This window comes from Canis lupus, chromosome X (assembly GCF_003254725.2).
Source record: "Canis lupus dingo isolate Sandy chromosome X, ASM325472v2, whole genome shotgun sequence".
Lineage (NCBI taxonomy): Eukaryota > Metazoa > Chordata > Mammalia > Carnivora > Canidae > Canis > Canis lupus.
In genome coordinates this window covers 94511750-95088465 of record NC_064281.1, presented here as the reverse complement: position 1 = coordinate 95088465, position 576716 = coordinate 94511750, and the positions used below count along the sequence as shown (strand labels likewise).

Below are 576716 nucleotides of genomic sequence, written 5' to 3'. Positions count from 1 at the left end.
TATTAAGTGATGATGAACATCTTTTCATGTGTCTGTTGACCATTGTATGTCTTTTTTTAATATTATAACCGTGTTTTATTTTATTTATTTTATTTTATTTTATTTTATTTTATTTTATTTTATTTTATTTTATTTTTTTATTGGAGTTCTATTTGCCAACATATAGCATATCACCCAGTGCTCATCCCATCAAGTGCCCCCCTCAGTGCCCATCACCCAGTCACCCCAACCCCCCGCCCACCTCCCTTTCCACTACTCCTTGTTCGTTTCCCAGAGTTAGGTGTCTCTCATGTTTTGTCACCCTCACTGATATTTTCATTCATTTTCTCTCCTTTCCTCTTTATTCCCTTTCACTATTTTTTATATCCCCCAAATGAATGAGACCATATAATGTTTGTCCTTCTCCGATTGACTTATTTCACTCAGCATAATACCCTCCAGTTCTATCCACGTTGAAGCAAATGGTGGGTATTTGTCTGTCTTCTTTGGAGAAATACCTGTTTATGTATGTCTTCTGCCCATTTTAAAATTGGTTTGTTTTTTGGGTTGAATTTTATAAGTCCTTAATTTTGGATACTATCCTTTTATCAGATATGTCATTCACAAATATATTCTCCCATTCCATAGGTTGTTTATAAGTTTTGTTGATTGCTTCCTTTGCTGTGCAGAAGCCTTTTGTTTTGATGCAGTCCCAATAGTTTATTTTTGCTTTCATTTCTGTGCTTCAAGAAGACATACCTAGAAAAAAGTTGTTGCAGGCAATGTCAAAGAGATTGCTGCCTGTGTTCTCCTCTAGGATTTTTATGGTTTCAGGTCTCACACTTAAGGCTTTAGTACATTTAGAAATTATTTTTGGGTATGGTGTAAGGAGTGGTCCAGTTTCTTTCTCTTACACATTGCTGTAGTTTCCCCAGCACCATTTGTTGAAGGGACTGTCTTTTCTCATTGCATATTCTTTCCTGCTTTGTCAAAGCTTAATTGACAATATAGTTGTGGGTTTATTTCTAGGTTTCCTATGCTGTCCCATTGGCTTATATGTTTATTTTTGTGCCAATACCATACTGTTTTGATTATTACAGTTTTATAATATCACTTGAAGTCCAGAATTTTGATGCCTCCAACTTTGCTTTTCTTTTTCAAGAGTGCTTTTGGATACCTGGAGTCTTTTTAAAAATTTGGGGTCTTTTGTGATTCCATACAAATTTTAGGACTGTTTGATCTAGTTCTGTGAAAAATGTTGTTGGTAATTTGATAGGGATTGAATTAAATGTATAAGTTGCCTTGAGTAGTATAGACATTTTAACAATATTTGTTCTTCTAATCCATGAGAAATGCATGGACTATGTTTCCATTTTTTTGTGTGTCATCCTCAATTTCATTTATCAGCATTTAATAGTTTTCAGAGTACAGATCTTTCACCTCTTTGGTTAGGTTTATTCTTAGGTATCTTTTTTAAAAAAAAAGATTTTATTTATTTACTTGACAGATTGAGAGAGAGAGAGAGAAAGAAAGAGAGAGATAGCAAGAGTAGGGGGAGGGGCAGGCAGAGGGAGAGGAAGAAGCAGGCTCACCACCAAGTAGAGAGCTTGATGTGGGGCTCAATCCCAGGACCTTGGGACTGCAACTTGAGCCAAAAGCAGCCAGTCAACCAACTAAGCCACCCAGGCACCCCTATTCTTAGGTATCTTATTATTTTTGCTGTAATTGTAAATGGGATTGTTTTCTTAATTTCTCTTTCTGCTGCTTCATTATTGGTGTATAGAAATGCAACAGGTTTCTGTACATTGATTTTTGTATACTATGACTTTACTGAATTCATTTATCAATTTTAGTTTTTTAGTGGAGTCTTTTAAGTTTTCTATATATAGGACCATGTCACCCCCAAATAGTGACAGTTTGACTTCTTCCTTACTGATTTGGGTGTCTTTTAATTCTTTTTATTGTCTGATCACTCTGGCTAGGGTTTCCAGTACTATGTTGAGTAAAAGTGGTGAAAGTGAACATCCCTGTCTTGTTCCTGACCTTAGGGGAGAAGCTCTTATTTTTTCCCCATTGAGGATGATGTTACCTGTGGGTTTTTCATATATGGCCTTTATTATGTTAAGATATATTCCCTCTAAACCTACTTTGTTGGGAGTTTTTTTTTTTTATCATGAATGGATGTTGTATTTTGTCAAATGCTTTTTCTGTGTCTATTGAAATGATCATGTGGTCCTTATCCTTTCTCTATTGATGTGATGTATCACATTGATTGATTTGCAAATATCAAACCATCCTTGCAACCCAGGAATAAAACCCACTTGATAATGGTGAATGAATTTTTAAAAAATGTATTGTTGGATTTGGTTTGCTAGTATTTTGTTGAGGATTTTTGTACCTATGTCCATTAGGAATATTGGCCTGTAGTTTTCTTTTTTTAGTGGTGTCTTTATCTGGTTTTGATGTCAAGGGCTTGCTGGCCTCATACAATGAATTTAGAAGTTGTCCTTCCTTTTCTTTCTTTTTTTTTGGAATAGTTTGAGAAGAACAGGTATTAACTCTTCTTTAAATGTTTGGTGGAGAGTATTGCTTCTGGTTCTTTCTTTTGTGGTGAATTCTTCCTTCTAGCCATTTTGTCCAGTGCAGAGTGTCTATATGAGCAAGCTGACTCAAAAATATCAACCATGACCTAAGTAAAATACACCCTAGATGATTCCGAAGAGGTCAGAAGCCAGAAAATAAAAGAAAAAGAACAGAACAAAATAAAACAAAAGGACCACTAAAGTGAAAAACAATTTTTAAACAAAATAGTAAAAATAAAAAACCAAAAACAAAGATGAAGAAAAAAAAAAGAAAAGAAAAAGAGGAGGTGGATGGTGGTGGTGAGGAAGTGGTGAGGGAGAGAGAATGTAGTCAGTCTCCCTGAGGGGACCTAGAGGGTGATCCTCTTGGTTCTGAGTGTATTTTGTTCTGTATGTTAGCCTCAATGTCCCCAATAGCCGAACTGTGGAAGGAGCCACAATGTCTTTTGACAGATGAATGGATAAAGAAGATATGTGTGTGTGTGTATATATATATATATATATATATATATATATATATATATATATATCTACAGTGGAATATCACTCAGCGATCAGAAAAGACAAATATCCACCATTTGCTTCGATGTGGATAGGACTGGAGGGTACTATGCTGAGTGAAGTAAGTCAATTGGAGAAGGACAATCATATGGTTTCACTCATATGGGGAATATAAGAAATAGTGAAAAGGATTATAAGGGAAAGGAGGGTAACTGAGTGGGAAAAATTAGAGAAGGAGACAAACCATGAGAGACTCCCAACCCTGCAAACAAAGGGTTGTAGAAGAGGAGATGGATGGGGGGGATGGGGTAACTGGGTGATGGGCACTGAGGAGGGCACTTGATGGGATGAGCACTGAGTGTTATACTATATGCTGACAAATTGAACTTAAATGAAAAAAATGTAGGGATGCCTGGGTGGTTCAGCGGTTGAGCATCTGCCTTTGGCTCAGGGCGTGATCCTGGAGTTCCAGGATCAGTCCCACATTGGGCTCCCTGCAGGGAGCCTGCTTCTCCTCTGCCTATGTCTCTGCCTCTGTGTGTGTGTGTGTGTGTGTGTGTGTGTGTGTGTGTGTCTCATGAATAAATAAAATCTTCAAAAAATAAATTTAAAAATGTAATAAAAGAAATGTTTGGTAGAATTCACCTGTGAAGTCATCTGGTCCTGGACTTGTGTTTGTTGGGAGTTTGTTGGTTGTCAGTCTGTACAAGTTTTCTATTACTTCCTATTGTGACTTTGAGCCCTTTTCCTTTTTTCTTGATAAGTCTGGCTAGTGGTTTATCAATTTTATTGATTTTTTTTGTTAGAACAAGCTCCTGGTTTCACTGATCTGTTCTACAGATTTTTTAGTTTTTATATCATTTATTTCTGCTCTAATCTTTATTATTTCCTTCCTACTGCTGGCTTTAGGCTTCATTTGTTATTCTGTTTCTAGGTCCTTTAGGTGTAAGATTAGGTTGTTTAGGATTTTTCTTGCTTCTTGAGGTATGCCCATATTGCTATAAACTTTCCTCATAGACCCAGTTTTGCTGCATCTCAAAGGTTCTGGATAGTTGTGTTTTTATTTTCATTTGTTTCCATGTACTTTTAAATTTCTTCTTTTATTTTGGTTGACCCACACATTGTTTAGTAGCATGTTATTTAACTTCCATGTATTTGTGGTCTTCCCAGATTGTTTTCTTATGGTTGACTTCTAGTTTCATAGTGTTGTGGTCAGAAAAGATGCACGGTATGACTTTGGTCTTGAATTTGCTGAGGCTTGTTATATGGGCTAATATGTGTTGTATTTTGGAGAATGTTCTAAGTGCACTTGAAATGAATGTGTATTCTGCTATTTTAAGATGGAATGTTCTTAATATATCTGTTAAATCCACCTATCTCAATGTGTCATTTAAAGCCTTGTTGATGTTCCATTTAGATGATGTGTCCATTGATATAAGTGGGGAGTTAAAGTCCCCTCCTATTATTGTATTATTATGGATTAGTTCCTTTACATTTGTTATTAAGAGTTTTATGTATTTGGGTACTCCTAATCTGGACAAATAAATATTTTAATTGTCAAATCTTCTTGTTGGATTGTTTCTTTTATTATTATATGGTGTCTTTTTTTGTCCCTTGTTACAGTCTTTGTTTTAAAGTCTACTTTGTCTGGTGTAAGTATTGCTACTCTGGCTTTATTTCTTTTTACTTTTTTCTCTTAAAGATTTATTTATTGGGGCACCTGAGTGGCTCAGTGGTTGAGCATTTGCCTTTGGCTTGGGTCATGATCCTGGGGTCCTGGGATTGATTCCCACATTGGGGTCCCCACAGGGAGCCTGCTTCTCCCTCTGCTTATGTCTCTGCCCCTCTCTGTGTGTCTCTGATGAATAAGTGCCATCTTAAAAAAAGATTTATTTATTTATCTTTAGAGAGTGAGAGTGCACAAGTGGGAAGGACAGAAGGAGGAGAGAGAATCTTTCCCTTTTTTTTAAAAAAAGATTTTATTTATTTATTCATGAGAGACACACAGAGAGAGAGGTGGAGACACAGGCAGAAGGAGAAGCAGGCTCCATGCAGGGAACCCGACATGGGACTGGATCCCATGTCTCCAGGATCACACCCCAGCCTGAAGGCGGTGCTAAACCACTGAGCCTCCTGGGCTGCCCAGGAGGAGAGAAAAATCTCAAGTAGATTCCGCACTGAGCACAGAGCCTGATGCAAGGCTTGATCCCATGACCCTGAGATCATGACCTGAGCTGAAACCAAGAGTTAGACACTTAACTGATTGTGCCACCTAGGTGCCCCTACACTAGCTTACTTTTGACATCCATTTGTGTGATAGATGTTTCTCCATCCCCTCATTTTTAATATGAATGTATTTTTTAGGTCTAAAATGAGTCTCTTGTAGGCAGGATATAGATGGGTCTTGTTTTTTAATCCATCTGTTCACATATGGATGGGTTCTTGGATGGATATATAATCAGATCAATGAGAGTTGTACCCAAGACTTTTGGGGAAAAGAAACTGATTTCCCTTGAATGTGAAGCTGAGGTTATATCAATCTGGCATTGCTGTGGCCATTTTAGAATTGCCAAGAGAGAGACTGTCTCAGAATAAACCAGATTTAAACCATGAGTCTGAGAGAATCAAGTCCTGGTGACATCATTTGAGTCCCTGCATCAAGCTCTGCCCAAAGTTAGCAAGATTCATCCTTGAGGTTTTCGTTTATATGGATAAATGTTTCCCTTCCCCTCTTAAAAAATTGTCCTTTTCAAAAGACCTGTTTAAGTGGATTTTCTATTCATGGAAATCAAAAAAGTCCCAATTTTTATACACTCTATTAAGGCTTTGACTGTAAGGTTAAATGAAATATTTTAAAAATGGCTTCATATAGAACCTAACCTCTAAGGATCTATAAGGTTATCCTTTCTCTCCTTCGGTAGGATCACTTGGGTCTGAGCCAAACAGAAGCCGACTGTTTAATTCCAGTGATATTGTTTTTTTTTTTTTTCCCAGTGATATCGTTTATGTCTCTGTGTGACTTAGAACTTTGCTTAGGAAGAGGTGAGGGTTATTCAGCAGTGCCCAGCATCTGAGCTCTACCATTTTCTTTGCCTGATCTTTGTATACAGGCCATAGACTATGTCAGTGAATCCTCATCAATGCCCAAATGGTGAGGTGGACCCTTATTTCTCTTCATATAGCAGCTATATATAAACAAAGGTCCACTTCAAGTCCTGGGCATTGATGAAATGATTGATGCTTATATATACCAGGATAAGGGAGAAGAAGTATAGCTCTGCTTCTGATCATTGCTGGTGAGCTTCTGTGGTCACAGACTTGCACAGATATATTCTTTATTCATTTAAAATTTTCCACACTTTTGTATAAAACTATTATTTTATTTTTTTAAGAGCAAGGGAGGGAGGGGGGGTTGGAGAGGTGGAAAGGGAGAGGGAGAATCCCAAGCAGGCTCCATGCCCAGTGAATGAGCCCAATGAGGGGCTCAATCTCAAAACTTGTAATCTATGACCTGAGCCAAAATGAAGAGTCAGACACTTAACTGATTGAGCCACTCAGGCACCTCAAAACCATTATTTTTGGACACTTTACATCAGCTAATTAGATGAGGATGACTAGTGGAAGCAGATCACGACATTTCTCTATTTAAAACCCTTTAGCTTCTCATTACTTTTGGAAAAAAAATCCAAACATTTTATTATATATAAAGGCCACCATGAAGTAGCTTCTGTCTACTTCACAAGCTTCATACCTTACTATGTTCCAATACAAACTCCATGCTTCAGGCAGGTCAAACCTCTGGAAATTCCTTGAGGATCTCTGGCTTTCATATAAGCTATTTCTGTTGTTTGCAATGACTTGTCCTTACCTTCTGCATCCTGTGAACTCCCACATGCCATTTAAAACTCCACTCAAGCAACAGTGTCGCTGTGGGCGACTTCATTGTGCCCCCTCTCCTTAACTGGTTTAGATGCTCCCTATACTTAATCCTATCAGCCTATAGTACTATCATGTCTGAGTTACCTCGCTGTTCCCTTCTCTAGAACATGAACTCCTTTTAGAGCAGGGACCCATCTTATTCATTTATGTTCCTGTCACCTACTATAGTACCTAGAACAGGGTAGGTGTCCAAAATATGTTTGATGCTGCAACATCATCTAATTTGTAGTAAGCAGCAGAATTCTAGTTATTGTGCCACAAGTCCTCATAAATAGAAGTGTTATTTTTTGTTAACATAAAAGTGAATGACTATTTTATAGTAAGAAAAAAATAGGATATTTTATTTTATTTTTTTTAATTTATTTTTTATTGGTGTTCAATTTACCAACATACAGAATAACCCCCAGTGCCCGTCACCCATTCACTCCCACCCCCCGCCCTCCTCCCCTTCCACCACCCCTAGTTTGTTTCCCAGAGTTAGCAGTCTTTACGTTCTGTCTCCCTTTCTGATATTTAAAAATAGGATATTTTAGATGAAGTTGAAAAAAATCTGAGTTGAAGTCTTGTTTTGCTTAAAGAAGATAGAGCAATTTTAAGACAGACTAGTATTAGTACAGAGATAGATTAAACAGACATAATAATAAAAAGACAAGAAAGCAGTTCAAGATTATGTAAGAATTTAGTATTGCTTAAAGCATGCGTTAATAGTACTTATTCAGCAAATGATATTGGGACAATTGACTAAACATTTAGAAAAAAAGCTTTCATAATGTGCACTGAGGAGTTTCATGTGGATTAAAGATCTATATGTAAAAATTAAATAGAAACATTTGCAAAACTGTATAGATTGAGGTTAAGCATGCCTGGATTCAAACTCCGAATCCATCAGATACTAGCTTTGTGACCTTGGCCAAGTCACCTAATCCGTTCATGCCTTAGGTTCCTCATCTATAAAATGGAGGTAATGAAAGTACTTACTTGGCAAGGTTATTGTGAGGATTAAGTGAGCTAATGCATGTAAAGCAATTTAAAAGAGTGTCTAGCAAATAGTACATTATAAATGTTGTATCTTGTTATTGCTAGAAAAAAATATAGGCAAATCTTTACAGCATCATGAGGTGAGGAAAGCCTGTCAAGGGATAATAAATAGAAAAAGCACACTTGGAAGGAGATAGATGAATATATTTGATTACATAGAAAATAACTTTCTCTTACTTGGTACCTGCTTCAACTTCTCTTATTCTTAGGGCTTAGCTTACATATTCTTCCCTCAGAGGAGCCTTCCTTGATGTTCTAATTTAAATCATGTATCTTCCCCATTTTTCTTTCTCATAGCATCCTATTTTTTTGTCTTCAAAGTGTTCATCACAATAATTATGCATGTCTGTTTGTTTATATGTTCAGTGCCTCCCTAGACACCTCTCTTCAGTAGACTCAAAGTTTCATGAGTGAAGGAAACAAATTTTTTTTCTTCATCTTTTTAAGCCAATGTCAGGCATAGTGTCTCGTACCTAATAAACACTTGGTTCATTTTGCTGAATTACTGAATTTAATATAGTGAAATCCTTATTCATGAGCATGTTCAAGGTTGTGTGCCAGAGAGTCTGATTAATCATATATTTTTCTAGAAAGTTTTTCTTGAGAGGCAGTACAGAATAGTGGTGAAAAGTATAGACATTAGATAACCCTTTACCAGTTGTACATCTTATACAAAGTTTATTGCCATTGTTAATCATATCTTTTGAATAGTTTCTAACTGATCATTTTTTGTATATAAGGAAGATACAGATTTTTAAGTAATCATTTGAAAACTAGTCATCTTACTTTATTATTAATTCCAATAAATTTTCAGTTGATTTTCCAGTAATCAGCAATATCTATTGATAAAACTTTTATTTCTTTTTTTAATACTTTTCTCTATCTCATTGCAATATCTAGAACTTCTGGAAAGAATATTATTTTTATTTTATTTATTTACTTTTTTAATTTATTTTTTATTGGTGTTCAATTTGCCAACATATAGAATAACACCCAGTACTCATCCCATCAAGTGCCCCCCTCAGTGCTCGTCACCCAGTCGCCTCCACCCCCCGCCCACCTCCCTTTCTACCACTCCTTGTTCGTTTCTGGAAAGACTATTAAATTATAGTGGTGATACCGTTTGTATTGTCCCCCTTACTATTATGGTAATGTTTTAGAGATTTATGATAAGCTAATATTTTTTTATCACATTAAGATAATATATGCAAAGTTCTTATTTGCTTTTACTTAGGAATGGATGTTCAATTCCTATCAAATGATTTTTTTTTTACTCTTTGACCTATTGATAGGATAAATACATTTATCACACGTCAGTAAAATAGCACATTATTGGTATGAAGTATATAGATTTTAAACCATCGAGTTTGTCCTTCTCCGATTGACTTACTTCACTCAGCATAATACCCTCCAGTTCCATCCACGTTGAAGCAAATCATGGGTATTTGTCGTTTCTAATGGCTGAGTAATATTCCATTGTATACATAAACCACATCTTCTTTATCCATTCATCTTTCGATGGACACCGAGGCTCCTTCCACAGTTTGGCTATTGTGGACATTGCTGCTAGAAACATCGGGGTGCAGGTGTCCCGGCGTTTCATTGCATCTGAATCTTTGGGGTAAATCCCCAACAGTGCAATTGCTGGGTCGTAGGGCAGGTATGTTCTCATTCATTTGGGGAATATAAATAATAGTGAAAGGGAATATAAGGGAAGGGAGAAGAAATGTGTGGGAAATATCAGAAAGGGAGACAGAACATAAAGACTCCTAACTCTGGGAAACGAACTAGGGGTGGTGGAAGGGGAGGAGGGAGGGTGGTGGGGGTGAGTGGGTGACGGGCACTGAGGGGGACACTTGACGGGATGAGCACTGGGTGTTATTCTGTATGTTGGCAAATTGAACACCAATAAAAATTATTTTATTAAAAAAATAAACCATCGAGTTATTAGGAAAAGGCAAACTTGGTAAAAACTTTTTTTTTTTTTTTAATTTGAGAGAGAGCAAGTGAGAGAGCACGTGGTGGGGTGGGGAGCGCCAGAGGGAGAGGGAAAGAGCATCCCAAGCAGACTCTGCACTGAGTGTGGAGCCTGACATGGGACTCAATCTCACAATCATGGGATCACCACCTGAGCTGCAACCAAGACTCCATCACTCAACTGACTGTGCCACCCTGGCATCCCTGGTAACAACTTTTGTAACAACATTTAAATTCAATTAGTACTTTATTTAGTAGTTTTGCGTTTATTATGATAAGTGAGTTTGGCCTCTCAGTTTTCTTTTCTTGTGCTTTTGTTTGACAATCAGGCGCTATGCTAGGCATGGAGGTACTCTGTTTTTCACTTTTCAAGCCACAATCCTCTCCTATGTGTTGGGGAAACGTGAAAACACTACATTTAGAATTATTATAAGTTTATAAAGTAAGTCAGAATGTTTTATACCTTTTTCAATGATTTGTAATGGTTTAAATAGCATAATTACCTATGCTTTGAATGTGTGAAATAACATGCCTATAAAATCACCAAGTGTTTTTTTTTTTTAAGTAAAATGTTTAAAATATGGTAGGGTCACACTTCATTTGAAAATCAGCTCTACTTTGACAAGTTTGATAATGCAGATCCATCCATATGGGAAGGGAACATTAGGAACAGGGAAGAACACTCCTCTCTCCAATAATATACTTCATATTTTTCTTTCAAGTTTTTGTTTACATTTATAATATTTCACACAACAAAGTTTTAAAATAAGGAAAATTTTAAAAGACTATTTGAACATTTAAATAAGGACTCAAAATAGTGCTGAAGAAATCAGATATTTTTATTCATTCAACCAGATGATGAACTTTGAGAGTACCGGCTAGCAAGATAGTTTTAAATATAGCAGCAATTAGACTCATCTGAGAGGGAAAAAAATGAACACAGAAGATTCTGTGAAGATTATGCCATGCGTTCTGATTTGATAAATAGAAATGCTGAACATTTGACATTTATTGTGACTTTTCAAGGGAAAAAAAGGACCAAATAATATGCCTTTGAGAAAAAATAGTAACTCAGGATAAAACATGTCATTTTCACTCTGAGCTAGGAAAACTGTCATGGCAAAACCAACATCTTTGTGTTCTCAAAAGGCCAACAAGACTAAACATATGAGGACTGGATTGGTGTGCATTTCTTGCCCATACTCATCCTAGAGAGTCAAGTGCTCAGTTTGGATCATTACTTACTGATTATGAAGCAAAGGAAAGAGATCAAAGGACTTGGGGAATTGTAATGTACTTTGTGTATATTTTCTCATTTAAGCTAGATATCCATCCACACCAATTTTATGAGTCAAGTAGTATTATGGCTGTTCCTTTATTTTTTATTAAAATTTATTAAAAATTTTATTTAAATTCAAGTTAGTTTACATATAGTATAGTATTAGTTTTAGGGATTATTAGTTCATAAAACACTCAGTGCTCATTATGTCAAGTGCCCTCCTTAATGTCCATTTCTTTAAAATGAGAAAATATCTCAAGGAGGTCAAATAATTCACTCAAGGTCATATAACTAGTAATTGGCAGTTGAGTTTTGAACTTAGACTCCCTGACTCCAGCATCTGAGCATATTAGTCACCAGGTTTCCCTTTTTATGGATAGTGCTCAAGGTAATATGAGTGGACATTGCTAATGTGGTCAGATCTAACTGGTATATTTTCTCTCAATATTTTGGTAGCCCCAGATTAGTGTGTGGAGGGTATTTCTTTCCCTAACAGGCTAGATCTCCCTAGTAACTTCTTCCCCATCCATGGGCAATCGCCACACTGGCAGAACAGAGCTAGCTATAAAGTCCTACTAGCAGAAGCCAAAAGAGGACTTAGTCGGCAGAGCAGTTGTTGGGAAGTGTCAGGGGGGCACAAATAAATGCTTTTCCAAAGTGCCACCCAAACTGTGTATTTTGAGCAGCTGTTTAGAGCATTCAGTGCTAGCCATGGTCCTCTGGAGGGCCCCGCTCCAAGACAGAGGCACTTAGCAAGGGTAATTGGTGATCCACCCAATTGTTACAAAATCCATACCTGCTATTGATACTGATCAATTTGTAACCTGCTTTATAAATATGAACAGAAAAGGAAAAGTCACTAGATATATGGACAGAATCCACAGTTTGATAGAGAGTAGTTGAATAATTAGCACATTTGGCCCCACTAAAGCAGAGTTAATATAGGAAACAGGAAATAACTTTGAGAAAATTAGAAACTGGAAAATCCAGTTTCTAAATAACATTTGAGAGGTTATAGCATCAATAAAATAAGACCAATGGGCAGCCCGGGTAGCTCAGCGGTTTAGCGCCACCTTCAGGCCAGGGTGTGACCCTGGAGACCCGGGATGGAGTCTCACATCTGGCTCCCAGCAAGGAGCCTGCTTCTCCCTCTGCCTGTGTCTCTGCCTCTCTCTCTCTGTCTGTGTCTCATGATAAATAAATAAATAAAATCTTTAAAAAAAGAAATAAAAAAAAATAAAAAAAAATAAAAAAATAAGACCAAGCTTCTATGACAAAGAGAAATTGGGGGAAAAATCACCTTCTCTGGCCCTCCACCTGTCTTCTGCTAAACTTCGTCTCAGTACCTTCTTTATATTTTTCCGAGCACTTATTAAATTTTGCAAGTATTTTATTTATTTTTCAGTTTACTTTTCTACCACCTCCTTCTCCATAGTCTACTAAAATACACTTCCATGAGAACAGCTATAAGATTGGTTTTATTCAACTTTTTAAAATCCCCAACCCAATTTTATATTGCACAGCACTTGATATAAAGTTAGCAATCAGAAAATATTTACTAGATGAATTAGAATTTATAAGCTCTATTACCAATACAAAATAAGCAAAATGACTCAATAGAGGGAGAAAATAGAAGAAAAAACACTGCTGAAGCCCAAAGTACTGAACTAAAGCACCCTACTCACCAATTCTCCCAATAAAATTGGGATGGGAATAAAACAGAAGAGAAAAGGTAGTCTTGGAAATTATGGGTTTTAATTTATCAATTTTTGAAGAGGTAGTAGATAATGTTTAAACGATGCTATTGTTATAAAGAGATGTAGGTTAAAAATGAGTTTTTGGAAATGTAAAGGGAAACTCGCAAACCATGAAACAAAAGATTTATATTGTTGACTACCTAATAATCGAAACTTCTATATGACTAAAATTCTATGATAAACAAAAATAAAAGTAGAACAAGTGAAAGCTGGGAAACATATAAGACAGACAAAGGACTACTTTCCTTAATTTAGAAAAAGTCTTTATGGATCAGTAAGAAAATGATGAATGACCCAATACAAAAATGCATAGAAAATGTAAATAGGCAGTTTACCAAAGAAGGAAATAAAAATGACCAAAAATACATGTTATAATTCTCAATTTCACACATAATCAAAGAACTAAAGATCAAAACAATGAGATTTCACTTTTCATTTATCAGATCAGTGAAAACAAAAAGTTAGATGAAACCCAGTGTTGGTAAAAATATTGGGAAGTGAGCAATTTGTACATTGTTGATTAGACTGTAAATTTATGCAAACTTTCCAGAAAGCAATTTATAATGTTTTTAACAAATTAGAGTACTTATGCATTTTGATTCAACAATTTGATTTTTAGCAAAATTTTAGGAAATATTTTTGCAAATGTTAACCTAGATGTCCATCGTAGCATTTGTATGTGCATGTGTGTGCTTGTACATGTGTGTCAACACATAACAAAAAAGTGAAAACCGTCAAACTGGTTAGTTCATATGGGTGAAATTCTATGTATTGTTGAAAGAATTAGGTAGCTCTGGAAGTGAACATGTGGAAGAGCTCTGAGATATGTTACCAACTGAAAAAGACAAGCAAGGTTTAGTATTACTTCATGTACTATGTATAAATAAATATATATAAGGGCATACAGGACTTTGTATATATAGAATCACAAGAATTTGTAGTTAACAGGCGCAGGGCTGAATAAGAGAGGCTTTCAATTCTCCTTTTGTATCTTTTCATACTATTTTATTTTTAAAGCATAGTGTGTATTACTTTTTGTTTTAAAAATATTCTTATGGGTTAATAAGGAAGAGGAGATTTTGAGAGTTCTTTAATTTTTTAAAAATTTCTCTACACTTAAATAAAGCATTTTAGGTTAAAAAGTAAGAGAATTTATTAGTAGAGTGGACCTATAATATGGCCTTTCAAAATAATTAGGGAGATATAAAAGCAGAACGTAGACTTGGGTCAATTTTGCAAAATCAGGAATACATAACAATACATAATTATAGTAGGGAATTTTAACTTACCTCATTTTAAACATGGTAGTTCAAGTAGACAAAAAAAAGGATAATAAAAAGATTTAAACAGCATTATTAACAAGCTCAGTTTTATATAGATACACTTCTACTGTGCACAGTATTTTAGAATAGCCATGGATATTTTACAACAATTTAACCTATGTTAGGTCATAAAGAATAAATGGAGGGTCACTCTAACATTCCTTGGAAGGAATTGGACGGAAAGAGTCAATAGTTTTTAAATATTAATTATCTTCATGTAATTCCAAATGAATTTCAAATAAAACATTTCAAAGATTTTGAGGAAGTTTGATAAGTTTATATTCTAGTTTATCTTGAAAAATAAAAGAGATAGCATAGCTTAGACAGTTGGAGAAAACCTAATTGTGGAGGAGAGGAATTGTCCTACCAGATGATAAAACATCCTATAAAAATAAAGTGATTAGAGTATGTGACTAGCATGGGAATAGCCAGGTAGATCGATGCAGTTGAGTGGAAGGTTCAGAAATAAATGCATATCTATCTACCTAATAACATACCAATTTAATATATATTAAAGCAGTTCAAAAGACTATATTATTCTATAAAGAGTTTGGGGGCAATTAAATGGCAATGTGTGAAAAAATTATCTATCTACTGACAGCTCATACAAAAGAATATTCCAAAAGGATTAAATATTTAGATAATGGTATTAGAAGAAAATATAAATGAATGTTTGTATAATCTTGTAGGTTGATGAGGATTTTCTATGCATTACATCAAGGCCAGGGAAAAAAATGAAAGAAATTATTTTAAACATTATTAAAACACACACACACCCCTATGTACACCTTTTTTTAAATATCAAAGGCCAACATGATAATGTTGAAAGAGAAACAAGTTGGGAAAACTATTTGTGACATTTATGACACAAAAAGATAGTATTTTTAATATATTAAAGAACTATTGCAAATTGTTAGGCAGAACTCTTTCAGTTACAAGAGATAAAACCTAACTCAAATAGAAAAAAGAGGGGAAATGAAAAGGGGCAGAAGAAAGAAATAAGAAACTTAAGCCAGTAATCAAGAAAAGATATTCAGTCTCACTAATAATTGACAATATAGTGATTTAAAAGGATTAGGACAATTTATAGATGCTTATGTGGATGTGTATCTATGTTATATTGTTAGGAGAAAAAAGCAAAGTATAAAGATATGAATAGTATGTTTCCATTTATGTGAAGCAATAAATATACAAATAAATTATATTTATATATAAAAATCTAGAAGGATGTATGGTTGACCCTTGAACAATGGGGGAATTAGAGACACTGACCTTCTATGCAGTCAAAAATCTGCATATAACTTTTGATTCCTCCCAAACTTAACTACTAATGGCCTACTGTTGACTGGAAGCCTTAATGATAACATAAACAGTTAACACATATTTTGTATGTTATCTGTACGATACACTATATTCTTCCAATAAAGTAAGCTGGAAAAAAATCATAAGGAAGAGAAAGTACATTTATAGTCCTGTCCCATACTCATTGAAAAAATCCACATATAAGTAGACCTGGGCAGTTCTGTTTTCCAAGGGTCAACTGTACTGTTAACTCGCTTGGTCTAATATGGTAGCCACAAGCTACATGTGGCTCTTGAGCAATTTGTGGGCTTCTCAGAATTGAGATGTGCTGTAAATGTACCTACTGGAGTTTGAAGATTCAACACAAAAAGTATGTAAAATATTTCATTAATAATTATTATATTTTAATTTTTACATGTTGGAATAACAATATTTTGGAAATATTGGATTAAATTTAAAATATTATTAAACTTACTTCCCTTTGGTTGTTTTTGTTTTGTTTTACATTTTGGTGTAGCTCCTAGAAAATTTAAAATTGTTTTTCAAAAAAGAAAATTTAAAGGTGTGTATGTCCTCTCATTATATTTCTTCTCAACAGTGTTGCTATAAGCAGTTAAAAATGGTTGTTTCTGAGATAGTTGGATTATCTAGAAAAATTTTAACTTCCTATTTTATGCATTTATATATTGAGTGCATATTATTTTATGCAGCTAAAATCAGTATACATTATATTAAGAAAAATATATATTTATTTTGGAAAGACAAATTATGTGACTAGCTTCTTTCTCTTAATGATCTAGCTCATAATGTCTGCTTCCAGTCATCAGGTACTGACCAGGAAATGAATTTTCCAGCTTATTCATCAGGTTCCTTCCCAAATTCCTTTTAGCTTCTTCCTCAAATTACATCTATAGTACAAGAAGAGAGATTTATGATGAGGTTTTCCAGACAAACTTGATACATCTCTTAAAGTAATTCCCAAAGAGAAACTTAAATATGAAAAAAAAAAAAAAAGAAAAAGGAAACTTAAATATGTGTTGAGTAAGGCACAAAGTCTTGTCCAGGTGAAGCAGATACAGATAAGACACCTAAGTGTGTAGCTATAGGTAAACATATGGCTACCTGAGGACACTAGGCATATGGAGATCACGAGTGGTTCTAAAAGAGCCATTGAACGTCTAGGTTGGATGTGGCTTTCCAGCTCTTACTACAGCACTATGCCTGATGAGAATGGAAATATAAGTGTCACATTGGGACTTGGTTGACAAGAGGACAGAAAAATCTGGGAGTGGGACAAAAAGGCTGATGTTCACCTTCACAGGAGATGGGCTATTAGGTATCCCAAACCAGGTAGGCCTGGAAAATCTTTTTTTAATTTTTAATTTTATTTTTCTTTAAATTTATTTTTTATTGGTGTTCAATTTGCCAACATATAGAATAACACCCAGTGCTCATCCCATCAAGTGCCCCCCTCAGTGCCTGTCACCCAGTCACCCCCACCCCTCCCACTCACCTCCCTTTCTACCACCCCTTGTTTGTTTCTCAGAGTTAGGAGTCTCTCATGTTCTGTCTCCCTTTCTGATATTTCCCACTCATTTTCTCCTTTCCCCTTTATTCCCTTTCACTATTTTTTATATTCCCCAAATGAATGAGACCCTATAATGTTTGTCCTTCTCCCATTGACTTACTTCACTCAGCATAATACCCTCCAGTTCCATCCACGTCGAAGCAAATGGTGGGTATTTGTCGTTTCTAATGGCTGAGTAATATTCCATTGTATACATAGACCACATCTTCTTTATCCATTCATCTTTTGATGGACACTGAGGCTCCTTCCACAGTTTGGCTATTGTGGACATTGCTGCTAGAAACATCGGGGTGCAGGTGTCCTGCCGTTTCACTGCATCTGTATCTTTGGGGTAAATCCCCAGCAGTACAATTGCTGGGTCATAGGAAAGATCTATTTTTAACTTTTTGAGGAACCTCCACACAGTTTTCCAGAGTGGCTGCACCAGTTCACATTCCCACCAACAATTCAAGAGGTTTCCCCTTTCTCCACATCCTCTCCAACATTTGTTGTTTCCTGCCTTGTTAATTTTCCCCATTCTCACTGGTGTGAGGTGGTATCTCATTGTGGTTTTGATTTGTATTTCCCTGATAGGCCTGGAAAATCTTAAAAGGCAAAAAGGAGCAAGAATGTGGGAGCAGTTAAGGGATTTCACCTAAAGAAAGAAAGCAAGGTCCAGAATCCAGGGAATTTAAGTAGATCATAAGCATAGGACTGAAGACTGGAAATCATGGAGTGGAGTTAGTGAAAAGATCTGGACAACAGTGAAGTTAGGTATTTTGAACGTAGGCTGGAAATTCTAAGTGAGCAAAGGTGAGCTCCTAGGTCTAGGTAACAGGTATGGGCAATGGCACTATGATTGAACCAAGTATATGCCTGATATACAGAAACAGTTCTTAGACTCAGACCTTGGGCATGCCATAGCTTTCACATAGGGGCATTGGTAGGATTAAGGGGAGGGGGGAAGAGGGCAAAGGGTCAGTAGTTCTTATTTGAGAAAGGGGCTGAGGTGAGATTTTTGTGTACTAGTCTGGGCAGATATTCCGGGGATGAATGTCAAATGGGTCAGGATCAAGCCTCATTGTGTAATTCACCTTAAGTTCCTGTTAGTTTACCTAAGTAAGGTTTTTATTTTTTTTAAAGATTTTATTTATTTACTCATGAGACACAGAGAGAGGCAGAGACATAGGCAGAGGGAGAAGCAGGCTCCTTGCAGGGAGCCTGATGTGGGACTCAATCCCAGGACCCCGGGATCACCACCTGAGCCATAGGCAGATGCTCAATCACTGAGCCACCCAGGCGTCCCTACCTAAGTAAGGTTTGAAGCCGGATGATCAAGAGAAAAATCAGCCAGCATGGTTGGATTGTGCTTTGGTAGTAGGTGATGGTATTTGCAATGGTGGATTACTTTATAAGATCATGACCAATGCAGAGATTATGGAGGCAGTATTGAAACAGCTGGGTCTTCCCCAGAAGGGCATGGTGAGTGAATGCATATGGAAGGAGTGCTTGGGGAATGTGCTTCGAAGGGAATTGGATCTTAAAACTCACAAGTGTTGCAAATTTAGCTTCTCTTCTAATTATGCCAATATGACCTCATTGGGAGACACTTGCATTTCTTAATGAGTGAATTTCATGGTTTCTTCAAGTTAGCCAACTTCAAAGTATGCATTCTAACAGGCTGCATATTTAAGGGCATGCATAACTTAAGGCAGATGTTATGTTTCTTTTCCAAACTGTTTTCAAAAGCATGAACACAATCAGTAAATTATGGTATATCTATAAGATAGAATATTATTTGGTCCTTAAAATTATGTTGCAGAAGACTAATGTGTTTGTCACCTGAAAAAATTCAATAAATGCTATTAAAGTGTTTTATGGTATTTGGAAAGCACATTGGCTTGGCTTTCAGGAGATCTATGTTCCACAACCCGTTCTGCCCCTGAATTGTTACATACCTTGGACAAACCATGTCTCTTGCTCTTGGGCTCAGTTTCCTCAATAGAAGAGGGTTCAGCTGGATCAGTGGTTTGCCAGCAATATTTTGGGAAGCCCTAGGGTTCTGTGATGATGCCTCAGAGGCTGCTAAGGGAGAAAGAGGAGGAGGCTAAATGGGTGGGTTGTAGGTCATTGATATATATATATATATATATATATATATATATATATATATATCATATATACATATATGAGAGTATATTTATACATATATATGAGAGTATATTTATATGAGTGTACATGTATATATATATGAGAGTATGTGAGTATATACATATATGGGAAAGAGAGAGAGATTGAAGTTTGAAAATCATTGGAGTAGGGATCCCCGGGGGGCTCAGTGGTTTAGCACCTGCCCTTGGCCCAGGGCGTGATCCTGGAGTCCCTGGATTGAGTCCCACATCAGGGTCCCTGCATGGAGTCTGCTTCTCTCTCTCTCTCTCTCTCTCTCTCTCTCTCTCTCTCCCCCTCTCTCCTGAATAAGTAAATAAAATCTTTTTTTTTAAAAGAAAATCACTAGAGTAGATGATCTCCAAAGCTCCTTCTAGCTTTGACAGATTTTGTTCTTTAGACTTCTTATAAATTCCCTGAAGTCTTCCTCTGAATTGGTCTAAACTTGTGTGTTTTATATTAAATTTGAGATAACATTGAGAATGATATTTGCTGTGGGCTTTTCATAGATGGCTTTTAAGATGTCGAGGAATGTTCCCTCTATCCCTACACTCTGAAGAGTTTTGATCAGGAATGGATGCTGTATTTTGTCAAATGCTTTCTCTGCATCCAATGAGAGGATCATATGGTTCTTGGTTTTTCTCTTGCTGATATGATGAATCACATTGATTGTTTTACGGGTGTTGAACCAGCCTTGTGTCCCAGGGATAAATCCTACTTGGTCATGGTGAATAATTTTTTTAATGTACTGTTGGATCCTATTGGCCAGTATCTTGTTGAGAATTTTTGCATCCATGTTCATCAGGGATATTGGTCTGTAATTCTCCTTTTTGGCGGGGTCTTTGTCTGGTTTTGGAATTAAGGTGATGCTGGCCTCATAGAACGAATTTGGAAGTACTCCATCTCTTTCTATCTTTCCAAACAGCTTTAGGAGAATAGGTATGATTTCTTCTTTAAACGTTTGATAGAATTCCCCTGGGAAGCCATCTGGCCCTGGACTCTTGTGTCTTGGGAGGTTTTTGATGACTGCTTCAATTTCCTCCCTGGTTATTGGCCTGTTAAGGTTTTCTATTTCTTCCTGTTCCAGTTTTGGTAGTTTGTGGCTTTCCAGGAATGTGTCCATTTCTTCTAGATTGCCTGATTTATTGGCGTATAGCTGTTCATAATATGTTTTTAAAATTGTTTGTATTTCCTTGGTGTTGGTAGTGATCTCTCCTTTCTCATTCATGATTTTATTAATTTGGGTCTTCTCTCTCTTCTTTTTAATAAGGCTGGCTAATGGTTTATCTATCTTGTTAATTCTTTCAAAGAACCAACTCCTGGTTTTGTTGATCTGTTCCACAGTTCTTCTGGTCTTGATTTTGTTGAGTTCTGCTCGAATCTTTATTAACTCCCTTCTTCTCTTGGGTGTAGGATCTATTTGCTGTTTTTTCTCTAGCTCCTTTATGTGTAAGGTTAGCTTTTGTATTTGAGTTCTTTCCAGTTTGGAAAATTGGACATCCACATGCAGAAGAATGAAACTAGACCACTCTCTTTCACCATACACAAAGATAAACTCAAAATGGATAAAAGATCTAAATGTGAGACAAGATTCCATCAAAATCCTAGAGAAGAACACAGGCAACACCCTTTTTGAACTCGGCCATAGTAACTTCTTGCAAGATACATCCACGAAGGCAAAAGAAACAAAAGCAAAAATGAACTATTGGGACTTAATCAAGATAAGAAGCTTTTGCACAGCAAAGGATACAGTCAACAAAACTCAAAGACAACCTACAGAATGGGAGAAGATATTTGCAAATGACATATCAGATAAAGGGCTAGTTTCCAAGATCTATAAAGAACTTATTAAACTCAACACCCAAGAAACAAACAATCGAATCATGAAATGGGCAAAAGACATGAACAGAAATCTCACAGAGGAAGACATAGACATGGCCAACATGCACATGAGAAAATGCTCTGCATCACTTGCCATCAGGGAAATACAAATCAAAACCACAATGAGATACCACCTCACACCAGTGAGAATGGGGAAAATTAACAAGGCAGGAAACAACAAATGTTGGAGAGGATGTGGAGAAAAGGGAACCCTCATACACTGTTGGTGGGAATGTGAACTGGTGCAGCCACTCTGGAAAACTGTGTGGAGGTTCCTCAAAGAGTTAAAAAGACCTGCCCTACGACCCAGCAATTGCACTGCTGGGGATTTACCCCAAAGATACAGATGCAGTGAAACGCCGGGACACCTGCACCCCGATGTTTATAGCAGCAATGGCCACGATAGCCAAACTGTGGAAGGAGCCTCGGTGTCCAACGAAAGATGAATGGATAAAGAAGATGTGGTTTATGTATACAATGGAATATTACTCAGCTATTAGAAATGACAAATACCCACCATTTGCTTCAACGTGGATGGAACTGGAGGGTGTCATGCTGAGTGAAGTAAGCCAGTCGGAGAAGGACAAACATTATATGTTCTCATTCATTTGGGGAATATAAATAATAGTGAAAGGGAATATAAGGGAAGGGGGAAGAAATGTGTGGGAAATATCAGAAAGGGAGACAGAACGTAAAGACTGCTAACTCTGGGAAACGAACTAGGGGTGTTGGAAGGGGAGGAGGGCAGGGGGTGGGAGTGAATGGGTGACGGGCACTGGGGGTTATTCTGTATGTTAGTAAATTGAACACCAATAAAAAAAAATAAATGACCTCCTGGGAGGGATGGCTTCAAAAAAATAAAATAAAATAAAATAAAAAAATAAAAAAAAATAAATAAAAAAAATAAATAAATTTGAGATAACATGCTTGGTGCCAAGAAACAATCCCTTCTTGCCTATGAGGCTGTATGCAGTCCTGTTGCAGACACAGGACTGTGCAGTCAGTGGAATGGATTAGCTTGGGTTTGTATGGAACTGGAAAGCTAATCAACAGGGGGAGAGTTCCCTGGAGGTCAAGGGCTCTTTGAAGCCTGGTACAATACCTTGAGGCAGTTGTAAGATGATGTCTCTAATGACCTGTGGCAAGAAATCTATATATTTTCCCAAGGAGAGACAAATTTATTATTTCTCAGTTTTAAATATTGAACCCTAAGGTGGGAAGGGGAGAGAGTGTACCCCTTGTGACTTTCCTTTTTGTTTCATCTACCTTATGAGGCTGTGTGCCTTGCTGGTGTGGAACAGAGGGACTGAGTAATGAAGTGCTTAGCAGGACAAAAACAACTATAGCATCTAACTCATATCCCTTCTCAACATCCCTCCTTGTAGACAAGAATTCTCAAGAGTAGGTGGGACTCCTGTGTTCCAAAACATACAGAAATGTGACAGCAGAGCTACTGATTAGAGGATTGGCTGGTAGGGTGGCATCTCAAGGCAGGACTAGTTTTTACTGTTAACCTAAGGGTTTTGTTGGGATCCAGCCTACTCAGAATGAAGAAGGTGATAAAATTATCTCTGGAACACTCAGCTTTTCTCCAACCCTGCACTTTATTCTTCTTCCTCCTAAATCCTGGGTATCTCATGGTACTCTGCTCTCAATTTTATTCTGTTGATTATAGAGCAAAATTGCTGATAAAATCATTCTCTAAGTTACAAATGACTGATCATATTACCCCTCTCCCATAGAAAAGACCATTGACACCCTTAAGTCAGAGGAGTAAATCCACAATTGTAGGATTTTAGGCACACTGAGTGCATGGAGTAAGTTTCTTGAGGAGGGCCCCCAGCCTGGTACTCCTCTCTACTTAGTGAAAAGACTCTAAATCCTACTTCTTGGGTAGCCATCTAATCACAGGCCTGAGCCTGTTTTTTTTCCCTAAATATGTGTTTGCTGTGACAATTAGGAAAAGTGTAAAAATGTAAAAATGGAGTGCTCATTAGCCTTGGTGATATGACAGCCTCCCAGGGGGCCCAGCTAAGAAAGATCTCTGGGAAAGCAGCCTCTTTCCTTAGGGGTAAAGGAATCAGGAGATAGCGCAAACCAAACAACCTGTGAAAGTAATCCACAGGACCAAAAGATTTCTGGTAGAGTTAAACGAAAATTGCATTTATTCTATTGCCACTGTTTTGAATGGTAGTCAAGATTTATCAGAGGTGTTTAATTTTAGCACAAAAGAGAAGAAAAAGTAGTTTAAAAATAAACCAGAGATTTAGAAAAAAGGCTGGTGAGCCTAGTTTAATCTCAGGCATAAAAGCACAAATGTCCCAAGTTGGATAGATGGGAAGGGACTGAGACAGCAAGGGGACAAGCTTGAGTGTTACCATCTGTGAGTTGTTAGGTCTGATTACTTGCCAGTGGCATTTCTAAAAGGCTTGTAATTGTGCTGGATGGTAGGAGTGGGTGGGTAGTTTATACAATAGATATAAAAAACCTATTTCATGCCCACTATTAGGATTTAGTTACAAAATGAATCAGGGCAGAGTAGGATCAATTCAGAGGGGATTTCTACAGAAAGAAGGTATCCTTTGTGAGGGATGTCAACATTATAGCATGGCAGTAGTGATTTCCAAAGGAAGCTGTGAAACACCATTCATTCATTTGGCAAACATTTCCTGAATGTTTACTATCTAGAGACAGGAATGGGACATATTTGGCCCCATCTTTAAAAGGAGTTCTCAAAAAAAAAAAATAAAATAAAATAAAAGGAGTTCTCAGTCTACACCAGTGGTTCGAGGCCCTCAGTGTGGATCAGAATCACCTGGGGGATATTTCATCTGTAAGCTGCTGCAGCCTTCACTCAGGATTTTTTTTTTAAATTTTTATTTATTTATGATAGTCACAGAGAGAGAGAGGGGCGCAGAGACACAGGCAGAGGGAGAAGCAGGCTCCATGCATCGGGAGCCCGATGTGGGATTCGATCCCGGGTCTCTAGGATCGCGCCCTGGGCCAAAGGCAGGCGCCAAACCGCTGCGCCACCCAGGGATCCCTCACTCAGGATTTTAATTTCAGTTGGTAAGCATGGTGCCCAGTCCGCTGGGGGTTTCATGGTTACCCAGGTGACTCTAAAGTGCAGCCAGGATTGAGGCAGTTAGGCAAGTAGAGAAGATATTATATAATTCACACAGGTGAATGCTAGCAGGGTCTCTCAGAGCTTGAGAAAGACCTAAGCATCTTCCATGTTTTGAGGCACCTCGTAAAATGAAAGAGATGAAGTAATGCCAAGGCAAAATCAAAATTTTTTATTTAAATTTAACAAGTGGATCCTTTTTACATACACAAAGAATACAATGTTATATAATTGTGCTATTCATAAGATAATTACACAGAATTGATAAGTTTATTTCAAAGTACTCTAGAGGCAGTGTAGTCTGGTAGTTGGATAATATTTAAAATTGTGTGAAGAATTCTGTTTTCTCCAATTCTGCATTGTACCTCTGTGACCATGTATCATCTCAACTGAGACCGTTTGGGTGCTGTGAGCACTGAGGGACATTTGATCCAGTTTATGAGGGTTAGGAAGGGCTTCTTAGAATTGGTGCTGATTCTCTTTCCAGGTGTGTTTAGTTATTACATGGCTGTGAAATTGTTATATGGTCAAATTATAATGGGCAGACTTATACAAGACTGCTTTGTAGGGTGAGGGAGGAAGCAACTGCATGGGTCATCACACAAAATTCTCTTGGGGTAAATGGTGATGCTGAAGGGAGGCAGGAAGACTAGATGCATTTAGGCTCAGTGGGGCCAGTCTCTACAGCCTTTCCTGTCAGCTTGGAATTAGATCATGGTCCTCAGGCTGGAACTCAGAGAAGGATTGTGTGTGGGTGAGGCAGGTTTGGAAAAAATTTAGTTTGTGGCTTTCTCTTTTTCTTATCTTTTTTTTTTTTTTTGGCTTTGGTTTTAATTCTTAAATGAGGTGACACACTCCCCCTGGGGACCAAGACTGCTTCCAAAAGGGAGTAAAAGGAAGAAAAAAACCTGAGGGAGGAACAAAAACTCAATAGAATTGGTTTGGGTTCTACAGGAACAATTATCCATTACTCCTTAGAGATTTCCTTCCAGAATTTATCCTCTGCTCACTAGAGAAGATTCTGCTTCTTCCTGGGTACAAATCCTTGAAAGAAGGCAAAGCAGTTGGTTTGCCTGGAGCAGAGAGTCTGTTTTGGGAAAATGACAAGACATGAGGCTGAAGGTGGTTGAAGCCCTTGTGAGAGCACCCTGAGCTCAGTGTAGGAGAGTCTGCCTCTGAGATGATGGACAGATGCTGTAGTGATCCTATGTGAGCCCCACAGACTGGAATGCTTAAAGATTAGCAGGCCTTGCCTATAGCAAATTGCATTTACCCCCACCCCAAAATTTCAACCCACCAACAGGCAAGGCCTAGCATGACTCATGCTGCCCTGAATATCTGGACCCAGCCTATTTGGCATAAGTCCTAGGCACACACAGGTCCACTGAATTGCAGCCCTTCTTTCCTCCCACACTTGCAATCCCCCACTGGATTTTTCTGTCAGTTTTCTATTTAGTGCTACCATCCCTTTGCTGGGACTGGAGCCTTGCTCTGATTTTCAGCCTACTTTCCTGGGCCCCTGACTTTCTCTCTGGTTCTATTTTTTTTAAAAAAAATTTTTAGGGGATCCCTGGGTGGCTCAGTGGTTTAGCGCCTGCCTTTGGCCCAGGGCACGATCCTGGAGTCCCGGGATCGAGTTCCGCTTCGGGCTCCCAGCATGGGGCCTGCTTCTCCCTCTGCCTGTGTCTCTGCTTCTCTTTCTCTGTGTGTGTGTGTCTATCATGAACAAATAAAAATTTTATTTATTTATGATAGTCACAGAGAGAGAGAGGCAGAGGGAGAAGCAGGCTCAATGCACCAGGAGCCCGATGTGGGATTCAATCCCGGGTCTCCAGGATCGAGCCCTGGGCCAAAGGCAGGTGCCAAACCGCTGCACCACCCAGGGATCCCTCTGTGGTTCTTTCTATCCCTTCCCTTGCACTTAGTTTCCTTATCTATAAAACAAGATGATGTAAAATAGAGATAATGATAACATATTTTAAATAGACTTCTTATGATGATTAAAATAAATGTAAAGTGCTGGCATGGAGTAGCTATAGAACATCTGGTAGGTGCTTTCATTGTTATTATAATTATTAGGCACACTACTTAAATTTGTACTTTTAGCTCCCAGCCACTTAGTGGGGTCTTGGTCTCTAATACAATGATCATTCAGTCCTAAGATGATACCTTTGGTGCCTATTCTTGTCATTCCCTACCCATGAGCCTCTGGGAGAGGAATATTGGACCACATAAATCCTGAATTGGTTATGCTCCTTTGAGTATTATTTAGTAGATTACTTATATTAATTTCCTATTGCTGCTATACAAAATACCACCAACTTTATGGCTAAAAACTGCACAGAGTTGTTATATACAGTTCTAGAAGTCAGAAGTTCCAAGTGGATCTCACTGGGCTAACACCAAGGTGTCAGGCTATATTCCCTTCAGAGGCTCTAGGGGAGCACCTACTTTGCCTTGCCTGTTTCAGTTTCTAGAGGTTGCCTGCATTTCTTGGCTCATGAGTAACCTCCATGCTCAAAGCCAGCAATCCCATTATAGTGACTTTTGCTTCCATCCTCACATCTCCTTCTCTGATTCTCTGGCTTCCTCTTTCACTTATAAGGATGCTTGTGATTACTTTGGGTCCACCTGGAAAATTCAGGATAATTTCCTCATTTCAAGTCCCTTTTAACGTGTGAGGTAACATAGTCAGAGGTTCTGGGTATTAGGACATGGAAATCTTTGGGAGCCATTATTCTGTTTACCATACTGCCTCAATCAAAATCCATATCCCAGTGGCTGAATCAGAAGGAAGTGGAAAGCCAGACCCATGTGTAAAGGTATTTTGTAATCTTGGCTTTCTCTTGGAGAAATCTTTAACATCACCATTTCGAACTTGAAGCAGTAGGGATCATCTGCTTTACCTGGCCTGGTTCTATATTTACATGATATTCGTTCTCTCCTTCAGGCTTTTGCTTGTACCTTGAATTCAGCATGTGTCCCTTTCTGCCAATTCAGAATCTACCTATCCTTCATGTTTCAGCTCCAAGCCCCGCTTCTCTGTGTAGTCTTCCCTTAATTATTTTTATAGTAACCACCAACCCTGTACGTCTTCTTACCTGACATTCAACTTCTCTCTGCTGCTTACTTTGGGGGTGGGGTGGGACACATAGAAGGGAGACTGGCACTCCCCAGAAAGTGGGCATTTCAACTGTCATTTCAAAGTAAGGAAGAGAAAGAGTAGGAGACTATTTTGCCTCTAAGTCCCTAAGCATCTTGGACAGCAGAGAAGCTGCCAAATCTAGTCCATTGCTTCAAATCTGATAATCCTTTGAGGCTGAGCATTTGCTCTCGGTTACTATAACTACGGGTTTGTAGGCGAACGTTAGAACATAAAAAGATGTGAGTCTTTCGGCTAGTTTAATGAAATCTGGAAGTGAAATCTCCCTGAAAGACAGTCCTTAGGTCTAATCATGTCAACTGGTTATAATAATTGTGCCAGCCTGTGCCTGGGGGTCTTCTTTCAGAGTGGGCATCAAAACAATTGGGAAATTTGTTAGAAAGTATGTGTCAAAACAGTTATTTGACTAAACTAACAAGTAATGTTCAGAGATCAGTGAAAGGAATTTGGAAGTGTCACCTTCTAAATTAATGACTTCCTGATAAACCTGTGATAAATAATCACCAAGGTATATAAGAGTATATCTTTAAAAAAACTATTGAATTTGTTGTTGATTCATCTGCCAGAAATCTCCTGGACACATGTCAAGTATTTTTAATTATTTCTGAATAGGCTATAGGTAAACCAAAGCATGCCACCCCCAAAGGGCAAACATCTAAGAGCACTGGTGGAAACAGCAAACATCTGGATTAAAATGGAAGAAAAAATTATGAAGCATCCAAATCTTCTAAATGACACCATTTTCAAGTATCCATCTAAATGATTACTTGACTTTTCTAGTTTTATTCTGGATGTCTCCTGGCTTAAGAGAGATAGTTTGGGGATCAATACAGGTGGTGGACTACATGAGTTGGGCCATTTGCTGGGGATTTGGATTACTTCTAAATGTCTGGCTTTTGAGGCTCAAACAAGGCAAAGTAAAACCTATTCCAGCAGGGATGAAAATACAACAATGGGAGTTAAATTAATGCATGGGAGAGACTGATTAAAAAGATATGCTGAGGCATATGCTTCACTGATTCTATTTCTAATTCTTTGTGCGCAAGTTTCAGCAGTAAACAATTTTTTACAGAGCTTAATGTATTGGTGTTAAAAAAAATCCTTTCTCTTCTTGGCCAGTTGCCATCTGAGTAGCACTCAGTGTGTATCATAGGTAATATTTCTATTTGAGAATATTAATATTTTATGAAAGAAGATTTTGGATCGAGGTACATGATAGTCTGCTCTTTCGGATTGAATTATCACTTATATTTATGCTCTCTTCTTCACTTTTCTTGGAATTGTTAAGTTTTAGGTAGTATGCACATACCACAGAAAGTATTTAAACGTGAGAAATCCAGTCTCTAAACCAGGATTTATTTTGGTTAGTGTGTTGAAATAAGTATACCAATTTTGACAAAGAAAGCAGCCAAATCAGATGGAACAATTAGGCGATCATTGTGAACATAAAACCCAGAGACAGGCATGCCAATTTTACTGTCCTCAAAAGATAGCTCAAATATGCTCCTTTCCATCCCACTCCACTGCTACCACCCTATTTGAAACCTCTTTGGTGTGGACTATTGTAATAGTTTCCTGTTGCGTCTCTTAGTTTCCTCTCTTGCCCAGTGCAGGGCAAATGCAGGCTGGCACTAGATACTGTGAAACTGGGTATGAGTGTAAGGTCAAAGAAGCCTAAATTTTAAGTCCAAGTGGCTGACTAAAGGTCCAGGAACTCCATGGGACACTTGCAGAAGCCAAGCTCAAAGGATTGCAGTACAGCAATCTCTGGAACCTGTCCAAGCAGTGGCCAGGAGAGGTCTAAGGCCATAGTTGTTGCGACAGCTGTCTGAAGGTTCTGTAATCCTTTCTGCCATAGCAGCTATACCTCACGGCTCAACTCCTGTCTCTCCTGGTTAACCCCTCTGAGTTTAAAGAAGTCTTGCTGGTTTCCAATAGGGTTCCTTCATTACCAGTCTCCTAAGTAAGCTCAGGCTTAATAAACCCTTAGCACAGGACCTTCCATAGGATAATCAGTTAATAAGTATTATCTATAAAATATTATAATATGAACATAATACACATATTATGTAAATGGTGTAAATATTATCTATAGGAATTTTATCTATATATCATCTTCTCTGGCTAGATAAAGAAACCCGGAGAGGCATGTGAATGCTCTGGGGCTGACCATCTGTTGTCATCACTGTTTTCACCCTCTCAGGGCTGATCAGAGAGCCTAAAACTGGCTGTCTTTTCCTTGGAGCAAAGTGTAGCAAGAAAATTCTGGAAATTTGAAGTTTGTATTTATAGAGTTGTGGTTAATCAAAGTTTTACTGGGTATCACTGGAAGCAATGAAAAAAATCTAGTACTCATCTTCTGCAAAGAGTTTGGTTCATATTTAAAGTAAAAATTTTAATAGATATTTTTTGTTCCCCAAATTCATCCTTATGAAGTATGTCTCCAGTTCTCTCCTGCCTAGATTATCAGGAGGAGTTGAATTGTATGGTATTTGGGAATGTTTCCAAAAGTAACTGTTCTTACCTGCTGTATTAGCATAGGCTTCTTGAAGGTTTTTTGTTTGTTTTCTACTAAATTAAACTCCTTTTGTGAAATGAAGGGCATTTATTGAAGGTCCTGATTTGTTTTTATTCTTTTCTGAATTTTGGTGAGTTATTAGTAATCAATTTACAGTGATGTTATAACAAATCACTTGGGGCCCGGGCAAAGAGAGGGCAATAAAAAAGGTAAAGGAGAGAATTCTTTCCGTGGCTTTGTTTGGAGTTGATTTTGCTCAGAGCAATGGTTGCAGGAGTCTCAGATTTTCTGCCCTCATGGCTGTTGCCAAATGATTATAATTTTAAAGGAGAACCACAGAATATTAGAGCCACCTCTCTCATTTTACAGATGGAAAATCCTGACCCAGAACGGTAGTAAAGTTGTTTGGTCATGATTACACAGCAGGTGAGATTTCAGAGATTCACAGAGTCTCAATGTGAAGGGAATTCGGAAGTTACGTTGGTCGACTTGACTTCCAACCCAGTGCAAATGTTTCCTCCATACCATTCCTGTGTATGGCTTTTTCTTGTATGTTGTGCTGACTTTTTTCTTCATTGAAGTTAGCAAGCCTGCAAAGGAGCATGGATTCTTGCTTTGAGGTTGGTCGGACAACATCAAATAATTGGGTCAGGTCAATCAGAGCCATTGTGAGGCTAGGTATACACTGTAATCACACAATCAGCCAAATGGGAATAATTTCTTCACCAACTTTTTTGGTCTGTGCTCCTCAAATATCATGGGCTGAATAGACACTTTTGTTTCACTTCATACTGTTTTTACTACATTGACTTTTTATAAAAATCAGATGGCTCAAATCAGCCATTGGAATAGCCCTGGGTTTGTTTTTTCTTTTTTGGCCTGATATTTCCTTTTGTAAGTCAACACAAGTGTACCTCATTATGGAATAAGGACTAATGGTAGTTATAGAACTATAATAACTACCATTTATTGAAGATTTTCTTTATTTTTTTATTTTTTTTTAATTTTTATTTATTTATGATAGTCACAGAGAGAGAGAGAGAGAGAGGCAGAGACACAGGCAGAGGGAGAAGCAGGCTCCATGCACCGGGAGCCCGACGTGGGATTCGATCCCGGGTCTCCAGGATCGCGCCCTGGGCCAAAGGCAGGCGCCAAACCGCTGCGCCACCCAGGGATCCCCTGAAGATTTTCAATGTACCAGGCATTGTGATAATAGATAATTTCCATGTCTCCTCATTCTTCCCATTACCCTCCACAAGGTAGGTTTTACTAAATCCAATTTGTAGATAAGTAAGTGAAATCTCAGTGATGTTGAATAACTTGCCTAATGGAAGCAATTAGCAGCAGAACTGGGATTTGAATCCAGGCCCATCCAATGCCAAAGCCCATATATTCTACAGTATTGTGCAGCTGGAAAAAAAATAAGAAATAAAGATGAATGAAATAATAATTAGTATGAAGTGCCAGTCACAAAAGGTGGAACCCATGGAGAGCCTCACATTTACCAAATCTCTTACCCTTATTATTCCATGTAATTATCCCAGCAGCTCTATGACCTAGGCATTAGTATTATCCCAATTTTATATGTGAGGAAACTGGGCAAACTATTTCATCTATCTTGAACAACCTCAGGCTGCACATGTAAGTAGCAGAGAGGGGAGTAGAAGAGCAGGGATTTAAATCCCTCATCTTCAAAGCCTATGCTCTTTCTACCTTCCTGAACAGTATTACCAAGAACTGGAATTAAGTAGAACAGTTGTAAATACAATACTATTTCCAAAGCACAAGGGATGTTTACTATCTAAGCATCCTATTATGAGTCTGTTTGAAAAACAATGAAAATCTATTTTTTTGTTTCCTTTTTAAACTTTTTTTGGGGGAAGCAAATAACCACTTACTTTAAAATTGGTCTTTGGGATGGCTTGGAATGTTTTGTATATTGCCTTAGCTTAATCAGGGCACATCTATGATATCAAATGACTCCTTATTTGATGTTAGCGGTCATTGAATCTCTGATAGGAAGCTAAAACTGCTAAACGGTATTACTTCTGGTTTATCTTAGTTGCATTGTACACCAAATGGGAGGCAATGGGGCTTGATTCGGCCAAAGATTGAAACCCAGTTACAGAGCCAGGTGAATGTTGTATAAAATAATGAAGTCTTGGAAGAGTATTGGCTTCACTTACATTATAAAGATAGGCTTCGGGATCCCTGCATGGCGCAGCGGTTTGGCGCCTGCCTTTGGCCCAGGGCGCGATCCTGGAGACCCGGGATGGAGTCCCACATCGGGCTCCCAGTGCATGGAGCCTGCTTCTCCCTCTGCCTGTGTCTCTGCCTCTCTTCTCTGTGTGACTATCATAAATAAATAAAAGTTAAAAAAAAAAAAAGACAGGCTTCACAGCCTTCATGTAGAAGGTGTGATGGCAGCACCTGACTGATCATTAATACTTGAAAGAGCAAATTTTGTCTGTTGGGCTATGTGATGAAGAACAGGTTATTACACATTTATTCTCTGAATGTTCATGCAATAATTTTTAAATTTTGATACATCTTTCGACCATTAATACTGTAGAGGGGAAAAGGAAAGTTCTAATCACTTCTGGTACTTTGGAGAAAAAAGCAAATGCACAGAATTCTTGCTTGGCTTTTCTTTTCCTAATTGTGGAATGACTGAAAGTTTGATTTTGTCATTGTGGTCCAGTCTGTGGGCTATGTATGAGTAATTTGATTTGTCCCAGTGATACTTGTGTTCACTTATTAATGAATTCGATAAATTAATTTAAAAATACACTAATTTATTCAGGAGTTGTTTATTGGACACCTGACATATGCTAGCCGTTCTTCTGGGCTCTATAGCTACAACAGTGAACAGGACATGTTGGGACCTAAATAGGACACAGAATACAAAATCTAAGATTCAGAGAAGGCTTCCTAGATGAAATCAATTATAAGAGAAAAATTGAAAGTAAAAATTAGCTAAGCAAGTTGGTAGAGTAGGGGGGAATGGATAGGTGGAGAGAGGCAAGGAGGGGAGAAACATGGGAAATAGTTCAATAGAACTGGGGCATAGATTGTAGTGACGGGAGTGATAACACACATGATGGAAGAAATAAGCAGGGGCAGATGGTAAACTATCTTCAAAAGTTTGAACTTTGCCCTAAGGGAAATGCGAAACCAGTGAAGAATTTTAAGCATTTGGTTCAGACCTATCACCTGATGGTTTTGTAGAGTTATTGTGTAGTCTGGGGTAGCTTTGTGCCTCAAGAGAAGACACTGTATTTACTATTTATTCCCATGTCTCTTGTCAATGCCATATCTCATCGTCTTTCCTGCAATTGAAATAATGTTTGGTTGCAAAACTATCATAATTATGGTACACAGAGGTACCACATGGTACCATTTTTGCTCTAGACATCATTGGTGTACTGGTGTTAGTATCCTAATCTCCTCTTATAGATCCAGTCTTCTCTCATTCTATTTCTCAACAGTGATCCCTTTGCAACTGCTGGTCTGTTCCTGTGCTCTGAAGCTATTAATTGTCCTATCCATCCTTTTGATCATATTATATCATCCATCTTGAAATGATATGATGATATCACAAGGATGATATAACATTTCTTTTTTCTAGGCCAAATCTTACCCATCCTTCAGGATACAGCTCTGGTCTCACCTTCTCTGGGAAGCCTTAACTGATCACTCCTGCCTCATCAAATCCCATTATTTTCTTACTTCCTAGAGCATTCTGATTCTTCCTCCCTCTTCCAAATTGATCTAGCACTCCTTTATGTACACTTTTGTGTTGTCTCTCAGTGGTTCCCCAAAATGGACTGATTATCAAAATTACTGGAAAAACTTGTTAAAAATATAGATTTCTGATCTCTATTACCAGAGATTTTGATTCAGTAAGTTGATGATGGGCCCAAGAGTCTGAATTTTTATAAGGGCCTGAATTAATTTTGGCAATTAACTGCTTTGCATGTTTCACATATATTAATATTTCCTTTGTATCTGGATGGAAGCTCCTTGAAGACAGGACTCATCTTCAAATTCCTTTGTACTTTCTCCTTCACTGCCAATCCTTTTTAGGAGCCTACAGTAAATACTTGTTGCCTTGATTCCCTCATCTCATTATTTATTATTATTTTTGGGAATTCAGTTATAATTTACTCTTCTTTCCCATCTCTAGATGAACAAATATAGTATGCAGCAAATATGCCAACATATTTGCATGAGTATCTGTGTGTATGTTGTTTGACATTGGAGTGACCAAAATTCAATCTCGAAGCATTCCCAAGGATTCTTGCTGAAATACATGAGACTATCCCTGCCTCCCCAGACCTCATTGAATTTTGCATAATTCACATTAATAATACAATCATCATTATCTACCCATCCAAGGAGCACTGTGAGATGCCCTTTCTGTTGGCAGCTTCTTTTTAATGTGACTTAGGAAAAAAATAGTAGTCTTTGAAGGGAATTATGCTGTTATAATCCAGGAGAGCTTTCTCAGTGTTACACATACGAATCTGCAAGATTGAAATATGAAAACTGCTGCTCTATTGCTGAGGATGGTAGGTGTGTGTAGCACCAAATGCATTTGTCTGAATACTTCTGGAATGTCAAACTAAGCTTTTTAAAGATATGTCCTTTTTGTGACCAATCTTTGCACATGGAAATTGCTTTAGACTTTTTATGAATTCTAGGATCTCAGAATCAAAAAATTTTAGAGCTCTCTCACTCCCACATATTTACATATGTACGTATGTACATATGCATGTATGTATCTACCTATCTATTATGTGTATTGCAGAAAGAGAATGCATCTATAAAAAATTGAAAAACCAGATTTGAAAAATGAAGTAAACACACACACACACACACACAAACACAAATAGAATAGAATAAAGTGGCTAACTCACTTTATTCTAACTCAGATGTTTGTTTTGTTGTGGTAATGATGTTGGTTTTTTATGAGGTTCTGAATATTCTCTCTCTGATGATTTTTGTAAGTGGCTTGAAGGTGAGGATGAGAGGGCAGGTGCATGTGGGAATGTGTGCACATGCACATGTGCCTGTATGTTAGAATGTATTTGAAGAAAATGGTAGCATATCCACCCATGATAGTGGATGTCTGATGGGTTGACCAAAGGAATTTCTTGCATCAAAAAATGATTCTTAGCACAGTTATAGGTATGGAAAATTTTGAACAAAGAAGGGAAATTTTGATACATTCTATCTCTGATATGTGCCACAGATATCAGTAGCTTAGGTCACACTATTTTTTGTCCCCTTCATTTTTTTTATACTGTCTTTGGGCTGAATATTGACAGAGTTTTTTCTATTAACAGTAGTAGTAGATATTCCAAAGCTACCTGAGAATTCTTTTCCAAATATCAATGCAGTGTGGTGGAAATAAAAGTCTATTTGGTTTGACATGTGGGCTGTTGATTCAATTCATCATGAAATCCATTCTACTTGCAAGAATGGGTTTGCCTAAGTAGGGAAGTTTCTAAGTAGTTAGTGGTTAAAAGCGGTTGCGTCACTGCTGCCTCTCTTGAAATTAAAATAATTTAAAATGCCAATTGAGTCATGGCAAAGAGCTTTGTGTCTGCCAAATCATCATAAATAACTCTATAAATGGGGGAAGGATTAAGGATCTCAGAAAAAGACCTAAAAAAAGAAAACTAATGAAAATCATGGTTCACGTCCCAAGAACAAGGAAGCCTGGGAGTGGGAGAATAATGACAGTTTACTTGCATCTGAGTAGGTTCTCATATTGAAAAGTTTGTCCATGTCATGGACTAACATGATTAGTGTATAAGACTTAAGTTATGGTGAAGGATTCCTTTCCAACTGGACCAGTTTACCATACCTTTTTTATTTTCTTATTTTGTCCATTGACTGCTTTTAATATAGATACACCAATTGGCAAACAAGTTACAGTACACTTACAAGGAAGTCCAGGCAAGAAGAGTCTGTGTACTCAGTGCAAGTCCATACCTACCCTCAAACATCAAAAACTCCACTATCTTTCTGAATTTTTATGCTTTGCCAAGCACTTTGCTGGACACTTGAGAGTATGAAATGCATACAAAATTGGTTCCAGATTTAAAGAGTTGTATATGAGGCAAATAACCACAGTGTCAGGATATGCTGGAATCTCCACAGAGTGTGGTAAACAAGGTTAAGAGAATGACTATACATGGTGATGCTGGAATGGCTTCCCAAGGCTAGTTCATAAATGATGAATTGAGAAGAGGGTAAAAATGAGGGAAAGAACAAGTGTGAAGGTAAAGAGGCCTGAAAGTGCCTGGTGTGTTGGAGGGGTGGCAAATGTTTCAAGGTGTCAGGAAAGGTATTTTTCAGGGAGGCTTGGGGGGAATGGCAGCAGATGAGGCTATAAAAGTAGGAAGGACCAAGATTGTGACGGATCTTATATGTTGTAAGAAGAACTACATCCTGAAGTGTGTTTGGAGCCACTAAAGTTTTTTTTAAGCAATGGGACTTACGGTGCCTTGGTAGTGCCATTTGTTGATATAACAGTCCTATACATCTCAAAATAAGGCTTTTGTTTCAGCCAATAAAAACTTTAAGTGGGGCTAGCATTGCCCATGACTTGCCTTCAATCTATTGCTTATTAAACAGAAGGGTTAGTTTCATTCATTACATTTGACACAGATGTTTACTGTAAGGCAGTAGGAACATCCAAGAATTTGAGCTTCACTTCCACTATTATCGCAGTAGGGAATGGCTGCTCACAAAGGTTTTCAGACAAGTCTTGGAAGTTTGGCATCCTAGGTTTTTTCCAAGTGACTACTTTGATTCCTCTCATCTTCTTTCTGCATGAGGAAAAAAAAGCAAGTAGTAGTAATAATAATAATAATAATAATAATAATAATAATAATAATGAAGATTCTAGTATTCCTTCCATCTTTGTACCTTTTCTATTTTGTATTCTTTAATCCTGACAAGAGAAGATTTGATATAAAATAAAAGCACTTGATAAATAGTATTAAAACTTCTTTCAAAATCTTGTGATTGTAACTAAAGAGATTTCATTCATTGTCTCTCTGATCAAAGTTACTGAAATAGTCTGAATTAGAGGAAAGGGCTGTGTTTGCATATTGGCTTGAAATAATTGTCAATAGATCGTTTATGAAAACATATACTCTTCCTAGCACTGTGTAGTTTGCACTTCCTCTTCATCACAGGAATCTGTTGCTGAGGTTCTGGGTAACCAATCTTAAATCAGTAGGATGCCTGCCAACCAGAAAATGCAATAATCTACAGCATTCCATGATTCTGTGGTTTCAGATATTAGAGCTAAAGCTATTAGCAAATCTCAAATTCTTATGTGAAAGAACCCTAGGCTTGGTGGAGAATGTGTCATAGCTGGGCTAATTTCATGTAGGCTTTATGATACCCATTGGAACTTAGGGTTGGGAAAGGGCACAATCCAAACCAATTACTTGAGATTGCCTCATTAATGGTAATTGTGTAAAATTTCCTAGGATTTAGACCTCTTGGAAGGTTCACTTCATCATACTTAGATAACTCACAGCAGTGGAGGATGTTTAGAAGCTCTACAGCAGTCTCTATCAAATGATACATTAGAGCTGATGGTGAGAGGGTCCATGTGAAGAGCTTTTATTGAGTCTGTGTGAGTGTTCAAAGCCTTGGATATGTCTTAGCAGCTGATTCAAGATTAGCTCAGGTGGGTGTGGAGCTACAGATGCTCAGGGCTCTGAGAGCCAAGATTTTTCTGAATCAAAGCTGGAAATCAGCACAACGTCTCCCCACTCTTTACATGTTCTGCAAAGAGAAGAAATGTGCAGATCTATTCTGGTCACTCAGTCTCATTGAATATTTATGGAAGTTCTGAAGTGAGTGAAATATTCCCAGATATCTCTTGAAGCTGAAACAGGCGGCTTGGAAATAGATAACCGGCAGTACTGGGTTTGTCTGGGTAGGGCAGCATAAATTTTAAAAAAAGCACACAGGAATTGTCAAATGTGCCATGTCTTGGTGACTTACCATAAAATTAGTGAATTCCTCTGAAATCCAACAGATTAGGAAAACACAAAGCAAAGCAAAATTAAAAAGAGAAAGAGGCATCTTTAAACAACTGTTCATTCAGTGCTTAATGATGTATTTCATTTAGTTGACCAACAGAATAAAGGCTTCTGTTTTAGTCCAGCTTCTTGCCATTTTGTACCAGGCCATGTATTTTGTTATTCCTAAATTATTTGTACTAAATTTAGGACTTTTTAAATAAAGGATATCTTGATTGCAAAGAGAAAACACTGAAGAAAGTTCAGGTAAGGAGGATTTATTATAAGAAAACTAGCCGATGTCACAGACCTAGGAACAAGAGTACAGTCACAACTCTTGGGAAGTGGAACTGGGAAGATACTAAACCAAACATTCTTTTTTCTTGTTTTTTTTTGTTAAGGGTTGTGGAAGATTTATTGCATATGGTTCTAATTAATGGTCTTCCTATATCTTCATCCCATGCTCTGTAACTTTGAAGGCTTTTCCCACTGTGACTCTACTCTGGGCTTGGTCATTTGACTTACTTTGGCCAATAATATATTAGTATACAGGATGTAAGCAGAGACTTGAAAAGTATGTACACATTTCCTGTCCCACTCTCTGATTTTGCCATGAGAACATGCCCAGGTTAGCCTGTGGGACAATGATATGCATGGAACAGAGTCCAGTCAGCTCAATTGTCTCAGCTGAAGCTCTAAATATGTGAGAAATTCCAGCTAAGATTAGCAAAGCTACCTAGAAAATGCACATTTGGCCATAGATGCATGAGATTCCATGGAGCATATGTTAGATCGGAGCATAACTGCCGAGCCAACAGACTCAAGAACAAAAATAGATGTTTATTGTTGAGTACTGCTAATATTTTCTGGTGGTTTATTGTGAAGCAATATTGTGGCAAATAGATAATGGAAGCAAAGTTTAAATTATGTCTTTCATCTCTGCTTCTGCCTCCCTCCCTGCCATTCAGTTCCCAGCTTGTACATTGCCCAGTTTCACTACTAGACATTTGTCTGCCTAACCTTTGTCCAGTACACATCACCAACTACAATCTCTTGGTTCAAATTCTTGACATAGGAAAAACTCTGTTCTGAGGAAAGCCATTGAATTGGTTTGCTTCAGGTCAGGTGTCTACCTGGTCCAATCAGCCATGGTTGAGGTGATGGTACTGGTGAAAACAGAATAATGTCACATGGTCTGGGAGGGTTCAAAGAAGACAGGTCTTCTCAGAAGGGGGCTATAGCCAGAAAACTACTGTAATTTATATCGCTAATCAAAAGTGCAAGCCTAAAATGTAGTAAGATACACAGAAAATATGATTCGTGTATCAGCAGACCATCTTGACATAAAATGCTAACTAATAAATTCTTTCAAATATGCCAATAATAATTCTTGTAGCTTACATTAGTGAATCTTGGCTATATGATAACACTGTGATAAATATCTTAATCTTCACTACTATGTTACGAATATGAGATTGTCATTATCATTCCCATTTTACACATGGAAAATAAGGCTTAGGGAGGCTAAGTTGCCCTCTAGCATACAACCTGAGAAAAGTAGAGGCAGAAATAGAATCAGGATTAAGCTGAATCCAGATCTCATGAACTTTTTCTTTCTTTAATTACTGACTTTACCATTTATAAAATGACTAGGAGAATAAGACTGTAAATTGATATCTAATGGTAAGGCTTACCAGGTACTCAGTTGGGCAAGTCAGTCAACCTATGGATGATTAAGAAGGTGTTTAAAAGATAGTGCTGCTGGGTACAAGGTTCTTGATTGCTTCTTCCTCGGAGATCTACTCAACCATTCTTGGGGAATTAATATCAACTTCTGTTTTCTGCACTCAGATTTCATTATTCAGTAGGAGAGTAGACTTTCACTTAATTTTCCTTTTTTTGGCCTTAAGTCTCACTCCTGTCTGGTGTTACCACATTCAAAGTCTCTCAGGTTCAATATTCAATATCTTTAAAAATAAACCTCTTGTCTCCTTTGGGAGGGAGGATAGTGATTTGGCCGTTCAGGGTAGAGGTTTGAGACCTGGAAGTCTAATTGCTCAGTATAAAGACTCTGAACAAATCTCATTGTTCCTATACTATGCACATTCATGCCTTTTGTGGTAGCTGGTGCCTCCAAGACATGACATTTCCTTTGTTCTATAGGGAAAACAAATTTTTCTCCAAAGAATATGATCTCTCTATGTAGGTTCTTAGATTGTAACATGCTCTGCTAAATTAATTATTTCACTCCTATATACTTTCAGTCTTCAAAAATTTCATTAAGTTAGTAAATTGAACACCAATAAAAAATAAATTAAAAAAAAAAGATCTCTAGTCCACTGTTTCTTTTTAGTATGTCCTTGTGAGTTTACCTATTTCTATTAAAGTTTGTTTACTATGGGGATCCTTGGGTGGCTCAGTGGTTTAGCGTCTGCCTTTGGCCCAGGGCGCAATCCTGGAGTCCAGGGATCGAATCCTATGTTGGGCTCCTGGCATGGAGCCTGCTTCTCCCTCTGCCTGTGTCTCTGCCTCTCCCTCTATGTCTATCATAAATAAATAAAATCTTTTAAAAAATGTTTGTTTACTATAATTATAGTTGGGTTTTGGAAGAGATTAAAATTAATCAACTATGTTTAGGAAATTGTCCCACCCCCATGAGCTTTTATTTTTTATTTTTATTTTTATTTTTTTTATTTTATTTTTTTTCCCATGAGCTTTTAAATAGAAAGTTTTTCATTTGAGTTTTTCAAGCTTTATCTGAAAATTTTATTAGTAATATTAATGTTCAATTCTAGCATCATTTCTTATGAAGCTTCCAAACAAATAAACCAAACACTTAAATTCTGGTCTTAAATGCTGTGACATGATTTTTTTCCATTGCACAAATTTTAATTTAATAGAACTCTAATTTTAATGTTACTCTCAATTCAAACCTTTTTTATCTAGGATGAATATTGTTTGTGGAGTAGTCCTTCATCGTATTTTCTTACAGGGCAGAGAAATATTCTTTGACCTGCACCTTGGAAGAAAGTAAAAGACAGTGCTAGGCTAAGGAGTTGACATTTAAATACCAGTTATTCTGATGTGTTGCTAATTACCGCCAACATCATCCCTTGTTCATGATTTGAGATTCATCTATGTTACTTTGGGCTCATGTGCTTTTGTAATTTGTATATAGCTATGAGGTCATAACATTTTATTTTTTAATTTTTTTGTATGTTTTTTATTGGAATTCGATCTGCAACATAAAGTATAATACCCAGTGCTCATCCCATCAAGTGCCCCTCTCAGTGCCCATCACACCATCCCCCGCCCACCTCCCCTTCCACTACCCTTTGTTCATACATTTTAGAAAATTAATTGGTATTGGTTTCCCAGAAATCCATGGAAATGTTACTTCTAACAATAACATACTCATGTAACTGGCATTGTAAATGCTCAGTTTTGCCTAGAAATAACGTTCTTAAGAAGGATTGCCAGGGCTTGTGAGGATTGATATACATATTTCAGTGTACAGGAGCCTTTTGGCAATCAGCCTACTGTTAGGGTTGCCTAAGAACAAGACAGGCCTGAGCAAGGCCTCATGTTTGTAGCCCCCATGCCAATTAGGCATGCAAACATTTGAAATTATTATTGTATTATTGTAGCTATTTATTTCTGGGAAACTCTGGGGGAAAATATATAGAGAGAAACCTTTCCCAAATCTCTAGAAATCATCAGAGGATTTTTGCCATATTCCCTGAAAATCTGAGGAAGTCAGATCATATGACATTAAATTAGTGCTTTCATAAAGATTGAACAAGTGGCTTATGAGGCCAGATAAATTTCCCCATAAAAGTTGTATCTTGTGGAGGAGAATTTCCCAGATCAAAACCACATTATGGCTTTTAGTAAATTACTTCATTCATTCAACACATATGTCCTAAAGTCCTACCCTGTCCCAAGCCCTTTGCTAGGTCATTATAAACTCAAAGAATTTATAGCTTAGTGTGAGTATTAGATATATACTTATATAAATACAAAACAGTGTAGTATAAGATAGATGTCACATGAGCAATATAAATGATGCATCAAGGAAGAAAGCCAGACTATTTTAAGAAAGTGTGATTAGGTAAAATGTTCTATTTGAGCTACATCTCATAGTTTAGTTAGGAAAGGGAAAAATACCTAGGAAGACAGAATGTCATGATCAAAGTGATAGAAACGAGAAGGCATAGGGTATTTGGGTAAACAGTGAGTAGTGACTCTTGATTGGGGCCTATGATTCATATTAGGGATTAGTGGAAAATAAGACTGGAGAGATAGCAAAGGTTATCCTATTGGGAATTTAAATGCCAAACAAAGTAGTTTAGGTTTTAATTTGTCCTTGGTAGATGGGTATGAAAGTTTTTGAATACAGTTATCAACAAGATTAAACAAATGGACATTTGCTGGAAGGTTTAGGGTGGATATTCTAGAAGCAGGCAGGCTTACTAGGAGCCTAAATCAGTCATCTGGCCATGAGAATACTGGGGCCTAAACTACAGAGAGGACATTGAGAATACCAAGGAAGAGAATACAAAAAGAAACATTATAGCCAACTTACAGTTTGAGGCAACTGACTGGAGATTGGGAGGGAGACATAATGAAGAAATCATACTCATTGAGTTTTAAAATCTGGGTGACATATGGTATTCTCAACAGAAATGAGCAATCATTGGGTTGGTGGAACAAAACGTGAGTTTAATTTGTTTAATTTGAGGTTTCTGTAGAATCCAGGTGGAGATGTCCAGTAGAAAGGCAGATATACAAGTTTAGATCTTGGGAGAATGGTTGGACTTAGAAATAAAGATTATATTCACCTTCATAACAATGATAGTGAAGCCAACGGAGTGGGAAAACACTTCAAGAAAGAGAGTATACAGAGAGAGGTGGGCCAAACCTTGGGTAAGGGAAACGGGCAAGAATATAGAGAAGGAACAATAATTAAGGTAAGAGTAGAACCAAAAGAATGAATAAAAGGCAATGAAGGAGCAAGTGATTGGTCTAGAATGCCAAATGTAGAAGAGAAGCAAGTTTCCTATTTGTTCTGGAAAGCAGAACTAGGTTCTGCTACAACCTAGTTCATAAGAGCCAGAAGTAGAAATCTTTTGTTTTTTATTTGACTATTGCAAAGTACTTCCTCCTAGGAGTATGCAACTTGTACTTAAAAATAACTTTGTTATGATTGTAAGATAATATACGCTTTCTTGTAAAATTTTAACAAATCAAAAAGTAAATTATAAAAATAAAAATTATTCATGTTGCTAACATCTAGGAATAACCCATTTATTGTTTGTGTATATTTTCTTAATTAGTTTTCCTGTGTCTATTATAAAATTGGGAACTACATATTTCAACTTGCTAGCATTCTTCATGAATCAGCCATGAGAACACAATTCTCTCAAGTGTCTTTTTTTTTCACTAAAATCATTTGATGAGTTCTTCATGTTCTTTTTTTACAGAAACTATGTTTAATGACAATATTTCTTTAAGAGATGTATCAAAATGTATTACCTCATTCGTAGACATTTGTTTCCAAATCTTGTCTTATAAAATGTTTCTATCAATTTTTTTGCACTTTGCTTTATACCCTTAGGAATGAGTTTACTAGGTTAAAAGTTACATACATCATTTAAAAAGCTTTTGATACATTTACCAAATGACTTTCCCTAAAAGTTGTTATAGTTTGCTTTTATCTTTGTGGATAGGATCTTCCTTAGTTATTGAACAAAGTGACTCCTGCAATAAATGAAGGTTGTTTTTAGTTTTCCATCTCCCTGGGTTACCATTTTCCCACAAAACATTTTAACGAGCATAATTAAGAAATATTACCAATCAGCGCACATGGCAGTAGCGTGTAATTTAATGTAGAATGATTTAGGTGGTTCTACACTACTTTTACCTTTTCCAGTCATAAACTGTAGATAATTAATCTAATAAAATCCCATATATATTCCTATCAAATGCTAAGGTCATTAACTAGTTTATACCTAAAAAGGCCTGTGAAACCTTTCAATGTAGATAATCAAAGATATTTACATTCATTTAATGAGAGCCAATGAAATTGGCCCAGTCATATCCATTTTCTTCATTTTTCTTATTGATCTCCAGGTTTTAATTTCTCTAGAATCAAGCATTCATGGTCAACTCAAATAAAACTTTGAAAACACATTATTTAATTTAAAAATTGATTTTGACGTGAAAAAGTATGAAATCTCTTGTATAAGAGGAGGTATAGTAATAGATGTCCATATTCATTTTTTAAAAATTTTTATTTATTTATGATAGTCACACACACACAGAGAGAGAGAGAGGCAGAGACATAGGCAGAGGGAGAAGCAAGCTCCATGCACCAGGAGCCCGACGTGGGATTCGATCCCGGGTCTCCAGGATCGTGCCCTGGGTCAAAGGCAGGCGCCAAACCGCTGCGCCACCCAGGGATCCCTCCATATTCATTTTTAAATGATTAAAAACAGTCGGAAGGATACACAAATAATTACTAAGAGTGATTACCTGGGGATATGGGTGGAGTGGTTTCTGGGTGGATGATGGATGGAATAGGAAGGAATTTTGAGCCATATCAATGTTTTACTTATTCAAAAACTAAATTAAAAAATCAAGATCATGATTTTATGACTTAAAGCAAAGAAACATGTAAAAAATATCTATTGCAGTATCATCATTTTTATAAATAAAAAATTAGGAAAACCTAAGTATTCATTAAATGGAGAAGGGATAAATTATAATGTATCCAAAGAATTGATAGCATTTGGTAACCATTTGAGTAGAAGATGTGACTACCAGATTTCTCACTTGGGTGGGTGCCGGTACCATTTAGCTAAGAAAGGGAATAGAGGAGGTGTGGCTGTGAGTCGGGGTTTTTTTTTCAGTTCAGTGGACATGTGTAGGAGGTGTTTGTGGAACATCTAGGTAGAGATGTGTAGTAGGCATATGAATATTTGAGTCTGGGACTCAGAAGAGAGTTCAGACTGAATTTATAAATGTATGAACTCTCAGCATAAAAGTGGTAGTTAAAACCATATACATAGGGTGATATTCAAGGGAGAAGAGGGATTAAAGGTATGTTTTATCACTGAAGACATTACTTTCACGGAGAAAGAAAATAATCTACATTATTTTGTAAAAATCATACATGATTTATAAGGTCACTAGCATTTTAATATTCTTACCTGTTTCTATTTTATTTCTTAGATGTTTTGTACATCTAATGGATGATGTTTCATCATAATAATAAATAATAATAAATTTTCATTATTTTGGATTTAATATTAAGACAGTAATTTGTGACTAGTCAGTACTGGGTGAGGATTATACTCTCCCTTACTAGGGTCGGGGTCAGGATTTTGAAAGATATAGCACTAAGAAGATGTAAAACCTTAGTATCTTTGGGTGATTGGGCCCACTGCTCTGAAAGCAGGCAAGGCAAAAGACATGGGAAAGAAAAGAGAACAAGGGTGCCTGGGTGATGCAATCTGTTAAGCATCTGACTCTTGGCTATGCTCAGGTCATGCTCTCAGGGTCTTGAGACCAAGCCCTGCATTGGGCTCTGCATTCAACAGGGAGTCTACTTGAGACTCTCTCTCTCCCTCTCCCTCTGCTCCTCCCCACTGCATGCACATGCTTTCTCTCTCTCTCTCTCAAATAAATAAATATTTAAAAAAAGAAAAGGGAACAGACATTTTATTAAGCACCTTCCATGTGTCAGAAACGATGTTAAGTGTTAAATATGTATTAGCCTATTTAATTGTAACAATAGATCTATAATGCTAATGTTTTACCCTGAGTTTGCAGATAATAAAACTGAAGATCAAAGAGGCTAAGTCACTTAACCTTATGTCACTTTTTAGGAAAGGTATAATAAAAGCCAGCATTTCTTTACCCTGGTGTTGAGAACTGTGAAACCTCAAAAAATGCACATTCCAGAATTGATATTTCTGTAGTACTGCATCATCCATCAACCTTGCTCACTCTTTTGCAAATAATCTCTTCATTAAACTCTTAATTATCCCATTTGAGTGTGCCATCTGTTTACTTGGAGTCTGACAGGTAATACATATAGAATACTTAGCATAGTTCCTTGCACATAGTACATTCTAAATAAATGCTTATCATTATAGACAAAGTCTTGTGTAATATATTCTTCAAATGTATGCATTTTGTTATCTTGTTTGGAGTTTATGCTTCATTTGGTCCTTAAAATCTAAGTTCAGTAAAAACTCATTTAAACAGAATTTAGATAATAAGGACCCTCAATTAACCAGATTTTCTTCTTTGTTTTCCTTGCCTACAGTTAGCTTTTTAGAAAAGAAGATAAATGACTAGAAGGTAAACTTATATTTAAGATTTTGTAAAAAGGGAAACAATTTTTTGGAGCATGTTTTACAATGAGTATTCATTCAACAAAAGTGTCATAGACTTGGAATTGCATCCTGGCTCTGCCTCTACTAAGTCACTAAATTTCTCCTAATTTATGAGTTTGTTTGATAATCCAATGAGACAAAATATGTAAAGTGCCTAGCACAACTCCTGAAACATGATACAAGTGATCCCTTTCTTTCACTCTAGTCTTTATCTCAGGCTTTGGCAGATTGATGGCCCTGAGTCCCTGTAGGGTAACCACTCATCACCCACATGTTACAAGTGGTTTCTAGACTGAATTTTTTCTTTTGTTTTAATTTTTTTATTGGAATTCAGTTTGCCAACATATAGCATAACACCCAGTGCTCATCCCGCCAAGTGCCCCCCTCAGTGCCCATCACCCAGTCACCCCAACCCCCCCCGCCCTAGACTGAATTTCTTCAGGCGGGAAAGTAGGTAGTGTGTTTTATTTGTTTTAAAAAATTTTATTTATTTAAGAGAGAGAGAGGGAGCATGAGCATCGGGGGGAAGGGTGAGCAGGGGCAGAAGGAGAGGTAGAATCAGACTTCCCACTGAGCAGGGAACTAGATGTGGGGCTCAATCTCAGGATTTTGATATCATGGCCTGAGAGAAAAATAGCTGCTTAACTGACTGAACCACCCAGGTGCCCTGGTAGTGTGTTTTAAAAAGATGTTTAACAATTATACAGAATCTAAAATAAGTTTTTGGTTATTACCTTCTAAAACTTGAAAATTCCAATAATAAGATACCCTGTGTTTGTACGGAATTTTGTCTAATGAATTTAAGGTAGTCGATCCAAGCTTATGCTTCATTTTTTTTTTTGCTTGGAATAGCAATAATTTCAGATATGCCAGCTCCATGTTCTTCACTGTATTAAAGTCTTCCATTAACCACAAGAGCTGTAACATTGCTAGGTCTGATGGAATAAAGATAGGACCATAACCAGCAAATAGCATGATGTATTTTGAATTTTTATTTCCTTCTCACCTGCCAGTTACAGGACATTAATTAAAGGGCACTTTAAAGAGACAGGCTCCATTTCTCTTTAGGGAATACACATTAAAATATGCAACCCATATTTTATGCCATGGTTTTATGAAAAGGATAGAAAGAAACTGATACCTTAAAATGACATGTGATTTATTCTCCAAATATGACTTTTTCTGGGGAACACTCTTGCACTGTTGGTGGGAATGTGAACTGGTGCAGCCACTCTGGAAAACTGTGTGGAGGTTCCTCAAAGAGTTAAAAATAGATCTTTCCTACGACCCAGCAATTGCACTGCTGGGGATTTACCCCAAAGATACAGATGCAGTGAAATGCCGGAACACCTGCACCCTGATGTTTATAGCAGCAATGTCCACAATAGCCAAGCTGTGGAAGGAGCCTCGGTGTCCATCGAAAGATGAATGGATAAAGAAGATGTGGTCTATGTATACAATGGAATATTACTCAGCCATTAGAAATGGCAAATACCCACCATTTGCTTTGACGTGGATGGAACTGGAGGGTATTATGCTGAGAGAAGTAAGTCAATCGGAGAAGGACAAACATTATAGGGTCTCATTCATTTGGGGAATATAAAAAATAGTGAAAGGGAATAAAGGGGGAAGGAGAAAAAATGAGTGGGAAATATCAGAAAGGGTGACAGAACATGAGAGACTCCTAAATCTGGGAAACGAACTAGAGGTGGTGGAAGGGGAGGTGGGTGGGGGGTGGGAGTGACTGGGTGACGGGCACTGACGGGGGGCACTTGATGGGATGAGCACTGAGTGCTATCTATATGTTGGCAAATTGAACACCAATAAAAAATAAATTTATAAAAAAACCCAAATATGACTTTTTCTTTGTACTATATAAAATTAAGCTTGAAGATACTGACTGGTAATGATGATAATTTTAATTGTTTTTTTTTAATTGTAGAAGCCTCATTATGTTATGTTGTATAACTATAGAATATCAACCTTCATGACTTCAGCCTAAAAAATAGGTCAAATTGATAGGATGTGTAAATGAGCAAAGTCGACAGTGATAGACAGTCAGAATTTTTCCTTTCTGTAATTTTGTTCCAGACTAATTGTTATTCCTATAGATTCTGATTTATGGTTTTACATATCTACCACATGAATTACAGAGAGTTATTTACCTTATGTATTAAAAAAAAGATTATTCACTTTATTACAACAAATGCACTTAGGTATAGTGATTCACTTTTGGAAACTCAAATGTTTCCAAGTTCAAGCTAAAAACTCAAGTGTTGGATGCTACTACACTTTGCCAGTCCTTCAGAAAAGAGAAAATAACTCTAAACGATTGTGCAGACCAATGGGAAATATGATTGAATTGATAAAAGTTCCATTCATTTATGCATTTTTGGTAGCACATTAAGTCTATACCTAGATCTTATCTCCTCTCTCCAGCACAGGATTAGAGTCCAAGGCTCTCCCTTCTACTTCTTTAAACTTGGGTCTTGTTGATGATTCTGGAAGACCTTCATGGATTACATACTTGCTTACCCAAATATTCTATCTCCCTTTTAGACAATTCACATTGTACATTACCATATTAAGGATTCTGCTATGTTCTGCAGAAAAGAAATCTCTTTAACCTTGTTAAACCTATCAGTTCCCAAAGTTATTTGGCCATATGACTTCTCTCCTGTTTTTCAGTGTAATATCTAAACGCACTTAAAATAATTTTAGAGAGGCTCCAAAGAGTTTCTGGTAACCCCTTTCCAACATTGCTCCCACAGTCTGCAAAGGATGCCTTTAGAAAGTTTATTGAAACTTCAGCCATTTGACCAACTGCTCCTCCTTGTTAAAAATCATCTACTGAATTCCTGGTTATTACCCACATTCACTGGAAATTTTAGCTTTCAACTCATTTCTTTCTCTCTATTCCTTTTCTTTTCATCATTCTTGGTGACTCAAATATCCAAGTAGGTATCCTTCCAACTCTCTGGCTTATTTGTTTCTTCACATCTTCTCTTTGAATTATCTTGACATTCACCCCACCTTAGCCAACACTTTTCATGGTCATCATTTAAACCTTCCTTCCAGAAACTTGACTTAGAGCATCTGACTCTCTGAACACTGCCTCCTATTTTTCTAGCTTACTTCATTTGGTGACTCTAACTCAATGATTCTTTAAATACTTTGGGATCTCCAATCTATAACCCTTTACCTTGCTCAGCTGTCCATGATTCACTCCATACCCTCATTTCTTCCTTACCAAATGTAGATTTCATGTTCTATCACTATAATCTTAGCTTTGTAAAAATACTGAACTACTTTGTTTTCTCTACCTCCATCATACTCACCTGGAAAACCTTTAACCCTGGTTCATTCTAACACTCCAACTCAGTCTACACCTAAGCAGTTAGACCTGACTGGAATAAAATCACAGCTCTCCTGACTGAATTAAGTTTAAAATTTTTGCATGAAATTTTTCTCACTGTCCTAACATACTTTAAAAATCACTTGCACTCCCATGTCCCCAGAAAATATTTTCACCTGCTCCCCTTAGAAATTCCCAACAGCTTCTTTACACCTCAACCTGAACTAATAATCTTATTTCACTGAAAAAATAAAGAAATCAGAATGAAGCTATTTCACCCTCCTGCCTCTGTATCTATCAGTCTACCTCTGATGTCTTACAATTGATAAGCTGCTCCTGGCTTCATCTAAGGCCAGTCTTCTGCATATGTACTGGAAATCATTCCCTCTCAGTCTCTTATCTTCTCAACTATTTTGCCCCAACAGTTATCTTCTCTTTTTCATGCAAAATTAGATTTCTCCGTCTCAGGCATCATTATTATCAGTGCACAAGCACGTACATTTTTTCATTAAAAAAATAATTCCTGGGGTACCTCGGTGGCTCAGTTGGTTATGCATCTGCCTTTGGCTCAAGTCGTGATCCTGGGGTCCTATGATCAAGCCCCACGTTGGGCTCTCTGCTCAGCAGGGAGCCTGCTTCTCCCTCTCCCTCTGCCTGCTGCTCCCCCTGCTTGTGCTCTCTCTCCCTCTCTCTCTGTCAAATAAATAAAATCTTTAAAAAAATTCCTTCATTGACCTCTAGCCTCCACCCCATTTCTTTGCTTTCTTTTATAACAAAAATCCTAAAAATAGACATCTGTACTCCCTGTCTCTAGCTCTCATTCTTTTTTGAACAAACTCTAATCAAACTCTCATTTCCATCCTTTAAATAAAATGGCTTCTGTTAACATAAAGACCATTATCTTGTTCAAGCCAATGGTCAAATATCTTTCCTCATCTTATGTTGCTTCTCAAAATCATTGATACAATTAATTCTGTGTGCCAATTTGGGTCCTTGGAGGAGCAGATGCCAAGATGAGGTTAAAGGTCTAAGAGAATTATTGAGGGCAATACCTATGAGTAATAAAAAGGAAGGAGTAAGAGAAGGTAGGGAAAGCCTTGGTCTGTGATGTAGATCAGAGACATGTGAAAGGAGAGAAGGAAAAGAGTATAAAGTAGGAAGAGGCTCAGAGGAGTCAATGAACCACAGTTGCCCATTTGGACTCCCTCCCACATCCTACGGTAGAACTCTGCACTGTGTTCAGTTATTGGCTGGCAAGGGAAACCTGGCCTTAACACAAATGACATGGTGGATACAGAAAGATGGAAGCTGGGGTTACTGGTGAAGTATACCCCTGCAGGTAGGTCTGAGTGAAGCATTAACATGGCCATATGCACCTCTTTCTTTTTGAAACACATTCTTTACTTCGTTTCTGGGATACCATATTCTCTTGATTTTCCACCTTCTCAGTATTTCTTGTTGATCCTCCTTTTCTTTCTAAACTATGATGATTGGAGCATTTCCAGGACAAAGCCCTCTACCCTCTGTGTTATCTAAGCATACTACTTAGTGGAATTCACCCAGGCTGATGGATGATATACAGATTCATACTATAATTTCCAACCCCTATACTTGACATCTAAAAAAATGCCTCAAACTTAACATATCCAAAAAGAATTACTGGTTTTCTACTGTCCCACACCCCACAAAACTTCTCCTTCCACAATGTTACCTAATTCCATAAAAGACAACAAAACCATTTATTAATTATTCAAGCCAAAGATTTGGAGTTATCTGTAAGTCCCCTCTTTTTCTCACACTGCAATATTTAATTCATCACAAATTCTGTCAGCTTTGTTTCAAAATATGTCCTCATATGACTATTTCTAAAGACCTCCACCTCTACTACCCTAGTTCTAAACTACTGCTGCAGGCTCCATCTTTTACCTTCCTAATAGAATTCTATTGTTTTGTCCTGGTGTTTCTAGATTTCTGCATCTTTGCAGTCCTCTTCCTATGCCTTAAAACTGATGCTTTGGTTGACATCTTCAAACCTCACCCTGAACACTATTTTAAAAAATTTCCTGTGGCTCTGCACTATACAGCTGGCAACTCATCCATTCATTCAACAAACATTTATAGAGTGTCCTCACATATAATGAATAGTTCTAGGTAATGGGGATATACCATTAACAAAATAAATAATGTCACAGCTCTCTATAGAATTTGTGTTCTAATGGAGGAAGACAGATAATAAATTAATTAATGTATAATTAGTCATGTGGGGTAATTGACAGAAAAATAAAAACAAGTATGGGGGTATCAGAGCACTGAGGAATGTTTTCTATTTTTATAAATGGTGGTTAGGGAAGGTTACTCTGAGAAAGTGATGTTTGAGCAAAGCTGGAGGTCATGCACTTACCTTGTGAGTATTCCAGGTAAAGAGAACAGATAGTACCAAAGCCCTAAAGTAAGAGTGTTCCTGATGTGTGCAGTGAAGCTGTGTTAGTTATCTATTACTGTATAATATATTACCCAAAACCTAATGGCTAGACAAAAATTATTCATTATCTCACAGTATCTGTAGGTAAAATATCTAGATGTGACTTAATGGTGTACCTCTGTCTTCCAAGGTTGCAATCAAAGTGTTAGCATGCACTCATCTCAAGGCTTGACTTGGGGAAGATCCACTTAGCTTACTTATATGGCTGCTAGAGGCTTCAGTTCTTGCAAGCTGTTGGACTGAAGGCCTCATTTCCTTGCCTGAGTTCCTTGCCTTGGCTGTTGGTCAGAATCCTCCATCAGTCTCTTTTCATGTGGCCCTCTCCTTGGGGAAGCTCACCATGGGGCAGCTAGCTTCCCTCAGAGTAAGCAAATAAGAAGGGTGAAGATGGGATCCAGATTCTTTTCGTAAACCCATCTCTGAAGTAACATCCCATTGTTTCTGTCATATTCCATTTCTTCTTTTTAAATATTTTGTTTATTTAATTATTTAAGAGAGAGCTCAAGAGCAAGAGCGAGCACAGAGAGGAAGAAGCAGATTCCCTGCAGAGCAGAGAGCCTGATGCAGGGCTTGATCCCTGGACCCTGGGATCATGACCTAACCAAAGGCAGATGCTTAACCAACTGAGCCACTCAGGTACCTCTGTGATAGTCTATTTCTTAAAAGCAAGCCACTAAGTCCAATCTTCACAGAAGGAGAGGAGATTACACAAGGATGAGAATACTAAGCAGCAAGACTCATTGGGGGCCATTTTAGAAAGATTCTTTGGGCAGCCCTGGTGGCGCAGCGGTTTAGCACCACCTGCAGCCTGGGATGTGATTCTGGGGACCCTGGATCGAGTCCCACGTCGGGCTCCCTGCATGGAGCCTGCTTCTCCCTCTGCCTGTTCCTCTGCCCCTCTCTCTCTCTCTGTGTCTCTATGAATAAATAAATAAAATTTAAAAAAAAAAAAGAAAGATTCTTTAGTACAGAGGTCACTGTGCCTGAACAGAATGAGGGTATATAGTGATAGGAAATGAGGTCAGGAATTGTATGATAATGTTCAGTCTTATAGGCCTTTGTATGGATATGAATTTAAAAGAATAACCTTGACGGGATGCCTGGGTGGCTCAGAGGTTTAGCACCTGCCTTCGGCCCAGGGTGTGATCCTGGAATCCTGGGATCAAGTCCCACATTGGGCTTCCTGCATGGAGCCTGCTTCTCCCTCTGCCTGTGTCTCTGCCTCTCTCTCTCTCTCTCTCTCATGAATAAATAAATACAATTAAAAAAAGAATCACCTTGGCTGCTTTTGGGAGAATGGACTATATGAGAGTAAGGGCTAAAGCAGGAAAGAACAATTTAGGAGACTATTACAATAATCAGGGTGAGACATGAGGGTGGCTTGGTCCTTGGTAGTGCCAGTGAAGGTTGGATATTCTGGAAATTTTATGGATGTGCAGTGTGAAAGAGAAGAGTCAAGAATGACTCCTAAGTTCCTAATCTGAGCAACTGAATGAATAAACTAAGCATTAATTGAGATGAGGAATGCTATAGGAAAAGCATATAGAAAGGAAAATCAAGATATTTGGTTTTGGACACAGTAATTTTGAGATGCTTACTAAGACCATGTCAAGTAGGAAGTTGAACATACAAGTCTATTTTTTTAGGGAAAAGTCCAGGCTGGATATATAAATTTGGGTAGCAACAGCATAAAGAGTATTTAATGTCATAAGACTGGATGACATCACCTATGGAGAGAATGTGGAAGAGAGAGGTCTGAGAACTGATCTGTGGGATGCCTCATTTGAAAATAAGGAAGAAGAGGAAATGCCAGTAAAAGAGACTGAGACAAAGCAGCCAATGAAGTAGAGGAAAACTAGGAGCAAATCCCTCAGACAATAGCATCCATTTACAATACCATTTAATTCATGTGGCTACTGGCTGAGGTGTGCCTTGGGGATATAAAAATAAGAGTGAAAAGATAACAGACATAGATTTCTGCTTAGCCTCCACAGCAGAGGTTGAAGATTGGATAGCTCTAGCCCCCAACATGAGAGAGGAAACAAGAGAGAGAAAGTATATATGTGTGTATACTCATACCTTGAGTTTGAATGCTCTATGGTTTGGCACAGGGCCCACCACTCCTTACTACATTATTGTATCCTTCTTGACCCAAGTCACACATGGAGTCCTGGAAGCATTTGAGTTTGAGAGACATTATAGTTGGAACCATTTAAAAGGTTAAAGTATTTCACATTTCTATGGGGTGCCTGGGGTGGCTCAATATGTTAAGGATCTGCCTTTGGGTCAGGTCATGATCCCAGAGTCCTGGGATGGAGCCCCCCGTCGGGCTCTATGCTCAGGGGTAGCCTTTTTCTCCCTCTCCAACTGCCCTCCCCCTCTTTGCGCTTTCTATCTCTCTCTCTCACACACACACACATACACACACACACTCTCTCTCTCTCTTTCATAACTAACTAATTAAAAAAATATTTCACATTCTAAATGTATTCCAATCAGTTGAATTTAACAAAACACAGAAATATGAACAATCCATTTCAATAAAAATAGCTAAGTCAGTTTCCTAATATTGATGAAATATTTTTTCTCTCCAGAAAAATCAATAATATTAAAGATAATTAATACTTGTATAGCATTTTAACTACATTATCTCATTTAAATCCCACTGTTGCAATGTGATGTATTTGTTTATTATTTTCATTTTATAGGTGAGGTAAATGAAGTTCAGAGAGCTTAAGAAGCTTGCTCAATGTCATACTGTCTATAAGAGCTGGGCCTTGAACCCAGTTTGTGAACAATTTTCTATCACATGTTCAAGCAATTATGGCGCTTGATAGGTCATTCTCAGTAGGAGCTAGGAGAACAAACTCTAAGAAGGGCCATAGGAAAGTGCAGGCAAATCAACTACTATGTGTGCTGCATAGATAAAACCATTATCACTGTATGTGAGGTTGTATAAAATATTTGCTATGGACTGGATTGAAAGAAGCTACACTTTTTGCAGCTCAGTGAATTCCTGAAGTCTCATTGGTTTTTCCTGGAGGAAAATCAGACTTCATGAACACCTGTAGCAACATCACATCTGTGTATTCAGTGTAACCCTCTCCCTTCCATGGTAGCACCCACTTTACTCAAATCTAAAGGCCTCTTGAATATTCATAGGAAGAGATTATATTTAGGGAGCCAGATCCAGTTATCTCAGACCTATATAGCCAAATGCCACATGCATTTTCTTTCCTGAAGCCATCCCTGCCTTACCTCACTTTGCATTATGAAGGAAATTAGGAAGCCACAGTGACTGTGTTGGCATCCAGGTCACCATCTTCCTTTCTCCTGGGCTTCAAGGAGAAACTATGCTCATTAAAGGAGATTTAAATTATGAGGTGAGGATGCTGTTGCCACTCACAGTTTCTTTCTGCAATATTTCAAACTTCAGTGCCTTAGCTGGTTACAGAAATAAATCTTTAATATTATCATTGCATTCATATTATTTCTTGTAGATGTACCTGAAGCCTACCGCTCATCCAATGATGCAGCATTTATTGGAATTCTCACATCTATCCCTATGTTTTTTTAAATGAAACAAAATTCAACAGTATCAAATGTTGACAGTGTGGAGCTCAAATCCATCTTCTGTTTTGAGCTCATGTCCTGTCTTTCTTTACAGAATAATTTGTAGCTTTTTACCTGTCAGCACCAGGATTGTGAATTGATGGAGTCATAAATTAAAGGTAGAGTTAGTACATCTAAGCTAATGGTATATAGATTTCAAATTTAGTAGATTATTTGTTTCAAATGAAATTTTCTGTGAAACTCAATATTTTTTTTTAAAGATAAAAACGGAGTTGCTCTGGCTAAAACTATCATTGATAGGGGTCCCTGAGCCATGTCCCCTAAGTCTCCTCCTTACTCCACAGTGGCTTTTAAGTAACTCAGTAGAACCCTCAAGGCTTCTAGTAGTTTGAGAATCACAAGAGTATAGGATTAGCACACAGGTACACAGCACTCAAGGCAAGGCTCAGAAACCTATGGTCATGGATGGAGTTGGGGGAAGGAACAATGGGAGCACTGTGGAATGGAAATCCATTCAAGTATTGAGGAAAAGCATGGACATGGCTAGGAGTCAGAGCCATACAGGCAATTAAATCATAGCTTCTCACAAAGAGGGAAGATTAAGTGGTACCTTCAAGACCAGGCAAACAGAGAGAAGGATAGACATTCAGGAAAGGAGAGAAAGAAAAGTCATTAGAAGGTTAGAAGCCAGAAGATTTCCTAAGGGCTAAGGAACAGATAGAAACAAGTAGGGAGGTGGAAGGGAGAAGAGAGAGAAGAGAGAGAGAGAGAGAGAGAGAGAGAGAGAGAGAGAGAGGAGTAAATGAGGTGCTAACCTCAGGTTGAGAACTTATATAAACAAATAAGAGATAGACTACAGGAAAAAATATCCTGCTGGGAAAGCAGCAGTTAAATGACTGAGGATAGAAAAAAGCTGACTTATTATTTATGAAATTAGAATACACAATGGTGCCTGTTATAATGTCAAGTCCCGCAAGGATCTGGGGAAAAATTGCCTTTGGAGAACAACTGTTTTTTTGTGAGGGACCAGACAGAATAGGGTTAAATAAATAAAATATGCTGAGGAGAGTCTAATGTGGAGAGGAACCATCTGGCAAAAATCTCCACTATGCCCACACTGCCTTCTTTCTCAGTGCCCTTCCCTAGGGACCTTGGAACAGCTGTGTTGAGATACTAGACCCAGAGTTTTCATATTCATATCAAAAGTGAAACCCAAAATGTCTGCACTGCTGCTGATTAGAGAGAACATTTGAGTGGTTCAATATTGAAAAGATATGTGGCACATTGGACTCTTTTGCTTTGAAACACCCAACTTGTTATGAGTTTGTTTCCCAGTGCTACTTGGCTCAGCTTTTATTTTTAAATCTTCCTGCTTTACTGCTCTATTGTCTCTGCTGGTGATAAATACAGAATTTCAAGGAAATGCTTTTTGGACATTCTATTGAGCCAGGATTTCCGTGCTGTGTGGTATGTTGAAAAAAAGGCTTAAGGTCAGTCTGGCTTGTGTGAAAATTTGTCACTTAGATGGGCAAACTGCTTTACCTCTCTAACCCCACTTTCACCATCTGTACAATGGGAGAGGTCATAGTTATCTAGCATGATTGCTATGAACAATAAGAGATGCATAGAAGGTAAAAAAGCACTACCTGTGTTACCTGATGCATAGTCTTTGCCTTACAAATGTTAGTTGTTGTTATTGTTTTTATTATTACTAACCTCTCCTAATGAAAACATATGCTTCTTAACTTGATGCACAGATGTACTTGTGTGTGTATATATATAAAACACATCTAAGTCAGTCTTTGATTAGTGATGGTCTTCTGATAATTGTGACAAAATTTAATTTAGCTCAGGGTGATATAAATGCAAACACTGTACGTGTATCACCTAGAATTGTTCATGGAACATGTCTTCTCATAGTTTGTACTTTTGAAACTTCTAGAGGCTTTGGGGGTAATATTGAATTATTAGAAGGTTATTATAGGTACGAGAAGGCAAGTGGGAGGCTTGGGAACATGGGTTAGGGATCCTACCCTTAGCTCTGCTTCAATCAGAGAAACTCCATTTTTACCACAAAAGCATGGAAGTTTTGTGGTAGGAGCCAAGGAAAGAAAGTGTTTCAGGGAGGAGGAAGTGAACAACCGTTTCCAATGCTAGGAGCGTTCAAATAGCCTCAGAGGAGAATGTGAAGCTTCAAAAGTTCATTGACATTTATAGAGAAGGTAGAAATCCTAAACTGTGGTAACTTTATGCTCATGACCCAAAGTTTTGGAGGCAGGAGCCCAAGTGTCTGATCAATGGGATGTCATGAGACCATCTGTTAGAAGTCATAGATAAAATCAAGAAACCAAGAGATGAAGGAGTAACCTTCCTGGCTCCTGGCATCCTGTTCTCTGTAGGGTTAAGGCCTTTTACTTTCTCTCATTTACCGGAAGAGGGGGGAAAGTAACCCTATGGACTTTCTACAAGGTGTTAAAGAAAAATTATGGTGGAATGTCATACAGATCAACTAGAGGATTAGGCACATGGGTAGAAGGTCAGTAGCTATTAAATCAGATGGATCAGTGATCAGGCAAGTTTTTGAATAGCAGTTAAATCATGCTACTGTAAGCCAGGACTGGAAAGTGGCTAGGGCCTGAAATGGTATCAAAGGCAGTGATCGATAAATGAAATTATCAAAATGAGACAAAGGGGATCAATTTTTTTGGACAAAGGAGAAATTAACCCAAGGAGCAGCCTAGTGGAGAGTAGAGGTAGAGATCAAAGAATTAGGTTGGCCACCACGATCCCTGCATACCTCTGTCATTCTGATATGTTATCAGTCTTTGTCTGGTAAAATTTTGAAAATTTTGCCTTAGATGTGACTATGCCTTCAGGGATCATGTAGTCTACTAGAAAAAAATAGGATCTAAGCAACAAATAAGATGGGGTTTGCTTTTCAGGCATCCAATTCTCCTTTTGCACCCAAATCTGCTGTCAAGTGGAAAGAATTTTACATACTTTGGCATAATGTTTGCTGCAGTATGCCAAAGGGATCTGATCTTACACATCAACTTTCTGGCATCAGTGATAGATCAGTGTGACCTTTTTAGATAATCAAACACACAATGTTTGCTGGTGCTTCTCAAAGCGTGGCCTACTGACCAAAAACATTCAACTCACTTGAAGGACTGTATTAAAAGTGTAGATTAACTGACTTTCTAACAAATTAGCTGATCCAGAATATTTGAGGACAAGATCTGGGAATCTGCATTTTAACATACCTACCAGGTGATATTTATCTACAAGTTAAGGAACTACTGATGTGTGAAGCCACCCACTCCATTGTTTAGGCTAGACTTGATATGTGAAAAACTCCTTCCCTGGAGTGGTTGGTATCCATATATATGACATCCTAAACATAGTTTACTTATTTAACCTCAAATGAATGCAGATTGACTGCTATTGGATGACGCCCTTGTTTTTAAATACTTTTATTTTTTTGGGTTTTTTGTTTGTTTTTAGATACTTATAAATAATTTTCACATACCTTTGGATCCCATTTTCACTTTGAGTATGATCTGAGTGCAGAGGTTAGGGTGGTGGACTTCTAAAAAAATCTTTTGTTTTTTAGTGGATCTAAGATTCATTTACCATAGTCCCTGTGAGCACAAGCAGAATACCAGTTTCATTTTTTTTTTTTTTTTGTATAAGATGCAAAGAGTGAAAAGCTGAGGGAAATTCAGTCTAAATTTCTTTTCTTCCGTAATCATGTTACTTGACATTTAGGAAAGTATCTGGGAGAAAGCACTGGAATTAGGGGTAAAGGCATCTAAATCATACCCAAGTACTAAATAATGAAAACATTGACCTCTATATGGCTAGAATTGATCTTACAATAGTGGGGAAGAACAAAAATTGCCATTATCATAAAGGTGATTTAGGGATAGAAGTCTGACCTTTCTTCAGTCTGCAAAAGTTACATTATTAAAGACCCAGTAAATTATGACACTGCTGAAGTGAAATATTGTTATTATGTTCTGTGGGGTTTTTTTCTCTAAAGAAAATTCTTGATCATTTTATTTGCTTTTTCAGGGAGTCTAATAGGCTAACAAAACAGTCCAGATATTATGAAGTGCTAAGTGGCAGAACCCAAGCAGAGATAATGAAATGTTTCTAGAAAGACAAAAAAACATAAAAGACCATTTTACTTTGACTCTGTCCCTAGAAATATGATTAATCCTCTCACCCTCCAGAAGCTGTGGAGTGGTGTTGGAGAGACTCTGAGAGGTTAGGCTGGTTTTTTTTTTTTTCAAGATTTTATTTATTTATGAGATAGAGAGAGAATGAGCAGGAGGCCAGGGCAGAGGGAGAGGGACAAGCAGACTCCCTACCTAGTGGGGAGGTGGACGCAGGGCTCAATCCCAGGAACTTGGGATCATGAGCTGAGCCAAAATCAGATGCTTAACTGACCGAGCCACCCAGGCTGTTGTTTTGAAGAGGTAGCCTGGCTGTTCAATCAGTCAGCAGTTATTTGCTGAATATCTCTAGTGTGTCCATTATTGTGGTAGGTACTATATTAAGATCACCCCAATTTACTCTTTTTTGCATTTTTCTCTTGAAAAGGAAGAAATGATGCAGACATCAGTCTTGCCTATAACACACCTGAACCAAGTGTTCAATAGGTTCAACAATGCAGTCAAATTGTGTTTTTGGCATTTATTAAAATTAACTGCACCCTTTTCTACTCATTGCCTTTAGTTAGTTGAGCTCAACCTGTCAGCATTCTGAATTTGGTCAGTCTAATGCATGTAGACATAGAATTTGGTATTACAAAAATAGATGCTTAATAGAATATCCCAGACTACCCAATTTCAATTGAATTGCTTGAGTCACTCTCAACAAGCCAAACTGAAAACAGGAAAAACCTTGCCCTGGCTCATTCAATTTAAGGATTGAACTCCCAGACAATATCCACCCTGATAAAATATGAGGCTAGATAAAACACAGTGCAAGAGGATCATTTCGAGGACTGATCAAGTGTGGGAAGGCACTCTTTATTGCTATTGAGATTTCAAGGCAGAACAGAAGCTAATAGTCTCTTTGGTAGTTATCTTGGGGTAGGTGTGACTTCAGGGTCATAGATAAATAAAGATGATTACCATCTGTATACCCAGACATTGTACAGTCCCTCAACTCTGCAAATTCCCATTATGCCCATCCAACAAGATTTTATTACAGGTCAATAAATAAGAGGGAAAGAGAGCAATTGTAGCTGGTGCTCTGAGGCGGAAGGAAAGGAACAGGGCTGCATTTAATTGTGTCGTGATTGTTATGTTTGGCTTCAGGTTTGCATTCGGTTAATCATAATTCGTTTCTCAAGCAACTTTTTAGGTCTCCCTTCATAACGGACTCTTCAATCTACCTCCTCAAATGGCTTTTCAGTGCTTAACGAGCTTACTACAGTGGTCTCCTGTGAGGTAATAGCAATAAAGTTAAAAGGAGGGGAATCATGAATCACAAGCTTTGTTCACAGGCCGTGGTTTTTCCCGGGTGTTAGCCTTAAGATGCTAATTAATGGGCACCTCATCAATCAGCTGGTAGATAGACACTTGTGTGCTTGCTCAGCCCAAAAGAGGATCTAGCCTCTGCAGCCTCATATTACTTTGGGTTAATATCAATCTAACCACCATGCCCACTTCTCTATTTATTCTGGTGGAATAAAGAGACATGCTAAAATCTGAATATAGGATGGAAAGAAATCAAGTATAAAAAAATAATAAGGGGCGCCTGGGTGGCTCAGTGGTTGAGCATCTGCCTTTGGCTCAGGTCATGATCCTGGGGTCCTGGGATTGAGTCCCCATCAGGCTCCCCACAGGGAACCTACTTCTCCCTCTGCCTGTGTCTCTGCTTCTCTCTGTGTCTCTCATGAATAAATAAAATCTTTAATAAGGCTGCTTATTGTAGGGACAAGGTTATGGTTGGTAGGTAAGATAGGGATACTTGGAGAGCTTCACAACTTGTATGAACATGGCAATGAGTCTGTGAAAACACACATGTGGCTGGTTATCTTGGGACCCTGGCCCTTAAAAAATATATAATCTTAAAAGAAAAAAATAAAAAATTGTGGCATAATCTCAGCATTATATTTTCAACTCAGATCTTGCCCACTACTGCTGGAAATCCCAGACAGTGGTATCCCAGTTAGCAGTGGCCTTCTTCTAGTGGGAATATTGAAGTGAGGAAGTAATTATAATGCTCTCATTGTAGGCCCCAAACTGTGTTATAAACAGTAGAGATCTGGGAAATAAAATAATAAGAAAGGCAAAATTCTTGCTCACAATTAGCTTCCAGTATAATGGAGATGGGGGTGGAAGCCTGCATATGTAGATAAAGTAGAGAACAATGCACAAAATCATTGATTATTAGAATCTTAAGAGACCTTAAAAAGCATCTAAGTCAACCAACATTCTAATGCTTAAATATTTCTAAATTATATCAATCAAGAGATTGCCTGGTATCTGTTTGAATACCCATAGTAATAGGGACCTCATTAACTCTGGAGGTCATCTACTTGCTATTCAGACAGCTGACTTTTATTTTTTATTTTTTTAAAGATTTATTTATTTGAGAGAGAGCATGGTGGGGACCAGCAGAGGGAGAGGGAGAGAAGCAGACTCCCTGTTCAGCATGGAAACCAATGTAGGGCTCGATCTCATGACCCTGACATCATGACCTGAGCTGAAATCAAGAGTAGGATGCTTAACTGCCTGAGCGACTCAGGCAACCCAGACAGCTGACTTTTAGAAGGTAAGTTGCTTATGTAAGACCCAAATCTGCTTTCTTGGAGTAGCCACTAAATTCTTCTCTTTGAGACCACTCATCATAAGTATAATTCCTTATTTCATGTGATATTGAAAGTAGTAGCCATGCATCATGGAATCGTCTCTTCTAACTTTTCAAAAAACACATCTTGTTCTTTCAACAATTCTATTTTAAGACAATGAATAGGCATATAATTTTGGGACACAAAGAGTCATTGACATCGAAGTTCAGAGAAAGGGCTGGGTTGTCAAGAAAAATAAGAAGGTGGTATTTGAATTATTTAGTTGTATGTTTTCTGTCTCTCTTCCTAGAATTTAAGCTCCATGAGGGCAAAGACTTTGTCTTATTTGTCATTGTATTCCCAGAACCTAAAATTGTGCTTGGTAAATAGTGGGAGCTCGATAAAAATGGGATGATTTAGAGAAAATCGCCTGAGGAAAGTCTCTTTGGCCTATCTTACCAGAATATAAACCATGAATTTAAAACTACTGTGTGAAAAGATACTGGGATAGGATTGCTGCATATAGTGAAAAAATGGGTAGAAGTACAACAGCTGAAAGAGCCAATGTGCCCTGGAAAGTGGACTTATACAGTCTGTAAATTAATGGCTGTAAAGTTTACCAAAAGATCTGCTGGAAATCTCCAAGGGATTATAACCAAAGTATTTGTTATAGTTTTGGTGTTCATTTCAATTTTGTACAATTTCCTACTGATTTGGAACTTGTGAAAAGAGAAGAGCAAAAGATAGGGGGATCGGGGTTTGTTGCTTAGCCACCCTACCAACATTTGCTCTTTAAGTTTCCCCACTTCTTTCTAAAGGTAATGTCTTGTTTAGCCAAAGACCACTAGGAGGAGACCTCTAACAGAGTCAGTTGGATTTAACACTCATTGCAATGAGGAAGAACAGAAACCATGGAGAACCATGGAGTTCTTCAGTGAGAGAACATTAGAAAGGACTTATTACTTATTAGAAATGATTTGGGCTTTGATTAGGTGATTTGAGGGAGCGCCTAGGGAAGCAAGGATTCTCTCTGAGTTGGGTGATGTCAGAAAGTGGGGACAGTTCTATCATTGGAAGTCCCCATAAATCTTATCTACAGAGAGGGCAGGCTAGAGTTCAGGCTAAAGTGGTAAATGGTAAACAAGCCTTGGCTCCTCATATTAGCCAGGAGAGAAAAATATTTGGTATTTTGTGGTTTGAGTAACACTCTTGTTTTTGTTTGTGCTTAGATGAAAATTATAAAGTGGCCTGTTTTCTTACTTTATTGTGGTCACAGACTGGTGTTGTCTGATGTTAGCATTCAGTGAGATTGTTTATGCCCAATAGGGAAAAAACATGGCCTACTCATGAGTGCCAGGCCAGCTTCTAACAACACCAAAGCCAAAGTGTCAGATCTGTTCCCAGAAATCAGGGCCTTTTTAGTAAGAAAAGCATGGAAGCTGGAGGTAGCTTCTACAATGGCAATATTTTCTCTTTTCCAAATGACTCATTCACCAGGCACTGACCCTACGCTCACCTAAGGGAGAGTCTTGCCCAGAGGATTTTGCCAATGTATAATCTTGATCTTGTTGACAGGGTCAATAGATACCTACTTCTTCACAGGGTCAATAGATACCTACAGGTGCTACTATAATTTTTTGTCATAGTCGATCTGTGGTATCCAAGATGATTTTGAAGCACATTCACAGAATTGCTTAATGTGGCCACTCTCTTCTTGCTCACTGTCCCAAGTTTTGCTCTTCATTTCAATCATTTTTGAGTGAAAAAGATACAAATACTTTCCACTACACACACTGAGCTCCCCCCTACTGAGCACAAACTAATTGCTGTATGTACCTACACAGCCTCTGTTGCTGCAGTTGTAAAGACTGTTAGCTCACTGGGAATTCATTCTGCATAATACATTACACCACATTCTACCTTTTGGTTCATTTAGGAATATCCTCCCTTTGTTGTAGATAATTAATATCATTTGACCACCTGCAAAACATTGTAAACCAGCCAGTAAAGAGGCAGAAAGAACAATTAATTTTTACTCATGGTAGGTCTTCTGAGCAAGACTTTCTGGATCTTGAATAATGCTGTTGTTTGGACAATGATTAATTAAGAGAATGGAAAATATATCCGGTGGAACGACCTCCTCCTGCTTCCCTAATGTTTCATGATTTGAGGAGCATTGGACAATTGCACTGTGTGCCCTTCCTATGAAGAATGAGCTTACCAATGCGAGGACTCTGTGTTAGCTATAGGAAATCTTCTGATTCTCATGCACAAAGATTGATATGTTTACAGAAATCCAGCCCTCACAAATATAATTGAGCCTTAGAAAGATCTGTAGCAATGGAGGGAAAGCAGGTGAGGTGACAGAGTTGTTGGAAGTTGCAGGCTGAGTCCCAGGAAAGGAGAGCTGATTTGCATGGAGTGGCCAGATTGATTCCACTGCAGGACCTAAATGAATAGCAAACTGTTTCTCAGTATTTGCCTTTCACCAGACCATAGAAATAAGCCACCACAAAAAATATTATTGACTGAATCACTTGGTCATTTTTAAAAATTGAAGTAGAATTGATACACGATGTTACATTAGTTTCAGGTGTATAACAGTGATTCAACTACTCTGTAAGCTGCTCTGTGCTCACCACAAGTATAGCTACAATCTGTCATCAAACAACGCTATTACAATACTGTTGAAACCATGCCCCATAAAGTTAAAGAAGTTGAAGCTAGTAGAAAGTTTAAAGCTTGTTTCTTGGAGAACTGTTTCCCCCTAATCAGCTATTGTGTCTTTTCAGACCCACTAACAAACTCACTAGCTGTCTCTGCAGAAGACTGGACTCAAGATCTACTGATAATGTTCTAGCCTAGGAACAAACAAGGCCCTGCATTCCTTATCTGAGATAATAAGTTCAGGACCCTATTCAGTTTATACTGGCTCTCAGAGCATGCCCATAGCCCCTTCTCCTTGGAGCTAACTTTTGCCTTGTTCTGTAAGTGTCCACCCCAAAGTGGACATGGGATATATGTTACATATGTGTTTGCTCAGTGCGCATGCTCCATCTTTCCTCATGAATAGTTATAAGCTACCTCGTTCTTTTTATTAATATGTATGTAATCCCAACCCCTGTGATTATAAAAGACAAAAACAAGAACTTGGTCTGGGGTGCCTGGGTGGCTCAGTTGGTTAAGCATCCAGTATTGATTTTGGCTCAGGTCATGATCTCAGAGTCATGGGCTCTGTGTTCAGCATGGAGTCTGCTTGAGATTCTCTCTCTCCCTTTGCCTCTGCCCGCCCCCTCCACACACACACACACACACACACACACACACTCAAATTTTAAAGAAAAAAACTTATTCTCTCCCCCTTTGGAGAGGTAAATAAAGGTCTCTTTGTAAGTGTGAAATATATGTGTGTATATATATATATATATATATATATATATATCTATTATAGATATATTACTTGATTGTTTTTATCTACCTAGTAACCTAGTAATACCACCAAAATAGGTTAAAAATGAAATGAAATGGTTTATGTTTTTGGTTCCTTCCCATATGCCCAATCTAGATCATATGTCTCCAAATCTTCCTTTTCTGTTTCACACTTACAAAGAGACCTTTATTTTATTTTATCTTTTACTGAGGTAAAATTGGTATATAACCTCATATTTGTTTCAGGTGTACAGTATAATAAGTCAATATATGTATGTGTAACAAAGGGATCACCACAGGAATTCTAGGAATTCACCACCATAGATAGAATTGATCCCTTTCACCCTTTGTGCCCACCCCCACCCCTTCCCCTCTGATAACCATCAATCTGTTTTATGTATCTGTAAGTTTTGTTTTGTTTGTTCATTTATTTTGGTTTTTAAAATTCCACATATAAGTTAAATCGTACAGTTTTTGTCTTTCTCTGACTTATTTCATTTAGCATAATACTCTCAAGGTCCATCCATATTGTCACAACTGACAAGATTTCCTTCTTTTTTATGGCTGAGTAATATTCTGTTGTGTAGGGATGCCTGGGCAGCTCAGCAGTTGAATGTCTGCCTTCGGCTCAGGGCATGGTCCTGGGATTTGGGATTGAGTCCCACATTGGGCTCCCTGTGAGGAGCCTGCTTCTCCCTCTGCCTATGTTTCTACCTCTCTCTGTGTGTCTCTCATGAATAAATAACTAAATCTTTAAGAAAAATACTCAGAAGTGGAATAGCTGGATACTATGGTAGCTATTTTTAATTTTCTGAGGAAACTTCATACTGTTTCTATAGTAGTTATACCAATTAATAGTCCTACCAACAGTGCATGAGGGTTCCATTTTCCATTTTCTCCACAACCTCTCCAGTACTTGTAATTTCTTATCTTTTTGATATCAGCCATTCTGACAAGTCTGAGATATTTCATTGTGGTTTTCATTTGCATTTCCCTGATAATTACTGATATTGAGCATCCTTTCATGTGCTTGTTGGCCATCTGTTGTCTTTAGAAAAATGTCTATTTAGATCCTCTGCCCATTTTTTAATCAGATCATTTATTTGTTTCATTTTGGAATTGCATGAGTTTGTTGTATATTTTGGATATAAGCCTTATTGAGTATATGATTCGCAAATATCTTTTCCCATACAGTAAGTTACCTTTCAATGTTTCTGATGGTGTCCTCCATTGTGCAGAAGCTTCTTAGTTTAATGTAGTCTCATTTGTTTATTTTTGCTTTTATTGCCATTGCTTTTGGAGTAAGATCCAAAAAAATTTGCCAACAATAATGTCAAGGAGTTACTGCCTATGTTTTCTTCTAGGAGTTTTATGGTTTCTGGCCTTACATTCAAACTTGTAATCCATTTTGAGTTAATTTTGTGTATGGTGTAAGATAGTGATCTAGTTGCACTCTTTTGCATTTGATTGTCCAAATTCCCCAATACCACTTGTTGAATAGACTAATTTTTCTCATTGTATATTGTTACATCTTTTGGAATAGATTAATAGATCATATATGAGTGGATTTATTTCTAGGCTCATTATTCTATTCCATTGGTCTATGTGTCTCTTTTTATGCCAATACCACACTGTTTTGATTACTATAGCTTTGTAGTATAGTTTGAAGTCAGGGAGCATGATACCTGAAGCTTTGCTTTTCTTTCTCAAAATTGCTTTGGCTATTTGGGGTCTTTTGTGCTCTCATACAAATTTTAGAATTATTTGTCCTAGTTCTGTGAAAAATACTATGTAATGCCCTTTTTTGTCTTTTATTACAGTCTTTGTTTTAAAGTCTATTTTGTCTGCTATAACTACTCAGCTTTCTTTTAATTTCGATTTTTATGGAAAATCTTTTTCCTTCCCTTCACTTTCAGTCCACATGTTCTTAGATTTGAAATGAATTTCTTGTAGGCAATATATAGGGGAGTCTTGTTTTTTTATTCATTCAACCACTATATGTATATGTATTTTGATTGGAGAATTTAGTCCGTATACATTTAAAGTAATTATTGATAAGTATGTACTTATTGTTATTTTGTTACTTGTTTTCTGGCTATTTTTTAGTTCTTCTCTGTTCCTTTTTTTCCTTGCTCCTTACTGTTATGTTTAGATCCCTTTCTCATCTTTTGTGTATCTCTGTAGGTTTTTGTTTCATGCTTACCATGAGGTTCACATATGATGGACTACCTATAATCAATCTATGTATCTATCTATCTATCTATCTATCTATCTATCTATCATCATCATCATCTATCAATCATCTATTTACCTATCTATCATCTATCGCAGCCTATTTTAAGTTGGTAGCAACTTAAATTTGAATGTATTCTGAAAACTCTACATTTCTACTCCTCCTTCCTCATGCTTTATGTTTTTGATATATATTTTTTATTTTGTATATTCCTTAAATAATTATCAAAGTTATAGTTAATTTTTACTACTTTTGTCTATTAACCTTAATACTAGCTTTACAAGTGGTTAATCTACTACTCTTACTATATATTCACCTTTACCAGTAAGATTTTTTTTACTTTCATTATGTTTTCTTTTTTTTAGTTAGTGCCTTTCTTTTCAGCTTGAAGAAGATCCTTTGACATTTCTTGTAGGGCTCATTTAGTGATAATGAATTCTTTTAACTTTTACTTGCCTGAAAAACTTATCTCTCAATTGTAAATGATAGCCTTGCTGGGTACAGTATTTGTAGTTGAAAGTTCTTTACTTCAGCACTTTGAAGTGTTTCATGCCACTTTCTTCTGACTTGCAAAGTTTCTGCTGAAAAATCAGCTGATATGAGGGTTTGCTTGTACATAATAAGTTGTTTTTTCTTGCCAATTTTAAAATTCTCTTTTTATCTGTAACTTTTGACATTTTAATTATAACATGTCTTGGTGTGGATCTCTTTGGGTTCATCTGATTTGCAACTTTCTTATTCTTTGATGTCTGTTTCCTTTCCCAGGTTAGAAAGTTTCTAGCCATTATTTCTTCAAGTGAGTTTTCTGTTCCCTTCTTTTTTTTCTTCTTCTCGGAATTGTCTCATAGGTTTCTTGAAATATCTTTGCTTAATTTTTTTTTCTTTTGGCTTCTCTATTTTGGGTGACTTCATCTCTCTGTCTTCTAGGTTGCTTATTTGTTCTTTTAATTTATCTAGTCTGCTATTGAACCCCTCTAGTATATTTATCAGTTCACTTATATTTTTTAGCTCTGTGTCTTCTGTTTTATATTTTCTTGTATTTCATATCTCTTTGTTACAGTTTTCTTTTTTAAAGATTTTATTTGTTTATTTGAGAGAAAGCATGAGAGAGATAGAGACAGAGATAGAGAGAGAGAGAGCGCTATCACAAGCAGGGGAGGCAGGTAGAGGGAGAAACAGACTCCCTGCTGAGCAAGGAGCCTGATGTGGGATTTGACCCTAGGATCATGACCTGAGCTGAGGGCAGATGCTTAACCAATGAGCTACCCAGGCACCCTGTTGCAGTTTTCAATGTATTCATCCATTTTTCTCTGAGTTCAGTGAACATCTTTATGACCATTGGTTTGAATTCTTTATCAGATAAACTACTTATCTCCATTAAGATCTTTTTCTGATGTCTTATCTTATTCTTTCATTTGGAATATATTCTGTTTTCTCTTTTTGCTTGATTCTCTGTGTTTCCATGTATTAGGTAAAATAGCTACCTCTCCCAGTCTTGAAAGAGTTGCCGTGTGTAGGAGGTGAACCTTATTATTCAACCTTGTCCTAGCTCTTGGTTATCTCTTGAACCTTTGTTATTGTTTAAGTAGCCTGATTTACTCTTGACAGGCCCCAGTTGTTGAGGGTGTGCCAGGATTTGCCAATGTTCCAAAAGGATTGATCCTAGCACCTAGATTCAGGCTGATTGAAAACTAGATCCTCAGGCAGCACCTTTTTAAAGTATGCAAAAATATACAGTCCTGTGGGACTATAACCATAGACCCTGGCGACTTCCACTTCAGGAGATCAGGAGGTATCCTTTGGATGACACTTATAAGAAGTGAAGCTTCAGATAAGTGTATAAGCTTGTTTCTAGGAAGTGCCAACAAGTTGCGGTGAGGCCAACAGAGGGCACACAGATGGTTCTCTACCTATATTCCCCCTGAAAATGCCCTTATAGCCTTTAGATGTGTGGTAAACCTGAGGTCTGTCCCTCAGGTTGAAGCTCCAAGACAATTATTTTTTTTTTAACGACTGTACTTACTTATTCATGAGAGACACAGAGAAAGAGGCAGAGACATAGGCAGAGGGAGAAGCAGGCTCCATGCAGGGACCCTGATGTGGGACTCAATCCTGGCACTCCAGGATCATGCCCCGAGCCAAAGGCAGACACCCAACCACTGAGCCACCCAGGCATCCCACTCCAAGACGATTAAATGAACCTTTTCCACATATAGACTGGCGGTATGTTTAAGTTGCAGTCTGTGCAAACCATAAGAGACTCTTAATCATAGGAAACAAACTGAGGGTTGATGGAGGGGAGAGGGGTCAGGGGATGGGGAAACTGGGTGACAGGCATTAAGGAGGGCATGTAATATAATGAGCACTGGGTGTTATATACAACTGATGAATCACTGAACTTTACCTCTGAAACTAATAATACTCTATATGTTAATTAATTGAATTTAAATTTTAAAAAGTTGCAGTCTGTGTTATGCTCTGGGTGTGGTATCCTGTTTTTCTGATTGTTTAGAATCCCATGGGGCCCAGACACTCAATCCCCTCTGGCCACTAGAGCCAGGCAATAAAGAGGTGCCACCTGTGTGGACTATGCTCACCCAATGGCTTTGATGAAGCTGCAGGAGAGTGTTGGTGGTGGGGCATAGCCTGTGACTTTAGCAAGCCAAGGAAAGAGTGTTGGCAGGTAGTTTTAATGATGTCCAGAAGAATGCTGGGGGCAGGGACACATGGGTGGCTCAGTGGTTGAATGTTTGCCTTTGACTCAGGTTGTGATTCCGGAGTCCTGGGATCTGTTCTCCTTCTGCCTATGTCTCTGCCTTTCTCTGTGTGTCTCTCATGAATAAATAAATAAAATCTTAAAAAAATGCAGGGGGCAGGGCACACCCATGCCTTTACTGAGGCTGCAGAAATGTATTGAAAGGAGGCATACCCTCAGCTTTAACAAGGCACATGCCCATCTGCTTTAGCAAGGTAGAGGGAGAGTACAAAAAAATGGCACTCTTCAGCACCTCTGTCTGAGGAAAATACCAACTAATTTCTCCCTTTCCAGCAGATGCTTTAAGATTGGCAATTGAATCTCCTTCGTATATGATCCAATTACCTCTCAAACCGCTCTCTCTGTACTGGTTCCTGGGACAAGTGAGTTCATGTGTTAGCCTCTTAAAAGGTGTATTTCAGATCCCTACAGCTCTGTCGATCCCCTGGATGTAAGTGTCATTGGTTTCCAAAGCTAGATGTTTTTGAGGCCTCATTTCTCTGGTGCAGGTCCCTAGGTTTGGGATGCCTAATGTAGGGCACAAATCTCTTGCTCTTCAGGGAGAGGCTCCAGGCCATGAGATCCCTATTATATGTTACCATGCCAGGGATGAGGGGAGTTTTTCAGGAGACTACTCTGTGTCTCCTACCCATCTTGATGTAGCCCTTTCATCTCTTGTTTTGGAGCATCTGTTCAACTAGTTTTCAAGTTTTTTCCAGAAGAAATTATTCTCTATGTAGTTGTAGATTTGGTATGTCCACGAGGGGAGATAAGTTCAGAGTCATCTAGGACTGCCCAAAGGGACCTCTTTTAAATCATTTGGAATTTTATACAAACTAATTTATGTCAATGCTGATAAGGAGTTACTGTGGTTTGCCTTCCATGGATATTTGTATTGTAGTGCATGTGACCTACACTGTCTTATCCCAAAAGAATAACTCTAATGGTGGGATTTCAGGAATTCTGTTAGGTTAGAGATGGCGACTACCTTTAGTTTCAGGAGCATCCTAGTACTCCATAAACCACAGCATTTAGGCTGTCACAGACTCTAGCTATAAATGAAGTCTGTTCATATCATGCAAACAAAACCTTTAAGGAAACAGTGTCATGAGACTCCCTGAAAAGTCAGCCAGCAGAAAAACAATCAGGAGGAATGATGATTAATTTTATGTGTCAACTTGACTGGGCCATTGGGGTGCTCAGACATTTGGACAAACATTATTCTGGGTGTGTATGTGAAGATGTCTCTGGATGTAATTAACATTTGAATGTGTAGACTAAGGCAAATTGCCCTCACATATGCCGGTCTCACCCAATCAATTGAAGATCTGAATACAACAAAAAGACTAAGAGGGAACTCCTTTAGGAGTTGATCTGCAACATTTTTTTAAAAAAGACTTTATTTATTTATTCACAAGAGACACACACACACACAGGCAGAGACACAGGCAGAGGGAGAAGCAGGCTCCATGCAGGGAGCCCGATGTGGGACTCGAACCCAGGTGTCCAGGATCATGCCCTGGGCTGAAGGCAGGCACCAAACCGCTGAGCCACCCAGGCTGCCCTGATCTGTGACATTGATTGGTCTTTTCCAACCATCAGATTTAGACAAAAACATCGGCCTCTCTTGGGGCTTGAGCTTGTCAGCTTTCAGACTGGAACTTACACCATTGGCTATGCTTGTTCTGAGGCTTTTGGACTCAGACTGGAACTGCACTTTGGCTTTCCAGGATCTCCAGGTAACTGACTGCAGATCTTGGGGCTTCTAAACCTCCATAAGTGCATGAGCCAATTCCTTATTATGTCTTATTATGTTTTGTTTCTTTTGAGAGCCCTGTCGAATACAGAGAATTTACTCTTTTCTCAAAAATGGTAGGACTATGTATAATTAGAAGAATTCAGTAAAAATATTTTGTCAGGTTTTCTTACTTGCCATAGCTATTTAATTTCAGATTGAACTGACTAATCAATTTAGGGAAATACTAATTTGGTCAAATAGCTGACTTGTTATAGTGCAAACAATAATCAAAAAATTCAGGAAAGCTAGTCATTTTAATCAAACCATTATTCATATTAGTTCTTATTAACTAACTCAAACCTTCCTCAGCTGGTCAAGACAATCAAAACCAGTCAAGGAAGTAGTTTTAATTACTCTATACTACATAGGAACTGTATAAGCTAGTTAAGATACAACAAAACTTCATCAGTAAGCACAAAGGGCAAGCTTTGGCTGATATGACTGATTGAATCAAGCAAAGCAGTCACGGTGTCTTGTCAATCTATGACTACATTTCATCCAACAGTGGGTAAGTTTAGTCCACCTTTCATTTTTATTCATTTTGAATTATTTGACTGATCATTTTGGCTGAACCAACCAGCCAATCACATAACTTCATAAAGACATACACTTGAAATTGGCTGAATTTTTCAAATCTGATTAACAAAAAAACCCATAAACATAGGTACCACAAAAAAAAAAAAAACAAACAAACATAGGTACCACATATATAAGGAATCCATGAGCCCCTAAGATGGTCAAGGGAAACCATTACATGATTGAGCCAAATGATGTAACAAGTATAATCTGGTTCCTTCAGTTGTCTATACTGGAAAGAATAGACTCTATATGGGAAAATAGTATTACACAATCAGGCCGGTTTGTTGGTCATCTCTCTCTGCCAGTATAAAACCAAATATTCAAAGCAACATATGAGAAAAAGTAATAAAAGAGAAAAATGGTTACAACTTCCTACCTGATCTCAAAAGATTTTATTCATAAGAAGAGAATCCTATATCCTGAAGAAACATTAATTCGATTCATGTTCTATTCCTTTGAGGATTACAGTGTAAATTATTTCCCCATTGCCTGGCTCCTGCCCTGAATAAATTTCAAAGATTTTTTTTTCCTCAAAGAAAAGCAAATTAAGATTTTTGCTTCCCCCTCAAAAGCTAACCATGTCACTGCAGTCCAGTCCACAATGGTGTCAGAATATAAGTTGAATACTGTACATAGGTTGTGAAAAAAAAACAAACCAAACCCAAACCAAAACACCATATTTTTTCATGATTTTGGGGTTAGGTGAATAAAAGCTATTTGAAGTATGATGTAGACAAAAAATTCAGATGCAGAGTGTGCAAATGCAGTCCCGCGATTTTCTACTTTGAGGATTCATATGGTTGTTTAAACCCAGGCTGACACCTCCCTGCCGTCCTGCATTCTGCCCAGCTGTATCCTGAAAGGAGAGTGGTATATTATACTATAGTGAACTATTTTTCAAACTGTGAGTCATAGACCATTAGTGAATTGTGAAACAAACATAATAGGATAAAACTCACCTATTTTTTCCCTTTTCTTTCTTTTTTTAGTGAAACAAAACAGGATAGAAAATATTAGAGTGCATTGCCCACAGTATTGGTAGTATTATTTTATAATTTTTGTGTATGTGAATTTTGTGATTATAGTCTGCATGTGTATATGTATCTACTGTGTGTCATGTAAGTGTGTTTTTACTGGGTCATATGTGAAATATATTTCTTAGTAAGGTGTGTGGTCAAAAAAGTTTGAAAGATACTATGTTAATCGAAAAACATGCATTTTTACAGTTACACAGATCTAGTTTCCAGAAGTGTACCCAGCATTGGAGGTGGGAGGGAGATTGGTAGGAGTGATCCTCCCAAGCAGGGAGAGAAACTATTTCTCTGACATGTTTAGAAGTACCAGCTTATGTCAATCATAAAAAAGAACTACTAAAGTCAGTGTTATTATTTTAAAATTCTTTTCTGATGGTGCACTTATTTCCTGCACACATGATCTAGTGTGCCTGATACATAGTAGGTGCACAGCAAATATTTTTGAGTAAATAAATCTAAGATTTCTTTGGACTTTTTACCCGATATATCATAATTTGTGCTTATATTGGCATTGTGACCAACACATATTTCTAGTCTTTCTGGATGTGAATCTCTACAAAGTCTTCACTCAGTTTGCCTTTGTTGATTCAATTTTTGAATATATATAAGAATTTTCTTTAGTTTGGCTCTGTTGATTTGGGATACTTGTATCTTATTGGGTGATTTGAATCTTAATTCTGTCTTAGCTTTCTTTCCCAGCTTTATGAACTCTGGAACAAAAAATAAACCACCACCAATAACAAAAATAAAATGAAAGCAAATAATCAATTAAAAAAACTTATAAAATGACAACAAAATGCCCTTTACATCTTTATCCAAACATGACTCAGACTGTTTTAAGACAAATAATATCAAATAATGTGCTGCAAAAAGCATATGCATTATAAATCTAGTATTTGTACATTTTGCATTTAGTTCATTAATTTCAGATAGAGTTCAATTGGATGACTATAAGGTGGATTTTCAAGGATTCAAGATGGTACCTTTTGTCCTATTTGGTTGGCCCCCAAATATGCACCTTCAGTTAAAAAAAGGCATGCCTAACTTAGCATAGTTAACTTCCCTACTAAGCAATCAACCATAAGCACTACTTATGGGAGTATCAAAAGGGCAAAAACATGGTTGATGGAGGACAGAGTGAATTAGGAGGTGGCTGACTTAGGGAAATATTGCTGAGAATATTGCCAGCTGTAAGAGTAAACTGATTATCAAATACTAAGATTCTGATGTCACATAATTCAGAACTCATACAGAGTTCTCTTCTAGATAAGTTTATCTTCTCAACTTGCTGATTTCTATTCTGTTCAATTTTTCAGTTTAAAAAACCTTATGGGGGACACCTGGGTAGCTCAGAGGTTTAGCACCTGCCTTCAGCCCAGGGCATGATCCTGGAGTCCCGGGATTGAGTCCCACATCAGGCTCCCTGCATGGAGCTTGCTTCTCCCTCTGCCTGTGTCTCTGACTGTGTGTGTGTGTGTGTGTCTCTTGTGAATAAATAAATAAAATCTTTTTTAAAAAATAAATAAAGGGATCCCTGGGTGGCGCAGTGGTTTGGCGCCTGCCTTTGGCCCAGGGCGCGATCCTGGAGACCCGGGATCGAATCCCACGTCGGGCTCCCGGTGCATGGAGTCTGCTTCTCCCTCTGCCTGTGTCTCTGCCTCTCTCTCTCTCTCTCTCTCTGTGTGAGTATCATAAATAAATAAAAAAATAAAAATAAAATAAAAAATAAATAAAAAATAAATAAAAAATAAAAAACCTTATAGCCATTGTTCAGTCTTTTCCTTTCTTCCTTCACATCTGAGCCAAGGAAAAGTTCTTTCTATTAAGTCAACCATAACTAGGTCCAAATTCTGCCTCTGCTTCTTACTGGCACATTTTCCTCAAGAGTAAAATATCTTATAGTACTCAAAAATGTCTACCTTTTTTCATCTTCCTTTACATTATCTTTCTAATTTGTTTCGTTGCTACCACTACCATTAATCACTTCATACTCAAAATACTGAAATAAATTCCTAGATCAATGGGATGTTAACCTTTTTATTGCCCCAACATAATGGAGATATGACATGTTCTTGTTAACTCATTAGTACAGTGGTAACCCATTCTAATGATTATCATCTGGATATAGATGTGAGGAAGGAATTTGTCAGAATCTAAAGGATCTGTATTTTGAAACAAACAAAAGAAGAAGTGTCTGAACAAACAAAGGAACAAATAATAAACCCCAGAGATTCTGATTCACTTCTGTGGGCAGCTGCCCATATGTCACATATAATCACTGTCAACTTTCTTGACTACAAGGTCCTCCAAGATTTAGTTCTATCTACCATATAACAGATGATAATAACTGACACTCACATAGAACTTTACAGTATTAAAACTTTCATATATATATATATATATATGTATTTAATTCCCCTCTAACACAGCATATGGTAGGTATTGATATTCCTATTCCACTGATGAGGATATGGGCTTAGAAAAGTTAGATAACATGATAGAGCTGACATAGAAAGTATGGTGCAAAGTAGAATTTAAACCTAGGTCAGTCTGGTCACAAAATACATAGCCTAATTGCATGGTCCTAATTGCTGCTGGCCCTCTCTGGTTCCCAGTACTTTTCTCTTTTTCAGGTATTTATCTTCTGGGCTCTTGAGCTAGATTCATGCCTTTGATTGACACATTTACTTCTCTCAGATTGCATTGGTTGATTTGGGTCCCTGATCTTACATGGCTCTAGTTTCTCTTCAGGTCCCTCTATTATGCCAGTACCCATAAGACAGGTCAGATTGTTCCTTCAGACTTAGGAGTTCCCTTGGTCCTCTCTTCTATCATCTCAAGTCCTCCATCCTTCAAGGCCTCACTAGATTCCTAGTCACCATGAGGCCTTCTCTAAACAATTTAATTGTTTTTCTTCCTTGTTTGCCTCCGTTAAGCAATTGTTTGTACTTCAGAAATGAGCATTTTATCATAAAGCGTCTTTTCTAATAATTGCTCCATGAGAATTTTTTGTCTGTTCACTAGGTTGCAGATTCTTTGTTGGCAAGGACTGTATCTTTTTTTTTTTTTTTTTCAAGGACTGTATCTCATACACTATTGTACCCCTTATAATATCTGATATCATGATAGATGCTCATACATACTGATGAATTGAGTGGTTTCAAGTGGGACAACACTGATAAAAATAAAATGAAAATGACCACTCCTTGAATACAGTATTCTGAAATGCTCCTCAAACATGAGAACCTCCATGGGAATCTTTTAGAACCTGTCCAGAGATTGATTGATTGATTGATTTGGTTTGGCTATATTCATTGTATGTTATCTTGACTGACTTTGAGATGAAGTCTTGCTGCTGAAGCAGAGTCCAAGGAAAGCTAACCTTATGATACAATGAATGCCATTTTTAAATTTTTCCATGACCTTTTTATTTTTTTTATTTTTTTTTTAATTTTTTTATTTATTTATGATAGTCACAGAGAGAGAGAGAGAGAGGCAGAGACACAGGCAGAGGGAGAAGCAGGCTCCATGCACCGGGAGCCCGACGTGGGATTCGATCCTGGGTCTCCAGGATCGCGCCCTGGGCCAAAGGCAGGCGCCAAACCGCTGCGCCACCCAGGGATCCCTTCCATGACCTTTTTAAAAGCTTGTATTGAGATCATTTTAAATCCCTTCCAATCTCCAAGATATTTGAAAATCATTAGTACCTGTTCTTTTAAATTCTATGCTTCTTATATTCTCAGTGCTTATCACACTTGGAGATATATAGCAGGCACCCAATAAAGTGTGTGGAATGATGTTTTAATATTTACATCTTTTGCTGTGAGAGGCAGTAGAGGTGAGTGACTAACAGCATACTTCTGGAGGCAGATTGCATGGGCTTAAGTACTAGCTCTGGCACTTAATGCCATAACCTTAGGAAAGTAACTTCCATTTGTATCAGTTTCCTTACCTATAGAATGGGAATAGTAATAGCAACTACATCCCAGGGTTTTTGTGTATATTAGCTACAATAAATCTAGCTAATAAAATTCACATAATAAATCCAGTGCCAGGAACATAGCAAGTTGTTTGTTGTCACGAGCATTCTCCTTTTCTCTGCAGCCGATATCTCTGCTTTAATTCTCTGCTTGTCCATTTCTTCTGTACCACATATAACTTATAAAAAAATGTGACCAGTGTTTATATATAGTATTTTCTAATCGTGTCCCATGTAGACTATCTCTCACTGAGATATTTCCTCAGTATGCTGAATCCTTAATACCTGTAATTACTATAGAATCAATTGCTGAAATGCACCCTCGTATGTATGAGCAGTGTGAATGTGCAGCTATTAGGAAAACAGTACGGAAAAAGTAATAAAGTTGAATCGATTTGCATTATTCATGCATCATCCTTAATGTCTTTAAACAGTTCCATTTATTGGGTTTAGTAGACTCAGAGGAAGGTTGATACGTTGCCTGGATATTTTAGCAATTTTTCAACTTTAAACTAACTGTTCTCTAAATCTTCCTCTGCAGCTGCTAGTTGAAGCCAGTCTGATACATCCTTTGATGGGTTTCAGACTAACTCATTTTCTTGACTAGAGGACCCAAAGACTCCTGTATTTAATAACAGATTTTCTTTTTTTTTTTGAGTGAGGCATTTGAGTGATAGTTACTATATATGTAGTCACACTGCATCCTCCTTCCCAGTTTTGACTAGTTAATATGATACTTTTTCTCTTGCTTTTCCTTGTGATGTCCTCAACAGAAATCTGAATGATCCTGTGTGTTGGAAGGCAAAAATGTATGCTTTAACCACTGTTTCACACCTCTTTAGTTACTCTGACAAACCCTATTGTGGCAATGCTGATCGCAGATAAAGCTATAGAGTATAACTTCTGGCTTTGTGAAGAAACAATAAGGGGATTTGGTCCTATAATTATATTTTACTATTTCAACATTAAAATTCCTTTTAGAGTGGGATTGGGCATGAGACTAGATAATTCAAGCAAATATGGGGATGCATAGCATAATTGTTAAGCTTATGTGCTCTAGAGCCAGTCTACAGTGAAGAAACCCTGGCTCTGCCGTTATCTGTGTGGCCTTTGGCAAGTTACTTAACTCCTTTGTGTTTCAGTTTCTACATCTGTAAATAAGTTAATAAACGTAAAGCATTTTCAGGAGTACCTGGCACATAGTAAGTGCGTAGTAAATGGTTCTATTGTTACTCTGAGTAATATATGGAGCTTTGTTGTTGAGAGAGAGCTGTATTTAGAGAATTTTCTAAGGAAGCTTCTAACAAGCTTTTAGTTCTCATTTGGTGCTGAATTAGAATTTACCTATAGGCATGATCTGGTTGCTCTATACCTATGCAATTGAACAAGCTGATTTCTTAATAGAATATGGTGGTTAAGATGGGCCTGCAGAGTAATATTTCTCTCTGGATGTTTTTTTTCTTGCCCACCCTCACAAAGCTATAGTTGTCATAGGCTGACTTTGGAAAGATGCTCTTAAAGTCTCACTATACCTGTAAGCATGAATGATAACATAGTATAGTGAAAACAGCATAGATTTGACTTCCATTTCTAGTAATATCACATAACACATAGTCTGGAAATTCTCATCCCACTCCCAGCTACAACACATCAGAAATACTGGATAAAATTAACTTATTCATTCACCAAGTATTTTTTTCAAGATTTTATTTATTTATTTGAGAGAGAGAAAGAGAGAGAGAGAGAGAGAGAGAGAGAGAGAGAAAGCACAAGCACAAGCAGGGAGAGTGGCAGAGGGAGAGGGAAAAGCAGGCTCTCTGAGAGCCTGACATGGGGTTCAATCCCAGGGCCTTGAGATCATGACCTAAGCCAAAGGCAGACACTTAACCAACTGAGCCACCCAAGTGTCACCACCAAGTATTTTTTTAAAGAGATTTATTGATGTATAATTTATATACTATAAAATTCACTCATTTAAAGTGTGCCAATAAATATTTTTTAGTATACTTACAGATGTATGCAATCTTTATCATAGTCAATTTTAGAATATTTTCAAGACCTCAAAAAGAAATCCTATACCCTTTAGCTATTGAATACCTTTCTTATGTGCCAGGAAGTATTTTAGGTGTTGCAGAAAGAAGTAAGCCAAATTGGCACAAATTCCCGACATAGTGGAGCTTACATTCTGGTGAATAGAGCTAACATAGTTTTAGAGGCATGGTTGACTTTTCAAGACAGAAAGATACTTCCAGGGGCCAAACACAAAGAGGAAACTGTAAACTCGAGTGGTATGCATGAGTTAACACTGTTTCCCCAAATATGTTGGAAATTTGGATATTAGTGACCAAGATTTGTGTTCTAACACTCATGCACACTATAAGATTTGAGACCAAGACGTCCATGTAAAACTGGGTCTTTCAAAGTGCTTTATGTGCAATGAAAGAGTGTACTAGGAGAACTCTTCTTCACAGAAGAAGATGGCAAGTGAGTTTGTCTGTCTCAAGCTGCATTCTTGGCAGAGAAAAATGTCTTTCCCAATGATGTATAATCATGTACCTGCCCTCATGTGGCTTTAAATTTGAATTTAAACTCATTGCATAGTCCAGAAATATACAAACAAAACCCAGAATATAAAAGTGCTGGCATTTGCCACCAGGTGTTCTATGTGAAAAATTCTGCCATCATCCAAATTCCAGCCAACAGAAATAAGAACAGGGAGATAAGATCTTGGTGACTAGACCTGTAGTAGATATTTTGAATCATAAGATAAAATCCTAACATTGAGAATTATGGAGCAATGAGATAAATCTGGGATATGGGTTCTTGACGATAATGGAGCCACCATACTGGCCCTTGATTTTCTACATTAACAGAAGAGAGAAATACACTTCTATTTTGTTTACATCTTCTTTTTGCTATTTGCAGCTGAATCTAATATCAATTAATACACAGTGTGAATAAAACAAAGGCATTTTCAAATAAATAGCAACTTAGAGCTTACCTTTAAAAGACCATCATTGAAAGAGCTACACTAAAGGATGTATTTCAGGAAGAAGAAAATTGATCTGAGAGGGAAGGCTTGAGAAGCAAAACAGCTTTTTTAGCAAATAAATTATTATATATGTAAATAATTCAAAAGTAGTGTTGATGACACAAAACATTTATGATAGTTTTGACAGAGTATAGATTTTTAAGTTAGAGAATAGGGATCAAATCCAAGCTTGGCCATTTATATTCTGTGGGACCAAAGACAAATTACTTAACCTCTCTGAACCTCAGTTTCCTCACTTGTAAATTGGAAGAATTACGATAATATATACATAACATAGTTACTTAAATATTAGAAATAATTTATGTAAGACTCTTGATATGCTGCTCAATGCATGTACTTAAAGTATGGAAAATTATAATATTAACAATTATAGAGAAAACAAAATGTTTGCTAGTAATCACAAATGACATTGGAGGTGGCTGGTACTTTGCCTGGGTAATGGCCATTTGACTATTTCCCCAAATATCTCACAGGGTAACAATTAGTACACTAGGTTTTGTACTTTTGTTTGAGACCTAGCCTTCAGCCTGTTTGCTTACACACCTGGTATTGTCAGCATATTTGGAATAGATCTGTCATTTAGAGGCAGAGGCATACGAACTATTCTCACAAAAGTGATATATAAAACTAGAATGTCAGTGTATTGATGAATGATGAACAGCATGATTGTAACACAGAACAAAAATCTTGTTTTGGCATGACCAGAAATTCCTACCTTCAGGACAATCTATATGGAAGCCAAATCATAACCAGAGTTTCAGTGTATTAAATCACAATGAGAAATAAATTTCACAGGAACTGGAATATATAGTCTTTATGACCAACACACCCTCTTCTTCTAGGCAGATGGATATGGGAAATCAAGTCAAAATTGTGGGACCTTTAGCAAGTCATTAGCCATGAAACTTGATGGGCTTCAATCAGGTTAAGGTGAGTTAGAAGAATTGAATATTTAGTGGCATAAAACTAAGATTGATATATCTCAGATAAGGGGAGGTGGTGCAATGGGAATAACATACTTGATTTCCATTGTCTCAAATTTCCTATAGTTATTATCATAATAGAGATGGAGAATCTTGCTAATGGAATCAGAATGCAAAATCCTTTGGCTAAGATATTTTTCCCTGGATAGTTCTTGGCTGGGCACTGTCAAAAGTCAATATTTATTTATTGACTATCTTTTTCCTATGTTTGTCCAGTTCCCCCTTCTAATAGCACACATTTGTCCTTTAGCTATATTAATAACGTTTAGGTTACAGTCTAATTCTGCTGGCCTATGAAAATTCGGTTTCTTGAAAGTGATTTTTGCCTATTATTCTTCTCATTTATTATATGATTTCTTGTTAATTCTGAAGGCAATCTTATTGCCCTCATTTTTAAGTACTTGTGTATATATGTGGGGGCCAGGGTAGTTTACTGTAGGCTCGTATATGAAGTCAGTATTACTGATCCATCACTGATTATTTGATTAAGATGCATTTTGGCTTAGCCTTATCACCGTGGAAAACACAAACTACATATATGTTGTTCTTCCAATTAGTTTCTAGTGGCTGAATTGCAGAGGATACATGGAACTTTAGCAGCCCAGACCAGTGAGGAAAGAGATGTTTGGTATATGGCAGTGTCAAGGCCTAAGAGGAATGACAAATCTGTAGTACTACATTTTGGGAGGGAACCCAAAATCCAAAGTTGACTGGTTTGGTGGAATTTAGCTGCATTGGTGGTCAGCATTAACATCCAAGGATGATCTCATTGATGGAATTTGGTATTAGTATAGGACAACTAGAGTCATTCAGGAGACAGGGCTATAGTTTGAAAAATCTTTTAGGACTAAAGCAGGTCTCCAGGCTGTAGCCGAAAGTAAAAAGACAAATTTCAGGGATCCCTGGGTGGCGCAGCGGTTTAGCGCCTGTCTTTGGCCCAGGGCGCGATCCTGGAGACCCGGGATCGAATCCCACATCGGGCTCCCGGTGCATGGAGCCTGCTCCTCCCTCTGCCTGTGTCTCTGCCTCTCTCTCTCTCTCTCTGTGTGTGACTATCGTAAATAAATAAAAAATTAAAAAAAAAAAGACAAATTTCAGCCCCTAAGTATGATAAGTTGGCAATTGCTGAACAGGGAATCAGGATCCCAGCCACATAGGGATGAGGTTAACACAGTATCTACAAGATATTATTTAGCAACCAACTGCCCGTGCCAGAAACAGAAAGACTAGATGACTGGAAGGTAACACTTGAAACTTATATGCCATGATCTCCTAAGAGTTTAGAGCATAAAGTGAGGGATTGGATTCTGAGATGCCCAAATTTATTCAGTGCTTCTGATAAGATGAACTCACTAATATAAATGGAGTTATGGAGAGAAAATTATTACTTTCTGAGAGTATTTTTAAGAAGTTTTTTTGGTTCAAATAATGTACAATGGAATTTTAAAAAGAGATTCGGGTGACAATGATGAAAAATAAGAATTGTGTATATAATATATATATAAGATATAAGATATAACTTATATAGATATATAAAGATATAGTCATATATATAAGATATAACTTAGGGATCCCTGGGTGGTGCAGCGGTTTGGCGCCTGCCTTTGGCCCAGGGCGCGATCCTGGAGACCCGGGATTGAATCCCACGTCAGGCTCCCGGTGCATGGAGCCTGCTTCTCCCTCTGCCTGTGTCTCTACGCCTCTCTCTCTCTCTGTGACTATCATAAATAAATAAAAATTAAAAAAAAAAGATATAACTTATATAAGATAAAGATATAAAAAAAAATAAGATAAAGATATAATATATATCATATATAACTTCTCTCAATATAGATGTTTGGCTCCTGTGATGAGAGGAAATACAGGTTTTGAGTGGCTAAAAAAAGGTTGCATAAGTCTGGAATTGGTTTGGGGAGCTGGTATCTCCATGGCTACAAGAGTATCTAGCAGCAGAAGGCTAATAATGAAAGGACAGCCTGAGGTTTCTTCTCTCCAAATATATTTCTTGAACTAAATCTAAATTGATCAAAGGCATTTTTGAACAAAATCCTTTTCCAGATACTGACTTTATTATTTCTTTTTATTTAAAAATCATGAGTTCAACTATCAGTTCTGTGTTTAATGACAACTATACTAATATTTCTACCCTCCTTCTACTTATTTTAAATCCCTCAAACGTTTCTACTGATCAACGGATATGTCCAATTGGATGTCATATGGGGCCTTCAAATTCAGCAGATATAAAAATGAACTCACCCTTTCCCCTTACAATATTTCCCATTTTTGCATATTGTATGAGTGATTCACAGGCTCAGGCCACCAGAGAGCTTAATAAGTGTTCCTTCAATTACACAGCTAACAAATGGCAGAGCTAGGACTAGAATCCAGATCTTCTGATTTCAATCGTGTATATTGTAGTGGATTGGGCCAGGTATAAAATGATCAAACCCCTGAGTCCGATAATCAAGGCCCCTTACATTTCAGCCCTGAATCTCCCTTTCCAACCTCACTACCACTCCTTCTCATGTTCTCTTTGCCTAATAACACCATGGCTCTTTTAGTTTGACAAGCATGTCTGGCATTTTTTTTTTGTTCCTGTGACTTTGTTCACACTGTTCAATTTACTTAGCATGTCTTCCCTAATGCCCATATCCAATCTTGTCAGATCTTCATAGACCAGTGCAAAAAAATAATCTTCTACCAACTTTTTTCTAATTTATCTTGGTTAGAAGTGACTTCTCCCACCAATAAATGACTGTAACAACTTATCCATATGTCATTCATCCTGCTTATTACTATTTACCTTGTATTGTTTACTTTGTATTGTTAGTTTATCATTTATTGAGTGTCCATCATCTTCCATTTCTATTTGAAATGGGGAGATACCTCAGTGAATAAGTTGGTCAATGTCACTGGCCTCATGGGATTCATTGTCTAGTCACAGAAGAAAGACAAGTTAAAAAACAATGCCATAGGGTCAAGAGTCACAATCATAAAGAGCAGGTGCTATTGGATCCTAGAGAAGTGAGCCTTCCCCAGAGCTGAAATGGTAGGGACAATCGAGAAAGGCTTCTTGAAGGTCTTGACACTGTAACTTTAGGGCAAAGTCCTTGCTTGAACCCTCCAGCCCTGTGCTGTGGACTGAGTAATCTCTGTCTGGCATTGTCATATTTTCTTTCTGGGGCTACTCCCTTATTTTAAGGTAGTCAGCTATACTTCATTGTTTTCCTGATATTGGGAGTGCAGTTATAATTAATACTTGACAGTGGATATCTAATGATAAATTGAAAATCTGAGTTAAGGTCTCTCCTAAAGACCCCCTTTCACGTGTGTCCCCTTTCACATGTGTCTTGGTATTAAACAGCAATTCAGATGACCACATGTTCGCTGTAAAAAAAATTCATATAATAGATAAGCCTTGCAGAGCAGCCTATTTTCCCTTCATGGCAGTTATCATGGCTTGTCATTATGTATGTGTATAATTATTTCACAGATAGCCATCTTCTACACAAGATCAAAAACTCCATGAGGGAAGGTATTATTTCTGTTTTGCTCAGATTTGTATCCCTAGGGTCTAGCACAGTGCATAGCATTTCATAGCCACCCAATAAATATTTGTTGAATGAATGCATGGAATGATTAAACAGTCAAAATTTGATATAATTTCTTACCACTTATTTTAAAGGATTGTTTTATTGATCAATATTGGAATAAAAATGAGTGATGAGAAAGTATCTATATTATAGGTTCTCTTTTTTTTAAATGGAGAAACACTGTGTTTTGCCATAAAAAGACAAGAGACATACAGATATACATTTGTATTTATGGTCTCCTGATGGGTCTCCTTGCTTCTACCTCTATTCCTCTAGAGTCTATTCTCAGCACAGCGGGCAGAGTGATCTTTTAAAAGTGTAAACTAAATCATGTTACTTCTAAAACCCTCTATACACTCAGGGTAAGGCCAAACTCCTTACCATGACCTACAAAACCTTCCTTGAACCTTCCCCTGCCTACCTCTCCTCTTGCTTATTCAACTCCTGCCACACCGGCTCTGTTTCTGTCTCTTGAACTTGCCATGTTCTTTCTCTTCTGAGGAACATTGTACTTGCTCTTACCTCTGGCTGGAGTGCTCTTCCCTGGATATTTTGCAGAATTTGCTCCCTCCTCAAAGAGCCCTTCATTGACCGCCCTGTCTAAAGTAAATCCCATCTGCCACTATATCTTCTTACATAGTTTTATTTTTATAGCAATTATTATTGTCGGAAATAATTTTATTTATTTGTTTACTTTTGAGGGGTCAGTCTCCTCTACTGTAATATAACCTCTATGAGGGTAGAGATTTTTGTCTGTTTTGCTCATTGTTGTGTTTTCAGTACTTAGAACAGAGTCTGGAATAGAGTACACTCCTTAAATATACAATATGCATCTTTTATTTATATTAATATTAAATTAATAACTATTTTATTATTATCCACTTCAAAAGACTCTAAGCTTTTAGGGATAGGAACAATACCTATTTTACTTCAGTATTGTAGCCCCAGTGCCTTGAAGGCTGCTTAGGATATAGTAGATGTTCAGTAAGCATGCTTGAATTGAACGTAATCATACCCATAGATACATGGACTAAATGGACCCCCAATTTATTTTTAACATTACTGAGCCTTTCTGAAATGATAAACACTCTAGAAAGCAGCTAAAAATTGAAAAAACTTTGTTTACAACCTTTAATCCTTAACTAAAGTGCAAATGCGATCCATCCTTCCATCCCACCTTTAGCAACCTCTTTGATTTCTCCACCCTAAAACTAGTCATTTACCAAGTCAGACAGTTTGTAGTTTTGGATTCATCCACCCCTTTCCATGCCTACTGACATTTTCCTAATAAAGGCTCTCATTGCCTTTTGTCTGGACTTTTACAGAAAACTTTTAACATGTCTCCTTGCCTCCTACCTTTCTTACCTCTTAGTCATCCAGCATACAGGATGCCAGATTAGTCTTCTGAGAGTTCATATTTGGTCATATAATTTCTTCATTCAAAAAACTAGACCTGTGAGGTATATGTGGACATATATAATTGAACCCTGTCTACCAAATTAACCATAGAATTCTCACCTTCACATTCAAAGCTCTCAGTGGAATTCTACCCATCTAATTTTCCATCTTTACTTTTGATTATCCACCCATGAGCCCTACTATCCTTTGAAACTTAAGTACTTGCATATCTTGGATGCATCCATGACTGTAGCTGTTTCTCCTAACTCAAATGCCCTCCTTTTCATACTTGTTTGCTAAGATCCTTTCAACCATGTGTTAAATGTCATCTCTTCCTTTCATGTCTCTCCTAAGGGAGATGTAAGACAAGTACCTAAGTAGATGGCTTTCATGCTAGGTAAACTAAGATGAGCTGAGTCTCACACCAAAATAAATCACAAATGTCTGTGGGACACAAAACTCTCTGAGGGCATGGAATGTGTCTATCTTATTCTCCATCACCTGCCCAATTCCTAGCAGTTTCTGGCACAGTAGATGCTAAATAAAAATGTGATAAATAAATAATGAATGACTTAAAGAAGAGGAAGATCATATTCTATATCATATGCTTCTTGAAGACAGGGATTTCTTTTCCAAATTTATGCTCATGTCCCTTATAGCCCTACATAGTAGATACTCAAGAACTATTTGTTAAATTTAATGGAAAACATAGTGTCCTATAAACAGTGTCATTACTCGAATACTGATTATCTTTGAACTCAGCTTGTACTGGGCCAGTATCATTAACAAGATGTAGGTCTGGGGCAAAATGATGTATTGCGATTTTACTGACAGATTTAGGGAAGATGGAATCAAAAGAGGCCAAACTGAGGGCTTCATGTAGTCAATTAAAATTTTTACATAAAGAAGATTGACTGGAAAACACCCAAAGGCCAAATAAAGTTCTTAGGAAGATGATCAGTCCAATGAAGCATTAGTTTTCACTGTTTATCACCAGCAGATGATTTCAATCAGTTGTTTGTGAAGGGAGTTAGAACAGCTTCATCTTGTGGCATCTGGACCCTTTAGCTTGGTCCAGCCATGTGAAACAATGAAACAACAAAAAGTCCCATTGTGGAAGAGGTAAAAACTTAAATCATGTTGACATTGGTGTTATTTGATGCCTTTTTTCACTTGTCTCTTTTTGACTCCTATACAGGTACACTGGGCTGTTGTACATATTCTTTTGTGGTACCCCATGTTATGCAGCAGATCCTCTTTGACTTGGGTCTTTCCCCATATACTCTTTCAAAATCCAAACTGACAGTCCCAGGTTGTCAAAAACCAATGTGGAAAAAAATAAGTCAAGGTTTTAAGTGATTGCTTCTGGCTTTAAGAGTGACATCCTTGCATTTTAATGGATTTTTAAAAGCAAAGCCTTTACCTAAGAGAAAACCCTAATCAGAGGGGTTTCAAGTGCAAAGGCAGAGTAAGACAAACCAGAACACTTTGGTATGGCCCATCTGACTCTGAGTCCCCTGAAAACCAAATGCAGTTACATTAGCCAAGACTCTCAGGGGAAGAATTGACATGCTCACTTGTTACTGGGTTATTTGGGGATATCTTTAAAGCACTCAGAACTCATCAAAGACAAGTACTATTACTTGGAGCTAGAGGAGGTATCTTGAAAGCAATAAAGTGGAAATACCACTTTATCCAGAAGGTGGTAAACATATGGAACCCATTACCTTAGGAAGTGATGTAGGCTGAAAATAGAGAAAGGGTCTAGAAGGGCTGAGAGAAAGTTTTGGATTCTATATCCAAGGGAAATGTACATATGCATTGGGCCTTTCAACATCTAAAGGGGATGCCATAGGTGACATCCTCTTATAAGGTTCCTATTTGGCTCGATGATAGAACCAAGAATAGCATTTCTTATATTGTCATCTTAGTTCTTTTGGAGGTGTCGTTCCTTCTCTTTGTCTCCCTTTTAAAGTCTACCCTCTTTTTCCCCCTCTTTGGTCCTTCCCCTTCCAAATCTGGAGGAATTTCAAATATTTTCTCTCCCCATCAGTCCCAGAATTCTGAGCATCTAGAGCTGCACTGTCCAATATAGTAGCCTGTAGAGACACATGGCTACTTAAATTTAAATTTAATTAAAGTTAAGTGAAATCAATATTTTAGTTCTTCAGTTGCACCAGCAAAATTTCAAGTGTCCAATGATCCTATGAGACCAGTGGCTAAGCTACTATGGCTCAGATAAAGGATTTTTCTATTATTATGGAAAGTTTCAGTGGACAGCATTGAACTACATTTCCATTCCCCTCTCTCCCAAAGGCCTAGACATTCATAAATTTGACAACAGATACATTTCTTAAAGCATATTATCCAGGCACTGCACTCAGATTTTTACATATATAATCTCATTTAATCCTTTCAACACTCTTATGAGCTAGATACTATTATCATCTTCATTTCATAGATGAGGAAACCAAGTCTCAGAGAGATTAAATAACTTTTCTGAGGCCACACAGCTAGTAACTGGAAGAGGTGGGCCTGGAACCCAAGTCTGATTTTATAGCCTATGCTTTTAGCCACTCGACTAGACTGTCTCTCATCAATTTCTTTCTTCCTCTTGAGTTCGTGTTCTCGTCATCCTTCTGATATCACATAAGAAGGAGTTGACATTGCTTGGAAAGATCCTAGCATCCACCATGTTTTCAGCCCCATAGATTCAACTTGAACATACCCTTTCTCTCACCTATCACTCAGCTGTCCTTTCCTATTTACTTCCCCATCTCTCCTTTCATATTCTGAAATATGCATATTATAAGAAATGATGGTACATCACTGATTCATTTTAAAGTAAACTATACCAACATTGCTCTAGGTCCAACTGTTTTTCCTCCAGAGCCCACTGTGGGCCAAGGTTGGAGAGAGAACGGGTAAAGTACAAGTCTTCCTGACAATAGTCAGTGTCAATGCTTTAGAAAAGAAAATGTGGTTATTTTGGAAGACTATAGGAATTTTAACCTCCTCCTCCCCAAACCCAGACCGACTCTGAGATTTATTCAGTACCCTGCCTAAAACTCAGGCAAAAAGGTCAGTATTTGTCTATATCATCTGTCTGCGTGTATTTATCTGCATATCTGTATTTTTAGTACATCTTGAAACATCCCATAATGCTGCAAAACATATATTTCACTCACAAATTAATCTCAAGTATTTCTTAAAATGGTGTGCTATGGGATACTATTATGCAAGATGTTAAAATGTGTTCTATAGGGATAAAAGTCTTTAGTGATCAAATGTGCTTGGGAACTACTGGATTAAAAATGCTAAGCAGATTTCTTTAAGGTGGGACTTCTCAAAGTCTTGATGTAAATTGAGTTAAGCCACTTTCCTGCTCAAAACCGTCTAATCCCTACCACAGTTTACAAGGCCCTACATGAGCTGGCCCCTGCCTTCCTTTTCAGTGTCCTCTGGTACCCCTCTCCCCCTTAACATTACCCTCCAGCAGGTGCTTACTTGCTGTTCCTTGAACACACCAAACTCCTTCCTGCTTCAGGGCATTTCCAGTATTCACTGTTCTCTATGCTTAACTCTTCCCCTTGCTATTCCAATGGGACTGCCTATAAGTTTCAGATCAGATGTCACCTCCTTGAAGAGTCCTTCCCTGTTGATTCTATCTAAAGTGGCTCCAAAACATCCTCTTGCCATGCTCAATCACATCCCTCTATTTTATTTAATTCAAAGCATTTATTATTTTATTATTATTATCTCATTTATTTATTCATTGACTTGTATATTTTCTGTCTTTCCAACTAAGATATTAGCTCCATGAGGGCAGGGACCACATTTGCCTTATTCACCATTCTGTCTCCAGATCCTACAATAGTGCCTGAAACATTGCTAAGTTGAAATTGTAAGTAATTACTGAAATGGTAAATAATTGAAATCATTAAAATTGATTGAAATTATAAATAATGTCCATGTATGTAAAAATATATGATATAAAACATTCCCAAAACCTGTTTCAGTGTACAACTTCTTCTCTTCAGCATGCACTTAAAAAATATTAACTCTGAACTCATGGTCTATAGCACACAAGTTGGAAAATTATGATCTAAATGTTTTGGGGATTTACTTTTTTAATTTGGCAATTAATAATTCCCCCTAAAATTGATAGAGACTTGAACAATTTTGAACAAAAAGTTGCCACAGTGTATATCCAAGAATAAAAGCCAGCAATTTATTTTCTCTCTTCCAACTTTCTCATATCCCAACCAATCAAGTGCTCACATAGTTTCTCCATAGAAAGTTAGCAGAAAGATAAAAAGAAAACACTAAAAGGAGATAGGAATAAATAGCTTTTTTTTTCTGGGGGCGATCTGGTAACAGACCCTATTAGGGACAAGGAAATAAAAAGAGGGGTCATTCTACTTTCTCAAAATGTCAGTGAAATGAAGCAGCAATACAGAGCATCCCTACCTGCAGGCACATAAGAGGAGACCGTAACTAGCAGCAATAGCAAGCCAGCACACCAACAGTTTTAATTTCATCTTGTGAACAGAAGGTGGCTAGACAGATGCGTGGTCCAATGTGATAATTACCAGTGTCTGCTCAGAATATAAACTTTCTTGTCTTCTGCTTTATTTTCTTTCCCAGTGAATGGATTTAAAGAGCCATTTTTGAGATTTTTGTTAGGCTTTTTGCTTTTCTGCCAAGGACATTCATTAAATATTTAATGAAATTCTGGAAGTTGACTTTTAATTATGATATGCAAGCAGGCTGCTTAGTCATAGGTCAAAGAAAGACCATAGTAATCCAATGAGAGGGGTCTCTGACTGAATGCAATTATAAAAGTAATGCTAATGTGATTTTTCAAAAAGAAAGGGTTTGGATTCCAGAAATTATAGGCCAGTGATGCTGACATCAATCCTTAGTGGAACGCTCTAGTTGGATTCATAAAGAAATGGTTGCAAACACTAAGAAATGGTAGTGATGATCACAAGGACCCAGTATGCTTCACCAAGGGTTAAGTTATGCATAGTTAATTCCATTTCATTTGTTCAATAACAAACATAGGAATATCACAGTCATTGCATGTGGGCTTTAGCAGTAGACTTCAGGTTTTAAATCATAGCTGTACCACTTATTAGCTGTGAGATCACAGGCAATTGAAATAATCTCTTGGTTCCTCAGTTTTCTGATCTATAATATAAAAATGAAAGTAGCACTTATTTCATAGGATTGTTGTGAGGCTAAGAAGTGTTTATACAGGTAAATTTTTGGAATGGTATCTAAGGACTTTAGAGCAATACCTAGTAATTGGTCAATAAACATTAGCTTTTGTTATTTGGTTGCCTGGAATATGAGCTGTAGGGGCAATAGTATTAGGTAGTTCCATAACTAGTTGAATAACTCCCAAGTGCAAACATACTAATAAGGAATTTATGTCAATCAGAAAGGAAATTTCTGATGGTGTTTTGTTCATCACTTTTTATCAATAAAATGGCTGAATATTGAGATGTTAAAAGAGATCTAGAAATAGTGAATATAATAATAATAGCTCATTTGATATATGCAAATTTCAAGTCTCAGTTCTTGGATTTAAAATCAGCTGTACAAATGTAAGCTGCGGAAGATCTGGTCCAACAGAGGTTTCTATGTGTGAATTCTAGAGGATTATTGGACTGTATGCTCAATGTGAATTGATCACTGATCAACGATGCTAATGGAGCCTTAGGCTATACTGGTAGAAATTTAGTATACAGAATGGGAAAGGTGCGTTGGCCCAGCCAGTCCTTTGGTAACATTTGGTTCTTTTTTTTTTCTTCTGAAGTTTGTTTGTTTGTTTATGTAAACCCAATGCCCAATGTGGGGCTCAAACGCTTGACCCTGAGATCAAGAGTTGCATGCTTTTCCGACTGAGCCAGCCAGGTGCCCCTGGTAGCATTTGATTGTAATGTCTTATTTTAAGAAGTGTTTTTGACCACTGGACACTTTTTGAGGATAGGAACTGTTTTAGTCATTGTTGTATCCTCAATATGTAACACCATGCTTAGAATGTAGTAGGTGTTCATGAAATGTTTGATGAATAAAAAAATGAATAACCAAATGTAACACATCCATAAAACATGAACAAGATGATGAAAAGACCATAAGCTATGTGATATAAGGAATGGTTGAAAACACTTAAGTTATTAAGCCTGGAGGTACACAATCATCTATCTTCAGATATTGTTATGTAGAAGAAGGATCAGAAATTCTGTGCAGTTTGAGATTAGTTTTAGAACAGATTCCAACTAAATCTGATAACATTTGTAAAGCACTTTATAGTTAATTGAACACTTTATCATATATCACTTCATATAATTTTTATTTTTACCAACACTATGAGGTAGTTACTGCAGAAATTTTACCCCAATGTAATGAAAAACAATAACAGCTAGCACTTATATTGTACCTACTGTGTATCAACCATTATGCACATATGAACTCATTTACATTTCATCACATGAGTTAGTTACTTCTATTATCAGGTGTACCTTACAAGACAACTAAGCTGAGTCATGGGAGGAGTCAAATAGCATTCCTAAGATCACACATCTAGTATCTAGCAGAGCCAAAGTTTGATTCCCTTCAGTCTGGACTTCAGTCTACACTCTAAACTGTTACACTACACTGCCTTTCACATTGGCACTTTTCTACAGAGGAGGAAATTGGGTTGTGGCTAAATCAAGTGATTTAAGATCACACAGCTAAAAAGTAGCAGTCAGGATCTAAATTCTGACTAAAGATCTAGTGCTCTCTCCATTATCCCTGGATATTTCATTTGTTGGATGAAATTTAGACTCTTTAGAGCCATTCAACAATGTGGTCTGGTGCAGGGGCGGGAAACCTACCTGTGCAGGGGCTTGGAAACCAAGCTGTGGAGGAGATGCCTACATAGAGTGTGAAAGGCCCTTTAGTGATCTTCAAGGTTTACTCTCACTCAAGATTTTATGAGTTTATGAACACAGTATTTCAGGAAGAGTAGAGGAAATCAGCTGAGGAGGAGAACAAGAAGATGAAGGAAGGTCAGTCTGTATGTACTTCTCAAGGTGTGGTACTCAGAATATTTGTGTCAGAATCTAAGGCACTTGTTCCATTGCAGATTTCTGGGCTTCTCCTCGGACTTACTGAGCCTATTTCTGGGGTAGGATAAACATACCAAGTGATTCTTGTTGACATACATTTTGAGAACCCCTCATTTACAGTTCAGGGCCAGATTAGCGAGAGTCTTCAAAGTCTTGCTAAGGATAAATAAACAAACAAATGGTTTTAAGGGAAAGAGTGATATGAAGAGATTTTCTAATTAGGAAGTTCATCCTAGCTATCAGAAGGATAGGTGAAAGAAAGGTAAAAATGGAAGTAGGAGGAATAGACAGGTGTCTATTTTAGTAATCCAGGCAAGCTATATTTTCAACTCATAAAAGTAGTTATAGGTAGTGTTTGGAGAATCTCAGATTGGTATTATAGCCTGAGATGCTAAAACCTTTGGTTCCTGCACTCTCAGTGACCCCTCCTTCTTGCAGTGTTCTATCGAAGAACAATAACCAAATGGGAATATAATTACCACTTCAGTAATAGCTGAGCCAATACTCCATGATCCTTTAGTAAAAGAGAATGGAATGATGGACTTAAACTGGAGGCTTAATGAAGTCTCTCATCCCCACTCCCTAATCCTAATCTTGAAATCTGTGTAGTCAAACATGCCTGTTTGGGGCAGGAGAGTGAGGGGAAAGAGAGAAAAGCCAGGTCTCAAGAAGGGCCCTGGTCCATTGACCCCACCAGCAATATGGAGTGGCATAGGGAGAAGATAGAAAGAATGCCATGTTTGTTCCTGAGGCAGGAAGGTAAAAAAAGAGCAACGTACTGAAAAAGAGGATGACTGAATCTGCACCAACAATATAGACCCTTTCTAGAGGTACTAGTGAGAGAATGTCATGAATGGGTTCTGGAATAATAACTATAATCCACTATTCAAATGTAACACGATCTATGTTTTAGCCTTTGCCCAATAAGTATATCAATCGTTTTTCCCTTGTGGAGGTGTTGTTAAGGGGACAGAGGAAGAAGTTTCAAGAGAAGAGTGGAATTTCCCTCTGCAATACTCAAAGCAGGGAAACTTTTATTATATATGGTGACAGTATGTTCTCTAGCTCCTGGCCATGGTTCTAGTGAAAGGCATCAGGAAGAAGGCAGGGGGATAATTTAGAGGATGTAGATAGATGCTTTTGAGCCAGTATCTCACTGGAGAAAAAAGAAGTATGTCTCTTGAGTTCCTCAAGAAGTATTTCAAATCTTTATGCTGTGGAATAAGAATAAGCCAGTCGCTATGCTACATGACCTGTTCAACCAGACTTTTGCAATCCTTTTAACCAAGCTCAACTACTGTGAAGAAATCAAGATGCAGGCCCAAGTCATTTGTCCCTTAGTGACATTACAGAAAATGTCCCTCTCTGTTCCCTTTACTCTTTGCCATTTGTTGATTAGAATGAATCATTCTTTACTAAAGAAAAGATCTCAATCTCATGTTCCCTTTGTGAACTTGGCTGCAGTGATTTGGAGCTGCAAACCCCAATCAAAATTCCACCCACAAGTTTTCTTTCTTGAGAGAGTAGTCTTCTCGGGCACGAGCCTGGGAATCATTGCAGCCTAATCAGCTTGTCATCCCTTAGTGCCACATATTCTTGTCTTTGGCAAGCATTCATTTTGAGGTGCATCCTGTAAAGCTCATGATGCTATCTTCATTGAACTCATGCTTATAAGAAGAAAATAAGGGGCTATAGAAAACTTATTTTTAAATTGAATTTAAGTAGTTTTGCCACATTTTAAATGTCAGACGGAACTGTTCCACAGTACAAATCTGCCAAGTCTATGCAGGCGGCTGTTTTCAATAGGACTGTTCGTGCCCTATTGTACTAATCTTTTTTTAAACACACACCTTGCTGGAAAAGGCCAAGAACACCCACACAGGCAGTGGGCACTGTTACTTTTTTCTTGCTCCAAGTGGATGAATAGGCTCTTGTTCCATTTGTTGTGGTGCATTGTGCAGTGTTTCCCAATCATTTTCTTTCCTTGATGGACATTGAGCCTTCTTAGGACACAGTAGGCGACAGTCCCTGTGTTCTCCCACATGGCCATCCACTCCTCCAGCCATCTGCCCATCTATGTGCCTCCTCTTGATCACCCTCTCTTCTTCTTCCACATAGAGTGGATCCTCAATTCAAGAATGATCAGGAATTACCTGCAGTGGATGAGTGTGGAGATGATCTGGTGAGCTAGAACTCTGTTTTTTTTCAATTGTGAATACTGACAATCTTCCTCTTAAGTAGACTCTTTCACCTTAGCAAAGTGCACTCTGGTTACCAGCAGATAATTTGTAAAATCTTTAGGATAATATCTGTCCCTTAGTTAGGCAGGATGCCTACAGGTTTAAAACTCAGATTCTGGAGTCAAACGATCTAGGTCCTGGCTCCCCCACTTACTAGCTAATTAACCCCAGAAAAGTTACATGACTTCTGTGAGACTCAGTTTCCTTATCCGTAAAATGGAGCTAATAATACCAACCTCACAGTATTGTTGTGAGGACGAAATGACATATCAGTCAGGTGCCTGGCAGAGTGTCTGCCATACAGTAAATATGTATTGTCTATTGTTTTTAGTAACTTAAGTTTAATAAAATTTAATAAAATGTTAGCTATAAGTGACACAATAATGCATTATTATTGATTACTGATTCTAAATCTATAATCTTAGACTCAACAGATATTTTGGGGGTTCTACTTTTGTATAAAAGATGATCTGGGAGGATACAGAGAAGGTTGACATTACCCTAGGCCTAAATGAGCTTTCAGTGTACTTGGGTAGATAAAATATTTGTACCTACAAATAAAATTAATGATTATATTGGGGCACCTGGGTGGCTCAGTTGGTTAAGGGGCTGGGCTGGCTCTTCATTTTGGCTCAGGTCATGTCTCAGGGTCCTGGGATTGAACCCCACGTCAGGCTCTGCGCTCAGTGCAGAGCTTGCTTCAGGATTCTTTTCCTTCCTTTCCCTCTGCTCCCTCCTCTTCAAATAAATAAATAAGTCTTTTTAAAAACTAATGACATTAAAGTACCAGACATGTGATATAGATACAGTAAGATATCAGAGTTCATAGAAAGTAGATGCTCCTGTGGGCTGGAGGTCGAGCTATGAGTTATGACTTAAAAAATGAAAACAATAATAATGATACTGATGCATCCTATTTTTTGGAAACCTTACGTGGGCTGGGTGTCTTACATGCATTATCTCATTTAACTCACTAATATTCCTACAAGGTAGGCAACATTATTATCCCCACTTTTCGGGTGAGGGAACTGAAGTTTGGAGAAACTAAGAAACTTTGTCTAAAGGCACGCAACTGTTAAATGTCAGAGCCAGGATCTGAGCCCTGGACTTTCACACTCCAGAACTCATTCTCCTTTCAACACACCAGACTGCCTCCTGTTAGTGAAGAGAATGAGTCTGAGAAAATCAGGCAAAGGAGATGATGCAAGCAAAGGCACACAGGAACTGATGATCAGGAACCAATGAAGGGGCCATCTGACTGGTATGAAGAGGATTTATGTATAGGAATAAAGAGAGAAGAGCCTGGAGAAAATGAGGGCCTGATTGTTTTCGAAAGGCTTTGAAAGCTAGGCTGAGGAAAACAATCTCTGTCCCATAGACACCAAAGAGAGGAAATGGGGATCAAGTTATTTGGTCTCTGACTAAATTTTTAATTTGGGTTTTGGTTTTGTTTCTTTCCTTTCTTTAGGAAGGGAATGATAATAATAATGCCATTTGTTTGAAGTTTGAAGGTAGATTTTGTTTCTTTAGGGTCCTCTGGGAAAGTGTGTACATGTGTGAGGCAAGAGAGACCAAGACAGCTCAATATGCTTTGATTCATTAATATTTTTGTGATGCACCAAAACGTCCTGATACCCAGTCTAAGAGGTGCTAGTCTATGTCTGTCATTATATCTTGGTGAGATTAAGCAAATAGCACCATGGAAAAGATGTGGATTTCTTCTTATTGGCAAAAGAAAAACAACCCCCCCTCCAAAACAAAACAAAACAAAACAAAAAAAAAAAAAAAACACAGGATCTTCTATAGTTATAGGGCTTACAACCTGGGAAGATGCCACATACATAACATAAGCAGTTCCTAACTTACAAATGGGTTGACTTCCAAAAGTTCATCTATCAAGCATTTTTTTGTGACTCAGAACACACTGTGCCTTGGAAATAATGCTATATAAAAATGGTACTTGTTTTTTTTTCCGTTACAATAGAGATGATAGAATACTTATGATTCTTTTGTATAATCTTCTGTTCCATAAAAACTTGATAGCTGGCAGTAATTATGCTTTCAAAGTCCTGAAAGGAAAGCCAGTCAGAAGATGTTGGTCCAGACATATGTAAAATTGTACACTTTTCCATGCAATGTACTACTGTCCATTTTTTTAAATTGAAAGACATAAAAACTAGTTTTCCAAGGATATTTCCAAGTATTTAGAGCTGTGCAGGTAAAGACAGCTTTAGCAAGTCAATGTGATGAGAAGCTTTTTTTAGAGCAATTTCTTTCTAGCTTGTGTATGTTGTATAAAGGACTGGTATTTTGTGTATATGCAGTGGGAGGGTACCTGTAGTATAACTTGAAGGGTACAACTGTTATGTCCTTATATCCCAAGTAATAATCCTACTATGCTGCCAGAGTGCCAGAAATTCTACCATAGATATTAACTTTGTACTCTGGTATTTGTTTCCTCTATAACTAAAGTGGGAATCCTTTTGAATAGGGTAACTCATCAAGGTCTTTCCAGTGATCAACAACTCAGCATAAGTTAGTTTTTCAAGTAGAGGGTCCTGAGAGCACTTGCCAGGGAACAGGCAAATTTGATGAGAGATGCAGAAATTGGAAATAATATTTTCAAATATTATCATCTATTTTGCCATAGATCTTAGACAGGACAAGCTTGGGGAAGGTTGTAACAAGGTGTCTTTGCCCAAAGGCATTAATTTCCTGTAGCAGTAAAGAATTTGCTCCAGGTGAAAGAGGGTAGTTTTTACAATATGGAATAAGTGACAAAGGGTCTAGAACTTGTGGTTTGGTTAGATAAAGTGGGATCAGCAAAATGTTGTAGCTTGGAGGAACAAACTGTCTATGAAATTCAAGTTGACTTTGCTGATAGGCAAGCTTAGTTAATGAAAGACAGCAGTGTTAGACAGTTAAGCAGCACAGAGGTCACCACTTGTTAGGCCAGATAAGATAGCAAAGAAGAGTTAAGGAGAATCCAGAAAATTAGAAATGTTGACAACAATAAGAAAGAAATACTGAAGTAAGCATTTGTCTTAGAGAAGCCACCCCACTTTGTTCTTTGTACCAGTGAGTGTAACCTGGTTTTCACAAGTGTTAATTATATATAATAAATGCTTAGAAGTCTGTGGGTATAGCTGATTCTACTTGCGGCAGTAAAAAAGTGTCATAAGCCTTGTCTATTCCAAATTCCACACATAATCTGCTATTATTCACTTATATGTGTATCTTAAAGGAACTCATTTAGGTCTCAGGCAAGAAAATCCCCTTTTGCCAGACAAGAGAAGTTAGGGAAATTTTCCTGGACCTGAGGCAAGAGGTGAAATTGTGACAAGTTAAGGAAGGAACAGTCTAGGTTTATAGTGCTTTTCAAAAGCCTGTCTGGCAAAAACTAGAAATAATAGCACAAATAAAACTAATGAAAATCACAGAAGTACAAGTAAAATATTACTGTAGTTTATATTATTAGACTTAGTGTCTGATTCTTGGTACAAGGATTTCTTCTGAATTCGGTGGTACAGGATACTCTAGTACCTGAGGGCAAGAAGCCAGACTAATGATCTGCTGGGAGGACCAATGCAGAGTTTTCTGCCTTTGGATGACATTAGAGACTATGCTAGATAGCTTCTAAAATGGCCCCCAAATATACCCAACCCCCTGGTATTTATGTCCTATGAAATCTTTTCCCTTTCAGTCAAGTCTTAAGATGACATTGCAGTCTGACAGTTTGATGGTGACCTCAAAAAAGACCTTGAGCCCGAGGCTCCTAGCTAAGCTATGTATAAATTCCTGACCTACAGAAACTGTGAGATAATAAATGTTTGTTATTTTAAGCAGCTGAGTTTTGGGGTAATTTATTAATGCAGCAAAAGATAACTAACATAGAAACAAATGTTTTACCTATTCCATATTTTTGCCTATTATATAGGTAGGTACATCAAAATTCATTATTTGGAGTTTTGGTTGTCCTCTGCTCTGTAATCAGGGAATTTGCCCACTTCTTAGAGGATAACAACATGTACCAATCCTCTAGAGTTCCTGGAGCCTTTTGGGGCCTCTCCCAGTAATCCCTAGGAAGTACCCCCATCAGTGTATAAGTAAAAAGAAGTCTTGGTGGAGTGCAGTAGTATGGTGAAGTATGTTCAAATTTTGGCTTGGTCACCTATTAGCAGGACCTTGGACAAGTTATTCTGTGTTGCTATGTCTCAGTTTCCTCATATGTAAAACAGGAATAATAATAATACTTCATTGGGTTGATACAAAATTTTAATGAGTGGTTAGAAAGGTACCTGGCACAAAATAAGTGCCACATAAGTATTGGCAAGGTAAAATGCTCTTGTCCATCTCTTCTCATGCTCCAGCACCCATAAACCCATTAGACTAGGAAATGAATGAGGGCAGGATGATGTCTCATTCTTTCCTATACCTCTGATAACCTAGCATAGGATCTGACACAGAGTAAGAGCTCAGAAATTGAGCTGTATTAAATTCATGGTCTCTCTTACTACACAATACTAATAGTACTGGAATGATGGTCAGAACACACCATTGGTTTCTCCTCTAACTCTATTTTGGGCCTATTTGGCTTTAAAATGCCACTTGCTAAGCATGAGATCTACCCAGTAAGTTATACAGACATGGCTTTGTGCTTGAGCAGTTTATTCTAGTCTGGAGCCCAGTCAGAGTTCCCGATTGCCTGCTGAGGGGCTCAAATCATCCTGAAGCCTCAATAGCCAGAGCTGAAGGTTCTATAACTAGTTGCATATAATTCACATTTGGTGATCCCATATTTTTGCCTGATGTTTTCCTCCTATTACATTTTTTAATCCTCAAAATAGTCCTATAGCAATTATTATTTCCATTTTACAGATGAAATAAAGGCTCAGAAAAGTTAGCTAATGTGCTCAAAGTCATGGAGCAGAAATTTGAACCTAAGTGCTCCAACTTTAAAGCTTATTCCATAGAATTAGAACACATGGCCTCTCTATTCCTTAATACCTCTTTATAAGAGCCATTGACCTCATAAATTCTGTCTATCTAGAGCAGGGCCCACTACTGGTAACGACTTCATCCAGAGTAGAAATTATAGATCTGGTACTTTTTGGGACTGTTCTAGAAATTTAATAGAATCTAGATGTGAGTGAAGAACCAAGGACCCTAAGCAAGCAGAGACATGGGCAAGTAATGAACTGACTCAGTGAGTTAACAGTGGCTCCTTAGAATTGAAGGCTGTATAATCATTGAGTTCTTCTCATGCTAGTTCATGAGAAGTCAGTCCAGAGCAATGATATTGAATCCCAGGTCTGCTTTTACTAGCTGTGTGACTTTGGACCAGTTACTAAATATCTCTGATCCTCATATTTGCTATCTATAAAATGATGGTAACAGTAACTACCTTATATGGTTGTTGTGAGGATTATATAAAATAAATAATGCGTGCAAATGCTCATCAAATACCTGCATACAGGAACAACTTAATAAATACTAAGTGTAATCATCACTAATAAGTATAATAAATATAAATAATAATAAGCTTTTAATGTTATAATAAGTACACAGACCCTTCAAGTTCTCCCATGAGATTTCTCAGAATCAGAAAAATTTTTAAGTGAACTCAGACATTTTAGAGGAAGCAAGGGATAGAATGTGTGGTCTGGAGTCAGTCTACTTGGGTCCAATTCTTTATACTTAGTAGATGTTGTGATCTAGAGCAACTTGCTTAACTACTTTGAATCTCATTATTCATCTGTCAAAGTGGTCTATCAGTCAGTGTTCTCCAGAGAAACAGAAGCACTAGGATATATATATATATATTTCAAGGAATCAGCTCAGTTGATTGTGGGGGCTGGCACGTCTGAAATCTGTAGAACAGGCTGGCAGGCTGGAAACTCAGGCGGGAGTTGCTGCTGTAATCTTGAGGCAGGATTTCTTCTCTGAGAAAACTTAGTTTTGCTGTTAAGGCCTCCCAACTAATTGAATGAGGCCCATCCATGTTATTAAGAATATCTTCTTTTACATAAAGTCAACTGATTGTGTTTGTTAACCACATCTATAAAATACCTTTACAGTAACACCTAGATAGTGTTTCATTGAAAACCTGGGTACTATAGCCTTGTCAGATTAACATATAAAACTAACCATCTCAAGTGAGTAATAATACAATCCATCTCATCGGTTTGTTAAAAGGTTTAAATGAAATAATCCATGCAGAGAATTCTGCACAATGCTTGCCCACATAATAAGTACTCAAAACAATGTTACAATAATATCGCTTCTCTACTTGGGACTATTGGAGAATGACACTCAACTGTGCTGTGAGAGTGGCTTCTTGAGTTTCTGTGGGCCAACACCTAATGTCTCATGGGTTGGTTTCTGGTTTATGAAGACAAGTGAAGTTATAGTTTCCTAGCTAAAGCAACACTACTACAGCATATATTTCAGTCTCCAGGCACAGAATAGGTACCAGTCCTAAAGTAACTAGAACTGGGCTGTGGCTGGATTGGCAAATAGATGACATTGCTAGTTCATTGGGCTAAGAGAGAGAAGCAAAAGAGGATGGACTCTGTAAACTTTAGCAGCATCAAGGTCAGCAAAGGCTGGCCCAAAGATTCTGGGCTAGTCAACAGAGGCAGTAACCTTTGACAACCTTCCTAAACCTATATCCCTGCTCTGAGCCACTGTCCCCTCACACTTGGACTAGAGTAATAGTCTCTTTCCTGGTCTTCTGGCTTCTCCTCTTGCCCCCTTCAATCTATTATTCACATACAGCCAGGGTGATATTGTTTAAACATAAGTCAACTCCTGCCACTTCTCTGCTCAAAACCCACATGGCTTGCCATCCCCCCAGGATCTGAGCCAAAGGAGAGTCACTGATAATTCTGGGCTTTCATCAGATAAGCGACAAATTCTCTGGACATTCACATCCTGGAGTAGGATCCTCATAGGTTAATGGTTACTATGATCATCAGGCAAGCAGTGCCATTGTAATAGAGTAAAGTGATATTCTCTGGCTAGAGTAGATGGAGATTGAGTAGACTGAAGCAGAACCTAAACAATGAGGACTTGTCATTACCTTTGTGTTAGGTCCTTCATAAGAATGACTACTATTCCAAGGTACATGATAAGATACAAGAATACAATGGTAGGATTTATATATAGGACCAAGACTATGTTACATGTGGGGTATGGCCTCCAGGTTTATACCCAGGAGTCATTAAAACATGACTTAGTTTATTGATATGGGAGTCAAGGACAGCACTGTTGTCTTCTTGCCACAAACAGAAGCTTTACTTGCCTGCTACCCCAAATAATCCCCATGCTCCCCCCCATAACTTGCAAAGTAGCCAGATAGTCAATCTAGCTTACCAGCTACTAATGGTGAGTAGTATCAACTATGGGTCATGGATATTCCTAATTGAGATTCTAGTCACTCTGAGACTTTCTGGACTGTCAGAAGTGAGCCTTACGTAGTAGTGAGATAATCCATAACAAAGAAGGTTAAGACCTAGAGTCTAAATAGACCTATTAGGAAACAGAAACTGGTCCTGAAAGTTCTTAGGAGTAGGCCATAGAATGAGCATATAGAACATAGGAACAATGACGTTTTAGGTAATAGGCAGAAACTCCCAGGAATTTCAGGTACCAGGCACATAAAGACATGTACAAAAAAAAAAAGGCATGGTTATTGGAACAAGAAAATAAGACAGAAGTTGATCATAAGAAACAAACAAACAAACAAAAAACAGTTTTATGTCAGAGGAGGATCTGTGAGCAGGGTATACTGGTTTTGAGTTTCTTAAATTCTCTTTAATTATGGTTCTGATTGATCCAGAGTTTGGAACAACATTGAATCTGAAGCATGGGACTAAATGATCCCAGAGAGGATTGTAAGTCTTTATGGACAAAGGGTGATGCGTGGTTATGTTGGTTAATTCACATCTTACCCAGTGGGCCTTAGAATTGAAGTGTCTTCCACAGGGTATCTGTTCCCTATGTCAGAGTGTACCTTTTAATCTGGATCATTAGAATGCAAAGAAGGTCTAGAGTGTAGGAAGGTCTGCATCTGAGAAAAGTTTATTTTCAGGGTCATTCTATCCCTCTCACAGGGCCCATTAACTTTTTGATATGCATTAGAACTAGCAGAACCTTGAATACCAGAGCTTTTTTTCTCTGACTTTTATAATTATGGCAGTAGTGACACAAAAAGTGAAAAAAAAATCGTACATTCATTTTGGGAATACAGGTCTGGTGAATTTGTGCTGACATTGTGGATGATCAGAGACTTTATGGTTTCCTGGGAAGATAGCCTCATATGGTTATGGAAAATGCCTTTTTTTCAGGTAAAGGACAGTGTGCTGTGATGGCAATTTGCATTACTACCCATCAAACCTTGTTTCCCCAACATAACCATACCATTCAGTAGTATGATATATTTGGGTGTGGGTCCTAACCTCTGGAAACAGTATTATAAAAAGATACTTGTATGTTTTTTTGGGAAATGGACTTCCAATGGCCTCTTCTGTTATTTATGGGCTTTCAGTAGAAGAGGCAAGGATATTGTCATGATGTTTTATGAAGCTGGTTAGCTTTATAGTGTGAGAAACTTGAGCTATGCTTTTGGAACCAAAATAATACCCTGGCTTCCTCTGACAACCCACACCAGAAAAAGAAGAAAGAGAGAGAGAGAGAGAGAGAGAGAGAGAGAGAGAGAGAGAGAGAGAAAGATCACTACTCCCAAATCAAACAGAAATCTGTGTTTGTAGTTTGGTCAGAAAGAGAGGATTGTTTCCACAAAAATGATAATCTCAGTAAGAAGATAGCTGGGAAACTGGCAGCAAAAAAGATCTGGACAGCAAAGAAATCATCTGATTGAGACTAAATAGAATAAGGACCCACAAGAAAGAGAGGTGAGATAAGATGGGGGCAAGAGAAAGATCCTTCTATAGAGCTCGATTGAGCCTATTGGCTACCTACCAATATTAATTTGGTCATTTCACTTTAAGAGACCAGACAATAGGCATGGGGATCTGTCTTTATTGCTATCACCAGGTGCTAAAATTGAACAATCCTTGTTCTAATTAAAAGGCTTTTTAGGATTTTATCTCATTTTGGGGATTTTGGATTGAATAATAACCTTTAAACCATTTCCATTGGCATTCATGGAACTCAATTATGTTGAAAGTCATGGGTTTCCTGATAGGCCCTCTTTGGCTATGAGCAGCAATGTTAACAGACTGTTTTTCCTGGCTCCCTTGCCTTGTGACTGGGTAACTTACTGGCCAAGATGATGGGTCCCATGCAAGGTGAGCTGGGATGAATAGTTGGAAGTTCTTTGGGGCTGAATTTAACTCTGAGCAAGTTCCTTTTCATATACCATACACATAACTGGGGCCCTAAGATGTTCAGAACTCATACTACAAATGACCCTATTAGGTTCAATTACATGTTAGAGCTATAATTCTAAAATTTTGTTCAGTTTAATTCTTCATTTTATAGATGTGGAAACAAAGGTTCAAAGAGGAAAAGTGATTTATCAACTATGGGTCATGGATATTCCCAACCAGATGTCTCCTAACTTCAAGTGCAGTGCTCATTGTAACAGGGTCTATATTTGTAAGTTACACTCAGAGACAATTATATAGAATACAGGAACCTATTCTCTTGGAGCTTTTCCAGCTGAGAACGGAAGGATTGCTGTGGCTCAACCACCATGACACTTTGCCTCATAATTTGGCCTCTTGGACATTTGCTCAACCAAATTTGGAGTCATCTCCTCTGGAAAATTCTAAGTATTTCCCTCCCTGTGAATGTTTCTGTTTATAGTTGATAGATTATGAATTGATATTTAAATTTTGGTACTGGCCCCACATTGTCTGGCAGACTAAAGTGAAGAAATGGGATGATTCTAGAGTGGTTTCTAGGGGCATGGAATTAAGCCCTGTGTTGGTCTCCATGCTCACTGGGGAGTCCGTTTGAGATTCTCTCTCTCCTTCCCCCTCTGCCCTTCCCCCTATTCATTCTCTCTCTCTCACACATAGACATAAGTAAATACTTTTTTAAAAAATGACTAGGATGGATAAATTTTCTTGAGCTGAAGCAAAAGAAAATACATTACTTATATTTATTATAGATAGATGATAAACTTGGCCCTGATCTCCAGGCAGGAAAATTGTGAACATAAATGAATAGGACTTAAGGACTTAGGTCTCCTCTACAAATATGCTACTGAGTTCCTCAGAAATATTCCAGCATCATGGAGTTGCTCACCGTGGCTCTATAGTCTTGACTATTAAACCTCTAGTTGAGATTTGGACTAGACCAGTGTTTTTAAAACTGGCTAATCATCAGAATTACCTGGGGGGTGGGAGGGTTCTTATTTAGTTAAATCTGTTTTACTGTTGACTGAAAATATGCATGGCAATTAAATCTGGAATTGTAGCACTTTTCAGCATGCTATTTCCTAGGACCTACCTCTAAGGATTTAGTAAGTGAGAGGCATGGCTTCAGAATCTGCGTATTTAATCACCTTTCCAGGTGATTCTGATGATCATCTAGGTCTAAAAGCTGTTGGACCAGGCTATTTCTCTTTTTGTCCACTTCTGCCTATAAAAGACTCCTCTGAAAAACTCACATGATGACAGACATGCTCTGCTTAAGAAAACCAAGGCTTGCAGATGCCTAGGGAAGGGGTTATTGACATAGCCAGAAGGATTCTTTGTTTAAGGAGAAAGAGTCACAGTGGCAAACCATTAAAGAAGAGGCTTTCCTACTGTTTTAAATTATTTATTTACAGAATTACATTTAACTAGGTGACAGAGAAACCAGAGGAGGAGGCAGAAAAGATTCGTAATTCGTGTCAGAGGATCATAACACACTGAAGATCCAGAAGATACGGCTATAACATTTCCAAAGTGATGTTGAACTCAAGGAGAAAACAGCATTCGCTTGATAAAAAATTGATTCTCTCACCCTCATCCTCTGGATATTTTCAGAAGCATGTTGATTTGGCTAAGTGAGATTTCACCTATGCTAAGCTGAACCCAGACACAAGTTGGAACATGTCTGGGAGGCAAAGCATCTTGAGTTTGTATTCCTTTCCATAATTACCCACTCTCTAACCATTTCTTCCCAGCCTTCCTGTAACTTGTGACAAAATAGGCAGTCAAGTGCTACTGAGAATCCCTCACCATTTGTGTAGAGTTCTAAAGTAATAAATCATCAGGGAGAGCCTGCTTTTAATTTAAGATGCTGTGAAGTGCTTTGAGAGAGTGGCACTAGAAGTTCTATGACACTAAGCAAAGGCCTTTGAGGTAAAAGTCACCGGGAGTCAACAGGCCCTCCTCTCCACATGCAACTTGGAACTGCTTCTATTTGCCTCTCCATTTACAATGCATATTCCAAAGGTTTTTACAAACATGGAGCCTGGGCTCAGTCTTGGTAATCCCTGCTGGGGTACTCTATTTATGCCTGTCTTCTGGGTCATGTCAACTCCATAGTAAACCTACCTCTCCTCAATGAAAAGCCTAGTTCCTTTGGTTCCCTCCTTAGCTAGTTGTAGGAGAGAAAAGCACCTAACACAGTGCTAATCAAGATAACAATTATCCTTAACATGATACCAAGGAAGGCTTCCTTTACAAAATAAAAATTAGAGGTGATGGCTCTCTATGGTGGCACTTCAGATCCTGTAGCAGTACACTGGGAAGATAGATTTTGGGATGAAGTGTGCATTTTTTTTAATTTATTTTTTATTGGTGTTCAATTTACTAACATACAGAATAACCCCCAGTGCCCGTCACCCATTCACTCCCACCCCCCGCCCTCCTCCCCTTCCACCACCCCTAGTTCGTTTCCCAGAGTTAGCAGTCTTTACGTTCTGTCTCCCTTTCTGATATTTCCCACACATTTCTTCCCCCTTCCCTTATATTCCCTTTCACTATTATTTATATTCCCCAAATGAATGAGAACATATAATGTTTGTCCTTCTCCGACTGGCTTACTTCACTCAGCATGATACCCTCCAGTTCCATCCACGTTGAAGCAAATGGTGGGTATTTGTCATTTCTAATAGCTGAGTAATATTGCATTGTATACATAAACCACATCTTCTTTATCCATTCATCTTTCGTTGGACACCGAGGCTCCTTCCACAGTTTGGCTATCGTGGCCATTGCTGCTATAAACATTGGGGTGCAGGTGTCCCGGCGTTTCATTGCATTTGTATCTTTGGGGTAAATCCCCAACAGTGCAATTGCTGGGTCGTAGGGCAGGTCTATTTTTAACTGTTTGAGGAACCTCCACACAGTTTTCCAGAGTGGCTGCACCAGTTCACATTCCCACCAACAGTGTATGAGGGTTCCCTTTTCTCCGCATCCTCTCCAACATTTGTGGTTTCCTGCCTTGTTAATTTTCCCCATTCTCACTGGTGTGAGGTGGTATCTCATTGTGGTTTTGATTTGTATTTCCCTGATGGCAAGTGATGCAGAGCATTTTCTCATGTGCATGTTGGCCATGTCTATGTCTTCCTCTGTGAGATTTCTGTTCATGTCTTTTGCCCATTTCATGATTGGATTGTTTGTTTCTTTGGTGTTGAGTTTGATAAGTTCTTTATAGATCTTGGAAACTAGCCCTTTATCTGATATGTCATTTGCAAATATCTTCTCCCATTCTGTAGGTTGTCTTTGAGTTTTGTTGACTGTATCCTTTGCTGTGCAAAAGCTTCTTATCTTGATGAAGTCCCAATAGTTCATTTTTGCTTTTGTTTCTTTTGCCTTCGTGGATGTATCTTGCAAGAAGTTACTATGGCCGAGTTCAAAAAGGGTGTTGCCTGTGTTCTTCTCTAGGATTTTGATGGAATCTTGTCTCACATTTAGATCTTTCATCCATTTTGAGTTTATCTTTGTGTATGGTGCAAGAGAGTGGTCTAGTTTCATTCTTCTGCATGTGGATGTCCAATTTTCCCAGCACCATTTATTGAAAAGACTGTCTTTCTTCCAATGGATAGTCTTTCCTCCTTTATCGAATATTAGTTGCCCATAAAGTTCAGGGTCCACTTCTGGATTCTCTATTCTGTTCCACTGATCTATGTGTCTGTTTTTGTGCCAGTACCACACTGTCTTGATGACCACAGCTTTGTAGTACAACCTGAAATCTGGCATTGTGATGCCCCCAGATATGGTTTTCTTTTTTAAAATTCCCCTGGCTATTCGGGGTCTTTTCTGATTCCACACAAATCTTAAAATAATTTGTTCTAACTCTCTGAAGAAAGTCCATGGTATTTTGATAGGGATTGCATTAAACGTGTATATTGCCCTGGGTAACATTGACATTTTCACAATATTAATTCTGCCAATCCATGAGCATGGAATATTTTTCCATCTCTTTGTGTCTTCCTCAATTTCTTTCAGAAGTGTTCTATAGTTTTGAGGGTATAGATCCTTTACCTCTTTGGTTAGGTTTATTCCTAGGTATCTTATGCTTTTGGGTGCAATTGTAAATGGGATTGACTCCTTAATTTCTCTTTCTTCAGTCTCATTGTTAGTGTATAGAAATGCCACTGACTTCTGGGCATTGATTTTGTATCCTGCCACGCTACCGAATTGCTGTGTGAGTTCTAGCAATCTTGGGGTGGAGACTTTTGGGTTTTCTATGTAGAGTATCATGTCATCGGCGAAGAGGAAGAGTTTGACTTCTTCTTTGCCAATTTGAATGCCTTTAATGTCTTTTTGTTGTCTGATTGCTGAGGCTAGGACTTCCAGGACTATGTTGAATAGCAGTGGTGAGAGTGGACATCCCTGTCTTGTTCCTGATCTTAGGGGAAAGGCTCCCAGTGCTTCCCCATTGAGAATGATATTTGCTGTGGGCTTTTCATAGATGGCTTTTAAGATGCCGAGGAATGTTCCCTCAATCCCTACACTCTGAAGAGTTTTGATCAGGAATGGATGCTGTATTTTGTCAAATGCTTTCTCTGCATCCATTGAGAGGATCATATGGTTCTTGGTTTTTCTCTTGCTGATATGATGAATCACATTGATTGTTTTACGGGTATTGAACCAGCCTTGTGTCCCAGGGATAAATCCTACTTGGTCATGGTGAATAATTTTCTTAATGTACTGTTGGATCCTATTGGCCAGTATCTTGTTGAGAATTTTTGCATCCATGTTCATCAGGGATATTGGTCTGTAATTCTCCTTTTTGGTGGGGTCTTTGTCTGGTTTTGGAATTAAGGTGATGCTGGCCTCATAGAACGAATTTGGAAGTACTCCATCTCTTTCTATCTTTCCAAACAGCTTTAGGAGAATAGGTATGGTTTCTTCTTTAAACGTTTGATAAAATTCCCCTGGGAAGCCATCTGGCCCTGGACTCTTGTGTCTTGGGAGGTTTTTGATGACTGCTTCAATTTCCTCCCTGGTTATTGGCCTGTTCAGGTTTTCTATTTCTTCCTGTTCCAGTTTTGGTAGTTTGTGGCTTTCCAGGAATGCGTCCATTTCTTCTAGTTTGCCTAATTTATGGGCATATAGCTGTTCATAATATGTTTTTAAAATCGTTTGTATTTCCTTGGTGTTGGTAGTGATCTCTCCTTTCTCATTCATGATTTTATTAATTTGAGTCTTCTCTCTCTTCTTTTTAATAAGGCTGGCTAATGGTTTATCTATCTTATTAATTCTTTCAAAGAACCAACTCCTGGTTTTGTTGATCTGTTCCACAGTTCTTCTGGTCTCGATTTCGTTGAGTTCTGCTCGAATCTTTATTAACTCCCTTCTTCTCTTGGGTGTAGGATCTATTTGCTGTTTTTTCTCTAGCTCCTTTATGTGTAAGGTTAGCTTCTGTATTTGAGTTCTTTCCAGTTTTTGGATGGATGCTTGTATTGCGATGTATTTCCCCCTTAGGACTGCTTTTGCAGCATCCCAAAGATTTTGAACGGTTGTATCTTCATTCTCATTAGTTTCCATGAATCTTTTTAATTCTTCCTTAATTTCCTGGTTGACCCTTTTATCTTTTAGCAGGATGGTCCTTAACCTCCACGTGTTTGAGGTCCTTCCAAACTTCTTGTTGTGATTTAGTTCTAATTTCAAGGCATTATGGTCTGAGAATATGCAGGGGACTATCCCAATCTTTTGGTATCGGTTCAGACCCGATTTGTGACCCAATATGTGGTCTATTCTGGAGAAAGTTCCATGTGCGCTTGAGAAGAATGTGTATTCAGTTGAGTTTGGATGTAAAGTTCTGTAGATATCTGTGAAATCCATCTGGTCCAGTGTATCATTTAAAGCTCTCGTTTCTTTGGAGATGTTGTGCTTAGAAGACCTATCGAGTATAGAAAGAGCTAGATTGAAGTCACCAAGTATAAGTGTATTATTATCTAAGTATTTCTTCACTTTGGTTAATAATTGATTTATATATTTGGCAGCTCCTACATTCGGAGCATATATATTGAGGATTGTTAAGTCCTCTTGTTGAATAGATCCTTTAAGTATGATATAGTGTCCCTCTTCATCTCTCACTACAGTCTTTGAGGTAAATTTTAGTTTATCTGATATAAGGATGGCTACCCCTGCTTTCTTTTGAGGACCATTTGAATGGTAAATGGTTCTCCAACCTTTTATTTTCAGGCTGTAGGTGTCCTTCTGTCTAAAATGAGTCTCTTGTAGACAGCAAATAGATGGGTCCTGCTTTTTTATCCAGTCTGAAACCCTGCGCCTTTTGATGGGGTCATTAAGCCCGTTCACATTCAGAGTTACTATTGAGAGATATGAGTTTAGTGTCATCATGATATCTATTCAGTCCTTGTTTTTGTGGACTGTTCCACTGAACTTCTTCTTAAAGGGGAATTTTAAGAGTCCCCCTTAAAATTTCTTGCAGTGCTGGTTTGGAGGTCACATATTCTTTTAGTTGCTGCCTGTCTTGGAAGCTCTTTATCTCTCCTTCCATTTTGAATGAGAGCCTTGCTGGATAAAGTATTCTTGGTTGCATGTTCTTCTCATTTAGGACCCTGAATATATCCTGCCAGCCCTTTCTGGCCTGCCAGGTCTCTGTGGAGAGGTCTGCTGTTACCCTAATACTCCTCCCCATAAAAGTCAGGGATTTCTTGTCTCTTGCTGCTTTAAGGATCTTCTCTTTATCTTTGGAATTTGCAAGCTTCACTATTAAATGTCGAGGTGTTGAACGGTTTTTATTGATTTTAGGGGGGGATCTCTCTATTTCCTGGATCTGAATGCCTGTTTCCCTTCCCAGATTCGGAAAGTTTTCAGCTAGAATTTGTTCAAATACATATTCTGGCCCTCTGTCCCTTTCGGCGCCCTCGGGAACCCCAATTAAACGTAGGTTTTTCTTCCTCAGGCTGTCGTTTATTTCCCTTAATCTATCTTCATGGTCTTTTAATTGTTTGTCTCTTTTTTCCTCAGTTTCCCTCTTTGCTATCAACCTGTCTTCTATGTCACTCACTCGTTCTTCCACCTCGTTAACCCTCGTCGTTAGGACTTCTAGTTTGGATTGCATCTCATTCAATTGATTTTTAATTTCTGCCTGATTAGCTCTAAATTCTGCAGTCATGAAGTCTCTTGAGTCCTTTATACTTTTTTCTAGAGCCACCAGTAGCTGTATAATAGTGCTTCTGAATTGGCTTTCTGACATTGAATTGTAATCCAGATTTTGTAACTCTGTGGGAGAGAGGACTGTTTCTGATTCTTTCTTTTGAGGTGAGGTTTTCCTTCTAGTCATTTTGCTCAGTGCAGAGTGGCCAAAAGCAAGTTGTATTGGGAAAAAGAGAAAAAGAGAGGAGAGAAAGAAGGAAAGAAAAGAGAAAGTGAAAAAAAAAGGGAAGAAAAAAAACGGAAAAAAAAAGAAGAAAAAGAAAGGAGAAAAAAAGGGGGTGGGGGAAGGAAACAAATCAAAAAGCAAAACAAAACAAAACAAAACAAAACAAAACAAACAAAACAAAAGAACCACCGGGGAGTATCTTCTGATTCTGTGTACTTTTAAGTCCCTTGGCTTCTCCTGGAAGTTGTCCGTCTAGCTGGTGTTCTGGGGGAGGGGCCTGTTGTGCTGATTTTCAGGTGTTAGCAGTTGGGGGAGCTGCTGTGCCCCTGCCTGGTGCAGGGCTCAGTGGGGGTTGTTTACCCCGTGAGGCCGCAGGAGGAACAGCCCCAGTGGCGGGGCCACCTCTGGAGCCCTGGATTCAGCTCCCGCAGTAACTCCGGAGCTCTCCGTCTGCAGGGCCTGGAGGCTCCGGGGCGGGGCCGCTGATCTGCTCAGCTCGGGGCAGGAGCGTCCTCGCTGTCCTGGGCCCTCCCGGCCTCTGCCTGTCCCGGGGGAGGCGGGATCCTGGGCTGTGTCCCGGGCTCCCAGTGCTCCCGGTCTGCGCTGTTGGATTCGCGCTCCCGCCCCGCAGCCCCCTCCGCGGAGCCGCCGCCCGAGCCCCTCCGAGCTGCTCCGGGTCCCGCCGTGCGCGCTGCAGCCCTTAGGGAGCTCGGCGCACTGTCCTGGGCGCGCAGTTGCTCTGTTACTGTCTCAGGGAACCCGAGGGCATCCCCGCCCTCCTGGGTCCTGCTCCAACTCCCCGCGAGCCCCTTTCCGCCCGGGAAGGTCGGTGCAGCTCCTGCGTCTCGGGGACGGGGCTCTCCTGTCCTGGGGACACTCGCCCCGGCCTCAGCCCGGCTCCTCGCGGGGCCCCTCCCCCTTGGAAGCCTTTGTTTCTTTATTTCTTTTTCCCCGTCTTCCTACCTTGATAGAAGCGCGAACTCTCCTCACTGTTGCATTCCAGGTGTTCTCTCTTTAATTCTCAGGCCGAATTCATAGATTTTCAGGATGATTGGAAGGTTTTCTAGGTAATTTGGTGGAGACAGGTGATTTGGAGACCCTACTCTTCTGCCATCTTGCTCCTCCCCCTTCCAAGTGTGCATTTTAAAAATAACTCTTAATAAGCTTTTCATTTTAGAATAGTTTTAGATATACAAAAAAGTTGCAAGCATATTAGACTTCCTCTATACTCCATACCACATTGTTAACTGGTGAAAAATTAAAATTAAATTGATTATTTTTATAGTTGGATTATAGAGACCATCTTTGCATCTGTTTTCTCTTAGCTTCATCTTTGCTCTATTTCTATTTTTCTCCTCTTTTTCTACCTTCTGTGGCTTTAATTGAATATTTTATGTGATTTCATTTGATCTCTCCTGGCGTGTCATTTATACTTCTTTTAAAAACATTTTAAATAACGTTAATTATTTATTACTAATTATCAACTATGACCACAAGGAGACGTTTTTTAGATTCTCACTGTGAGTACCTGGTGAATTACTGGAGTTAAAGCCCATGTAACTGTGAGGAGCCTACCTATGACTGCAGCACCCCCGGAGTTTGTCACCCTCAAGGTAGTCTGCACTTAGCTTTCAGAAATTTGTCAAAATAGTCATTTAACTATCCCCACCAGCTTATGGATTTCAGGGGCTTTTGTTCCAAATAAGCAAATTTCAATGGTTATATCACTCTGGATATGATTGTCTCTCCAAATTTTGGGGTAATGTTTGCTCTGCAACATCATTTCTGTGATGGGTCCAAGAAATGTCATTGATGTTTTTGTCCAGCTTTTTGTTGTTTCAAGAACAAGAGTGACAATTTCTAAGCTCTTTGCATAATCTAAACCCAAAGCTTGTCTTTTTATGTCTCAAATCATAGCCTCAACCTATCCCCTCACTCCACTACTGCTAACTCTAAGTAAGGCTGATTCTGATGACCATATATCTGTGTGTCTAGAATCAATTTATGCTCATAATAAAAGGATGAAATATAGGTCCAGTGTCCAGTAGAATATTAATTGGCTCATTAACTGTGAGTACACTATTTTATTTTCATTACTGAAGACCAGGTTAAGAATAGGTAAAATTCTAAATTCAACCTTTTATTTTTGTTTATTTTTAAAAGAGATATTTATTTATTCATGAGAGGCACAGAGAGAGGCAGAGACATAAGTGGAGTTAAGAGCAGGATCCCTGTGGGGATTGATGTGGGACTCGATCCCAGAGCCCTGGTATGATGGCCTGAGCCAAAGGCAGACACTCAACCACTGAGCCACTCAGCTGCCCCTAAACTCAACCTTTTAGTGATAAATATATGCTCTTTTTTGGGCAATTACTATAAATAAATAGCCACCAAAAGGAGTTTGGAGGAAATAAAACGTAAACCATGTTTTCTCTAGGTTGATTGCAGAAAAGCATGAGAATAGACATAAGAGTGGTTACTGGGCTTTCCTGGAAGACTAGGATGAGGGACTGGCTTGGAGAAAGTAAGCTTTCAAGGCAAGATGATCCCCTCTATGCTGTGGGGTTCCACCCTTTATGGAGTCCTCAATTCTTTTGAAAATCTGATGAAAGAAAATGAGCTTCTTTTCAGAGAAATGTACATTCTTGCCACATTTTAAATCCATGTTCTCTAGATAGAATTTTCTTTTGCATTTTGGTTATCTGGAGAACTAATCATGGCCTGTGACATCTTTAGCCCACTTAGATGCCTTGTAGAGCACCCTGTCACTTTTTTCCTGCTTCAACCTATTAAGGACCTTAGCCTTCCTACTCAGAGAATTTGTGTTTAGATCAATGTTTGGCAAAATTTGGCCAATTGGTGGTGGTGGGGCATGTAAAATAAAGTTTTATTGAAATACTGCCACACCCATTTGTTTATACACTATGGCTGCTTTTTTTCCCTTATAATTGCAGAATTGAGTGATCATGTCAAAACTAAAAATATTTATTATTTGGTCCTTTACAGGAAAAGTTTTCTGAATCTACTTTAGATGAAAAAGTCCAGAAGAGCACAGCTGATAAAAGAGTTAACGTATACAAGAGTTACCCTGCCCAAGGATGTTTACATTTTAACAGGAATAAAAATACTTTTGATAGCATTTTGGATATACTGAATATTAAAAGTGGAATTTTATGTTTTAGTGAACAAATGCCTAAAATCAATTGATAAACCTCTAACTCAGATCACTCACATGTGTGTTCAGCTGTGCTAGTAAGCAGAAAAGTCTTTATCTGGCCATTTCCTGTAATTTAAGTATTCCAAACCTACACCAGATTGTCTCACACAAAACTTCACAATAAAGTCTCTTTTGGTAGTATGCTGGACTTCCTTTCTTTTTCCCCTTAGCCAGTGCTATCTAAAAGCATCCCAGCTTTCCAGAAAAAGAGGAGCATTTTCTGATCCTCTTCTCCTTAGGGTCTCAATATGGTGGCTTTCTAATACAAATACTAGTGTTCTAGTGCTCTTTGCTTAGAGGACCAAAGTAAGCAGTTGTAAACAGCTTTTTCTGCAAACATTAATGTTCAGGGGGCCAGCAGAGGAACTGACATAAAGTTCACACAATGGTATTTCTCTCCAGTTTAATATTTACACAAGCTTCTCACTGGTTTGAAAGGCCAAAGAAGCCAGTTGTGCTAATATCTATATAAAGGCTGAATCAGGGAAGAGTCTCTGACATAGACTGCTTTGAATACAGGGCCTAGCTGGCCAGTCAATGGTGCTGAGCATTCAGGCTTGTGTTTCTACTAGTCATCTCAAGGTTCCAGGCTAATCTCACTCAGGATTGGTTCTTAACTGAGGAAGAGAGATGTAAAGACAATCTATGGTTGTTCTTTTGCTCTTTGTGCTACGTTTTTACTAGCTTCTCCTATTTGCTGCCTTCTATTTCCTCCTCCTACCCTTTGCTTATTTCCTATGAACCTACCGAATACTGTTTGTCTGGATATTTTCCAAACATCTTGGTCCTGTTTCTGTGGAGATGACATGCTTTGGTTTCAGAGAGAAGCTCAGCTTCATGGCATAATAGCTGGTGTCAACAAGGCAAACCTGGATGAGTTCAGTTTCTTCATCTGTAAAATGGGAATGCAGTACTTGAGATAATGTGTATAAAACACCTAGCATAGCACCTGATATATTGTAGATACTTGGTAACACCAGTTTTCTTCCATTTTATCTCATTCTTCTCAGTGGGGCCTCAATTTCTGTGGCTTACCTGGTCTCTGATTCATCTTTACCCAGGCTTTTTTGATTTAGAGATGTCCTTCCTCCCTGGGCTAACAATCTCGCTTTTCTTTGTTTCTTGATCCAATGGAACACACCAACTGACTTTTATTGGATGGCTCACCATAATTCCTAAAGACTTGGAAAGCCTGTACTCAATAACACTCTCTTCAGTCATTTAGAAGGGTGGTAGAATCATTATGTGGTGATTTGCACATAAACGGTGCTGTGTTTTATTTAGCCACGACAGAAAAGAATGTATAAACAACAGTGTCTTCATGAATATGCATGTTGCTTAATGACATCATTATTTGATTTGCTTTTTTGCCAAGACTCACCTCACAGATGGTTCTAGGAAGGACTCAAGAATTACACTGAAATTACCAAATACTCATTCTTTTCTCGCCAACTTAGTAGTCTTTTAAGATTTGTTAGGGCATATATAAGCAATAAAGCTACCTCATGTTGATTCAGATTCTTCTTTAAAGTAAACATTTGAAGGGCTAAACTGTTCAAAACACCATATTCTTGAAGTCAGAAACATCCATAACATAGCCTTGTATTACATGTTTCATGTTAACTCCTCTCCCTGTAATTCTTACTCCTCTCTCTACCCCCATACTCCATGTATACAATTGACCTAGGCTCCAGTTTTCATTGCCCCTTTTTACCTTCTTCTATTATGTTAGAAAGACTTATTGATCATGATTCTTTACTCCCTAGTTAAGAAGTGGTATCATATATTCACATTCCTGCAAGGACTTAGAACTTTGACCCTGACAGGTCACCTAGGGCTAATTACTTTACTGCAGTTTCTGCTGAGGGCTGAAGAAAAATAGAAAGGCTCTTTGCTTCCCTCAAAAATCTTTTTGATTGCCTTGTATCTTTTCTGAAATATCTATCAGTAGTTAGTCAATCTTTCAACTTGAGCTAATGAACGACTTAAAATGCATGCATGCTATATAGAGGAAGGAACATACAAACATAGTGCTCATTACTATCTGGAGTGGCAAGTTTATGAAATGGACTCTGAATTCAATAGAAATTTAAGTAAGCATATTTTCTGTGCCAAGCACTGAACTAGATATTTTCCAGTTGTTTTATTACCTCATGAATCCTTATAAGACACTATAAGATAAATTTCATTATTTTCCCCATCTTATATATGAAGCAACTGAGATTCAGAGACGTTCAAGTCATGTGCTCAAAGCCACAACTGTTTAGTAGTGTATCTGTGACTGAATGCCAAGCTAAGGAAAGAGGCAAGTCCTTGAGAAGAGATATAGTGTGAGAATGAGAGACATCCTAAAAATATACTTCCTACATTGCCAGACAGTGTTAGGTCTTTCTTTTAATTCCTTACCTCAATTTTTGAATTTTATAAGAATTTATATCTTATGTTTTCTCTCTATTGCTTAGTCCCAGGGTAGAGGGAATTTGAATGGTGGTCAGATTTGCTAAGTAGTTGAGTAAAGAGCCATTTTAGTGTGCTGACCTGCCTCCTGTCTTTCTTCACACCTTTACTGTATATCTCTGTAGTCTGTGCAAAATAGAACAACTTCTGAATGGGAAGTTATTTAGAACTACAACAATGTACAGTCAGCAAGTTAGGTTACTCTTCCAGGGACTTGAGATGATACTTGGCAATCTTCTGTGTCAGATATTTCCAAAGATAGTTCAGTCTCAAGGCTCAGTGTATGTGATTGCCTAGTTTCCAAATTGCTCAGAGTAAACCTCTGCAACAGCCCACCATCTCATACCCTTTGTGGACTTTGAGCAGGGAAGAGAGACTGTTTTTGTGCAAAAAGTGATCTGGATCCTAACCCCCAAAGCCATTTGGGGGAAACGTTAAGTCTTGAAAGTACTCTCACGGTGGAAATTTTGTGGGCTTCATTGTCTCCACAATTTAAGACCTATGGAATCAGGCCCAAGCCAAAATCTTTTTCCTTTTCTGAAGCTAGATACTTGAACCAAACTATGAACTTCATACTAGAATGAAGCATGCCATTCTCTTAAAGACTGAGTTTTATCTCAAAATTGCTTTTGTATTACAGATGATTTTTAAAAAATCAAAGTACTTTTGAGGATACACTTTATAAGTCATTTTTTTCAAGTACCAATTTGGCTCTACTCTAGTATTCTCCCAATTGAATCTGGGCTGAATGAGAATTGTATATGCTTCAAAGATCTGCCTGAGCAGAGTAAGATTCTCCTCCTCATCATCATCATCAGTATCAGCACAACCAACAAATTTAAGAGAAGTAGAAAGGTAACTGATATTTACTAAAAATCTGTGATGTGCCAAGAGTTGTGTTACTTTATATACATTATCTCTAATTCTATATACATGGTGTACATGATGTCTAACTCAAGATAAACTTCTGAAGTAAAAACTATTATTGTTACCTAACAGATGAGGAAAATTAAGCTTAGAGAAATTAAATATTTTGTCTAAGATCACCTAATTACTAAGTGGAGAGCGGGAGATTTTTTTTAAAAAGTTTTATTGAGACATAATTTGCATATCATTAAATGTACCCATTTTAACTGTCCAATAATTTATGGTAAATTTATGGAATTGTGCGTCTATTACCATAGTCTGATTTTAGATCATTTTCATTACTCTAAAAAAATCCCTCATACCTATTTGAAGCGATTTCTCATTCTCAGCCACCACTGGGAAGCCACTGATGTACTTTCTGTCTGTGTAGAGAGAAGGAAATGATAAAGATTAGTTCATATATAAATGAAATGGATAATAAAAAAATAGTAAAATGAACAAGTCTCAGAGTTGTTTCTTTAAAAAGATCAACAAAATTGAAAAATCTTTAGCTAGATTTACTAAAAAAGAGAGAATACTGAAATTAATAAAATCAGAAAGGAAAGTGGAGTCATGACTACTGATCTCACAAAAATAAAAATGATTATAAGAAAATACTAAGAACAATTGTACACAGAACAAATGTAGATGAAATGGAAAAATTCCTAATGACACACAAACTATCAAAACTGACACAAGACATAGGATTCTGAATAGCACTATAACAAGAGATTGAATTAGTAAAGACCTCCCAACAGCAATAGTAACAACAAAACCCAGAACCAGATGACTTCAGTAGAATTCAGTAATTCTACTAAATGTTTAAAGAATTAACACCAATCATTCACAGATTCTCCTAAAACATAGGAGAGAAAGGAACATTTCTGAACTAATTCCATGAGGCCAACTACTCTGTGGTGCCAAATCCAGAAAAAGATATTACAAGAAAAGAAAACTATAGACCAATATCTCTTAGGAATATGATTGCAAAAATTCTCAACAAGATACTAGAAAACCAAACCTGGCAACATTAAGAGGGTTACATATTATAGTCAACTGGGATTTATCCCAAGTGCAAGGCTGGTTCCACATATGAAGTTTAGTCAATTCAACACAACATATTAATAGAATTCAGGAAAAATGCTACATGATTATCTAATTAGATACAGAAAATAATTTGACAAAATCTAATGCCCTTTGATGATAAAAACACTTGAAACTGTGAGTACAGGGAAGCTTCCTCAAAATGATAAAGGGCATCTATGAAATACCTACAATTAACATCATACTTAGCGCTGAAAGACTGAAAGCCTTCCACTTAATACTAGACATGACATGATGCCTACTGTCACCACTTCTATTCAAACATTGTACTGGAAGTTCTAGCCAAGGCAATTAGGCAAGAAAAAGAAATAAAAAGCATCCAAATAAAAAAGGAAATCATAAAATTATGTCTATTTGCAGCTAATATAATCTTTTACATTAAAAATCTTAATGAAACTACACAAAAAACTCTTAGTGTTAATAAACAAGTTCAACAGAGTTACAGGAAACAAGATCGATTTACAAAAAGCCAGCTGTATTTCTATACACTAGCAATAAGCAACCAAGAAATGAAATTAGGGCAGGCCAGGTGGCTCAGCGGTTTAGCGCCTGCCTTCAGCCCAGGGCCTGATCCTGGAGACCCGGGATTGAGTCCCACTTCGGTTTCCCTGCATGGGGCTTGCTTCTTCTTCTGCCTGTGTCTCTGCCTCTGTCTCTCTCTCTCTCTCTCATGAATAAATAAATAAAATCTTTTAAAAAATGAAATTAATATAAACAATATTATCTAAAAGAGTAAAATATTTAAAAATAGCTTTAACAAAGGATGTGCAAGGCTTAAATACTGAAGACTACAAAACATTGTTGAAAAAAAAAATGAATGTAAAGACATCCCATGTTCATGGATAAGAAAATGGCAACACTCACCAAATTTATCTATGGATCAATTCAATGCAACCCCTGTTAAACTTTCTATTGCCTTTTTTGGGGGGGTGGGTAAAGAAACAGACAAGCTTTTCCTAAAATTCACATGGAATTGCAAGAGACACAGAATAGCAAAAACAATCAGAAAGTAGAATGGAGTGAGATAATTCATGTTTTTCAATTTCAATAATTAATACAAAACTACAGTATTCAAAACACTGTGGCCTTGGCATAAGGACAAATATAAAGATGCATGGAATAGAATTGAGAATTCGGAAATAAGACCATTCATTGATGTTCAGTTGATCTTTGACAAGGGCTCCACGCCATTCAATGGGGGAAAGAATAGTCTTTTCAATAAATGGTCCCTGGACAATAGGATACCCATATACAAAAGAATGAATTTAGAATCTTATAGCACACCATATAAAAAATTAACTCAAAATTGATCAAAGACCTAAATGAAAAGCTAAAGTTAATAAAAAACTTTGGAAGTAAAAATAGGTATAAATCTTTATGACCTTTTATTAATCAACATTTTCTTAAATATGACATCAAAAGCACAAGCAACTAAAGAAAAACATAAATACAAATTCACCAAAATTAAAAAGTATTGTGTATTAAAGGATACCATCAAGACAATGAAAATTGACAGAATGCAAATTATGTATCTGATGAAAGTCTAGTATCCAGAATATATAAAGAACTTTTACAACTCACAACAAAAAGACAAATTACCCAATTAAAAAAATGGGAAAACACTTGAATAGACACATTCCCAAGGAAGGTATACAAATGGCCAAGAAGCCCATGAAAAGATGCTCAACATCATTAGTCATCAGGGAAATGTAAATCAAAACCACAATGAGCTATTCATATTTGCTAGGATGGCTAGAATTTTAAAAAAGGAGTATAACAACAGTTGGTGAAGATGTGGAGAGATTAGAACCCTCGTACATCACTGGTGGGAATGTAAAATGGTGAGACCACTGTGGAAAGCAGTATAGTAGTTCCTCAAAAAATTAAACGTAGAATTGGATGTGGCCCAGAAATTTCACTCCTTGGTGTATACGTAGAGAATTGAAAACATACGTTCTAACAGAAACTTGTACACTAATGTTCATAGCAGAATTATTCATACTAGCCCAAAGTATGAACAATCCAAATGTCCATCATCTGATGAATGAATAAACACAATGTGGTAAATCCAAATGTATTATTGCTCAGCCATAAAAGAAAAAAGTGCTGATATGTGCTATAACATGGATGGACCTTTGAAAACAACTGAGTGAAAGAAGCCATACAAGAGGTCACATATTCTATGTGTGGTGGTGTGAATATTTGTGTCCTTCCAAAATTCACATGTTGGAATCCTAACCTCCAAAGATGATGGTATTAGGAGGTGGGGTCTGGGAGATGCTTAAGTCTTGAGAGTGGAGCTCTCATGAACGGGATTTAAGGCTTTATAAAAGAAACTCCAGAGAGATTCCCTAGCCTCTCCCACCATGTGAAGACAGAGTGAGAAGGCATAGGCTATGAACCAGGAAGAGGGCTCTCAGTAGAACTCAACTGCATGGGCACTTTGATCTTGGACTTCCCAGTCCCCAGAACTGTGAGAAATAAATGTTTATTGTTTATAAGCTACCCACTCTGTGGCATTTTGTTATTGCAGCCTGAATAGACTAAGACAATATGATTCCATATATATGAAATATTCAGAGTGAGTAAATCCATAGAGACAGAAAGGAGATTAGTGGTTACCAGGGGTTGGCAGAGTGGGGAATTAAAACATAAGTGTTGAATGGGCACAAGTTTCTTTATAAAATAATGAAAATGGTCTGGAGTTAGATACTGGTGATGATCACACAGTATTTTGAATATATGAAAAAAACACTGTTTTGTACACATTAAGATGATTAAAATGATGAATTTTATATTATATGAATTTTATCTCAATTTTAAAAAGTCTTTTATAAATGCTTCAGTTCTGGAAACTCCAACCCATTACCCCAGAAACAGGTTCAACTTGGAGCAGGGAGAGGTTCCCAGAGCAAAGGATGAAGATCAGGTGGTGATGTTCCCGCTAAGTATGATGGGGGCCACAGAGAGTAGGTTTCTAGTTGACATTATAAAGCTTATGGGCCATAAGTAAAGTGAGAAGCAGTAGCTCTTGAAATGACCATAACTGTGACGCCTCTGATTAATTGGTTGCCAAGCCCTACATGTTGCCCTATAATCTCAGTGTGGTATAATTTTTACTTGATTGAATAGCTATCACAGCTTTTACTCACTTGTTTGGGCTGCTATAACTAAGTGCCACAGACCCAGTGGATTATAAACAACAGAAACTCACTTCTCACAGTTCTGAAGGCAGAGTCAGAGATCAGAGTGCAGGGTTGAATTCTGGATATGGCCCTCTTCTGAGCTGCAGACTGCCAGCTTCATATTGTATCCTCACGGGGGCAGAGAGTAGATGACTCTTAAAAGTACTCTTAATCCCATTCCTGAGACTCCACCTTCCTGAATTCATCTAATCCTAATTACCTTTGAAAGGCCCAACTTCCTAATACTATCACACTGGGGAGTAGGGTTTCAACATATAAATTGTGGGAGGACACAAACATTCAGTCTGTAACACCCATTTATGAGAAACTCTACTCAATTTTTTAAAGTTTTTATTTATTTGAGAGAGAGAGATTGAGCACAAGCAGGGGAGCAGCAGAGGCAGAGGGAGAAGCAGGCTCCCCGCTGAGCAGGGAGCCCGACGTGAGGCTCGATCCCAGAACTCTGGGATCATATCCTGAGCCTAAGGCAGATGCTTAACCAACTGAGCCACCCAAGCGCCCCAAGTAACTTAACTCTAAACAGAATATCTACACATGAATTTTTTCAAGTTAAGACATCGCTATGGGAAGTTAGATTTATTCAATCCAGTCACTGAATATTTATCAAGCACCTAATGCTACTTGTTGAGCATTCATTGTGTGCTTTACCACTGTACATAAACATTATATTCTTTATATATATATTTACTCACTGAGCTCACTTAACAAACCGATTAAATAGATATTAATGTTCCCATTTAACAGATGGGAGACTACAAATGGAAAGATGTTAAATAACTGCCTAAGGCCACATAGCCTCTTAGTGGCAGATCTGGGATATTAACTGAGATCTATAATTCCATACCCCATGTTCTTCACACTATACTGTAATGGTAGTTAGTTTGGGCTAGAGGGTGAGGCATATGGAGATTGTAGAGAAAGAAGTCTAGCATTATTCTGGATGTTATTCCAGACCAATTGATTGAATTTCTCACATTTCAGACAGTTGTTTAGGCTTCATGAAGACAAGGACTTAAATAACCTATTTCTCCCTCACTCTTATAAAAATAAAATCTTTTATCCATTATCATTTTCACAATTTCACTGTGGAGTAAATTGGGTCTGTTGAAATCTCATAATATTGTTGGAATGGTGTTAGGCATTTACAGTATGTGTTCCAGTTTGTTTATTTGTTAACTGTGAAAACCTGTTGATCATGCATTAAATTAAAGCAGATCTATAGCTTCTGACTTAAAAAAAGGAGACATATTGTAAATGTGGCTGTTGACAGAATGACAGGATTTTAAGCTTTTACAATTAAAAATGTCTACACATTCTGTGTGACATCCAATAATTAAATGTCTGGCAAGTGTCATTAAACAAAATTTACATACCAAAGGTGTTGGTTTGTAAATAATCAGGATAAGAAGAGCGGATGAGTGTATACACAACTGTGTTTACTTGAATAACTGCCTGTAACTTAATGAAACCATTTCATCTACTCTTTTCAAAAGTATAAAATATATCAAAATTAACTATTTATGCTGTTCTAAGGGATTGTATTTGCTGTTCTGCATATAATTACGAATACAGACAGATAAATTAGGATTACATTATTTAATTGCCATATAGTGGTTACTTCTTTTAACCACATAAACCTTAATGCACATCACCTCTTTCAAGACTCACACCAGAACATACCTCCTCTTTGAAGCCTTCCCTCACAAGCTGCCATGCTCACAACATACTTTTCACACTGGGCATGCTGTTTAAAGAATGATATGTTGCTTATGCTTATTAATATTTTTTATAATGACTTTTCTGGCTATTTCAGGAATATCCATTTTCTTTCTATCTGGCAAGCTCCCCAAAGAAGTCATTGACTTCTTTTTTATAGCCACAGAATGTTTAATGATAGTCGTCTAAATAATAGGTGCCCAATAAATATTCCTGGAATTGCAGATTGCCTTTCTAAGTTGCTAAGCTCATTTAGAGTCTACACTATTAAAGGCCATGGTATCTGAAAATTTTGAGCATAAATCCAATAGTGTCTGAGAAATCTGGGAATTGTTTTTGTTACTGGAAAAGAAATAACAATTCTTAATTTTTTCCCCAAGTGATTGGACAAGTACTTTATTTTTTTATTTTTTATTTTTTGGACAAGTACTTTAAACACAGCTTCTCTGGCCTAAAAAGACTCAAGCCCTGCCTCCCTCCATTCACCAGGATATTCCCCACATCTTTATTGTAGAAGGGCTTCAATTCTCTTTGTAGCATTTTTTGGCTTATACAAAAAGGGACATCTCTCAGGAGAGAAATCTCAAAAAGTAATACTTAGTTTATCTGGCATCATTTGTCCTGAGACTACTCCAGGTTGAGTTAGGTCCTCATTATCTGTAGAAAGAAGACAAGAAGGGTTCCACTCTGGCATGACAGTAAAGAGCTCTTTGGATCTGCTCCTCAGAACACTGGTGAAAATTATTTTTTAAAAAACAATTTAAAGTTCCTGGAATTGTCCTAAGGGCATATAGCACATGAAGAAATATGTTCTAAAAATGTTTTAGACTCTGAATATATTGAAAACTACCAGATAGTATACTTTATTTTTTTTTTTTGAGAGACAGAGACAGTGTACAGGTGTGAGCAGTGGGGGCAGGGGAAGGGGAGAGGGAGACACAGAGAGAGAATCTTAAGCAGACTTCACACCCAGCATGGACCCTGATGCAGGGCTCGAAGTGGGGCTCCATCTCAGGACCTTGAGATCATGATCTGAGTGACAATCAAGAATTGGATGCTTGGGGTGCCTGGGTGGCTCAGTGAGTTAAGTTTCTGCCTTCAGCTCAGGTCATGATTTGGGGGTCCTGGATCAAGCCCCATATCTGGCTCCCTGTTCAGCAGGGAGTCTGCTTCTTCCTCTCTCTCTCTGCCTCTCCCTTGCTTGTGCTCTCTCTCCCTCACTCACCCTCATGTGTTCTCTCTCAAATAAAATCTTTAAAAAAAGTGCTGGACACTTAACTGGCCAAGCCACCCAGGCGCCCCTACTAATATACTTTTAATGGGCAAAATGAATTGCATGCACATCATATCTCAATAAGGCTGTTAAAAATTTAGAAAGAAACAGGGAAAGCAAACTTCAGATTCTGTCCAGAGTGTACGCAGAATAGTATTAGTGAAATAAAGGGGAATGTAAAACTTACCTATTTCTGTTTAACAAATTTCCCAAAACTTAGCTGCTTGAGAACAGCAAGGATTTAACTCTCAGTTTCTGTGGGTCAGGAATCCTGGGCACAGTTTAGCTGAGTGCTTCCCAATCCAGGTCTCTTATGAAGTTACAGCCAGACCATTTGTCAGAGCAGTAGTAGTCGTATCAACTCTTGGCTTGGACTGGAGAATTTGCTTCTAATCTCACTCACATATCTGTTGACTGGGAAGATCAGCTTCCAATTCATTTATGTGGTTGCTTACAGGCTTTGGTTCCTCATTACAAGGACCTGAGTGTTCTTATTATATGGCAACTAATGATGAGGAGAGAGAGAGAATATGCTAAAGAGTGTGCAAGTTGGAAGTCATAGTCTTTTTGTAACCTGATCTTGAAAGTAGAAACAAGTAGAATCCTATGACTTCTGCTATATTCTTTTCATTATAAAGAGGCAATAATTGTACCCACACTCAAGGGCAGGGAGTCACACAAGGTTGTGATCCAAGGCTGCCTGCCAAAGAAAGAATTTCCTAGACTATAGATATTCTATCTTCTCTTTTCTGACTATGTGGAGGATTAGGCATTTGTAGAAAAAAAGCTAGAGTAAGTTATAATACAGTATAATATGTGATGTGCTTAGGATTGCACAGGAAGCTATGATAACATCAAGGGGGCACTGGAATCTTATGCTATAAGGGCCTGGATGTGTGGCCAAAGACTTGATCTTGAAAGATGTGATATCTAACCCTTGTTTTGAAGTGAGGAGTAACTCTGGCTAAAAAGATGGGGTGCAGGAGGGAGAAAGGGCATAGAGGCACTGTATCTTAAAAAACTGCAAGCAATTTAATATAATTAGAAATGAGGGTATGGGTGTTTGTGTATGTTCAGGAGGATAAATATGTGAAAGGACTAGATCCTGAAGGTCTATATATGACATGCTAAGGCGTTGGAATTTTTAAACCAAAGATACTTGGGAGTCATGTTATAAAAAGGGAAGCCACTTGGTTCTTATGGGAGCCAAGCAGAGCTAAAATCTGTTGATTGTGCATTAAATTAAAGGGAATCTATAACTACTGACTTTGAAAAAGGAACAAATATAGACCAGAATATCCAATAACTATCCTCTAAACATACTCTATGTACTCCTACTTCTGTACCATTGCTTACTCTTTCTACTGCCTTTCTTGCCCTCTCCCCCTGTTCTAAGTATCTCCTTTTCTTCAGAGTCTCCCTTAAGGAATGCTGACCTCCATGCAAACTTCCAGTATTTTAGCACATAAGATTACCTTTCTCTGAACTTCACAGCATTTGAAAATTAGACTGCTTCCTTTATCCTCTAAATATATAACCTGGTATATTTAGTTATTTTATCTTCATTCATCTATTTTATGAATACTTATTGAACAATCTCTTATATGCATAGTATTGTATAAAATGCCTCAGTGATATCCAGCTGTACATGAGATGGAACATAGTCACTACACTCAAGAAGTCCCAATCGAGGCCTGAACCACTGACACCAGGTTACCAGAAGCAAATATAAAACATGCCAGTTCCGGGGCCCACCCAAGACACATTGAATGAGAATCTGAGAATAAGGCCCTTCAATCTAGATCTTAATACATTCCTACTGTGATTCTAAAGAATATTAAGTTTGGGAATTAGTGGTCTAGTAAAAGAGATAAGGATATACATAAATAATCCCAACACATCAGATGAACATAGGGGAAGGGAAGGAAAAATAAAATGAGACAGAAAGAGAGAGGGAGGTAAATCATAAAATATTCTTAACTCTAGGAAACAAACTGAGGGTTGCTGGAGGAGAAGTTGGGGGGAATGGAGTAACTGGGATGATGGGCATTAAGGAGGGCACTTGATGTAATGGGCACTGGATATTATATGCAACTGATGAGCCCTTAAATTCTACCTCTGAAGCTAATAATACAGTATATGTTAACTAAATTGAATTTAAATAAAGAATTAAAAAATAATCCAACACAAGGTAGAATGTGCTTGATGTGTGCCCCATGAAACCTATGCAAAACCCTTTCAAGAGAATAAAGGGGAAAGGAGAGAAAACGAATGGGAAATATCAGAAAGGGAGACAGAACATGAGAGACTCCTAACTCTGGGAAACGAACAAGGGGTGGTGGAAAGGGAGGTGGGCGGGGGATGGGGGTGACTGGGTGACGGGCACTGAGGGGGGGCACTTGATGGGATGAGCACTGGGTGTTATGCTATATGTTGGCAAATTGAACTCCAAAACACACACACACACACACACACACACACACACACCCTTTCAGGAGTTCAGAGATCACTTGTAGCTGGGGGAATTTAGGGAATTTCATGGACAAGATAGTATTTTAGTGGTCATATCTGAGGAACAATTACTGATATATCCTCTTATTTGTTTACTTCTTTTGATTCTCTTCTCTTCGACATACGAGACTTGGATTTCTTTTGAGAATGCTGCCCCTTTAACAGGAATAGCAACCAAATTTTTAAAGCATGTGTTTCCATGAGGAGCTTTTCCAAATTGGTCTTAAGATCTGATTCTCCATTTGCTAGTCTCTTCTGCCACATCTTTTTAAATCCAGACTTGAAAAACCAAAACTGCATTTACTTCTTCATCCACTTATATATGCTGTTCACATTCACAGTGCGCTTGTGGGAGGATGAGAGCTATATAAATCCAAGGTGTTATTATTATTACGATCTCTCACTGCTGTTCCCTTTTGGCCCTTTATTCTAGGCTTTCAACTTGACTTAGTTTGAATTCTGCTTAATCTGATCCTCAACTTAATTCTATTTTAATAAAGCAATCTATAAATAATAACAATGATAATTATAAGAAACAAGTCAGATCTGTGTACTTCAAACCTTGGTGGACTAAGTCCAGGTTTCCCTGAATTGGGTCCTAAAGATACTCAACCTCTCTATTTCGGGATATGTCGGCTGGGTGGATTTTTTTTTTTTTTTTTTTTTTTTTTACATTCATAGGGTTGATTAGTGCTGGTAATTTGTTTTCTTTACAGATGCTCTTATTACTGAAGAATAGCGTAATGCTACTGGAGAGACTAAGGAAAACTGAACGTTAGGCCACATGATGATGCTCAATCCCTTTTATTTATTTATTTTAAGATTTTATTTATTTATTCTTGAGAGACAGAGAGAGAGAGAGAGAGGCAGAGACACAGGCAGGGGGAGAAGCAGGCTCCATGGGAGCCCGACGCGGGACTCGATCCAGGGTCTCCAGGATCAGGCCCTGGGCCGAAGGCAGCGCTAAACCGCTGAGCCCCCCGGGCTGCCTGCTCAATCCCTTTTAGGAGAGTGTGTTGCCTTTGGCATCTCTTAGCTGGCATGGTATCACCACCTTCTGATATTAAGTCCTGGCCATTCGGAAAGGCAGAAGCCATTTGGGGTATTTTACTATACAGAGAGGTACACAGAGAGTAATTCGGGGAATTAAAAGCTTTTGTTCCATTGGAAGGACTGTGGTAAACAACGCCAGGAGATTGCTTTTGGGAAACGAGAATGTGTGAGGAGAGGATCCCAGCGAAGCCACCACGAGATACCTGCTTCCTGCTCACAAGGGACGTCAGCTGCCTACATTGTATCAGAAGCACAATCCAGCTCTAGGAGCAAAGGTGGACAGGGCAGCCTTGCTCCTATCTCTGCTTTTTCCATTATCCTCTGTTGGCACACATTTTGCATTTCTTTTGTACCCTTAGAATGACATACATGTTGAAATATGTGGACACGTGCTCCAAAATGTAAAACATTTTTTCACTTAGTAAATTATGAGCATATTCCTGTCACTAAACATGATGCACTATGATTTTCATGGCTGTGTGGCAATCTTTCATAGGGATAGATCATAATTTACGAACCATTATATTATTTACAACTATAAGGGGATAGTGCCTGTATTGGAATCCTGGATTTGATGCTCACTGGCTTTGTGATCTTGACAAGTCACTTAACTTCTTTGACCCTCATATTCTTCATTTGTAAAATGTAATTGGAAATATTAAAAACCTTTTGGGTTGTCAAGGACGTTGAAAGAGATTGTGTATACAAAGTGCTTCACACAGTATTTGGCATATTAAAAGCTCTCAATAAATAGTGAGAATTATTATTACTATTATATCATAACTCTTAAGAATATGACTATTTTCTGTTTATAAATTCTTAGTGATTGCACTAATGGGTCAAGTGTATGTGTATGTTTTGTGATTTCTGTTGTAGAGGGTATGGGTGGGTGCATATAACACATTACTTTTCAGAAATATTGAGCAATTTATATTCCTATGAATAGTTCTGTAATTACTTGTTTCACTAAACTCTCACAAATTCAGGATATTATAATCTCATTCTGCACGTATGCTAGTCAAACTATGGTATAGCTTTTCAACTGTCAAATTGGTCTTGTTTTAATTTATGTTTTCTTTTGCTTTCTGTCCTTCTACATTATGAATTAATTTCCATTTCTTAAAATTTTATTTAAAATTCAATTTAATTAACATATGGTGTATTATTAGTTTCAGAAGTAGAGTTTAATGATTCATTAGTTGCATATAATATCCACTGCTCATTACATCAAGTGCCCTCCTTAATGCCCACCACCCAGTTACCCCATCCTTCTACACACCTCCCCTCCAGCAACCTTCAGTTTGTTTCCTAGAGTTAAGAATCTCTTAGGGTTTACCTCCCTCTCTTTGTTTAAATCTTATTTTATTTTTCCTTCCCCTCCCCTATGATCCTCTGTTTCTTTAATTTCCACTTCTTATTGATTTGTAAGATATTTTAGACTAGATGACATATTTAAAATACTATAAAATATATATTATAAAATACTAATATAATATTTTGGTACATGTTATAAACATTTTCTTATTTTTCATTTGCCCTTTAATTTTGTTTATGATACCACTTGACATCCAGAGTTTTAAATTGTAAATTGGTCAAATCTGTCATGTTTTCTCTGTGTAGTTTTTTTTCATATTTAGACTTTGAAAGGTCTTCCTACACAAATAGCAGTATTCATAAAATTTTCTTGAAATCACATTTCATTTCATTATATAATCCTTTTATATTTTTAGAAAATGTTCACCAATTGTGGCATTACCATAAATAATCTATCTCAATTGTGTTATAATGCCATTGTTATTATGTATCAAAATTACCAAATATTTAAATATATTGGTTTATTTTCCTGGGCTTTCCAATTTGTTTCATTGATATGTCTATTTCTGCTCAAGTATGTCACTGTTTCTATTGTCAAAAAAATATGCTTCAGTGTCTAATAATGCAATTTCAACCTGTACATTCCTTTATATAGTCTTCAAAAAACATTTAGAGTAGGTTCAAAAAAATCAATGTGTTTTCGATTCAAATTGCATTAAATTAATATATATGGGAAGAATTAACATGTTTTTAATAATACAAGGCAGAGGGAGAAGGAGAGAGAATTGGGAGCAGACTCCATACTCAGTGCCTCGGGACCCTGAGATCATGACTCAAGTGAAATCAATTGGTTGACCACCCAGGTGCCCCTGATTTGTCCCTCTATTCATGGATTTTCTTGTATTTTCCATTTAAAAATTATACTTCTTAGAGGTTCCTACACTTTTTTTTTTTTGGCTAAAAGGTGATTTATATTTTTGGTTACCAGTATGAATAAGATCTATTTTATATTTTAATCATTATTTACTTATTCCAGTCTTATATTATTGGACACATTAAGAATAAAGTTCACAATGAGGATCTGTCATGAAACTATTATCACCAAACACTGACTTTCCTTCTTCAGTCGTTCTTGCTTTGGATTCTACTTTTTGTCTTGAATGTTGTTATTCATCTGATTCACCTTTGCTTATTCTTTTCTTTTAATATTTCTGAATTGCTTAGTTTTTACACACTATCTTATGACAAACATAATCTATTCATAGTTGTTCGGTTTTGCAGAGGAGAAAGCTGATTTAATTTCTTTGTAAATTAAAAAAGAGACTTTAAAAAAATGTGCCCAGACTCTTCTAAGATCCTTGCTTTATCTGTGTTGGTTAAAAAAACAAAAAACAAAAAACAAACCAAAAACAAAAACAAAAAACCCCACATTATTTGGCTATGTTTAGGAATTAGTCCTTGAAAGTCATTTTTGTTCAGGATCTAGTGTGCATTTTCCATCCACTGACTTAAGTCTTTGTCCACCTGAAGAGCGCGTTCTTCCTTATAACTTTGTTTCTTGCTTCTTTTCCATTTGTTCCACTGCTTCTTTAAGTAACAGCAATTCCATCTTCTATATAGTGCATCTTTAATTTATTCTTTTGGGTTTTTTTCATTTGTTTAGTGTTCTAAAGAAACTCTACTTTATTTACCATGGCCCTTATCCACCCTACTGAATGCCACCTATTGAATTGCTGAACTGTATGTACATTTTTACTTAGCTGGCTTCCTCAGTAGACTCTACTCTGGGCCCATTCTAGCTTGTCTGTCATTGTATCTCCAGTATTCAGAACACAATCATCATCTTTTAAACATTTTTAGTGGCCAGAGCTAGAAAAACATATCATGATTTTATACTAATACTTTTCACTCAAATTTATGAGTTTTACTTAATATGTTTTTTGTTACATGAAAATCTTGGGTCCCTATTACACTAATCTAATTGCTTCTTTGGTATATATACTTTCAAAACAATAATATAAATATATCATTACTAATAAAGTGATTGCTGAGAGAAATCAATATTATTACTAATAAAGTAATTATTGAAAAGAATTTGAGAATTTTTTGCAGATCTTGCTAGAATGTATTATCAAACTACTGTGTTTTAAAGTCCCTTGAAATAATTATTTTTGTAGTTATGCCAATAACTTAATATATAATTAAAGTCATTTTTTCAACAATCTCTTTTTAAGTTTAACTTTGTTTTATAGATATGTAAAGTAGTCACCTTGTTCCAAAGAAAACAAAACTAAGGCACATTACAAAAAAAATCTAGTTTCTCTCTCTATCCCTTCCATTCTGTTCACTCTGTCTCTATTATAGATAACCATTAAAGAAATAGTTTTGGCTTATCCTTCCATTGTTTCCTTTTTAAAGTATAAGAAAATATAATTATCTATAACTCATAACTTTTTGCACTTTCTTATATAAAAGTAGCATAATATCACACACTGTTCTGTATCCCACTTTGGCACAACAATATGAGATCACTTCATGGTAGTATAAGGAGCTCTGCCTCATTTCTTTTATATGGCTGCAAGCTATTCCATTGTATGGATGTCCCAGTTTATCAAAATAGTTTCTTAGTAATCCGCATTTGGAGTGTTTCTGGTCTTTTGCTATTTCAGTATATGTCATTTTATACTTTTGACAATGTATTACTGGGATAGACACCTAGAGGTGGGATTGCTGAATCAAAGGGTAAGTGCATGTGTAATTTGTTAAATCTTGCCAAATTTCCCTCTATTGTAGGTATATCAACTTGCATTCCCATTAGCCAAGTATGAGAGTGCTGCCTATTTTCCCATAGTCCCACCAACAGAGTAATATTACTAAACTTTTAGATTTTTGTCAGTTTGCTAGGTGAAAAATGGTATCACAGTATAGGCTTAATTTACATCTTTATGTTTCAAATGTTTAAGGAAAAGAGTATGGGCAATTTTTGTGTGTGTGAACTGTTATAGCTCCAATTTTTTAATAAGGTTGTAACAAAAGAGTTTTTAAGAATGCAAAGAGCTGTACGACATAACATTCTTTGTTGTAAAGATAAGCACCAGCCAGATAATATCTACAAATTAGGTATGAAGAACAAAAAGAGTATTAGCTGGGTAGGATAAAGGGCTAAAGTTTAATCAATACTTAATCTGTATCTTGCCATCATCACATTGAATTCTTAACTAATTTGTTTGTGCAAAACTCTCCTGAAATATTTTACCTTTAGAATTTTACCTTTAGTCTTATCACCTGTGAAATGTAACCTCCAACCTTGGGACAAATTTAATGACAATGAGTATTTCCTTATGTTTGTCAGAAGAAACTGAGATTGCTTGGCAATCTTATAATATTTAACTCACTGAACGAGATCACACAGATATTGTTACCATTGGCCAACTGGCGTATATGCATTTGTATATTTTCTTGCTAGTCAGGAAAGGATCTTTATTTAGTTTGAGGGGTTTTTTTGCATAGATTTATGGAAGTAGCATAAAATGATGTTTAGGAGAAGATTCATTATTACACACCAAAGCAAAGTCTTATGATACTATTAAAATCTGTTTTAGCATTATTTGCTTCTGTTTATTCTCTGGCTCAGCCAATTTCCTTTTAAAACCTAATTGTTTTGTTTTAATCAATCTACAATAAGAGTCAAGGTTAAATTCCCTTTAATTTTATTCTGTACAAAACAGATACTATTTTAAAATTAATTTCTGTTTCCTATAGTAAATCCTTTCCAAAAATCTGATTGTTCTTCCACCACTCACTTCACCCCCCCCCTTCTTTTTATGTTGCAGCAGGATTTCATTGACCTTGTATTAGTTTCAAGTTCAATTCATTTTTGAATGAGGAGGATTTATCTCAGCTTGGAGTATGCTACTCAAATGAGTGGATAGATTCTTTTTGTATTCTTTATTTAGCTGTGTGCTGTTCCAGTGGTCTTATCCCACCTCAACATGAATGGCAAACTAATATTAAGTTTAAGTTAGTGCAAAGATATGATTGGAGGAAATATATGGGGAGAGAACTGGGATTGTTGAAGGCACATTTTAATGACTTGTTCAAGTAATGTCCTTATTTTAAAGGCAGTTTGTAAATTTTTGGCAACAAATCTTTAGGTGAAGCTAACTAATCAATGTTTGAGATAATCATCTGTGCTCTTTGAGACTGACTTTCTTTTTCCATAATTACCATCAGAACACTTTTCTGAAGCATTCAACTCTATACTGGCTGGTTGAAAATGAAATGAGTCTGCTATTACAAAATATTTAACTGAATATACATTAATTATATTGAGTGAATAAAACACATTATTAAACACATTAGGCCCCAAAATGGTAATATTGGACTCTGATGGACCAACTTCTACTTATATTTCTGATCACTGCTTGATAGTCATTTCCTCAAAAGGCCCTTCCTGAACGCACCCCATTGAAACAAATTTATTCCCCCGTTACACACTTATATGTTCTGTATTACTCCTTAATTGTATTAGTGGTTGCTGATTATCTATTTGTTAATCTTTTTTATTAATGCCTATGTTGCTCACTAGGTTTTAAATGGCACTCAATAAATATTGTTTGAATATATGAGTGAATACAAGATACAAATATTAAATCACATCCTACAAACTGAAGATAAAGACTAAAGGGGTATATTTGGAGTGGAGGGATTGGATTTGGGCTGGCAAAGAAAGGAGCTTAAAACAGTAGGCAAATTAGTAGATTTAATGTCAGAAGCGTTTAGGTCTTGATCCTGCTACCTAGCAGTTGTGTGACTAATAAAAACACTTCCTCTTTCTGATTCTTATTTTTTACATTTATAAAATGGATGGGAAAATTAAATAATATAATATTTTCTTATAATTTTAGTCATCCTTGATTTTCTTAATTTCTGTTTCCTCATCCCTAAAACAGAGATAATTGTAGTATCTCGTAGACTTGTTGTGAATATTAAATGAGGTATCATGTGTCAGAGGTTTTCTTTCTGCCCCTTCTTCATGAAGCAACTAAGCAGTTTCAAATCTTTTTTGAGACTCTTTACTCCAGTGGTTTTATCTTTGGATAGATCCAACACATCATCAGAATTCCCTAGAAACTTCTAGAACAGTGTCTGTCAGCTAGGAGGCACCCAATTGTGGAATGTTTTCCCCATTCATTAGTAAAATTCTGATAGTATGGAGGAGCATCACACAAGGAGGAATAAGTACCCTTATTAGTAGTCCCCTCTCAAAAAAAAAAAAAAGTAGTCCCCTCTCCTTAGTTTAAACATGAAATGGTATCCAGCACCAGCCTAATTCTGAATGGTTCTTTCTAATCTCTAAAATGTGGTTCTTTTCTTCTTCCATTTAGTTTTGATGCACTTGTTTACTCTTATTTTTTTTCTATATTGTTTTATTGGAGTTTGATTTGCCAACATACAGTATAACACCCAGTGCTTATCCTGTCAAGTGCCCCCCTCAGTGTCCATCACCCAGCCACCCCATTCCCCACTCACTTCCCCTTCCACTACCCCTTGTTCGTTTCCCAGACTTAGGAGTCTCTCATGTTCTGTCACCCTCTCTGATTTTTCCACTCATTTTCTCTCCTTTCCCCTTTAATCCCTTTCACTATTTTTTATATTCCCCATATGAATGAGACCATATAATGTTTGTTCTTCTCCGATTGACTTACATCACTCAGCATAATACCCTCCAGTTCCATCCACGTTGAAGCAAATGGTGGGGATTTGTCATTTCTAATAGCTGAGTAATATTCCATTGTATACATAGACCACAGCTTCTTTATCCATTCATCTTTCGATGGACACCGAGGCTCCTTCCACAGTTTGGCTATTGTGGAAATTGCTGCTATCAACATTGGGGTACAGGTGTCCTGCCATTTCACTGAATCTGTATCTTTGCGGTAAATCCCAGAAGGGCAATTACCAGAGTGGCTGTACCAGTTCACATTCCCACCAACAGTGCAAGAGGGTTCCCCTTTCTCCACATCCTTTCCAACATTTGTTGTTTCCTGTCTTGTTAATTTTCACCATTCTCACTGGTGTGAGGTGGTATCTCATTGTGGTTTTGATTTGTATTTCCCTGATGGCAAGTGATGTGGAACATTTTCTCATGTACTTGTTGGCCATGTGTAGGTCTTCTTTGGTGAAATTTCTGTTCATGTCTTTTGCCCATTTCATGATTGGATTGTTTGTTTCTTTGCTGTTGAATTTAATAAGTTCTTTATAGATCTTGGATACTAGCCCTTTATCTGATATGTCATTGTTTACTCTTATGGTCCAAATGTATTCATTGGCAACGAAGTTGTTTTTCTAGGCTAAATAAAAATTCCTCTTTTTCCATTAAGGCAGCAAATTTCCCATTTTCATGTTGCCAGGTGCTGGCTATATTAGAAAGTATTTAGCTGATGAAAGTCTGTCTTTTGCAGGCAAGAGAACAAGAAAACCTGGAGGGATGGAACGTCTGTTTCCTTGGCTTTCTCACTGAACTTCCATATTGGAAAGAAAATCACCTAAGAGAGCCATCTTTTCTCAGTTCTGCCTAGGCATAGTAGAACAGCACTGAGAAGATTTCCTTAGGCTCAAAGCCACCAGATAAGACAGAAACAGCTGCAATGGGGGTCACTGACCACAAGGAGGATGGAACCATCCTTACCTGAGCCTCACTCATCCCCAGGCTAATTCCCCCACTTAAAGACCATATGTTCATTCAACAAGGTATAATAAGGCCCTATTTGGTGCCAAGAACTATCCTAAGGCAATATGTTAGTGGAAATTCAAAAGAAGTAGAAGAAAAATGAGCACCTAATCTGAAGAAACTCCAGACATCTCCAAGAAACTATGAAATTGAAATCAAAGCCTGCAAGAGGCCAGAAGAAGGAAAAAAACGTGTGGGTTGGTGTTGGCAGGGACAGCTTCATTGTGAATGCAGGTGGATGGGTATGGGTAACAGGAACAAGCACAATGTATACAAGAAAATAATTACTGTATATAGCTTTGTTAAAACAAATGGTTTTGTTTCCATATGATCTTAAGCATTTTTTAAAAATGGAATTCTGGTTTTATTAAGATAGGTAAAGCTTTAAGGTTTATAAAAAATCTGTGAAGTCTCTGGTAGAAAGGGCAATGAGCTCTTCAAACAAAAATAAAACTGGTTAAAAAAGGAGGGACATTGGGGAAGCGCTGGCCAAAAGTGAATGAATTAGCATTTTACATATAGTCAAACTAGTAAGCTTTTCTGTATTGGAACAACAAATAATTGTGTAGAAGGAAATGTGGTCTGTGACTCTGTTCTGAACCTTTCTTTGAAGGCGCATTGAAGAGTGAGTTGAGGGCAGCCCAGGTGGCTCAGTGGTTTAGCGCCGCCTTCAGCCCAGGGTGTGATCCTGGAGACCTGGGATCGGGTCCTGCGTCGGGTTCCCTGCATGGAGCCTGCTTCTCCCTCTGCCTGTGCCTGTGTCTTTCTCTTTCTCTCTGTGTCTCTCATGAATAAATAAATAAAATCTTTAAAAAAAGACCACTTGATGCTCTTTCTCTCTTAGAGGAGCAGGAAATTAGCTACCTAGCTCACACATATTGAGCACTTATCATGTGCCAAGCACTGTGCTGGGTGCCTTGTATTTGCTATCTCATTTAAGGTTCTTAATAGTCCTACGGAGAGAACTTTCTTATTGGACCTCTGCTATTAGATCCAAGGTACTGCTATTCAACTGCAGGTTTGCAGGCCCAGTATCTGGTGCAAATCATTTTCAGGGGGTTGGCATTGCAAACTAGACTTAGGGAAGAATGGCACATTTGCAATATATGTTCAGGCTGAGGAACAGTGAGAAGGGAGACCAAAAAAGTAAAATGGCACAGAGTAGAGAGTGCCAGGTGTGTGGGTTTCAATTATGTCTGTTCTGTCTCCCCTGGTGTTAAATAATGGGTGGTATATTTAACTGGGGGTCAGTAAGCACAGTTGACATATTAAGACTCTTGTCATAATTTGTTTATTTTTCTCAGAAAGGAAGAGAAACTTATTTCTCCATATTGGACTCCACACATTTGGGCAAAATCGGAGAATGGAAGATGAGATTAGGAAGTTCTTGAAGGTCTTGATGAAACATTTATTAATAGTTTTGCCAACATTCATTCTTTTATTCATTTATTCCCTCACCTAACAGTTAGCTGAGAATATATCATGTGCCAGGCATTATGTAAGTTATTGGGTTTATGACAAAGTTCAAGCACAGTCCCTGACCCAAAGGATCTCTGAGCTTAATAACAATACAGTAAGGTAAGTATTTCGATGAGCAAAAGAAGGAATAGGAGGCAGAAGAGGGGCTCAACCCAGTTCCAGGGTGTAGTGGCATCTAAACCTTACAAACAACAATCCTAATAATGAGAAAATATGAGCTCAACTTAATTTTCTGTCATACCCTATTTCCTTTCTCAACACTCCATCTCTGCAGGAAATATGACCTGAAAGTCTAAGATATTTCAAGAGCAAGGGCATTTGCTGGCACCTTATGTGTCAGAGGGTCAGTTAGTCAGTAGCAGCACAGGAAAGGCCTTTAAGAAGGCTAAGTTCTCCATGTGCAAAGATAGTGTTAAAAGAATTCTGCTCAGATAACTCATCTTCAGAGATCAATGCCCGAGAGTGGCCAAAAGGAGTATTAAGTCCTACAGGTAACTTCCTATGAATGACGGATGTGGTGGCAGATTGCATCCCGCCAGGAAAACCAGCATTAGCTAGTCAGAAGAGAGAGCTTTTAGGATTTGGGATATCATTTTGGTGTAGTGCAAAAGGCAGACAATTCTGGCCTCAAGTACCTTCTCTGGATTGTAAGTCTTGTGCTAGTAATGGGAACGAGTCCTAACTCAAACATTTTGGTCAGGGAAAGGAAGGAAATCAACATATACCAATTGCCTACTGAACTGGGCATTGTGCTGTTTCTGCATGTAAACTCAGAACCATCCTGGGGGGCGAAAATCAACAGATAAGAACTTGAGACTCAGAAATATTAAGTGTCATAGGTTCATGTAACTATTAGGTAGCAGACCCAAGATTCAAATTCAGCTCCAAATTCTAAGTGATGACAACAAAGTCATATTCAAAGGCAAGTATATGGGTTTGGAGGGTGGACAAATGTACATGCAGAAATGTTTGATTTCATTCTTCTGCTTTCCTTGGCTCCAAAAAAGTTGTGTCCTGGGTAACAGCTTGTGGGTGCTTAGGGTTAAACACTGTATTACACAGCCATAAATTCCCTTTTACAAAGAGCTATCTCAGTGGATTTGCCACTCTGGTCAATCCCTTCTAGGCACTAGCTAATCAGGTCAGGAACACAGTAGCCGAGACCAGAGCCAAAGAGAAACTCATCAAACTGTTTTGACTGTCTTAACATGACTGAAACACGCTCACAGTGAAAGCATTTGGAAAATATTCTCAAGTTTTGAAGCACCGGTTCAGTGTGGTTTCCATCTCTCCTTTCTCCCACTCTCAGCACCTACACTTCCAACATGTTCAGGGGCTATGATAGAAAGGCCATGTTACTGGAGTGGAAAAGGTTTTAGAGAAAAGTCTGTGCATAAAAGTGACTCTCTGACAGCCCATTAGGAGGCTTCTGCTGAAAATCTGCTCTGTACTGACAGCAGAGCTACGAATCCAGAGCAACCTGGTTAGGCTGAGACATTCTCGTAATGGCTCTTGAAACAAGCTTTTGGGTGAGAAAAGCCCAAACTGATAGGTCAAAAAGTCGGTTGGTTTGCTTTTGCCTTAAGTAGAAAAGGAGTTGGCAGTGAATAAGATATTTCATGATTTCTTGCCTCTGTTTTCATCATTCTCTTTCCAGATGGAATATTTATTTGCTCTTGTATAGAGAGAGACCACATCTCCATGATGCCTCCACATACATGCACAGCCTTATTTAAGTCTCCTTCAGAGGGTGACAGGTGAATGCCCATCCAAACACATGCTTATTTTATGGGTGACAGTGCCAAGAATTAGTCACTGTTACAATGGCTTCCGATTAAGATTGATTGTCTTCTCTATACCATAAATCATAACCCCTGACATTCATCCTGGTTGTCACTCTACACCAGTAGAGCAAGATATTTGGGAGAAGCCAAATGACTCAGAACAGGGAATCTTTTTGCTTTAATAATAGAAACATGACTGGAGGGGGGCCAAGATTGCAGAGTAGGAGGACCCTAAGCTCACCATGTCCCACGGATACAACTAAATAACATTCATATCAGTGAAAATAACCCAGAAAACAACCCAAAGACTGGCAGAGCAAACTCTGCAACTAAAATAGAGAGGAGGCCACAGTGAAGAGGGTAGGAAAGGCAGAGACATGGTGGTGAGCAAAACCCTGGTTGTCAGTGGTAAGAAGGGAGCCAGAGGTGCAGAGAAGGGTGAGAAACAGATTGTCACGTGGAGGACCTCACACAGGGAAGACAAATCCCCATAACATTTGGCTTTGAAAGTGAGAGGGGCCAAATTTCTTGGGTTCTTATAAGTAGTGAAGATGCCTGGAATTTTAAGAATCAGAGGGCTCAGCTTTGGGAAACCCCAGAGGGTGTTAGAAAGCTGAGTCTCTGCCCTTAAAGACACAGCCCTCGAAGATACAGCATAGAAGCAGCGTTTGGAAAACTCCTGGGGCTTATGGGAGAGTTAGTTTCTAATCTATATCAAATCCTGGAGGGGCAGGGCTCACAGAAGGACTTCTCTGGAGCAAAGGAGCTGGCAGGCATTATACTTTCCCCTACCCCCCTAGCATAAACACATACCACCTGCAGGAACCAGGGCAGTACAATGTAAGTATTGCTACCTTGGCTTTCTTTTCACTTCCACTTGCATGATAAATGTTTCTTCATCCCCCCACTTTCACTCTGCAGACGACATTCACTACTGAATTTGCTTACACCAAGCCCCCAGCACCACGCTTTGGCAAGTCTGCCCTTCCCTATCACATTTGCCTCAGTCTGGGCACCACGGGTCCTCTCCCTCAGAAGATGGGCACAAACTGTGTCAACACGGCATTTCCTGACTGACTCGAAAGTTTCACAGGGTCTCTGTCTGGCTGTGGTGGTGGCCCTCCCCGAGGAAGCCCAAGGCACACCTTGTTAAAATTGTGTGCTCCACCCACACAGCCCCAGTCCTGGTTGGGATGGTGGCAGGGACCATTTAGCAAGAAGATCAGCCCACACATTATTAAAATTGTGTGCCCCACCCTGGCTGGGGACCAAACACTGCCCATAATAGGCCAAGAGAACCTCTGCAGATGACTGCACTAAAGGAGAAAGCAGCCAGGACACAACAGTTGGGTGCACACAACACAGCTGGAGACACCCTTGAAGTGCCAGGTTATGGTGAACAAGAGACCCTGCACTGCAGGGTACTATAGGGACTCTTCTTCATAAAGTCATTATTTTCAAGAGTGGAAGACATAATTGAACCTCCCTAACATAGAGAAACAGATACAGAGTTAGAAAAAATGAAGAGACAGAGAAATTTATTCCAAATGAAAAAAGAGGATAAGGCCATGGCCAGAGATCTGTTCCTTTGATCTACGTGTCTGTTTTTGTGCCAGTACCACACTGTCTTGATGACCACAGCTTTGTAGTACAACCTGAAATCTGGCATTCTGATGCCCCCAGCTATGGTTTTCTTTTTTAAAATTCTCCTGGCTATTTGGGGTCTTTTCTGATTCCACACAAATCTTAGGATGATTTGTTCCAACTCTCTGAAGAAAGTCCATGGTATTTTGATAGGGATTGCAACAAAAAAGACTTTATTTTTTTTATATCTTATTTATTCATGAGAGACACAGAGAGAGAGAGAGAGAGAGAGAGAGAGAGAGAAAGAGAGAGAGGCAGAGACACAGGCAGAGGGAGAAGCAGGCTCCATGCAGGGAGCCTGACGTGGGACTCGATCCCGGGTCTCCAGGATCAGACCCTGGGCTGAAGGCGGCGCTAAACCGCTGAGCCACCCGGGCTGCCCCCAAAAAGACTTTAAAACAAAGACTGAGAGGGGCATTTGATGGGATGAGCACTGGGTGTTATACGATATGTTGGCAAATTGAACTCCAATAAAAAATCAATCAATCAATCAAAGACTATAACAAGAGACAAAGAAGGACATGATATGATAATATAGGGAACAATGCAACAAGAAAACACGACAATTATAAATATTTATGCACCCAACATAGGAGCATCCAAATTCATAAAACAGTTAATAATAAACATAAAGGAACTGATCAATAATATTATGATAATAGTAGGAGACTTTAACATCCTACTTACATCAATGGACACATCATCCAAACATAAAATCAACAAGGAAACAGTGACTTTGGATAACACACTAGACTGAATGAATATAACAAATATATTAAGTATGTTTCATCCTAAAATAGCAGATACACATTCTTTTCAAATGCACATGAAACATTCTCCAGAATAGATCACATATTAGCCTGCAAAACAAGTCTCAACAAATTCAAAAAGATTGAAGTCATACCATGTATCTTTTCTCATGATGATGCTATGAAACTGGAAGTCAGCCACAAGAAAAAAATCTGGAAAGAGCACAAAGACATAGAATTTAAATAACATAGTACTAAACAATGAATGGGTCAACCAAGAAAAAAAAATTAAATGGAGAAAAATGAAATTGAAAATACAATGGTACAAAATTTCTGCGATGCAGCAAAAGTGGTTCTAGGAGGAAAGTTTATAACAATACAGGCCTATCTCAGGAAGCAAGAAAAATCTCAAATAAACAACCTACCCTTACATCTAAAGAAGCTAGAAAAAGAACAATAAACAAAACCCAAAACCAGCAGAAGGAAGAAAATAATAGAGATTAGAGCAGAAATGAAATGAAACTGAAAAACGATAGAACAGATCAATGAAATAAGAAGCTGGTTCTCTGAAAAGATCAACAAAATTGTAAATCTCAAGCAAGACTCATCAAACAAGAAGAAAAAAAAGAAAGAGGAGGAGGGCTCAAATAAACAAAATCACAAATGTAAGAGGAGAAATAACAACAGATACCACAGAAATACAAAGGATTGTTAGAAAATATTATGAAAAATTATATGCCAATAAATTAGACAACCTAAAAGAAATGGATAAATTCCTAGAAACAAATAATCTCCACAAACTGAATCAGGAAGAAGTAGAAAACGTGAACAGAGTGATTACCAGCAAAGAAATTGAATCAGTACTCAAAAACTTTCAACAAACACGAGTCCAAGACCATATGGCTTCACAGGTGAATTTTTACCAAACATTTAAAGAACAATTAATACCTATTCTTCCATAACTATTCCAAAAAACAGAAGATGGAGGAAAACTTCCAAATTCATTCTGTGAGGCCAGCATTAACCTGATACCAAAACCAGATAAAGACACCAAAAAAAAAAAAAAAAAAGAGAGAGAGAGAGAGAGAGAGAGAACTACAGCCAACATCTCTGATGAATATAGATGCAAAAATCCTCAACAAAATATTGGGACATCAAATTGAACAGTACATTTAAAAAATCATTCACCATGATCAAGTGGGGTTTATTTCCGGGATGCAAAGTGGTTCAGTATTTGTGAAGCGGTTCAGTAATGTGATACACCACATCAATAAGAGAAAGGATAAGAACCATATGATCATTTTAATAGACACAGAAAAAGCATGTGACAAAATACAACATTCATTCATGATAAAATCCCTCAATAAAGTAGGTTTGGAGGGAACATACCTCAACATCATAAAGGCTATATATGGAAAATCCACAGCTAACATCATCCTCAATGAGGAAAAAATGAGAGCTTTTCCCCTAAGGCCAGGAATGAGACAAAGATGTCCACTCTCACCACTTCTATTCCACCATAGTTCTTGAAACCCTAGCCACAGCAATCAGACAACAAAAAGAAATAGAAGGCATTCAAATTGGTAAGCAAGGAGTCAAACCTTCACTATTTGTGGATGACATAATCTATATATAGAAAACCTGAAAGACTCCACCAAAAAACTGCTAGAACTGTCAAATAAATTTGATAAAAATCACAGGGTACAAAATCAATGTGCAGAAATCTGTAGCATTTTTATTTTTTATTTTTTTTTTTTGTTTTGTTTTTTTTTTTTTTTATTTTTATTTTTTATTTTTTTTTTTTTAGTTTTCTTTTTTTTTTTTTTATTGGTGTTCAATTTACTAACATACAGAATAACACCCAGTGCCCGTCACCCATTCACTCCCACCCCCCGCCCTCCTCCCCTTCTACCACCCCTAGTTCGTTTCCCAGAGTTAGCAGTCTTTACGTTCTGTCTCCCTTTCTGATATTTCCCACACATTTCTTCTCCCTTCCCTTATATTCCCTTTCACTATTATTTATATTCCCCAAATGAATGAGAACATATAATGTTTGTCCTTCTCCGACTGGCTTACTTCACTCAGCATAATACCCTCCAGTTCCATCCACGTTGAAGCAAATGGTGGGTATTTGTCATTTCTAATAGCTGAGTAATACTCCATTGTATACATAAACCACATCTTCTTTATCCATTCATCTTTCGTTGGACACCGAGGCTCCTTCCACAGTTTGGCTATCGTGGCCATTGCTGCTATAAACATCGGGGTGCAGGTGTCCCGGCGTTTCATTGCATTTGTATCTTTGGGGTAAATCCCCAACAGTGCAATTGCTGGGTCATAGGGCAGGTCTATTTTTAACTCTTTGAGGAACCTCCACACAGTTTTCCAGAGTGGCTGCACCAGTTCACATTCCCACCAACAGTGTAAGAGGGTTCCCTTTTCTCCGCATCCTCTCCAACATTTGTTGTTTCCTGCCTTGTTAATTTTCCCCATTCTCACTGGTGTGAGGTGGTATCTCATTGTAGTTTTGATTTGTATTTCCCTGATGGCAAGTGATGCAGAGCATTTTCTCATATGCATGTTGGCCATGTCTATGTCTTCCTCTGTGAGATTTCTGTTCATGTCTTTTGCCCATTTCATGATTGGATTGTTTGTTTCTTTGGTGTTGAGTTTAATAAGTTCTTTATAGATCTTGGAAACTAGCCCTTTATCTGATATGTCATTTGCAAATATCTTCTCCCATTCTGTAGGTTGTCTTTGAGTTTTGTTGACTGTATCCTTTGCTGTGCAAAAGCTTCTTATCTTGATGAAGTCCCAATAGTTCATTTTTGCTTTTGTTTCTTTTACCTTTGTGGATGTATCTTGCAAGAAGTTACTATGGCCGAGTTCAAAAAGGGTGTTGCCTGTGTTCTTCTCTAGGATTTTGATGGAATCTTGTCTCACATTTAGGTCTTTCATCCATTTTGAGTTTATCTTTGTGTATGGTGAAAGAGAGTGGTCTAGTTTCATTCTTCTGCATGTGAATGTCCAATTTTCCCAGCACCATTTATTGAAGAGACTGTCTTTCTTCCAATGGATAGTCTTTCCTCCTTTATCGAATATTAGTTGCCCATAAAGTTCAGGGTCCACTTCTGGATTCTCTATTCTGTTCCACTGATCTATGTGTCTGTTTTTGTGCCAGTACCACACTGTCTTGATGACCACAGCTTTGTAGTACAACCTGAAATCTGGCATTGTGATGCCCCCAGATATGGTTTTCTTTTTTAAAATTCCCCTGGCTATTCGGGGTCTTTTCTGATTCCACACAAATCTTAAAATAATTTGTTCTAACTCTCTGAAGAAAGTCCATGGTATTTTGATAGGGATTGCATTAAACGTGTATATTGCCCTGGGTAACATTGACATTTTCACAATATTAATTCTGCCAATCCATGAGCATGGAATATTTTTCCATCTCTTTGTGTCTTCCTCAATTTCTTTCAGAAGTGTTCTATAGTTTTGAGGGTATAGATTCTTTACATCTTTGGTGAGGTTTATTCCTAGGTATCTTATGCTTTTGGGTGCAATTGTAAATGGGATTGACTCCTTAATTTCTCTTTCTTCAGTCTCATTGTTAGTGTATAGAAATGCCACTGACTTCTGGGCATTGATTTTGTATCCTGCCACGCTACCGAATTGCTGTATGAGTTCTAGCAATCTTGGGGTGGAGACTTTTGGGTTTTCTATGTAGAGTATCATGTCATCGGCGAAGAGAGAGAGTTTGACTTCTTCTTTGCCAATTTGAATGCCTTTAATGTCTTTTTGTTGTCTGATTGCTGAGGCTAGGACTTCCAGTACTATGTTGAACAGCAGTGGTGAGAGTGGACATCCCTGTCTTGTTCCTGATCTTAGGGGAAAGGCTCCCAGTGCTTCCCCATTGAGAATGATATTTGCTGTGGGCTTTTCATAGATGGCTTTTAAGATGTCGAGGAATGTTCCCTCTATCCCTACACTCTGAAGAGTTTTAATCAGGAATGGATGCTGTATTTTGTCAAATGCTTTCTCTGCATCCAATGAGAGGATCATATGGTTCTTGGTTTTTCTCTTGCTGATATGATGAATCACATTGATTGTTTTACGGGTGTTGAACCAGCCTTGTGTCCCAGGGATAAATCCTACTTGGTCATGGTGAATAATTTTTTTAATGTACTGTTGGATCCTATTGGCCAGTATCTTGTTGAGAATTTTTGCATCCATGTTCATCAGGGATATTGGTCTGTAATTCTCCTTTTTGGCGGGGTCTTTGTCTGGCTTTGGAATTAAGGTGATGCTGGCCTCATAGAACGAATTTGGAAGTACTCCATCTCTTTCTATCTTTCCAAACAGCTTTAGGAGAATAGGTATGATTTCTTCTTTAAACGTTTGATAAAATTCTCCTGGGAAGCCATCTGGCCCTGGACTCTTGTGTCTTGGGAGGTTTTTGATGACTGCTTCAATTTCCTCCCTGGTTATTGGCCTGTTCAGGTTTTCTATTTCTTCCTGTTCCAGTTTTGGTAGTTTGTGGCTTTCCAGGAATGCGTCCATTTCTCCTAGATTGCCTAATTTATTGGCGTATAGCTGTTCATAATATGTTTTTAAAATCGTTTGTATTTCCTTGGTGTTGGTAGTGATCTCTCCTTTCTCATTCATGATTTTATTAATTTGAGTCTTCTCTCTCTTCTTTTTAATAAGGCTGGCTAATGGTTTATCTATCTTGTTAATTCTTTCAAAGAACCAACTCCTGGTTCTGTTGATCTGTTCCACAGTTCTTCTGGTCTCGATTTCATTGAGTTCTGCTCGAATCTTTATTAACTCCCTTCTTCTCTTGGGTGTAGGATCTATTTGCTGTTTTTTCTCTAGCTCCTTTATGTGTAAGGTTAGCTTTTGTATTTGAGTTCTTTCCAGTTTTTGAATGGATGCTTGTATTGCGATGTATTTCCCCCTTAGGACTGCTTTTGCTGCATCCCAAAGATTTTGAACGGTTGTATCTTCATTCTCATTAGTTTCCATGAATCTTTTTAATTCTTCCTTAATTTCCTGGTTGACCCTTTTATCTTTTAGCAGGATGGTCCTTAACCTCCATGTGTTTGAGGTCCTTCCAAACTTCTTGTTGTGATTTAGTTCTAATTTCAAGGCATTATGGTCCGAGAATATGCAGGGGACAATCCCAATCTTTTGGTATCGGTTCAGACCCGATTTGTGACCCAATATGTGGTCTATTCTGGAGAAAGTTCCATGTGCGCTTGAGAAGAATGTGTATTCAGTTGAGTTTGGATGTAAAGTTCTGTAGATATCTGTGAAATCCATCTGGTCCAGTGTATCATTTAAAGCTCTTGTTTCTTTGGAGATGTTTTGCTTAGAAGACCTATCGAGTATAGAAAGAGCTAGATTGAAGTCACCAAGTATAAGTGTATTATTATCTAAGTATTTCTTCACTTTGGTTAATAATTGATTTATATATTTGGCAGCTCCCACATTCGGAGCATATATATTGAGGATTGTTAAGTCCTCTTGTTGAATAGATCCTTTAAGTATGATATAGTGTCCCTCTTCATCTCTCACTACGGTCTTCGCGGTAAATTTTAGTTTATCTGATATAAGGATGGCTACCCCTGCTTTCTTTTGAGGACCATTCGAATGGTAAATGGTTCTCCAACCTTTTATTTTCAGGCTGTAGGTGTCCTTCTGTCTAAAATGAGTCTCTTGTAGACAGCAAATAGATGGGTCCTGCTTTTTTATCCAGTCTGAAACCCTGCGCCTTTTGATGGGGTCATTAAGCCCGTTCACATTCAGAGTTACTATTGAGAGATATGAGTTTAGTGTCATCATGATATCTATTCAGTCTTTGTTTTTGTGGACTGTTCCACTGAACTTCTTCTTAAAGGGGAATTTTAAGAGGCCCCCTTAAAATTTCTTGCAGAGCTGGTTTGGAGGTCACATATTCTTTTAGTTGCTGCCTGTCTTGGAAGCTCTTTATCTCTCCTTCCATTTTGAATGAGAGCCTTGCTGGATAAAGTATTCTTGGTTGCATGTTCTTCTCATTTAGGGCCCTGAATATATCCTGCCAGCCCTTTCTGGCCTGCCAGGTCTCTGTGGAGAGGTCTGCTGTTACCCTAATACTCCTCCCCATAAAAGTCAGGGATTTCTTGTCTCTTGCTGCTTTAAGGATCTTCTCCTTATCTTTGGAATTTGCAAGCTTCACAATTAAATGTCGAGGTGTTGAACGGTTTTTATTGATTTTAGGGGGGGATCTCTCTATTTCCTGGATGTGAATGCCTGTTTCCCTTCCCAGATTAGGAAAGTTTTCAGCTAGAATTTGTTCAAATACATATTCTGGTCCTCTGTCCCTTTCGGCGCCCTCGGGAACCCCAATTAAACGTAGGTTTTTCTTCCTCAGGCTGTCGTTTATTTCCCTTAATCTATCTTCATGGTCTTTTAATTGTTTGTCTCTTTTTTCCTCAGTTTCCCTCTTTGCTATCAACTTGTCTTCTAGGTCACTCACTCGTTCTTCCACCTCGTTAACCCTCGTCGTTAGGACTTCTAGTTTGGATTGCATCTCATTCAATTGATTTTTAATTTCTGCCTGATTAGCTCTAAATTCTGCAGTCATGAAGTCTCTTGAGTCCTTTATACTTTTTTCTAGAGCCACCAGTAGCTGTATAATAGTGCTTCTGAATTGGCTTTCTGACGTTGAATTGTAATCCAGATTTTGTAACTCTGTGGGAGAGAGGACTGTTTCTGATTCTTTCTTTTGAGGTGAGGTTTTCCTTCTAGTCATTTTGCTCAGTGCAGAGTGGCCAAAAGCAAGTTGTATTGGGAAAAAGAGAAAAAGAGAGGAGAGAAAGAAGGAAAGAAAAGAGAAAGAGAAAAAAAAAGGGAAGAAAAAGAAAAAAAAACGAAAAAAAAAAAAAAGAAGAAAAAGAGAAAGAAAAAGAAAGAAGAAAAAAAAGGGGGTGGGGGAAGGAAACAAATCAAAAAGCAAAACAAAACAAAAACAAAAACAAAAACAAAAACAAACAAACAAAAAAAGAACCACGGGGAGTATCTTCTGATTCTGTGTACTTTAAGTCCCTTGGCTTCTCCTGGAAGTTGTCCGTCTAGCTGGTGTTCTGGGGGAGGGGCCTGCTGTGCTGATTTTCAGGTGTTAGCAGTTGGGGGAGCTGCTGTGCCCCTGCCTGGTGCAGGGCTCGGTGGGGGTTGTTTACCCCGTGAGGCCGCAGGAGGAACAGCCCCAGTGGCGGGGCAGCTCTGGAAACCTGGATTCAGCTCCGGCAGGAACTCCGTCTGCAGGGCCTGGAGGCTCCGGGGCGGGGCCGCTGATGTGCTCAGCTGGGGCAGGAGCGTCCTTGCTGTCCTGGGCCCTCCCGGCCTCTGCCTGTCCCGGGGGAGGCGGGATCCTGGGCTGTGTCCCGGCGCCCTGTGCTCCGGAGCCTGCGCTGGTGGATTCGCCTCCCGGGCCGCGCAGCCCCCTCCGCGGAGCCGCCGCCCGAGCCCCTCCGAGCTGCTCCTGGAACCGCGCAGCCCCCTCCGCACGGAGCCTCTTCCTCTGCCCGAGCCCCTCCGAGCTGCTCCCGGGGCCGCGCAGCCCCCTCCGCGGAGCCGCCCCCGAGCCCCTCCAGCTGCTCCGGGTCCCGCCGGGTCCCGCCTGCGCGCTGCAGCCCTTAGGGAGCTCGGCGCACTCTCCCGGGGCGCAGGTGTCTGTTAGTGTCCCCGGGAGCCCGAGGGCATCCCCGCCCTCCTGGGTCCTGCTCCAACTCCCCGCGAGCCCCTTTCCCCCCGGGAAGGTCGGTGCAGCTCCTGCTCCTCCGGGACGGGGCTCTCCTGTCCTGGGGACACTCGCCCCGGCCTCAGCCCGGCTCCTCGCGGGGCCCCTCCCCCTTGGAGGCCTTTGTTCCTTTATTTCTTTTTCTCCGTCTTCCTACCTTGATAGAAGCGCGAATTCTTCTCACTGTAGCATTCCAGCTGGTCTCTCTTTAAATCTCAGGCCGAATTCATAGATTTTCAGGATAATTTGAAGGTTTTCTAGGTAGTTTGGTGGAGACAGGTGATTTGGAGACCCTACTCTTCCGCCATCTTGCTCCTCCCCCCTGTAGCATTTTTATACACTCATAATGAAGTAGCAGAAAGAGAAATTAAGAAAAGCGACCCAAGTACAATTCCACCAAAAAAATTATTAAATACCTAGGAATAAACTTAACCAATGAGGTGAAAGACCTGTAGTCTGAAAACTGTGAAACACTGATGAAAGAAATTGAAGATGACATAAAGAATTGGAAAGACATTCCATCCTCATGGATTGGAAGAACAAATACTGTTCAAATGGCTATACTACCCAAAGCAATCTACACATTTAATACAATCTCTATCGAAATATCAATAGCATTTTTCATAGAACTAGAACAAACAATCCTAAGATTGGTATGGAACCACAAAAGACTCCAAATAGCCAAAGCAATCTTGAAAAAGAAAAACAAAACAGAAGTTATCACAATTCTGGACTTCAAAATATATTACAAAGCTCTAGTAATCAAAATAACATGGTACTGGCATAGAAATAGTCACATAGATCAATAAAACAGAATAGAAAGCCCAGAAGCAAACCTACAATTATATGGTTAATTAATTTTTGATAAAGGGAAAAAGTCTCTTCAACAAATGGTATTGGGAAAAATGGACAGCAGCATGCAAAAGAGAGAAATTGGACCACTTTCTTCTACCATACACACAAAAAAACTCGACATGGATTTAAGACCTAAATATGAGACCTGAAACCATAAAAATCCTAGAAGAATGGACAGACAGTAATTTCTCTGATGTTGGCCATAGCAACATCTTTCTAGATATGTCTCCTGAGGCAAGGGAAACAAAAGCAAAGGTAAACTGTTGGGACTACATCAAAATTAAAAGCTTCTGCACAACGAAGTAACATCAACAAAACTAATAAGCAACCTATGGAACGGGGGAAGATCTTTGCAAATGATGTATCTGTTAAAGGGTCAGTATCCAAACTATATAAAGAACTTATAAAACTCAGCACTCAAAAAACAAATAATCCAATTAAAAATGGGCAGAAGACTTGCACAGACATTTCCCCAAAGAAGACATCCAGATAGCCAACAGACATGAAAAGATGCTCAACATCACTTGCCACCAGGGAAATGCAAATCAAAACTACAATGAGATATCACCTCACACCTGTCAGAGCGGATAAAATCAACAACACAAGAAACAATAGGTGTTGGTGAGGATGCGGAGAAAAAGGAACTCTCATGTATTGTTGGTAAGAATGCAAACTGGTGCAGCCACTCTGGAAAATAGCATGAAGGTTCCTCAAAAAGTTAAAAAATAGAAGTACCTTAGAGCCAGCAATTGCATTACTGGATACTTACCCAAAGAGTACAAAAACACTAATTCAAAGGTATACGTGTGCAAAATTAGGTTTATAGAAAAATTATTTATAATAGTCAAACTATGAAATCAGCCCAAGTGTCCATTGGTAGAGAAATGGATAAAGAAGAGGTGGTATATGCATATAATGCTATATTATTCAGCCATTTAAAAAATAATGGTATCTTGCTATCTGCAATGACACATGAATCTAGAGAGTATAATGCTAAGTGAAGTAAGCCAATCAGAGAAAGACAAACACCATAAAATTTCACTCATATGTGGAATTTAAGAAACAAGCAGCAAACAAAGGGAGGAAAAAGAGACAAACCAAATAACAGACTCTTATCTACAGATGGTTACCAGAGGGGAGGTGAGCAGTGGAGAGAAGGGGGTAGGTTGTAACACGTGATGGGGATTAAGAGTACACTTACCTCAATAAGTAATCTATGAAACTGTTGAATCACTATATTGTACACCTGAAACTAATATAATGCTGTATGTTAACTGTACCGGAATTTAAGTTAAAATTTTAATTTAATTAAAAAACTAGGAATACTACTGATGATGGTGGTGATATAATGCCCCTAACTCTCTAGCTCCAATATAACTCAGGCTGACATTTCTTTGGAGAACTTCATTTAGAGAAGGAACTCCATCGCAATGTTTCTCAATTATTGTCTCATCATTGCAGACAGGATATTATTTTCACATAGAGTAAAAGGAAAGGACTTCTCACTGCCAGAGCTCACTGGTCTGCTGAATGTTGGGGGTGGTCTTAGCACACCTGTAGCCCTTGTACATGGATTGAAAATCTCTCTCATCTAGGTGGCAGCTAACAAAAATCATCTTCCTGACTCAGACCCACATAGTAGTTTTCCTAGGCATCTCAAATCACCATGCATCTTAAAATCCCGTAGATCTAATTTTTAATACGTTGAAAATGTCTTCAATTTACCAAGTTTAGCTCAAGTGGCTTTGTCTTTTTTTTCCAATAAGTGCTGTGTTTATTGGTATCTTGAAGGTCTTTGAGAATCTTATGTGAATAATTTGCTATCCTAATTACATAGAGATGATGCTGTAAGCTCTCCATTCTATCAGAAGGGTAGGTGGTCGGAGTTATTATCTGAGGGATAGGATGGATTTTCTACCCTTCCAGCTGTTCTCTCCATCTAAGGGACTCATGAGACACTGGGTGGGACTGGGAATCCAGTCTATTAAAACAGAAAAATCAGCTATTCTTTGCTCATGCTGTCTCCTCTGGCAAAAGCCTCTTTTCTTTTCTCCACCCTGGAAATAGCTATTCTAAACTTAGGCCCAACTTCCTCCAAGAAACCTTCTCTTAGGATCTACTGTACTATGTATGTTCTATCACAGCATTTATCACACCATGTAGTAGACATCCTTCACTGAGGCTCTCTCCACTGTGGGGCAGGGACTCCTAAGGCTGGATCCTCAGTGCCTGGCTCAGGGAGAAAAAGTTTCTTAAATAAAGTCTTGAATATATAACTGATCCATATGGAGATCAGAGTTCACAACTTCGGGCTTATTTATACCATATACCAACTCAAAATGAGAATTCTAAGTACTATGTAGCAAGTGCTTCTTGTGTGTCTCGTGCTTTATACATATTACCTCACATAATCTTCCCAATAAGATGAGGTGACTGTCATTAGCTCCATCATACAAGAAGCCTGACAGAAGGGACATTAAGTGACTTGGCAAAGGGAAGGGGCCAAGCCAAGATTTCAAACCCAGCTTTGATGGATGAAAAATCTATTGATTTTATCCACTGAACCTCAGTATTTTTCCCAAATTGTCCATTCCTAAATAATCCATTGGTACAGAGCAGACCCTTTTAACAACAAAAAAATGTATTCCTTACATTGTGGTTTGGTATTTGGGGGCCACTGACATTTCTGAGACTTTATGATTTTTAGAAACTATTTGGACTGTAGCCATTCTATGACTGCAGCATTATCAAGTGAGATCAGCTCATGCCTGTACTTTTGAAAAATGAGATTCCACAAGTGATATTACTCAGAAGGCACCCACAACCAACTTCAAACTAGAGTTCTAAACTATTATTACTATAAACTGTTATTATTGGAATATTTTCCATTTCCATCTCTACTCAGGAAACTGCTTTAAGTGCAACATTCAGGATGTGTTCCTGAAATATGAGTAATAGTTTTTGAGAACTACCTGCTGTTATCACTATTATTATGCTGGAAATTATTAATGCTTATCATAATGGTATCACTTTAAATTTGAAGGGTGAATTAATGATGGCAAACCCATGATGAGAGGCTGCCCACTGTATGCTTTACATACAGATATTGTTAATACATTTGTCTAGCCTGCAATGAGTTAAGAATGTGGAATTCTAAGACCTTCTCAGCTGATGGCTTCTCCAAGTTGTTAAATTATGTGGCTGTCTTAGCTGCTGGTTGCAAGCTGCAGATAGTGAGATAGAGGTTTATGAGTTCAGTTCCCTACCCAGGCCATTTGCTGCTGGAGCTCAGGTAACATTTCTAAAGTCCACCCACCCAGCGAGCACCCAGGGACTTCTTTGATGAGAAGGACTGCAGAAATCATGGATGTTTAGAGTACATAAAGTTCAGTTCTACTAAAACCTGCACACATACACACATACACACAACTCTTCCTGAGTTCCTACCATATGTAAAACCCTATGTGGGCAATTTATAAATAAAGCATCTGATTTATAAATAAAAACGTATGTTAATGCCTTGCTAGAGGAAAAAACAACCTTAACTTGACAATGGCAAGTCCTCCAGTATCTTGCAAGTCATCTTTGGCATATGAAAGTTTTTTGAAAATCTCCCTTTTCCTTACCTCCCTGCTTCAAATCCCAAGTATATAATCAGCCACCCCTCACAACCCCAGTGCAGCAGCTCTTTCTGCCCATAGGTCCTGTCCCCATGCTTTAATAAAACCACCATTTGAACCAATATATATATATATATATATATATATATATATATATATATATATGATCTTCTCTGTCCTCAAATAGCTTATAATCTAGCCCATGAGGAAGATCTAGATTTAAAAAATTGTAACATAAGACGAACTACGGAAAGCTTCATAACAGAAGTAAAAAACTAAGAAAAAAAACTAAGTGCTATAGGATTATAAGGGGAAAAGAGAAATTTGCTCTGAGGCTTTTTAAGGTGGCTATGTGGTTGAGGCAGGATTTTAGGGAAGCTTAAAGGATGAGTGTGCATTTGAAACATGTCTTTGAGGGAAGGGAGACTTACACAGGATAGTCTAAACAGAAAGAACAACACAAATATATTACATTCTGTGGTAAAGTTTAGGTTGGCTTTGGAAAAATACCAAGGGGAATGATACTGTTAAGTTTAGAAGGGGGTTGAACTGATAAAGGACTTTGAAAGCAAGATTGCTGGGTGAAGGGATTTGAAATTTTCAATTTGTCATTGTTGTGTCTATGCATACTTCTAGACTAAGAAGTGGCTCTATTAGGTCTATGAAACTGGATCAAGCTAAACGACATGGTGGAGCAGGTGGAGGTTGGAACCAGTGAGCTTTGTTTGGTAATTGCTATTCTAGTTTGTACAAGAAATAATAAGGGGTACAACTGAAAGGGATTAGTACAGTTTCAAGCTCTGGTGGCTTGGGAGGGTGGTGAGATTATTAACTGTAAAGGCCTAACATAGGAGGAGGGACTGATTTAAGGAGAAAGAAAGGTGAGATTGCCAAACTTGACATCCAGCAACAAATAGAAATTCAGGACTCAGGTTCAGTTGAGGTTAAGATCAGAGTCATAAATTTGTGGCTCATCCACACAGAGCGAGTTCTCATGGCTGCAAGTGGTAGATGTGATTGCCTCATAGGAGTGGGCTCAGTGGGAGGGGAATGTGTCAGGGCTAGAACCTTGGCAAGTATGCACTGAAGGGGTTGACAAAGAGGAGCTTTTAGTATAAGAGATGTCTCTCTAGGCAGCAGCAGCAGCAGCAGCAACAGCAACAGAATACAATTTTAAAGTGACCAAGAAGGGGAGAGATTTAAGGCAGAGCAGTATTCAATAACACACACATACACACACACACACACACACACACACACACACACACACACAGTAGCAGACAGGGCCAGTAGGATGAAACTTGAGAAAAGAACATTAGAATTGACATTTTGGAAGTTATAAGTGACCTTTTAAAGAGTAGTTTTAGTATAGTGGTAAGTCTATAGCTGGATTCCTAGTGAGGCAAGAGAAAGTGGGATGCAGAGGGAGGCAATAGGTAAGAAAGATGGCTTGTTGCTAGGCATACTCTCCTCTAGTTCTTGCAACAAGCCCAGGAAATATGTAGTAGGATCCTTATTTTTCAAAGAGAAATGAATCCCACAGAAAACACTTCCTAATGTTTGTTGAACATTCTCTCTGGGCCAGGCATTACATGAAATATTTTACCTAGTTTACCATATTTGGTGTGCAGAGCATTCTTTAAGATAGATCCTATCAGTATCTCTTTACAGATGAGAAACTAAGATTTAAAGAGTGTAGGTATTTTGTTAAAGATCTCTTTGTTAGTAAATGTTAGATCCAGTATTTAAAACCAGTTTTGCCTAGTGCCAGAGCCTAAACTAAGATAATTTATCCAAGGTACAATGATAGTCTGACTCAAACACAGGTCTTCTTGTACAGAATGTAGCATGGCAATTTTTCAGAACAACCAAAATGTATTAGGCCCAGGATAGGGGTGGTGCTCTAAAGGAGTAAACAGTCTACTTTAATAAGGATTTTAGAGCCTATACATAGGAAAATAAGGTGACCCTGGAGTTATTAGCACTTTATCTTGAGACAAAAAAACAAGAGGACTTTGTCCTTTATGGTTTACCCTGTTGATTAAGAGCACAGAAATTGAATCTACAGTATTTGGGTACAAATCCCAGCTCCAGCACTTCCTAGCTGAATGACATGAATCAATAAATATAAAATATAAAATCACTTAGAACAGTGCCTGGTACCTAGCAAGTGCTTATTAAGTGTTATGGATGTTCTGTGGGTCAGTGGGGTCCTGCTTTTTAGCTTCCTATAATTCTTAAATCAGACTACTTGTGGGTCTCTTCCTCTGAGGAGAAAGGGAGATGGATTTTTCAGCCCTAATTTCACTTGTACATTCATTAACTTATTCAACAAATACCCATTGAGTACCTGTTTTGTACCAGCAACTGTATTAGGCACTACAAATAGAAGAGTGAAGACAAGTATGGCTTCTTCTTTTATGGAGCTTATAATCATGATGGGAGAGACAGGCAGGGAACCAAACAACCACAGTCCAGTGGGGTCAGTATTAGTGGTATGGGCAGCACAGGGCTCTGTGGAAGCACACAAGAGGGACACCAAGCCCGGGCTTGAGGGTGCGGAGAAATTTCCCCAAAGAGGTGACATCTAAACTGAGACCAGAATTTCTGGGTTCCTCCAGGTGGCAATAAGGTTGCTACCAGCTGCTGTTCTTTGATCCTCTGGGACTGACTCCATAATGTCACTTTCTTCCTTTACCCATTTGTCCTTGTAATTGCTGAGTCCGGGGAGATCCTATGCATTGAAAAGAGAGTTCAGAAACTGCCAGTGGCCTCACAGCAGTTCTGCCTTGGCCCTACCCTTCATTAGGGGATGTTAGGGAAAATTTTTTTTGTGGAAATATCCTGAAGCCAGAGATATAGTCCTTAGCTCTCATGACACAAAACCAGACTGGGCAGTGAATCAAGACTTGTGTACTGTGACCTTGTGCTAAAAGAGGCACCATCTATAATGACCAATGGAATCTCAGCTCACTCACAGTGATTAAAGATTCCTTTGATGTTTTCTTGGCAAAAATGGCATCAGCAAATTACATTCTGTCTGTCTGGGTTGCATATAGTGGCTTGGAATGGGAAACTATGTTTTTATTGTCTGGTTCATGATATTTAAAATTCTTACTATCATCCGTCAGAGACCTTGGACTAGTGGGGACTAGGATTTGAATCTTAGATCAAGCTTTTACTATTAGACCTTGGGCAAGTCACTGATTTTCTCTAAGGATCAATTTCCTCCTTGCTAACTGTGAATAATAATATTCCTTATTTCACAGTACTGTTGTAGAATTAAAAGGAGATAACTTTGTGCCTGAAACACATTGATACTCAACAAATGACACCTTGCTTTCTACTTGCATTCCTTTGGATCACTGATGGCCATGTTACTGTACACACGTTACATGAGAGAGTGAACAGGTTGTCATTTTTAGCCACAGATACATTAGTTCATAGTAGGTGCTCAATTAAGACTTGTCCTTTTCCTATTTAATTTAATTTAGTTAATCAGATTTTCTTACAGAGAGAAGAGGATTGGAACATAAGGCAGAAGAGTCTTGTTCATGCTGACCCTTCCCTTCTATTTTAAACCCCATGTAGTATGTGGCAAATTTTAAGCACTCAGTACATATTTGTTGAATAATTGAATGGATAACCAAATAAATAAATAAACAGGCCAGTGATTGACAGGCAAGCTATGGTGAGAAGAGGAGGTGGCTGGAGCATGAAGTGACTACTGGTAATGGCATGGCTGTACTCAAGGTAAGACATCAAATCAATTGGCTGAAATGATAAGTAGGAGCTTGGAATGATTCATTTGGGTCCCCAAGTGGATGCTGGCTAATCAAGCTGACTGGCTTGGGACCACATTTTAAATTTTTTTCAGTATTATAGGAACTGAACTAACAAGTCATACTGTAGTAACAAAGGTATAACTTTTTGAGAAAAAGAGGGCTTTTGAAAAATATACAGTGGAAACTCTCTCACACTGCCATTGGGTATGTAAATTGGTACAAACACTCTGGAAAACAATTTGGCATTATTTGGTAAAGCCAGAGATGTGCATATACCCTGCTGTCCAGAAATTCTTTGCCCAGGTACATGCCCTAAAAGAACTACTGAACATGAGTGTCAGGAAACATGCTCACAGTAGCATTATTTGTAATAGCAGAAAGGTGGAAACAACTTGAATGTGTGTGTATGGAGAAAAGTTATAAATTTGTGGTATAAGAATACAAGGCAGTAGATACAGAAATACAAATGATTCAATTAGAGCTATGCACATCAACATGGATGAATCACAAAAACCATGATATAGGGTGACTAAAGGAATGCAAGTTATGGAAAAATATATACCATGTGATACCATAAAACACAAAACAATATTATATGTTGTTATGGGTATGTATGTATAAAACATGCATGGAAATAACAAACACCAAATTTACAATAGTGTTTACTTCTGGGGAGGGAAGGAGGGAATAGAATAGGATGAGATGCACTGCATGGGTGCCTTCATTTATATCTGTGCTGCTTTATTCTATAAACTGAACTGTAGATAGGAGAGTTTGAATTATTTGCTTTGCTGCTTGCAGTTCTTAAATAAAGAGACATAAATTTAAAAACTGTATACCCAGGGCATTCTCTGGCAATCTGGGAACTAACATTTCTGTGCATGGCTTGTTTCCATTGTGGTCCATGGCTACAAAATACCAAGCAAAAGTGAGAGGTCCTACTGACCTTAGAGTATTTTACAGTGCACAGAACCAGGTGCTTTTCTGATGAAGTCTGAAGCAGAAAAATAGCTCCCTCTTGAGCTATTTTGGACAGCAAGAACTTCAATTGGCCAACCCATTTTTAAATGGACTTTGCATGGCTCTAAACACATTTCTATTGCATTTGATTTATGTCATATGGAAGTTGCCCTATGTTTTTGTCACTGATAGCAAATATGGCAATAAATGAATGATTTGCAAAATTAAATTTTCATTTAACGTGTTTCCATGAAGCCTTGTATTCCTGTACCGAGATAAATTTTACTTCTCAGAAAAATGAAGCTTAGTTGGTGCATTTTTTTTTAGTTGGGGTATTTCAACATTGTATTAGTACCTCAGTTCTTCTGAGAATTAAATGCATTATGGGAAAGACCAGAGGCTCATTCCTGGGGATCTAGGGACTCCTACATCTCTATCTTAAGGCAGCTTTGCCAATGCTAAGAAGATCTTAATGCACTTGGCTTGGAGGACTCCTTCTCTGGTAGATGAGACAAAGGGTGCCCTAATTTAATTTCATGAGAAGTCCATATAAAACATTTGTAACTTTGTCTAAGCTTGGCTTTTGGTCTATTGATCACTTCGGCAACACCTAATGTTTGCTACCACTGTTAGTAATTTATTATAATTAGTTCCACTAAAGCAGCTTTCCATCATTAGAAATAACTTGCTCATGAACATGGCCTAAATAAATATCTAAATTGCCTTCTAATTAAAATGCACATTATGCATATTATGTCATTGAAGATTTTTTTCTTTTTATTTATACAATAAATCATTAGAAAAATTCCTATAGCACCGGGGTGGAATATGGTGTTTAATTACCTATTGACAGTGAAAGATGCAAACAAGAGGAAGTGATGGGGGTTTTGCTCTTGAAAAATTTGTCTGGTCATCCTAGTCAGGATTGGATTGGATAATCGAATGGATTGTGAGCTCGATTACAGAGGTCAGCTGCTGACCTGCTGACCTGAAAACTACTCTGACATCAAACTCATTTTATTTTCCTAACTTCCAGAATGTTGTTGAATGCCTGACTTGATGAACCCAATTAACTTGGTCATTAGATCTTTCATTCTTAAATAGAACCAAATGTCTAGATGCTTTAGCACTTTGAAGCATGGTTTTTGGTGAAATGAGAATAATTATTTTCCCTTAGTACTAATAACTTGGTGTGTGGGTGTGGGTTTGTGGGTGTGTGATGGATAAGGGTTTTCACTTTTATCCCTGATGTTATTGGTAGTACCAAATTCACTTTCTTTGTGAGGGTATCATTGTAGAAGTCAGTATATTAGTGATATATGATCTTTAAATAATTTTCTAGAAAGATAGAAAGAACAAAAGAAAGTCTGGGAATCTTGCCGAGCATTTTCTTGTTGAGCCCCAACCATGCAGAAGTTAGGCTCCTTGAGGTGACCAAACAAGCAGGCTTAGCTGAATAGTTTTGGGTCGAAAAAACCCAGCATTCTCATTTACAGGATGTGTGGGATGTATCTAACCACACAGGGTGCTGGGATGAATGCTGTTATAATCCTTATAAGCAGGGCTACAAAACCCACTAGGATTTTAGAGGGCCAGTGGGAGAGGAAAATAATCCAGGAGAGAACATGGTTAGGTCTGCAGAACTAAATCAGTTTAGCAATAACTTTGAAAGGAGCAAGCTAGCAGTTAATGTCACAGTGTCCATGGCAATTCAGCAAGTTCAGGCCAAGCTGGCATAAATTTCCAAGGGGTAGACAATGGGATGGTATGTGGATGCTCATAAGCAGAAGTTTCCAAAGAATAGTTAGCTCTATATGCAGAAATATGGCAACACTGTGGTTCTATAAGGCCCATTGGTTTGAAGGCAAGGAATGAGGATAATGTTCCCATAACTAAAGGGTAATCACATAGTCAGAGATTCAAGACCTAGAGCCACCAGAGGGGCTGCAGTGCAATCTGGAAACAGAAGTAGAATCCTAGTTATCTATACCAGCTAAACCTAGCAGGAAGCAGCGAGGAAGTTGAGACTAACGGAATATGTGGTAATGGCTGGGATCAGGCTTAGGACAGATAAAATCATTCAAAATCCTATCTACTGGCAGCGAGGCTCAAGGACCTGATGGACTTAAGTCTGCAATTATAAAGATTTTCAGCCTGTACAGCAGGGAGGCGTGGAGAAAGCAGAGGCTGAAGGATCTTAGGAGAACAAAACTTGGGATGACTTGGGATGACTGGGTGGCTCAGTCCACTAAGCGTCTGACTCTTGATTTCAGCTCAGGTCATGATTTCAGGGTTGTGAGATCGAACCCTGTGCCAAGCCCTGCATTGAGTGGGGTGTGGAGCCTGCCTGAGATTCTCTCTCTCTCTCTCCCTCTGCTCCTACCTCTTCCTCTCTCTTTAAAAAAAAAAAAATCGGTCTCTGACTCCTAAGGAAATGTTCCAACATAAGCACTCATTTCATAAAGGGGGGGGGGATAAATAATAGCTACAGCAGTAATAGTAACAATAATAGTAACAACATAGAAACAGTATTAATAGCAGCATCTGCTTCCATTTAATGAATAATTACCATGTTCCAGGCCTGTACCACATATTATATGTATATGTATAATCTCATTTAATACTTACAATAACCCTATGAGATAGATCCCAACATTATCCTCATTTTAGCAGGTCAGAGAGATAAACCAATTTGCCCAATTCACATAGCTAGGGAATGGCAGAGCTGGGATTAAACCCAGTCTGATTCCTAAACCCATTAATACATATAGTGCATATATATGTAATGCTAAATAAATATTGTGAGACAGACTTTATTATCAGTTTTACTTACATGAGATCAAAGGGATGTGGATTTCAGGTGGTTGGTGATTCAGCAAACATGCATTGTGTATACACTTACTATGTGCCAGGCATTGTGTCATTGCTGGGGCACAGCAATGAACAAAGTATGCACAATTGGTGTCCTCGCAAAGCTTACTTTCTAGTGTGAAGCCCCGGTTAAGACCTGATTTGTGACCCAGTATGTGGTCTATTCTGGAGAAAGTTCCATGTGCACTTGAGAAGAATGTGTATTCAGTTGTTGCATGTAAAGTTCTGTAAATATCTGTGAAGTCCATCTGGTCCAGTGTATCATTCAAAGCCAACCAGAATTTAAAGAAGTCAGCTAGATTATTTGGAAAATTCCATGGAATCAAACTCTTCTGTGGAAGTACAAAACAGCATAGTGTTTAAGTGCATGGATTCTGGGGCTAGACTAAGTTCAAAGCTCTATCTGTTAGGGTTTTGCCAAAAAAAAAAAATGGAAACTAGTAGATCTTTCAACTAAAGAGGATTTAATATAGAGGAAGGGTTAAGTGAGTATGATTTATTGAGAAATCAAGCAAAGAATGGTGAGGCCTCCAAAAGAATACTAACAGCAGGAAGCTGCTTTCACTTCTAGGGCTAGATGGGCAATGGGAAGAGGTGGTGTTACCAGAATCTTGAAGTCAGGCTATGTGACTGAAGCTAAAATCCAGGCAGGGCTACCTAGACAGACCTTGGACTATGGCAGGAGACATGTCCACCTTTAGTTGGAGGAGACACAGCAGCTTCCAGGGATGCTAGTGGAAGGTGGGGGGATGGGAGAGATAGTGATAAAGATGGAAAGAAAGAGTGAGAGAGAAACTGATGTTTCTCCAACTCTTCTACAATTAACCGATACCAAAAGATTAGGATCATACCCTGCATATTTTCAGATCATAATGCTTTGAAACTAGAACTAAACCACAAGAAGTTTGGAAGGACTTCAAACACGTGGGGTTAAAGACCATCCTGCTATAAGATGAAAGGGTCAACCAGGAAATTAGAGAAGAATTAAAAAGATTCATGGAAACCAGTGAGAATGAAGATACAACTATTCAAAATCTTTGGGACACAGCAAAAGCAGTCCTGAGGGAGAAATACATAGCAATACAAGCATCCATCCAAAAACTGGAAAGACTCAAATACAAAAACTAACCTTCTACCTAAAGGAGCAGGAGAAGAAATAGCAAATAAAACCTTCACCCAACAGAAGAAGACAGTTAATAAAGATGTGAGCAGAACTCAATGAAATAGAGACCAGATAAACAAAACCAAGGAGTTGGTTCTTTGAAAGAATTAATAAGTAGATAAACCATTAGCCAGACTTATTAAAAACAAAAAAGACTCAAATTAATAAAATCACAAATGAAAAAAGAGAAATCACCACCAATACCAAGGAAATACAATCGATTTTAAAAACTCACTATGAGCAGCTATACGCCAATAAATTAGGCAATCTCAATGGGGAAGCACTGGGAGCCTTTCCCCTAAGATCAGGAACAAGACAGGGATGTCCACTCTCACCACTGCTATTCAACATAGTATTGGAAGTCCTAGCCTCAGCAATCAGACAACAAAAAGACATTAAAGGCTTTCAAACTGGCAAAGAAGAAGTCAAACTCTCCCTCTTCGCAGATGACATGATACTGTACATAGAAAACCCAGAAGACTCCACCCCAAGATTGCTAGAACTCATACAGCAATTTGGCAGTGTGGCAGGATACAAAATCAGTGTCCAGAAATCAGTGGCATTTCTATACACTAACAATGAGACTGAAGAAAGAGAAATGAAGGAGTCAATCCCATTTACAATTGCAACCAAAAGCATAAGATACCTAGGAATAAACCTAACCAAAGAGGTAAAGGATCTATACCCTAAAAACTACAAAACACTTCTGAAAGAAATTGAAGAAGACACAAAGAGATGGAAAAATATTCCATGCTCATGGATTGGAAGAATTAATATTGTGAAAATGTCTGCTACCCAGGGCAATTTACACATTCAATTCAATTTCTATCAAAATACCATGGACTTTCTTCAAAGAGTTGGAACAAATCATCCTAAGATTTGTGTGGCATCAGAAAAGACCCCGTATAGTCAGGGGAATATTAAAAAAGAAAACCATAGCTGGGGGCATCACAATGCCAGATTTCAGGTTGTACTACAAAGTTGTGGTCATCAAGACAGTGTGGTACTGGCACAAAAACAGACACATAGATCAATGGAACAGAATAGAGAATCCTGAAGTGGACCCTCAACTTTATGGTCAACTAATATTCGACAAAGCAGGAAAAAGGACAGTCTCTTCAATAAATGGTGCTGGGAAAATTGGACATCCACATGCAGAAGAATCAAACTACATCATTCCTTTACACCATACACAAAGATAAACTCAAAATGGATGAAGGATCTAAATGTGAGACAAGATTCCATCAAAATCCTAGAGGAGAACACAGGCTACACCCTTTTTGAACTTGGCCACAGCAACTTCTTGCAAGATACATCCATGAAGGTAAGAGAAACAAAAGCAAAAATGAATTATTGGGACTTCATCAAGATACAAAGCTTCTGCACAGCAAAAGAAACAGTCCACAAAACTACAAGACAACCTACAGAATGGGAGAAGATATTTGCAAATGACCTATCAGATAAAGGGCTAGTATCCAAGATATATAAAGAACGTATTCAACTCCAGAGCAAAGAAACAAACAATCCAATCATGAAATGGGCAAAAGACACGAACAGAAATTTCACAGAGGAAGACATACACATGGCCAACAGGCACATGAGAAAATGCTCCGCATCACCAGCCATAAGGGAAATGCAAATCAAAACCACAATGAGATACCACCTCACACCAGTGAGAATGGTGAAATTTAACAAGACAGGAAACAACCAATGTTGGAGAGGATGTGGAGAAAGGGAAACCCTCTTGCACTGTTGGGAATGTGAACTGATATAGCCACTCTGGAAAACTGTGTGGAGGTTCCTCAAAGAGTTAAAAATAGACCTGCCCTATGACTCAGCAATTGCACTGCTGGGGATTTACCCCAAAGACACAGATGCAGTGAAATGCCGGAACACCTGCACCCCAATGTTTATAGCAGCAATGTCCACAATAACCAAACTGTGGAATGAGCCTCGGTGTCCATCGAAAGATGAATGGATAAAGAAGATGTGGTCTATGTATACAATGGAATATTACTCAGCCATTAGAAATGACAAATACCCACCTATTCCTTCAACATGGATGGACCTGGAGGGTATTATGCTGAGTAAAATAAGTCAGTCGGAAAAGGACCAACATTATATGGTCTCATTCATTTGGGGAATATAAAAATTAGTGAAAGGGGTTACAGGGAAAGGAGAGAAAATGAGTGAAAATATCAGTGAGGGTGACAAAACGAGAGACACCTAACTCTGGGAAACAAACAAGGGGTAGGAAAGGGAGGTGGTTGGGGGGCTGGGGTGACTGGGTGACGGGCACTGAGGGATGCACTTGATGGGATGAGCCCTGGGTGTTATGCTATATGTTGGCAAATTGAACTCCAATAAAAAAATTTAAAAATAATAGTATATAGAAAAAAAAAGAATCTCAGATTCTCCAACTGTAAAGTTGGGATTTTGAAATAGTACCTCCCCACAGGGCATTTGGGAGATTTAAATAAGTCAATACACATGAAGTGTTTGGAACTGTTTAGCAAATAAATAGTAAGCCCACTAGAACTTACTGTATTAAGATATAATATAATAAGGTACTAATAAGACCTACTATGGTAATTTTTCATATACAATATTACCCGTTCACTGTGTTTAATAAAGGCCTCATAGGTATGAGAGCTCATAGTTCAAGTGTCTTGGCAAACAGTAACTATAAATGAATGAGTCTGACTATTCTGATCCATGCCATCCCTCTGTAAAAGCCATTCTCATAAACCTAAGCAGTGTTCAGGCCGGAATTTAGGGAAGCTCATGAATCACTTGATAAGCCTAGCCCCTGCCAACACTCTCAGCAAGAAGCACTCAACAATAACCCGCTGTGTTGAGTTAGAAAGGCTCCATCAGATTGAAAAGACGAAACACAAGAAAACATTATTTGAATTTACCCCACAAACAAGTGCCCTCTGGCCTTTGGGACAAATATATACATTAGTCCTTAATCCTCCTTTGCAACTGCCATCATCAAAGTTCTGGAATCAGAAACAAAAGCTGAGGGTAAAAGGGAGAATGCAAATAAGGCGGAGATAGGAACAAAACCAGTAATTCATAGAAATGAGGGAGAGAGAGTTCACTTGGTTTATAGATGTAAAAAATTATAGCAGATCATTTAAGGGTAAAAAGGACATCAAATGTTCAATCAATGAAGACGGTTATTAGATTAATGTGTCCTTCTTTATAAAAATGGAGAAACATATCAGGTGGCATATGAATGACAAGACGGAAGAAAAAAGCTCCAGGCGGCAGAGTAGTGTTTAATGCTTTAATGCTGTGAGGGACTCAGTGCTTCTGTTGCATTTTGGCACTGGCTGAGAGACAGATTGGTAGCAGTCTAGCAGGTATTTTATATCTCTAATTTCCTTATGGTGCGCCCATTGGATTACTAAACTTGGAGAAAATTCCAACATCTTTGAAATAAACAATTGTTCATTAGGACCTGGCAGGTAGATTTCTGTAAATATGCTTTTAAATGTTCTTTATCATGAGTGAAGATAAAATTGTGGCATTGGTAAAAATGTTGGATATTTTTGTTTGCCTTTGCAATTGGGTGGCATTGGTTAGAGCAGCACTTTGCTAACAATATAAGCCAGAGTGCTGGGCCAATCATTCCGTCAAGTTAAGCCCTTGGCTCTACTTTGACATTACTGATTCAGATATTTCAGACTGGGACTTTCCGGAGCATGAATTATCCTGTGCTCCGTGTCACTTTGCATGTTTAGACTTGACTGAAATGTTTATTAGATTGTATTTTGTATAGCGACTTTCCCCAAACTAGACTGTGGGCATCACGAGAACAGGAACTGATCTGTCCTTTTTACTATTACATTCCTAGTGTTGAGATAGTGCCTAGTAAATGCTAGGCCCTCCAGGATTATTTGTTGGATGAATGAATGAATGTTTCTAGTGACTTGTAGACATTTCTGCATGTGTTACTGAAAAACAACATGAAAAATCTGCCAGACATTTTCAAGGATATCGTTTGTCTCAAGAAGTTGGCAAATATTATATTCCTAGTAGGAGGCTGACTTTAGAGAGCCCTGATTTTTTAGATCATATCTGTTGTATGACAAATGTCTGACTAGTACTTCTTGGCCAGTGTCACTATGTCAATGGCTATTTCCTCAAGTTTTCTTGAATGAAACTTCTCACTTCAGCATTCTTAATAGACAAATTGAATCAAGAGTTAGGCAATAGGATCTACCACTTAGCACTTTACCACATATGCACTTTGAAATTGTCAGTTAACAAATTGGGAGTTGTGGTTCATGCCTTTTGGAGGCTGATGAAATTCTATCTTGGTATAGTGTAGTTTTCCAAAGTGTATCACAAAGAGCACTAGTTCCACAACATATTTTGTAAAAGGAAGAGAAATGTTCAATGGTCAAATAACTGCATGACGCTGTATGGTATAGTCCCATTTTGTAAATTTATGATATACATTAACATAGTAAAAGCTCTGAGAAGTTATACAGTTAAAGAAACCTATTTCTTCCTAACTCTGAAATTCCTCAAATTGAGTTAATTTGAGAGCTTTTGTAAAGTTTTCCCCCTATTAACATTCCTGCAAGATTATTATTCCATTGAACAGACATTAGAAAAGTTTAGTAGAATAAAAAGAAGACTGACCTCTCTATTAAAAGAATCAACTTCCTCTCTGGATCTCCTACTTAATAGCTATGTGACATGGTGTTAATCTTCCAGGCCTCATTTTTCCCAATTTCAAAAAGGGGGATCATACTACATATCTTAAGGTCTAAGATGAAAAATTTTGTTTTCAGGTCTGCCTGGCTGTCTCAGTTGTAGAGCATGTAACCCTTGATCTCATGGTCATGAGTTTGAGCCCCGTGTTGGGTATGAGCCTATTTTGTAAAAAAAAAAGTTTTTTCATACTTTAACTTTTTTGAAATCAGAAATTATGATCCACTGAATAAGACATTTATGTTTTTCTGAGAAAAAAACTAAATTGATAGTTTGTCTTATCATTTATGGCATCTTGGAGACAAAGAAATATAGTAGAACCTCCCTGCCAACTTCTCAGGGTTATTGTGAAAATTGAATGACTCAATGGATGAGAAAGCAGCATGTACAAATTCATAATAATGGATTATTTTTATTATGTCTTGTTTGTCTGGCTTAAATGGGAAGGATAAGCTACCAGGCTTCTTTTTAATACCTTTTCCTCAGGTGGACAGGAACACACCAAAATCCAGGTACCAGAACTGATTTATTTCCATTTTCATTTGGTTTCTTGACTTGACTTGATAGTTTTGGTTTATGTACATAGTCATGACCTCAATTGCAAAAACAAAAATAAAACAATTTTTAATATTTGGTAACGATTTCTGGCAAATGAAATAATTTGAAAATGTGTGATGACTTTATTTGTTGTTAAAAGGAATTTGGAATGAAGTGGGTGCTCCCTGGAACCCATCAGGGGAATTAATTGTTCCGTAAGCATTTACTGAACTTCTGTGCCTACTTCTGCATTAAGAGCTGTGAAAAATACAGTTAGTAGGCACTAAGTGGATTTTTTGGTAGAATGACTTTTGGTTTGGCTCTTGATAGATACTGACTATAATATGGATGAATGAAGGAAGATCACTACCTGGCGCAACTCATAGACTAATGAGGAATACGAACTGGTAACCCATCAAGTGCCACGATATAAGTATTTACAAAGCATGGTGGAAGGGCCAAATAAAGGGTTACTATGAACTAACTCAGTTTTGTGGGGTTTGAATGGGACCTGAATGGACTTCACAATATAAGGGAATATGGATTGGGCATTGAAGGATCAGTAAGAGCTGAAGAGAAAGCATGGGAAAGCAGTGAAGCCATAAAAACATCACACGTGTAGAAACTCAGATGAAATTGCAAGTATGCCCCCATGATATTTGCAAAATGCTAAGTTTATTGGTGTGAACATTTCATGGGGTCATAGTGAAAGATGAGCCTGGAAATGAGCTTGGTGACTGTGAAGGACCATTGCATGCCATGGTGAGAGTTTTGGTCTATATGATGGAAGCGACTCCAGCCATTCAAGAGTTTTGAGGTGGCGAGTAATATGATCAGTTTTGCATTAAAAAAAAAAAACTCTGGTAGCAGCCTGGAGCACAGATTAAAAAGTAGAAAGACTGTTTAGGAGACTGTTTAATAATTTGATCAAGAGATGATGATAGTGGGGATGGGAAGTTAATAGATTTTGAGAGATGATAATTCTAAGGTAGAAGCTGCAGAATTTAGAGATTAGCAGACATGGGTAGGATGGAAGGAGAGGGAAGAATCAGAGAGTAAAGTCTGTGCTTTTGAGTTTGAGATATTGAGTAAATTGTGATGTCATCATTTATAATAGGGAGTTTGGAAGGAGGAATCTGCTTAGAGAAAAGATAATCACTTTAGTGGCAGTGTTATTTTCAACAGCCAATAGGATGTATGGAAAAAAGATAATATTTCTGCCCTTCTAGAACCTGTTGTTTGTTTAGCATGACAGAATTACACATATCCTTCTAGTGGCTTCTGTAGTCATGAAGTCTGCACTGAGCCCGAGGACAGAATTCAAGCAAGACTCTCCAGCATTTGTGTGTGTTTGTGTGTGTGTGTGTGTGTGTGTGTGTGTGTGTGAGAGAGAGAGAGAGAGAGAGAGAGAGAGAGAGAGAGAGAGAAGGTTGAATAAAAGAGGTGACATTTAAGGTGGATCTGGAAGAATGAATAAGAATTCATAAGATTCATAAGAAAGATTCATAAGTAAGCCATTCTATGCAGGGGAAACAGCATGAACAAAAAGCAGGGAGCTCTGAAAGATCATAGAATGTCTGGAAATTGTAAGGAGCTCAAAATAGCTAAAACATGTGTGGTAAAATTAGTGGGAGAGGAGATCTAAAATTAAATTTTCACCAGTACCAAAGTCAAGGACTTTACACTTTAATGTGTATGAACCAATGGGAATTTAAAGCAGAAGAGTAGCATCTACGGATCTGTATATATAATTGGTGATGAAGCATTGAGTTCAAAAGAGATCAGAAAGGAAGTCTGCAATTCCCTTTGTAGTACCAGGTTGAGCCATGAACCTTAATGACTCTCTTTAGGGGCTGCCATTAATCCTGCATCCCAAGAGCTTTGGCTCCATTTGGGATCTTCCTGCTATTATTTGAGGTTGCCAGCCATTTCTCTTTTATACAGAAACAACTTCTGCCACTGAAATATGGCATCAAGCAGGCTTAAATTGATTCTGCTTAGCTCAGCATGCCACACATTGAGATTTCCCTTGGAAAAATTATCACTAAGAGTCCCAGATTATGTCTGATAGTGCTTTAATTTTATTAAAGGAAATGGTTCTAATAAACACCAGTGAGTACCTGGTAGATATCAAATATTTGGTTAAAAAGCCAAATGGGAATCTATCCAGCCTATCCGGCAATTTCAAGGTAGGAAAATTCTGTTTGGTGTGTGTGTGTGTGTGTGTGTGTGTGTGTGTGCGCACAGAGTAATAGACTATTTTTTTCTATATAGAGTTGTATTTTGAAGACTATTTCTCCTAATTCAGCATGTCTTCAGCTATGATCCTTGTTCAAAATGTGGATGCATGATCTCCATCCCAAGCTTACTGAATCAGAATGTGTAGGTTTAGAGCCTGATGATATGAATTTTAAAAAGGTCTCCACCTAATTCTGATGCCATTTCAAGTTTGAGAATCACCAAAACATGGATTCTACAGATTAATAAGATCACAAGGATATATTTAATTTATAGGTATCCCTGACTCCAAACTGAATGATGTTGCCTTTTAAATACAACAAATAGGCTTCCTTCAAAATAACCCCTGGCATTCTCAGGCAGGAGAACAGGGCAGTGGATTAGAAAGGGAACTCCAGCTGCCAGATGTCAGGGTGGTCAATTAGGACAAACTGAAAGTAATAATCAAGCCTTTATTTACTTACTGTGATACTGAAAACAAGAGGCAAAATTGGCATCAACTCTCTAGTGTTCCGTTTCCCCCCTTGGAATGGCACTGGGCAAGGGTCAGATGGATGCAGTGCACAAGCAGATAAATCATGTTGCTACTGAAGAGCCCCTAACTAAAAGCTCCTTCCTCTTTATGGGCACATGGGCTAGAGATAAGGAGAGAGGGAAGGGATAGTAGTGGAAAGCAACTGAGACAAAGCAGAGAAAAGCACTTCTGCCAAGACCTCTTATAAGGAGATCACAGTGGAGATGTGGGGAAAATGCCTCAGCTGAAGCTCCTGATAAGAAGGTCTCCAAATGGGGGTGCTTAGGCCAGGAATGTAAATATGTGTCTGAGCATGGTTAGCCTGGAGTGGGCAGCCTGAGTCCGTGACAGTAACCCCCTCCAGAAAGTTTCAATGCAACAGCTGTGCACCAAGTCTAGTATGAGGAGGGCAGCCTCCACTCATGAGGCTTGCCAACCAAAGCCTTGTAATTGCCTGTGGCCAGGCCTGAAAGATCAACATAGGATTTTAGTCTGGAGCTGGACTCCTCAAGAACTTGACTGGGAACCAGGAGATCAGAGTTCTAGGCCCAATTTTGCAAGTGATTCACTGGGCGAAGTCAACTTTTCTCTTCGGGCTTCTGTTTCTTCACTTATCAAAATGAGGAAGCCCTAGTTTAATATCTTCATGTTCAGCCTATAAGGGTTCTTTCATCTCTTATATTTTGTAGTTTCATTTCTGAAAGACGAGGTTTTGTGTCCAAAGGTGACAGCGCCTGAGCCGCACCTTCTGCCACAAGAGCAGCTCTCACGTCAACTGGAAAATAGTTGATGACCACTGGGCAGCTCCTTTGTGCTCAGCCTGAGTACAGTAGCATCTTCCCCAGCTTAGGAAACTGAAGAGGCTTTTGAGCAGCTTTTTGCTTTCTGAGGATTCTCTTTAGCAAATACTAGGTAAAGGTCAAAGATAGTAGCAGCTCTATTAAAGGTGACTCTTGGCAAGAGGTTTCTCTCTCCCATCTGGCATACTGGGTGCTGCCATTTATGACCTGAAGGCATAAGGCCAATTTGTCATGGTGGAAGGGACCAGTAGAACACAACCACACCATCTATAGATGAAGGCTTATATTCAACAGGTCTCAGCAGCAAGTTTCAGATGGTTTTAGCAATATGAAGTGTGAGCATATAGATGATTAACTGCTCCAGAGGAGGTCTGTGGCTTATATTACCTTAGAGCTCCAGCCTAGAGAATGTAGTGTGTAAGAAAATATCTTGTTATAATTGATATCATCATTATTGATAGCCAGTGATTATTGAGTGCTTACTCCATTTTGGGCCCTTTAAATATATGCTTTTTTTAAAATGAATCCTTACAAGCCACCCTATGAGGTGACCACTAGTATGGTTATCCCCATTTTACAAGGGAGAAAATTGACCTCAGAGAGACTACATAGCCTACTTAGGGTTTTATAGCTAGGAACTAGCTGAGCCAGGATTTGAATCTAAGTGTACCTGATTTTGGAAACTATATTCCTAGCCACTATCTTATGCTACCTCTTTTTTTTGTCAGGTTAATTCAACCAGGGTTAGTCACATCCTTGGGCAAAGCAGATAATTACCTACTTGGTATGATTTGAGGACTGCTAAAATATTCAGAAGTCAGCCATTAGTGTTCCTTTCTAAGTTGGACTTTACAGGTGAATTCATATATACTTTGACAAAAACATGTAATTTTCCAGAGAAATGAATCACCAAGGCCAATATGCCTTTTTACTTTCTATACTTTTGCTTTAATGTACCTTTTTCCCAACCAAGATCTATGCTACCAGATGCTCCAGACTCAATGAGACAACCTTGATAGGTCTAGAATGTAAGATTCAAGGAGGAAGTTGAAATCTGACTTGAAATACCTTAATAAAACAATACTCTAGTACAATACTAGAGGAGCTGATGGTAATTTGTCATACAAATGAATGAGATTGTCAGGATCAGGAATCTATATTCCTGGCTATTGAGTGTTATTGAGGCAGAACAGCCATCTGTGGGTATGTGTGCACATGGTACAGGAGAAGACCAGATGAACTTGTACTTCCTCCAATCTGTCTTTGTTGGTATCTGTTCTCAATCACAAGAGGGGAAGCTAAGTCGGCTTAGAAAATTCTCCATCTTTAGGCCAAGATATGGTATCTTTGGAAATGTATTATTAAAATATAAGTATCATTTGGGAGAAGCATTAGATGCCATCATCAGTTCCTTAACTGTAATTTATCCACTAATGTGAAGTCTTAAGAAGCCCTGGGTAACTTAATTTTATTCAAGGGTTAGATCTGAAATATGAGCCAGGAGAGTGAAAGACCCTTTGAAATATCTGCTTTGGACAGTGATGAGATGGCAGAGATGGTAGGCGAAGTTAAGACTTGGGCTCTGGGCAACTGGGGCAGATGGCACCTCCAGTTCCTGGGAGAAAGGCAGAGGCAGGCTAGAGGGTCAAAGACTGGCATCACTTCCTTTTACCTCCCTTTGATCCCTGGCTATGCTCTGAGTACCTCCAACTTAACAAGGGCAGAATTTCTGAGCATGTAACTGGTGTTGTTTCTTTAGCATTGATTATTTGTATCCTGAACTCACCGATGCTTGCACCCTAAACAGTGAGACAGGGGGCCACAACTGAAAAATGCTCAGCAGCCTGAAAGAAATCCAAAGAAAGTTCATTGAACAAATTGAAGACATTGTGAAAAGAGAAAATACTCTGGAGTGTCTTTCTCACATCAGAAACCCAGAATAACATTTTGCTCACTCTGGAATTAATTGGTTGATGCATTCAGTTTACAAAAGATTCCATCCAGGTGTTCTTAAATAAGAACTCTGGCGATGCAAAAAGATGAATTCTTCCAGAAAATTGAAAGACACTGTGGTTGCCGTGGAAAGAGCATGGGCTTTGGAAGCAGGCAGACTTGGGCAAGATCCTTAATCTCTCTGTGCCTCCATTTCAGTTTTCTCATCTGTAAAATGAAGAGGAATTCAGTACTCAGAGTTATTGCGGGGCTTCAGTGTGATGCCATACATAAGTACCTAATACAGTTCCTGGTGTATAGTAGATACTGGAAAAGGCTAGCTCTACCCCTTCCCTTCAGTGGAAGAGCTCTGTTGAGGTAGAAAAGAAAGACTAAAATGAAGAAGGACAGGAGCCACAGCTCATGAAAATCAATCCTAATGAAGATATAAAGCAGCATTGAAAGCATGATGCAAGTCTATAGACGAAGATAATACAATCCCTAAAAATGGTTTGTGCATGGTGTCTCAGGGAGCAAGCTTACAGCCGTGACTGGACGAAAGAGATAGTCACCAAAAGATGATGGCAGCATGGGACACCTAATTCAGTAGGTACTGACACCCTTGTCACTAGCAAATATGGCAAGAGGTCCCTCAGCACATGTCTACTGTACCAGAGCCATCCCTGTGTACCAAGAAAAGGAATTGCTTACTTGGGCAAGATTTTCAAGTAGGTTGTCACTAGCAATCAGGGAAAAATTCCCATTCAAATACCACCATCTCATCGTAGCTATTCAAACGGACAAAAATAAACAGTCTTTAGTGTGGGGAGGATGTGGGGGAAATGCACTCATATACGCTGCTGGTGGGAATGAAAATAGGCTCAACCCTTTGGAAGATGGTTTGGTAGTTTCTATAAAATATTAAAACGGGCCTTTACATCAGCCCAGCAATTCCACTTCTATGTATATATCCCAGAGAATTACCCCCATGTGCATTTGCAGACATATACAAAGGACAGTTATTGTAGCTTTAGTTGTAATAGCCTGACTGCTCATTAGTTGGAGTGGTTAAACATTAGAGCACATTCATGTGATGAAATATTATGCAGCCATTTAAAAATGATATATATTAGATGCAGGGACATGGAAGTATTCCTACGATTCATTGTTGGGATTTAAAAGTGAGTCTCACACCTAACTCTGGGAAACGAACAAGGAGTAGTGGAAAGGGAGGTGGGCAGGGGGTTGAGGTGACTGAGTGACGGGCACTGAGGGGGGCACTTGGTGGGATGAGCACTGGGTGTTATGATATATGTTGGCAAATTGAACTCCAATAAAAATAAATAAATAAAAGTGAGTCTCAGCACAGTGTTTGTAGCATGATATCCAATTTATTTTGTAACATTTTCAAGAAATAGCATACACTTATGTTTGCATAGAAAACAGTCTAAAAGGATAAAAGTTACGCCTCGGGAATGAGGATGGGAGTCCTGCTGGTGTGGGGGGCAGTCCTGAAAAGACACTTTCCCTGTTTACTTTTTAGATGTCTGCATTATTTGAAATTCTTCAGATGAACATGTTCTACTGTTCCAATCTGTAAATAAATCATAAAGTAATGAAAGAAATGTATGTGATAGATTGGCTCAGTCACTGAGGCTCATGCTTGGTCTGCATTTTCTCTGTTTTCGGGTAATCATCATCATCATCATCATCAGCGTCATCATCATCATGACAGTAGCCAACATTTATTAAGTGTTTACTATGTGACGGGTGATGTTCCAAATGCTTTATATATATTAGCTCATATAATCTTTGCAAGATCCTTATAAGGTTGTCTTAGTCCATTCAGCCTGCTATAACAAAAATACCATATATGGGGTGGCTTATAAATGACAGAAATTTATTTCTCACAGTTCTGGAGGCTAAGAAGTCCAAGAGGCACCAGCAGATCTGGTGTCTAGCAAGGGCCTGCTTCCTGGCTCACAGGCTACTGTTTTCTCTCTGTCCTTTCATAGTGCAAAGGGTGAGGAAGTTCTCTAGGGTCTCTTTTATAAGGACACTAATCTTATTCATGCAAGTTTCACTCTCATGGCCTAATCTCCTCCCAAAGGTCCCTACTTCCAAATATCATCAAATTGGAGATTAAGATTTTAACATACGAATTTCAGAAGGAAGGGCACAAACATTGAGTCTATAGTAGAGGTGGAAACTATTATCATCCCCATTTTACAGATCAGAATACTGAGGCTCAGAGAGTTTAGAATACTTGTTAAATTTCATACATCTATAAGTGATGAAGCTGGGATTTGAAGCCAGAGATCTGTGTTCTCAAATCGTTTAGAAACTGACTGGGAGGATGAGTGCTCACTGTAGGCTCAAAGACTCAGAGACCAATGCTTAGAATTGGACACACAGCCCACCTTCTCACCTGATTCTTCTGTGGCCAAGAATATGCTTATTGGGGTATCTGGTAGAGAATATGCTTATTAGCTTGTATCTAAAGAATAAAACAAAGCCTAGAAACCCAGCCAGACCTCTGCTTATACATTAGTTTGAGTTGTCCTTGGGCATCGCAGCATTGCTGAAGCCACCTGTGGTAATGAACATAGTTCTATGCCTTGGCCTCATGTCAGGAATATGTACTAACTCCAATCTGAGGTCATATGAAACCACAGCTGGAAGGGCCTTTTGATGCTCACTCTTCACTCTTTTTATAGATGAAGAAACTGAAACCCAGAAAATGGAATTAACTTGATCAAGGGCACACTACTATTTTGGTGGCATATATTTTACTGCATATATCGCAGAATGTCAGGATGTCAGTTTCCTTAGAAGTAAAATACATCACCTGGCTAAAGGAATCCCTCTGCCTTGTGATTTAGGTAAAAGATTTAGGGGCTTTCATATAGGGTTTGCTTTTTCCCTCCCATTCTCTCTCTCCTTCTCTACACACACACACACACACACACACACACACACACACACACACACATTTGACAATTTCATTTCCTGATGCTTTTGTTCATGTCTTTCTCCATTGATTATCACTTACCCTCCATATAAAGTATTGGTGGAATTTGGTCAGCTTTTTTCCTCCCTGAACATCGGTGGAGAGGGAAAAATGTTTGATCTGTCCAGACATGATTTTTCAAAGAGCATGATTATCATGGCCAGAGGATGTATGATGGGCCTCCTAAGAGAATCTTGAGAACGGACCCCAGTTTTCAGGGATGGCATTTCACATGCTTGCTTGGAGGACAATGAGTTAGTACCTCTGTGACATGATCAATTATATAGGGCCAGGGTTAGAGTTACATAACAGGCCTGCCTGCAGGAAAATCTTATAAAACAGAGGGGTGGAAAAAATGTGCTGTGCAATTGCATAATAATCTTGTGAAAAACAAAATGCCTTACTCATTTTAATAAAAACACTGGGAAAAAACGATGAGTCCTCACTCTGTCTAATCAATTGCAGGGCTTCATAAAAGAAGCGAAGCTGATTTTTCCTCACAAATAAGCACAAAATCAATCTTCAAAAGCAATATATTTTATTGTACCTATTCTTGGCTCTTCAACTCCTCAATTTATAAATGGTTATTTTTCCCCCTTAAGTTGGGTGGAGATGGGTGGGGAAGGACAGAGCAGGACTCAAAGATGTCTCTAGTTTTCTGAACTATGTGTCATGGGGCTGTTTTCCAAGTCCTTGGCAGTGAAATACCAACAATCAGTTAACTTGAGGGTTAATTTAGGGGTTGGTCATATAAGAATAGAAGCACCCAAAAAGGCGTGTCAGAGAAGAGACTTGATTCAACTCTGCTCTAGATAAGCTCTGCACTAGACAAAACATCTAGATCCATAGCTGTTTCTAGGCCCAACCAGACCCATTATTCCTTAATCCTCTTCCAGGTTATTTCATAATAAACTCTGCACATAAACTCTGGTGCTTCAACTCTCTTTCTCATCCATATCCAAACATCCAAACAATACCTTGTCTCTTCTTTTCCTTTTGGACTGAAATGGGCTCCTGCCTCTAGCCTAGTTTGTCTGATTCAAAAGATTTTAAAAGGTGATTACTCCCAGGAAGCATTTTTTAGCTCTCTCCCATACTCTCTACCTTCCAGTGTAGAGTTAGATACTTCTCTTCAGTGTTACCTTAATACACCTTGCTTTATCTATCATTGTCTATATGGCTTTCTTGCCCCATTCATAGAATGCTCAAGGAGAGGAATCAGGTATGTTTTGGGTCTGTGTCTGTATCAGGCAGCACTGTGCTTGGCTCAGCCTGTATTTCTGGAATTGAACTAAATGCTGGGGTTAACTTGGTATCAGGAGATGAGAGGGGGGACTAACGGGTTTATCATATATATGTTCCCCATTAGAGTGGATTTTGTAGACTAACAGTATTTAAAGAGCCTAAAAGCAGGAAATAGTGGAGCTGTTAGCAGCACTGCAAATGGGGACACAGAGCTTGAATCTGTGGCCTGGAAATGTTTGCCTTCAATTTGTGTCCTTGGAGCTACCAACTGCCAGAATGAGTTCCTTGGAGAGGTTTCTTTATTGAATCATATTTATAATCTATTTCCCCAAGTTGAATTGGATTTCATGGTGGTTTACCTAGTCCAGGGACTCTCAGTACCATTCAGGAACACTCTGTGCCCATGGTGAGCACTAGGGTGCACCTGTCTCGATTGATACAGCTGCTCATTTGCGAGCAGGGAGGCAGGTGGTTTCAGGCCAGCACATGCTGGTGTTATTATGGTGAAATACATAGTTTTGTTTTGGTAGAAACTCCACTAGTGAAAGCAATGTTAAAAAATGAGGGCATTTCCAAGATAAAGAATGTCAGTGCAAATGGAGAAGAGGGATAGGAATGTGTACGTGTGTGAGAGAGAGATAGACACACACACAGAAGAGAGGAACTACTTGATTTCTTTAATTTAGACTCATGTCTGAAAATGAGAGCAAACATTAACAGTGTTTACTCTATGCCAAGCATTGGCCTCAATACCTTACAATGGGCATCTTACTGCATTCTTAGAATATTCCTAATGAACCCTATTTTATATATGAAAATAATAAGGCTTAGACAAGTGAGATAACTTGCCAAATGTCACAGAATTGATAAATGGCAGAACTAGGAATTTAAACTTCATTTATTTGATTCTTTCCTCTAAATAAACGGGTATTTTACATGCTGTAAATGATACAAACCTGAAAGATACAGCTGAATATTTTACACATGTAATACCTACATGATCACCACCCAGGTAAAGATGTAGAACATGTCCATCATCCCAGAAAGTACTTTTGTGTCCATTTCCAGTCAACACCAACCCCCAAACCCAAGGCAATCACACTTCTGACTTTTAGCACCATGTATCAGTTGTTCTCAAAGTGTGGACCTGGAACCAACAGCTTCAGCATCACCTGGGAACTTGTTAGAGATGCAAATTCTCAGGCCCCACCCCAAACCAACTGAATTAGAAACCCTGAGAATGGGGCCTAGAAAACTGTTTTTTTTTTAATTTTTATTTATTTATGATAGTCACAGAGAGAGAGAGAGAGAGAGAGAGAGAGAGAGAGAGAGAGAGGCAGAGGGAGAAGCAGGCTCCATGCACCGGGAGCCCGACGTGGGATTCGATCCCGGGTCTCCAGGATCGCGCCCTGGGCCAAAGGCAGGCGCCAAACCGCTGCGCCACCCAGGGATCCCTAGAAAACTGTTTTAACAAGCTCTCCAGGTGATTCTGTTGCACAACCAAGTTAACTGCTACACAGAGCAGTTTTGTGTGCTTTAGAAATTCACACACATATATAGAGAGAAAGAAAGAATCATATAGTATATATTCTTTTGTTTCTGGCCCTGTTTTTCTCAGCAAAATATCTGTGAAATTTATTCATATTGTTGCATGTATCAGTAATTCCTTCATTTTAAATTGCTGATTAGTATTCCATTGTATAAATATACAATGTTATCTCTTTAATAGGTTGTTAGTAGAGCTTTTATTAAGGAATATTTATTAAGGGAAATCTTACATTTGTCTACAGCAAATAAATTTGTGGAATCACAAAATCTAAGGAGCAATTTAAGCAAGAGTGAAGCAGGTTGTTGTATCATACGACACAATTTCCAGAAAGACAGTGCTGTCCTCCCAACTAGTCTCCCTATCATGTGCTTGCCAATGCTGGAAGTTTATTTCATAGGAAGCTAAGACTTTTATTCTACAATACATACTAAAACTTAAAAGACATAAGTGTACTCCAAAAATTAAAAAAGGAAAGAAAATAGAGTGAAAGTCATACTGATGTGTTAATGATCTCTCCTTTCTTGCCGTAAAGGGCATGGATGCCAAATATATAGCATGTATGCTATCACTTACTAATCCAAACCCTTAACAGGCATTACTAATCAATTGTACTACTTTTAGATGTTGATTCCCAATGCAATCTTAGGGTCTTTCTCAACAAATTCTCTCAGGTCATGACAACCCTGGCCTAATTGTGTGTGTGTGTGTGTGTGTGTGTGTGTGTGTAATAGTGTTTAGAACTGAAGAGGGGAAGAAGATACCATGGAGGGGATGTATGGCTCAAGAAGAGAACCAATGTCATATTTTGTTTTCTGTGACCCGTTTTCTCTTGTGTTTACACTGAAAAGCCCATTAAGTATGGGTGACCAGGATACAGTAAATTCTTAGTTAACTGAATTTGTGGGAAATCAGCATAACAGCACCAAGAACAATAATAACAACAACAACCAGCAGTTTCACTGACATACACGTATTGGGCCTTGTGGTAAGCAATTTACGTACACTGTCTCATTTAATTCTCAGAACACTGCTAGGCTAGTATTATTACCTCCTTTTTAAACATAAAGGCCTAGAAAGGTGCCCAAATGCATGTGACAGAAATGAGATTCAAATCCAGGCTATTTCACTCCATATACCATGTTCTTTGGAAACCACTATACCATGCTGTTTCTGAAATAATTAGATTTATTTAAGACAAGTTAGAAGCCTTTTTCCTCCCAACTCTTGTTAAAAGTGTCTGAGTCTACTTCCTTGCCTTAATAAAAATATAGTGATCATCACTGAAGATCTCGGAGTTATCCTTATTTTTTTATAGAAAAATCCTTTAATCCAAACAAGTTTACAATGTTTATTCTTACCTTTAGTGGTTACATTCATGACTGGTGTGACCAGTGGCACAGGTGTAGATTAGATGAAGTATATGAAATTCAATCCCATCGTGTCTGTTCCCTCTCTTTAGTTCTTTTTTTTTATAAGATTTTATTTATTTATTCATGAAATACAGAGAGAGGCATAGACATAGGCAGATGGAGAAGCAGGCACCCCGCAGGGAGCCTGATGCAGGACTTGATCCTAGGATCCCGGGATCACGCCCTGATCCAAAGACAGATGCTCAATCACTGAGCCACCCAGGTGCGCCCCTCTCTTTAGTTCTAAACACCATTATGATTATACAGACACACACACAGAAATTAGGGAATTTCTTAGGAATTAACCTGGGAAGTATTAACTATAATAATTATTAGTATAATTATTAACATAATAACTATTAACTATAATAAACATTTATTTATCAAACATGTAACATGTTTACTATGTACCATTCACTAGACTTTACGCTCCATGAATACAAACTGTCTCACTCACTCTTATATTCCTATTACCATGTGCCTAGTAAATATTTGTTGAATGAATTAATAATGTGTGCATGAATGCCAGGCACTGTACTAAGCTCTGGGATATGAACTTGATTTCTAATTTTGGTCATTGGCTTCAAAAAGGAGGAATTAGTTCAGGGATCTTATTAGTTGGCTAAAAGTTATGTGCTTCTGACTATTAGATTTCTAGAATTTGTCCATATACAATGTGTATGGAAAATGTGTATGGAAAATACAAAGTTTGGTCTTCTCAGATTATATCTGTGATTTTTCCCCAGTAACTTAATGGTCAAGATTTTATTTCTATAAAAAAGGATGAGATCTTGCCATTTGTAACAACATGGATGGACCTAGAGAGTATAATATAAATGAAATAAGTCAGAATGAGAAAGACAAATATGATATGATTTCATTCATATGTGGAATCTAAAAAACAAAACACATAAATGAACAAACAGAATCATACTTACAAATACAGAGAACAAAATGGTTGCCAGAGGGAAGAGGAAAATGGGCAAAATGGGTAAAGGGGAGAGTGAGATACAGGCCTCCATATGGAATGACTAAGTCATAGAAATACAAGGTACCACATAGGGAATATAGTTGATGATACTGTATGGTGACAGATGGTACCTATACTTGCAGTGAGCATAGCATAATGTATAAAGATGTTGAATCACTATGTTGTACACATGAAATTAATGTAACATTGTATGTCAACTCAAATAATAAAAAAGTTAACTTGAAAAAAATTTTTATTTACAGGAGACAGAAGCTTGCCTTTTTAAAAAACAAAGCTGAATTTATTGATACTGGCACAAAAATGTAAACATTATGTTCATAGTGATTTGTACATTGGATGCTACATTTTAAAAAATGCAAAATAATGAAAGGAGGGAGAGAATTCCTCACCATCCTTTTCACAGTTAAAATGCATTACATGGTAGGGTAGTCTTTTTCAAAAATAAGTCAGTATTGGTTCAGTATTGAGCAAAATGCTTCAGTGGTTTTTGTAAAATTGAAAGTAGCACATTCCTAATCTAGTGAAAGTGAGCATTCCAAAATCTCTCATTTTTTTTTAATTATTCACAGGACCTGGAACAATGGCAAGTAACTTAGCCAGGCATATTTCCATGGAAGCTTGGATATCTTGCCTCTCTGTCTCACACCAAAGCAGTACAAATGGCACTCTTGCAGAGTTGGAGCGCTGCTCACCTCAGCATCAAATACAAATGGATTCTGATGAGCAGGAACCGGAAGGCTTGCATTATCCATAAGAACAGTGCCAGTCAGTAACTTAGTTAGTACCATCTCTTAGGCACAGGTAAGTAAAGCAGACCACTTTTCCTTAAAGGGTAAAAAAAAAAATGATGACCATCTTTCTTGCTACTTTTGCAGCCCCAGAGTAAGAATCATCCATGAGGAGGGTTAAAAATATCAATACAAACTTCTCTTTTGGGCCTATATAGCCATTCTAGGTCCATGTTCAAAGAAATGTTACCAGTGACAACAATCAAGGACTTGTATTCCAGAGTGATACTGTGTGATTTAGAAGAGGAATTCAGGAGACACCTGGGTGGCTCAGCAGTTAAGTGTCTGCCTTTGACTCAGGGCATGATCCTGGAGTCCCAGGATGGAGTCATGCATCAGGCTCCCTGCGTGGCACCTGCTTCTCCCTCTGCCTATATCTCTGCCTCTCTCTGTGTCTCTTTATTTATTTATTCATAAGAGACACAGAGAGAGGCAGAGATATAGGCAGAAAAAGTCTTTTTAAAAAAAGAAGAAGAATTTGGGTTTTATTTTTGTTTTTGCCTTTATATGGGCAACAGCTGCTGTAGTGCCAAACTATAGAGATATTTGGTGATACTAGCCCCAAAGCTGATTTTTTGGATGATAGTGATAATATACTCAATTATTTTCACCAAATCCAGATTAGTTTCCTATGGCTGCTGTAAAAAATTACCACAAACTCAGTACCTTAAAACAACCAGAATGTATTCTGTTATGTTCTGGAGGTAAGAAGTCTTTCTCTCTTTTTTAAGGGTTTGTTTATTTATTATAGAGGGGGCTGGGCAGAGGGAGAGTATCCTCAAGCAGACTCCCTGCTGAGCATGGAGACCTACTCAGGGCTTGATCTCATGATCCATGAGATCATGACCTGAGCTGAAACCAAGTGTGGGTAGTTCAACCCACTGAGCCACCCAAGCACCTCTAGAGGTCAAGAAGCCTTAAACTCAAGGCATCTATAGCACTATGTTCCTTTGGCAGGCTCTAGAGGAAAATCCGTTTCTTTGCCTTTTCTAGCTACTAGAGGCCCCTTGCACTCTTTGACCTATGCCACCTTCCCTATCTTCAAAGCACATCACTTCGACCTCAGTTTCCATCATCGCTTCTCCTTTATCTTTGACCTTCTTGTGTCCCTCTTACAGGGACCTCTGTATTTACATTGAGCCCACCACAAAAATGCAGTATAATCTCTCCATCTCAAGACCTTTAATTTAATGACACCTGAAAAACTCCTTTTGCCATGTAAGGTGACATTTTCAACAGTTCTAGGGATGAGGACATGGACGTCCTTGCAGGGGCATTATTCTGTTTACCACATCAGTCTAGCTGTAATGATAACAATGCTTTGCTTACATGGTTAGAGTACTTAAGTTCATGAAGCTAATATTGCTTGTCTGATGCTCATAAGTATCATAGTGATGATTATGGATTACACAATATAATCCCAATAACAACTGTTATGAGGTGAGTGTTATAATCTCATTTTGAAGATACAGTAGTGGAGCTCATAGAAGTTAATAAACTTGCCTAAGTTCACATAGCTAGGAAACGGTAAAGCCAGAACTGAAGTCCTGATATATCTTACTGTAAAGCCCATGAAATTTCTAGTTCTCCACTGTCCCTCATTAGTTTTGCCAGTTTTATTTACTTCATTTTCTGACTACTGTATGTACCTAAACCTTGACCAGAAATATCACAGCTGGATGCCTTTGCCACATGTAGCTAGATAAGGGCAAATTCATCACCACTACTCCAGTGCAATTTGGGTTAACTCCAGAAATATTTATTAAGCATCCGTATGCGAAGTCCATGCCTCACTGATGGTGATAACTCATTGGGGTTTGTATTGATCTTGTCAGAGAATTAGACTGCAGCTATATCGTTTCATACTTCTCTCTCAGGATAAAAAAGAACAGATACCTCTTGAGGAGCTCAGCAAAAAGGCCATGCCTCACCACTGGGAAATTGCCAAGTTTCCTAAGCTCCTTTAACTTGGAAACCCAACCATCTCCAGAAGATAACAGATAAGAGATAGTTTCCTGAATTTTTTAATTGTTCAAAGATAGTCCCTGAGATAAGCAGTGTCCCTGGGTGAATGTACCTCCATAGAAGGACAATTGTGGACCCAGGAAGGCTTAATGTAGAAGTAGCATGACTATATTTGAAATGTCCCTTTCTACATTTTAATAGTATGTGACTTCATCTTTTCAAGGACAGTGGTAGATCGAACCCAAAGCTGATAGTCATGGTGACATTAATTTGATTGTTTTATTGACCAATAAATACTTCACTCTTTTAGAGGCCCCTGCATTTTGAATATCTCATCTCAGGTTCCCTGACCCCCCCTTTCATACAGATCACCAGATGCTCTGTTTCTAACTATATTCTAATCTCAGACTGTTTGCTCCTGTGTCCCATTCCCCAATGGGGCTCTATTCCTTATAGTTTTTATAACTGTGTACCAAGTTATTAAAATATATAGTTTTTTATTCCTCCTGAGTAGTAACTTTAACTATTGAGGGAGGAAAGGATAGAGGGAAGGAGAGGGAGAGGAAAAGGGTGGAGAAGAAGATGGTGGGGGAAGGAGAGAGAGTTTTTCAAAGAAATTCCCCCCCATGTGATCCTCTTCCAAATTCTTTTTATCATATTCTCTTAGACTTCCAAGTGCCAAGCAGCCTCAAGAGCTACTTCTTTCCCCACTCATCAAAAGCTACCTAGTCCTATTGATTCTTTGGTTCAGTTTTACCCTTTTTAAAACTTAAATATGTGCCAGGCACTGTGTTAGGTTCTAGAGAAACAAATTGCACAAACCTCATAACCTGGGGCGCCTGGGTGGCTCAGTCAGATAAGCATCCAACTTTTGGTTTTGGCTCAGGTCATGACCTCAGGATCATGAGATCAAGCCCTGCATAAAGGCTCCATGCTCAGTGAGGAGCCTGCTTAAGAATCTTTCCCCTCCTCTTCTGCTCCTCCCCCATACTCTCTCTCCCCCGCTCAAATAAGTGGATAAATAAAATATTTAAATAAAAACTTCATAACCTGGAGGAGTTTTTAGGTTAAGAAGAAACATACATGATAACAGAACATTTTAGTGTATGGATAAATGCATTGGGAAAGCTGCGGGAAAACAGAATTCTTGAAGAGCTAACTCTTCATTTTGATTGGATGAATACAAAGAACTAAATTAGGCAAAATAATTGAGAGTGTTCATTTCTTTAATAATGTTTTAGGCTTACATCCTTTCCTTTCCAGGTTCATGGCCCCACTTTGATCCAGACCTAGGCTAGCTCAATCTCAGACTGTTTACCAAAATAGTCTCCCAGCAAGTCTTCAAGTTTCCTCTCTGGTGTCTTAACTTCCCCACTACCCACTGGCCCCCGTCCATCCTCCACCTTGTAACAGATTAATCCTCATAAAATATTTCTTTGAAGAAATCATCACTTTTTCCTTACCATCTCTCTCAATTCTGAAATCTTCTTTGACTTCCTATTGCTTTCAAGATAAAATCTTGAGCCCTTCATCTGGCATTCAGTGCTCTCCACAATCCCGTCCTCATCTATGGGGATCTATAGCCTCATCACCTATAATTTCTGGCACATAACCTGCTCCCTATTCAAAGTAAATGTGTGGTAATTTCTCAAGTTTTCATTTATGTTCTTGTTCAGAATGACTTCTTCTATCTAATCTCCAGCCAGATCTAAGTCCTACTCTTCTTTCAAGAACTAACTCAAGCTCCATACCCTCTATAAAGCTTACGAGGCCCAGCCCATCCCTCTGTGGTCACTGCTTTCTCCAGTAGACTCCGGTCATTTAGCATTTAGGATATGCATTCTTCTATTGCACTACACAATCCCTGTCTCTCTCATTGGGCAGTCGTCCCCTTAAGACAGAAACTGTATCTGGTGTCCCTTAGTGTCTCCAGTGCTTAAGGAGTTCAGGAGACTTTTATGATAATAGTAATGAGTTAGTCATGTGTTACACATAGGGGAGATATGTGAAAAAGAACTCTTGGAATCCCTCATTTCACACCCTTAGGGAGGGACACCCAAATTGCTTACATGAAGGGCCAAACTGAGAATTTTCTTGGGGATAAACTTAAGCCAGAGGTACAAGCCCAAATGTTTACAGGGGCTGGGGAGGGAACATAATTAAGCTAGAGGTAAGCAAATACTCTATTTAACAAATCTTTACATAGTACTTACTGTGTGCTGGGCATTATTCTAAATGCTTTATAGGTATCAATTCACCTAATTCTCACTACAACCCTATGACTATCCCCATTTTATAGATGAGACAACCAAGGCATGGAGAGGTTAAATCATTTTCCAAAGGTCATTGATTAATAAGTGATAGATCCTGAGTTTCGATTCAAGTACTCTATTAGTGTCTCTATTCTTAACCATTAAGAAGTGTTGATTTTTCAAAAGGGACTGGTGTGTCAGTGGTGACCTGGATAAACCTAAGGACTCTTACATTTATTTTAAAGAAAATTGTGAGCCAGAATAAACATGTCTGTGGCCCGGGTCAGCCAGGGTGCTAAGCTTCTGCAACCCCTGGATTGAATCCAAAAAATGACAGGGAAAGTTTATTCTCTGTTACACTACATGTATTCCAGGACAGCAAGAAGCATACTCCATGTCCTCTCTCCCATGATGTCAGTTCACATGACTGTTATGGGGATTTGTCAAAGAAAAGGAAATATCTGTGTTCACTGTCATCACTTTATATGTTTAGGTTTGCAGATTCAGCTTGCAAGAGATTCATGAACCTCTCCAAAGAACTAATGATTCCCTTGCATTTGTTCCCATAACACTTTGTTTATATCTTTACCAAGTTGTTTATCAAATGTCACTCTTTTCCCTATTTGAAACAAGAACTTTTCACTTTCTCTTAGAACAAAAGATACTCTCTACAGACACTTACCTACAGATTTTAACAACTTCTAATGGTCTTAATGTGTGTTGATTTAAAATATGTTCAGTGAGTCCCTATAAGCTTCTAACTTTTGCACTTTGCATGCTGACAATAGGACCCCCTCTTTTACAGTGCTTCTAGATGTGAACTCAGAATTCTAGCAGCCCAGAACTTTTAAAACTAACATAAGGTAGTCTGCATCTTTGAAAAAAAACATTTTTGAATAGCTTTATTTTAATGTTTGTTTTGTTCAGGTTTGAAAGAATCAGTGTAACATTCAGTGCATTTGGAAAGTGCCAGAAAGTTTAAAGAAATATGGAAGTAGAAAATTTCCCAATCACAACTCAACTGTACAAGACTGCAATGTTCTTTATGTCCCTACAACTGAAATTTGCTCAGCTTTTGACTTGCTTTTCATTTTTCTGCAGTAAACTTAGTTCTACAATATATCTTAAGTATTTCGGATTTTAAACTCAGTCCTTTATGAAGGACTGAACTATTTCTTTCTTTCTTCTGGGTGTTCTAATTTCCTTTGAGTGTGAGCATTGACAGTCTATCCTGACTGACCTCCGCTGGGGTGTGCAGAGCTTGTTTAGCCAGGGTTTGTGTAGCAGCACCTCTGCATTCCATGCTCACGTGCTTACTTGTGTACTTCTCTTGGCATGGGCAAAGCACAGTAATGGGTTGGGGGTAGGGAAAGCAGGGGAACTGGAGGCCTGGCAGTAATCTCAGGCTAACTGGACCTCCTTTTCAGCTCATATAGAGAAACTGAATTGCTGAGGCTCAGTCAAGTTCATTAGCTTCAGACTTGGGCTGTCCAGTTGCATCTTCTGCTACTCAGTTGCTTGTCCGTGGGCTACGACATACTGGCAGACATACTGTTTCTCAATTCTTGTGATTTTCCTTGCAACTTTCAGACAAATGGGAACTTTTCAGATTACGTTCACACACCTTGGAAGCCAAGGGAGATTCTGGAAAAAGTGGCAATGTATCAAGCCCTTTTGTGCCTAGACATGCCACGCTGCCATTTCTACTCCAATACAGCCATTCCACTGTCACCAGGGGCATTCGTAGAGGCTACTTCCTCCAAAAGATGTAGTTGAGAAATGGGGCACATTTAGAATTCTCTAATAGATCTGATTTTTTTTTAACTTTTCATCCTTATTTCACTGGCTTTTGAACTAGGGAGAGGGTATCTTTAGTCTTTCACACTTCTCCAAACATTTACCAGTACAGAAGGGATTTTTTCTCCTTTTATGGCTGGAAAACCCCTCCTATACCATTACAAATTCTTCCCTACTGAATGGTTTATGATATAAACCCTGGGTCCAACAGTCTTTGTGAACGGCAGGTTTTATAGAATTCCAAAATGTTATTTTTCTCTCTTGGCTGCCTCATTCTAGCAAATCAAAATTTCTTTGGCTTTCAGACTCTCCTCCTAGCTAAGGACTTAACAGTTTTATTTTGAAACTCAAATGTAAAAATTTTGACTCATTGTTTTCCTGAGTTATTTTTTGTCCTCCCTTCCCTGGGGCAGTAAGTTTCAATGCTAGTGTCTAATTTTAATTGTGGGAGGTACTGCAAGGCAGAAAGGATTATCAAGAAAGAAAACAAAAATCAATTAATATTTGAAAACCCCGTGCTGCATAAGAAAATAAAAATCAATTGTAATTTCAAACCCTGGGAAAACACTAGTATTTTAGTGTCTTGCCTTTAGATCTTTTTCTATGCATATATGTGTGTGTGTGTATACACATATATCTGTATACAATATATACATATATATGATATGTTTTATATGTATATGGGCTGTATGGTAGGCTTCTTCTTTTTTGGCCCATATGATTTAGCCTTAGATATTCTTAGGGGATTTGGAGATCAAGGGCAAATGTCCCGGCTCAGTTATTGCCTTTTTGGCATATCTCCCCAAAGTCCTGTAGATCATTCTTTGCCCTCCTGTGGAAGTGGGAATGAATATTTCCCTCCCAATAGCAGTGATTATCTTATGACACTCACAAGTGAAGATCACAGAAATTTGCAAAAACAGAGTTCAAGCTACTCTTTCCTCACGGCCTCTGGAGATTAATCCAGAATGTCAGGGTGATCCTCTGCTCTGGCTAGTAGACTGCTACTTGATATTTTTATATTCTTGGGAAGAGCAAAATAAAAAATAATTATAATATTTTTAAAAGATTTTATTTATTTATTTATTTATTTATTTATTTATTTATTTATTTATTTATGAGAGACAGAGGCAGAGACACAGGCAGAGGGAGAAGCAGGCTCCATGCAGGAAGCCTGACCTGGGACTCGATCCCGGGTCTCTAGGACCAGGCCCTGGGCTAAAGGCGGTGCTAAACCATTGAGCCACCTGGGCTGCCCATAAAAAATAATTTTAAAAAGTACATCTCACAGACGGAATTTCTTTCCTGCCCAGATCCTTCATTGGGTCTACCCAGGAGATGAATCACTCCCTTGTCAGCATAAGCACGGTCTTATTATAACAAAAACCGTTTTGTCCCCTTCTCAACTTGGATTACATTTCAAAGCTTTTTTCATTAATTTGACACTGAATGGTATCACTGAGCTATCCTTTCTTTTTTCTTAGTCATATAGTATGCATTTTGCTGTGTGGTAATTTTTAAAAACGTATTTTTAAATGCCAGCATACTACTCCTTTATGTTTCTGCTCCATACTGTATTTAATTATTCCTCTAATGTTTAATATTTAAACTGTGCCTATGTTTTGGTATTAAAAAATTTATAAGGATCATTTGGCATATTAAGATTTGTGCACACATCTAATTATTTCCCTAGAATGGCATCTTTAGCATCAGAATTAGAGGCTAAAAGGTACAATTTGTTTTTTATTGAGATGTTTTAAATTAAAAAGGAATTGTGAGTTTAAATTATAAAAGCAAAATAAACAAGGTACTAAAAAAAGTATAGAACATAGCAAATGTAGATCATTTCTGCCATCTCACCTCTCAGAAATCATAATTTTTATGAAGCTAATGTCTATTTTTAGTATGAACAATTTCAATGCTGTCGTTAGTATTGCCTAGTGCTCTCCCTGAGGATCAGCCATTTTATTTTATATATATATATATATTTTTTTAAAGATTTTATTTGTTTATTCATGAGAGACACAGAGACAGAGGCAGAGACATAGAGGGAGAAGCAGGCTCCATGCAGGGAGCCTGATGTGGGATTCGATCCCAGGTCTCCAGGATCAGGCCCTGAGCCAAACGCAGGTGCTAAACCACGGAGCAACTCAGGTGTCCCATTTTAAATTCCCACAAGCAGTTGATAAAAGTGCTGATCTCACTGCATACTCACCAACGTTAAGTATTCTTATTTATTAAAATTGCTCACATTTGATGAACAAATTGATATTGAGAGTTGCTTTTTTACATTAACATTAACATTACTGATTTTATATGTATGTTTATGATTCATATATGCACATTATATTTTCTTCACTTTTGTAATTAAAATTTTTGAAGTTTTTTTTAGGATTTATTTATTTGAGAGATAGAGAAAGAGTGCAAGTGGGGGGCAGGGTCAGAGGTAGAGAATCTCAAGCAGACTTCACGCTAAGTGAGGAGTCCAACATTGGGCTCAATCTCACCACCCTGAGATCATGACCTGAGCTGAAATCAAGACCCAGATGCTTAACTGACTGAACAACCCAGGCTCCCCTGATTTTTTTTTACTTAGAATTTTTAACTTTTTATGTAGTCACATTTATCAGTCTTTTCCTTTATGATTCATTTTTTCTTTCATATTTAAAAGTCTTTCCCTTCTCCCAGGAGCAGATAAATATTTACCTATATTTTCTTATAGTCATTTAATGTTTAAACATTTTTTAATGTTATTTATTTATTTGGTTTTATTTATTTATTGGAGGAGGGTAGAAAGAGAGGGAGAGAGAATCTCAAGTAGACTCATCACTGAACTTGAAGCCTGTTGAGGGGCTTGATCCCACAACCCTGAGATTATGACCCCAGCTGAAACCAAGAGTCAGATTCTCAGCCAACTGAACCACCTAGGTGTTCCTTTAATTTAAGTCATGATATAGTTCAAACATAAGTAAAGTATATGAATTTAATATAACAAGCACCCATTAATCAAACACACAGATTTAACAGATGCTAACATTTTACCACATTTACCTAAGTTTTTGTTCACAAATAAATAGTTACGGCTATAGCTAAAGACTAACCTCCATCCCTTTTCCTTCCCTGCCTCTGCTGAAATTTGTATATGTAATTTACTTGCACTTTGTATATTTTCTACATATGTTTACAACCGTACACATTATGAAGCGTTGCTTTGTGAATTTTAGAATTTTTACCTAAATAGAATCCTTTTTCAACTGACTTTTGTCATTCAAAATTATGCTTTCAGGATTTACCCAGATAGATGCCTGTGTCTCTAGGTCACATATTTTCACTAATTTGTCACATATAATTGTATAAATTTGGAGTTCTCTTTGTGAATTGCCTATTCATATCAGTTGTCCACTTTTTATTGCATTGTTGGATTTTTTTGAGTTATGAATTGTTGAGATTTTTTATTCTTGACCCAAATCCTTTGAGTTTATATATGTAGTAAATATCTGTTCCAAATCTGTGACTATCCTTTTAAGTTTATGACACTTTATGATACACACAAGTTTTTAATTTTAATGTAGCATATTTATCAAATATTGCCTTTATGGCTTGTATTGTTTTATGTTTTGTTAAAAAAATCACATCCTAATTCAATGATCTGAAAATATTTTCCATGCTCTAAAAAATTTTAAGTTTGTATTGTCAGATTTAAGCATTTGAATCACATGGAATTACTTTTCTATGTGATGTGGGCTAGGGTTTTCATGGTCTTTTTCCAAATAAATAGCAAATTATCACAGTACTATTTATTGAATAGTACATTCTGTGCACACAGGGTAGTCATGCTATCTCTATCATATATCAAGTTGCCATGTAAATATCAGTTTTTTTCTAGGTGTTCTATCCTGTTCAATTGTTTTATTTGTTTTTCCCCAATTCAAAAACCACTGTGTTAATTACTTATAGCTTTTTTTTAAGATTATTTATTCATTAGAGAGAGAGAGACAAAGACAGAGACAGAGAGAGAGGGAGAAGCAGGCTCCATGCAGGAAGCCTGATGTGGGACTCGATTCGGGGTCTCCAGGATCACACCCCGGGCTGAAGGCAGCACTAAACCACTAAGCCACCAGGGCTGCCCAATTACTTATAGCTTTATGATGAATCATGATACCTGGTAGGGAAAATTCTCATTTTTTAAAACCATTCTTTGACACTTTCTTGATTCTTTTTGGGTCTTTGTTGTCTCCAAATGAATTCCAAGGTCAGTTTGTCCATTTCTATGAAATCCCCTTTTAGAATTTAAATTGGAATTCCCTTGAAGTTATTGATTAACTTGGAAACAACTGTGACCTTTAAAATATTTTCTCCCTATGGACAAGCATGGTACAACTCTCTATATTGGTCATTCTTACAACATTGTCATCTATGAAAGATCGCAGTTGTGATTACTCATATTCAATTGTGATTTATTTTCCTTGTCTCTTTGCCCCAGTGAAGATCTCCAGTACATGCTTAATAAAAGCAACAGTATGTCATTCTTGTCACTTTCTCAACTTTAAAAGAATATTGCAGCTTGAATATTTTCCCAGTAAGTAACATGTCTGCTGTTTGGGGGTTGATAGCTCTTATCAGGTTAAGGAAGATCTCATATACTTCTAGTTTGCTAAAAGTTATTTCACTCGGGAGAAGAGGCAAGATGGCAGAAGAGTAGGGTCCCCAAGTCACCTGTCCCCACCAAATTACCTAGATAACCTTCAAATCATCCTGAAAACCTACGAATTCGGCCTGAGATTTAAAGAGAGACCAGCTGGAATGCTACAGTGAGAAGAGTTCACGCTTCTATCAAGGTAGGAAGACGGGGAAAAAAGAAATAAAGAAACAAAAGGCCTCCAAGGGGGAGGGGCCCCACGAGGAGCCGGGCTACGGCCAGGGCGAGTGTCCCCAGGACAGGAGAGCCCCGTCCCGGAGAAGCAGGAGCTGCACCAACCTTCCCGGGCGGAAAGGGGCTCCCAGGGAGTTGAGCAGGACCCCAGGAGGGCGGGGATGCCCTCGGACTCCCTGGGACACTAACAGACACCTGCGCCCCGGGGAGAGTGCGCCGAGCTCCCTAAGGGCTGCAGCGCGCATGGCTGGACCCGGGATGAGCTCGGAGGGGCTCGGGCAGCGGCTCCGCGGGGAGGGGGCTGCAGGGCGGGAGCGCGAATCCAACAGCGCAGACCCGGGAGCCCAGGGCGCGGGGACACAGCCCAGGATCCGGCCTCCCCCCGGGACAGGCAGAGGCCGGGAGCGCCCAGGACAGCGAGGACGCTCCTGCCCCGAGCTGAGCAGATCAGCGGCCCCGCCCCGGAGCCTCCAGGCCCTGCAGATGGAGAGCTCTGTAGTTCCTGTGGGAGATGAATCCAGGGCTCAGAGCTGGCCACGCCACTGTGGTTGTTCCTCCTGGGGCCTCACAGGGTAAACAACCCCCATTGAGCCCTGCACCAGGCAGGGGGCAGAGCAGCTCATTTTAGACAGAAGGACACCTACAACCTGAAAATAAAAGGTTGGAGAACCATTCAAATGGTTCTCAAAAGAAAGCAGAGGTAGCCATCCTTATATCAGATAAACTAAAATTTACCCCAAAGACTGTAGTGAGAGATGAAGAGGGACACTATATCATACTTAAAGGATCTATCCAACAAGAGGACTTCACAATCCTCAATATATATGCCCCAAATGTGGGAACTGCCAAATATATCAATCAATTAATAACCAAAGTTAAGGCATACTTAAATAATAATACACTTATACTTGGTGACTTCAATCTAGCGCTTTCTATGCTAATAGGTCTTCTAAGGGCAACATCTCCAAAGAAACGAGAGCCTTAAGTGATACACTGGACCAGATGATTTCACAGATATCTACAGAACTTTACATCCAAACTCAACTGAATACACATTCTTCTCAAGTGCACATGGAACTTTCTCCAGAATAGACCACATATTGGGTCACAAATCGGGTCTGAACCGATACCAAAAGATTGGGATCGTCCCCTGCATATTCTCAGACCATAATGCCTTGAAATTAGAACTAAATCACAATAAGAAGTTTGGAAGGACTTCAAACACATGGAGGTTAAGGACCATCCTGCTAAAAGATGAAAGGGTCAACCAGGAAATTAAGGAAGAATTAAAAAGATTCATGGAAACTAATGAGAATGAAGATACAACCGTTCAAAATCTTTGGGATGCAGCAAAAGCAGTCCTAAGGGGGAAATACATCGCAATACAAGCATCCATCCAAAAACTGGAAAGAACTAAAATATAAAAGCTAACCTTACATCTAAAGGAGCTAGAGAACAAACAGCAAATAGATCCTACATCCAGCAGAAGAAGAGAGTTAATTAAGATTCGAGCAGAACTAAATGAAATCGAGACCGGAAGAACGGTGGAACAGATCAACAAAACCAGGAGGTGGTTGTTTGAAAGAATTAATAAGATAGATAAACCATTAGCCAGCCTTATTAAAAAGAAGAGAAAGAAGACTCAAATTAATAAAATCATGAATGATAAAGGAGAGATCACTACCAACACCAAGGAAATACAAATGATTTTAAAAACATATTATGAACAGCTATACGCCAATAAATTAGGCAATCTAGAAGAAATGGATGCATTTCTGGAAAGCCACAAACTACCAAAACTGGAGCAGGAAGAAATAGAAAACCTGAACAGGCCAATAACCAGGGAGGAAATGGAAGCAGTCATCAAAAACCTCCCAAGACACAAAAGTCCAGGGCCAGATGGCTTCCCTGGGGAATTCTATCAAACGTTTAAAGAAGAAACCATACCTATTCTACTAAAGCTGTTTGGAAAGATAGAAAGAGATGGAGTACTTCCAAATTCGTTCTATGAGGCCAGCATCACCTTAATTCCAAAACCAAAGACCCCACCAAAAAGGAGAATTATAGACCAATATCCCTGATGAACATGGATGCAAAAATTCTCAACAAGATACTAGCCAATAGGATCCAACAGTACATTAAGAAAATTATTCACCATCTCCAAGTAGGATTTAATCCCGGGATCAATGCTGGTTCAACACTCGTAAAACAATCAATGTGATTGATCATATCAGCAAGAGAAAAACCAAGAACCATAGGATCCTCTCATTAGATGCAGAGAAAGCATTTGACAAAATACAGCATCCATTCCTGATCAAAACTCTTCAAAGTGTAAGGATAGAGGGAACATTCCTCAACATCTTAAAAGCCATCTACGAAAAGCCCACAGCAAATATCATTCTCAATGGGGAAGCACTGGGAGCCTTTCCCCTAAGATCAGGAACGAGACAGGGATGTCCACTCTCACCACTGCTATTCAACATAGTACTGGAAGTCCTAGCCTCAGCAATCAGACAACAAAAAGAGATTAAAAGCATTCAAATAGGCAAAGAAGAAGTCAAACTCTCCCTCTTCGCCGATGACATGATACTCTACCTAGAAAACCCAAAAGTCTCCACCCCAAGATTGCTAGAACTCATACCGCTATTTGGCAGCGTGGCAGGATACAAAATCAATCCACAGAAGACAGTGGCATTTCTATACACTAAAAATGAGACTGAAGAAAGAGAAATTAAGGAATCAATCCCATTTACAATTGCACCAAAAAGCATAAGATACCTAGGAATAAACCTAACCAAAGAGGTAAAGCATCTATACCCTAAAAACTATAGAACACTTCTGAAAGGAATTGAATAAGACACAAAGAGATGGAAAAATATTCCATGCTCATGGATTGGCAGAATTAATATTGTGAAAATGTCAATGATACCCAGGGCAATTTACATGTTTAATGCAATCCCTATCAAAATACCATGGACTTTCTTCAGAGAGTTGGGACAAATCATCCTAAGATTTGTGTGGAATCAGAAAAGACTCCGAATAGCCAGAGGAATTTTAAAAAAGAAAACCAGAGCTGGGGACATCACAATGCCAGATTTCAGGTTGTACTACAAAGCTATGGTCATCAAGACAGTGTGGTACTGGCACAAAAACAGACACATAGATCAGTGGAACAGAATAGAGAATCCAGAAGTGGACCCTCAACTTTGTGGTCAACTAATATTCGATAAAGGAGGAAAGACTATCCACTGGAAGAAAGACAGACTCTTCAATAAATGGTGCTGGGAAAATTGGACATCCACATGCAGAAGAATAAAACTAGACCTCTCTCTTGCACCATACACAAAGATAAACTCAAAATGGATGAAAGATCTAAATGTGAGACAAGATTCCATCAAAATCCTAGAGGAGAACACAGGCAACACCGTTTTTGAACTTGGCCACAGTAACTTCTTGCAAGATACATCCACGAAGGCAAAAGAAACAAAAGCAAAAATGAACTATTGGGACTTCATCAAGATAAGAAGCTTTTGCACAGCATAGGATACAGTCCACAAAACTCAAAGACAACCTACAGAATGGGAGAAGATATTTGCAAATGACGTATCAGATAAAGGGCTAGTTTCCAAGATCTATAAAGAACTTATTAAACTCAACACCAAAGAAACAAACAATCCAACCCTAAAATGGGCAAAAGACATGAACAGAGATCTCACAGACATAGACATGGCCAACATGCACATGAGAAAATGCTCTGCATCACTTGCCATCAGGGAAATACAAATCAAAACGACAATGAGATACCACCTCACACCAGTGAGAATGGGGAAAATTAACAAAGCAGGAAACAACAAATGTTGGAGAGGATGCGGAGAAAAGGGAACCCTCTTACACTGTTAGTGGGAATGTGAACTGGTGCAGCCACTCTGGAAAACTGTGTGGAGGTTCCTCAAAGAGTTAAAAATAGATGTTCCCTACAACCCAGCAATTGCACTGTTGGGGATTTACCCCAAAGTACAGATGCAATGAAACGCTGGGACACCTGTACCCCGATGTTTCTAGCAGCAATGTCCACAATAGCCAAACTGTGGAAGGAGCCTTGGTGTCCATTGAAAGATGAATGGATAAAGAAGATGTGGTCTATGTATACAATGGAATATTACTCAGCCATTAGAAACGACAAATACCCACCATTTGCTTCGATGTGGATGGAACTGGAGGGTATTATGCTAAGTGAAATAAGTCAATCGGAGAAGGACAAACATTATATGGTCTCATTCATTTGGGGAATATAAAAAATAGTGAAAGGGAATATAAGGGAAGGTAGAAGAAATGTGTGGGAAATATCAGAAAGGGAGACAGAACATAAAGACTCCTAACTCTGGGAAACGAACTAGGGGTGGTGGAAGGGGAGGAGGGGGTGTGGGGATGACTGGGTGGTGGGCACTGAGGGGTGCACTTGACGAGATGAGCACTGGGTGTTATTCTGTATGTTGGAAAATTGAACACCAAAGAAAATAAATTTATTTTTTTGAAAAATTTTTAAAAAATTAAAAAATTAAAAAAAAGTTATTTCACTCGAGTTGATTTTCTATTTTCCCTAAAAAAATCTGTATCCATATTATGATAAGACTTCCCCCCTTAATCTGTTAAAATTATGATTTTTAGCAATAAATATTTTAATGTTAAAATATTTTTACATCACTTCTTGTTCTTTTGGCTAATATCATGTATAATATCTGTTATCAGTTTTAAAGATCTTTGCACTCCTAGGTTAAGCTCACATTGTCATCATGTGTATTTTTTAAAGATTTATTTACTTATTTTAGAGAGAGAAAGACAGAGAGCACGCATGGGGTGAAGAGGGGCAAGGGGAGACAGAGAGAGAGAGAATCTCAAGCAGACTCCTTGCTGATATCAGAGCCCATCGTGGGCCTCATTCTCATGACCCTGAGACCATGACTTGAGCTGAAATCAAGTCAGATGCTTAACCAACTGAGCTACCCAGGCACCCCCATCATGTGTTTTTAATGCGTGTTTGATTTAGTTTTATACTATTTTCTTTAGAATTTTTGCTTCTCTATATAAATGAGATTGGTGTATGATTTTTTTCTTGTATTGTCCAAGTTGGGATTTTGTATCAAGTTTGTATTTGTCTCAAAAGGTGATTTGATATATATTTGCTTTACCTATTTATTATTTTGTTCACTAGTTCAGCGATTCCCAGATGCATATTTAGATTGCTTGGGGAGTTTTTGGTTTTTGTTTGTTTATAAAATTATGTTCAGGATTTTTTTTGGCCTATACCAAATAAATCAGAATCTCTGGAGATGGATCCAGGCATCGTTATTTTAAAATGCTTCCCAGGTGACTATAATGTGAAACCAGGTTTGAGAACCACTGCTCAGGAACAATTTCTATATGATAGAACTCATCTATTCTTCAAGGGCATAAGAAAGAAGATATTTGTTCTGTGAAATTTAGGTAGAATTCGTCTGTGAAATTGTCTGGCCTGCTGATTTTGTATGTAGATTATAAAATGTTTATTCAGTTTCTTTATTCTTTATCTATGGTTATATAGATATATTCAAGTTTTTCTGTTATTTCTTAAGTCAATTTTAGTAATTATTTCTTAGAAAATTCATTTTTATTTTTGCACATTTATTGGCATAAAGTTGGTCATGATATTTCCATATGAATTTTTAGTCTCCACTGTATCTCTAATTATATCCCTGCTTTCCATTCCTTATATTTTTAACATGTTTTTTCTTTCTTTCTTTTTTTTATAAACCTTCACTATGTAGTTTCCATATTCTACTAGTCTTTCCAAAAGACCAGCCTTCGGTTTACTGGTTTATTTTCTATCTGATTTATTTCCTCTGTATTCTGATTTTAGTTTTTCTATTTTCCTTAGGTTTACTCTTCATTTTCTAACTTTTTGAAATTTTAAATAATATTTTCTAAAGCTTACTTATCAGGCTATAAATTTATTAGTTATGTACTGCTATATCTGTATCCCCTGAGTTATGATTCACAATGTTTTCATTGTTTTTCAATTTTAATTTTTTTCAAATTTTCATTATATTTTTCTTTGAACTATTCATATATATGTATAGTTATATACATATAGTATATGTATGCAGTGCATAGGTTGCTAACTATTCATATATGTGTGAATTCATGAATATCTCTATGCATATAGGCATTCAAATTATAGATGTTAGTAGTCCCTCTCTCCTTTTATTTTAATGCTTTCTATGGGTATTGCATTATGGTCATACAAACTATTCTGAGTGATATCTGCTTTTTTGTTTAAGTTTTTCATTTTGTCTTTTGGTATTTATAGAGATGAGGTTCAATCTAGTCATATTCACTGTTCATACATTACCAATAAACTTGAAAAGACTATTTTCTGATTGCTTTGTGTGAGGTATTATATATATCAGTTAGACCAAATTCTTGTTAATTGTGTAGTTCAATTTTTGGTAGCCTAATTATTTTTGTCTCCTTGATCTATCAGTTATTGAGGGAAGAATATTAAAATTTCCAATTATAATAGTGGATTTCTCAATTTTTCTTTTTAATTCCATCATTTTTTCTTCATATTTGTTTGAGACTATGTTTTTAGGTTCATGGAATTTAAAGATTATTATATCTTCTAGTGAATTACTCACTTTATTATATAACTAATCCTTTTTATACTGTATAATGCTGTTTACTATTTTGTGAGTTTTTATTTTAATTCCAGTTAGTTAACATACAATGTTATATTAGTTTCAGATGTACAGTTTAGTGATTCAACAATTCCATGCATCACCCAGTGTTCATCAGAAGTGTACTCCTTAATCCCCATTACCTATTTAATCCAACTCCCCACTCCCTTCCCCTCTGGTAACCATCAGTTCTCTATAATTAAGAGTCTGTTTCTTAATTTGTCTCTCTCTTTTTCACTTTGCTCATTTTTTTGCTTCTTAAATTCTACACATGAGTGAAATCATATGGTATTTGTCTGTCTGGCTTATTTTGCCTAGTATTGTCCTCCCTAGCTCCTGCATATAATTGTAAATGGCAAGACATCATTCTTTATTGTGGCTGAATTATATATATATATATTATATATATATATATATAATATATATTATATATAATATAGAGAATATACAAGAAATATAGAGAATATAAAGAATTTTTATTTATATATTTATAAAAAATATAGAAAATATAAAGAAGAAATATATATAAATATATATATATAAATTTCTTCTTTATCCTTTAATTGGTTAATGGAGACATGGGCTGCTTCCATATCTTGGCTATTGTAAATAATGCTGCTATAAACATAGGGGTGCATGTATACCTTTGAATTAGTGTTTTTGTATTATTTGGGTAAATACCCAGTAGTGTGATTGCTGGATCAAGGGTAGTTTTATTTTTAACTTTTTGAGGAACCTCCATACTATTTTCCAGCATGGCTGCACCAATTTGCAACCCTGAACAACAATGCACAACTGTTCCTTTTTCTCAACATCCTTGCCAATACTTGTTGTTTCTTGTGTTGTTAATTTTAGTCAATCTGTCAGGTATGAGGCGATATCTCATTGTAGTTTTTATTTACATGTCCCTAATGGTAAGTATGACGAACGTTTTTTCATGTATCTGTTGGCCAACTGGATGTCTTCTTTGGAAAAACGTCTGTCTTCTGACCATTTTTAATTGGATTATGTTATTTGGGTGTTGAGTTTTATAAATTCTTTGTATATTTTGTATACTAGCCCTTTATCAGATATGACATTTGCAAAGATCTTCACCCAATCCATAGGTTGCTAACTAGCTTTGTTGATTGTTTACTTCACTATGCAGAAGACTTTCAATTTGATGTAATCCCAATAGTTTATTTTTGCTTTTGTTTCCCCTGCCTCAGGAGACATATCTAGAAAGATGTTGCTATGGCCAATGTCAGAGAAATTACTGCTTGTCCTCTCTTCTAGGATTTTTTATGCTTTCAGGTCTCATATTTAGGTCTTAAATCCATGTTCAATTTATTTTTGTGTATGGTATAAGAAACTGGTCCAGTTTCATTCTTTTGCATGCTGCTGTCCAGTTTTCCCAACACCATTTGTTGAAAAGACTCTTTTTTCCATTGGCTATTCTTTCCTGCTTTGTCAAAGCTTAATTGAGCACATAATTGAGTGTTTATTTCTTGATTTTCTATTTGTTGTATTGATCTGTATCTATTTTTGTGCCAGTATCATGCTGTTTTGATTACTATAGCTTTGTAATATAACTTAAAGTCCACAATTGTGATGCCTCCAACTTAGCTTTTTCTTTTTCAAGATTGTTTTGGCTATTTGGGGTCTTTTGTAGCTCCATACAAATTATAGGATATTTTTTTCTAGTTCTGTGAAAAATTCTGTTAGTATTTTGATAGAGATTGCATTATATGTGCAGATTGCCTTGAGTAGTATAAACATTTGAACAGTATTTGTTCTTCCAGTCCATGAGCATGGAATGTCTTTCCATTTTTTTGTTTCATCTTAAATTTCTTTCAACAGTGCTTTATAACTTTCAGAATACAGGTCTTTTACCTCTTTGGTTAGGTTTATTCCTAGATATCTTATTACTTTTGGTGCAATTGTAAATGGGATTGTTTTCTTAATTTCTCTTTCTGCTGCTTCATTATTGGTGTACAGAGATGCAATAGATTTCTGTACATCAATTTTCTACACTGTGACTTTCTAGAACTGAATTAATCAGTTCTATAAGTTTTTTGGTGGAGTTTTCAGATTTTCTATATAGAGTACCGTGTCATCCACAAATAGTGAAAGTTTGACTTCTTCCTTACCAATGCGGAAGCCTTCTATTTCTTTCTGTCATCTGATTGCAATGGCTAGGATTTCCAGCACTACGTTGAATAGAAGTGGTGAGAGTGGACATCTTTGTCTTATTCCAAATCTTAGAAGAAACGCTTTCATTTTTCCCCCCATTGAGGATGATATTAACTGTGGGTTTTTCATATATGGCCTTTATCATGTTGAGGTATGCTCCCTCCAAACCTACTTTGTTGAAGGTTTTTATCATGAATATATGTTTTACTTTGTCAAATGCTTTTTCTGTGTTTATTGAAATGATCATATGGTTCTTATCCTTTCTCTTATTGATGTGATGTATCACGTCGATTGATTTGGGAATATAGAATCACCCTTGCAGCCCAGAAATAAATCCCACTAAATCATGGTGACTGATTTTTTTAATATATTGTTGAATTAGGTGTGCTAGTATTTTGTTGAGGATTCTTGCATCCTTGTTCATCAGGAATATTGGCCTGTAGCTCTCTTTTTTAGTGGTGTCTTTTTCCAGTTTTGGTATCTGAATGATGCGGGACTCAAAGAATGAATTTGGAAGTTTTCCTTCCTTTTCTATTTTTTGAAATAGTTTGAGAAGAATAGGCATTAATTCTTCTTTAAATGTTTGGTAGAACTTGCCTGTGAAGCCATATGGTTCTGGACTTTGATTTCTTGGGAGCTTTTCAATTACTGATACAGTTTCTTTGCTAGTTATCAGTCTGTTCAAAAATTCTATTTCTTCCTCTTTCACTTTTGCTAATATATATTTTTTCTGGGAATTTATCCATTTTTTCTAGGTTGTCCAAATTGTTGGCATATAGTTTTTCATAATATTTTCTCATAATCCTTTGTATTTCTGTGGTGTTGGTTGTTATTTTTACTCTCTCATATGTGACTTTATTTAATTCTTTCTCTTTTTCTTGATAAATCTGGCTAAAAGTTTATCAATTTTATTGATTTTTTTTCCAAAGAACCAGCTCCTGGTTTCATTGTTCTATTCTATTGTTTTTTAGTTTCTATATTGTTTATTTCTGCTCTAATCTTTAATATTTCTTTCTTTCAGATTATTTTAGTTTTTATTTGTTGTTCTTTTACTAGTGCCTTTAGGTGTAAGGTTATACCTTACTGCTTACTTGCTTCTTGAAGTAGAGTTGTACTGCTATACATTTTCCTTTCAAAACCACTTTTGCTGCTTCCCAAAGGTTTTGGACGATTATGTTCTCATTTACATTTGTTTCCATGTACTTTTTTATTTCTTTTATTTCCTGGTTGACTCATTCATTGTTTAGTAGCATGTTATTTAACCTCCATGTATTTGTGCTCTTTCCAGGCTTTATCTTGTGGCTAACTTGTAGTTCCATAGTGTTGTAGTTAGAAAAGATACATGATATGACTTTGGTATTCCTGAATTTGTTGAGGATGGTTTTGAGGGCTAATATGTGACCCATTCTGGAGAGAGTTCTCCATGCATAGGGAAAGAATATGTATTCTGCTGTCTTAGGACGGAATGTTCTGGATATATTTGTTAAATCCATTTATCCCAGTGTGTCACTCAAAGCCACTGTTTTCTTGTTGATTTTCTGTTTGAATGATGTGTCCATTGATGTAAGTGGGGTGCTAAAGTTCCCTACTATTATTGCATTATTATAAATTAGTTCCTTTATGTTTGTTATTAACTGTTTTATATATTTGGGTGCTCCCATCTTGGGTGCATAAACATTTACAATTGTTTTATCTTCTTGTTGGATTGTCCCCTTTATTTATTTGTTTTTCACAAGGCAAAAATGTTTATTAACTTTTGTGTTGTACAAGTGTAAAAACTACATAATCTGGATTGACTTTAAGTAACAATAATTTAAAAGATAGACAGCCTCTATTAGAGAAATTTTTAAATTGACTATTTGATAATTTATACAATAAATGAAGAAAACTGACAATAGAACAGGTAAGTGATCAGCCAACACAGCACAACATGTTAACAAATGTGGCCGAAGGATCAGTGCATATTATCCACCACCCTCCATGTAACATCCTGGTTGGATTTTGGAGGTTCGGGGGGAAGGAGAAGGCAGTGGTAACACACAAGCAAGTTGGTTGAAATTAGTCCTATTAAGTATATTATTTTATACTTCATTCTAAAATTACTATGTGAATAAGACATGTATTTATATAGCTCATGAAACTAGTTTTCAACTGAAGGTCAGGAATCCAAAAAAGTAATGCTCAGATTAAGGCAAACGCCGGAAGTTACTGCACTGAAAGCTATCTGCTTCGGTCATGAACTGCACTACTGGGCAATTATTTCAAAATATGAACCACACATATAAAAGGACAGGTACAGTAAAAGAAAAATTTTCTAATTTAAAAAAAATGTAGTAAATATAAGTGGATTAGGTCAACAGTACCTACTTACAAATTAAACCAAACTGAAATAAATGCTCAACTTTTTGGGGAGCCAACTTCAGTTCTGGTTGTGCCACTTAATTGGAGCAAGATCCTAAGTGGGTCATTTAATGCAAGGATGATTTAAATATCAATTTACAATATTATCTCAGATCCCATGGCTAAGGATCTAAGGATCTTTTGTAAGAACTCAAAGTTGGGAAAAATAGGATCTGAAAAATAAAAAGATGTTACTTCTCACACACCCCCAGGTGCCAGCAGACAGCCTGCATCACACTTCAAGCTCCAATGATTTAAATTAGAAGCTCCTTTCCCCTCTCTCTTATTCCACAATACTCAACCTGGCCTACAAAATATAAAACACAACTTCTTTGTCTTCTTTGTGGCACCAACTGGCTAATACGTAGGTATGTGCAGGACTGACTCTAAAGTTGATTAAGGAGCACATCAATTCATTATATAAAATTAAAAAATGGAAATAACATGCTTGATTTGCAAAGGTTTGGCTGACTTTGGTAACCTAGTAAATTCTACACTGGCTCCCATTATTGGTCAAAAGAATGCTTTGCATTTGGGCTAGAAACCAAATTAGTTTAAATCAGGCCTTTATTTCAACAGTACAAACTATGTTTATTTGTGTGTAAAGTGCCAGTTGTATATACAAAGCAGTAAGCAAACTTTAAAATCTGTTTTGAAGCACTGAGACTGACACCTCCCAAGGGCCTTATAGTAACTGACTGGATCAGACTTATTCCAGAGTCCCCACACTTTGAGACCAAACTGCCTCTAAGAGCCATGATGAAGTCATGGACAGCCAGCCTGTCTGAAAAAGCCAAACATGGCCAAGATCTTTCATGCAAATTTGAGTAGCTTTAGCCTATGCTTTTCTCTAGGTGAGATGACTAGCATCACCAATCAACAGGCTTGCTTATGAGGTAGCTACACAGTTTTAACAATACTATTCATGAACATTATTGATAATTCATAGTGTAACTGGTTTGATACACTTCAAGTAGCTGATTTTTTTATGGAAAAGGAAAAAAAATCAGCAAAATAAGAGCACATTCATTCACTTAGAAGTCAGCATCCAAGGTAAAAGAATTCTCTGTTGGATTTGACATCACTCTCATCCTGATACTTGCCTATTCTCTTCTCAAAGAAGTCTTCCCTTCCAGTGAAATATTCTCCATAAAGTCAAATGGATTTTCTGCTCTGAAAACCTTGCTAAAACCAAGCTCCAGCATAAGTTGGTCTGCCACAAATTCAATATACTGCTTCCTTAAAGTGCAATTCATCCCAATGAGCTTCACTGGCAAGGCCTCCATGAGGAATTCCTGTTCAATCATAATGGCATTGATAATTATTTCCTTCATTCTCTGCTCTGAAGTCTTGTGGACCAGGTCTTTGAACATCAGGCAGTCAAAGTCACAGTGTAAACCCTTAGCTCTGCTAATAAGTTCATTGGAAAACTGCTTCCATGGCAGCAAAGGCTATAATCCATTTTCCATAGGTGGCCTCTTTGCCCCCAATCCAATGCAAGGTCCGATCTGCTTTCTTCTTTATACAAGACATTGTCTCAATGGCATTGAAGAGAAATTCCCTTTCTTTAGAATCTTTAATATAAGTGACAATGAGGAGGCTATACATCTCAGAGTTGATGTTTTCCACAATTTGGAATCCATAGAAACAGAGGGCTTCTATAATCTGAACTTCTTGGATAAACCACTCCACCAAGTTATCCTTTTACTATGCCATCACTTGCCACAAAGAAAGCCAAAATATGGGGTATAAAATATCTCTCCTCAGGTTTCGAGGATTCCCAATGCTGAATGTCCTTGGAAAGATCCACCTCTTCAGCTGTCCAAAAGGAAGCCTCAGCTTTCTTATACATCTGCCAAATACCATGGTACTCGATAAGGAGAATGACAACGTGACAAGGGTTTTCTCCGAGTAGTGACTCATTCTCCATGCTAGGGGCAAATACCTCAGTTTTTGCTTGGCGGGCTGCTGGAAGATCCTCCTAGCCAGCAAGCTGTCCTGCTGAGGGCAAGGGACGTGTTCTCCTTGTCTGCCAAGCTGAGCCCCTTGAGGGGTGAGAGCTGGAGCTGCTGCTGCTGCAGGGCCACAATTGTGGGAAGCAGTAGGCAGATGGAGGCAGTGGTCGCATAGAAGAGGCAGGGCAGGTTGAGACATCATACAGGTCCTAGATTGTCCCTTTTATTATTACAGAGTGTCCTTCTTTGTCTATTGTTACAGTCTTTGTTTTAAGGTCTATTTCGTCCAATATAAATACTGCTACTCCAGCTTTCTTCTGACATCCATCCCCTCACTTTCAATCTGCAGGTATGTTTAGGTCTAAGATGAATCTCTTGTAGGTAGCATACAGATAGGTTTTTTTTAAATCCATTCTGTTGCCCTGTGTTTTTAGATCAAAGCATTTAGCCCCTTTACATTCAAAATAATTATTGATAGATATGTATTTATTGTCATTTTGGTTTTTTGTGATTGTTTCTGAAGATTATCTCTGCTCTTTTCTTGCATTTCTCTCTTTCATGGTTTGCTCCTTTTCTTTAATGATATATTTGAAGTTTTTTCTCTTTATTCTTTGTATATATATTAGTGGTTTTTAATATATGATTACCATTAAGTTTGTGTATAACCTTTTCTGTATATAGTAGTCTATGTTAAGTTGATGGTCATTTTTGTTTGAACCCATTCATCTCTCCTTCCCACATTTTAGGTTTACATTGTCATATTTTACATCCTTTTATGTTGTGAGTTCCTTAACTGATTTTTTACAGATATTAACTTTTCCTGATTTTATGTTTCCTACCTTCATACTGTCACTTTTGGTCTCTTCTTTCAATTCAAAGAGTCCCCTCTAACATTTCTTGCAGGGCTGATTTAGTGGTCATGAACTCCTTTAGTTTTTGTTTGTATGGTAAACTCTTTATCCCTTCTTCTATTCTGAATGACAGCCTTGCTGGATAGAATATTCTTGGCAGCAGATTTTTCCCATTCAGCACTTTGAATATATCAAGCCACTCTCTTCTGGCTTCCCAAGTTTCTGTCGAAAAATCTGCTAGCCTTATGGGTTTTCTCTTATAAGTTACAGACTTCTTTTATCTTACTGCTTTTAAGATTTTTTCTTTATCATTATATTTTGCAAATTTAATTATAATACATCTTGGTGTTATCTACTTTTGATTTTGATGGGAGTTCTCTGTGCAGCTTGGATCTAGGTGTTTGTTTCCTTCCCCAGATCAAAGGCATTTTCAGCTTTTACTTCTTCAAATAAATATCCTGCTCCTTCTTGTCTCTCTCTTCTTCTTCTGGGACTCCTATTATATGAATGTTATTACATTTGATGGAGTCACTGAGCTCCCTAAGTATTATTATTCTGTGAAATTAGTTTTTCTCTCTTTTCTCAGCTTGATTACTTTCCATTACTCTGTCTTCTAGGCCACTGATTTGTTCTTCTACTTCTTCCAGGTTGCTATTCATTCCATCAAACTTTTCCTTACTTTGTTTATTGAGCCCTTTATCTCTGCTGTTTTTCTTTATCTCTGTGTTAAGAGCCTCACTCATGTCTTCCACTCTTTTCTCAAGTCTAGTGAGTACCCTTATGATCACTGCTTTAAATTCTCTATCAAGTATGTTACTTATATCCATTTTGCTTAACTCCCTGGCTATGGCCCTGTCCTTTTCTGTCATTTGGGATCCATTTTTTCCTCCTCATTTTGTTGGCCTTTCTGTGTATTTAGAAAGTTAGCTATGTCTTCTGCTCTTGAAAGTAATGACTTTATGAAGAGGAGGTCCTGGAGTGACCTAGTATGCAATGTCCCCTGTTCACCAGAACCTGGCACTTCAAGAGAATGTCCTATATGTGTTCCTTAGGCCCTACTATTGTATCTGAGTCACTTTTGCTTTCAGTATAGTTGTCTTCACTGACTCTCTGCCTGTTGTGGGCTGTGCTTGTTCTCTGTGGTGTTTATGGAACCCAGGTAGGCCATCTATGAGTTTGCATGCCCACCAGGGAACTTGGGAGTAGAGCAACAGTGTTAGCACAATTTGTGCTGGACCACTAGTTTCTATACCAGATTCTTGAAAGTGCTACAGTATCTGGGGGCTCTGCACAGGGGTGGCTTGGGGCATGAGGCTGGGCCTGGTGTGTGGTGGCGGCTGGGTAGGATATGAGCAAGGCTTTAACAGGATTTGTCCTGAGCCCAGGGTTGAGCCTAACAGAATTTGAGTGGTAAATTCTCAGAAATTTGGCCTGGTGCACTGCTAGTGGGTTAGGTAGCAAGTGTCTGTGCAGAGCTGCCTCCTGCAGGTGGCTCTGTGTTTATGCTGGGGAGTGGGGGAGGAAAATGGCAACTGACAGCTCCCTTATTTTCAAAGTGCTTCAGTATGCTCCCAAATCAGTATGAACAGCTCTCTTTCCCGTTTGCCCCCAGTGTTGTGTAAATTGCCCTTTTAATGTTGCTTCTGTGTGCAGACTGCATCTTTAGGGTAGAGATCCAGCTATCACTCATCCCCCTGCCTCACTCCATGCTGAGTCAATTGATTTTTAAAAGCTCTAGGCTCCAAGTACCACTGATGTTACCAACTCATGGAATTCAGCCATTCTGGTTTTTAAAGCCAAACTTTGTAGAAATAAGTCTTCCCTGTGTGAGGATCCTGATATGAGGGCTCATTTCTCTGCCTTCTGTGCATGCAGCTCTCTGCCTCCTGTGAGCAACCTTCCTCTACCTTTCTGACCTCCCTAACTTTTTGGATATAGCTTCTTCTCTATATTTAGTTGTGGAATTTGTTTTGCTAGTCTTTGGATTGCTCTCCAGTTTGTTGACTTGGATGTGGATGATATCTAGTTGTAAATGTGAATGGAGTGAGCTCATGGTCCTCCTATTCCGTCATCTTCCCAAGCCCCTCCAATGCTGTTTGCTTTAAAGTTAACTTTTTTGATATATACATATGTGACCCACCTTCGATTTTGTGAATCATCCATTTTTATCCATCCTTGGCATTTAGTCATCATATTGCTAAAGGTGTTAGGCAAGTCTCTTGTAAATAGCATCTAGCTGGCTTTAAATAATTCCTTTTTATGAGTATCCATCTTTCAACCTGAAGTTTAGTCAATTTATATTTATTATGATTACTGGTATGCTTGAATTTATGTTTGCTATCTTATTTTATTTTTTATATTTACCATGCTTTTTAAATTTGCTCTTTTCACCTTCATGCACTCTATTGGATTGCTTAAATTTTTCTTATTCTCAAAGATTTCAGATAGTTAGCTTGTGAACCTATTGCATTCTTCTTGCTTCTGTCATCCATTTCTTTCTCTTTCTCTGAGAGTAGAGCCATGAACTTTTAAAAATTCCTGTTTCATTTTATCATTGAAATTAGCAAACCATTTTGCTAGAAGTCTGTAATTAATATTTTGATCCCATCTGTAATTATTCTTGGTGGATGATACAAACTAAGAAACCTATTTTTAAAAAATTTTCCAAATTGCCAACCAATTTTTTTTAACATCACCATTAAAGAATTCCTTCCTTTCTTTTTTTTTATAATAAATTTATTTTTTATTGGTGTTCAATTTGCCAACTTACAGAATAACACCCAGTCCTCATCCCATCAAGTGCCCCCTTCAGTGACCATCACCCATTCACCCCCACCCCCCGCCCTCCTCCCCTTCCACCACCCCTAGTTCGTTTCCCAGAGTTAGGAGTCTTTCATGTTCTGTCTCCCTTTCTGATATTTCCCACACACTTATTGAGATGGTGTTTTGCAGATACTCCATTCTCTAGATTAAGATCTGAGACCTTTAAAATGTCATATAGATATGTATGTTTATTCTTGTATTTTTATCTTATTATTCTAATTCTAATTAGCAAGTAATTTAACAGTCTCTTCATTATCTATCCTTTGCAAAATTTTATTGACTATTATTATGTTTGTTTTTCCAGCTGAATTGACAATTTCAAAGAAAAATATGTTTCAAGTTTTGTTGTGGGATAATAATTTCATTTTAAGTTATCATGTGTGAATATATTCCCATATGTACTTCAGTAAGGTCACACATGTGTGTTATATATATTCTGAATTCTTGTTTGTTGCTAAGCATTTTTATTATTATTTTCTAGATTAAAACTAACTTAAAATAAGATTTATGCATTTATTTTTATTTTTAAAATTGTATTTAAATTCAATTAATTAACATATAATGTATTATTGGTTTCAGAGGAAGAGGTCAGTGATTCATCAGTTGCATATAACACTCAGTGCTCATTACATCATCACCGTTACCCCATCCCTCCACAGCAACCCTGTTTGTTTCCTATGATTAAGAGTCTCTTATGGTTTGCCTCCCTCTCTGATTTCATCTTGTTTTAGCCCTATGATCTTCTGTTTCATTTCTTGAATTCAGATAAAATTTAAAAAGTGGAGTTTTGCTAGTAAGAAATAGAGAATAGATATTAATAGGCAACTAGCAGTGCTTGCTTCCTCCTATCATCTGTCACTGTTAACAGTTTCTGAATTTTGTTTTGTCTTTTGTCTTTTTTTTACTGATTTTTTTCTATGTGTATATAAGTATATACCTTTGTGTGTTCTATAATTTTAAACATCGTTTAACACTTGTTCTATATTTAGCTGAATTAATGCTCACGATCAGCCTTCTTTTTTTTTTTTTTTTTTGGTTTTTTTTTTACGATCAGCCTTCTTACATTGTTTTTTTTCCCCCATGGTTTTCTAGTTTGCCTTGATTTTGACTTCAAGTGTTTTTCAGAATTGCTCATGTCTACTCTATTTCTTGTGTTTCTACATGTTAGAAATGATTCACAGTTACCTTTATGTTTGAAAGATAGCTTGCATGGGCATAACGTTCTTAAGTCAAATTATCTTTCCCTGAAGATTTTTAAAAAATATTATTCTACTATATTTTAGCAGGAAGCTTGAGACCTTATTTCCACTTATGAACTCTTATTTCCATTTATAAGGAATTATTTTGTTTAAGTGTCAATAGAATTCTTGGTTTGATTTTGAAGTTAGGTAATTTTACAAAGATTTGCCTTGTTAATATTTCTATATCAGTCTTTCTTTGGAACACCATGGACCCATTCAATCTGTATACTCAGGTCTTGTTTTTATATATAAATTATCAAGTGGGCTGGACTTAATGAATATAATAACCAATTTTATTTATCTTTCACCACTGTCTTCAAGCATACTTTATTGGACATTTCTTTCTTGCACCCTAGTGACATATTGAGCAGATATAGTAGCTTTTTGGTCATTTTCAGTCATTAATAAAAACATATAATTTTTAATGTATCAAAAGATAATTAAGAGTCTCTTATGGTTTGTATCCCCCTCTGATTTTGAAAGGACTCAAACTAATCTAAATAAAAGTTCTATTTTACATCCAACTTAAAACTTACTCCCTTTCTTCAGCTCAGGCCCTGACCAAGCTTGGAAATTTGGATTAGGAAAGGGATCGTTCTACTGCTTCTGGATGGGGCAGAGAGAACGAATGAAAGGTTAAAATGTCTATATTCATACTCACTGAATGCCAGCAACACTCCCACCCCAGTCATTGTGACACTCTAAAACACCCCCACACATTTATAAATGTCCTCTGGCAGTGAGTATTTTCAATCCAAATGGTTTTGTTCTCTAAGTGACATTTGGCAATATCTAGAGACATTTTTGACTGTCTCAAATGGAGAGGCCAAGAATACTGCTAAATATCCTCCGGTGCACAGGACAGCCCCCACAACAAGGAATTATGTGGTACAAAAATATCAGTGTTGAGATTGAGAATCTCTGCCGTAGGGAGTAGAAGGTTATATTATACCCAGTTGAGAATCCCTAGAATACTGACTGGCTAGCAAGGAAGCCTGTGTGTTACAGGTCTCTGTGTAATTATATTGCAGAGCTAGCTGACTGCCAATGACCTTTTACCCCATCCCCCATTCCCTCATTCAGCCCTTATTCCTCTGCCATTCCACAGGCTTAACAGAGCTCAGGGACACAGTGACTATATTTAAGAAACTATTGGTTTGGACTGTAAGGAGGTGCATCCCTTTTTACAGAACCTTCCAAGTTACCAAAGATGTGCTGAGACTTGTGTTCTACTCTTGGTTTTATCATTCAACCAGTTCAAATTTTCTCTGCATTGGATAACTTTATTCATAGATTATGATTTGAAGTTTGCATGTATTTTACTTTTATTGAGAATGTAATTTTTTTCTACTTTTCACTTTTCTCATTGTTTTCAGCTGGTTTCAAAGAAAAGCATCTGAGAAAATTACCTTTGCCTTGACATCTGTAACCTCGTTATTTATATGTGATTATTAAATGTTTTTCTTACTATTTGAAATAAATCTTTTCCATAGTCTACTTTATAACTGGTTATTTCTGGTAGAAAAATATTTGTTTAGTGTGAAACTAGTTACCTTATTAAATCATTTAAGGGTTCTATTACTTTTCCACTGGAAACTCACTGTTTTTCTAGGTTGGCAGTGATCCAATACTGAGAGTTTTATCAGCTCTTTTCCAATTATTAAAACCTTTGTATCTTTTATTGTGTCTTCTGGAGTTGGCCAAAAATTTTAGAACTATATTATATTAAAATTTGTGGTAACAAAGAACACCCTTTCTTAACATTGAGAATTCCGCTAATGTTAGATTCAGTCATGCATTCATTCCTTCATTAACTATTTTTAATTACCTACCATGTAATAGCACTGTACTAGATACTGTGCATACAGTGAAAGTAGTAGTCTCTGCCCTCATGGGATAGATAGTCTCAAGGTGATATGAATGCTAAACAATCATGAAAATAAATTTATAGTAAATTCTGAAGTGATCTAATTTAAATTAGATATCAGGAAAATCTACTATAAATAAAAAAATATTTAAAGTGAGTCCTAAAGGATATGCAGGGTGTTGGTTAGGAAAATAGCATTCTAAGCAGAACAATATGCACCAAAGCCTTGAGATCTATTGTTTGAGGAACTGAAAGGAAGCTGGTAGGGCTGGATCTTAGTGAATAGGAAAGAGTGAGGACCAGAGATGTAGCTTGAGAGGTTATCAGTGGTTGATAATTCAGGGCCTTGTTAAGCCTTTTGCATTTTCTTTTAAGTTAATGAGGGACAGGTGGTACTATTTACAAAGACCAAGAACATTGGAAAAGGGACAGATCTCTTTTGGTGGGATAATAAGATTAAGTCCAATTCTAGACATGCTGAGTTCCATACACCTATAAGAAATTAAATGCCAAGTAAGCATATAAATATTCTGTACACATTTGTATCTCAAAGGAGAGGTCATAATAACAGAGGGAGGTGGAGGAAGAAACTGAGAAGGAAGAGTCACAAGGTTAGAAGGAAAACTAGGGAGTTTCAAATGTACAGAGTAGTCAACTCAGTCAAATATCAATGTCAAAAAGTCAAGTAAGATGAGAACTGTAAAACATCTATTAGATTTAGCAATGTGGAAGTCAATGGGGACTACTTAAGTAACAGATATTTCAGTGGAGTGATGAGGATTGAAGCCATGGAAAAATGAATGGGAAGTGAGAAAGTGGAGTTAGTGTATAGATAGCTCTTTGGGGAAACTTGACTTTGTTGAGAATAGACAGAGATCAATAACAGGAAAATAAGTGGGAGCAAGAAAAAATTTTATCTTAGATGGGAATTAATAAAGTATCTTTGAACACTGATTATAAAGATCCTGTAGAGAGGTGGGAAGAGATAGGAAGCAGAGCATGTGCAAAGGATCTGGTCTTTGTTAGCATGAGGACTATTTTCAATTATAATTAAGGGAAAAAGGAAGAAGATAATCACAGTTGCAAGATGGGGTAATTTCCGTCTGAGGGCTATTTTCAATATGAAATATGAGACAAGATCATCCTCAAGAGAAGGAAGTTAAGCAGTGGTGGAAAGTGAGTTTAGTGACTTCAGAGAAAGTTAAAAAAAATAAAACTAGTTCTTGCAGAAAAAGAGCAAACTTACTAGAGAAACATACTAAGACTTTTGCAGTGTTTAAAGCCAAGTTGATAACTTGTCATAAATTTGTAAGCAATGCCCAAATTTTATGGCTCTGGAATTTTCTCTATCAACCTTTCAATTGTAGGTACACATTATGGGAGTGGTAGGCTTCATTTTACTGGCGTTAAGAGAGAAGAGAAAGAAAGGAGCATTAACAGCATTTTCGAAAGGTCAGTAGTAATGATGAGCTATCACATATACTGAGTAGGGAGAAAGTGAGGTAGGGAGGAACTAAGAGGTAGAAAATGAAGAGGTCAGTGGAGATCTTAATGAAATGGAAGACCTGATTCAGCAAAACTATGTGAGCTAGTGACCTGGAAGAAGAAGTTGTGTTGGAGAGTGGGATGTCTTAATCCGTGATTTCAAAGAGGATGCAGGTTCTTATGACAACAAGGTAATTCTAAAATGTGACTGGGATTAGGTGGCTGAAATAGAATGGAGAAGAGTATGTTTCTGTTCTCTAGCAAAGGGAAATCGGAGGCCCAAAATTGTCCCTTTATGGGTGGTGAAAGATGCCTTTGGCAATTTACATTTTGCCTGCCAGTCATTTTACATTTGCTTTAAGTGGGTGGCAGCAAGTATCTTTGTTTCTAAGTGCCTGGACCAGATACCTTCTGCAACATACTTCAGATTATGCAGAAGATTGTTCCAATTTATAATTTCCTATGAAAACCCTGACACAATGAGTCATCTGCCTGATTTCCTACTTTGGGTCCTTTGAAATCTGTGTTCTAAATCTTTCTGTTCCTTCATGACTGACTTCTTGCTCTTTCATTCCATAAATTGGCCTGTTTTGCAAAAAATTGAAAAACGGTGGCACAAATTCCTGTTATTTTAAAAAATTTATCACAATGTGTAAAATTTCAGTATTAAAATGGTTCCTGCAGAATTTCCGGGAGTTCGTTTTCTTCCTTTGCTTAGCATAAACCAAACCCACTGCAGACTGGTGGGCGTTCTGGCAATAAAGTATAGGATTCGGCATTCAGAGACATTTCTCTGAGCCAGCGGAGCAAGTCACAGAACTTGAACTCTTCCTGAAATCTTGCTTCACAAGACCACAAGTACCAATGCCCTGGCTTACCATTTCATTAATTTTACTAATTTTCCTTTGAGGATAAAATTTGTTTCCCCATTTGAGGCCATAATAAAACTCTTTCCTCTTCCCTACTTCTTCTTAAAGGTAGCCTTAAAAAATGTCAGTAGAATTCAGGGTGGATGATTCTGCATGCCATAAGCTTCAGTAAGCCCTAAGTCAGGTCTCTAGCTCAATCTACTTTCTTCTCTTACAATTCTGCCCACATACATGGTTTTTCCTTTAATCCTCACTCTGCTGTTTCTGATACTTAACTCCACTACTACATTTATGTATACACTTGGTACATTTATGCAATTGCTCTCATATCATCCTTAAGTGGCTGTTTTAGTGGTTTCATGTCAAACCAATTTCTCTATTTCAGCTGGAATTCTCCCCCAGGACAGGGTCATGTTGTCCACATTTTATATCCCCATACACAATACAAACTGGAGGCAAATTGAATGGAATCTTTGTTATTTCACTTTCTTATAAATATGCTCTCTGCTTTGAGGAAGAAGAATCATATTATTAGAAAACTAGTTCACATCAGGGATTTAAGCAAATTCACAAATATGAAACCCTCCATTAATGTTTTAGGCTCAAGTCCTATTTGACACGTGTTCCTTTTCCTTTCCTGCATCTATAGTAGTTGATAGAGAATAGAGTCAATTTCCCACTTGGAAAACTAAGACTTACTTTGGCTTCATTGTTGAGCCTTTGTTTTACTCATTTGTGCTGCCCTGTCACGCTAGCCTGGGGCTGAAAAATGGAGAGGGAGCCTTTGGGTTTCACGAAGCAAAAGCTAGAAAATTCTATAGCTGTATACAACAACCCTATCCTCTCTTACAATTATTCAAAGACTATTATAATGCATAGAGTAAATAATGCCATCATTTTTAAGCTTGTCTATATAGAGGACAGGGACTGCTGGCTTCATCTATCTATTCCCAACAGATCAGCTAGTAGGGCTTCAGTAAATTCAAATTCATTTCAACCCATATTTATTGAGTATCTACTAGATGCTAGTTACAGTTTTAAGGCTTTAGACACAAGACTGAATAATAGAAGAGTCTTGCCCTCACTCAGCTCACAGTCTAATGAAGGAGACAGGTAAGCCACCAATTACAAAGCAGTGTGGTAAGTACTCTGATAAGGAAAAACACAGAATGCCTTAGGAACACAGAAGACAGGCATTTGACCTAGTGAGGGAGAGGTGATAGGTTACAGAAATCTTTAAGTGAGAAATTTTATAAGATCTATGAATCTGTGCCAACCTAATTCAGGCTCCACCAATAAAATCGTGTGACTTTAAGGAAATCATATAACCTCTGTGTGTGCCAGTTTTCCCATTGGTAAAAGTAGGCCAATAATATCCTCTCTGAATGAATCAAGTGAAGGGATATTAAAGTGCTTTGGAAAATTAATGTCAATTTATTTTCTGTTATTACTAAAGGTACTCACCTAGACTGGTAGGAATATAATGAATGCATTTTAGACTCAGTAGTCAGATATTGATGGATTCAAGGCCTGGTTCTGCCAATGGACAGATTTTGGGCAAGTTATTTCATCTCTCCAGGGCTCATTTTCATTATTTATAAAATAGGAATTCATGAGATTGTTGTAAAGATTAAATGAAATAATGTGTGTAAGTTGCTGCATACTAATCATTCAATGACTGTTTGATAATATTGATGATGATGGGGATGATTATAATGATGTAAAGTAATAAGTGTAGTACTTGGCACATAAAAGTTATTACAATTATTAGTGTTGGTGAAATGGGGTCCTAGATATTACTTTGATTATTTTATTTTGTCAGTGGCTAGAGGCTGCATCCTTAACCCTTGCTGTACATCATTTATTACTTTCTCATAGCTTGTGAGGGGACAGGAATCCTCCAAGATTCTGCCCTCTATTATTCTCTTACTATATCTGCTAAGCAATTGCCAACACTCCTATAGCTTCCATCATGACTTTCTGTATTAATCATAAATTTTCATCTTTAACTATTTCTCTGCCTATGTCAGTGATTCCCAAAAGTTGGTGCTCATTCAAATCACCTAGAGATCTCCTAAAACTCTTAATGCCAAGGTTGTGTACAACCTTGTGTACAAGGTTGTGTATTAATAGTAATAATTAAACATCATTATTTTAAAAGATGCCCCAAATGATTCCAGTGTGGCAAGTTTGGGAACCACTGACCTAGGTCCAGGTACATACTTAGAATGTTCTGTTAGAAATCTGGATGGCTCTTTATTATTTTTTTTATTGGAGTTCAATTTGCCAACATAGAGCATAATACCCAGTGCTCATCCCATCAAGTGCCCCCCTCAGTGCCTGTCACCCAGTCACTCCCACCCCCCGCCCACCTCCCTTTCTACCACCCCTTGTTCGTTTCCCAGAGTGAGGAGTCTCTCATGTTCTGTCTCCCTTTCTGATATTTCCCACTCATTTTTTCTCCTTTCCCCTTTATCCCCTTTCACTATTTTTTTATAACAAATTTATTTTTTTTTGGTGTTCAATTTGCCAACATACAGAATAACACCCAGTGCTCATCCCGTCAAGTGCCCCCCTCAGTGCCAGCCACCCAGTCACCCCCACCCCCCGCCCTCCTCCCCTTCCACCACCCCTAGTTCGTTTCCCAGAGTTAGGAGTCTTTATGTTCTGTCTCCCTTTCTGATATTTCCCACACATTTCTTCTCCCTCCCCTTATATTCCCTTTCACTATTTTTTATATTCCCCAAATGAATGGGACCATATAATGTTTGTACTTCTCCGATTGACTTATTTCACTCAGCATAATACCCTCCAGTTCCATCCACGTCGAAGCAAATGGTGGGTATTTGTCATTTTAATGGCTGAGTAATATTCCATTGTATACATAGACCACATCTTTATCCATTCATCTTTCGATGGACACCGAGGCTCCCTCCACAGTTTGCCTACTGTGGGCATTGCTGCTATAAACATTGGGGGGCAGGTGTCCTGGCGTTTCACTGCATCTGTATCTTTGAGGTAAATCCCCAGCAGTGCAATTGCTAGGTCGTAGGGCAGCTCTATTTTTAACTCTTTGAGGAACCTCCACACAGTATTCCAGAGTAGCTGCACCAGTTCACATTCCCACCAACAGTGCAGGAGGGTTCCCCTTTCTCCACATGCTCTCCAACATTTGTGGTTTCCTGCCTTGTTAATTTTCCCCATTCTCACTGGTGTGAGGTGGTATCTCATTGTGGTTTTGATTTGTATTTCCCTGATGGCAAGTGATGCAGAGCATTTTCTCATGTGCTTGTTGGCCATGTCTATGTCTTCCTCTGTGAGATTTCTGTTCATCTCTTTTGCCCATTTCAGGATTGGATTGTTTGTTTCTTTGCTGTTGAGTTTAATAAGTTCTTTATAGATCTTGGATATTAGTCCTTTATCTGATACATCATTTGAAAATATCTTCTCCCATTCTGTAGGTTGTCTTTTAGTTTTGCGGACTGTTTCTTTTGCTGTGCGAAAGCTTCTTATCTTGATGAAGTCCCAATAGTTCATTTTTGCTTTTGTTTCTCTTGCCTTCATGGATGTATCTTGCAAGAAGTTATTGTGGTCAAGTTCAAAAAAGGTGTTGCCTGTGTTCTCCTCTAGGATTTTGATAGAATCTTGTCTCACATTTAGATCTTTCTGGATGGGTCTTTAAATTACACTTTTCTGGGCAGCCTGGATAGCTCAGCGGTTTAGCGCTGCCTTCAGGCCAAGGCATGGTCCTGGAGACCCGGGATTGGGTCCCACGTCGGGCTCCCTATGGAGCCTGCTTCTCCCTCTGCCTATGTCTCTACCTCTCTGTCTCTCTGTTTCTCATGAATAAATAAATAAAATCTTTAAAAAAATAAATTACACTTTTCCAAGATTCATCTCATTATCTCTCTCCCTACAATCTGCTATTTCTCTCAAATTCCACATTTCTATATGTTACCCAGGCCTCAAATTTAGAGGATATCAGTCAGCTGAACAACTACTATAGATTATATTTCTGATATAGAAATAATTTTGACCTCTCCTTTTCTACTCCCATTACCACCAGGTTCACTCAGGGTCCCATTTTATATCATTTAAGTAATCACAAGATTCTGGAATCACAAATTTTAGACAGTTTAGGTTATAACAGTCAGTGCATAAGACAAACACTTGAAAACTCTCTTAGGAACACATCACTTTGGAAACTGACATCATGTTGCAAATGATCCAGTGCAGCCAATAGTTGCTTTAGGATTAGAATGGCTCACTCCTCTTTGAGCACTAGATAAAGCAATTGTCTTGAGTTTAGGAACAATGTTACACCAAAACAAAATGCATATGTTTTAATTATAGAATCATGCTCAGTATGGTGAGATACTCATAATATGAGAGTCCCAGAAGAACTGAGAAACTTGCCAAGTAAACAGCTTACTCATGTTCCTATCTCATACTCACTCCAGGTTATAAATTTCTTGAGTCAAATGGTGTACAAAAAAATATCACAATGTTTTAAATATGTTATTTTCCTTTTTCTATTGAGTGTATAATTAAATATGTATAGGTTAAAGGTAGGTGTGTGTGTGCATGTGCACATGCCTATGTGTCTGTGCGTGTATGATGTGCCTCCACTTTAGTTAACAGTGACTTTCTCCCCCTCCCACACATATTTCTTCTCAACTCTAATCCATTATATACACTGCTGCCGGTTAACCATCCTAAAGCACAGTCTCATCACATGACTTTACAGTTCAAAAATCATCAGTGGCACACCATAACTTACTGTAACAAGTTAAAATTCTTCAATCTGTCGTTCAGAGAATTCTGTGATCTGGTTCTGAGTCTGCTTTTGTAGTCTTAACAACTACTACTCTTCTTCATGGATCATATTCCCCAGCCAACCTGAAGTATTCCCTTTCATTTGCCACCTTGACACTTTTTTTCATGCTGTTTATTCCCTTTGTCTGAAATATTTCACCACTGTCCTATCTAGACTGGATGAAATACTATTTTTCCTTCAAGAACTAGTTTGAATGGAAATTTGGAAACTTTTCTGGATTTTTTCTGTCATTTCAATATATATATTGAAGACTATATATATAGCTTTTACTGGAGAACTATGACTGTATTTTCCTCATATGATTCTGTATCACTGACTATGCCTAGAACTGTGTCACTTGTAATAGACATCAGGTGAATAAATAAAAAAAATTAAAGCATTTAAACCAAAAATAAATTCATGATTCGTCCTCCTTTCTCTCTCTGACCTCTGCCATTTATTCATTATACAGTGTCATTCAGTGTTATTTTAACAACCATGTTAGTAGTTCCTTTATGAGATGACTCAGATTTTTAGAGGAAACGGAAACTCAAAGCACAGCAATTATATGAAGAATTGAGGATGGGGGGTGGGGTACAAAAGAAACTAATTAAAGTTAATTTAATTACAGCATAAGAAAGAACATAGCTTAAATACCACCATTAGGCCCAAATATGCTGAGTCCTTTTGAAGGAAATCTGAGCATTGAACACCCTTACTTTGCTTTGCCCAATGAGAATAGTTAACACTCAAGTAGGTAAAGAGCTATAATAAATGGGCCAATTTGCCCCTAAGAGTAAGTGGGAGAAAAAAGAAATACATCCTGTCACATTCATTGTCCATTTTGGGACTCCAGGATACTTTTGCATGGCATTTGTAAATGTGCATTGGAATTTCTTTACCAAAACTGACTCAAGCATCAAAACAGTGGGGACAGAGTACAATATTAAGCCATCTGGGAAGCCTCCAGATGTCATGATGGAAGTAAAATGCTCAATGAGTATTTTATCATTATCTGTCTCATTAGTAGAATTTGTTGTATTGGTGTCGGTGTTGAGTAGCAGTATAAAAGTAAAAATGAGTCTGAGAGAAACAGGTAAACAAAACCTATCCTGTGAAGAAAAAGTAAATTCAGGATTTTGGTCAGAGTCATATACCACAATAGGAAAAGAAATCATCATGTTTGAGTTGGCAACATCCATAAGGAAATACACAGGCATTACAAGGAGGTAAACACAAACCAGAAGTTTGAGAGATGGACTTCTCTGCTATGAGTACCTCGCCAAAAAGCCTTGAAAGCATGACTCTCAATTCTTGGAAGTGTGTTTTGCTCAATAGAAGGAAAAAGGAGAATGGAGTAAAGGCACACAGTGCAGTAATAACTATAGCATCTATGTAATCAAAGTATCTTTGAACAGCTTGAATCTTGGTTAATAAAGACATGCTAAATATCTTTCTCATGAGAGAAGTTTCAAAAAAAAGTCTATCATGATGTCAGAAAAGCAGAGACTTTTAAAGGATAGACAAATGAACCAGTGTTGGAATGGTTTTCTTTATCACTGTATTTAAGTATTGGCATTGGATGCAAGTATTACAACCACAGTAGAGCAGTTTTATCAGTCAATTGATAGTTTGAGGCTGATTGTCTTAATGGTTAGAGTATAATGATAATGAAATCCAGAATACATATCTCCATATAAGCTTTACTTTTTATTGCCGGTCAGGGATTTCAGCCCTAATCTTGACCAGCCTCTGGACAAATATACCGATGCTCATAATGGAGACTAGTTTAGATACCATGAGACGTTTCATAATGGCACATTTCTACAACTTCAGAAATATCTTAAGATGTATGATATGCAGATGGAAGAGTTTATATTAGTCAGGATAGGCTAAGTATGTTGCAGTAACAAGCAAGATCATAAATATCAGTGGCTTAATACAACAAAACTTTATTTCTTATTTAGACAGAATCCACTATGAGTCCTAGATGATCCTAAAGGTATTTTTCCCCCATATGATGATTCTGTAATTCAGGTGCTTTGGTCTTTTGGCCTTGCCTTCTCAAGGCCTCCTTCATCAGTGTCATGGCAGGGAAGAAGAGGTACCGGAGAATTACACATGATTTTTAATTGCTTGAGACCAGAAGTAATACAGTATTACTGCTCATATTTTATTTTCAGATGGCTCTATCCTATTACATAAAAGCTGATAAATGCAGTCTTTCCCTTCTCTGTTCAGAAAGAGAAGCTAACTAGATAGTGGTGACCTGTAGTATAGCAGACACTTGCATTGTCCTATTTAACATCCTCACAGCCCACCTGATTTTAGCACAGCTATAATAGGAAGTTTATCTCATCCCAAGCACTCTGTAGAGCTTCTCTACTTTTGCACCTTGGAGGTATCTCCAAAATGTTGGAAGGCTGCTCAACTCACACAAAGGTATAGCCTGGGAAGGCGATGAAGTTTAAAGGCTTGAGGCTAATCCTTATCAAATGGGGTATAGGAGGTCAGTGGACAGAAGTTTCAACCATCCAGTCCTTCGGAGGGAAAACTATGAGATGCTTTCTAAATGGTTTCTCACAAGGTATCTAAAGGGATTGAGCCTCACCTTGTTCATAGGGTAACCAACTCAATAACATAACACTTTATTGGCTTCTGAGGATCACTTCCCACATAAAGTATCTGTATCTGTTCTTACCTCAGGCTTCCCTATCAGGATAATCCAAATTAAGACAACTAGTAATGTCTACCACAAAGCTAATGCTTCATGGAATGGATTGGGTGCCAGGAGGTTTGTGTTTCAAGCTCAGTCCACCATTCACTAACTTCATGACCTTGGGCATGTCAATTCTCATGACAGCCTCAGTGGGTTTTTTTCATCTTTATAATGAACTCTTCAGATTAGCAAATCTGTAATACCATTTCCAAATCTGATACTCATAATCCTGGGATTAAATTCTGACTCTGTTAAAGATTACTAAAACAATCATGGAGATCAGTGATTCTTCATCATCAATGAATAAAGAAGAGGAACTTATTTTAAATGTTATCCAGAGGGTGCTCAATTAGATCCAATAAAGGGCTGCTTGAATATAGAAATTTTACTAATTATTTTTAAGATTGAAATTACTGCATATATCTGAAAATATCTAACTAGGTGACTCTTAAGTGCTCTCCTACTTTGATGCTATAAAGCTATTGGGGCTGTGGCAAAAATAATTTACTGACAGATTTAATGATTTTGTTGCCATATAATGGCCGCTCCATCCCCCTTTTTCAAAGAAATCAAAGAGGCAAATATCAATAAATAAATTCATTTCAAGGATTTGGTTGAAATGGCATTCCAGGGGATATCCATGTTTAGCTCCTGCTCTTATATTAATAAAATTAGCTGATATTCAGTACTATATGCCAGATATTGAGTTAAGTGCTTAATATCAATTATATTATTTAATGTTCACAAGGATAAATGAAATTAACACTAATATAAAATACATTTTACTGATGAGAAAACTAAAGCCCAGAGAGGTTCAGTTTATCTTTCCAGGATCACATAGCTAGTGAGTGTCATAGCAAGAACTCAAAACAAGGTGTGTCTAATTGTATTGCTTGAGCATCTAACTATATTGCCACATGGTCATGCCAACTGTAGAGTAATCATTGATGATCCCAGTATAAAACTTAAGGTCTTACGTGAACATTAACAACAAAGCAAGCAAGCAAGCAAGCAATAACTCTTTAAAATCTCTACTTATTGAAGCAGACATGTGCACCTATGAATTTAGAAAATTCCCTACCACAATTAGGAGACATGAAGGTAATTTCTATTTCCTACCCATAGACTTCTGATTATTTGTAGTATCACTTTACTGATGTGAAAGTACTTGAAAATCTTAATGACTTGGAGTTGGGGTTAACCTTGGAAAAAATTTCCAAAGCTTTTAAGAAAATGTTCTTCAAGTACATACAATTATTTTGTCTTTTGATAAATATATATTTATGTTCAAATTCTCAGACTTATTTATTATATTTCACAAATAAAAAGTGAAAAGATTATTCTTTGTTTACTTAAGAGATCTAAAAGGATAAATGAACAAAGAGAAATTCACTGAATACATTTGCTTTCAGGCTTTACATCATGCAACTATAGAATGGGCTGATGCTCTCACTTCTTTGGATCCTCTATTCTGGAAAGAAGGTAACATGTGCTGAACAAGTTGTTTGAGGAAAGATGGTTGGATGAGACTAATTAGAAACCAGAGCCGGGGGCATCACAATGCCAGATCATCAAAGCTGTGATCATCAAAACAGTGTGGTACTGGCACAAAAACAGACACATAGATCAATGGAACAGAATAGAGAATTCAGAAATGGGCCCCCAACTCTATGATCAACTAATATTCGACAAAGCAGGAAAGACTATCCACTGGAAAAAGGACAGTCATGTGTTGGGAAAATTCGACAATAAATGGTGTTGGGAAAATTCGACATCCACATGCAGAAGAATGAAACTAGACCATTCTCTTACACCATACACAAAGATAAACTCAAAATGGATGGAAGATCTAAATATGAGACAAGATTCCAACAAAATCCTAAAGGGGAACACAGGCAACACCTTTTTTGAACTTGGCCACAGAAACTTGCAAGATACATCCATGAAGGCAAGGGAAACAGAAGCAAAAATGAACTATTGGGACTTCATCAAGATAAAAAGCTTCTGCACAACAAAAGAAACAGTCCACAAAACTACAAGACAACCTACAGAATGGGAGAAGATATTTGCAAATGACGTATCAGATAAAGGGCTAGTATCCAAGATCTATAAAGAACTTATGAAACTCAACAGCAAAAAAACAAACAATCCAATCATGAAATGGGCAAAAGAGATGAACAGAAATCTCACAGAGGAAGACCTACACATGGCCAACAAGCACATGAGAAAATGCTCCGCATCACTTGCCATCAGGGAAATACAAATCAAAACCACAATGAGATACCCCCTCACACCAGTGAGAATGGGGAAAATTAACAAGGCAGGAAACCACAAATGTTGGAGAGCATGTGGAGAAAGGGGAACCCTCTTGCACTGTTGGTGGGAATGTGAACTGGTGCAGCCACTCTGGAAAACTGTGTGGAGGTTCCTCAAAGAGTTAAAAATAGAGCTACCCTATGACCCAGCAATTGCACTGCTGGGGATTTACCCCAAAGATACAGATGCAGTGAAACGTCAGGACACCTGCACCCAATGTTTATAGCAGCAATGTCCACAATAGCCAAACTGTGGAAGGAGCCTGTGTGTCCATCGAAAGATGAATGGATAAAGAAGCTGTGGTCTCTGTATACAATGCAGAGACTACTACTCAGCCACTAGAAAAGACAAATACCCACCATTTGCTTTGATGTGCATGGTACTGGAGGGTACTATGCCAGGTGAAGTAAGTCAATTGGAGGACAAACATTATATGGTCTCATTCATTTGGGAAATACAAAAAATAGTGAAAGGGAATAAAGGGGAAAGGAGAGAAAATGAGTGGGAAATATCAGTGAGGGTGACAGAGCATGAGACTCCTAACTCTGGGAAACAGACAAGGGGTGGTGGAAAGGGAGGTGGGTGGGAGGTTGGGGTGACTGGGTGACGGGCACTGAGGGAGGCACTTGACGGGATGAGCACTGTGTGATATGCTATATGTTGGCAAATTGGACTCGAATAAAAAAATAATTTTAAAAAAAGAAGCCTACCTTTTCTGGTATCACAGGGACCTATCTGCATAGAAAACTACCTTTTTATGAATTCTCCAGAAGTGTGAATGTCTTATTTCTAAACTAGAAGCAGGCTGGTCATGTGTGTCCTTCTTTTGAACAACTTGTTGAGAAGGCATTGCATTTTGAGCCTGCCTAGCATCCACAAAAGAGAGTTGGTTGAGATGTTTGTGCAAATACTTTGAAAGTATGAATTTATGTGTATAAATGTTAGTCACGGTTATTCCTTCTTTTGGTAAGAACAATTTTCCCTCTCTTTTGACATATTATGTGCATATGAAGTCCCAGATTTTTGTAGAACGGTAATTGTCCCCTCAACTTTTAAAGAGCATCTCCTTTAGGAAAGTATTGAATCAGTAGCACCATAGAAATAATTTTTTTAAAAAGGCATGGCAAAGACAGACACCTTTCATGGCCAGTAAAATTGGAGTCTTTTTTCTTTTTATGGTCAATTTACATTTAAATGGAGAGACCCTTTAGTGCTGATGTAGGTGATGGGGGAAATAGTGTCTGCATCCTGAATAATAAACATCAGGGGGAAATGTCAGTTTTTCAGCCCACTGGCACATTTTGTTGCTATGACAACAGAATGCAAAGTGTTCTCTTAAAGGGAAACATGACAATTTGTTGGGGATTAAAGCAAAATTCACTTAACATAATATATTTAAATATATTTTGAGATTCATAAGTACCAAGGATATACTGAAAAGAACTTAGAGTTCTCTGATTTTGAAGAGATGAAATTATGAGAAGAGCCATGCTGAGGGTAGTAAGGAGAAGCATTAAGAACTTCTCTGTCTCTAATTACTCTTAGAACCCACAGAACCACAGCCATTAGTAGGTCCATCTGGTGTGGAACCAGAAATTGGCACCAAATGGAGGTAGACATTTAAGCAGGCTGTGTTTTAACGTTCTCACTGCATACATAATTTTTCTATCTGAGCCCATGTTAATTATTTTTTAAACCATTAAACATGGCTTGAACTCAACTAAACTGAAAATTAAAATTTTCCATGTTACAAAGTGGCACCTGCCTACCTGTTAAAAGACGCAATGCTAAAAGATGGTTATGGAGATTCCCCATTTAAAATTCAGTAAATGTAGGGGATAAGAATTTCCCAGTGGTAGAGAATATATTCTACTGATTTATATTTTAGCTCAGGTGGGGTTCAGATGTTTGATCTTAACACTATCAGTTCAAAATCGTCCTTGGAGAGCTTTTGCTTCCATACCCAGATAAGATGTTTGTAGCCCATGGCAGATATCACTTAATTGATCATGGCACTCTTTTATGCCAAGCCTGGAAGCAGTTTCAGCATCCTTCTCAACACAGTGCTCTAGGCAGCCAGCAGCCACTATCTATTTTTTGGAATTAGCACAAGAGATGAAACCAATTTACTAACTCTGCTTGATTCTATGAAACAACTATAACTCCTGTCTCTTATTATGGGTTTGGGGATTCAAAAAGTCAGCTCAAGTCTTCCCTCTTCCAGTAAGTTTTCCTGATTGTTCCAATCCATATTCATTTTTTTTCTTTCTTGGAAAACCTTATTAACTTTATAGTTAGTATCACATATTATAGCCCATAGTTACACCATGGATTTTAATTCTCTCCACAAATATGTATTTGGGAGGCTTTCCAAAATGACAATTATGGCAGAGCATTTATCAACAGTGCGATTTATGCCTCCTTCTACATTGGCCATGACACTAGAATGTCAAGATTGCTGATTTTCTATCCACAGCTATAGAGGTTGCTGGCTATTCAAGAAGGGGAAAAAGAAATGGTTGAGAGAGGCATTTCTTGTTTGGCTCAGTGACTGTGATCAAAATGAGAAGTAGTTTTTCTTTGGTGTCCTACAACAACCCATTATCCCATTTCCATACGTGGGACCCCATTCCTCCTATAGCAGAAGAACAGTATCTCATACATTGTTTTTTTTTTTTAAGATTTTCTTTACTTACTCATGAGAGACACAGAGAGAGAGGGGCAGAGACATAGGCAGAGGGAGAATCAGGTTCCATGCAGGGAGCCCAATGTGGGAGTCAATCCTGGAACTCCAGGATCATGCCCTGAGCCGAAGGCAGATGCTCAACTGCTGAGCCACCCAGGTGTCCCTCTCATAAATAAATTGTGATATGGAATTTCATGTTACTCTTCTGAAAGTATTTTCATTCTTAAATAGGAGCAATACTTAATCCAAATAATATATCTTCGGTGAAAGCATTCCAGACATTATGATTTTAGAGGGTATAGGGGAGAAAATATTTGGGGGCAGGATGGCCCAAATCATGACATTTGAATAACCACCTACTCTAACTATACATAAGGCTAATGTTGGTAAATGAATGGCAGCTCTACTCATTCAGTTTGATCTATATTGGCATAATGCCATAGCATGCTTTATGACTTGGACACCTGCATTTGGTTATTGAAAGCTGTTATCATGTGATGAACCAATGGAAAAAGTTGCTATTGAATTGTCACTAGTCACACTGAAACGACCATGGAAACAAATTCATTACCCCAATTTGCAACTAGTCATTGCATGTTAGTCTAGAAAAATAAAACTGTATGCTGGATGATCAGACCTCAAAAGTGCTACATCCTTGGTATTTCTTTAAGCACAGTCAATCCTATGCAAAATTATAAAGCAGACAGTTTGTCAGAGGAGGCTCTAGACTCCCTGAACTCCTACAGTTTTGGAGACATCTCCCTCACTCTCAGGGGCTTGAGCACTTGCCCTTCATTTCCTTAGCAAACCTACTTCTCTTCCTTTACCCTTGGTGTCAGTCACTGAAACAACACAGATGACTATTTCTCAAGCTGGTGTTCTGTTGGAACAAATTTGTTAAAGTTCCTGTGGAAAGATACATTTAGGAAACCTGTGTTTCCATAGTACCTCTTGGAACTTTGCCGTGCATTTTAACACATTAAAAGCTTGGAAAAGTTCAATAGCGAAGAAATCTGTTTAACTTTGCTTCACTCAGCATCTTGCCAAACTAATTTAACCCTTTTGTCAGATAACAATCCTTCAAAAGAAATCCCTCAGTATTAACATTCTATGGACCAAAATTTAGAGAATTCTGGCCCACATAATGTGATCTTTAAGGTTTCTTTTTTTTCTTTTTCACTTCTATAAAGCATTAAATGAAAAAATAAATTCATAAGGGTAGATTTTTAGCACTCCTCTGGGGGTTGAAAACATCAAAACTTTCCCAAAGACCATTAACTTTTTATAATATAAGCTTACAATGTTTGAGGAATAGAATATAATAGAAGTTATACAGGCTTTGGAATTGGACAAACCTACCTTTAAATACAGTTAATTCATTAATTAGTTGTGTCATCTTTTGCAACTAAATTAGTGTTCTTATAACCTCATTTTCTTTACTTGTGAAATGGGGGTGATACTGATAACACAAATTTGTTTTGAGGATTAAATGATATAATAGGAATAAAGGTCTTGGCACAGTGAATATTTAAATTATCCTCCCTTTCTCTTTGCATCTTCATCACATGAGTAAGTTTAACCCTTTCTAAGTATGCTCTACTAGTAAAAGAATATCTCAAAACCTTTGTGTATTTTCACCAACACATTGTTAATTTTTAAAATGCAGTGTTAAAAAATAATAAATAAAATGAAGTGTTTATCTTTTTGTAAAATTAAAAAAGTAAAATTTTTCATGCAGTGTCATGTATATATGAAGAGCCATCCTTTTTTTGTACTAAGAAATTCCAAGTCTAAAAAACTAGTAAGTTGTAATGACCTTGCCAGCAATAGCTCAAGCTCTTGCTATTAAATGTGGGATGCCTCACATACCATCCCAAAATATTGGCTTTAGCAACGAATGAATTATTAAACGTCAAATTGTTATTTCCCGTGACAGTTTCCAAATGTACTGGGTCTGCACTAACAAGTAGTGAAATGTGCCTCCAGCCGCCTCGCAGCTGTGGAAGAAACGGATCGCAACTCCAGTGGACTCATTTTACCTGGCAGCAGAGCACTGGAAGGCTCGCCCATCTGTCAACACACATTTCTCTTCCAATCTCCTCAAGCCCCTTCTTGAATTCTTTCTTGTTTAAAGAGAAAATCAAGTAGCTATTCAAAGTAGTAGCTTTTTATAAGGACATTTCAAGTACAGTTAAGTCCAGATAGTTTACTTATAAGGTGTCCATGTTATCAATTAAAATCTTTTGATTCTACTTATTAACTTGCCAGCATTATTTTTGCTGTTTCACCCTCTGAATAAGCCTATTGAAAAATAACAGATTTATTAATTAAATTAGTCATAAGCCAAACAGCATTCAATATTTCCAAGCAAAGAACAAGCCAAATACAAAGTACCTTAACATAGGCTCTGTTTGTATTTCCAATAAGAAGGAAAATAATTTCTTAGATGAAGTTAAATGTTTTATGACTTGTTGTTGATGAGGAAGTTTTACTGGTATGTAGGTCCTCCCTCTGAAATGTGGGAGGACATTATCACTTACTCATGGCTTTCAAATGGCATGAATAAAGGCTGACATCTTACTAAACACAATAAAATGATTGCCCATACTATTCTTATTAATTGGGACCACATGGGATGAAATTGTCAATTGTTAACTGTTAATAAACATCAGCCCTGTAGAATTCCCTGCATCTGTAGGCACATATATCTAATAGGTGATTACTGAAGTATTATTATTAACGCACTCTCCCCAGTATTCTTTCTGAGTAAGAGGTGAACTAAGAGGGTTAGTTCAAGCACCACTTAGTGATAATAACCATTGTGAGCATTTTATGATTACTTCCATTAGTGGGGTAAAGATGTTTAGTTTATTCAATATCATTACAGCTCCTCAATTATCATCCAAGAACTTGGGTTTTATAAAGAAAGCAACTAAGCAAGCAGGAAGGGAGGGAGGGAAGGAAGAAAAAAAAATCAGCGGTCAAGAGTATTGTATTATTTGCTTGCTAAGATTTTGAGTCCTCGAGTAGCTATAGATCATCTGCAAAGAACATGTTCCAAGTTATACCACTCTGCAGAAGCTCAGACAAAGGAAGCACTGGTGAAAGCTGTTAATCATCCTGATTGTTCAAAGGGAGGGCTAGCAAAGTTATTTTTTTTAATTTGAATATAGTTGACACACAATGCTACATTAGTTTCAGATATACAACATAGTGATTCAACAAGTTTATACATTATGCTATGCTCACCACAAGTGTAGCTACCATCTGTCACCATACAATGCTATTACAATACCATTGACTATATTCTGTATGCCAGCAAAATTATTTTGTCAATAGATCTATCATTCTATTATCAACAATGTCCATGTAGATTGTTTCTTATCTTCCTCTGGTAACTTTTATGATGGATGACTATTGGCCGCAGGTGCTTTGGGAAGCATTAAAATATATAGATGCCCAAACTTCTGTAGGATCAAGAGGTACTTAGCAACTTATTACTTTATTTTTATCACCCATCTTTCCTTCTTTAGCTACATCTATTTGTTGGCTTTTCAGTTAACAAAGCATACAATAAGTAGTAAAGAAAGTAAGCTAGTACTTCTAGCTTTGCTAGCTGGCATGACTAGGACCACTTACAAAGACTACAGGCCCTGAAATAAAAATAAATGCAAAAAAATGAATGAGGCTTTAAGGAGGCTGCATGGATCTTCATGAAGGATATAGGGGTTTTTAATATCTAAATCTTCAATGATGTCAGCAAAAGTGGTGGAGTAATGACCTCCAAAAATTCTCTCCTCCATAAATTTTTAAAAATATTTTATTTATTTATTCATGAGAGAGAGAGAGAGAGAGAGAGAGAGAGAGAGAAGAGAGAGAGAGGCAGAGACACGGGCAGAGGGATAAAGAAACAGGCTCCATTCAGGGAGCCCAATGTGGGACTCAATCCCGGGACTCCAGGATCATGCCTTGGGCTGAAGGCAGGAGCTAAACTGCTGAGCCACCCAAGGATGCCCTCCCCTCCATAAAATTAAGAAGAACACTGATAAACACTGGGGATCCTGGGTGGCTCAGTTAGTTAAGTGCATCTGACTCTTGATTTCAGCTCAGGTCATGACCTCAGGATTGTAAGATTGAGCCCCACGTGGGGAATCTGCACTCAGTAGGGAGTCTTCTTGAGATCTTCTCTCTCCCTCTTTCCCTCCCCCCTTGCATATGCACATTCTTTCTCTGTTTCTAAAATAAATAAATCTTAAAAAGAAACACTGAGAAACATTGTCAGAATCAATTTTTGCTAAACTGAGAATTAACCAAAGGCATGCAATAATCCAGGGGGCATTTACTCAGGAAAATGGATAAATCTCCATAAGAACAGTGGTCTTTATGGCATTTTAATATACACTGTTCCCATCCCATCCTCTCCAACTCTGTGGTAGCTTTGAACACAAAAGGATTGCAATCACAGGGAAAACTAATGGCTTAATTTCCACTTGAGGGAACAGAATAGGATTAGAGCTTCTCCAAAACCTCATTTCCAAAAAATTAACATTATTTCATTTGTCTGGAGGCTCCCTGGTAGATTCCACTCACAAGGCTGATTTTATATGATCTGACTCAGACCTCTCCCAATAAAAACAGTCTTTTACCCAGGCATGTTTGTGGAAAACAATCAGAAGCAAATTTTGAACACTATGGCTTACTGAGGCAGTGGATAACAGTTGGGTCAAACCGTATGTTAATCAAAAAAGCTTTAAAGGAAAAGATAGAAAATGATATGTTTATAAGAAGCTTTAAAAATCTCTTAACAACAACAAAAAAATGTCTTAACATATTCCTAGGAGTCTAGAAGGTCACAAACACGTGTAGAGCTGTGAAAATGCCTATGACAAAACCAAAAAGGCTCCAAGGTTTCATCTCTGGCTGATCATGGGGCTGTGCACAAGGAAGAAGTGAAGACAAAGGTGGAATTGTAAGATGCCTGTGTGCGTGTTGAAAATAAGCCCAAATATGCACACACAGAGTTCCTCAGCAAAGACTGGGAGACATATGAGTTAAAGGCTTTTTTAAAAAAAGACTATGTATTCATGAGAGACACATAAAGAAAGAGGCAGAGACACAGGCAGAGGGAGAAGCAGGCTCCATGCAGGGAGCCTGACGTCAGACTCGATTCCCGGGTCTCCAGGATCATGCCCTGGGCTGAAGGCAGCACCAAATCACTGAGCCATCAGGGCTGCCCAAGTTAAAGGCTTTTGAGGAAATCTTTGTATAATCATTATTTGACCACCTAGCTAACTAAGCAGAAGCATCACCAGCCACATATACGAAGAATAAAAAATTTACAGAATTAGTTCAGAAAAGTCAAAAGAAAATAAATAAAACAGCTACAAAAACAAAACCCTTGGAAAGGGACAATCTGATGTCTAGTTGCCATATTATAATATTTAAAGTGCCAGTTTTCAACAAAACATTACAAGACATGCAAAGAAACAAGAAAGAATAGCCTATACACAGGAAGAAGTAGTCATTCTAATTTGTTCCAGAACTTGGGATTGCTACACAAACACTTTAAATCACCAATTTTAAATATGTTCAAGGAATTACAGGAAATCATGTTTAAAGAACTAAAGGAAAACATGAGAACAATGTCTCACCAAATAGAGAATACCAATAGGCAGATATAAATTAGGAAAAAAGGAAGACCTGATAGAATTTTTGGAGTTGAAAAATAACAATAGCTGAAATAAAAAATGTACTAGAGAAGCTCAACAGCAGATTTGAGAAGACAGAATAGTCAGAAAAGCTGAGATAGGTCAACTGAGATTATCCAGTCTAAAGAACAGAAAGAAATAAGAATGAATAAAAATGAACAATGCCTAAGTGACCTCTGAGATGCCATAAAGTATAACAACATAGGTATAAATGTAAGTCAAAATGGAGATGAGAGAACGAAAGGGAAAAAAAGAATATTTGAAGAAAAAAATGGATGAAAACTTCCCAAATGTGATAAAAACATTAATTTATACATCCAAGAAGCTCAATGAATTTACAGAAGAATAAACTCAAAGAGATCCATACCTACACACATTATTAAGACAAACACAAAGAGAGAATCTTGACAACATCAAAATAGAGACAACTCATTCCACAAAGAGAACCCTCAATATATTAACAGCTGACTTCTCATCATAAACCATGTAAGCCAAAAGGCAGTAGTATGATACATTTTCAAAGGGCTCAAAGAAAAATACTAACCAGGAATTCTATGTTCAGCAAAAACTATTCTTCAAAAGTAAAAGAGAAATTAAGACATTCTCAGGTAAACAAACCTGAGAGAATTTGCAACTAGAAAACCTACCCTCTGAGAAATACTAAAATAAATTGTTCAGGCTAAAATGAAAGGGCTCTAGTGAGTAAAATCTATATGAAGAAATAAAGATCACCAGTAGAGGTAAATATAAATTAGCATAATGGATTTTTTTAGAACTTTTTTTCCTTCTAATTTAAAACACAACTATGTAAAGCAACAATTCTAAATCTGTATTGATGGGCAAAAAATGCATAAAAATAATTTGTATGACAATAACAGCAAAAAGGATAGAAATAAAGTATTTTTTTCTTTTAAATTTTAATTCCAGTGGTTAATATACTGTGCTATATTAGTTTCAGGTGTACAATATAGTAATCTGATAGTTATATACATTACTAGTGCTGATCAAAACAAGTGCACTTCTAATCCCCTTCATCTATTTTACCCATTCCCCCCAATACTTGCCCTCTGGTAGCCATTTGTTTGTTTTTTATAGTTAAGACTGTTTTTTGGTTTAAAGTTTTTATAGGGATGCCTGGGTGGTTGAGTGTCTCAGTGGTTGAGTGGTTGAGTGTCTGCCTTCAGCTCAGGGTGTGATCCTGGAGACCCAGGATCAAGTCCCACATCAGGCTCCCTGCATGGAGCCTGCTTCTCTCTATGCCTATGTCTCTGCCTCTCTCTGTATGTGTCTCTCATGAATAAATAAATAAAATCTTAAAAAAAGTTCTTATATATAACTAAGTTGGTATTAATCTGAGTAGGTTGGTATTAAGATGGTAGTGATAATCCCTTGGGTAACCACTAAGAAAGGAATTTATACATACAAACTTGTGTATATAAATCTTTATAAAATTGTATTATAAACATATATAGTATATAATTGTATATATATGTATAAGAAACAAGGGAATTAAAATGGCACACTAGTAAATATCTATCACAAAAAGTGGCATTATAGAGGAAAAGAGAAATAAAAGAGTATATAAGACTAGCAGAAAACAAACAGCAAAATGACAGATGTAAGTCTTAACTCACCAATAATTATATTTTATGAATATAAATGAAAACTCCAAGTAAAGGGCAGACATTGGCAGAATGGGCAAGAAACATGATTCAACTATGTGTGGTCTGTGAGAGATACTCTTCAGATTCAAAAACACAAATAGATTAAGGTAAAAGGACAGCAAAAGATATACCATACAAACAGTAGCTAGAAAAGAGCTTGAGTGGTTATATTTATGTAGGTAAAACTGACTTTAGAAAAAAGTTGCTAATAGAGACAAAGCAGAATATTTTAGAATGATACAAGTGTCAATCCATCCATTAGATATAATACTTATAAACATGTGTGCACCTAACAACACAGCCCTCAAATACGTGAAACAAAAGCAGAATTGAAGGGAAAATAGATTAATTATAGTAGTTGGGGACTTCAAAAAAACTCACTTTGAATAATGGATAGAACAACTAGGAAGAGGATCTAAACTTAAACATAAGATTTGTACAACACAATGAACCAAGTAGACATAAACAACTAAAGATCCCTCTACCCAACACAAACAGAATATACATTTTTTTCAAGTGCACATGGAACATTCTTGAAGATAAACCATATGTTAGTCAATTAAACAAGTCTCAATACCTTTTTTTTAAATTTTTAATTTATGATAGGCACACAGTGAGAGAGAGAGAGAGGCAGAGACACAGGCAGAGGGAGAAGCAGGCTCCATGCACCAGGGGCCCTACATGGGATTTGATCCCAGGTCTCCAGGATCGGGCCCTGGGCCAAAGGCAGGCGCTAAACCACTGGGCCACCCAGGGATCCCAAGTCTCAATACCTTTAAAAAGAATTAGATCATATAAAGTATGTTTTTCAACAATAGTTGAACAGAAATCAACATCAAAGGAAGAAGGAAATTTGGTAAATTCACATATATGTGTATATTTTTAAAAGACACTCATAAATAACCAAGGGTTAGAGAAGAAATTACAAGGAGTATTGGGAGGCAGGCAAGATGGCAGAACAGTAGGGTCCCCAAGTCACCTGTCCCCACCAATTTACCTAGATAACTTTCAAATCATCCTGAAAACCTACAAATTCGGTCTGAGATTTAAAGAGAGAACAGTTGGAATGCTACAGTGAGAAGAGTTGGCGCTTCTATCAAGGTAGGAAGACAGGAAAAAAAAAAGAAAAAAGCATCCAAGGGGAGGGACTCCCGTGAGGAGCCAGGCTAAGGCCGGGTGGCGAGTGCCCCCAGGACAGGAAAGCCCAGGCCTGGAGAAGCAGGAGCTTCACCAATCTTTCCGGATGCAAAGGCACTCACAGGGAGCTTGGGCAGGATCTCAGAGGGGCAGGGAAGCCCTCAGGCTCCCAGGGGCACTAACAGAGGACCTGCGCCCTGGGGAAGAGCGCGCCACACACCATGGCCGAGCTCTCTAAAAGACTGCAGCGGGCGCCCAGCGGGGCCCCAGGAGCAGGGCTGGGGGCGGCTCAGGCGGCGGATCTGCACGGAGGGGGCTGCGCAGGCTGGGCGCACAATCTCAGCAGTGCAGGCCTGGGATCCCAGGGTGCTGGGGGACATAGCCCAAGATCTGGCGCTCCCCCCAGCACAGGCAGAGGCTAGGAGGACACAAGACATCAAGGATGCTTCTGCCACTGGGCGGCCCTGGAGCTGTGCAGATCGGCGCCCCCGCCCCCGGAGCATCCAGGCCCCTGCAGACTGGGAGCTGCAGTAGTTACTGCGGGAGCTGACTCCAGAGCTGGAGAACTGGCCGCCACCGCTCTTGTTGTTCCTCCTGGTGTCACATTGTACCTGGGACTGAGCATGGGCCTCACAGAATAAACAGCTCCCACTGAGCAGTGCACCTGGCAAGGGGCTCGGCAGCTCCCCCAGGTGCACACACCTGATAATCTGCACAGCAGGCCCCTCCCCCAGAAGACCAACTAGAAGGACAAGGGAAGAGCAAGTCTTGACCAAGCAGTGCTGGAAAGTTCCAGGGGAAGTCAAGGGATTTACAGAATATAGAATCAGAGGATACCCCCCTTGTTTTTTGTTTTCTGTTTGTTCCCCCCCTTTTTTATTTTTCTCTCTTTTTCTCCTTTTACCAGTACAACTTATTTTTAGCCACTCTGCACTGAGCAAAATGACTAGAAGGAAAACCTCACCACAAAAGAAAAAATCAGAAACAGTCCTCTCTCCCACAGAATTACAAAATTTGGATTACAATTCAATAGCAGAAAGCCAACTCAGAAGCACAATTATAAAGCTACTGGTGGCTCTAGAAAAAAAAACAAAGGATTCAAGAGGCTTCATGACTGCAGAATTTAGATCGAATCAGGCCGAAATTAAAAATCAATTAAATGAGATGCAATCCAAACTGGAGGTCCTAACGACGAGGGTTAACAAGGCAGAAGAATGAGTGAGTGACATAGAAGACAAGTTGATGGCAAGGAAGGAAGCTGAGGAAAAAAGAGAAAAACAATTAAAAGATCATGAGGATAGGTTAAGGGAAATAAATGACAGCCTCAGAAGGAAAAATCTACGTTTAATTGGGGTTCCAGAGGGCGCCGAAAGGGACAGAGGACCAGAAAGTGTATTTGAACAAATCACAGCTGAGAACTTCCCTAACTTGGGAAGGGAAACAGGCATTCAGATCCAGGATATAGAGAGATCCTCCCCTAAAATCAATAAAAATCTTTCAACACCTCGACATTTAATAGTGAAACTTGCAAATTACAAGATAAAGAGAAGATCCTTAAAGCAGCAAGAGTCGAGGGATCCCTAACCTTTATGGGGAGAAGTATTAGGTTAACAGCAGGCCTCTCGACAGAGACCTGTGGAATTAAAGTGCTGCTGCTAAGGCTGAAGTGTGTCTGTGTGGGGTTCCAGGGATTGGTGAGCTGAATGAGGGTGGGTCTTTTTCATGGAGCTCTCTTGGCATATGCTGGGAGCAGGGCGGAAGGGGGTCCCAGGCATCCCCCGCAAGTGTATGGTTCCTGTTCTCAGGCAGCACTGACATGGGGCCGGAGGCTGGAGGGGGGAACACGTAAGAGACACAGATTGAGTCTCAGAGATCCAGTAAAAGCAGAAACACAAGCAAGGTGTCCCGGTACCGAAAGGGAAGGGGCTGAATTCTGAGATCTTGGAGGGGACATGTAGGGGCTGGCTGAACTGGACATCTTGGCCCAGGAGGAACTGGAAACGCTGGTTGCTCCATTCCTGACCCCGTTTCCCACATTCCCCCAATCAGTGTCCTATTGGTTCCAACCTCTCCAAGCTTCCTGTCCACAGTTCACATGGTAAGTTCCAGGAGCCCCAAGCCATAGCCGGGACCATTATAGAGATCACAGAAGGAACTAAAAAAATAAAAATAAAAAATAAAAAAAAGCCAGAAAGGACTGGCAGGATATATTCAGGGTCCTAAATGAGAAGAACATGCAGCCAAGAATACTCTATCCAACAAGGTTCTCATTCAGAATAGAAGGAGAGATAAAGAACTTCCAATATAGGCAGAATCTGAAAGAATATGTGACCACCAAACCAGCTCTGCAAGAAAGATTAAGGGGGACTCTGTAAAAGAAAGAGGAAGTCCAAGAAAACAATCCACAAAAACAGGGACTGAATAGGTATCATGATGACACTAAATTCATATCTTTCAATAGTAACTTTGAATGTGAATGGGCTTAATGAACTCATAAAAAGGCACAGGGATTCAGACTGGATAAAAAATCAAGACCCATCTATTTGCTGTCTACAAGAGACTCATTTTAGACGTAAGGGTACCTACAGCCTGAAAATAAAGGTTGGAGAACCATTTACCATTCCAATGGTCCTCAAAAGAAAGCAGGGGTAGGCATCCTCATATCAGATAAACTAAAGTTTATCCCAAAGACTGTAGTAAGAGATGAAGAGGGACAATATATCATACTTACAGGATCTATCCAACAAGAGGACATAACAATCATGAATATTTATGCCCCGAATGTGGGAGCTGCCAAGTATATCAATCAGTTAATACCAAAGTTAAGGCATACTTAGATAATAATACACTTATACTTGGTGACTTCAATCTAGCGCTTTCTATGCTCGATAGGTCTTCTAAACACAACATCTTTAAAGAAACGAGAGCCTTAAATGATACACTGGACCAGATGGATTTCACAGATATCTACAGGACTTTACATCCAAACTCAACTGAATACACATTCTTCTCAAGTGCACATGGAACATTCTCCAGAATAGACCACATACTGGGTCACAAATCAGGTCTTAACTGATACCAAAAGATTGGGATCATCCTCTGCATAGTTTCAGACCATATGCTTTGAAACTATAACTAAATCACAAGAAGAAGTTTGAGAGGATTTCAAACACATGGAGGTTAAGGACCATCCTGCTAAAAGATGAAAGGGTCAACCAGGAAATTAGGGAAGAATTAAAAAGATTCATGGAAACTAATGAGAATGAAGATACAACTGTTCAAAATCTTTGGGATACAGCAAACACAGTCCTGAGGGGGAAATACATCACAATACAAGCATCCATCCAAAAACTGGAAAGAACTCAAATACAAAAGCTAACCTTTCACCTAAAGGAGCTAGAGAAAAAACAGCAAATAGATCCTACACCCAGCAGAAGAAGAGCGTTAATAAAGACTCAAGCAGAACTCAATGACATAGAGACCAGAAGAACTATGGAACAGATTAACAAAACCAGGAGTTGGTTCTTCGAAAGAATTAATAAGATAGATAAGCCATTAGCCAGCGTTATTAAAAAGAAGTGAGAAAAGACTCAAATTAATAAAATCATGAAGGAGAAAGGAGAGATCACAACCAATACCAAGGAAATACAAACGATCTTAAAAATTATTATGATCAGCTTTATGCCAATAAATTAGGCAACCTAGAATAAATGGACGCATTTCTGGAAAACCACAAACTACCAAAACTGGAACAGGAAGAAACAGAAAACCTGAACAGGCCGATAACCAGGGAGGAAATTGAAGCAGTCATCAAAAACCTCCCAAGACACAAAAGTCCAGGGCCAGATGGCCTCCCAGGAGAATTCTATCAAACGTTTAAAGAAGGAACCATACCTATTTGACTAAAGCTGTTCCAAAAGATAGAAATGGAGGGAATACTTCCACACTCGTTCAATGAGGCCAACATCACCTTAATTCCAAAACCAGACAAAGACCCCAACAAAAAGGAGTATTATAGACCAATATTCCTGATGAAGACAGATGCAAAAATTCTCAACAAGATACTGACCAATAGGATCCAACAATACATTAAGAAGATTATTCACCATGATCAAGTGGGATTTATCCCCGGGATGCAAGGCTGGTTCAACACTCGTAAAGCAATCAATGTGATAGATCATATCAGCAAGAGAAAAAACAAGAACCATATGATTCTCTCAATATATGTAGAGAAAGCATTTGACAAAATACAGCATCCATTCCTGATCAAAACTCTTCAGAGTGTAGTGATAGAGGGAACATTCCTCAGCGTCTTAAAAGCCATCTATGAAAAGCCCACAGCAAATATCATTCTCAATGGGGAAGCACTGGCAGCCTTTCCCCTAAGATCAGGAACAAGACAGGGATGTCCACTCTCACCACTGCTATTCAACATAGTACAGGAAGTCCTAGCCTCAGCCATCAGACAACAAAAAGACATTAAAGGCATTCAATATGGCAAAGAAGAAGTCAAACTCTCCCTCTTTGCCGATGACATGATACTCTACATAGAAAACCCAAAAGCCTCCACCCCAAAACTGCTAGAACTCAGACAGCAATCTGGCAGCGTGGCAGGATACAAAATCAATGCCCAGAAATCAATGGCATTTCTATACACTAAGAATGAGACTGAAGAAAGAGAAATCAAGGAGTCAATCCCATTTACAATTGCACCCAAAAGCATAAGATACCTAGGAATAAACCTAACCAAAGAGGTAAAGGATCTATACCCTAAAAACTACAGAACACTTCTGAAGGAAATTGAGGAAGACACAAAGAGATGGAAAAATATTCCATGCTCATGGATTGGCAGAATTAATATTGTGAAAATGTCAATGTTACCCAGGGGGGCAATTTACATGTTTAATGCAATCCCTATCAAGATACCATGGACTTTCTTCAAGAGAGTTGGAACAAATCATCTTACGATTTGTGTGGAATCACAAAAGACCCCGAATAGCCAGGGGAATATTAAAAAACAAAACCATAGCTGGGGGCATCACAATACCAGATTTCAGGTTGTACTACAAAGCTGTGGTCATCAAGACCATGTGATACTGGGACAAAAACAGACACAAAGATCAATGGAACAGAATAGAGAATCCAGAAGTGGACCCTCAACTTTATGGTCAACTAATATTTGACAAAGCAGGAAAGACTATCCACTTTAAAAAATACAGTCTCTTCAATAAATGGTGCTGGTAAAATTAGACATCCCCATGCAGAGGAATGAACCTAGACCATTCTCTTATACCATACACAAAGATAAACTCAAAATGGATGAAAGATCTAAATGTGAGACAAGATTCCATCAAAATCCTAGAGGAAAACACAGGCTACACCCTTTTTGAACTTGGCCACAGCAACTTTTTGCAGGATACATCCATGAAGGCAAGAGAAACAAAAGCAAAAATGAATTATTGGGACTTCATCAAGATACAAAGCTTCTGCACAGCAAAAGAAACAGTTCATAAAACTACAAGACAACCAACAGAATGGGAGAAGATATTTGCAAATGACGTATCAGATAAAGGGCTAGTATCCAAGATTTATAAAGAACTTATTCAACTCAACAGCAAAAAAACAAATGATCCAATCATGAAATGGGCAAAAGGCATGAACAAAAATTTCACAGAGGAAGACATAGACATGGCCAAAAAGCACATGAGAAAATGCACTGCATCACTGGCCATCAGGGAAATACAAATCAAAACCATAATGAGATACCCCCTCACACCACTGAGAATGATGAAAATTAATAGGAGAGGAAACAGCAAATGCTGGAGAGGATGTGGAGAAAGAGGAACTCTCTTGCACTGTTGGTGGGAATGTGAATGGTTGCAGCCACTCTGGAAAACTGTGTGGGGGTTCCTCAAAGAGTTAAAAATAGATCTGCCCTACGACCCAGCAATTGCACTGTTGGAGATTTACCCCAAAGATACAGATGTAGTGAAACGCTGGAACTCTTGCCCCCCAATGTTTCTAGCAGCAATGTCCACAATAGCCAAACTGTGGAAGGAGCCTCGGTGTCCATCGAAAGATGAATGGATAAAGAAGATGTGGTCTATGTATACAATGTAATATTACTCAGCCTTTAGAAACGACAAATACCCACCATTTGCTTCGACGTGGATGGAACTGGAGGGTATTATGCTGAGTGAAATAAGTCAATTGGAGAAGGACAAGCATTATATGGTCTCATTCATTTGGGGAATATAAAAATTAGTGAAAGAGAACAAAGGGGAAATGAGAGAAAATGAGTGAAAATATCAGTGAGGGTGACAAATCATGAGAGACAGCTAACTCTGGGAAATGAACAAAGGGTGGTGGAAAGGGAAGTGGGCGAGGGGTTGGGGTGACTGGGTGATGGGCACTGAGGGGGGCACTTGACAGGATGAGCACTGGGTGTTATGCTATATGTTGGCAAAATGAACTCCAATTAAAACAAATACAAGGAGTACTGGGCAACACTTTGAAATAAGTGAAAATGAAAACGTAGCATGTCACATCTTATTGAATGTTTTGAAAGCAGTGCTTAGAAGGAAATTATAGCATAAACACCTATATTAAAAAAGAAGCAAGATCTCAAATCGAAACATAGGTTTATGACTTAAGGAACAAAAACACAAGAAAATAAACACAAATTAAGCAAAAGAAAGGAAATAATGAAGTTATAGGAGAAACAAATGAAATAGAGAATAGGAAAAACAATAGAGGCAAGAACACTAAAAGTTCCTTTCTTGAAAGTATCAACAATATTGACATTTTAGCAAAAATGATCAAGGAGAAAGAAAAGATTTAAAATTAATAGGAGAGGAAACAGCAAATGCTGGAGAAATGAAATGAAAAAGGGACATTAGTCCAGAACTTACAGAATTTTTTAAAAGGTAGTATAAGGGAATACTATGAAAAATTGTATAACAACACATTAGCTATCCTAGATAACCTGACGGATTGCTAGAAACTTTCAAAGTACTGAATCTGATACAAAAATCAATAGAATATTAGAGCACACATATAATAACTAAAGGCATTGCATCAGTAATTAAAGAATTTACTATGAAGCTAGCCCAGAAACAGATGGTTCCATTAGTGACTTCTACCAAAAATTTAAAGAAGAACTAAGGGGTGCCTGGGTGACTCAGTCAGTTAAACATCTAACTAATTTTGGCTCAGGTCATGATCTCAGGGTGAAGAGCCCATGTTGGGCTCCACACCCTGCATGGAGTCTGCTTGAGATTCTCTCTCTACCTCTCCCTCTGCCCCTCCCCTCGCTTACATACTCTCTTTCTTTAAATAAATAAACAAATAAATAAAATTTTAAGACAAATCTTTAAAGAACTAATATCAGTTTTTCTCAAACTCCTTTAAAAGGAATAGGAGGGAATACTTACTAGCTCATTTTGAGGTCAGTATTAGTATGATATCAAGCCAAATAAAGACATCATAAGAAAACTATAGACCAATATCATTGATTAATATAAATGCAAAAGTATTCAATAAAGCATTAGCAAACTGAATAAGGCAACATATAGAATGGATTAAAAACTATGATCATGTTGGGCAGGTCTTCTAGCTACAAAATCCCTCATGTTCAGTTTATCCAGGAATATCTTCATTTCTCTCTTGTTTTTTGAAAGATAGTTTGCAAGTTGTAGAAATATTAATCTTTGTGTTTTTTTTCCTTTTAGCACTTTAAATATATCATTTCACTACCTTCTGACCTCCATAGTTTATTTTTTAAATTGGAATTTGGAGAAGAGAGGAGAGGGGGAGAGAGGAGGGGAGGAAAGGGAGGAGAAGCAAAAGAAAGGAATGGAAAGAATAGGAGAGAAAGGAAGGGGAGGAGAGGAGAGGGGAAGGGAATGGAGGAAATAGGGGAGTGAAAGAAAAAAAGGGGAAGGAAAAGAAGGGAAGGGAAGAGGGAAAAGAAAGAAGAAAAGGGGAAGGAAATGGGGAGGGGAGGGAAGGAAAAGAAAGAAAAGGAAAAGAAATGCTCACATAGTCTTTGCAGATTAGTTCTGTGTTGGGCCTTCCAAGGTTTATCCAGGTCATGTTATATCCAAGTTTTTAGCCTTCACTCGCTGGTTTCACTGAGCTGAAAGCTCAACTGGTAGTGAAAGCACAGATTCTTATCAGGTCTTTTCCCAGCTTGCATCTTGTCCTGGCTATGAATTTGGCTTTCTAGACTCCCTGGTATATTTTCAAGGCCCTTATCCCCCAAAGTGTCTCTCTTCAGGCTTTCTTCCCAGGCTCTCTGTGTGTCTGTTATTTGCCCCAACTATAATATGCTGCCCCAGGTTTCATAGAGTAAAAATGAAATAAAAAATATTAGAGGCTACCTATTTTATTTGCTTATGTAGCCAAATGACAATTCTCAGGGGCTCCTTTGACAGTTTCTCTAGTATCAGAAAACTCTAGGAAAGGAATTAACCTGGGCAAAAGGAATATTGTGAAGAAGATGCTAAATCTTGATGACTGTTCTTTCAGGTGGGAAGTAGCAGTGGCTTATTCTTTTACCCTTCAACATTTTTAAGGAATACCTCTGCTTATCCACTTTTCCATCCTGAAAAGGTTCTGAGTTAGACAAAACAAAGGCAAGTGCCTTGCATCAGTCCTTCAAGGAGCCTGCAGATAGGTCAAAACAGAAAAAAAAAAAAAAAAACAATTACAGCAAAGTCTACTTTGCTCCTTCCAGAACCAGAGACACATACTGGGAAATTGGGATGCCATCTTCAGGACTGTCATTAAACTGGAAAAGCTGTGGGGTGAGGGTATTTTAAAAATCCACAATGCTTTCCTACCATGTTTAAGTCATCTTTTTCCTTGATTCAACATTTGCTTGGTTGATGTAGCCTTTGCTTTCCAGAGTTCTCACAGCAGTTCATTTTCAGAGTTCTTTTTGCTCATTTTCACTGTTTCTGTAGAAGGCCTTAGAGCTTCCTATTTTATCTTTTCACTGATACATGGAGTTGATTTTGTAAACTTTTAGGAGATTAATTCTTCAGAATCAAAAAAGGATAAATGGCTGTTGCCCACCAACCATGTAAAATTCTCCTTATCCATGTGGAGTAGTAAAGGAAGTGACACAGGAAAGAGGACAGAAGAATTATTCTTGTGGTGATATTACCACATGGAAATAGGAAAAATAGGGAATAGTATTCCCTTTCAACACTGGGAAATATAGAATTTATTTTGGTGAGAACTTAATCACATATGCTTCTAGCTCTTCTCTTCTATGCAAAATGCCAACTTATTTTATTAAGTGTCTGGTAGCAAGGTGTTGATAGACCTGTGCTCTGAAGAGAATTATTTTTTTTCAAGATTTTATTCATCCATTAATAAGAGACACAGAGAGACAGAGACATAGGCAGAGGGAGAAGCAGGCTCCCCACAGGGAGCCTGATGAGGAACCTGATTCCAGGACCTCAGGATCATGATCTGAGCCAAAGGCAAACCCTCAACTACTGAGCCACCCAGATGCCCCTGAAGAAAAAGAATTCTGATGATTTTTATGTTGCACAAATGAGAAACTTGTGAATCTTAGAGATTTAGTGAGTCACTCAAGCTTACAGACTTAAGAAAATGTAGATCTATGAATTTAACTCAGGTTTCTGACCTTAAGAAATTTCAGTCAAACATTGCCTTAATGATTTTTTAAAGTTAAAGACTTTAAGTCATATATGGGCTTAAAAAAAGAATAAGTATTTCCTGTTGATTATAGAAATTAAATAAAAGAATGAGAAATTAATTGATGAATTTTCAAATTGTATGACATTGTTGAAGACATCAGACAAACCTGAGTATGAGCTGTAACTATAGTAGGTGTTGATAATTGCCTACCTAGCTTATGCACTCATTCTCCCTTGCTTACAGTATCTGCATTTTCATTCATCATCCTTTCCCCTTGATGCACTCTGGGGAGGAGTTGACTTGAGCACTAGAAGCCAATTAACACATTTTATTATCCTGACTTGCCCAAATCATTGGTTCTGGATTTGGCATGTCATCTAACTGGGTCATTCAGGATGAATTTCAATATTCTTCCTTGAAATTCTAAGTATAAATACTCTTTTCTCTTGACTGGTATGTATGTGGATTTAAAGTCTTAGCTAGTACAACAATATTACACCCATGATAGAAAACAGCTTTAGCATCATACTAAGACTATTGCAGAATGGAGAGGCAGAAAGAAACCAGATGCTTCACATTATTAAGACACTGAATCAAATAATCCTGTTGTGTCTTTATTTTGGGCTTGCAGATTCATTACCCAATAGATCTTTTTAATGATTTACACCATCTTGGGTTTTTAGTTGCTTAGAACAGAATGCATAAACTGATGTAGAAATTTCCAGAAAATAAAGGGGGTAACCTGATGATTTTTTATATAGGACTGAAAATTAAAAACATACTAGTTGAAATATGGTCTATTTGTGGCCCGAGGATCCATATGATTTTTCATGCCATAGAACACATGCCTAACATCCAACACATCTTTACTGAAGTCTCTCAGAACATTCTAAAGAGGGTTTCCATTCATAACCCCTAGTAAATTTTAACAAATCCTCCTCAGCCATCTATGCACAAAAAACCCACTTATCTTAGCAAAGCAGATGACCATAATCCTTCCACTTTTCTTCATAAATACCTTAAATTTTTTTCCCTCAAAACCAGTAGCTGGCATTAGTCTTTTCCAGAATATCTCACCCTGCTTTCCCCTTTTCCATTTATACTTTTCTCTTCCATAAGAAACTCTCAGCTCATTTAACAATTTGGCAAGTTAATCAGTCTGGTTTTAGTCTTTTCATTCATCCATTAACCTGCTCTATACCACAATGGCCTAGCAATCTAGCTAGCAAAGAAATAATATTCCTTCATTGTAAGAAGTTAAATATTCTATTGTTACTTTCCCCTATTATACTCATAATATGCAAGTCTTAGAATTTTAGAACTTTAGATCTAAAAGGGTCCTTAAAGCTTGACAAATTAATTCTGGCCGGTTTGTTTTTACAGAATGAAAATGAAAAAAAAGGCCATAATAAATAATTAAAGTTTATTTATTTTTACTTGTTTGAGATATTAAATGATCTTTTCCAGGAATCCCTTGTCCATTTTATGTAGTATTGGAAGGTTGTGGAAAAGGAGCAAAACTACTGAAAAGAAAAAGTTTGAAGTAGATGATAACTCTTGATGAATCTATTCCTCTTCTAGTGATTTTTGTGTACCTTATTCCTAATATCACCTGTCATCCTCCCTTCATCTCAGCAAATGCCTGATGCTTTCATTTTAACCAGAAACAAAGGGCTCAAAGACATAACTCTACTGTAGTTAAGATTCTAAATTTTCTACTCAAGCTTGTAAGTAGCAAAGTTACAGTAAACTACAATTCAAAAGAATAAATCCTTGATGATTTTTCACAATATCTCACCCTAGATAGTTAACTAATTGTACTTTCAATATTAAATATTGGTTAAAGTTGTATATATGGCAGTTTTATCTAAATCAGATGCTAGTTAAGGTCTTTGTCCTTCAAGATCTAGGCAAGAGAGGGATAATATCAGTGGATTAGGAAGCTTCATGCCTTAATTTTCCCAAAGAAACATAAAAAATGAAGAAAAGAAATCACCAAAGATAGGTAAAATTTGCTTATAGGAGCTACTCTGGAAAACAGTCAGAAGTCTACAACTACAAAAGGAAGGGAATAATAAAGGAAAGTGAAGAAAAATAAAAAACAATAGAGAAATTCAACAAAACCAAGAGTTGGTTCTTCGAGAAGATTGAAAAATTGACAAATCTTTAGCTAGATTGACTAAGAAAAGAGAGAACTCATTACTAAAATTAGAAATCAAATTGGGATATTACTACTGATTCTACAGAAATAAAGTTTATGAGAAGTACTATGAATAATTATACTTTAATAAATTGAATAACTTTGATGAAATGGACAATTCCTAGAAACATATAACCTACCAAGGCTGAATTATGATGAGACAGAAAATATGAATATACCTATAATTAATTATATTGAATCAGTAATCAAAAACCTCTTGACAAATTCATGTCCTGGACTAGTGGATTAATTAGTGAAATCTACCCAAAATTAAAAAAAAATTATTGACATCAATGCTTCTGAAACTCTTCCAAACAATTAAATTGGTGAGCAGAATTTCCTCACTCATTCTATTAGGTTAACATTATTCTGATACCAAGCCAGGGAGGAAAACTACTAGAAAATTATAGACTAATATCCCTTATGAATACTGATGCAAAAACTTCAACAAAATACTAACACACTGAATTCAGCAGCATATTTGAAGGATTATACATCAAGACTAGTGGGATATATTCCTGGAGTGCAAGGATGGTTTTGACATATGAAAATTAGCCAATGTAACATTAACACAATGAAGAAAAAATTCATATAGTAATCTCAACTGATGACTGATGCAGAGAAAGTACTTGATAATATACAATACGTTTCATGACAAAAACATTCAACAAACTAGGAATAGAAGGAAACCTTCCCAACATAGTAAAAACCATATATGAAAACTGCAGCTACGGAAAGCCTTTACCCTAAGATGAGAAATATGACAAGAATGCCTGTTTTATCAATTCTGTTTAGCAGGGTGTTGGAAGTTTTATCTACAATAATTAGAAAAGAGCAGTAAATAAAAGGCATCTAATTTGGAAAGGAAAAAATAAAATTATCATTGTTTGCAGGTGATATGATCACATATGAAGAAAACTCGAAAGATTCCACAGAAAAGCTATCTGAACTAATAAACAATTTTAGAAAAATTGTAGGATACAAAATTAACACGCAAAATTCAGTTGTGTTTCTATTCATTAACAATGAGAAAATTTAAAGGGAAATTTAAAAAACAACTCCTTTTATAGCAGCATCAAAAGGAATAAAATACTTAAGAATAAACATCACTGGGGCACCTGCATGGCTCAGTTGGTTAGGCATCTGACTCAATTTCAGCTCAGGTCATCATCTCAGAGTTGTGGAATTGAGCCTTGTGTGGGTCTCTGTGCTCAATGGGGAGTCTACTTGAGGATTCTCTCTCTCTCTTTCATTGCCCCTCCCCCAATCACATTCTATTTCTCTAAAATGAAAATAAATAAATCTTTAAAAAAAAATAAACATCACTGGAGAGATGAAAAACTCATACACTGACCACTACAAAGCATTTGCTGGAAGAAATTAAAGAAAATATAAATTAATGGAAAAACATCCCATTTTAGTGCAAAGATTTCATATTGTTAAAATGTCAATACTATCTAATACAATCTACATATTCAATGCAATTACTTTTTTTATAATAAATTTATTTTGTATTGGTGTTCACTTTGCCAACATGCAGAATAACACCCAGTGCTCATCCCCTCAAGTGCCCCCCTCAGTGCCCGCCACCCATTAACCACCACCCCCCGCCTTCCTCCCTTCTACCACCCCTAGTTCGTATCCCAGAGTTAGGACTCTTTATGTTCTGTCTCCCTTTCTGATATTTCCCACACATTTCTTCTCCCTTCCCTTATATTCACTTTCACTATTATTTATATCCCCAAATGAATGAGAACATATAATGTTTGTCCTTCTCTGATTGACTTACTTCACTCAGCATAATACCCTCCAGTTCCATCCACGTTGAAGCAAATGGTGGGTATTTGTCGTTTCTAATGGCTGAGTAATATTCCATTGGATACATAAAACACATCTTCTTTATCCATTGATCTTTCGATGGACACCTAGGCTCCTTTTGGCTACTGTGGAAATTGCTGCTAGAAATATGGGGGTGCAGGTGTCCCAGTGTTTCATTGCATCTGAATCTTTGGGGTAAATCCCCAACAGTGCAATTGCTGGGTCGTAGGGAACATCTATTTTTAACTCTTTGAGGAACCTCCACACAGTCTTCCAGAGTGGCTGCACCAGTTCACATTCCCACCAACAGTGCAAGAGGGTTCCCCTTTCTCCACATGCTCTCCAACATTTGTGGTTTCCTGCCTTGTTAATTTTCCCCATTCTCACTAGTGTGAGGTGGTATCTCATTGTGGTTTTGATTTGTATTTCCCTGATGCCAAGTGATGCAAGCATTTTCTCATGTGCATGTTGGCCATGTCTATGTCTTCCTCTGTGAGATTTCTCTTCATGTCTTTTGCCCATTTCAGGTTTGGATTGTTTGTTTCTTTGGTGTTGAGTTTAATAAGTTCTTTATAGATCTTGGAAACTAGCCCTTTATCTGATACGTCATTTGCAAATATCTTCTCCCATTCTGTAGGTTGTCTTTTAGTTTTGTTGACTGTATCCTTTGCTGTGCAGAAGCTTTTTATCCTGATGAAGTCCCAATAGTTCATTTTTGCTTTTGTTTCTTTTGCCTTCGTGGATGTATCTTGCAAGAAGTTACTGTGGCTGAGTTCAAAAAGGGTGTTGCCTGTGTTCCCCTCTAGGATTTTGATGGAATCTTGTCTCACATTTAGATCTTTCATCCACTTTGAGTTTATCTTTCTGTATGGTGAAAGGGAGTGGTCTAGTTTCATTCTTCTGTATGTGGATGTCCAATTTTCCCAGCATTATTTATTGAAGAGACTGTCTTTATTCCAGTGTATAGTCTTTACTCCTTTATTGAATATTAGTTGACTATAAAGTTCAGGGTGCACTTCTGGGTTCTCTATTCTGTTCCATTGATCTATGTGTCTGTTTTTGTGCCAGTACCACACTGTCTTGATGACCACAGCTTTGTAGTACAACCTGAAATCTGGCTTGTGATGCCCCAGATATGGTTTTCTTTTTTAAAATTCCCCTGGCTATTCGGGGTCTTTTCTGATTCCACACAAATCTTAAAATAATTTGTTCTAACTCTCTGAAGAAAGTCCATGGTATTTTGATAGGGATTGCATTAAACGTGTAAATTGCCCTGGGTAACATTGACATTTTCACAATATTAATTCTGCCAATCCATGAGAATGGAATATTTTTCCATCTCTTTGTGTCTTCCTCAATTCCTTTCAGAACTGCTCTGTAGTTTTTAGGGTATAGATCCTTTTCCTCTTTGGTTAGGTTTATTCCTAGGTATCTTATGCTTTTGGGTGCAATTGTAAATGGCATTGACTCCTTCATTTCTCTTTTTCAGTCTCATTCTTAGTGTATAGAAATGCCATTGATTTCTGGGCATTCATTTTGTATCCTGCCACGCTGCCAGATTGCTGTCTGAGTTCTAGCAATTTTGGGGTGGAGGCTTTTGGGTTTTCTATGTAGAGTATCATGTCATCGGCAAAGAGGGAGAGTTTGACTTCTTCTTTGCCATATTGAATGCCTTTAATGTCTTTTTGTTGTCTGATGGCTGAGGCTAGGACTTCCAGGACTATGTTGAATAGCAGTGGTGAGAGTGAACATCCCTGTCTTGTTCCTGATCTTAGGGGAAAGGCTCCCAGTGCTTCCCCATTGAGAATTATATTTGCTGTGGACTTTTCGTAGATGGCTTTTAAGATGTCGAGGAATGTTCCCTCTATCCCTAAATTTTGAAGAGTTTTGATCAGGAATGGATGCTGTATTTTGTCAAATGCTTTCTCTGCATCTAATGAGAGGATCATATGGTTCTTGGTTTTTCTCTTGCTGACATGATGAATATCATTGGTTGTTTTATGAGTGTTGAACCAGCCTTGTGTCCCAGGGATAAATCCTACTTGGTCATGGTGAATAATTTTCTTAATGTACTGTTGGATCCGATTGGCTAGTACATTGTTGAGAATTTTTGCATCCATGTTCATCAGGGATATTGGTCTGTAATTCTCCTTTTTGGTGGGGTCTTTGTCTGGTTTTGGAATTAAGGTGATGCTGGCCTCATAGAATGAATTTGGAAGTACTCCATCTCTTTCTATCTTTCCAAACAGCTTTAGTAGAATAGGTATGGTTTCTTCTTTAAAGGTTTGATAGAATTCCCCAGGGAAGTCATCTGGCCCTGGACTTTTGTGTCTTGGGAGGTTTTTGATGACTGCTTCCATTTACTCCCTGGTTATTGGCCTGTTCAGGTTTTCTATTTCTTCCTACTCCAGTTTTGGTAGTTTGTCGCTTTCCAGGAATGCGTCCATTTCTTCTAGATTGCCTAACTTATTGGCGTATAGCTGTTCGTAATATGTTTTTAAAATCGTTTGTATTTCCTTGGTGTTGGTAGTGATCTCTCCTTTCTCATTCATGATTTTATTAATTTGAGTCTCCTCTGTCTTCTTTTTAATAAGGTTGGCTAGTGGTTTATCTATCTTATTAATTCTTTCAAAGAACCACCTCCTGGTTTTGTTGATCTGTTCCACAGTTCTTCCGGTCTCGATTTGTTGAGTTCTGCTAGAATCTTAATTAACTCTCTTCTTCTGCTGGGGTCCATCTGCTGTTTTTTCTCTATCTCCTTTAGGTGTAAGATTAGCTTTTGTATTTGAGTTCTTTCCAGTTTTTGAATGGATGCTTGTATTGCGATGTATTTCCCCCTTAGGACTGCTTTTGCTGCATCCCAAAGATTTTGAAGGGTTGTATCTTCATTCTCATTAGTTTCCATGAATCTTTTTAATTCTTCCTTAATTTCCTGGTTGACCCTTTCATCTTTTAGCAGGATGGTCTTTAACCCCACGTGTTTGAAGTCCTTCCAAAATTCTTGTTTTGATTTAGTTTTAATTTCAAGGCATTATGGTCTGAGAATATGCAGGGGACGATCCCAATCTTTTGGTATCGGTTCAGACCCGATTTGTGACCCAGTATGGGGTCTATTCTGGAGAATGTTCCATGTGCACTTGAGAAGAATGTGTATTCAGTTGAGTTTGGATGTAAAGTTCCGTAGATATCCGTGAAATCCATCTGGTCCAGTGTATCATTTAAAGCTCTTGTTTCTTTGGAGATGTTGTGCTTAGAAGACCTATCGAGTATAGAAAGAGCTACATTGAAGTCACCAAGTATAAGTGTCTTATTATCTAAGTATTTCTTCATTTTGGTTATTAATTGACTTAAATATTTGGGATCTCCCACATTCGGGGCATATATATTGAGGATTATTAAGTCCTCTTGTTGGATAGATCCTTTAAGTATGATATAGTGTCCCTCTTCATCTCTCACTACAATCTTCGGGGTAAATTTTAGTTTATCTGATATAAGGATGGCTACCCCTGCTTTCTTTGGAGGAACATTTGAATGGTAAATGGTTCTCCAACCTTTTATTGTCAGGCTGTAGGTGTCCTTCTGTCTAAAATGAGTCTCTTGTAGACAGCAAATAGATGGGTCTTGCTTTTTTATCCAGTCTGAAACCCTGTGCCTTTTGATGGAGTCATTAAGCCCGTTCACGTTCAGAGTTACCATTGAGAGATATGAGGTTAGTGTCATCATGATATCTATTCAGTCCTTGTTTTTGTGGATTGTTCCACTGGACTTTTTCTAAAAGGGGAATTTTAAGAGTCCCCCTTAAAATTTCTTGCAGAGCTGGTTTGGAGGTCACATATTCTTTCAGTTCCTGCCTGTCTTGGAAGCTCTTTATCTCTCCTTCCATTCTGAATGACAGCCTTGCTGGATAAAGTATTCTTGGTTGCATGTTCTTCTCATTTAGGACCCTGAATATATCCTGCCAGCCCTTTCTGGCCTGCCAGGTCTCTGTGGAGAGGTCTGCTGTTACCCTAATACTCCTCCCCATAATAGTCAGGGATTTCTTGTCTCTTGCTGCTTTAAGGATCTTCTCTTTATCTTTGGAATTTGCAAGCTTAACTATTAGATGTCGAGGTGTTGAACGGTTTTTATTGATTTTAGGGGGGAAATCTCTCTATTTCCTGGATCTGAATGCCTGTTTCCCTTCCCAGATTAGGAAAGTTTTCAGCTATGATTTGTTCAAATACATATTCTGGCCCTCTGGCCCTTTTGGGGCCCTCAGGAACCCCAATTAAATGTAGGTGTTTCTTCCTCAGGCTGTCGTTTATTTCCCTTAATCTAACCTCATGGTCTTTTGTTTGTCTCTTTTTTCCTCAGTTTCCCTCTTTGCCATCAACTTGTCTTCTATGTCACTCACTCGTTCTTCCACCTCGTTAACCTTCGTCGTTAGGACTTCTAGTTTGGATTGCATCTCATTCAATTGATTTTTAATTTCTGCCTGATTGGATCTAAATTCTGCAGTCATGAAGTCTCTTGAGTCCTTTATGCTTTTTTCTAGAGCCACCAGTAGCTGTATAATAGTGCTTCTGAATTGGCTTTCTGACATTGAATTGTAATCCAGATTTTGTAATTGTATGGGAGAGAGGACTGTTTCTGATTCTTTCTTTTGAGGTGAGGTTTTCCTTCTAGTCATTTTGCTCAGTATAGAATGGCCAAAAACAAGTTGTATTGTGAAAAGGAGAAAAATAGAAAGAAGAAAAGAAAAGAGAAAAAGAAAAAAGAAAAAAAGGAAGAAAAAAAGAGAAGAAAAAGAGAAAGAGAAAGAAAAATAATGAAAGGGAAAAAAGGGTGGGGGAAGCAAACAGAAATCAAAAAGAAAAAAAAAAACCGTGGGGGAGTATCTTCTTATTCTGTATACTTTAAGTCCCTTGACTTTCCCTGGAAGTTGTCCGTCTAGCTGGTGTTCTGGGGGAGGGGCCTGTTGTGCTGATTTTCAGGTGTTAGCACTTGGGGGAGCTGCTGTGCCCCTGCCTGGTGCAGGGCTCATTGGGGGTTGTTTACCCCGTGAGGCCCCAGGAGGAACAACCCCAGTGGCAGCAGCCAGGTCTGGAAACCTGGATTCAGCTCCCGCAGTAACTCCGGAGCTCTCCGTCTGCAGGGCCTGGAGGCTCCGGTGCGGGGCCGCTGATATGCTCAGCTCCGGGCAGGAACATCCTTGCTGTCCTGGGCCCTCCTGGCCTGTGCATGTCCTGGGGGGAGGCCGTATCATGGGCTGTGTCCCGGCGCCCAGTTCTCCCGGTCTGCGCTGTTGGATTCGCGCTCCCAGCCGGGCAGCCCCCTCCGCGGAGCCGCAGCCTGAGTCCCTCCGAGCTGCTCCGGATCCCGCTGTGCACGCTGCAGCCCTTAGGGAGCTGGGTGCACTCTCCTGGGCGCGCAGGTGTCTGTTAGTGCCCCTGGGAGCCTGAGGGCATCCTCGCCCTCCTGGGGTCCTGCTCTAACTCCCTGCAGGCGCCTTTCCGCCAGGGAAGGTTGGTGCAGCTCCTGCTTCCCCGGGATGGAGCTCTCCTGTCCTGGGGGCACTCGCCCCGGGCTTAGCCCAGCTCCTCACAGGGCTCCTCCCCCTTGGATGCCTTTTGTTTCTTTATTTATATTTCCCGTCTTCCTACCTTGATAGAAGAGCAAACTCTTCTCACTGTGGCATTCCAGTTGTTCTCTCTTTAAATCTCAGTCCGAATTCGTAGATTTTCAGGATGATTTGAAGGTTATCGTGGTAATTTGGTGGAGACAGGTGATTTGGGGACCCTACTCTTCAGCCATCTTGCCCCTCCTCTGCAATTACTTTTAAAATCACCTTTTTTTTTTTTTTAGAAATATAGAACTCTTCTCTCTCTTTCAAATAAACAAAATCTTTAAAAAAATAGAAAACTCCATCCTAAAGTTCAAATAGTCAAAACAATCTTGAAAAAGAACCAGGTTGAAGGTCTCACATCTCCATGATTTCAAAAGGTACTACAAAATACAGTAATCAAAATAATGTGGTACTGATATAAATATAGACATATATAACAATATAATATAATGCAGACCTTAGAAATAAAACATCACATATATGGTCAGATGATTTTCAACAAGAGTGCCAAGACTATTCAATAGGGAAAGGATAGTCTTCAACAAATGGTATTGGGGGAACTTGATATCCATATGATAAAGAATGAAATTGGACCTTTAACTTAGATCATATACAAAAATGAATTCAAATTAGATCAAAGACTCTAACATAAAAGCTAAAACTTTTATAAACTATAAAACTTTTGGGAAAAAAAACAGTAGGGAAGTTTCAAGGCATTGGATTCAGCAGTGATTTCTTAGATATGACACCAAAATCACAGGCAACAAAAGAAAACTAGATAAATTATACTTAATCAAAATTTAGAACTTTTGTGCATCAAGGACACTATAAACAGAGTGAAAAGGCAACACATATAATGGAAGAAAATGTCAGCAAAATGTACATCTGATAAGGGATTAATACCTAGAATTTATAAATAATTCTTACAACTATAATAATAAACTTGATTTTAAAACTGGGTAAAGGATTTAAATGGACATTTATTCAAGGAAAATATACAAATGGCCAATAAGCCTTTGAAAAGATGTTTAACATCTCTAAATCATTAGGGAAATGCAAATCAAAACCACAAGATGTCAACTCACATCTGTTAGAATGGCTATTATTAAAAACCAAACAGAAAGTAACAAGTGTTGGTGTGGATATGGAAAAATTTGGACACATGTGCATTGCTGCTGGGAATGTAAAATGGTACAACTGCTGTGGAAAACAGTATGATGATTCCTCAAAAATTAGACACAGAATTACCATATGATATATACTCTTCTGGATATATACCAAAAATGAATTGAAAGCAGGTTCTTAAACAGTTATTTTTTTTTAACAGTTATTTTTATACCCATGTTCATAGCAGCACTATACACAGTAGCCAAAAGGTGGAAACAACTTAAGTATCTGTTGATGGATGAATGGATAAACAAAATGTGGTAAATACATACAATGGAATATTATTTAGCTTTAAAAAGTAAGTAAATTATGATACATGCTACAACATAGATGAAACTTGAAAACATTATGCTAAGTGGAATAAACCAGTCACAATAGGGCAAACATTATATGATTCCTCATATCTGAAGTAGTCAAATTCATAGAGACAGAAAGTAGAATTATTGTCCCCAGAAATGGGGAAGAAGGAGTGGGAAATTATTTTTTAATAAGTATGAAGTTTCTGTTTGGGAAGATGAAAAAATTCTGGAGATTGGTGGTGTTGATGGTTGCACAACAAGGTGAAATGTACTTAATGTCTCTGAATTGTACACTTACAATGATTAAATTTTATGTTTTTATTTTTTAAATTAAATTTTTATTAAAAAATTAAATGATAAATTTTATGTTCTGTATATTTAGCATGATAAAAAGGAATGAAATTCTGATATATGTTACAACATGGATGAATCTTGAAAACATTTTGCTAAGTGAAATAAGCCAGACACAAAAGGACAAATATATAATCTCATTTATAATCCCATATATAATAAGAAATGGAAAGTAGACTAGTGGTTATCATGGCCTGGGTGGAGAGAGGATGGAGAGTTATTGTTTAAGGGATATGGAGTTTAAGTTTGGAATGATGAAAAAGTTCTGGACATGGATTGTGGTGATGGTTTCACAGCAATGTAAACATACCCAATGCCATTAAATTGTACACTCAAAAATGGTTAGAGTGGTAAATTACATGTTATTTATATTTTACCACAATAAAAATATCTAGGCAAGGTTAGTTCCATGTGCCATCTAAAATTTCTTAAAGGAAAAGTCTCTACCTGGCACTGTGCTGATCACCCCTTGGGCTAGAACCTGTAGTCCCCTTAGAAAGGGAAATTATGATTGGCCCAGCCTGGGTCACAGACCACCACTGTGGCCACATGGAATGGGGTGGGATAATATGACTAAATCAAAAGTACCACAAGAAATTGGGGGAAGGCAATTCCCCCAAAGGAAAGTGGAATTAAGGCTACCAGAATATGAGGATGGATACTTAAAAATAAAAAATAACCTTACTCTTTTTCTGTTCTTTTTTTCCTGCCTCTGATTTCTGGCTTCTGTCTAGATTTTGTTTTCTATATCTTGCATTTCTTTCTTAAGCCAACTCCATACTGTCTCAGATTTGAAGTGCAATTCCTTTTCCTTGATTTCCAGACATTCACACAAGGTATTTGAGGAAAAATTTTCTGAAGGATTGTAGAGATTGAAGGGTGTCTTATTTCAGCAATGTAAGGAATTTTATTTATTCTTTCTCCAATTTTTATTTTTATTTTTTTCTTTCTCCAATTTTTTATTTAAATTCCAGTTAATAAACATACAATGTAATATTAGTTTCAAGTGTAGAACTTAGTGATTCATCATTTACATACAACATCCAGTGCTTATCACAAGTGCCCTCCTTAATACCTATCACCTATTTAACCCATCCTCCTGCTGACCTCCCCTCCAATAACCCTCAGTTTGTTTTCTATAGTTAAGAATTTGTTTCATAGTTTGTCTCCCCCCATCATGTTTATCTGTTTTATTTCTTAAATTCCAACTATGAGTGAAATCATATGGTATTTGTCTTTCTCTGACTGATTTCACTTAGCATAATACTCCCTAGCTCCATCCATGTTGTTGCAAATGGCAAGAATTTGTTCTTTTTTATGGCTGAGTACCATTCCATTATATATATAATATATAATAACATTATATATTAATAATAAAAATACTACAAAGCTGTGGTCATCAAGACAGTGTGGTACTGGCACAAAAACAGACACCTAGATCAATGGAACAGAATAGAGAACCCAGAAGTTGGACCCTCAACTTTATGGTCAACTAGTATTTGACAAAGCAGGAAAGACTATCCACTGGAAACATGATAGTCTCTTCAATAAATGGTGCTGGGAAAATTGGACATCCACATGCAGAAGAATGAAACTAGACCATTCTCTTACACCAGACACAAAGATAAACTCAAAATGGATGAAAGATCTAAACGTGAGACAAGAATCCATCAAAATCCTAGAGGAGAACACAGGCAACACCCTTTTTGAACTTGGCCACAGCAACTTCTTGCAAGATACATCCATGAAGGCAAAGGAAACAGAAGCAAAAATCAATTATTGGGACTTCGTCAAGATACAAAGCTTCTGCACAGCAAAAGAAACAGTCCACAAAACTAAAAGACAACCTACAGAATGGGAGAAGATATTTGCAAATGACATATCAGATGAAGGGCTAGTATCCAAGATCTATAAAGAACTTATTCAACTTAACAGCAAAGAAACAAACAGTTCAATCATGAAATGGGAAAAAGGCATGAACAGAAATCTCATAGAGGAAGACATAGACATGGCCAACATGCACATGAGAAAATGCTCTGCATCACTTGCCATCAGAGAAATGCAAATAAAAATTACATGAGATACCACCTCACACCTTGAGAATGGTGAAAATTAACAAGACAGGAAACAACAAATGTTGGAGAGGATGTGCAGAAAGGGGAACCCTCTTGCACTGTTGGTGGGAATGTGAACTGGTGCAGCCACTCTGGAAAACTGTGTGGAGGTTCCTCAAAGAGTTAAAAATAGAGCTACCCTAGGACCCAGCAATTGCACTGTTGGAGATTTACCCCAAAGATACAGATGCAGTGAAAGGCTGGAACACCTGCCCCCCAATGTTTATAGCAGCAGTGTCCACAATAGCCAAACTGTGGAAGGATCCTCGGTGTCCATCGAAAGATGAATGGATAAAGAAGATGTGGTCTATGTATACAATGGAATATTACTCAGCCATTAGAAATGATGAATACCCACTATTTGTTTCGAGGTGGAGGGACCTGGAGGGTATTATGCTGAGTGAAATAAGTCAATCGGAGAAGGACAAACATTATAGGGTCTCATTCATTTGGGGAATATAAAAAATAGTGACAGGGAATAAAGGGGAAAGGAGAAAAAATGAGTGGGAAATACCAGAAAGGGAGACAGAACATGAGAGACTCCTAACTCTGGGAAACGAACTAGGGGTGGTGGAAGGGGAGGAGGGTGGGGGGTGGGGGTGAATGGGTGGTGGGCACTGAGGGGGGCACTTTATGGGATGAGCACTGGGTGTTATTCTATCAGAAAGGGAGACAGAACGTGAGAGACTCCTAACTCTGGGAAACGAACTAGGGGTGGTGGAAGGAGGTGGGCGGGGGGTGGGGGTGACTGGGTGACCGGCACTGAGGTGGGCACTTGACTGGATGAGCACTGGGTGTTATTCTATATATTGGCAAATTGAACACCAATAAAAAATAAATTTATAAAAAATATTCTATATGTTGGCAAATTGAACACCAGTAAAAAATAAATTTATATATAAAAAAAAGAAATTACAAATACCCACCATTTGCTTCAACGTGGATGGGACTGGAGGGTATTATGCTGAGTGAAGTAAGTCAATCAGAGAAGGACAAACATTATATGGTCTCATTTATTTGGGGAATATAAAAATTAGTGAAAGGGAATAAAGGGGAAAGGACAGAAAATGAGTGAAAATAACAGTGAGGGTGACAAAACATGAGAGACACGTAATTCTGGGAAACATACAAGGGGTAATGAAAAGGGAGGTGGGTGGGGGGTTGGGGTGACTGGGTGATGGGCACTGAGGGGGCACTTGGCAGGATGAGCACTGAGTGTTATGCTATGTGTTGGCAAATTGAACTCCAATAAAATTTTTTTTTAAATATATCCATAACATTCCATAAATATGTACACACACACACACACACACACACACATGCACACATACACACACACATCTTTATCCATTCATCAGTTGATGGAAATTTGGGCTTTTTCCATAATTTGGCTATTGTTGATAATGCTGCTATACACATTAGGGTGCATGTATCCCTTCAAATCAGCATTTTTCTATCTATTGCATAAATATGTAGTAGTTCAATTGCTGGGTCATAGGGTAGTTCTATTTTAACTTTTTGAGGAGCCTCTAGAGGCTATACCAGTTAGCAATGCAAGGGATTTTAAATTGAGTAATTAATAACCCTCATCCCCTTTTTTTAAAGTTCCTTGGCTTTTTCAAATAGCTCAGGCTTCAGCTTCCTACCTTGTTTCTTATTTCTTCTACTTCTTCTGCCCTCTCAGGACTGGTTATCCTTTCCTCTCAAGAGTAAATATACAGACAATATTACCCATTGTCTCATTCAGAACAAATACTATCACTAGGTACAGAGCCTATTTCAGGCTTATCCTTTCACAACCAAATGGCCTTTTCAAGTTATTTTGTCTCTGACTTAGAATCACATTTTTTAAAAATCTGTAACTCTTATCGATATGATAGTAAACACTCATCAACATGGTAATAAATGCTATGAAAACAGTTTTATCTAGTATAGAAAAAGGATTACTGGGAAGAATATTATAATATGATCTATAATGCATTCATCTTCTCCCCAGTCATCGGATGCCATGAACTCTTCTAGTACCCATCTCTGCCTTGGTAGCACGTTCCTAAACAGCATGCATAGAAGCTACAGAGAAATAACCTCAAAATTTCTAGATCTATAAAGCCAAACCTTAAATGGACAACAAATACTAGAAATTCTGTGAGGATCTCTGAAGTTCTCAAAGGCTGCATTGCTGTTAAAAAGTCCTGTGCTTTAAGTTCTGGGAATATATACCTCAGTGTATATTCTTGGAACTGGCTAATGTCCAAATGCAATCTGAAGAGTAACTGAGCATACCTATCTTCATCATTCTGTATGCAAATAAAATAGCTTGTCTGAATTTGTGCCTATTAGCTCATTGCAGAAGCACAGATTAGACTCAGAATATTACAGCTGGCGAGGACATTAGCGATTATCTAATACAACTGTCCTCAGTTTTATCTGAGGAAACTAAGGACCAGAGAATTTTGGTGACTCCTTAGGCATTATGTTCATACTGAATTGGATCTAAAATCTAGGTCTCCTGACTTTTAGTCTATTGCTTTTCTAGCTACATCAGCCAAGAGACTACTTCCTCTAAAGCTAGTTTTGCCCAGAGCCCTAGCTCAAATATTTTAGATATCTTAGGACATTTTTCTCCACTGTGGCAATCAACACAGTTTTAAGGGCAATAATATATACATATATATTCTTACATCAGTAGAACCAGAATACACTATGAGAATGTTCATAGTATTACAGTCTGTCATTCTGCTATTTTGTATTTAAGTAAGTAGGAGAGCCTGTGGGAGCAACTTGGGGTAATAAAGGTTAATCACTGGGAGCTTAAGGGTGCTTATTCTTAATTGGTGGGCGATTAAAGATGTTCAAGGTTAATAGCTGTGTTTTCAAAGCCAGTAATTCCCTTTATAGAAAGCTTCCCCTGTGGCTTTGGCATACCTATCAATCAGTTCCAGCCCCAAGCCAATAAGAGAGCAAATTTAGGAGCATAACCCCAAGGGGATTTAGGAGTGAGGATGACTATCTGAACCATGTCTGTAACTTTACTTTTCTTTAACGAGTTTGGTCATCTCAAAGTGCTCCATTATTTCCTATTTATACATCCCAATGGTTTTGGTTTTGCTATCTAGATAAAACACCAAAAGGTACTTTTCCAAAGAGCCATATAGCTGATAAAAAATTAAGTTTACTACTTAGTTTCAAGGCTAGTTGCTAATTTTCAAAATTATTTAATTAGGCATTTCAAAGATTAGTCAGTACAATCAAAAGCAATTTACTGACCAATATGGAATAAGAGGTAGAAACTAGCTAGTGACCAAATATGTTCAATATATAAGATAAAGACTTTAAATATTCAAACTGGAAGGCACCTGTGAGAATCTCCACTCATTTTTTTTATTTATATGTTTTATTAGAGTTCAATTTGCCAATATATAGTATAATACCAGGTGCTCATCCAGTCAAGTGCCCCCCTTGTGCCTGTCACCCAGTCACCCCATCCTCCCCACCCACCACCCCTTCAACTACTCCTTGTTTGTTTCCCACAGTTAGGAGTCTCTCATGTTTTGTCACACTCTCTAATTTTTCCCACTCATTTTCTCTCCTTTGCCCTAAAATCCCTTTCACTATTTTTTATATTCCTTGTATGAGTGAAACCATATAATAATTGTCCTTCTCTGATTGACTTACTTCACTAAGCATAATACACTCCAGTTTCATCAACATCGAAGCAAATAGTGAGTATTTGTCATTTCTAATGGCTGGGTAATATTCCATTGTATATATAGACCACAACTTCTTTATCCATTCATCTTTTGATGGACGCAGAGGCTCCTTCCACAGTTTGACTGTTGAGGACATTGCTGCTATGAACATTGGGGGGCAGGTGTCCTGGCATTTTACTGCATCTGTACCTTTGGGGTAAATCCCTAGTAGTGCAATTCCTGGGTTATGGGGTAGCTCTATTTTTAACTCTTTGAGGAACCTCCACACAGTTTCCCAGAGTGGCTGCACCAGTTCACATTCCCACCAACAGTGCAAGAGGGTTCCCCTTTCTGCACATCCTCTCCAACATTTGTTGTTTCCTGTCTTGTTAATTTTCACCATTCTCAAGGTGTGAGGTGGTATCTCATTGTGGTTTTGATTTGCATTTCCCTGATGGCAAGGTATGCAGAGCATTTTCTCATGTGCTTCTTGGCCATGTGTAGGTCTTCCTCTGTGAGATTTCTGTTTATGTCCTCTGCCCATTTCATCATTGGATTGTTTGTTTCTTTGCTATTGAGTTTCATAAGTTCTTCATCGATCTCAGATACTAGTCCTTTATCTGATATATCATTTGCAAATATCTTCTCCCATTCTGTAGCTTGTCTTTTAGTTTTGTGGAGTGTTTCTTTTGCTGTGCAGAAGCTTTTTATCCTGATTAAGTCCCAATAGTTCATTTTTGCTTCTGTTTCCTTTGCCTTCATGGATGTATCTTGCAAGAAGTTTCTGTGGCCAAGTTCAAAAAGGATGTTGCCTGTGATCTCCTCTAGGATTTTGATGGAATCTTGTCTCACATTAAGATCTTTCATTCATTTTGAGTTTATATTTATGTATGGTGTAATAGAATGGTCTAGTTTCATTCTTCTGCAGGTGGCTGTCCAATTTCCCCAGCACCATTTATTGAAGAGACTGTCCTTTTTCCAGTGGATATTCTTTCCTACTTTGTTGAATATTAGTTGGCGATAGAGTTGAGGGCCCATTTCTGGGTTCTCTATTCTGTTCCATTGATCTATATGTCTGTTTTCGTGCCAGTACCACACTGTCTTGATGATCACAGCTTTGTAGTACAACCTGAAATGTGGCATTGTGATGCCTCTGGCTCTGGTTTACTTTTTCAATATTCCCCTGGCTATTTGAGGTCTTTTCTGATTCCACACAGATCTTAAGATTATTTGTTCCAACACTCTAAATGAAGTCCATGGTATTTCGACAGGAATTGCATTGAATGTGTAAATTGCCCTGGGTAGCATTGACATTTTCACAATATTAATTCTTCCAGTCCATGACCATGGAATGTTTTTCCATCTCTTTGTGTCTTCCTCAATTTCTTTCAGAAGTGTTCTGTAGTTTTAAGGGTATAGATCCTTTACCTCTTTGGTTAGGTTTATTCCTAGGCATCTTATGCATTTGGGTGCAATTTAAATGAGATTGACTTCTTAATTTCTCTTTCTTCAGTCTCATTGTTAGGGTATAGAAATGCCACTGATTTCTGGGCATTGATTTTGTATCCTGCCACGCTGCCAAATTGCTGTCTGAGTTCTAGTAATCTTGGGGTGGAGTCTTTTGGGTTTTCTATGTACAGTATCATGTCATCTGCAAAATGAGAGGCTTTGACTTCTTCTTTGCCCATTTGAATGCCTTTTATTTCTTTTTGTTGTCTGATTGCTAAGGCTAGGACTTCTAGTACTATGTTGAATAACAGTGGTGAGAGTGGACATCCCTGTCTTGTTCCTGATCTTAGGGGAAAGGCTCTCAGTTTTTCCCCATTGAGAATGATATTTGCTGTGGGCTTTTCGTAGATGGCTTTTAAGACGCTGAGGAATGTTCCCTCTATCCCTACACTCTGAAGAGTTTTAGGAAATCAACATCAAGAATGGATGTTTATTTTGTCAAATTCTTTCTCTGCATCTATTGAGAGGATCATATGGTTCTTGTTTTTTCTCTTGTTGATGTGATCTGTCACATTGATTGTTTTACGAGTGTTGAACCAGCCTTGCATCCTGGGGGTAAATCCCACTGGGTCATGGTGAATAAGCTTCTTAATTTACTGTTGGATCTTGTTGGCTAGTATCTTGTTGAAAATTTTTGCATCTGTTTTCATCAGGGATATTGGTCTATAATTCTCCTTTTTGGTGGAGTCTTTGTCTGGTTTTGGAATTAAGGTGATGGTGGCCTTGTAAAATGAATTTGGAAGTATTCCCTCCATTTCTATCTTTCAGAACAGCTTTAGTATAATAGGTATTGTTTCTTCTTTAAACGTTTGATAGAATTCCCCTGGGAAGCCATCTGGCCCTGGACTTTCATGTCTTGGGAGGTTTTTGATGGCTGTTTCAATTTCCTCCCTGGTTTTGGCCGGTTCAGGTTTTCTGTTTCTTCCTGTTCCAGTTTTGGTAATTTGTGGTTTTCCAGAAATGCATCCATTTCTTCTAGATTGCAAATTTTTTGGCATATAGCGGGTCATAATACGTTTGGAATCCTTTGTATTTCCTTGGTATTGGTTGCAGTCTCTCCTCTTTCATACATGTTTTTATTAATTTGAGTGTTTTCTCTTTTCTTTTTAATAAGGCTGCCTAGAGGTTTATCTATCTTATTCTTTCAAAGAACCAACTCCTTGTTTTGTTGATCTGTTTTACAGTTCCTCTGGTCTCTATTTCATTGAGTTCTGCTCGATTCTTTATTATCTCTCTTCTGCTTGGTGTTTTATTTGCTGTTAATTCTCCAGTTCCTTTAGGTGCAAGGTTAGTTTGTGTATTTGAGGTTTTTCCAACTTTTTGAGTGATGCTTGTATTGTGATGTATTTCCCTCTTAGGACCTCTTTTGCTATATCCCAAAGATTTTGAATGGTTATATCTTCATTTTCATTAGTTTCCATGAATCTTTTTAATTCTTCTCTAATTTTCTGGTTGACCCAGTCATCTCATAGTAGGATGCTCTTCAACTTCCATGTGTTTGAGATTCTTCCAAATTTCTTCTCATGATTAAGTTCTAGTTTCAAAGCATTGTGGTCTGAAAATATGCAGGGCACAATTCCAATATTTTGGTATCAGTTGAGACCTGATTTGTGACCCAGTATGTGGTCTATTCTGGAGAAAGTTTCACATGCACTTGAGAAGAATGTGTATTCAGTTGCATTCGGATGGAAATTTCTGTATATATTTGTGAAATCTATTTGGTCCAGTGTATCATTTAAAGCTCTGGTTGCAGGGCAGCCTGGTGGCTCAGTGGTTTAGCAACACCCTCAGCCCAAGGCTGATCCTGAAGATTGAGTTCCCATGCTCCCTGCATGGAGCCTGCTTCTCCCTCTGCCTGTGTCTCTGCCTCTCTCTCAGTGTCTCTCATTAATAAATAAATACAATTGTTAAAAAAAAATAAGGCTCTTTTTTCTTTGGTGATGTTCTGCTCACAAGATCTGTCATTTGCAGAAAGTGCCATGTTGAAGCCTCCTAATATTAGTATATTATTATCTAAGTATGTCTTTACTTTGGTTATTGATTGGTTGATATTTTGGTAGTTCCCAAGTTCGGGGCATAAATATTCATGATTGTTAGGTCATCTTGTTGGATAGACCCTTTAAGTATGATATAGTGTCCCTCTTCATCTCTTACTACAGTCTTTGAGATAAACTTTAATTTATCTGATATGAGGATTGCTACCCCAGCTTTCTTTTGAGGACCATTTGAATGGTAAATGGTTCTCCAACCTTTCATTTTCAGGCTGGAGGTGTCCTTAGGTCTAAAATGACTCTTTTGTAGACAACATATAGTTGGGTCTTGCTTTTTTATCCAGTCTGATACCCCGCGTCTTTTTTTTTTTTTAACCTGCGTCTTTTGATGGGATCATTTAGCCCATTCACTTTCAGATTAACTACTGAAAGATATGAACTCGGTGTCATTTTATTTTATTTTTTTTTAAATTTTTATTTATTTATGATAGTCACACAGAGAGAGAGGCAGAGACATAGGCAGAGGAAGAAGCAGGCTCCATGCACCAGGAGCCCGACGTGGGACTCGATCCCGGGTCTCCAGGATCACGCCCTGGGCCAAAGGCAGGCGCTAAACCGCTGCGCCACCCAGGGATCCCTCGGTGTCATTTTAATACCTATTCAGTCCCTGTTTTTGTGGATGGTTTCTTTGGGCTCCCTCTTTCTTTAATAGGGTCCCTCTTAACATTTCTTGCAGAGCTGGTTTGGTGGTCACATATTCTTTCAGTTTCTGCCTCTCCTGGAAGCTCTTTATCTCTCCTTCTATTCTGAATGAGAGCCTTGCTGGATAAAGTATTCTTGGCTACATGTTCTTCTCATTTAGCACACTGTATATATCATGCCAGCCCTTTCTGGCCTGCCAGATCTCTGTGGAGAGGTCTGCTGTTAGTCTGATATTTTTCCCCATGTAAGTTAAGAATCTCTTATCTCACACTGCTTAAAGAATTTTCTCTTTATATTTGAAATTTGCAAGCTTTACTATTAAATGTTGTGGTGTTGAATGGTTTTTATTGATTCTTTGGGGGTGTCCTCTCTATTTCTTGAATATGAATGCTTGTTTCCTTCCCCAGATTTGGGAAGTTCTTAGCTATGAGTTGTTCACATATACTTTGTGGTCCTTTCTCTATCAGTATCTTCTGGAATCCCAATTAGATGTATATTCTTACTTCTCAAGCTATCATTTATTTCCCTAAGCCTTTCCTCATGGGATTTTAATCATTTTTCTCTTTTTTCTCAGCTTCTTCCTTACCATCACCTTGTCCTCTATGTCACTCACTCTTCCATCTCATTATCCATAGCAGTTAGAATATCCAGTTTGGATTGCGTCTCATTTAATGTATTTCTAATTTTGGCCTGATTAGATCTCAATTCTGCAGTAACAAAGTCTCTAGAGTCCTTTATGCTTTTTTCCAGAGCCACCAGTAGCTTTATAATTGTACTTCTGAATTGAATTTCTGACATCGTATTGAAATCCAAATTCTGTAAATCTGTGGCAGAGAGTATTGTTTCCGTTTCTTTCTTTTGTGGTGAATTCTTCCTTCTAGTCATTTTGTCCAGTGAAGAGTGGTTGTATGAGCAGGCTGAGTCAAAAATATCAACCACGACCTAAGTAAACTACACCCTAGATGATTCTGAAGAGATCAGAGACCAGAAAATAAAAGAAAAAGAAGAACAGAACACAATAAAAGAAAGGGACCACTAAAGTGGGAAACACATTTTAAAACAAAGTGGTAAAAATAAAAAGCCAAAAACCAAAAACAAAGAAGAAAAAAAGAAAAAAATTAAAGAAATGAAGAAAGAAAAAAAAGATAAAACAAAGGGGGGGATAGTGGTGGTGAGGAAGTGGTAGTGGAGGGAGAATGTAGTCTACCTGAGGGGTCCTAGAGGGTAATCTTCTTGGTTCTGAGTGTATTTTGTTCCATATGTTAGAAGATGCTCAATCCCAAGTGTATTTAAACCAGCAATACTTATATATAAAGCTCCAACATTGACCACAGAAACATAAACATTATAACGGAGGAGGGAAGAATGGGAAGGAAGAGACAATATAATCTGACAGAATGGATCAACAAGTGTTCCTCTTGTTTCTGGGTGTATGTTGATTGTGTGTTAGAAGGTAATAACCTCCACCATTGTAAAACAAAACAAGGCAGAAAAATAAAAAAATAAAAAACAAATACCCATATCTTGTATATCTACCCAAATTGAATTGAATACATTGAAGGGAATCCAGAAGTGAAAAATGTATCTAAGACATGTAATGGTAGAAATATGAAAGTCAAAAAGGGGAAAAAAAACCTTAAAAATGAAGAGGTGGTAAAATATTGTGGGTAGCAGGGAGAAGAGAAAAAAAATTGGATATTTTTAGTCTGATACAAAAAGTTGTAATGGAAGAAGGGAAAAAAAAGAAAAAAAAAAAGGACCCTCTAGTTCTATATACTATTTTCCCTCAGTCCTGGAGCTTTCCAGTGCTGCTTGATCAATATACTTGCCCTTCCCTTGTTCTTCCAGCAGTTCTTTTGGGGGAGGCTCTTTCTGTACTGATTCTCAGGTGTCTGTGCCTGGGCGGAGATGCCAGCCCCACCTCCCCCCACCTGGTGCCGGCCTCAGCATGAACTGTTTATTTTATGAGGCCTTTGTTCCCTAGGGACTCTGCCTCTCCCAGGCACAAGTGAAACAAAGTGGAAAAATAACAATGATGGCGGCCAGATTTCCAGATCTGGAGTTGAGCTCCCTGCAAGTAACAAACTGCAGTCTCCCAGTCTGCACTGGCCTAGATGCTCCTGGGGCAGGCATGGGTGTACTGATCTGCACAGCTTGTGGTGTGCCCAGTAGCAGGAGAGTTCTTGTTTTCTTGTGCCCTCCCTGCTTCCACCTGTCCCAGGGGGAGTGCAGGATCACTGGCTTTGTCTGCTAGAGCACCTTGGGATCTGGGACCCTATGCCACTGGAACAGTGCCCCCAGGGGCTACTTCTCCTGAAGGGAGAATGGGGTACAGCCACCTCCGTCCAGAGCTGGCCCACCTGACTGGCTTCTCCCAAATGCTCTGGAGGGCTGTGGTGCTCCAGACCTTTACCAATATCCAACTTCGGTTTTTGGTGAACTTTCCCCCAGGCATACCTCCTCTTTTAGTGACTCTGGGAATCTTGAAGCTTCACTGCTCCTCCTGGGATTTTGCTCAATTTCCCTGCTAAGCACTTTTCTGTCGGGGGAAAACTCTAGCGTGAATTTTTAAAGTTCCCAGTTCTCCAAGGCTGGGCTTTCCTGCTCCCGAGGCTTTTGCCTCTCTGCTTTAGCCTGGCTACTCGTGGTACCCCCCCTACACTTTATTCTTTTTTTTTCACCTTCCTACCTTGTTAGAAGTGAAAACTTTTCTCTCAGCATTCCAGCTGTTCTCTCTTTAAATCTCAGGTTGAATTCGTAGGTGTTCAGGATGTTTTGAGAGTTATCTAGGTAAGTTTGTGGGGCCAGGTGAGTTGAAGACTCCTACTCTTCCACCATCTTGCCCCTCCCTCTGGCAACTATTTACCTATGCTTCACCCATGTTTTTTTTCTGAGCCAAATATTACAGTTTCAACTTAACATGTGTATAAAAAAATCATCAATATGATGACCAGGAAATCAGGGTTGGGTTCATTTGGCAAGCTTGTGTTTTTAAAGTCTACAAAGAAGAAAAAGACTTATAACCAAAAAAATTATTTTTTAAAAATGCTATTATGTGAGAAGTACAAGAAATTTACCCATGCACTAAAATCAGCTATCCTTCTCATCAAATCCCGATTGCTTTGTTATTCCTTACTAATGAATTAACCTTTGATAAATCCCATAGAAATCAGACATCAATGATGTAAGGATTATTATATAGGTGGATATGGAAATTGTCTATACTACTCATTGACAAAATTTGAAAATTTTGTCACCAAAAGAAGTTAGGAGTGTGTGTGTACAATTGTCATTTATTTCCTTTTGTCAATAATAACTTGTTTGCACAGTAAATGAAAACTGAGTCCAAAGATTGATTTATTTAAAATTGCTCAGTGGAGAAATTCATTCCCATGTGCCAATTCCCTCCTTTTAATTCTCTTACCTTGCTGTGACTGGTCAAAGAAAAAGAGAGGAAATATATTGCATTCCTAATGCAACATTTAAGTAATGTGTTTAATTAATGGAAACAGATTTTTCATTTTATTCTGATTATCCAGAAGGTTTAAGCAACATGAGATTTATGCAGAGCATGAAATTGGTGGCACGACCCAAAGAGGTCTATTGGAAAATACTGTCATGGCTTCTGGCATGATGCTTCATGGCAAGCTCAGGGTTCTCACTATATGGATGTGTGTAAGCATTTCCAGTAGGCTGCAGCCATAACTCACAGGTATGCTTTCAGAGTAATCCTTATAATTAAGTAGGAAATTACAAAAGAAAAACCCAAGTGCTATTTAAAAACCAAACCCATTAGTTTTTGGCTAATTGTGATGAAATAATAGTCGCTGTGAGCAATTTCCCATTTCCTAATCTCACCAGTCTTGCTAAATCCTCAGATTTGTTCATAGAAGAATAATTATCACCACTTGTAACCCAATCAAGAATCAGAAACTGTTAATAGCTTAGGTTCAAACTACTGAATTTTTCCTTTTTGATGGTCTGATTATTTGACTTACACTTGACTCAAACTCATTCTATTCTCTAAAAAACTAATTGAAAAAATATTTTTTCTATACTCTGAAAATTAATCACAGGGAAAATCAAAATGGGAGAGGAGTACTCTGCTATAAATGTGACTCTAGCAGCTACTTCTAGTGAGTTTAATGTCATGATCTAAGAACATGGGAGCAAAGTGATATGGAAAAAATTTTTAAATAAGGCTTGTTTTTTATTTTTTCAAAATTTTGAAATAGAATCAGTGAATGTAACATAGAAAGAGCTGTATTTTGGCTCAATAAAGATAATAATTACTTGGTGATTAGAATTGAGAACAATAAATTGGGGATACTTCTTAAAGCAGTAGGCTTTCTGCTAGTGGAGGTGTTGAAGCAGAGGCTGGAGGCTTTATGGTTCCATTTTAGGTATGCTGAAAAGTACAATATACCTGCATCAGGAATAGACTAGACTATATGCCTTTTACGGTTTCTCTTAATTGTAAGACTCTAGATTTAAAATTTATTTTCTCAGCTCTTCCCATAATTCACATAAAAATTATTATCCAACAAGTGTTATTACACGTCCTAGGTCATATCAATTTAGGATGTATGATTCTAAAATGAAGGGTAACCATTGATTCCTAACCTTATTAGATTTATATTTTGTAGGTAACTTCTATATTTTAATCTAAAAGAAAAACTGAAATGCATAATTCCATCCATTAGAGCAGGCTGTTGAAAGTCATATTTTGGACAGGTCTTGTACTGGGGCTTCCCTGCAGCATCTATAAAATTATATCCTCTGGATCAGAAATCCAAGAATTCTAAATTTCTCCATTTTTACATGAAACTTCCCTCAGTCCAAAATTTGACACAAAATGAAACAATGAAATATAGTGGATATATGTTTGTGTGTTGAACAATGGATTAAATAAAGTTAAGTCATAAATCAAGTGTCCAAAGAACAATGAAAAGGATTTATCTTTTATCCTTTTGAAATATCTCATAAGTTGATATGCACAGTAGTGAAGTACATATTGGAGGAGACCCTTATTTCATTAATGCTCCATTGGATCTTCTATTTGAATTATAGCCTAATTCTATAAAAGAAGTAACCTTGAGCTTCTCTGATAAGAGATAACTCTCATTTAAAAACAAAAAAAAAAAAAACCAGCTTTGGCTCTTACCAACCATTTTAGTGTACAGGTTCCTCCTATAATCTCAATGTGTAAAAAGAGAATAAAAATTTGTATGAACTTTGCCCATGAAATCTGAGGATCTCCTAAAAATGAAGGAGTAAAACATACCCTCATAGTGATAATGGAGGCCAGGATGATTATATTATTGACTATAGCAGGATGGTTTTAGCTGCTCTTCTATTTTTCTTGAAACCATAAACCTCCTGATCAAACCTCCTTTCATTTCCTACCTTTGTTATAAACTGGTGTATGGAATGCCTGAGTGGCTCAGTGGTTGAGCGTCTGCCTTTGGCTCAGGGAATGATCCTAGTCCTGGGATCGAGTTCCACATCAGGCTCCCTGCAAGGGGCCTGCCTTTCCCTCTGCCTGTGTCTCTGCTTTTCTCTCTCTCTGTGTCTCTCATGAATAAATAAATAAAATCGTTAAAAACGATTAAAATAAATAAATAAAATCATTAAAAATGATAAACTGGTGTAGATAAATAATTCTCAGTTATTAGAAAAAAGTCAACTGTGAAATTACAATGATAAATGGCATTTGACATTGGGCCTTAGTGATAAAAACAGTAAAAAACGGTGGGGACTCAAGTGGAATGGAGAGCTCATAGTGAAAGGGAATATAAGGGAAGGGAGAAGAAATGTGTGGGAAATATCAGAAAGGGAGACAGAATGTAAAGACTGCTAACTCTGGGAAACGAACTAGGGGTGGTAGATGGGGAGGAGGGCGGGGGATGGGAGTGAATGGGTGACGGGCACTGGGGGTTATTCTGTATGTTAGTAAATTGAACACCAATAAAAAATAAATTAAAAAAAATAAAGGTGGCAGCTAGTATTCAGCTAAGCAGGAATGTGAGTACAGTGATGTCAGATCTTCCAAATTTTCAAGATAACTAGAAACCCAGGTTTTTATATGACATTTCCTGATTTTAAAATATTGTCAGCTAATAAAAATATTTTTAAAAAACACTATAGGCCAAACAAAACCCATCTGTAATTCAGTTTTGTTTCAAGTTTTCTTTAAGCACTCTGAATGAGTATACCAGATCAAGTTTGAGGCCATGTATTAAGAACATATAAAGATTACAAGCAAACCATACCAGTTGCAATCCCTAGTGGCTAGTCTTGCTTCTCTCCAGTCCCTGAGACCGGGACTCATTGAAATGTCCACTTGCTCTTGAAAGAAAGGAAAGGGTACATTTTTTTAGAAAGAGGGTCTGAGAAAGCTTCTATTCACTTATACTAGTCATCATGGTAATTGCTATTTGTTGAGCATGTATTGTGGCTGGGATATCTTTTCAGATATTATTTGTTCCTCACAGAAACTTTATAGTATAAATATAGCAATTTCTGTTTGTTGTGGCACTTTACAGATAAAGGGTAGATCCTCACCCAAAATTTGGTCCAGATGTAGAGACTGATACACAAATACCAAGAGATTAAACAAAATTTTATTAGTTACATAATAACTTCTAAGGATAGTAGGGCAGGCTTCCCAAGCTGGTCTGAAAATGACCTGGGAGTAGGGAAAGGAGATTGGTTTGGATTTTTATTGTGGTGAGGAGTGGGCTTGTGTCAGGGTCCTACTCCTGGGGCAGGAGCTTACATAGTTTCACTCTCCTGTTGGCACCAAAGGAGGGAGCACTTTAGCTTTCTTATTAGCTTTTCCAGATGTGGGGCAGAAGGAGAAGAAAGAAAGGTGTTAGCATTCAAATATCCAAAAAAACGAAGTCAGACCCTTTATTAAAATATTTTATAGATGAGAACCTTGAGACTCAGAGAGTTTATGGATTTGTCCAAGATTGTATGGTGGTAGAGCAAGGGTTCAAACTCAGGTCTAGTTCCAAAGTCACTACTTCCTTTCAGTACAATACTAGTGGACTGATTTAAAATGTAAAGAATTAGTTGCTTACAATTAAGAATTTACAAAAAGAAATCAGGTCTAAATTACCATATATATATAACCATCTAGTGCTGAACAGGAGCTGCCTTTCTAGACAATACATGTACTCTACAGTTCACCACAGTTCCCACTACTCCTTATTATTCTTGAGACTGCAGCAGAATATCACTTGAAATTTCTAATCAGAAATAATCATTGTTTTTCAAATTTTTGTTTGAGATATCATTTAGCTTCTTCAGTCTGAAAGCTTACGTATTTTGCCAAATTCAGGAGGTTTTCAGCTCCACTCTTTCCTCTCCTTCTGGAATTCTGATAATAGAAACTAAATCCTCTTTCATTGTCCGTTAGAACCTTGAGGATCTGTTCCCCCACCCCCAGTCTGTTCATTCTTTCTTTTGTTCAGATTGGATAAATTATGACTACAAGTTCAATGACTTTATCCTGGGTCATCTTTATTATTGAGCCAATCCAATATTTTGTTTTGTTTTTTTTTTTCCCCAGTGATTGTATTTTAACATTTTTGGTATAATTTCCACTTTTAAAAATAAATTCCATTTTTGGTTGAGATTTTCCATTTTAACATTTATTTCAAGAGGATTTGTAGTTGCTTTTTGAAGCATTTTTATGATGGCTGCTTTAAAAATCTTTGCCAGATAATTCCAGCATCTGGCTCATCTTGGGTATTGGTATCAGTTCATTTGATTTTCTCTCTCAAATTGTGATTTTCCTGGTTTTTGTATGATGGCTCATTTTCTATTGTATCCTAGACATTTTGACTATTATGTTAGAGGACTCCAGGTATTATTTTAATCTTTTATTGTAGCAGGAAGCCACTCTGTTTATCTTTAGCACACAGGTCCTGGCCTACTTTTGTGGGTTGTACTTCCAATGGCAATTTAATTTTCTGAGCCTTTGCAATGATATTTTGGTTTGTTTGGTTTGCCTGAAGGGAATCTCCAACCTACAGAGATAAAGAAAACTTCCCTGCCAGTATCACTCAGAGTCTCTAGGTAGGGGAAGATAGTCTCAGGATCAGTAGGTATAGAGACTGCTTCATGGACTGGACCACTTATTATGGTGTGATCCCTACTGCCAGTGCCACTCAGGTGTCTAGTGTTTTTCAGTAGGTGAAGGAGTTCTCTGATTTATTTAGACAAAAACCACTGCCTACCTGGGCATTGTTATGGCAGGATTCTCCCTGCTAGTGCTGCCCAGCCTCCTGGTGTCTCTGCACAAGAGAGGGGAGTATCTGGCTCAGCAGGGTAAAAGAGTACTTCCCCTCGATGCTTATTATTGGGGGGTTCTTGATCTATCCCCCTTTATGGTACCGATGGGAGTGTCTGCTATTGTTAGGACACCTGTACCATCATGCAGGGAAGAAATGAACCTATTTGAACTACCTGTTATTTCTAGGTAAAAGGTTGGAGGATGCTGTACCTGGATTGCCCTTTTCTATTGAGTGGTATCTTTTTTTTTTTTAAAGATTTTATTCATTTATTTATTTTAAAGAGAGGGAGAAAGCAAGTGCAGGCAGGGGAAGGAGCAGAGGGGCAGGGAGAGGGATGGGGAAAGAATCTCAAGCAGACTACACACTTAGCATGGAGCCTGACACAGGGCTAAATTCCAGGACACTAAGACCATGATCTGAGTTGAAACCAAGAGTCAGACATTTAACTGAGCCACCCAGGTGCCCCTGTTGAATGGTATCTTAAAACACTTTGCTGCCATTTATTTCTTCAATCTTACTGTCCTCAACCACCTTCCTCTTTCCATATTTCAGATTTCTCTTTGGGTTTGTAATTTCTTTTCATACATTGATACACCCTGTCCAAGGTATGTAGATGGAAAAACGGGGAGATGAGTCTATGCCATTTTGTCTAGACTGCACATTGCTTTTCTTATATCTGATCCATTTTACTTATATACATTAACCTTCCCAGTATCTTTGGCCATTCTAATTTTTATCCTCTACTAAACTCTATCCAAAAGACAAAAATCTGTACACCAAAGTGCTCTCTGTGCTAAGGAGTTTATATTCCACCTATCCTTCTCCAGCCTTATCCAGATATTGGTTCTGTGATTTCCTTGAGAACAGAACTTTGTCTTGAGAACAATGTCTTCTATCACTGGTAATATGGTACTGTGCTGCATAGCAGCAGAGCACTTCCAAAGATTTAGAATATGTGCAAAACAATGTTTGAGATTTTCCATACTCTCTTTTCTTATTCAATTGTATCCATAAATAGCCTCAAGAATACTCCCCAACTCCTGACCCCCAAAAGCTTACAGCCAGATAATCTAAAATTCCTTAGCCAGACAATCTCCTAAAAATCTTTTGCCAGAAAACCACAGACAAATAAACCACTAACCTTCCCTCACATCCTATAGGCTTTTACAAGCCTCCTCTCAAATATTTATTCCCCAGATTTCCCGCTATAATCTGAATCCAACCTACATTTCTAGCTTTGTTGCTTATTGCTGTCCCCTTTTGTATACTCAGTTACTTAAGTCCATTGTACTCCTCTTACTTGCCTTCAGGCCTTTACATATTTTGCTTTCTTGGTAACATTTTCCACTCACCATACCTCTTCACTTAAAAAAATGACTTACTCTTCACAGCTTAGACATTAGTTCCTCTATTGAAGTTTCTCTGACCCTTTCTTTCATTCAAGACATCAGGTAAACCTGTTTTGTACCCTTTGTTATAGTTCTGTACTGTCCTCTTTATGTCTCATACTACTTTTAAATTCTTTAGTTTTATTTCATTGCAAACCTAAAGAAAAGCTGCAACGATTCACACTTTACCCATACTGACCAATTAATTTACATTTTGCCCTATCATTTTATCATTCTCTCTCTACTATTTGAGACTAAGTTGCAGACATTGTTCTCCTTTACCCATAAATACTTTAGTATACATTCTAAAGAATAATACATTATTTTACATAAATATAATTATAAAAGTCACAAAACTTAATTTTGATAAAATTCTATTATCTAATTCTTAGCCCATAATCAAATTTTGTCAATAATTTCAATAATGTCTCTGTAGTTATTTTTACTAGTCCAGGATCCATTTTAAGATCACATACTGCATTTAGTTGTCATATCTCTTTAGACTGTTTTAATTTGGAATAGTTCCTAAGCCTTTGTCTTCCCTGATCTTAATATTTTTAAGAGTACAGGCCAGTTACATTGTATAATCAGTATCTATTTGAGTTTCTCATGATTCAAATCCAGTGATGTATACATAATGGTTGCCACTTTCATGTCCCCATAGTATTTCTGGGAAGAATTTACTCATCACCTCTTGCAAGAACCAGCCAAATGTCCTTTATTGTTGAAAACCCTTCACTTCTTTATTTAAAATAGTGGCCCACTAACAACATTAACAACTGAAAGAGTCAGTCCTGGGTCCCTGGAAATTCTCTGTCCAATCTTTTCTAACTTCTTTGTCCTACCCTAACAAGGTTGAATGTGTATATGAAGAAATATCATTGAGCATCTACAGTGAATCTTCAGATCAGCTATGTGAGGTAAGAATTATTTCCCCATATAAGAAAGTGAAGATTTCAGAGATAGAACAGGTATTTAAGGCCAAGTTTTTTTATTTTAGCATTCATTCTTTTTGGCAGAGATTAGATTCTTATACACATCTCTTATAATCTAGAATCACATAAGTGTAGCTGAATTCATTCCAGTTCCCTCTGTTTTGCCTCCCCACAACGCAGGAGGGCTTCACAAATTTAGGCCTTTATATGCACACCTCAGAAATGTAAAGGTGCTGTTTTGTGCTTATGGCTCCATTTGCAGAAGAAATGTGGTTCTAAATAGAAATTGTCATTCCACTGCTCATTATCAAGGAAGGTACTAGCTGGAGAAGATATGAGGTAGTTGGCATATTTTATACATTCAATGGAGTCTGTCTCTGAACAATCAACTGTTCTCATGTTTTTTTTTTAATTTTCCACTCTACATCTGTATGTCAAGTTCAGTCCTGGCTTTGGTCAAAGAAATGGTAGGCATCAAGAATCAGGGAACTCCTCTGCCTCAATGAAACCCAAATAAACACCAGCTCATTTTAAGAGGAGGTCACCATAAGGATCTTAGGAAGGTGTCAGTATAATAGGAGGACCCTAGGCTCACATCATCCCATGAATTCAACTAGACAACTATCAAATAATAACAAATACCCCAGAAATTCTGAAGACTGGCAGAACAAACTCCACAACCAAAGGTAGAGAAGAGGCCACATTAAAGAAGGTAGGTTGTGTGGCACAGAGACTTAGACAAAATGATAAACAGAGAAATTTATCCCAAAAGGAAGAACAGGACAAAGCCACAGCCAGAGATTGGAGAAAAACAGATCTTCTCTATTAGAGAATTTAAAGTAATGATCATAAAGATACTCAGGGGACTTGAGAGTGGAAGACATAGTGAGACCCCCTAACACAGAGATAAGGAATAACATAGCAGAGATAAAGGGATCAATAAACAAAATGAGAAGCATGCTTGATGGAATGAACAGTAGCAGGTTGGAAGAAGCAGAGGAAAGAAATAATGACCTTGAAGGCTGAGTAATGGAAAGAAGTTAAGCCGAACAAAAGAGAAAAAAAGAATTTTGCAAAATGAGAATAGACTTAGGGAACTCAGTGACTCCATCAAATGTAATAACATTAATATCATAGGAGTCCCAGAAGAAGAAGAGAGAGAAAAGGAGGCAGGAAATTTCCATGAAGAAATAATAGCTGAAAACATCTCTAGTATGGAGAAGGAAATAGATATACAGATCCAGGAGGCACAGAGAACCTCCATAAAAATCAACAAAAGCAGCTCCACCCCAAAACATATTGTAATTCAACTTGTAAAATATAGTGGTAGAGAAAAAAAAAAGTTTTAAAGCAGCAAGACTAAAGGAGACAGTAACTTATAATGGAAAACCCATAAGACTAGCAGGGTATTTTTCAGCAGAATCTTTGTAAGCCAAAAGAGAGTGGCGATATATTCAAAGTGCTGAATGAGAAAAATCTACAGCTAAGAATACTGTATCTAGCAAAGCTGTCATTAAAACTAGAAGGAGGGGAGGAGGGGCAAGATGCCAGGAGAGTAGGGTCCCCAAGTCACCTGTCCCCACCAAATTACCACGATAACCCTCAAATCATCCTGAAAATCTACGAATTCGGCCTGAGATTTAAAGAGAGAACAGCTAGAATGCTACAGTGAGAAGAGTAGCTTATATCAAGGTAGGAAGACGGGAAAAAAGAAATAAAGAAACAAAAGGCATCCAAGGGGGAGGGCCCCCACGAGGAGCCCGGCTAAGGCCTGGGCAAGTGCCCCCAGGACAGGAAAGCCCCGCCCCGGAGAAGCAGGAGCTTCACCAATCTTCCAGGGAGGGCGGAAAGGCGCTCCCAGGGAGCTAGAGCAGGACCCCAGGAAGGGCGGGGATTCCCTCAAGCTCCCTGGGACACTAACAGACATCTGCGCCCCGGGGAGAGTGCAACGAGCTCCCTAAAGGGCTGCAGCGGCACCCTGCTGGACCCAGGAGCAGCTTGGAGGGGTTCGGGCCGAGGCTCCACGGAGAGGCGGGTGCGTAGCAGGAGCGGGAATCCAACGGCGCAGGCCCCGGAGCAAAGGGCGCCAGGGACACAGCCCAGGATCCGGCCTCCCCCCGGGACAGGCAGAGGCCAGGAGGGCCCAGGACAGCAAGGACGCTCCTGCCCTGAGCTGAGCAGATCAGCGGCCCCGCCCCCGTAGCCTCCAGGCCCCTGCAGACGGAGAGCTCCTTAGTTACTGTGGGAGCTGAATCCAGTGGTCCAGGGCTGGCTGCCACCACTGTGGTTGTTCCTCCTGGGGCCTCACGGGGTAAACAACTCCCACTGAGCCCTGCACCAGGCAGGGGGCAGAGCAGCTCCCCCAAGTGCTAACACCTGAAAATAAGCACAACAGGCCCCTCCTCCAGAAGACCAGCTAGACGGACAAGTTCCAGGGGAAGTTAAGGGACCTAAACTATACAGAATCAGAAGATACTCCACCGTGTTTTTCTTTTTTTCACTTTTTGATTTCTGTTTGCTTTGCCCAGCTTTTTTTTCTTTCTTACTTTTTCTTTCTCTTTTATTCTGTTTTTCTTTTTTCCTTCCTTTTTTCTTTTTCTCTTTTCTTTCCTTCTTTCTTTCCTCTTTTTCTCCTTTTCCCAATACAACTTGTTTTTGGCCACTCTTCACTGAGCAAAATGACTAGAAGGAAAACCTCACCTCAAAAGAAAGAATCAGAAACAGTCCTCTCTCCCACAGAGTTACAAAATTTGGATTACAATTCAATGTCAGAAAGCCAATTCAGAAGCACTATTATACAGCTACTGGTGGCTCTAGAAAAAAACATAAAGGACTCAAGAGACGTCATGACTGCAGGATTTAGATCTAATCAAGCAGAAAATAAAAATCAATTGAATGAGATGGAATCCAAACTAGAAGTCCTAACAACGAGGGTTAACGACGTGGAAGAACGAGTGAGTGACATAGAAGACAAGTTGATAGCAAAGAGGGAAACTGAGGAAAAAAGAGACAAACGAGTAAAAGACCATGAGGATAGATTAAGGGAAATAAACGACAGCCTGAGGAAAAAAACCTACGTTTAATTGGGGTTCCCGAGGGCGCCGAAAGGGACAAAGGGCCAGAATTTGTATTTGAACAAATCATAGCTGAAAACTTTCCTAATCTGGGAAGGGAAACAGGCATCCAGATCCAGGAAATAGAGAGATGTCCCCGTAAAATTAATAAAAACCGTTCAACACCTCGACATTTAATAGTTAAACTTGCAAATTCCAAAGATAAAGAGAAGATCCTTAAAGCAGCAAGAGACAAGAAATCCCTGACTTTTATGGGGAGAAGTATTAGAAGTATTAGTATAGAAGAACAGCAGACCTCTCCACAGAGACCTGGCAGGCCAGAAAGGGCTGGCAGGATATATTCAGGGTCCTAAATGAGAAGAACATGCAACCAAGAAGACTTTATCCAGCAAGGCTCTCATTCAGAATGGAAGGAGAGATAAAGAGCTTTCAAGACAGGCAGGAACTGAAAGAATATGTGACCTCCAAACCAGCTCTGCAAGAAATTTTAAGGGGGACTCTTAAAATTCCCCTTTAAGAAGAAGTCCAGTGGAACAATCCACAAAAAGAAGGACTGAATAGATATCATGATGACACTAAACTCATATCTTTCACTAGTAACTCTGAATGTGAACAGGCTTAATGACCCCATCAAAAGGTGCAGGGTGTCAGACTGGATAAAAAAAAGCAGGACCCATATATTTGCTGTCTACAAGACACTCATTTTAGACAGAAGGACACCTATAGCATGAAAATAAAAGGTTAGAGAACCATTTACCATTCAAATGGTCCTCCAAGAAAGCAGGGGTAGCCATCCTTATATCAGATAAACTAAAATTTACCCCAAAGACTGTAGTGAGAGATAAAGAGGGACACTATATCATACTTAAAGGATCTATCCAACAAGAGGACTTAACAATCCTCAATATATATGCCCCGAATGTGGGAGCTGCCAAATATTTAAACCAATTAATAACCAAAATGAAGAAATACTTAGATAATAATACACTTACTCTTAGTGACTTCAATCTAGCACTTTCTACACTTGATAGGTCTTCTAAGCACAATATCTCCAAAGAAACAAGAGCTTTAAATGATACACTGGACCAGATGGATTTCACAGATATCTACAGAACTTTACATCCAAACTCAAATGAATACACATTCTTCTCAACTGCACATGGAACTTTCTCCAAAATAGACCACATACTGGGTCACAAATCGGGTCTGAACCGATACCAAAAGATTGGGATCATCCCCTGCATATTCTCAGACCATAATGCCTTGAAATTAGAACTAAATCACAACAAGAAGTTTGGAAGGACTTCAAACACGTGGAGGTTAAAAACCATCCTGCTAAAAGATGAAAGGGTCAACCAGGAAATTAAGGAAGAATGAAAAAGATTCATGGAAACTAATGAGAATGAAGATACAACCGTTCAAAATCTTTGGGATGCAGCAAAAGCAGTCCTGAGGGGGGAATACATCGCAATACAAGCATCCATTCAAAAACTGGAAAGAACTCAAATACAAAAGCTAACCTTACACCTAAAGGAGCCAGAGAAAAAACAGCAAATAGATCCTACAACCAGCAGAAGAAGAGAGTTAATAAAGATTTGAGCAGAACTCAACGAAACCGAGACCAGAAGAACTGTGGAACAGATCAACAAAACCAAGAGTTGGTTCTTTGAAAGAATTAATAAGATAGATAAACCATTAGCCAGCATTATTAAAAAGAAGAGAGAGAAGACTCAAATTAATAAAGTCATGAATGAGAAAGGAGAGATCACTACCAACACCAGGAAATACAAACGATTTTAAAAACATATTATGAACAGCTATACGCCAATAAGTTAGGCAATCTAGAAGAAATGGACGCATTCCTGGAAAGCCACAAACTACCAAAACTGGAGTAGGAAGAAATAGAAAACCTGAACAGGCCAATAGCCAGGGAGGAAATTGAATCAGTCATAAAAAGCCTCCCAAGACACAAGACTCCAGGGCCAGTCCAGGCTTCCCAGGGGAATTCTAGCAAATGTTTAAAGAAGAAATCATACCTATTCTACTAAAGCTGTTTGGAAAGATAGAAAGAGATGGAGTACTTCCAAGTTCATTCTATGAGGCCAGCATCACCTTAATTCCAAAACCAGACAAAGCCCCCACCAAAAAGGAGAATTATAGACCAATATCCCTGATGAACATGGATGCAAAAATTCTCAGCAAGATACTAGCCAATAGTATCCAACAGTACATTAAGAAAATTATTCAGCATGACCAAGTATGATTTATTCCCGGGATGCAAGGTTGGTTCAACATTTGTAAAACAATCAATGTGATTCATCATATTAGCAAGAGAAATACCAAGAACCATATGATCCTCTCATTAGATGCAGAGAAAGCCTTTGACAGAATACAGCATCCATTCCTGATCAAAACTCTTCAGAGTGTAGGGATAGAGGGAATATTCCTCGACATCTTAAAAGCCATCTATGAAAAGTCCACAGCAAATATCATTCTCAATGGGGAAGCACTGGGAGCCTTTCCCCTAAGATCAGGAACAAGACAGGGATGTCCACTCTCACCACTGCTATTCAACATAGTACAGGAAGTCCTAGCCTCAGCAATCAGACAACAAAAAGACATTAAAGGCATTCGAATTGGCAAAGAAGAAGTCAAGTTCTCCCTCTTTGCTGATGACATGATACTCTACGTAGAAAACCCAAAAGCCTCCACCCCAAGATTGCTAGAACTCATACAGCAATTCGGCAGTGTGGCAGGATACAAAATCAATGCCTAGAAGTCAATGGCATTTCTATACACTAACAATGAGACTGAAGAAAGAGAAATGAAGGAGTCAATCCCATTTACAATTGCACCCAAAATCATAAGATACCTAGGAATAAACCTAACCAAAGAGGTAAAGGATCTATACCCTAAAAACTATAGAACACTTCTGAAAGAAATTGAGGAAGACACAAAGAGATGGAAAAATATTCGATGCTCATGGTTTGGAAGAATTCATATTGTGAAAATGTCAGTGCTACCTAGGGCAATTTACACATTCAATGCAACCCCTATCAAAGTACCATGGACTTTCTTCAGAGAGTCAAAACAAATTTTTTTAAGATTTGTGGAATCAGAAAAGACCTCGAATAACCAGGGGAATATTAAAAAAGAAAACCATAGCTGGGGGCATCACAATGCCAGATTTCAAGTTGTACTACAAAGCTGTGGTCATCAAGACAGTGTGGTACTGGCACAAAAACAGACACATAGATCAATGGAACAGAATAGAGAATCCAGTAATGGACCCTCAACTTTATGATCAACTAATATTCGATAAAGGAGGAAAGACTATCCACTGGAAGACAGTCTCTTCAATAAATGGTGCTGGGAAAATTGGACATCCTCATGCAGAAGAATGAAACTAGACCACTCCCTTTAACCATACACAAAGATATACTCAAAATGGATGAAAGATCTAAATGTGAGACAAGATTCCATCAAAATCCTAGAGGAGAACACAGGTAACACCCTTTTATAACTTGACCACAGTAACTTCTTGCAAGATACATCCACGAAGGCAAAAGAAACAAAAGGAAAAATGAACTATTGGAACTTCATCAAGATAAGAAGCTTTTGCACAGCAAAGGATACAGTCAACACGATTAAAAGACAACCTACAGAATGGGAGAAGATATTTGCAAATGACGTATCAGATAAAGGGCTGGTTTCCAAGATCTATAAAGAACTTATTAAACTCAACACCAAAGAAACAAACAATCCAATCCTGAAATGGGCAAAAGACATGAAGAGAAATCTCACAGAGGAAGACATAGACATGGCCAACATGCACATGAGAAAATGCTCTGCATCACTTGCCATCAGGGAAATACAAATCAAAACCACAATGAGATATCCCCTCACACCAGTGAGAATGGGGAAAATTATCAAGGCAGGAAACAACAAATGTTGGAGAGGATGCAGAGAAAAGGGATCCCTCTTACACTATTGGTGGGAATGTGAACTGGTGCAGCCACTCTGGAAAACTGTGTGGAGGTTCCTCAAAGAATTAAAAATAGTCCTGCCCTACGACCCAGCAATTGCCGTGTTGGGGATTTACCCCAAAGATTCAGATGCAATGAAACGCCGGGACACCTGTACCCCGATGTTTATAGCAGCAATGTCCACAATAGCCAAACTGTGGAAGGAGCCTCGGTGTCCATCGAAAGATGAATGGATAAAGAAGATGTGGTTTATGTATACAATGGAATATTACTCAGCCATTAGAAATGACAAATACCCACCATTTGCTTCGACATGGATGGAACTGGAGGGTATTATGCTGAGTGAAGTAAGTCAAACGGAGAAGGACAAACGTTATATGTTCACATTCATTTGGGGAATATAAATAATAGTGAAAGGGAATAGAAGGGGAGGGAGAAGAAATGCGTAGGAATATCAGAAAGGGAGACAGAACATAAAGATTCCTAACTCTGGGAAATGAACTAGGAGTGGTAGAAGGGGAGGAGGGCGGGGGGTAGGGGTGAATGGGTGACGGGCACTGAGGGGGACACTTGATGGGTTGAGTACTGGGTGTTTTTCTGTATGTTGGCAAATTGAACACCAATAAAAAATAAATTTATTATTAAAGAATAAATAATAATGAATGAATCATAAGAAAAAAAAACTAAAAAAAAAAAAAACTAAAAGGAGGTATAGGGGCACCTGGTGTGACCTGTTAGTTTGGTGTCTCATTCAGGTCATGATATCAGGGTCCTGAAATCGGGTCACACATTGGGCTCCATGCTCAATGATGAATCTGCTTTTCCCTCTCCTCCTGGCCCTCCCCTGGCTTGTTCTCTCTCATTCTGTCTCAAACAAATACATAAAAAACTTAAAAAAAAAGAATAGAAGGAAGGATAAAGAGTTTCGCAGGCAAATAAAAACTAAAGGAGCTCATGAACACTAAACCAGCCCTACAAGAATTATTAAAGGAGACTCTTTGGGGATAAAAAAGACCAAAAGCAACAAACACTAGAAAGGAACAGAGAACATCACCAGAAACAGCATTTACAGGTAACATAATGGCACTAAATTCATATCTTTCAATAATCACTCAATATAAATGGACTAAATAATCAAAAGATATAAGGTATCAGATTGAATAAAAAATAAGACCCATCTATATGCTGCCTTCAGGAGACTCATTTTAGACCTAAAGACATCTGTAGATTGAAGGTGAGGAGATGGGGACACATCTATCATGGAAATGGATGTCAAACTAAAACTGGAGTAGCAAAGTTTACATCAGAAAAAGTAGACTAGCACAAAACAGACATACAGATCAAAAGCACAGAATGGAAAACTCAGAAATGGACCCACTATATGATCAACTAATCTTCAATAAAGCAGGAAAAATATTCAAAGGTAAAAAGACAGTTTCCTCAACAAATGGTGGTGGGAAAACTGGACAGCAACAAGCAGAAGAATGAAACTGAAGCACTTTCTTGCACCATGCACAAAAATAAATTCTAAATGGAAGGGTGCCAACTTGGGTCAGTCAGTTAAATGTCTGTCTTCAGCTCAGGTCATGATCTCAGGGTCCCCACATCAGGCTCCCTGCTCAGTGAGGAGTCTGCTTCTCCTTCTCCTTCTGCTCCTCCCCACCAGGCGTGCTGTCTCTCTCTCTGTCCATCTCTCTCCCAAATAATAAATAAATAAATTATAAATAAATAAATAAATAAATAAATAAATAAATAAAATCTTTTAATAAATAAATTCCAAATGGCCGAAAGACCTAAATGTGAGACAGGAAACCATCACAGTCCTAGAGAACACAGGCAGCAACCTCTTTGACTTTGGTCATAGCAATTTCTTACTAGACATATTACCAGAAGCAAGGGAAACAAGCAAAAATGAACTATTGGAAATTCTCAAGATAAAAGTCTTCTGTACAGTGAAGGAAACAATCAACAAAACTAAAAGGAAGCCTATGGAATGGGAGAAGATATTTGCAAATGCCCTATCTTATGAAGGGCTAGTATCCTAAATCTATGAAGAGTTTGTTAAGTTCAACACCCAAAAAACAAATAATCCAGTTAAGAAATGGGCAAAAGACATGAAAAAAGATTTTTCCAAAGAAGATATCCAGATGGCTAACCAACCTATGAAAAGATGCTGAACATCAGTCATCATCAGGGAAATACAAATCAAAACCACAATGTGATACTACCTCACACCAGTCAGAATGGCTAAAACTAACATCTTGGGAAATGATAGATGTTGGTAAGGATGCAGAGAAAGAGGAACTCTCTTGTATTATTGGTGGGAATGCAACTGGTGCAGCCACCTGGAAAACAGTATGGAGCTTCCTCAAAAAAGTTAAAAGTAGTACTACCCTATGATCTAACAATTGCCATACTAGGGTATTTACCCAAAAGATACAAAAATACAGATTCAAAGGGATACATGCACCCTTATGTTTATATCAGCATTATCAGCAATAGCCAAACTATGAAATGAGCCTCAGTGTTTATCAACTAATGAATGGATAAAGAAGTTGTGGTATACACACATACATGTACAAACACAAAATGGAATATTACTCAGCCATCTAAAAGAATGATATCCTGCTAGTTGCAGCAACATGAGTGTATTGTGCTAAGCAAAATAAGTCAGTCAGAGAAAGACAAATATCATATGATTTCACTCATATGTGGAATTTAGGAAATAAAACAGATGAATGGAAGGGGAAAAAAGAGAGAAGTTGAGAGGGGGAGGCAAACCATAAGAGACTCTTAATGATAGAGCACAAACTGAGGTTGATGGAGGCAGATGGGTGGGAAGATAGGCTAAATGTATGATGGGTATTGAGGACACTTGCTATAATGAGCACTAAGTGTTATAAGTAAGTGATAAATCACTAAATCTACTCTTTAAACAAATTTTAAAAAGACAGAGAAGTACTGAATTCAATTGATGATTAAAAAAATAAAAGGTATTATTTGATAATGTTTTTAGAAATGGTGAGCTGAGAAACTAAAGCTAGACTAGTATATGTAGGGTTTTTTAATCAGTATTATTTTTTGTCGTTGATTTCCACTGAGAGTGAGAAATGTAGCAAAATAGATGGTGCTGATGCTGCTCTGGGAGTCTCTCTAAATAGAGAGGCTCAGTACTCAGCAGTGAGAAGTCCCAGGTGTCAGGGTCCTGAGCTACAGATGGCTGGCTCAATGTAGTTTCACAAGTATTCTTTATGGGCCCATTCTGAAATGACAATGAATATGCTCTGGGGCATATACACTATTCACACCAATTGCTTTGCTTGAATTTAGTCAGCTCTTCCCCTCAATGGACTGGATTTCATAAAAAAATAAAAAAAGATTTTGAGGGCCTGCAGAATGACAAAAAACATCTTTTTTGCTTTTCTCTTTTCTGTAGGTTTTAGCAAACTTTTAAGTGCTTCTTCTGGACCAAACCTCATTTTGTGGAGCTACCAATAAGGCATTAGAGCTATAGCTGGCATAAACAAGAAAAGCTCTTCATGTGTCTCAAGTTACTCCTACCAGGAGTATAGACTATTCAGGACCCGAAATTCCCACCATTAAGGTTAACCAGTTGAGTTTAATGAACACTTATGGATGGTCAGTCAATATTTAAGACTCTACGGTAAATACTAAAGTACAGATAAGAATATGACATTGCTCTGTCATTATGGAGCTCACAGTCTGATGGAAGAGGCATATGTGTATAATTAAGGACATTACAACATGCTTATTATTCATGCTTTGCAGGAAGTGTGGTGGTACAAGGGGAGGAGCCCAAGTCACTCTGCCTGGGAAAGTTAAATGAAGGAAATGTCAAATGTCAAATGTCATTTGAGCAGGAATAGGAAAGATGAGTGAATATGTATTGTTAGGGTAGAAATAGAGTAGAGGAAACAGAATAAGAAAAGACAAGTGGATATCTGTCTGAGTGTGAAAGGCATTTTATAGCATGCCAAGGAGTGGAATGATTAGAAGGGAGGGGTTGGGAACAATTGAATATTTATTGGGTGCTGTTTATGTGTGAGGCACTGTGCTAATTGTTTTACACATATTTTATCCTAATAACTAAACAAGACAGAAATTATTGTTGCTTCACAGGGCAATGACTGAGTTGTTCATCAAATACTAATATACTTCATTCCATTATCTAGCCTCCCTTTCAGTGGATTTGGGCAATAAGACTAGGTTTTGGCCAACAGGATATGTGCTAAAAATATGTAAGCTACTTCCTGTACTAGGCCTCTTTTTCCCTTCTATGTTACCTTAGAGGCCACCTGTTCCAGATAACAATGTCTACAAGATAGAGGAAGTTATTCTCATCTATAGTATATATAATATGAGCAAGAAATAAACTTTATGTTCCATCTCTAAGATTAGAGAATTAATTTGTTACCACAAGATAGGCTATCCAGGGCTTGCCAAATTACAGCCAGTGATCAAAAATGACTTGTCACTTGTATTTGCAAATAAAGTTTGATTGGAAGACAACCACACCCAAATATTTATGATGATGACTACGTTCATGCTACAGTTGCAGAGTTAAATGGTTGCTACAGAAACTGTCGGGTGGGCAAAACCTAAAATATTTGCTATGTGGCCCTTACAGAAACAAAACAAACAAACAAACAAAAAAACAAACAAAAATGTTGCTGACCTCTGTTCTAATTAACAAACAAGGAAACGGAAAAACAGTAGTCGGTAGTGTTGGGATTTGAAGCCAGTTCTTTATTTGATGTTATTCTCAGTTTTTTGTTTTTCTGGGTTTTTTTTTTTGTTTCTTTTTTTTTTTTTTTATTGCCACTGGTTCTTTAATCTCCATTTGTTCCTGTACTTTAGTTATAATTCTCCTGTTGATTTACCCACACCACACACCATATGGATTCACAACCCATTCTGGAATCATTTTTCTGGCTCAATATTGGCATGTCTTTGGGGGAATAACTTATATAACTTGTCTCCTAATACCTAACTTCTCCCACTAGTTTCACCTTAGCTCCAAGGGACTGGCAATGAGAAAAGGAAGAATCAAATGTAACTCTAAGGACTTAGTTTGTACTACTGGATGGAAGTAGGATAAATGGGTTAAGAGCTGATACAGGGATGGCGTAAGGACTGGAATGGGAGAGAAGTTTAAGATTAGACATGTTGAGTTTAAGGTTTCCCTGGGAAAAAAAAGAAAAGAAAAAAAAGAAGAAAAAAAAAAGGTTTCCCTGGAAAAATCCAAGTGGAGATGTTTTATAGGCAGGTAGGTAGATAGGTATGAAGCTCAAGAAAGAGACCTGGGTTGGAGATATAGTAGAATAAATTATACTGAATCATCTATTCTCTCAGAAATCTTACTATGATTAGTGTTAGAGCTATAAGATGGCTAACCAAGGTCAGGGATCAGTCTGAAACCAGGCTTGTATTCATTCTATGATCACATAAAAACAAAGGTAGTAGACACACCTGGAATATCTGTGCCCTTGACCTTTTAAGCAACAGATCTATCTCTCCCCATAAGATAGCATGCCATGTCTTGATGGTATGACCAGGCTGCTTCTTGCTTCCATGTCATGTAAGATTCTGTTTGCGACTCGGGAGCTTCCTCTCAGAAAGATAACCAAAGACTTTACTGCTTCTACCAAGATTTCACAAGAACCAGTGGCAGGCTCAGTATCTCAAGGCCTTTTTTTTCCCTCTCTGAAACAATGGTATGAATTATTCAGTATGCCATGGGAAGGCCATAAAGTATTTGAGCATTGCAATTTAACTGTAGTCGAATCTAGGATTGCTAATGCAGTATAGTGATTAATTCTCAAGATATACAAAAATGGAGATTTTTCCTCCTCTCAGGAGGGGCTGTGGGCCAGGTACCTGAGTTCAAATTTACTCCTGTCAAACATATTTGATCTTCTCACCACTGTCTTCAGAAAAATCCCATTTAAGGAAAGAACAATAAAAAAAAAATACTAAAAATCCAATGATGACAACACAATGTGGGGTTTTTTGTTTTTTTGTTTGTTTTTCTAATTTTATTTATTTATTCACAAGAGACAGAGAGAGGCAGAGACACAGGCAGAGGGAGAAGCAGGCTCCATGCAGGGAGCCTCATATGGGATTCGATCCGGGGTCTCCAAGCTCTGGAGGCAGCGCTAAACCAGAGCCACCCGGGCTGCCCTGTTTTTATTTTTGCTTTGTAGTTTGCTCCTTGTCATGGCCCTTCCACACCGTGATTCACTGAAAATAGATGCTCTGAGGAAAGTACACGTCTGATATATGAACTTACTCAGAGGCATCTCCTTTAAAAACCCATATGTTGCACCAGAATCTGTTTCATGGGCCTGAGTCTTATGCTATGCAATAGGGCTATATGCTCAGAAGAATCTCACTGTTCGCTAAATGCTCTCCTGTCACTCTCTTGAACTTCTTTTTTTTTAATTTTTTTAAATTTATTTATGATAGTCACACACACAGAGAGAGAGAGAGGCAGAGACATAGGCAGAGGGAGAAGCAGGCTCCATGCACCGGGAGCCTGACGTGGGATTCGATCCCGGGTCTCCAGGATCGCGCCCTGGGCCAAAGGCAGGCGCCAAACCGCTGCGCCACCCAGGGATCCCTTCTCTTGAACTTCTTAATACTTTTTGACCAATGGTCTCACATTTTAATTTTGCAATGGAGACCTACAAATTACATAGCTGGTTTTGTCTTACTTGACTTTGGTGTCCTACTGCCTGACCTTAGCCACACTTGAGCCCTTTAAGTGTTCTCAGGCCAAAAATGCAATGAAGATACTTGAATAAATTCTGTGCTTCAATGTGTATTATAATAAGTGGGGTTCTGCTGTTAATATGCTCATTGGCAGATATCTGGCCTGGGTCTGCATTTTCCTATCTTGAACCTTGGCAAGATAGTGCTTGGCTGATTTCTGAGACTTTGGTAGGAATAGGGACAAAGGAAAAGCTTTCCAAACCTGGATATCCATAGATGGATAGGTGCTCAGTCTCTCTCAATAATATGGACCACAGAAAGTCCAGGGATTCCATACGGATGGCTGATTACTGTTGAACATGTTTAAGGCAATAGTGCTGAGCATGTCTTCTTACTTTTCTTCTTACCTATTTCTCTCCCACTTGCAGGCACTATTACCTACTTTGTAAGGTTTACAATTAAGAATAAAAGAGGCAGCATGTCCATCTTTGAGAGAATTTAAGGCAATGTGTTGCTTCATCCAGGGCTCTTTGCATTTGAACTCTTCTCTCAGTAAGAGAAAAGAGTATTTTCTAATGAGTGTGAAAGAGCTGGGGGCAGTGGGCTTTCTTGAGTACCTCTTAAAACTACATCACTCTGGATTTGCATGCTGTATCCATGAAAGGCCATCTATTATTTCAGCCTTCAGATATTTCTGTAAATTCATGATTCCTTCTTGACCATCCAAACCATATACCCCAAAAGCCTAGCGCCAACAGGGTCGTAGGAATTTTGTCACTGAATTTTTGCTACCCTTGGCTCCTTTTCTGAATTCAGTTTCCTTTTTTCCTCTTGGTGACCTTTTTGTAACCTTCTTTTGATGTCATAGATAGCCAAAATCTAGATATGGGACAAGCTAATGGTAGAGATATTCACTGTGACTTGGCAAACTTTCTCCTTGTCGGTTGGTGACTCAGGCAGGAGGGATGGGAAATGTGCTGTCAGTGGCAGAATCACTCCTGCAATAAGACATTAGTTTGAATCCCAAATTAAAATTTAAAAAGGATGGGGAGGAGGAGGAGGCCCATCCATACCCTCAGTCTTTATTCACCTGGTTAATGACTCAGGCTGTTCATTAGGCACTAAAGAAGCAAGCTTTATCATTTCTCCAGCTTCAAAAACTAAAATGCCTACATTCAAATTACACCAACATGCTCCAAGCCTCTTTAATTGAAAGTATGGGATGGGATCTGATGTAACATTTATCTTTCTGCAATTGACATGAGAGGAAGAGGTAAGGGGTTTAAGGAATATTTTATTTAAAAAACAGACTTGAAGAGGTTGTGGGAGTGATTGCCAGCTTATCAGGTGACTCACTGACACCTGGAGAGAACTTCTTGTCATTAGACAATCTGACTCCCAATATGGCCCAGGACAATTTAGTGAAAACTTTGTCCCTCCTTTATCTCCACCTCGCTATCCCACCTTCTCTCTCCCTGGAAGTTTTTATCTCCAGTAACAGATAAAAATTAGCACTCAACACCTACTGGAAACATTCACTACATAATTGATCCAATTATAAGGCCTGTATTGGGAACTTATATATTCATGATGCCTTTCCATCCCACAGACAAGTAATGCATTTGTGTTCACAGGAATCAGAAGTATTCGGAGTGCAAAGAACTGGCATTCAAAAAGAAGCCATGGGGAATGTCAGGTAAGCATCCTGTTTAGCTTTTTGGATTTAGTCATGCACAGCCCACTGTCCTGGGAAAAATAATTTTGTATATCAATTTCCTTTTTTTATGGGAGGAGATATTCTACTTATTTCTGAGGGAGGCTGCAGGTGGGACTGGTAGGAAAATCTGTGGTACAAAAAGGATTTTGGGAAATCCTTTCAAGTTAATTCTACTTAGGGGTAGGTGTTTACATGGAAGTATCTCTTCATAAATCTCAGCTATTGTGAAAGCATATCAGCATCATTATACATTAGGTATATGTATATATATATATATATACATACATATGTATATGCTTTGAGACCCCCAGTGGATACCTGAAACTGAGGGTAGTACTGAACCCAATTATACTGCTTTCTTTTCCTTTACATTCATACCTATAACAAAGTTTAATTTATAAATTAGGCACAGTAAAAGGTTAAGAACAATAACTAATAATAAATAGAATAATAACAATGCACTGTAATAAAAGTCATGTGAATGTGGTCTCTTTCTCTCAAAATCTTATTGTAGTGCACTTACCTTTCTTCTTGTGATGACGTGAAATGGTAAAATACCTGCTTGATAAGATGAAGTGAGGTGAATGACTTAAGCATGATGATGTATTTTTAGGCTACTATTGACTTTCTGACCATACATCAGAAAGACCATCTGCTTCCAGACTGTCGTTGATCACCAGTAACTGAAACAGTAAAAAGCAAAACCAAAGATAAGTGGGGGATTACTGTGCAGAGATTGAAAACAGTCCCAGTGTGGTTGATTTGTAAATTCTGTCACTCTTAAGGATAGGATTTTCTTTGTTTCTTATTTCTCAAATCCTTTTTTTAATATATAAATTTATTTTTTATTGGTGTTCAATTTGCCAACATATAGAATAACACCCAGTGCTCATCCCATCAAGTGCCCCCCTCAGTGCCCGTCACCCAGTCACCCCCATCCCCCACCCACCTCCTCTTCCACCTCCTATCAGTTTCTTCATGTTTGCTCACTGTGGATTTTTTTTAATTTTTTACTTTGAAATAATTATGGAAATTCACAAAAATTTGCAAAAAATGTACAGAGAAGTCACGTGTACTTTTCATCTAGTTTTCCCCAAATGTAGATTGATTTTATCCTGCTATTAGTCACATTTATTTGAAACAAGACCTCTCGACTGCCTCATTCTTCTAATATACCCTACATAGGGCATTTGGGAATACTTATATGACATAGGGAATTCCATGCTATTAATGTATAAGTAATTGTCTAATATGTCATTAATACTACCCATTACATATCTTTTTTAAAAAAAATCTTTTATTTATTTATTTGACAGAGAGAGAGAACACTCATGCGTATAAGCAGAGGGAACAGCAGAGGGAGAGGGAGAAGCAGGCTCTCCATGGAGCAGGGAGCCCAATGAAGGGCTTGATCCCAGGACCCTGGGATCATGACCTGAGCCAAAGGCAGATACTTAGCCAATTGAGCCACCCAGGACTCATACTCATTACATATCTTTAAGTTATCTTATGACTCAGCTCATAAAGAGATAGCAGTAAAGGAAACAACACACAAAAATATGAGACTACCTTGAGGGTATTTTCAAAGAGGAGTATGTTTCATGAAATCTTAACATATACCTCACATGAGTGGCTTACACATCATTGTGACTGTTAACTGAAATAATTTTTGAAACTCAGGATAATACAGACTCTTAAAGTAGGAAATTCTATTAATGTAGCCTCTCATTGTTATGTAATACCAGATTCCTTTCCTTGGTGACAGCATTCTCAAATTTCTTATTTATATTTGTGCATCTCTCCTCTAATTCCATATTGCGAAGCTTGACAATCAAGATCATTCTCCCTATCTCCTTTAATGAATTTAGGACTATCCAATACTTTCTCAGTCCTAGTTTTTCTAGATTAAATAGAGTTCATCCTAGTAATCAATCTTGGTGAATAGGCTCTTTCTTGGTCACGTTAGATATATTTCTCTAGGCCTACTCCAACCAATATATAACCACCCCTGCTGCCAGAAATAGATGTACTGTACATTTGCTCCTTGGCTCCAAATCTGTGGGTGGAGAAATGTTCTGAGTATGAGCAGAAGTGTGTGTGTGTGTGTGTGTGTGTGTGTGTGTGTATGCACGTAGGGAGGTAGTTATGGTGGTGGGGGCTTTAATGTCACCACTTAAAAAAATATTCTGGTTACTCAGGGGAAAATACAAAAAAAGTAGAAAAATTGCTTTGGATTCTCTGCTATTCTGCTGAAAACATGCTATTTCATTGGAATTATTCAAATACTTTAAAAAATTTTCACTGCACATATTTAATTTTCACTCATGCATTTGAAGGTATGCATATATTAGTATTCGTGACAAATTAGGAGGCTTTGCATGAATGCACATATATACATGGGTGAGTCAGTCATTCAGTGGTAGGCATCGCTTCCTGTGATTCCATAATATCAAATACTGAGGAAATGAGGTGGGAATATGCAAAATAATATTTTCTCTTGAATATTACCAGAGACATGCCTGTGAGAAAAAATAAGGACAACACTATTTGCTATTTCATTGAGATTTGAGGCTAAATTAGACTTTGTATAAAGCTTTTTAATAAAAAATTTAAAAAGGTAACAAGGAAGAAAAGAATTTACTAATGGAGCTAGTTAGAAAACAAATGTTAAGATCTCTCTCCACTTTTTAACTTCCCTTTACTAGTAAATGTTCTTGAGATATCTCCATTCATCTCTGTAGTTTTCAAGGTTGAGTGTTAGGGAAAGTCCTTGCACACAGTTTTTCTCCTGCAAATAGCTGTCTTCTTATCAAGAATGAAAAATAATAAATTGGAGGCTTGGGGTTTAAATTTGGAACAAACTTTTTCCAATAGGCAAACATTGGATAAATGAGGACTCCTAAGATGCTCTTGACATCCAACATCCAACATCCAACAATCTTAACAATTAACCTTCCTGCTCCTTCACATCCAAACTTCTAGCCCTCAAACATAATCACTCTCACCCTACCTTGATTCTCTTTCTTTCCTTTTTCTCCTTTCTCTCTTTTCCAGTCTACCAACTATGGTTCATAAAAGAAATGCCTACCAATATTTTTTAATTCTTTTGATGTCTCCAAAGAACTAATTGTGTCCTGGGGCAAAAATCATATCAGGAAGAATCTGATGAGACTTCCTAAAAGAAAAGTATAGAGCTCTCATTCATATATGGCAGATTATTAACTTTCTGGAAAACTGGCTAATGAGTTTCAGCCATAATGCTATTGAGACTAATTGGATTATAGATGTTTTTAAACTGTTAAGATACCCTAGAGACTAAACAATCACTGTATCATGGACGCCCAGAGAGGGAAGGGATCTTAAATGTCATCTAGTCCATATTACCCAATGGATGTTTGAATTCCAGTATAACTTCCCAGCCAAGAGGTTACTAAGCTCCTATGTAAACACATTTAGTGATAAGGAACTCATTAACTAATGAAGTTGTCTATACCTTCTCTGGATTGCCCTTATTTATCTTTGTAAAATTTTGCTCACTCTGATCCAAAATCTGTTCTGTAGATTACATCTATTATTTCTAGTTCTACCCTCTCGAGGGCACACAAAACACTTGTTCTTTCATCTTCATGATAGTCCTTCAACTATTTGATGACAACTTCCATCTTTTTCATGGGTCATCTCTTCTTTAGACTTTTATGTTTTTTATATGATGTTGTTTTAAGTCTCTATGATACTTGTGGTTATTCCCTTTTAAAAACATGGGGTCTGGTATCCTATTCTATATAAAGGGGAAGATAGAGATGCAATCTAATATGGAAAGGTTAAGAAAATAAATTTAAGTACAATATACATAGTTACATCTAAAAATAAAAATGTGACTAGCAGAGTTTGCAGGGTGATTTGGGAGGAAGTGGGGGAGGAGAATGAATTAATTATTTATTGGGAGGAAGCTATTATGTTATTTTAAAAGTTTATAAATACAGAAAGAAATGTATAAACACATATTTTATGTTGTGGTGATAACCAGCAGGAAACCCCCAAACAAAAATGATTAAGAGTAGTTACTTCTCTGAAACTAAGACTAGGGATGAAGAGAGAGAGAGTTCTTTTCTCCTTTTGAGCTTTTCTGTACTGTTTGAATCTTTCTTATTATGGACATAGACATTTCCATGATTCCTTATATGTAATTCAGAAGTCCAAAAACTCTGAGAGAGAAAGGTTTTTCATTTCTTTTGGCTACTAGGCCTGACTTAATCTGAATAATTTGGCAATTATTCAGCAAAATCTGAACTGTTGTAAAGCTCTTTATAATCTTTATTATTACCAGGTAGTATGTATATTCATTGATTTTGCTCCTGAATCTGGTATTTCCTAGAGATGTTAGTTTGGGAAAGTCATTTAATCACTCTGAGCTCATTTTGTTTGTTCACCTATAAAATAAGCTTTATAATACTAAGCATAACATAAAGAGTTACATATTCTCAGCCAGAAATAGTTGCACAAAAAAGTATGTGTTACTATTATTCTAAATAATAATAACAACATAAAGCAGTAGTTCCCAAACTTTGGTGTCCATGAGAATTATATGGGGAGCTTTGAAAATTCCTGATGACCAAGATGTATCCCATATTAATTAAATCAGAATAGTTTAAGGTAGGAGCCAGGTGATTACAATGTGTAGCAAAGTTGGGGAACCACTGATTTAAAGTGAGAAATCTTAACAGTTGCCACCAGAAGATAGACTTGTTGTTGTCATATTAATTTACTTGGCCTCTGAAGTTAATAGCCTCTCTTAATAGCTTTTCCAAATCCCAGTATAGCAAGTTTTTGTTTGTTGTAGTAATTACCTACATGCTTTTGGAAGTTCGTTTAGTCTCAGGAAGCTGATCCTTGCAAAAATGGTGAGCCCATTTTCATTATAAAGTGGATTTCATATTAAGTTTCTTCATGTCGGAGGGAGGAGCAAGATGGCGGAAGAGTAGGGTCTCCAAATCACCAGTCTCCACCAAACTACCTAGAAAACCTTCAAATTATCCTGAAAATCTATGAATTCGGCCTGAGAATTAAAGAGAGACCAGCTGGAACGCAACAGTGAGAAGAGTTCGCGCATCTATCAAGGTAGGAAGACGGGGAAAAAGAAATAAAGAAACAAAGGCCTCCAAGGGGGAGGGGCCCCGCGAGGAGCCGGGCTGAGGCCGGGGCGAGTGTCCCCAGGACAGGAGAGCCCCGTCCCGGAGGAGCAGGAGCTGCACCGACCTTCCCGGGGGAAAGGGGCTCGCGGGGAGGTGGAGCAGGACCCAGGAGGGCGGGGATGCCCTCGGGCTCCCCGGGACAGTAACAGCAACTGCGCGCCCAGGAGAGTGCGCCGAGCTCCCTAAGGACTGCAGCGCGCACGGCGGGACCCGGCGGGACCCGGAGCAGCTGAAGGGGCTCGGGCGGCGGCTCCGCGGAGGGGGCTGCGCGGCCCCGGGAGCAGCTCGGAGGGGCTCGGGCAGAGGAAGAGGCTCCGTGCGGAGGGGGCTGCGCGGTTCCAGGAGCAGCTCGGAGGGGCTCGGGCGGCGGCTCCGCGGAGGGGGTTGCGCGGCGGCGGCCCGGGAGCGCGAATCCACCAGCGCAGGCTCCGGAGCACAGGGCGCCGGGACACAGCCCAGGATCCCGCCTCCCCCGGGACAGGCAGAGGCCGGGAGGGCCCAGGACAGCAAGGACGCTCCTGCCCCAGCTGAGCAGATCAGCGGCCCCGCCCGGAGCCTCCAGGCCCTGCAGACGGAGTTCCTGCCGGAGCTGAATCCAGGTTTCCAGAGCTGCCCCGCCACTGGGGCTGTTCCTCCTGCGGCCTCACGGGGTAAACAACCCCCACCGAGCCCTGCACCAGGCAGGGGCACAGCGGCTCCCCCAACTGCTAACACCTGAAAACCAGCACAACAGGCCCCTCCCCCAGAAGATCAGCTAGACTGACAACTTCCAGGAGAAGCCAAGGGACTTAAAGTACACAGAATCAGAAGATACTCCCCTGTGGTTCTTTTTTTTTTTTTTTTTTTTTTGTTTTGTTTTTGTTTTTGTTTTTGTTTTGTTTTGCTTTTTGATTTGTTTCCTTCCCCCACCCCCTTTTTTTCTCCTTTCTTTTTCTTTCTCTTTTTCTTCTTTTTTTTTTTCTCGTTTTTTTTTCTTTTCTTCCCTTTTTTTTTCTCTTTCTCTTTTCTTTCCTTCTTTCTCTCCTCTCTTTTTCTCTTTTTCCCAATACAATTTGCTTTTGGCCACTCTGCACTGAGCAAAATGACTAGAAGGAAAACCTCACCTCAAAAGAAAGAATCAGAAACAGTCCTCTCTCCCACAGAGTTACAAAATCTGGATTACAATTCAATGTCAGAAAGCCAATTCAGAAGCACTATTATACAGCTACTGGTGGCTCTAGAAAAAAGTATAAAGGACTCAAGAGACTTCATGACTGCAGAATTTAGAGCTAATCAGGCAGAAATTAAAAATCAATTGAATGAGATGCAATCCAAACTAGAAGTCCTAACGACGAGGGTTAACGAGGTGGAAGAACGAGTGAGTGACCTAGAAGACAAGTTGATAGCAAAGAGGGAAACTGAGGAAAAAAGAGACAAACAATTAAAAGACCATGAAGATAGATTAAGGGAAATAAACGACAGCCTGAGGAAGAAAAACCTACGTTTAATTGGGGTTCCCGAGGGCGCCGAAAGGGACAGAGGGCCAGAATATGTATTTGAACAAATTCTAGCTGAAAACTTTCCTAATCTGGGAAGGGAAACAGGCATTCAGATCCAGGAAATAGAGAGATCCCCCCCTAAAATCAATAAAAACCGTTCAACACCTCGACATTTAATTGTGAAGCTTGCAAATTCCAAAGATAAGGAGAAGATCCTTAAAGCAGCAAGAGACAAGAAATCCCTGACTTTTATGGGGAGGAGTATTAGGGTAACAGCAGACCTCTCCACAGAGACCTGGCAGGCCAGAAAGGGCTGGCAGGATATATTCAGGGTCCTAAAGGAGAAGAACATGCAACCAAGAATACTTTATCCAGCAAGGCTCTCATTCACAATGGAAGGAGAGATAAAGAGCTTCCAAGACAGGCAGCAACTAAAAGAATATGTGACCTCCAAACCAGCTCTGCAAGAAATTTTAAGGGGGACTCTTAAAATTCCCCTTTAAGAAGAAGTTCAGTGGAACAGTCCACAAAAACAAAGACTGAATAGATATCATGATGACACTAAACTCATATCTCTCAATAGTAACTCTGAATGTGAACGGGCTTAATGACCCCATCAAAAGGCGCAGGGTTTCAGACTGGATAAAAAAGCAGGACCCATCTATTTGCTGTCTACAAGAGACTCATTTTAGACAGAAGGACACCTACAGCCTGAAAATAAAAGGTTGGAGAACCATTTACCATTCGAATGGTCCTCAAAAGAAAGCAGGGGTAGCCATCCTTATATCAGATAAACTAAAATTTACCCCAAAGACTGTAGTGAGAGATGAAGAGGGACACTATATCATACTTAAAGGATCTATTCAACAAGAGGACTTAACAATCCTCAATATATATGCTCCGAATGTGGGAGCTGCCAAATATATAAATCAATTATTAACCAAAGTGAAGAAATACTTAGATAATAATACACTTATACTTGGTGACTTCAATCTAGCTCTTTCTATACTCGATAGGTCTTCTAAGCAAAACATCTCCAAAGAAACGAGAGCTTTAAATGATACACTGGACCAGATGGATTTCACAGATATCTACAGAACTTTACATCCAAACTCAACCGAATACACATTCTTCTCAAGCGCACATGGAACTTTCTCCAGAATAGACCACATATTGGGTCACAAATCGGGTCTGAACCGATACCAAAAGATTGGGATTGTCCCCTGCATATTCTCGGACCATAATGCCTTGAAATTAGAACTAAATCACAACAAGAAGTTTGGAAGGACCTCAAACACATGGAGGTTAAGGACCATCCTGCTAAAAGATAAAAGGGTCAACCAGGAAATTAAGGAAGAATTAAAAAGATTCATGGAAACTAATGAGAATGAAGATACAACCGTTCAAAATCTTTGGGATGCAGCAAAAGCAGTCCTAAGGGGGAAATACATCGCAATACAAGCATCCATTCAAAAACTGGAAAGAACTCAAATACAAAAGCTAACCTTACACATAAAGGAGCTAGAGAAAAAACAGCAAATAGATCCTACACCCAAGAGAAGAAGGGAGTTAATAAAGATTCGAGCAGAACTCAACGAAATCGAGACCAGAAGAACTGTGGAACAGATCAACAGAACCAGGAGTTGGTTCTTTGAAAGAATTAATAAGATAGATAAACCATTAGCCAGCCTTATTAAAAAGAAGAGAGAGAAGACTCAAATTAATAAAATCATGAATGAGAAAGGAGAGATCACTACCAACACCAAGGAAATACAAACGATTTTAAAACATATTATGAACAGCTATACGCCAATAAATTAAGCAATCTAGAAGAAATGGACGCATTCCTGGAAAGCCACAAACTACCAAAACTGGAACAGGAAGAAATAGAAAACCTGAACAGGCCAATAACCAGGGAGGAAATTGAAGCAGTCATCAAAAACCTCCCAAGACACAAGAGTCCAGGGCCAGATGGCTTCCCAGGAGAATTTTATCAAACGTTTAAAGAAGAAATCATACCTATTCTCCTAAAGCTGTTTGGAAAGATAGAAAGAGATGGAGTACTTCCAAATTCGTTCTATGAAGCCAGCATCACCTTAATTCCAAAGCCAGACAAAGACCCCGCCAAAAAGGAGAATTACAGACCAATATCCCTGATGAACATGGATGCAAAAATTCTCAACAAGATACTGGCCAATAGGATCCAACAGTACATTAAGAAAATTATTCACCATGACCAAGTAGGATTTATCCCTGGGACACAAGGCTGGTTCAACACCCGTAAAACAATCAATGTGATTCATCATATCAGCAAGAGAAAAACCAAGAACCATATGATCCTCTCATTGGATGCAGAGAAAGCATTTGACAAAATACAGCATCCATTCCTGATCAAAACTCTTCAGAGTGTAGGGATAGAGGGAACATTCCTCGACATCTTAAAAGCCATCTACGAAAAGCCCACAGCAAATATCATTCTCAATGGGGAAGCACTGGGAGCCTTTCCCCTAAGATCAGGAACAAGACAGGGATGTCCACTCTCACCACTGCTATTCAACATAGTACTGGAAGTCCTAGCCTCAGCAATCAGACAACAAAAAGACATTAAAGGCATTCAAATTGGCAAAGAAGAAGTCAAACTCTCCCTCTTCGCCGATGACATGATACTGTACATAGAAAACCCAAAAGTCTCCACCCCAAGATTGCTAGAACTCATACAGCAATTCGGTAGCGTGGCAGGATACAAAATCAATGCCCAGAAGTCAGTGGCATTTCTATACACTAACAATGAGACTGAAGAAAGAGAAATTAAGGAGTCAATCCCATTTACAATTGCACCCAAAAGCATAAGATACCTAGGAATAAACCTCACCAAAGATGTAAAGGATCTATACCCTCAAAACTATAGAACACTTCTGAAAGAAATTGAGGAAGACACAAAGAGATGGAAAAATATTCCATGCTCATGGATTGGCAGAATTAATATTGTGAAAATGTCAATGTTACCCAGGGCAATATACACGTTTAATGCAATCCCTATCAAAATACCATGGACTTTCTTCAGAGAGTTAGAACAAATTCTTTTAAGATTTGTGTGGAATCAGAAAAGACCCCGAATAGCCAGGGGAATTTTAAAAAAGAAAACCATATCTGGGGGCATCACAATGCCAGATTTCAGGTTGTACTACAAAGCTGTGGTCATCAAGACAGTGTGGTACTGGCACAAAAACAGACACATAGATCAGTGGAACAGAATAGAGAATCCAGAAGTGGACCCTGAACTTTATGGGCAACTAATATTCGATAAAGGAGGAAAGACTATCCATTGGAAGAAAGACAGTCTCTTCAATAAATGGTGCTGGGAAAATTGGACATCCACATGCAGAAGAATGAAACTAGACCACTCTCTTTCACCATACACAAAGATAAACTCAAAATGGATGAAAGATCTAAATGTGAGACAAGATTCCATCAAAATCCTAGAGGAGAACACAGGCAACACCCTTTTTGAACTCGGCCATAGTAACTTCTTGCAAGATACATCCACGAAGGCAAAAGAAACAAAAGCAAAAATGAACTATTGGGACTTCATCAAGATAAGAAGCTTTTGCACAGCAAAGGATACAGTCAACAAAACTCAAAGACAACCTACAGAATGGGAGAAGATATTTGCAAATGACATATCAGATAAAGGGCTAGTTTCCAAGATCTATAAAGAACTTATTAAACTCAACACCAAAGAAACAAACAATCCAATCATGAAATGGGCAAAAGACATGAACAGAAATCTCACAGAGGAAGACATAGACATGGCCAACATGCATATGAGAAAATGCTCTGCATCACTTGCCATCAGGGAAATACAAATGAAAACTACAATGAGATACCACCTCACACCAGTGAGAATGGGGAAAATTAACAAGGCAGGAAACAACAAATGTTGGAGAGGATGCGGAGAAAAGGGAACCCTCTTACACTGTTGGTGGGAATGTGAACTGGTGCAGCCACTCTGGAAAACTGTGTGGAGGTTCCTCAAACAGTTAAAAATATACCTGCCCTACGACCCAGCAATTGCACTGTTGGGGATTTACCCCAAAGATACAAATGCAATGAAACGCCGGGACACCTGCACCCCGATGTTTCTAGCAGCAATGGCCACGATAGCCAAACTGTGGAAGGAGCCTCGGTGTCCAACGAAAGATGAATGGATAAAGAAGATGTGGTTTATGTATACAATGGAATATTACTCAGCTATTAGAAATGACAAATACCCACCATTTGCTTCAACGTGGATGGAACTGGAGGGTATTATGCTGAGTGAAGTAAGTCAGTCAGAGAAGGACAAACATTATATGTTCTCATTCATTTGGGGAATATAAATAATAGTGAAAGGGAAAATAAGGGAAGGGAGAAGAAATGTGTGGGAAATATCAGAAAGGGAGACAGAACATAAAGACTGCTAACTCTGGGAAACGAACTAGGGGTGGTAGAAGGGGAGGAGGGCGGGGGGTGGGAGTGAATGGGTGACGGGCACTGGGTGTTATTCTGTATGTTAGTAAATTGAACACCAATAAAAAAATAAATTAAAAAAAAAAAAAAAAAAAAAAAAAAAAAAAAAAAAAGTTTCTTCATGTCTTGTAATTTTTTGTTGAAATTTGGATATTTTAGGCAAAAAAATGATAGCAACTCTGGCTAATCATTTTTCTCTCCATTTGTGGGGACTTGTATTTGTTGTTGTTTTATTCTTTGCTTACTAACTTAGATATTTGAATGAAGTCTAATTCCCCAGCAATGTGAAGCCTTTGATGTTGTTTCTCAGAAGATGTAGCTTTGGGCATGCACACATTCATCCTTCTACTCATGGCAATCACTAATATATTTTTCATTTTTATAATTTTATCATATAAAGAATGTTATACAATTAAATCATAGAGAATATAGCCTTTTATGATCTCTCCCACCCTCCATATTACTCTCATAAGAGTAATCCAGGTTTGAATAGACATTTTTACAAAGAAGACATACAGATAGCCAATAGGCACATGAAATGATGCTCAACATCACTAATCATCAGGGAAATGCAAATCAAAACCACAATGAGATATCATCTTACACTTGTCAGATTGACTTTTATCAGAAAGAAGAAAAAAAAACAGTGTTGGTAACAATATGGGAGACAGGGAACCCTTGTGTACCGTTTGTGGAAATGTCAATTGGTGCAGCCATTATGTAAAACAGTATGGAAATTCCTCAAAAAATTAAAAATAGAACCATCATATAATCCAGGAACTCTATTTCTGGGTATTTATCTGAAGAAAATGACAACACAACTTCAAAAAGATATATGTGCCCTTATATTCATTGCAGCATTATCTACCATAGCCAAGATATGAAAGCAACCTAAGTGTGCACCAATAGATGCTGAGATAAAGAAGACATGATATACATATACAATAGAATATTATTCAGCCAGAAAAAGAATGAAATCTTACCATTTGAAACAACATGGATGGACCTAAAGGGTATTATGCTAAGTAATATAAATCAAAGAAAGGCAAATACTGTATGATTTCACTTCTATGTGAAATGTAAAAAACAAAACAAACAAAACAAAACAGAAACAGACTCAAATAAATGAAGCAATCTGTTGGTTACCAGTGTGTGTGTGGGAAGGGAGCAAGTGAAATAGGTAAAGGGGATTAAGAAATACACACTTACAGTTATAAAATAAATTAATCATGAGAACATAATGTACAGCACAGGGAATATAGTCAATAGCATTGTAATAATTTTGTATGGTGACAGTAACTACACTTATAATAGAGATCACTTCATAATATGTAAAAATATTTAATCACTATGATGTATACCTGAAACGAATAGGATATTTTATGTTAATTATAATTCAATAAAAAAGGAATATGCCCTTTAAAACTGGGAACCAGGAAAAAAGAGAATAATCCAGGTTGTTGTGTGTATCAATAGTTTATTCCTTTTTATTGTAGAGCAGTATTCTGAATGTACCAGTTTGTTTAACCATTCCCCAATTGGATATCATCTGGGCTATTTCCAGTTTGAGGCTATTATGAATAAAGATGCTATAAACATCTGCATATGAGTTTCTGCATAAACATAAATCTTCATTTCTTTGGGGAAAATGTCCAGGAATGTAATTGATAGGTTGTATGTTAGTTGCATATTTTGTTTTTTTAAAGAAACTGAAAAATCTATTTTCTGGAGTGACTGTGCCATTCTGTGTTTCCACCTGAAATGAATCCAATTTCTCTGTACCCTTGCCAGTATTTGGTGGTGCAACTATTTTTTATTTTATTCATTCTTTATATATGTGTAGTAATCTTGCTGTAGCTTTAAGTTGCATTTCCCTGTTGGCTAATGATACTGAATATCTTTCCATGTGTTTATTTGTTATGTGTCTATATGTTCTCTGCAGTGAAATGTATGGTCATGTCCTTTGCTCATTTTCTAATTGGATTGTTTTTTACTGTTGACTTTTGAGTGTTCTTTATATATTTCAGATACTAGTCCTTTGTTTGATAAGTGGTTTGATAATATACTCTCCATGGCTGTAGCTTGTATTTTCATCCTCTTAACTGGGTCTTTCACCAGGCAAAAGTTTTAAGTTTTGATAAAATCCAATTTATCAATTTTTCCTTCAATGAATTGTGCTTTAGGTGACAAATCTAAGAACTTTCTTCCTAGCTCTAGATCCTTAAGATTTTCTTCTACTGAAACTTTTATTTCAGTTATTGTATTTTTCAGTTCTAAAATTTTCATTTTCTTCTTTATATTTTGTATTTTTTACTGATACTTTCTATTCCTTTACTAAAAGCCTTCATCTTGGGACACCTGGGTGGCTCAGCGGTTTGCCAACTGCCTTCAGGCCAGGGCGTGATCCTGGAGTCCCAGGATCAAGTCCCACATCGGGCTCCCTACATGGAGCCTGCTTCTCCCTCCGCCTGGTCTCTGCCTCTGTGTGTGTGTGTGTCTTTCATGAATAAATAAATAAAATCTTTTAAAAAGGAAGTGCAAGCTTTGGGTGGAGAGGGGAGATACTTTTTTTATTTGTGCCTGTTGGTGTTATATTGCCAGTCTCTTCAGCTCCAACTCAGGATACATAAACAAAAGCATATCTAGATAACTTAACACTGTGTTATTCCTTGTGTCCTGAGATACGTAGCTTGTTTGTCTTCTTCTCTCTACCTTTTATATACATCTTATGCTTGTTTTATATGTAATTAATGTCCAAAGTTTTTAGTTGTGCTTGGTGGAAAAAATAGGGGAAAGTACATCTACTCCATATTTCTGGACATAGAGTTGACCCAGCAATTTTACTTCTAGATATGTGCTTAAGATAAATGAAAACATGTACACACAAAGACTTATGCATGAATCTTCATAGCAGCTTTGTTCATAAGAGGCAAAAAAAACTAGAAGCTACCAAATGCTCATCAATGTGAAGGAACAGTGGTATATAAATAATGTTGAGTATTATTTAAAATTAAAAGATATGTCTGGTAATATTGAATGTAAGAAAAAGTGGAAGGAAAAGGGAACATTTAGACACAGTGGTAGAAATATAAATTGTTATAATTGCTTGGGAAACAAATGGAATAAAGTTAAATTTGAGTAAAATTGAAAACATGCATTTCTACTTCTGGATATCCTAGAAAGTGTCTTGTAAATATATATAAGAAGATGTGTACAAAGATGCTTAATATAGCACTGTTTGTAACAGAAACTGGAAAAAGTCTAAAATTTCCATCAATAAGAAAGAGATGAATTATAATATATTGGATAATTAATCCAATTAGCCTATAAATTGAAATTTAAAAACTTGTTGAGTGAACAAATGTTAGTTGCAGAGTTACATATACAAATTATACTAGTTATATAAATTTTAAATCATGCAAAAGAATTCTATAGCTAGTATTATGGACACAAATATATGTAATACATGTATAAAGACTTGAATGAAAAAATACATCTGGAATTTACATGTGATTGCCTCTCATCTGAGAACAGTTTAAGGAACTTAAACACAAAGGATCTCTTTTTTTTAAATAATAAATTTATTTTTATTGGTGTTTAATTTGCCAACATACAGAATAACACCCAGTGCTCATCCCGTCAAGTGCCCCCCTCAGTGCCCGTCACCCATTCACCCCACCTCGCGCCCTCCTCCCCTTCCATCACCCCTAGTTCGTTTCCCAGAGTTAGGATCTCTTCTTTTTAACATTTTTTCCTAGGTTTTAAATTCATAGACATTTTCTATGTTACTCTCTATAATGTGATTTTACTTTTATTTTTTTGTTGTTTGTTTCAGAGGTAGAATTTAGTGATTCATCAGTTGCATATAACACCCAGTGCTCATTACATCAAGTCCCCTCCTTAATGCTCATCACCCAATTACCCCTGCCCCCCACCTATCTCCCCTACAGCAACCCTCAGTTTGTTTCCTAGAGTTCAATGTGTCTTATGGTTTGCATCCCTCTCTATTTTTATCTTATTCTATTTTTCCTTCCCTTCTCCATGTCCATCTGTTTTGTTTCTTAAATTCCACATATGAGTGAAATCATATGATATTTATCTTTCTCTGACTGACTTATTTTGCTTAGCATAATTCCCTCTAGTTCTATTCACATCATTGCTAATGGCAAGATTTCATTCTCTTTGATGGCTGATTAATATCCCATTGTATATATATGTACCAAATCTTCTTTATCCATTCATCTGTTGATGCCCATCTGGGCTCTTTCCACAGTTTCGCTATTATGAACATTGCTTCTAAAAACATTGGGGCGCATGTACCCCTTCAAATCACTATGTTTGTATCCTTTGGATAAATAACTAGTAATGTAATTGCTGGGTCACAGGGTAGCTCTATTTTTAACTTTTTGTACTGTTTTCCAGAGTGGCTGCACCAGTTTTCATTCCCACCAACAGTATATGAGGGTTCCCCTTTCTCTGCATCCTCACCATCATCTGTCTTATCCTGAGTTGTTAATTTTAACCATCATGACTGGTGTGAGGTGGTATATCATTGTGGTTTTGATTTGTATTTCCCTGATGTCAAGTAATGTTGAATATTTTTTCCTGTGTCTGTTGGCCATTTGTATGTCTTCTTCTGAGAAATGTCTTTTCATGTGTTCTGCCCATTTTATGACTGGATCTTTTGTTTTTTGGGGGTGTTGAGTTTGACAGGTTCTTTATAGATTTTGGATACTAGCCCTTTATCTGAAAAGACATTTGCAAATATCTTCTCCCATTCCATAGGTTGCCTTCCTTGTTGACTGTCTCCTTTGCTGTGCAAAAGCTTTTTATCTTAATGAAGTTCCAATAATTCATTTTTGCTTTTGTTTCTCTTGCCTTTGGAGATGTGTCCAGCAAGAGGTTACTTTTCATATTCAAAAAGGAAAGCAATTAGAAAATTATAGCTAGACCAGGCTGTCCAAAAGGGGAAAACACATGTGCAAAAATGATGAAGCATACTTGGGAAACTATAGGAACTTTGTAAAGGCTCTGTGAGGGCCAAACAAGCCTTGAGTCACAGATAAAGAGCAGATCATGAAGGGCCTTGCAATGTCATGTTGGATGACATGCATGTGGATTTTTCTTGAAGGCAATGGAGAACCAATGAAGGCTTTGAAGAATGGGAGTTACATGAATGCATGCATGCAATAAGTGCATATTTAAGTGCAATGGTATTAGGGTTGTGGAAAGGGAAAAGACTCAAAGAGAAGTGGTGACAAATTATTGTCACAAATAACAGTAAGTTCTAAAAATAAAGCTTTTTTTTTTTTTTTGGCATGCGGGCTCTGTGAGGGCAGGAAACATGTCATTTCCTTAGTATGTGCCCCAGAGCAGACTAATGTGGATGAAAAGATACACAGTAGTGTTAGTGGCTGACTACTACGAGAATTAATGATTGAGCACATTACATAAGGCGGATCGTTATTGGATTAAACAAATTTATATTTTGACAAATATTTGAGCCCAATCAACAGTCACAGTAGTCTGTCTTGGTTGCATGTATTGAAATGAAGATTCACTGGGTAAACAGTTAGAAGCAATATTTTGTTTTACTCATATCTAGAAAGATGTAGAAGTTCATCTCTAGGAGATTGAGGCCAAGCAATTTGATATCCTGCTCTATTTTTGTTCCCATTCATAGTACATTTGTTCCGCATAATTCTATGATTTTTAAACTTATCCTTCAAAATAGAAGAAAATCTCATTAGTGAAATTGGACTAGGTTCATTATGATGTTTCAAATAATATTTGGAAACTGATTAGTCCATTTATGCCATAAGCTATCAATGAATGTCCAGTTTGGGGCTAGACTCTAGGAATTAGCATATGAACTCTGAGACAGAGTCCCTGTTCCTGTAACTTAACTTCATGATATATTTAAAATTGGGGGGATCCCTGGGTGGCTCAGCAGTTTAGCAATAGTTCTTAATTTGAAAAGTTACTATGTAATTTAATTTACATAGTAATTACATATACCCACATATATATGTAAATATATGTATATATACAGGTATAGATATGTAAAAGTTACATAGTAAAGTTACATATAAAGTTATATGTAAAGTTACATAGTAACTTTTCAAATATATATATATATTTGTATATATATATATTTTTGGACTGGAATATAGGAAGTATCTAATTAGTGTTTATTCTTTTCGCTTTCAAACCCTCAATGAGAACTTGGCAGACACTTGAGGAGACAGAAGTGAAACAATCTGATGATTTCTCCATGCAGAGAAATTTTTAAAATACAGATTAAAAATGTTTAAATTCATAGTTATGCTAATGACTTTGTATATCTCTTTGTTCCCCAATTAAACAAAATGTGTGTGTATAAGCCTGTATATGTACATGTGGGATAGATCATACTGTGCATACTATTTTATCACCTGCTTTGTTTTACTTAATGATCTATTGTTCATATTTTTTATATCATTAACTATTCTTTCTCAATAGATAAATCATTTCCCATTCCTCCACAGACCTTTTGCATAATGCCTAGTATTTTATTGTTTGACAGTATGAATACAGTTTTCTCACATTTTAACCTTCCCTTTATGTAACTACCATTAATTTTGCTCTTGATTTACTAAATGAACTTTCCCAAGGAAGCAAAAAATTTCTACTGCAAGTATGTCCTTCTCTAATACTTAATCACAGTTCTGGAGACATTTCATATAGACATATTGCATTTAACTTGTTGAATGACTCTGGCAACATTCAGGAAGCTAGTATTTAATATTAATAATATTCAGAGTATTTAATACTAATAAAAATACATATTATTGGGTACCTACTATGTTCCAGGTAGTGTACTAAGTGCTTTACATAGATCTAATCCTTGCAACCTTAATACACATACTATTTGTATACCTATTTTAAAGATGAGAAAACTAAGATCATAAAGTGAAATCATTTATTCAAATTTACATAGCTAGTAAACAATGTGTAAGTAAGGATTCCAATGTTGGCAAACAAATTGTAGTCCTAACTACTACAGTATATCATAATCTGCTTAATTTACTGGAGAGGAAGTCAGAGAACAGGTATGCAACTGAGAGCTCATGGATTCCGCAATTCTTCCATGTTACCCCTCCTGTGAAGCCATGCATTTTCCACCTTTCAGCATTTGCCATGTTACAATCATGTTCTTAAATGACAGTGAAGTCTAACTGAATTTCTAATTTGACTGTGGTGTTTGCATGTTTGTGTGGGTCTGTATGCATTTCCTCTCAGCTCTGACATTTTTTTAATTCAAAGAGGGAATCTACAGCAACCCCTGAAAAGGTGTCTACAAATGCAGGGTTTGTAAGTCATTTGCCATTCCTCCACAAGCTCATAATTTCAGACTTGCTTACTTTTTATTTACAACATTTTGTTATAACACAGTTCCTACAGCTGCAACTTAAGTAATTTTGCTCTTTCTTCTCAGTTGGCTACCCTCTCCCCAAGTACTCTCTTTCAGTCAGTGATCTGTGAGTGAACACTTCAATTCACTAGGAGAGATCACTGTTTAAAGTTATCCTGTGGTTAATCTTTTTGTCAAGACAGAATCCAGTAATGGGACTAATCACTCCCAAATTGATGTTTTTAAAATTTGGATTTTTTTGGTATGTCATTGTTTTAAAGCAGCCCCATCTGCGATCCGTGTTTGCAGGTCCAGCTGTCAACCATAGAAAAGACAAAGGCAAGCTGGAAATAGAGGTAAATGCATTTGGGCCTGTGTGCGTAGTCACACTCCTTCTAGCCACATCATTGAAAGAAAAGTATGTTTATGAATATTCTTCTGGCACTTGAGGAAGATAGGATTGTGTTGACTCTCAAAGTGAGTCTGAAATCAGCTCTGTAAAAGCAATGGTTTATTTTACCTGAGTACAAAATATTTTTTCTAAGATTTTTTTGCTTTTCAGATCTACAAGAAAGGAAGGCTTAAATCTTCTACATAGAACATGAGAGAAGTAAAATATCTCAGCACCCATTCTCTCCAGGTCAATGTACTTGGCTAATTTTTATAGCAGCTGGCTAAAGTAGGCCTCGTTATCATCAGAGAAGTTAGGCAAATTGCCCAAGGTCACAGAACCAGTAAGTGGTAAAGATAGAACACTACATAAAATAGAGTCAGATAATACATAATAAAACAACACTAGCAAACAATTTTTAAGAGCTACCCATGTTCTAGGTACTAGATACTGTGGTAGCTTTTCAAAAAAGATAAAACCAGGTGATGAAAATAGGTTGAAAACTAAGCTCAACCAGTAGAATATATGTGATGGCTGAGACTCCCCCCACTCCAATAATAATGATAAAAGCTAAAATCAATTTAGCACTAAGTGCCAGGCTCTGAATAAAGTACTTTATATTCATTATCTCATTCAATCTTCACAGCAATTCTTTGAAGGAACTTACAGTCTGGTGGGAGAAGCAGATAATAATCAAATAATCTCATAAATAAATTAAAATCGCAACTGTGACAAGTCTTAAAAATGGCTACAAGAATGTTTAATTAGGGGGATTGCCCTAGTCATAAAGATCAAGGAAGACTTCCCTGGGGGAGTGAGAATGGGAAATAGCATGTGCAAAAGCTTGTAGGAGGGGGAGCATTGGGGCTTTTGGAAAACTGTAAAAGTAGGCCAGTGTGGTGGGAACAGAAAGAATAAGCATGAGCTTGTACATGGAGGATGGAGAGTTAGGGAAGTGCCAAGTGTGTTAAGGATTTGGGGCCATAAGAGGCCAGTGAACTCTTGTAGAGGAGAATGATGCATTCAAATGCATGTTTTAAAGCAATCATTCTGGCTGATTGGAGAATATTATTAGAGGAGGAAGAGAGTAGTTGCAAGGAGACCATTTCGGAGATGGCCTTTTAGGCCAAAGGTGACCGTGAGAATTTGGATGAACTGGTGGTGGTAGATGTGGAGTGAATTCGATTGATTAAAGATAAATTTAGTTCATTACAGAGGACAGGTCTTGGTGATGCACAACAGAACACAGAAAATTTTCATTAGCCACTGAATTAACTAGCCATTAAATTAATGGAATAAATATTAATAATTACTTAGTTATAAACCAAATTATGCCCCCCCTCAAAAAAAAAACCTCACAGGTTGAAGCTTTTAACCCCAGTGTGACTATATTTGGTATTTGGTAAATAAAGAGGTATTTAAGGTTAAATGAAATCATAAGGGTGGGGTCCTAATCCAATAGGACTAGTGTCCTTATAAGAAGAGGAAGAGACACTAGGAACATAGAGAGGAGGCAATCATTTAGAAGTCAAGGAAAGAGGCTTTTCAGGAGAAACCAAAGCTGCCAGCCCCTTGATCTCAGATTTTTAGCCTCCAGAACTATGGGAAACAAATATCTATTATTTCAGCCACCCAGTCCATAACATTTTGGTATGGTAGCCTCAGCTAATACATACCCCTAGGTTTCTGGTTTGAGCAACTCATTAGTTACATTATGGTAGTAGTTACTAAGAAAAGGCACACCAGAAGAGGTCAAAGTTCACAGGAAAAGATGGAGAAAATGAGACAAAGAATTTTAAATAATTTATACATGTTTTCTAAACCAAAGCCTGATTCCAAAGCCCATGTTTTTAGCCAATATTTTAGTTTAGGGTAAGTAGGGCAAAAAACAATTCAGTCCATTATTAACCCGAGAGCTAAATTATAATTTTAACTTTTAAAAGCATGTTCCCAGTTTAATTATATAATGCAAAAAAGAAAGTCACCTGGACAAGTAAGTGCTGCTGCCTTTGGTATTACTGCCCTAGAAACATGAAATTGGGCTTGCTCAGCTTTAGAGAGCATAGCCCGCAAGCTAAACCTGACAACGTGTTTGTTTGTTTTTTTTTTTTTTATCGAAGTGGGGGAATCTGCCTTCTGGTTAATGATTTTCTCAGAGCTTCTGCTAACCATTGTTAACATGCTTGTGACCTCCTTTGAAGTATTCCTAACCCCTGAAGGCTATACTCACAGCTGCCAGATATTATGAACCAGATTGACTATAAACCCAAGCCAGTATGGAAGAAGCTGTGGCTAATACTGGATAATATAGATGAGCAGCTGTGTTAGGTTTGAACTCTGTCTACTTTTTCAATCAAATCTCACATACACCATACACAGAGTGTTATCTGTTTCAAAACTGTCAACCTGTGGAAGAGAAAACATTTGACACGAGGTGTCTGACTTTCCCTCTTTGTGTCCTGGTGTCTCTGGTGCCTGGAACTCCCAAGCCAGCTCTTCACAACAGGATCTGTATTTCCTGGGCTATTGCTCCAAACTGTAACCCTTCTATTTTATTTTATTCTACCACAAAATGCTCTGCCCTCTCCAAGGCCCAATCTTGCCTACTGGTAGATGATAAGATGCTAATCTGGTATTATTACCAGTGTCAACAGTAGTGGCTTTCTGTGTCCCGTTGTACGCGGAACGTAGTTACATTTTGTTATAAGGTCTTCAGTTACCTGGGCACCTGGGTGGCTCAGCTGGTTAAGCATTAAGCATTGATTTTGGCTCAGGTCATGATCTCAGAGTTGTCAGACTGAGCCCTGCTTTAGGCTCCATGCTGTGTGGAGCCTGCTTAAAATTCTCTCCCTCTCAAACGAACTAGGAGTGGTGGAAGGGGAGGTGGGCGGGGGGTGGGGGTGACTGGGTGACCGGCACTGAGGGGGGTACTTGATGGGATGAGCACTGGATGTTATGCTATATGTTGGCAAATTGAACACCAATAAAAATAAATAAAATATTCTCTCCCTCTCTCCCTCTACCTTTCCCCACCACTGCATTCTCTGTCTCTCTCTCTCTCAAAAAAAAAAAAAAAAAAGGAAGAAAGAAAAATTCTTCACTAACTTTATTTTTAAAAACTGATTTTAATGGTGGTAATTCCATGAACAGGGCTTTGGCTACAGTTTCAAGCCATCTCCAAAACTGCTTAGGTGTAACATATGCCTTACTAGAGGATATTGTTAAAAATTCTGAAGTGCCTGGAAATACAATTTTGGGGGGAAATAAATAGAACATACAACTCATCTGTTGGTACTATCTCTGCTATAAAGTGTTCCAATCTAATTATGCTTGTGCTGCACCACATAGAAAGATGGCAGGTTTTTTGAGATATCCTTGGTATAAAATGGAAAGAAAAAATACACAAAATACCTGACACACAGGCTGTCACATCCCATTTTCACACCAGTGGTAGAAAATGCTTTATCAATCAAAACATTCTGTACCACTGAACCCAAACAAGGCCTCAGAATTCTACACAACAGCCAGCCAGAATCAATAGAACAAAGATGGGCCTTGGGATGAAACCTATGCTATTTCTAGTCCAGATGGTCTGAGAACTCTTCCAGCTGTTCCCTGATAATTGCATTTCAACTTTTGGTTAGAAGTCATAAATATCATTTTATAACTGAAGAAGGCAAAGACCTGAAAAAAAGAAGAGAATCTCTTCAGGGATGTGGGGGAAATGAGTGAGAAAGCCCAGTAAGACTGAATCTTTGCATATAACAAGTAGGCAATTTCTTGAGTTGTGTATTGTGCTTACCATAAGCATCTATGGTTACTATAATTAGCATCATTCATTTAACACACAGAGAACCCTAGTAAAAGAGAAATATATTTTGGAGATGGTAGAGATGGAGGGATAGTTGGTATTGCCAATCAAATTAGCTTTATGAAACATAGAAGAGAGGAGAAAAAAGAAGGAATGCTCTGGAACATGGGGTAAGTGGGAAGGGAAGGCCTGGAGAAAGGCTCTCTCAATGGGCAGCCAAGGACAGTATGAGGTCATTCAACATTTTTGAGAAGGTGGATTTGGGCAAAGAAGGCAGACATGCACAGGGAGGTGTCCTCAATCAAAGACAAGCTTCTTTATTCAACTAGTCATCCTATCTCCTTGTGCTGTTGAGTGAGTGTGAAGTGGTCCTTCAGTGGGTATCCTCCCTCACTGGATAGGAAATACGGAGCTTTAGAATACTATTTACTAGGGTTGCGTTGGCTGACAGGGTATTTTACTGGTCCCTAAGCCATGAGCTCTTTTGATTTATAACTCCAGTAAATCCCAGCCCTCACTCCAAGAAGATTTGTGTCCATGTGAACTGGGGCAGAATGGGAAAGTAGCTGTGCTTGTACACTTTTCACAAAGAGCCAAACATGGGTGTCAGAGTCCATTTACATCTCAAGAACATGTCACCAAAGGAAGTAATCACTGTAATTTAGAGAGGATCTAATTAACATATTTGTTAGATAACTACAGCAACTTTACAATTACATCCTAATTAATGAATAATATCCTGTGTATTCATAGGGAGAATTTGGCCAAAATTAAGTTGCTAATGAAAGAAAAAAGGCTTCAATTGCACCTGATACTTGTGAATAAACTTACAGCCTGCCCCATACACTAGGGTAAAGCTACTGTGGTTTTCAGCTCATATCTTCTTTTTAAATGTCTCCCTCTTGGCCTAGAGAATAATATATATTTTCATACTAAACCCATGCCAAAAAAAAAATAAATAAATAAAAAATAAACCCATGCCAAGGCAACAATATTATGTGTGTTATTAACAATGCCTACTATGGCAGTTTAAACAGCCATGGCTACATTAAAATATAAGGCAGTCAGAAACTTTATACCCATTAAGGCCAGAATTGGGTTTTCCTTAAAAACTAATATTGTCTGGTATCTGTATGTACTTGTTATTTGAGGATAGACTATTTTTATTATGATTGTCTACTGGGAAATGACCCATTTTTCCAGCTAAGGTACAGAATGGAACTGGAATAAATGTATCAAGAGAATGCAATATATCTGGCTCAATTCATTTGAGGAGTACAATATTTAAATAGAAAGATTAAATTATTATCTATCTTGGGAAGGAAGGATAATCTAAAAGAAGGGTTAATGTTTTCTAGAACCTGTAATAGTAACATGTTAAAATTTTTTGTCCCTGAAGTTTCCAAATAAATTTCAGAACCTCTGAAATATTTTATAGAATCTTAATCGGCACAATACCTATGTATTAGGTAGTGGAGAAGGAAAAGTAAGAGACCAGTTCTTTTATTCCTATTTTCCAGAAGAGGAAGCTGAGGAATAAAAAAAGCAAAGGAATTATTGGAGAAGCACAGGATAGCAGCATAAAAGCCAAGATTTAATATTGTATAATGTGTAAAGGGTTTCCAACAGGTCGTAGCACAATCTACCATATTACCCTATTCTCCTCCTTCCAAGATTGCTATCATGAGAATGTGATGTGATGGGGACTTGTCCAGAAGGAAGGACTCCCCAGGTAGTCACAGGTAATGGTAGAATGAAACAAATGTGAAAAGAAAATTGACAATTTCAACCTATTTTCACCTGAGATGTTCATGAGGATGCACACAAGCACATAGGCATACACGCATGAGCACATGTGCAATATCTCTGGGCCTGATTAGGTTGACCAATAAAGTCTGAGTGGCATTTTCCCAGGTGGAAACACGATGTGGTTTGGATTTCAAGGTCAGCCTGGCAGGGAGCCCACAGGGTCCTTTAATGAGCTGGCTAGCCAGGGCCTACTCCATAGATTAGCTGTCAGGGAGTGGCAGCTGTCTCCTTCCATGTATTACAACTAGTCTAAAGTACTTCTTTGTTAGAAGCTGTAGACTGAAACAGGCAACAAGCCCAACAGATCCAGCCTAGAATGAAAAGAGGTAGGGATATAATATTGCAACTAGAGTGAGCCAAGCTTCTGGCCTACATGTATTGGCTTATTTAATGGCCTCCTATAGGATAGCTGAAGCCTCACAGTTTAGCTTCCCTCTTTTCTCTTCAAATACTATAAATTATTTTAAGGATGAGATTGTGTCATTTGTTTTCATCTCTTCATTCCTTTGCTCCTGTTCTTCCCCTTTTCTCCTTTTCCCACCTGATAAATTTCTTATTTATCCTCTAAGATACAGCTAACATGAAACTTCCCCAAAACATCTTGTGTATTAACTTGGTCAATTATAAGACAATTATCTGTTCACATATGGCTTTCTCCTCTATTAGGTAGTGAATTCCTGATGGGCAAAGGTAATGCCTTGCTTATTCTTCATCTCATTTGTAATAGTTCTGTTCATGACAAGATAACTTCGTATATCTACATACCAGACATTTTCCTAGGTGTTAGAGATTCAGCAGAATCCTGCTATCAAGCTTATATCCTAGGAGAGAAGGACAGATGATAAATATGTAAAACAAACAGAAATTCAGAGAGTACTAAGGGTTAGAAAATAAATGAAACATGTTAGTTGAAACTGTGGAAGTAGATGTGTTTCGAGGAAACTGTATAGTATGTGAAGAATGCTAGGCCTAGGATAGAATCCTTGGTAATACTAATTTGTTAAGGCCAGTCAACAAATGAGGAGTGAGAATGGTCAGAGTAGTCAGGGAGAAACAGATGAGAGTGGTAGTCCCTCCTTTTTTGTCTCTTCCCTCCTCAAATCACTATGCTGACTCTCACTCATTTGTTGACTGGCCTCATTTGTTGGAGGAGTGGAGGAAAGCACACACAGGGGATCAGAAAGGACTTTCTTGACTAGTACTGATGTCATCTGATATTAATGCCCTCCATGTATGGCCAGTATCCAAAATGCTAATTCTTTCTTTTTGGGTACATTTGCATGTTTCTCTAATATTCTTCAATGGGGGAGATCCAGTTACAGTTTCCTACAGGATAGCTCCATCATCCTGGCTGAGGTCACCTTACACCTGGCAGGAATCCTACTTTAATAGTATCCTTTTACAGTATAGTTCACAGCTGGCTACTTTTTGTGGGCTTCATATATGGCCTATAAGAAGATTATTGTAGGAAACAAGCTACAGCAACTTTTCCCTGTCATTGATGAAAATACAAATTGCTCTCAATGCAGTACTGTCACCAGCTAGACCACAAGAACTGACTTTTACTGCTCTCCTGCTTGCACTCACTAACCTTTGTCCCACATACTTCCTTAAGCTCTTCTTTTTGCTCATCTCTTAACTTAGGCAAAAGACATGACAGACATAACATCCCATGATGAAAAACAAAACTACCCCTCAAGCAATGACTGCCTGGACAGAGAGCTCTGGCAACCCAGCCCACCCAGACCAGTTTGAGCTTAACCCCCCAACTCATGCCACAGATGAACCATGGAGTCACCTACAGTGTGACCAACAGCTACCTTAACCTCACCGTGACACTAAAATCTCCACCCAAGGAGGAGTTTAAACCTCATTACATAACATACAATGTATATATAGGCAGGTTTTCTTAAGGTGCATGTGTGATCTTATGCCCACCTCTACATATGATGACAAGGCTCCTCTTTCTAAATATACACCCTAACCCTAAATAAAAGGAACCCATTCACCCTTGCTCAGCATGGCTTTGGAAATTATTCCCTTAGATCTCCTTAACCTCTGCAAATGAAATTTTCCTTGTGTAACAACTCCACCTGGTGTAGTTTCTACCTGTGACTTACTAAGGAGCAAACTTAAATTAGTTGGGTTACAGTACTTTCTCATTGTATTCCGCCAATACTAGGCTTCTTTAGCCACAATATTTTGATTTTAGATATTTTTTAAGCACATATCAGATAACAGTCCTTACAATGCTCAAATTCAAGGTGATACATACCAAGATCTTAAGGGTGCTTCACTCTAATTTGGCTTGAGATGGTGGCAGGGGAGGGAGGAGAGACCACTACCTTCCATAATGTAAAAATTCTTGGATTGTTACCTTTGGTTCAAAGCTTCAGTTTAAATATAAAATTGAGCTGGAAAGAGTAATAGATCAAATTGTCAGCCATTAACACTCCAGTGAGAATAAAAAAAATAGATGGTTCTTAATCACCTATAAAGGTCTTAAATAAATAAGCCACAAAGTAAGTACCTATGTGTTAGGGAAAAGTGTAGGAAAAGACAGTCCAGAGTGTGGGAAGAAAGGCCTTGTGGAAGAGAATAGTACTGAAAAGATAGAGAGGGACAGAAACAGAGAAAGAATTCTAATTCTCTGCATTTTCAATTTTGCCTGAGATAATTTCCTAACAGACGTTTCTCTCTTTTAAATATATAATTCCTTTTTTGTATACATATTATAAAAAGTGCTATTAGAAATATATTTTTCCACAGTTAATGGCATACACGCATGAGCATATCTTTAGTATAAATATTTAGAAATGGAATTGGGGGGTCAAAAATACATCTGTGATGGTTAATTTTATATGCCCAGATATCTGGTTAACATTACTTTAATGTACTGAAAAAAGTAGTTTACCCTTCCCAATGTGGGGTGGGCATCATCTAATCCAGTGAAGGACTAAATAGAACAAAAGATGGAGAGTTGAATTCTCTATCTCTGCATGACTACTTGAGCTGACAAATTTATCTTCTCCTGCTTTTGGACTGGGATTTATATCATCAGTTTTCCTGGTTTCCTGAGTCTCCAGCTTACAGATGACAGATCATGGGACTTCTCAGCCTCCATAATAGCATGAACCAGGTTGTTAAAATAAATCCTATATTTATATATAGGATTGTATATATGTAAAAATATAATTATATATTTACAAATAGGGAAACTTCATTACAAATAAGAGAACTTACTTTTCCATAAGTTAAAAAGAGTTGTTACACACCAAATATTGGTGTTTGTAGTTTGTCATCACATATATTAAGATGATTCATTTTACATAAAGGTTCTAATCTCTAGAGAAACCGCAAACTCCAAAAAAAAAAAAAAATCAGGCTTAGAAGGGACAATTTGAGTTTGAAATGGAATGGGTCTCCACATATATATGAAACCAACAGTTCAAAGTGATTGAGGCAAAATCATGTTTTTAATGAATGGAGAAAATCTTTGAGAGATTACAAAAATCAGCTGCATCATTAGAGTATACATAGTGTCTGTGTATATATGGGCATCTTTCTCAATTGTTTACTGATTCCATACTCCAGATTTTAATGGTGGATCCAGATATGTAGGCCTGATGGAAAAACAAAAACTTTCAAAAAATTTGTTTGACTTAGTGTGATTTGAAAAAAAGGAAAAGAAAGCAAAAACAATATCAAGCACAAACAAAATAAATAATAGTGGCATTTAACTAAAGCAAAAATATGTGTTTATTCAACAAATATTTGAGTACCTACTACATGTCTGACAATAGACTTTGGGCATATAGCAACTAACTAGAAAGACAATGTCCCTACTCTCTAGCATGCAGGAAAAAATATATTAATGGATTAAAAAGGAAAGAGAAAAGATGTACTTGAGATTAAGTGGCCAGAGTAGGTTTATATGAGAAGGTGACATTTAAGGTTGGACTGGAATGGCAATAAGGAACCAGCTCTGTGTAAATATGAGGCAACAGATTATAGGCAAAGGGAGAGAAAAGTGCAAAGGTTCTGTGGTTGTAATATGCATGGCCATTTGGAAAAATGTAGAGAAGGCCATTATAGTTGCAGTGTAGTCAATGGGGAAAGAGTGTTATAAAATGAGGTTGAAGAAGTAGGCAGAAATTAGATATGAATTATCTTCTATATCCTTAAGTTGATATGAAGTCTGACTTTATGTACAGTGATAATTGGAAGTTGTTGGTTTGTTTTGAATAGCAGAGTACTATGTGAATTATGTTTTTAAAATATTACTGTTTTACTCTATAGGGATTAGAATATAGGGAGTCAAACATAGAAGCAGAGAGAATATTAGGGTTCAGTTGCAGTAGTCCAAGTGAAAAATGATGGTGGCTTGGATTGGATGGTAGACATCAAGATAAATGGTCAGACTCCATTTATCTTCTGGAATAAGTAAGCAGGACTTGATGAATTCAATGGGAAGAAGATGTGTGAGGGGAGAGAAAAATCAATAATATCTAGGTTTTGCTTGAAACCTAGGCATAAATGGCATAAAGGTACCATTTACTATGAAGAGGACTGACAGGAGGTGCTTTTTTTTTTGAAAGAAGAAAAATCAAGTGTTCACTGTTGGAAATGTTAAATTTTAAGTGACTAATTTTAATTAGGAAACTATATTAAATTTGAATACAAATCATTGTTCATATCTCCCTCACCCCCTAGACACTTTGAAACACTTGTATTGCTATGTAGGCACTATTTTTAGTAATACATACATATATATATATATATATATATATATATATATATATATATATAATATTCCAATATATAAATATATAACCTCTTCTTTATCCATTCATCTACTAAGGGACACTTGGGCTGTTTCCATAGTTTGGGTATTATAGATAATGTTCCTATAAACCTTGGGGTGTATGTATTCCTTTCAATTAGTACTTTTGTATTCTTTGGGTAAATACCTAGTAGTGTAATCGCTGGATCATAAGGTAGTTCTATTTTTAACATTTTGAGGAGCCTCTATACTGTTTTCTAGAGTGGCTGCACCATTTTGCATTTCCACCAACAGTGCAAGAGTGTTCCCCTTTCTTCACATCCTTGCCAACACCTGTTAATTCTTGTGTTGTTGATTTTAGCCATTCTGACAGGTGTGAGGTCACATTGTGCTTTTGGTTTGTATTTCCCTGATGGTGAATGATGAACATCTTTTCATGCATCTGTTGGCTATCTGTAGGTCTTCATTCAAAAAATGTCTGCTCATATCTTCTTCCCATTTTTAAATTGGATTATTCATTTTTGGGGTGTTGAGTTTTTATAAGTTCTTTATATATTTTAGATACTAGCCCTTTATCTGATGTATTATTTGCAAATATCTTCTTCCATTTCATAGGTTGCCTTTTAGTTTTGTTGATCATTTCCTTTGTTGTGCAGAAGCTTTTTATTTTGATGAAGTCACAATAGTTTACTTTTGCTTTTGTTGCCCTTGCCTCAATTCTTCAGTTTCTACTCATAAACCATTGACTAGCCAACCAACATTTCCCCCTCCTTATCAAAAACATCAATATACATTTTCAGCTAAAAACCATTGGTTTTGCTTGAGCAAAAAGGCTGTTTTTATAAATACCCAGTGTGTCCATAAATTAGGCACAGTAGACTTATATAATGTACAGATAACATTGGCAATAGGTAATCTCTAAGGCCATGCCTTTTATAATAATAAATACTTTCACTATCTTTGCCTACTGATCATTTGGTCTGAAACTCATTGCTTTCTTTCTTTTTGCTCTTTATGCTCTTTTTGGAACCATTTATAAAACCACACATGTTCCAATTACTATCTTCTGTAAGTCTTCCCAGAAGTACACTGAAAACCTTGGATTATCAAATTACCCAAAATGCAAAATTTTTAGTCAAAATGGCATAGAGGGTGGAGAAATAGTAGGTCTTAGCCTCTGTGAGTGACTAATTAAAGAAGAATAGAAATAAATGAGGTAATACTATAGATGAGTTTTAAGCATGCTCTCCCATTAGATGCTATATTATAGGTTCTTATTTTTTTTCTTTCATTAGTTTGAAGTCACATTAAAAGATGTTTAAAATCCATGTTTTATACTGTGTACTGATAATCTTGTGAATAGCCTGAGAGTGTATCTTGATTCAATTTTCAAATCTAAATCTTCTTAGATTGTACAGCTTTCTCAAAATGTATTAGGATTCTTTAGAGAAGATCCAGAGAAGCACACGGAAATACCCCACACCCTACAAGGTAGAGGGTGCCTCTCTTGGTAAGCTTTGGGAAGTATAAGTAGGCACACCCACCCTTTCAGTGAGAAACCTTTCGAGCTCATGTATTCCCCCAGACTACAGGCAAGGGGAAATTCTCAGAGAGCTATAATAAGAAAGGTACAAGAATGGAACTATTAACAAGCAGTTGACACGTGTCTGCAAATAAAAGTTGATCATTTCACATTTGGTCTTGGCTTGTGAAGGATGTAATTTGGGATTAAAAATAAACATACTGGAACATACATCCTGATCAGAAACATTCTTATGCACAGCTGGAAACAGACACTGCAATTTGAAAGTGTAATTAAGATTTACCATCTCTATTTATAGAGTCCAAGCAGAGCAAATTCATTGTTTTAAATGTGAAGGTTCAGAAAGTGTTAGGGGGAGAAGAAATATTAACTATAAGTAAAATGGCATACAGCACATCGAGCAGTCCTTTCTGAATTTAGGGTCAAAGAAAATAACAGGGAAAACTGAAGTGCAAATGAAAATCACACACACAAAGGGAAAAATATGATATTCCCATGAAAGCCAAGAAAATATTCCTTAATCCTCTAAGACAACTATTGTTTCCTTGAATTAGGTAAACATGTCTGCTGAGATACAGAGCATTAATGGGTAGGCATTTAAGACAAAACAGCTGTGGAAATAGAGCGGACAATGTTTTCCTGCAAGTGAATGATTTGCAATGGTAATGAAGCTCCTTTTCCCTGACAAACCCGTTACTTAGTAGTCATTAAATGAAGGGTTCTTCCAAATACACATGGACAGGCCAGTCGGGGTTGTTGATAGAAAAAGGCTTGCAAATGAACACATTGCTGCTCTAGAGGAGAGTTAAAAGAATGTTAATTTTTCATATTCTTAAGCCTTTTATTGAAATATTAATAATAATCAGTTAAAGTAAACTTAAATGATTCACCAAATCAATTTACATTTCAAAATGCAGAAATTGTATGAGTGAGCTACGTGGATCAGATAGTGTTGGGATTAGTACTTTGGAACATCCCTGGAGAGGATAGTGCTGTGATTTCTTATGTTTTGTGCATGGTTTATAATTTTTTAAAAAAAATTCTGTCAGTAGGCTAGCCTTGTAGTCAGGTTCTGTAGTCAGTTCATAAAAACTAGAGGAAAAAAATCAATTACAGAGATATTTCAGAAGGGATAGATTAGAGCCTTTTTGGTTGTTTCTTCTTTGACAAATGGATTTACAAAGGGCCTTTTAGTGCCATCACTAGTCCTCTTGAAGGTAGGCTCTTGAGCTTTGAGTCTTTTTATAAAGAAGGTTGTTACTTGTGTTTAGGTTCATGAGAGATGCCAAACAATGTGCATCTCCTTCCCACATCTTTGGTGGCACAGGGTTTTAGCCCAAAGACAGTTCCCTCTCTTATTAATGTGCTTACTATGGGGAATACCACATCCAAAGGCTTTATTTGAAAGTGTCTTTTTCCACACCCACATAAGCACTGTTTCAAGAATTGTGTGAAATAAAAAGCTATTGACATAGTCATTTACAGTAAAATACAATCTCAGAGTTTTTCATAATTTGGGTATTTAAGATAATTTTATGTTTAATCAGTGTTCAATGTTTGCCTCCCAAATGCAGAGGCATTGTGGGAAATGGAACTCAGTAGAATTCTACCAGTTGCATTTACTTCTGATGCATTAAGATTATCATGTCCATGAAAAGTCAGTGAGAGCAAAGGGCAGTAGATCCCAACAGAGGTTGCACAGTATGTGACTTGAGGATGCACCTAACCTAAAACACTATGGTAGGCAGAATTGGTGCCTCCAAGAAGATTCCACTCAATAATCCCCAGGACTGCATATATACCTTACAAGCTACCTCATATGAGAAAATGAACTCTGCCATGGTTAGTTTACTAATCAGTCAATTTTAAAATAAGGATATTATCCTGGATTATATGGGAGTAGATGAGATGGAACAACATGATCACATGAGCCTTGAAAAGCAGAAGAGGAATGCAAAAAGTCAGAGATATTTGAGGCATAAGAAGTTGTTCAGACACTGCACCATTGCTGGCTTTGAAGATGAAAGGAGCCATGAGCCAAGGAATATGGACAGACTCTAGAAGCTGAGAACAATCTCCAGCTGAGAACTAGCAAGGAAATGGGAGCTCAGTCCTATAGCTGCATAGAGCACAGTATCCAGCCAAGCCCATCTGGCCTCTTGTCCTAGAAAACTGTCAGATTATAATTGTCATTTTATGCCACTATTTGTGGCACTTTGTTATAGCAGTGATAGAAAAGTAATTCAAAGCCATTAATTGATGCTAGCAACATACAGACTGCTTATCAATAGTCATAGGATCTACCCCTTTGCCTGACTTCGTTTGTCTGATATCTGTCAAACTCACTCCATGAGTCCCCAAACATGGAATTCTTGCTTCCCTTAATACTTGGTGATAATTATATGGACAGCTGTTACTTTGCTATCCCACTTAGGCACTACTTCCTCACCATGTACTAAAGTTACTTACCAGGTCTGCTTCTAGCCTGTTTCTACTCATCAGTCTGGGCCATAACAAATAAGATTGTTTTCCCAGTTTAGACTAACACCTAGAACTTAATAAAAAGAGCCTAGTCTATTTTTTCTTTTGTTTTTAATCATTTTATTTTGAAATATCTGTTGGTTTATAGAAAAGTTGCAAAGATAGTATCATCAAAAGGCGTTTTGAAATGGATTTTGAAGGCTGATTAGGAGGATGAAGATTGGCAGATCTGTTATGCTCATATCTCATAGTCTAATGAACAGTGGTATCAGTAAGCTTTAAGTTGACAGACATAGCAGGATAGAAGAGCATCATTTCACTTCCCTAAGTCACGATACTTGACAAGAGTGTGGCAAACTCACTTGTACTCTGCCATCTAGTGAGAAATAGAATTAAAGAAAGGATCATGGGAAGGGAAACAAAATACTCTTAAATTCCTTAAAAGTAAATTAAAATGGAAAACATATAAAGGGTATAAATACACACACTAAATTCTAAGGGTGTGGAAAATCTCTTTATTGAAGGGCTATAAACTGTTTGCTCATGCTTCTTTAATAGTTTTCAAGCTGACATTTCCTAATATATAAGTTTCCATCATCTCAGCACACTGACAAATTGCACTAAATTCCATTTGGTTAGATACGGAGATGTTTACGTAGAATAAAGAAACACATAGGCCACACTTAGGTATTTCTACACAATGCACATTGAACTATTTTTTTTTAACTACAAAAGCAACATTGCTGCCTCTGGAGCCTTCTTTGCAGGCAGAGCCAAAAAGGCATTGGCTGTAGTGTCTCAATAGAAACTGTTCTTCTTACCTTCATGATTTGGAGTAGGGATATAAAGTTGGCAAATAGATGCTTTTGGCTCTGACATGAGGAAAAGAAAGCAAATGAGTTAGAAGCACGGATGTGGAAAGGTGATGGAGGAAGGGTGGTGGTACTAGGAAGAGATTAGCTGTGTCCTTGAAAAGAGTTGGCTGCTGAGTCAGCCAAAAAGACCTGTTTGACTGTTTTTAATCTGGTGATTTTCACTGAAAAGCTACCCTAGCTAAAAGATGAACTTAACTAATGTCCAGGAACAGGGGACAACTATTAGCAAATTTAGAGTCAATTAGGGTTTTGTTTACAGTTCTTTTGTGTGGGATAGCCATTTCTATAAACTTTACACACACTATATACCTTTTTCTTAAGGCCTATTATTCTGTGAAAATATTGATTAAAGTTAGATGTTCCTCAGGAAATGGAAGTATGCAATTCACTTGTGGTAGTAAAATCTATGCTTTTTAAACAGATAGTCACAACTGGCTGTAATAAAGGAAAGGGGGCATCAATTCAAGCAAACACATCATTACATTAGGTGATAGAAATGTAAACAGGACTCCAAAGAATACATCTCTTAATGGTTTTGTCTTCCTTATTGATTTATTTTCAAGTCTCACCTTGATCTAGGATAGCTATGCATCTAGATACACCAGATTGCAAATTCTCAATCTGACCTATTATTTTCCTAAAGATCTGAAAGCAGTTCTCTCATCTAGTCTCTTTAATCCCCTACTTGTTAACTCAACTTAACCAAGTAAGATCCATGGGTGAGGGAGGAAGGAGAAATTTGAAGATAAAAGGATAAAGAGCACTCTTTATTTTCTTTGTTTGAATTGTACCTTAAGTAGAAGTGCATTGAGAACTATTGGGGGCAAGCAGCAGGGATGTTTTAAGAAAAAAGATTTGAGGGGCACCTGGGTGGCTGAATCGGTTAAGCATCTGCCTTTGGCTCAAGTCATGATCCCAGGGTCCTGGGATCGAGCTCCACATTCTCCCTCTGCTACTCCCCCTGTTTGCGGTCTTTCGTTCTCCTCCACCCTGTCAAATAAATAAATAAAATCTTTAAAAAAAATATTTGGCTTCAATCAACATGATACACCACATTTATAAAAGAAAGGATAAGAACCATATGATCCTCTCAATAGATGCAGAAAAAGCATTTGACAAAATACAGCATCTTTTCTTGATAAAAACCCTCCATAATGTATGGATAAAGGGAGCACACCTCACCATCATAAAAGCTATATATGAAAGACATTGAATATCATCCTCAACAAGGAAAAACTGAGAGCTTATCCCCTAAGGTCAGGAGCATGACAGAGATAAAGATGTCTATTCTCACCACTGTTGTTCAACATAGTTCTGGTAAGTAATCAGACAGTAAAAAGAAATAAAAGGCATCCAAATTAGCAAAGAAGAAGTAAAACTTTCACTCTTTGTGGATGACATGATACTCTATGTAGAAAACCCAAAAGAATCCAACAAAAAACTTCTAGAACTGATACAAAAATTCAGCAAAGTCCCAGGATATAAAATCAATGCACAGAAGTCTGTTGCATTTCTCTATACTAACAATGAAGCAGCAAAAAGAGAACTCAAGGAATCAATCCCATTTATAATTGCATCAAAAACCACACCATACCTAGGACTAAACCTAACCATAGAGGTAAAATATCTGTGGTCTGAAAACTATAGAACACTTATGAAAGAAAGTGAAGAAGACACAAAGAAATGGAAAAACAGGGATCCCTGGGTGGCGCAGCGGTTTGGCGCCTGCCTTTGGCCCAGGGCGCGATCCTGGAGACCCAGGATCGAATCCCACGTCGGGCTCCCGGTGCATGGAGCCTGCTTCTCCCTCTGCCTGTGTCTCTGCCTCTCTCTCTCTCTCTCTCTGTGACTATCATAAATAAATAAAAAAATTAAAAAAAAAAAAAAAAAAAAAAAAGGAAAAACATTCCCTGTTCATGGATTGGAATAACAAATATTGTTAAAATGTCAATGGTACCCAAAGCAATCTACACATTCAATGCAATCCCTATCAAAATATCAGCAGCATTTTCACAGAACTGGAACAAACAATTCTAAAATTTGTATGGAACCACCAAAGACCCCAAATAGCCAAAATAACTTTGAAAAAGAAAATCAAAGCTAGAGGCATCACAATTCCAGACTTCAAGCTATATTACAAAGCTGTAGTCATGAAGAAAGTATGCTACTGACACAAAAACAGACACATAGGTCGATGGAACAGAATAGAGAACCCAGAAATGGACTCTCAACTCTATGGTCAACTAATCTTTGACAAAGCAGGAAAGAATAACCAATGGAAAAAGAGTCTCTTCAACAAATGGTGTTGAGAAAATTGGACAGCCACATGCAGAAAAATGAAACTGGGCCATTTTCTTACACTATACACAAAAATAAATTCAAAATGGATGAAAGACCTTAATGTGAGACAGGAATCCATCAAAATCCTGGAGGAGAACACAAGCAGCATTCCCTTTGACCTCAACTGCAATAACTTCTTGCTAGACATATCTCTGGAGGCAAGGGAAACAAAAGCAAAAATGAAGTATTAGGGCTTAATCAGAATAAAAAGCTTTTGCACAGCAAAGGAAACAATCAACAAAACTAAAAGGCAACCTATGGAATGGGAGAAGATATTTGCAAATGACATATCTGATAAAGGGCTAGTATCCAAGATCTATAAAGAATTTGTCAAACTCAACACCCAACCCCCCCAAAAAAAATCCAGTAAAGAAATAGAAGACATGAACAGACATTTCTCAAAAGAAGACATACAAATGGCTAGTAGACACATGAAAAATGCTCAACATTACTTGATATCAGGGAACTACAAATCAAAACCACAATGAGATACCACCTCACACCAGTCAGAATGACTACAATTAACAATTCAGGAAACAACAGATGTTGGTGAGGTTGCAGAGAAAGGGGAACCCTCTACACTGTCGGTGGGAAGGCAAACTGGTGCAGCCATTCTGGAAAACAGTAGGGAGGTTTCTCAAAAAGTTAAAAATAGAGCTACCCTACTACCTAGCAATTGCTCTACTAGGTATTTATCCAATGAATACAAACATAGTGATTCAAAGGGCACATGCACACCAATGTTTATAGCAGAAATGTTCACAATAACCAAATTATAGGGAAAGCCCAGATGTCCATCAACAGATGAATGGATAAAAAAGATTTGATATATATATATATATATATATATACACACACACACACACAGAATATCATTCAGCCATCAAAAAGATTAAATTAAAATTAAAAAATTAAATCTTATCATTTGCAATGATGTGAATGGAACTAGAGGGCATTATGGTAAGCAAAATAAGTCAGTCAGAGAAAGACAAATATCACGTGATTTCATATATGGAATTTAAGAAACAAAACAGATGAATACAGAGGAAGGGAATGACAAATACAATAAGATAAAAACAGAGAGGGAGGCAAACCATAAGAGACTCTTAACTATAAGAAACAAACAGCGTTGCTGAAGGGGAGGTGGGTGGGGGGATTGTGTAATTGGGTGATGGGCATTAAGGAGGGGACTTGATATAATCAGCACTGATGAATCACTAAATATTACCCCTGAAACTAATAATTCACTGTATGTTAATTAAATTGAATCTAAATAAAATAAGACAAAAAGAAAAAGATTGGACTATATGACAAGAGCTACAATTGAGCAGAGTTAAAACTTGACTGTCCTGTTTGCTTCTCTCCTGGAGGTGCTTTACAATAGCATATCACTGGTGTGAATTTTCAGAGATTCTCAGATGGGCTCCCTAAATACCTAATGTTTGTGAGGTATCTCCTAAGTACCTCAGAAGTCCACCATCCAGTTTCTAGGGATCTAGAATTTTCAAAAATATTTCAGTTTCCTTGATGCTGCATTCCTGAGTCACTTTCTTGCTCTGGCACCTTCTCCATTATAGATCTATTTAGTATGGGTAACTTTGCAATTTTCTGTCTGGCTATAGCCATGATGTCACAAATCAGCCTACACGTCTAGAATGTAAGACGGGAGAAGTGGACCTTGAACTCTAATGGACAAAAAAAGAAATGTAAATTAAATACCTTCCTCAGTGGTGAAGGAGCTGATGGCGAAGCAGATGAAATAGTGACAAAACAAAACAAAAACAAAGGCAGATTGTCCATGTGCTGCATTTAAATAGTACCCTCTGCCCCTGTGTGATGCTGTTTTTTTCCTAATGTCTACTTGATAGAGATGTGCAGTTATCACCAGCAGTGCAGGCATTGGGAGAGAATCAGGTCAATGGAGGGGCAGAAAATGCTATGTAATAAAAAGGTGAAAGGAAGGACTATGTGAATCAAAAAGAAAAAGGAAGCAAGTCAACAAACAAAGCAAAGAAGCTCAGAACATTTCACATAGTGCTATGGATATTAAAATAATGAGATTTAGAATAAGTTTTCATAGGTTGGGAAATAATTATAAACCTAGGAGCAAAAATCACAAGCAAACTCAATGTACCTTGAGGCAACTAGATAAAGTGCTAGAGACTAGAGCCTTTGACAGAACTGGCCTGAGGCCAAGCCACGTTTGAGCTGTTTTCCTTTGTTCTCTTTCCTTCTTGAACTTTCTTGTCCTCTATCTCATCCTCCGGGCCTCTCTCTTACTGATGACAGCTAACTAATCTGGTAAACAAATTCATAATGACGGATTAAAGATGTAGCAAAAAGAACACAGGCTTTGGTGTCAGACAGGCCTGGGCTCAGATCCCAATTCTGCCTCTTTCTTAATCCATTCCTTAGATGTGTGGTCTTGGGTGGCTTTCTTAAAATATCTTAGTTGATGTGTTTTTAAAATGGGAATAATCACATCCACTACACTGCGTTGCTGTGAAGATGAAAGTAATGTCTATAAGAAATCTAGAAGAGTACTTTGGATATAGTAGGCACTTAATAAATGGGGCAACTGTTTCACATTCAATATATTCTTCTCAAGAGTATATTTATAATTTTATATGAATCTTCAGTATATCAAAAGAATATTAAGTGGATTTCAAGGGCCAGGGATGAACCTTTTAGGCCATTATCATTGCTAACATTTGTTAAGTTTGTAGAATGTGCTGAGTCTCTTGTTAAGGACTGTAATAAACAATTTCATCTAATCCTAACAACCCTGTGAACTACATACCATTACTATTTCTATTTTATGAAAGAGGAAACTAAGGCACAAAGAGTTTATAGGTAACTTGGCCAAGGTCATAGAGCTAGAAACTTGAACATTTAGGGCTCTATTCATGTTGTATTCAAATACAATGATATAAGAGACTCTCTGCTACTTGTATGGAAAGACTCTCCTGCAAAATGTCACCAAGGTGCTAAGTGGTTAACTTGGCAAATGACTACTGTATTACTGTTCAAATGATTCAACCAACAAATTAAGATGTCAAGGGTCAAATCCCACCATGATAAAAATAGCTACCATTTGTTGAGTAACTACAAAACGGCAGGCACTATGTTATGCACTCTATATACATGATCATATTTACATATGATTTACATACAGCGATTGTGTAATGTGTCCTTGGTCTTATTCCCACTTCACAGAGGAAAACACAGAGGCTTAGAGAGTACAAGTAACTTGCTCAGGATGAGAGGGTTAAGAAGCTATAGCACTATTATGAAAACCCCTGGCTGTCTTCTATTAGGCTGTGTCAGAGATTGTACATCTTTCCCATACATGACTGTGCAGGGGAGAACAGTTCTGCTCACTCCACCCCTGAGCACTCCTGGCTCAGCTGGGAAGTTCAGATCCAACCTTCAAAGCCATTTTCCATCAGGGCTAACTTGTACTAATCAGTGGGGGTATTCACTTGAAAGTAGCACTTTGGAAGTAACTCCTTTAATGTTTTCAAAGGTAGAAAGGAATTTTGTGAGGGCTTCTTTATTTTTTTCTTTCTTTCTTTTACCTTTTATTTTGGTATGAGTCATAATACTGGCTAGTTTCACTGAGAACCAACTATAATCTGACTCCATCCCCAAGGATAATAAAATATCTAGTACAATGGTTTACAAGGAAAGATTTGGGTTCTGTTATTTACGTTTGATTTTGGAAATACATTTATTGAAGTTGTGTATATAATTTTCACTAACCACAATAAACATATGTACAAAGTTAGAATTCTTTGAGTCTTATGAGTCCATATCACATAGGGATTGAGGAACTACATGGTGCCTGAACCTGTTTTAGGCTTTAAGAATTCAATTATGAGGATAGGTTGTGTTCCTTGTCTCAGAGAGCTTACTGGTTAGCAATAAGACCTACCTGATTCTACTCCTTATTCACCCATTCATTCATGAATTCATTCATTCATCAGACATTTATTGAGTATGTGCTATGTGCCAGGTATTGTGTTAGGTATTGTGTATGGATAAAAACAAGTAACACTTCATATGTATTAAGCACTTAGTATGTGCTTAACATTGCTTTAAGTACATTACATGTAAAAAAAATAAAAAAGTACATTACATGTATTAACTCATGTAATCCTCCTAGCAACTATTTGAGATAGGTTCTATTCTCTCACTTTATAAATGAGAAAATGGACACTGGCAGGCCAAATAATCTGCCCAAGGCCAAAGTGGTGGAGCCAGGCAGTTATTCCAGAGCCTGCACTCTTAGCTGCTATGTTAAACTGCTTACAATAGTGAATGAGAAATAGTCCCTGCCTTTAAGGACCTCAGAGTCCAGCAAAATAGACTAAAAATTTAAATTAAGCAGTTGTAATACACAGTGTTTATTATATGGGATTTATAGGATGTCATGAAAGTATGTTATAAGGCTACCTAACATAGTCTAGAGAGTTTAGAAATGAACATATGAACTGAGACTTGAAGGATGAGACTGAGCTATCAAGGCAAAGGGACAAATAGGATGGGTGTATGAGTGGGGAGGGAGTGGAGGCTCACTGAGAAGTGTGTTTCAAGCAGAAGGAGCAACATGTACAGACAGAAGTTAATTTATTATAATTGGGATATTTAGTATTGTTAGGGGATATTGGTTTAAGCTAGAGAGTTAGTCAGGTTTTAGATCATGAAGGTTTATTTAGGTCATGTTAAGAATTTTGGACTTTATCCAAAATGCAATATGCATTCGCTGAACAGATTTAAGCAAGAGAGTGACAGTAATTTACATATTTTCATATTTACATTTTAAAATGATTGCACCAGTAATGTGGAGAATGGAATGAAGGGGCAGGAAGGCCAGTTTTCACAAATCAATAACAAATTTGTTTTCACAAATCAGGGGCAGGAAGGCCAGTTTTCACAAATCAATAAAAAATTTGTTTTCATCAAATCACAAATTTGTTCCATACCTGAACAGTTCCCATTTCCTTCTTGGACAGTTTCTATGATGACAAACTTTGTGGTATCTGTGTTCCTGACTTTTCCTATCCTCCCAAAGTGCATGCAACCAGCATAATAGATATATTTTTGGCTAAAAATCTAATTCTAGTCATTGCTTTAGAAGGGAAGAATAACTAGTCAGTTCATCTTTGCAGTTATTTATTTTTATGTTTTTAGTTTAGAGAAAATAATTTGCCGATTGGATAAAATAACTTATAGTTGTTTCAGTATAATACAGTTAAGCACTTTTTTAGGAGTATTAGTTTCATTATACAGATAAAGTTCCTGAGGCATAACTGAGTATAAGACAGCTTAGTATAAGACAGAGCTACTCAAGTTTTGTTATCTCCTTGATTTATCCTACTGCCTTTAGATAAGATGTGTGTTGATTGCTTTTGTTCTTAGATGAAAATGCTGAATAAGCCAAAGGCATTGCAGGAAAAGGCAAAATATAGAATTCAGAAAACTGTGTGAAATATGCTTGAATTTCATAGCTCATGCCAAATATTGTACCTTGAATAAATATATAATATAGCTCAACAATGGGATCTGTGGTATGTCCCCAAAAGGTATCTGGAATGTCTAGAATCTAAATGAGAATAGGTGAGAAAAGGATAATTGTGTTACATTAAATCCACTTTACTGTTCACACAGTTCAGGTCTTCTTACCAAGTTGTTGGAGGTTCTATGCTGAAAGTGTTTTGCTGTGAGTCAAACATATTGGGTGGGAAGACTTTCTACCTGAACTCAAACTATACCAGAGTTTACCATCACTAGTATAATACATACAGACATACAGACATACTTCACATCTCAAATTTGCTGTCTCTTGTGTTAGAGGCACAACACAATCTGAGGAAATGAAGGAAAATTTAAAGTGAGGGAATATGGTATATTCCTTTTGAACTTAGAATTCAGAGAGCAAACCCTCACATGAAGCAGAAACAGCTAGTCTAATGCTTCTTAATTACCAACAACAACTTACAATGCATGGTTTTGACCACTACTCATATCTGCCAACTGGCAATGCTGAAACTGCGTGGGGATAAGGTCTCCTTTAAGGACCGGTGAATCACCCTTGCTGCTTTGTATCTAAACCGATTTTGGGATCCCTGGGTGGCGCAGCGGTTTGGCGCCTGCCTTTGGCCCAGGGCGCGATCCTGGAGACCCGGGATCGAATCCCACATCGGGCTCCCGGTGCATGGAGCCTGCTCCTCCCTCTGCCTGTGTCTCTGCCTCTCTCTCTCTCTCACTGTGTGCCTATCATAAAAAAAAAAAAATTAAAAAAAAAATAAACCGATTTTGTGTCATCTGTGTCCTTAGCAACTTATCAGAACCACAGTAGTTATCAGAAGAGTAGTGACAAGATGTAGAAGTAGACTGTAATTCCAGAGAATAAAAACTTTCACTGTGAGTCAGCTTATTCCTGCACAACCCTTCTTTCTCCTCCTTTATGCCCCACAAACTTAAGATCTTAGCACTTCTTTTTTTCTGAGGTACTTGTTAGAAGCAATGAGGTGTAATGGAAAGAGCATAGGAGTCCTTCCTTTTCTGTGTGTGTGAAGTTTGGAAGTCACTCAATCTTTCAGAGCCCAAGTGTCCAGGTTTCTCATATGTAAAATGAGGATAATAATTATTGCCCCATAGAGATATTAAAACTTGAAGGTATTTGTAAAATCACTTTGCAAATAAGTAACTATAGTCACTCAGATTCTATGGGACTCAGTTTCCCCATCTAGAAAAATAAATATGTTGGAAAAGGTGACTTCTAAATGTACTTAACACTCTAGCATAATCATCCAAAATATCATAAAATTTATTCAGATTATCTGCACTCAAAATTGAATCCTCAAGGGGTACATGGGTGGCTCAGTCAGTTGAGCATCTGACTCTTGGTTTTAGCTCAGGTCATGATCTTAGGGTCATGAGATTGAGCCCCACATCTGGCTCAGTGAGCCCTGCATCTGGCTCTGTGAGCCCCATATCTGGTTCTGTACTCAGTGCAAGAATATGCTTGAGAGATTCTCTCTCTCCCCCTCTGCTCCTCACCCACTCATGTTCTTTCTCTCTCTCCCTTAAATAAACAAATAAAATATTTAAAAGAGAGGAATCTTATGTATAGAAATCATATGGTATTTGTCTCTCTCTGATCTACTTTACTTAGCATGATAATCTTTAGCTCCATTTATGTCATTGCAAATGGCAAGATTTCATTATTTTTATGGCTGAATAATACTCCATTGTGTGTGTGTGTGTGTGTGTGTGTGTGTGTATATATGTATATCACATCTTCTTTATCCATTCATCAATCAGTGGCCACTTGGGCTGCTTCCATATCTTCACTACTGTAAATTATGCTGCTCTAAATATACAGGTACATGCATCTTTTTGAATTAGTGTTATTGATTTCTTTGGGTAAGTCAGTAGTGTGACTGCTAGATCTTGCGTATTTCTATTTTTGTTGTTGTTGTTCTGTCTTTATTGAGATATAATTGACACATAACACTGTGTTTAAAGTGTACCTTGTGACGATTTGATATATATATTAGAATATGAATACAACAATAAGGTTAGTTAGCACCGCCATCACCTTACATAATTACATTTCTTACTCATTCTTTTCTTTTTCTTCCAAGATTTTATTTAAATTCAAACTAGTTAACATAGAGTATAGTTTCTGTTTCATAAGAAGCAGAACAAATAAGCAAAGGGAAGAAATAAGGAGGGGGACAAAACAAGAAACAGACTCTTAAATATAGAGAACAAACTGATGATTAGCCAGAGGAGAGGGGTGGGGGGCCAGTAAAATACATGATGGGGATTAAGGAGTGCTTTTTTGTGATGAACACAGGGTAACGTGGAAGTATTGAATTCCCATATTGTATACCTGGAACTAACACAATGCTGTATGTTAACTAACTGGAAGGAAAATAACCTTTTAATAATCTTAAGGAGAAAAAGAGAGTGATCAAATGCCAACCCCCTCCTCAAAACAACCTGTAAGTAGATGCAGACAACTGCCTTCTGGATTTCAGCACAATAGGGACAGAGGTAATGAAACTGAGAGTAAAGACACAAACAAGAGACTCTCCTCTCTCCCAAGAACATGCTGTAAAAACTAATCAGGTGCAACTCGGGAAGGAAGGAAAACCTGCAATGCCAGGCAGATGATAGCTATTTACCCGCCCCTACTACAGCAATGGAGGCTCAGAGGCTGGCAGGACATTGAGTAGAAGTCAGTAGAGATGGACCTGCCAGACCCGGGGACCCTGAGGACGGACCCTTCAGCCACAGCCTGAGTAGCACCTTGGTGCAGCTGTGTGATGGATGGCAACTCCAGTGACCTGGGAATTAGCTGTTTTAAGGCTCCTTGGTGAGTGGTCGTGTTTTCCACACAAGTGAGAGGAGAAAGGAAAAAAGGTCGTGTTTTCCACACTGAAAGGGATGGCTTCTTACCTCACCATTTGCCACGGGGATTTGTGGATAGTGGGAAAAGGTCTGCTTGATTCTGGTTGAAAGAATTTGAGAGAGCAAGGATTCAAAATGCATCCACTTAATTTATATTTATTGTGAACTCACTATGTGCTTGGTACCAGGAGTATAGCCCTGAACAGGAATCTCACTGTCATTCGAGTTTGTGGAACATAACAAAATAAATAGTAAGTAAAATACATAGTGCATTAGTGGGTGATAAGTGATATAGAGGAAATAAAGCAGAGAGGGGATAGAGCGTGGGGGAGGCAGGTTGGGAGGGTTTGTGATTTTATATAGAGTGCTGAAGATTGGCTTAACTGAGAAGACTGCATTTGAGTAAAGACATAAAGATAGTGGGTATATTAACTATTCTGACATCTTGGAAACAAAAATTTCAAGCAATGGGAATAGGAAGTATAAAGGGGCTTATAGTAGGAGTGTCACTGATCTCAATAATTAGGGAATAATGAGGAGGTCAGTGTGGTTGTAGGAGAGCAAACAAGGCAGGTGATAGCAGGGAAGAAGATCAAAGGTCAGATTAAGTAGCCTCAGAAGCCATTGTAAGATGTTGGCTTTTAACAGGAGTGAGATAAGAAGGTATTGGAGGTTTCTAAACAAAGGAGTTGTATTATGTAATTCATATTTTAAAAGGATCACCCTGTTGTGTGATAAATAGACTGGAGGGATGTAGGAAAGAAAATTATGAGAATAATTAGGAGACTACTGCAATAATACAGGTGAGGGATGATGACATGGGGACTAAGGTAAGTAATGATGGAGGTGGTGAGAAGTGATTGAATTCTGTATATGTTTTGAAGGCAGAACCATCAGGATTTTCAGACAAAGTTGACATGGGGACGTTAAAAAAGACATGGGTCAGAGGTGCCTGGGTGGCTCAGTGGGTTAAGTGCCTGACTCTTGATTTCAGCTCAGGTCATGATCTCAGCATTGTGAGATCAAGCCCTGCATCAGACTCTGTGCTGAGCATGAAGCCTGCCTGAGATTTTCTCTCTGCCCCTGCCCCTCCCTCAACTCTCTCTCTCTCTCTTTCTCTCTTTCTCTCTCTCTCTCTTTCTCAAAAGAAGAAAAAAAAAGAAACAAGAAATGAGTCATGGTTAACTCCAAGAATTTTGGCCTTGCTGATAGAAATATGCAGCGGCCAGTAACTGAGCTGGGAAAGACTGTTAGGAACAAGTTTTAGGGGGACACATTAAGTTTTAAATTCAATTAGATATGTCAGGTAAGCATGTTTATAAAGATCTGATTTTATGGGAGAAGTCCAGACTAGAGATGTAAATTTGTGAATCATTAGTATATAGTCTGGATGAGATCACCAAAGGAGTTAAGAGGTGCATGGACTAATGCCTGAGGCAATGTAACATTAAAGACTCAGAAAAATAAAGCCACATTTGTTAAATAAATATTAGTTGTTCTAAAAAGCAATTGCTAAATATTATTTCTTTTTAAAAGTAGGCTCCATGCCCAACATGGGGCTTGAACTCACAACCCTGAGATCAGGACTCATATGCTTTACCAACTGAGCAAGTCAGGGACCCCTAAATGTTTTTTTTAAAAGAAGTTTATATCTTTCTTATGCAAATTTCAAAATGGGCACTAGTGATAGAGTGAGGACTTTTCTCCAGTGACCTAGCTTGTGTTTCTACCATCCTTAATTACTGAGCTTCCCAGGTCACAATCACAATATTAAGCTTCATCATAATGCATCAGGCCGTTAGAAGAAGAATGAATTTGGAGGACTGTGAGTGGGAATAATTTATGGGCCAGACTTAAAATACGAGCACATAACTCATGCTCATTTTCCATTAGTAAAAACTTGTTTATGTGGCTACAGTGAACTGTAGGGAAGCTGGGAAATGTAGTTGAAGTTTGTGCCAAGGAAGAGGAGGAAATGGGTTTAGTGAACATCTAGCCAGACTCTGCCAGAAAGAAAAACTAGCAAAGGAGATGAAGATGAGTGGTCTGTGAAATAGGAGAGGATGGTGTCAGGAATGAAGTAATAAAAACTATTTTTTTCCCTTGAAAGGGAGAGTGATGGATCGAGTAATACGATACATAGAATTGACCATTGGATTTATTAAGGCATGGATGAGAGAGAGCCTTATCAAGAGCAGTTTTGGCAGGGTAGGATGGGGAAAGCCCAACTGGAATAGATTCTGGAGAGAATGAAAAAAGAGTGATTGGAGACAGTATGAACAATTATTTTGCAAAGTCTCTTAATGCTGTCAACCAGCAGTGCCATTCTGTATCTTGGAATTATACATAAGCAGCTCTACAGAAAAAAAATATGTTCCTGAGCTTTACACAGTAAATATGAAGATTATGGACAATTTTACTTGCTTTACCTGGACAAGATGTCCAGATATATCTTCAAATATGAAATAAAACTAGTTCCAGGAGAGCTATGTTACCAATATGATGGAGTAGGACACCTAGCCTCCATCATTGGAGTTCCAGAAGGAGAAAAAAAAAGAGAAAGAGAAAATTTATTTCAAGAAATACTTGCTGAGGACTTCTGGGGAAAATGGCAGAGTAAGAGGATCATAAGTTTACCCCATCCCATGGATACAACTAGATAACACACAAATCAGTGTAAATAGCCCAGAAAATGCCCTGAAGACTGGCAGAACAGACACTCCACAACTAAATGTAGAGAAGAGGCCACATTGAAGAGGGTAGGAAGGGTGGAGATGCAGTCAGTAGCCAAATTGACCCAAGAGACTATCCATGGAAAGGAGGGATGCCAAGGGCACAGAGAGGAGAAAGGAAAAGATCCCCAAGCTAGGTACCCCAGGCATGGGGTACCCACACAGGGAAGATGAATCACTATAATAGTTAGCCTTGTAAACCAAAAGGGCCCAACAATCAGTGGGGTTTAACACCTGGATCTTTAAAAACCCATAGGTTTGGCTCTGGGAGAGCTTGAAGGTGATGAGAAATTGAGACACCCCCCATCCCTTAAAGAGACAGCATAACAAACAATCCTGTGGAGATACAACATAGAAGCAATAGTTTGAAAAAAATGCCTGGAGGATGTGGGGAGGAGATTTATTTACTAATCTCAGAGAGTGTGCTGGAGAGGCAGGTCTCTGTGAGAGACCTGAACAAAAAAGCTGACAGGTGTCATTTCCCTCTCCTGCCCCAAGTCTAGATACAGGGATACCCGTGAAACCAGCCAACTGAAACACTTTCCACCTAGCTTGCTAACAGTGGGCTCACCCTGTGTCCTTCTATGGACCAGCCCCCTTCAATATCCCCCTGGTCAGAGCCCATCCAAAGTGCTGGAAGTGAGCAACCAGTCCTAACAAGAGCCAGCACTACTCTAAAGTGACTCCTGACTCAGGGAGAGGGGGAAAATAACCATACACACCAGTCCAACAGTGGCACCAGCAGTAAGCTTATGACAGACATCTATTCTGACTATAGGCCCTGCCCACCAATAAAAGCTTCTTAGGGGAAAACTTAGGGAAAGTCCCCTGTCATTTGGTCCTACTGCATCTCTGGCAAATACCTGGTCTGACTCAAGTCAAGCCCAAAGTGGTCCCAGACTGGCCACCTAACAACACAGGACCAAGCCCTGGCACAACAGGCAAAGAGAAACATTGCAGACACTTGGACTGAAGGCAAGCTTGGCTCAGCCATAAATAGTAGGGCATGTGCAATATAGATAGAAGACACCACCTAAGTGCCAGGTTCTGGTGAACAGGAGACATTGCACCACAGTGCACTGTAGGACCTCTTCTTCATAAGGCTACTACTTTCAAGAGTAGGAGATATAGCTGACTTTCATAACACATAGAAATAGACAGAGAGAGTTAGATAAAGTGAAGAGACAGAGGAATATGTCCCAAATGAACTAATAGGAGAAAATCCTAGCAAGAGAGCTAAACAAAATGGAGATTAAGCTATATGTCTAATAGAGAATTTAAAGTAATGGTCATAAAGATGCTCACTGGACATGAGAAAAGAATGCAGGACCATAGTGAAACCCTCAACAAAGAGATAGAAAACATGAAAAAGAACCAATTAGAGATGACTAACTCAACTGAAATTAAAAATGCACTAGAAGGAATAAATAGTAGACTAGAGAAAGCAGAAGAACAGATCAGTGACCTAGAGGACAGAATAATGGAAAGCAATCAAGCTGAACAGGAGAGAGAGAGAGAGAGAGAGAGAGAGAGAGAGAGAGAGAGAGATAATAAAAAAATGAAAATAGAATTAGGGAACTCAGTGACACCATCAAAGGCAATAACATTCACAATATAGGTATCCCAAAAGGAGAGGAGAAGAGAGAGAGTCCCAGGAGAAGAAGAGAGAGAAAAGGGGTCAGAAAATGTGTTTGAAGTAGTAATGTTTGAAAACAATCTGAATCTGGGGAAGTAAACAGAAATCCAGATGCAAGAGGCACACAGGGCCTTCAACAAAATCAACACAAGGAGGTCCACACCGACACAGTGATTAAATGGCAAAAAAAAAAAAAAGTGACATTCCATTGTATACATAAACCACATCTTCTTTATCCATTCATCTTTCGATGGACACCGAGGCCATTAGAAACGACAAATACCCACCATTTGCTTCGATGTGGATGCAACTGGAGGGTATTATGCTGAGTGAAATAAGTCAATCGGAGAAGGACAAACATTATATGGTCTCATTTATTTGGGGAATATAAAAAATAGTGAAAGGGAATAAAGGGGAAAGGAGAAAAAATGAGTGGGAAATATCAGAAAGGGAGATAGAACATGAGAGACTCCTAACTCTGGGAAACGAACTAGGGGTGGTGGAAGGAGAGGTGGGCAGGGGGTGGGGGTGACTGGGTGACGGGCACTGAGGGGAGCACTTGATGGGATGAGCACTGGATGTTATTCTATATGTTGGCAAATTGAACACCAATAAAAAATAAATTTTTTTTTTTAATTTATTTATTTTTTTATTGGTGTTCAATTTACTAACATACAGAATAATACCCAGTGCCCGTCACCCATTCACTCCCACCCCCCGCCCTCCTCCCCTTCTACCACCCCTAGTTCGTTTCCCAGAGTTAGCAGTCTTTACGTTCTGTCTCCCTTTCTGATATTTCCCACACATTTCTTCTCCCTTCCCTTATTTTCCCTTTCACTATTATTTATATTCCCCAAATGAATGAGAACATATAATGTTTGTCCTTCTCCGACTGACTTACTTCACTCAGCATAATACCCTCCAGTTCCATCCACGTTGAAGCAAATGGTGGGTATTTGTCATTTCTAATAGCTGAGTAATATTCCATTGTATACATAAACCACATCTTCTTTATCCATTCATCTTTCGTTGGACACCGAGGCTCCTTCCACAGTTTGGCTATAGTGGCCATCGCTGCTAGAAACATCGGGGTGCAGGTGTCCCGGCGTTTCATTGCATTTGTATCTTTGGGGTAAATCCCCAACAGTGCAATTGCTGGGTCGTAGGGCAGGTATATTTTTAACTGTTTGAGGAACCTCCACACAGTTTTCCAGAGTGGCTGCACCAGTTCACATTCCCACCAACAGTGTAAGAGGGTTCCCTTTTCTCCGCATCCTCTCCAACATTTATTGTTTCCTGCCTTGTTAATTTTCCCCATTCTCACTGGTGTGAGGTGGTATCTCATTGTAGTTTTGATTTGTATTTCCCTGATGGCAAGTGATGCAGAGCATTTTCTCATATGCATGTTGGCCATGTCTATGTCTTCCTCTGTGAGATTTCTGTTCATGTCTTTTGCCCATTTCATGATTGGATTGTTTGTTTCTTTGGTGTTGAGTTTAAGAAGTTCTTTATAGATCTTGGAAACTAGCCCTTTATCTGATATGTCATTTGCAAATATCTTCTCCCATTCTGTAGGTTGTCTTTGAGTTTTGTTGACTGTATCCTTTGCTGTGCAAAAGCTTCTTATCTTGATGAAGTCCCAATAGTTCATTTTTGCTTTTGTTTCTTTTGCCTTCGTGGATGTATCTTGCAAGAAGTTACTATGGCCGAGTTCAAAAAGGGTGTTGCCTGTGTTCTTCTCTAGGATTTTGATGGAATCTTGTCTCACATTTAGATCTTTCATCCATTTTGAGTTTATCTTTGTGTATGGTGCAAGAGAGTGGTCTAGTTTCATTCTTCTGCATGTGGATGTCCAATTTTCCCAGCACCATTTATTGAAGAGACTGTCTTTCTTCCAATGGATAGTCTTTCCTCCTTTATCGAATATTAGTTGCCCATAAAGTTCAGGGTCCACTTCTGGATTCTCTATTCTGTTCCACTGATCTATGTGTCTGTTTTTGTGCCAGTACCACACTGTCTTGATGACCACAGCTTTGTAGTACAACCTGAAATCTGGCATTGTGATGCCCCCAGATATGGTTTTCTTTTTTAAAATTCCCCTGGCTATTCGGGGTCTTTTCTGATTCCACACAAATCTTAAAATAATTTGTTCTAACTCTCTGAAGAAAGCCCATGGTATTTTGATAGGGATTGCATTAAACGTGTATATTGCCCTGGGTAACATTGACATTTTCACAATATTAATTCTGCCAATCCATGAGCATGGAATATTTTTCCATCTCTTTGTGTCTTCCTCAATTTCTTTCAGAAGTGTTCTATAGTTTTGAGGGTATAGATCCTTTACATCTTTGGTGAGGTTTATTCCTAGGTATCTTATGCTTTTGGGTGCAATTGTAAATGGGATTGACTCCTTAATTTCTCTTTCTTCAGTCTCATTGTTAGTGTATAGAAATGCCACTGACTTCTGGGCATTGATTTTGTATCCTGCCACGCTACCGAATTGCTGTATGAGTTCTAGCAATCTTGGGGTGGAGACTTTTGGGTTTTCTATGTAGAGTATCATGTCATCGGCGAAGAGAGAGAGTTTGACTTCTTCTTTGCCAATTTGAATGCCTTTAATGTCTTTTTGTTGTCTGATTGCTGAGGCTAGGACTTCCAGTACTATGTTGAATAGCAGTGGTGAGAGTGGACATCCCTGTCTTGTTCCTGATCTTAGGGGAAAGGCTCCCAGTGCTTCCCCATTGAGAATGATATTTGCTGTGGGCTTTTCATAGATGGCTTTTAAGATGTCGAGGAATGTTCCCTCTATCCCTACACTCTGAAGAGTTTTAATCAGGAATGGATGCTGTATTTTGTCAAATGCTTTCTCTGCATCCAATGAGAGGATCATATGGTTCTTGGTTTTTCTCTTGCTGATATGATGAATCACATTGATTGTTTTACGGGTGTTGAACCAGCCTTGTGTCCCAGGGATAAATCCTACTTGGTCATGGTGAATAATTTTCTTAATGTACTGTTGGATCCTATTGGCCAGTATCTTGTTGAGAATTTTTGCATCCATGTTCATCAGGGATATTGGTCTGTAATTCTCCTTTTTGGCGGGGTCTTTGTCTGGCTTTGGAATTAAGGTGATGCTGGCTTCATAGAACGAATTTGGAAGTATTCCATCTCTTTCTATCTTTCCAAACAGCTTTAGGAGAATAGGTATGATTTCTTCTTTAAACGTTTGATAAAATTCTCCTGGGAAGCCATCTGGCCCTGGACTCTTGTGTCTTGGGAGGTTTTTGATGACTGCTTCAATTTCCTCCCTGGTTATTGGCCTGTTCAGGTTTTCTATTTCTTCCTGTTCCAGTTTTGGTAGTTTGTGGCTTTCCAGGAATGCGTCCATTTCTTCTAGATTGCCTAATTTATTGGCATATAGCTGTTCATAATATGTTTTTAAAATCGTTTGTATTTCCTTGGTGTTGGTAGTGATCTCTCCTTTCTCATTCATGATTTTATTAATTTGAGTCTTCTCTCTCTTCTTTTTAATAAGGCTGGCTAATGGTTTATCTATCTTATTAATTCTTTCAAAGAACCAACTCCTGGTTCTGTTGATCTGTTCCACAGTTCTTCTGGTCTCGATTTCGTTGAGTTCTGCTCGAATCTTTATTAACTCCCTTCTTCTCTTGGGTGTAGGATCTATTTGCTGTTTTTTCTCTAGCTCCTTTATGTGTAAGGTTAGCTTTTGTATTTGAGTTCTTTCCAGTTTTTGAATGGATGCTTGTATTGCGATGTATTTCCCCCTCAGGACTGCTTTTGCTGCATCCCAAAGATTTTGAACGGTTGTATCTTCATTCTCATTAGTTTCCATGAATCTTTTTAATTCTTCCTTAATTTCCTGGTTGACCCTTTTATCTTTTAGCAGGATGGTCCTTAACCTCCATGTGTTTGAGGTCCTTCCAAACTTCTTGTTGTGATTTAGTTCTAATTTCAAGGCATTATGGTCCGAGAATATGCAGGGGACGATCCCAATCTTTTGGTATCGGTTCAGACCCGATTTGTGACCCAATATGTGGTCTATTCTGGAGAAAGTTCCATGTGCGCTTGAGAAGAATGTGTATTCAGTTGAGTTTGGATGTAAAGTTCTGTAGATATCTGTGAAATCCATCTGGTCCAGTGTATCATTTAAAGCTCTCGTTTCTTTGGAGATGTTTTGCTTAGAAGACCTATCGAGTATAGAAAGAGCTAGATTGAAGTCACCAAGTATAAGTGTATTATTATCTAAGTATTTCTTCACTTTGGTTAATAATTGATTTATATATTTGGCAGCTCCCACATTCGGAGCATATATATTGAGGATTGTTAAGTCCTCTTGTTGAATAGATCCTTTAAGTATGATATAGTGTCCCTCTTCATCTCTCACTACAGTCTTTGGGGTAAATTTTAGTTTATCTGATATAAGGATGGCTACCCCTGCTTTCTTTTGAGGACCATTCGAATGGTAAATGGTTCTCCAACCTTTTATTTTCAGGCTGTAGGTGTCCTTCTGTCTAAAATGAGTCTCTTGTAGACAGCAAATAGATGGGTCCTGCTTTTTTATCCAGTCTGAAACCCTGCGCCTTTTGATGGGGTCATTAAGCCCGTTCACATTCAGAGTTACTATTGAGAGATATGAGTTTAGTGTCATCATGATATCTATTCAGTCTTTGTTTTTGTGGACTGTTCCACTGAACTTCTTCTTAAAGGGGAATTTTAAGAGGCCCCCTTAAAATTTCTTGCAGAGCTGGTTTGGAGGTCACATATTCTTTTAGTTGCTGCCTGTCTTGGAAGCTCTTTATCTCTCCTTCCATTTTGAATGAGAGCCTTGCTGGATAAAGTATTCTTGGTTGCATGTTCTTCTCATTTAGGACCCTGACTATATCCTGCCAGCCCTTTCTGGCCTGCCAGGTCTCTGTGGAGAGGTCTGCTGTTACCCTAATACTCCTCCCCATAAAAGTCAGGGATTTCTTGTCTCTTGCTGCTTTAAGGATCTTCTCCTTATCTTTGGAATTTGCAAGCTTCACAATTAAATGTCGAGGTGTTGAACGGTTTTTATTGATTTTAGGGGGGGATCTCTCTATTTCCTGGATCTGAATGCCTGTTTCCCTTCCCAGATTAGGAAAGTTTTCAGCTAGAATTTGTTCAAATACATATTCTGGCCCTCTGTCCCTTTCGGCGCCCTCGGGAACCCCAATTAAACGTAGGTTTTTCTTCCTCAGGCTGTCGTTTATTTCCCTTAATCTATCTTCATGGTCTTTTAATTGTTTGTCTCTTTTTTCCTCAGTTTCCCTCTTTGCTATCAACTTGTCTTCTAGGTCACTCACTCGTTCTTCCACCTCGTTAACCCTCGTCGTTAGGACTTCTAGTTTGGATTGCATCTCATTCAATTGATTTTTAATTTCTGCCTGATTAGCTCTAAATTCTGCAGTCATGAAGTCTCTTGAGTCCTTTATACTTTTTTCTAGAGCCACCAGTAGCTGTATAATAGTGCTTCTGAATTGGCTTTCTGACATTGAATTGTAATCCAGATTTTGTAACTCTGTGGGAGAGAGGACTGTTTCTGATTCTTTCTTTTGAGGTGAGGTTTTCCTTCTAGTCATTTTGCTCAGTGCAGAGTGGCCAAAAGCAAGTTGTATTGGGAAAAAGAGAAAAAGAGAGGAGGGAAAGAAGGAAAGAAAAGAGAAAGAGAAAAAAAAAAGGGAAGAAAAAGAAAAAAAAAACGAAAAAAAAAAAAAAGAAGAAGAAAAAGAGAAAGAAAAAGAAAGGAGAAAAAAAGGGGGTGGGGGAAGGAAACAAATCAAAAAGCAAAACAGGGATCCCTGGGTGGCGCAGCGGTTTGGCGCCTGCCTTTGGCCCAGGGCGCGATCCTGGAGACCAGGGATCGATTCCCACATCGGGCTCCCGGTGCATGGAGCCTGCTTCTCCCTCTGCCTGTGTCTCTGCCTCTCTCTCTCTCTGTGACTATCATAAAAAAAAAAAAAAAAAAAAAAAAAAAAAAAAAAAAAAAAGCAAAACAAAACAAAAACAAAAACAAAAACAAAAACAAACAAACAAAAAAAGAACCACCGGGGAGTATCTTCTGATTCTGTGTTCTTTAAGTCCCTTGGCTTCTCCTGGAAGTTGTCCGTCTAGCTGGTGTTCTGGGGGAGGGGCCTGTTGTGCTGATTTTCAGGTGTTAGCAGTTGGGGGAGCTGCTGTGCCCCTGCCTGGTGCAGGGCTCGGTGGGGGTTGTTTGCCCCGTGAGGCCGCAGGAGGAACAGCCCCAGTGGCGGGGCAGCTCTGGAGCCCTGGATTCAGCTCCGGCAGGAACTCCGTCTGCAGGGCCTGGAGGCTCCGGGGCGGGGCCGCTGATCTGCTCAGCTGGGGCAGGAGCGTCCTTGCTGTCCTGGGCCCTCCCGGCCTCTGCCTGTCCCGGGGGAGGCCGGATCCTGGGCTGTGTCCCGGCGCCCTGTGCTCCGAAGCCTGCGCTGGTGGATTCGCGCTCCCGGGCCGCGCAACCCTTTCCGCAGAGCTGCCGCCCGAGCCCCCCGAGCTGCTCCTGGAACCGCGCAGCCCCCTCCGCACGGAGCCTCTTCCTCTGCCCGAGCCCCTCCGAGCTGCTCCCGGGGCCGCGCAGCCCCCTCCGCGGAGCCGCCGCCCGAGCCCCTCCAGCTGCTCCGGGTCCCGCCGTGCGCGCTGCAGCCCTTAGGGAGCTCGGCGCACTCTCCTGGGGCGCAGTTGCTGTTACTGTCCCGGGGAGCCCGAGGGCACCCCCGCCCTCCTGGGTCCTGCTCCAACTCCCCGCGAGCCCCTTTCCGCCCGGGAAGGTCGGTGCAGCTCCTGCTCCTCCGGGACGGGGCTCTCCTGTCCTGGGGACACTCGCCCCGGCCTCAGCCCGGCTCCTCGCGGGCCCCTCCCCCTTGGAGGCCTTTGTTCCTTTATTTCTTTTTCCCCGTCTTCCTACCTTGATAGAAGCGCGAACTCTTCTCACTGTTGCATTCCAGCTGGTCTCTCTTTAAATCTCAGGCCGAATTCATAGATTTTCAGGATAATTTGAAGGTTTTCTAGGTAGTTTGGTGGAGACAGGTGATTTGGGGACCCTACTCTTCCGCCATCTTGCTCCTCCCCCCCCAAAAATAAATTTTAAAAAAAAGTGACAGAGAATTTTAAAAGCAGCAATAAAAAAGAATGCAATTATATACAAGGGAAACCCTATAAGGTTATCAGCTGACTTTTCAGCAAAACTCTGTGAGCCAGAAGGGAGTGGCATGATATATTCAAAAATCTTGAAACTAAGAATACTCTATCCAGCAAGGCTATCATTCAAAATCAAAGGAAAGATAGTTTCCCAGATGAACAAAAGGTAAAGGAACTCATCACCACTAAACCAGCCCTATAAGAAATGTTAATTTTTGAGTGGAAAAGATGGCTAAAATAAAACACTCAAGAAACTAGTGTTGCTGAAGATGTGGAGAAAGAGGAACCCTTGTATACTGTTGGTGGAAATGCAGACTGGTGCAGCCACTGTGGAAAACAATATGCAGATTCCTCAATAAAATTAAAAATAGAATTATCATACAATCCAGTAATTCTCCTACTGGGTATTTACCCAAAGAATATGAAAATAGTAATTTAAAAAGATATATGCACCCCTATGTTTACTGCAGCATTTCATAATAGCCAAAATAGAAGCACTATATATACACATACATATATATGTATACATATATGTATTCCATTACATATATACATATGCAATAGAATATTAGTCACAAAAATGAAATCTTGCCATCTGCAACAACACGGATAGATCTAGAGGGCATTATACTATGTGAAATAAGTCAGAGAAAGACAAATACTGTATGATTTCACTCATGTAATTTAAGAAACAAAACAAATGAACAAAGAAAAAAGACAAAACAAGACATGAGCTCTTTTTTATTATTATTATTTTTAAGAAATAGACTCAACTATGGCTAACAAACTGATGGTTACCAAAGGGGTTACCAAAGTGGTGGAGGGATGGGTGAAATAGGTGAAGGGGATTAAGTGTATACTTATCATGATGAGCACTGAACAATGTATAGAATTTTTAAATCACTATATTGAGCACCTGAAACTAATATAACCCAAATATCTTAACTATACTAGATTTAAAATTTAAAAAAAAAGAGAAATACTGGCTGAGACCTTCCCAAAAGTAGCGGCATATTTGAACATCTAAGTTTATGACTAATATGTCACTCCAAATTTCAATCCAAAACTATCTTCTTCAAGACACATTATAGGGGATCCCGGGGTGGCTCAGCGGTTTAGCACCTGCCTTTGGCCCAGGGCGTGATCCTGGAGTCCCAGGATCGAGTCCCATGTTGGGCTCTCTGCATGGAGCCTGTTTCTCCCTCTGCCTGTGTCTCTGCCTCTCTCTCTCTCTCTCTCTCTCTCTCTGTGTCTCTCATGAATGAATAAATAAAATCTTTTAAAAAAAGACACATTATAGGGGTACCTGGGTGGCTCAGTCAGTTAAGTGTCTGCCCTTGGCTGAGGTCATGATCCCAGGGTCCTGGGATCAAGCCCCACATCAGGCTCTCCACTCAACAGTGAGTCTGCTTCTCCCTCTCCCTCTGTGATCTCTTTCATTTTTGCTCTCCCTCAAATAAATAAATATAATCTTTAAAAAAAGAAAAAATTTTAAAAAGATACATTATAATAAAAGTGTTTAAAATCAAAGACAAAGAGAAAAATTTTAAAGCAGCAAAGGAAAAAATCTCTTATACAATGAAGCCCCCATAAGGTTATCAGTGTTTTTCTCAGCAGAGATCTGCAGTCCAAAGGGGAATGAGATGATCTATTTAGTGTTGGAAAGAAAGAAACTGCCAACCATAGATACTTAGTAAAATTGTCCTTCAGAAATGAAGGCAAGAAAAAGATTTTCCCAAACAAACAAAAGCTGAGGGAGTTTATCTCTAGTAGATTTGTCTTTAAAAATGTTTAAAAGAATTCTTCAAGCTGAAACTTAAAAATACTAACTAGTAACATGGAAACATGAAAATAACACTGTTAATTATATAGTCAGATTAAGAATAATCTAAGACTGTAATATACTGGTGTCTTAACCACCATTTAATTTTGTTATAACTGCCACTATTATAAAGATTGAAGAAAAAATATTTAAAAATGGCTATTGCTATAATTGCTAATGGATACACAATATAAAAAGACATAAATTGTGACATCAGAAACAAAATGTGGGGGTAGACAGTAAAGGGTAGAAGTTTTGTATGAAATTGAAGTTAAATTGTTATCAGGTTAAAATAGACTTTTATATGCATAAGATGTTTCAAGTCAGATTCAGTGTAACAACAAAAAAATCTTTTTTTAAAGATTTATTTATTTATTTATTTATTTATTTATTTATTTATTTATTTATGATAGACATAGAGAGAGAGAGAGAGGCAGAGACACAGGAGGAAGGAGAAGCAGGCTCCATGCCAGGAGCCCGATGTGGGACTTGATCCTGGGACTCCAGGATCGCGCCCTGGGCCAAAGGTGGGCGCCAAACCGCTGAGCCACCCAGGGATCCCCCAAAACAAAAATCTTTAATAAACATGGACAAGATGAAGAAAACAAAATCAAAGTATACCACTACAAGTAATAATCAATTCACAAAGGAAGGCAGCAAGAGAAAGAAAGAACAAAACAGCCAGAAAACAATGAACAAAATCATAATAGTTCTTGCTATTAATAACTACTTTAAGTGTAAATAGATTATCTCCATTTAAAAGCCATAGAGTGGCTGAATGGATAAAAACCAGGATCCTACTACATGCTACCTACAAGAGATGCACTTCAGCTTCAAAGACACATATAGGCTCAAAGTAAACAGATGGAAAAATATATTCCAATGGAAACAAAAATTCTTTTTTTTTTTGGCAGGAATAGCTAGCTATACTTAAATCAGGCAAAATATATTGTAGGTCAAACAGTATAACATGAGACAAAAAAACTCACTATGTAATGATAAAGAGGTTAACTCATCAAGAGGATGTACTAATTGTAAATATATAAGCACTCAATATTGGAGCACCTAAATATATCAAGCAAATACTAACAGATTTGAAGGGAGTAATAGACAACAATAATAGTAGGGAACTTTATTTATTTATTTTTTTAGTAGGGAACTTTAATAACCCACTTTCAACAATGGATAGATTAAACAGACAGAAAATTAATATGGAAACATTAGCCGTTAACTATACTTTTGAACAAATGGAGCTAATAGATACATACAGAATGTTTCACCCAGTAGCAGCATAATACACATTCTTCTTAAGTGCATGGGAACATTCTCTAGGATAGATTATATGTCAAGTGACAAAACAAGTCTCAGAAAATTTTTAAATATTGAAATCATACCAAGTACCTTTTCTGATCTCATTAGTATGAAACTAGAAATCAATAAGAGAAAGAAAACTGGAAAGTTTGTAAGTATGTGGAAATTAAATAACACATTCCTGAACAACCAATAGATCAGAGATGAAATCAAAAGGGAAAATTTTTAAAATATAAAAACAAACAATACTAGAAGCAACATACACAGCAAAAGCAATTGTAAAAGGGAAGTTTATAGTCATAAATGCCTAAATAACATAATTTTACACCTCAAGGTATTAGAAGAACAAGAACAAACTAGCCTAAAGTTAGCAGAAGGAAGGACATAACAAAGTTCAAAGCAAAAAGAAATGAGAGAATAGAAAAAAGTAGAAAAGGCCAATAAAAGTAAGAGTTGGTTTTTTAAGTAAACAAAATCAACAACCCTTTCATTATACCCAACAAGAAAAAAAGAGGACTCAAATAAATAAAACTAGATATGAAAAAGGTGACATCAGAACTGTTACCACAGAAATACAATGGATCACAAGAGACTGCTGTAAACAATTATATGCCAACAAAATAGACAACCTAAAAGAAATGTACAAATTCCTAGAAACATAAAACCTACCAATTCTGAATAATGAAGAATAGAAAATAAAACAGATAATGAAAAGAGATTGAATCAGTAATGAAAAATCTCTTAATAAAGAAAAACCCAGGACCAGATGGCTTCACAGGTATATTCTACCAAACATTTAAAGAAAAAATCATGACAATTCTCACACTCTTCCAAAAAATATGAGGAGTAGGGAATACCCTCAAACACTTTTTGCAAGGCCAGTATTACCTTGATACCTAAGCCTGATAAGGATACTTTTAAGAAAACTATAGGCCAGTATCCCTGATGAACATAGATGCCAAAATTCTCAATAAAATACTAACAAATTGAATTCAAAAGCACATTGAAAGGGTCATACACTATGATCAAGTGAGATTTATTCCTTGGATGTAAGGTAGTTTCAACATAGGCAAATAAATATATGTGATACACCACGTTAATAGAATGAAAGACAAAAAGCATATGATCATCTCAATAATTGGGAATAAAAGGAATACACTTCAACATATTAGAGAATATATACTGCAAACCTACAACAAACATTATACTCAATGTGAAAGATTGAAAGCTTTCCCACTAAGACCAAGAATAAGACAAGAGTGCCCACTCTCACTACTTCTATTCAACACAGTACTTGAGGTCCTAGCCAGAGAAATTAGGAAGAAAAAGGAATAAAAGGCATTCAAATTGGAAAGCAAGACAGACTCTGTTTTTGTTTGCAAGTGATATGATCTTGTACACAGAAAATCCTAACAACTCTGCAAAAGAACTGTTAGACCTATAAACCAATTCAGTATAGTTTTAGGATACAAAATCAACATACAAAAATCATTTGCATTTTTATACACTAACACTGAACTACTGAACTATCTGAAAAAGAAATAAAGCAATACCATTTATAAAAGCATCAAGAATAATAAAATACTTAGAAGTAAACTTAACCAAGAAAATGGAAGATCTGTACAGTGAAAACTGTAAGACCTTGAAGAAAGAAATTGAAAAAGACACAAATAAATGGAAATACATCCAGTGTTCATAGAGGAGAAGAGTTAATATTGTTAAAATGTCCATACTACCCAAGCCATCTATAGATTCAATATAATCCCTATCAAAATCTCAATGGCATTTTGCCCAGAAATAGAAAAAAAATCCTAAAGTCTTATGGAAGCACAAAGTATCTCAAACAGCCAAAGCAATTTTGAGAGATAACAAAACCGGAGGCATTATACTTTTTGATTTCAAATATATTATATGACAAAACTAAAGTAACCAGAACATATGGTACTGGCATAAAAACACACACGTAGACCAATAGAACAGAATCAAGAGCCCAGAAATAAACCCATATATATATACTGTCAACCAATATTCAAGATTACTCATGAGGAGGGGTACCTGGGTGGCCCATTTGGTTAAGCATCCAACTCTTGATTTCTGCTCAGGTCATGATTTCAGAGGCATCAGGCTCTGTGCTGAGCACGAAGCCTGCTTGAGATTTTCTCTTCCTCTGACCCTCCCCCTGTGCTTGCTCGCACACCCTCTCTCTCTGTCTCTCAAAAAAATAAATAATTGAATAAAAGACTGCTTGTGGGGAAAGGATAGTCTCTGATAATTGTATTGAGAAAACTGGATATTCACATGCAAAAGATTGAAATTGGTCCATTATATCTTACACCAATTACAAAAATTAACTCAGATTAAAAATATAAACGTAAGACCTGAAATTGTAAAACTCCTAGAAGAAAACACAGTGTAAAGCTCCTTGACCTCAGTCTTGGCAATGTTTTGTTTTTTGTTTTTTGTTTTTTGTTTTTTTTTTTTGAGTATGACACCAAAAGCACAAGCAACAATAACACAAGTCAAGAAGTGGGACTATATCAAACTAAAAAGCTTCTGCACAGCAAAAGAAACAATTAACAAAATTAAAAGACAACTTATGTAATGGGAGAATATTTGCAAACCATATATCTGATAAGAAGTTAATACTCAAAATATATAAGGTACTTATGCAACTCATAGCCAAAACTATCCAATTAAAAAATGGACAGAAGACCTGAATAGATGTTTTTCCAAAGAAGGCATACAAATGACCAACATGTACATAAAAAGATGCTCAGCATCACTCAACATTAAGGAAATGCAAACCAAACCACAATTAGATATCATCATGCTTGTTAGAATGGCTATTATCAAAAACACAAGTGATAACAAATGCTGGCAGGGATGTGGAGAAAAGAGAATCCTGGTGTATTGTTGGTAAGAATGTAAGTTGATACAGTCACTGTGCAAAACAGTATAGGGTTTCCTCAAAAAATTAAAAATATGATCCAGCAATTTCACATCCAGGTGTATATCTGAAAAAGATGAAACACTCTTTTTTATAATATTTTATTTATTTATCCATGATAGAGAGAGAGAGAGAGGCAAAGACATGGGCAGGGGGAGAGACAGGCTCCTTGCATATCCTGATGCAGGACTCCATCCTAAGACCCCGGGATCACACCCTGAGCTGAAGGCCGATGCTCAACTGCTGAGCCACCCAGGCATCCCTGAAATCACTATCTTGAAGAGATAGCTGCACTCCATGTTCATTGCAGCATTATTCACAATAGCCAAGACATGGAAACAACCGAAGTATCCTCTGATGGATGAATGGATAAAGAAAATGTGATATATGTACATATATAATGAACATTACTCAGTGAATGAATTCAATGAATGAATATTACTCATTAAAAAAAGTAATCTTGCCATTTGTGACAACATGAGGACATTATGCTGAGTGAAATGAATCAGACAAAGAAAGACAAATATCGCATGATCTCACTTATGTGTAGAATCTAAAAACACCAAATTCATAGAAACAGATAGTAGAATGGTGGTTGCCAGGAACTAAGGGTTAGAGAAATGGGCAGATGATAATGACATCAGCAATGAAATGGTTAATGTACTTAAAACCTGTTCCTTCAAGTATTAGAAATAATGAAAAATGGTCATTTTCCTTTAAGGAACAATTTTACATTTATAGGAAGATAGATTGCAAAAAGGAGTGTTGGGCTAAAAAGGGGATTTTCTTTGTAGAGGAAGTTCTCATTAAACAGGGGAGGAGTATCAAGAAATTCTGAGACTGGGTTTGTTGAAGAAGTGTGGGTAGAAAGTTAACCATATCAGTAATTGAGTTACCTGGGTAACCATAACCACATTGGTGGGTGAAAGTGATAAGATCACAAGAAGCCTGAGAAGAAAGAGAATCAGTGTGATGATGCCCCTTTTTGCAATCTCAGCCCAGAAAAGGGCAAACTAAAGAATAGAGGAAATAGGGGAATACCTTTTAAGATTTTACTGGAAATTACCCTAGGGAGAGGTAATCATCTAAGAACAGGGTGAGGAGTCCAGCAAGTCAGAAGGTACTCAATTAATATCCAAAGTGGAAGACTGTATACAGAGAGTTTAGCATCAAAATTAGAAATTGTTTGCTTTTGCTCCACAGAAGTGACCAGGCCCAAAAGCCTCTTAACAGAGTCTAGAAGCACATTAAGAGAAATAACTTAAAATATTTTCTTAGTCCAAACAAAAGTCAAAGTTTAGTTAAGGATATCAAAGTAACTTATTTTAATAAGACTAATGAATTGCCCTGTACATAGATTTCCTATTTGTTTGAATCTTGCTCTAGTCATATTTTTCCTTAAGGATTATGAAACCTAGATATCAAATTATGCTATCTTTTTACATAATGGAGCAATGATTGTCCTCCACACCTCTCTCTTACACACTCTGTAGAGTCAAGGGTCGATTACATTAATTACTCCAACAGAGATTACCACTGCCTACTAGCAGGAGACACCTGAATTTTAGCCATCAGGCTTAAGAGGATAAAAAACAGTCTCTAGAGAAGAGATGGTGAATATCTGACACCCATAATACCACTTCCCTTCTTCAGCCATGGACATGACAGAATTAATCATGGGATTCTTTTATGACTGAGCCTGGAAACAGCCTTAGAATTCTTAGCAGTACCCCAGGCAGCCACGACAAAACAGTTGAAACCATCATATGAAAAGAAACGTATGCGCCATCCCAGCTCTAAAAATGTTCTTTGTGGAAAAATAATCAACCTTATTATATTCTGACAAACTTAACAGAAATTGTTTCTGTTTGAAACTAACAAAAAATGTTTTTGAAAAGTTCCAATTTCAAAAACATTTGGGTGTGATGAATAAGTAAAAGAGAGTCTTGTGATTAGTGTGATTAGTGATATCATGTCTCTTAACATACTCTCCTGATTCATTGGTAAATACATCTGATTTTGGAATCAGATTCTAAAGGTATCACAAGAGCAGAGCTAAAAGATTACACAGGAAAAATGTGTTATTCAAGATGTTCTAAAAATGTTTCTTTAAAGGAATATCAATGAACAGTTCTTGTTTCCTTTTTACTTCACTTACAGTAATTATTGACCAATTTATGGTCTCTACCATGGAATATTTAAAGAATTAAAGAAGATGACAACTGCCTGAAATATTCTTTTTATCATTTGTAACCCTAGAGGTGTTTAGGCTTTCTTATAAACTCCTATTTACATATATATTTTTTTTTCCAAAACAATTTAACTCAAGGATGGTATGAAAAAATCAGCATGCAGCATGGCTTCCCATTAACATTCTTGATTGGCATCATTTGCAGTTTACACCCTCCATTTAGTAGCTCATTAGCTCTCTAGAAAACCAGTTCCATCTTCTCTGGATAACCTACTGGAGTACTTTGGAAAGCTAAGACTTTTTTGCTTCCCTTTTGTGTGGTATTTACAAACAATATTTTGTCTTTGCATATTCACTTGAATTTGTTTTGCATCAGATAGAACTTTTTTTTCCATCAAAACTAGCCCAAAGTAAAATCAGTCAGCCATGGTTTGAACTCCTAAACCCTTTTCCTTTCTACCCCACATGCTCCTCACTGCCCCCAGCCCTCGCATCCCACCACACATTCTGCCTATCCTACTCCAGAAATTGTGTGTTCCTATATTGTCTTTTGGATACCTAGTTTATTTGACTGGGATTCTTTATTCAAAGCAGTTCTATCTCTCTCCCTTGTTCTCATTGAAATATATCTGTCCAAGGGCATGTTCTTTAAGATATTGCTGAAATACTGAAGCCAACTGGCTGTATTGATTGATAATATGGAGTTAGTATATTTCATGTGGCCCTCCTCCAATGGCTTAAATGAATGAGGAAACAAGGTCTTAAGGTCAGACTGGTGGAAGCAAAAACTTGGGGCAAGGGGCTCTGTAGTACTCTTCTTATCATTCCAGTTAATAGTGTACCTATGTTGTTTCTGTTGAGCAAACTTTGGTAGCACTTTGATTATCAAACCTGAATATGCCTGGAGCCAGTGTATAAATAAAGCAAAGATTTTTTTTTTTTTCCTAAAGCAAGCTTTATGCCCATCTTGGGATTGAACTCAAGACTCTGAGATCAAGAGTCACATGCTCTACTGACTAAGCCAGTCAGGTACTCCAAAGTCTTCCAATTCTTTTTTTTTTAATTAATTAATTAATTTATTTTAAAATGATCTCTACACCCAGCGGGGGGCTTGAGATCAAGGAGTGCCTGTCTGGCTCAGTCAGTGGAGCATGCTACTCTTAATCTTGGGGTTGTACGCTTAAGCCCCACATTGGGTGTAGAGATTCCTTAAAAATAAAATCTTTAAGAAAATAATCAATGCAAAGTTTCCACAGAGGAATTACCAAAAATGTTGTATGATATGGAGAAGGGAACACTGGACAAGGAGTTGGAAGATCTGGGTACTACTAGTTCAGGCTGTTCCAGTTACTAATCATCAAACACAGGAACTTGGTTTCCTTGCTTGCATTCCTCAAACAGATCTTAAAGCTTAAACTGAGGTAATACAGATAAAAGCATTTTAAAAACCGTGAAGGGTAGGAGCAACAAATATATAATTATTATTAATGTGTGCAACAGTCATCCTATGACCCCCAACACTTTTGGTAAATCTCCAGACACAAATAAGTTCACAACTTCCTTGGGTCTATGGGTGGCTTGCTTGGATTAGATAATTTCTTGCCTGGTTTTTCCTCAAGAAAATATTATTGTCAACAGGCACATGGACTGCTACAAGTATTGTGTTCAGTGAGGTGACAGGTTGACATGAGGTTTTGAAATTTATGGCCCAAACTCAGCGCTTTCTTTGGCTGTTTGTGTTCCAAATCCCAAGACATGCAAAAGCTCTCTGGTATGCCGAGCTTCAGATAAGCACTGAAATCACATGGGGCCAGTTGCCTGGTTAAGTCCCTGTGTACTGCATGCTCCCAGCACTTCTGCCCTTTTCCAGGCTAACTCATCAGCATTCAGGGTCATTTGTTGAAATTGAAGGGTATCCTGCTTGGAATCCCAACACTTACTGGACTAATATTCAGTAGGCAGGGAGAGACTTTTTCCTGGAGAGTGACATATATACAAAGTCGACTATTCCCATAAAACAGAATGAGGAAGAAGAGCGAAAGGGCAAGCAAACTGAGGTCCAGAATGAAACTAAGATGGCAGTATTTCATGGTAGCTAAGCATGTGGGCTTTGGTGGAGGGGGGGTGGTCAGCCATTCTGGATTTTAATGAATTCTAGATGTGCTACAACTAGTTCTGTGGCCTTGAACAAATTACTTCACCTTTTGGTTTTTTTACCCAGGAATAAGATAACTGTAGCTTCCTAGTGCTATTTTTGTATGTGTAAGAAATTAAGTGAAATAATGAAAGCAAAGCACTTAGCAGAGTGCCTGTCACATAAACATAGGTGGCATTTTTAAGGGCTTATTCAATCAAAATGTTCAACGAATATATATTGCATGTCTACTATATGCCAGACCTTGTTTTAGGCATTAAGATACATTAATGAAAAAACAAAACAAAAAAACAAAAACGCTGAAGTCCCTGACTTTATGGCACTTACATTCTATTAGGGGAGAGAGAGAAAGAAGGCCAAAGTGAAATGGAGACCAGTACAGCAGGGTGAAGAAGTGCTAGGAATGGGAAGGGGTGGATGGCTGTTGCTATTTTTATAGAGATCAAGAAAGACCTCACTAAATGATATATGAATAGAAATTCTTGTGAAGTAAGCACATTATCTGGAGAAAGAGCATTCCAGATACAGGAAACAACAAATGAAAAGGTTCCAAGGAGCCAGAATGCTTTGGTGTAGTTCAAGCAACAGCACAGAAGCCAGCATGACTAGAACAGTGATTGAGGTAGAGAGTGTCAGGAGGAGTGGCAGGAGAGAGATAACAGGGAAGATGATGTAATGGGCCCTGACAGCCACTGGATGAGTTTGGAGGGGTCGAAGTCAGAACATGACATGATCTGACTCACATTTTAACAGAATCACTGACCATTTTTAAGAATAGATTAGAGAAGGCAGGAGTGAAAACAAGGAGACCAGCTAAGAGGCCACTGCAACCACCCTGGTGAGAGTTGATAGTGGCTTTAATAGGGGTGATTGCAGTGGAGGTGTTAGGAAGTGAGCAAATTCTACACAGCAGGACATGTGGTCTGATTTAGTCAAAAGCTTAACTCTTATGTGAAAGGGAGCATTCTATGTGGTCTAGCCCAACCCATTAGAATTCTATGCAGTGGGATTTGCCACCAAAGCCCCAGCAAATACTGCTTTGCTTTCCATTGTCACCATTCCCTGTTGCATATGACTGTTACAGGGAGGGCTTCAAAGTTCTGGTATTCTTTGGTTCCTTCACTGTAATATCATTAAGTAGCACATTGAGTGCCAACATTATCTCCAATTGATAGCACTGTTTTCTGTTGTCTAGGTTCAGAAATTTTGCCCTTTACCACACTTTTCCCCTGCCAGGTTTGTCTTACCTATCCCTTTTCTAACTAACGTGAAGCAAAGTGGTCAATGGGAGTGGGAATCAAACTGAGGGGGAGGTGGTTCTCAGTGGAAAATTGACATTGGGCAAGTCATTTTCCCTCTATGGACTCAAATTTCTCATCTCTAAAAGGAGTGGGTTGAATTGGTAAGCATTAAGATCCCTTCCAGCTCTCAAGTTCTGATTCATTCAATGATTCACCCATATCCAGACCCTCATTAACACGTTGTATAAATATATATTTAACATTTTAATATTTGTCATCTCATCTTTAAATCATTTTAAAATTTCATAGGTGAAGAAAAAAGGTCAATAGAGATTCTGAGAAACTTCCCCAAGGCCACTTAGTGAGAAACTGAAGGAACAGGTTCCAGATACCAGTTTTGTCATGACATAAAAAGTCAAAGTGGCACCGCCCATTTACTTGGAAGAACTCAATTTCCATTTACTGCTTTTCTGAAGCTCTCTGTTAGAAGACAGAGGTCTTTACCTTAAGCTGTATCACATGTGAATGAATGGCAGCAAGCTATGGCAAGCAATATCATAAAATATTGTATTTATGCCACAGTCTTCTTTAGCTAATTTATATAGAAAATGCCCTGGCTCAAATTATTCATCTGCAATTTCCCTGAACGCTGGCACACATTTCTCCCAAATCAGGGGCACCTTTAATACACTTGAAAGCTGTGTTCTTTTCTTCCTTTCTACAATTGCTAACCCTCTGCAGTTTATATAGCTTTTCCTGATGGAAATCAGAATTAAATATTAATGTAGGCGATATTATTTTCAGTCTTACTAGTGCCCAAAGGCTGTGTCAGTGGCCGAGAGGGGGCTAGCAGAGGTTCCATCTCTGGTTATGCCCTGCTGACTGCTAATTAGATGTAAGGGTTGGACAGTAAATACATACATTAAACACCTATGCCCTAATGGGGTTCTACTCTGTCTCGTGGGATATATTTAAACTCTGCATGGGAGAGACTACATTTTTGCTATGAGTGGCTGTCTTTCTAGGTAACTAACCCAATGTGTAACTGAGAAAGCAGCTAATGGGGACAGTGTAACTCTAAAGCTGAGCCAACCTAACACTATGAGTAGCCTTCTCTTTGATATCAAGCCATATTAGCAGAGAGGCAATAAATATGTCTGATAAAGTTCTCATTTATGAATCCTGCTTGGTTGTTCACTAACTGAATTCAAAGTGGAGAAAGAAGGAAGGTGAAAACAGAGACAGGATATACATTGAGAGGATATGTTCTACTCTAAAAACATGAGCCTATGTATTCCAAAGTCCCAAGGTGAATAAATAGAATCTATCATTACCCAATTCTGGTTAGCATTCAGCATACTTGACCTAGACCTGGTGTCCCTAATACTGTTCCCATTCCTTTAGTGACTAGTTCATGACTAGAAATCACTCATACTAATACGGAGGCCCTTTCAGATAATATAATACTGTGAAAGGGATGCCTGGGTGGCTCAGTGGTTGAGCGTCTGCCTTTGGCCCAGGGTGTGATCCTGTTCCCGGGATCGAATCCCACATGGGGCTTCCTGCATGGAGCCTGCTTCTCCCTCTGGCTATGTCTCTGCCTCTCTCTCTGTGTCTCTCATGAATAAATTAAAAAAAATACTGTGAACCTAATTCTAATGCATCCTCCTGTTTAAAATCCTTCAGTGAATATAGATAACTTGAGAGAGAGTCCAAACTCCACAAGGCTCTTTATAACTTGACCTCTGTTTGCCTTCCTGTCTTCATTTGTCTCTACTCCATGAGGTCATGCTTTTCCTTAGCTGTGCAGAACTACTTTCAACTCCTCAATGAACCACATGCTCTAATGTGTCTGAGCCTTTACATGTGTCTTCTGAAAAGGATGCCTCTCCCAGCTTTCCCTGCTTTACAGGCTATTTTATCCTTTTAAATAGAGCTTAGATGTCACTTACTCCAAGAAGCCTTCCCTGAGTATCCCCTACTGAGTTAAGTGCCTTTACTCTGCATTCTCATAGGGTCGATTTCTCTATCACAATTTTTTAAATTATTATTCATGACAGACACCAAGAGAGAGGCAGAGACATAGGCAGAGGGAGAAGCACTCTCCCTGCGGGGAGCCTGATGAGGGACTTGATCCCAGGACCCTGGGTTCATTACCTGAGCCAAAGGCAGACACAACCACTGAGCCACCCAGGCATCCCTCTATTACAACTTTTGATGGTCTTTTTACTTGCTTTTCTTCACAGCTATTACATCAGTTCCTCAAAGGAAGAGCCACGTCTTGCTCATTTCTGACTCCCCGTATCCTACAAGTACTTCCTAGCATATACGGTTTGTTCTTAATTAACTTCTTAGGGATGATTATTTGAATATTGCATCTATGCCCCTATAGGCAGGACAGGATGGAGATTTCAGGCACCATGGCAGGATGATGAGGGCAATCTTTTTTTTTTTTTTTTTTTGAGGGCAATCTTTTTAAATCAGGGGCTTTTATTTGGGGGAAGGTGCCTTTGTCTTTACAAATGTAATACAAGCTGCTTATGTATATAAGTGGAACTAATATATAGAACCTTTTCCAAACAGTGTGTTCCCAGGGATATAGTGTTTTTAAACCATTTATCTATAGCAGGATTCCTTAAACATAGATCCCAGAAAGGTGGAGTCATAGGAAGGAAGGTGATAATGGCTTACAGAGGCAAGGAGAGTAGGAAAAAGATGAAACAGCGGTGGTGTCAAATTTTAGTAATCTATGTTCGTCTCCACTACCAACTACCTGTGGGCCTGGGACCCAGGTATTTATCTGCCCTGGGTCTTTATTGCCTCATTGGTAAAACAGAGGGGTTTAAGCAATATAATTACTTAGTAAGCCCAAGAGGTACCACTTTAGTAGATTTGACTCAGGTTTGCCTAAGGAATAGGGGTATGAAGCAGAGAATCTCTTGAGGACCTTTTAAGGTTTTCCAAATCTTCTGATCTACAATTTGATGACAAGGTGTTACATTATTTTTTACACTTAGAAAGCTACACAGGTAATATATTTGCACAGACCAGAATCAGAAAACACAAATAACCTTGAAAAAAGATTTTTAAAAATCATCCACAAATCCACCAGCCAGAGCCACAGGAGTTTTCATCTATTACTATGCTGGCTATCATACACGATGATGAAACAATTAGTTAAAAATTGAAAAATCCTTATCTGTTGGTATTCAACTATTGCCTTTCAATTGTAGTTCGTTTTAAGTAACTCAAATAATTTGGGTAGTTAGACATAGCCTTGCTACCTGGGGTGTCCACATTAGACATTTAAAATATCTTGAACTAAATATATTAACAACAGCAATAAAATCAGATCTGAGATCACTCCAGACTTGGGCTTCTTTTTCAAATCCTGTTTCACTCTAAGTGCTGGGGCTGATGCCTTGCTCTCCTCCTGTATTCACACATCAGTCTCCACAGCATCGCTGACTTGGCTGTTCAGATTGTTCCCTTCATTTGACAAAGGAAAGAAGAGGTCTGGAGTCATCTGGTAATTGGGATTATTTGTGCAACTTCCAGTTACGGGGTCTGAGTCTCCCCCTCACATATCTCCTTATCCTTTACCCTCCATGATACTAAATGTCCATTTAAAGGACGGGGATAAATTAAGCAAAAGCCTATAAAAACTCTGAGAACCAGAGCATTGGTGTCTAATTGATTAAATAAATACTCAAATGCTAAACTGAATATCCTGGTTTGGCTAAGTCTTCCTGATGCCAAATCTCCTGACTTGGAATCTGAAAGATGGCTTAGCTTCTGCTGCAACTCTGTCAGGAGGGTGACGATATATATATTTTTAAAAAGTCCTTATATCACTGACATTTCTGGTTCAAAGTGCATCTTACCCAAGTCCTTGTGACAAATCACCAGCCAATTGCCCCCAAAGTGGTCTCAATAGACAGAGATGCTGTGGACTGCTTCAAGTAACAGGTAGTACTGACAGGAGGAAACGATCAGGTGTCATTTCATGACTATAGCCTAGATGATTTTCCTCCTATTTCAGTTCCAATTACGTAAAGGATCACTGCTGGCTGTATTGCTTGCCTGAAATCTTTTCTCCGAAATGTTGAGGTAGCTTAGTAAGTGGATAAAGCCAGTCAAGTTCAGGTCCTAGGACATGTCTGAGAGACAGCATGGTAGAGGCAAAAGAGCACTGGGCTGAGTCAAGAGTCCAAGTCTGTGTTCATAACCTTCTGTTAGTGTTATCTTCAACTAATTACCAAATTTCTCTCCTTTTAAAAAAATCTTCTGTAATGAACATCATAAAAGTTGCTTTCTGCTTCTTACAGTTGTAATAATCAAAGTGAAATAATGTATAGGAAGTGAACTTTTAAAAAATAATCTGTATAAAAATAACCTGTATAAAGGCACTGTACAAATATACCCTGAGTTATGGATGAATAAAACACTTCCTGTTGATCTCAAACAATCCAAAAACCCAATTTCACTTGAGTTCATAGTCAATTGATTTAAAACAATCTGGCTCTCAGACGAGGACAAAAACAAAATGATCAGACCAGAGGTTTATGCTAGGCTTTCCCCTAGATCAGGTTTTATGAGACTGATTTCTCTAAGGAGTACTTAATCCCAAAAAGGTGAAGATGATTAATTTTCCTATACTAAGTCTTTCCTTCTTCCCCTAACTGTGTCTGTTTCCTTACTAGGCACTTATCCTTGGTGTATCCAGAAAAAAAATGTTTCATAAGAACTGTGCATTATTTCTGGTTCACAAAAATAATTTATCCTGGATTATCTTTTTATCCTCAAATTATCAATCAAGGCAGAGTTATATTTTTGTTCAGTTAATGCTGATGTGAGAATGGTCACTCACAGATCCATCTTCTTGCATTCTATGGCATTTTAATTAGAAAGCTTATATTCTTTATTTCTGTTTGCAAAGCTCAAAGTGCATTCTGTCAGATGTAGTCCCTTGCAAGGTGCCATTCTCCACTGACCAGTACCCACATAATGTACTCCACATGGCCTTAGAGACAGCTTTTTTCATATCTGGAATGCTCTAGAAGTAGTCTGATGAACTGCTATGACTACTGAATTAAAATATCCTTTCTCCCTGTCACCACCACCTTGGAGTCACTGGATTCTTTTTTTTTTAAGTCGCTGGATTCTGCTCAGGTCATACCTCTGCAGTGAGTGAGGCTCTTCCCAAGGGATTTGCTTTATTTCTCCTGCCTCAGGTATTGAACAGTACCCATTCTGTAGTGCCTAAGCTCCTGCTGACCTTGGAGGAATCCATCTGAGTTTCTGCTTTTCCATGATCATGTTATATCAGAGGTAGCTTTCTAGAACCTAGCAAGCTGTTTGGTTTGTCCTCACAGTGTGTTTTTTAAATAAACTTTTTATTTTGGGATAGCTTTAGAGAAAAGTGTGGTAAAGATAGAACAGAGAGGTTTCACATATCCCACACCCAGTTTCTCCTCTCATTAAGATCTTACATTAGTATAGTACATTCATCATAACTAATGAACCACTATTGATTCATGATTATCAACTAAATTCCTTACTTCATTCAGGATTTCCTAGCTTTTAACTATGTTCTTTTATCTATTGCAGCCTCCTATCCAGGATTCCACATTACATCTAGTCAAGTCTCCTTAGGCTCCTCTTGTTTGCCACAGTCTCTCAGACTTTCCTTATTTTGATGACCTTGACAGTTTTGAGAAATATGGGTCAGGTATTTTGTACATCTGTATTAACTGGGATTTGCCCAATGTTTTTCTTATGGTTAGACTGGGATTATATGTTTGGGGGATTAAAAACCAGAGAGGGAAAGTGCCATTCTCATCACATCATATTACGGGTACCTATTATCAACATTACTTATGACTGTTGATGTTTACCTTGATCAGCTGGCTGATGTAGTATTTGTCAGACTTCTCCATTGTAAAGTCTGCCCCTGCCCTTTCATACTATACTCTTTGGAAGGAAGTCACTATCTGCAGCACACCTTTGAGGAGCAGGGAATTATATTCCACTTCCTTGGGAAAGAGTATCTACATAAATCATAGGAGGTTTGTCTATTTTCCCTACTTATTTTTTCTTCAATTATCTGTTTAAATCAGTATAGACTCGTGGGTATCTATTTTATATTTTGAGCTATGATCCAATACTTGTTTTATGAATAAAATATTTATTTTGTTGCTCAAATCATTTCAACTTGAACAACTGGAAACTCCTATGGTTGGCTCCTGTGTCTCTTTGACATACTGCCATCATTATGGGGTTGGGCTTGTTGTTTTGTTGTTATCATTCTCTTACTTTCAGGCATTAAAATATGCTCCAGGCTCATTTTGTATATTTCTTGCCTCAGTCCTATAGTCAGTCATTTGTGTAAGAAGCTCTAGTCCTTTTTATTATGGAATGACATAAAAAATGAAAGATCTAATATACAGTAAGATGGTAGCCAGACCAGATATAAAAATGGAAATCTGACCCACAATTTGTAGCAACCAGCCCAGCAAACCAACTCATTGTCTATAGTAACCAGCCCAGGAAGCCAGACTAGGATCTAAAAGTTACACTTACAGGAAGTCAGACCATTATTTCTAGCAATCAGCTTAGGAAGTCAAACCATGACCCCTATAACAATTGGTCCCAAATGGCCACTCCCTAATTTTTGCCCCTGCTTCCAACTTAGAACCATCCAGAGAAAGACACTCATGTCTATGCTCCCTTAACTAACCACATAGGACAACCCACTTCTAGTTAGCCCACCTATGTAGAACATTCCCATGCCTCCAGTCAGGAAAAGCTGAAGCTTTCCCTTTTTTCTACTGTGAAGCTTTCCTACTTCTCTGCCTGCCTGAGTCAAAATGGGAGTGAAGGGGGCTGACTCCTTAGTAAGCTCTGAATAAATAACCTTCTCCAGCTCTGGTTTGGTTCATCATTACTTTATTTACAAAGAAACCAAAATCTTGACACAAGGTATGCTCGCTGCTACTTGGTGTTAATTGCACGTAGAACCTCCCAGCTAACAGTACAAAACAGAATATGTGTATACTATGCTGTATATATACATATGGTTAAATTATTCCTATGTTTAACCATCTTTATCTATATTAAATTAAACACGATTTCATGTTGGTGTCTCCAACTCTAACCCATTACCATGGGCATCATTTTAGCCTTCTATTGCTTAGCTGTAAACTCCCACAACACTGAGAAACCTGGCTCTCACTATCTGCCAGCCATTCGCTTAACTGTTCAATCCCCGTATAGGCATGTAGCACTATCAGAATTGTTAATCCTTATGCCCATGGGACAAATCTTTACTAACTAGAATACTATGCTTATGTATAGTTCCGTTTGCTTTTAGCCTTAGAGATTTCACTCATTTTCAGAGTTGCTTAGGTCAGCACTTTCCTCTCCCCACCCCTACTTTGATGAGGTTATATCGTATCTGTATCCCTTGACCTCTTAAATTATGTATTAAACATGTACACATTAAAGTTCACTCTGTGTTATGAAACTTGGTGGGTTTTGACAGATGCATCGTGTCATGTAGCCATCATTACAGTATCATACAGAATAGTTTCTCTGCTTTAAAAAGCCTCCTGTGCCTCCACTATTTAATCCTCTCTCCTGCAGGAACCGCAGATGCCACTCTGTATATTGTCCAAAATGTCACGTAAATGGAATTTTTTAGTATAGGGACTTTTCAGTCTGGCTTCTTTCACTTAGCAATATGCACATAAGTTTCATCTAGGATTGACAGTACACTGTTTATTACTAAATAGTATTCCATTGCATGGATGTGCCACCGTTGGCCTATGTATTCACCTATTGAAGCACGTCTTGGTTTCTTTCAGGTTTTGGTGATTATTATTAAACCTGCTATAAACATTCATGTAGAGGTTTCCTGTGAACATAAGTTTTCAAGTCAGTTGGGTAAATACCTGGGAGTGTGATTCCTGAATCAAATGTCAAGTCTATATTTAGCTTTGCAGAAAACTACCAAGCTATTTTCTGAAGTCAGTGTATTATTTTGCATTCTCGTCAGCAATGTATGAGAATTTAAAGGTGTTGCTCCCTTGGTTATGTCATGTTACGTGGCAAAAGGGAGATTACTTGGATGTGCCTAATCTAATCACATGATTCTTTTCCTTTAAAAGGAAAGTTTTCTCAGGCTGGTAGAAGAGCAAGTCAGAAATTTTTCAGGCATATGCTGCTGCTGGCTTTGAAATGGAGGGGACCATATGAAAGGATTATAGAAAGTTGGGAGTGACCACATCCAACAGTCTTCGAGGAAATGGGAATCTCACACCTACATCCACAAGGCAGTGAATGCTGCCAGTAACCTAAATGACCTTAGAAGTAATTTTCCCCCCAATATACTCCAGATAAGAGCCCATTCTAGCCAATACACCTTGATCACAGCCTTGTGAGGTCCAGAAGAGAACTCAGTCATGCCTGCATGAACTTCTGATCTTCAGAATAGTGAGCTAGTAAATGAATAGTTTTAAGCATGTAAATTTGTAGTAATTTGTAACACAGTAATAGAAAATGAACACAGCAGACTGTCATTGGATGGCCCTGTTTAATAAATAGGGAAATCAATCATGAGCAAGGAGTATAATGGTGCCAAATTCTGAAGAACACAGATGAGAGCAATATCAGCTATGGCCAATTTGACTCCAGCTCTGCCTCCTCTTAAGCAGGGAGCAAAGTATGCCTGCTTAAATTTTAGTCGAGTTCTAGCATTTGAGTCTCTCACCCTAACCTACCTTCTTTTCCTTTCTGCCAGTCAGGCATAATCAGCCTAACACATCGGCTTATTCCCCAAGAGAGAGATCCATTTACATGTCACATGTAACTCGCTGTGTTTTGTTTTATCCTAAAGTGATGACTTTGAGGAAGGAATTTAAAGCCATCCTAGTTTAAAAAAGAAAAAAAAAAGCCCCGGGGAGAAGAGACAAATGAGAATCCCCTGAAACATCACATCATGTGGATAGCCATCTATTCCATTTATTCCAGTCCTGCCGAGTTGGCAAAGTCAAAGGAAACCATTTCCCCTGGCTGGCATCACTAAACCAGTTTAAGCTCCTAAAATCAAATGAGAAGAAAGGCACAGAGAGCCAGAATGAGCCATTCAAACAAGCTAAGCTGATTTTGACAGGTTCCCTGGTAACAAACCCAACTATGGTTATAAATGGGTCACTATAGCCTCCAGCTGTATTTTTTGTTACGTAAGCTTCCTGGAAAAGAGGATTAAACCATATTTAAGATAAACATTTGCTTTTCTATAGTAAATTTAGCACTGTTGTTTAAAGTGCTGCGGAATTGAATTGTGCAGGTGCTAAAATTCTAATTGCCTGTTTTTCCTGACACTCATCTTAGAATTGCTCAAAGAAAGACATTATCTCTGACTCTTTCACATAAAATATAATGATCACAGTGAAAGGAATGGAATATATAGGAAAGAATCAAAAGTGAAATAAAGGCCTTAAAAAATAAAATAAAGACCTTTTGAAAGTCATGGACTCAAGCCATCCATTGGTGGGGACGATACATCATTTCTCAAAGGAATCCGTTTTAAGTTGTTGATGATTAGGTGGGAAAAACCTGTACCTGGCTTATAGTAAGAGGAATAGAAGACAAGAACATCTACTTTTGTAGGGTCATAAAAATCCAGTGTTTCAGTTGTAGATGTAGATTTGGGATCATCTATAGAGCTGCAAAACCTGAATGTTTTTAGGAAAACAAAAATTTCTGAGTCAACCAGAATACTCTAAAAATGCTTGATTATGACTTCACACTTCTTTAGACTGATAATGTTGCGAAGTCTGTAGAAGCAGTGTGTGTGTGTATTTCTTATTTATTTTAGCACCTGCACAAATGCTTAATTAACCTATGACCTAAGGCTAAGGAAACGTCCAAGCAAGTACTCAAAAGGATTTGAGTGTCTTCATAATCCTCAAGGCTCTGCTCTTAGTTGGAATAATAGTAACATTGGTAAATTTAGTCAAGGCTTTGTAATTGACTTGACAGGAGCTATGCCATTGTTTGGATCATTGAAATATCCACTGATATGCCCCTTCTCCAATTACTTTCTCAAGCTGCCTGGGCTATTGTGTACAAAAATGACATGAGTTACAAAAATGACAGACTGATTTTGGGAAAGCAGGGGCCTGATGTATTAAAAATACTGCTATTAACCTTGATGAGGTTATTGATTTAACACCTACTTACTTGAAGGAGCTTCGGGAATGGAGCAGAAGACTCTCCTTCCAGAACCTGTTGGAAAGGATCATGCTCCCATTGGTGTCCATCTTGAAGGGGGAAAACTGAGCTTCAGAGTCTCTGATATAAGCAGCATGGAGAAGAGGGCTACAATTCAGTTGAACAAAGAGAAGCAGCATTCTCCTAGTTGTGTTGGTCATAAGAGCCAAACACGGTCCGAAAGGGCCTTACAATATTTTGAAGATATGACATGAGTTTAGAAGACAGAAATAAAGAACACACAGCTCTATACGGTCAAGTGCCACAGTGTGTGGTCAGTACATTGGGATGGTCTGGAATGACAAAGGACAACCAAGACCAAAAGCAGGAACACTTTACTGGTGAGCCAACATGTAAGTCATGAAGGATTTGGGAAGTTTATGTGTTCTGCAACATGATAGATATTGGCCATTTGATATTATCCCAACTATTTAGAAGTGGTTCACATTTCTGGGCAGGTTCCTGTATTATTGTGGATGTTTATGGCTACAAATAACAGAAAAATGGACTGACAGTGGCTTAAACCACAAGAACATTTAGTGTTCTCTAAAGGAAAAATCTGGAGGCGGGATTAATTCAATGGAATGATGATGTCAGGGCATTGGGTAGGCATTTCTAGAATTATTTTTGCCCTCTCTTGTGGTCACTAGGTGGACTGAAATAGCTCCGAGCATCATGTCCTCTTATGAGAATGTTCAAAGCAGGATGGAACACAGGAAAACAAAAGCCTGGATTTTGTTAAAGCTAAAATATGCCCAGTACCAGGAGATGAATCACAATAGATATAAGCTTGTTGGGAGATTCTAGGGGAAGAAAATCTTTTCCAGAAGCTCCCAGAGTCTTCTTTTAGAATTCCATTAGCCAGAATTGCATCATATGTCCCCAACTAGTCCATTCATTGGGAAACACAGACTGGATGGCCATAACTGGGTTAGACCTATCATGATTTGTTTCCTGGGACTAGACACATTTTGACAAACAAAACCTTTTAGAAAGGGAGTGGAGTCAGCGGCAATGCGGTAAATCAAAAGACAATATTTGCCACAGTCCCCACAGCTGAGTATAATGATGGACATGCTTTGCAGCAGAACCTAATATATATACAATATTCTCTGGTTCCTTCTGTCTCTCTTCATCTCTCTGCCTCTGTTTCTCTCTCCCCTTCTTCCTTTTCTCTTTTTCTCTTTTTATACACACACACATACACACAATCTTAAACATCTCACCCTTAAACGTATCAAAAACTTGGGTTTAAATGAGGCACCAAGGGAGTGGGGCAGCGGAAGCCTGTATTTTGTTTGGCTTCCTTCTCATTTGCCTTTGTATGTCAACTAGTATGCACATTACGTGAAATTGCCCAATTAGAATCTTCTGCCATTCACAAATTTCAACCTGAGATCCTTTTAAAAATGAAAGGTATTGAGGAGTAGTAACTACTTCTAATCAATCATGAATCAAATGCAGACAGATGGAGTTATTCTTTCTTTCCATGGAGCTCTAATCTTCATTTTATTCTCATCAAATATTAGGTCAGTGGTTAACAAAACATTGTGACTAAATAATATTTTTACCACTGAGAAAGCAGTGTGATTTAGGTTTACTGCGGGTATCAAGCTACAAAAGAAGTCACGTTAAATCATATTTTAAGGCATCTGGCTATAAATCTGGCTATAAATTTTTTTTTCTGAAGAGATTTGTCCCCAGAAGCTTAGAGTCTAAATGCCCAGACAAGATAAGTGTAGATAAACAGCCAAAATCAACACAGGGAGGTTTAGATGAAATGCTTTTCTTGAATCGAAAGGCTGAGGAGAAAGGTAAAAGACTAGAGTGCACATTGCATTGGAATGTTTTATTCATAGAGTTCTCAGCTCAAACCTCTGAGACATGTAGAGAAACTACTTTCTATACCATAACCTCATTTACTCAATGTAAATGTGGATTCCTATAACATTTCTGGCCTTTTTAACTGCTGGATTTGTTTTCATGATATTATAACGAGATATTTTCCTCTTCAAGTTAGGGAAACTTAACTATTCACACTGATTCCTGTATTAACTTGCAAGACAAAATTGTGAGTGCTAAAACACTAAATTTAGCTTAACACGTATATTTAAATCTATTGAGGCAGATTTTTCCCTTGGTTAGTTTAATTGTAGATCCTTAAGCAACTGTCTCTTTTATTTGGGGTAATAATTTTGATATTTAATTCAAAGAATATCAGTGTTAAAAGGAGCCTTAGAGATCACCTAGTTCAATTCCCTCGTCTTTTAGATAAGAAAGAAAAACTGAGGTTAAAATGAGTTAAATGACTTGCCTACTGTCACATAACTAATTAGTGGCAGAGTTAGGGGCTGTAAACCAGCTCATCTGATTTCAAAGTCCATAATTTTTATGGCACACTGTATGTGCCATACAGTGATGCCACATCTATAGTAAATTTTACCTGTAGTATTGAATACATTGGTGTCACACAGCCCTGTTAAGATCCTGCTTTGCTGAGCCTTGATTTGATACAGAAAATAAATCTGTCCACTTGAGCCCTCAGCCAGCCCAGAGAAACATAGATACCACATGGCAATGACAATTATGAATATGGACACTGGAATAAAGCCAGATTAGGTTCAGATTCTGGCTCTGCAACTTACTGCAAATAAGAGCAAGTTGCTGAATTTATCTATGTCTCACTTGTCTCGTTTGTAAAATGGGAATAAAATTCCCTTCATAGAATTGTTGCTTGAAAAAGAAAATCTGTATAGAAAATTAGAAATCTAGAAAGCTATCAGTAGATGCTAATTCATTACTTTTAAGTCTCATATTCTGAGCCAAACACAATCAGAGCAGCAGATGCATTAGGGTTCAATCAGAAAACTGGTAAGTGTGAACTTTTTTTTAGAAAAAGGATTTTATTTATTTATTCATGAGAGACACACAGAGAGAGGCAGAGACATAGGCAGAGGGAGAAGCAGGCTCCCTTGCGGAGAACCTGATATGGGACTCGATCCTACCATCCCTGGATCATACCCTGAGCCAAAGGCAGACGCTCAACTACTGAGCCACCTAGGTGTCCCTAGTAAGTATGATCCTATAATCAGTTTTGCTGATTTGCTAAGAACTGATGATAGGAAATGTTGGCAAATCATTTTTCTTTTCTTTTTTTTTCTTTTAACTGTCTTAAATGTAACATTACCTTCTTCTTTTATATCTTGTCCTCTTTTTAAAAATTGAAAAGAAAATGGGTATTAGATATTTATTAGGACAAGAAATTGGACTGTAAAGTAGGTACTGGACAAGAGAATATGAATAATTGGGGATTCCCACAGGATCGCAAGTCTTTATATATGTTTACAGAATCTGTACAAAGTGCTGTGGGACACTTGGGTTGCTTTCATATCTTGGCTATTACAAATAATGCTGCATGGGATCCCTGGGTGGCTCAGCGGTTTAGTCCTGCCTTCAGCCCAGGGCATGATCCTGGAGACCTGGGATCGAGTCCCATGTCGGGCTCCCAGAGGGGAGGCGGGTGGGAAAATGGGGGGTATAGATAGAGGGCATTAAGAGGCACAAACTTCCATTTATAAAATAAATACCTCACAGAGATGAAAAGTACAGAATAAGGAACATAGTCAATAATATTTTAATTACATTCTATGGTGACAGATGGTGACTACACTTCCTGAGGTGAGCACTGAGTAATGTACAGAATTGTCAAATTACTATGTTGTATATCTGAAACTAATGCAACACTGTATGTTAACTGTACTTCAATAATATAAATAAATAAATAAATAAATAAATAAATAAATAAATAAATAAGTAAGTAAGTAAGAAATCGCTGTGGGAAGTACAGAAGAAGCATCCAATATAAAATTGCCCTCTAGAAACTTTGTCAGGAAGACCAGAATTTTATATATAGAAAACATTACCATTGGTGACATATATACTTTGTTTAAAAAAAAAAAACAGTTGACTCAGTGACTCATTTACACTTATTTATTAGATCAACTCTGAGATTAAGATCAATGTGCCAGAGTGTGCTAGAACCAGCAGAAGAGGCTTAATTAGTGAGGTAGAAGCTGAGCTAGGTGTTGAAAGATGAGTAGAACTTGAAGAGGCAGGGAGGAGGAGGGAGTGCATTTCAGGGGGAGGAAATAGCCTAAGTAACATGATGGAGAAGGAATTTATAGTGTACATTGGCAGCAGTGAGGAAATGAGTGGGAAAGAAGTAGGATGAGGATAAATTATTAATGGAGCTGCAAGGCTCCCAGTGCCTTTACCTGGGGAGAGGTGAACAGAAACTAGTCTAGCCCACATTATGAGGGCAGGAAGAGAGGCAAAGATAAGATGCTCTGCTTAGTGGAAAGATGATATAGTTGTCTAGAACTCTTCCTGAGCCGTGATTCTGTAAGTGTAGCATAGACAACAATGAGTGTTAGGGTTCCAGAGGTTAACTGCATAGACCAAGATTCAAGCTTCAGCATTGTGGTTTCCAACATTTACAGTGATATTTGATATTTTTGCTTCCTGAGTAAGAAAGGGAGAAAATTACCTTTGCAAATTCCCACTGAGAAGTAGGTTCTGGTCCAGCCAGAAGGGAAAAGTAGCCTTTAAAGCTGAGAGCCTCATTGACTAGCTACAATACAGCTCTTCCCCCCACCTCAGCTTTATTGAGATATGATTGACATATACAGTTGTGTAAGTTGATATGTACAATGTGATGACTTGATACATGTGTATATTGTGAGATGCCTGCAACAATAATGTTACTTAACAAATTCTTCATAATGAGGCTTTCAAAGATGGAGGGGGATCTGTTTTTGTTGTGGAGAGTGTAAGGAAGCAACTGGAAGGATTCATGGTCAACATCATCTTCTGTCACATCTACTCCTCTCAGACTATGTAACAGAGTTGTTGTCAACAGAGATGCTGCATATGGCACTGACCATGGACAGTGGTGGAGTCGATATAGTCCCTATGATTCTACCAAAAAAGGCCACTATCACTTTAGTGTAGCCTTCTCTCCTCCCACATCCACACAGGGAGATCTAATTGGCCACTTAATGTACCAGTTTGCTACTATGGGGGTAAAAAAAAAAAAACCAAATCAAATCAGGAAGTATTTTTTATCAGTTAAGCACCAGCAATTCAAAATTTCTCACAACGTGTCTTGGGAAAGAAACACTGGTGTTAGACTGAAATCCTCACTCTCCCATCTAGCCCAGAGTAATCATTTACAATTGCTTCCGCCAATGGGTTTTGGCTGAAAGTATGTAAGAACCTCACAGCAAAGCCAAACTCTGACCTCTCTATCAGGTTCTCCCTTCAGTGCTTGGACTGCTGCTGCCAGATTCAGTACCTAGTTTCCACTCTGACCTTTGTTGACAGAACAGCCGTATGTGATTTGTTGGCTCCCAGGGTCCTGACATCAGCATATTTCTCGCAGTTCTCCCACTGCCAGTGATAACACCATCTTTTCTTAACAGTTGCAGAGCACTTATCATGTGTCAGTACAGTGCCTTCTTTATGAGCATTGTGAAATTTAATCCTCACAAAAACTTTATGGAATGGATACTGATATTATGTCCTCACTTTTTTTTCTTTTAAACCGAGAAACTGATGCATAGAGAAGGAAGAACCTTGGCAAAGTTAGATAGTGAGCATCAGAGCATGAAGCCTGCATTCCACTCCAGGAAGTCTGATTCCAGAGACCACACTAACGACAACTAGAATATAAGAATTGGCAGCTTAAGATAGTTCTGAATATTCCTTCATTCAGAGCTTCTAGAAGAGAGTAGTAGAAGAACTTCTGTGGGTGAGTCTACCAAAGGCCTATCAATGACAGGCTAGATTATTTTTTTAGGCCCATTTCTGCGAATTTTTGCAATGGCTCATATTATACTACTTAAAAAAAAAAAAGGTTGGCTAGAAATTTGATTTGTGGGCTAGAGTAGAAAGGGGCTGGAGAAGGATGAATCTGACAGAGGATGGATGGAGGGAGCTGTACTTCACTCTTCACTCTGCCCAGAGGGAAGTGGTTGTTCCAACAACAATGGGCAAATGGAGGTTGTTCAAAACAAGTGCATTCCATGGTCTTTTCCCTTAGGACTATTGTAGTATTGATTTGTTGCTTCAAATTCATCATTTGGTGAGTCAATAATATCGATTGATCTGTGGCTGGGTGCAATACATTATGCTAAGTAATGTGGGGATACATAAAGACATTAGGAATACAAACTTGCTCTCCTGGGGTTGCTAATAAAAAGCATGAATTGGGGACAACACATAGGTAGAAGACAATAGAGCACATACAAGGACATACACACATGGCCAAAAGACATTTGGTGTAAGGCAAAGATCCTCAAGGCTATGCATCAAGAGGGCTCAGAATCACCACCACCACCAAACTTGCAGTGAGCTGCTTTGAATTTTAGTCAATATTTTCAGAAGCACATTTGGGGTATGTCCTTTGAATGTTCACTGAATGGTATCTCTAAAGCAAAGGTTCTCAAATCTGTGCACCAGATTAATGTGTTGATGTATTGTCATGTACAAAAGACCAGGATCCTACTCAGATCTACCGAATTGAAAATCTCCAGGTATCAGGGCCTGGAAATCTATGTTCTTAACAAGTCATTTAGAGAAAAATAATGCTAATATTGTTTGTCTTCATCCGTTTGGGGTGCTATAACAAAACTACCATAGACTAGGTGGTTTAAACAACAAATATTCATTCCTCACAGGTCTAGAACTTCACGATCAAGTCACTAGTAGATTTGGTTTCTGGTGGGGGCCTACTTCTTCGTTCACAGACACGATTTTCTCCCTGTGTCCTCACAGCAGAAGGAACCAGAAAGCTCTTTGGGGTCTCTGTTCAATGGGCCCTGATCCCATTCATAAGGACTCCACTCTCATGAACTATTCATCTCCCAAAGGCCCTACCTCCTAATAGTACCACATTGGGGGTTAGGATTTCAAAGTATGAAATTTTTGATGACACATTCAATCCATAAACACTGTTGACTTCATTTACAATAGGGTGGTGGCATGAGGAATCAAATGAGATAAAAAACCATGAAATTGACAAACTGTAGTTATATTCACTTAGGGTCTTCGGTGTGCCAAGCATCACTCTAGGTGCTCTAATTATATATTCAATTACTTAATTTCTGCTGTGTTCATGTATGTTTCAGCCTCAGCTTCTTCATCCAAGCTATATGGTTTTGAAGAATATCTTTGAAATGTTAACAGTAACTACCTTCAGGTGATGGGATATCGGTGATCTTTATTTTCTTCCTTATACTTTCTGCATTCTGCCATGCTTTTTCATTTGCAAAGATCATGTATTACTTCTATAATCAGAAAAACTTCCAAGCCCATACAAATTACTACAAATTTCTCAATTTCCCAGCACCAGTCTGCATTCACAGTAGTAGCAAATCTGTGGAACATTATTTGAGCAAAATGTTCTGAGAATAGGAAATAGTTGAAGATGATTGGGCTAGATATTAAACACCCTTATCAAAATGTTGCCATAGCAACATTCCTCCATTTTCTTGGAGAATCCCAAGAGAATGAAACCTGGAAGAGAGATATGAGGAAAATTCAGGAGTGTGGGACATACTTAGTTCTAATATTGTACCACAGCGAGAAGTCCCAGTTATTATGAGGCCATAGCACACTACTAAGGAGGATGGATATATGAAAGCAAAGATGGTGGACTACTCTGCAATTATATGTTACTGTTTTCACAATTTTGCTTTATACTGGCTGGATTTGGTCAGTCCCCAAATTCCAAATTATTAATATGAGATGGTCACTAGCTGGGTGTGTATTCTAAATGTGAAGATATTCTAAAGCCTGCCAGAAGTCTATAATGCATCCAGAATGCACCATAACGTTTAGAGATTTGGGACTTGTTCTACATATGCCATTGTGCCTCCTCAAAGCAGAGTGATTTAACAATAGCAACATTAGCAGAAAGTTAAGTGATAGCCAGCAAAGTGCCTTGATGACTGTCAATATAATGGGTCACATATCCTGAATGACACTTATGCATGTCTACTTTCCTGCTTTCTGTCTTCACCCCTTACTGTTGCTTAAGATGACATTTCTGTTTCCTTTCAACTGTTCTTGTAAATTATGGAAATGAATGAATGGTCAAAACCAAATGCAAACTAAAGTGGTTAATGATTTAGAAAAGGAATCCGAGGTGATGCTAGCTCAAGCCCTAGTTTACTTTTAAGTTGTAATTTGAGAAAATAATTACAGCCTGGAGGAGGTAAAAATATACTTAAAAGAAAGATTGGCCCCTTAAAGAGGCCTAAGGAGAAGCCAAAATGAGCTTAGTATTTGTATTAAATAGTTCAGTTCTTCAGATGAAAGCTGGAGCCTCTGTGTGATACCCTAAAAATCCAGTGCCTGACATTCTGAGCCCCTTTTTCTTTTTTTAATATTATTTATTTATTTATTCATGACAGAGAGAGAGAGAGAGAGAGAGAGAGGCAGAGACACAGGCAGAGGGAGAAGCAGGCTCCATTCAGGGAGCCTGACGTGGGACTCGATCTCGGGTCTCCAGGATCAGGCCCTGGGCTGAAGGTGGCACTAAACCACTGAGCCACTCAGGCTGCCCAGAGCCCCATTTTCTTGAGAACCCATGGAAATAGAGCATACATTCATCATGGCCTCCCACTGGCCACTTTGTATTCATTTATCCTTTTTAATAACAATTTGTTTTACACTTGGAAAATTATTTGCCTCTTATTGTATGCAATATGGCTCAAGTAGTCAATGAAAGTATTGTGCTCACCGTAAGGATCCTGAGGAATACTTGGGAAAGCAAAATCTAAGAGAACAAAAAGGACTGATTGAAATTTGTGGTATGAGAACCAAGTTTGTATTACTTTGAATATCAGAAAGAATGTGACCTTAGTTTGTACTCCAAATCACATGACATAGGGCATACTGGTAACCAGGAATAAAAAGAATGGAAAGAAATATACCAGTGGTTAGCAGTGCTCATTTCTGGATTGTGAGATGACTAAAGCTTAGTTTCTTCCTCCTCCTCCTCCTCCTCCTCCTCCTCCTCCTCCTCCTTCCTCACCTTTTTTATTTAGAGACTGTGTGTGTACCCAAATGAGTTGGGGGTGGGGAGAGGCAGAGAGAGAGGGAGAGAGAGAATCTTAAGCAGGCCATGGAGCCCAAGATGAGGCTTGATCTCACTACCCTGAGGTTATGACCTAAGCCAAAACCAAAAGTCAGGTCAAAATGAAGAATCTGATGCTTAACTGAAAAAGCCACCCAGGCACCCCTAGTATTCTCTACTTTATAAAAGAAGAAAGGGTTATGTTTATTATATAATATTTAAAATCACATAAAACAGTCCAATATGTCTGCTTAAAAATACCTCAGTACATGTACTGTCCTAGTTTGGGAAGCCAAACAAGGCTTGGTTTGGTAAGATGGCACACTTCTTCCCAAGGTCATTCTCCCAAGCAGCCTGAGGACTTGAAGAATAGGTTTCCTTTCTTGTTTGAGGATCACAAGCTAACCCATTGCTCCTACCACCTAAGATTTGAGGTTTTCAGCACACATAATTCACGTGAATACATAATCCAGCATAAATACTCATGAGAAACTTGAATATATTTGGAGCCAAATCACAAGAAAAATCTCATGATACTCAACTTTTTAAATGCAAATATGTAGCTTCTCACATTATCATTGCTTCCAGTCTGAGTCTGAACCTAGGAATCTCTCTCTTTCTCATCTTTTCTGCCCTTATCTTGAGTCTTTGTTTTTGGTTGAGGCCAAAGGAGAGGCAAATATGGGCTTAATATTTGTTTCAATTGTATTAAATAATTCAGATCTTCAGATGAAACCTGAAGCCTCTGTCTTATAGCCCCAAATACAATGCCTGATATTCAGAGTTCCTTTTTCTTGATCAAGAACAGTCTATTCTATTGTTTCTATGGTCTTCCTTGTCTGATCAGGTTTATAAAAATTTCTCTTAGCTGTTTACAACTCTCTCTCCTGTTGTAAGCAGCCCACATTGTCAAACTGATAATTCATTCTCTGTGCATTTGCAGCATATGTCTTTCGCACAGACCGATGCTAACCACAGGACTGGTTTGCATGTTAATGACAACATCATTTTCTCCCTGAAAGCTTCATGGGCCTTTTTCGCAAATTAAAATATACTTAAGATCCCATTTTAATTGTAACATATCAGAGACTCAAGTTATCCAGGGTCAATCCCTAGTTCACAGTCACTTCTGGGAAGTCTGGTGGGAAGAAGAAAATCTACATTTAAAGTGGTCCTTTTTGGAAATTGGTGAAGCTCAGAATACAAGTACTTGAGTTGTGATTTTTTTTCCCTGAAAACATAGAAGACCACTGAGTAGAAATGTTATATAGCAAGAATCAAAATTTGGGAGGTTTTTACTTGAGTTATTTTTACAGTGAATTTTGTCCAGATACAAAATAATGGTTCCACACATGTATAGTTCACTTTCTAACTTTTATGCTTATCTTGGCTCTCTGAGATGAAGGCACTTAATCCACCTCCTCTGTAATATCTACTCTTAAGACTCTTGGCTATATTAATTTTAGTCTTTTCTGATATTATTTATAACTTTCAGCACATTTCAAAAAATCAGTACCTAGCTGAGGACTGTACTTCATTACTCTTAATGTATTTCATGTCTCCCTAAATAGATTTTAAACCTACTGAATGAAGGAGGGGCACCTGGGTGGCTTGGTCAGTTGGGAACCCAACTCTTGGTTTTACCTCAAGTGGTAATCTTGGGGCTTGGGGGGTGGTGATCTTGGGATCGTGAGGTCAAGACCCACATCAAATTCTGCATCAGCCTCCGTGCTCAGCGTGGACTCTGCTTGTCCCTCTCCCTTGCCCCCCCCCCCACCTTGCATGTCCTCTCTATCAAGTAAATAAATGAATAAAATCTAAAAACCAAACAAACAAACAAAAACAACTCCTGAGGGAAGAATTGGACTGAGTCTTTGGATCTAGGTTCTAATCTCAACTTTACTATAAAGAATACCACAGTGGGTATGCCAGATAACATTCCTGCTTTCATGAACCTTACATCTAGTTGGGGCCAGGGAGGAAATAAACAGTAAGCAGTTTGATAATAGAGATAATTTCAGTAGGTGATGAATGCTATAAAGAAAATAAAAGAGATTATGATAGAGATTGATCTATGGAGTAGAGAAGAAACAGTGCAAAGGCCCTATAGCAGGGTGTGTGATAAATCAATATGGAGCATAGTGTGCAAGGACAGGGGTAGGAAACAAAGAGAGGTAGGCAAGTGTAGATCGTGAGGGCTCTTCTGTTGTACAATAAAAATTTGTATTTCATTCAAACTGTGATGGGAAGCCTTTAGACAATTTTAAGCAAGGATGCAGTTTGATCTGTTTCAAGAATATCACTCTGACTGCTGTGCAAGCAAGAGTATAAAGAAAGAGGAGTAGAATCAGGGACACATATTATGGGATAGTGAGTACTACTATCATAAGTGAGAAGGCTTGGATTGGAATTGTAGAAATTGAGACAGGGAGGAATAGTCAGAGTTTGGATATATTTTGGAGGGAGAATTTTCAGGACTTTCTGATGGATTTCATATGGAAGTGATTATGGCCTGAAAAGTTCAAAGGAAGACATGATTAGAAGATGTATTCCTTTAAGTTTATACTATAAAATTCTGAATGATAAACTTAATGTGACTAGAAAAAAATTATTGCTCACATTTTTGCATACTCTGGACAAGACTTGCATTTGTGGTCATCATCAAAGAGCACAGTAACAACTTTAAAGGGAATAATTAGAAACTAGTATTCAGAAGAGGCAGAATGGATGATGTAGTAACATGAGTAATGGCATGACGAGCATTAAATAGATGGTATTAGGGAGCTGTAGAGGCAAGAAGATCTACATTAATTTATAATAAACTGGTTGCAAAGAGCCATGGTATCATGAATAATACCAGTATCACTATGCTTTTTCTCATGCTAAGAGATATGAAATTAGCCAGAAATGGCACATTTGACAATAAAATACACAAATGGATTTTTTCTAGACCTGAACAGGAAGATATAGTGCCTGGACATGACTAGGATTTTTCACATGTATTTTTTATTTAATAAACAAATATAAATGTATCTCTTCTCTACTTACTATTCAAAATCTTCATCTATCTAGTATTCTAAACCTTCATCAATAAATCACTAAACTTCATATAGGCCCACTGATTTTATAGTATGTTTTAAAATTAAGTTGTTTATATAGTCAGAGAGGCCCCACAAAGTACAAGAGTACTTACCCAGGCTCCTCTACCCTACAACCTAGAAATGGCCCTATTTCTGTTTATCCAGGCCACCCACGTTCTATTTTCTTCTTTTAAAAAACTTTATTTGACAGAGAGAGAGTACATAGGAGCAAGAGGGAGGGGAAGAAGCAGAAGCGGACTCTCCACTGAGCAGGGAACCTGGTGACGAAGAGGTGGAGCTCCATCCTAGGACGCTGGGGTCATGACCTGAGCCAAAGGCAGATGCTTAACCAACTGAGCCCCCCAGGCATCCCCTAAGTTCTATATCTCTCCCTGTACTATGAATTTTCATTTCTCTCTCATACACATATCCACATGGTAATTTTCTTTTAATCTAGTATCATCAATGGAGATATTCTAAAAATGTTAATTTTCAGAAAAAAAACCTTAAACTTGCTTCTTTAAGAACTGAAATGTTTAGGAAGGTAACATGAAATGGATTATATTTTCTACAAATTCATATCTAAGATGATAAAATAATCTAACAGAATATAAAAAATTTTTGCTTGATGATTGAAGAAACAGATCAGTATGACCATCATATATCAGACCATGAAATACATTATTATGTCCTTGCTGTTTATTGAGATATGTTATCAATATCTTCAAATAAGCCTCAAATTTCAGTGCTTTTAATTGCTTGAATATAGTCTTAGAGGTTCTAACCTCTAGCTTGCTACAAGAATGCCTGTCATTTTTCATTGTGGTATGTCAGCCTGAAATGACAACTTTCTTTGTTTGTAGCTTCTAATTTGCTGTTTCAAATATTCTATAGATTGGAGAATGAAATAAGTAAGTTTATTTTGCTTATATACAAAGATATATAGATATCTATATATTAATAGAGACATATCAATATGTGAATCTGAGCAAAGGATGAAATACTTCTATGCAATAAAGTACTAAAACACTTGGGCTGTAGTTCATGGGATTTATGAAAACTATCTCAGGTTTACTTTTTGGTTTGTTATTTCTAGGATCCAGGTTGAAGTTTCTGGAAAGTCTAATTAATATTCTTGTGTGTGTTTCTATTTGTATGTGTATGTTGAGATCAGATTTTATATTTTGTATACATCTATCTCATATTATAAACATCAGATTTGACTTAATATCCTAAACCAGGGGGAAATGGTTATTAAATTAATTAACGAGGGGCATGTTCATACCTCTGATGTTGACATTCTTCATGTTTTTTTTGAAGTGGTGGTCCTCTTAGTTTATTAGTCTTTAGTATTGGTTAAAAAAAGAAAACTAGTACTTGAATTCTGCCAATGTATTTGAACTGCATAGCCTAGCAGGGTCCCAATCCAAGCCAATAGTTTAACTGAATGAAGGGTTCTCTGGAAGACTCCTGGTTTTATGTAAGAGCAATAGAATTTTAAATGTATCTATTTAATGTATTTACTAAGAGCTGTTACTTGTTTTACAATAAGCTCAGTCATCTTTTGTAGTGCAAATTTGTACCTTCACAACCCAGGGCTCCTTCCTTATTAAACCCTCAGAGTCAAAGAGTGCCTGTTCTTTTGGCTTTCTTAATCCACTGGTACTATGCACCAGTACTGCAACAATCCTCTAATCTCCTTTGAAATAATGAAACTTCTCTTTTTCCTCTGAAAAATCTAAAGTCAGGACAGCCTCACTCTATCCTCTGGACTCTCACCTGTGTCCCTTGTTCCATGAGTTATTCACTGTGACAGATATAAATGAACTACAAATCTTTGAGAAATAGCAGCAATCTTATCTTTCTTTAATTCCCTTTCCTTTATAAAAATGACTTTAGTTACCTTTCTAGCCTATAGGAGAATACCAATCAAAGGAGAGTCCCTAGGAGTCTTTTAAGCTTTCAGGTCGGCATTATGTTTTTGAAGAAAAGAACTCTGCAAGGATTCAGAAGACCTGGCTTATTCTTTGTGTTTCCTTGGTAACTCATTTCTTGACCTTGAATAAGTCACTGAAGGCCTCACTAGGCCTCAAATTATTTACTGTAAAAATGGGTATATTTCCTGATTAATGTATGCTGCCCAATTTCATTTCCCCAATAATGTTGAAATTTACTCATGGGAAGAATCTCTCCTTTGATTCATGGCATGTATTATGTGGTGATTAGGTCATGAGAGTGGAGCCCACGTGAATATCCCATTCATAAAGCCCTTTTAAAAGAGACCCCAGAGAGCTCCCTCATTCCTTTTGCCATGTGAAGACACTGTGAGAAGATGGACATCGATGAACCAGGAAGTGGGTTCTCACCAGACACAAAATCTTGGACTTCCCCAGCCTCCATAACTATGATAAATAAATTTCTGTTGTTTATAAGCCACCTAGTCTATGATAATTTGTTACAGCAGCCCAGACAGATTAAGATACCACAGACGCATGTGTAGCAATCCCCTACCTTACAAAGCTTGAGGGATTCCCAGACATGAGATGCAGTGGCTGCCATTGAACATAAGTCCCTCAGCTTATGAAGATGATTGCTACCCTGCTAAAGCTAGTGCTCAATCTCTATTTTTCTTTCTCAATCTCAATCTCTCTGTCTTGGCAGGGGTAAATAACCCTTGAGTTCAGGAAAGGGTAGGAAGGATGGGATATGTGTTGATTGTACATTTAAGACAGTGGTTCCTTTCTGACTCTTCACTAAGAGTCTTGTCCCTAGCAAACTTTCTGTTATGGACTAAATGTTTGCCACCACCAACCCATATTCCATATGTTGAAGCCCTAACTCCCAATGTGATGGTATTTGGAGATGGGGACTCTGGGAGGTAATTAGGTTTTAAGGAAGTCATGAGGGGCAGCCTGGGTGGCCCAGCAGTTTAGCGCCGCCTTCAGCTCAGGGTGTGATCTGGAGACCGGGGATTGAGTCCCACGACAGGCTCCTTGTATGGAGCTGTTTCTCCCTCTGCTTGTGTCTCTGCCTCTCTCTCTCTCTCTCTCTCTCTCTCTCTTTCTCTGCGTGTGTGTGTGTGTGTGTGTGTGTGTGTGTGTCTCTCATGAATAAAGAAATAAAATCTTGGGATCCCTGGGTGGCGCAGCGGTTTGGCGCCTGCCTTTGGCCCCAGGGCGGGATCCTGGAGACCCAGGATCGAATCCCACGTCGGGCTCCCTGCATGGAGCCTGCTTCTCCCTCTGCCTGTGTCTCTGCCTCTCTGTCTCTCTCTGTGTGATTATCATGAATAAAATAAATAAAATCTTAAAAAAAAGAAATAAAATCTTTAAAAAAATAAGGAAGTCATGACAGTGGAGTCCCCATAATGGGATCAGCGTCCTTATAAGAGAAAGAGATACTAGAGCTCCCTCTCTCCAAATGCATGACCAAGGAAAGGCCACATGAGCACATAGTGAGAAGGTAGCAGTCTGCAAAATCAGGGAGGGGGCTCACTCTCACCAGAATCCAACCAATCTGGCACCCTGATCTCAGACTTCCAGCCTCCAGAACTGTGAGAAAATAAATGTCTGTCACATAAGCTACCCAGGAATGGTATTTTGTTATAGCAGTTCAAATGAAACAAAAATTCATAAAAAATGGGTAAAACTATTTAAGTTGCCTTGTTTCACTTATCACTGGAAATGTCCAATTCTCACTATTTGATTTTTTAATAAAAAAATCCACTTAGCCAGTCACATGTGTGTATGATCTGAAAGCCCCAGCACTGCAGCACAGCTGAGGAACATGTGTGGCTTAAATCAATTCCTGTAATGGTCAAAAAGACAAGCCTGGGGGAAAGGCAATCATTTTAGAGAGGAAATGAAGGCCTGCATACTACTCTATAGATGTGCTGTGAGATTTTCAACCAAATTGCCCTTCCTTTTTGCATGCTATTTAATCCTAATAAAATAACTCCCTTCTCTCAAGTGTCCCCCTCCCCCTGTGTCCCTGTGCTGTGCTGTCTCCCTCCCACAGGCTTCCTGCAATTTACAGAGGTGGTGTCATCTGCTCTAAAACATCTGAATAACTTGCCCTGTTTTGAATAAATGTGTTCACCATCTATATACCACAGCTTTACAACCTGAGTCATAGTACTTACTTTGTTAGCAATCTTTATTAATATTTCATCAGCCATTTTCTTTCCAAAAGGATGAGGTTTGCACTTTTCCTGCCATGCTGAGAGGGAGTGATAGAAGCAGAAAAGCTTACTGATTTACATAAAGATTGCAAACTATTATTCTCCTAGTAATTTTAAAGTGCACACACTGCATACCACTTTCTGATGGAATCACATCCCTGCCTATTGAGCCTGACATGCATGAAATCCATCATTGGAGTTGGCTTTCTAAAGAGGGAAATCACACTTCTTACAGGGGAAGTAAGGAGTGCTATCTTTTAAGACTGCTTTTCAAGGAGAGCCAGTGGGAATCAATGGAGTCAAACTTACAAAAAATTCTATTCAGATATCCATTCCACTAAAATTAGCATAGGTTCAGGTCAGGCATACTTCCAGAGACTCCCTCTCACATCCAATTCACATCTACTAAAGGGTAGGAAGCCTAATTACAGACTCCTTGCAGCTTCCACCTCCTCTTTATCTCGATGGCTCTGCCTAGTCAAAGTTTTTCAGCTGTTCAAATTGCCAATCTGACTTTGTTGATTATTAAAGTTACTTCTCAGAACTCTCATGTTTTTTATCCAATTCATGTCATCTTGTATTTGGTCATATGCCACTATGTACACTGAGAATTTTTGAGTTGCCAACTCCCTCTAGCTGAAGACCATATCTTTATTTTATTTTATTTTATTTTATTTTATTTTATTTATTTATTTATTTATTTATTTATTTATTTATTTAATTTTTAGACAGAAAGAGAGAGCACACAAGTGGAGGGGGGATGCAGAGGAAGAGGGAGAGAGAGAATCCCAAGTGGGCTCCATGCCTATCATGGAACCCAATTCAAGGCTTGATTCCACCACCTCAAGATCACAACCTGAGCTGAAATCAAGAGTCAGATACCCAACCAACGATCCACCCAGGTACCCCTAGACCATATTTTTAAAATCTAGAATGTCCGTCTATCTCAATTTTCTCAGGACAGCCCTTGTTTACTACTTCTATTCCATTCTAACTTAATAGTGACTTTTTTTCTCAAAAGCATTCTGGTTTCAACAATTAATTATATGGTCATTTTATCTAGATCCCTTTTATTGCTGTACCCCCCCCCCCATCTATGCTAAGCAAGAAGCAAAGTGCTAAACTTGTATTTGTTAAAGGGGATCAGCCTTCTTCTCGCCTTGCAATTAATTACATTACTATTATTTATTGCCTATGTTATCTCTGTTGGTGATGTGTCACAGACTTTATATATTACTCATTCAATTCCAACATCTCTGGTGAGGAGCCTTATCTACATATGTTAAATGAAGAAATTGGTTTAAGTAGAAATTGACTACATGTGTGATAACTGATGTAAAGTTAGATTTCAGCCTTATTTTCATTCCTGGATCGAAATATAGGCAGCTGTCAGCTACTTATATTCATTAAAGGGAACAAACATGGATAATATGACACAGCATATTATTCAAAACCAAACAGTAGATTATTTTGTTTGAATGAAGATTTCACTTTCTGCCTATAATGTTTAATCTGATGTTGCTGTTCTTTTCTTCTCCCTGAGTTCATACATACAATTGCATGCAATAATCATTTTACATAGCAATATCAAGTAAAAGTAAAATGAGATCTGGAGAGAAAAAAAGGCAAACTAGAATTATCCTCAGCACAGAGCTTTAGGTACACTTTGGTTAGCCCCTGAGTTCCCTCAGAAATCAAGGTTATACTTGGCTAGAAGCTGCAGTCCAATCAGAAGTGCTTGGGAGCTGATGAAAGGGAAACGTTTGCCCATCCCTCCCTCCTTTCAGGCATAGAGTGAAGCCATTTCTGGGAGGTGAGGCATCTTAGTGTCTCTAGGTGCCCAATCCCTAGAAGCTTCTCAGTACCAAACAAGTTTCAGTTTGTTTAGCAATATACTCTAGGTCTCCTCCTCCAGAGTCTGCTCTCAACTTATCTTTCCAGTCTTATATCTCAGTATACTGCTTCCTGCCATTCACTTCATGGTTACAGCACTACTCATGGTTACTAAATATGCTTTCTACTTCTCAGCAGTTTTCTTGTGTGCATGCCATCACCCCTCTCCTAAAATATCTTCCTCTCTTGTCCTCCTGTATTTCCATGTCCAAATCCTAAATATCTTTTTTTAGGCTGAAGTCAAATACCATTTCCTCCATATTCCTCCTATACAAAAGCAGTATTTCGCTCCTCTGAATTCCCTAAACACCTTAATTTCCCTATATGGTTTGTATCACCTCATACCCTGAATTATTGTGCACAAATCTTACAAGATTGATGAAAGTGTAAGATATTTATTTATTTACCATCTTTAAGGTATAGATGGGGAACACTAGGAATTTAGTTAATGATTAATGCATGAATTAATGTGTCCAACTTAAGCCAGTCTAGAGATCAGAACTCCTGTTTTCACCTATGATTGCCCTGATATCCATTGGTATTCAGTAGTGCTCATAGGTAGTTCAAGTGAAGCAACTCAAAATGAACCTATCATCTGGAGTATGCACTGACAAAACAGACACAGTTCTCATCTTAGCACAGAAGTTTTATGACAAATTGATGAATAACTCAAGTTCTCATTGGTTGAACCCTTGTTTTGCTTTATAGTCTCTAATGTCATTAGATTGAATGCCTTTCAGAAACTATAATTACACATCTTTCATCATAATAAAAAAGGTTTGAGTGACATTTAATTCTTAAATCATAATGATATTTTCTCTCTATGAATTATGAGAGCAATGATGGCCTTTGATACCACGATGATGCTATTGTACCAGAATTTTGTCTATAATTCATATTTTCTGTCATGTATAAAGCAATACTAGTATCATGCGAACAGTATCATAATAAATATCTCTTATACTAATTGAAATATTATCTGAATGACTCTCCAGAGTTTTTCATTATTAAATTTAAAAACATTTTCTAACTTAATTTTTTGCTTTTTTTTGGAAACACTTTTGTAGTATCAGTGTACACATTTTCATTATGTGAATATTACAATTCTTAGCCCCCAAACAGATTTAAGTGCCATATGAATAAGTTAAATCAAATTTGAATTTGTTGTGTTCTGGATGAGAGTAAATGGTATAGAAAAGTATATTCTCCTATGCAAAGGTGATCAGATAATCTTAGAGATCTCAAGGTTGAAAAAAAACATTTTTGGTCATCCAATCTACCTTGCCACTTAAAGCAGGCAGGAATTTTTCTATAATGACCCTGACAGGTGACCATCTAGTTTCTGTCTGAACTACTATAATGAAATTTGTTTCTTTGACTTTGGTTTCAGTTCTGTCTTTTTTTGTTTCTTTTGAGGTGATAGAAAACTGCCTCTTGCCTCTTGCCTAAGGCAGTCTTCAAACTTTTGAAAATAGCATTTATCGCCTTTTTTGTTTTGTTTTGTTTTGTTTTGTTTTTTTTAGGTAGGCTCCACACTGGGGAGCCCAACTCTGGACTTGAAATCACCACCCTGACATCAAGACCTGAGCTGAAAGCAAGAGTCAGACCCTTAACTGACTGAGCCACCGAGTGCCCCCAAACATTTGAAAATAAATTTCTCTCAGTCTTGTCCTGATTGCTGGTATCCTTGGTTCTTTTTAACCATTACCATACCAAAAAATAAATAAATGAATGATTGAATGAATGACTAAATAAATAACAATTGAATCTAACTGCTTCAGTAAACCTTTTCGGAATGCTTTCCAGTTTGTCAATACTCCTTAAAATACAAAACCTAGAACCAAACGCAGTATAATCTTTGTTGACTGACCTTTATGTGTCAGACTATTGTTACCCATGAATTGTACACTATATTTGTGTTGATATAGATGCCTGGAAATCTAGTACACATTGATAATTCTTTTATATTAGTCTTGTATCAATTAAGACTCTAAGAATCTTTTTCACGTGAATCACCGCCCAGTTTGATTTTCTTTGGGCTATCACTAGAAAATTGATTTTTCTAAATACCTAAAAACAATGCTAATAATGCATACTATTAAATGCAACTTATAAATGCATAACATATACAAAGGAAAACACATAATCCAAACATATATGTTATATATTTATATATACTATAGTAATATATAATAATTGTTGACATTTTGGTATATTTCCTTCCACTTTTGATATTTAGATAATAGAAGCTGTACTGTACTGCTATGGTCTGAATGCTTATGTCCCCCAAAACTCATATGTCAAAATCCCGATGTCCAATGTGATGGTATTCAGAGATGGGTCTTTTGAGAGATGCTTAAGTAATGATAGTAGAGACCTCATGAATGGATCTAATGTTCATATGTAAGAGACCCCAGAGAGATAGCTCCCTTGGCCTTTCTCCATTGTAAGGATACACTGAGAAGTCTGTGACCTGGAAGCAGGCCTTTGCCTGACCATGTTGGCACCTCAATCTTGGAACTGTAAGAAATAAATTTATGTTGTTGATAAGCTATCCGGTTTGTGTATTTTATCATAGCAGCCTGAATGGGCTAGGACACATATGATTATTTTTATGTTCTGGTTTCTCTACTTAACTTATGTCAACAAATGTTTCCATGCTCCTAAAGTTCTTTAAAGGTTGTAAGCATATGTCCTTTATTCTATAGTAATTTGTATTTGCCTTTGGGTAGCATTTAGTAATTTCCCTCTTGAAAGATTTTTGTTTTCAATTTTACTGCTTTAAATATGTTAAATAATGCTGGCACTGAGGCACTTAGGTAACGTGCTGAGGTAATGGATTATCTATTTGAAAAAAGCTCAATTATGCCTTTATCTCATAGGATACAACAAAATAAATTTCATGAGAATTGAAGAGTTATATGTAATAAGAAATGCCAATAACATCTAGAGGAAAATATGGGAAAATTTTTACCTAATGGGAAAGAACTTGTAATCATATAGGAAAAGTCAGTACATTTGATTACATAAACATTAGAAATGCTAAATGTCAAAAAACATCATATTTGAAAAGAAAGAGTATATTGCATTGTGAAAAAAATGATGATCTGTATTCATAATGTATAACACAACCATACAATTACATATTAAAAACATTAAACCTCTAGTAGTATAATGGGTAAGAAACATTAAGAGTTAGTTTGCTGAAAAAATATAGCCCACTAACAGCCATAATATAAACTGTCCTTTCTCACTAGTAATCATGAAAGTAATATTAAAATAAAAATCAGATATTTTTTAACTATATGAACTTGTACAACCTTTCTGAGGATTTATTTTATAATATATATCAAATGCCTTAAAATGAGCATACCTCTTAATATAATAATTTCTCCTCTAAGACTATGTCCTAAGATAGCAATCAGAGATATGGACATATATGCACAAATAAGAGTATTCATTGACCAATCTAAATGCTTAACAGTAAGAAAATATGTAAATAAAATGATAGTATGCAATAGGATTCTTCAAAACATAGTTTTAATAATTATCTATTTAATGTAATGGGGAGATGCTAACTGCAATTTGAGAAAAGCAGAATATAAGATATGTACGTATAATTACAGTTTTGTAAAAAAAAAAACTACAGTAATAAAAACGAAAGGCAATACATCAATATGTGAACATTGATTGTTCCTACGCAGAATATTTGTGGATGGTATTTTTTTTAATTTTTATTTATTTATGATAGTCACGTACACACAGAGAGAGAGAGAGAGAGGCAGAGACATAGGCAGAGGGAGAAGCAGGCTCCATGCACCGGGAGCCTGATGTGGGATTTGATTCCGGGTCTCCGGGATCGCGCCCTGGGCCAAAGGCAGGTGCCAAACCGCTGCGCCACCCAGGGATACCATGTGGATGGTATTTAATGATTCCTCTGTACCTTTCAACATTTCTTAAATCTGTTGTTTAAAAATCAGAATAAAACTTATTTGCATCTTTAAAAAGTGTCATGACAAACATCTTTGTACATAAAACTTTGCTTAATTCTGATTATTTTCAGGAGAGATTCCTAAAAGTAGAATGGAGTAGGATGTAATAACTATATCAGTCTCTGTCAAATTGTGCTATTTTGGTTCTGGCTGAGCATTTTCACATGTCCAGGATATTACAGATATCATATGCCATTCAACATACAGTGGAATTCTATCTATCTATTCTATCTGCAAGTCTGATCAGCATAATAGACCAAAACTTCATGTAGTCACGGTTTACAAAGGGAAAGTCTGACTAGGACAGGTTATAGGTTAGTTTCAAGCACAGAGCCCTATGAGCAGGTCATGAGAGCCTGTGAACAATCATGGAAGCTGAGTTGTTCATGTCAGTTAAAATGGGAAAGTTTACTCTTGCCATGAAATGAAATATCATGAACAAAATTAACTAGGTCTGATCATCAAGCATCTACTTATTAAGGATCCTATTATCTGGTCAGTCTTGTGGTAGATAGAGGAGATCGTTAAGTCATTTTAGGAATGTAGAACCTAGCTGCAGAATTAGAACTCATGTCCAGGAATCATTGGGGGCAGTTTGTCCTAAACTTTGGCAATGATCCAAATCATGCAGATAAATACTTAAAAATAGAGATTCCAGGTTTCTAATGATCATTGTTCAGTATCTTTGGGGTGAAGTATTTTTTAAAAGTCTTTTCAATGACCCTGATGACCAGCCAGGTTTGGCAATCACTGGACTAGACAAATTAAGCTACTTTGAAGAGGTATGGGCAAAATCAGAATCAGGATGGGGTAGGAATAGTCAAGTAAGGTTTATTATAAGAGAAGAAACAGAGGCAAATTTTCCAAAGTGGTTTATTTACCATTTTCACTACGTATTAGACCTAGAATTTTTCTCAAATGGCATCTGCATTTATATATATATACACACACATATATATGGACATATATACACAAATAAGAGTATTCATTGCCCAATCTAAATGCTTAACAGTAAGAAAATATTATATATATAATATATATAATATATAATATATAATATATAATATATATATATAATCTCCAACAGCCATATATGTTACATGTTTTGCTTATCAAGAGAAAGAAATAGCAATAAAAATTCCAGGCCATGAAAATGAGAAGGAAGAATGTTCTTGCAACTAGTACAATTATTCATGTTCATTTCTGTAACATTCATTCATTTAATAAAGATCTCAGCCTACAGTGCATGGATCTCCCACTCTTTTATGTGCTTGAGATATAAGCCACCAGACAAACCAGGCAAAGCTCTCTGCCCTTATGATGTTCATATTCTAGTGGGGGAAGACAAACAAGAATAAACAAAATTAGTAAGTTATTAACTATGTTATGTTAAGTGAAATCAGGAGCCCCACTCCCAGTCCCTGGCAAACAGGGATCTGATTTCCATCTCTGCTATTTGGCCTTTTCCAGAATGGAATCATATGTGTGTGTGTGTGTGTGTGTGTGTGTGTGTGTGTGTGTGTAATTTGTGTCTAGCTCTTTATAATTACAATAATATTTTCGAGATTCTTGCATGATGTTGTGTGTATTCGTAGTTCATTCCTTTTTATTGCTAAATAATTCTCATTGTGTAACTATATCGGTTTGTTTAGCCATTCACCAGTTGATGAGGATTTGGATTGTTTCCAGTTTGGGACTATTATGAGGCTATTATGAAGCTGCTATGAACATTTATGTAGAGGTCTTCATGTGGACATATGTTTTCATTTCTCCTGGGTAAACTACTAGAATTGAAGCAGTGGAGTATGTGATAAGTGTAAGCATAATTTTAGAAAAAAGTGCCAAAATCTTTTCTAAAATGCCTGCATAATTTGCATTCTCATCAGCAATGTATGCAAGTTCAATTTGTTCTTCATCCTTGCCAGCACTTGATATTTACAGTTTTTAAAAATTAGATAATCTAGTAAATGTGTAGTTGTATCTCATTGTGGTTTTAGTGTACATTTTCCTAATGGTTTATGATATTGACCATCTTTTTGTATGTTTATCTGCCATCTGTATCTCTTCTTGATGAAGTATGTTTATATCTTTGCTCATTTTAAATCATGTGATTTGTCTTATTATTACTCATTTGTAGGTGTTCTTTTTTTATTCCGGATATAGGTGCTTTATCCAGATATCAGCTATCCTTTTGGCAAATATTTTCTTCTTGTCTGGGACCCACTTTTTCATTTTTGTAAAGTCTTTTTTTGAAGAGTAGGACTGTTTAAATTTTATTATGTCTAATTTATCCACTTTTTTCTTTCATAGTTTGTATTCTCATGCATGATGTGTGAAATATTTGTATCATCAAGGTCAGAAATAGTTTTTCCTAGAGTTTCTTTTAGAAGTTTTATAGTTTTGAGGATTCAGGGGCAAGATGGCGGAAGAGTAGGGTCCCCAAATCACCTGTCCCCATCAAATTACCTAGATAACCTTCAAATCATCCTGAAAACCTACGAATTCGGCCTGAGATTTAAAGAGAGAACAGCTGGAACGCTACAGTGAGAAGAGTTCGCGCTTCTATCAAGGTAGGAAGACGGGGAAAAAGAAATAAAGAAACAAAGGCCTCCAAGGGGGAGGGGCCCCGCGAGGAGCCGGGCTAAGGCCGGGGCGAGTGTCCCCAGGACAGGAGAGCCCCGTCCCGGAGGAGCAGGAGCTGCACCAACCTTCCCGGCGGAAAGGTGCCTACAGGGAGTTAGAGCAGGACCCCAGGAGGGCGGGGATGCCCTCGGCTCCCTGGGACACTAACAGACACCTGCACGCCGGGAGAGTGCGCCGAGCTCCCTAAGGGCTGCAGCGCACGGCGGGACCCGGAGCAGCTCGGAGGGGCTCAGGCGGCGGCTCCGCGGAGAGGGGGCTGCACCACCGGGAGCCCGAATCCAACAGCCCAGGCCCCGGGGCACAGGGCGCCGGGACACAGCCCAGGATCCGGCCTCCCCCCGGGACAGGCAGAGGCCGGGAGGGCCCAGGACAGCAAGGACGCTCCTGCCCCAAGCTGAGCAGATCAGCGGCCCCGCCCCGGAGCCTCCAGGCCCTGCAGACCGAGAGCTCCGGAGTTCCTGCGGGGGCTGAATCCAGGGCTCCAGAGCTGGCCCCGCCACTGTGGTTGTTCCTCCTGCGGCCTCACGGGGTAAACAACCCCCACTGAGCCCTGCACCAGGCAGGGGGCAGAGCAGCTCCCCCAAGTGCTAACACCTGAAAATCAGCACAACAGGCCCCTCCCCCAAAAGACCAGCTAGACCGACAAGTTCCAGGGGAAGTCAAGGGACTTAAAGTATACAGAATCAGAAGATACGCCCCCGTGGTTTTTTTTTTGTTTGTTTGTTTGTTTCTTTTTGATTTCTGATTGCTCCCCCCACCCCTTTTTTCCCTTTCTTTCTTTTTCTTTCTCTTATTCTTCTCTTTTTTCTTCTCTTTTCTTTCCTTCTTTCACTCCTCTCTTTTTCTCCTTTTCCCAATACAACTTGTCTTCGACCACTCTGCACTGAGCAAAATGACTAGAAGGAAAACGTCACCTCAAAAGAAAGAATCAGAAACAGTCCTCTCTCCCATAGAGTTACAAAATCTGGATTACACTTCAATGTCAGAAAGCCAATTCAGAAGCACTATTATACAGCTTCTGGTGGCTCTAGAAAAAAGCATAAAGGACTCAAGAGACTTCATGACTGCAGAATTTAGAGCTAATCAGGCAGAAATTAAAAATCAATTGAATGAGATGCAATCCAAACTAGAAGTCCTAACGATGAGGGTTAATGACATGGAAGAACGAGTGAGTGACATAGAAGACAAGTTGATGGCAAAGAGGGAAACTGAGGAAAAAAGAGACAAACAAGTAAAAGACCATGAAGACACATTAAGGGAAATAAACGACAGCCTGAGGAAGAAAAACCTACGTTTAATTGGGGTTCCCGAGGGCGCCGAAAGGGACAGAGGGCCAGAATGTGTATTTGAACAAATCATAGCTGAAAACTTTCCTAATCTGGGAAGGGAAACAGGCATTCAGATCCAGGAAATAGAGAGATGTCCCCATAAAATCAATAAAAACCGTTCAACACCTCGAAATCTAATAGTGAAGCTTGCAAATTTCAAAGATAAAGAGAAGATCCTTAAAGCAGCAAGAGACAAGAAATCCCTGACTTTTATGGGGAGGAGTATTAGGGTAACAGCAAACCTCTCCACAGAGACCTGGCAGGCCAGAAAGGGCTGGCAGGATATATTCAGGGTCCAAAATGAGAAGAACATGCAACCAAGAATACTTTATCCAGCAAGGCTGTCATTCAGAATGGAAGGAGAGATAAAGAGCTTCCAAGACAGGCAGAAACTGAAAGAATATGTGACCTCCAAACCAGCTCTGCAAGAAATTTTAAGGGGGACTCTTAAAATTCCCCTTTAAGAAGAAGTTCAGCAGAACAATCCACAAAAACAAGGACTGAATAGGTATCATGATGACACTAAACTCATATCTGTCAATAGTAACTCTGAACGTGAACGGGCTTAATGACCCCATCAAAAGGCGCAGGGTTTCAGACTGGATAAAAAAGCAGGACACATCTAATTGCTGTCTACAAGAGACTCATTTTAGACAGAAGGACACCTACAACCTGAAAATAAAACGTTGGAGAACCATTTACCATTCGAATGATCCTCAAAAGAAAGCAGGGGTAGCCATCCTTATATCAGATAAACTAAAATTTACCCCGAAGACTGTAGTGAGAGATGAAGAGGGACACTATATCATACTTAAAGGATCTATCCAACAAGAGGACTTAACAATCCTCAATATATATGCCCCGAATGTGGGAGCTGCCAAATATTTAAACCAATTAATAACCAAAGTGAAGAAATACTTATAATAATACACTTATACTTGGTGACTTCATTCTAGCTCTTTCTACCCTCAATAGGTCTTCTAAGCACAACATCTCCAAAGAAACGAGAGCTTTAAATGATACACTGGACCAGATGGATTTCACAGATATCTACAGAACTTTACATCCAAACTCAACTGAATATACATTCTTCTCAAGTGCACATGGAACTTTCTCCAGAATAGACCACATACTGGGTCACAAATCAGGTCTTAACCGATACCAAAAGATTGGGATAGTCCCCTGCATATTCTTAGACCATAATGCCTTGAAATTAGAACTAAATCACAACAAGAAGTTTGGAAGGACCTCAAACACGTGGAGGTTAAGGACCATCCTGCTAAAAGATGAAAGGGTCAACCAGGAAATTAAGGAAGAATTAAAAAGATTCATGAAAACTAATGAGAATGAAGATACAGCCGTTCAAAATCTTTGGGATACAGCAAAAGCAGTCCTAAGGGGGAAATACATCGCAATACAAGCATCCATTCAAAAACTGGAAAGAACTCAAATACAAAAGCTAACCTTTTGATCTGCTAGAGAAAAAACAGCAGATAGATCCTACACCCAGCAGAAGAAGAGAGTTGATTAATTAAGATTTGAGCAGAACTCAATGAAATCGAGACCAAAAGAACTGTGGAACAGATCAACAAAACCAGGAGTGGGTTCCTTGAAAGAATTAATAAGATAGATAAACCATTAGCCATCCTTATTAAAAAGAAGAGAGAGAAGACTCAAATTAATAAAATCATGAATGAGAAAGGAAAGATCACTACCAACACCAGGGAAATACAAACGATTTTAAAAACATGTTATGACCAGCTATACGCCAATAAATTAGGCAATCTAGAGAAATGGACACATTCCTGGAAAGCCACAAACTACCAAAACTGGAACAGGAAGACATAGAAAACCAGAGCAGGCCAATAACCAGGGAGGAAATTGAAGACGTCATCAAAAACCTCCCAAGACACAAGAGTCCAGGGCCAGATGGCTTCCCAGGGGAATTCTATCAAACAATTAAAGAAGAAATCATAGCTATTCTACTAAAGCTGTTTGGAAAGATAGAAAGAGATGGAGTACTTCCAAATTTGTTCTGTGAGGCCAGCATCACCTTAATTCCAAAACCAGACAAAGACCCCACCAAAAAGGAGAATTACAGACCAATATCCCTGATGAACATGGATGCAAGTATTCTCAACAAGTACTAGCCAATAGGATCCAACAGTACATTAAGAAAATTATACAGCATGACGGAGTAGGATTTTTCCCCGGGACACAAGGCTGGTTCAACACTCGTAAAACAATCAATGTGATTCATCATATCAGCAAGAGAAAAACCAAGAACCATATGATCCTCTCATTAGATGCAGAGAAAGCATTTGACAAAATACAGCATCCATTCCTGATCAAAACTCTTCAGAGTGTAGGGATAGAGGGAACATTCCTTGGCATCTTAAAAGCCATCTATAAAAGCCCACAGCAAATATCATTCTCAATGGGGAAGCACTGGGAGCCTTTCCCCTAAGATCAGGAACAAGACAGGGATGTCCCCTCTCACCACTGCTATTCAACATAGTACTGGAAGTCCTAGCCTCAGCAATCAGACAACAAAAAGACATTAAAGGCATTCAAATTGGCAAAGAAGAAGTCAAACTCTCCCTCTTCGCCGATGACATGATACTCTACCTAGAAATCCCAAAAGTCTCCACCCCAAGATTGCTAGAAGTCATACAGCAATTTAGTAGCGTGGCAGGATGTAAATCAATGCCCAGAAATCAGTGGCATTTCTAAACACTAACAATGAGACTGAAGAAAGAGAAATCAAGGAGTCAATCCCATTTACAATTGCACCCAAAAGCATAAGATACCTAGGAATAAACCTACCCAAAGAGGTAAAGGATCTATACCCTAAAAACTATAGAACACTTCTGAAAGAAATTGAGGGAGACACAAAGAGATAGAAAAATATTCCATGCTCATGGATTGGCAGAATTAATATTGTGAAAATGTCAATGTTACCCAGGGCAATATACACGTTTAATGCAATCCCTATCAAAATACCATGGACTTTCTTCAGAGAGTTAGAACAAATTATTTTAAGATTTGTGTGGAATCAGAAAAGACCCCGAATAGCCAGGGGAATTTTAAAAAAGAAAACCATATCTGGGGGCATCACAATGCCAGATTTCAGGTTGTACTACAAAGCTGTGGTCATCAAGACAGTGTGGTACTGGCACAAAAACAGACACATAGATCAATGGAACAGAATAGAGAATCCAGAAGTGGCCCCTCAACTTTATGGTCAACTAATATTCGATAAAGAAGGAAAGACTATCCACTGGAAGAAAGACAGTCTCTTCAGTAAATTGTTCTGGGAAAATTGAACATCCAGATGCAGAAGAATGAAACTAGACCACTCCCTTGCACCATACACAAAGATAAACTCAAAATGGATGAAAGATCTAAATGTGAGACAAGATTCCATCAAAATCCTAGAGGAGAACCCAGGCAACACCCTTTTTGAACTCGGCCACAGTAACTTCTTGCAAGATACATCCACGAAGGCAAAAGAAACAAAAGCAAAAATGAACTATTGGGACTTCATCAAGATAAGAAGCTTTTGCACAGCAAAGGATACAGTCAACAAAACTAAAAGACAATCTTCAGAATGGGAGAAGATATTTGCAAATGATGTATCAGATAAAGGGCTAGTTTCCAAGATCTATAAAACTTATTCAACTCAACACCAAAGAAACAAACAATCCAATCATGAAATGGGCAAAAGACATGAAGAGAAATCTCACAGAGGAAGACATAGACATGGCCAACATGCACATGAGAAAATGCTCTGCATCACTTGCCATCAGGGAAATACAAATCAAAACCACAATGAGATACCCCCTCACACCAGTGAGAATGGGGAAAATTAACAAGGCAGGAAACCACAAATGTTGGAGAGGATGCGGAAAAAAGGGAACCCTCATACATTGTTGGTGGGAATGTGAACTGGTGCAGCCACTCTGGAAAACTGTGTGGAGGTTCCTTAAAGAGTTCAAAATAGACCTGCTCTACGACCCAGCAATTGCACTGCTAGGGATTTACCCCAAAGATACAGATGCAATGAAACGCCGGGACACCTGCACCCCGATGTTTCTAGCAGCAATGTCCACAGTAGCCAAACTGTGGAAGGAGCCTTGGTGTCCATCGAAAGATGATTGGATAAAGATGTGGTTTATGTATACAATGGAATATTACTCAGCCATTAGAAACGACAAATACCCACCATTTGCTTCAACATGGATGAACTGGAGGGTTTTATGCTGAGTGAAGTAAGTCAATCAGAGAAGGACAAACTGTATGTTCTCATTCATTTGGGGAATATAAATTATAGTGAAAGGGAATATAAGGGAAGGGAGAAGAAATGTGTGGGAAATATCAGAAAGGGAGACAGAACATAGAGACTCCTAACTCTGGGAAATGAACTAGGGGTGGTGGAAGGGGAGGAGGGCGGGGGGTGGGGTGAATGGGTGTTGGTCACTGAGGGGGGCACTTGTCGGGATGAGCACTGGGTGTGATTCTGTATGTTGGTAAATTGAGCACCAATAAAAATTAATTTATTAAAAAAAGAAAAAAAAGTTTTATAGTTTTACATTTCATATCAGGTTATAATATATTTTATTTACATTTATAGATTCTGTGATATATGGGTCAAAGTTCTTCACGGTGTATATATGGATTTTCCCGCACTATTTTACCATTTTTTGAAAAGACTATTTTTTCAAAGATTATACATGCACAAGCACACACACTTTCGGTCGCCGAGCGGTCGCCGCCGCGAGCGGCTTATTTTTTTTTTTTTTTTTTAAAGATTCATTTACTTGAGAGAAAGCAAGCAAGAGAGAAGGGGCAGAGGGAGGGAATATCCAAGCAGACTCCCACTGAGCACGGAGCCATGAGATCAGGAGCCGACCTGAATCCAAGAGTTGAGGTCAACCTCCTGAGCCGCCCAGGCACCCCAGGGTATAACTTTTCTTAATTAATGCCAACTCTTAAGCAATCCTTTTTCTATTCACAGGTTTGAACAGAAGTCAGATCACAATAAATCTGGGCTCTATCACTTGGCAGGCCTCTCTATATGTCTCCATTGACATAGGTTTTTCTAAAGTTCTCACAAAAATGTTTTGTACTGTTTATCATACAAACATTGTGCTTATTTTGTTAAAGTATGTATGACTATTATGAGTATTTCATATTTTGATGCTGTTATAAATGGTACTGTTTTCTTCACTTTAATTTGCAACTTTTATTGCTGGTATATAGAATTTCAACTGATTTTGATATACTGACCTTGCAACCTGTGGGGTTCAAAAAATCTTGCTTCTCAGATATAATAACTTTTTTTGGGAAGACTCCATAATTTTCTAAATAGATAATCATGTCATCTGAGAACAAAGATAGTTTAATTTCTTCTCTACACATCTAGATGCCTTATATATAATTTTTTTCTACCTGATTGCACTGGTTAGGACCTGCAGTATAATGTTGAGTATAAATGGTAAGAGTGAATATCCTTCTCTTATTCTTCCTGATCTGCAGAGGAAAATATTCAGTCTTTCTTTATGAAGGCCAGTGTCAGTTGTTGATGTTTCATACATGCCTTTCATGAGGTTGGGAAAATTTCCTTATACTTCTAGTTTGCTGAGAATTTTTGAATAGATGTTGAATTTTGTCAAATTCTTTTTCTACATCTATATAATACTCACATATAGTTTTTTTTTTTTTTTTTTTTTGCTTGTTGGTGTTGTGAATCACATTGATTCGTTTTCCAATGTCACTTTGACCTGGTAGTCTTGTAATAAACTCTTACTTGGTCACTTATATGTAAATATGACCACTTATGTAAGAAGGTGTTATCTCTCATATATTGCTGGATTTGATTTGCTAATATGTTGTTAAAGATTTTTGTGTCAAAATTCATGAGGGATAATGGTCTCTAGATACTTTTTCTTATATCTTTGTCTCATTTCATCTCAAAGTAATTTTGGCTTCATAAAATGATTTGGGAATGTCCTTCCTTTTTAATTTTCCAGAAGAATTCTTGTAGCATCAGTGTTAGTTCTCCTACAAATGTCTAGTTGACATTGCTAGTGAAGTCACTTAGGCCTGGATTTTCTGTGTGAAAAAAATATCAACTAAAATTCTCTTTTACTAAATCTGTTTTTTCAGGTTATCAATTCCTTCTTCCAAGACTTTTGGTAATTTGTGACTTTCAAGGATTTTGTCCATTTTCAATGGCATAGAATTTTTGTTAATATTTACTTTCTATGCTGTTAATTCCTGGAGCAACAGATGTAGTGATGTCTGCTCTTTCATTTCTGATATTGGTAATTTATCTTTGCCCTTTTGTCTTGATCGATTTGATTAAAAATATACCTTTTTTATCATTTAGAATAATCACCAGTTTCATTGATTTATCCATTTTAAATTTTATTGATCTTTGCTCTTGCCTTTATCATTTTCTTTATTCTACATGTGTTGTGTCTAAATTGCTCTTCTTTTCCTAATTTCTTTTTTTAATATTTATTTATTTAATTGATCTCTATGCTGAGATCAAGAGTCATGTGCCTTTCCAACTAAGACAGCCAAGTGTACCTTCTTTTACTAATTTCTGTCTTTCTTTCTTTTTTAAAGATTGTATTTATTTATTTGAGAGAGCACAAGTAAAGGAGAGGGCCAAAGGGAGAGGGAGAAGCAGACTCTGCTGAGCAGGGAGCCTGACATGGGGCTCAATCCCAGGACCATGGGACCATGACCTGAGCTGAAAGCAGATACTCAACCAATTGAGCCACCTATGTGCCCTTCTTTTCCTAATTTCTTAAAGGAGAATATTAACTTATTCATTTTATATTTTTCTTTTTTACTAACATAAACATTTAATTTTATAAGCTTCATTCTCATCATTGCTTCAGAAATGTCCCACAGATTTTTATATGTTGTGATTTTGTTTTCATTTAATTCCAAAAATATCTTAGCATCTTTTGTGTTTTCTCTTTGACCGTGGGTTATTTTTTCTTTGTCATTCAGGCTACAGGCTGGTCAATTTTATTGATCTTTTCAAAGAACAATCTCTTTGTCTCATTGACTTTCTCTATTGTCTTTCTCTTTTAAATTTCATTGATTCTACTCTTATCTTCATCATTTCTTCATTCTGATTGCTTTAATATTATTTTGTTGTCCCTTTTGTAGGTTCTTCAGGTGGGATTATATTACTACACCATTGATTTGAAATGTTTCCTCTTTCTAACATACAAATTTGGTGCTATAAATTTTCCTCTCAGTCTTGCTTCAGCTATTCCCCACAAGTTCGCTATGTTGTGTATTTATTTTCATTCAGTTAAATTTTTTTCATGAACTTTCCTTGAGACTTCTTTGTGGAAATAACCCTTGGGTTACTTGGAAGTGTGTTGGAAGTTAGTTTTCAAGTGTTTGGCAATTTTCCTGCTATCTTCCAAAATTTTTCATCCTCCAAAACAGGAAATTGTACCCATGAAGCAATAACTGATTCTTCCCACCTTCCTCCTAGCTCCTGGTAAATTCAAATCTACCTTCTGTGTCTATGAATTTGCTGAACCTAGACATTTCATAAAAGTTGAATCATACAATATTTCCCCCTTCGTGTCTGATATTTCATTAGCATAATATTTTTAAGGTTCAACCATGATATAGTCTGTATTAGAACTTCATTCTTCTTTCTAGGAAAATAATATCTCATTGTATGTATATACCATTGTATATGTATTTTGTTTTGTTTAGTTTATCCATTCATTTGTTGCTGGACATTTGGATCCTTTCTACCTTTTCATTATTGTGAATAATGCTTCAGTGCACATTGGCATACAAATATCAGTCTGATTCCCTGTTTGAATTCTTTGGGGTACATACTAAAGAAAGGAAATGCTGGGTGGTATGATAATTCTATATTTCACTTTTGGAGGAAACATCAAAGTTTTTTCCACATTTTAGTTTTATATACAGTCCAGTAGTGTACAAGGGTTGAATTTCTCTACACCTTCACTGATGCTTGCTATTTTCTGTTTTCTTTTTGTTATAGCCATCTGATCGTATTGTGGTATCTCATTGTGGCTTTGATTTTAATTTACCTAATGACTAAAATGATGTTGTGCAACTTTTAATGTAATTATTGTTCACTTGCATATCTTTTTCTGGAGGGGTGTCTATTGAAGTCTCTTGAACAGTTTCAAAATTGAGTTGTTTGTCAATTTGTTGTTGACTTTTAGTAGCTCTTCATATAATCTGTATATTAAACACTTATTAAATATAGGATTTGTAAATGTTTTCTCCTATTCTATGGGTTTCATTTTTACTATCTTGAGAATGTCCTTTGATGCACAAAAGTTTTATTTTTATTAAACCTAATTTATCTCTTTTGTCACTTGTGCTTTCAGTGTCATAGCTAAGAATCCAAGGTCACGAAGATTTACTCCTGTTTCCACCACCAGTTCTTTTTGCTCTTATATTTATGAATTTTAGTCCATTTTGAGTTAACTTTGGTAATTGTGTGAGGTACGGGCCCAATTTTACTTTTTGGCTTGTGGAATCCAGTTGTCCCTATACTATTTGTTGAAGAGACTATTCATTCCTCGCTGAATGAACTTGGAATCCTTATCAAAAACCAATTGGCTGGAGGTATATGGATTTATTGACTCACAACTCTATTCTATTTATTTCTATGTCTATCCTTATGCCAGTGCAACACCATTTTGATTGCTGAAGCTTTGTAATAAAATTTTCAATCAGGAATTGTGAGTCCTCAAATTTTGTTCTTTTTCCAGATTGCTTTGGCTATTAGGACCCCTTGCAACTCCTGTGACTTTTAGGATTACATTTTTCTTTTCTACAAATGTATCTGTTAGAACTTTGATAGGAATAGTGTTCAGTCTATAGATCAGTTAGAATATTATTTAAATCTTATCAATAATAAATATTCCAATCCATGAACACAGGATGTCTTTCCATTTAACTAGTTTGTTTCAGTATACATGTCTTTCACCTTTTTAAATATGTTCCTAGGTATTTTCTTCTTTTAGATGATAAGATCAATGTAATTGCTTTCTTACTTACCTTGTAAATTGTTTAATGGTAGTGTATAAAAACAAAACTGATTTTGGGATGTTGATTTTAGAAAATGCAATTTTGCACAATTAGTTATCAGCTTTAATGTTGGTTTTTTTGTGGATTATCTGGGAATATAGATAGTTTTACTCTGTTCCACTCTGGAAACCTTTTATTATTTTTTCCATGTCTAATTGCTCTAAAACTTCCAGTACAATGATGAATAGCAATGATAAAAGTAGGCAACCATATCTTCTCCCTGATCTTAGGGAGAAAACTTTCAGTCTTTTACCACTGAGTATGTTGCTGGCTGTGGTTTTCCTATAAATGTCATTTATCATGTTAAGGAAGTTCCATTCAATTACTAGTTTCCTGAGTTCTCATATCATGAAACAATGTTGGATTTTGTCAAATGTTTTGGCTGTATTAACTGGGATAGTAATGTTTTTTCCCTTTCAGTCTGTAATTTAGTGTATTATATTAATTGATTTCCTTATGCTGAGCCGCCCTTCACCCTTGCATTCCTGGAATAAATCCTACTTGTTCATTTCATTGTTCGTTTGCTAATATTGTGTTGAGGATTTTTGCATCTATATTCATAAACAATATCGATCTGCAATTTTCTTTTTTTGTGATATCTATTTGGTTTTGATAACAAAATAATAATGACCTCATAGAACGAATTAGGAGGCATTTGATTGTCTTCTATCTTCTTAAAGAATTTGAGTAGAATTGATGTTAATTATTCTTTAAAAGTTTCTTTTTGTTTGTTTTTTGTTTTTTTTTTTATTTTTTTTATTCTTTAAAAGTTTGGTAGAATTCACTAATGAAGCCCTCTTGTCCAGAACTTTCTTTGTTAGGAGATTTTTGATTACTGACCCAAAGCTTAGGTATATTGATTTTTTAAAAATTTTTAATGAGTTAGTTTAGATAATTTGAGCGTTTCTAAGAATTTTTCCATTTTATCTATATTATCTAATTTCTTGAAAGACAATTGTTCTTAGTATTGTTTTGTAACGTTTTATTCTTATTATTTTTTAATAAATGTATTTTTTACTGGTGTTCAATTTGCCAACATATAGAATAACACCCAGTGCTCAACCCATCAAGTGCCCCCATCAGTGCCCGTCACCCAGTCACCCCCACCCTCCGCCCACCTCCCTTTCTACCACCCCTAGTTCGTTTCCCAGAGTTAGGAGTCTCTCATGTTCCGTCACCCTCACTGATATTTCCCACTCATTTTCTCCCCTTTCCTCTTTATTCCCTTTCACTATTTTTTATATTCCCCAAATAAATGAGACCATATAATGTTTGTCCTTCTCCGATTGACTTACTTCACTTAGTTTAAGACCCTCTGGTTCCATCCACATTGATGAAAATGGTGGGTATTCATCATTTCTAATGGCTGAGTAATATTCCATCGTATACACAGACCACATCTTCTTCATCCACTCATCTTTCGATGGGCACTGAGGCTCCTTCCACAGTTTGGCTATTGTAGATATTGCAGCTATAAACATTGGGGTGCAGGTGTCCTGCCGTTTCACTGCATCTGTATCTTTGGGGTAAATCCCCAGCAGTGCAATTGCTGGGTCATAGGGCAGTTCTATTTTTAACTCTTTGAGGAACCTCCACACAGTTTTCCAGAGTGGCTGCACCAGTTCACATTCCCACCAACAGTGCAAGAGGGTTCCCCTTTCTCCGCATCCTCTCCAACATTTGTTGTTTCCTGCCTTGTTAATTTTCCCCATTCTCACTGGTGTGAGGGGGTATCTCATTGTGGTTTTGATTTGTATTTCCCTGATGGCCAGTGATGCAGAGCATTTTCTCATGTGCTTGTTGGACATGTCTATGTCTTCCTCTGTGAGATCTCTGTTCATGTCTTCTGCCCATTTCAGGATTGGACTGTTTGTTTCTCTGTTGTTGAGTTTCATAAGTTCTTTATAGATCTTGGATACTAGCCCTTTATCTGATGTGTCATTTTCAAATATCTTCTCCCATTCATTCAGCTTTGTTGACTTTCTTTGACTGTGCAGGAGCTTTTTATCTTGATGAAGTCCCAATTATTCATTTTTGCTTTGGTTTCCCTTTTCTTTATACATGGATCTTGCAAGAGGTTGCTGTGGCCAGGTTGAAAAAGGGTGTTGCCTGTGTTTTCCTCTAGGATTTTGATGGATTCTTGTCTCACATTTAGATCTTTCATCGATTTTGTTTATCTCTATGTGTGGTGTAGAGGATGGTCTATTTTCATTCTTCTGCATGTGACTGTCCAATTTTCCCAGCACCATTAATTGAAGAGACTGTCCTTTTTCCAGTGGATAGTCTTTCCTGCTTTGTTGAATATTAGTTGACCATAGAGTTGAAGGCCCATTTCTGAGTTCTTTATTCTGTTCCAATGATCTATGTGTCTGTTTTTGTGCCAGTACCACACTATCTTGATGATCACAGCTTTGTAGTATAACTTGAAATCTGGAATTGTGATGCCCTGGCTCTGGTTTTCTTTTTCAATATTCCCCTAGCTATTCAGGGTCTTTTCTGATCCCACACAAATCTTTAGATGATTTGTTCCAACTCTCTGAAGAAAGTCCATGGTATTTTGATAGGGATTGTGTTAAATGTGTAAATTTCCCTGGGTAGCACTGACATTTTCACAATATTAATTCTGCCAATCCATGAGCATGGAATATTTTTCCATCTCTTTGTGTCTTCCTCAATTTCTTTCAGAAGTGTTCTATAGTTTTTAGGGTATAGATCCTTTACCTCTTTGGTTAGGTTTATTCCTAGGTATCTTATGCTTTTGGGTGCAATTGTAAATGGGATTGACTCCTTCATTTCTCTTTCTTCAGTCTCATTGTTAGTGTATAGAAATGCCACTGATTTCTGGGCATTGATTTTGTATCCTGCCACACTGCCGAATTGCTGCCTGAGTGCTAGCAATCTTGGGGTGGAGTCTTTTGGGCTTTCTATGTACAGTATCATGTCATCTTCGAAGAGGGAGAGTTTGACTTCCTTTTTGCCAATTTGAATGCCTTTTATTTCTCTTTGTTGCCGGATTGCTGAGGCTAGGACTTCTAGTTCTAGTACTATGTTGAATAGCGGTGATGAGAGTGGACATCTCTGTCTCATTCCTGAAAGGCTCCCAGTTTTTCCCCATTGAGAATCATATTTGCTGTGGGCTTTTCATAGATGGCTTTTAAGATGCTGAGGAATGTTCCCTCTACCCGTATACTCTGAAGAGTTTTGATCAGGAATGGATGCTGTATTTTGTCAAATGCTTTCTCTGCATCTATTGAGAGAATCATATGGTTCCTGTTTTTTCTTTTGTTGATATGATCTATCACGTTGATTGTGTTATGAGTGTTGAACCAGCCTTGCATCCCGGGGATAAATCCCACTTAGTCATGGTGAATAATCTTCTTAATGTACTGTTGGATCCTATTGGCTAATATCTTGTTGACAATTTTTGCATTTGTGTTCATCAGGGTTATTGGTCTATAATTCTCTTTTTTGGTGGGGTCTTTATCTGGCTTGGAATTAAGGTGATGCTGGCCCCATAAAACGAATTTGGTTGTATTCTGGCCATTTCTATCTTCGGAACAGTTTTAGTAGAATAGGTATTGTTTCTTCTTTAAACATTTGATAGGATTACCTTGGGAAGCCATCTGTCCCTGGACTTTAGTGTCTTGGGAGGTTTTTGACGACTGCTTCAATTTATTTCCTGGTTATTGTCCTGTTCAGGTTTTCTACTTCTTCTTGTTGCAGTTTTGGTAGTTTGTGGTTTTCCAGAAATGCGTCTATTTCTTCTAGATTAATTTATTGGCGCATAGGTGCTCATAATATGTTTTTAAAATTGTTTGTATTTCCTTGGTATTGGTTGTGATCTCTCCTTTTTCATTTATGATTTTATTAATTTGAGTGTTTTTTCTTTTCTTTTTAATAAGGCTGGCTAATGGTTTATCTATCTTATTAATTCTTTCAAGGAACCAACTCCTGGTTTTGTTGATCTGTTCTACAGTTCTTCCGGTCTCCATTTCATTGGGTTCTGCTCGCATTTTTATTAACTCCCTTCTGCTTGGTGTAGGTTTTATTTGCTGTTCTTTCTCCAGTTCCTTTAGGTGTGAGGTTAGCTTGTGTATTTGAGTTCTTTCCAGTTTTTGGATGGATGCTTGTATTGCAATGTATTTCCCTCTTAGGAATGCTTTTGCTGTACCCAAAGATTTTGAACAGTTGTATCTTCATTTTCATTAGTTTCCATGAATCTTTTTAATTCTCTAATTTCCTGGTTGACCCATTCATCTCTTCATCCCCCATGTGTTTGAGTTTCTTCCAAATTTCTTCTTGTGATTGAGTTCTACTTTCAAAGCATTATGGACTAAAATATGCAGGGGACAATCCCAATCTTTTGGTATATATAGGTCGAGACCTGATTTGTGACCCAGTATGTGGTCTATTATGGAGAAAGTTCCATGTGCATTTGAGAAGAATGTGTATTCAGTTGCATTTGGATGTAAAGCTCTGTAAATATCTGTGAAATCCATCTGGTCCAGTGTATCATTTAAACGTCTTGTTTCTTTGGAGATGTTGTGCTTAGATCTGTCATTTGCAGAAAGCACCATGCTGAAGTCTCCTAGTATTAGTGTATTATTATCTAAGTATGTCTTAACTTTGGTTATTAATTGATTGATATACTTGGCATCTCCCACATTAGGGGTATAAATATTCATGATTGTTAGGTCCTCTTGTTGGATAGATACTTTAAGTATGATATAATATCCCTCTTCATCTCTTGCTACAGTCTTTGGGATAAACTGTAATTTATCTGATATGAGGATTGCTACCCTGGTTTCTTTTGAAGACCATTGGAATGGTAAATGGTTCTCCAACCTTTCATTTTCAGGCTGTAGGTGTCCTTACATCTAAAATGAGTCTCTTGTAGACAGCAAATAGATGGGTCTTGCTATTTTATCCAGTCTGAAACCCTGCATCTTTTGATGGGATTAATGAAGCCCTTTCATGTTCAGAGTTACTACTGAAAGATAGGAATTTAGTGTCATCATAATACCTATTCAGTCCCTGTTTTTGGATTATTTCCTTGGGAGTCCTCTTTCTTTGATAGAGTCCCCCTTAATATTTCTTGCAGAGCTGGTTTGGTGGTCACATATTCTTTCAGTTTCTGCCTATCTTGGAAGCTCTTTGTCTCTCCTTCAATTCTGAATGAGAGCCTTGCTGGATAAAGTATTCTTGGTTGCATGTTCTTCTTATTTAGGACCCTGAATATATCCTGCCAGCCCTTTTTGGCCTGCCTGGTCTTTGTGGAGAGGTCTGTTGTAATCTAATAGTTCTCCCCATGTAAGTGAGGGATCTCTTGTCTTTTGCTGCTTAAGTGTTTTCTCTTTATCTTTGGAATTTGCAAATTTCACTATTAAATATCAATGTGTTGAACGGTTTTTATTGATTTTAGGGGGGGACCTCTCTATCTCCTGGATCTGAATGCCTGTTTCCCTCCCCAAATTAGGGAAGTTCTCAGCTATGATTCATTCAAATATGCTTTCTGGTCCTTTGTCCCTCTGGCTGCCCTTTGGAACCCCAAGTAAATGTAGATTTTTCCTTCTGACGCTGTCATTTATTTCCCTTAACCTTTCCTCATGGTCTTTTAATTGTTTCTCTCTTTTTTCCTCAGCTTCTTTCCTTGCCATCAACTTGTCTTCTATGTTACTGACTGTTTCTTCCACCTCATTAACCCTCACCATTAAGACCTCCAGTTTAGTTTGCATCTCATTCAATTGATTTTTAATTTTGGCCTGATTAGATCTTTATTCTGCAGTCATGAAGTCTCTTGAATCCTTTATGCTTTTTTCCAGAGCCACCAGGAGCTTTATAATTGTGCCTCTGAATTGGCTTTCTGACATCAAATTGTAATCCAAATTCTGTAACTCTGTGGGAGAGAATACTGTTTCTGACTCTTTCTTTTGTGGTGAGTTCTTCTTTCTAGTCATTTTGCTCAGTGCAGAGTGATTTTATGAGTGGGCTGCCTTAATAGTATAAACCACAACCTAAGTAAGTTTCACCCTAGATGATTCTGCCAAGGTCAGAGACCAGAAATTCAAAACAAAGATCAGAACTAAGTAAAACAAAAGGACCACTAAAGTCAAAACAAATTTTAAAACAAATTTTAAAACAAAGTAGTAAAAAATAAAAGTCCTGAAATCCTAAAGAAGAAGAGAAAAAAAAAGAAAAAAGAGAAGAAATAAAGGGGGGGACTGGGAGATGGTGGTGGTGAAGAAGTTGTAGTGGAGGGAGAATATAGTCAACTGAGAGGTTTTAGAGGGTGATCCTCTTGTTTCTGAGTATATTAAGATCTGTATGTTAGATGATGCTCAGTCCTAAATTTATATTAACCAGAGATACTTGTAGAGAGCCCCAACATTGACCACCAAAATGTAAATGAGATGAAGGAGGGGTGTAGAATGGGAATGAGGAATGTCACAGAATGAACCAACACAGTATACCACTTGGTTCTGGTTGCATGCTGGTCATGTTTTAGAAGGTATTACCTTCCGTCATTGTAGAACAAAATGAGGCAGAGACAACCAAAAAACACAAAACAAAACAAAACAAAACAATAAACATATCTTGTATATCTCCCAAAATTAAGTTGAGTATGTTGAAGGGAATCTAGAAGTGGAAAATATATCTAGGATCTGTAATTGTAGAAATATGAATGTCAAAAAGGAAGAATCTTAAAAATGAAGAGGTGGTAAAATATTGTAGTTAAGGTGAGTAAAGAGAAAAAAAAATGGAAATTTCCAGTCTGATATAAAAACGAGTTGTACTGGAAAAAGGAAGGGAAAAAATGGAGGGTTACCCTCTGGTTCTATATACTGTAAATCCCTCGAAATCCCCTGGAGCTTTCCAGTGCTGCTCGGTCAAGAACTTGCTCTTCCCCTGTCCTTCCACCTGGTCTCTGGGAGAGGAGCTGCTGTGCTGATTCTCAGGTGTGCACACCTGGGGGAGATGCCCGCCCCATGCCGGGGCGGGCTCAGTGGGAGCTGTTTATCCTGTGAGGCCCCTGCTCCCTGGCAGCCTGCTCTGTCCCAGGCACAGGGTGACACCAGGAGGGACAACCCCACTGGCGGCGGCCAGCTCTCCAGCCCTGGAGTCAGCTCCCACAGTAACTCCCGCAGCTCCCGGTCCGCAGGGGCCTGGGTGCTCCGGGGGCGGAGGGCGCTGACCTGCAGAGCTTGGGGGCGCCCGTCAGCAGGATCGTCCTCGCTGTCCTGGGCCCTCCCGGCCTCCACCTGTCCCGGGGGGAGCTCCGGATCTTGGGCTGTGTCCCTGGGGTGCCCTGGGCTCCGGGGGCCTGTGCCGCTGGAATCGCGTTCCCACGGCTGCGCAGCCCCTTCCGTGTGGAGCCGCCGCCTGAGCTGCTCCCGCGGACCCTGCCAGGCGCTCCAGCCCTTTACCACGCTCAGCCCCCGGGGTGCGGGGCGCTTTCCCCCAGGCACCCTTCCTCTGTTAGTGATCCCGGGAACCTGGGGGCTCCACTGCCCCTCCTGGGATCCTACCCGAGTTCCCTGCTGAGCACTTTTCAATCTGGGAAAAATACGGTGCAGATTTTTAAAGTTCCCGCCTCTCCAGGGCTGGGCTCTCCCCGCCCCCCTTAGCCCTGCTCCTCGCGAGGCCCCTCCCCCACTGGATGCTTTTTTATTTTTTTTCTGCCTTCCTACCTCATTAGAAGCGCAAACCCTTCTGTCTGTAGCGTTCCAGCTATTCTCTCTTTAAATCTTAGGTGGGGGATCCCTGGGTGGCTCGGCGGTTTGGCGCCTGCCTTTGGCCGGATCCTGCATGATCCTGGAGTCCCGGGATGGAGTCTTCCGTTGGCCCCGGCATGGATCCTGCTTCTCCCTCTGCCTGTGTCTCTGCCTCTCTCTCTCTCTCTTTCTATCATGAATAAATAAATAAAATCTTTTAAAAAAATCTCAGGTCGAATTTGTAGGTTTTCAGGACGATTTGAAAGTTCTCTAGGTGAGTTGGTGGGGCCAGATGAGTTGGGGACCCTACTCTTCTGCCAGCTTGCCCCGCCTCCCCTATTTATAACTTTTTAAAAAATTCTGTAAGGTTGATAGTAATATCCCCAATTTCATTTTTTATTTTACTTATAGTTGATTCTTGAACAACATGGGTTTGAACTGTGCAGGTCCATTTATGTACAATTTTTAAAAATAAATATTGTACAATACTGAAAATGAATTTTCCCTGCCTTATGATTTTCTTAACAACATTTTATTTGGATGATTTTATTGTAAGAATACAGTATATAATACATATACAAAATATGTGTTAATCAGCTGTTTTATGCTTTCGGTAAGGTTTCTGGTCAACAGCAAACTATTAGTAGTTAAGTTTTTAGTAAGTCAAAAGTTGTATGTGCATTTTTTTAAACTGTGTGGGGGGTTGGCACCCCTAACCCCTGTGTTGTTCAAGGGTCACCTGTATATGTCTCCTCTGACTGGTTTGTAGTATTGTTCAAGTTCTTTATTTCTTTGAGAATGGGGTATTGAATTCTCCAACTGCCATTGTAGAACTGTATATCTCCTTTCAATTCTGTTAAGTTTTGGTGTCATATTGTAAATCCCTTCTTCTTTGATATCTATGTATTTCTAATTGTCCTATTTTCTTGGTGAATTCAACCTTTTATCAATGCATATATTTTTTATCTCTTGTAAGAGTTCAATTTAAAATCTATTGTGTCTGATATTAGTAAAACCGCTTAAGCTCACTTTTTGTTATTATTTGTGTGGTGTATTTTTCCCTCCTTTCATTTTCAGTCTGGAGGTGTCTTCAGGTCTAAAGTGAGTGTCTCATAGGCAGCGTATGGTTGGATCATATCTTTCAAGCATTCTGCCAATTCCTGCTTTTTAAGTGGAGTGTTTCATCCTTCTTTTTTTTTAAGATTTATTTATTTATTTTTATTTTATTTTATTTTATTTTTTTATTTTATTTTCTCCCACTTTTTTTATAATAAATTTATTTTTTATTGGTGTTCACTTTGCCAACATACAGAATAACACCCAGTGCTCATCCCCTCAAGAGCCCCCCTCAGTGCCCGTCACCCATTCACCCCCACCCCTCGCCCTCCTCCCCTTCCACCACCCCTAGTTTGTTTCCCAGAGTTAGGAGTCTCTATGTTCTGTCTCCCTTTCTGATATTTCCCACACATTTCTTCTCCCTTCCCTTCTATTCCCTTTCACTATTATTTATATTCCCCCAAATGAATGAGAACATATAATGTTTGTCCTTCTCCGATTGGTGTTTCATCCTTCTGCATTTAAAGTAATTACTGATAAGAAAAGATTTCTGCAATTTTGGTATTTATTTTCTACATGTCATATACCTTTTTTTTGTTCTTCAGTTCCATCATTACTGACTTACTTTATGAATATTTTTTTAGCTTACTCTCTTGATTTCATCTAGTTTCCTTTTCTGTAATTAGTTTTTAGTTTTTGCTTTAGTGGTTACCTTGTGTATTACAATGAATGTATTAACTTTAGAACAGTCAAATTTGAATTGATACAAACATTGATTCAACAGTATATAATATCTGCTGTATTATACTTCTTTATCTCTTTTTATGTTATTATCACAAATTACATCTTTATACATTGCATGCTTATTAGCATAGCTTTATAATTACTGTTTTATGCATTTGCCTTTTAAATCATGTAGGAAAATATAAAGAGTAATTACCAACTAAATATGTAATATTACTGTCTTTTATATTTAACTGCACAACAACATTTACCATTGTTTTTTATTTTTTTTCATGTGTCTTTGTGTTAATGTCTAGTATCCTTCCATATAAGCCTGGAGGTCTCCTTTTTGGTGGGGCAGGTCTACTGGGGAGTGACAAACTCCTAATTTTTTTTTATCTAGGAGTGTCCCAATTTCTTTTTTTAAGATTTTATTTATTTACTCATGAGAGACACAGAGAGAGGCAGAGACACAGACAGAGGGAGACGCAGGCTCGATGCAGGGAGCCTGATGTGGGACTGGATCCCGGGGCTCCAGGATCACACCTTGGGCTGAAGGCAGCGCTAAACTGCTGAGCCACTGGGGCTGCCCAGGGTGTCCTAATTTCTACTTTATTTAGGAATGATAGTTTTTTAAAAACAAATTATCCTGATGGTTCCAATTTTGTGTCTGAATCACATTCTACTATTTGCATTATCTCAAAAATAGGCTAGGTTTTTTCTTGATTTTTAATGTACTGTAATTTTTAATTTATTTCTGCATATTGTATATTGTATTTAGAAACAGCAATGAGTGATGTCTCTGCCTCTCTCTGTGTGTCTCTCATGAATAAATAAATAAAATTTAAAGAAATAAAAAAGAAAGAACTCTGTTAGTGCCCTGATGACCTCGCACTTACTGACATAGGCCACATAGCCAAGGTTTAACTAAAGCTGTTCTAGTTCTTTGCAGAATGCCCTGTGATCTTTCCAGAAAATGAGAGCATAATAGACTTGTGAGAAACTCCTGCTGGGCCATTTCGGACTTGCCTCCCTATCTTACTAGGTGGCTGTCATGAGATAATTTCTCATTGCCTCCCAGGTTCTGATGAGGTATGAAGATTTTGGCATTGTCCTCTTTGGGGTAAAGCTATAGGATTTAAAACTAATAAACCTGTGGCACAGGTTTCATCTCACCACTTGTGTTGCAGCTATCTGAACATTTTTGTGCCATTATTATCCTTTGGGGCAAGGGAAACAGGGTTTCCCTTTGGGAAGCCCTTGGGTTTAGTTGCTCTTGTAGTTGTTATATGCAAGTAATAAACTATCTGAATTTAGTAAGGGCTCATTGCTTCTTTTCTGGACAAATTATCAACCTTTCTTGACAGGATATTAGGACAATCCAGTCAGGAATTGAACTGAGTTTTGTTTACTTGTTTCTATCTTTACCTTTAGCAAACCACAGGCATTGAATAGTAGTTTACTGTTTTTACTTTGTGTTTAAAATGAGTTCTGGACTTCTCAAATGTTTTTCTCAATATTTGTGCTCCACCCTCTGCTCCAAGAAGAGATCTCTCTCTAAGCACTTTCCTTCCATCAGTGGAAGGAAACAGAAAGACTTCCGCTGCTTGTTAGTCAGTTCTACACTTGTCATGAGGACAAGGGTTTCTCTACGTTCTCCTGGTTCAGCCTCAGTATTTAGCATGACCTGCCCATCTGGACTTTGGGGATCAGTCTTTCTCAGCAGCATTACTTCCCCAATTCCTGTATTGTCCAAACTCTCCTTCATATTTGTGAAAGGCTTTGGGTGGGAAAGAGTTTCTCCCCTTCTTCCATGTATTGGTATAGAATCCTGAATCCAAGAATGTTCCCTGTCCCTCCCTCAGGAGCATAGAGTTTTTGTTTCTTCCATTCCCCTGAAATAGAATATTTTCTTGTGTTCTTAAGTAAGGGTGTTTCCTATCTCTTCCTCAGAAAAAGAATGGTTAGCTCCTACCCTTCTTCCAATGGAAATGATCTTTGCTTAAATCCTGGGAACAGGAGTGTTTTCTGCCCCTTCTGAGTGGCTTAGGGATTTTGTCTCATGTGAGAGAAGGTCCAAGAAAGGAAATGCTGTTTTATCTGTCTCTGGATGGAATCCAATCATCTCTGTATGCCAGTACCACAGAGGTGGTACTCTCTTAAGTTTCCTGCTTTGGAAGTTCAACTTTCTGATGGGCCCCCAAAATATTATTTTGCAATTATTCAGCCTTTTCTCAGCATTAGGTAGGATTAATGTAATGTCGTCTTGAGGGATTTTTTGCACACTAAGCACAGGTGGAGCCTTCACTGGAGTGCTTTGAACAGAGGGGTGATATGATCTGAGTCACATTTTAAAAAGAGCTCTGACTGCTGTGTTGAGTATAAATTAAAGTGGATCAAGATTGGAAGCAGGGAACCCTGTTAAGATGCTATAAAATTACTCTTATTTGGCTCAAGTCTTCTTAATAGTCACCACACAAAGAGAAATCTGCTGAATAACGTAGTTCATATTATGAGACAAGAGATTATACAGCAATCCTTTGAGAAAGATATGGATTATTGTGCTGTTAAATTCTAAAAGAACCTTCTATGAGATCTGATATAATGAAGACTGAAAATAAAATAAACAATATCTTTGGGAGACATTTTTATAGCAAATGTAGAAGGATTTTCATATTATAATTTTAAAAATAAAAGCCCTTGATAATATTACAATTAATCTCCGTGAAGCTTACCCATAGGATCAAAGCTTGTGTGGTTACCATGCTTTTTCAAGTTTTTTCCATAATTCATCTGAGAGTATTGTTTCAGTTAATTTACTTTCAGTTGAAGGTAAGAAGAACAGCATAGTTCTCATTGGTTTAAAAATAACGACATTGTTGGCATGCATAACTTAAATTCTAGAGGTAGGTTATGCTTCAGGCAAGGATTGATCTAGTAGGTCACCAACAAAAGAATATCTCTTTTATTTCTGACTCTCTACTTTTCTTTCCATGATGTCAACTTCATTCTAAAACTAACTCATTCTAAATCTAAAGATGGCTGCCTGTAGCTCCTGGGTTTATAAGCTTCTTTGTTCATATTTAGTGTGTGACAGAGAACATCTTTTTATGTATCTTCCATTGAAGTGAGAGGAAATTTTCTTCCTCAGAAACTCTCAGCAAGTGTTTCTTCAAGTATAAATAGTTCAATTTTTTCATATATTCATCTCTGGGCCAAAAATATTGTCTCCATAGGCAGAGGATATACCAATTAGCTTAAGCCAATTAAGGTCCTCTTCAAGATGCAACTGGAAGTGCATAGAATCAATCCCACCCTAATCTCATGAGTGAGAAATTCAAGTCCTATTAGGATTTGGGGAGGGAAACAGAAGAGCAAATACGAAAAGACTACTATAAGTATCTAGAAGAAAGGAGAAAATGAATAGCATTTCTATGTAATTTTCCTGAAAATTTCTTCTCTCACATAATTTGGAGGTCATGTGTTCTTTTTTAAAAAAACAAGGACTGGGGCAGCCCAGGTGGCTCAGCAGTTTAGCACTGCCTTCGGCCCAGGGTGTGATCCTGGAGACCCGGGATGGAGTCCCACATTGGGTTCCCTGCATGGAGCCTGCTTCTCCCTCTTCCTGTGTCTCTGCCTCTCTCTTTCTCTCTCCTCTCTGTGTTTCTCGTGAATAAATAAATAAAATCTTAAAAAAAAAAACAAGGACTGGCAGGTTAGGGGCAATTCGATGTTGCAGTCAGTTGTATGTCCAACTCTTGGTTTCAGCTCAGGTCATTATCTCTGGGTCATGGGATTGAGCCCTGAGTCAGCTCCACATTCAGCACAGAATCTGCTTTAATTTCTCTCTCTCTCCCTCTCCCTCTGCCCCTCCCCACCCTGCTCGCTCTCTCTCTAAAATAATTAAATAAATAAATAATTAATTAAACATAAAATAAAATAAAAACAAGGACTGGCAGGCTATTACTCTATATTGATGGGGTTGGAAATAGATCCATTTACTTGAGAGACAAAAGAAGCAGGTAAGAGTACTGACTTTGTATTATAACATATAAAAACCTATATGGAATTTTTCCCTTCTAGATGGAAGAGCACCAGCTCTCTCTGTAGAGAAATTATCTTCAATAACCATACCATGTTCAGGCTATCTACTCTGTTTAGACAAAAAAAAGTTCCAAATATATTGGGCACTGCTTGCAAGGTGTGGGTCAAGATGAGAAGAAGCAATGGCACAGATGGTAGCTATGCTTATGGTGAATAGCATCATGTCTACATTTGTCAGATTGCTAAATTGTATGTTGGAAAGCTAATGTGACATTGTGTGTCAACTATACTTTAAAAATGTCCCCTAAAGATATGAGAAGCAGCAGTTAGGTATATAGAAGAAGGAGGGGTAAAGAATTCAGTGGGAAATAAAAGAAAATGATTGTTGGCATACTTGAGAAACCTGGAAAAAATGATTTCAAAGCAGGTTCAGAACATCTTTGAACTTTCCTTTAATATTCCACTCTATCATATCATTCCTTTTTGAGTGGCAGATCCCCAAGAGAGATAAATGGAAAGCATCAACTATGCCTGACTGCAACAACTGAACAGATGACATATCCTTACTACCTACACTAAGATTAATATGCTAGTGTTTTAGGTCAGAGAGAAATTGACTTTTAAAATTATATGCATAATGCAAACATAAATGGATACATTTTTCCTAGAAAGTACAGCTATGTTCTTTCTTTTTCCTCTTATTTTTTCTTTTTTCCTCCTTTCTTTTTTTTCTGGGAGGGGGTTCAAGTTAAAAACTTCTGGAACCTATATCCTAGAGCCATTTGTTGGTGTCTAGGAATCAAAATAGGAAATTGAATAGGAGGAAAAGCAAAAACATCTGGGATCCTTCCATTTTATAAACTTTATGGAAAAGAAATCAGGGAGAAATAGTGTATGTAGTGGAAAATCAATCAAAGGCTTAGTCCCATTATATACCCCAGTCCACACTCTATAATTCAGCTTGGCAAATAGAATTTATCATGGACTTGTCATTTTCAGAAACTATTTGGCCTGCAACAAAGCTGCGATCACATATAGGCAGAATAAGAACTGAATATGAAGAGTGGCAGGAAATCTTTCCGCAAACCCTCCCAAGTTCCCCAATCCACACATCAATATATAAAATAACACCTTTAGAGATTTACAAATGCACAATTTACATCGCAAATACAGGTATACTATAGTTATTTTAGATTAGTGAGTAATACCAGGTCCTTTTTGTACCTGAAACAAGAGCCTAGTTTAAAGGAAATTTTTATTTGGAGAGAGGAATATACGTATAGTCAGTGTCAGGGCTAGAGGAGAGAAGAATGGAAGGAAAAAACAGTCTGAGAATTTGAAGCAGTATCCCATAGGACCTGCCATGCGCAGTATAAAAGCATTGTCTGCCAATGGAACAGATCAAGAAAAGGTATATGCTAGAAAGGGAAGGGAGAAGGGCTTTGGAAATCCCAAAAACCAACATTCAAGCTGGCCAAAGAAAGAACCTGAAGACCCAGATGTGTTTAAATATAACCTCATTACATGGAAACCTAAGATTTCTTCTAATAGGAACTTCATAGCTACATTTAAGTTTACAAAACATTAACTGCTTGAAGTTGGGAAACAGAAGAGCGTGGCAATCCTTCAGAAATGACAGGATTATCAGAATAAGCTGATAAGGGAAGAAAATTATCCACCCAGCTTCTCAAAGTAATAATATCCGCTCATTAATAGGGAGTCTAATGGAATATGACCCCAAAATAACCTGGAAAGAAAACAAAAAAGAAACTTCTTTTTTCTAGCCTGATGCCTTTTCCAGCCAGATTGCTTTCTAGGTTGTAGTCATGGGGGCCCATGAATCCCTTCGCCCCCATCTTAATCCCAAAGGCCCAAACTAGGATTGATTTTGTAAAGGAGGCTTGGGTCTATCGTCTCTTGAATAGTCTATGTTCTTTAACAGATGTATCTATTAAAAAGACATCAATTTTTGGCCAAACAAACCAAAGTTAAGCAGTTGGCTGCTTCCTGTAATTATGAACTGGAGAGAATTTGGTATCTGTTTCAAAGTACAGGGTATGTGAGACAAGTGCAAACCCTCAAGAAGAGCTGCCTAGGGGATTCTTTCAAGGGTTCAGGCAAATGATTAGCATGTATCTGAAGTCCCTTCCCCAGTGGAGCTACAAGTTTTCATCTGAATATAGCAGGTCAATTTCATACTAATAAATGTACACCTACAAGCAGTAGTTTTGATAATCTTCCTTCCTGCCTAGACTCAAATAATGTCATTTTACGTTTTGGTCGATTTTCTATAGACCAAAAGAAAATTGAAATGCTTTGCCTCTTATTTTCAGAGCAATTCCATTTCATAGTGCAGTTTAAATCTTCTCTTTCTTTTCTCTCCCTCCAACAACCTTTCTTTGTTAAGGAACTCTCTTTCTTTGGGCTCTCCCTTCACCTCATCCCCCTCCCTCTTCTTCAATAGAAAGCTAAATGAAGATATTTAAAAATGCTCGCTAAAGAGGCAGGAAACAGGGCATTGCTGAATGAGGGAATTAATCCAGAGTAGAGCAGCCTGGCATTCAAAATCCATGCTGTAGTCCCCAGCGCATAATATTATTTAAATCAAATTGTTATCTAAAATAACATAGAGGAAGTACAATGCAAAAAAGAATGTACCATGAAAAAATTTGAAATTGGCTTTCCCAAAACAGAAGAACACTTCGTTTTCTGTAACGTAACACTGATTGGCGACCACAGCAGTTCCGGAAGCTAAGCAATTAGAGCACTCTGGGCTAATGTTCTTGGGGCTGGGTAACTGAAGTAGATAGAGGAGAAACAATGTAGTGCTGTGTTTTCAAACAGTTTAAGTATTTGAGATTCCTGGAATATCAAAAGATTTTTGGCTTTCCAAAAACGTCTTAAGATACACTGTTAATATTTAAGCATTCTCCAACCAAATAATTGAATACATATTGTCACTGATACAGAGCTATTCCTGAAAAAAGATGTTTAAAAACTACATATATTTTTTAAATGCATGCATTGAAAAATACCGGTATTTTGGAGTGCCAAAATGAATCTGAATGCTGTCGTTGAAATTCAAGGCAAATCTTCCCAACCTCCATATCAAATGACTTTCTATTTCGATAGCTGAAAGTACTGGAGAGCAAAGCACTTCAAACCAGTAGATTTTTTAATAGCTCTTGAAGAAGTCTGGCCACCAGGACTCCCATCTTCATTTATAGACCAGCTTCCACTTTTGTATTCCTTTTGAAAGAATCCCGTAGAAAACAGTGCTCATGTGGTCCCACAAACCACTTTGCTGAATGGAGATACTACAGATGCATGCTCAGTAAGACAGAAGTAATAGGTCTGGAGAGCAGCCAGACCAGACAGCTTTGGTAGGGTCGAGGGGTGTATGGGGTGGGGCAGGGGTAAAGGGCAGGGTTTTACTTTCACCTGCCATTCTCCTAACGGGAAGTGAAAAGATAAGTCAACAGATGTACGCATCTGCCTCAACATAGGATTAAGAATAGAATCTAGGATACTTCCAGGAGAAACATAGAGACCATCATTTCCAGCCTCAGAATTTTTCAGGCAGGAAAATGGACATCCAGAGAGTTAAGGTAACTTGTCCAAGGTTCTCCAGGTAGTTAGCATCAGATCTAGGGCTATGATTTAAATACCCCCCTCCCCACTGCCCCAAGGCTTAGTGCCTTTTAGAGCCTATTAAATGGGACTTAATCCTTTCTAGGTAAAGATGCAGTTCCTGGGCTTGAAAAGTTGCCTAACCATTCCAAAATAAATATTGCCCTCCTTCTGGTGGGGTTTGCATTCTTTGCAGATTTGCATTGGGTCATCCAAGCCACCTCTTGGGTCTCAAAGTTCAAGCCATTAAAGTAAACCTGTTTTTCTGTGGAGAGGCCACCTCCAGTGTCAAGGACTCTGGGATAGCCGTGGGCTCCAATCCATTTGCCGCTTCAGACTGCAAAATGGACATCCGCCCTTATGAAGGATGTGTGGTAAATTGGCAAGTGGAAAAGTTTCTCCTTAAGTTGCTGTCACAGTCCCTGCACACTCAAAATGAGTAGTTTAAATACAGCAACAATATGGCACTATTGTACGGTAAAAATCATCTTAGTAGAAGATGCAAGCCCTATTTTAAAATACACCCTAAATAGTCCATTTACTCCAACAAATGGCAGCTGATTGGGCTGTACTGTAATTGGGTACAGCATTGAAGAGCTGCTTTGCCTATTATTTAAATTTCCAGTGAAGAAATAGCTAGTTCCTTCATCTTCATTCGACTCATTTTTCTTTCAGGGCCACAGATGTGTCTTGGCCGTAGTGCAGTTCCAGAGAAGGAAACAAGTGAGGGAGTTGAGGAGAGGCAGCTCTGCCACAGCACAACACGCAGTCATGACAACCAAGCCGCCTCTGCAAATGGTATAGGCCCACCTTCTCTCCAGGCATCTGCTGAGCAGCTCCAGGAATTTCGCTGACAGCAGGGATAATTTGCAGACTCCAGCCCTGCTCTGTCAGGATGGATGAACACCCCCTTCCTTCCCATTCTTCTTGCCCAGGTGGCTGTGGCGGGTGGCCTGAGGTATGGTATATGCAAATCAAATCAACAACTCTATTGGAGCACCTGCTCAGTGTCTGGCCTGGTAGGAGACTATAATCCTATAATTCCATGGGGGGAAGTTAGAAGGGAAAGACTATAATTCAATTCAAATAGCATGTAACTTTCTTTTCTCTTATACTTCACAAGCATCAGATTTAATATATCCCAAAGGATCTTCCTATCTCAACCTGCTGCTACTCCTCCTGTGGCTTTCAAGTGTGGAGAAATGGCCCTGCTATCTACCTCCTTCCCCAAATAAGAAACCTACAAAGGACCTTTGACTTGTCCCCTTTTCTTATCTCCCACAACCATCTTCCTTACATGGAGTTTCAGTTATTTCTACATCCTGAATATCATCTAAATCTATCCCCTCTCCTCCATTCCTAATAGCATAGTTTCAGGTATTAATCATTTTCCCACAAGAGTATGGAAGTAGCCTCCTAATTATAAACCCTGCTATTTGTTCTTTCCTCTCCAATCCACCCTTCTCACTGCTCCCCAACTGTGCTTTAAATAAAACATGATCTAAAATTTGTTCTCATCATTTTTCTACTAAAAATCCTTCAGTGATGGCCTATCATTTTCAGAAAAGGTAGAAGTTTAGGATGGCATACAAGTCACACCGAGATCTGGCTCCTGTCAATGCCATTCAAATACCAATAATGTTTGATGTGTTATTATAAAAAATTATTGTCTATTAAAAAACATCTAATCAAGTTATTGTAGACCCTAAAAGTAACAAAATGTATATTTGAAAATATTCTGGACTTGGTGCAATTTAGTGATACAGACAGGCCTTCCTTTCTGAATCACCAGATTCTGTTTATTTCCTGAATTTGGGTAAACAGTGGCCAGACTTGATTCAGTACTTAATGCTCACCAAGGAATCCATTGCCCTGTGTTCCAGGACCTCTTTAGGCTGTTGAAATCTTGTTGTCTAGAACAGACCTATATCCTCAGCTATGTCTGTGCTTTTGACCTGCCGTTTCTTGAGCTTTTGTTCTTGCTGAGAGTTACTATGGTTGAGAAGAATAAAGGGGATTAGAGGATAAATAAACATGTAACAAAAATATTAATTAGATGCATTGTAATCACATCTTCTCATAAAGATTAGTTGTGTATCCTCAGCTTGAGTTACCTCGAATTAACAGGGTCTAGCAGGACTAAAAGATTACTGGCACTAAAGGAAGTTGATAAGTAGGATATGTCCTCCCAGAGGAGGATTCTGGAAGCTCAGAGATTACTTGTCTGGACCTTCCATCCCCCCTCTTCTTTGCCTCCAGCCTCACTATGCTACATTTTTCCTATAGTAGAATGAACATACAGGCAATGTATTTACTTCAAAACTATCTATTAAAGACCTATCATGTTCTAGGCCCTGGGATAAAAACAAAAACAAAAACAAAAACGGGGCTATAATGGTGAACCAGAGACTCATGGCAGTTACATTCTAGTATGTGTGGAGGGGATGGGAGGGGCAGACATTGATCAAATTATCACACAAGTAAATGTGAATTTTTAATAGTGATAAGTGACATGTGCTTCAAAGGAAAGTAACAATGGCAGAGAATGCTAAATAATCAAGGAAAACTCTGAGAAGGAGATATATGAACTGAGACCAGATAGATTAAATGGAGCTAATAAGCAAAGAGTTGAGAGATAAATATGCCAGTCAGGTAAAAGAGAATTACAAGTCCCTAAAGCAAAAAGGATGCTTGTTCTAAGAACAGCAGGGATCTTCATGTGAGTGGAGCATAGCAAGTGCAAGGGTGAGAGGCTGAGTAAGTGTAGTAAGTGGGAGTAGTGAGATTAAAGCATAGAAGCAGATAAGGGCCAGAACATATAGGGCCCTGAAGATGAAAGTAAGAGGTTTAGGTTGCATTGTAATGGCAACGATCAGTCTTAAGATGATTTTAATCATGAGAAGACAATGATGTAAATTCAAAAAAAATATCCCTGACTACTACAGATTGTGCCCAGTGGTTCAAATGGAACAATGAGACCAGTTACGAGGCTATCACAGATGTTCAGATGACAGATGATAGTGATCCAGTTTGGGATGATAGTAGTGGAGGTGGAGAGAAATGGTTGCATTCTGGATATATTTTGGAGTGAAATCTCCTTGACTTACTAATGAATTAAATGTTGGGGGACAGTCTATGGCATCCAATTTCTGGTATCATCAATTGTACAGTAGTGGCATTACCTACAATGGGGAACACTGGGGAAAGATTGGGTTGCAGGGAGGTAAAAATCAAGAGTGCTGAGGGCGCCTGGCTAGCTCAGTCTGCAGAGTATCCGACTCTAGATCTCTGGGTTATGAGTTCAAAACCCAAGTTGGGGATATAGTCTACTTAAAAAAAAATCAAGTGATGCTTTGAACTTATTTCTATTAGATATCCAGAAAGATGCCCAAACTGTGGTTAATGCTGTGGGAAGAATGATCCATAGAGACCAAGAGAAATAACAGTGAGTTCAGGTAGGAAGCTGTGACAGTAACCTCAGTGACAGGGAATGTTTGCTTTGGATTAGTGTAGTAGCAGCAGTGATTGCTTTGAAAATAACTGAAATTTGAAGGAAAAGTTTGAAAGTAACTTTTAATTTCCTATGTCTTTTATTGTTGCTACCATCCCTAGTGACAATCAGATATTTGGCTCGAGGCCTTTGAGTTCCCTGGCCTTTTTTCCCCCTTTGTACCTGGACAGGAAGCCTTGATAATTTGACTTGGATGGGACACTAGCAGGGAACCTCACTAAGTGTCCACAATAGCACCTCAGTGTTGAGAAGCCCCATTATCTGGTCAAACCTTCCATCAGATACCATCGTTTAGGCATCCCTGAATTGCTAGCTGAAAACAAGGTAATGTGTATATCTAGAAAAAGATAATTTTCAAGATGAATCAAGCTGGTGAGAGAAACAGTATCCAAGAAAAAAAAAAACAACAATAAAATCTACACTTATGGCAAGTTCTAAGGAAGTAGTTGAGTCAGAAATGTTTCTGAGGCACCTGGGTGGCTCAGTCAGTTAAACATCTACCTTCAGCTCAGGTCATGTTCCTGGGGTCCTTGACTCGAGCCCCATGTCAGTCTCCCTGCTCAGTGGGGAGTCTGCTTCTCCCTCTCCCCCGCCCCTCCCTTCAATCATATCTCTCTCTCTCTCAAATTAATTAATTAATTAAATTAGAAAAGAAATGTTTCCGCATTAACATTTGTGAGGCTTAAGTGAAAAATACTTAGAGTGTTACTGTAGGACTTGATATCCCCTTCTTGAAGAGTGGGTTGGAATTCATCTCTCAGAACCAGGGAAATCAGGACTTTTCTAAGTTATCATTCTTCCTTCAGACCCTTAGTTATAAACAGAAAGCGAGAATCATCTAAGGAATTGGAAGAAATGTTTAAAAGATCATAAATTTAAGCTCCAAGCAACCGGAAGAAATCATCAGGTCCAGCTTACTTCTGTTAGGCAGGCAGATAGGCCCAGAAGCAGCCTCTGTAGTGTGAAAGGATAAGGCCTTTGGAGTCAAACACTCCCAGGTGGAATACTGAATCCATCACTTATTAGCTATGTATCCTTAGGCAAGTTGTTTAATGTTTGTAAGCCTCGATTTCTTTGTGAAACTGGAGTTATAAAACTTAGCCATAAACTGGTTATAACTGTCACATTAGAAGACTCAACCTATACAATGCACTTAGTATATGATAAATAATAAATAGTGGCTGTAATGTTTACAGAATAGATTTTTAAATAACACCTTTACTGAGAAATAATTCATATATCATACAATTCACCTATTTGAAGTGTACAGCTTAGTGGTTTCTAATATCACAGAATAGATATTAAAACAGAATTTGGTACTAATTAGACCAGGAAAAAACTGACCTAGATGAATGTTTTTGAGTGATTGAATGATAAACTCTTTATTGGGCACACAAGTAGGCAGTCAAATACTAGTGGATAAAATTAGGTTGACTTGAATATTTCTGTGACCACACAAGTGTTTATCAATTTTTTTGTTTTTATTTTTACCAAAAGTGTCATCTGCACCTGTCCACACAAAAGTAATATATTCAAAAGGAATATGGGGAAGTAAGTAGCATTGTAAAATCAGTGGGTGGTTTTATGGCATTGATTCTCTAAATCTGTGCACGTATATATAAGATCTTATGGCCTCCTTTACACACACACACACACACACACACACACACTTCATATATAAAAGTCTGGCTTTCTCCTTATGTTGTATATTTTTTTCTTGTACTTACAATGACTTTGAGGCTTACTCAGAGCCATAACCTAAAGAACAATAGTACTGGATAATCTATTCCCTAAATCCTTATGCAAACCACCACTTTTGAATAGCAGCATGGGGAAAAAATAAAGGTGAAGGGAGAGAAAGAGAGAAATATAGCACTAACATATATGATCAGTGATACCTTCTAAGAAACATATGACCCAGTGATTTTCCAAGAGAAACTAGACTATGTCGAGAGATGAACCATATATGGTTCTTCCAGAACCATATATGGAGAATCTTCCAGGCCCAAGTTCTTAATTTCAAGGCAGATTCTTTTAGATCATCATATGAGACTTCTTGTGAGATTATTTTGTATGTGAATTGTGTGTGTTCATATGTGTATGTATTTTATGAAAGACATCTTGTCTGGTATTTTTGCAAAGTTGCTTTTCCAGACCACATACGAGTTATTTTGTCACCAGCTAGACTACTTTGTTTGATAGTAAGTGTCTTGGAAAGACAAGTTGATAATCATTTCAAGTTGATAATGTTGCCTTTCCACAATTTTTTCATTAGTTCAAATGCCAATTGTGAATCATTTCATCAAGCTTTTAGACTTTAACAACCCAATTTCAGTGTTTCTTCACACTTCAGTACCCGAGTGCCACCAGTTACATTATTATATTGAGTGTTTATTAAATTATCTTTTACATCACTATGTAATTCTCTTACAGACACTTCCTCTGAATATTTTTAATTTTTATTTGAGGTTCAGAATTTTGATAAATAGATGGACAATCTCAATAGATGAATCAATAGGTGATCAGTATTGATCAATAAATGAATAATCTCTCTTTTCTGTTTAGAAGAATTTAAATTAAAAAGGGAAGAATTAAAATTTTAGAAATACCAGAATACATTAGCAAGCAGTAGCCTCTATTCAATAGTGATTATTTTATACATAATCTTCACATGTGTTTTATTTAATTATAAATACATCAAGTATGTTTCATTGTATAGCACACGTATACCTTATTTCTGAACATAAGTTGTCAGTTGTGTACTTCATTTAGATAAATACTGGAAAATATTCGGTTAGAAAGCCAGATATTTTGCCTACCTGACATCTAACATCTCTGTATATTTATAGAAATGTCAGGATATGGGAGAATCTCAGTTAAAAAAGAGTGGTTCCTGTTAACTGAATATTCTAGTGACTTGAGGGCTAAAAATAGCAACAAGAATGTGTTTTACTTTTTGATTAGAGTCTATTTTTTTTAAGAGTCAAAGTATTTTATTCCCTTAGTACTAAGTCTAGTAACCACTAAGACTTTGTTGGCTAAGAATCTTGCCAAGGTAGATTGAGCCTTGACAAGAGGCTCATTTTCTAGAAATTTTTGTTTAGCAAAGCCTATGACATAGGCTTTAATATTAAAATGTACTTCTTTCTCATAAAAGAAGAGACATTTACCTAAGGGCTTCAGTTAGTAGAATTCTGATTAATTTAAATCTTACTATAATTAAGTGCATTGGTCAACTATAGGGATTAAGAATATAGATTCTTAACTAGGCTCAGTCCCTTGCTCTGCTTCATCCTAGTAATGTGATGGATACCTATCTTAACCGTAGTAATCTTCAGTTTCTGTTTTCTCTTCTGTTAGATGGGAATGATAACAGTACCTAATGTAAAAAGTGGTTAGGATCAAAGTGTAAAGTGCTTAGGACACTGGTAAATAGTAAATGGTCAGATAATTTTAGTTATTATTGTTCCAGCTGTTCACCATGGTATGGGTTTGAACATAGTTCTAGGGTTGGGAGAATGGCTAAAGGATCATTTTCTCTACTCTTTTTTTTTTCTGATTTTTTAAAAGAAGGCACTTGAGACTTTTCATATATATTCCAAATGGTATCTCTTGAACTTGTGAACAGAAAAATAATTCCTCCCTCCCCTCCTTCCTCCTTCCCTCCCTTCCTTCTTCCAGATAAAGTGAAGGATAAACTCTTGAGGACTAGAACACCTGTACGTGTCAGGAAACACAACATTAGGCTTAGGAATTGTCATTTCTTTGCAGTGTAAATAGTATAGCAAATATGCTTCTATTCAAGCATAATGATGTTCAGGTTTGGTCTGTACTAACAAGAGAAAAGGAGGTATGTGGGGACCAAGGGTTATAGGGCTAATGTCAGGACCTTAAGTACGAGACATGTGCAAAGATCAAATCCAACTTTGAGAATAAATAGAATGAACATCTGCCTATGTGGAATAGCTGAGTAGAAAAAAAGTGTTGCCATCTATGTCCCCACCTCTCTATTCCCATTTACACAAAAACTTGCTGTAATATTTCACTTTCCCACTCTATAATTCTGAACAAACATTCCATTCTCTGAGAAATGTTGTTTAAATATTAGGCACTTATTGATTAATCTGTATCACTCACAGTCTTACAGGAGGACCAAGTCCAGAAGAGCTGAAGCACTGCATGGGAAAATTTTAATGAAGAAGCTGTATATGGTGGGATCCAGACGGGAAGAAAATTAGCATGTGGTGGGTGTTTACTATGGTTCAGGCATTACAAGCCTCTCATGAACTTCACACACAACCCTAGAAATAGGTATTATTAACTTCATATTATAATGAAGAAACAGATCCAGAGAAGTCAAGTAATTTTCTCAAGACCACATTGGCATTAAGTGTCAGAAAAGATAGCTGAACCTAACATAATCTAAGATTTTCTCACTTCTAAATTTGGGGGAAACTGAAAGCACTGCAGGTGGGAAAATGAGGCAAATAACAGAGTGGAGATAAATTGAAGAAAGAAAAGATGTTCTCCAGTTTATATCCATAGCTTCAATACTGTTAGAATGAGTTATGGATGTCATTCAGTGTGACACATATAAGACAAAGAGGAGACAGGATATCAGACTCTAGCCCATTCAACTGACATCATTGAATTTCTGCTATGTGTCAGGCTCTGTGCTTGAAGCTAAGCATAAAGATAAACCTAGTCCATTTGAGGTATTTTCTTTTTCTTCTTTTTTTTAAAAAAATTGTTTGTTTGTTTATTTATTTATTTATTTATTTATTTATTTATTTGGTGAGAAAGAGAGTACATGGAAAGGGAGAGGGAGAGAAAGAATCCCAAGCAGGCTCCACACTCAGAGCAGAGCCCGATGTGGGGCTCCATCTAACAACCCTGAGATCATGACCTGAGCCAAAACCAAGAGTCAGACACTTAACTGGCTAAATTACCCAGGTGCCCTGAGGCAGGGGCTTTCTGAAATGACAGAACGCTGTTTTGTGAGAAGATGGTTCTCAAATGGATGCATTCAACAGCGTCACAAAGGGAACACAAAATCAAAGGCTAAACGTAGAAGAATATTTTGAACACCAATTTTATACAGTGGCAAATAGCTTAAAATACTATGTTAATTCTTAAAATGAACTAACATAAAATGGAATACTATGTACCACTTGCATGATGTTTTTAAAACTTTCTTGAAGTAAACTGCACATATTAAAAATGCCTAATTCAGAAAGTTTGACACATCTTTACACCTAGGAAACTATTGCCACAATCAAGACAGTGAATATATCTATGACTCCAGGGGTTTTCTTATACCTACTTCCATCCCCTACTTCCCTACCCAGGCAAAAACTGAACTTTTTTTCTGTTATTGTAGATTAGCTTGAATTTTCTAGAATTTTACATAATTGAGTATGAACTCTTTTTCGTCTGGATTATTTTGCTGAGAAAAATTATTGAGATTCATCCATGTTATTACATGTACAAAATGGTTCATGTCTTTTTATTGATGTATTGATTTATTGATGTATTGATGTATCTTATTGATGTATTCTATTCTATGGATATAACAAGTATTCATCCAATCACCTGTTGATGGACATTTGGGCTTTTTCTAGTCTTTGGCTATTACACACAAAGTTACTGTGATCATTCACAAACAAGTGCTTGTGTGGACACATACTTTAATTTCTCTTGGGTAGACACCTAGGAATAAAATTATTAAATAATATTATAGAGTACATATTTAACTTTTTAGGAAACTACCAACGTAGCTGTACCATTCTATATTCTCACCAACAGTATATGAGAGTTCTAGCTCCACCACATACTCAACAACCTTTGGAATGGGTACACTTTATAGATTTTTGCTATTCTAACAGATGTGTATTAGAATTTCACTGTGGGGATCCCTGGGTGGCGCAGCGGTTTGGCGCCTGCCTTTGGCCCAGGACGCGATCCTGGAGACCCGGGATCGAATCCCACGTCTGGCTCCCGGTGCATGGAGTCTGCTTCTCCCTCTGCCTGTGTCTCTGCCTCTCTCTCTCTCTCTCTGTGTGTGACTATCACAAATAATTAAAAATAAAAAAAAAGAATCTCACTGTGGCTTTGATTTGCATATACTCAATGGCTAATAATGTTGAGCATCTTTTCATGTTTTTAATTACATCTTCTTTGCTGATGCATCTGTTCAAATATTTTGTCTATTGTTCATTGGATTATTTATTTTCTTATTAAATTTTGCAAATTCTCTACAGATTTTAGATATATAATCTTTACAGATTATATGAAATGAAAATGTTTTCTCCCAGAGTGGCTTGTCATCTGTCTTATTTGGGACTTTTAAAGAACATAAATTCCTAATTTTGATAAAGACTATTTTATCAATTTCACTTTATGGATAGTACTTTTGGTGTTGTGTCTAAGAAACTATTACCTAATCTAAGGTTATTAAGGTTTCCTCGAATGTTTTTTTGCAGGACATATAGGTTGTCTACATTGATGATCATGTTATATGAGAATAAAGATAATTTTACTTCTTTACAATCTAAAAGGAAAAGTCATTTCTTTGCAGTGTAAATAGTATAGCAAATATGCTTCTATTCAAGCATAATGATGTTCAGGTTTGGGCTGTACTAACAAGAGAAAAGGAGGTATGTGGGGACCAAGGGTTATAGGGCTAATGTCAGGACCTTAAGTACGAGACATGTGCAAAGATCAAATCCAACTTTGAGAATAAATAGAATGAACATCTGCCTATGTGGAATAGCTGAGTAGAAAACAAGTGTTGCCATCTATGTCTCCACCTCTCTATTCCCATTTACACAAAAACTTGCTATAATATTTCACTTTCCCACTCTATAATTCTGAACAAAGATTCCATTCTCTGAGAAATGTTATTTAAATATTAGGCACTTATTGATTAATCTGTATCACTCACAGTCTTACAGGAGGACCAAGTCCAGAAGAGCTGAAGCACTGCATGGGAAAATTTTAATGAAGAAGCTGCATATGGTGGGATCCAGACGGGAAGAAAATTAGCATGTGTTAGGTGTTTTGGTTTATTTTTCTTATCTCATTGCAATGTCTAGATCATTCAGTATAATATTGAGTAGAAGTGTTGAAGGGGACATACTTGCTTTCTTCTTTTCTAAATTTATTTTTATTTAATTTTTTTATTTGATTGTAATCGACACACAATGTTACATTAGTTTCAGGTATACAATATAGTGATTCAACTTCTATATACATTATGATATGCTCACTACAAGTATAGCTGCCATCTGTCCCCATAGAGTGCTATTACAATATTATTGACTATATTCCTTATGCTGTGCTTTTTACTTCTGTGACTTATTCACTCCACAACTGGAAGCCTGTATTTCCCACTCCCCTTCACTCTTCACACCAATCTCCCTGCCCCCTTCCCTCTGGAAACCATCAGTTTGTTCTCTGTATTTATAATCTTAGATGAAAATCAGTCTTTTACCAGTAAGTATGACAGCTGGATCTTAGCGGTATGTTTTTTATAGGTGATCTTTATTAAGCTGAGGAAGTTCCCTTGTATTCCTAGTTTTGTGGAGAGCTTTTTGTCAGGAATAGATGTTGGTTTTTGACAAATTCTCTTTATGCATATATTGAGATGATTTTTGTAATCTCTTTTTTAAGTAGGCTCCATACTGAACATGGGCCTTGAACTCACAACCCTGAGATCAAGAGCGAATGGTCTACTGATTGACCCAGACAGACACCCCTTTTTTATCTGTTAATGTAGTGAATTACATTGATTGATTTTGAATGTTAAGCCAACCTGGCATTGCTGTACTAAATTCCATTGGACTATAACATATTATTCTTTTAAAATATTATTTGATGCAGTTTACTAAAAGTTTTTCAAGAATTATTTTTGCATCAGGGTACCTGGGTGGCTCAGTCAGTTAAGTGTCCAACTCTTGATTTCAACTCAGGTCATGATCTCAGGGTCGTGAGATCAAGCACTGTGTCAGGCTCCACATGAAGCCTGCTCAAAATTTTCTCTCTCCCCACTGCCCCTTCCACCTCTGCTTGCTCCCATGCTCTCTCTCTCTCTCTTAAAAAAAAGAATTATTTTTGTATCTATATTTATGAAGATTATTGGGCTGTAGTTTTCTTTTTTTTTAATAAATTTTTATTTATTTATGATAGTCACACACACAGAGAGAGAGAGAGAGAGAGAGAGAGAGAGGCAGAGACACAGGCAGAGGGAGAAGCAGGCTCCATGCATCAGGAGCCCGACGTGGGATTTGATCCCGGGTCTCCAGGATCGCACCCTGGGCCAAAGGCAGGCGCCAAACCGCTGCACCACCCAGGGATCCTTGTAGTTTTCTTATAATGTTTTCATCTGGTTTTGGTCTTAAGGTAATGCTAGGTCTCATAGAATAGGAGATAATTTATCTTTGATTTCCTAGAAGAGTTTTTAGATAATTCATATTATATCTTTTTAAAATATTTGGTAGAATATGCCAGTGAAGCCCTATGGGGCTTGGAATTTTTTTTTATCAGAGGATCTTTAATTATAAATTCAACTTTGTTAATAAATATGAGGCTATTCAGGTTTTCTATTTTTTCATGAGTCATCTTTGCTAGCTTGTGTCTTTCAAGGAATTCATCTATTTCATCTAAGTTTTAAAATTTATTGTCATAAAGTTCTTCATATTTTCTTATTTTAATCTGTGAAATCTGTAGTCATGCCACCTTTCTCATTAATGATATTCATAATTTGTGTGCTTTTTTCTCAGTATTTTGGTTAAATATTTATTAATTTTATTGATCTTGAAAAAAACAGTTCGGTTTCATTGATTTTTCTCCATTTTTGTTTTCTATTTCATTGACCTCTTCTCTAATATTTATTATTTGTTTTCTTCTACTTACTTCAGGTTTAATTTGCCCTTTTCTTTTTTTAGTTTTTTATGGAAGCTTATATCATTGATTTGAGATCTTTTGTTTCTAATATATGTGTTTAATGCTATAAATTTTCTTCTCAGTATTCTGTTGTCTTTTACAGAATATTCCTATTTTGTACAAATATTGTTTTGTCATTGGTTGAGGTTCTAAAAAGGTACTGCTTTTTTTAAAAAGATTTTATTTATTTATCTATGAGAGAGACAGAAACACAGGCAGAGGGAGAAGCAGGTTCCATACAGGGAGCCCGACACAGAACTCGATCCCGGGACTCCAGGATCACACCTTGGGCCGAAGGCAGGCGCTAAACCACTGAGCCACCCAGGTGTCCCTAAAAAGGTACTTCTCAAACTGAATGTATACAATAGTTTTATAAAGGGGTTACAAAACCACAAGCTGAATATTAGATATACTTTTAAGCTTTAATTTTATTAATGACAATTTTAAATAACATTATAAATTATGATAAACTGATATATAATGGAATAGCATAGAACATTTGCACATATTTTTATAAGATAAAACACTAGATATCTAGAAATTTCATACCAGAGTGAAGCCACCTTGCTCTAATTCATCCAGATTCTTTGGAGGTTCAGTTTTAGTCTCATTGGCTGACAAAAACACTCTATTGGAAATTTGTGATAAGCACTGAACTATGTAATATAATATATTTATACACAGTAGTTTTCAAGCCCAGCGGAGGAGGCCTGAATGGAACAACCAGGGTAGACTTCACAGGGTGATAATACGATAAGCATATTGGACAATTAATAGGAGTTAACTGAGGCTAAGTAGGGGAGGTGGCAGTAATATAAAGATGTGCTTTGCTTGAAAAGCTTTCAGAGAGCTTTTATCACATAGGACATCACTGAAACCTGTGGGAGAATTTAGTTTTATAGGGTTAATCTGGATTAAGACCAATGAGGCAGGACAATCCTTGCTCTAAGCATAGGAATGTGGACTATGTAACAGAATCCACTGAAGGAAATGTGGCAAGATTCTGCTTAAGAAGTCATTGTTGAAATCCTTTACTTGAACTTTGTGCTTCAGGACTTATACATGGCTCCTTACTTATCAGCATTGCATTGTGTCTTATTTTTTTAATAGTACTGAAGTTGACTGAAATGAACCTGACTGTAAAAGATCAGGAGTAGGAAAGATGATCAAAATAGTGGTAAAATGCTATGTCCGCACTTTAACAACAAGAACAACAAAAAAAACACTGATACCCATTCAAATAGAGTATTTTGTATATTTCTTAAAAGATTGTCTTAATTCAAGCTAGGTTTATTCTATATTTTTAAATGATTGTCTAAATGTTTCCCCTCACAAAATTCAGAAAAATAGCACTTATATGTGATAACACACAAATGCATATGAAAAGGTAGGTGGGTGACAAAAGTTTGGGCTGACAGTGCCATTTTCTTTAACCTTGAAATGGACTGAAAAATAACAATAAAGGTAAAATCTTGTAATATACGATGATTTCTTTGAAAGATGGAGAAGGACTTAGGCTCACCTTTTTAATCAGTTACAGAGGTAAGGCTAGGAATATAAGAGAACACAGATCAGAAATAGTGAGTGACCCATCAGATTGTCTCATGGATTCTTTCCTTTTCACTTTTACAAATTAGCTTTATGGAAAATGGAAGAGATCCAATCCTTTTACCCTAGGGTTTTAATAGCAAGTTGAGCAACTGGAACTTGATGTAATAGGTGCTGTATTAATGGATTACGGTCTACGAAGTTTCTAATGTTTGAACAACTATATAAAATGAAGAGGTTCAGCAGTGAAGATTTTCTTTTCTTTCTTTTTTTAGTGTCTGTATACAGAAAGAGCTTTTGAGTCTTTCAAAGTGCCTCAGTCCCTGCCTTGCTAGCATTAGCTACTGCTTTGTCAGAACAGCTTTGAGCTTCCTTCATGAGATCTCCATGGGGACCTATATTAAAATAATCTCTATGCATTGTAAATTATTCAGCAATGTCAAGAACTGACACTGTTATGATTCCTATTCTAGATTGTACACCCTCTAAATTTATTGTGGTAGAGAATTCTATGTGAAAGATGTATTTTGATAGATGATGGCTGTGAGACACTCAATAATAAACGTTATTGTTCCTCGAATGACCTCCAACCAGTTTGGTAACAACTTGCTTCCTGAGGTCTTTAGTTAAACAGTTCTATACTCTTTCACTGAGGAGAATTCAGATAAAAAAATAAAATAGAAAGAGACAGGGATCCCTGGGTGGCTCAGCAGTTTAGCACCTGCCTTTGGCCCAGGGCATGATACTGGAGTCCCGGGATCGAGTCCCACGTCAGGCTCCCTGCATGGAGCCTGCTTCTCCCTCTGCCTGTGTCTCTGCCCGTCTTTCTCTCTGTGTCTCATGAATAAATAAATAAAATCTTTAAAAAAGAGAAAGAGACAAACTCCAATTTTCTGAGGTAAGTTGGAAAGTTAACATAGTAGTAGATGTAGAAGACCTTTCTGGTTCTAGATGGAATATCGTTCCTCTGGGTTTTCTCTAGCTTTGTCTCCAGGACTGTGAGCAATGAGGAGAATACAGGTTGATGACAAATGATTTGTCTGTAGACATCAAGCCATTCTGAGGAACTCTTTTTAAGTAAATCATTTCTGGAGTTCAGTTTCAAAGATAACTGAATTCTTTTTTCTGTTAATATGCTTTGGCTTACTTTGTGTTCTCCTTTGTTATTTTGAAGGGAAAATGTCCTACTGGTATAAAGTTCCTTTTACTGTGCTAGCTTCTGAAGTTTGAAGAAGGGTTTATTGCTTTTTCTAGAGCACAGTAAAATTCTACTATCTTGTTTCTACCTGCAAAATAGCAGAAAAAATCACTACACATACACATTCAGGCTATGAAAGTCAGCCAGCCTTTAACAAGAAATATATGCCCATCAGGACAATCCATTGGTTTTTCAAGACAAGAAGATTCACTCACTCTCAACCTCTTTTGAAGGGGAGAAAGAAAATAATTCACTTGGTCAGTTTTGCACACAAAGGAGAAAACTTTCTGCCAACCCAATCACTTTAGCATGAGAAATGACTCTTGTTATCTATGGATGACAAATGTCAAATTCAGAAGAAAGTGAAGAGAACACTAAGGTCCCTAGGACTGGCATTTTAGGGGAATGCACAGGTCTAGGAATGAAAGGAAGAGAGGGAAAAATGAAAATACGGAAGAAACAATTAGAGAATGCACATGAAAGTTCACAGAGAAGAATCTATTAACAATAGAAGGACACAGGATAGAGTAATGGCTGTAATGGGGGCAAGTTAGAGATTTGGGAACCTTCCATTACTATGAATGCATGGAAATTAGTATAGTGATCTCTTAAAATTGATTTGTGATTTAGCAAGTAGCCTTACTTGTATTTGAATAATAACATACATAATAAATAATAGAGTGAGGACTTAAGGACCTCCCTTCTATGAATAGAGGTTGTCTCCTTCCTTGTCCTTTTTTGCCATATTTGATTCAGATAAAGAGAACTTAATTCAGTCAGACAATAAGAGATAATTTTGATGGGTTCTTGGAAATTATTTTTAAACTCTTAGAGATAGCCTTTGAGGAGAGCAACATCTAGCAGTGAAAATAGAAAAATGTAAATTCCAAATTATAATTTCCTTTTTATGAATAACTAGCTAACCCTTTCTTTGCCGACTTTACAGGTATCATTTTCCCCATCTGTAAAAAGAGAAATTCCAAAATCTAAGTTTGCTTTCTATTGTTACATTTCATTGCCTTCTACAGATATTTATTGAATGCTCGCTAATCGGGATCCAGGCTGCCTGAAGTTTTTTTTTCTTTCTTTCTTTCTTTCTTTAGAGAGTGGGGGAAATAGCAGAGGGAGAAGAGGAGAGAGTCCCAAATGGCCTCCATGCCCAGCATGTGAGCCAGACTCAGACCTGGATCTCATAACTCTGAGTTCATGACCTGAGGGAAAATCAAGAGTCAGGCGCTTAACCGACTGAGCCACCCAGGCATCCCTGCACTGCCTGAATTTGAATCCTGCTTGCCGCATATAAACTGTGGGACCTAGAGTCAAGTCTAACCTCTGTGCCTTGGTTTTCTCATCTATGATAACAGTAACCACATGATAGAGTTATTATGAAAATTGAATAGAGTTAATATATTTAAAGTGCTTATAATAGTTTCTGGCATAGTATATTTTAATAAAGGTTAGTTTTTGGTATTATTAATTTAACACTGTGTTAAGCATTGAGGAATAAGAATAGATAAGAGATCAATTCTGCCTTCAAGTTATTTGGAGACTATGGGAAGAAGTCAGAAAAGCAAAGAAAAAAGGATGGCACTAAACCTACCTGAAGCTTCACAAAAGGCTTCACAGAGGAGATAACATTTAGAAATAAGCCTTAAGGGTTTAGGGTTTTACCTGTAGGGAAGAAGAGTAAAACGTGTTCCAAGTTGAGGAGATAGAATGAGAAGAGGCACACAAGCATGCCGGTGAATGATCATAAGTTCTAAGGTATATGGTTCATATTCAAGTTACTCAAGAGAGGATATGATGATCTGACTGCTTCATTAGTCACTGTCCATTTTAGAATGCCTCTATCGAACAGTTCTTCTACCCTATAAGGTCTGGTAACTCTCTCTTTTGTCCAGGGACAAATTGATTTCTGATCTGTTCTAAACAGTTGATTCAGTGTGGTTAAAGTCAGTAGGACAAAAAGGCTGAAACCTTCTATGCAAAGTATTACTTTTTATTCTGTACCACTTTGGATATGGCAAGTACTTAGAGTGGCATGGCCTATCCATTTATATAGACCCCTATAGCTAGAGCCCCTGATATCCTCCCCCATACCCTGTACTTTGTTTAGTCTAAGCTCTGCAGCTCTGACTATGGTGAGAAGTACCTTCATGTTAATAATCTCAATCCACCATCTGCTGGGGGCCAGGATTTGTCTGTAATCTATATGTCTTACTTTGTTTAGCACTACATTTCCCTGGGGTCATCATATGGATCCCATGTCCTCCAGGAACTAACTAGGTACTGAGGATGAAATAATACACCAGAATCAGGGCATTGCTATCTATCATCTTTGTCATATTTGCAATCTAGCTACTATGACTTACTGTTTATATTAGACCTTCTGCAATACCAAATCTTAACTAAACTATAGCCAGTTCTCCCATATTATCATGCCTAATATGCACTTCTTTTATGAATCAAGTTCCTTTCCCACAGGTCCTTTACTTTTAGGCTGCAGATGCCCCACCTTCTCCAATGACAAGATGCTAACGTTCCAGCTCATTCTGTGGCTTTAGGTCATCTGAATTATGATCACAGAGGAGCTAAAGAGAGATTAGTCTATTTTCCTATGAAATGTTAAAGGAACAGACCAAAGTCGTATTTTAAAAGTTGTGTAGATCAATAATCATTAGAAAGAAATAAATGAAATAATCATTACTTACATCAACAAATCCCAGAGGTTTTTCAATGCCTGGCTGTATAGTATCTTTTAATATGACATATACCAAAGACACAGTAAAATAGAGCATAGAGTTATACTTAAGGGTCACACACTTGAATTAAGATACTTATTCCTGCTAACCCAAGTGATATTGGAACTTCTTATTTCTGGTGCCCATGCAGCAGTTTCCAGCTTAAAAAAATGGAATTATTGGGACGTCTGGGTGGCTCAGCCGTTGAGCACCTGCCTTTGCCTCAGGGTGTGATCCCAGTCTGGGGATCGAGTCCCGCATCGGGCTCCCTGTGAGGAGCCTGCTTCTCTCTCAGCCTGTGTCTCTGCCTCTCTGTGTGTCTCTCACGAATAAATAAATAAAATCTTTTTAAAAATGTAATTATTTCTCAAATTGGGTCCATTGTTGTTTTAATCACCATTTATTCTGTGAGAAATAACTCAGGCCTCAGTACTCTTGCTTACGTGTCTTGGAAGCAAATAAATCTGCAAAACCGGGGACACCTGGGTGGCTCAGTGGCTGAGCATCTGCCTTTGGCTCAGGACATGGTCCTGGGGTCCCAGGATTGAGTCCCACACCGATGTCCCACACTTCCTTCCCTGCAGGAAACCTGCTTCTCCCTCTGCCTATATCTCTGCCTCTCTATGTCTCTGCGTCTCTCATGAATAAATAATTCTAAAAGGGGAAGAAAAAGAGACTAGAATCTATCTTTTAAAAAAATCTGCAAAACCTCTGCTACAAATATCTATCCCTCTCCCCACCATCAATTTTTCAGTACATAGTGAGGTCTGTAGAATTTAGCTACATCTCCTTTAAGTGATTAAAAATGTTTACAAAGTCAAATATGCTCCTGAAATGTCTTTTGTCAGGTGTACATGATGATGTCACCATGTGTGAGTTGTTACAACTTAGCTTTCTTGTCTTTGCTAAATGATTTCTAAACATGAGTGATAGAATATATTACACTATGGATCTTAAAACACTGACATTTTCTTCATTAAATTTTTATGTTGTTTTATGTGACTGTATTTGTACTCTGGGCCTGAAAATTTGGAAATGTTATAATTTGAAATAATAGTACTTATGTATTAACAAAACAATCTGGCAGATCTTGAAACAACTTAACTTCCGGACCATATTAAATCATGTTAATATTGAAGTAGCTAAAAACCTAGAGATTAGTTAATGTCAGCAATTTCTTTTTGGAATGGATCTTTCATATTTCTTTCTCAAATTTCTTTGATGTATCACTGATAGATTCAGTTCTGCTTGCACAAATAACCTATTAGAATAAAACAGGAGGAAGAGAAAAATCTTGACATCTGCATTTAATTCTAGGCCACTGAATAAGAAAAGGTCCATGTAATTCCATTTAATCCCATTTTGCAGATATAATTTTCACTTTAAGATGCTATGCTAAATCCCACATCCACTTCTTACTTTAATTCATCTGCTTTGCAAAAATGAACTATTGGGACTTCATCAAGATAAGAAGCTTTTGCACAGCAAAGAATACAGTCAACAAAACTAAAAGACAACCTACAGAATGGGAGAAGATATTTGCAAATGACCTATCAGATAAAGGGCTAGTTTCCAAGATCTATAAAGAACTTATTAAACTCAACGGCAAAGAAACAAACAATCCAATCCTGAAATGGGCAAAAGACATGAACAGAAATGACAAATACCCACCATTTGCTTCGACGTGGATGGAACTGGAGGGTATTATGCTGAGTGAAATAAGTCAATCGGAGAAGGACAAACATTATATGGTCCCATTCATGTGGGGAATATAAAAAATAGTGTAAGGGGATAAAGAGGAAAGGAGAAAAAAATGAGTGGGAAATATCAGAAAGGAGATAGAACATGAGAGACTCCTTACTCTGGGAAACGAACAAGGGGTGTTGGAAAGGAAGGTTGGCAGGGGGTCGGGGTGACTGGGTGATGGGCACTGAGGGGGACACTTGATGGGATGAGCACTGGGTGTTATGCTATATGTTGGCAAATTGAACTCCAATAAAAAATAAATAAAGTCCTAGATAGCTTTAAAAAACAATATCTTAAACAATTTCTTTTCCTCTCTGAGAAATTATTCACCCATTCCCATGCCAACAATCCAAATTGTAGTATAAGCTGCATGGTGGGTATTATGTAGATTCATGTCTGAATGCAAGACTTGTATCAAGCCTGCTCTACCTTTCCTTGCAATCTCTCCTTTCTATTGTGTAGACTGTATCTTATCTATCTCACAGAACTGTTGTAAGCATCTATAGCAATAATTGATATAGAATAATTTAAAATAAAATGTTGTGAAAGGGTAAAGCAGAGATTATTCACGTTTGACAGATGTGAAAGCTGAAGCCTGTAAAGTGAAGTGACAGGCCCCATTGATCTAAAAGTGGTGGACTCTGGGCAAGAACACAAGCCCCCTAAACTCTTCACTGAGAGATTTTCAATTAATAATTCCATGTATTGAAACTACTGTATGTTGGCTAACTGAATTTAAATTAAAAAAACTAATACTAAAAAAAAATGATTTCATGTATTGCAATAAAAAGTGACCATGTACAACCCATGTGTTTAAAATTTGCTCAAAAATGTCACCCAGCATATGACAGATCCCATAACCCATGTTAAAGTGGTTGACCAAGTTCTTTTTTTAAAGATTTTATTTATTTATTCATGAGAGACACAGTAAGGCAGAGACATAGGCAGAGGGAGAAGCAGGCTTCCCGCAGGGAGCCTGATATGGGACTCAATCCCAGGACCCCAGTATCACGACCTGAGCCAAAGGCAGACATTCAACCATTGAGCTGCCCAGGCATCCCAGTTGACCAAGTTCTTAAACACATTTTATTTTTCGGCATTGTATCTCTCCTGCTCAGATACAATTCAAGCTGAAAGAGTGCATACTTCTACGGCTAACCAATCCAAAGTACATCTGGAATTAATATATTATGTACATATGAGCTTAGCATCAACTAGAGTTCCTTCCCCTCTGCACTACTATTACCATTTTTTAAAGCCAACTTGAAACTTCAATACTCTCAGAAGCTCTTGGACATTTTCTCTAGCCCATAAACTTGGTCAAGTGGTCTGGAACAAACAAAAGCAGCCCAAGTGGAAAATTTTAAGGAAAGAATCTCTTTAAAGAGGTCTTGATTTACCTCAAGGTGCTTTGCTCTAGCATGAAAGCAAGAACCACTGAACACTTTAAGGATTGTCTTTCCTCTCTTTACATGCATCAATATTGCTGAAGCATCCATACCAAATAGTTCCCTGTTATTGGGGAAAATCTGTAAGTTCTCAAACATCTCATTTCTTTTCTGGTTCCATTTGCCTTCACTAGAATAAATTTTTGTACCTTTTAACACACCTTTGATTTGTGATTACTAAAAACCCTAGATTTTGTGGGTTTACCATCCTGTTGTTAGATTGACTTCTTCCTTCACCAGCCAAGCAACATATTTAATTGTAGTATTTCTTAAAAGGTGACCACATCAAGATCATCAGAGGGAAGGAATTCATAAAAGGAAGACATCTGGACCATACTCCAGGTGATTCTCATGCACAGTGAAGTTTGAGAGCCACTGCTTTAAAGAAAGCCTACTCTTCACAGAGCAATCTTCTCAACCTAGGGCAAATGAAAAGAACAACAGACATTGCTGCTGTAAACATCGGGGTGCAGGTGTCCCGGCGTTTCATTGCATCTGTCTCTTTGGGGTGGTGCAATTGCTGGGTCGTAGGGCAGGTCTATTTTTAACTCTTTGAGGAACCTCCACACAGTTTTCCAGAGTGGCTGCACCAGTTCACATTCCCACCAACAGTGTAAGAGGGTTCCCTTTTCTCTGCATCCTCTCCAACATTTGTTGTTTCCTGCCTTGTTAATTTGCCCCATTCTCACTGGTGTGAGGTGGTATCTCATTGTGGTTTTGATTTGCAAATCCCTGATGGCAAGTGATGCAGAGCATTTTCTCATGTGCATGTTGGCCATGTCTATGTCTTCCTCTGTGAGATTTCTGTTCATGTCTTTTGCCCATTTCAGGATTGGATTGTTTGTTTCTTTGCCGTTGAGTTTAATAAGTTCTTTATAGATCTTGGAAACTAGCCCTTTATCTGATACGTCATTTGTAAAAATCTTCTCTCATTCTGTAGGTTGTCTTTGAGTTTTGTTGACTGTATCCTTTGCTGTGCAAAAGCTTCTTATCTTGATGAAGTCCCAATAGTTCATTTTTGCTTTTGTTTCTTTTGCCTTCGTGGATGTATCTTGCAAGAAGTTACTGTGGCCAAGTCCAAAAAGGGTGTTGCCTGTGTTCTCCTCTAGGATTTTGATGGAATCTTGTCTCACATTGAGATCTTTCATCCATTTTGAGTTTATCTTTGTGTATGGTGAAAGGGAGTGGTCTAGTTTCATTCTTCTGCATGTGGATGTCCAATTTTCCCAGCACCATTTATTGAAGAGTCTGTCTTTCTTCCAGTGGATAGTCTTTCCTCCTTTATCGAATATTAGTTGACCATAAAGTTGAGGGTCCACTTCTGGGTTCTCTATTCTGTTCCATGAAGGAGCCTCGGTGTCCATCGAAAGAAATGGATAAAGAAGATGTGGTTTATGTATACAATGCAATATTACTCAGCCATTAGAAATGACAAATACCCACCATTTGCTTCAACGTGGATGGAACTGGAGGGTGTTATGCGGAGTGAAATGAGTCAATCGGAGAAGGACAAACATATGTTCTCATTCATTTGGGGAATATAAATAATAGTGAAAGGGAATAGAAGGGGAGGGAGAAGAAATGTGTAGGAGATATCAGAAAGGGAGACAGAACATAAAGACTCCTAACTCTGGGAAATGAACTAGGGGTGGTGGAAGGGGAGAAAGGCGGGGGGTGGGGTGAATGGGTGACGGGCACTGAGGGGGGCACTTGACGGGATGAGCACTGGGTGATATTCTGTATGTTGGCAAATTGAACACCAATAAAAAAATAAAATTAATTAATTAATTAAAAAAAGAATACAATTTTTAAAAATAAAAAAAAGAACAACAGAAAAGTATAATTCCTTAGGTGCCTGAGAAATTATAGTCATCTGACCATGACTCATGGTTATCTTATTTTCAAATTTAAATTAATTTACAACATTAACCAAATAATTAGAAGACAGTCAAAGAAATTGGGGCAGAGCCAAAATAACATTTTCAGCTAAAATAAGCATATAACATCTCTATACAGTTAATCCAATTCATTGCTACTCAAATAATTATAAAAATCCCAGATCCAGGATATTATATTTTAATAGGAGACAATTTTTCATCAACATTACTAACTTCAAAAGTTAAATAAAACATTACAGGCACCCACTATATGAAAAGTCCACAGTTTGGCACTGCAATTCTGGGTTGAGTGGTGGGTCCTAAGGAGGTGTTGGTGAAAGAAAGTTCATGTTTTGTACTTCATATTTATCTGAAAATAGAATATCATTAACCTGAACATTTGTCTATTAACTGTACACTCTCCCAATCCCTTCAGGAACTGTTATTCCAACAAGGCCAGGACAGATAAGATGAGTACCTGAGTGTGCGTGTATCTGTGTGTGTGTGTTTGAAAAGTAGCAAAGTAAACAGAGGCCTGAATCTTGAGATACCAAATCCAGATGTGTTTTTAAACATCACCCTATGGGGTTTGTGTAAGTCTGATTTCTGATACTTCAGAAGCAAATAAATCCAATGCTACAATATTCTATATGGATGTGAAGCAACAGATGTAAAACCAATTTACCCCTTATCATTTCAAGTGTTTATGAGTAGAAATAATTTTGAAAGAAGTTAACTTGTGCCTACATATATCTGTCATGAATGAAATTATAGTTAGCTTCTGGAAATTAAACATATTTACTCTGCATTATCATTTGAATGCTTGATGTACATGGTGCAGGAAAAACAATCAAGACTCTTTCAGCCCAGAAAAAGACTCAACACAACTAGGACAAGAAAATAAGATGACACTCTATATTTGGGAGTATCCCTGTTTATGGATATCTTTATATAACAGCACTTATTTTCAACTAAGTCAGAGCAAGATGCCAGCCAAGATGGATGACATCAAAGAAGTAGACTTTATTCTACATATCAATGATTCTCCAGTCTACTTGGAAAGATAAAAGAATTCCTATGGCAAAAAGTTGACACAACAGGACCAATTACAAGCAAATACAAATACATATAATGCCCAGCATCTGAAACTCCTAGAGAAAGCACTGCTCCAGATGCTAAATGTCTAGAGAGGTTAACCTAGAAGGGCCTCCTGGAAGCCCTACCAGAAACTTCTTAACTGTATGCTGAACACTCAAGATACAGTAGTGAACAACTTAAACTTAAGTTCTGCCCTCACAGATATTAGTCTGGTGAAGAATATAGATGCTAAATAAATAAGGTAGGTGTGAAGAATATTACAAATAGGAAACAGGTGCTATCGTGGTTCTAACCCAGTTTTGAGGACAAGAAAGGCCTCCCTGAGGAGCTGAAGTTCCTGAGGCACAAGTGAGCATTATGCGTCCAAGGAACTGACAGAAAACTAGTCAGACTGAAGCAAAGAGTTTGAAGTAGAAATAGGAAAAAAAAAATGAGGCTAGCAAAGCACATGAATTTTTTTAATAAATTTATTTTTTATTGGTATTCAATTTACCAACATACAGAATAACACCCAGTGCTCATCCCGTCAAGTGCCCCCCTCAGTGCCCGTCACCCATTCACCCCCACCCCCGTCCTCCTCCCCTTCCACCACCCCTAGTTCATTTCCCAGAGTTAGGAGTCTTTATGTTCTGTCTCCCTTTCTGATATTTCCCACACATTTCTTCTCCCTCCCCTTCTATTCCCTTTCACTATTATTTATATTCCCCAAATGAATGAGAACATATAATGTTTGTCTTTCTCTGATTGACTTATTTCACTCAGCATAATACCCTCCAGTTCCATCCACATCGAAGCAAATGGTGGGTATTTGTCATTTCTAATGGCTGAGTAATATTCCATTGTATACATAGACCACCTTTTCTTTATCCATTCATCTTTCGATGGACACCGAGGCTCCTTCCACAGTTTGGCTATTGTGGACATTGCTGCTATAAACATCAGGGTCCAGGTGTCCCGGCATTTCACTGCATCTGTATCTTTGAGGTAAATCCCCAGCACTGCAATTGCTAGGTCTTAGGGCAGATCTATTTTTAACTCTTTGAGGAACCTCCACACAGTTTTCCAGAGAGGCTGCACCATTTCACATTCCCACCAACAGTGCAAGAGGATTCCCCTTTCTCCACATCCTCTCCAACATTTGTTGTTTCCTGCCTTGTTAATTTTCCCCATTCTCACTGGTGTGAGGTGGTATCTCATTGTGGTTTTGATTTGTATTTCCCTGATGGCAAGTGATGCAGAGCATTTTCTCATGTGCATGTTGGCCATGTCTATGCCTTCCTCTGTGAGATTTCTGTTCATGTCTTTTGCCCATTTCATGATTGGATTATTTGTTTCTTTGCTGTTGAGTTTAAGAAGTTCTTTATAGATCTTGGATATTAGTCCTTTATCTGATACGTCATTTGCAAATATCTTCTCCCATTCTATAGGTTGTCTTTTAGTTTTGTTGACTGTATCCTTTGCTGTGCCAAAGCTTCTTATCTTGATGAAGTCCCAATAGTTCATTTTTGCTTTTGTTTCTCCTGCCTTCATGGATGTATCTTGCAAGAAGTTACTGTGGCCAAGTTCAAAAAGGGTGTTGCCTGTGTTCTCCTCTAGGATTTTGATGGAATCTTGTCTCACATTTAGATCTTTCATCCATTTTGAGTTTTTTCTTTCCTGATCAAAACTCTTCAGACTGTAGGGGTAGAGGGAACATTCCTCAGCATCTTAAAAGCCATCTACAAAAAGCCCACAGCAAATATAATTCTCAGTGGGAAAACACTGGGAGCCTTTCCCCTAAGATCAGGAACAAGAGGGATGTCCACTCTCACCACTGCTATTCAACATAGTACTGGAAGTCCTAGCCTCAGCAATCAGACAACAAAAAGAAATAAAAGGCATTCAAATTGGCAAAGAAGTCAAACTCTCCCTCTTCATAGATGACATGATACTGTATGTCGAAAACCCAAAAGACTCCACCCCAAGATTGCTAGAACTCATACAGGAATTCAGCAATGTGGCAGGATACCAAATCAATGCCCAGAAGTCAGTGGCATTTCTATACACTAACAATGAGACTGAAGAAAGAGAAACGAAGGAGTCAATCCCATTTACAATTGCACCCAAAAGCATAAGATACCTAGGAATAAACCTAACCAAAGAGGTAAAGGAACTATACCCTAAAAACTACAGAACATTTCTGATAGAAATTGAGGAAGACACAAAGAGATGGAAAAACATTCCATGCTCTTGGATTGGAAGAATCAATATTGTGAAAATGTCTATGCTACTCAGGGCAATTTACATATTTAATGCAATCCCTATCAAAATACCATGGACTTTCTTCAGAGAGTTGGAACAAATTATCTTAAGATTTGTGTGGAATCAGAAAAGACCCCGAATAGCCAGGGGAATATTAAAAAAGAAAAACATATCACATAACATCACAATGCCAGATTTCAGGTTGTACTACAAAGCTGTGGTCATCAAGACAGTGTGGTACTGGCACAAAAGCAGACACATAGATCAATGGAGCAGAATAGAGAATCCAGAAGTGGACCCTCAACTTTATGGTCAACTAATATTCGACAAAGGAGGAAAGACTATCCACTGGAAAATAGTCTCTTCAATAAATGGTGCTGGGAAAATTGGACATCCACATGCAGAAGAATGAAACTGGACCATTCTCTTACACCAGACACAAAGATAAACTCAAAACGGTTGTTTAAGATATTGTGATAACTCAGAGGTAACATTTGGTATTTTTCTCACCATAAAATGCATCAGGAAAAGATGTGTTCCTTCTTCAGAAACAATTTCTTGACATAACACATAGAGTACTAGCAGGTCTGAATAAAAAAAGTTGTTGTTATTAATCTCTAGAGGTACTCTGTCCAGCATGGTATCCACTAGCCACATGTGGCTGTTTAAATTTAGTTAATTAAAATGAAATAAATCTTAAAGCTCAGTCCTCAATAACCACATGTGGCTAGTGGCTACTGTATTAGACAACACAAATAGAACATTCCTATAATCACAGGAAGTTTCCATGAACAGCACTGTTCTGGAGTACCAAAAAAAGTGATTAAAAAAAGTATTTATCCTAATAATTGTTGTTTTTCTTTGGGAAAGAGGAACTCTCAAAGTTTATGCCTTTAAATATTCCTTCTTCTTCTTTCACCCATCCCATCAACATAAGACTTCACTCTCACCCTGTTATCATCTTGTCCTAAACCTTAGATAGGATTAGCAAATGCTCTGGAAACAGAATCAGTTTGTGAAAGGACACCCAAACCATTTATAATGCTCCTTTAATCCCCAAGAAAAATCTAATGGGAAGAAGATCATTGTTTTGCCTATTTTTTTTTAATCTAGAGAATTAACTAGAAGGCTGGAGGAGTGAATTTTGCCCTCTTGCTTTTTGTCTCCTTATCTAGCAAATGAATGTGTTAAATTAGATAACCTCTAAAAGTCCCTGCTGCTATAATTCTTAACATATGAAGCTCAATGACCGTTAAACGGGGAGGTGAAGAAACATTCCTTACTAACAGATCGAACTAATGGTTTCTGAGAATTCTTCCAACTTTAAGATTCTAGGAGGGACTTCTATTTGGTTCCTTCTATTTGGTCATTTTAATTCTCATTTGGGACCCATGTATCCATTGAATCCAATTTTTTAATCCACAAATTAAAAATAAACAATTCCAGGTTGCAGTTTGGGGAACTTTGTCAAATCACTCTGAAGCTTGTTCTCCAAAGAATGAACTAAGAAGGATTTTATGGCTACAGATTTTTAATTCAAACTATAAAAAAATAAAAGGAACTGATAGATAAAGGGAGAGAAGGAGAGAGAAACCAAAGGGAATTTATACAAGATGAGAATTGATAATAAATGCATGTGAAAGCTTAGGCTGTCTCCAAAACTACAGTTGTTTGTTGGTGATGTTAGGGGCAGGGTTATGAAAATAATATAACATTTAAAGAATCCCCCCCCCAAAAAAAAAGAATTCCCAAGTACTGATGTAGGGGCTGAGATTATGAGCATGACAACTCATGAGGCTGTTTGGAAAAACTTTCTGTCCACTGGCATCTCCGATAGAGTGGAAATAATAGTAACTAGGGGACAAAAAACTTAGATTGCACAGAAAGCTTTGTCATTAACAAAATGATTGATCTCAATCTAGTCACTTCCCTTCTTTAGGCTAATTCACCCCATGTGTAAAAGGACGGTTCTCAATTCATGAAGGAGATGAAGGTTCCTGCCACCATTTTCATTCTTTAATTTGTTTCTTTGTTTTTAATTTTTTGTATATTTTTTATTGGAGTTCAATTTGCCAACATACAGTATAACACCCAAGTGCTCATCCAGACAAGTGCTCCCCTCAGTGCCCATCACCCAATCACCCCATCGCCCAGCCCACCTCCCCTTCCACTACCCTTTATTCGTTTCCTAGAGTTAGGAGTCTCTCATGTTCTGTTACCCTCACTGATATTTCCCACTCATTTTCTCTCCTTTCCCCTGTATTCCCATTCACTATTTTATAGATTCCCCAAATGAATGAGACCATATAATGTTTGTCGTTCTGCAACTGACTTACTTCCCTCAGCCTAATACCCTCCAGTTCCCTCCATGTTGAAACAAATGGTGGGTATTTGTGGTTTCTAATGCCTGAGTAATATCCCATTGTATACATAAACCACATCTTCTTTATCCATTCATCTTTCTATGGGCACCGAGGCTCCTTCCACAGTTTGGCTATTGTGGATATTACTGGATAAGCATCGGGGTGCAGGTGTCCCGGCGTTTCATTGCATCTGTATCTTTGGGGTAAATCCCCAGCAGTGCAATTGCTGGGTCATAGGGCAGATTTATTTTTAACTCTTTGAGGAACCTCCACACAGTTTTCCAGAGTGGCTGTACCTATTCATATTCCCAAAAACAGTGCAAGAGGGCTCCCCCTTCTCCACATCCTCTCCAACATTTGTTGTTTCCTGTCTTGTTAATTTTTGCCATTCTCACTGGTGTGAGGGGGTATCTCATTGTGGTTTTGATTTGTATTTCCCTGATGGCATTGAATGTAATTTCCCCTCAGTGGCAGAGATATTTTCACAAAATTAATTCTTCCAATCCATGAAAATATTTTCTATCCTTTGTGTCTTCCTCAATTTCTTTCAGAAGTGTTCTGTAGTTTTTAGGGTATAGTTCCTTTACCTCTTTGATTAGGTTTATTCCTAGGTATCTAATGCTTTTGGGTGCAGTTATAAATGGGATTGACTCTTTAATTTCTCTTTCTTCAGTCTCATTGTTAGTGTATAGAAATGCCACTGATTTCTGGGCACTGATTTTGTATCCTGCCACATTGCTGAATTGCTGTCTGAGTGCTAGAAATCTTGGGGTGGAGTCTTTTGGGTTTTCTATGTACAGTATCATGTCATCTGTGAAGAGGGAGAGTTTGACTTCTTCTTTGCCAATTTGAATGCCTTTTATTTCTTTTTGTTGCCTGATTGCTGAGGCTAGGACTTCTAATACTATATTGAATAGCAGTGGTGAGAGTGGACATCCCTGTTGTGTTCCTAATTTTAGGGAAAAGGTGCTCAGTTTTTCCCCAATGAGAATGATACTTGCTGTGGGCTTTTTGTAGATGGCTTTTAAGATGCTGAGGACTGTTCCCTCTATCCCTACACTCTGAAGAGTTTTGATCAGGAATGGATGCTGTATTTATCAAATGCCTTCTCTGCATCTATTGAGAGGATCTTATGGTTCTTATTTTTTCTCTTGTTGATATGATCAATTACATTGATTGCTTTACAAGTGTTGAACCAGCCTTGCATCCCGGGGATAAATCTCACTTAGTCATGGTGAATAATCTTCTTAATGTACTGTTCGATTCTATTGGCTAGTATCTTGTTGAGAATTTTTGCATCTGTGTTCATCAGGGATATTGGTCTATAATTCTCCTTTTTGTTGGGGTCTTTGTCTGGTTTTGGAATTAAGGTGATACTAGCTTCATAGAACGAGTTTGGAAGTATTTTGGACCTTTCTATTCTTCAGAACAGCTTTAGTAGAATGGGTGTCATTTCTTCTTTAAATGTTTCATAGGGATAGCCTGGGTGACTCAGTGGTTTAGCACCGCCTTCAACCCAGGGCATGATCCTGAAGACCCGGGAACGAGTCCCACATTGGAATCCGTATATGGAGACTGCTTTTCCCTCTGCCTGTGTCTCTGTCTCTCTGTGTCTCTGATGCATAAATAAGTAAAATCTTTAAAAAAAACAAAACAAAACAAAACAAACAAAAAAAACCCGCTTGATAGAATTCCCCTGGTAAGCCATCTGGCCCTGGACTTTTGTGTCTTGGGAGGATTTTCATTACTTTCCTCACTTGTTATTGGCCTGTTCAGGTTTTCTATTTCTTCCTGTTCCAGTTTTGGTAATTTGTGGTTTTCCAGAATTGCCTCTATTTCTTCTAGATTGCCTAATTTATCATTGTATAGTTTTTAAACTCATAATACATTTTTAAAATCATTTGTATTCCTTGGTATTGGTTGTGATCTCTCCTCTTTCATTCGTGATTTTATTAATATGAGTCTTTTCTCTTTTCTTTTTAATAAGGCTGGCTAATGGTTTATCTATCTTATTAATTCTTTCAAAGAGCCAACTCCTGGTTTTGTTGATCTGTTCTACAGTTCTTCTAGTCTCTATTTCATTGAGTTCTGCTCCAATCTTTATTATCTCTCTTCTTCTGCTTGGTATAGGTTTTATTTGCTATTCTTCCTCCAGTTCCTTTAGGTGTGAGATTAGCTTGTGTATTTGAATTTTTTTCAATTTTCCAAGGGATGCTTGTATTGCAATATATTTCCCCCTTAGGACTGCTTTTGCTGTATCTCTATGATTTTGAATGGTTCAATCTTCATTTTCATTAGTTTCCATGAGTCTTTTTAATTCTTCTCTAATTTACTGGTTGACCCATTCATCTTTCAGCAGGATGCTCTTTAACCTCCATGTGTTTGAGTATCTTACAAATTTCTTCTTGTGATTGAGTTCTAGTTTCAAAGCATTGTGGTCTGAAAACATGCAGGGGAGAATCCCAATCTTTTGGTATCAGTTGAGACCTGATTTATGACCTAGTATGTGGTCTATTCTGGAGAAAGTTCCATGTGCACTTGAGAGGAATGTGTATTCAGTTGTGGGCGGATGGAAAGTTCTGTATATATCTGTGAAATCCATCTGGTCCAGTGTATCATTTAAAGCCCTTGTTTCTTTGGTGATGTTGTGCTTAGAAGATCTGTCATTTGCAGAAAGTGCTGTGTTGAAGGCTCCTACTATTAGTGTATTATTATCTAAGTATGTCTTTACTTTGGTTATTAATTGATTGATATACTTGACAGCTCCCACAATAGAAGCATAAATTTCAGGATTGTTAGGTCCTCTTGTTGGATAGATCCTTTAAGTATGATATAGTGTCCCTCTTCATCTGTTACTACAGTCTTTGGGATAAACTTTAATTTATCTGATATAAGGATGGCTACCCCTGGTTTCTTTTGAGGACCATTTGAATGGTAAATGTTTCTCCAACCTTTCATTTTCAGGCTATAGGTGGCCTTAAGGTCTAAAATGAGTCTCTTGTAGACAGCAAATAGATGGGTCTTGCTTTTTTATCCAGTCTGAAACCCTGTACCTTTTGATGGGATCATTAAGCCCATTCATGTTCAGAGTAACTATTGAAAGATATAAATATAGTGTCATCATAATACCTATTCAGTCCCTGTTTTTGTGGATTATTTCTTTGGTCTTCCTCTTTCTTTTACAGGGTCCCCCTTAATATTTCTTGCAAATCTGGTTTGGTGGTCACATATTCTTTCAGTTTCTGCCTGTCTTGGAAGCTCTTTATCTCTCCATCTATTCAGAATGAGAGCCTTGCTGGATAGTGTATTCTTGGTTGCATGTTCTTCTTATTTAGGACCCTGAATATATCCTGCCAGCCCTTTCTGGCCTGCCAGTCTCTGTGGAGAGGTCTTCTGTTAATCTAATATTTCTCTTCATATAAGTTAGTGATCTCTTGTCTCTCGCTGCTTTAAGGATTCTCTCTTTATCTTTGGAATTTGCAGGTTTCACTATTAAATGTCAAGGTGTTGAACGGTTTTTACTGATTTTGGGGGGGTGACCTCTATATCTTCTGGATCTGAATGCCTGTTACCCTCCTCAAGTCAGGGAAGTTCTCACCTATGATTTGTTCAAATATGCTTTCTGGCCCTCTGTCCCTCTCAGTGTTGTCTGGAACTCCAATTATACATAGATTTTTCCTTCTGAGGCTATCATTTATTTCCTTTAACCTTCCCTATGGCCTTTTAATTATTTTTCTCTTTTTTCCTCAGCTTCTTTCCATGCCATCAACTTGTCTTCTATGTTGCTCACTGTTTCTTCCATCTCATTAACCCTCATCATTAGGACCTCCAGTTTGGTTTGCATCTCATTTAATTGATTTTTTAATTTCGGCCTGATTCGATGAAAATTCTGCAGTCATGAAGTCTCTTGAATCCTTTATGCTTTTTTACAAAGCCACCAGTAGCTCTATAATTGTGCTTCTGAATTGGCTTTCTGACATCGAATTATAATCCAAATTCTGTGGTAGAGAGTAGTGTTTCTGATTCTTTCTTTTGTGGGGAGTTCTTCTTTCTAGTCATTTCGCTCAGTGCAGAGTGGCCGTATGAGTGGCCCGAGTCAAGAGTATCATCCACAATCTTAGTAAATTTCACCCTAGATAATTCTGATGAGGTCAGAAACCAGAAATTGAAACAAAGATCAGAATGAAATAAAACAAAAGTATCACTAAAGTGAAAAACATATTTTAAAACAAAATAGTAAAAAAAAAACCAAAAGCCAAGAATCCCAGAGAAGCAGAAAAAAAAGAAAGAAGAAAAAAGCAAAAGGAAAGAGGAAAAAAAGGAAAGAGAAAAAAAAGGAGAAAAAATGGTGGGGGGACTGGCAGATGGTCATGGTGAAGAAGTTGTAGTGGCGGGATAATGTAGTCTACCTGAGGGGTCCTAGAGGGTGATCCTCTTCGTTCTGAATGTATTAAGTTCTGTATGTTAGAAGATGCTCAGTCCCAAATTTGTATAAACCAGACAATACTTGTAGAGACTCCCAACATTGACCACCAAAGCATAAATGAGATAAAAGATGGGGGCAGAATGCGAATGAAGAGAGACTATAATCTCACAGAATGAATCAGCATGGTATACCGCTTGGTTCTGGGTGCATGCTGGTCATATTTTGGAAAGTATTAACTTCCATCATTGTAGAACAAAATGAGGGAGAGAAAACAAAAAACACAAAACAAAACAAAACAAAACAAAAATCTTGTATATCTTCCAAAATTACGCTGAGTATGTTGAAGGGAATCTAGAAGTGGAAAATATATCTAGGATCTGTAATTGTAGAAATATGAATGTCAAAAAGGAAGAATCTTAAAAATGAAGAGGTGGTAAAATATTGTAGTTAAGGTGGGTAAAGAGAAAAAAATGGAAATTTCCAGTCTGATATAAAAACGAGTTGTACTGGAAAAAGGAAGGAAAAAACTGGAGGATTACCCTCTGGTTCTATATACTGTAAATCCCTCGACTTCCCCTGGAGCTTTCCAGCGCTGCTCCGTCAAGAACTTGCTCTTCCCCTGTCCTTCCAGCTGGTCTTTGGGGGAGGGGCTGCTGTGCTGATTTTCAGGTGTGTGCACCTGGGGGAGCTGCCCCACCCCATGCCGGGTGCACGGCTCAGTGGGAGCTGTTCCTGTGAGGCCCCTGCTCCCTGGCAGCCTGCTCAGTCCCAGGCACAGGGTGACACCAGGAGGGACAACCCCACTGGCGGCAGCCAGCTCTCCAGCCCTGGAGTCAGCTCCCGCAGTAACTCCCGCAGCTCCCGGTCTGCAGGGGCCTGGGTGCTCCGGGGGCGGAGGGCGCTGACCTGCGCAGCTCGGGGGCTCCCGTCGGCAGGATCCTCCTCGCTGTCCTGGGCCCTCCTGGCTTCTGCCTGTCCCGGGGGGGAGCACGCGATCCTGGGCTATGTTCCCCAGCTCCCGGGGCTCCCGCCGCTGGAATCGCGCTCCCGGCCGCGCAGGCCCCTCCGCGCGGAGCCTCTGCCCGAGCCGCCTCCGAGCTGCTTCCGGGGCCCCGCCGGGCGCTGCAGCCCTTTACCACGCTCCGCCCGCGGGGTACGGGGTGCTCTACCCCCGGCGCCCCTCCTCTGTAGTGCCCCCGGGAACCTGGGGGCTCCACTGCCCCTCCTGGCATCCTGCCCGAGTTCCCCGTGAGCGCCTTTCCGTCCGGGAAGAAGTTAAAGTTCCTGCCTCTCCAGGGCTGGGCTCTCCTGTCCTGGGGGCTTTCCCCGTCCGGCCTTAGCCCGGCTCCTCGGGGCCCCTCCCCCACTGGATGCTTTTTTATTTTTTCCCCTGTCTTCCCACTTCGTTAGAAGCTCAAACCCTTCTCTCTGTGGCATTCCAACTGTTCTCTCTTTAAATCTCAGGTCGAATCCGTAGGTGTTCAGGATGATCTGAAAGTTCTCTAGGTGAGTTGGTGGGGCCGGGTGACTTGGGGACCCCACTTCTCTGCCAACTTGCCCCGCCTCAGGCCTCATTCTTTAATTTGTTAAGAAATACAATAATGACAATAGCTGCCATTCATTACATGCTTACTATGTATGCACTGTGAATGACTTATATGAAATTAGTGTTCATTTAATGCTCAGCACACAGTGAGGTAGGAACTATTATAACCACCACTGTTTTAAGAAAAAATCTAAGAGCTTAAAGGTATTAGATAATTTGTCCAGTTCTACTGGTAACGGAGTCAGGATTTGAACTCTAATCTGTATGAGTGCAGAGGTCACTTTTTTAAAGGTTATTTATTTATTTATTTGAGAAAGGGAGAGAGTATGAGTGGAGTGGGGGGCAGAGCAGAGGGAGAAGGAGAAGCAGACTCCCTGCTGAGCAGGGAGCCCAATGTGGAGCTCCATCCCAGTACCCCAGGATTATGACCTGAGCCAAAGCAGACACTTAATTGACTGAGAACACCCAGGTGCCCCCAGAGATCTCGTTGTTAAGCACTACATTGGCTTTCCCATCTAATGTGTGTCAGTAATATAAATTCCTGTATATATTGAATCCATAAATAAAATGCCATCTGTTTGTATTTTATCCTCCTTTAAGGAGTCTCTCCAAAACCTTTCAAACTTCCAAGAATCTTTGATAGAATAGTTACTATTTACTCATTGCTTTCTTTGTTGAAGGCACTGCAGTAGGTTCTTTACATTAATTAACTTTACTCTTAGTCCTAAAATTGGGACTATTATCCCCCTTCTATAGATGAAAAAACTGAGGCATCATACTTGGTAATCTAATTGAGGTCACAAAGATGAGAACTTATAGGTAAATTTAAACCCAGCTTTGCCTGCCTCCAAACAAAACATCTTTCTACTGTTTTCAGGTTCTATATTCTTAGACTTGAATGTAGGGATTGATTGAGGAGAATCTTTCCAAGACACACATGCATACATGCACATACGCACACGCATGCGCACTCGCACACACCAACATATGCCTCAATTACTCATGCAGCTATTTGGAGGATGTCAAGATGCTTGAAATCCTAAAACATCTGGCACTGAAGCCAACAGGAAATGAGGATGGATGGGGACAACCACATTTTGGATCACTGAGTGGGTTTATGTTGCCCCCACAGCACTGTGTACTCTTTAATTTGGTCGACTGTTTTTCTATTTGTAAAGCTATGGAACAGTTGGTGCATATTTGCCTACCTTTGGTTTCTCATAAAGAATTAACAATTTCTGCCAGTGTCTGTCAGTTGAAATCAAGTCTTTTCCCCACCTAATGGAAGAACCTAGCACATCAAACACTTAGGGAACAGACCAAAAAAGGACAGGGAAATATTAAATACTTTTATGTTATACTGGGAAAAAACAGAATCCTAGTAAGAGATGAGGCACATAAGAGGACTAATAAGTCCTAGTAAGAACAGGGTCTTGAAAATAGAGTCTTAGTAAAAAATGAGAGACTCTCACAACATCCCCCAAGGGAACTATATATTCTTAAAGTGCAGTTGAAATCTTGAGGCATTTCTTGGAGATAAACTTATCCACTTCTGACAGAATATAGGTACTCTGGTAATGAAGGAGGCATTAAATGAATTTCTGTTAATTGAATCCAGTTTTCTCACAAATATCTATATAAAATTAATTATTTGTTTATGTGAAGCCAACCTGGAATATATACATTTATATCTGTCAATAGACTGAGTACAAATAAATCTTGGTTTACAGAAGTAATGAAGCTTTTTATCAAGATTTTGGTACTCTAGTGAGTTTACACTGCATTTTATCAATTATAATATTTGATCAACCTAAGCACCCTCACCTGCTTTTCCCCAGACTGTTGGAATTCCTCCACTGTCTGACTTCAAATATAGCTTGCAGAGGCTTTCCTCATCCAGAGGTTTACACCATGTCTCCTAAAGTCCAATGACCACATTTACCTTCACATTAAAGACTTTTTGCCTTTCTTAAGATTTCTGTCCTGTCATAGAATCCATTATTACATTCAATAACCAAGTGAAGCAGTTGCCAGATGAGATGCCGCAAAATTGCCACTTTGTTATAAAGATTATTTTAAGTTAAAAGTAATCAAAATCCAGCAGATGCAGGAAAAGCTCTCTGCCTCCCCTACAACTGCTTAGATTTACATTGGAAAAGAGAGCCTGCACTAGGAAGAGTGCTGTTAAGAGAGACTTCCTCTCCCTTTACCTAAGGAACTTATCTGCATAACAGGGTAACCTTGTTTTTATAAACATCTCCTTTCACCTTCTTGCTAATGAGCTTTCTCCCCTTTGTATCCTCAGACACCTCCTCTCTCCTTAGTTCATATAAGCTTCATGTTGCCTCACTTGTTTTGGAATTACATGTCTATTAAATTTGACTTTCTCCTGCTAATCTGTCTCATGTCACTTTGATTCTATGTCCAGCTAGAAGGACCATAAGGCAGAGGAAGGTCTTCCTTCCTGACATGAGTATACACCTTTATCACAAGTGCAAGCCCAAATTAAAACTATATTTGCTTAAATATAGGATCTCATACTTTCCAGCTCTATCTCTAAGAATTAGGTTGCATTAAGGCAAAATTAGCAAAAGACAAAGAAATGCAAATATGAGGTGCTCTGGAGGTTTACTCCACTGTAGAGGGCCTTTGTATGACCTAAGAGCATATTGCACTATGAAGGTAGGACCTACTCCTTGGTTACGTAAAGCTGGCCCTTCCATACAGATCTGTAGCTAAATCCTTTTGTAACATTTTGTTTGATAGTTGAATGTTGGTGAGGAGAGGAGGGTCAGGCATTTTAAAACCATGTCTAAATCCTACCAGATAACCATTTTATATGGTGGAAATATTAGTTAGATGCATAGATCCTTAGAGTTGCGATGCACATTTAGAATCAGTTTATTTTTTTCACGTATAGGTGAAGAAAACGAAGGTTGTAAAAGAGAAATGACTTGGCCAAGGCCACTCAGCTAATTAGTGGTCGAACCTCAACTTAAATGAGGTTGGCATTATACAGACCAGATAACTTACAGACAGGCTAAATTTCAAACTACAGTTGAAATATCAAGTATACTTGCTGATTGGGAAGATGTTCCAATCACAGAAACTTCACATTGTTGGCTCTATTTTAAGAAAAATTCCATGGGCCAGAGGGCACTGAAACTTATTCTGTACTGTGTTCAGGGAGAACGAATTAGGTTGCAGTAGAAGTGATTTAAGTGGTAGGTTTTCATTTCACAGTTGATCACAGCAAAGACAGAGACCATTTGGTGCCTTTTTCAATGTCTGCCAAAAAGTTACTTCGTGTCTCAAATACTGATTCTTCCATTGATGTGCAGAAAGAACTTAGCCCCCAAGGAAGCCCGTGGAATTGGTTGAATGCCAGAACTGGTTTCTTTCTTTGGTGAAATTGAGCTGTTCTTACACTTTTAAATATCATTTAATTTCATATTTTTTCCAAAACCAGTTTGTTCCTAATGGATGAACTGATAACACTTGAGTTTTTAATTTTTTCCTATTCTTGATTTAATCCTTTAAAACATTATTTTGCATATAAATACTTAATTCCTAAATGCCAATTTAGAAAATAGATTTTAAATTGCCTAAAATTAGTGAACTGAGAGGATTTTTAGATGGGATGGAATAGAAGAAAAATAGTGTTATGGAAAGACTTTCTCTTTGATTTCCCTCTTTTCTAATCTCAAGCATTAAAACATCAGTAAAAAGTCAGTGTGAAGAAAATCTCCATTAAAACCTTGGACCTCACTCAGCTTTCTCTTCTCTGATCCTCTCCAAAACACTGTAAATAGGTTCAATTGAAAGTACACTGGTGCAGAGAGGAGGAACTGCAGAGACATGACAACTAGGGACATAAAAAGAAACAGGTCATTCATCGTGAGAGTATGACCATTCAGGTGCATTTTAGATATTGAATTTTAAAGACCCCTTTGGATAAATGCCTCTTGAAATCTGAATAATTCTCCAAATTCATTTTTCATTCTTCTCACAACTGTAATCTTGAATCAAATGCAATAGCAGCTCACTTTAGGAAACCCATAGATAGTTCAGTTTTATTTTGGTTCATAGAATATCAATAATATATAGGTCTTTGCTCTAATTCAAACAGCTTCATCAGTTTTAAAATAAAGTAATTCACAATTTCATACTTCATTAAACAAAACATAGATCAGGCTGGGAATACAGCAGATCATCTACATAGTTCATACTAGGTTGGAGTTTAGAGTTCAAAATCCCATATTCTCATCAATTAAGCTTGTCATGTTATGCAATTAAGGGTTCCAGAATAGAATGGCACTCACGTACATTAGGTAGATATGGAATCCTTACCATCCCTGTGCCATGGTTTAATAGCTGGTTTCCATTTCCAAGAAGTCATTGGGGAGCTCAGAAACTATCAAGTCTCTACATTAGAAGATCATAAAAATGGCTTATGCAAAAACACAGAGACTGACTCCACATCAAGGAGAGCTGACTTATTCAGGATAAAGGGAAAAATTAGGTTAAACAAAACCAAATAAGATTGCCTTAAACTTAAAAACCTAAAAACAGTGCCATCCATCACTGTTACTCTTGCCAATCTTTCTGTTTCATATTGTAGCATTTGGCTAACTATAGAACAGTATACTATTTGTGAATACAGCCTTGAGAACACTTTTGCTCTGTCCAGCCTTGTAAAGAGAACTCAGGCAATCATCTAGATTATTTATGACACAAAATAGGCCTTCTCACCTTAAATATTGAAATAGTCAAGGTCAATGCCATTCATCTGATTTTTCTGAAGAAGTTGCTAGTATAGAAATATAGTCTTGTAGAGGGTTTATAAAACCATCAGTTTTAATCAAAAGCTTTTATGATCTATTCAAGTCAATTTTAAAGACTAGCCTCCCTATAAAAACACCTGCAATGCACTTTGGAGATTTTTAATGTTAGACAGCAGAAATTTCAGGAAATCTTAGCTGCAACATCAGGTGATTCAGTGTGCTTCAGCAAAACAAAATAGAAAATCTAGAAAAAGTTAAAACAAGTATTGATACTACATTTAAGGCAAGAATGCACTTATAGCCCCCATTCATTTAAGGATAATTTCAATTCAAATGCTTTCCCCCAAGTTGCCAAAACGTCTCTCACTCTCTCTCTCTCTCTCTCTCTCTCTCTCTCTCTCTCTCTCGATTCTATTTATGAGCTTCAGACTCATTGAATCTCAGACCAGTTTGCCTTTTATTTCCTAAAATATAATAAGCATTCAAGAAATGTCTGTTGACCTGAAGTGCAATTTAAGGAAAGTTTCAGACAACTTTATATGTGAAACAAATAAGACTTTCAGAATTTAGCTGTGTGTAAGTCAAATATGTTGATGTATTTGTATCTGCACAACAATTGCAAATAACTAGTCAATCCAACAAATAAAAATTAACCAGCAAGATCTTGACAGCTCCAAGGATGTCGACATCAATGTTTCAGAATATTGACAGTATTAACCCATTTTTAAGCCAGTTCAATATTAATTGGAGGAAAATCAATTAGGATGTTGATAGTTACTGTAGATGTGGTATCTTCTGACTTCAGATAAGTAATAAAAAAACAAACAGCATATCATGTAGAATGTATAGCTAAATATGACTAAAATAACCCACAGAACTATATTTGCACCACTAAGATATGAGTAATTGCTCTCAGAAAAACTTTTGACAATAAATAGGCATACATAAGGGTACTCAATGCCTGTAGGTTGAAATGGTTGAGTGAGAAATACTGCATAAACCTAGCTGTATTAATATAGATTAAGTCTGGCTACATATATAGAAACATAAAACAAAGTAGCTTAACTATGACAGAAAATTATTTCTCTTTCATGTAAAATAAGCTGTGAGGTTGGCAGCGAATGGTTGCTAAAGCAGATCTATGGTTATCAGTCAGGACTTGTCTGGCTATTTACTGTTTGATTCCTAGAAATATGCCTTTCATTATCATGATTCAAGATGGCTACTGGTGCTCCAGTCATCATATTCAGGTTTCAAGTAGCAGGATGAAGGAAGGAAGGAAGAAGGCCAAGTGCTCTGTCAATTATAAAGAGACCTTTAGAAGTCCCACATAACACTTCCACTTACTCTTCTATGATCAGAACTTAGTCATATGCCACCCTCAAGTGCTAGGAAGTAGTAGAAATGGGAAATGTAGTCTTTTAATTCGGTTGTGGTTCTCTAAAAATCAAAATTATGTTACTTTCCGTGGAAGAGGACAGTGCATGATAAATTGGTGGCTAATTAGCAATCTCTGTGATGTCTACTTTGGGGACAATGCACAATTTGAAGAACAATGAAGAAGTTAAAGTTCTCAAGTGGAAAGCAATTATTATTATTATTATTATTATTTTTTATTTTTTTTTATTTTGGTATCCCTCAGAGCAGCAAAGGATTGCATAGTTTGGCATCCCTTGCTGATCACAAGTACCATATATATCCTATCAACAGCACATCTATTAATGGTTTTCCTATTTTCAGGAGAGTGAAACATCACTTTGCTTAAAGAGAGTTGAATGCTTGTGAGTATTTCCTGTAAGAAAGAGTTCTGAATAAAGTGAGCTGGTGTCTTGACTCCTGATATCACCATAAGTCTTTCTTATATAATTTTACATACCTGGCCATCCTGAAGCATGGCTTCTGAGGATAATTACAATTTATTTGCAGAATCCTAATTTATTAGATTCTAATAGATGTTTATCACAGAGCCCTTTGTTGAATAGCTTCCTTCTAGCTCTCTTTCCAATATCCCTCATCTCTTTCTTCTTTGTCACACCCACTTTCTCCAAGCTTCCACAGGGCTTGGTCTTTTCTAATGTAAAAAGAAACAAGAGCAGTGGAGTGCAATACATGGCATTTTTGGAAAGGTATTAAATATTTAATAGATGATATGGTAAATAATGTATATAATTTAGCAAGAAACAATGTAAATATTTCATGGACTGCAGTGCAGCTGTTAGGTTGGAATTAAACCTGAGAGTCTGGAGAAAAGCCACAGTTCAAAATGTCCTCTTCTGATAAGAGTACTTGCTGCTCGGGTCTCCAGTCCACAACCTGGAAGATGTGCTTGGCATTTAAGGTATAGCCACATTTTGATGCCCCCTAATAGTGACAAAAGAGGGTTGATGTGGATAATTCAAAATAGTGAATAATAGAAATGCCAATTAGACTTTGGAGTGAAAATTTGGATTTTTGAAAAGAGGCTTCCCTTTTTAATTATTCTTAGGACAATGTTAAAAAGAAGTTTTTATTCTATGTACTCATGGGCTAAAGAAAGTGTTCCCAGGATGAAGGATTTGCTACAGATAATCCACAGTAAGAAAATGAAAGGGTGGCTGTGCAGTCCTTTCTTCTCTCTGAGAAGAATCTTGGGGAAGAAATGTGTGGGAAATATCAGAAAGGGAGACAGAACGTAAAGACTGCTAACTCTGGGAAACGAACTAGGGGTGGTAGAAGGGGAGGAGGGCGGGGGGTGGGAGTGAATGGGTGACGGGCACTGGGGGTTATTCTGTATGTTAGTAAATTGAACACCAATAAAAAATAAATTAAAAAAAAAAAGAATCTTGGGAATCAACCAATTCCTGTAAGGGAATTGATATAATTCTCTGATCTGCGTGGAAAATGATGGAAGAACTAAGTAAAATCCAGGAGTAAGGCTATCACAAGGTCCAAGTTGAAAATATAGTTGTTTACATATTTTCAGTCTTCTGCTGGGTATGTGTGTTAGAAAATATAAACTCTGTATAAGAAATGTTTTCTTGTCTAAGAAAGTTACAACTGGAGAGACAAAGTTAATGCATAGGAAAAAATTGATAAAGACTCCACCAAGAAAAGTTAGTACTAATAATGGATCCAGTAAAGTTGTAGGCTATAAAATCAATATCTAGAAATCTGTTGTGTTTCTATGCATTAACAGTAAAGAGAAATTAGGAAAATAATCCCATTTACAATTTCATTAAAAAGAATAAAACATCTAGGGATAAATTTAACCAAGGAAGTGAAGGATGTATATGCTGAAAACTGTAAGACATTGATGAAAGAAACTGAGGAAGACACAAATAAATGGAAAGACATTCTGTGCTCATAGATTAGGATAATTAATATTATTAAAATGTCCATACTATTATTAAAGCAATCTATAGATACAATTCAATACCTATCAAAATTCCAATGACATTTTTCACAGAAATAGGACAAATAATCCTAAAATTTATATAGAACCACAAACAACCCTGAATAACCAAAGCAATCTTGAGAAAGAAGAACAAAGCTGGAGACATCATGCTCCATGACTTGAAAGTATAATGCAAAGCTATAGTAATCAAAACAGTATGATGTTGGCATAAAAACAGACACTTAGATATAGAACAAAATAGAGGATCCTGAAATAAATCCATGCATATGGTCAATTAATTTACAACAAATGAGCCAAGAGCGTACAATGAGCAAAGGAGAGTCTCTGCAATAAGTGATGCTGGGAAATTGGACAGCTACATGTAAAAGAATGAAACTGGACCACTATTTTATACCATACACAAGCATTAACTCAAAAAATGGGTTAAAGACTTGACTGTAAAATCTAAAATCATAAAACTCTGAGAAGAAAACATCAGTTGTAAGCTCCCTGAAATCATTCTTGGCGATGATTTCTTTTGAATTTGATAACAAAAACAAAGGCAGCAAAGCAAAAATAAACAAGTAGGACTATGTTAAACTAAAAAGCGTTTGCACAGCAAAGAAGACCATCAACAAAATGAAAAGGCAACCTATTCGGGCACCTTGGAGGCTCAGTCAGTTAACCGTCTGCCTTCAGTTCAAGTCATGATCTCAGGGTCCTGGAAGCAAGCCCTGTGTTGGGCTCCCTGCTCCGTGGGGAGTCTGCTTCTCTCTCTGCCTCTCCCCCAGCTTGTGCTCTCTCTCACTTGCTCACTCTCTGTCAAATTAATAAATGAAATTTTTAAAAAAGAAAAGGCAGGGATGCCTGAGTGGCTCAGCGGTTAAGCGCATCTGCCTTTGGCTCAGAGCATGATTCTGGAGTATCCAGATGGAAGTCCCACATTGGGCTTCCTGGAGCCTGCCTTTCCCTCTGCCTATGTCTCTGCCTCTCTCTTTCTGTGTCTCTCATGAATAAATAAATAAAATCTTTAATTTTTTTTAAAAAGGTCACCTATTTAATGGGAGAAAATATTTTCAAATCATGTATCTCATAAGAGGTTAATATCCAAAATATATAATGAATTTATACAGCTCAATAACAGAAAACCCCAAACAATCCAGTTAAAAATGGGCAGAGGGTCTGATTAGACATTTTTCCAAAGAAAACATGCAAATGGCCAACAGGTACACGAAAAGATGCTCAACGACACTCATCATCAAGGAAATGCAAATAAAAGCCACAATGAGATATCACCTCACACCAGTCAGAATGGCTATTATCAAAAAGACAAGAAATAAGAAGTGTTGGTGAGGATGTGGAGAAAAGGGAAGCCCTGAGGACTGTTGGTGGGAATGTAAATTAGGTGTAGCCACTATGTAAAGTACCATAAAGTTTCTTCAAAAATGAAAAATTGAACTACTATATGATCCAGTAATTCCACTTCTGGGTACTTATCTAAAGAAAATGAGAGTACTAACTTACTAACTCAAAAAATATATGTGCCCCATGTTTAGTTCAGCATTATTTACAATAGCCAGGATATGGAAACAACCTAATTGTCCATTGAAAGATGAATGAATTTTAAAAAAAGATGAATGGATAAAGAATGTGTAATATATGTATATATTGTAATATATTATAATATATCACATTCTTTTTTTTAATATATCACATTCTTGATGATGATTTCTTTTGTATGTGATACCAAAAACAAAGGCAGCAAAGCAAAAATAAACAAGTAGGATTACATTAAACTAAAAAGCTTAATACAATGCTTTATATATATATAAAGTAATATATATATATAACAATGCAATATTATTCAGGCATAAAAAGAATAAAATCTGGCTATTTGCAACAATATGGATGGACTCTGAACACTTGGTGTTAACTGAAATAAGTCAGAGAAAGACATATATTGTATGATCTCATTTATATGTGGAATTTTTTTAAAAAAGAAAACCAAGCTCATAGATACTGAAAACAAATTGGTGGTTGCCAGAGGTAGGGGTAGGGGGTGGGTGAAATGGGTGAAGGGAGTCAAAAGGTACAAAGTTCCAGTTATAAAATAAATAAATCTTGATTATGTAATGTACAGCATGGTACCTATAGTTAATAGAAATCTATTGCATATTTGAAAGTTGTTAAGAGCAGATATTAAAATTTCTCATCACACACACAAAAATTCTATAATATATATGATCATGGATGTAACTAGACTTACTGTGTGATCATTTTATAATACATACAAGTATTAAATCATTATGTTGTATACCTGAAACTAATACAATGTTTTATGTCATTTGTATTGCAATTAAAAAGCTGATACCAATTAAATACTAAACAGTGTTTTTGATAATAATTCGAATACTAGTATGAAATAAAATTTACTACAAACTCATGTTACTTAAGGTAGGCACTCTTTGCTGTTCTGCAAACCTTTTTAGTTATATCTTGTCTCTAAAACACATTTCTCCAGAAGTGGTGATTCTAACATAATCCAAAAATTCCTGGACCTTTCTCCTATATCCATTGCTCTTGTTGGGTGATTTCACTTCATATTCTTCTGAAGAGATCAAAGGTATTTTCTTTTCAATGTTAAAAGGTTTATGTATGTCTTCAATCATTTCCTCCTCCTCCTTCCTCTATTAGAAGCAGACATAACTATTTTCTTTTCCAAGGTGAAAATTTCTTATATAGAAAAAGCTTTCCTTTCTCACTCTGTCAGAAAGTTGGCATTTCAATTATCCCTTCATTGATCTTGTCTTCATTCTCTCACCATTTGTTTGATGTTTCTCTGTGCATGCAATCAGCTTTCCTTATCATGATGCTTAAATGAGTTGATGATGACAATGATGATGATATTTATCATGTATTGAACATTGAAGTCTAAGTACATGCTAGACTCTAGGATAAACCTTGGCTCCATTTTGTACTTAGTGTGCTCATTGGTACTGGCTTCTTGCTTCTAGGCCCTCTTAGTAGACAGAGGAACAAAAATATGTATATACATACACAGAGACACCTCTATTTCTATAGCTATCTATATATATGTTAAACTCATTGAGTTCGTACTGATTCCAATCCTATGCTACAGGGTTCATTGTTGCCTGCCCTGATTCCTCACTTGTAATTTGTTTGATGACAATGAGAAAACCAGCTCTCATTATCTACAATATGTTTACTAACTTGCTCAATCTTAAATATATAAAGGAGTTTCACAATTGCTAACTCTATAAAAAGTCCACTTTCTTATTGGAATTTGGTCTATGTTTATGATGCCATATGTCCTTCAGGTTATACAGTCAAAATAATATATTTAAGAATTACTTGGGTAAGTTACCATCCCCATATATCTTCAGTGTTATTGTGCTATGCTAGTCATTTGACAAAGAGCTTCATTTGTTTCTGTTTTTATTTAATTTCTGAACCCCTTCCCATCTTTGTTAAGTGTGTATATGTTTGCTTATTTTTGAGTATATAATACACATATGTGGTTATAAAACTTAAAACTATTCAGAAAGATATACTCAAGTCTCAATCCCTTATAAACCGTTCCCATCCACCATCCTTTCTTTTTTTTAATAATACATTTATTTTTTATTGGTGTTCAATTTGCCAACATACAGAATAACACCCAGTGCTCATCCCATCAAGTGCCCACCTCAGTGCCCGCCACCCAGTCACCCCCACCCCCCACCCTCCTCCACTTCCACCACCCCTAGTTCGTTTCCCAGAGTTAGGAGTCTTCATGTTCTGTCTCCCTTTCTGATATTTCCTACCCATTTCTTTTCCCTTCCCCTCTATTCCCTTTCACTATTATTTATATTCCCCAAATGAATGAGACCATGTAATGTTTGTCCTTCTCCGATTGACTTATTTCACTCAGCATAATACCCTCCAGTTCCATCCCCGTCGAAGCAAATGGTGGGTATTTGTCATTTCTAATGGCTGAGTAATATTCCATTGTATACATAGACCACATCTTCTTTATCCATTCATCTTTCTATGGACACCAAGGCTCCTTCCACAGAACAAGATAGAAAGGATGGTGGATGTTTCTAGCAGCAATGTCCACCATCCTTTCTATCTTGTTCCTATTTACTCTCTGTAGGTAACCAATTCCTTTAGTTTCTTATTCATCTTTCCTGTGTTTCTTTCTGCAAAAGTAACAGATATGTGTATATCCTGTTATTTCCCCATTTTCATTCCATAAAAGTAGCATACCATACATAATGTTCATACTTTGAGTTTTTCATTTAACAATATGTCCTGAAGTCACTCCATATCAATTCAGAGATTCTTCTCTTTCCTTTTTGCAGTTGCATAACATCTCAGCATGTGGATGCACCATAGTTTACTCATTCTCTTAAGTGCAAATATTTAGGATACTTCCAGTATTATGCATTTATAAAAAATAATGTTGATTGAAAGCAAATAACTTTGACTATACCTACTTTTATATTGTTGCATATATATTTTCAGGGTGAAATTCTATAAGTTGGATTGATGGTTTGAGGTACAGGCATATGTATACTATAGTTATAAGGGTTGGAGGGGCACCTGGGTGGCTCAGAGGGTTAACATATGACTCTTGATTTCAGCTCAGATCATGATCTCAGGGTTGTGAGATCAAGCCTGGCTCCATGATCAGCATGGAGTCTGCTTGTCCATCTCCCTCTGCTCCTTTCTTTGCTCTCTGTCTCTCAAATAAATAAAATCTTAAAGAGTTTTTAAAGAATTTATAAGGGCTGTAGCAATTTGTATTCCCCCCAGAATGTGGAGCCATATGTATGAGTGCTTATTTCCCCACAGTATCACTAATAATGAGCTTTAAATTTACAGAAAAATTATGATAGTACACAGTATTCCCATCTACTACACATCCAGTTTCCTCTGTTATTAATATCTCACTTTATGATCCATTTCTTACAACTAATGAACCAACATCAAAAGATTATTATTATTTTTTTAAATTTTTTAAAGATCTTATTTATTTATTCATAGAGATGCAGAGAGAGAGAGAGAGGCAGAGACACAGGCAGAGGGAGAAGCAGGCTCCATGCAGGGAGCCAGACGTGGGACTCGATCCCGGGACTCCAGGATCACGCCCTGGGCTGCAGGCGGCGCTAAACCGCTGTGCCACCGGGGCTGTCCCAAAAGATTATTATTGATTAATGCCCATAGTTTATTCAAATTTTACTACTTTTTACCTACTATCTTTTTCCTATCCCAGCATCCTATCCATAATAATACATTACATTTAGTCATCATGCCTCCTTAGACTCCTCTAGACTGTGACAGCTTCTTAGACTTCACTTGTTTCAATGCTCCTGACAGTTTTGGAGAGATTTCTTGGGTATTTTGTAGAATGTCCCTCATTTGGGTTTGTCTCGTGTTTTTCTCCTGGTTAGTTGGGTTTATAGGATTTTGAAGAAAGAGCACACAGGTAAAGTGATATTCTTGTAACATCATAGCACTGAAACATATTATCAACATGATTTATGACTGTTGACATTGACCTTGATATATACTATACCTAGTATATGATACTATATTCTAGTTGCTCCAATACTAGTTTATTTATTACTTAAAATTTTCCAGTTTTGGCCATAGACAACTCTTTTAGTTGGCTTCTGTTTCCTTTTTTCATAGTCTCATCATTGTAAAGTATGTATGTACTTATTTATTTTTAGCATTTCCTTACTTTCTGGCACCTCTTTTCCATATTCACCGGTTATATTTACTGCCCTAGTTCTAGAATCCGCCATTTCTCCAAGGACTCATGCTTCCTTTTATTGGAGAATGGTATTAGAAACCACTATCTGGGTGCTGGGTGTGCTTTTTGCTCCTAGAGCTTCTTAGTGGACAGAGCTAGAAAATATATGTGTGTATGCTAATAAATATACATCTATCTATTCATCTGTATTTATATTAAGCTAAACATGAGTTCATACTTATTTAAAAATTTAGGTGTAGTTGATATACAATATTACATTAATTTCAGGTGTACAACATAGTGATTCAACATCTCTATGCATTATGCAACCATTAGTTTGTTCTCTGTATTTATAGGTCTGATAATGCTTTTTGTTTGTTTTTTTTTATTCATTTGTTTTGTTTTCCAGGTTCCACATACAACAAATCATATGGTATATATCTTTCTCAGTCTGACTTATTTCACTTAGCATAATACCCTCTAAGTGCATCCATGTTGTTATAAATGACAAGATCTCATCTCTTTTCCTGGCTGCATAATATTCCATTGTATGTATATAGCTCATTGTCTTTATCCATTAATGTATTTTTTTAAGTAAGCAGGCTCTATGCCCCACATGGGGCCTGAACTCATGACTCTGAGATCAGGAGTCGCATGCTTTACTGACTGAGCCAGACAAGTGCCCCATTCATCTACTGATGAACGCTTGGGTAGCTTCCATATCTTGGCTACTATAAATAATGCTGCAATAAATACAGTGGTATATGTATCTCTTTGATTTAGTGTTTTCTTTTTCTTTGGCTAAATACCCACTACTGGAATTATTGGATCATATGATATTTCTATTTTTAATTTTGTGAGGAACCTCCATACTGTTTTCCATAGTGGCTGTACCAACTTGCATTCCCACCATGGTGCACAATGGTTCTTTTTTTCCTCCACATCCCTGCCAAAACTTGTTATTGTGTTTTTCATTGTAGCCATTCTGGCAGGTGTGAGGTGATATCTCATTGCAGTTTTTATTTGCTGCATATTCCTTTTTGACTTTCTTATTTCTGCTGGTAGCACTATCATCATCCTATTGATCATTGACTAATTCAATTCTTCCCATGTCATAAATACTACCAATAACTCTTGTTCCTTTTCTTTAACACTCACTCTTGCCACTTTAGTTCAAAACCTGATACAATAGTTTCTCAAATAAAATCATTGTATTTGCTTCCTGTTCACTTTAGTCTTATGTTTGTGAGAAAGATGCATTAATCTCCTTAAAGCTTAGAAAGATTATAGATTATAGTTATTAAGAGCTCCAGCTTTGGCAGATTGAGACCTATAAATATAGAGAACAAACTGTTGGTTGCCAGAGTGGAGGAGGCTGGGGGATGGACACAATGGGTAAAGGGGAGTGGGAGATACCAGCTTCCAGTTATGGAATGACTAAACCACCAGAATAAAAGGCACAGCACAGGGAATATAGTCAATGATACTGTAATAGTGATGTATGGGGACAGATGGGGACAGATGCTTACTTGTGGTGAGCATGGCATAATGTATAGACTTGTCAAATAACTATGTTGTACACCTGAAACTAATGTAACATTGTGTGTCAACTAAACTTAAATTAAAAACATTAAAAAAAATAAAGCTCCAGCTTTGGAGGCAACAGGTCTGTTCTGAGCTCAACTTTTGCCTGTCATTGCTATGTGATGCTTTAGAAGTCACTTTATCTCTCTTAGCTTTCATGTCTTTGTATTCTAAGTGGTGATAACAATATTTATGGGTAGATTGTTTCATTGATTAATAAAGGTATTATAATCAGCATAGTTAGTGCAATGCTGACCCTATACTAAGCCTTTCCCTCGAGTATTCAATAAATAATATCCAAATTCTTTATCTTGATATTTCAGATCCTTTTCCCTCATCATCTCTGATACAGCCACATTATGCTCTAGTCAAATTGAACTATTTTCCATTTCCTAAAGGCCTGTGCTTTTCCATCTTTATAGCACTTCCATCCTTTTATCTTTTGTTCCACCTTGGGTATCCTCTACTTCTAATCTCCAGACATTGAAATCCTATCCATTTTTCAAAAACTGGATTAAATGCCACACTCCCTATTAATACTACTCTTATTACACTGTTTGGAAATCATATGCTACCATTAGACATATATAGCATATCTCTCTTTTTCCTGCTTTTGATTAAATATGAGGGAATTTGATAGATGACATAAGAAAATAAATGCTTCATTTTTATATGTATAGTTACATGTAAGTAGTAAGGGCTCAATAAACATCTGTCCTATGAATAGAACCAATGTCACCTAAGGATCCAGTTACACCTCTGAATAGTCTGTAGGGATCTAAAATTGTTGTCTTTATTCATTCTTTTGGCTTAAGGTACAGAATGTTAATGAACAACAAATTTTTCTCAGAAGAACTCTAGATAATAGTGAAGGTGGCATAGAAAAGGTAAAATTTTATAGGAAACATGAAAGATCTAAAATATAAGAAGCTGTGAGAGAGGGCTTTGAAGGATGGATTATGAAGTCCTAGACAGCCATGAGTTACCAGGCACCAAAAGGAAAGACTTAAGTGCTCAGCAAAAACTAAGAGTTAAACTGAAATTAAATCTTGAAACTTCTGCTAAGGATCACTACTACCATGCAGAATAAAGAGTTTATAAGCTCTGTTTTTAGTAAGAATATGATATAATGAATGAGATTCCAAGTGCCACTAAGTCACACAGATGACCCATATATAGGATATTTTCAGATAATTTAAATATTCCTCTGATCAGAGATCATTTGGAAACTTCTATTGAGTGAGCACCAGTTCCTTTCCTTCAATGAGTTTGAGAGTTCTGGTGAGGTCTGGTCACATTCAGGATCAATCACAGCTTCCATGTATAGATTTTTAATTTCCTAGTCCATTCCCCCCCAGTGTGCATGGCAAATACTAGCTTTTGGTCACAGGAAGGACCATTTGAGAGAATGTATGTGACTCAGTTAAGTTCATCTCTTCAACTGGGAAACTGAGCATACTACAGATTGTGCATTAGTAGCATTATTTTTAGCTGCATGGAAACTTGTCCTAAGTAGCTTGTTTCAAGCAGAAAAATGAGATAAAAGAATTCATGAATAACATTGCCTCCAAATAACAGGCAGTTTGAATATATCTTATTATTCATATTTTACCCTTATAGAATACACTAGTTTTAAAAGAACCTAACCTGATTTAGACGAGCTTGAAAACAAAACTCAGCAGCAGTTACATATCATACATTCTCAGGAGATCCCAATGCTATGTTGATTACAAACAGCTGCAACATTCAATTGCCATTGAAATGTTATTCAGAAGACTGTTAAACAAAAAGTGTCCATATGTAGATCTTTGTTCTATATTTCTTGCACAGTTTATAAGCTGATACTGACTGACCTTAAACTCCCATGTGTCAGGTACTTTAATCACAGTAATCAAAATGTTAGGAAGTCACTGACTAAATTTAAGACGATTAAGTTTTTGTTAGGACTTATTAGAGGAAGAAGAGGAATTTGAGTTACATAGAGATGTCGTGTGTGCATGTGTGTGTGTGTGTGTGTGTGTGTGCGCTCATGTGTGTATGTGAGAGATAATAGCAGTTACATAAGCATAGACTTGAGTCCAAATAACATTTCTAGCCCTCAAAATTAGCAGATAATATTGAATCTATGCATGCTATATCAGTTAATGCAGACACTAATGTTTAATGATTTGAAAATTTTTAATAAGAATAGTCTTATCTGTAGAACATGGTCCTTGGAAACAGGAGTGTAAAAAGGATATCTTCTTTTGTCTATGTGCAAGGAGGTACTCTCACTTTTCTGGGAAATCTCCCAGGAAATCCTTCCCAAGAAAGTGGAATACCTCTCCTCTGAGAATCTAAACATGGGCTTGGAGAGTCACATAGTACATTGGTTTCTTTTCTTTTTTTTTTTTTTTATCTATCTGAATGATGTGGCACGTCACTAATCATTTTGCTTTTGAATTAGAGGAAGTATTAGATACTTTACTGATCACTATGAATCCAGTAAGAACAGCTTACAATATTTTGTAATAAAAAATACAAACTCAATAGTGATGGCCTTTAATAAGTGATAGAAAGGAATCAGAGTCTTAATGATGCAGAAATGTGTGAGAACATTATGTAAAGTGGTCATGAAGGAGCTCTGTGTAAAGGTGGCATATAAACTGAGACCTAAATGACAAGAAGTAGTCCTGAAAATAACTTGTTAAAAAACTTTGAAGGAAGAGATGTTGCTTACACCTGTCAGAATGGCTAACATAAAAAAGACAAGAAATAACAAGTGTTGGCAAGGATGTGGAAAAAAGGGTACCCCTGTGCACTGTTGGTAGGAAATGTAAATTGGTGCAACCACTATGAAAAATAATGTGAGGTTCCTCAAAAAATTAAAAATAGAAATATATAATCCAGTAATTCCACTGCTGTGTATCTACCCAAAGAAAATGAAAACACTAATTTGAAATATGTGCCCCCTCTATGTTTATCGCAGCATTATTTACAATAGCTAAGATTGGAAGCAATAAGAGTGTCCATAAATAGACAAATGAATAATGAAAATGTGGTGTGTATGTGTGTGTATATATAATATATTATTATATATTATATTATATTATTATATTAATTAATATATTATTGTATAATAATATTATGTATAGTATTATATTATAATATATAATATATATAATGGAATATTACTCAGACATAAGAAAGTATAAAATCTTGCCATTTGCAACACCATGGATGGACCCAGAGGATATTATGCTGAGTAAAATAAGTCAGACTGAGAAAGACAACACCATATGATTTCACTCATATGTGGAATCTAAAAAAATGAAACAAATGAAAAAAAAAACAAAAATAAAAAAACAGAAACAGACCCATAAATACAGAGAACAAATTAATAGCTACCAAAAGAGAAGGGGCTTGAGGGATGGGTAAAATGAGTGAAGGATATTGGGAGATACAGACTTCCAGTTATGGAATGAATAAGTCATGGGGAAGAAAGGTATAGCATAGGAAATATAATCAGTAATATTGTAGTAGTGTTGTATGGTGACAGATGATAGCTACATTTATGGTGAGCATGACATAATACATACTGCTGTCAAATCACTATATTGTACACCTGAAACTAATATAACAATCTGAATCAACTATACTTCAATTAAAGAAAAGAGGAAAAAAAGAAAATGAATGAAGATGAAAGAAAAAAAACTATGAAGGAAGATTGTAGAGCAAACACTTAGCCAACTAAAGCTGTGAGGTAGTTTTCTCTTAGGAACTAGGAGAAGCTCATTGCATTTAGGACATAATGAATGAAGGAGTAGTGTTAAGTAAAACTGGTGAGTTGTTTAGAGGCTCAGGTATTCAGTGTTTGTAGGTCCAGTAAGGAGTTTCAATTTTATTCTTAGTGAATTTGAAAACCATTGAAGGTTTACATTGTAATATATTAGAAAGATCACTCTGGCTACTGTGTGTGTGGAATGGATTGTTATGGGATGGTGGAAAAAGGGGAATAGAAATAGGAGACCAATTTGAAGGCTATCACAGCAAGCCAGATAAGAGATGAGCCTATGTCAAAGTGTGACAGTGGATGTGGAGAAAAGCAGATGGATTCAGAGATATTTGGGAGGTTGTATCACCAGGATTTTCTGATGGGTTAGAAGTATGTGCATGTATGTGCATATATGTATGTAGACTGTGAGAAAAAGGACAGGAACAAAGAAGACTCTAATTTTACTATTTCAGCAAGTCATTAGTGCTATTGTTTTCTGAGATGAGTAAGACTAGGAAATGAACAAGTTTGGGGGAAAATCAATTTTAGTGTTAATATCTCCTGTTTGAAATATCTGTGAACACATAAGATATCTTAAAATAAGGTATTTGATGTAAGTATCTTGAACCTAGGAAAAGTGTCTATGCTAGACATATACATTTATGAACTAACCTCCATATAATTAGCAATCGACACTGTGAAAATTATTGAAAACTAGAGAGAGTATAGATGGGGAAGAGAAGAAAAGCCAGAATTTTCTTAAGGAAACAAAAAGCACTTATAAAAGATAAATATTGGGGCATCTAGGTGGCACAGTCAGTTGGGCTGACTCTTGCTTTTGGCTGAGGTTATGATCTCAGGGTCATGGGATCAAGTCCCTTGTCAGGAACCTGCTTCTCCCTCTCCCCTCCCCACTGCTTGTGCTTGTGCTCTCTCTCTAAATAAATAAATCTTTAAAAAAATAAAGGATGAAAATAAATACGTTTTTTTTTTAATTTTTATTTATTTATGATAGTCACACAGAGAGAGAGAGAGAGAGAGGCAGAGACACAGGCAGAGGGAGAAACAGGCTCCATGCACCGGGAGCCCGACGTGGGATTCGATCCTGGGTCTCCAGGATCGCGCCCTGGGCCAAAGGCCGGCGCCAAACCGCTGCGCCACCCAGGGATCCCATAAATAAGTTATTAAAGATATCATTCTTTCATTTATTTCTTTATAGATTCTTAATACATTTATTTTGAAAGATTTTTTTCTGATGTTTCTACTAGTTTTATTTATTCTTTAGTGAATTAATATTTTGTGTGTGTGAAGAGGCTTCAATCATCTTCATGAATTTAAAAAATCTGGATTGCAGTCTCTCATTGTTCATTCTCTTTCTCTCTCTCATACACACACATATCCCCCATGTCCACTGCTCACCTCCTTTTATTTACAAATTTTCCAATTACTTTAAATCTGTTTTTATGGACTCCAAAATAGAATTAGATCATATATTGGTAGTACAGAGTTCCTGCCCTACAATGATATTGGGTAGATCATAGAGGAGAGTCATAAAGTTATATGTGTGTCTTTTTCTTCCTTAGTCAACATTTAATAAATTATAGCCCTAGGCATCAATCCATAAGAGTACTTTTTAACTTGTATTAACAAGCAGGAAAGTCCCAACATGGCCCCCAGTTTTAAGCAGAGGGCCTGTTCCCATCCTGATTTATGCTAAGACACTTACTGCAGGTATTCATATGAGCCACACAACTGTCTGCCTTTTTTTCTTTTTCTTTTCTTTTCTTTTCTTTTCCTTTCTTCTTTTCTTTTCTTTCTTTTCCTTTCTTTCTTTCTTTTTTTTTTTTTCCGAGAGCAAGAGATAGCTCAGGCTCAAGGCGAGGAGGGAGGAGGGCATTAGGGAAGGGGCAGAGAGGCTTGATCTCACGACCCTGAAATCATGACCTGAGCCAAAATCAAGAGTTGGATGCTTAACCAACTGAGCTACCCAGGCACCCATACTGTCTCTGCTCTTGAACCCAACATGCAAAAGTTCTGTACCTTCAGTCTGACACCATTTGAATTTCTATTCCATTTATGGTCCACAAAAAGATCTATTGTATTGTTTAGATCAACTATGTAGCTGAATTTTTCTCTTTTTATATTCTAACTCCCATTGCTCTGGGTTCAAACAGAGAGGGAATGTTCAAAGTGTGGACTTTCCAGGGCTATCTTGATTGTAACTCAATGCAGTTTTACATATATAAAATACACAATAAATGAACAATGACAAAGAATTCAATTTGTCTCTTTGCAAGTGGGGGAACAGACAGGTAAAGCAACTGCAAAAGCTCCACTATTATATTTCCATACATATATGCAATATATATTTATTGAACCCTTACTATGCATCAAATGAAGCATTGAATATTATAGGAAGCAGAGAAATATAGCTGACATGACTCTGCCCTAAAAAAATTTACAGCTGAACAAAGGCTGAGACAAAAATAAATCTGTCACAATTTCTACTCTCTTGGTTACAAAGTTTATGGTTATTGTCCTAGGGTGGCCTAAGGAAGAAGAGACTTAATACATCTCCTTCATATCATTCAGCTGTAAGAAAGAAAAAAGAAAAAGAAGAAGAAAAAAATCCTCTTGGCAATTGCCCCTCTGAAGATTTGATCAGAAGAAAGTAACTTCAATTATTTAAATATTATTTAGTTGTAAGAAGATTACCACAGCTTAAAGCATATTTTAGTCATGTGAAGGCAGAGATGACAGTTTCCAAATTCATTAAGTGTAAACAATTAGGACACATGTTGGGCACTTGTCTGAAGCCATCAACCAGTCTTTTGTTACTTGTAATCAGTAATTGAAGCTGTATGTTTGAAAGATAAAAATAACATGATTGTGATAGAGCAAACTAAGTAGAATCTGGGACTACAACTAAAGTTATGAAGTTCCTTGTATTTAAAAACATTTTTGAGTTAGAAATGCTTTATCATCCTATGTTTTAAAAACACAGACACCAGAGCACCTGGATGGCTCAGTCAATTAAGCATCTGACTCTTGATTTCAGCTCAGGTCATGATCTTGGTTGTGAGATCAAGCCCCGCTTCAGGCTCTGCACAGGGTGTGGAGTCAATGCTTAAGATTCTCTCTCTCCCTCTGCCTCTGCTCCTCCTTCCACCAAAAAAAACAAAACCACAAATACCAATTGCTGCACAACCTTACAGGGCAAAATTTAGGGTTATAACATTCTTGTTTCCAATAGTTAACAGGCCAGTAATTTAATACCAGTATTTTATCTTAAACAGAGGTTTTCTCTGACCCCCAAGTACATGCTTTGACTTTCTCTTCCAGAATCAGACTATACAGGTTCAAATCCTTACTGGCTATGTGACCCTATGAAAGTTGCTTAATCCATTAAGGTGGACGTTTGTTCATCTGTAAAAGAGGAATAATAAAAGTACCTTTCTTGGTGATTGGTGTGAAGATGAAGTGTTAAGTACTTTGTACAGTGTCTGGAACATGCTGTGAACTCAATAAATATTATCAGTAATTAATACTATTGTTAATTTATGTGTATGAATCTGTCATTTTCCAAAATATTAAACTCTTTCAGTGAATGTATTTTGTCTCCTATTCTGTTTCTCCTTCAGTACCAAATAACAATATATATAATAGTATTATAACAATAGACTTAAACAAGATTCAGTGCTGTAAAATATATTAACTCATTTGAAAACTACAGCAATTTGATGAAGGCAGACCTAAAGTACAAAAGTGTGCTTTCCAAGAATTTGGAAATGAGTTTGCCTTCTGAGAGATCTGCTAAGAAAGCATCACATAATGGACCAGAGGTCAAACATGCAAAGTCACCTTACAGAACTTTGTCTCTTAAGACAGAGCAAAACTTAATGAAAGGTATTAACAGAAAACATCTGCCTTTTGTAGACAGAGCACATTAGACTGTCTTGCCTCAATGCCACCAAATATTCAAATCATCCAAATAACTACATAGTTTCAAACAAGCTTCTGATTAGATTTTCCCTCCCTTAGTAGTGTGTCTCTAGAAAGATAATTCACTGATCATGCTCAGTTTTATATAAACAACTGGTTCTACTAACAATTCTAGGTATAAAATAATGATGCCAGTTTGTTAGGTTGCCATCAAGCTCTTGAGAACTTCATTGTATCAGTATGTCAAAGTCTTGTCAAAGTAGATTGAGTTTATTACCTCTTTTCTTCTGACGTTTCCTCCTGGTGATTCCTTTGACTTTAATATGCTTTTCCCTTCCAATTTCTATAATATCCATGTGATAAAACTGTGACCCAAGAGGTCTCCATTTTTCAAGAACCTACAGCTAATTAATGGTAGAGCCCAAATTAAAAACTAGTTGGCTTTCAATTCTGGATTATTTGGAGGATGAAGCAAAGAACAATAAAATATCTCTTATTTGCTTTTCCATGTCTAACTTGTATATAAAGTGTAGGATTTGGATGCCCAATTTTATGTACTGTTCTAACAAATCCTAAATTCCTCCAACTTCTCAAATCTATATTGCTGTTGATGAAGCCATCTGGAACTGATGAAGTGACTTGCCCAAGTACACACAGCATGACTAGCAGATTAGGAATTAGAATCCAGGCCACCATACTCTCACCCTGAACACTTTTCTTTGTACCATAATGCACCATCTCAAAGTTTTAGGATGATGCTGTCAGTGGATAGAATACTACACTTTGAAATAAACTGGCTTATTTTGAGGATCATTTCAATGCATACTAGCATAGTACAGGATATCTTACAACCCTGAATATAATTATGGAAGAGTGGACAACTAAAACACTACTTTTAGGGATGCCTGGGTGACTCAGTGGTTGAGCATCTGCCTTTGGCTCAGAGTGTGATCCTGGGGTTCTGAGATCAAGCCCCACATTGGGCTTCCCACAGGGAGCCTGCTTCTCCCTCTTCCTATGTCTCTGCCTCTCACTCTGTGTCTCTCATGAATAAATGAATAAAATCTTTAAAAAAAATAAAATAAAATGCTGCTTGTAGAAGTTTACTGGAAGGTCTACAGCAAATAAATGAAAGAAGTAAAGGGAAGTTGGAAGGGGAAGGAACACTGGAAAGAAAGATAAACAATAGACAAGAGAGCAAAAGTTCATAACAAAAATTATGATTAGGAATGGACTACATTTATTAAGTACTAAGTCCTGTCCATGCATTATTTCACATGTGCATGAATAAGCAAGGAGTGCTTATTTGTTTTCATAATAATAACAATATTATTATTACATAAACCATTCATAAAAAGGATTGCAGAAATTGTGTATAGGAAAAACAAATGAGATTTCTTTAGTTTGGAAAGGTCAAGTGAGATTCATATGCCTGATTAAAATCTGTAGACTCAAGACAAAAAGTGCTAGAACTGGATACTTTTGACTAGGAAAAGGTACATGTAGGACAAAAACAGGAAATCTTACTTTACAAAAGATGCACATTTATGGAAGCTATCATTTTAAAAGTGATTAAAATTGAAATAAAATTGAGATAATGCCTCAACTACTCATCTTGTAGGTTATTATAAGTGATTATATGATCTTAGTACTCTGAAAATAATAAACTACCACACTTGTAAAAGGGATGGAAAAAATGTGGCATTCCCTCTTTTTTTTATAAATTTTTATTTATTTATGATAGTCACACACAGATAGAGAGAGAGAGGCAGAGACACAGGCAGAGGGAGAAGCAGGCTCCATGCACCGGGAGCCCGACGTGGGATTCGATCCCAGGTCTCCAGGATCGCGCCCTGGGCCAAAGGCAGGCGCCAAACCGCTGAGCCACCCAGGGATCCCACATTCTCTCTTTCTTCTGATAGGTAAGTCCTTCCTATTGAGCTGAGGCCAAGCTTCACAGTTCTTTTTGCCCTGGTGTTTCAGGTGGCCACTATCACGTGAGGGAACGTGTTCTATAAGAGAAGTGTTCTATAATTTACAGAGTGAATTCCTCTAAGGCAAAAACTATGCCTTAGGTTTGTGTCTTAGTGCAATGCCTGAAATGTGTCTATCAAATCATTTTCTCAATGAAAACATTTGGGATACATACCAAGAAGATTATTTGAATCTTAAAATAAATCTCTTCAGGCTCTACATCATTTTGTCCACCATTCTGTCAACTATGCTTTTATTTCTTCATAAAAAAAAATTAAGTTGAATGGCAACGAAGTTACACAATTTCCTGCTCCCATATCTATACATTTATTTATAGTGGCACCTGCCATCAAAGAATTCTCTCCAATCTCAGAAAAAGAGGTGATTTTGCCTGTTTATTGCCTCTGCCTTTGGTCTTGTTTTTATCCTTTCCTATTGTCTCCATAATACAGTAGGCCCACCCGCACAGCCCCTGCTTATCCCCAGGGGAATACATTCCAAGATCCCCAGCAGATGCTTGAAACCACAGATAATACTGAACCTTATACAGATTATAATTTTTTCCTAAACATACATACCTATGATAAAGTTTAATTTATAAATTAGGCACAGTAAGAGATTAAAAATAATAAAATTGAACAATTATGACAGTATAGTGTAATAAAACTTATGTGAACGTGGTCTCTCCCTCTCAAAATATCTCTACTCACCCTTCTTGTGATGATGTGAGATGATAAAATGCCTACCTGTCAAGATGAAGTGAGGTGAATGACTGGCTTGTGATGTCAAGTTAGGCTACTGCTGACATACAGATGACACATCAGAAGAAGGATCATCTGTTTCTAGATCACAGTTGACCTCAGGTAACTGAAATGAGCAAACATGAAACCATGGCTAAGGGGAAACTGCTATAGTAACCTTGATCCTTTAGTTATCTCCTTTGTCTCACATGTTTACAACCTCTTCCTTTTTATTTATGTACTTTCCAAAGTTTGTAACTATGCTCAAAGTCTTCCTGTAAATACAAAACACATGAAAACCACAAACCTTTCCCAACACTTTGACTGTTCTAGTTATTGCTGTCTCACCTTCTCTTCCTACCGAAATCCTTATAAGAATATCCTGCACTGAGTTTGCTTATACTGGAATTGATAAATGAGCTTCACGAGATACAAGAATCCCTTGAAATGGAGGAAATTATTTTATGGTATGCATGCATATGCATCCTTCTGGCAAGAACGCCCGTAGCCTTCATAAGACTCTCAGATTTTCTCATTTATTCTTCATCCTACTGTAATCAGGCTTTTGCTTATGCTCAGGCTTCTTCCTCTCTCATACCACTGTAACTTCATTACCAAGGTTACCAGTGACCCTTAATTGATATACTCCTTTCAATTTTTATCTTACTTGAGCTCATGGCAGCATTTTACTCTTTTCAACATTTTCCTGGTTTTGAATCACTACCTAACTTAATTTTTAAAAATGTTTATTTATTTATTTATTTATTTATTTATTTATTTATTTGTACATGTGCATGAGCTGGGGGAGGGGCAAAGGAAGAGGTAGAGACAATCCTCAAGCAGGATCCCCACTGAGTGCAGAGTCCAATGTGGGGCTTGATCCCAGGACCCTGAGATCATGACCAGAGCCAAAAACCAAGAGCCTGTTGTTCAACTGACTGAGCCACCCAGGCACCCATACCTAACTTTATTTTAAATGAACTTTTCCCTCCTGTTTCTTCTGATATTATCACAATTCCTTCTCAATCTACTTTTCAGGTTCACATGTTTGATGCTTATTTGTATCTGACACTTCCTGAGTTACCTGAATGACCCATGCCATTTTCCTAATTATTTCCCTTCACTCATAGCCCCCCCTACATCCCTTGTCAAAGTGGGTCATCCCACAGCCCCTGATGAATGAAGTACAGGCTATGTGAACCCAACATAGTGACCTCAGCTGACTAGATCAGTGTTGACATATGGGTAAATTAAGGCCAATTAGAATCTCTTTTCTTGAGAATTAATAGCCTTTAAAATCATAGTTAAAATATATAGAGAAAAATGCACAATTTCATTATCTTACTCAATGAATCTTTACATTCATATAACAGAACATTGGCAACAGCTCAGAAGCTATCTTTATACCCATAGTCAGTCACTGTTCCTTGCCACCTCTCCAAAGATAAATGTCATTCTAACTTCTAACATTATAGATTGGTTTTGTCCATTTTTGAATTTTGTATGACTAAATAGATTTCTCTACTTCACCTAATATTATGCTTGTGAGATTCTATGTTGTTTTGTGCAACTGTACTACTTTAATTTTCATTGATGTGTAGTATTCCACCATATGATGAATATGCCAAAGTGTGTCCCTTCTATTGCTGGCATTTGGGTCGCTTCCAAGTTCGTAGCTATCATAAAGAATGATTCTATAGACATTCTTGTATGTGTCCATTTGTGCACATATGTACACAATTCAATTTTATATATATTTACGAGCATAATTACAGGGTTAAAAGATACATATATGTTTCGTTTTCACAGATGTTGGTGAAGAGTTTTCCAACTGAAGATGTATCAGTTTGCATTCCCACCAGCAATAGAGGAGAGTTTTGGTTGTTCCACACCATTGCTAGCACTTCATGTTGTCAGATGTTTAATTTTAGTCATTCTTCTGTAATCTTAATAATATATCATTATAATTTTAAATTTCCTTGATTACAAAAAAGTTGAGGTAGCTTTAATATGTTTATCATATTTTGTGCAAATATTTTGCTTATCCTTCTATTGACTTGTTTATATTTTTCATGATTTGTAGAAATTCTACTAATATTATGGAAATGAGTTCACTTTTTAAAGTTTGTTTGTTTATTTGAGTAATCTCTATATCCATCATGAGACCTGAACTCACAACCCCGAGGTCAAGAGTTGTATGCTTTTCCAACTGGGCCAGCCAGGAGCCCCTCATTGGTTATATGTATTGCAGGTATCTTGTACCACTGTGTGGTTTGAGTTTTCCCTTTCTTTGTGATGCATTAACTATGGTATATTATTTAATCAATTTTTCATCTTTTAGAGAAGTTTGTATCCTCTTTATGGGACCTTTCCTTATCTAAAAGTAATGAAGATAGTCTCCTATAACAACTTCTAGAAAATCAATTATTTTACTTTAAAAATTTTGATCTTGGCAAACAGACAAATGAAAAGATGCTCACTATCAATAATCATCAGGGAAATGCAAGTCAAAACCCCAATGAGATATCACTTTAGACCTGTTAGAATGACTAAATTCAAAAACACAAGAAATAACAAGTGTCGTCAAGAATGTGAAGAAAAAGGAACCCTTGTGGACTGTTGATGGTAAGTAAATTGGTGAAACCACTGTGCAAAACAGTATGGAGGTTCCTAACAAAACTAAAAATAGAACTACCATATGATCCAGTAATTCCACTATTGAGTATTTACCCAAGGAAAATGAAAACACTAATTCCAAAAGATATATGCATCTCTATGTTTATTGCAGCATTATTTACAATAGCCAAGATATGGAAGCAACTCAAGTGTCCATTGATAGATGAATGGATAAAGATGTGGTACACACACACACACACACACACACACACACACACGAATATTATTCAGCCATAAAAATAATGAAACCTTGCCATTTGCAACAACATGGATGGACCTAGAGAGTATTATGATAAGTGAAATAAGTCAGATTGAGAAAGACAAATACCATATGATTTCATTCATAAGTGGAATCTAAAAAAACAATACAAATAAACAAGCAAACAACCACAAAGCAGAAACAGACTTATAAGTACAAAGAACAAACTGATTGTTGCTGGGAGGGATGAAGGAGATGGGAAAAATGAGTGAAGGGGAATAGAAAATAGAGGATTCCATTCATGGAATGAGTAGGTCATGGAGATAAAAGGTACAGCGTAGGAAATATAGTCAATGATATTGTAATAGTGTTGTATGGTGACAGGTGGCAGCTACACTTGTGGCGAGCATAGTATAACCTGTAGATATATTGAATCACTATGTTGTATACCTGAAACTAATGTAACATGGTGTGTCAAATATACTGATATTTTTTAAAAATTGGATTTTCAATCAACTTGGGGTTCACTTTTGTATGTAATATGAGATAGAAGTCATTTCATTTTTTTCCACATAGCTATTAAATTGATCCAGCAACATTTACCCTGAAAGACCATCATTTCTCTATGGTCTGTTATGCCACCTTGTCATAAATAAGTGGCTTTATGTGTGAGGGATTGTTTCTGAAGTTTATCTCTCCTGTTTCATTTGTCTACTTCCTATTCTGGTGTTAACACCACAGTATCTAACTTACTATGAGCTTACAACAAGCCTTTAACATCTAGTAATGTGATTCTACCATCTTCATTTTCCATTATGATTGTCTTGCCTATTTTTGTCCTTTGTATTTGTGTAAATAATTTAGAATTAGTGTCAAAATCCATAAGAGTTCTACTGGAGCTTTTACGAGGAAAGCATTGAAACTATACATGAATTTTGGGAGAACTAGTATCTTGACAGTATTGAGTCTTCAAATCTGAATATGATTTGTCCCTCTATTTTTGTTTGTAAATTTTTCTCTCAATAATGTTTTCGAATTTTCTGTATAGAATGACTTCTAATTTTTTACTGGAATTATTCCTAGTTACTTGGTACTTTTGATGCTACCATAAACGGTATTATTTCAAAATTGTTATTTTCCAATTAACTACTGTTATAAGGAGATACAATAGGTTTTCTTGTATTGGTATTATGTCTTAAAACCTTGTGTTAAATTCACTTATTAAATTTAACACTTATACCTAGATGTCTTTGGATTTTCTATGTATATACTCGGGTTTTCTGCAAGTAATGCTAATTTTATTTCCTGCCATTTCTGTCTGCATAGCTTTTATTTTTCCATGCCTTACGACACTGACTGGAAACTCCAACACAATTTTAAATAGAAAAGTTTATATTTGGTTTTCTTGCATCATTCCCGATATCAAGAGGAAAACTTTTAATATTTAATAATTAAGTATAATGTGTGGTATAAATTTCTGTAAATATCTTTTGTTAGATTATGGCAGTTCCCTAATCACATTTTGTTAGTGGACATTAATAGACATTGGATTTTATTGATTGCAGTTTTTATAGATTTTTCGAATACATTTTTTCTTTATTTTGTTTATGTGGGAAATGACTGATTAATTTTGAATGTTAAATCAATATTATATTCCTGTAATGGATCCAAATTTCATGATATATTATCCCTTTTACAAATCACTAAGTTCACTTTGTAACATTTTGTGTATTTTCACTCATGTACATGAGAAAGGTCCATATTTTTCTTCTTGTGATATCTTTTTCACATTGTAGTAGCAAAGTTAAACTGGCCTTCTAAAACAAAGTGGGTAGTATTCCCTTTTTCTTTTCTAACAGTTTGTGTAATATTGGTTTTAATGTTATCCTTGACTGCTTAATAGAATTCACTAGTGAAAGTCTATGAGCCTAGAATTGTTTTCATAAGAAGGTTTTAAATTCTGGATCCAATTTCTTTATTTTAAGTGCATGTCTATTCAGAACATCTATTTATTCTTCTGTTGGCTTCTTTAAATGGCGTTTTCCCAGGAATTTGTATCTCTCATTTACATTTACCAATTTTAGGTTTAATCTAGGACAGTGGCTTTAAGGAAAAATGGAAAACCAAGACACGAAGAAAGTAAAGCAATGATATATAATGTGTTATGATGCCGACCATATCTTCTAAACAAACCATCAATAGGCACAGAAAAATGTTCAACAAGCTTGCTCATTTATGCAGGACATTTCTAAAAATGTTTCAAGGAGAAAGTGCAGATTAAAGTACTGTGTGGGAGGGGAGGAGAATAGTTTATCTGTTCAGACCCTTCCAATTCCTGCTGTTCAAGGATTTTATATGGAGAGGCACCACATGCACCTTGAAATTATATGATGTGACCCCTGTGTAGTAAGCCAAATTCCCTCTTGAAAATCAAGGTATTTCATCCAATGTATGGAAGTGGACAGTGTTTCACCACAGGCAGCACTCTAACCCAGAGGGACACAAAATGATGTCATTCAGAGTTTCTGATAAATAATTTATTCTGATAATATTTATATTTTAATTAAGAGTATTTTGTTCATTTAAGTTTAATGTAATTACTAATGTGTTTGCATTTACCTTCTTACTATTGGTTTTCTAATGTTAAAATAGTTACTCTGAATTAATAATTTATTGCTTCATTCTACTCTTATATTGGCTTGCTGGCTATAATTATTTTCCTATTCTGTTACTGGTACCCTGGAAATTACAACATGCATCCTTAACTTATTCAAGCGTAATCTAAACTAATAGTTTTTAAAGATTTTATTTTTTTAATTTTATTTATTTATTTTTTTTAGAGAAAGCAAGAGCAAGTAGGGGGAAGAATAAGGGGAGTGGGAGAGGATTTCAAGTTGACACCACACCCAGTGCAGAGCCTGATGCAGGCCTTGATTCCACAACCTGGAGATCATGACCTGAATGGAAACAAAGAGTTGGATGCTCAAACGACTGAGCTCCTCAGGTGCCCCTTTAAATTAGTATTTTTACCACTTTTTGGACAATGAAAGATTCTTAGAACATTATAAATCAGATCATCTCTTCTTCTTGTGTTATATTTTGGTGTATATTTTAATTGTATATATATATATTTTATATGTTATATATAAGATATATGACATACATAACACAATATAACAATATACATCACACAATCAACATTCATTTATACTTACTATTTTCTTTGCTTTTCATTACTTGCTTTTCAACACTTTTTTTTTCTGCTTAAAGAACACACTTTAAAATTTCCTTTAGTGCAGGTCTGCTGATAAATTCAGTTTTATTAGTCTGAAAATGTCTTTAGTTTGTCTTCATTCATGAAGGATGTTTTCCCAAGGTATAGAATTCTGAGTTGAAAGTTACTTTCTTTGGTAAATTTGAAGATAACTTTCATTTTCTCTGCTGAGCATTGTTATTCTTTTAAAAAATATTTTAATCATATTATTTATTTCAATTTTTATTTTACACTATTTCAATTTATTTCACTGCTTTTCAGTTTCTTTGAATGAAAACCTAAATATTTATTTCATACAAAGCAATATATTTATATATTTACAAAAGAAAGGGAATAGTGAAATCACAATCAATGTAACAAAATGCAGGAGAAGGAAAAGAGAAAACAAATCAGTAAGCAAATACAAAAATAAAGGTATGTTCATATCTATATTATATCTGTCTATTCATCCATTTGTCTATGTGTCTATCAATCATCTATATCAATAAATACCCATTAGAAGACTCAAGGATTCAGATTGAATTTCAAAAATAAAATTAGCTACATGATGATGAAAAGAAACAACTAAAACCAAAATAAGTGAAAATGATAGACAATTCAGAAATAAGAACATGTATATCAAGAAAATAGTAACAATAAAATCAGATGTCACCATGTTAATATGAGGCCAACTAAAATTTATTTATTTTTTTTCCAACTAAAATTTAAAATGTATTTGAGGATAAAAGAGAGATACTTCATATTGATAAATGATCTATCAGGTCTGTATAATAGTCAAGATTTCTATACATGTTTTTAAAAACCTTCAAAGCATAGAAATGAAGAAATGATAGAAGTACAAAAGTAAATTGACAAATCCACACCCAAAAGAAAAGCTAAGCTATAGAACATTTCAATATTGTAACTAACAAGCTTCTTTAAAAAATATATAAACTATATGGTCACCAGAAAAACAAATTCTTTTCAAACACTTGATACACTGACAAAAGTTTTCCATGTAATTTGACCACAAATGACATTACCACATTTTTGTGCCTAAATAGAAATCACAGAGGACACATTTGTAGATCATGAGACAATAAAATTAGAAATGGAAAACCAAAACCAATGGACACATTAGGGATCTTGTTTTAAATCCACATTTTCATTTCTAAATAAGTTTGTGTTAAAGAAGAAAACAAACTAAATTTATAAACTATATAGAAGAAAACAACAATGAAAACTCAACCTATCAAAACCTATGGGGAAATTTCCACTCTCCTGACTGCCCTCACTAGTGCATACTGACCAGGTACTCTTTAGGGTGCTCCATGAACCCCTCCTATTTCTGGCATTTACCCCCTTTACACTTAGAGTAACAAATGACCTAGTGTCTCCTTATTCTGTAATTGGGCTCATATATACAATGTATGTTACATTGGAAGTTACTTTCTCTATTCAACATAAAGATTATTTCCATTATTTCTGTTGATCATTTGGTTATCATTCTTATTGCTAATCCTTTGGATAAAATATGACTGCATTTTCTAGCTGTTTTTAAGATTTCATCTTCATCTTTTTCTTTTGGGCAGTTTTACTATGATCCCCTTTAATGTGGTTTTCTTTTTTTTAAGATTTTATTTATTTACTCATAGACACAGAAAGAGAGAGAGGCAGAGACAAGAGACACAGGCAGAGGGAGAAGCAGGCTCCATGCAGGGAGCCCAATGTGGGACTCGATCCCGGGACTCCAGGACCACACCCCAGGCTGCAGGCGGCGCCAAACCGCTGCGCCACCAGGGCTGCCCTTAATGTGGTTTTCTAAATGTTTATTTTGTTCAGGGTTTTTAGTACTTCTGAATGTGTAGTTTGACATCTTCTACCAGTCATTATTTCTTCAAATACTACTTGTGCCTCATCTCTCTTTAACCTGTGACGCCAGTTATAGGAATGATTGTTTTTTTCACTCTTTCATATGTATTTTAAGCTCTTTTCTGTTTTCTACACTTTGTTCTCCATGTTTCAGTCTATATGTTTGCTTATTGCTGTCTTCGTTTGTCTAATTATCTCTTCAGCTGTGCTGAATCTATTAAACCCATCCATGGAGATTTAATTTCGGTTATTGTAGTTTTTCAGTTGCAAATGTTCTATTCTGGTATTTCTCATGTTTGCGGTTCTCTGCCAATAATCTCAATCTTTTTATTTAATTTCTTGGATATAGTAATCAAACGTGAAGTAGTGGTTGGCAAACTCTACCATAAAGGGCTATATACTGAATATTTTCAGCTTTGAAGAACATATGGTTTCTGTCGCAATTGTTGTAATAACTTAACTCTGCCATTCTAGCATGAAAATGACTATAAACACTATGTAAAAAAATGAGCATGGTTATTTTCCCAAAAAAGGTTTATTTACAGTATCAGAAAGCAGCCTGGAGTCATCCTATAGGCCATAGTTTGTGGAGACATATTTTAAAGCCTGTGTCTGATAACTGCAATATCATATGTGAATCATGTATCAGTCTATTTTATGTTTTGTTCTATTGTATTGGGTTATTTATTGTCATTTTTAGACCTTGTTATTTTTGAAGGACAATCTGACACAGTATATAATAGTTTGTGGAGATAATTTGGGGGCAAATGTGATATGATTTACTCTTGCTTCTGGCAAGCAATTGAAGATAGATCACCTTAATCCAATCAGGGATGGAGGTTATTAAAAGTTAGATTGTAGTTTTTGTGAGCACTGGCCTTTATTGTGGCTTATGATTTTTACCTAAGGTGTAGTTTATTGGGGTTCCATTTGAAAGCCATCAGTGTTTTTTGTGATTCCTCCTCTTTAGTGATACCTGGACTTGAATGCTTCTCCTGCAACCCCAAGATACTCCTGAAATGACTGGTCAGCTTCTCAATTGCTTGGCTACCACTTTCAAATTAGCAAATCTGTAGAAAAGCAGATGCAAATGTTGGACTCTCCTCCATTAACTTTCTTTCTCTCCCAAATCTAGTTCCACCAGTTATTGCTGCCTTGACATCTCTTCAGTGTGTTCAAACAAATGCTTTTATGTATAATTACATGTGTATGTATGTTTTATATATAAACTGCAGCAGGAGATTTGAGTTAGAACAAGCCAAAAAGCCACTGATTTAAGTCTAAACTTGAGACTAAGTTAACTTTTGTTGAATAGTTGAATTGGGAAATCATCTAAATCCAGAATTGCAGTACTGTATACACTCCATGTGTATGTGAAAGCAAAAAGTTCAAGAAATAATGATGAAGCCAACATTCAGAGAGACTAGCTTTTGTGAGCACTGGCCTTTATTGTGGCTTATGATTTTTACCCATGAATGCAGCCTTGGAGAGCACAGGAAAAAATCCCAGTACCTGATAGGTTTCCAGTTATTATCCCTTCTGATGTTTAGCTAAAATTTTAGACCTTAGTTCTACATTATCACTGTATGTATCCTTATAGCAAAAATACTCTTGTTAACTTTGGGAAGGATCCTGTCCTTACAGCCAAATTGTCACTAATATATTTCCCCTTAAGTTTTGGATTTTGGCAGAGTTTCATCCTTACCCAATTTTTTTGTTTTTCCAAATGGTCTTGAGTATCTACTCTCATGGCTTAAGTCACCACACATGTGTATGACTAAGTCTCTATATTCAGCCTCAGCTTCAACTGCTTATTGGTTTTCTCCTCTTGCATGCTCCACAGTTACCTCAAACTCATATCTAAAGTCTCATCATTCTCTCTTTTCCTCTATCTCTAACTCATAGATGATTGAACACAACGTGCTCTTTCCATAACCTCTAACTTTGCTCATATTGCTTTCTCTACCTAGAATATGCCACCTTTCACTTTTCTTCATGTTCTGCTGAAATCATTCAATAAGCATCTTCCAGATCACTTCTTGTATGTTGTCTGTTTTATCTAAGCCCACCTCATAAGATTTATACCATCTACATTCTTTTTTATTTCCTATCATGTTATTTTTAGCACTATATAATATTTATGTGTATATTTTTATAATAAATTTATTTTTTATTGGTGTTCAATTTACCAACATACAGAATAACACCCAGTGCTCATCCCGTCAAGTGCCCCCTCAGTACCCATCACCCATTTACCCCCACCCCCCGCCCTCCCCCCCTTCCAACACCCCTAGTTTTTTTCCCACAGTTAGGAGTCTTTATGTTCTGTCTCCCTTTCTGATATTTCCCACACATTTCTTCTCCCTCCCCTTCTATTCCCTTTCACTATTATTTATATTCCCCAAATGAATGAGAACATACACTGTTTGTCCTTCTCCGATTGACTTACTTCACTCAGCATAATACCCTCCAGGTCCATCCACGTTGAAGCAAATGGTGGGTATTTGCCATTTCTAATGGCTGAGTAATATTCCATTGTATACATAAACCACATCTTCTTTATCCATTCATCTTTCGATGGACACCGAGGCTCCTTCCACAGTTTGGCTATAGTGGCCATTGCTGCTAGAAACATCGGGGTGCAGGTGTCCCGGCATTTCATTACATCTTATCTTTGGAGTAAATCTCCAACAGTGCAATTGCTGGGTCATAGGGCAGGTCTATTTTTAACTCTTTGAGAAACCTCCACACAGTTTTCCAGAGTGGCTGCACAAGTTCACATTCCCACCAACAATGTAAGAGGGTTCCCTTTTTTCCGCATCCTCTCCAAAATTTTTGGTTTCCTGCCTTGTTAATTTTCCCCATTCTCACTGGTGTGAGGTGGTATCTCATTGTGGTTTTGATTTGTATTTCCCTGATGGTAAGTGATGCAGAGCATTTTCTCATGTGCATGTTGGCCATGTCTATGTCTTCCTCTGTGAGATTTCTCTTCATGTCTTTTGCCCATTTTAGGTTTGGATTGTTTGTTTCTTTGGTGTTGAGTTTAATAAGTTCTTTATAGATCTTGGAAATTAGCCCTTTATCTCATACGTCATTTGCAAATATCTTCTCCCATTCTGTAGGCTGTCTTTTAGTTTTGTTAACTGTATCCTTTGCTGTGCAAAAGCATCTTATCTTGATGAAGTCCCAATAGTTCACTTTTCCTTTTGTTTCTTTTGCCTTCGTGGATGTATCTTGCAAGAAGTTACTGTGGCCGAGTTCAAAAAGGGTGTTGCCTGTGTTCTCCTCTAGGAGTTTGATGGAATCTTGTCTCACATTTAGATCTTTCATCCATTTTGAGTTTATCTTTGTGTATGGTGAAAGAGAGTGGTCTGGTTTCATTCTTCTGCATGTGGATGTCCAATTTTCCCAGCACCATTTATTGAAGAGACTGTCTTTCTTCCAGTGGATAGTCTTTCCTCCTTTATCGAATATTAGTTGTCCATAAAGTTGAGGGTCCACTTCTGGATTCTCTATTCTGTTCCATTGATCTATGTGTCTGTTTTTGTGCCAGTACCACACTGTCTTGATGACCACAGCTTTGTAGTACAACCTGAACTCTGGCATTGTGATGCCCCCAGCTCTGGTTTTCTTTTTTAAAATTCCCCTGGCTATTCGGAGTCTTTTCTGATTCCACACAAATCATAACATAATTTGTTCTTACTCTCTGAAGAATGTCCATGGTATTTTGATAGGGATTGCATTAAATGTGTAAATTGCCCTGGATAACATTGACATTTTCACAATATGAATTCTGCCAATCCATGAGCATAGAATATTTTTCCATCTCTTTGTGTCTTCCTCAATTTCGTTCAGAAGTGTTCTATAGTTTTTAGGGTATAGATCCTTTACCTCTTTGGTTAGGTTTATTCCTAAGTATCTTATGTTTTTGGGTGCAATTGTAAATGGGACTGGCTCCTTAATTTCTCTTTCTTCAGTCTCATTGTTAGGGTATAGAAATGCCACTGTCTTCTGTGCACTGATTTTGTATCCTGCCACACTACCAAACTGCTGTATGAGTTCTAGCAATCTTGAGGTGGAGGCTTTTGGGTTTTCTATGTAGAGTATCATGTCATCGGCGAAGAGGGAGAGTTTGACTTCTTCTTTGCCAATTTGAATGCTTTTAATGTCTTTTTGTTGTCTGATTGCTGAGGCTAGGACTTCCAGTACTATGTTGAATAGCAGTGGTGAGAGTGGACATCCCTGTCTTGTTCCCGATCTTAGGGGAAAGGCTCCCAGTGCTTCCCCATTGAGAATGATATTTGCTGTGGGCTTTTATAGATGGCTTTTAAGATGCCAAGGAATGTTCCCTCTATCCCTACACTCTGAAGAGTTTTGATCAGGAATGGATGCTGTATTTTGTCAAATGCTTTCTCTGCATCTAATGAGAGGATCATATGGTTCTTGGTTTTTCTCTTGCTGATATGATGAATCACACTGATTGTTTTACGAGTGTTGAACCAGCCTTGTGTCCTGGGGATAAATCCTACTTGGTCATGGTGAATAATTTTCTTAATGTACCATTGGATCCTATTGGCTAGTATCTTGTTGAGAATTTTTGCATCCATTTTCATCAGGGATATTGGTCTATAATTCTCCTTTTTGGTGGGGTCTTTGTCTGCTTTTGGAATTAAGGTGATGCTGGCCTCACAGAATGAATTTGGAAGTACTCCATCTCTTTCTATCTTTCCAAACAGCTTTAGTAGAATAGGTATGGTTTCTTCTTTAAATGTTTGATAGAATTCCCCTGAGAAGCCATCTGACCCTGGACTTTTGTGTCTTGGGAGGTTTTTGATGACTGTTTCAATTTCCTCCCTGGTTATTGGCCTGTTCAGGTTTTCTATTTCTTCCTGTTCCAGTTTTGGTAGTTTGTAGCTTTACAGGAATGCATCCATTTCTTCTAGATTGCCTAATTTATTGGCGTATAGCTGTTCATAATATGTTTTTTAAATCACTTGTATTTCCTTGGTGTTGGTAGTGATCTCTACTTTCTCATTCATGATTTTATTAATTTGAGTCTTCTCTCTCTTCTTTTTAATAAGGCTGGCTAATGGTTTATCTATCTTATTAATTCTTTCAAAGAACCAACTCCTGGTTTTGTTGATCTGTTCCACAGTTCTTCTGGTCTCGATTTCCTTGAGTTCTGCTCAAATCTTAATTAACTCTCTTCTTCTGCTGGGTGTAGGATCTATTTGCTGTTATTTCTCTAGCTCCTTTATGTGTAAGGTTAGCTTTTGTATTTGAGTTCTTTCAGTTTTTGAATGGATGCTTGTATTGCGATGTATTTCCCCCTCAGGACTGGTTTTGCTGTATCCCAAAGATTTTGAACGGTTGTATCTTCATTCTCATTAGTTTCCATGAACTTTTTAATTCTTCTTTAATTTCCTGGTTGACCCTTTCATCTTTTAGCAGGATGGTCCTTAACCTCCATGTGTTTGAGGTCCTTCCAAACTTCTTGTTGTGATTTAGTTCTAATTTCAAGGCATTATGGTCTGAGAATATGCAGGGGACGATCCCAATCTTTTGGTATTGGTTCAGACCCGATTTGTGACCCAGTATGTGGTCTATTCTGGAGAAAGTTCCATGTGCACTTGAGAAGAATGTATATTCAGTTGAGTTTGAATGTAAAGTTCTTTAGATATCAGTGAAATCCATCTGGTCCAGTGTATCATTTAAAGCTTTTGTTTCTTTGGAGATGTTGTGCTTAGAAGACCTATCGATTGTAGAAAGAACTACATTGGAGTCACCAAGTATAAGTGTATTACTATCTAAGTATTTCTTCACTTTGGTTATTAATTAATTGATATATTTGGCAGCTCCCACATTCGGGTCATATATATTGAGGATTGTTAACTCTCTTGTTGGATAGATTCTTTAAGTATGATACAGTGTCCCTTTTCATCTCTCACTACAGTCTTCGGGGTAAATTTTAGTTTATCTGATATAAGGATGGCTACCCCTGCTTTCTTTTGAGGACCATTTGAATGGTAAATGGTTCTCCAACCTTTTATTTTCAGGTTGTAGGTGTCCTTCTGTCTAAAATGAGTTTCTTGTAGACAGCAAATAGATGGGGCCTGCTTTTTTATCCAGTCTGAAACCCTGTGCCTTTTGATGGGGTCATTAAGCCCGTTAACATTCAGAGTTACTATTGAAAGATAGTAGTCTAGTGTCATCATGATATCTATTCAGTCCTTGTTTTTGTGGATTGTTCCGCTGAACTTCATCTTAAAGGGGAATTTTAAGAGTCCCCCTTAAAATTTCTTGCAGAGCTGGTTTGGAGGTCACATATTCTTTCATTTCCTGCCTGTCTTGGAATCTCTTTATCTCTCCTTCCATTCTGAATGACAGCCTTGCTGGATAAAGTATTCTTGGTTGCATGTTCTTTTCATTTAGGACCCTGAATATATCCTGCCAGCCCTTTCTGGCCTGCCAGGTCTCTGTGGAGAGGTTTGCTGTTACCCTAATACTCCTCCCCATAAAGGTAGGGATTTCTTGTCTCTTGCTGTTTTAAGGATCTTCTCTTTATCTTTGGAATTTGCAGGCTTCACTATTAAATGTCGAGGTGTTGAACGGTTTTTATTGTTTTTAGGGGGGGATCTCTCTATTTCCTGGATCTGAATGCCTGTTTCCCTTCCCAGATTAGGAAAGTTTTCAGCTAGGATTTGTTCAAATACATATTCTGGACCTCTGTCCCTTTCGGCGCCCTTGGGAACCCGAATTAAACATAGGTTTTTCTTCCTCAGGCTGTTGTTTATTTCCCTTAATCTGTCTTCATGGTCTTTTACTTGTTTGTCTCTTTTTTCCTCAGTTTCCCTCTTTGCCATCAACTTGTCTTCTATGCCACTCACTCATTCTTCCACCTCGTTAATCCTCGTCGTTAGGACTTCTAGTTTGGATTGCATCTCATTCAATTGATTTTTAATTTCTGCCTGATTAGATCTAAATTCTGCAGTCATGACGTCTCTGGAGTCCTTTATGCTTTTTTCTAGAGCCACCAGTAGCTGTATAATAGTGCTTCTGAGTTGGCTTTCTGACATTGAATCAGATTTTGTATCTCTGTGGGAGAGAGGACTGTTTCTGATTCTTTCTTTTGAGGTGAGGTTTTCCTTCTAATCATTTTGCTTAGTGCAGAGTGGCCAAAAACAAGTTGTATTGGGAAAAAGAGAAAAAGAGAGGAGAGAAATAAGGAAAGAAAAGAGAAAAAGAAAAAAGGAAGAAAAAAAGAAAAAAGAGAAGAAAAAGAGAAAGAAAAAGAAAGAAAGGAAAAAAAGGGGGTGGGGGAAGCAAACAAATCAAAAAGAAAAAAAAACACGGGGGAGTATCTTCTGTTTCTGTATACTTTAAGTCCCTTGACTTCCCCTGGAACTGGTCCGTGTAGCTGGTCTTCTGGGGGAGGGGCCTGTTGTGTTGATTTTCAGGTGTTAGCACTTGGGGGAGCTGCTCTGCCCCCTGCCTGGTGCAGGGCTCAGTGAGTGATGTTTAACCTGTTTATCAGGTGAGGTCACCGTGAGGCTCAGTCGGGGTTGTTTACACTGTGAGGCCCCAGGAGGAACAAGCACAGTGGCGGGGCCATTTCTGCAGCCCTGGATTCAGCTCCCACAGTAACTACAGAGCTCTCAACCTGCAGGGCCTGGAGGTTCCGGGGGCGGGGCCACTGATCTGCTCAGCTCGGGGCAGGAGCATCCTTGGGGTCCTGTGCCCTCCCGGCCCCTGCCTGTCCCGGGGGGAGGTCGGATCCTTGGCTGTGTCCCTGGCACCCAGTGCTCCCCGACCTGCGCTGTTGTATTCTCGCTCCCGGCCGCACAGCCGCCTTTCCACGGAGCCTCCGCCCAAGCCCCTCCGAGCTGCTCCCAGAGCGGCGCAACCCCCTGCACACGGAGCCTCTTCCTCTGCCGGAGCTGTATATGTTTATATTTATAGGAGGTGCCCTATATTGGCTGGACCTAGGAGATGAATATGTCATATATATGGAATTTAATGACATACTCATGCTTTTATTTACATTCACTGAATTGCATGAACCATATCTAGCTGTTCAGACACAAATGGGCATGCTAAGTTGAATGAGAATTGAGATGAGAAGGGGCAGTAGGCAAATTTCAAGAAGAAAATTGACCCCAAGTGATAGGGTCTCACATGACTCAACCACAGACTCAGACTTTCAGAGATGAGTAGTGATTCTGGACTTAGTTGAGGCCCTTTACTAAAACCTATCAGAAATAAATTATGGCTTTTACCCACACCTACCATGATCCTGACATCTGGTATGGGCAAGCCTTGGAAAGAAATGAGTGTTTAAAATTTGAAAAGTCAAAACTCCTTGAACCCAAGAAATTATGCTATTGTGCTTACTATGAAAGTATAACTTTGAAGAAAGTTGAGTGAAGTTACCTTTTGATATAAAAGTAGCAGACCTATGCAAGATAGGGGCATTAGCTTGACCAACATATTAGCAAATTCTAATATAATTTAAGGGGAGTGGTTCAGACAGTAAGCTACAAAAGACATTGTGATCATAATTTAAAGCAAATGACCAGCTATGACATAGCCTAAGAGGAATACTGGGATTTATAATTTAGGATAGAATGGCAGCAGATACACAAGCATTGGCCAAGACTGGGTTGGGCACACAGATAGATCCTCCCATTGATTTTTCTGAAATACTATACAACAGAAGGAATTGAAGGGTGGTAAATAATGTCTGATATTAAAATTAAACAGAGTTGAGGTAGTTAGATAATGCATTGCCTTGATTTTGCTGATCTTACTTTGTACTCATGAGTTGATGAAACATTGGATATTTAAGGTTCCAAATACAATATTCCTTTTCTAGTCATTTTCTCAAAAATATGAACCATCTCTTATTCAATTTTGCATTATCCATGCCTACTATGGTTTCTTATACACAGAAGGTGCTAACAATGATGGAATGAAAAATGAATGAATGAATGTGGGAATGTTGAATGAATTTCAGAATAGATAAAACACAGGGCTGATACCAGAGCTATGCAGACAGTTCCTGATTTACAATGGTTCAACTTATGATTTTTTTTTTACTTTATGATTGTGCAAAAGCAATACGTACTTAATAGAAATTGTACTTCGAATTTTAATCTTTTCCCAGGCTAGCAATATTTTCCAATACCCTCTCATGAAGCTCAGCAGCAGCAGTGAACCAAAGCTCCCAGTCAGCCACATAATCACAAGGATAAAGAACTGATACACTTAGAACAATTCTGTACACATACAACCATTCTGTTCTTTACTTTCAGTACAGTATTATATAAATTACATGATATAGTCAACATGTTATTATAAAATAGGCTTTGTGTTAGATGATTTTGCCCAACTGTTGATTAATGTAAGTGTTCTGAGCATGTTTAAGGTAGGCTACACTAAGCCATGATGTGCAGTAGATTAGGTGCATTAAATGCATTGTCAATGTCTATCTTCAGTTTACAATGGGTTTATCAGGACATAACCCCATTGTAAGTCAAGAAAGATCTCTATTCACTATGTGTGGGAGTATAAACTCATCTTGTTCCTACATCATAGGCTTCCCAAAAGACATCACTGAAACATGAAAGATCTGAAAACAATTTCAGAGTGAAGGATAGAATTTATAGTGAGAGCCACCTAAGACATGCCATCTCACACCCTTCTGTATGTCAGAGAAGGAGAGAAAACACAACACATGGATTGACTATATGCTCAGGCACTGGCAACTGTCAAAGAGACAACTGAAGCTATTTGCAAATTAAATCTTATAGTTACTGATGACAGTTGTTTGTCTTAGCTGGTTAAAAATACCATTTCAAAACCTAAAATGTCTTCACTGTCCCTCAGGGTGCCACATTGTTGATGGCTGTGCTTTTCTCTTCTCTCTCCCACAAATCATATTTCAGTCTATAATTTAAAAAAACTAAAATAAAACAGAATTCAATCAAATACATCAACTTTTATGAAGCTACTTCAAGGACTTAACAGTAATATTAAATAACATAGCTTGATTCTGCTATAAGAGCTTTACTTCAACCAGAAAGCACATTGCATGTCCTGAAGGAGGGTCAAGATACAATAAATATGTTTCTTTCATCAGGCTGATTTTTCTGCTTCCAGATTCCCAGGGAGGATTAACATCAAGCCCCTTCATTCCAAAATACTAGTATTTCGGTTGGTATTTTGGGTCACTTATTTTTGTGCAGTTCACTCACAGTATATCCCTGGAAGCTCTGCCTCCCTCCAAAACATACACAGGAAGTTTTAATTACACTTGCTATATATGTGCAACTGTTAAATTCCTGTACTAGGCTGTGAGCAAAGCAAGGCAAGGATTATTTTATTGGACTTTCCCCATGATGCTTAGCTTAGTGACTGCTGAACTATGAGTGTTCAAAAGATGTGTTTTTTTAAGTGTTATAAATTGGGAAACAGTCAAAGGAGTTTGGGTTTTAGAGCAAGAAAGTCCTTTTTACCACTTTTTACATATTTGATTTTAGCTATGTCATTAAAAATTGTTGGGCCTCAGATTCTTATTGAAATAAGGAAAGGCATTTCACATTTCCAAATTCAAGTGCAAAATATATATTGTGAACGTAAAGCAACTAGAATGCACCTTGGAAAATATATTTCAATTATTGATCATTTACTATCCTTATTGTGAACCATGAGGTAAGAAACATCATTGTGAACTTGAGTGGTCTAGAAATACCTCATTGACATGGTACTTGATTTTATATTGAATGAAGGAGCAAAAATATATCAAGCTAAAATATCAGAAAAAAAATGTTTTGAGGAAGCAGTCTCCTCTTCCAGCTTTTTTCAGATTCACTTCAGGGAAAGATATTCACCAATCAGCATAATCTGAGACTCTGGAAGGGTGAGCCAGCATGTAGCATCTGTGGGTAGGAAGGAAGGGTTTGCTGTTGGGGGTCTCTCACTGGGTGAGGCTCATGTTCTGAGGTTGGGAGGGGCTACTGTCTTGGCTCTTTGTCTGAGTGGTGCTGCTAGTTATATATACTCTGCTACTGAGTGGGGCTGCAAGGTTGGCTCTATCATTGGATCTCAAGCTATGTTCCATAGTTGGATGGGGCCTCCATCTAGGTTTCTTTTTCTTAAAGATTTTATTCATTTATTCATGAGAGACAGTGAGGCAGAGACACAGGCAGAGGGAGAAGCAGGCTCCATGCAGGGAGCCTGATGTGGGACTCGATCCTGGGTCTCCAGGATTACACCCTGAACCGAAAGCAGATGCTCAACCACTGAGCCACCCAGGCGTCCCTCCATCTGCGTTTCATGACTAAGTGTAGCCACAGGCTATACCCACAGTTGGGTGAGACTGCAAGCTGGGCTCTATGATTGGGGAGGCCACTGGCTATGCTGCACAGTTATGCTAGATTGCTGGCTGGGCTTCCTATTCAGGTGAGGCTAGAGGCTATGCTCTGTAGTTGGGCACTGGTGCTGGCTTGCCTGGGCAGGACCACATTGTGAGATCTATGGCTGGGCCAGACTACTGGGTACCCAAGTCAGAAAGAACTGCTGACCAACCATGCTTTCTAGCCAGATGGGACCACTGGCTTGGCTCCATGAGTAAACAGAGCCATGGTTGGGCTCCCGGGTCAAGTGCTGTTACCAGCTAGAACCCAATCTGCCAAGATCCCTGTACTGGTTGCTTGAGTCCTGCACCTTTCTTTGCTTTTAGTTGGCACTTGGTAGTCTAGTCCTGCTAATCCCCTCAGTATTCCCAATGAAGTGAGACAGAAGTGGCTTCCCAGGAAGCTCTCTAGAATGCTAGAAAAAGTTGAATGTCTACTTCAGGATCTCTTTCCTCTACTGGAGAAACCACAGGTCTGGGGCAATGCTCTCAGTTTAGTAGTGTGCTGACCTCGAGGAGAGGTGATGTGGTCAAGGTGAAACTGATCCTTTTACTCTTCTAATGCAGACTTTCTTATTTTTCTGTGGTCCAAGGAGGTGATTCACGTTCATCCTTGGGTTCTGGGATTTTTGAAAAGGTGTTTTTGTCTATAGATAGTTGCTAGTTGCTCTTCCCATGAAGGGGAATAATGCCAAGGACCTCCTATTTGGCCATTTTACTTATGTCACTTAAGAAGAATTTTGGTAGAAAGTGACTAAATAATATTTACAGAGAAATCAGAAAGATCTTAAAATTGCAAGAACAATTTTGAAAAATAATAAATTTAGAGGACTCCTATTTTTTTCAGAAAGTTCCTGTAAAGCAAAAGTAATTAAGGCAGTGTAATAATGGTATAAAAATAAATATATAGCTTAGTGGAAAAAATAGAGTCCCAAATACACCTATACATACAGCCAATTGATTTGAAATAAATGTAATTCAGTGGGGTGAAGGACAGTCTTTTCAACAAATGGTGCTGGAATATTTGGATGTTCATTTGCATAATGATGAATCCTGACCCTTATGTCATACTATATACAAAGATTAACACAAAGTGGATCATTTGAGAGCAAAACACATGACACTTCTTTAAGAAAATATAGGAGAAAATCTTTGTGAGTTGAGATTAAGCAAATATTTCTGAACTAGGGTACAAAAGGTAGATTACAAAAGAAAATAATTATACATTGGAATTATATCAAAACTAAAAACTTCTCCTTAAAAAATGTTAAGAAAATGAAAATACAAGCCACTGGGAGAAAACAGTTGCAAAACATTGGATAAAGGACTTGTATTCAGGAGATATAAGGAATTCTTATTTTATATGACACACATGCCAATTTTTTCAAAAGGCAAAATATTTGACCACTTCGTCAAAGAAGATATTGGCATGTCAGTAAGCAGCATAAAACATTACTTACTATTGTTAGTCATTAGGAAAATTCAAATTGAATGAGATGCCTTTATATTTATTGTGCTTTGTATATCTTCTTTGATGAAGTGTCTGTTCAAGAATGTTGTCCATTTGTTAATTGCCTTTTTATTATTCAATTGTAGGGCTTCTTATATATTCTGGACAAAGCCCTTTGTAAGATACATGCATGACACATATTTTCTCACGGTCCATCATGACTGTTCATTTCCATAATAGTAACATTTTTATAAGCAAAATTTTTGTTGAAAAAAACTTACCATATCTTTTATACTAGTACTTTTTTGTTAACCCCAAAACAATAAAAATATTCTCCTATGTTATCTCCTAAAAGCTTCATACTCTTAAACCATCTCTGCCTAATTTTTGTATATAGTATGGAGAGAGGTCAATCTCCACATGTATAATTGTTTCAGTACCAAATATTATTGTTTTATTAATCCAGTTGTCTATCTTTATATTACTCAATCTTGATTGCTGTATTTTCATAAGTTTTGAAGTTCTTAGTATAAGCAATTCAACCTTATTGTTTCCCTTATAGAATAATTCTGTGAGGGTAGTTTTGCATTTCTATATACATTTTAGAATCAATTTGTCAAATTTTAAAATAAAGTTTGTTGACATTATGATAGACATTTCATTTTGCATCTACAGATTGATTTGTGGAAAACGATAGCTGGAAAATATTGGATCTTCCAATCCATGAGCACGATTTATCTCCTAATTTAAGTCAGTCTCATAGTTGGTCTCAGCAGTATTTTCTACTTTTCAGTACAGAGGGCTTGCATGTTTTCCCCTTTACATAGTCCTAAGTATTTCAGGCTTTTGAGTCTATTAAAGTTTTTATGTTATTTATTATATTTTATTATTTTCCAGCTGTTTGTAATGTTTCCAATATTTTTCTTTTTTAAAAATTATTTGTGCTGTTGTTGCAAAAATACATTCACAATTCTTTTATGCATGTTAGTGAATAGTAAACTATGAGTAGTTAAATGTTTGAAAATGGCTTTATTTAATTCTCATAGTTGACTTATGATTCAGTATGATTTTGCTAAAAATGTTGAAGGCATCCTGTAATATCTGCCACAATCTATTTCTACTCACAGAGGATCACATGCTAGCCAATTATTGTTTCTTTGCAGTGGAGCACCTCTATCTCCTTGAGAAAATTTTAGAATCTCTTCTTTATACTTAGTCTACTGTAATTTCACAGTATTGTGTTTAGGTATGTTTTTATTTTTCATGCATCCTTCTTGGCACTCAATGAACCTTTTCAACTTGAAGGCACATGTCTTTCTTCAGGTCAGGTAAATTTCCTTGAGTTATTTCTTTAGGATTTCTTCCTTTCTGTTTTATTAATCTGTGACACCTTTATTAGATATTGGACTTCCTGACTTGATTCTATGTATTTCCTGTCTTTATTTGCATATTCTTTGAATACTTTCATTTCTATTCGGGGAAATTCTCTTGACTCCATCTTTTGTACCCCCTTTTTAATATTTGGTAACATATATTTAATTTCAAAGTTTTCTGAGTTATTCCTTGATTCTTTCTCATCACACCATATTCTGAAGTTGTGCGTGCAATATCTTCTTAAAAGTTTTACAGTATTTATCATAGTATTGTAGGTATGCGTGTATTTATTTTGACAACTTCATATGTCTCATTTTTCCTAGGGTCAATAATGTCATTTATTTACGTTTGTTCTCTTTTGTGCCAGTAGCTTTTTTTCCCCAAACATCTCATATTTCTTTGTTGTCAATTCATATTCAGAAATAAAGGAACACGTTTTCTTATTAAATAGCCAGTGTGGGTTTCCTTTGCATTTGTATAATCCAATTTTCCCCAACAGGTTTATCCAATGGAGGAGCTGACACTGAGTTCTTCGAATATCACCAGGTTATGTCAACTTCAGGATTCATTTCACTGTGTATGTATATATTAATCTTGCAGGCAGAATACACATACCTCCAACACTAATGCTAAGACAAGGAAGGTTGTTTCCTCCAGGCTATCAATACCAAACCAGGAGCTCTAACTTTCCACAGGTGGAAGTTATTTCTATATTAAATCTTTAAAAAAAAAAAAAAAGTCTTCAGTTACATTCTGAGGGTTTATACATGTTGTACAAAGGAAATTGTGGCATAAGCTAATTCACACTGATTTTCTGTCATTTGTAAAACTTCAATCATTTACCAATATTTGTGGCCTTTAGCTACTCTTTTTTTTTTACATAGTATTTTATTTTTATTTATTTTTTTAAATTTTTTATTGGTGTTCAATTTACTAACATACAGAATAACCCCCAGTGCCCGTCACCCATTCACTCCCACCCCCCGCCTTCCTCCCCTTCTACCACCCCTAGTTCGTTTCCCAGAGTTAGCAGTCTTTACGGTCTGTCTCCCTTTCTGATATTTCCCACACATTTCTTCTCCCTTCCCTTATATTCCCTTTCACTATTATTTATATTCCCCAAATGAATGAGAACATATAATGTTTGTCCTTCTCCGACTGACTTACTTCACTCAGCATAATACCCTCCAGTTCCATCCACGTTGAAGCAAATGGTGGGTATTTGTCATTTCTAATAGCTGAGTAATATTCCATTGTATACATAAACCACATTTTCTTTATCCATTCATCTTTCGTTGGACACCGAGGCTCCTTCCACAGTTTGGCTATCGTAGCCATTGCTGCTATAAACATTGGGGTGCAGGTGTCCTGGCGTTTCACTGCATCTGTATCTTTGGGGTAAATCCCCAATAGTGCAATTGCTGGGTCGTAGGGCAGGTCTATTTTTAACTCTTTGAGGAACCTCCACACAGTTTTCCAGAGTGGCTGCACCAGTTCACATTCCCACCAACAGTGTAAGAGGGTTCCCTTTTCTCCGCATCCCCTCCAACATTTGTTGTTTCCTGCCTTGTTAATTTGCCCCATTCTCACCGGTGTGAGGTGGTATCTCATTGTGGTTTTGATTTGTATTTCCCTGATGGCAAGTGATGCAGAGCATTTTCTCATATGCATGTTGGCCATGTCTATGTCTTCCTCTGTGAGATTTCTCTTCATGTCTTTTGCCCATTTCATGATTGGATTGTTTGTTTCTTTGGTGTTGAGTTGAATAAGTTCTTTATAGATCTTGGAAACTAGCCCTTTATCTGATATGTCATTTGCAAATATCTTCTCCCATTCTGTAGGTTGTCTTTTAGTTTTGTTGACTGTATCCTTTGCTGTGCAAAAGCTTCTTATCTTGATGAAGTCCCAATAGTTCATTTTTGCTTTTGTTTCTTTTGCCTTCGTGGATGTATCTTGCAAGAAGTTACCGTGGCCGAGTTCAAAAAGGGTGTTGCCTGTGTTCTTCTCTAGGATTTTGATGGAATCTTGTCTCACATTTAGATCTTTCATCCATTTTGAGTTTATCTTTGTGTATGGTGAAAGAGAGTGGTCTGGTTTCATTCTTCTGCATGTGGATGTCCAATTTTCCCAGCACCATTTATTGAAGAGACTGTCTTTCTTCCAATGGATAGTCTTTTCTCCTTTATCGAATATTAGTTGACCATAAAGTTCAGGGTCCACTTCTGGGTTCTCTATTCTGTTCCATTGATCTAGGTGTCTGTTTTTGTGCCAGTACCACACTGTCTTGATGACCACAGCTTTGTAGTACAACCTGAACTCTGGCATTGTGATGCCCCCAGATATGGTTTTCTTTTTTAAAATTCCCCTGGCTATTCGGGGTCTTTTCTGATTCCACACAAATCTTAAAATAATTTGTTCTAACTCTCTGAAGAAAGTCCATGGTATTTTGATAGGGATTGCATTAAACGTGTATATTGCCCTGGGTAACATTGACATTTTCACTATATTAATTCTGCCAATCCATGAGCATGGAATATTTTCCCATCTCTTTGTGTCTTCCTCAATTTCTTTCAGAAGTGTTCTATAGTTTTGAGGGTATAGATCCTTTACATCTTTGGTTAAGTTTATTCCTAGGTATCTTATGCTTTTGGGTGCAATTGTAAATGGGATTGACTCCTTAATTTCTCTTTCTTCAGTCTCATTGTTAGTGTATAGAAATGCCACTGATTTCTGGGCATTGATTTTGTATCCTGCCACGCTACCGAATTGCTGTATGAGTAGTAGCAATCTTGGGGTGGAGACTTTTGGGTTTTCTATGTAGAGTATCATGTCATCGGCGAAGAGGGAGAGTTTGACTTCTTCTTTGCCAATTTGAATGCCTTTAATGTCTTTTTGTTGTCTGATTGCTGAGGCTAGGACTTCCAGTACTATGTTGAACAGCAGTGGTGAGAGTGGACATCCCTGTCTTGTTCCTGATCTTAGGGGAAAGGCTCCCAGTGCTTCCCCATTGAGAATGATATTTGCTGTGGGCTTTTCATAGATGGCTTTTGAGACGCTGAGGAATGTTCCCTCTATCCCTACACTCTGAAGAGTTTGGATCAGGAATGGATGCTGTATTTTGTCAAATGCTTTCTCTGCATCCAATGAGAGGATCATATGGTTCTTGGTTTTTCTCTTGCTGATATGATGAATCACATTGATTTTTTTACGAGTGTTGAACCAGCCTTGTGTCCCAGGGATAAATCCTACTTGGTCATGGTGAATAATTTTCTTAATGTACTGTTGGATCCTATTGGCCAGTATCTTGTTGAGAATTTTTGCATCCATGTTCATCAGGGATATTGGTCTGTAATTCTCCTTTTTGGTGGGTTCTTTGTCTGGTTTTGGAATTAAGGTGATGCTGGCCTCATAGAACGAATTTGGAAGTACTCCATCTCTTTCTATCTTTCCAAACAGCTTTAGGAGAATAGGTATGGTTTCTTCTTTAAACGTTTGATAAAATTCCCCTGGGAAGCCATCTGGCCCTGGACTCTTGTGTCTTGGGAGGTTTTTGATGACTGCTTCAATTTCCTCCCTGGTTATTGGCCTGTTCAGGTTTTCTATTTCTTCCTGTTCCAGTTTTGGTAGTTTGTGGCTTTCCAGGAATGCGTCCATTTCTTCTAGATTGCCTAATTTATGGGCATATAGCTGTTCATAATATGTTTTTAAAATCGTTTGTATTTCCTTGGTGTTGGTAGTGATCTCTCCTTTCTCATTCATGATTTTATTAATTTGAGTCTTCTCTCTCTTCTTTTTAATAAGGCTGGCTAATGGTTTATCTATCTTATTAATTCTTTCAAAGAACCAACTCCTGGTTCTGTTGATCTGTTCCACAGTTCTTCTGGTCTCGATTTCGTTGAGTTCTGCTCGAATCTTTATTAACTCCCTTCTTCTCTTGGGTGTAGCATCTATTTGCTGTTTTTTCTCTAGCTCCTTTATGTGTAAGGTTAGCTTTTGTATTTGAGTTCTTTCCAGTTGTTGAATGGATGCTTGTATTGCGATGTATTTCCCCCTTAGGACTGCTTTTGCTGCATCCCAAAGATTTTGAACGGTTGTATCTTCATTCTCATTAGTTTCCATGAATCTTTTTAATTCTTCCTTAATTTCCTGGTTGACCCTTTCATCTTTTAGCAGGATGGTCCTTAACCTCCACCTGTTTGAGGTCCTTCCAAACTTCTTGTTGTGATTTAGTTCTAATTTCAAGGCATTATGGTCTGAGAATATGCAGGGGACAATCCCAATCTTTTGGTATCGGTTCAGACCCGATTTGTGACCCAATATGTGGTCTATTCTGGAGAAAGTTCCATGTGCACTTGAGAAGAATGTGTATTCAGTTGAGTTTGGATGTAAAGTTCTGTAGATAGCTGTGAAATCCATCCGGTCCAGTGTATCATTTAAAGCTCTTGTTTCTTTGGAGATGTTTTGCTTAGAAGACCTATCAAGTATAGAAAGAGCCAGATTGAAGTCACCAAGTATAAGTGTATTATTATCTAAGTATTTCTTCACTTTGGTTAATAATTGATTTATATATTTGGCAGCTCCCACATTCGGGGCATATATATTGAGGATTGTTAAGTCCTCTTGTTGAATAGATCCTTTAAGTATGATATAGTGTCCCTCTTCATCTCTCACTACAGTCTTCGGGGTAAATGTTAGTTTATCTGATATAAGGATGGCTACCCCTGCTTTCTTTTGAGGACCATTCGAATGGTAAATGGTTCTCCAACCTTTTATTTTCAGGCTGTAGGTGTCCTTCTGTCTAAAATGAGTTTCTTGTAGACAGCAAATAGATGGGTCCTGCTTTTTTATCCAGGCTGAAACCCTGCGCCTTTTGATGGGGTCATTAAGCCCGTTCACATTCAGAGTAACTATTGAGAGATATGAGTTTAGTGTCATCATGATATCTATTCAGTCCTTGTTTTTGTGGACTGTTCCAGTGAACTTCTTCTTAAAGGGGAATTTTAAGAGTCCCCCTTAAAATTTCTTGTAGAGCTGGTTTGGAGGTCACATATCTTTTAGTTGCTGCCTGTCTTGGAAGCTCTTTATCTCTCCTTCCATTTTGAATGAGAGCCTTGCTGGATAAAGTATTCTTGGTTGCATGTTCTTCTCATTTAGGACCCTGAATATATCCTGCCAGCCCTTTCTGGCCTGCCAGGTCTCTGTGGAGAGGTCTGCTGTTACCCTAATACTCCTCCCCATGAAAGTCAGGGATTGCTTGTCTCTTGCTGCTTTAAGGATCTTCTCTTTATCTTTGGAATTTGCAAGCTTCACTATTAAATGTCGAGGTGTTGAACGGTTTTTATTGATTTTAGGGGGGGGATCTCTCTATTTCCTGGATCTGAATGCCTGTTTCCCTTCCCAGATTAGGAAAGTTTTCAGCTAGAATTTGTTCAAATACATATTCTGGCCCTCTGTCCCTTTCGGCACCCTCGGGAACACCAATTAAACGTAGGTTTTTCTTTCTCAGGCTGTTGTTTATTTCCCTTAATCTATCTTCATGGTCTTTTAATTGTTTGTCTCTTTTTTCCTCAGTTTCCCTCTTTGCTATCAACTTGTCTTCTATGTCACTCACTCGTTCTTCCACCTCGTTAACCCTCGTCGTTAGGACTTCTAGTTTGGATTGCATCTCATTCAATTGATTTTTAATTTTTGCCTGATAAGCTCTAAATTCTGCAGTCATGAAGTCTCTTGAGTCCTTTATGCTTTTTTCTAGAGCCACCAGTAGCTATATATTAGTGCTTCTGAATTGGCTTTCTGACATTGAATTGTAATCCAGATTTTGTAACTCTGTGGGAGAGAGGACTGTTTCTGATTCTTTCTTTTGAGGTGAGGTTTTCCTTCTAGTCATTTTGCTCAGTGCAGAGTGGCCAAAAGCAGGTTGTATTGCGAAAAGGAGAAAAAGAGAGGAGAGAAAGAAGGAAAGAAAAGAGAAAGAGAAAAAAAAGGAAGAAAAAAACGCAAAGAAAAAAAAAGGGAAGAAGAAGAGAAAGAAAAAGAAAGGAGAAAAAATGGGGGGGTGGGGGAAGGAAACAAATCAAAAAGCAAAACAAAACAAAACAGAACAAAAAAAAAAAAAAAAAAAGAACCACGGGGGAGTATCTTCTGATTCTGTGTACTTTAAGTCCCTTGGCTTCCTCTGGAAGTTGTCAGTCAGTCTAGCTGGTGTTCTGGGGGAGGGGCCTGCTGTGCTGATTTTCAGGTGTTAGCACTTGGGGGAGCTGCTGTGCCCCTGCCTGGTGCAGGGCTCAGTGGGGGTTGTTTACCCCGTGAGGCCGCAGGAGGAACAGCCCCAGTGGCGGGGCAGTTCTGGAGCCCTGGATTCAGCCCCGGCAGGAACTCCGGAGCTTTCCGTCTGCAGCGCCTGGAGGCTCCGGGGCGGGGCCGCTGCTCTGCTTAGCTGGGGCAGGAGCGTCCTTGCTGTCCTGGGCCCTCCCAGCCTCTGCCTTTCCCGGGGGAGGCGGGATCCTGGGCTGTGTCCCGGCGCCCTGTGCTCCGGGGCCTGCGCTGTTGGATTCGCGCTCCCGGGTCGCGCAACCCCCTCTGCGGAGCCGCCGCCCGAGCCCCCAAGCTGCTCCTGGAACCGCGCAGCCCCCCTCTCCGCGGAGCCGCCGCCCGAGCCCCTCCGAGCTGCTCCGGTCCCGCCGCGCGTGCTACAGCCCTTAGGGAGCTCGGCGCGCTCTCCCCGGGGCGCAGGTGTCTGTTAGTGTCCCAGGGAGCCCGAGGGCATCCCCGCCCTCCTGGGGTCCTGCTCCAACTCCCTGCGAGCCCCTTTCCGCCCGGGAAGGTTGGTGCAGCTCCTGCTCCTCCCGGACGGGGCTTTCCTGTCCTGGGGACACTCGCCCCGGCCTCACCCCCTCTCCTCGCGGGGCCCCTCCCCCTTGGAGGCCTTTTGTTTCTTTATTTCTCCCCCTCCCGCCCCCCCCCCCGTCTTCCTACCTTGATAGAAGCGCGAACTCTTCTCACTGTAGCATTCCAGCTGTTCTCTCCTTAAATCTCAGGCCGAATTCATAGATTTTCAGGATGATTGGAAGGTTTTCTAGGTAATTTGGTGGAGACAGGTGATTTGGAGACCCTACTCCTCCGCCATCTTGCCCCTCTCTCCGGCCTTTAGCTACTCTTAATCTTCACAATACTGAATCCAATTTTGGACCGTCTCTGGTTTTGCCTCCAAGGGGTAAATGATTCCACCTCTATTTTTGTCTTTTTATTTGTCAGTTTCTGAGTTGAGCACATATTCTGATTTACCCAAAATTGTGATCTAAATGAGTTGATTATGTTTTTATTTTTTTTCAAATTAATTAAATTTTTCCCAAAGATATCCCCACATCTAAAAATGTCAAGAGAAAAAAATAAAAATGTCAAGATAATTCATACATGTTTTCATTATATATATGTATTCTTTTCCTCTAATTTCAATGAGTCTTCAACAGGAAAAAAAAGTAAACATATGTACTCAGTCTACCATTATGAAAGAGAAGCCTACATAATTTTTATGTCGATGTATGAGAAGGTAACACAGGCCAAATTAAAGAGCAAAATTGAATTAACAGATGTGAGAAATATATGCAGTAATTATGATCAACCTTTGACCAACCTTGCCCATTTTCCCTAACCAACTTCATCCCTGGCAACCATGAACCGACTCTGTTTCTATGAGTCCAAATGAGTCTTATTTTTATTAAGACTTTACATGTAAGTGATATCATACAGTGTTTGTCTTTCTCTAACTGACTTATTACACTTAGTATAATGTCTTCCAGGTCACAAGTGGCAGGATTTAGTCTTTTTAAAATCTGAATAATATTCTATTGTGTGTGTGTGTATATATATGATGATTTTATATATATATATATATATACATACATATATATATTACATTTTTTTATCCATTAATCTGTCAACAGATATCTTGACCATTCTGAATAATGCTGCAATGAACATGGGAGTACAGACATCTCTTTGAGATAGTAATTTTAGTGATTTTGTTTGCTCTGGATATGCTCTGGATTGTTGGATTTTATGGTAGTTCTATTTTTTAATTTTTTTGAGGAACAACTGTATTGTTCAATTTTCCATAATTTCTCCACTGATTTGCATTCAGGAATTCTCAGGATTCCCTTTTCTCCACATCTTCACCAACATTTGCTATTTCTGTTTTTTATTTGTTTTTGATATCAGATACCCTAACAGATGTGAGGTAATATCTTATTGTGATTTCAACTTGCACTTTGCTAGGGATTAATGATGTTGAGCATTGGCCACTTGTATGTCTTCTTTGGAAAAATGTCTATTCAGTTCCTTCATCTATTTTTAAATTGGGTCACTTACTTGTTTGCTATTGAGTTGTAAGTGTTCCTTATATATTTTGAATATTCATCCCTTATCAAATGTGTGGTTTGAAAATGTTTTCTCTCACTCCACAAGTTGTCTTGTCATCTTGTTGATAGTTTACTTTGTTGTGCAGAAATGTTTAAGTTTGATATAGTTCTACTTGTTTATTTTCGCTTTTTTTCCTTTTGTGGGTAGTCACAAATCCAAAAAAAAAAAAAATCATCACCAAGACAAATGTCAGGGAGTTTTCCCCTAGGATTTTTTTTTCTAAGAGTTTTATGATTTCAGGTTTTATGCTTAAGTTTTTAGTCTATTTTTAGTTGATTTCTGTGTATGGTATAAGAGATAGGTTCAAGGCCAATATTTTCTGTACTTACTATGAGCCAGGTAGTGTTCTAAGTTTCTTGTTGTTGTTTTATCTATAGTGACTCATTGAATTCTCATGACAACACTATGAGATTGCTACTATTATTATTATTACCTTTTTATATATGGGTACATTAAAGCAAAGAGAAGTCAAATAGCTTGCCTAAGGACTCACAGCTAGTACATTATAGTGATGGAATTTTTAAATCATGCAGTCTGGCTATAGATGCTTGATTCTATAGATTCAGGATCTAACTACCACAAATAGATCTTAAATAAAATTAAATAGGGAAAGGATATGAACAGCCTATTTATAGAACTATATTAAAATATATAAAGCATAACTATATTAAAACATGTCCAATCTTTTTAGTAATCAAATAATTTCAAATTAAAACAGCAAAAGACAAACTTTTTGCCTATTAAATTATCATAGATTAATAGTAGTAATAACATTAGTAGTGATGAGCACTCTTATATATTTCTTATAAAGTAAAGATTATTAGGATAAAGTTTTTAGCATATTTCTAGCCCTCGATACATATACCCTCTGACACTAAGTATTTTACCTTATTAATTTTCCTAGGGATCTTGCCTAGCTTTTTAAAACAGGAGAATGTTTATATATAAAATATTAATGGTGGCACAATAGTTAGCTAATAGTTGAAAATAATTCAAATTACCAAAATGTCATTCATTCATTTATACATTCATAAATTCAATTGCAGTGATTTTTTCACCAGCCACAGCATGCCAGACACTGTTTGAGACTCTGGGAATATAATAATGAAACACAAAATCACTTCTCTCAAAAAGTTTCCATTTTATTGGAGGAATGTAGGCAATAAACAAAGAAAAAAGAAAAATATCAAGTACTGAAAAGTACTATAATAAAGAAAAACATGATGAGTTGATGAAGAGAAACTGGGAACTCCTTTAGATAGTTAGATGATGGCATTAAAAGTGAGATTGAGGTAAAACTCCAAGGCAGAAAAACATTTGGCATATCTGAGAAGTAGAAAGATGACTGGGTGTGTGCAATCAACTAGAAAGGGAGGAAGATTTACATGGGACTTTGTAAGCCCAGTAAGGAATTTGAATTTATTCTAAATGTGATAAGAAGTTATTGAAATATCTTGAAAAGAATATAACAAACTGATTACATTTTAAAGGTTCACTTTGGCTGTCTTTTGGATGAAATATAAGGAAACAAAATAAGAAACAGAAGAATTTTCTTGAAAGCTATTACAGTAGTCTTGATAAAAGTTAATGTGGTTTTAAAGTAGGATGTTAGTGAAGACTAAGGGAAGTGGACAGATTCCAGATGTATTTTGGAGGCAGGAGTCAAGACGTGAATGGTTAACTTTGTTAAATAATGTTTATGGGTCAAGTGAGTAGTTGAGCCAGAGCAGCAACTATTGGATATGGTAATGTTGCAGATCACTGGAGATCTTAACAGAAGTTTTAGTTGCTTGGTAGGGGTGAAATCCTGAATGAGGAGAAAATGCTAGATAAAAGAGAATAATGGTGGTACATTCACAGGCTGCAGATATTTGAATTGGTAAATATTTTCAAAGGCTGTTTAACATGGTGAATATTTTCAAAGAGTATTTGGTATATTTTAGTATATTATGATCATGCTCAAAATAAAATTTATTTTTTTTAAGATTTTGTTTATTTATTCCTGAGAGACACAGAGTGGCAGAGACAGAGGGAGAAGTATACTCCCTGCAGGGAGCCTGATGCGGGACTTGACCCCTGGACCTGGCATCAGCCCTGAGCCAAAGGCAGACGCTCAATGGCTGGGCCACTCAGGTATTCCTCAAAATAGATTTTTTTTTAAAAAAAGGCAAAATTGTAAATAGGACTTAATTTTTAAAAAGGCAAAATTGTAAATAGAACTTAATTTTAATTTTGTAAATAAATAAATAAGCATAATGGAACCATGATATTTAGGGGATTGTAAAAAAAAACTATTAAAAATCCACAGGTGACTATGAATAAATACCATAGCTATTTTGGGGTAAAAATACTGGCTTTTGGCTAAATAGATCTAATAGATAAAATAAATTTTATGTCCCAACCAATTATACACAAATGGATATTCAAGGCTGCTTGGAAATAATTCAAACAGTGACTATTCAATTTGTGAATGCCAAATATATATTATATATCTAAATTGTTTAAATCTTTTTCTGAATGCTTTTATGAATTTTTTTCAATCTTCTTCTTGTTATATGTACTTCCTATTTTTTGTAACTACTATGAATAGGATATTTTTGGTTACATTATTGAACTGGTTATTATTGGTAATTTGGAAAGTTACTGATAATGTTATTCAGGTGTCTTGATAATTTGTTTTGGTTATAAAAGTTTTCAGGTGACTTTTTGGCTCTCCTGTGGGGATAATCATCTCATCACAAAAAGATCAATTTCTTTTTTCATTCTATACATTTTATTCATTTTCCTTTTCATGTTGTATTGTTTTATTTCTTTTCTATAGCTCACTCTTTTTTTTTTCACTCTTTTCTTGTATTAGTATCTCATCTATTGATTTTCTTGTCATTGATATTTTTATAATAAACATTATAGAGCCGTTCTAGGTTCATGGCAAAAATAAGCAGGAAATACAGAGATTTTCAATATACCCCCTGCCCTCACACATGCATAGCATCTCCAATTATCAACATCCCAACTGGCATGGTACATCTGTTACAATTGATGGACCTATATTGGTATATCATTATCACCCAAAGTCCATAGTTTACCTTAAGAGTTCACTCCTGGAGGTGTACATCCTGTGGGTTTGGACAAATTTATGATGATATGTATCCATTATTACAGTATCATAAAGAGTAGTTTTACTGCTCTAAAATGTTCTACACTCCACCTATTCATTATTCCCTCCTTCCTAACCCGTGGAAACTACTAAGGTTCTTATGATCTCCATAGTTTTGCTTTTTCCAGAATGTCATAGTTGCAATCGTGCAACATGTAGCCTTTTCAGATTGGATTCTTTCACTTAGTAACAAGCATTTAAATGTTCTCTATGTGGCCAGCCCAGGTGGCTCAGCGGTTTAGCGCCACCTTCAGCCCAGGGCGTGATCCTGGAGACCTGGAATGGAGTCCCACTTTGGGTTCCCCGCATGGAGCCTGCTTCTCCCTCTGACTCTCTCTCTCTCTCTCTCTCTGTTTCTCATGAACAAATAAATGAAATCTTTAAAAAAATAGATGTTCTCTCTGTCTTTTCATGGCTTGATAGCTCATTTTCTTTTAGTGTTGAATAACCTTCCATTGTCAGAATGTACCACAGTTTATTTATCCATTACCGAAAGACATCTCAGTTTCTTCCAAGTTATGGCAATTATGACTTAAGCTGCTATAGACATCCGTGTGTAGGTTTTTGTGTAGATATAAGTTTTCAACTCCTTTGGGTAAATACTAAAGACGGCTATTTCTGGATCATACAATAAGATTAGTTTTGTAAAAACTACCAACTGTCTTCCGTGGTGGTTGTACCATTTTGGAAACCTACCAGCAATGAATGAGAGTTCCCATTGTTCCACATCCTTGCCAGCATTTGGTATCATCAGTGTTCTGGATTTGGCCATCCTAACAGGTATATAGTACTAACTCGTTGTTTTAATTTGCATTTTCCTAATGATATATGATGTAGAGCATCTTTTCAAATGCTTATCATCTGTTTATCTTTGGTGAGGTGTCTGTTAAGGTCTTTGGCTCATTTTTAAATCAAGTTGTTAGTTTTCTTATTTTTGAAGGTAAGGGTTCTTTCTGTATTTTGGGTAAAAGTCCTTTATCAGATATACCTTATGCAATTATTTTCTCCCAGTCTGTGACTGTCTTTTCATTCTCTTGACAATGCCTTTGGCAGAGCAGACATGTTTACCTTTATTTTTTTAAAGATTTTATTTATTTATTTGAGAAAGAGTGAGTGACAGAGAGAACACACAAGCAGGGGCAGAGGGAGAGGGAGAGGGACAAGCAGGCTCCCCTGCTGATCAGGGAGCCCGACATGGGGCTCAATCTCAGGACCCTAGGATCATGACCTGAGCCAAAGTCAGACACTTTAACCAATGGAGTCATCCAGGTGCCCCAAAATGTTTACCTTTAATGAAGTCCAGCTTATTAAAAACCTATTTAAAGATCTTACCTTTGGTATTATATCTAAAAAGTCAATGCCAAACCTAAGAGCATTTAAAGTTTATCTTATATCATCTTCTAGGAGTTTTATAGTTTTCCATTTTCCATTTATGTCTATGATGCATTTTGAGTTAATACTTGTGAAGGGTCTGGATTCCTTTTTGCATATAGATGTCCAGTTGTTCCAGCATCATTTGTTGAAAAGACTATTTCTCCTCCACTGTAATTCCTTTTAATTTTTTTTTGTGAAGGATCAGTTGACTGTATATATGTGGGTCTACTTCTGAGCTCGTTATTTTGTTCTATTAAACTATTTGTCTATTCTTTCATAAATACCACACTGTCTTGATTACTATAGTTTTATAGTAAGTCTTGAAGAAAAGTAGTGTCATTCTTCCAATATTGTTCTTCTCCTTCAATGTTGTATTTTCTAGTCTTGTCTTTTTCCTTTCCATATCAACTTTAGAATCAGTTTGTTGATATTCACAAAATAACTTTTGGTATTTTCATTGGGATTGCATTGAATCAATAAACCAAATTAGGGAAAACTGCCATCTTGACAATATTCAGTCTTTCTATTGACAAACATGGAATATCTCTATATTTATTCAGTTATTTGATCTATTTCATCATTTTTGTAGTTTTTCTCATATAGATCTTCTACATTTTTGTTCAGTTAATACTCAAATATTTCATGTTTTTGAATGCTATGAAAATGGTATAATATTTTTAATTTCAAATTTCATTTGCTCATTTCTGGTATTTAAGTAAATGATTGACTTTTGATTTTAAATCCTGCAACTTTGCTGTAATCATTTATTAGTTCCAGAATTTTTTTGTTGATTCTCTCAGATTTTCTACATAAAGAGCCATGTCATCTGTGAACAAAGACAGTTTTATTTCTTCCTACCAAATCTGTATACCTTTTATTTCCTTTTCTTGTCTTACTATATTAGCTAGGGCTTCCAGTATGAGGTTGAAAATGCGTAGTTAGAAGGAATATTCTTTCTTTGTTCCTGATCTTAGAATTTTGAGTTTTATAACATTCAGTATTATGATAACTATAGGATTCTATAGATATTTTTTTTATCAATTTGAGGAAGTTTCTCTCTATTCATAGTTTACTGAGAGTTTCTTTTTTATCATGAATGGATATTGGATTTTGTCAAATGCGTTTTCTGCATCTATTGATATAATCATGTAACTTTTCTTAGACTGTTGATGTGATAGATTACATTAATTGATTTTGTAATGCTAAACCAACCTTGCATACATGAGATAAATCCCACTTCGTCATGATGTATAATTTTTGTACACATTGCTGGGTTTGATTTGCTAATATTTTTTGATGATTTTTGCATCTATGTTCATGAGAGATACTGGTCTGTAGTATTCTTTCCTTGAAATGTCTTTGTCTGGTTGTACTAGGCAAATGCTGCCCTTAAAGAATGATTTAAGAAATATCCCCTTGCTTCCATCTTCTGGAAAATACTGTGTAGGATTGGCATAATTTCTTCCCTAACCATTTGATAGAATTCACCAGTGAACTCATCAGGGACTGATGCATTATGCTTTGCAAAGTTATTAATTATTGATTCAACCTCTTTAAAAGATATATGCCTACTAAGATTGTCTGTCTCTTCTTGTGTGAGTTTTGGCAGATTGCATCTTTCAAGAAATTGTTCTATTTAATCTAGGTTACCAAATTTGTGGGCATAGACTTCATAATATTTCTTTATTATCCTTTTAATGTCCATGGGAAATGCAGTGATATCCCCTTTCATTTCTGATATTAGTAATTTGTATTTTCTCTTTTTTCTTAGTTAGCTTGGTTAATGGCTTATTGATTAATGATCTTTTCAAAGAACTAGTTTTACATTTCATTGATTTTTCTCTATTGATTTTCTTTTTTCAATTTCATCGGTTTCTGCTCTAATTTTTATTATTTCTTTTTATCTGCTTTCTTTGAACTTAATTTGCTCTTCTTTTTCTAGTTTTCTAAGCTAGAAATTTTCTAATATATGCAAACAATGTGGTAAATTTCCCTCTTCTTTTCTAATATATGAATTATTGAATGTATACATTGGAATGTTATACATTTCCAAGTATTACTTTCACTGCATCTTACAAATTTCGGTAAGTTCTATTTCCATTTACATTCAGTTCAGCTATTTTTAAAAATTTTCTTGAAATTTCTTCTTTGACTCATGTTATTTAGAAATGTTTTGTTTAATCTCCAATTATCTTTCTGTATTGATTTGGTTAAGCAATTGTTTCTCAGCAGACATATGATTTCTACCTTTTTAAAATATATTAAGGTGTGTTTTATGGCCCAGTAATTGGTCTAGATGAATATTCCTATGAGTTTGAGAATAACATGTATTCTGCTGTTGTTAAATGAAATAGTCTATAGATGCCAATTATATCCAGTTGATTGGTGGTGGTGTTGAATTCAGCTATGTCCTTACAGAAATTTTGCCAGCTGCACCTTTCCATCTCTGATAGAGGGATGTGAAGTTTTCAACTATAAAAGTAGATGTATCTATTTCTCATAGTTCTATAAATTTTGATGTTCTGTTATTATGTGCATACATATTAAAACTTACTATGTCTTGGAGGGACCCCTTTATCATTATGTAATATCCTTCTTTAGCCAAAATAAATTTCCTTGCTCTGAAGTTTGGCCTGCCTGAAATTAAAATAGCTATTCCTATTTTCTTTTAATTATCATTAGCAGAGTATATCTTTCTCTATTCACTTACCATTAATCTATGTATACTTATATTTAAAGTGAGTTTCTTATAGACAGTATATAGTTGGGTCTTGTTTTGTGTTTTTAGATTTGAGAGAATTCTCTTTTTAATAATAAATTTATTTTTTATTGGTGTTCAATTTGCCAACATACAGAATAACACCCAGTGCTCATCCCATCAAGTGCCCCCCTCAGTGCCCACCACACATTCAGCCCCACACCCCGCCCTCCTCCCCTTCCACCACCCCTAGTTCATTTCCCAGAGTTAGGAGTCTTCATGTTCTGTCTCCCTTTCGGATATTTCCCACACATTTCTTCTCCCTTCCCTTCTATTCCCTTTCACTATTATTTATATTCCCCAAATGAATGGGACCATATAATGTTTATCCTTCTCTGATTGACTTATTTCACTAAGCATAATACCCTCCAGTTCCATCCACGTCGAAGCAAATGGTGGGTATTTGTCATTTCTAATGGCTGAGTAATATTCCATTGTATACATAAACCACATCTTCTTTATCCATTCATCTTTCGATGGACACCAAGGCTCCTTCCACAGTTTGGCTATTGTGGCCATTGCTGCTATAAACATCGGGGTGCAGATGTCCTGGCATTTCATTGCATCTGCATCTTTGGGGTAAATCCCCAACAGTGCAATTGCTGGGTCGTAGGGCAGGTCTATTTTTAACTCTTTGAGGAACCTCCACACAGTTTTCCAGAGTGGCTCCACCAGTTCACATTCTCACCAACAGTGCAAGAGGGTTCCCTTTTCTCCGCATCCTCTCCAACATTTGTGGTTTCCTGCCTTGTTAATGTTCCTCATTCTCACTGGTGTGAGGTGGTATCTCATTGTGGTTTTGATTTGTATTTCCCTGATGCCAGTGATGCAGAGCATTTTCTCATGTGCATGTTGGCCATGTCTATGTCTTCCTCTGTGAGATTTCTCTTCATGTTTTTTGCCCATTTCAGGATTGGATTGTTTGTTTCTTTGGTGTTGAGTTGAATAAGTTCTTTATAGATCTTGGAAACTAGCCCTTTATCTCATACGTCATTTGCAAATATCTTCTCCCATTCTGTAGGTTGTCTTTTAGTTTTGTTGACGGTATCCTTTGCTGTGCAAAAGCTTCTTATCTTGATGAAGTCCCAATAGTTCATTTTTGCTTTTGTTTCTTTTGCCTTCATGGATGTATCTTGCAAGAAGTTACCGTGGCCGAGTTCAAAAAGGGTGTTGCCTGTGTTCTCCTCTAGGATTTTGATGGAATCTTGTCTCAAATTTAGATCTTTCATCCATTTTGAGTTTATCTTTGTGTATGGTGCAAGAAAGTGATCTAGTTTCATTCTTCTGCATGTGGATGTCCAGTTTTCCCAGCACCATTTATTGAAGAGACTGTCTTTCTTCCAGTGGATAGTCTTTCCTCCTTTATCGAATATTAGTTGACCAAAAAGTTGAGGGTCCACTTTTGGATTCTGTATTCTGTTCCATTGATCTATGTGTCTGTTTTTGTGCCAGTACCACACTGTCTTGATGACCACAGCTTTGTAGTACAACCTGAAATCTGGCATTGTGTTGTCCCCAGGTATAGTTGACTTTTTTTTTTTAAGATTTTATTTATTTATTCATGATAGTCACAGAGAGAGAGAGAGAGAGAGGCAGAGACACAGGCAGAGGGAGAAGCAGGCTCCATGCACCAGGAGCCCGATGTGGGATTCGATCCCGGGTCTCCAGGATCGCGCCCTGGGCCAAAGGCAGGCGCCAAACCGCTGCGCCACCCAGGGATCCCATAGTTTTCTTTTTTAAAATTCCCCTGGCTATTTGGGGTCTTTTCTGATTCCACACAAATCTTAAAATAATTTGTTCTTACTCTCTGAAGAAAGTCCATGGTATTTTGATAGGGATTGCGTTAAACGTGTAAATCGCCCTGGGTAACATTGACCTTTTCACAATATGAATTCTGCCGATCCATGAGCATGGAATATTTTCCCATCTCTTTGTGTCTTCCTCAATTTCTTTCAGAAGTGTTCTATAGTTCTTAGGGTATAGATCCTTTACCTCTTTGGTTAGGTTTATTCCTAGGTATCTTATGTTTTTGGGTGCAATTGTAAATGGGACTGGCTCCTTAATTTCTCTTTCTTCAGTCTCATGTTAGTGTATAGAAATGCTACTGACTTCTGGGCATTGATTTTGTATCCTGCCATGCTACCAAATTGCTGTATGAGTAGTAGCAATCTTGGGGTGGAGACTTTTGGGTTTTCTATGTAGAGTATCATGTCATCGGCGAAGAGGGAGAGTTTGACTTCTTCTTTGCCAATTTGAATGCTTTTAATGTCTTTTTGTTGTCTGATTGCTGAGGCTAGGACTTCCAGTACTATATTGAATAGCAGTGGTGAGAGTGGACATCCCTGTCTTGTTCCTGATCTTAGGGGAAAGGCTCCCAGTGCTTCCCCATTGAGAATGATATTTGCTGTGGGCTTTTCGTAGATCGCTTTTAAGATGTCGAGGAAAGTTCCCTCTATCCCTACACTCTGAAGAGTTTTGATCAGGAATTGATGCTGTATTTTGTCAAATGCTTTTTCTGCATCTATTGAGAGGATCCTATGGTTCTTGTTTTTTCTATTGCTGATATGATGAATCACATTGATTGTTTTACGAGTGTTGAACCAGCCTTGTGTCCTGGGGATAAATCCTACTTGGTCATGGTGAATAATTTTCTTAATGTATTGTTGGATCCTATTGGCTAGTATCTTGTTGAGAATTTTTGCATCCATGTTCATCAGGGATATTGGTCTATAATTCTCCTTTTTTGGTGGGGTCTTTGTCTGGTTTTGGAATTAAGGTGATGCTGGCCTCATAGAATGAGTTTGGAAGCATTCCATCTCTTTCTATCTTTCGGAACAGCTTTAGTAGAATAGGTATGGTTTCTTCTTTAAATGTTTGTTAGAATTCCCCAGGGAAGCCACCTGGCCCTGGACTTTTGTGTCTTGGGAGGTTTTTGATGACTGCTTCAATTTCCTCCCTGGTTATTGGCCTGTTCAGGTTTTCTATTTCTTCCTGTGCCAGGTTTGGTAGTTTGTGGCTTTCCAGAAACGCGTCCATTTCTTCTAGATTGCCTAATTTATTGGCATATAGCTGTTCATAATATGTTTTTAAAATCGTTTGTATTTCCTTGGTGTTGGTAGTGATCTCTCTTTTAGGTTTGAGAGAATTCTTTAGCAGACTTCCCACTGACTGCAGAGCCTGACACATCTCATGATGAGCCAAAACCAAGAGTCAGATGCTTAACTGACTAAGACACCCAGGTATCCCTCCCTGGTCTTGTTTTTTATGTTTTCTGACAATCCCTGTCTTCTAACTGGTGCATTTAGACTCTTGATATTGAGAGTGAGGTAGTGTGAGTGCCTTTTAATAACAAATTAATCATAATTTCTCGTTCCTATTACTTGCATCATTACTGTCATTCATTTAACTTACTCAATATATACCATAAACATATATAATCTAATACCCTGTTGCTATTACTTTGAACAAACTGTTCTCTCTTAATCAATTATGAGTAGAAAATAAAAAGCTTTATTTTACTTACTTATTTCCTTCTCTCATACTCTTCCTTTCTTTACATAGACCCAAGGTTTTGACCAATATCATTTTTTTTTCTCCAAAGAACTTTTAACACATCTTACAAGGAAGAAGTACTGGCCACAAATTCTTTCAATTTTTGTTTAAGAATGACTTGTTTTCTTTTTCCCTTTGAAGGATAATTTCACAGGGTACAGAATTCTTGGTTGGTGTTGTTTCTTTTCTCTCAACACTTTCAATATTTCACTCTAATCTCTTACTTGCACAGTTTCTGAGGAGTCATGTATAATTCTTATCTTTACTCTTTCATAAGTAAAATTTTTTTCCTTAGGCTTCTTTCATATTTCTTTTTTTACTTTTGATTTTCTGAAGTTTGAATATGATTTACCGTAGTATAGTTTTTTTTTTTTTAATCCTGCTTTATGTTCTCTGAGCTTCCAGGATCTATGGTTGGATATCTGACATTAATTTCAGGAAATTCTCTGTCATTATTGTTTCAAATATTTCCTCTGTTCCTTATCTCTCCCCCTCATGATATTCCCATTAAATGTATGTTATATCTTTTCTAGTTGTTCCACAATCCTTAGCTATTCCATTCTTTATCTTGAAACCTTTTTTCATCTTAGTTTTCAGTTTGGGAGTTTTCTATTGAGATATCCTCACACACAGAGATTCTTTCTTCAGCTATGTCCAGTCTGCTAATAAGCCCATTAAAATCATTCATTTCTGTTATAGTATTTTTTGTCTCCACCATTTCTTTATTGGTTCTTTTTTTTTAGAACTTCCATCTTTCTGCTTACATTGTCCATTTTCTCTGGCATATTGTATATTTATCCATTATGAACCTTAGCATAATAATCACAGTTACTTCAAACCCCTAATCTGATAATCCCAACATCCTTACCATATCTGATTTTGGGTCCATTGCTTGTTATGTCCTTTCAAACCGTGTTTTATACCTTGCTATCTGGACATGTTCATGATATACTGGATTAAATGAACTGCTGTATATAAACCTTTAGTAATGTGCTGGTAAGGTGTGAGGGGGCAGGGAAGTATTGTATAGTCCCATGATTAGGTCTTAATCTTTTAGTTAGCCTGCTCCTTTAAATTTTGAACTTTGTGCATGCTATCTCAGTTTTCTTTCCTTTCCCTTAGTTGAAACAAGTTGGCTAGAGGGGGCCAGAGTTGAGTATTTTCCTTCCCTCACATGCAAGGATAGAACTGGCTGAAGTTGGATATTCCCCTTCTCCTAGCCAATTAGGTTAGGTTAAAATTCCAGCAAGTTAAGTTCTGGTTAAGTGGTTTATCCTGAGGACAAAACCTGTTTGGAAGAACAGAATGCTGTGTTGTGATCCATTCTCCATCTCCCTGAAAATAACATAGGATCTTTCACTGATATTCACTGAGAGAATCCAGTCATGCTCTTGGAAGTATGACTCATAGAGTGCTCCTCTTTCAATGTCTTGATATCCCTGGAATTTCATTATGCAGACTGGTCTACACTGGGTCTCCAGCAATTTTTCAATTACAGCTTAAATATTCTTACTCCAGTGCTGATTCCAACAGGGGTTCCTGCTTGTAGGTTTTGCACTAGTAAGTCATAATTTTCTGGGTCACTTGTCTGTCAGTTCAGTTTTGAGTGAGTTGGTTTGTCCCATGACTTAACTTCTCTTGTGGATATAAGAAGAGTTGTTGAGCTTTTTACTTGTAAGGAATGAGTGGCTACTTCCATGCTCCTTGCATGTTGAGCTTGAAAGCAGATATCTTACCAATTTTTCTTGTATTTTTATTTCAGTAATGAATAATGAACATAGAAGAGTTCCTTTGCTTACCCCTTTTATTCATTTTACAATCATGGGAAAAGATTTAAAAGCAAAGAATAAATAAAGGATTAGAATAATAAAGTAGCAAGAAAAGAAATATAAAGGATTAATGGATGGATTAATGAACAATATTAATAAAACAATGTGTCCCTTCCATGCATACTCATACTCATGTACATAGGATGTATATATGGAGAAAATGCAAGAAATTTTTTATTTTAATTAAAGAAGAATGCATCATGAAAAGATCTTAAATTCTTTTAATAATTATTTTTGAAAGGATGAATTATGAGTGAAATATCTTTTTAAAACTTAGGTTAATATATTAGGCAACCTTGCACAGGATGGTAACGAGATAAAAACTATAGTAAGCTTCTCTTGTTGTTTCAATTCTAGCCTAGTAATATACAGACTAAAATGTAAATAAACTTAATAAAGGAAAGTATAAGAACCATGTGATCTTCTCAATTGATGCAGAAAAAGCATTTGACAAAATACAGCATCCTTTCTTGATTAAAACTCTCCACAGTGTAGGGATAGAAGGAACATTCCTCAATATCGTAAAGGCCATATACAAAAAGCCCACAGTGAATGCTATCAATGGGGAAAACTGAGAGCTTTTTCCCTAAGGTCAGGAACATGACAGGGATGTCCATTCTCACCACTGTTGTTCAACATAGTACTAGAAGTCCTATCCTCAGCAATCAGACAACAAAAAGAAATAAAAGGCATCCAAACTGGCAAATAAGTATTCAAACTCTTGTTCTTTGCAGATGACATGATACTTTATGTGGAAAACCCAAAATCTCCACCACAAAATTTCTAGATCTCATACAGGAATTCATCAATGTGGCAGGATATAAAATAAATGCACAAAATAATTTGCATTTATATACACTAACAATGAAATAGAAGAAAGAAAAATTAAGGGATTGATCCCATTTATAATTGCACCCAAAACCATAAGATACCAGTAATAAACTTAACCAAAGAGGTAAAGACCTATATTCTGAAAACTACAGAACACTTATGAAAGAAATCGAGGAAGACACAAAGAAATAGAAAAATATCCATGCTCATGGATTAGAATAATAAATATTGTTAAAATGTCTATGCTACCCAGAGCAATCTACACATTCAGTGTAATCCCTATCAAAATAATCTTAAGATTATTTAAGATTTGCATGGAACCATAAAAGACCCTGAATATAGCCAGAGGAATGTTGAAATAGAAAACCAAAGCTGATGGCATCACAATGCCTAACTTCAAGCTATGTTACAAAGCTATAAATCATCAGGACTGTATGATACTGGCATAAAAACAGACACATATATCAATGGAACAGAATAGAGAACCCAGAAATGGACTCTCAACTCTATGGTCAACTCATCTTCGACAAAGCAGGGAAGAATATCCAATGGGATAATCTCTTCAACAAATGGTGTTGGGAAAATTCTTCAACATGTAGAAGAATGAAAGTGGACCATTTTCTTATACTATACACAAAGCTAAATGCAAAATGAATGAAAGATCTAAATGTGAAGCAAGAATCCATCAAAATCCTAGAGAACACAGGCAGCAACCTCTTTGACCTCAGGTGCAGCAACTTCTTGCTAGACACATCTCCAAAGGCAAGGGAAACAAAAACAAAAATGAACTATTGGGACTTCATCAAGATAAAAGTTTTTTGCACAGCAAAGGAAACAGTCAACAAAACCAAAATACAATCTACAGAATGGGAGAAGATATTTGCAAATGACATATCAGATAACGGGCTAATATCCAAGATCTATAAAGAAATGATCAAACTCAGCACACACAAAAAACAAAAACTCCAGTCAAGAAATGGGCAAAAGACATGAACAGACATTTCTCCAAAGAAGACATACAAATGGCCAACAAACACATGAAAAAATGTTCAACATCATTTGACATCAGGGAAATACAAATAAAAAACAAAATGAGATACCAACTCATACCAGTCAGAATGGCTAAAATTAATAAGTCAAGAAACAACAAATGTTGGCGATGATGTTGAGAAAGGGGAACCTTCTTACACTGTTAGGGAATGCAAGCTGGTATAGCACTCTGGAAAACAACATGGAGGTCCCTGAAGAAGTTAAAAATAGAGCTATCCTAGGACCCTGCAATTGCTCTACTAGGTATTTACCCAAAGGATATAAACATTGTGATCCGATGGGACATCTGCACTTCAATGTTTATAACAGCAATGTGCACAATTGCTAAACTATAGAAAGAGCCCAGATGTCCATCGACAGATGAATGGATAAAGAAGATAATATATATAGGATATATGTATATATAATATGACTGTGTAATATATTACTCAGCTATCAAAAAGGATGGAATCTTACCATTTACATCAATGTGGATGGAACTGGAGGATATTATACTGAGTGAAATAAGTCAATCAGAGAAAGACTATTACCATATAATTTCATTCATATGTGGAATTTAAGAAACAATTACTATATAGTCTCACTCATATGTGGAATTTAGAGACAAAACAGAGGATCATAGGGGAAGGGAGTGAAAAGTAAAATGAGATGAAATCAGAGAGGGGGACAAAACATAATAGACTCTTAAGGAAACTATAGGAAACAAACTGAGGGTTGCTGGAGGGGAAGGGGAGGGGGGTGAGGTATCTGGGTGATGGGCTTAAGGAGCGCACCCTATGTAATGAGCACTGGATGTTATATACAATTGATGATTTACTGGACTCTACATCTGAAACTAATGATGCATTTTATGTTAACTAATTGAATTTAATGAAAATAAATTTTAAAAAGAAAATAAACAAAATGTAAATGACACCTATGTCAGTCCTATCATAAATGTGAACAATAAGCAGTTCATCTAAATTTAGAAATAAATTTTCTCGATGAAGTTTTCATACAGGAAAGGGTACTTTGACTCGCTGAATATTTATTGGCTGATTGGCCTCCAGCTGGAAGCCTGACCCTTTACTAACTTTGAAACTTTAAACAAGTTAGTTTATCTCTCTTTTGAATAATTTTCTTCAACTTTAAAGGAAGGGGATTAGTTTTTATCCCTTTCCTTTTAATATTTATTGAGAATCAACCATGTGGCAAGTAGTGCACTAAAAGCTATTGCAAAAATCATTTCATTCAATCTTCTCTCTAACTCAATGAGGTAAGAATTATCATTCTCATTTTACAAGTAAGGCAACAGATATTTTGTAGTTAAGTACTCTAACATCTCCAAATTTTTATTTAAAAGGCTATTAGGGAAAAGCTCTACAACTTGCTTTGAGTAAATAAACTTTAAAGTATGTTAGGGTTTGTGTTCAAACCAGTTCTGTTACACTATGAGAGTAGTTGGTTCTTACTCCTGTAACATGCTGCTTTAGAAAGTACTGATTTATCACTTTTATCATTTCTAAAAGGTAAACAATATTGATAAAAATGTCATCTAGATTCAATACTCAATGATTTTAACGTCATTGCTGATTAAACTTCTACTTTTCTAGTATGAAGTCTTTCTTCTACTAGAATAGGCAAAGGTCCACTGGAGCAAAGGACAGAATGTCCACTCAGTGAATATATTTAATAATTCATTTTGAAATAAAAAATTGTTGGAAAATCAGGATGCTTATGGAAGGAAACCTTTAGGAGAACAGATTTTATTTAATTATTTTTTTCCCACAGGATCAGAGATTAACTAGGTGTTTAAAAAAAGAGGGGAAGTCTGAACAAAATGCCTGATATAAGTTCCCTTGTAGCAACACAGTAGTAAGGTATAAGAAGAAAATTGAAACTCAGCATCAGGTTGGGTGGATGATTAAAAGCAGCCTGAATTATAGAAGCAAGTTAGTCTCATACTTTTACAGGATAATTTCTGCCATAACTATTAAGGTTAGAGTCTTTTGAGTAAAAGACAAAAATGGAAAGAAAGTTTATTGTATCACTAGGTACAAATAATGTATTAATTAGAATAGTAGCTATCATGTCTTAATTAGGAACTATAGTGTAGGGGTCATGCACACAAAAGTTATTCCTTAGAACATATATGGAGCACCTGGATGGCTCAGTGGTTAAGCATCTGCCTTTGGTTCAGATTGTGATCCCAGGGTCCTGAGATCAAGTTCTGCATCAGGCTCCCCATAGGGAATAAAATCTTTTTTAAAAGGAGAGAAAATGAGTGGGAAAAATCAGAGAGGGTGACAGAACATGAGAGACTCCTAACTCTGGGAAATGAACAAGGGGTAGTGGAAGGGGAGGTGGGTGGAGGTATGGGGTGACTGGGTGACGGGCACTGAGGGGGGCACTTGATGGGATGAGCACTGAGTGTTATAATATATGTTGGCAAATCAAACTCCAATAAAAGTATATATAATAAAAAAATAAAATCAGAACTATAAAAAAATAAAGAAGAACATATATTATAGAATGTGGAACTCCATTTGTAACATATTTTCTGGAGATTATAGATCTTCGCTATTTTCTTCAAAGAAGATTTGTGCTTTCAGTTTTTCTTTATGTTGAAATTATATTTTTTAATCAAAGAAAATATATACTTGCAAGTAAAAATTTTCCTGAACTAGAGTTTTAGGTGTGAGAGAACAACTATAATCACAAAAACAGCAAGTATTCAAGAGCAGGGTAAAGCCCATATTGCTGTATACCTGATGCTTCTCAACTTGGGCTGCACATTGGAATCACCTAGAACAATTTTTAAAATTCCAGTACTCAGAATGCACATGAGACAAATTAATTCAGAATCTCTGGAGGAGGGAGCCAATCATGAGTACTTTTTAAAGCTCCCTACCTGTTTCCAGTACATAGCCAAGGTCAAAAACAACTGCTATAGATAATTATGATCAGCTTTATTTATTTCCTCTAGGTCCAAGTCTCATCAAGTCTAACACATTAGTCACATTAGAGAGATGTTTTCACTATGCCTGAGAGTTGTGTTATCTCAGTTGCAAGAATAAGTTTTAATAAATAAATTGAGAGATTTTTTGGAAGGCCTGTAAGTTTCTAATTTCTAGATTCCATGTTGGACATAACAGAATTTGAGAGTATTTCCACCTCGTAGTCTGATTTAAGAAGCAAGACTTGTACACATGGTAAAACTGAAGACTAAATTAAGGCAGTTTCTGGGGATTTTCCAATTGGGTAGCACTCACCTATAAGTAAAAGCAAGAGTCTCTTGTGGCATCTTGTCACTGGAGCTGTCACATATCAGGAGAAATTTGAGTTAGATATTGCTTAGAGGGCAAGTGTGGAATATTTAGTAAAGTAATAATCAGGACAGAAAAAATTTTCCTAGGCAATATGAACATATAATATGAGAGGCTTGTTTGATATACCTCTATTGCTAGAAGCATTTATAATGACTGAGATTTTAGAGTTTCCAAAATCACTTCAGTGCCATAAGTAGTATGGACTGCACTTGATGCTTCCAGATGATTGTTGATAGGTATAACGGTGCTGATGTCTAAATTCTATTATTATCATATTGGTGATTGAAGAAGCAGCTTGAGGCTACCAAATCTCAAACTAAAACCAGTTGGGTTGGGGCCTCTAAAGGGCATAAATGATTCTAACTTTGCTAAAAACCAGTGGTGACTTTGAGTTTAATAGATTTCCTTCTAGAAAATGAAAATGCTCTGATTCCCAATTTATTCCCTACATTTCAGTAGCTTCTATATGCCTTTCTTCTCTTCTGTAAATCTCAATAAAGCTACCATTTACCAATTATTCACAAAAATGACTTATATTGGAAGAATGTATTAAACATGTAAATACTCTGTGGCTTCTAATTATGAGTATCAATAACTTATACAATGATATTCTTATGACTCATTTTCTTAAGCTCTAAATAAGAGATCAACTCACAATTCTAACATAAGAGATAATGTTCTGGGAATTAAATTTTGAGAAAAAAATCTAATGGGTGGAAATTAATGAATAGGACATGCACTTTTATGTGAGGGACCATCTATCTAAAAACATGATGAGCTTCCCTCTCAGTGTCTGTTCCCACCACTACATATCCAGTATTTGTTCTGATTAAAGATGAGAATTCCAGCATAAACAGGCAGCATATATACCTACAAATTGTTGTTTCAAATGATACTCAAGGGCCCAGAAAGAATTGTGATAGATGATTTATGAGCAGTCAGTAGCTGGATATTTGGAAAGAATCAAGCTCATTTTGTACCACCCCTCTGTTTTCTGTGTTCTTCCCTCTTCTATAATGCTGCCTCAAGCTGTGTATACTCAAAAAACAAAGTGATGACAGAATTGAATCACCAGTATCATTAACACTTCTCATCAATCAGCATAGAGAACAAAGTTAGCCTTGGTCTCTTTTGATAACAGCACAATGATTTTGGAAAACATAAAGGCAGAGCATAAGAAGAGAGTTCACATAATTAAGCATAAGGGGAAATGTAGTTATTGTCAACGAGGAAAGGAGAAAAATCTGAAAGTAGATATGCATAAGAGTTGCAGAAAAGGAGCAAAAGAACATATAATATTTATGAAGAAGATATATTTATTTTTATTTCCATATACTCCATCTCCAAGATCAATAGAGAGTTAAATGCACTATAACTGAACAAGAGAATAGCACAAATAAAAAGAGGAATAGAAATTATTTTTGAGGAGTTGTCAAAAGGATAATTGGAACAAGTCAGAGGTTGTTGTATGAGTATCTTTCAGAATAATCAGAAAAAAATTTTTTCATAGGACTTAGGCATTTAGTTGGCTTCTTTGGAAATCCTAGTCATTTTATGTTAAATTGATTAGTCATTCAAAAAAATGAGGATATCACTGAAATTAGCAGAGTAGAAACTGTATGGCTCCATCTTCTTCAAAAGTAACTGATAAGCAGGAAAAATTACCAGAATAAACTTTTCAACAACCTTGGAATCTAGTCAAAAACTTATAATAACCAAGAGAAGATATGGTGAAGAAAGACACTGTTGATTTGTGGTAAGAGAGTTTTGAAGCATTTTAAATTGTCCATCTACCATCCCCATACTCCAGATCATAAGCAGCCATGCAGATGACAGTTCTCTCATACTACAGAGAGTAAATTGAAACTTAATCTTAAAGAATTGTAATTGTGGGTATCAGCCTGTCTGTAGACTCAGACAAAGACTAGGGCAAAAGATTCCTGTTACTTCACTTGACTTGGGACAATTATCCAAGTGGCTTTTATTAGAATACTTTAAAGACATCACTATTGGCTAAAGCCGACTGGAGCAAGAGACAATTGGGACAAGCAATAGACAGACCAATAGGCCTAGGTTGAAGAAACAGGTTGGGAAAGGAGATACATATAGAAAAGCAAAGGCTTTTTAAAAGTCCCCATGTACATAGGGGAGTTGAAAAAGCTACACATATGCTCAGGGCAGATGAATAACCAGAAAAGGCTTGAGAAACTCTAAGCCTTGACCTTTGGCTGACCTTCATATTGCATACAAGTAGGAAGTGAATGGTAAAGGAGAGTTAGATGAAGTGCCTAAGTGTTGCAGAAGTACCCCACCATAAAACAAAGCCTGAAGAATATCTTTTCTTTTCCTTTCATTCTTTGTTCATTTGTTGGCTCCAGATATATAGGTTGATGGTCAAAATACCAGCTGATACTAAGCTAATAGAAGAAAGACTTTAGTGACCATGTATGACAAAGAATATGTTTAGAAAACTTACTTGACAAGAAAACAACAACAAAGAAAACCCAGTAGAGGAAAGAATTTGATCCCAGAATTGACACACTATAATAGTCAAAATGTGCATTTTTCATTTGAGGCTGGGAAGATGGCAGAGTAGGAGGACCCTAAGTTTACCTCACCCCATGGATACAACTAGATTATACTCATATCAGTGTAAGTAACCAATAAATAAATAAATAAATAAATAAATAACACTGGAAGAATGAATTCCACAACTAAAAGCATAAAGAGGACACATAGAAGAAGATAGGATAGGTGGAGATGTGGTTTGGGAACAAAATGGACCGTGATCATCCGTGGTCAAGAGGGGGCCAGAATCACTGAGAAGGTGAGAAACAGATGGTTGTACTGGAGAGCCCACACAGAGAAGACAAATCCCCAAAACATTTGGCTTTGAAAGTGAGGGGTTAAATTTTGAGTTCTTTCAGCCAGGAGGACTTAAAGCCTGGAATTTAAAATAATCAGCAGGCTCGCTTTGAGAGAACTTGGAGTGCATTAAGAAGCTGTGTCCCCACCCTTAAATAGATAGCACCATAAACAGCCAGCAGAGATACCGTGTAGAAGCAACAGTTTGAAAAACACCTGGGGCACAGGAGAGGGATAGATTACTTATCCCAGAATATGTCCTGGAGAGGCAAGGATCACAGGGAGACCCCCCCCCCAGGAACAAAGAAGCTAGCACAAGCCATTTCAATCCCCCATTCCTCAATGTAAATATATAGCCACCTACAGTAAACAGTGCAGCACCAACACTTGCTACCTAACTTGCTTACATCAAGCCCTATGTCCCATCTCTATGCTTTGGCAGATCTGCCCTTCCCAGTCACAATTGACTAAGTCCTGGCACTATGGGCTCCTTCCTCAGGAGATAACTGCCAATCTCACCAGCATCTAATCTCCTGACCCATGATTTTTGTAGGGCTTCAGTTCTGACGGTGGTGGTGGCAGGTCTAGTTTTGAAGCAGATCTGTAAATACCTTGTTAAAATGTGCCCAACTCAGCCAGGTACCAAACTGCCCACAATAGGCAAAGAGAGTCTCTGCAGGCAACTGAAATGATGGAAAAGAAGGCCAGGACTCAACAGCAGATCACATGCAATACACATAGGAGAGAGACACTCCCCGAAGTGCCAGGTCCTGAGGAACATGGCAAATGGCACTATAGAGTATTAGAGATCTATTATTCTTCATAGGGAGCAAGAGACATAGCTAACCTCCCTAACACACACAAACAGACACAGAAAGTTAGACAAAATCAGGATGCAGAGGAATAAGATCCAAATGAAAGAACAGGACAAAACCACAGCAAAATACCTAAGTGAAATGGATATAAGTAATACACCTGATAGAGGATTTAAAGTAATGACCATGAAGATACTTACTTTATAAAAGTAATGGACAAAAGAATGGAAAACATCAGTGAGATCTTAATAAAGAGATAGAAAACATAAAAAAGAAGAGAGATGAAGAACAGAATAAATAAAACAAAAAATACATTAGATGGAATAAGTAGCAGGGTAGTAGAATGAATTAGTGACTTGGAAGATAGAATAATAGAAAGTAATCAAACTGAGAGAAAAAATTATGCAAATTGAGAATAGTCTTAAGAAACTCAGGGCCATCAAGTCTATTAACATTTGCAATATAGGGATCTCAGAAGAAGAGAGAGAAAAGTGGGTAGAAAACTTATTTGATGAAATAATGGAAAATAATCTGAAGAAGGATACTGATATACAGATATGGGAGGTACAGAGATCACCTCCAAAAATCAAGCCAAGGGGGTCCATACCAAGACACATTGTAATTAAAATGGCAAAAAGTAATGACAGAAAAAATTTTAAAAGCAACAAAGGAAAAAAGACAGTTACACACAAGAGAAACCCCATAAGGCTATCAGCATACTTTTCAGCAGAAGCTTTGCAGGCCAGAAGAGAATGGCATGATATATTCAAAGTGCTGAAAGGGAAAAATCTGCAGCCAAGATTATTCGATCCAGCAAGACTATCATTCAGGACAGAAGAAGAAATAAAGAATATCTCAAACAAAAACTGAAGGAGTTAATGATGACTAAATCAGTTCTTCAAGAAATATTAGAGGAGACTCTTAAAATGGGAAGGAAAGACCATAAGTGAGAATATGAAAAGTAAAAAAACACAAAAGGAGTAAAAACAAGTATTTCCAGGGATCCCTGGGTGGCGCAGCAGTTTAGCGCCTGCCTTTGGCCCAGGGCACGATCCTGGAGACCGGGATCGAATCCCACGTCAGGTTCCCGGTGCATGGAGCCTGCTTCTCCCTCTGCCTGTGTCTCTGCCTCTCTCTCTCTCTCTCTGTGACTATCATAAATAAATAAAAATTTAAAAAAAACAAATATTTCTGTAAAAATCAATGAAGGAATTCATAAAATAAAAGAATGAAAAATATGATACCATATCCCTAATAAGTAGAGAGGGAAGGAGTAAAGAATGGGTTCATACTTAAACAACCATCAGTGTAATCTAGACTGCTATATACAGAAGATATTGTATACAAACATCATGGTAACCACAAATCAAAAACCAGTAATAGAGATGCAAAGAATAAAGGGAAAGGAGTCTAAGCATAACACTAAAGAAAGCCAACAAATCAGGAAAGAGGGCAAGAGAAGAAAGGATCAGGGAAAAACTACAAAAACAACCACAAAACAAGTAATAAAATGGCAATAAACACATGTCTATGAATGATTACTGTGAATATAAAAGGACTAAATACTCTTATCAATTTGCTCGCTTTGGCAGCACATATACGAAATACTCTTATCAAAAGACACAGTGTGACAGAGTAGATAAAAAAATAAGACCCATCTCTATGTTGCCTACATGAGCCTCATTTCAGGCCAAAGACACCTGCAGAATGAAAAAGTGGGGATGGAAAAACATTTATCATGCAAATGGATGTCAAAAGAAACCCAGGGTAGCAATACTTATATCAGATAAAATAGACTTTAAAACAAAAAAATGTAACAAGAGACAAAGAAGGGGGCACCTGACTGGCTTAGTTAAGTGTCTGACTTCAGCTCAGGTCATGATCTCAGGGTCCTGGAATCAAGCTCTGTGTTGGGCTTCCTGCTTAGTGAGGACTCTGCTTATCCCTCTTCCTCTGCTCCCCCCCCCCAACTCATGTTGTCTCTGTCTCCTTCAAATAAATAAATAAAAATATTTTAAAAAGACAAAGAAGGACACAATATAATAATAAAAGGGACCAGCCAAGAAGATATAATAATTGTTAATATTTATTCAACATGGAAGCAACCAAATACATAAGATACACAAAATAACAAACATAAAGGAACTAATTAAACGATAATAGTAGGGGACTTTAACACCCCCCTTACATTGACAGATCATCCAAACAGAAAACCATCAAGGAAACAGTGGCTTTAAATGACACTGGATCAGTTGGGTTTAACAGATATAATCAGGACATTCCACACTAAAACAGCAGAGAACACATTCCTTTCGAACGCAAATGGCACATTCACCAGAATGGATCATATATTAGGCCACAAAATAAGTCTCAACAAAATCAAGAAGATGGAAATAATATTATTAACCTTTTCTGACCACAACACTATGAAACTAGAATCAACCACAAGGAAGAATCTGGACAGACCACAAATACAAAGACTCTCCACAAAGTAGGTTTAGAAGGTACATATCTCAACATAATAAAGGCCATATATCCACAGCTAACATCATTCTCAATAGGAAAATACTGAGAGCTTTACCTTAAGGTCGGAAACAAGAGAAGGATATCCACTCTCACTACTGTTATTTAACATCATACTGGAAGTCCTAGCTGCAGGATTCAGACAACAGAAAGGAATAAAGGGCATCCAAATTGGCAAGGAAGAAGTAAAACTTTCACTATTTGAAGATAACATAGTACTCTATATAGAACACCCTAAAGACTCTACTAAAACTAGAACTGATAAAAGAATTCAGTAAACTCACAGGATATAAAATTAATATATAGAGATCCATAGCATTTCTATACCCGAATAATGAAGCTACAGAAAGAGAAATTAAGAAAAACTTCCATTTAAAATTTCACCAAAGGGGGAGGAGCAAGATGGCGGAAGAGTAGGGTCTCCAAATCACCTGTCTCCACCAAACTACCTAGAAAACCTTCAAATTATCCTGAAAATCTATGAATTCGGCCTGAGATTTAAAGAGAGACCAGCTGGAATGCTACAGTGAGAAGGGTTCGCGCTTCTATCAAGGTAGGAAGACGGGGAAAAAGAAGTAAAGAAACAAAGGCCTCCAAGGGGGAGGGGCCCCGCGAGGAGCCGGGCTGAGGCCGGGGCGAGTGTCCCCAGGACAGGAGAGCCCCGTCCCGGAGGAGCAGGAGCTGCACCGACCTTCCCGGGCGGAAAGGGGCTCGCGGGGAGTTGGAGCAGGACCCAGGAGGGCGGGGATGCCCTCGGGATCCCGGGGACACTAACAGCAACTGCGCGCCCAGGAGAGTGCGCCGAGCTCCCTAAGGGCTGCAGCGCGCACGGCGGGACGCGGCGGGACCGGAGCAGCTCGGAGGGGCTCGGGCAGAGGAAGAGGCTCCGTCCGGAGGGGGCGGCGCGGTTCCAGGAGCAGCTCGGAGGGGTTCGGGCGGCGGCTCCGCGGAGGGGGCTGCGCGGCCCGGGAGCGCGAATCCACCAGCGCAGGCTCCGGAGCACAGGGCGCCGGGACACAGCCCAGGATCCCGCCTCCCCCGGGACAGGCAGAGGCCGGGAGGGCCCAGGACAGCAAGGACGCTCCTGCCCCAGCTGAGCAGATCAGCGGCCCCGCCCCGGAGCCTCCAGGCCCTGCAGACGGAGAGCTCGGAGTTCCTGCCGGAGCTGAATCCAGGTTTCCAGAGCTGCCCCGCCACTGGGGCTGTTCCTCCTGCGGCCTCACGGGGTAAACAACCCCCACCGAGCCCTGCACCAGGCAGGGGTAGAGCAGCTCCCCCAACTGCTAACACCTGAAAATCAGCACAACAGGCCCCTCCCCCAGAACACCAGCTAGACGGACAAATTCCAGGAAAAGCCAAGGGACTTAAAGAACACAGAATCAGAAGATACTCCCCGGTGGTTCTTTTTTTGTTTGTTTGTTTTTGTTTTTGTTTTTGTTTTTATTTTGTTTTGCTTTTTGATTTGTTTCCTTCCCCCACCCCCTTTTTTTCTCCTTTCTTTTTCTTTCTCTTTTTCTTCTTCTTTTTTTTTTTTTTTCGTTTTTTTTTTCTTTTTCTTCCCTTTTTTTTTCTCTTTCTCTTTTCTTTCCTTCTTTCTCTCCTCTCTTTTTCTCTTTTTCCCAATACAACTTGCTTTTGGCCACTCTGCACTGAGCAAAATGACTAGAAGGAAAACCTCACCTCAAAAGAAAGAATCAGAAACAGTCCTCTCTCCCACAGAGTTACAAAATCTGGATTACAATTCAATGTCAGAAAGCCAATTCAGAAGCACTATTATACAGCTACTGGTGGCTCTAGAAAAAAGTATAAAGGACTCAAGAGACTTCATGACTGCAGAATTTAGAGCTAATCAGGCAGAAATTAAAAATCAATTGAATGAGATGCAATCCAAACTAGAAGTCCTAACGACGAGGGTTAACGAGGTGGAAGAACGAGTGAGTGACCTAGAAGACAAGTTGATAGCAAAGAGGGAAACTGAGGAAAAAAGAGACAAACAATTAAAAGACCATGAAGATAGATTAAGGGAAATAAACGACAGCCTGAGGAAGAAAAACCTACGTTTAATTGGGGTTCCCGAGGGCGCCGAAAGGGACAGAGGGCCAGAATATGTATTTGAACAAATTCTAGCTGAAAACTTTCCTAATCTGGGAAGGGAAACAGGCATTCAGATCCAGGAAATAGAGAGATCCCCCCCTAAAATCAATAAAAACCGTTCAACACCTCGACATTTAATTGTGAAGCTTGCAAATTCCAAAGATAAGGAGAAGATCCTTAAAGCAGCAAGAGACAAGAAATCCCTGACTTTTATGGGGAGGAGTATTAGGGTAACAGCAGACCTCTCCACAGAGACCTGGCAGGCCAGAAAGGGCTGGCAGGATATATTCAGGGTCCTAAATGAGAAGAACATGCAACCAAGAATACTTTATCCAGCAAGGCTCTCATTCAAAATGGAAGGAGAGATAAAGAGCTTCCAAGACAGGCAGCAACTAAAAGAATATGTGACCTCCAAACCAGCTCTGCAAGAAATTTTAAGGGGGCCTCTTAAAATTCCCCTTTAAGAAGAAGTTCAGTGGAACAGTCCACAAAAACAAAGACTGAATAGATATCATGATGACACTAAACTCATATCTCTCAATAGTAACTCTGAATGTGAACGGGCTTAATGACCCCATCAAAAGGCGCAGGGTTTCAGACTGGATAAAAAAGCAGGACCCATCTATTTGCTGTCTACAAGAGACTCATTTTAGACAGAAGGACACCTACAGCCTGAAAATAAAAGGTTGGAGAACCATTTACCATTCGAATGGTCCTCAAAAGAAAGCAGGGGTAGCCATCCTTATATCAGATAAACTAAAATTTACCCCAAAGACTGTAGTGAGAGATGAAGAGGGACACTATATCATACTTAAAGGATCTATTCAACAAGAGGACTTAACAATCCTCAATATATATGCTCCGAATGTGGGAGCTGCCAAATATATAAATCAATTATTAACCAAAGTGAAGAAATACTTAGATAATAATACACTTATACTTGGTGACTTCAATCTAGCTCTTTCTATACTCGATAGGTCTTCTAAGCAAAACATCTCCAAAGAAACGAGAGCTTTAAATGATACACTGGACCAGATGGATTTCACAGATATCTACAGAACTTTACATCCAAACTCAACTGAATACACATTCTTCTCAAGCGCACATGGAACTTTCTCCAGAATAGACCACATATTGGGTCACAAATCGGGTCTGAACCGATACCAAAAGATTGGGATTGTCCCCTGCATATTCTCGGACCATAATGCCTTGAAATTAGAACTAAATCACAACAAGAAGTTTGGAAGGACCTCAAACACATGGAGGTTAAGGACCATCCTGCTAAAAGATAAAAGGGTCAACCAGGAAATTAAGGAAGAATTAAAAAGATTCATGGAAACTAATGAGAATGAAGATACAACCGTTCAAAATCTTTGGGATGCAGCAAAAGCAGTCCTAAGGGGGAAATACATCGCAATACAAGCATCCATTCAAAAACTGGAAAGAACTCAAATACAAAAGCTAACCTTACACATAAAGGAGCTAGAGAAAAAACAGCAAATAGATCCTACACCCAAGAGAAGAAGGGAATTAATAAAGATTCGAGCAGAACTCAACGAAATCGAGACCAGAAGAACTGTGGAACAGATCAACAGAACCAGGAGTTGGTTCTTTGAAAGAATTAATAAGATAGATAAACCATTAGCCAGCCTTATTAAAAAGAAGAGAGAGAAGACTCAAATTAATAAAATCATGAATGAGAAAGGAGAGATCACTACCAACACCAAGGAAATACAAACGATTTTAAAAACATATTATGAACAGCTATACGCCAATAAATTAGGCAATCTAGAAGAAATGGACGCATTCCTGGAAAGCCACAAACTACCAAAACTGGAACAGGAAGAAATAGAAAACCTGAACAGGCCAATAACCAGGGAGGAAATTGAAGCAGTCATCAAAAACCTCCCAAGACACAAGAGTCCAGGGCCAGATGGCTTTCCAGGAGAATTTTATCAAACGTTTAAAGAAGAAATCATACCTATTCTCCTAAAGCTGTTTGGAAAGATAGAAAGAGATGGAGTACTTCCAAATTCGTTCTATGAAGCCAGCATCACCTTAATTCCAAAGCCAGACAAAGACCCCGCCAAAAAGGAGAATTACAGACCAATATCCCTGATGAACATGGATGCAAAAATTCTCAACAAGATACTGGCCAATAGGATCCAACAGTACATTAAGAAAATTATTCACCATGACCAAGTAGGATTTATCCCTGGGACACAAGGCTGGTTCAACACCCGTAAAACAATCAATGTGATTCATCATATCAGCAAGAGAAAAACCAAGAACCATATGATCCTCTCATTGGATGCAGAGAAAGCATTTGACAAAATACAGCATCCATTCCTGATTAAAACTCTTCAGAGTGTAGGGATAGAGGGAACATTCCTCGACATCTTAAAAGCCATCTATGAAAAGCCCACAGCAAATATCATTCTTAATGGGGAAGCACTGGGAGCCTTTCCCCTAAGATCAGGAACAAGACAGGGATGTCCACTCTCCCCACTGCTATTCAACATAGTACTGGAAGTCCTAGCCTCAGCAATCAGACAACAAAAAGACATTAAAGGCATTCAAATTGGCAAAGAAGAAGTCAAACTCTCTCTCTTCGCCGATGACATGATACTCTACATAGAAAACCCAAAAGTCTCCACCCCAAGATTGCTAGAACTCATACAGCAATTCGGTAGCGTGGCAGGATACAAAATCAATGCCCAGAAGTCAGTGGCATTTCTATACACTAACAATGAGACTGAAGAAAGAGAAATTAAGGAGTCAATCCCATTTACAATTGCACCCAAAAGCATAAGATACCTAGGAATAAACCTCACCAAAGATGTAAAGGATCTATACCCTCAAAACTATAGAACACTTCTGAAAGAAATTGAGGAAGACACAAAGAGATGGAAAAATATTCCATGCTCATGGATTGGCAGAATTAATATTGTGAAAATGTCAATGTTACCCAGGGCAATATACACGTTTAATGCAATCCCTATCAAAATACCATGGACTTTCTTCAGAGAGTTAGAACAAATTATTTTAAGATTTGTGTGGAATCAGAAAAGACCCCGAATAGCCAGGGGAATTTTAAAAAAGAAAACCATATCTGGGGGCATCACAATGCCAGATTTCAGGTTGTACTACAAAGCTGTGGTCATCAAGACAGTGTGGTACTGGCACAAAAACAGACACATAGATCAGTGGAACAGAATAGAGAATCCAGAAGTGGACCCTGAACTTTATGGGCAACTAATATTCGATAAAGGAGGAAAGACTATCCATTGGAAGAAAGACAGTCTCTTCAATAAATGGTGCTGGGAAAATTGGACATCCACATGCAGAAGAATGAAACTAGACCACTCTCTTTCACCATACACAAAGATAAACTCAAAATGGATGAAAGATCTAAATGTGAGACAAGATTCCATCAAAATCCTAGAGAAGAACACAGGCAACACCCTTTTTGAACTCGGCCATAGTAACTTCTTGCAAGATACATCCACAAAGGCAAAAGAAACAAAAGCAAAAATGAACTATTGGGACTTCATCAAGATAAGAAGCTTTTGCACAGCAAAGGATACAGTCAACAAAACTCAAAGACAACCTACAGAATGGGAGAAGATATTTGCAAATGACATATCAGATAAAGGGCTAGTTTCCAAGATCTATAAAGAACTTATTAAACTCAACACCAAAGAAACAAACAATCCAATCATGAAATGGGCAAAAGACATGAACAGAAATCTCACAGAGGAAGACATAGACATGGCCAACATGCATATGAGAAAATGCTCTGCATCACTTGCCATCAGGGAAATACAAATCAAAACCACAATGAGATACCACCTCACACCAGTGAGAATGGGGAAAATTAACAAGGCAGGAAACAACAAATGTTGGAGAGGATGCGGAGAAAAGGGAACCCTCCTACACTGTTGGTGGGAATGTGAACTGGTGCAGCCACTCTGGAAAACTGTGTGGAGGTTCCTCAAACAGTTAAAAATATACCTGCCCTACGACCCAGCAATTGCACTGTTGGGGATTTACCCCAAAGATACAAATGCAATGAAACGCCGGGACACCTGCACCCCGATGTTTCTAGCAGCAATGGCCACTATAGCCAAACTGTGGAAGGAGCCTCGGTGTCCAACGAAAGATGAATGGATAAAGAAGATGTGGTTTATGTATACAATGGAATATTACTCAGCTATTAGAAATGACAAATACCCACCATTTGCTTCAACGTGGATGGAACTGGAGGGTATTATGCTGAGTGAAGTAAGTCAGTCGGAGAAGGACAAACATTATATGTTCTCATTCATTTGGGGAATATAAATAATAGTGAAAGGGAAAATAAGGGAAGGGAGAAGAAATGTGTGGGAAATATCAGAAAGGGAGACAGAACGTAAAGACTGCTAACTCTGGGAAACGAACTAGGGGTGGTAGAAGGGGAGGAGGGCGGGGGGTGGGAGTGAATGGGTGACGGGCACTGGGTGTTATTCTGTATGTTAGTAAATTGAACACCAATAAAAAAAAATAATTAAAAAAAAAAAAATAAAAATAAAATAAAATTTCACCAAAAATAATAAGACACCTAGGAATAAACCTAATCAAAGAGGTGAAAGACTTGTACTGTGAGAACTATGAAACACTAATGAAAGACACTGAAGAAGACACAAAGAGATGGAACAACATTCCATGCTCTCGGATTGCAAAAACAAATGTTAAAATGCCTGTTACCCAAAGCAATCTATACATTTAATTTAATCCCTATTAAAATGCTAATAGCATTTTTCACAGAACTAGAACAAACAATCCTAAAATTTGTATGGAACCTTAGAAGATGCTGAAGAGCCAAAGCAATATTGAAAAAGAAAAGAAAAGCTAGAGGCATCATAATTCTGGACCTCAAGTTACATTACAAAGGTGCAGTAATCAAAACAGTATGGTACTAGCACAAAAAGAGACACATAGATCAATGGAACAGAATAGAAAATCCCAAAAGAAACCCACAATTATATAGTCAATTAATCTTTGACAAAGCAGGCATGAATATCCAAAGGGAAAAAAGATAGTCTCTTAAACAAATGGTTTTGGGAAAATTGGACAACAACATGGAAAACAATGAAACTGGATCACTTTCTTACACACAAAAATAAATTCCAGATGGATGAAAGACCGAAATGTGACACCTGAAATCACAAGAATCCTATAAAAGAGCATAAGTGGTAATTTCTCTGACATGGGCTGTAGTAATTTTTATCTAGATAGGTTCCCCTGAGGCAAGGGAAACAAAAGCAAAAATAAACTATTGGTACTCTATCACAATAAAAAGCTACTGCATAGTGAAGGAAATAATCAACAAAACTAATGTCAACCTACAGAATGGGAGAGGATATCTGCAATGGTTAGTCTCCAAAACTATAAAGGATTTATACAAACCAACACCACAAAAACAAATAATACAATTAAAAAATGGGCAGACGACATGAACAGACAATTCTCCAAAGAAGACACCCAGATGGCCAACAGACACATGAAAAAATATTCATCATCATTTACCATCAGGGAAAATGCAAATCAAAACTACACCGAGATATCACCTACTGTTAGAATGGCTGAACACAAGAAACAATAGGTATTAGCAAGAGTGTGAAGAAAGAGGAACCATCTTGCACTGTGGATGGGAATGCAAACTAGTTCAGACACTCTGAAAAAGATATGGATGGTCCTCAAAAAGTCAAAAATAGAACTACCCTATGATCCAGCAATCACAGTACTGGGCATTTACCCAAAGAATACAAAAAACACTAATCAAAATGATATATGCACACCTATGTTTATAGCACCATTATTTACAATACCCAAGATATGTAAACACCCCAAGCATCTACTGATTAATAAATAAAGAAGAAGAGGTAGAATATTATTCAGCCATAAAAAGAATGAAATCTTGCCATTTGCACTGACATGCGTGGATCTAGAGAGTATTATGCTAAGTGCAATATATCAGAGAAAGACAATTACTATCTAATTTCACTCATATGCAGAATTTAAGAAACAAAACAAAGAAACAAAAAACAGGAGTTGGTTCTTTGAAAGAATTAATAAGATAGATAAACCATTAGCCAACCTTATTAAAAACAAAAAAGACTCAAATTAATAAAATCACGAATGAAAAAGGAGAGATCACAACCAATACCAAGGAAATAGAGAGGATTTTAAAGATGTATTATGAGCAACTATATGCCAACAAATTGGGCAATCTAGAAGAAATGGACACATTTCTGGAAAACCACAAACTACCACAAATGGAACAGGAAGAAACAGAAAACCTGAACAGGCCTATAACCAGGGAGGAAATTGAAGCAGTCATCAAAAACCTCCCAAGACACAAAAGTCCAGGGCCAGATGGCTTCCGTGGGGAATTCTATCAAACTTTTAAGAAGAAACAATACCTATTCTACTAAAGCTGTTCCAAAAGATAGAAAGGGATGGAATGCTTCCAAACTCGTTCTATGAGGTCAGCATCATCTTAATTCCAAAACGAGACAAAGACCCCACCAAAAAGGAGAATTATAGACCAATATCCCTCATGAACACAGATGCAAAAATTCTCAACAAGACACTAGCCAAAAAGATCCAAAAGTACATTAAGAGGATTATTCACCTTGACTAAGTGCGATTTATGCCCGGGATGCAAGGCTGGTTCAACACACGTAAAGCAATCAAGGTGATAGATCATATCAAAAAGAGAAAGAACAAGGACCATATGATCCTCTCAATAGATGTAGAGGAAGCATTTGACAAAATACAGCATCCATTCTTGATCAAAACTCTTCACTGTGTATAGAAGGAACATTCCTCAGCATCTGTGGGCCATCTAGGAAAAGCCCACAGAGAATATCATTCTGAATGGGGAAACACTGGGAGCCTTTCCCCTAAGATCAGGAAAAAGACAGGGATGTCCACTCTCACCAATGCTATTCAACATAGTACTAGGAGTCCTATCCTCAGCAATCAGGCAACAAAAAGAAACAAAAGGCATTTAAATTGGCAAAGAAGTATAACCCTCCCTCTTCCCAGATGACATGATACTGTACATAGAAAACCCAAAAGACCCCCCAAGATTACTAGAACTCATACAGCAATTTGGCAGTGTGGCAGGATACAAAATCAATGCCCAGAATTCAGTGGCATTTCTATGCACTAACAATGAGACTGAAGAAAGAGAAATGAAGGAGTAAATCCCATTTAAAATTGCACCAAAAGCATAAGATACCTAGGAATAAACCTAACCAAAGAGGTAAAGCATCTATACCCCAAAACCTACAGAACACTTCTGAAAGAAATTGAGGAAGACATAAAGAGATAGAAAAATATTCCATGCTCATGGATTGGAAGAATTAATATTGTGAAAATGTCAATGTTACCCAGGGCAATTTACACATTTAATGCAATCCGTATCAAAATACCATGGACTTTCTTCAGAGAGTTGGAACAAATTATCTTAAGATTTGTGTGGAATCAGAAAAGACCCCAAAGAGTCAGGGGAATATTGAAAAGGAAAACCAGAGCCAGAGGCATCACAATGCCGGATTTCAGGTTGTACTACAAAGCTGTGGTCATCAAGACAGTGTGGTACTGGCACAAAAACAGACACATAGATCAATGGAACACAATAGAAAACCCAGAAATGGGCCCTCAACCCTATGGCCTACTAATATTCAACAAAGCAGGAAAGACTATCCACTGGAAAAAGGACAGTCTCGTTCATAAATGGTGCTGCAAAAATTAGACAGCCACGTGCAGAAGAATGAAACTAGACCATCCTCTTACACCATACACAAAGATAAACTCCAAATGGATGAAAGATCTAAATGTGAGACAAGAATCCATCAAAATCCTAGAGGAGAACACAGGCAACACCCTTTTTGAACTTGGCCACAGAAACCTCTTGCAAGATACATCCACGAAGGTAAGGGAAACAAAAGCAAAAATGAACTATTGGGACTTCATCAAGATAAAAACTTCTGCACTGCAAAAGAAACAGTCAACAAAACTAACAGACAACCTATAGAATGGCAGAAGATATTTGCAAATGACGTATCAGATAAAGGACTAATATCCAAGATCTATAAATAACTTATTAAACTCAACAGCAAAGAAACAAACAATCCAATCATGAAATGGGCAAAAGACATGAACAGAAATCTCACAGAGGAAGACATAGACATGGTCAACAAGCACATGAGAAAATGCTCCGCATCACTGGCCATCAGGGAAATACAAACCAAAACTACAATGAGATACCACCTCACACCAGTGAGAATGGGGAAAATTAACAAGACAGGAAACAAATATTGGAGAGGATGCGGAGAAACGGGAACCCTCTTACACTGTTGGTGGGAATGTGAACTGGTGCAGCCACTCTGGAAAACTGTGTGGAGGTTCCTCAAACAGTTAAAAATAGATCTGCCCTATGACCCAGCAATTGCACTGCTGGGGATTTACCTCAAAGATACAGATGCAGTGAAAAGCCAAGACACCTGCACCCCAATATTTATCGCAGCAATGTCCACAAGAGCCAAACTCTGGAAGGGACCTTGGTGTCCATCGAAAGAGGAATGGATACAGAAGATGTGGTTTATGTACACCATGGAATATTACTCATTCATTAGAAACAACAGATACCCACCGTTTGCTTTGACATGGTTGATCTGGAGGGTATTATGCTGGGTGAAGTAAGTCAATCAGAGAAGGACAAACATTATAGGGTCTCATTCATTTGGGGAATATAAATAATAGTGAAAGGGAATAAAGGGGAAAGGAGAAAAAATGAGTGGGCAATATCAGAAAGGGATACAGAACATCAGAGACTCCTAACTCTGGGAAACGAACTAGGGGTGGTAGAAAGGGAGGTGAGCAGGGGGTGGTGGTGACTGGGTGCCGGGCACTGATGGGGGCACTTGATGGGATGAGCACTGGGTGTTATGCTATATGATGGCAAATTGAATACCAATAAAAAATAAATTTATAAAAACAAAAGAAAGAAACGACAAATACCTACATTTGCTTCAACTTGGATAAGACTGCAGGGTATTATGCTGAGTGCAGTAAGTCAATCAGAGAAGGACAAACATTATATGGTCTCTTTCATTTGGGGAATATAAAAAAATAGTGAAAGGGAATAAAGGTGAAAGGAAAGAAAATGAGTAGAAAATATCAGTGAGGGTGACCGATCATGAGAGACACCTAACTCTAGGAAATGAACAAGGGGTAGTGGAAAGGGAGGTGGGCGGGGGGGTTGAGGTGACTTGGTGACAGGCACTGAGGGGTCACTTGACAGGATGAGCACTGGGTGTTATGCTATATGTTTGCAAATCAAACTCCAATAAAAAAATATTTCAACCCCCACCTCAAGTGAACAAAAGCATAAGAGAGACCATGAAACAGATTCTTAATAATAGAGAACAAATTGATGGTTTCCAGAGGGGAGGTTGGCAGGGGGGAATGGGTTAAATAGGTGATGGGGATTAAGAAATGACTTGTCCTGATGAGTACTGAGTGATTAAAATGAAAACTTAAAAAAACTAAACCACAAAATAATCCAGCAACGTGTATACATGCAAAGGAATTGAAATCAGGATCTTGATGATATATCTGTACTTCTAAGTTCATTACAACATTATTTACAATAGCCAAGACATGGAAGCAACCTAAATATCCATTGATGGATAAATAGATAAAGAAAAGTGATATAAATATTATCCAGTCTTATAAAGGAGGAAATCTTACCATTTGTGACAATATGGATAAAACCTGGAGGACATTATGCTAAGTGAAATAAGGCATATACAAAATTATACATACTGTATGATACCACTATCATGAGCAATGTAATATATTCATACTCATAGAAACAAAGAGTAGAATGATGTTTGCCGGGTTGTAAGGGGAGCGAGAAATGAATAAGTATTAGTCATGAGTACAGAATTTCAGTTATGTAAAATGACTAAGTTTTAAAGAGCTATCATACAGCATAGTGCCTGTAGTTAATGATATTTTATTGTATACTTAAAAATTTGCTAAGATGATAGATTTTATGTTAGGTGTTCTCATCACAAAAAATAATAATGAATAAGGAGGGTGGGAGGAAACCTTTGGAGGTGATGGATATGTTTATGGCATAGATTGTGATGATGGTTTCATAGATGCATATTTATCTCCAGACTTATCAAGTTTTATACATAAAATATGTATATTTGTGTAAGTCAATCATACTATAACGAAGTGATTTTTGAAAAAAAAAAACAGATTAAGTTCCATGAGCATGCAAGTGATTTAGGAAAAAACTCAGAATGAAATTGAAAATGTATCCATATTTAAGCAGTTTGGAGGACCTAAGAAAATCAGAAGCTGATGCAAACGTATAGGAGAAATATTGTCTTTACTTTTCTTTCATACTCAATATTCAGAGAGAAAGCATGGTTGGTTAGATGATGTTTTACAGGTAGGGAATTGTTCCAGGAAATCCAGCTTCCAGACAAAGCACTGTCACAAATTAGTTGTGTGACTTGGAGAAAGCAATTTAACCTCTTTATCACTTAGTTTGCCCATTTAGCTAGTGGGTATAATAATGGCTCTTTAAAAAAAGTAAGTTTGTTCCAAAAAAAAAAAAGTAAGTTTGTTGTAAAAAGAAAGGAGATTATAAGTGTGACTGCCTATCATAACACATTAAAACTTTAAACAAGTTCATAATATCACTTTAATATTAGCATAAGATGACACGATTTTAAGTTCTTTTGCTCTGTGTAATCAGATGTCTATGGTTATTAACAGCCTATAACAATGGTGTTTCCTGTATACTTGAAGGTCATAGATATAATCTAGCAGTCAAGTGGAATAGAAAATTCTTATCTCCTTTATGGCAGTTTATTTTCAGTACAGAACATCTAAAAGCTGGACAGTGTACAGCCCCTGAATTGCAAAGGACTGAGCCAAGTATAAAAGTCCTCCGCTAGCTCAGGAGGAGCTTACTGCTTTTATTTTGTCTCTTTACTCATTTACTATCAATCACTTTAATACTTTAGGGAAGGAAACAGGCAGGGCTTTTGCAAAGGAGTTCTTCAACTTTGCAGTGTTGGATTGTTGACACAATCTCAGCAGGCAACAATATTCAGAAAATCTAGGCTCTGTTCACAGCCATCATTCAGTTTATGTGAATCACATTGAACAACAACAAAAGGTCTCCCCCTACAAACAGGGTATGTGGCAGTTTCGTTGCATTTTCCCCATGTTTACAACCAGATATATTGGTGCTGTGTGGATATAGACAAACTAATGCCATTGTTTTGTGCACAAATATTGATGGGCTATTTTAATGTCATACGAACAGAGAAAATAAGCACAACAAATGACTTTGAAACTTATATTGAGTTCAACAAACACTTGAGGTGCAAAGATAAATAATAGTTTCTTACCTTTGAGGAAATTCCATTTAGTAAATTCATTTCATTGTCAGTGATGAATATAATGATAAAGCTGCTTTCTCCTCACTTATAATACAGAAAATCACCTTTAGTGAATTCCTGTTATCCAATGCAAGCATTATAACACTCTAGTTATTTTTATTTCCATAAATCAATCACCTGTTCTGCTACCCAGGCTTGAATCTTGAGTTTCATTCTTGGCAATTGGAATTTTTAGGCACAGGGAAGATTCAAATTCTATCTATTCTTTCTTCATATAAATTTTCATATTTGTACTTTCATTTATCTGTTTTTGAATGGGGCTTTTGAACAGAGGGTTTTGTTTTAGTACAGGGCACACGATCACCATTGTTAGACTCTACTTTGGTTTTATGGCACTTCCCTTTCTTTTCTCTCTCCTTGCCTTCCTTGATTTCACCTTCTATTCTTTCTCCCTATAGGCACTTACTTTAATGTTACCCTTTCTCTGTAACTGGTTCATATTTGCATGCTTTACACTTATATTATTATTTACAATAATTATCACTGTTTCATATTTTTTAATAGTATATTTTAAGGATCGATTAGGTTGCTATTTGACCTTTACTTCATTACTTCTGATTGATGCATAGTATTCTATGGTACTTGCTGAATAAATAAATTTTACTTATTGCCTCAAATAATGGAAAACTCAGTTGCCATTCACTCCACTGTGACAAGTAATGCTTTGGTGTATATCTTTGTGTGAGAACTTTTATGGGACTGTGTACCTGATAATGTTGGTTATTAAGTTTACTGATATGCAAATACTTTCTCCCTGTCTGGGACTTGTTTTTAATTCTCTTATAGGTGTATTTTCCAGAGCAAAAGTTTTTAACTGTGATGAATTCTAATTTATCAATTTCTCCTTTGTGGATTATGATTTAGATCTCATCATCCAGGAAATCTTTACCTGACTTAAGACCACAAAGAGTTTCTTCCATGATTTTTCTAAAAGTCTTATAATTTTAGTTTACATTTGGGTCTATGATCCATTTTTAGTTAATTTTTGTATATGGTATGAGCTATGGATAGAAGCTCATACGTGTATGTTCATGAATGTGAATATATATATTTATACTCATAAATATATGAGTCAATTTCTGTCTCTCTATTGTGTTCCACTGTCAATATTTAGTTAAATATCATACTATAATGGTTACCATAGCTTTATAATAAGTCTTTAAATAAGCTAGTATTAGTCCTCAAACTTTGTTCTATTCCTTTTTTTTTTTTGAGTGTGGGGGAAAGAGAGTTACTCTAGTTCTTTTACATTTCTGTACACATTTTAGAAACAATTTATCAATTTTTATGATAAAAATCTATTGGTATTTTGTTCGGGATTCTGAGAGATCTATAGAGGAATTTGGAGAGGATTAACATCGTAACAATATTAAGTTTTCCAAACCATAAGTCAAGTGTATTTCCATTTACTTAAGCATTCTTTATCATAATAATGTTTTTGTGTTTTGCTTTCCAGTGTACAAGTATTTCACAACTTTTGTCAGATTCATTGATAAATATTTAACTTTTGATGCAATTGTAAATGTTCTATTTTTATTTCAATAGCCATTTGTTCTTTGCAATTATATAGAAAAACAAATTTTTGTAGTTGACCCTTTATCCTTCAACTCTGTTAAGCTCACTTATTGTTCTAATAGCTTTTCTGTAAATTCTATTAGATTTTATACACAGGTGGCCATGTAATCTGCAATTAGACATTTTTATTTTCCTTTCCAAGCTTCATGACTTTTATTTCTTTTTCTTGCTTGATTACGCTATCTAGAACCTCCAGTACAATGTTAAATAGAAATGGTAAGAGCAAATATCCTTGTCTTATTCCTGATCTTAGGGTGAAAGCATTCTTCCATCATTAAGATGAAAGTTTTTCATAAAGGGCCTTTGACAAGTTGAGAAAGTTCCCTTCAATTCCTAAGTTGCTGTAAGCATTTTTCTGGAATGACTGTTTATATCCTGTCCAATGTTTTGTTTTTTTTCTGCCTCTATTTAGAATGATCCTACGGTTTTTCTTTTTGTTTATTAATGCGTTTAATTTCCTTGATTTATATTTGAATGTTAAACCAATTGCAATAAACTCCCATTCATTCAGCATGTATTACCCTTTTTATATATTACTGTATAAATATTTTCATTGACAGTTTTATTCCTTTATCCCTTTGGATATATCATTTCACTGCCTTCTGGCATTCATAATTACTGATGAAAAGTCAGGATAAGTCATGAAACCCAGAAATTTTGCTCTCTGAGAGCTTTGCTAGAACTCCTGAGCCAACTGATCTGTGGGCAGGGTATAGAAGCTGCATAGACAAAAATGCCACATAATCCCACTCACAGTTTTTACTCAAGTTTTTTTTTCTTGAATAAACACTTCTAAGTTTGTATTATGCTTTTGTTGATTTACAGAGCCCTGAAATGATTGCTTTTCATAATTTTGTACAGTTTAATTGATGCTTTCTGTGGGAAAAATTTACCAAACTTTTAATTTAATGCAGGGGAAATACTACCTCTCTATTGACTATTTTTTCTTCCTTGCAATAATAACAGGACAGATAATTGTCTTCCTAGGTATATGTGGGAGAGAAAAAAAGCAGATATTAAAAAACAAAGCTAAACAAAAACTCTCTTCCCTACTTTATCTCCTACCTATAGTACTAGCCTCAACCATTAAGGATCCATTTCTCCTCTCCTCATTCCCTCCAGCCTATGACACAATCAACTTCCATCCTGCCACGGAATTTTCACAGGTGGTACTATTTAACAAGTTCATCAAGCCACCTCTGGTATTTTTAGGTTTTGATTTTTGTTATGGGGTTTCTATTTTGTTTCATGGTAGGAAGCCAGCAACTGATGGTAGTTTACCATTCTGTCATAGATCTGATTCTTCACTTTTTCCTTATTAGTCTTATTGCCTCTAGCTGAATACAACCTTCATTATCATCTTCCCAGACTATTATATCTATCTCCTATTCAATTTTCATGCTTTCTATTTCTGCTACTTCAATCTATATTAAATATTGCCAAGAAATTACACTAAAATACTTCCTTGCAGATGTCATTGTTGAGAAAAGCTTTTAAAGGAAGATGCTCAAATTTTTGGTGGACTATTAGATCCATTATGAGGTAGTGATCACTACAGGAATGTACCCTGGCTAATTATTCCCCTCTGTTTTGTTCTATAGTGTAGGAATTATTACAGCCACATAATATGTTAATTTCCATATCAAGGAATACAAGAATCAGTAAGAATTTAGTATTCTATCTTATAAGTTGTTAGATAAGATTTATGTACCTTGTTTCCCAAATTTTTCAAAGGAATGGGATATACATGGCATTACTAAGGGGATGATTAGTAAGACTGTAGATCAAAATATCTTCTCAGAGCTTTTGCCAAACACTAATATGAGACCCCTGAGAATAAATATATTCTAATTAAGAGGCAAAACTTGCTCCTAACACCATTCCTGAAAACATTGTTTCCACATTCTTTACACAGTGACTTCTGCTTATTGCATAGAATGCACTTTGTGCTTTTCTAACATACGGACTTTGCAATACTCTTTTGGCCAGGGATGCACTTCTCTGCACTTTATAATGCAGAGTTAATGTTAGTAGGAAGATACCACACTTACAGACTTTGAAAAATAAGCAAACAGAACACTTTATAGTGCAGAGAAGTGACAGTGATACTCTCTCATTTGTCTTCAGTGCTATGCAATTACTGGATTATGACAAAAAAAATCCCCCAAAAATGCAGGCTAAAATATAATATTAATAATGCAAACATAACTGAAACACAGAAAAAGACAACTTTTCTATTGCTAGTAGAACCTTTTCATCAGCCAATTATGTGCAAAAAAGTAATGAACATCTAATTAGCTCTTATAAATCTGCCAAACTGTTAGAAATTGTCAACAAGATTTTTAAGAAATGAGTGTATATTTACTACTGTTAATGATAACATTGTCCTAAATGTAATGATGTAGATGTCCTAAAGTTCAATAGTTCATGTTAGTAGGAAGATACCACATTTACAGACTTTGAAAAACAAGCAAACAGAACACAAATACATACTTCTATAGTATTTTCAGCTAAACTGAAATTCATGTGATATTTGATATAGTAATTTGTAATATGTTTCAACCAAAGTAAGTTATTTAAAATACTAAAAGAAATAGACAAAAGAGTGGCAATATTGGCTAAAAAAATTGGCAGACACCACAAATAAATTATATTAATAGTGAAACAATGTTTTAACTACAATTAACCCTATTAAAAGAATCAAAGTTCTTTTTTTAAAAAGTCTATTTAAGTTCCAGTTAGTTAAAATATGGTATAATACTAGCTTTAGGTGTACAACACAGCTACCCAACACCTTCATACTACACCTGGTGCAAATCACAAGTGCACTCACTAATCCCCATCACCTACTAACTCATCTTTCCTCCACCACCTCCCTTCTGGTAACCATCATTTTGCTTTTTATAGTTAAGAATCTGTTTCTTGGAACTAATGAGAATGAAGATACAACCGTTCAAAATCTTTGGGATGCAGCAAAAGCAGTCCTAAGGGGGAAATACATCGCAATACAAGCATCCATTCAAAAACTGGAAAGAACTCAAATACAAAAGCTAACCTTACACATAAAGGAGCTAGAGAAAAAACAGCAGATTGACCCCACGCCCAGCAGAAGAAGAGAGTTAATTAAAATTCGAGCAGAACTCAACGAAATCGAGACCAGAAGAACTGTGGAACAGATCAACAGAACCAGGAGTTGGTTCTTTGAAAGAATTAATAAGATAGATAAACCATTAGCCAACCTTATTAAAAAGAAGAGAGAGGAGACTCAAATTAATAAAATCATGAATGAAAAAGGAGAGATCACTACCAACACCAAGGAAATACAAACGATTTTAAAAACATATTATGAACAGCTATACGCCCATAAATTAGGCAACCTAGAAGAAATGGACACATTCCTGGAAAGCCGCAAACTACCAAAACTGGAACAGGAAGAAATAAAAAACCTGAACAGGCCAATAACCAGGGGGGAAATTGAAGCAGTCATCAAAAACCTCCCAAGACACAAGAGTCCAGGGCCAGATGGCTTCCCAGGGGAATTCTATCAAACGTTTAAAGAAGAAACCATACCTATTCTACTAAAGCTGTTTGGAAAGCTAGAAAGAGATGGAGTACTTCCAAATTCGTTCTATGAGGCCAGCATCACCTTAATTCCAAAACCAGACAAAGACCCCACCAAAAAGGAGAATTACAGACCAATATCCCTGATGAACATGGATGCAAAAATTATCAACAAGATACTAGCCAATAGGATCCAATGGTACATTAAGAAAATTATTCACCATGACCAAGTAGGATTTATCCCCAGGACACAAGACTGGTTCAACACTCGTAAAACAATCAATGTGATTCATCATATCAGCAAGAGAAAAACCAAGAACCATATGATCCTCTCATTGGATGCAGAGAAAGCATTTGACAAAATACAGCATCCATTCCTGATCAAAACTCTTCAGAGTGTAGGGATAGAGGGAACATTCCTCATCATCTCAAAAGCCATCTAGGAAAAGCCTACAGCAAATATCATTCTCAATGGGGAAGCACTGGGAGCCTTTCCCCTAAGATCGGGAACAAGACAGGGATGTCCACTCTCACCACTGCTATTCATTGGATGTCCTAGCCTCAGCAATCAGACAACAAAAAGACATTAAAGGCATTCAAATTGGCAAAGAAATCAAACTCTCCCTCTTCGCCGATGACATGATACTCTACATAGAAAACCCAAAAGCCTCCACCCCAAGATTGCTAGAACTCATACAGCAATTTGGTAGCGTGGCAGGATACAAAATCAATGCCCAGAAGTCAGTGGCATTTCTATACACTAACAATGAGACTGAAGAAAGAGAAATTAAGGAGTCAATCCCATTTACAATTGCACCCAAAAGCATAAGATACCTAGGAATAAACCTAACCAAAGATGTAAAGGATCTATACCCTCAAAACTATAGAACACTTCTGAAAGAAATTGAGGAAGACACAAAGAGATGGAAAAATATTCCATGCTCATGGATTGGCAGAATTAATATTGTGAAAATGTCAATGTTACCGAGGGCAATATACACGTTTAATGCAATCCCTATCAAAATACCATGGACTTTCTTCAGAGAGTTAGAACAAATTATTTTAAGATTTGTGTGGAATCAGAAAAGACCCCGAATAGCCAGGGGAATTTTAAAAAAGAAAACCATATCTGGGGGCATCACAATGCCAGATTTCAGGTTGTACTACAAAGCTATGGTCATCAAGACAGTGTGGTACTGGCACAAAAACAGACACATAGATCAGTGGAACAGAATAGAGAATCCAGAAGTGGACCCTGAACTTTATGGGCAACTAATATTCGATAAAGGAGGAAAGACTATCCATTGGAAGAAAGACAGTCTCTTCAATAAATGGTGCTGGGAAAATTGGACATCCACATGCAGAAGAATGAAACTAGACCACTCTCTTTCACCATACACAAAGATAAACTCAAAATGGATGAAAGATCTAAATGTGAGACAAGATTCCATCAAAATCCTAGAGAAGAACACAGGCAACACCCTTTTTGAACTCGGCCATAGTAACTTCTTGCAAGATACATCCACGAAGGCAAAAGAAACAAAAGCAAAAATGAACTATTGGGACTTCATCAAGATAAGAAGCTTTTGCACAGCAAAGGATACAGTCAACAAAACTCAAAGACAACCTACAGAATGGGAGAAGATATTTGCAAATGACATATCAGATAAAGGGCTAGTTTCCAAGATCTATAAAGAACTTATTAAACTCAACACCAAAGAAACAAACAATCCAATCATGAAATGGGCAAAAGACATGAACAGAAATCTCACAGAGGAAGACATAGACATGGCCAACATGCATATGAGAAAATGTTCTGCATCACTTGCCATCAGGGAAATACAAATCAAAACTACAATGAGATACCACCTCACACCGGTGAGAATGGGGAAAATTAACAAGGCAGGAAACAACAAATGTTGGAGAGGATGTGGAGAAAAGGGAACTCTCTTACACTGTTGGTGGGAATGTGAACTGGTGCAGCCACTCTGGAAAACTGTGTGGAGGTTCCTCAAACAGTTAAAAATAGACCTGCCCTACGACCCAGCAATTGCACTGTTGGGGATTTACCCCAAAGATACAAATGCAATGAAACGCCGGGACACCTGCACCCCGATGTTTATAGCAGCAATGTCCACAATAGCCAAACTGTGGAAGGAGCCTCGGTGTCCATCGAAAGATGAGTGGATAAAGAAGATGTGGTTTATGTATACAATGGAATATTCCTCAGCCATTAGAAATGACAAATACCCACCATTTGCTTCAACGTGGATGGAACTGGAGGGTATTATGCTGAGTGAAGTAAGTCAGTCGGAGAAGGACAAACTTTATATGTTCTCATTCATTTGGGGAATATAAATAATAGTGAAAGGGAATATAAGGGAATGGAGAAGAAATGTGTGGGAAATATCAGAAAGGGAGACAGAACGTAAAGACTGCTAACTCTGGGAAACGAACTAGGGGTGGTAGAAGGGGAGGAGGGCGGGGGGTGGGAGTGAATGGGTGACGGGCACTGGGTGTTATTCTGTATGTTAGTAAATTGAACACCAATAAAAAATAAATTAAAAAAAAAAGATATATTTTCCCCCCAAGGTCCCCAAATCACGAATCAAAATGTTGATCAACTAAGGAATAAATATAATTTTGCCTTCAGCTTTCCACAAGATGTTTATGAATTAGTCCTCATCTTTTTAAGTGAATGAATTGTTCCATGAAATCTATAGGTCTGTGTGTTTGGATTTATGCCAGAGACATTCTGCAAGCTGATAGCTCATTGTGACAAAGATGCTAACATTTGTTGATGCCAGATATATTCAAGCTAGGATGTTTAAATATGCCAAGGCTTGAATCTGTGTGTCACATTTAATGGCTTAGTATAAATTTCTATATATATTTCTTACTTGTAGCTTATTTAGGAATTTTTATGTGCTAAATTGTGTTCCCTCCAAATTCATATCTTGAAGTCCTAAGCCCAAGTACCTTGGACATTGACTATATTTGAAGATAGAGATTTTAAAGAGGTAATTAAGGATAAATTGGGTCAATAGGAAGGACCCTAATTCAATATGATTGGTCACAGACTAGGACACAGACTCACACAGAGTGAAGACCATGTGAAGACAGAGGGAAAAAAATGGCCATCTACAAACCCAAAAGAGAAATCTCAGGATGAAACTAGCATTGCTGATGCATCAATCTTGGACTTTAGCCTCCAGAACTGTGAGAAAATAAAATTTTATTATTTAAGTACCCAGTCTTTAGTACTCCGTTATGACAGTCCTAGCAAACTAATATAAGGAGATTGATTCTAACTAAAGTAAAAATAAGAGATAATGTAGATAGTTGAATATTTTCATTAAGTTTTGATTCAGATAGACATTTTGGAGACATGGTAGCAATTAATATGTCTACCCTTTGGGAGGATTAGACCTCAGCAGCGTTTGGTATTTCCGTTGCCAATTATATACACTTTTGTGGCAATTAAATGGAAGTAAGCATTTGAAACACTGGAAAAACTTTTGTGTACATCAGAATCACCTGGAAGGACATTAAAATTATAGATTCTAAGGCACAATTCTAAGTTTATGATGGGACACATACTTCCATATTTTATTTATTTTTTAAAATTTTTAAAATTTATGATAGTCACACACAGAGAGAGAGAGGCAAAGACATAGGCAGAGGGAGAAGCAGGCTCCGTGCACCGGGAGCCCGACGTGGGATTCGATCCCGGGTCTCCAGGATCGCGCCCTAGGCCAAAGGCAGGCGCCAAACCCCTGCGCCACCCAGGGATCCCGACTTCCATATTTTAACCAACTTCCCAGTTAGATCCTGATGGTCCAAGGAGCATGATCACAGTCAGAGAAACACTGACCTAAGATTTCACTGAAGTTAAAGAAATAAACAAGTTGAAAAGCATGAAATAATTTGAGGTTTCAAAGCAACAATGAACTATGGAGTCTGTTCATAGGGAGAATCAATTGTTAGTATTTCTTCCCAACTTTTAGTGATGTCCCACTGGTAGCTTGCAATTGGCCATAGTAGATATATTTATACAACAGAAATAGGAAAATGCTACAATTCAGGGCTCTTTTTCTCTTCACAGAACTGGCTGCCAGCACTATATTGGAAATTGGAATTGTCTGTCTTTTGAATTCCCTGTTTTTTTCCACAATCCCTATATGCCCAAGGTCATTGAAGTTATTTGGCCTCCTCCCTAAATTAATAGAGAGGATAGAGAATGCAGTGCTTTCTTTGTAAGGGAGTAGTGCATAAATTACTGGTGTGCCTTTTGTGAGGCTATGGAGAAAATTCCTGGGATCACCTGGTTAGTAGCAGCAAAGTAAGTAGCCTGGGATCAACTTAACCAAAAAAAAAAAAGAAAAACAAAAAATAATAGGCCAAAATTCTAAGCTACTGAAGCCCGTGTAAGCAAATCTTTAAGACAGTGGAAGCTAGTACTGATTCCATGAAACAAAGCATGTGATGCTGCTAAAGATTTTTATCTAGTCAAATGACCCAAAGAAAGGTAGTTAAACAGTAAGTACCCATGTTACTCATACTTAATAACTGTGGTACCCTACCTTGGTAGGTATCCATAGAAATCTGTCAAAGTCTAGGCGTTTCTTCTTAATTGTAGAAGATGGACTCATTAAAGACTTTTTTATCTTCTAAGTGACAATGAATAATGATTTTAATAAAAACAAAATGAAACACCAACAGCAAAAATAAAACAAAAATAGCAGCACTTCTGTATTAATTACAGAACATTTTACTTTTTCTAAGGAATATATTTGTGTATAGAAAGTTGTTAAGATGATATGCTACTAATGGAAATTCTAGTCACCATAAGATGATGGGGAAGGAGCATATTTGAATGGTATTGTCTATTTCTAGGATTGGTCAAATAATCTGATTGGACATTTAATAGCTTTAAAGAGAACTTTGCAAAAATATTTGAGAAAAATACTAATCTACTCTGCCCAATAATGGAAAACTAACTGTATTACATGAAGATTGTCAGCTATAAAGTCTCTAAAGTACTTTCTCTTACTTAAATAAAATTTTAATTTTTCCTAATTATAAAAGTTATTTATAATCATTATAGAAAAATTGGAAAATAGAGCAAAGTACATAGAAAGAAACTATCATTCCTTTTAATGTTACAATCTAGACTTAATTGACATGCATTTTGGCATATAGCTTTCTGGTCTTTTTTATTTTCTGTCAATTCTCACAAATATATTTATGCGCATGCATACTCTAGTAATTTTGTGAATGTCACTAAACTAGAATCATACAATGAAACTATTACATAATATTTTCTCTACTTACATAAATATTTCCCCATATTGTTGAAGACCATTTTATAAAATAATTATGTATAATATTCCACCATCTCACTATTCCATTCTTTACTTAGTCATTTATTTAATTATTAATCAACTTTGAATCTCATGCCATCACACTATACCAAGTCTTCCCTTTAATTGTGTCACCAATTACTACATCACCACCCTCTCCCTCACAGACACATTTCTCAATGATTTTATAACTAGCCTCATTGACACTATTTTTAATATTATCCATGCTTCAATTTTGGTAATTTCAATATTCAAGACATTTTTTTTTAATCAAGCTGCTCAGTTCCTTGACCTTCTCTTTTATTTATTTATTTATTTATTTATTTATTTATTTATTTATTTATTTATTTATTTTAGAGAGGGTGTGCATGTGTGCAATTTGGGGGAGGAGCAGAAGGAGAAGGACAAGCAGACTCCACAGGGAACCAGACATGGGGCTCGATCTCAGAACCCTGAGATCATGACTTGAGCCAAAATCAAGAGTTGCGTGCTCAACTTTCTGAGCCACCCAGGTGCCCTTTGACTTTCTCCAGTGATCTTGTTCTTCACTCTCTATCCAACATTCACTGCCACAATCATATCACAGACTTATCAAAAACTATAACTTTTTCACAACTTTATTTTAATTAATTCCATGCTCTGACTGCCATATCCTCTATTTCCAGTTTCCTTTTCCTTACTTCAGGAAGTCTTCAACTCTCTTATATCACCTTGATTATCTCTTTTCACTCATTACCCAGATTAAATTCTATATTTACTTATTACAAGCATTCCTTTTTAATACACTTTAAACAGTTTTGCTTAGAAAAATCATTACCAACTTATGTGCATACTTTTGCCATTTGAACATGGCTAAAGGAAAACATACAGGTTTTCAAGGCTGTCCAGCAAGCATACTATACTTCCCAGGCAAATGGTCCTCAAAAATATTGGTGTCAGAAATCCTTTTACATTCTAAAAAATTAAAAGCCCCATAGAGGTTTGGTTTATATTGACTATATCTACCTGAATATTTGAAATTAAAACTGAAAAATACTTAGAATATTAATTTCTTCAGTTATAACATTACATGTTAATATAAATAACATATTTTACTAAAAAGTACTGTGTTTTCCAAAACAAAAAAACATTAGTGAGGAAAGTGGCATTGTTTTAAAATTTTGTAATCTCTATAATATCTAGTTTATGGAAAGATAGCTGGACTCCTATCATTTTCTGTCTTAACATGTTGTGACTTATTTTGATTGTTATACCATATGAAGAAAATCTGTCCTTACACAAATATGTTGCTAGAAAAGGGAAGAGAATTTTAACTTCCTTTTTAGATAATTATAGATATTCTTCCTTGATATTATGTTGAAATTCAACAAGTGATCATTTTTTAAAGCTTAGTTGCAATGTCAAATCAGATTCCATACCAGTGAACTTTTTGTACTATGTTACATTAAAATCCATTGGCCCATGTTATACTTTGAATGGGTCCTTTACTCATGCATGATGCTATAAAATCATTTTGCAAAATAATGGTTCATTGAATGTTGCAGATCTTTTGAATGCTGACACATTTTATTATATATCAAGTAAGTCATATCGTGAACTTGTGGTTTCCTAATTTATTCTGTTACTACTATTATTTATTTAAATATTCAGATTGTCCCCATCTTGGCCAATGGACACCCATTAAATCTAATTGTTATATCCTTTGGACATAAACCCATTATTCCTTTGAGTGTTTCCCTACCTTCAAGAACTGGCTCCAGGTCCATCTTATACTTTCTCTTTTCCAGCTATAGAATCAGCTATTTTTCAAATAAGTCATGAATTCTTTTAGCAAAAGATATGATATACAAGGAAAGATTTGAGAACTTGATGTGCTCATTATTATTAGGTGGGGCTGATCCCAGCCTCTGAGAGTGCAGAACTGTGGAATATATAGATATACGTGTATGAAACACATACACATATACCTATACAAACACAAACATATAATTTATATTTATCTATATGGAAAACTCTAAATTCAAGTTGCTACCTCCAATCCCAACCTAACATTTAGAGAGTTCATTTAAATTCTTTTACTCTCCATATTTGTAACTCTTTCTTCCAATGGTGAGAAGCCTGTTTCCATTATCCTTAAAATATTTGACCTATTGCACTGTAGGTAACCAATATCTTTTCTTCTTCCACCATGGACCCGACCAGGTATCATCTTCATGCTGTTATGGTTGTCTCGTAAGCCAGGCAGCTCCCCTACTTTCATTATTCCTTACATTTACGGGCTCTGATGTCTTGAAATTAAAACACTTTCCCCATGTAGACACTTTTCGAACCTTGTGTGGCCACTCCCTCTCATAGACACCCTGCTCTTCTACTAGGCTCTCATATACCACATATTGTGCCACCCCAATTAGACACCATCCCTAGCTCTTTCTGATTCTAGAAACGTTGGGTTCTTCCTCCTCCTTATAGAATTCCTTCTAAACCTCTGAAGACTCTACATGGATGTATCCTTGTCCAGGCTGTGCCATCTCCTTCATGAATGTCCTCCTTGTTTCATTTGGGCTCTCACACTCAATAGGGATGCCTTCTTCAGGGAAGGAAGTGTGGGGAAAAGAAGAGAAGGGAAAGAAAAATAAGAAAAAGGAAAGAATGGGAAGGAAAAGAGGAAGAAAAAAAGAACTCTTGTTAATACTGAGTTGGTAATTAATTGACTTATTCTTTGATCCAAAAATTATTTATTCATTTTATTGAATAGATTGTGTTATTGACTTGGATTTACATTTTATAGTGTTATTTAGATGGATAGAGACTAGTTTCTGCTGTCTGAAATTTATGATCAATAATATATAAATATTCCTTGTGTACTTAAAAAGTTTATTCTCCTAAAAAAAAAAAAAATAAAATAAAAAAAAAAAAAAAAAAAAAAAGTTTATTCTCCTGAGCAAAAATTTTACATATACAATGTGAGTAATCAAATTATCAACACTTCCATATTTTAAATTCCTAATGCTAAGTTTTAATTTTAAATTGTGTTTTTAAATAATCTATTAATGTTTCTTTTTTGCCACTTCATCTTTGGGATTTTTAAATAGTTCTTCAATTTATGTATTTTGATTCCTCATTATTAAACAATGACCCTCTATCTTATTTAGTGCTTCTTATAATAAACTACTTTCTATGGCATTAATATTATGATGCCTAGATCTGCTTTGTAGTTATTGCAAGTTTTAACAATTCTGAATCACTTCATTTTAGCTTTTGTTCTTGTAAAGTACATTTTTTGAATCCCAATTTAAATATCTATATTTTAACAAAGGTTTAATTGTTTACAGTAACTGTCACAAATTATATTTTCAAATTTATGTTTAGTCATTTTGTTTTTGAATTTAGTTAAATATATTTTCTGCTGTTTCTTTTGTTTTCTCTGTTAATATGCTGACAAAGGATTTGTTGTTTTACTCATTGCCTTTTACTATTTATATTTTGCTTTAATTGAGCATAAGGTGTTTGAATTCAATTATTTTATTTGCTTTTTTAAGAGAAATATAAGTTCAAGTAAGTTTTCAAAACCTTAATTATCAATAACAAGAGTAAAACTCCTATTTCACTCCTATTTCATAGGAAAAGAAAACTAGCATTTCTCTTCTTTTTCCACTTTTCATCTATTGTTGTTAAATTATTTTTACAATGTCTTTCAAGACTTTTGGTCATGTAAATTCAGCTTACTAATCATACTTGCATCTATTGTTTTGACACAATTCTTCAGCTTTTCATTTTTCTTACTACCAAAGTTTTCATGATTCTTGTTTCCAGCTTTACTGAGATATAATTGACATATAACATTGCATAAGTTTAAAGTACACAATATGATGATTTGATACATGTATATATTACAAAATGTTTGCCCCAATAAGATTAGTTAACACATTCTTCTTCTTACATAATTACCATGTGTTGTTGCTATGGTGAAAATATTAAAGCTCTACTGTCATAGAAACTGTCAAGTATACAATACATTATAATTATTATAGTCACCATGCCGCACACTAAATCCCAGGAAACTACTCATCCTATAACTAAAAATTTGTAGCTTTTGACCAATATCTCCCCATTTCCCCCTACCCTTCAGCTTCTGGAAACCACCATTCTATTTTCTGTTCTATGAATGTGATGTTTTTAGATTCTACATATAACTAAGATCATACACATTTAGCATTCTGTGTCTGACTTTTTTCACTTGGCATAATATTCCCAAGGTTCATTGACGTTTGTCACAAAACAAGATTTCCTTCTTTTTTGGTGGCTGAATAATAATCCACTGTGTACATGTGTATCTCTCTCTCTCTCTCTCTCTCTCTCTCTCTCTCCACATACACACACATATTTTTATTCATCTTTTGGTGGGCACTCAGGTTGTTTCCATGGCTTGGCTATCATAAAAAATGCTGCAATGAACATGGGAGTGCAGATATCTTTTAAAATAGCAATTTTAACCCAGAAATGGAATGGCTGGAATATACAGCAGTTCTATTTTTTAATTTTTTGAAGAACCTCCATACTGTTTTCTATCTATAATAGCTCTACCAATTTACAGTAGACCCTTTAGAAAAGCATTCCCTTTTCTCCACATCCTTGCCAGCATTTGTCATCTCCTGTCATTTTGATAATAGCCATTCTAACAGATATGAGGTGATATCTTGTGGTTTTGATTTGCATTTCCCTGTTGATTAGTTATATCATGTACTTTTTCATGTATTTGTTGGCCACTTTTATGCCTTTGTAATAATATCTATTCAGTTCCTCTCCATTTTTTAGATTTTTAAAATATTTCTTGTTATTGAGTTTTGTGTTCCTTATATATTTTGGATATTAACTATCTGATACAGGGTTTGCAAATATGTTCTTCCATTCCACATATTGCCCTTTCATTTTGTTGATTGTTTCTTCTGTGTGCAGGAGCTTTTCAGTTTGATGCAGTTCTACTTGTTGATTTTTGCTCATGCTTTCGGTGTCATATCTCAAAAAATGGTTGCCAAAACAAAGGCCAAGGAGGTTGTTCTCTATGTTTTCTTCTAGGAGTTTTAGGGTGTCAGACCTTACATTTAAATCTGTGGATTAAGGAGTCATATAAAATAAGTCTCCGATTTCATTATTTTGCATGTACATAAAAGCCTCTAGCTATGAGTATCCTTAGCTCCCTTGTCAAATATTAATTAACCATCTATGTGGGGGCTTATTTCTGGGCTATCTATTCTGTTCCATTGGTCTATGTTTGTTTTTATGCTAGTAACATCCTGTTTTGATTATTATAGCTTTGTAATATAATTTGAAATCAGGAATTGATCACACAAAGCCTCCAGCCTTGTTCTTCTCAAGATTGCTTTGGCTATTTGAATACTTTTGTGGTTCCACAAGAATTTTAGGATTTTTTTCCCTATTTCTGTGCAAAATGCCATTGGAATTTGATAGAGATTGCATTAAATAGATGACTTTGGGGAGTATGGACATTTTGACAATAGTAACTATTCCAATACATGAATACTGGATATCTTTCCATTTCTATGTGTCTACTTCAATGTATTTTTTCAATGTCTTATAGTTTTCAATATATAGATTTCTCAAATTCTTGGTTAAATTTACTCTTATTTTTATCATTTTTGATGTTATTGCAATTAAGATTGTTTTCTTAATTCTTTTTCACATAATTCTTTGTTATTGTATAGAAATGAAACTCATTTTTGTATGTTGATTTGGTATCCTGTAACTTTACTGAATTAGTTTATTAGGAGTAGAATTTTTTGAACTATTGGGACTTCATCAAGATAAGAAGCTTTTGCACAGCAAAGGATACAGTCAACAAAACTAAAAGACAACCTACAGAATGGGAGAAGATATTTGCAAATGACATATCAGATAAAGGGCTAGTTTCCAAGATCTATAAAGAACTTATTAAACTCAACACCAAAGAAACAAACAATCCAATCATGAAATGGGCAAAAGACATGAACAGAAATCTCACAGAGGAAGACACAGACATGGCCAACACGCACATGAGAAAATGCTCTGCATCACTGGCCATCAGGGAAATACAAATCAAAACCACAATGGGATACCACCTCACACCAGTGAGAATGGGGCAAATTAACAAGGCAGGAAACAACAAATGTTGGAGAGGATGCAGAGAAAAGGGAACCCTCTTACACTGTTGGTGGGAATGTGAACTGGTGCAGCCACTCTGGAAAACTGTGTGGAGGTTCCTCAAACAGTTAAAAATAGACCTGCCCTACGACCCAGCAATTGCACTGTTGGGGATTTACCCCAAAGATACAAATGCAATGAAACGCCGGGACACCTGCACCCCGATGTTTATAGCAGCAATGGCCACGATAGCCAAACTGTGGAAGGAGCCTCGGTGTCCAACGAAAGATGAATGGATAAAGAAGATGTGGTTTATGTATACAATGGAATATTACTCAGCTATTAGAAATGACAAATACCCACCATTTGCTTCAACGTGGATGGAACTGGAGGGTATTATGCTGAGTGAAGTAAGTCAGTCGGAGAAGGACAAACATTATATGTTCTCATTCATTTGGGGAATATAAATAATAGTGAAAGGGAATATAAAGGAAGGGAGAAGAAATGTGTGGGAAATATCAGAAAGGGAGACAGAACGTAAAGACTGCTAACTCTGGGAAACGAACTAGGGGTGGTAGAAGGGGAGGAGGGCGGGGGGTGGGAGTGAATGGGTGATGGGCACTGGGGGTTATTCTGTATGTTAGTAAATTGAACACCAATAAAAAATAAATTAAAAAATATAAAAAATAAAAAATAAAAAAAAAGGAGTAGAATTTTTTAGAGTCTTTAGGGTTTTTCATATGCAAGATTATACCATTAGCAAACAAAGACTATTTTACTTCTTAATTTTCAAATTGGATGACTTTTACTTTTTTTCTTATCACATTGCTATGGCAAGGACTTCCAGTACTATGTTGAAAAAGAGTGGTGAGAATGAGTGCCTTTGTCCTGTTCCTGATCTTAGACAGAAAGATTTCAACCTTTCACCATTGAATTTGATGTTAACTGTTGGTTTGTCATTTATGGCCTTTATTATGTTGAGCTATATTCATTGTATACTCTATTTTTTTTAATTTTTATTATTATTATTTTATTTATGATAGTCATACAGAGAGAGAGAGAGAGAGGCAGAGACATAGGCAGAGGGAGAAGCAGGCTCCATGCACCGGGAGCCCGACGTGGGACTCGATCCCGGGTCTCCAGGATCGCGCCCTGGGCCAAAGGCAGGCGCTAAACCGCTGCGCCACCCAGGGATCCCTGTATACCCAATTTATTAAGAGTTTTTATCATGAAAGATGTTGAATTTTGTTAAATGCTTCATTTTATATATCATCTTTGGTCTCTAGGGAATATCATTTTTTTTTCAGGGAAGGATTAAGTTGGAGAATATAGTACATGTATGAAAGTAATAGAAATACCATCTTTACTTATTTGATGGGGTATATAACCCTTTAGCTATAAACCTATTTTCTCAAAACTGCCTTTTACTTCATTGTACTGTTACATTTAATATTTTTAAAAATGTTTGAGATTGACCTAATTTCCTTTGTTATAAATAGATTCTTCCCTTGCCTGGATATTTATTTATTTTTAAAGATTTATTTATTTATTTATTTATTTATTTATTTATTTATTTATGATAGACATAGAGAGAGAGAGAGAGAGAGAGAGAGAGAGAGGCAGAGACACAGGAGGAGGGAGAAGCAGGCTCCATGTAGGGAGCCTGACGCGGGACGCGATCCGGGGATTCCAGGATCCTGCCCTGGGCCAAAGGCAGGTGCTAAACCGCTGAGCCACCCAGGGATCCCCTTGCCTGGATAGTTATATATTTTTTCCTTCATTCAATAATTTTTTTGTAAATTTTTTATGTAATTTTTTTACATAACTGAAGGTTATTAATTTTGCTTGATATTTAATGAGTATAATCAATTTACACAGGTAGATATTTTTCAGTCCAGTATAATTGAAAATTTTCTTATCTTCTATCCTATTAATTTTTCTTCCTTTTTCATCCTGTGAGTTGTATCGCTTTTCCCTATCTTCTATATTTACTGCACTTTTCACATTTTCATTTCTTTTCCTTTTCCTTGAGTTCTGAGAGATGCTCATATTTGTCCTCTATCTCATAGAATCTTCCTTCTGTAATACTGATACTGCTTACTAATTTCAATATTGTTTCAAATTCTGCGATGGCATTTTTGGTTTCTTATCTCTCCTATGATTCTTGCAGCCAAATTTTATAACTTTTATATTAGTTTTTATGAGATAATATCATATTTAACCATATAGTATATATGGAGTCCACTTTTTTTCTGACATTTTACTGATGGCAAGAAACTGATATTGTCCAAGGCATTTTTTTAAACATTGTGTTTTTCCCCCTGGGGAATTCTCTTTGTTTGTTGAATGCTATTTCATTAGTCTTGTTTAATGTTCCAGAATCATGTAATTGTCTCCATGCTTTGTCAGTTAACCAGATATGTACACATTCTTCCCTATTAAATGAATAATTTAAAATATTTTTTCTCCATAATGTCTAATGCTATTTGCCACAATCTTTGCATTGTTTAAGAATATTATGTTGACCCACACTAATTTCTCTCTCTCTCTCTCTCTCTTTTTTACCTCCCACAGCCTTTATTACTTATACCAGCTTGGTTTTTTTTTTGGGGGGGGGGGTGGGAGGTTGAGAGAGAGCACAAGCAAGGGAGGGACAGAGGAAGAAAAAGAGAGAGTATCTCAAGAAAACTCCTGCTGAGCACAGAGCCCAACACAGGGCTTGATATAACCCTGAGACCATAACCTGAGCCAAAATCAAGAATTGGATGCTTAACCACCTGAGCCTCCTAGGTGCCTCGTACCAAGCTTGTTAATACTTGATTATGTTCTGCCTTGTATTCTAATGATTCACA

At 37.6% G+C, this 576716-nt stretch overlaps 1 long non-coding RNA gene and 1 pseudogene across 1 annotated transcript; one reads left to right on the top strand and one right to left on the bottom strand.

The window, feature by feature from the left end:
• Positions 1-208853: 208853 nt before the first annotated feature.
• On the bottom strand, positions 208854-210619 carry LOC112649089 (ribonucleoside-diphosphate reductase subunit M2-like; annotated as a pseudogene).
• A 170764-nt stretch (positions 210620-381383) lies between these two features.
• Positions 381384-396503, top strand: LOC118353744 (uncharacterized). Its single transcript, XR_004813141.2, has 3 exons — positions 381384-381553; positions 392872-393045; positions 395560-396503. It is a non-coding gene; the product is annotated as an uncharacterized LOC118353744 (long non-coding RNA).
• Positions 396504-576716: the final 180213 nt, after the last annotated feature.